The sequence below is a fragment of the Bombyx mandarina genome, chromosome 08 (genome assembly GCF_030267445.1).
Source record: "Bombyx mandarina strain Sakado chromosome 08, ASM3026744v2".
NCBI lineage: Eukaryota > Metazoa > Arthropoda > Insecta > Lepidoptera > Bombycidae > Bombyx > Bombyx mandarina.
In genome coordinates this window covers 9,416,518-9,910,602 of record NC_143215.1, presented here as the reverse complement: position 1 = coordinate 9,910,602, position 494,085 = coordinate 9,416,518, and the positions used below count along the sequence as shown (strand labels likewise).

Sequence of the window (494,085 nt, the reverse complement as noted above, 5' to 3'; positions counted from 1 at the left end):
TTTCAAAGACCAGTGTGAATATCGCAACCCGTGTGTTTCTTCAAAGGTATTCTCGAAGACCAGTCTTGACCCGTGACCCCTGAAATCAGCTTGCAAACTATTCATGGACATTTTTTAGAGTTGATCAGTGAAGCTATGAGTCAAGATATTCAATCACAAACACAAATCAATTTTCATTACTGTAAATCAACGACGATCCAATGATTATGCTTTACTGGATCAATTCGATTCTAAATAAAGGGTTATTAAATTAAATTGCACTAAGACATACGATTTCCAGGCAAAGTGAAAAAATCTCTACCTAATTTATATAAATATAATATATAGAGACGAATGAGAAAATATCTATGTATATATAATATAAAATATGTTGTTATTGATAAATAATACCTATTTTACAGCTCAATTATTGTTTACCAATAGGATTATTCAATTCCAAAAAAGTTTTGTAACTATGTACTATCACAGCTTTGGTTAATAAATAAAAATACATGTAATTTACAAGTCATCGAACTTCGACTAAATAATGACAGTTTTACGGAACGATTCATTTATACTTCCCCATTGCTACTAGGCCGTAATGAGGAAATATGTATCGATTTGACGCTTGCATGATGCTACATCGTTCATCAGTGTGTTTACATAAATATGTACCCAGACAGAAATAAAGCATCTAAATAAGTCGTCCGTGAACACGAAAACGGTGAATTATTCGGAACGTTGGAACTAACTACTACTGATAAATAACTAATTATGTCTACCACTGGAAAAGTTCGAAGAAGAACTACTACTATATTTAAATCTAAGGTTTAAATAAATAGAAAAAAATACTTTAATCTGGAACCAAGCTGTGATCAATTGGCTTGTAGTGTTTTGAAAAATCGTCGTGAAATTTTTTATTACCTTATATTATGGATTATAAGTTACAGTAGGCAGTAGCTTGGCTCTGCTCCTGGCATTGCTGAATTCTATGGTCGACAGTAACCAAACACCATCAGATGAGACGTACGCTAATTTCCGTTTTAGAGGTAAGTTTTCGTTTGGGCATTGCCCAGGTGCTGAACCAGAACTTAACCAATAAATATTGACCGATTACGATTATCAAAAATAAACAATTTTTCTCTAGAGCTCGCATTTCATAATTACCTACTACTAATATAGACAATATCCATAATCTGGATAAAGAAATACCTTTGTAGTGAAAACAAAACACTAATCAATAAACAGATGACTGAAATTAAAAATAGAAATTAATATTTTTTAAATAAAATTTATTTGAATTTAGAATTTATTACGAGCCATACATAGCACTGTCAAACGGTAACATCATAGGTAAAAACGACCTATTAATAAGTAGTATACATCACAACTTGGTTTCATAAACTATGCTGTGAAAGAAGCAATTTGGTGTATTCCATGGTCTGTTGCACGTTATATTGTTTATCTAATTCATGAACTAATTCTAAAAAAAAAAACATGTCCATCTGTTGCTGTATCATAGAAGGACGAACTGTCAAACATGCATATCAAACAAAAAGTTCCAAGCATTCAGCATATTGTGCAAAAATATTATTTTTATAACAAAATATCGCCACTGTTTTTCAATAAGTTCTCCGAATTAAAATTTTCCAAACCTTTCTAAAATTTCAGAAATACTTCGCACGTACAAAAAAATTTCAATAATATTATAACTTATGTTTCTCTTTAAATTTTTAACTACCAAATAAAACACAAAGTGCTCATTAGTTTTGGATAAGTATCTGATTTCCATATTATAAGATGGAAACTATATTAAAATACTTTTATTAAGAGATAAGTGGAAGAACTCGTGGTAGTAGTCGTTGTAGTGGTAGTGTTGGTGTTTGTTCCTTGCAGGATGTCTTGTTGTTCTCTTCAATGAAACGATTTGGCTCGTATTTACAGGTTTATTAAAAGACTAGCGACCCGCCCTCGCTTCGCTTCGGAAACATTAAAACACACATGAAACAAAAAAAAAAAAATTTTTTTTTAAAAAAAAGTAGCCTATGTTCATCAGGGACAATGTCGGCTTCTAATGGAAAAAGAATTTTTCAAATCGGTCCAGTAGTTTCGGAGCCTATTCGAAACAAACAAACAAACAAATCTTTCCTCTTTATAATATTAGTATAGATATAGATAAAAACTGAAGAACAAATAATAATGAAGTGCAATATTGTAGTGGATAATGTAATCGTTAAAGATGTATATGTGTTCGCGATCGCTCGATGAAGTGAAGCTCGGTGGTGGGCGAGAATAAAAACTTGTTTGGAGGGGGACTTAGAGATCCTTAACAGTGTTGGTAGTAGTACTAGTGTTAGGGGAAACCGCAGGTCATTATTACATGAATGCCGCCACCCACCATTAAAAGTGATTATGATGGGTACTACGGCAGTTCCAAGCCTACGAACCGGAACGCATAGTTTAGCTGCTTCGGGACAGGAATGGGCAGGCTGGTGATCCCTACCCGTACGGGTTCACAAGTAACTTGAGACCTTAGAACTTATATCTCAAGGTGGGTGGCGCATTTACGTTGTGGATGTTTATGGGCTCCAGTAAACACTTAAAACCAGGTGGGCTGTGAGCTCGTCCACCCATCTAAGCAATAAAAAAAAAAGATGCTTGGCTATCAGAACACAGAACACAGAATGTTTCTGTGTGATTTTGTAAAAAAGGAATAAAAGGGAAATCAAAATTTATAATCTATTACTATGGACGGCCATCACCGATCAATAATTGTCGTAATTTGCAAAGCAACTAAAAGTATCAACATTAACACACATTGTGTACTTTTTACTGGTGGAACCCGGTCACGCTTTCTTTTGGCTATCACTAATTGAAAGACACCGATTTCTTAACAGACTAGCACATAGCTATCACCCATAGGTTAATGACCAATGGTCAGAAACTTGACAGCAAATTTTACTGGTGTGCCAAAAACGGTTGTTCCAAACGTTTCCAATTCGTTTAATTGGAACGCATGGAGGAGAAACATTAATTTTCATTTAAATAGATTTTTTTTTAGCTAAGTACACGACGGCAGTAGTCTCCGTTGTAGACGGTAGTAGTAGTCAACGGTAGGCAGCGGTTTTTCTCTGCCCCTGGCATTGCTCAAGTCCATGGGCGACGGTAACCACTCACCATCAGGTGGGCCGTATGCTCGTCTGCATACAAGGGCAATAAAAAAAAAAGTCTTTCGAAACCCTTAAACAAATCTCACTGCCAATGGCAGTATCGAGCTGGCGACATATTATTATATTTTAAAGTCCCGATTGGATTGTGGCTGTCTTGCTTGTCAAGCCGGAAATTTGACTGCTCCGCGCCTGAAGTCCCCAGGATTGTGGTACATAGCAGCCTCAAAATACACCCTACCGATCAATAAATATGAAACAGAAAGAAAAGTCAAAGGTCAAATTATTTATGGGTGATATTTTGCTCATAATTCAGAGAACAAATGAAGTTATATAAGTTAAGAAACAGACCGTGCACATCATTGTCGAGGCACGGATCGTTGGCTCACCGTTAAAACAATTATAATGAATTAATTGAGACTGGTTGCGTTGCAGACAACACATATTATACAATACTAAATATTCATTGAAATGGAAAATTTAATTCGGAAATTTATAGTTTTTTTTTGCATAAATCTATTATCGGCTCGGAATAGCGTCCCGCTGAAAAGATCCGATGAGAAACTCAGGAGGCTAAATGTGCTAGTATATTGCACCACAATAAACTGAGATTTTAATTCAATTATGACATTTAGTCGGTAATGTTATGGAAATGTTATTTAATGCGAGAAACGAGATGATCTCGTTTTTACCATCGCACCGCCCGCCACCGGAGTAGAGTTCGTCCGTACTATATATAAGCCACTGCAGTTGTCCACAGTGCGTTTTCAGAGATCTTTTTTGCCATGTACCATCCGGCTATGGATCCTCTGTTTAGCCAATTTACCCAATGAGCTCCTCTTCACATTGCTTCCTGAGCGCTATGACATGTCCTTTTTCAAACGAGGTTTGTGGAGAGTATTAAGCGGTAGGCCCTGGCTTGGCTCTGCCCCTGCCATTGCTGTCCATGGGCGACGGTAACCACTCATGATCAGGTGGACGGTATGCTCGTCTGCCTACAAGGGCAATAAAAAAGAATGCAGTGGACGTGCTGGTGCCGGTCCCATTGAGATAAGAGGTCAAAATCACACACGAATTATAATGATTATAATTCAGATTAAAATCCTTGTATTTTATTCGTGACAGAAAATGAAACGAAATGGTCATGTACGTGCCGGTTTAAAATTCACACTAGGAGAAATCATTTTAATTTAAAATTGATTATGTCAAATTTTAATAAATGATACGAGCCTCTATTCAGAGTGATTTTTTGTAACATGAAAATCGAAGAGTCAACAGTAATGTACCCGGTATCTCTTAGAAAAAAATGGTTCTGTCCCAGATTTTTAGACACAGCAGCGTCGCATAACTCGATATAAGTATACCAGGGCTTTGTTTGGGCAAGATATTTCTGCTTCGTTTTTTAAAAAGCCCTTACCATTTTGTACTTATTTCATTTTGCAATAAGAAATACATTAGTATAATTATTATCATAATAAAGTTGCGTAGCGTCAAATTAATTTACAACATCGCGCAACAATAAAATTTGAGTTAGACTTAAGTATGTTAACATCAATGATGGACAGATTCAATTTATTATCAATAATATAACTGCTTGTCTTGTAGTACAGGGGAACAGTAATATGCTATCAAAGGTCAAAGGTCGATCTATCTATTGTTATTATTAAAAGCCTTATGTTTGATTAGTTTTTGTTACAATCTGTTTTGTTACAAATGCCCGGAGGCTGTGAAAGTTACCTTATTGTCAGCACTTAGAGCAATTAGGTACTCACACGCGGTGTAAAGTAAGTTTTTGTGTTAAGTACTGTTAGAATTAATGGAAATTTGCTGGTATGACAAATTCGGTCTCTTTTATTTTCAAAATAAATGTTAGTAGTGAATTGCAGGTCTCTGTTGTGCGGTTCGAATTTTTTGAAAATTTATAAATTTAAATAATCTATTTTTATGTTTAAAATGATAGGGTTTTTTTAAATCTCTTTCTACAGTTTCTTCTTCTCAGTCGTGTCACTCTTGACAGAGTGGTCGTGATCGTCATGTAGTGTTGGAAGGGGCAGACTTGATGCGTCTCACGATGTCGCGCCATCTCTCCCTGCTCGAGGCCATTCTACTGCACTCATTTAGGGGACCTCCCACTGCAGTTTTAATTTGGTCGGTCCACCGCATTGGTGGACAAAATATTTATGTCTAAAAGATAATAAATGAGAAACAGTACGATTTCAAAGTAAGTTTTGGGATAAATTAAATTTTACGTAAATTACCAATAGTTTGAATATTTGAATTGATGTACAAATACTAATATTACATAAACCAACCGTGCATTCAATGGCATCAATTGGAGAAATTATCACGGTGGTCACGCAACCGTTTTAAGAGCATAATAAACAACATTATGAAGTATTTACTTTGTAACAGCAGAACTAAAATTTTAAATAAATGTAGAAACAATTTGTGCGTACGACTGTGTTGCGAGAGAAATATAGGTACATCTAATTATAATATATATCTAATATACGAGGAACATTACTTTAATTAATTTCAAAGTTCATTTTTAATTCAGTCTGCTTAGCTTGAGTTGATTACCATCAATCTTTTTACGCCAAACTGGTTTCTGTCAAAAACATTCACATTTTTATGGATGGTAATGGTCTTTTTTCTGTTTTTTCCTTTTTTCCCCTCCTACCTATGCTAATAGCCTTGAGAAGTTATTTCAACTTCTCCTTGACGTATAAGTGATCTCAAACCGAGATTGTTGCTATCACTGGCCCTAGCACGAGCAGTGCTTCGCAGCATCTACCACCGGATCGGAAACGCAACCCACTGAGAAGATCCGGCGAGAAACTCAGTGGGCAAACTCGATTTCCATAATTTATTTTGTGCCATGTCTTTTTTTTATTGTCCTTGTCGGCAGATGAGCTTATGACCCACCTAATGGTGAGTGGTTATCGTCGCTTATGGATGTCAGCAATGCAAGGGGCAGAGCCAAGTCGCTGCCTACCGTTAAGCTATGCTATAATGCAGTCATGTGTATTTATCATCCTATCAACATTGTGTCGTGACGTGACCTCACGAAATACTCTCTTTAAATCCTGTTTGAAGAATGTCATGTTGTGGTACTTGAGCTGGGCCTTTGAAGTACGATAAGTGAAGTTCTAATGTTATTTTTAATAATTTATAATATATGGATTTATTCATCGCGAGATGTAACCAAAACAGAAAGAGCTCAAACCAACAATCGCTTTCATAAATCAATCATAAAATAGATTAACATTTTAAGTGCTGAGTGAACGTATGTCACGAGTGTACACAAGGCTATTGTGCTACCTTTTACTTAGAACTACGAGGAGCCTCAAAATTATGAACTACCTATAAATAGTATCCAAGTGTACAAGTTTGGGAGCGGGATATAATCACTGCAGATTTATGAGTCATCCGGTGTACTAGATTTGATATTATAAGGTACAATCACTTTCAAATTAATCAGCAGTTTTAATGTCACATATATTAACATAAAGACAAACAAAATTAAAATTTAATCTATTCTCAATTTGACCACAGACGTCAAGAACAAAAGTTTGACAATAAATAGTATGCATGCGTGTGTGCGTCAAATACATGGTATGTAGTGTGTGTAATGTTTTCTTTATTGATTTAATGTATCTTTTATGCATTATTTAAAAAAAATATTAGCATTGTGCACTTCTTCTTTATATTCTGTATAAGTGTGGAAAATTTCATACTCCTCCGTCCGCGCAATTTTCGTAAAAAGGGATACAAAGTTTTTGCTTCACGTATTAATATATAGATTATAGGGTTAATGGATCATAAGCGTTGATACTTATTGAAATCAAACTCACAAAAGCATTAAAGTGATACTTGTTTGCCATATAGCGTTTAGAATGGGTTACTATGAAATGTGACGGATGACCTCAACAGTATTTATTAATCCAGCTGAGAGAGCAGTCAATCTCTCACGCCATTGTTCAAATACGATTCATCAAGATTGGTTTGTCCGCATTCATATGAAACAGAATGTAAATCTCATACCTTGGGTGTTGTGAAGTCTATCAAGCTCATGATAGACTATGTTATTATATTTAGAATACAAATGTTTAGGCATTGACTATGTTACAGAAAACATTTTCTAAATGTGCAGCATATTGAATGTATAATAATATCAACATTTTCTTAGCAATCTGAGGATGGGTATGCCAAGCTCCCGCCGAAACCTAAAAACAATACTCAATATTATTAGTTCCCACATGAAAATAACTTATCTCATAGCAAAAATGGTGCAAGGAAATATTGCAGTTTCCCGTAGAAAAACTATTAAATATTTTGAAATTGGTTAGTCGGCATTGCCGGATTGACACAGAACTGTTTCCCTTTAAAAGCTCTAAAAAAAAGTCCGCGACAGCATAATTATGTCTATATTTTAAGGTTGGCTCACTTTAACCTTTTTTATGCTAACAAAATTTGTTCTAAAATAAAACATTATTTGTGATGATCTATACTAATATTATAAAGAGGAAAGATTTGTTTGTTTGTTTGTTTGTTTCGAATAGGCTCCGAAACTACTGGACCGATTTGAAAAATAATTTTTCCATTAGAAGCCAACATTGTCCCTGATGAACATAGGCTACTTTTTTTTTATTTTTTTATTATTATTTTTTGGTTTCATGTGTGTTTTAATGTTTCCGAAGCGAAGCGAGGGCGGGTCGCTATCTATACTAATATTATAAAGAGGAAAGATTTGTTTGTTTGTTTGTTTCGAATAGGCTCCGAAACTACTGGACCGATTTGAAAAATTCTTTTTCCATTAGAAGTCAACATTGTCCCTGATGAACATAGGCTACTTTTTTTTTATTTATTTTTAGTTTATTTTTTTGGTTTAATGTGTGTTTTAAAGTTTCCGAAGCGAAGCGAGGGCGGGTCGCTATCTGTACTAATATTATAAAGAGGAAAGATTTGTTTGTTTGTTTCGAATAGGCTCCGAAACTACTGGACCGATTTGAAAAATTCTTTTTCCATTAGAAGCCAACATTGTCCCTGATGAACATAGGCTACTTTTTTTTATTTTTTTTATTTTATTTTTTTGGTTTCATGTGTGTTTTAATGTTTCCGAAGCGAAGCGAGGGCGGGTCGCTATCTATACTTCTATACTAATCTATACTAATATTATAAAGAGGAAAGATTTGTTTGTTTGTTTGTTTCGAATAGGCTCCGAAACTACTGGACCGATTTGAAAAATTCTTTTTCCATTAGAAGCCGACATTGTCCCTGATGAACATAGGCTACTTTTTTTTATTTTTATTTTTTGGTTTCATGTGTGTTTTAATGTTTCCGAAGCGAAGCGAGGGCGGGTCGCTATCTATATCTATACTAATATTATAAAGAGGAAAGATTTGTTTGTTTGTTTCGAATAGGCTCCGAAACTACTGGACCGATTTGAAAAATTCTTTTTCCATTAGAAGCCGACATTGTCCCTGATGAACATAGGCTACTTTTTTTTTATTTTTTTTTTATTTTATTTTTTTGGTTTCATGTGTGTTTTAATAATGTTTCCGAAGCGAAGCGAGGGCGGGTCGCTAGTGTTTTATAAAGATGATATTAATCCTTATCCAAATGAATACGTTATTCATTACAAGTAATTAATTTAAAAGAAATTTGCCCTTTTCATAATTTGATTTCAATGCGTACCTTAGAAGATTTCGCAGTTTTAAAATAACATCACAGCAAAATAATTATCCACCGCGTAATTATGACGTACAAGGGGCCGGCCGGTGCGCGGTGGCACAGAATATGAAGAATGACAAGAAACACCCAAAACACTTTAAGATAGGCTTTGAAAATTGTAGATTTTTCTCGATTTCTCCAGGATCCCAACATCAGATCCTGATTACAGGACCATTCGGGAAGTTGACCCTTTCGAACAAAAAAAAAAGAAAAATCATAATCGGTTTAAGCATTCTCGAGAAATCGGTGAACATACATAGATAAAATAATGGTGGTCGAATTGATAACCTCATCTTTTGAAGTCGGTTAAAAAGCGAGATTTTTGTACTTTAAATAGCTCCTTAACGTTAAATTTAACGTTATCCTTAAGTAACTATTCCAAGCGGACGAAGTCGCGGGCTAAGGCTAGTATTGAATACAATAGATATGCTGTAAATTTTTAGCAAGGTAGTGGTGTAGCGATAATAAATATCTGCCTAAAAAAAAATAATTTCAGAAAATCCAACTCTGATAAACTTGCAACATAATCTTGTTCCGATATTATGTAGGTACAGTGCGTACTTTTTTACGTTTTCGCGTTCATACGAGACCGTGGAGAATGTGCACCATTGTGATTTTTATTGTCTCATAATGCCATGTATTCGTTGCAAGAATCATCTTTGGCAATGTTACATCGCAAGTTTTACAAATTTGCATAGGTACTATTACCTATATATAGTGACGATAAGGCGTATTGTAAGTCGCACGGATAGGTACCATATCGACCTACTTACATAATATATGTATAACTGCGCTATTTCGCTTTAAAGAGTAGGGTTGTATCCCTAACAGTTACAATACAATGGACACATCAGACTATCTCAAGGTAAGACGTGTCGGTATTCACGTTGTGATGTCTATGGGGTAACACCAGATGGTGGTAGTTCATGCACATATCAATGGTATAAAAGTTCTTTAATTTTCCACGTATTATTATTGAAAAGTACAATAAATCATTCGATTACAAACATTCAAGCTCAATTAAATAAAGCCGTGAAGGGATAATTACAAAAAAAAAACACAATGAATAAAAATCTTTAATTGGGTATAAATAATTTTATTTACATAACTATTTATTACAAAGCTTACATCTATTAGCCAATTCAATTTAAATTTGTACACTATATACATTGCGATTTAATACTAATGGATGATTGAAACGAGTACAATAGTTTTATTTTACATAAATATTTGTACAATGAGATGCGTATTTGTACTGGTTCATTTCTTGGTTATGTGTTTGGAAGAATACATACAAAAACAAAAGAGAAAGCGTAGGTTTAGTTTCACAGAGAAGCAAGGACGTTAACATAATAAAATAATAAATTACAAAAAAAAAAAATATAATTCTTTATAAAGTCCATAATCTTTAAATTTGACTTGTAGTAAATGAAAAAAACTATGTCTGTCCGTAGTGACGTGAATGGATTAGATAAATCAAATTATAATTAATTAAATTTTCATGTCAGCATAATACTCGAACATTTTTGTTTTAGACAAGACTTACAATGTGCTTGTGATTCGAATATTTCATCTCAAATAAAAATCTAAGCGTTATAAATTAAGTACATAATATCTATAAAGTAGCAAGGTAAAAGTTGTTTGACACTTTTTGTACTATAAGCTCAATAATAACTCAATCAGTGACTTCCTGAGTAAGCCTAAAAAAAGTCTTGTTTTGCAGATCATACTATTCACTTCAAAACCTGTAAAATAGTTGATGAGACGAAATATTTTTAATATCTATAAGTTTTATGCTCATCTCATCCTTTGCTGCAAATCGCCGTCTGTGTAATATTTTATCCAAAGTTTTCAAAGTGATGTATGAAGTAAGGCAGACGCCTGGTCCTGTTTACTTCTTCGCAAGCTGACATCACCGACTTGGTGAGTGGTCGGGGTCCACACGAAAACACACCGATCTTTGACACCTGATTATTGAAAAGCTTTTATTATTATTATTGTAAATAATATACAGCACCCGCCAATAAATACTGAACATCGACCTTTGGAAGAATCAATCGGCTGATTTCGGTTTCGTAGAGCGTTATCTCTGTGCTGTCTATTAGATAATCGATCTTTTATTTTTTTTATTGTTTAGATTGGTGGACGAGCTCACAGCCCACCTGGTGTCAAGTGGTTACTGGAGCCCATAGACATCTATAACGTAAATGCGCTACCCACCTTGAGATTATAAGTTCTAAGGTCTCAAGTATAGTTACAACGGCTGCCCCACCCTTCAAACCGAAACGCATTACTGCTTCACGGCAGAAATAGGCAGGGTGATGGTACTTACCCGTGCGGACTCACAAGAGGTCCTACCACCAGTAAAAATCTATCTATGGATCTATGGCATCATAACTAATAGTATTCGTCTCAAATTCGTTTTCGCTTAGTTTTAACAAATAATATATTCGTAGTTTATATTGCTTTACTCACGTAACTATGTTTCTTCTGTACGAACTTGAGGAAGGAGGACATGTCTGGTCGGCCGAAGTGGTTGACCGCCTTCAGTCCCGTGAACATCGACGTCCGAGACAGACGTTGGAAATGATTCTCGCATATGTACTGAAATATTTCAGAATGTTATAAAGGAAACGGAGTTGTGACATTAGAAAAATAAGCATTTTTTTACGTTTTTTTTAAATGGGAGTTTGTGATAATGGATCCTTTGAGATAATATTTGTCTATGATATATGTATGTAAGTCATCAGTCCGTAGTATTTACATTGAAATATATTAGAGCAAGCTCACGACACACCCGGAGATGCCTATTTCAGCCGGGAAACAGTAATAAATTTCGGTTTGAAGGGTGGGGCAGCTGTTATACTGTAAAAATGAGACTTAGGACTCATGTCTCAAGGTGGATTGCCGTATTTACGTCGTTGTTATTGATAGTCGATTTGTTAGTTGATTTATAGATTCACTTGTCAAGTACCGTGATTAAAACGTATCCTATTTTTGAAACAAAGGCTACAAACTATCTTCTTACAAAGTTTCATTAAAATCCATTCTGCTATTTTTGTGTGATGAGGTAACAAATTTGAATTTGTGGCAACATAGGCATAGCATGGTACCACCACTCCGGTTTTAAGTATTATTATACTAGCACAACTGACACTTCGACAAAGTGATGTCACTAATTAGATGTCACTAATAGTGATGTCACTAACGCGGAAAACGTTGTAATATAATCTAAACAGCTTAGAAAAAATATGTTATTTTAACACTCGATGTTTACTGATAGATTTTCATAAAGAAGGTTGAAGCAACGTTCTCACCAGCATGGTCGTCCTCAGATCGAACTTGTGGAAGAATTGCGTTATGAAGATATGGATCTCCAGTACATTAGTCACGTCTTTCCGCTCGACGTCGCGGAGAACGTCTATGAACCATTCGAAGTGTTTGTGCGATGGACATATCCATAGGAAATATACCTGGTATACACATACCGGATAATGTAGTAAGCATAAGATCGGATAGAATTATTGTGTACATAGCTTTTTAACTGACTGCCGGATGAGCAGGGTACAAGCAATACAGGAATACAGGAACAATACAACAATGTAATATTGTTTAGGATATTTCTTATTATATTTATTAGTGTTTTTATTCAAGTTTTTTTTCCCCAAAAAACTAAAATGAAAAGCAATTAAGTAGTTTTCCTGGAAAAATATAAATTCATGGTACTCCTATTCCTTACGAAATTTAATTATCAACTTACAGACGTTTTCTGCTGGACATAGACTTCCTCAAGGTAGTCATAGTATATAATTACGATATCAGCTGCAAGACAGATTTTGAATGCATTTTTATAGATATACTCAAAACGTAATCTTTTTTACTAATTAGTACACTACAGTCCATCAAGTACAATGCAAAAAAAATACATTTTCTAATTTACATTAAGTGGAAGTTTAACTTTTTACTCAGAATTCTTATTATTCTTTCGCAGGTTAAAAACCCTACAGATGTATGTTTCTTTTTTTGTACCATTGAGTTTCAGTTCACAACGTGACTAAAGGAGTTTTCGATTCAAAAATACATATATGTATGTATGTACCTTTTTACAAGCAACCCCAGAATATCTGTTCGTGGATGTTCCGAATACGAGGTCGTTAAGTATGGAGGCGTAGGGAGTGACGCCGATGCCACCTCCCACCATCACTGCCACCTCGAACTTGTACCAGTCCTGATTCCCGCCACCGAACGGACCTTGTATTCTGAAATTGTACGAAAATTTAAAAGCTACAACTTTTATTTTATTGCTTAGATGTGTGGACGAGCTCGTAGCCCGGTGTTAAGTGTTTACTGAAGCTCATAGACATCTACAACGTAAATGCCGCCACTCACCTTGGGATATGAGTTCTAAGATCTCAGTATAGTTATATAGTTACAACGGCTGCCCCATCCTTCAAACCGAAACGCATTGCTGCTTTACGGCAGAAATAGGCCGGGTGATGGTACCTGTCCGTGCGGACTCACAAGAGGTCCTACCACCAGTAAAATATAGTAATATATAGATATTCTCAACAAAAAAAACAACTAAGAAATTGCCAATTGTACTTTTTTTGTTTTTCATGTATCGCACTGTTTATTTGTTTTTTGGTGTACAATAAAGAATACTCTCTCTCTCTCTCTCTCTCTCTAAGAAATGCCTTTTATGTGTTGTCTTACCTGATTTTAGGATGATCGTCTGTATTATAATTGCAAGGATCGAAGTAGTTTCTTAGTTTCCAAGTCCAGGGTCCTTGTGCTTTGATGTGACATGAGAGGAAGTTCTCGTGCGGTGCTGATGTGAGTGTAAACGAATGGAACTCCTCCTTCTTAAACGCTGTACACGACAAACGAACCCATTGACCTGTAGATTAACTTAAAATGATTAAAAACACTAACCGATAAAGAATAATTGATATAATCATTCCTATTTGTGATTAAATAAAGTGTTGTTGAAGGTCGTTAATCTTCCGTTTAATTTTACAATGCAATAAATAAATATCCTTATATTTACTAAACGATTGATATTTAAAGAATAGTGTAACTGAATATACGAATATTGGTGTGTATTGTTTAAATCCGCTGTTAAAGTTCAAATAATTAACTTAAGCCCAAGTTCTTATATTAAATACTAGCGACCCGCCCTCGCTTCGCTTCGGAAACATTAAAACACACATGAAACCAAAAAAAAAAAATAAAAAAATAAAAAAAAGTAGCATATGTTCATCAGGGACAATGTCGGCTTCTAATGGAAAATAATTTTTCAAATCGGTCCAGTACTTTCGGAGCCTATTCGAAACAAACAAACAAACAAATCTTTCCTCTTTATAATATTAGTATAGAAAAAATAGACGTAATGTATTGTGTTAATATGTCTGTCTCTTTCTTGCTTTGTTCCGAAAACGGATTATGTCATTATTCGTTATAGCCTTTCAGAGAAAAGCTATAGCGAAAGTATCTTCTTTATTTCTTTTATTTGTAAACAGATTGTCTCCGTTGCTCACGGTCACTTATGTTTGTAGTTCGTTTTTTTTATGAGCTGATTACATAATGAATTTAATTAATTAATTTTTAATTAAATAATTAAATTCATTATGTTAAATAGTTAATTAATTATATAATTTAAATTAATTAATTTAATAATTTAGTATGAAAATTCCATGAATTATATCAGTTTTATCAGTCAGAATTTTTTTATTTTGTGGTGAAAATGAAAACTAGACCATTCGAAATATCGCACGTGTTAAGAGTTATATTAACGTTATAACTACGAGGTGATATTGCCAACAGCGTTTTGTTATTAATAATAGGGTTGAAGCTTTTTTGTCGTCGAGCTTATGGCCCCGCTGGTTCTAAGTGATTACTGTAGCCCATAGAAATAATAAAGTGAATGCCGCCAATCATCTTGAAATGGCTAAAGTATCGATTGCATAATATAAGTGCTGTCCTACCCTTCAACAGGGAATGCATTACTGTTTTAAGGCAAAAATAGGCAAAATGTCTACTCGAAGGTGCTTACAATACGTCCCAGTACCAGTCAAAAATCGGTTTTCTGTAAAGTCAGTTTACTGACGATAGTTGAACCTGACAACGTCATAAGAAAATACTGATGGAATGGTTTCTTTTTTCATAAGAAAATTTGAATTTTATTTGTTTGATAGATATTTTGTATGGACAACTGACACCACATTCACTTTTCACTTAACTTCATACTTGACGAAAACATGTGAATGTATATATATAGCAGCTGTAAACGCGGATGCATCGCTCACTCAAGTAGGAGAGAGACAGATGTGGAACGCTGCCGAACGCGGAGACCGATTGTGCCTGTTTGTCGCTCGTTGCGCGCTCTCGCTTGCACTTCAAGCCTTAAATGGAACGCTTCAGAGCGAGGTAACGCCGCATGAGTCATGTTTTTTCGAGCGTGTAGCCAGCTCCATCGAAGTATAAGACGTTGTCACGTCAAAAAATCATACTCATTATTTTGGTAACTTATCTAGTTATTCCTGATGAGTAAACGTTAAAAAGCAAGTTTAATAAGGCACATCTTGTTACCTGATAGATATTTTAGGTTAGGGGGTCGGTAGAACTTAATCTTTATAACGTCTGATGGTAGCATCTCCGTTTCTAAAACGTCTAAAGCAAGGTACTCCGTTCTCAAGGACACCACCTGCGAACAGAGTTAAATCACATTCTATTTAGAATTATAAGTAAAAAGTAATGTATGATATAACTGAAACAAAAAAAAAAACAACCATGTCACAGACAAGTCAAAAATTTTTAAACAAAAATACATAAGGGAAACGTTAGGTACACTTCTTGCGGGACTTCGGGTTATACATTCGAAAAGTTTTCGGAACTAAGTCCACAGTTTTTTATCTCTCCTGTAAGTCAGTCTGGGTGTTTATACGGAGTGTGGCTATCTTCCCAACACCGGCTATCTCTAGAATTCTTGTATTGTAAAATTGTTCTAACTTCTATCTCATATTTGAAAATTGGTGATTGATTTCACTTTGATGTCTATTGATTCTGGTAACCACTTAACACAAGTTAAAGTGCTCTAAAATTGTATTAAGACATATGACGCTCTTTACGTGCTTTACTGAGCGACTTCTCACATTGGTTTTATCCCGGTTGTCTTGCGTAAATAACAGCGAAATCTACGCCACGGCTGTTGAAATTTCCGTAGACTCTATTAACCGTTTCTCATTGGGTGGGCGGTGAGTTATAAAAAACCTGTTACTAGAATGTAATGTAATCTGAACTGATCTGTAATCTATAACTGAACAGCGCCATTTAGTTTTTGTGGTGTGTGACCTCTGGTTTCTTAATCGTTCACGTCACTGCGATACCAGCAAAGAACTTACCTTATCCAGAGTGTATATGATAGCCGGTCCAAGGAAGAATATCCAGAACCTAGGAGCTCCGGTAAGGCGAGCGAGTCCGTGGACTAAGCACAGCGCGTAGAGCGCGACGTGCAGCGAGTGAGCGCGCCAGAACCATGGGTACGCGCGTTTACGGATCACGGGGTGTGCAAATACGAATATTATACACATAATCACGAATAACAGCACCCCACTTACACCTGCAAATGCACAAGACTTATAATTAACATAGACGATACGTAGTGACGTAACTATTTATCAAATGTTGAAAATTTTCAAACTTTTTTATTTATTGCAATAGGAGAACGATCTCACAACATTGCCCACTGAGTTTCTCGCCGGATCTTCTTAGTGGGTCGTGTTTCCGAACCGGCGGTAGATTCTGCGAAGCACTGCTCTTGCTAGGGCCAGTGTTAGCAACACTCCGGTTTGAGCCCCGTGAGTTCACCTACACGTCTAGGAGAAGTTGAAATATCCTCTCAAGGCTAGGTAGGAAAAAAAACTCACAACATCCTCCAGCGTTAAAACCTAAAACATCGCAAATGGAATGCCGCCATTTACTTTGAGACTATATGAGATCATTCTCTATTGTTTTAAACAAAAAAGTTAACTGAAAAACCAAAGCGTAAAAAAAAGAATAAGAAACCAATAGAATTTACCAGTAACAGTCTGGAATACCCAGTAGGTGATGCCAGGCCTGAAGTCGGATGTAAAATGTACTTCTTTGGTCAAACACCGAAGGTTCTCGACGGGCTGTGTGGACACGTGGTAGAAGTTGACCATATGACCGGCGGTGTGCAGCAAGGAAAAGAATAGAGCCGTACAGGCCACGATCTTGTGAAACTGGATGCTCGAGTCCAGAGGTATGTATTGTTGGATACTGAATTCCTGGTACAGAAGAATACAGGTATTTTTTATTGCTATTTCGATCTTATTAATGGCTGCGTTTAAGGCATAATGCTTACGCGCACTGGTGACGATTTAACACTTAACCTATCGTGTGTGTTTGTGTGTGTGCTCATCTGGAGAACGATGCTATTTAAGACGCGTACACTCTTTTATCAGAGTGCATGATTTCTCCACATAGCCAGTTATAGAGGTTTTAACTAGCCTACGACTTCTCTTAGCGCTTGCCTTGATTGATTGACTTCCACGGTGAAGGAATAATATCGTGTGATAAAAATCAAACCCGCAAAAATTATAATTTGCGGAATTACTGGTGGTAGAACATTTAGGTATAACATACGGGTAAGTACCACCACCTTGACTATTTCTGCTGTGAAGCAGTAATGCGTATCGGTTTGAAGAGAGGGGCTGCCGTTGTACTCGTACTGTAAAAACTGAGGCCTTAGAACTCATGTCTCAATGTTGGTGGCGGCATTTAAATTGTGGATGTCTACGGCCCCCGATAACCATTAAGCATCAGGTGGGCTGACAGCTCGTTCATCCAACTAGGCAATAAAAATCTATAAAACTTATCATCAGAATTGTTTACTTTTTGACCAAGTAATGAGAAGTTTGTGTTTCAGTCAAGTTTAGTTTATTCGAAATTTAAATTTAGATTGTAAACTGTTTTTTTTATAATTTACCCACCTTCAATTTCGTTAAAAGATTCCTGGACATCGTCAATAACAGTAGACTATAGCAAAAAGACAAAGAGGCGGCCGATCCTCTGGTGATGGCGATACCGACTCCCATAATATGACGCAAGTCTAGATGTTCCGACATAAACGAATAGTGGGCGAACCTTTCTACAAACAGGCCTATGGTCACAACGTAGAAAATGAAAAGATAAAATATATTTTGCCTGTTTTCTTCCAAGAATGTTGTTAAGTAATCCCATTTTAATAGGAGCCAATGCCTGAAATCACACCACAAATTGTAGGTCTCGGGAAAACTGTGTTTACATTAGCTAAGAATGATTAAATATGGCATTTAAAAAAATATGGTCTTGAGATATTTTCGTATGTAGAAGGTGTCTTTTTGTGATATATTTTAGTACTTTTTGTTGATCAGAAAGTCGATCAACATCTACTGTCAATGAAATTCATTTATTGCTTAGGTGGGTGGACGAGCTCACAGCCAACCTGGCGTGAAGTAGTTACTGGAACCCATAGACATCTACGACGTAAATGCGCCACCCACCTTGAGATATAAGTTCTAAGGTCTTCAGTATAGTTACAACGGCTGCCCCACCCTTCAAACCGAAACGCATTATTGCTTCACGGCAGAAATAGGCAGGGTGGTGGTACATACCCGTGCGGACTCACAAGAGGTCCTACCACCGGACATTGGAGATGGATTTGGAGATGATACCTGGTCTGTTCCATGGAAGGCTCAATATGGAAGCTGGTCATTCTTGCAACGTTCGTTGATGTGTCGAGGAAATTTTGCTTAGCACCTTTACAATCTAGACCTATGGCCACGAACTCTCCTTTATATTCTTTCATCATCAGCTTGAAATCGGAGTAGGTCAAATGGTCTTTGTGTTGAAGTCCGGCATCCTGAAAGCCAGAATGATTCAAATCTACTTACCATGCCAGAGTACGCAAAGAAATTGTTCTTTGTTTCGTACATTTTTAGTATTTCAGCAAAGAAGGCATTTTCAGCTTAAGCCAACAAGAATTAGAATTTTCTTGATACCTATACATCTTACTAATAACTATATTTTTTATAAACTATTTATTATCTAACTAAATCCAAATCACATGATAATCTGAATTCATAGTCATTCATGTAAAGTTTTATCTTTGTTTTACTATGCCAATAGAAGAGAACCTTTTTATTTCCTTAAATAGATAACAAAATAATCAAAACCTTTAATTTCTAATTTGGCACTTACAGAAAACATTCCGTCAATCAGTTCAGTGACATGTTCATCTCTCAGTGAGGTAGTTCTTGCTATTTCCACGAGCGACCTCAGCATCTCGCTCAGTTCGCCTTTATCGATAACACCGTTTCTATCGTTGTCGCACATATCAAATATTATTCGAAGCTTATCGTCTGTAGCTCCTCGAGAGAATAGGACTACAGTATCAAGGAACTCCTGGAAATTGCAAAGCGGTAACATGTTATAACTATGAAGGGGCCTTTGGCAATTTGTTCTTACATAGCATTGGGCAAATCTAGATCATCGCTGCATTAATGACTTTAGAGTATATTATCAGACGTTTTGTTGTCATGATCGGCGTTTAGCCGAAGTAATTGATGGAATGGAACTTGGTGGTGCTTAAATAGAAGGTAATCAAAATCCTGCCTTTTCAAAATCAGTTAAAAACGTACCTGAAAAGAAATCCTGCCGTCGCCATCTTTGTCGACGATATTGAACATTTTTTTGACGAAGACTGCGTCTCCTTTCATACCAAGGGCACTAGCAAATTCGCTTTTTGATAGTGACGTTCTCATAACTATCGACTGGAACAATCAGGTAAAGTATTTTGAGGACGTTAGCGTTTATATTTCTGTTTTTTTAGTATTCTGTCAGCACATTTCTAAACGAAATATTTACCTCAGGGTCGGCATCTTCAGACCTCCTCCGCTTTTCTCCAGGCGCAAGGCCAAATGTTATAGCGTAGGCTTCTCTGAAGAAATGTTCTAATTTGCGTTGTCGACGCTCCCTTGTTTCAGCTGTAGCCAAAATTTGTTCACGCAGTCCCTATTTTTAATACGCTTTTATTAGCTTCAGACGTATTGATTTTGACCCCCTTCCTAACGTTGGATTAACTCGAAATTTGGTATACTTATTAAGGACCGATGACAATTCAATATTAAAAAAATAATTGAAAAAATTTAAATTCAACTAAAAAATGAAAAATAAATAGTAGTTTAAAAAACTAACAAAATACGCTATTATAGAAAATCCAACTAAAAATAGAATTTTTTTTTTAATAAAATTGAATTAATTAGTTGGATTTTCTATAAAAGCGTATTTTGTTAGTATTTTTAAACTATTATTTACAAATAAGTCAAAGATCGTAGTAGGTACTATTAGTAAGTGTAGTATTTTAGTAATTAAAATGACGTGTATTTAATTAAAATGAGTCTTACGGTTTAATTTTGCGTTTTTATTATTAACATTATTTTATTACGGACGACTCCAATACTTTATAGCTTTGGTCACGAAAGATTTAGGTTTTATACCGCGACAATTGATTATTTTACTAACTAATGTCTGCTTTTCTGTAAAAAATATTTCTAGATCTTTCGTTTCATAAGCAACGAACAAAAAGTACTGGTCTTTAGTTGAGGTCTGTCAGTTTGTTGGACTCAGGTTTTCATCTTCATGACAAGAGGATCCCGGTGTTACATAAGCTTCTCTTTACGTATCCGAAGTGTCGAAAATAATATTTTGAAAATAAACAAAACCACGAAATTAAACATTTAAAGTATCTTTAATTAAATTTCTTCTGCCACCCTTGTCCACCCAGTGTAGGTCTCTTCATATGAACTCTATTCTTTTCGGTCTCTTGCCTTTCATAGGCAGTTATTATCAGCTATTTTGATTAGGTTGTCGTTCCACTTCATTGGTTGTCTATTATGGCTACGATTCGCGAAATTCGAAGAGCATATTTATACTGCATGTACTGTTTTTACCTGAGTAAGATTCAACGCTTTCTTGTGCTGCGCCAGGAAAGTGTCTAGTTTGACTAAAAACTTGCGCCGAGATGCGATGGAGTCCATTTCAAGCACTAAGTCATGTTCCCGAGGGACTCGTACGAGGACGAGGGGACGTTTGTTGTTCCGACCTTCCTGAAATTCGAAGTAAAACAGTGAGAAATTGGAGTTTAGAAATTAAAGTATGCAGTTTATAAATGATAATAAAGGACCTCTTGTGAGTCCGCACGGGTAGGTACCACCACCCTGCCTACTTCTGCCGTGAAGCAGTAAGCCGTTTCGGTTTCAAGGGTGGGGCAGCCGTTGTAACTATACCTTAGAACTCATATCTCAAGGTGGGTGGCGGCATTTACGCTGTAGATGTCTATGGGCTCCAGTAACCACATAATATCAGGTGGGCTGTGAGCTCGTCAACCCATTTAAGCAATAAAAAAAAAAAATGTGTACAGTACCGTGCGATAAATATTGCCTATCGACCTTTGGAAAGAGACAATCGTGGACCGTTATCTCTGTCGCACACTACCTATGTAACGATTGTTAGTTGTTGGAGTGCAGTAGTGTTCGATCGGACTGTTAGGATTTCGTGTACTATTTTTACTGTCGGGCATTGTATCACATCTTTTTGAGTTACCGTGGCAAAGTACTTAATTTGAAGGATAGAACAGGTGTTTTATTATAGCATCGAGTCTTAGAAATCGTTTCTAGAGCTGCGTAGTGGCATTTCATATTCGGTAATAACTTGACACCTCGCCGGTCGTACACTGGTTCTTCCATCAGTACATTCGCTGTCTATCTTGAAATGGTAAAAATGTAGTACACACCTGACTTTCAACTACGGTAAGCTGATCAGTGTGATCCAACGGCAGCGTCCGTAGCTTTTCTCCCTTGCGATCTGTCACGTGCAAGGCTGACTCTGGACCAAGCCGTAGCTTTACAAGTCTCTTGTGTGACGCGTGGACCCATTCTCGACAGACCATTTTATCGACTGAACCTACGAACAGTTGACGACTTATACTCCTCTGAATTATAATGAACATATATAACGAACATATATTTATATATAATGACCGTTGCAGTTCGGTCGGTTTGCCTTAAAGCTGCTATCGTTTTTTTTTGGGATTGAGAAATTGGGTGAGAATTTAGTGACAGCGGTAAGTTTAAAGTTGGGCGAGGTTACTTTCCCTCCTATGAACAGAAAATGGAGAAGTACAAATCTTTCGAGTTGACCTATGTGGCATACTCATAATGGTACTGTAAAAACTGAGATCTAAGTACTCATGTCTCGAGGTGGGTGGCGGAATTTACGTCGTAAGTATCTATGAGCTCCTGTAACCACTTAACACCAGATGGATCATGAGCTCGAATAACCAACTAAGCAAAAAAAAATTGAAATTATCTCAACAGATTAAAAAGCTTAATTAAAATCACATATTTCATTGATCATAGGATTCTTCACTAATCTGCTTGGCTTCTTAATAGTCTATTGGATATACAATAGCTATATCCAGCTACGTCTCCACTGCTAGAGGTTTATCGTGGCTAAAGCAAACTTGTTCTTATCAGTTGCCTACAGAAACAGCTGTTCAAGGTCCTACCAAACCAACAAATCATTGGAGTTAATTACTATTTTTTTGGGAACAGCAACAAAGCGAAGATCTTCCACCAAGTGGGTGATATTGCTTGGTTATCCCACAGCTCGAATGTTGTAGTTGTAAACATGTATACATGTAAGTTTATTAAGAAAATATCGTTAGCGAGATTCAGGCATCTTTTGGTCCATGATAGCTACCGCCACATGCTTACCTTCCCTTGCTTATAGTGCACTAATAATGTAGACTTCATTTATGTAATACATTCTCCTTTATGAAAAATTCTTGCTATTTTTAGTACCACTAATTGTAGGTACTGAAGGGCACATAAAAATATAGGGGTAATAAAACCATTCTACTTTTTTATTGATGGCATCTATTTCTGCTGTGTAGCAGTCATGCGTTCGTATATCTATCAGTTGTTGTTAACACTTGTCATTCAGTTAATTGTAAGTTCATTTCTCCACTACACAATGAAAACTATAACTTTGCTTGGTACTCCTTCCTACCTTTACATTGAGCATTTTTAAGATGTTCTTGCTGAATCTTCAAACGCCGTCTGCGACTGTTCTGTAGCTTCACAACCCCGTAACCAGCTCCGGCGCATAATATGGGAACGAAAACTAATATCAAACAGATGTAGATGTAGGCGAATTCGTTTCCCTGAAAAATAAAGTCGAAGGTCTAATTTAATTTACAAAAAAAAAGATTCTACCCGACGAGAAAACATTTTTAAAATGGCGTTCCTTTATATTTTACTGGTGGTATAGGACCTCTTGTGAGTCCGCACGGGTAGGTACCGCCACCCTATTTCTGCCGTGAAGCAGTAATGCGTTTCGGTTTGAAGGGCGGGGCAGTCGTTGTAACTATACTGAGAACTTAGAACTTATATCTCAAGGTGGGTGGCGCATGTTCGTTGTAGATATCTATGGGCTCCAGTAACCACTTAGCACCAGGTGGGCTGTGAGCTCGTTCACCCATCTAAGAAATATTTTTTTTATTTTTATTATAATTAAGCTGATGTTAGATCGTCTCACAGCATAATAATAATTGGTCTTTGTAGCGATTATCGCGTACAAGCTCTACAGAAATTTAACCATAATATAACCAATTTTGTTTTATTAAATATTTAAAATACATTTTAATTTAAGTCAATAGAAACATGTTGTAATATAGTACCATATATCATGATTGTCAAACCAATATGAGAGGATATTTTTCAACATTATGATTAGTCTGCGAACCGAAGCTACGTTATTACTTCTACGTATTCAGTATCTGAAAATATAGCTTTTATAAACAGCAAATATTGGTATGATAACAACGATACGTTTTAATTTTAAAATTGTTAATGTAAAATTTTGTGTTTAAACGATTTGCTTGTCTGTCAGTCATTAAAAGACCTACCTCAAAATAATCGTAGCCCTTCAAATATTTGCAGGGTGGAAGTTTGGAAGCGTTCAGTTGGTATGGTTGTGGACACGGGTCACCCGCTCGCCAATGGAACACGTCCCTTTGTATGTCTTTGGCACCTATTGCTGTACTGTTCACTATTATATCCCATAGAGTTATACGACGAAGCTCTTCTATATCTCGAGGAGTGAATATACTGGAATGACGATGTTGTATACAATGGTTTGTCAAAATGTGGATACCAGAGCCCATAGAAGTCACATCTTGACCAAGCTTGAGGTGTGAGGTCGAAATTTCAATTCTATTGTATATTTGGCGAAGCGTCCTTCGAACTAAGACTAATTGTACATCCTGCTATATTATTTTGTTTACTTCTTTGCTAGTTTTGCATACTGCGCCTGTCTTCACACATTGCTAATAAGTGTGAAGTTTGATTATGAAAATTATGTTTAATTGAAATAATGAGTTCAAACTACACTATAGTCCATTTCACCTTTTTAAAATTTAGCGACCAGTTCAATATTTTAAGTATTCATTGTATCAAATTATTAATTTCTTGAAGGCGATAATAGAGAAATATGTAAATTGTTCAAGTACTAGTTTTCGTGTAACGTTAGATAAAATCATTGAAACCGCAAGATTTCAATTTCATATTTGAAATATGAAATTTTTTCGTTGGCTTAAAAAAATCGTCAAAGTTACAAAATGAATAAATAGATAATTATATCCGTTGATAAACAGAGGAGAATGTGGAACTTTACTGTTTTGTCTTTATCTATTTTCTATATATAATACATATCGACGCTTGAAAGGCAAACGTGACTAAGCGACAATAACTGCTTTGTACATAAATGATAGGCAATAACCATATTCGATGCGCAAAAAAAATATATTTCTAGGCCTATTAAAATCATTTCAATCCTACAGCTAGATTCGTTAAAATATTTATTTTTTTCAGGTATTTCAACTTTAAATTAGTCTACTGTAAAGTTCACGCATTGTCGTTTAGTCACGTTTGCCTTTCAAGCGTCGATATATAAATTAACTTTCATTAAAACTGGCTTTAATTCTAGAACTTACCCGTTCTTGTCATTTTCGAACCAAAATCGATCAGAATCTCGTATTCTTGTAAATTGATCTATTATAATGGCTCTAAACAATTCACCCGGATGTCCATTAGACTCCAGCATCCCGCCTGTCATATTAATAAAATTTTAACCAAAACATAAATATTCATTAATCTATTCATCATATTTTATACACAGTAATATATTTTATGTAAAATATATGTATGTATTAAATAACGTAAGTGATTTTAGTATAGTTTAGAAAATTTAAAAAAAATAATTAATAATTTAATTTCTTGTTACCGATATAAACATCTATGTTATCGACGTCTCCGTTGTAAATTTGGACTAATTTTTGTAATAGATCAGGATTTTTCTCGAACAGTTCAGGATTTATTTCGTTGAATGTCTTTATTTTTCGTAGGCCGAAGTATTCCCTGGAAAGATAATTTAGCGAGACCTAGTTCAGATTCCGTTACGACTTTGTTAAGGGAGTTTTTTTCATGCAATTGACTTTCTAAACTAATCACAAAAGAAACGGTAATCGTAAAGCGCTTATTTTAAATAATACAACAAATTATTATTCTTATATTCGTTCTCTATTCTATAAACAATTAATCCAATTGAGTTTCAAAATTCTATAGTTATGATCGGCACGTCAGGTAAGGTTTTATATTTGATTTTTTTTTTTTTTAAATTGATTAGATGGATAGAAAAGATCAAGGTCCACCCGGTACTAAGTGGTTATCGGAGCCCATAGACATCATCAACGTAAATGTCGCCACCCATCTCGAGACAACGTTCTGAATCTCAGTTTTATAGTACAACAGCTGTCTCATATTTCGAACCGAAACGCATGATTAACATAAATAAGACGACACACAGACGGCAAACGCACATCAGAAATAAGCAGAGTGACAGTAATTATCCGTGACGGATCAATGTGTTCAACAACCAGTAAAACGTGAGTCAGTTTACCAACCACACAATTGCAATCTTACCTAACTGTATTATAATCTGGAACACCATTGTCTCTTCCTCTCATTATATTTAAAGCGCCAAGGTCTCGTCTAGAAAATTCCATGGGACCGAACAAATTATCTCGTACATCGGAACAGAGTAGAGCGTCCTCTCTCTCGGATAGTTGTGAGGCCATCCCCATCAAAACTTCTTCTAGTGGAACTTGTGACATAACGTCCTGAGAAATAAAAACGAACCATTAAAAACTCATACTTTAACCCTTCTGCAATTAAAACTAGCAAACTCTAATAAAGTAACATTTGAATAATTAAACTACACTTACATTTCCGTCCCACCATGTCTGACACAATCTAATAGCGTCATGTCCTCCCGGCGCTCTGCCGTAACCGCATTTCCTATTTCTAAGTAGAATAGCTGGTGGCACTAATGTATGGCCGAATCTAAATGCTGCTACGGCGAACTCGTGGGTCACTCCCGGAGCTACTTCCGGCTTGTAACCTTCGTAAGGCGGAAGCGCTGCTCCGAGGAACGCTGGCACGTATTCATACAAAATGATGTTCTAAAATCAAAGCATTATTGTTTTTCTGCTGCCTATTGTTAGGTATTTTTTTTAACCTCCTTTAAAGAAGAACAGTAAATGCCGTTTAGTCGCCTATTATTTTTTTAAATGCCTTTTTTTTAAATAAATGTTTTTTATATTCTATTTTTATTCGTTTTGTGGCTTATAGAACAACTAAGCTTCTAATTGTAAACTTATTGTCATTATGTTATTTCTGACGTAACTTTACATTTTTCGTAGTTACAGACGACTAAAGTATGAGTATTATTCGTTGACATAATTTGAATATTGTGTGATGTCTGTAATATTATCAGTTGAGACGTGAGTTAATTGGAAACCATCAATAAAAATGTAAGTTGGTGAAACTTTGCTCATACTTGCAAACTGGCTATGACAATCCTCCGCGCTCTCTGGAACAGTTGTTCGTCGCTCCAGTCCGGATGCTGTTTGTGTACTCGAGCTGCGACGACGTTGTGCCAGCGGAACAGCAGTATGCCGAAGCTCACCATTGCTGGATTTTGATTGGTACGTGGATCTCCTAGTACTTGAAAATGGAGTAAGTTTTGGTTTTAGATTCTCGATTGTTCCATAAATCTTTGGCGTCCACAATATCGTATAAAAACGTAACTATTCATTTAGCACTAACAATTACCCGGGCAGAGAGAGACTTCTCGTGGCTCGTTTTATGCCCCTATAGGACGACACGACGAGGTTGGACCTAACATCATTGTTACATTTCGAAGCTCCCAAAATGCATAGTTACTAAATTGGAATGACTATTATTGACAGAGATACTGGTAAGTAATTTTTCTAATCGCTTTGAAGGATACAAGAGCCAATTTACATATTCAACGAGATCTCAAACTCTTTCCTCAGAACTTACGTCGATTATAACTATATGTAATTTTGGTAATAAAAATCGTCCGTGATTACGAAAATTGTAAGGTATTCGAAACTTCGGAGATTATTTAATGAAAATAGTAAACACGATATTTTAAGTACGTAACGTAAAGTAGTTTTAATTATGTTTGCTACTTGCGAAAACCGAAGAAAATACTAAAATATGATTAAAAAAAATCAAATTTTTTTTTATAGCTTAGATGGATGGACGAGCTCACAGCCCACCTGATGTTAAGTGGTTACTGGAGCCCATACACATCTACAACGTAAATGCGCCACCCACCTCGAGATATAAGTTCTAAGGTCTCAGTATAGTTACAACGGCTACCCCACCCTTCGAACCGAAACGCATTACTGCTTCACGGCGGAAATAGGCGGGGTGGTGGTACCTACCCGCGCGGACTCCCAAGAGGTCCTACCACCAGTGATGATTTCAAAAATAGTAGTAAATTTCTAACCTTAACTGGTGAACGAGTTGCTAGTCCGTCTAGTGATGACTAAATACACTACACTACCTATACTGTGAATACACTACCTACATACATACTACATTTAATCACTTTTTTAAGCCAACCTTTGTTCTCGTACAAGTGCAAAAATGGAATTAGAGATTATAGTGAGTGATGTGACAGATTGCGTTTTATCACAATAAAATATTTTAATTAAAAAAAAGGGAGCAACCTTATCCACAAATCTACGTTGCGAGAAAATATAACAATTACGTTAGATTTTTAAAGATCTTATCGTATGTTCTTAAAGTACTTACAAGTATAATTTAAACAGAATTAAGTACAAGTTGCGTATCTGATACTTATAATGCATTGCTTTTTTTGCAACGGTTTGTTGATTAGTTAGGTCAATGTTCTTAAACGCATGTTTATTCAATTTTGTGGTATTGTACTTATGAATTATACAAACGAAATGCATAACTCATGCCCATGTATGATTGATTAAGTAGAAATGACACGAATTAATGAGATGGTTGTTAAAGGTTATTTAGGTTTTGAGATACGGCTCGGCAATGCTCAAGATTCAAATAAAGTTTCATTCAATCTTATTTAAAACCTATTTTATATTAATCCAGAGTAAGAGTTACTGTGTATATTTTTAATATTTTATTCTTATCGAATTTAATTTACGGGAACCTATTTTGGTTTGTGCCTACTGACAACACAGGTATCTAGCGCTCTTCAGTTATCGCCCAAAAACAATTATTATGGTAAACAAACACTAGTATTCATTTTTATTTCTTCTGCGATGCTTAGCGTGGTATGGACATGTGATGCGTAGAGAGAAGATGCATGTGACTAGGATATGTATGGAAATGGTAATGCAAGGTAGAGGGGGAAGAGGTCGACCGAAGGAGACATGGATGGAGTGTGTGAATGACGAAATGTGAGAGAGAGAGGAGTGAGTGTTGAGATGACGGCTGATAGAACAGAATGGAAGAAAAAAATTAGTTGTAGAAAGCTGTAGAAAAAGTAGTCGATCATACCTAGTGGGATAAGGTGGAGAAAAAGAAGATGGTTTAGCGTTGTGGTTTAATAAATGAGATAGCCGTATGCAATTATATCTTTAAATGATGGTGAAATTTACGCTGTCTAACGTGGTAATGACGTTGTTGTGAAGACTTCACTGTCTGTCTATAAAATAAAATATATTTAAACTTACAAAATAACCTTTCTGGGCTAAGCATCCTCATGTAATGCGGCACGGGGTTGTTGAAAAGCGGTACCCTCTTTGTGTTCCGTAGTGGCATCCCTCCGTCACTGGCGAAGCTTCCGTTCTATTTAAAGTATTATAATACCATTTATTAATCATGTCTCAAATTGTCTATATTGTCAAAAAATGTTTTAACTTCGAAAGCGTAATTAGATCGCAAGTAACATATTATTTTTTTTTCAAGATAATTTATGTAGTAAATTTTAAATTTTATTTTGTTAACATAACAAAATTAAGTCATATTAATCATTAAAATTAACGAATATGATCTTATCAAAAGTAATTAAGATAAAAAATGAGCTGATTTAAATTAATTATTGAATATTTAATTTGTGAATGTAAATCACAAAAATGTACTTCGTATCAGATTGATAGAATAACATTGTATCAATTGAAAATAAACATATTCGCATAGTAGATGTAGAAGAAAGTACGTAAAGAGGCAGGCGTGGCTGCGGGGTGGCACCTGAAATGACCTCATTGCATTCACCCATGCCTCACTCGTGCTGTACACGAAGCTCCCGTCAATCCACGAAGTCATCTGATTTATCTACAACAAAAACGTAAAAAACTTCAGTAAATCAGTAGTTTACAGATTTAATGAGTGCTCACTTTATAGAAATCTGAAACAAGTGATTAATTTATGGTTTTCGTCATCACGATAGACTATAAACTATTTGAAACTTCGTGAAAGCCTAACTAACCAACGAGTCGTAAAAATAATGTGATATATAAAATTGATTATTAATAAACTTTTACACGAACAATCGGTAGTATAAGTATCTGCTTTGTTCTCACATTCAAAAGCCGTCTATTATTCAAGGCTTATATTTCGTAATCACTTATTGACCGTTCAAATTATGAACAAATAATAATTGGTAAGTGGCGATGCGGTTCTATTGTACGCGGATCTGTTTGCCGTCATATCTAATTGATTGAGAAGGGTATTATATTAAAGTTCAGACACGCACTGCGTTTTTTGTACGGTATTGATTCAGAGGCTCTGCAATTAAACGGTGATTAGCATTCTTAAAAGCTGTCGCTGTGAGTTTAAGGTAAGGCTTGAACGTAGGGACATATTTGTAGAATAGCGATTACTACATTCGTGTGTTGGGTGTATCTAGGTTACGTTCGACTATTCAGTTTTATTGCTAGGTATTCAGCCTTCACCGAACACGGTTTGTAAGTAAGTGGTTAGATCATGTTTTATATTACGATCCATTGGTATACATACATACATACCTATATGTGTACATACTGCGTAACTAGATGCCCAAATACAGTGAATATTACTTAGAAGAATATTTTACACTTGTAGCGAGAAATCGATCGTTACAATTATTGGAATGCGTGGAAATGCGAGCTTATTGGCCATTAACTACATGTGTAATGATTCCAGACAAATCTTTTAAAAACTTAGAATTTTTTTAAAGAGTTAAAAAAATATACATTTTTACGTAAACTTTATTATAAAATTTTGGGATTCCTTCATTTTGTGTTACTTAGTATTTTTGTAGTTTTTGTCTGTCTTATACCTAATTAAAACTAAATTTACGGTTTATTTTACAGTTTTCATCGTCGGTGACCACGAAAACTGTAAAGAATATGAAACGTCGGAAATAATAATATGTACATTAAAAACACGAGATTAAACCGTAAAAGAAGTTTTAATTATGTTTGTTTCCTGTATGTTGGTCGTATCATGCACACTTTACAGTTTTCATCGTCGGTGACCACGAAAACTGTAAAGAATATGAAACGTCGGAAATAATAATATGTACATTAAAAACACGAGATTAAACCGTAAAAGAAGTTTTAATTATGTTTATGTTTCCTGTATGTTGGTCGTATCATGCACTGAATATTGTAGTAAGTATTTAGTTACATTCGAACTAAAGTGGCAAATGATAGCCGTATAATATTTTAATTGGCAGTATTAAACCATGGTTATAAGAATTTTAATGTTCTTAAGGTGTTTAATGATTGTATTTAAAATTGTTCGAATAGATTTCGCTAAGATATTTCTAGATTAGCAGGACAGCGGTAGATACGTAGCAGTAGCTGCGGCACGGAAATGGTATATTGGGATCCGAAGAAAATTGATGATTATATGATTTTTGGCTACTTACGTTCTTTTATTTTTATCGATAAGGTACCAGTTTTATATATTATGAGTTTTATTTTATGTTTGAAAGTGAAAGTCCTCATTACATAGTTCGTTGGGAGAGATTGATAACGAAACAAATGTTCATCAATCAGAAGTGATTAATCAACTTTTCATAAAAGGAAGTAGTTTAAATTTATCACCAATGAATAATGCCTCGGTTAGGTTTCTCTGTTCACCGCATTTATGACAAGATAACTCGTAAAAGCCTGAAGCGTTAGAAGTAGTAGCTATTAAATATTTATAGTTATGTCTAGGTCAAAAATAATTTTCCAAATTTCACAATAAAGAGGAAATATTTTTTTATATTAAAATGTAGTTTTTTATAGACATTTTTGTAGTTATCATTGACATTATTTTGTAACGCATTAAGTTTTCAGTTTTTTTTTTTTTTCAGCCTACACATAAAGTTTACAGTTTTCAGTATGGATCTATTTCGTATCATATGTATCTCGTATGTCTACAATCGCATTTTTATGGAAATATTTAATTGCATTAAATCACTTTTTAAACAAACATTATACACAATAATGTATAATAAAAAGCTTGATCCAAATCATTAGAGCGGAAAAATGTTTAGGTGATTTTCTCTAAAGCTTATCTTTAGGCTGGAGAGATAGAAATACATATTATTACAATAAAAACTATTTGAAATTCATGTCTGACATTAACATTGTAATGTATTTGTAGTTCGGTAATCTTTTACAAACAGGTGTACCGGAATAAGTCCACCTAACAAGAGCAACAAAACATCAAGTACTCTGCGCAATATTAAAACAATATAATCGTAGTAAACACACAATTTGCACAACTTAAGCAGATGTGCAGCGTAGCGTAACAGAGAACAGACTCTGCGTATCCTAAATTAAACTAAACTAAGCACTTGGATTTGTGTGATAAACGTGTGGAATTGGAGAAGTCTATGTCCATCAATGGACTGCTATAAACTGGTGATTGCATGATGAAACACTTGCTTTCATATTATGATGCATTTATGTTCCATTTAGAAACTTTAGGAACGGTACGGTATAATATAGTTGTATGGTATGGTATAATATCGTTAGATATAGTAAAAGACTCACTTGTTCCCGGGGGCTGTTGGGACTCTGTCCAGTATTGCGGTCGTAAGCAGCTCGCAAAAAGGGCATATACTTGGCACCTTGACATTCCGAGTCGTACATGTGATCGCATTTATCGACCGGTATACGATGATGCTCGATAGGACATCCGGACTCTGAGGCCATTACAATCTCGCCAGTCACCACTTGCCCTGAGAATAAGATCCGTCTCATATTTGCTATATCCTTGAAGTGTGTGTGGGTGTGTGAATCACTGTGTTTATTTTGTCCTACTTTAATTATTGTAGCTTTGATATATAATACACAAAAATAGATGAAGATTAGAAGTAGACTATTTTAACTTAAGACTTAAATGTTTATTTACGCCGATAAATGTAAAAGAAGAACCGTGAGCTCACCTGGGTTGGTTATTTCGACCGGATGAGTCTAGGATATTCGCCATGCCATTGTAATTGGAACTTCGATCTTATATCTCTCAATGGGTGTTTGTACTGAGAAAGCGGCCAAGCCTAGCTGGTTTAATTTGTGTCGGTCCAGAAAGACTCAGTTCTCTCTTTGACTAAGGGATTTTTCACCGAAGGATGGACAATAAATAGCCTGAGCTCGTTAGCTAATCTATCACATTTAAAAAAGGTCGGCAAAGACATAGGTATGCTGATTTCTCGAATCGTGTCTAATCTAACTAAAACAACAAAATGATCTTGCTGTTTTTCTTACTCACCGAAGAATGCAAGTAGCGCTGTTCTATTCGTTAGTGAGGGCAGTCCATCCTGACCCCTCATGAAGATCTTCGAAAGGGTCCTGGCACCAGGTCTCTCAGGACCGGCCATCATATAAACGCCGTCAGCGTATGACGCTGGAGTTTTACGATTCAATCGACTGCCTGTTGACAATGTTAAAAGATAAATAAAATATTAAGTAATTACGTTCACAGTAAGCGTGTGTAATTAAAAAATGTAACAAACAGATTGCGTAAACTCTAGTGAAATTATTATTGCAGCTGTATTCCTTCATATCAAAATAATAAAAGTGGAATTAATAAAAACATATTTCTTTCCGCTTTTTGGGTGCCGTTGACACAATTAAAACCACTTCTGCGGCTTAATCTCGATTCATTGTTGTTAAATTTTCTCGTCTGTGACTGCAAAAACTCGAACCGTTGGAAAAAATATAATGACAGTGATATATGCGAGATTAAGCACTGCAGTATCTATGAGATTAAGCCGTAAAAGTAGCTTTAATTCGCGTGGTTAGTCAGTGTCACTCGATATGTGGTTTACAATCGATCATAGTTTTACGGTGAACTGTCAAAACTGATGCAATCTTTATATTAATTGGCTTGGTGTGTACTTGTGGGTCAGCCAATTCGTGTATGTTGAGATACAGTTATAATGTCTTATCCATACATTCGTTTTTTTTGTTTGGTCGCTCTTTAGGATTATATGGGTGTTCGTTACGTCAAAAAAAGGAACAAAAATAATAATTAAAGTTAGAAAAAACAGAAAAGCACGCATCGCTAGACAAACTACAAATAAATTGGAAATGTCAAAAATTCGTTCTAAAGCGATAAAAGTTAAGTGATTTTTTTTTCATCTAATTCTACTATTTGCTTTGTTACTATTAATAAGGTTATGAACAAACAAAATCTTATAGGTTTCAAAATCTTATAGGTTTCAAATATTATGTCATGCATGCCTTAGTATGCAACTCAAGCGTGTACTTTGCACAGGACATCACTGTCTCTTGTAAAAAACGCTAATCTTAAAGATGCTGGTCAGTATAGTGGAACCCACTGCTTAAATTATGATATTTTAATGAGTCCTTGATCAGTGTGCTAAATTTTGATTTATTCGGACATTATGAAGTGGGTGAAAATGATGTTGAAAAATGCCGTTACGTATAAGTGTATGTCGTCTCCTCAGAATTTCGTGGACCGCGCAACGTACCAACATGAAAGAGCTCAACATCAAGGAGAGACTATCGTCAACAGTCCAAATACGAATCCTCAAGTTCTTCGGGCACATTCCTCGTAATGAGGACTCTATTGAGCGGTTGGTGGTGCAAGGGAAAGTCGAGGGCAAAAGATCTCGCGGACAATCTCCAACACGATGGACCGACTTCATAAAATCTGTGAGTCGCTGCAACATAAATGATTGCTCTCATTCTGCGAAACACCGTGTCACATAGCGTCGCATCGCGAAAACATCGGTATCGCAGGATCCGACCGATGCATGACCCTGACCACTCTGTCAAGAGTGTACGAATAGGAAGAAGAAGAATAAGTGCTGGTACACGGTGTTGCTAACTTTCTTGAACGACAGACACTACTACTTAACAAAGGCTTCCTTAAAAAGGTGATGCTACCTTATATTACCTTATTTAGTCTTTAAAAAGAAATATATAGTTTATTTATAGTTAAGCGAATCGTTTAACTAATTGAATTAAAGTTGTGTACGACTATATGTTGTCTTGACATACATGTGCATTAGCATACCGCGTGAGTTGTTTCAAGAAACGACATTTTTATCAATATACTAACTGACCCGGCAGACTTCGTAGTGCCTCAATCGATAAATAAAATACCTAAACTTTTGTAGAAAATAAACTTAAAACAAACAAAAGGAATCCGTCCGACGGGGGACACATCAAAGGAAAAACAAAATTGTTATTTTTATTTAATTCTGAGCATTTTCATATTTATTCACCTTTTAAACCTTCTCTGGACAACAACAAATAATTCAAGACCAAAATTAGCCAAATCGGTCCAGCCGTTCTCGAATTTAGCGAGACTAACGAACAGCAATTCATCTTTATATAATATATAAATTATTGTATTTAACGATAGACACAATGAAACATGGCCGAGATTATTTAGTTACACTTTAAAAAGATAATTCTTGCTAGTAACATTAAATTTATTAGATTGATTCAAAATCATGTATGTGGCCATGAATCTTTAAAGCTTGTTCATCTGTAATAAAAGCTACATGAAAAAATATTCTAAATGCAATTGGAATTCAAATTGGATTACGCAAAACCCGGATGTAAATACAGTGGAAAAAAATACTTTCACGTGTATATTCAAAGTAAACTGAGATTAGATCTAGTTGGCCATGACAACAGACAAAAGACAAACTCGAATATTAATTGATTTAATTGACATCAAATCAAACGGTGAAATGGACCGAGAGATATGCTTATACACTTCATTAAAATTCATTTTATCATGATACCAACTATATGCGATATCCAATGAGAAATCAAAACTCACTCATACGTAAGTTTCACAAATAGACATGTAGATACAGAATAATATTAGTATGGCGCTGTGAATGTTTGTAATAACTTTATGACAGGATATTTAACATTTAGGTATGAGCTATGATGTTAGGATTGATGAATAATATTTTTGATAATCTGTAAATATCAATAAAAATGAAAACTATATGCACATAATTTTTTTAAATTTTCACATTGTATTTGTTATTTTAGCTGTTCTACACACACTCATCACTTTTAATTATTCTTCTTATGATCCTCTCGCAGGTCTGCTGGAAGAGATTTCTTAAAGAAATAAGCAGTGCCTTTGTACATAATTTTCCTATTACTCTGTACTATGTCTTCCTTTTTGTGTGTACATAAATAAATAAATAAATAAATAATGTAATTTAATAAATCACAAACGCCTATTAGAGTGCTTAATGAAAGTTGTTTCAATAAAAATATTTATGTAAGAAATTTCTTCGATTTCCTCGGGTTTTGGACATAATTTTGAAGCTACCGCTTCGATTGCGATCGATTTGCGATTCCAATCCGGTGGAGGATTCAGCGAAGCACTGCTTGATATGACTACTGTTGGCAAGTACTCTCAGGCTGAGCCCGTGAGCTTACCTATCCGTCCGCGCGTAGTTGGAATAACCTTTTAGGTTACGAGAGATTAGGTCGAAAAAGAACCACAATATCCTTCCTAAAACGTTGAGGATACTTCGAAAATAATAAACGAAATATTAAATGCTAAAAACAGTAGGTTTTCATTATGTTTTTAAATTCAATAAGGTTACATAAATAGTATGTAGTAATTTTTCATTACGTTTTTAGTGTAATAATTTTAAGTGTAATATAGCATTTGTTATTAATTTTATTCAACTTTATTAACTTTCCACTTTAATAGCCTAGTTATGATAAACGTGTCCATTAAAAATATAAAAGTGAACTGTCCGTTCTGAAATAACAATCGGTAATTCCATTAAAAAATAACATTACGGTAAAGCGATTGACTTATTGGGCACACACCCGGGTGTCGGTTTCTATGTGTGTTCATTCTATAAACGTTAACATAAAAAAATAAGCATTGAATTTACGTAATTATATAATTTCATACTATATAATTTGTTTTGATTGCATAGATGTGTGGACGAGCTCAGAGCCCACCTGGTGTTAAATGGTTATCGGAGCCCATTGACATCTACAACGTAAATGCCGCCACCCACCTTGAGATTTGAGTTCTAAGGTCTCCGTATCGTTACAACGGCTGCCTCACCCTTCAAACCGAAACGCATTACTGCTTCACCGCAGAAACAGGCAGGGCGCTGGTACCTACCCGTGCGGACTCACAAGAAGTCCTACCACCAGTAATTACGCAAATTGTAATTTTGCGGATTTGATTTTTATTACACGATGTTATTCCTTCACCATGGAAGTCAATCGTGAACGTTGTTGAGTACGTATTTCATTAGAAAAATTGGTACCCGCCTGCGGGATTCGATCACCGGTGCATCGCTCAATACGAATGCACCGGATGTCTTATCCTTTAGGCCACGACGACTTTGACTATATTTCGAAACCTGAAACGGTGGTGCCTACATAATTGAATTTAAGCGATCTTATTGGTCGAATTATCGTATTCTGGGCATGAAGAATTAAAATATATCTTCTGGTATTGATTAAAAAAAAAATGATTATAGGAATACGTATTATTATGCTTATACAGAAAATCCATCGTTAATATGGTAGATACGTTCCTACAAAGTGCCGTGCTGTGCGAAACCATCTGAGACTAGAAGCCAGTGCTAAAAGCAGAGCAATTTATTTGAGTGAAACATCTCAACTGAATGTATCTATTTTTTACCTATTGCACATAATAAATAAGCAACAAAATTTCTTATATATTGTGTGTTCGTAATGTAGTTTTATAAATAATTTTGAACAAAAATCTCGTGTTGTAGAAGTACCGCGTTATAAAATCGTTTCGGGGAATTTTTTTCGAGTTAAGTGTGGAACTGAGTTGTAAAATACCGTGCTATAGGAGGGCTACCAGTATACTCATTTATACGTAAGCTTGCTTGTACGACATAATTGATACTTATTACGTTAAATACGATTGACGAGTACTGTAGAATAAAACCTTGTATATTCAGACCGCGAATCAATTTAACCATATAAGGTATATGATTAAATGAATAACTCTTTGATTTATATTCAATTAACTTTCAATATTCACGAATGTTGGATAATCGTGAGCAAGAGAACGATGTAGTGCTTAACGTGCTTTTATTAGTTTTACCTGTACAGTCATTAGTAAAAAGTAAAAAGCTAGGAATTTAGGAGGCTATTAGTAAAAAGCTAGGAAAAAGGACGGGTTCCTCGGAGTATATCACATATAGATATGAGCATGAGTATAAATAGTGAACAAAAGTAAATAACTGATATTGGTGTTTTTTGTGAGCGAAGACACATGATTGCAGTTGTCTTGTTCGGATTAACAGTCGAATAGGATTGTTTTCTGTGCTTCACACGTCGTAAACGCAATTAAAACTACTTTTGCTGTTTAGTTTCGCATTTTATTATTGTCATTTTATTATCTTAGACGATTCGAATTCTTTACAGCTCAAGCGGTCTACGTTCGCAATGTATAGTTTTAATTCAGTCTAATATATTTATGAAAGTTTTGAGACAGAGAATATTAAGAATAAAGTAAGATTAAAATAAAGAATTCAAGATGATAGCGGTAACATTATGTTATGAGATGAAAAGACGGTCATGTGACCAAAAATACCGTATGGTACGACCGTAAGGAACGATTAAATTTTCTTTAAATTAAAACCAAATGTACATTATTATGTATATCTTCTTTTTCAGCGAATCGTGTTCAGAAACCAATTAGAGAGAGAGAGAGAGAGAGAGAGAGAGAGAGAGAGAGAGAGAGAGAGAGAGAGAGAGAGAGAGAGAGAGAGAGAGAGAGAGAGAGAGAGAGTATTCTTTATTGTACACCAAAAAACAAATAAACAGTGCGATACATTAAACAATTAGATTAACTTTTGCTTTATGATTTTTTACTGTTGAATTTTACAAACAAAATTATTAAAGTCGTCCATGCTTGTTATTATGGTTATACTATCAAAGCCAGTTTCCACTACCAATTTGTGGCTATTTCTAAGTTCAAGAGTCTACTAGCATGACATCCTTAAAAATTGGTATAAATGGCAATTTTAATCCTTCAAACTTAGATCTTAATTTGAAATGTGAGACAAACGGTATGCAATATCATTGTGCTTTCAAACAGAGTCGAAATATATAAAAGTTCATTTATCTAATAATTTTCTTTTGGCTTGAAAGTTAGAAATACTACTTCGAAGCAATGTCTCAAGGTGGAGGCTGGCAAACACGTTGTGATGTGTAGGGGATCTGGTACATCAAAACTAAGAAAAATATACCAAAATAGGTGAAAGCTTGCTTTAAAAAGAACAGTTTTTTAAATGTTTCTGTAGATTCTATCTTTATTGGCTCCGGTCAGTGCTTATAAATAACTTAATTGACAGCAATCACTGAACAAACAGCATTTTAAACAAAACACAAACCTTACGTCGCAAGCGAGGGGAAATAGCTGTTATTTTTAATTAGCGTGTTGAGCAGCTATTGTGTCATCTGTACATTTTCCTACTCTTCGAACCGGTATGCACGAATATTATTAGTGGCCTACCCAGCTGACAGTAGCTTCAAGGGGCTATTCTGGTTTCAACTTGGTTAGTGGTCGAGCTCATGGGACTCAGTTTTCAAGAATTTGCTAACATCAGCCCCAACAAGAGCAGTGCTTCGCCAAATCTTCCACCCATACATAACATATGTACATGCATGTTCATTACTAATATTCAATTTATCAATGTCATAGCGATCTGATATTGAAACACATTAATGAAAGGCAAATATGTCAATGAATATACGTTAGATATCTGATGCCGATATGCAAAATGTTGATCGATAGACAGCATGTCTGTTGATATATAACCGATGTAATAGATTTCGAAATTGAATGACAAATATATTAAATAGTATTCGCTTGTTACCAGAGGGCCACGGTCAAAATCTCAAATGTTTTAAATACACTATTGACGTTTATGATTTAGAACTCATATAGCGAAGTTGACTATTCTACTCTCCAAATGGGATCACATGGCTGCTTCGTGACAAACATAGGCAGGATGGTAGTACTTCCTATGCTGGCTTATAACGCTACCCATTAATGTTGTTTTTTTTTTATTGCTTAGATGGGTGGACGAGCTCACAGCCCACCGGGTGTTAAGTGGTTACTGGAGCCCATGGACATCTACAACGTAAATGCGCCACCCACCTTGAGATATAAGTTCTAAGATCTCAGTATAGTTACAACGGCTGCCCCACCCTTCAAACCGAAACGCATTACTGCTTCACGGCAGAAATAGGCACGGTGGTGGTACCTACCCGCGCGGACTCCTACGTATAGGTCCTACCACCAGTAAATGTATTGGTGTTGTAAATGGTTGTCATGCAGATTGGTATTTACTGGTTGTAAGACGAGAGAGGTATTCCTAGAAGCCTTTTTTAAAAGTGATGAAACTGCCGCTTAATGAGTCATCATTAAAAATAATATTCAAGTAAGTTTATATCTTCCACTAGGTACTTTCAAGAGGCTTTGAAGTCGAATAATGGTCATATAAATTTTAGTGGTTTCAAAAATATGTTTTGTCTTGCTTTTAAAGCTTACGATAAATTTTGGCTGAATCGTTTTACGATGTAATAATCTTTGTATAAACTGCAACTGTTTATTTAATCGGTTATTGTAAAAGTTGCTGTGTTACACTGTGTATGTACCGTATTTTTCACAGACCGTTTTACTAAAATATCTTCAAATGTATTGTTCGGTGAACTGTTCGGAAAACTATAATATAATTTTTACATTTCCTATATATTATGTAGTACTTTACTTTTTTTTTTTATATTGCTTAGATGGGTGGACGAGCTCACAGCCCACCGGGTGTTAAGTGGTTACTGGAGCCCATAGACATCTACAACGTAAATGCGCCACCCACCTTGAAAATTCTCCTTCTCTGGACGCATATTATGATATAATAAAAACTAATTACTTAATTTGCACCAACAACGACGGTAAAATTTACCGGCTATGGTAATCAAAGGTTTCGTTGATTTTTAACTAATTACTCAATCACTTTGTTTCTGAGCCTAATTTTGTACTGCTGCTTTCTTCTCTATACGTGTATTTTCTAACTTGCATTACAAAATAGCATTAGTAATAATAATAAAGCTCGTTTATTTCCAATCCATAATAATATCGTTATTACGTGCGATTTAATATATACTAGGGTAGAATTTCTTTCATTTTCTTTTACTCGCTAACGCTACTTTCTTCTGTATCATTGATCGGAATTCCTTCTCGGATATAGGCCTCCTCCAGCTTCTTCCTAACCACTTTGTCCATGGCTTTCTTTTTCCAATCGCTTCCTGCTGTCGCTTTTATATCTTCTATCCACCTTTTTCTAGGGCGCCCTCTTTTTCTTGTTCCTCTTGGTCATTTCCACATAGTTGTCTGTAATGTCCATCTTTTGTCTGTGCGTCTGCTATATACAATGCAAAATAGCATTGGATGAATAGGTATATGATAAGGTATATTCTTCGATTTTCACGAGTAGTAAAGATTATTAAAATGTTTAACGGTTTATGTTTTATTATGTTTACGGTTCAATCTCGCATTAAATTTACTATCAAGGCAATCGAAAAATAAAATAGAAATAAACACGAGTTTAATCGGTACAAGTAGGTTTAATAAAATGTTTATTTTTAATTACAGATTGGCACTTGTCATTTGGTACCGGCTGCACAGTTCTTGTGCTGATTGACACATAATTCTACCAATTTGCAAATATTAAAAAAAACCACGATTATAACCTTCGTTACTTTATTTATTCCTACCGTCTAGCTCTTTGATTTATTGGTGACTGATTTTGCCGTTCATGAGTCACACAAATTATTATTAAATTGCTCTAAACGAGACCCGCCCGATTTTATTGCATTCGTATTTAAATTTCACGCACATAATTCCGTTGAGGCGCTTAGAATCAGTATAAAATGTTTATATTAGAAACAAAAAAATACGTGTTATATGTATATAATCAAGCTATCTTTATGACCAATTCAATGTCTTTTCGAATATGTCAGTCAAATCAAATTGTGTTTGATTAACGTGTTTTAAACAATGTTTAGCTTAAAGGTCTCGTTGCCAGACCGTAAAGTCTTCAAAGAAAATATTAAAACAATGACAGCTAAGAGAATACTTGACATTTAAGTGTATTATTTAAGCATGACATACCGTATGTTTTTTTTTTTTTTGTTTTAAGTTTCATGTGAATCGAGTGAAGCGAGAATCGAATACAAAGATTTACTGAAAAAAATTTTTAAGCTAGATCTGCGGAGGCACAGGATAAATTTTTTTGTTAATGTTGTTTAAGACTTTATTGGTATTAATAGGATCTGTACGTTCATGAGAGTATAAAATACCGCTTTCAAAATTGTATTATATTAAAGTCTCAATACGTTTATTTGTAAATAGATATCCAGCTTTCATCATTACCTTTCCCGAGTAGCATCCGCATCCTGATGTGCACTTGCTAATGCTAATGTTAGCAATTCTCTCAGATTGAGCCTGTGAGCCCATCTACCGATCCGTGTGAAGTTGGAATAGCCCCTTAGGCTACCATTGATTAAGTAAGGGAAAAAGGAACACTCCTCATCCTTTATTAGAGACTAATCCCTCCTTCCCAGTCAGTCTTATTCCTGTTTGCGCGTAGTTCATTTGCCATCATTTTATCGTTACACTTCTATTGTATCGATAAAATCCTTTTTTTAAAAGAGCTTCTCTCAAATTCGTATAATAGCTCGTATTATTTGAAACAAAGTTAAATAAAAAATACTGCTTTCGTATAAAACCAATAAAACTATGGGTTCCCTCGACTCGATATCGAAAAGAGCGGTTCGACAAGAATTCCTGTATGATGAGCACGAAACTATCCAGCACGCCCATGTTGAATAGTTTGAAAATCAAACCCTTGTGCCAGACTTTGTCGAACGCTTTTGCGAGGTCGAAGAAGAGGGCTCCCGTGTAGATTGGTTTAGGTCGGTGAAGCCCTACGAGAATGTGCTCCGTGAGGCGGTGCACCTGTTGTACGCATGAGTGATTTACACGGAATCCGAATTGTTCATCGAATTGCATGCCCTTGGATGAAAATAAGTCTCTAAGGCGTTTGTAGAGCAGACGCTCATACAGTTTGCCTAGAGACATGAGGAGGCTAATCGGGCCGTAACTCGTCGGATTATTTTTTGGTTTACCGGGTTTGTGTATGCCGATAACGTCCACTTCTTTCCACACCGTGGGAAAGATACAGGTGAGCGGGTGAGCGCAGTGATTCCATGCAGTGTGAATGAATTTAGCTTTAGTGGCGATTAGCGCGATGGTAAAATGGATATGACCGGATTATTACAAAAAGTTTTTTCGATTAATAATTCGAATTTCTAATAAGGATAGTTGAAATTGTAATTTCATTAACGTGGCCGCAAAACGTTCTTGATATGTATATAATATAAAATGTTACCGATAGAAATACGTGTTGCTCTTATGTATAATAATAATTGTTTCTTAAGTTGCAATACACGCAATAGTTTTGGTCTCCTGTCACTGTCGGTTACTTTTTTATCAACATATTGTGACAGCTATCTTGTTGGATCATGGTTCAGTGCGTTGAGCTACTTGTGAGCTAATGCAAGAAATCAACATATATTCATGTCGCATGTCCTCAATTATAACCGAGGAGAAAATGTTTCTTGATATAGGTTTGTTATCAAGAATAGCATCAATAACAAGTTTGTATGTTTGTTTGGAGGTGACTTAATCTTTCAGCGTGATTCTCCCTATAAAACATCCGTATAAATGAAAATTTGCACAAGCATCAAGGACCGATGACAATACAATAATATCATAACTTCGGTCTAATATCCTAACCAGTACAAGAGTTTAAAAAATGTGAAAGTAATTGTTGGTACGGTTAGCTATTTAATCGGTGTTTTTTTTTAGGTTTTTAACTTATTATTTCTTTAAATATTATTATTTGCCTATTTACTTATATTTATTGAACCCACATATGTGCCTGATGTGAGGACGAAGCTCACGATAGTCGTGGTGTTAAACAGAGATTGGACGTAAAAAACAGAGTCATGATGTGGAATATCCAATTTTATTGTATTACAGCTTCGAGTGGGATACTCGGAGGCCCATCCTACGCCCTTACAGGCAAAAGACAACCAGAACGCGACCCATAACTGCTATGTTCACATCTTATCACTAATTACTAATTTAATAAAAATTAACAGCTTCTTATCGATTTAGAGGCGAAGAATTCAAAGGATGCTGCCGATGGAGACTGTTATTTTTACACGCCGCTTCGCATCACATCACCTTTGATGTTAAATATTATATTTTCGAAGTCGTCGTGGCCTAAAGGATAAAACGTCCGGTGCATTCGTATGTAGCGATGCACCGATGTTCGAATCCCGCAGGCGGGTACCAATTTTTCTAATGAAATACGTACTCAACAAATGTTCACGATTGACTTCCACGGTGAAGGAATAACATCGTGTAATAAAATACAAACCCGCAATATTATAATTTGCGTAATTACTGGTGGTAGGACCTCTTGAGAGTCCGCACGGGTAGGTACCACCACCCCGCCTATTTCCGCCGTGAAGCAGTAATGCGTTTCGGTTCCAAGGGTGGGGTAGCCGTTGTAACTATACTGAGACCTTAGAACTCATGTCTCAATGTGGGTGGCGGCATTTACGTTGTAGATGTCTATGGGCTCCAGTAACCACTTAACATCAGGTGAGCTGTGAGTTCGTGCATCCAGCTAAGCAACAAAAAAAAAAAAACATAATTTCTGTCATGTGACGATCCGACTCACGCATACGATTTCACTCCTGCCATTAATGGTTGGAAGCGTTGCGGCCCGTTCCTTGCTCTCGACAACCCATTTCTTCTTTCTTCTTCTAGCTTACTTGTTACAACACGATTTTATTCTTTTACCGTAAAAGTCAGTTATTTCATACGTACATAAGTACGTACGTTGCTTAAAGCTTTTAAGATAAGGATTTAAGATGATTTTTTAAACACGACAATCGATTTTGCCTTTTGGAAAGTAAATTCGTGGTCGTGCTTTTATGTCTGTAGTACAGAGTCTGACAGCTTTCTATAATTCGAGACCGTGGGAGTCAATCAAGAGAGGAAGTTTCATTGTAAATTTTTTTTTTATTGCTTTAGATTGGTGGACGAGCTCACAGACCACCTGGTGTTAAGTGGTTACTGGAGCCCATAGACATCTACAATGTAAATGCGCCACCCACCTTGAGATAAGTTCTAAGATCTCAGTATATGTAGTTACAACGGCTGCCCCACCCTTCAAACCGAAACGCATTACTGCTTCACGGCAGAAATAAGCAGGGCGGTGGTACTTACCCGCGCGGACTCACAAGAGGTCCTACCACCAGTAAAAACAGTAATGATAAAACAATTACATAAAGTTATTCACAAATATTTTTTATAGTTTGTATTATTTTAACATCGAGAATCAATGGCACCATGAAGGTAAATCTCATAAAATCTTTCCAGCTATTAACATTACGTAACATATGGGTCTATATAGTTGTAACGACTTCCACAGTATAAGAATTAAATCTTGTAATCAAATTAACATCCGCCATTATTTTAGAGCACACAGTTAAAATTAAACAATCAATGCAATCTCAAGCATTATCTCAAGCAATAGAATAATATTAATATTTTGATAATTGTTTTTATGTTTTTTTTTTATTGCCCTTGTAGGCAGACGAGCATACGGCCCACCTGATGGTGAGTGGTTACCGTCGCCCATGGACTTCAGCAATGCCAGGGGCAGAACCAAGCCGCTGCCTACTGCTTAATACTCTCCACAAGCCTCGTTTGAAGAAGGACATGTCATAGCGCTCGGGAAACACCGTGGAGGGGAGCTCATTCCATAGCCGGATGTTTTGTACAACTGTCAGATTACAACCCCTACATAGGAGCCACAGCTTCGAAACTTAAACTTTATAAAGTACATAGGTGTTTCCTCACAGGGGCATTCTTTGAACAGTTTTAAAACGAGTATTTAGTAGTGGGATGCTATAAAACTGTTCATGTTTTTATTTTTTATTGCTTAGATAGGTGAACGAGCTCACTGTCAACCTGGTGTTAAGCGATTACCAGAGCCCATAGACATCAACAACGTAAATGCCGCCCCCCCACATCAACGGCTGCCCCACCTTTGGAATTGAAAAGCATTATTGCTTCACGGCAGAAATAGGCAGGGTAGTGGTACCTACCAATGCGGACTCACAAGACCACTAGTGGTAAGACCACTAGTAAATATAAACAAAGCTTTTTCAGTTTAAGCATAAAATAATTACAGTGTTGTTCATAATGAGTTATCACAACTTTTTAGCCCTGCTGTAAAATGAATATCAAAAAGTTATTAATTAAGGTTTTATTAGTTTTTTTTAGTAACAAGACTCATAATACGTAGCTTGTTTGCTATAAGGTCGTTAGTCGTTTTAGGGACCTTACGTTGCTATGCATTACGTGTAGCCATTGACTATTCCACTAGAATTGCTAAGGCAATAGAAATAAACTATTTTATTTAAGGGTAGTTTTAAAATTGTTACTCACCAACCGAACCCCAATCTGGATACGCTCTGTTATTAAACCATCCATCGTACCGTTGTTTCTCGTAGTAAACCTCTGTAACAAATTAATATAATTTTATTATAACATTACATTACAATACATTAACTGAGGCCATCAGCGCAAAAGTGGCCTAACCCACATTTTTTTATATTCAAGCTTATATGACGTTTTTTTTTATTTATTGGCCGTGTAGGCAGACGAAGCACACGGCCCACCTGATGGTGAGTGGTTACCGTCGCCTATGGACTTCAGCAATGCCAGGGGCAGAGCAAAGCCACTGCCTACAAATTATTATTCAAATATTATTATTACAAGTATATTATTGGAATTTGTTTAAAACATAATCAATATTGATGCAAAACCGGCCTATAGTTTCGCTCATAGATAACAGATAGCTTTTTAAGCATTATTTTTGCGCGTATTGTTTTTTTGCCTACTCAAATTCAAATTCATGAAAATTCAAACCTAATATGGTAAGCTTAGTCCACTTTTGCGCTGACGGCCTCAACTATGGGACGCGACATCGCTAAGTTAAGTTGCTAATTTAAAAAACACGCTTTTATTAGTTTTCACATGTAACGGAATCTTTGAACGTTTTTACCGAGTTTAGGACGACAGATTAACTTGGGAATTTGCAAACGCATCAAGGACTGATGATGACAATACAATAATTTCGTCAAACTTTGTTCTGATATCCTGATCAGCACGAACAGGATATAATTAAAGATCAAACTAATTGCTAGTTCTGTTTACTTCTTAAGCGTAATTTTTTAGTTTTAAGTTACCCCTATGCTATTATTTTTATTAAATTAATTGATTAAGGAGGTATTAGAAACAAAACAAAATAAAAAGGATTTCATATCTTAAAGTACATTCACAGTACCCTGATATTTTATGTTTAATTAATGTCGGAAACAAATATTTAAATTATTGGAAAATGGATAGTTTTTACAATCGGTCTTTTACCAACCAACCCAATGCTAGTCTTTTTTTGAATATAAGACGTTTGAAGTGTAATTACGTAGATCAATTTCCTAAACATTTATTAGTATATGTATTTATTTTTAATTAACATGTAGGAAAGCATTTTTTTGATATTGTTAATTTAAACATATTATTATTTATACGCAACTACATACGTTGATATTTTTAAACAAAACTCTAAGTTTATGTCGTCGTACAAAGGCATTTTTGAATCCGTTTATTAAATATATACTTACATTACATTTTTTAAACAGTTTTTAAGTAGCCGTCCAGTATGCGAGAATTGTGGCATTCATCGTAAGTTTCTTAATTAATGATCAAAAGAATACACAATGGAAAACTTATGTAGAATACAAAGTATTTCACCATTGCTTTGTAGTCCACGATTTCAGATAAGGACGTTTACCGTTCAGCACTGCGCTATGTTTGGTTTATACTGCAATCCAAAACTTGTATAAATATATAATCCAAACTTGTATAAATTGTCAAGGTATGTAGCAGCGTTTAAATTGTAGAATTCATGAGCTGCTGTAATCCTATATTATGTATTATAGTAGTCGTTTCGTTTTTTAAATTTGATTTTAGAATTATTCTTTATATCAGAAACGGTTGACTGAAAGGGATCGCTTTCTTTTTATTTATTCTCACTTACTTTATCTTACTTTATACCTATGCAATGTGTTTGTGCACCAGTGTCTAGCACTGGCTTGGATATAAAAATAATTTTTAATGAAAATATCCTGTAATATGAGAAAAAAAAATTAGCTTGACAGGATTAGTTTTCATGAGAAAAATGCAATAAAAAATTATAATTTTTATTTTATTAATAATTGTTTTGTTATTTTGTGAAAAATATATTGTATAAAATCTACCATAAGTTGATTGTCTACATTGTTAGCTTTCAAATGACACCTCTTTCGTGTTCCTAAGGCGTCTACATCGATAGCAATGATTAAATCAATGCAGACGCTGCGAAGTCAAAAAAAAACAAAATGGCTGCCATTCTAGTATGGAGGGGCGAAGAGAAAATTTGGATAGTGATTCGTCGATATGAATCCCCATATTTTAACCCCCTTAGCCTCCGACACTGGTGCCGTGCACATAGTATATTGTTTTTATTTTGGTGTACCTAGGTGCAATAAAGTGTTTTGTATTGAATTGTATAACTAGCGTCATATAAAAATGAGTAAATATTGAGTCTACGTCACATCTCTCGAATTTTTATTTATCCTTAAAACAACGATAGTTTATGACAAAATTAAACTAATCCACGATACGAATTACATGAAGTGTTTAATTACGACAAACTACTTAAACCCTTCATAAATTATCAAATCATTTATTATTGTTCCACTTTCAATCGACCGACTGGGTAACCTTTAGCTTTTCATAATGCAATTCAACGATTCAATAAATATTAGATAAAGAAACAAGCGTGACACCTGTGTGTACGCATTCTGCTTGAGGCATTTATGTTTCATGACCAATTACATTAGTTAATCGCTTAAGAAATTGTTTTTAAAATACCATTTGTGACTACGTGATTTAGATCGTTTTTAATTTAGCTTTAATTTATTTTTATTGCATTATGTACGATTGACAAATGATAAGCATTCGTTTTTAAGCCGATGTTTTTAAATGATCCTGGCAAGTGGCAAGGATCGGTTTGGAAAATTGTGTCAGAATGAAATTTGTATTGATGTATTACAAAGTTTTTTTTTTCCTACCTAAGCTGATGATAGCCTGGAGAGGCTATTTCAGCGTAACCTTAACTAGTAGGTGAGCTCACGGGGTTCAAACCTGACGACGTTCCTAACACGAACCTTAGCAAGAGCCGTGTCTCGCAGAATCTACCACCGGATCGGAAACGCAACCCACTGAGAAGATCCGGCGAGAAACTAAGTGGGCTTCGTTAACACATTATAAAGTGTTATTCTTTGTTCACTTCGTTTTCTTTGATGGCACATAATGATTATATTTTATTGTGGGCATGAACTAATAATATTATAATATTTTATTCGGTTTACACGATTAAAACTATTTTATGGCATAATAATTTCTTACTTGTTATACATAGAATGTTTTCGCTCCCAGGAATGTCTTTTTTGCGGAGATTTTAACCCTTAGAGCGCGAACCGTTGATAGATGCACTATGGATTAAGGCGTTTAAAGTACGCAGCATCGGAATACCGACAATAATCGCTTAATGCTTAATAACGCAGTTTTGTTTATTTATTTATTAGATAAATACAGTTGTAATAAAAAAATATGGTTCGTTTGAGTAGTTTCACATGTTCCTTGCACTTAACACTAAACTTTTTTTTTTTTTTCGGGCCGGGTGCCGAACCTCCTACGAGGTCCCCGCGCCTAGGGGGCGCGCGGGGTATGTGAGACTTAACGATCTGCAGGTGTTGAGAGCAGATCGCGGGCCCAAGGATTTTAGGGCCCACCCACTAAACGACTCCCCTGCACTCTTACACCCGATTTCCGATCTCCGTCCAGGGTCAGAACCCAGTCAGAGTAAGGGGGTTCCCGCGGTCAACACTACAACCAGACACGCGGCGCCACCCCGAGGACGCCCGACCGACGGGTCGTCGAGGCGATAGTCGACGACCAACGACGTCGGTCTCCGCGGTACGGCGGCCCTACCAGGCCGCCCGCGCGGTGTCGCTGGTGTTCCGGGATACCCCGCTGGGCCAGAACTAGCCTGCCGGGTCGGAACGCGATACACCGCCGACCGGGTTGTTCTTCAACAGTATGTTCGGCGACGACAGCGACGACGAAAATGCGGACCGCTCTGAGCTCTCCCTCTCCCGTTCTGCCGCCTCCTTCTGCGAGATGGTGGACTCGCAGAAGTCGAGTATCGCCTGCCAGGACTCGTCGCTGCCGAGCATCGTAGCCACGACGGTCGGAAGCGACAAGTCCGGTCCTATTTTTGCAACGAGGACGCGGCGCTGCTCCGCGAAAGCGGGGCAGTACGCGAGCGTGTGCTCCGCCGTGTCCTCGCTGCAGCTACTGCAGTGGTGGCACTTCGGCGTCGGCTCCCTCCGGGTGACGAGGTGCAGATAGCGACCGAAACAGCCGTGTCCCGTGAGCACCTGCGTCGCTTGGAAGGTGAGACGTCCTCGGTCGCGATTCACCCAGTCCGAGAGGACCGGGCGGATCGCCTCGACGGTCCGTCGCCGGTAGGCGGGGTCCGCCAGGCGGCGAGACCACGCCTCGAGCACGGCACGCCGAGATTGAAGCTTCCGCGCTCGAACTTCCCCTGCGCCAGGACGCGGCTCCCCCCTGGAGCGGTATCGCATCGCCACGCGTAATCCGTAGCGAGCGCCTCCGCTTCTAGGTCCCAGGGAGGCGTCCCAGCTAGCACGCACGCCGCCTCGAACGAGACGGTGCGGTATCCACGAACCGCCCTGACCGCAATCGCGCGCTGCGGACGTTGCAACGCCGCAACGTTGTCGCGGGTCAGGGCGTGGCACCACACGGGAGCCCCGTACAGTGCCATCGACCGCACCACCCCCGTGTAGAGGCGGCGCACCACCACGTCAGGCCCCCCAACGTTCGTCAACAGCCGACTCAGCGAGCCGGGGGCCGCCATCAATCGGGGACCTAATCTCTCAAAGTGAGCGCGGAAGCTCCAATAACACTAAACATACCGTAACGGGTCAAATGACCTATTTTGAAATTTTGCATTGAAAATGCACGTATCATCTTGTTGCTTTTGCACATTTGAATTCATGAGTTTTGCTTACCAATTAATCTACAGTTTAATAACTGTTTTTTTGTTTTGTTTTGTTAATTTTGAGTAATAATTGACAATACCGTTATCTACCCGCTATGGTACAAATAGGTACCAGTAAGTGTTGGTATGATTCGTGTTAACAGAGAGAGTTGTAACGAACTTAATTACAAAATGTTTTTAATATTTCTAGTTTTTCTTTAGTATTTCTGTAGAATATGTGAAAATAAGCTCAGCACTAAAAGTATTAACGTACTTTGTGATAATGTCACTATCTCCGAATTTTTTAAAAAGTTAACAAGACATTCTAATCGCCTGACATTGTTTGCCATTTACTATCCGTACGCGGCAATATTGAATTTTCACTGGTTTTTGCGAGCTGTAGACAATTTAAAACTATAGCCGTCCGTGACCACGATAAGTGTAATGTATTCGAAGCGTCTGAAATCATATAATGACAATAGAAAAACGCGAGACTGTGTGAGAGTATGTATTCAGTCAGGACTGATATAATAACATATCAATGTCCGATTCTTTAGGCTTAAATTAGTAGTTAGTAATAGTACACTAATAGTAATTTGCATTACTACTTCATATGTACTAATGTTGCGATCTTTAACACATTTTTTTTTATTGCTTAGGTGGATGGACGAGCTCACAGCCCACCTGGTGTTAAGTGGTTACTGGAGCCCATAGACATCTACAACGTAAATGCGCCACCCACCTCGAGATATAAGTTCTAAGATCTCAGTATAGTTACAACGGCTACCCCACCCTTCGAATCGAAACGCATTACTGCTTCACGGCGGAAATAGGCGACACATGTTTGTTCCGAGGTAGAAAGTGTTAAGATAGTAACCGTGCAGGCTCATATGTAATCTTAGATGACTATTGTTTTTCTAAGGACATAAAAGCTGTCACAGCTGTCAGTAGCCCAACTCTTGACATGTGTAGGCGTGACAGAAACATGACTCTATCAGATTCTGTCGCTAGCCGCATGACATATGCATTGTTGAAATACAAAGAGTTAACTAAACAGTATTGCTTCACTGTTCGATCTCATGATGTGCTTTTTTCTTGTAAAATTTTGGAGAGTGTAAGTTTTAACCTAAGTTGCTACTGAAGCCCAGTCACATCGTTACTATTAAGGGCATTTCTTTTATAATTTATTGCCCAAAACATTACGGATGTCAAACTTCATGCCATGAAACATTGTGTTAGTAATTATCGTATACGATCAAACGGCTACTGTCATGGTTAATGACACGGTAGGACGTCTTGTGAATCTGCACGGGTAGGTACCATCACCTTGCGTATTTCTGCCATGAAGCAGTAATGCATCTCGGTTTGGAGGGTGGGGTAACCTTTGTACGGTAAAAACCTTAGAACTCATGTCTCGAGGTGAGTGGCGGCATTTACGTTATATATGTCTGTGGGCTCCGGTAACCACTCATCTAAGCAATAAAAAATAATAAAGATTTAAATGAAACTTAAAAGTGAAAAGTAGAGAAAATAGATTTTCTTATTTGAAAACATAATTTTGGCAAGTAATTTTAAACAATTAAGAAGGAAAATTACTCATTTAGAAAATTTATATCAGGTTTGAAATCACTTGAAGTGATGTAAGTTAATAATGTTATTTTGTATGCATATATTTAGTATATTGTTAGAAAAAACTTGCTCAATAGGCCCATAGTTGTCAGATGAATCTTATCTGAAGTTAAACAATCAATTTCGTAGTACTTAAATGCCATGCAATAATTCTAAAGGTTCATGTCAAAGAATTAATGTTTCGAACAATAAATAAATAATATTATAGTTAGCATTAAATCCTTCGAAATATCGACAAGTAATGTAAGTAGGTTACCTACAGCTTTATGCACGATATTGTAAATTTATGATCACACAGATAGCATAGAGCTTATTAGATCTAGAATATATTATACTACGCGCGAAGTCGATTAAAAATCTATTTACACAAACGGTTTTAAATTTGTGGGCGGAAAAATCGATATTTCATTTAATTAGTATTCTATTGATGGATCAAATTATACTGGCATCATAAATAAAGTTGAACCACTCTCGACTACAATTCTTCTTAGTTTCGAGCTAAGTGTGACTGTCGTTGTGACATTATGACTAGTTTTCTTACCAAATTTTCGTATAAAAAACTAGATAAACTTTTTCAGCCTAGCAGGTTTGAAAACGAAGAACATATGTGGTACTGGGTAGTATAGTGAACTGTGAAATAGTAATAACTGCCGGTTAGTACCTACGGTAGATAAAACAAGATAAAAGCACAACTCTTTTGTTGGCATTGTTGGTGGCATTCAAGTTGTGTTATCTGTGAACTTCGGTAACCACAAGTGTATTATATATGGTAACCACTTGGCATTGCACAGAGTTATAGTGTATATGACACCATAAAATACGATATAAAAACACGGCAAGTCTATTAGAATTCTAAATGTATTAATTAATGTAAGTAGGACGTTCATACGGAGTAGCCGTATACTTCATCCAGAGATAATACGTGAAAGATGTGGCAGTTTAAAAGTACCTACCTTCAAAATGTTTTTTTTTTATTACTCTTAATGATTTGACAAGCCACGGAACGCACATACATCAAAAAGTAAATGTGTGTATCACCACTTCACATGTATTTTGATTACCGAAGACAGTTTTAAATATCGCAAATAACAATACCACGTTTTCGAATGTTGTAACACAAACTTTGGCTCAAAATATCTTCTACCTAGTCAGGTCATAAATTCTGTCACATGTTTAATGTAAAATAATTGAAACAAGTTTATTCATTATGTAACCATTCATATACCAAAATGAACTTAACAAAACATAGATTCTTATGACACTAAAGTTTATTCAAAATGACCTCCGTGATTTTGAATACAGGCCTTCAATCTGCGCGGCCAGTCGTCTATCGCAGCACGAACGAGGTCCATGTCAATATCGGCGGCTGCCTTAATCAAGGATGTCTTGAGTGACTCCAAATTGGGATGAGGCTTTGAGCACGCCTTTTCCTCCAAGTGTTGCCATATCTTGTAATCTAACGGATTCAAATCTGGACTGGAGGAGGGCCAGTCTTCGTGCCGGATGAAGTCGATTTCACACGCCGCCAGCCAGTCTTGTGTGCTCTTCGCTCTATGAGCTGGCGCCGAATCTTATTGGAATACCCAGTGCCTGTTATTGAACATGGTATAAGAAACAGGTTCCACAAGGTTCATCAGGACTGTATTTTGATACACAACTGCATTCGTTTTTACACCTTTCTCACAAAAATGTACCTCTGTTAAGCCCCAATAAGAAAATCCCAACCATACCATGAGCGAGGATGGAAAATGACCTCGTTGGACACGCGGAATACGGTTGCTCGCTTCTTCACTACTGTGTGCGTACACCTTATCATTTTGTTTATTGTAGCTCTCTTCTACGATAAAAATTTTTTCATCCGAAAAAAGAAATCCCGATATTTTTTTCCCACGTACCGCTTCAACAAAGCGCGGCATCTCTTCAGTCTCAGGTCCATTAGACGAGCATTCAAACGATGTCCTTTTTTCTTCGATATGCCCGGAGCTCTAAGTCTTCATTTAACACCCTTTTCACCGTGGTTCTGCTTAACCCCATCTGAAGGGCCAACAGTTTCTGCTTACGTTTGGGATTTCTTTGAATTCGCGCCTTCACAGCTTTTATCACTGCTGGAGTCCTAACAGACCGAGGGCGACCACTTCTTGACCTGTCATCTACACTAGAGTCTTCATTGTATCGTTTGATGGTACGATAAACGAATCTTTTGGTTATATTCAAATTTTTCAGTATGTTAAAAATTTGAATTGGCGCGTAACCGCAACGATGTAGCGCAATAACTGCAACACGGTCTTCTTTAAGCGTCCACTCCATATTTAAAAATGAGTAAAATTCTAAAAGTATACATTTTTATTTTCATGAACAATTCGAAATTCGAATTCAATAAACTTTTTTGTGGCCAGCATTCTAAAAGAAAAGTTTTAACTGTGTGACAATACTTATGACCTGACTAGTTATATATACCTATATAAATGAATTGCTGTTCGTTAGTCTTGCTAAAACTCGAGAACGGCTGGACCGATTTGGCTAATTTTGGTCTTGAACTATTTGTGGAAGTCCATAGAAGGTTTAAAAGGTAGATAAATATGAAAATGTTCGGAATTAAATAAAAATTAATAATCTTGTTTTTCCTTTGATGTGTCCCCTATCGGACGGATTAATTTTGTTTGTTTTAAGTTTATTTTATACAAAAGCTTAGGTCTTTTATTTATCGATTCAGGCAATACGAAGTCTGCCGGGTCATCTAGTAAGCAATAAATTAAAACACACACGGATACACAATAATCTTTAATTGCATTATACGAAAAAATCTATTTGAATAGATTACTAACATCCTCGCTTACAAGGAAATATTTATATAGACAGATCAACGGTATTTAATTATTACGTATTATGGGGCTCAAAATACTGATTTAGTGTTACGTGTTCCGTTTGCCAACAAAAACTAGATCCGGTATAGTTACCGAAGCACTGCAATTACTTCAAGATCACACAATACCGACTGGTTTTTGTATTAATAAAGATTTTTTGCTCACGTGAGTTCATCGTCTAATAGTATTTTTTACGTATCTTACTAATAGTAGTGTTGATATACTTGATTTGCTAAATTGATCTAATCAAGGAAGTTTTTGTTTTATACTTAAATAAAAAATACCTTTAATATCACTTTTTTCTGATTGTAACACATAAGACAAAGGGAATATAAATGATGTAATGAGGTCATCAGATGCTTATTAAAGCGTGCTATACTGTTTTAATAGCACGAATCATTAGGTAGTTTGTATGAACTAACATAAAAAATTTAATTGTTAATATATCTATTTTGGAGTATTGAGAAAATAAAAATAAAACATTTCATTGTTTTGATTATAGTAAATAATTAAAATATTAAAAACAGTTGTTGATAGGTTTTTTGTAGTCAGATTTAAATTTTCCCGCTAAATCGATCAAAGCAGTCGGAAGAGACGTCAGAATCATAGTTTTTCAATATACTGTTCATCGACCAGTACCATATTAGGCAACGGTGTTGCAGACTATGTTATATTTCGTTTTTCGAAAAAAAAAAATGTATCATCTTTTGAATATATTTTTGACCAGAGATTTTTACAAATCGTTCAGGTATATAAATCGTGAGTGACCTTATTGTGTGTTCTAGTTCGCCTACGCGATTCGTAAGCTTCGCGACATTAAGCATATAATAAATACTATACCATAATTTATAGCTCGAACGCATACAATATGTATCTTTTTTTATTTTATTTTTATTGCTTAGATGTGTGGACGAGCTCACAGCCCACTTGGTGTTAAGTGGTTACTGGAGCCCATAGACATGTACAACGTAAATGCGCCACCCACCTTGAAAATCACATACATACCTTACCACATATCTTTAATGTATGTATCTGTAATCTTTCTTTAATAATAAAATCAAAGCTATAGTTATCCTTATTTTATTTTGTGTATAACGTAAACTTGAATAATTAAAACGCACGAACGCAGGGTGCATATATTTTCTATAACTGTATATATTTTCATTTTAAGAATAAAGTTTAAAATATTACATCAGCGTATCAGCATATTATTTCAGCGATAAGGCCGCCAATTTATATCACCGACTTTTATTGGTTTTATTAGTTTACTCTGTACATAGGTGTTAAATAAAGAGTTATATTATTATTATTACATTATTAGAATAACTAGAGGTCCCGCAGTAGTCGAAATTCGACTATAATTAATTGGAATTTTAATTTTTTACACTATTATGATTGTATTTTATACTTCTATAATCTCAAATTTCGCCAAGACTACACTATAAAAAAATATTAATAAAGAGAAACAAAATTTAATCTATTCTCAATTTGACCACAGACGTCAAGAACAAAAGTTTGACAATAAATAGTATGCATGCGTGTGTGCGTCAAATACATGGTATGTAGTGTGTGTAATGTTTTCTTTATTGATTTAATGTATGTTTTACGCATTATTTAAAAAAAAAATTAGTATTATGCACTTCTTCTCTATATTCTCTATAAGGGTAGAAAATATCGTACTCCTCCGTAGGCGCAATTTTCGTAAAAAGGGATACAAAGTTTTTGCTTCACGTATTAATATAGATAAAATAATACTAAGTTGATAAAATAAAATAATACTAAGTTGATAAATAGTTATCAGAACGAATACAAATTAAATGAGGTCGATAAAAAAATGTGTGACTAATAAAATTGGGCGAAAGTAGAATTTGCTGCACTGATGCGCGTGACAACACAGGGAACCAATCAGAGCTGACGGCATGTGACGCGACACGGGAAGATCCAATCATGTAATCAATATGGCCGGGGCCACCTCCCCTCTTGCTTCGTTCCCCCAAACAGACACAAAAATGGTCTTCTGCGCATGTTAAGATCAGAGTTCAAGACTCTTGCCAATTAATAAATCAGTGAGTGGGATTGTTGACCCACAAGTTTTGTACTCATTGCTGGTTCGCAATAAATTACCAATTCAAAATAATAATTAAGGCTTAGGTTATCAAATGGAAACTATTTCTGTATATCTTTACACCTTACACAGGAGTGGTTTACACGTAGTTTTAAAAATAGAAACAGTCATTGGTGCAATAAGTTATTCCCAAGTTAGAAAGCTCAATGTTTCGAGTCAAGATACAATTAAAGTATCCAAATCAGAACATAAATTCAGCCGACAATTAAAAACAAATGAAAAACCGTTCCCACAGTGGATTGATAAAATGCAAAACATTAATAATTAAACAGCTTGTTTGTTTATTAAATGAAATTGTTGGAATACTTTAGTGTCGTCGGGTCACGCCGCGATGCTTGTCACATGTCGCAGACGCGGTAGTGAAAGTTGAAGGCCGCTTTTGGAATGATGCTTACGAGAATCCAAATTAAGGTAATGAATTTGGAAGTGTGCCTCCGACTCGCTATCTTTATAGCTTATGTAAATTGAGATAGTTACGGCATAATGTAAGCGATTAAGATTTATTTAAGTTGTAATCGTTTTTATGTAGGTACATATGTGTGTGCTTTTGTCGATTATGTATTAATTTTAAAAAGAGTCATGTTGTAAATTGAAAAGTCAACGGCATTTAACTACATTATGATAGTTCTCTTATCGTGAACACAAAACTCTAAGTCAAATTGCCATAAAAACCGGCAAAACCTCAATATATTGATATTTGTTTCTGGTTTAAAATTTTTGGACTGTACTTGACGGGATGATTAAATTTCTAAAATTAACACCTTTTGCATCAATTCTTAATAAATCTAAGACAAAACAAAGATTAAGGAAGATAAAGAGAAGAAAAGAATAACGTCTTGTTTAAATCCTAATCAAGCGACATTTGTTTTTTTCTCTATGCTCATTCTTATGATGTTATGGTGCAATAATTGTTACTAACAATTAATAGTAGATACCGCTTGGTTTGTTTTACGATTGACCATGACATTAATTGTAATTTCAACCTTGACGACAACGCCCAAATTCCAGTTCATTAATTGGCACAGATTGTTGTTAACGAGAAATCGTTAATCTTTTTTTTAGATATTTGTCAACGTCAAGATAGTACCAGGAAAAGGTCAAATAATAGGTATAGGTACACAAAATGCTTGTTATTCAAACAAATTTATTTTATCACTGTCAACGTCAAGATAGTACCAGGAAAAGGTCAATTAATAGGTATAGGTACACAAAATGCTTGTTATTCAAACAAATTTATTTTATCACTTTAAAAGTTCATGCTCCTTTGGAAACGAAACACTTACGCCAACGAGTAATTTAATCATAAAAAAAATATTAAAAGGTTTTTCGGACTTGAGTTCAGTTCTCACTGTGAATTCTCCTTTATGTCTCCAATCGAACTAAGACCAATGTCAGAAGTGGTAACATGAGTTCAATTGGCTGGAGCTATATCGGGTGAATAAGGTGGTCGTTTGAGTTTTTGGTCAATAATTCGTATACATCATCGTGGTGCAAAATCCCAGAATTTTCTTTTCATAAATTTGTCTTTTCTCGTTGAATTTACTCTTTTGAACGCCCCATAACGCTCAATCAATATTCTACATTTACCGTTGGAGCTACCGGCAAGAATTCCGAGTGCACAACACTGTGATAGTCAAAAAAACTGTCAACATTATTTTTGTTATTTTTCGGTGCAGTTGGAAGGCCCTACTCCGAAGCTTGTTAACTAGTTTGCATGTCAAACTCGTAAACCCATTCCTCGCTCCAGTGAATGTTTTTTGAATATTGGGTCGGGATTGACTCGTTCTAGCATGTCTTCAGCAACTTTTATCTGTAAAATTTTCAGTGATCCCAAGCACGAAATTCCATTGGCGATTCAAGATTTAAGTCAAACCCTTTTTGTTCGGTATTTATGTCAATTATGATATTTGCAACACACATTAGATATGATTTAACTAAAAACAGGACTGGACTTAATCTAAATAACAGATGTAACTCAAACTCCGCGCCAAAATTGGAAATGAAAAAAGAATTGTTTGGACCATTAACAATTCATCAATTCCCGATACTTTTTTGACTGAATGTACTGTATAAGACTGCCCTTATTAATCATTTATTAAGTTCGCTTATGATTACATTATAGCAGGTTACGTAATAATTTAAAAAAGATTACAAGTCATGAATAAGCAATTCACATCCATCGAGAAGTTAATTTAAATTTATGCATACTAGGTATATCTTTTTTTCCTGGATTTCTTAGAAGTTTTTTGTTAGTATCATAATCACTAATTTATTTATCAACATTATACTTTTACAAATTCATATCCTGATACTATAATTTAGGCTCTCCCTCCTCTAACCCGGCTGGAATTATGAAAGCGACTAGATATAAAACGTAATTAACCTTGCTCATAAATAAGGATATGGACAAAAGGAAAAAGCATAGAGTTTTATCAGAATATTTAATAACTTTTGTACGTTCCCGGAATAGTATAACTAATATAATAAGCAAACAAAAATATGGATTAGAATGCTAAATCTTATTATAAAAATAATCATCACTCACTGAAGGTTGAAAATCAGTTACTGCGTAACAGTTACTGATGTTCAATTATTTTATACTGAGTTCAGTTGAGGTCAAGGACCTTGTGTGCAATTATCGAATTAAAGTTAACCTCTCAGGTGGTGGCCTCACTTTAGCAGTGTTCAATATTTTGGTGTATAGTAAAGAAATTTGTTAGCCACAATCTGAATGTCATCGTCCACTAGAGACAAGAGGTCGCAGTCTCAGTTGCCTTAAAAAACTTCAAATATCAGGGATTCTGCCCTTCGAATCAAAAATAGACAGTAAGGTGAATATGTTCCGAGTTTGGATGAATAAATTGGAAATGGCCTAACAATTAGATGTTTTTTAAGCTATTGCATAGCTTCTATCGCGGGCCTTGAGCGCGGCAACCGAATCATGAAATTCCGTAACGAAAAAAACCTAACACCACTCACTCCGCCTACTATGTAGCTCGCGTTCAAGACATTCACACGTTGCGCTTGTGTAGTGTTTGTGAATAAGCGCGTGGCGTGACGTCACACTGCATGCGCATCATGAAAAGTCTGCCCATCTCTCTCTCGCGCTTATGAGTGTGAAGGGGACAGTGAATGTTTAGCTTTTATTAATGTTTAATATAGCGTGGTCTTGTTTTATTATTGTTTTAATATTAAATTATCATTGTCTAATTATAATTGCATAAGTTGATAAAAAATGCTATGCAATAGCTTTACCGCGGCAGTTCCCGAGTGCCACACGTATTTTTTTTATAACAGTTGCGCATATTGATTGGAAAAATCACAATATTTATTAAAATTTATTTTTCCCTGTGAAATATACCTCAGTTTTGGAAATTAATAGTACAAGCTTGGTATAGCAACAAGCATTAAAAGGTTTGACCTTGAACTGTCGGAAGGGGAAGTGCAAACAAGACCACGGGGAAATGAACTTCAAGTGTCGTGATTACGAGCACGCCTCTAAATGTCACAAATGCTACGTCACGACAACCAACACGTTGCGAATGACAAGATTGAAAAAGTTGTCATTTAATCCTAATAGGATTTCTTTGATGTGTCCTAAAATTTTGATTCCGCGAGGCGATCAGATGAATTAATACAACCTTTACGAGTGGGTTTCGTTTTATGATCATCGGAATATTTTCTAGTTTTATACCATCTTTCCATGAACCAATAATAATGTAGTATATAATAAAGAAATTAAAATAACACTTCTGACTATATATAAGTAGGTAGGTACACATCGATTTTCTGCGAATTCGTGGTTATTTTAATACATTTCAAATTTAATTATAACATGTATTTTTTGTGAGAGTAATTAATTCTTCTAATTGGAAATTTATTAGTTGTTAGGATTGTGTGGCCAGTAATCATTTCGGTATAATATTTAGTTTTTTTTTTATTTATTTTTATTGCTTAGATGAGTGGACGAGTTCACAGCCCACCTGGTGTTAAGTGGTTACTGGAGCCCATAGACATCTACAACGTAAATGCGCAACCCACCTTGAGATATAAGTTCTAAAGTCTCAATTATAGTTACAACGGCTGCCCCACCCTTCAAACCGAAACGCATTACTGCTTCACGGCAGAAATAGGCAGGGTGGTGGTACCTACCCGTGCGGACTCAGAAAAGGTCCTACCACCAGTAATTACGCAAATTATAATTTTGCGGGTTTCATTTTTATTACACGATGTTATTCCTTCACCGTGGAAATCAATCGTGAACATTTGTTGAGTACGTATTTCATTAGAAAAATTGGTACCCGCCTGTGGGATTCGAACACCGGTGCATCGCTCAACACGAATGCACCCGCGACGTCTTATCCGTTAGGCCACGACGACTTAAAGTTTTATATTAATGAAATAATATTTCTAACTTTTAATCTCGCGTTGACATTTATGCAATCGGTACAAATTCCGTCACGACTGTCGGGGGCTGTAACGATAATGGTGAACGTATAAAAAGTTTCAATAAATGTGAAACCTTCAATTATAACCTGGCACCGCGGATTGGTGTGCGGTGTACTTAGCAATTAATTTATTTTAAAAAAATATGTCAAACACAACTTGATTAGAATTTTATTAATACCTGAACTTTAAAAATTGAAGGCCTTTTTTGCTTAAAAATCATTACTAAAGATTTTATGAAATTAGCGGCTTTCTCGATTCTATACATGTATGAAGATATGTTTGTATATTATTATAACAGTAAAGCGATTCAAAAGATAATTATTACTTTCGGTACCAAGAAATTTAATTATAAAGACAAAATAAATACAAATAGATTTTATCGTAACCAATCGGTTTTAGCGTACTTCGGTTTATCATTATACACTTCAACAATGTGCAAACACAACATCCGCGTGGTACATCCGTATTGAATACAAGGATCGTTTACGTTTATAGCACCATTGAAATCTTGTCTCAACAGAAACAGGATGCAGAGAATCACGACAAACCTTTATAGTTTTTTTTGTATATAGGACGACATGAAGTCAACATTTTTAAGTATGCCGTGAAGCAGTAATGCGTTTCGGTTTGAAGGGTGGGGCAGCCGTTGTAACTATACTTGAGACCTTAGAACTTATATCTCAAGGTGGGTGGCGCATTTACGTCGTGGATGTCTATGGGCTTCAGTAACCACTTAATACTAGGTGGGCTGTGAGCTCTTCAACTCATCTAAGCAATAAAAAAAATTATTGAAAATAATACTATAATTATGTATCTTACAGCCTTACTTATATTTTTAAGATACATATGGATAGTTCTACAAGTTGATATTGATCTGGTAACAGTCAATAAAAGAGAATAAAATGTTACAAAATGAGACATATTTTTTTCTCTTTCGTTTATTTATTAGTGTTTTGTAAATTTTTTTATTGCCTTTGTAGGCAGACGAGCATACAGCTCACCTGTTGGTGATTGGTTACCGTCGCCCATGGACTTCAGCAATGCCAGGGACAGAGCTAAGCCGCTGCCTACATAACTTCGGTAGTAGTTTGAAAAACGGGCACAAGAAGGTGAAATTTCGACGAAGCACGCACAGTTAGAGATGCGTACTATGTTTCTTTATCGAATAACAGTTAAAGACTTGAGAAACACTTCAGTGATTTTTAAATTTTCTAATGATTTAGCATTTAATCTCTTAAAGAGAAAACGTTGACGAAACTTATTAAGACTTTAATACCGACGATACCACAGGCACAATCCACCGAGTTTCTCGCCGGATTTTCTCATTGGATTGTGATTCAAATCTAGTTGTAGATCCAGCGAAGCACTGCTTTTACAAAGGTAGATTGTAGCTAATCTCCCAGTCTAAGCCCCCTTGGCTCATCTACCAGTCTGCTGAAGCCGTAATAGCCCTCCGAAGCTATCGGCGTTTAGGTACAATAATAAAAAACCCAACCATCATGGTTATTAGAGAGGTCCTACTTTTAATAGTACAAATACTTCATTACATAACAACAATTTGTATTAGTGACAGTGTTTACATTTTGAATTTACCTGGGTCGCAGTAGCACGAAGAGAGAACGGCCACGATGATTGTTATTGATAACAGTCGATGTAATGGCGTTAAGCATTTGAACGCCATCATTTTAAATTATGTCCCTGAAAATAAAAAGAGAACTTAGTTAAGTATTTTGAGTCAAATTCTAATTCACTATTAACTTAACATACAGACACGTCCTTAGGGATCCATCAGATCCAATAGCCTTTGCATTAGACACCTTTAGCTCTAACACTAGGAGTAGTGACTCCGATAATCGTACTCGTCGAGCTCAGCAAAGAGTTCGACGTGCAACCTAACCTAAGCATCAGCCCGCTGAGTTTCTCGCCGGATCTTCTCAGCGGGTCGCGATTCCGATCCGGTTGTAGCCTCATTCGCAAAACAGCTACTCGTGAGTTATTATGTCTCCTTTGGAGGCGCTCGGGTAGCTGTTCGCAAATCCCACCCCTCCTGGCTGAGTCTTTGCACGAACGTTTTGAAGTTGGTGAAAATTATTTTTAAAGATTTAAATTACATATAAACAAATCATTAAAAAAAAACTATATTAAAATTTTCAAAAGTTAAAAATTTTCATAAAAAATCTCGCAAAACTCTCTAAAACATAAGTTAATTAAACCAAAAATTCATTTTATATTTAATTTTGTCGTCATAACACGTGTAAAACATAAATAAAACATTAGTATTATCCACACAGCAATAGCTTCCGCGTAGCCCATCTCAGTGTAGTGAAGCGGCAATTAGCATATTTGGAATCATAGAATTGGCATTAAGAGCGATGATAACGGTCTGTTATAAGCTGGCGGGCTTTTGTATACAGATTTAACTTAGCAACAACATTGCGTAGGCTTAAGAGCGATGTATTCGAGATATACAAGTATTTACATTTATTAGCGTTGCTGAGCGAACAAGCTCACAGTAGACCTAGTATTACTGGTGGTAGGACCTCTTGTGTATCTGCGCGGGTAGGTACCACCACCCTGCCTATTTCTGCCGTGAAGCAGTAATGCGTTTCGGTTTGAAAGGGCCAGCCGTTGTAACTATACTTGAGATCTTAGAACTTATATCTCAAGGTGGGTGGCGCATTTACGTTGTAGATGTCTATGGGCTCCAGTAACCACTTAAAACCAGCTGGGCTGTGAGATCGTCCACCCATCTAAGCAATAAAAAAATATAGAAATAATCTTGGTACTTGCTCGTTTAATTAAATCTATATTATTTATTGCAAACCCTTAATCGTTTCGTATTAGACAGTAGCTATTTAAGTACAAGTCTGAGCGTTTTGGTTATACTGCCTGCTCGTAGTAATAATCAAATATAACGCAGTATTGAATAAAAGCAATTGTTCTTATTGTTCATGTACTAAGGAAATTCAAATATTTACAAATCACTTCATACGAGTATAGCAATCTTGACAACTTAATTGTTAAGTGACAGTCTATCAAAGTAATGTGGAAAAAAAAACAATAAAAAAAACGTGTGATAAACCTATAATATTTTGATACTTTCTGTATTATTCAACAAAATAAATGATTCAATTAACAACAATAGATTTTATGACTGTAATTATTGTATAGAGTATACATTTCTGTAAATCAAACAAGAAAAGAAAAAACGAACAAATGTCAAGTTTTATTTTAACAATGCCATTTTACAAATATAGCCTTAAAAAGTTAATTATGTACGTGAATTGTTTTCTTTAAAAAGAGCTTAGAAAATTATTTATTCTTGAACTGTTCAATTCTCTTATGCATCATAAGCGGCAATTACGATAAATATAATATCAGTTTATTAGATTTTCGATATTAAGAATTAACATTGTAAATGGTTACCAATGGAATAAAATCACTGATTACAACTCCTTAAATATATCTATCTATTCTCTGTCTATTTATTAAAGACTAGTGAAACTGATTAGGCTATGTTCCGATTTGCCGGTCGTTAAATGTCTGAATCATTGTGCGTTGATGATGCTATCACGAAAACTTTCCTTTAAGTACCAGTAGTACACAGTATCTAGTCAATCAATTAAATCAAGTGCAAACGAATAAATTACATGCAAACACACAAACGTTCTCTTTTAGCTATTAAATATAATAAATATCTCAATCTTCGGGTCACGATGTACCGTTAAGTTGTCTAGCCTACATTGTTACAACGCCTTGTGCAATACGAAATTCAGTCGCTCGCCTGACATCAATATGTCATAAGTAAATAATTATATTCAATAAAAAACCGAAGCGCATGTAGCTATTAGTGTATTCACATGACAATAATGAATGGTCCATTATTATAATATAAATTTATGTTTTCTGAAATCGATCCAAAATTAATTTTCCGATGAGCTAGAGGTTGTAAAATTTATAGAAACCTCAGGACCAAAATAAAACAGAATTTCTTTCATACGCAATATTTAAAGGAACATACTTAGATTAATTACTTATATGGGAACACAATTAATTTTAATTATTCTTTATTGTGAGTTTTTGCTAGATGCGGGCAGCACATGACTGGTCATTATGGAAGGCCTATGCCCCCAGCCTGTGTCCAGCAGTAAGATATTAAATATACCAGACAAGGTACCAAGTACTTTCCAATTAAACGGCATTATGCATCTCCCATATAATTACACACCCTTACCAACAGTCCTTAATTTGTCCATTAACAATTTATTACATTGATAATAGTACACGGAAAAGTTTGGCTCAAACCGTTTTTGAAATTAGTTGATGATTGGCTAGTTTAAGTATTTTTATTTTGCCGCCTATCAATAATAATACGAACGAATGAGCCATGAATATTTTCGAATCATGTGATGAACAAGTTATTCAAGTAAAACAAATAACCGTAGCAACCAAACTTATTATGTTTTATTTGTCCGTTGAACTGATGATCGAGATGCGGCTCGGTTGGATTATAAAGTAAAGTGATGGTCACGAGCAAAGGCGGTTAGGCAACCGCTCGTGGATTCAACCTATTTGTGGACAAGGACGTTTTAGCGAGTCTGTATTGTGTACAGTATCTTCTGCCACATCTATGGTGTAAAGATTTATAGATCATGGGACGTTCGGGTCGGGTGATGCAATTATTATATTGTTTGATTCACGATATCATGAGTCTACTTCACAGCTCATTCAATTTGAGGCTCGAGAATGATGTTTCAATTGTTTTTCTAATAATGGCCGTCACTAAACGCTTTAAGGTAGAAAACAGTAGTAGAAGTAGTACCAATGACAATAAATCTAACATATCATAAGTCGAGCACAGTATTCTATATCTGGTAGAATAAATATATTAGTATTTTTGTTGTTGTACGGTTTTGAATAGCTGTGATGCAGGATTCTTTACAATGACACCGTTGACTGATACATTATTACTAAAATCTTCCGCGTCGACAAAATATGCTTTATGTTGTTGTACAATTAGATTATAATTTGAAACACCAAAAAAGGTGGATATGTTGACTGATGAATAAATAGAGTCGGATTTTTTTTTTTTTTTTGTTGCTTAATTGGCTGGACGAGCTCACAGCCCACCTGGTGTTAAGTGGTTACTGGAGCCCATAGACATCTACAACGTAAATGCGCCACCCACCTCGAGATATAAGTTCTAAGGTCTCAGTATAGTTACAACGGCTACCCCACCCTTCGAACCGAAACGCATTACTGCTTCACGGCGGAAATAGGCAGGGTGGTGGTACCTACCCGTGCGGACTCCCAAGAGGTCCTACCACCAGTGATTACGCTAATTATAATTTTGCGGGTTTGATTTTTATTACACGATGTTATTCCTTCACCGTGGAAGTCAATCGTGAACATTTGTTGAGTACGTTCATTAGAAAAATTGGTACCCGCCTGCGGGATTCGAACACCGGTGCATCGCTACACACGAATGCACCGAACGTCTTATCCTTTAGGCCACGACGACTACAAATTAGATTATAATTGGAACACCAAAAAAATAGCATCCTGTCTTACCCCTCTAACCAGAATTAAGTGTTGATTGGGAGCTAATTAAGTTGTGCGAGTGGGGTCCCAAACCTCTAATTCCCCGGCTAATATATTATGCAATTGGTATATGCGGGCTTAAGTAAAATAAAAAATAATAGCCCACTAATGCTTATACATATATCGTTCAATAAGCAGTCACTTACATCTAGTTCTACTACTATCTACTAACACTCAAACAATCTGATTCAATTGCTTTAAGTCAGTTTGTTTGAATCTAAATGAGCTTTAGAGCTTTAAATTAATTACAAACTTTAATGTCATTTAATGAAAGTTATGTATTAAAATATGTTATATAGAATTTTTAAATTCATGATATTCGTTTAGAGATTATATTTTTATCTAAAGCTGGAAAATAAAAGCAATTTCTTTAATAAAAGAGCAACAGAATTACAGTATTCATTCGCTTCATAGTTCAATAGTATTCCCCAGCCCTCCGAATTTGTCGCCTGATCATCTCAATGGGTCGCGATTCCAAGTCTTAGTTTATTTTCTCAAGCTGAGCTCGTGAGTTCACCTATCCACGCGTAGAATAAATGCATAAGATCAATAAATTAAATATTTCAATTAATTCAATTCACGTCAATCAAAAAAAACTATATGTATTATAATGTGGTAGAAGAGAATATTATCTTACAAAATAAATAAAAAAACAGTTTCTTTCCGCAGAAGGTAACTTTTTGATAAAAAAAAGCGAAGCACTTTACAAATCACACTCATGGCTATCGCAACAACTTTGCTGATATTGTTAAATTCTTATTAATCAATGTAAATTTCTAATAGTAAATATATTATGTTAATATTTTTTGTTTCATAATGAATATACATTAATTGTTAATTGTTACAGTAGTATGGTTTTATATACGGTTATATTTACGAAGTGGAGCCAGTATAACAATTGATGAATGCAGTATATGTGCAGGTTGTAAAATGCGTAAACGTAATCAACTCTTAAATTACGACAGTAAATAAAGTGTATAGAAATTATTAGAAATATAAATGAGTTGAGGAATCGTCTCATATACCAGTGACAATGTGTTTAATTGTTGTGAGAGTGGTGGAAGCTTCGACACTAGGATCATCAAATATGGTGTTTTCTATTTTTGGGGAATTTTCGTGTATATAGAAACGTACCGTTTGGAATGCAAGTTTAGTATGAACATTGTTAACAGCAGCGTCATTAATCAAACAATTGGCAATTTGTGCGTCATGACTCGCCTGATACAAACCAAGCGACGGTTTTCCACGGGAGAAAATCACCGAATCCCCACCTGGACGGCGGGTGGGGTATGTGGGAGTTGAACCTCACTAAAAACTCATGTCGCTCACAGCCAGTACCCTAGTCAGTCCGGGGGGACCGGGCCGGAGCCCAGTCGGGGCTATTGAGACGGCGGGATACGCTTTATGCAGAGCATATTACATCCATCCCGTAGACCCCACGTGGAGTTGGTCAATCGATCGACTCGATCTTTTTTTTATTTTTATTGCTTAGATGGGTGGACGAGCTCACAGCCCACCTGGTGTTAAGTGGTTACTGAAGCCCATAGACATCTACAACGTAAATGCGCCACCCACCTTGAGATATAAGTTCTAAGATCTCAGGATAGTTACAACGGCTGCCCTACCCTTCAGACCAAAACGCATTACTGCTTCACGGCAGAAATAGGCAGGGCGGTAATACCAACCCACGCGGACTCACAAGAGGTCCTACCACCAGTAAAAATCTCAAGCTTTTTTAAAAATAATGCCTAATGTTTATTTACTTACTGTTAAAAATAAACAGTAAATAGCATAAGCTAGTTTAACTTTTTTTGCATTACACGTTAAACTTATCATCGTCAATCGCTAAAGCTTAAAATAAGTATTTGAAATTAATTAAGATTAAGGTAGATTGTTTTTAGGACCACAATGCTGGTATATTTATTTATTACCATAACACTATAATAATTGAGAATTTTCATTTTGTCTATCAATTATTTGCGTATGCGATATGATTTAGAACTAAAACTTTTTAGTTACTGTTTCATTAAACCTACCTTTTTTATACACAAACATTTTTGAAATGATTTCGGGACAATGATGTTAAATACAACAGTTGAGCTTGAGTTACAAAAAAAATCTGCGTAAAATTTTTGAGGAAAGTATTCCGGAGTGATTTGAGGATTTTTAGGAATTTTGCTATTATCAACGAATCTCTTAACTGCCATATAAAAATATCTGTTTAAATTTCCAAATACGTTGCTCTAAATTATTGAATGCCGAATTTTATTTTTCGTTAATGTAAATATGTTGAACAGTAATTAAAGTAGCTTGTTTTTAGGAAATTTGCATTATAATCATTTATGACCTATCATTGTAAGTTAAACGTATGTTGTCTTCACAGTAATAGAGAGAACAAACAAAATACTATCATTACGAATAAGTAAAAACAATTATAAATAAATAATAATATCAAATATTGTGATCTCACTATGTATCTCGCCCGCATTTCTCGATAATTGTAAATCATTTTAAAGTTTTAAGACTTTTTACTACGGGTATTTCAACCAGCTTTGGATAGATTTGCTTAGCTTTGGATGGATTACTAGAATGCCGTTGAGACACCATTTATACTATAAAATTGAGTCTCATCATCATCATCATCATCATCAGCCTGCGGCAGTCCACTGCTGGACATAGGCCTCCCCCAAAACTCACCACTGAACCCGATCTTCGGTTCTACGCATCCAGTTACTGCCTTGCGCAAGTCGTCGTTCCATCTAGCAGGAGGGCGTCCTACACTACGTTTGCCGGTTCGCGGTCTCCACTCCAGAATACGTCTACCCCAACGGTTATCGGTTCTGCGACATATGTGACCAGCGCACTGCCACTTCAGCTTACTAACTCTACGAGCTATATCGATCACTTTGGTTTTTGCCCGAATGACCTCATTGTATATTCGGTCTCGCAATGACAAACCAAGTATAGCTCGCTCCATAGCTCGCTGAGTAACTTTTAGTTGGTAGACTAGTCACACAGTCAGTGGCCACGTTTCGGCTCCGTAGGTAAGCACGGGTAAGCAAGCAAATTGAGACTCAGATTCATGTAATAAGGTCACTGGGGTCAATAGCATTGCGTTGCGTCTCTGGTAACGACTTAACACCAGGCGGGGTGTAAGCTGGTTTACTCCTTTATGCAAAAAGTAAATAAATCGTATCTTTGTAAAACGTCATTCCTCTTTTCGTTTCATATCCTCTCTGCGGGTCAAAGCTATGACTCACGGATTTTCCATAATGATTTGTAACGACTTATCTATGGAGGTATTGTATTTTCTTAGTATTAGGGTCCACCGAACTCATGTATAAACTACAGATTTCATTCCAACCAAAGTTATATATATGTATTCGTTGTTCAAGCATTTTTCTACTACACTACTCATCTACTATTCGTACATATTTTTAATGATATTATTTTTTGAAAAACTTACTTTCTATAAGATTAAATACTAAACTAAAGGTAAACTTATACTTTCTATAAGCTTAATTTACTTTGGCATAACAATTTCTTAAGCTTATAAATATTTAATTAAAACTTTCTATCTCGAATCATTGATAATCGATAATAGCATTGTTATTCAATGTTATTCGATTTGACATCTATAATAAATTGTTATTTATAAACTATCCATGAACGAAAGATTTGTTGCTCTAATGATAAGAGAAAAAATATTAGAACGAGATTATATTAATATTGTGTTACTGATGAATCACAACAGCTGATTACTTCTAGCCGGTCAAACAAAGTCAGGCGTCATAAACTACCTTTAACTTTAGTTAACGGATGTAACTGTTAGCCACAATGCAGAGAGTAGGTAGGTTGACAGTTCGAAATTGAAACAAAGCAGTACCTACCTACTTTAGACGTTTGAATTCGAACGGTAGTACGAAAATTAAACAGTCAGACAAAATTAGGCCGATAGCCTAGCGATGCTCAGTAACCCGTGCAGCCGCAGCTCACGTCCTTGCGTTCACCACGAGGTGTTTCGCCCATCTTATCACAGAATGTCATCATCTAACATTAAGCTGCGGCCGGTAGAAAGGTGATCCGACTCACCTTAATTGCGATAAGACATCACTCTGGCGTCCCAAAAACGCCACTCTCCCGTCTCAAGCTCGACAGCCATCCACTGAGTTCGATTGATCTGATTTGAAACCACGGAACGTTTGCACGGAAACTGTTCGTTAAGCGAAAGCGGTCGCGGCTCTAACACGGAAATGCGGTTAGTGTGCGTCGCCGTACTTCAAAGGCGGTCACCTCGCGCGCTGCTGCGTGTGCGACTCAGGACGAGTAAGGTTTCACCGTCGCGGCATCGGAGGTGTCGCGAGGAGAAAGTCTCGGCCGTGGCACGCCGGCATCGGTTGGACGAAGCCGATTAGACTTTATGGAGGGGACGTGACGTAGCCCGCCAAACTAACAGATACCTGAGCATCCACAAATCGATTCAAAGCAGCCGGACAGAGATCATCCTAAATCGGTGGATGCCACGCAAAATTTGTATATTTACACTGTTAAATTAATAACTTATTGTTGAAACTTAAAGCTTTTATGTTATATTTTTCTCTGCTGACGTCGTTCATTGTTTTCCATGTGAACTTTATTGTTACAAAGGATTACGAATGAGAATACCGCGGTCGACAATTCATGTAATTAAACCAATTAGCTCGCACTCGCAAGTTCCCACGGAACTAAGCGTGTACATCCCTTGGGACCACACTATGAACATACTGAAAGAATTTTACTGGCTCCTTTGAAATCGTTCAGCTCTAATATTTCTGGTTAACAAATCATCGGAATCGTTAAAGATATTTATTGCAACAGTTAGCTTGAACTAACAGATACAAAGCACGGGGGCGCAAGCCGCGTTTTACATTCTCGATGACAAGTATGCCGTTCGCCACTCCAGCGATGAACTAAGGAAAAATTAGGCACTAATATGTATTTCGAAATGTTCGACTTTTAAAAAATAAATGAACGTAATTTTAATTTTATTTTAGTGTACAATACAACTGCATTATGTTTGATATGAAATGTGTTTATTTATATTTTGGTTTATTTATGTTTGCTTATTGCTAACCTTTTTTAAATTCCTATTATGAGTATTGTGTCTCAACATCGGGCAAGGATTAATAAGACATGTGTTCATTTAAGTGATTAAAGTATATTCGGATTACTACCTAATATGCTATCGACAGTCCGACTATCCCGAGCTGCAATATAATTATCGCTAACACATACACATTTATAGATGATATGCGAACATGTTGTCCCTACACGACTATGGTAATTCTTGGAAAAAATATTTGACAAAGATAATGATTCTGAAACTAAAATTTTTGAAACGGCTGCATCTATTAATGCGTGCACGTTTCGAAGTTGAATTTTGAAGTACGACTTTAAGATACATCCCTGTGACATTCGGAGCCATCTGTTTATACAATTATCGGCTAAGAACCGAGTCTGTAGCGTGCGCTGTTCATCCTAAATGACTCTTTCATGAACGATAGCCCTCGGGGTACTTATTAGTGAGTCGCCATTCCCCGAGTTTAGTAGACAGCACGCATTCGACCTAGTCATATATGTACGTGTCGTTCAAATTAAATGTAATGGATAGTTTCATGAATTACCAGTGCACAGATGAGGCATGGGATCAAAGGAATCTGTTCGCGAAGCCTTTTCAGAACGGCGTGGATGCGGTGCCGGCGGTTAAGCAAAGATGCCAGGCAAACGCTCGCGAGAGGGACAGAACACAAAAGTTAGTAATTTTTGTTATATTATGAAAAATGATGTGTGGTGTCGTGGGACACCGGATAGGAACGAAGTTCTTTATTATAAAACTATTAATCTTAAGTTCTATTCGAGGTATAAAGAAAATAATTATTCGGGTATACATATTTTATCATGATTTTTTTATTGATAAAAATAAAATAAAACTACTATACAAAGTTATCAACTTTATTTTATTCACAATTATTTATAAAAAATATATAATAAAAAAATATGTTATTTTTTGTACGTCATTACAAAGTTAAGTCGTACACTGTGTGCATTACTAATAAAAATCTTACGTTACGGACGTTTTTCCCGGTTAGCGTACGCCTCCGCGTCGTCCCTTAAGGAACTTCGTTCCAACACAAAAATTGAAACATATCAGATGTTAAAAAAATACTAGTTTGGTTGAACGTATTGTACGAGAAAAAATATACTTAGGTTTTTATTCGATTTCGGTCCTATTTGGTTTGGGATTTGTTTTTAAAGCTAGATATCTACTTTCGCTGACGAGAACCTACGGCTAATATGATGATAAAAATGTATGTAGTTTATACACATGAACTACAGAAAAGTTTGGTGATAGGGTGCCTTGTGAGCCTGCACGGGTAGCTACCACTGACCATCTATTTCTGTTGTGTAAGTAGTAATGCGATTCTGATTGAAGGTTGGGACAGCCGTTATACTGTAAAGACCGAGACTTAGAACTCCTGTCCGAAGGCGGCTCTGGCGAAGGATCCGGTAACTATATAGCATTAGGTTGGCCTTGAGCTAGCCAATCAGATGGAAGCAAAAAAATAAAAGAAAACATCAAAAGTTTCAGAGCATCCACTACTAAGTACTCTTTCAAAATCTCTTCAAAGAATATCATTGGGACGAGTCACTTATTTTACAAACCTTAAAGTCCAAAGCTGTGACTTCTATGTAGGTGTTGTAATTTTATAATTATACAAAATATATCGTTATGTGGTTCCAGCCTTCTCGAGATACTGACACCACATTCCCATCAGGTCTTTATATCCTATCCATGTCAGTTTAACTATAGAAACTGAAAGAAAAGCTGTACATCCAATACTTTTTGAGTGTAGAGGTTTCAAACGAAATAATGAACATCCTAGTGCGTACTTGACCCTTGCTAAAAAACACATAAAAGCGGTTTTTGGGTATGAAAACTAGATATCGAAGTGACGGGCATTTATTTACCCCGTCCCTTAGTTGTTAGACTTAAGATCAAGTAAAAATACCATCATCTTTTTATCAATATTTTTACCGCGAAGCTGCGTTCGTTCAATAATGCAATCAGACTAAAGTGCGGGCTAGTCGATACTCGACAGAAATTTCTGGATCTGGTGTATCATGTTGGGCTGTGAGTTTCCTAACTATTCATTTCGTAAACAAACTTTGCAATACTTTTTAATTGTTTCATGTTTAACAATTTCTCATTTGAAATTAAACAGTTGTGAGCTGACGCTGTGTTATTGTTAACTCTTAAGCGATTTCTGGTCCTTGCCAAGCCTTTGCAGTAAGAAAAATATGTGACCCAGTTTCTACTTCAGTCAAGATATTTTTTGTATAGCTGCTCTGCATTGCTAAATTGAGACACGAGTCACTGAATCGTCTACTTGATATAAACTGCTCATTACACAAATGTTGGCCGATGTGGAAATCGAACCCACGACCCTTGGCTAGGGACGCTAGCTTCTGCACCACTGGTTCAGCCAATCAAGTATATCAGTCAAGTCAGATATGATTTTAATGTGTTTTAATTTTAAATATTAATTATATATGGCTAAATATGAATATTATCAGTTAACTATTGCGTTCAACATATCTTTTGTATCTCCAAGCAGTGTCAACATGGCGTTTAATACGCTACGTCTGCTGATACCGACGGAGCCTCCTGACAGGAAACTCAGCAAGATCGAAATCCTTAGACTAGCAGGAAGTTATATAACACACCTTGACAATCAACTTTATACCGGTAAGAATAGAGCTTTTTTTTATCTAAGCACACGATAGCTCATGGAAACTACGCCAGTTTCTCGAAGTTTTCCAGAAGCCAGTTTTCCAGTGAAGTCGTCGTGGCCTAAAGGATAAGACGTCCGGTGCATTCGTATGTAGCGATGAAACGGTGTTAGAATCCCGCAGGCGGGTACCAATTTTTCTAATGAAATAGGTACTTGACAAATGTTCACGATTGGCTTCCACGGTGAAGGAATAACATTATGTAATAAAAATCAAACCCGCAAAATTATAATCTGCGTAATTAGGTACTGGTGGTAGGACCTCTTGTGAGTTCGCAAGGGTAGGTACCACCACCACTCCGCTTATTTTTGCCGTGAAGCAGTAATGCGTTTCGGTTTGAAGGGTGGGGTAGCAGTTGTAACTATACTGAGACCTTAGAACTTATATCTTAAGGTGGGTGGCGCATTTACGTTGTAGATGTCTATGTGCTCCAGTAACCACTTAACACCAGGTGGGCTGTGATCTCGCCAAACCATCTAAGTAATAAAAAAAACTCTGTCTAAAGAATAACCGAAAATCTTTTATATAGTTTTTTTTTAAATATTTTTATTGAAATACAATATTTGTTGTCTAATGGGTAAAACGACCGGTGTACACGGAATTATACGTTCATAACATAAGGCCATTTTATAGAGCGTCATAAATCTGTGATTAAAACACTATTTTGCTTGAAATATCCATACGCGTTTTGGTTTGAAGGATAGGCAGGATATGGGTATATGTAGAATATACCTAACTTCTTAGCTTCAGGTTGGCCATGAGCTCATCTGCCAATATGCTCTTCGGTCGTTTTGACAAAGACTTATGAAAACTCCTAAAATATAACCATTTGTAAAATTTTGATTTTTAATGCCGAGTATTATTCGAGTTCCTGTAGTATTTATATTCAAACATAATTGCTATTTAAGTACATTTATGCGCTTATGAATTTGAATCGGTATGTTAATGCTTGCATAACTGTACTTTGATTAATATTTCTTATATGTATTCCATTCTATTTAGCCGTAATATAGCCATTCATAGCTTTAAATTATAATTGTGATACTCCTTTCGCTGGTTCGCTCAAGAGATTTCTTAAATAAATGAGCATTACCTTGGCACTTAATTATTCCCTTATCATTATTTCTAAAACAGATTTAAGTGCGTACTTAATACGTAAATAATACTTAGTTTAGCTGGTTTCATCCGCAACTCTTCAGCATTTATTATTCTTTGCCATTTTGTCATACAAGTTCCCGTAGTCTTTGTTCTTAAGTGTTTAAATAAATAAATGGCAAAAATCACGCAACCGGCCCCAATTTAGGATTCTCTGTGTTATTGGTATCGGAGACTGACCAACATACTTTTTTTTTTTCTTACCAACTGGCTGGTATTCCAAGAGGCTAAACCAGCTAGCATACATATTATCTACATATTTAAGTACACGTATAGATAATAAACACACCTACAAAGAGCAAACAAACCTGTTTATCACACAATGTTTGCCCGTTGTGGGAATTGAACCCACGACCCTGGGCGCAACAGTCAGGGGCGCTAACTACTGCACTGTCAAAAGACTTATTTTCTTGATATTTTTTCCCGTCTTTCTGTTAGGGGAATTTTTAGAAGACACTTTTATAGATTGTTGCATCACCGATTTTCAAGAGATGAGTTTATCTTGTTATTAAATCGAATATCGTTAAATGTTTGCGGTAGGCAGCGGCTTCATTCTGCCCCTGGCATTGCTGAAGTACATGGGCAACGGTAACCAACTATCAGGTGGGCCCTAAATTCGTATGCTTGCAAAGGCAATAAAACAAAATTCACTCTTGTAACCTGGACAAAAGTAAATTTTGTAACTCGAATATTTACTATCACTTGTATCGATAAATGTATATGCGAGGGAAAAGGGTGACAATCTCGAAAGATTTCTCATCACCGGCAAAGTGGAAGGAAAGAGGCCTAGGGGGCGTAGTCCCATGCGCTGGTCCGATCAGATTAAGATGACTTTGGACTCCAGCATCAATGTCGCTATCTTATCTTATCTTTTACTGGTGGTAGGACCTCTTGTGAGTCCGCGCGGGTAGGTACCACCGCCCTGCTTATTTCTGCTGTGAAGTAGTAATGCGTTTCGGTTTGAAGGGTGGGGCAGTCTCAAGGTGGGTGGCGCATTTACGTTGTAGATGCTTATGGGCTCCAGTAACCACTTAACACCAAGTGGGCTGTGGTGAGCTCGTCCACACATATAAGCAATAAAAAAAAACATATCCACTGCGCGGAGGACAAGAAAGAATGGAGGAACATAGTCCTAACAAAAGTGCTCCGTAAAGGTCACGACCCTCTGCACTGAGGAATACGACGCTCGGAGGAGGTATCGATAATATATTAAAATATAATATGAAACACCTGAATGAAAAAAAGCCTCTCAGTGCAAATTAGAGAGAGAGGATCATTTATTAGTTTTTATTGTTGTCATTATAGGAAATATGGAACGACCATGCTTACAGAAAACCGATGCGGATGATAAAAACACAACAATGTGCACTTTTTGTTGGACTTCAGTTAAGAAAGAGGTGAGATAAATTGTACTACATATTTTTCTAATTGAAAGCAGAATATTCATATTTATTAATCTCAGCTTTTGAACCCGAGTCCATTTTTATCGCCCTTTACGTACTGTAGGATGGATTTTATGGAGGATCATCGATGTCGTTGATTAATTTATCTGTTGCTGTATTTCAATTTCGCTTTAGTCACTATTTTTAAATTACGTAACTTAATTGTTTAATAACAGCTTATAATAAAGAACTAACGATTTTACCTAAATTATCCAAACAGTAATAGTAGTTAATAATGACATTTAAATATTCGGGTAGTAAAATGAGATAAATGAAGTAAGGATTGCTTCTGGCAACAAAGTGAATTGTGAACGAGAATGATAAATTAACGGGAAAAATGTACATTAAATTGCAAGAAGAATGTCATAGTATTACTACTGCGGAGACAAGGTGAAATCCTCTAGATCTTGCTACAGCTCTCTAAAGCAGTGACACTTTAACCCCTCCTGGCTGAGCCCGTACTAGCCAACCTGTCCGAAAGGCCTCAGTAATACTTCAATCATAAAAGCAAAAAAAATAACACTTTAAAATTTAGTCGAACTCTTTAATATCTATGCTAACATTATGATTGTTAAAGTTTATATGTTTGTTACTAAATCAAGCAAAAATGCCTGAACAGATCTTTTTCCAAATATATTATGTATACATGGGATACTTTTTATTTTGGGAACTGACATGTCACTTGCCATGCGGAGTATGTTTGCTATGAGTGCAATGTGTTCACTGGTTCGTGCGTTTAAAGTTTACTTTGCTTGCTGATACCTTTTAGTGTTAGCCTCCTATTATATTATAATAATATAAGAGCTGTTGCTGTACGTTTTTCAAAATATAATATATCTATGTGCACAGACTTTATCAAAATATCAATAATATTGTTTTCTTTTCAGAAAATCAGTGCATCGAAATTGGATACCTTTTATAAGAGTTCATATTAAAATGTATAGTATAAACATTTTTCAATCATAATTACGGTTGCTTAAAGAAATAATAAACGTTGTTGAAAAAAAATGGTGACGTTTGATACATATGCTACGGTTTCTAGATGTAAGAAAAGTAAAAGACACATTTTGTTTGAAATTGTTGTTTTTCAAAAAGATTAAATATATTTAATTGATTTATGCTATATATATTTAGCAATAATTAGGACTAGACTTTGTAAATAATTCAGTAAGCTAACCCACTAATAATTGTAACATTAACCTGCAATTTCTCTTATTATTATTCTTTGCGATACCTAATCAATATTACTTTATAAATGAATCCGATAATTTAAATGAATTAAATTTATTGATTATTTTTTACGTTAAGTCAATTAAAAAATTAAGTAATGCTTGCTTTTATGTTGAATGTTATAATTTAATGCTTACATTCTATTGTGGTCTGCAGTAATTTGGTTTGAATATAAGTTTAGTATTTGACGAAATTTGTAATATTTTTATGATAAGAAATCGGGAACAGTTCGTGAACTTGACTGGTTTTCATATAAATTTCGATACATTTCATAATTTTTACTTTTGTTATAAATTTCGTAGTGTTAATATTCAACAAAGAAAGGTCAGTAGCACTATCTGAGTGTTCTAGTACCATAATGCGATTCCCAACCCTAACCCGTGCGTGTAGGTACTATGGTAAGCCCCACTTTTCTATCAATTTCGGAACAAAAGAAGCTGGTAACCGACGCAATTCCAATTGCGGTTCGAAATTAATGACTGAAGTTAGCTATCGTTTTTTTTTTACTTATGATGATAGCCTTAGAGGCTGTTTCAGCTTCCCCTAGCGTCTTATCGTGTAGGTGAGCTCTCGAGGCTCAAACCGGAAGTGTTGCAGAATCTACCACCGGATCGGAAATGCGACCCGCTGAGAAGATCCGGCGAGAAACTCAGTGGGCTGTGTCTATGGGTTAATTTACTCGTCGAGCCCTTCGTCGCAAGCAATGGGTTCGGCAAGGACGGTAACCCGTGCTTGAGGTGCCTAAAAGCACCGTTAATGGATCGGGAGGATCCGTATTGAAGTATTTAGGGCGACGTCGACTGTTTGCCATTTGGTCCACAGGATCGGAGATGTAATTTCCGGCGTCACGTCAAGAGGGTTTTCGTGTCGTGCCGCCTTGGAATTCACTACTGCCACTACTTAATATCAGACTGATTGTGATTTAACTTAGTTTAACCATCTTATATAGAATAAAATGAGGTATATATGGAAAATATTTCGAATTGTTTAAGAATTCGTGGCTAACTGCATTAAAAACTAACCAGCCATCATCAAGATATTTATAAGAACGCTGAAATGTTGAAAACTCATTGTAACTAAAAAACGTGGGAAGAACCTAACAACAAATGTTTATAAGGTAAACATTTCGCATTGTTGGGAAAGCTTAAATATATTTTTCACTATAACCTACAAGTTTTCTTTCGACATTCCAATTTGAAATTCAAATGAACTCTATAAACTGGTTTTTCAAATAAAACAAATTTTATCAAAATGGCACAATTTATTCAAATTCTACTGAACTATTTAAGTAGACATTAAACTGTTGAAAATTGTAAAGTAATCACAACCAGTGTTTTCATTTAAATACGTGATCATTTTTATTATTATTATTATCATGTACAAATATGTAGTAAGTCTTCTTGGCAGTGCGCTTAGTATAAATTTTGAATACCTCAAACGAAAGAAAATTTATTCTTAAGTACATGTATATTTACAATAATTTACATTTAAATAATAGTAGGCACCTACGAAGTTAACAAGCAAAGTCGTGTATAAAATTATACTACTTATAACATAGTTTGGTAATGTCAATATAGTGCTTCAATTCTTTAAGTACTTACATAAATAGAAAAACAAATGTGAAATCAACAATTTACGAGTCTCCGCTACGTACAGCCGGTAAATATTATTAAGGTTCTTGACTAGCAAAATAATCTAGTCATAATAATACGCTTAAACTATTCATAAATAATATGGCAATAATTATTTACCTTGAACTAAGAAACCACGGGACTCGACATGTTTTTACCTAAGACGTATAATATTACTAATATGTATTTAGTTTAATCGGCTACATTTTGATTATTTGATTGAGTTCGAAAAAAAATCTAACATTTGCACGCAAAGCAATAAAACTAATTTTCGCATGTATAATAAAATTGGCACTTTAGATTTTGTTGAATTTTTCAATGTCTATAATATATTTTAGATTCGGTTCATTACAGTAAAACGTAGATATAAAGAACCAACACAACTCAGTCTGTTACTCTCACATGAAGTTATTAAAATATATTTATTTATATCGGTTGTGGGGCGGTTCGTGTCTATTTCGGCTGCGACACACCCTGTGTTTTGGCTTGAAGACAGTTGTATGATAATTGTAGCTTCGACCTCATATCTCAAAATCGGTTTGGTTCAAGTTGTGAAGGGCGCCGGTAATCACTTTACACATCGGCCGTGAATTCCTTCATGAAACTAAGCAATAAATAAACTAACCTTTATTTAAATGACATTCACAACTGAGAAAAGTCGAAATAAGTAATCGTTCAAAAAACGTTTCACTAAGAAATATATTTCATTCTAAATTTGTTTATAGACATAACTGAAAGACACAATACATTAGAAATTATTCATTGACAATAACTGATTTGAAATGTGTGAATTTCTTTCATAGAACGGTAAATTCGCTCGGTTGTAATTCCAGAAATATGAACTATCCCGTGGCTTATTAGTTCTACCAAATTTATATACACATACATAAATTGCAAATATATATAATAATAGATAAACATAAAAATGCGTAAAACTAAAAATGCATTTAAAAATAAAACATGTACTTTTGTCAACATACGTAAAATAATTTTAGAACAATCACATTCACACAATTCTCCTCAAAGAAGATATAACATAGTCGCAGAGATAACATCACAGTCGGGGATATAAATATTCCTAGTCCAAGATTTAACTATTTACACGTTCACTGTTTGTCACAGAAAATTGTGTTCAACACACACGGTATTAGCTATCGAATGCTATTTCTATCTCTTCCTATGAACGGACTGGATTCGTGGTGGTTTTTCTCCAAGTTTCCTGAGAGAGTAGGGTCAGGACGACTTCTCTTGAAGAAGCCCAGTTTCCAAAGGGCCAAGATGAGGAGTATCAGAACGATTAGTCCAATAATTACTGATATAATGATGACCCAAAGAGGAACTTCTGTGGGTTCGCTGATCTTCAAATCCGGATATGCGACTGTTTCCACCTATTAAATAAACAAAACATAATCACTTTGAACGAAATGTTTGCTTAAATTTAATATACCTAATACTAATTACACGTATTATTAACACTAATAAAAGATGGAAAATTAAAATGTTTTTTATTTTAATTCTTTTTGTATTGTGATTTAAAAAGATACTTCCAAAAGCCCGAAAAGGCGACCTTTTCCTATGATCAAAATTTGTAACTGAATTTTATTGTACTTTATCTTGATACGTAATTCACCAAGTCATATAGTAAGTATATTAGCACGTATTTCATTCTAAGAGCGATTCGATGTCAAAATATTACCTACACTACAAACAGATCTTTGGCAACGCTATCAATCAAAATGTATTATTATACTATAATACTGTGACGGATATGAGTAAAGTAAAAAAAAAATTGTTTGCCTTTGTAGGCAGACGAGCATACGGCCCACCTGATGGTGAGTGGTTAGCGTCGCCCATGGACTTTAGCAATGCCAGGGGCAGAGCCAAGCCGCTGCCTAAAATGCCCAAGTAGCTTACCGTGGCGGTATCATCGTGTTGTTTGCTTTGATGGATGTTGTAGTGATCTGGTATATGTATGAACGCAGTAGAAGCGATGTTGACATGGCTGATTCGGGGATAATCTTCTACTAGTGTAGCGTTCCAAAGTCGAGCCTTCACAGTAATGGTTGTGGCCTGAGCCCGAGATAGTCGATAGATCACGCATTGAAATTGTATGCACTTCGCTGTCTTCTTTTGGCAGCTCTGTAAGATGTAAGAAAATTATTTTAGGTTGTTGAAAACCAAGAAACTTTATACATTCCCTTACAATTGCATATTTTGTCGAGTATTTTTTGTTTATAATTTAGTTTATAGTTCTAATCTGATTTTTAAATTCAATATTTTAATATCTTTATAATAGTTTCGAGAAGAATGAAAACTATAATATCGTCGCTGTCAAACCAAATTCTGCTAGATGCAATTATTTTGAATTAACAAGTAAAAACATTTTCGTATAAAATTTTATATGGAAGTGAATTTTTAAGAACTATATCAAATGAAAGTTAGAGATAAATATTAAAGCTATAGACAAATAACAGTTTTATTTATACGGTACATAGGGCTGTGAACTATACGAAAAAGCCAAAAAATCTCAAAAACTCTCAAAAACCAAAAAATCTCAAAAAGTGCACATAGCAGATTTTGGTTTGACAACGACGATATATAGTTTTATTTTACCCGTACTTCCCGTAACACAGGAAAAGGGTGACAATGTGAAATAAAAAGTTGTTGTTTAATTTAAGAGAAATAGTCAAATTAGTCAATGTTAGACGGTACCACACTGCTGACTCAACAGTACCACGAATGACTGTAATTTACGAAATATAATCAGGCGTTGCTGTTACTATTGACACGGGTAAAATAAAATGAATATACACGCAATTTTTTCCAACTAAATTGATTTAGATCACACGTGTTTCTAGTTTACACGTGTCTTTCCCGCACCTAACAAAACGATACTGTATAATAAAAGGAACACTGAAAGAATCTCGGGTTGTGATTGAATGACGATGTAGCTTTGCGTTGGCGTTGATGCTAGCGATTAAAATATTTCTGTTGCTTATCATTTAAAAATAAATCATCGTGTCAACTTAGAATAATGTTTGTAACTTGCACTAAATTTGTTGTGGGATCGACTGCGTTCTCTGGGCGGTCGGATAATAATTACTTACCATATTAACCACATGTTTTCTCTGCCCATCTTTGTCCGTATATGCTTCGGCTTTAACTACGTCACTATCTCTTTTTCTTCTCACTTTATTTTCCTTGGCAGTAGATAATTCTACAACTTTACTTTGATTTTGTTGTTTTTCATAAGAGTTCACGCTGATCTTTCCAGTACTCATGAATGGATTTATCTCCAAGTTTTCTAAATAAGGCTCAAATGTTCCAGGTCTGGACGTCAGGTTTAAGGGGTTAATCTCTTTTTCTGTGATAAAGCACTCACCATTACTCTGGTCTAAAAGAAATAAATTTCATAATCGCTTGTTTTTTTCAATTAAACAAGGGCGTCGGCGTGATTATTTCAGCAGCGAAGCAATAATGCGCTCTAGTCTGCGGTCCAGTTTTCAATACAATTGGGCCTTCGACCTCTTTCAAATTTTGTGATATGTATAAACTCCTTTACACTAATAAATAAACGAAAATAATTTACTGATGGTAGAACCTCTTGTGAGTCCGCACGGGTAAGTATCACTACCCTGCTTATTTCTGCCGCGAAGCAGTAATGCGTTTCGGTTTGAAGGGTGGGGCAGCCGTTGTAACTATATTTGAGACCTTAGAACTTATTAACTTATATCTCAAGGTGGGAGGCGCATTTACGTTGTAGTCTATGGGCTCCAGTAACCACTTAACACCAGGTGGGCTGTGAGCTCGTTCACCCATCTAAGCAACAACAAAAAAAAGAGCAAAAACATGTCTCATTTTGTAACATTTTGTCCTCTTTTATTTACTGTTACCAAATAAATATCAACCTGTAGAACTAACTATCCGTATTATGTATCTTATAAATATAGGTAAGTCTGTAAGATACTATAGTATTATTTTCAGTGTACGTATAAGTATAAAATAAAACAATACCAGCTTCGCCGTCGACGGTAGGAACATCTTCGGGATACAGTAGCCATTTGCCCTGTGCGTTTTCAGAAGCTACCTGATGTGGCCACAATATAACAACTTGCACGGAAGACACGCGCCAAGGGCCTTCATTGAATACCTGAAATTGATAAAATTGCTTGAATTTATTGTTTTCCTATGGCCTTTGAAGCCAGACGTGCATACAACCTAACTGTCATGAATCTTATCTTTGCTCATTGGTATATTCGATCAAATAAACAGTCTTTTTTTTTTATTGCTTAGATTGGTTGACGAGCTCACAGCCCACAGCACATTGGTTACTGGAGCCCATAGACATACACAACGTAAATGCGCCACCCACCTTGAGATATAAGTTCTAAGGTCTCAAGTATAGTTACAACGGCTGCCCTACCCTTCAAACCGAAATGCATTACTGCTTCACGGCAGAAATAGGCAGGACGGTGGTACCCACCCGCGCGGACTCGCAACAGGTCCTACCACCAGTAAAAATATTCATTTAAACAAGGGAAAAATATAATGGGTGCATTGCCATGATATTTTGTTAATATTCTGTTATTCCCCATATGGCTGAATAAGCTCACGGTTCACTGAGTTTAGGTATTCGTAGAGATTACCATGTGAAGACTATTACGTAAGTAATAATACCTTTCGATTTGAAGGGTGGGGTAGAGCAGATACTGTAAAACTAAGACTCAGAAATCATTTATGGAGATGGGTGGCGGCATTTACATTGCTGATATCCATGGACACCAATAGCCACTTAACACAAAATTTCCGGTAAGCGCATCGATCCATCTAATAGTAAAAAGAACCAAGTCGCTGATAATTTCATACATATATAATATTATTGTCAATGGGCAGATGAATCACGATCCACCAATTAACGTGTCATTATTTCGGGCGAGCAAAAGGCAAGACTGCAGTGCGTAATCTCAAAATACACCAGCAGTAACGACAATCAATATTTCAAACTTTCAGTCTAGGTTTAATTTTGAATCTTTGATTTGTAAGTAATTCATTATTAAGTTTTGTACCTGGTAAGTATGCACCACTCTTGTACCGACGTCATCGAAGTAAGTCATGGCAGATTCTCCTTTTATATCTCCTCCGTAGAAAACTTGTTCTGGTCGGGCAGCTCTGAAAATGTGGAATTTTGATTGTGATTTTTTGAATCGTGTTTTTTCTATTGATGAACAGTGGATTTTATGGCACATCAATGTTGGGATTTAAAAAAAATCCGACGCCGTCTATTAACTACAAAATCTTTAATAAAGAAACTAACTCCACCCAGAACTTAATTTGGGACACAGAGTGTAGAAGTCAAGGTGACTTCAAAACTAACGAAGTAATAAAATATCAAAATAATAACCTTAACGTAATAAAAATAATGTATGTATGAGATGTGTAAAAGTTTTAGGCACGAGGTCAAGCATCTAGTTACACGATATTTAAAAACTAATCAAAACTTAGGTACTGACCCTTTAATTAGTAATTCAGCATTCTTAATTACAAGGGCTTCGACTTGAACCGGCTTCTTCCCAGAGTGCAATTCTTTGGAGGTAGAATTAGCCCAAACTGTGAACACTACTGAAGGCTCATTGTCTTCAAGTGCTCTTGCGTCGAACCTCATTGTGATGGGAGCCGCACTTTCCGGCTGCTTCTTGAAAGGATTCTCCAGCATACAAGATACTATCGTTTTATTGACACTCGTACATATCACGTTCTTGTCCTGGAATTTTCGCATTACCAATGAAATCTAATTGTATGTCTCTGTTAAATGAATATTAAAGTTCTTTTCAGTGAATCTCATTTTAACAGTACTATTAAAAACCAAATCTTGCATTACCAGTATTTAATTTATAAACAACCTAAATTGTTTCATTTAGTTGTTAAATAAGATATGTTCGGTTTCGATTTTGTAATAATAACTTTAAATTTGTCTATCTACATTTAAAAACAAATGTACAATACTGTATTGTATTTAAAATAACACTTACACTTATATTTGCAGCGATGTAATGTAAACTTGAATGGTGTTGTACGAAAAGTTGGCTCTCGTATGCTGACTCCCCATAATTGTCTACAGTTATTGACAGCTTAATTTCTTCCTCTTGGCCTAATGTGAGCGCGTACGACTTGCCATCTGACGCTGAAAGATTACGCGTGTGACTGATAAATTAATGCTTAAAGACAGTAAGTTTAAAAAAAACATTTTTACTGTATCGTGCATAACAATTAAAACTTTATAGAAAAAATATTTTAGACCTAGATTGAAAATGTTAACAATTTTTAAACGTTACTCTAAGATTTCAGTATACCTCATCAAGACAGAAGGGAATAAAGAAAACTTACTTTTTGGTAATTGTAAAACAGGATTGACGATTAGATTACTAACACAAATCGCATCAGTCCCGCAGTCGTTCAAGAAGTGAGCGCTGAAGGTTGTCATCGCCGTCGCATTGAGAACAGGGTAATCATCGATGTTGGGCAAAGTGCCAGAGGGAGAATATTGCGGCTCGACATTCTCCAATTTATATGTCACTTGGAACTAAAAAACGAAATTATCAAACCTGAGTATAGTAGTAAAAATCTGAATATTAATTGGATGACGGCACTGGAATACACCTGCATCCTGCCGATTTCTTCCGTGAAGCAATCATGCGTTTGAATGTGAACGGTGGGACAGATATTATATAATACAATTAAAATTTAGATTACAATTTACGTAGGGTCTATGTAAAACAAGGGCCGTTAGTTAGCTCGTCACCCAATTTTTTTAGCAAAAGATATGTCTTATAATAGCCATTAGAAATACTTCAACCACAGCCTTACACAACGATATTTATTACCTTTATTGGGGTTTGAATATCTCTTGTATTGTTTTTTATGTAAACAATGTGTTCTCTGCAATCTTCGATTTCTTTGTCCAGAACAATTGACTTTTTAACTATGTTCGTCTTTTCTGTATCCAAGAACACCCTAGAATATCTTTTCCCGCCAAGGAACGTTTCTGCTTCAATTACATAATTCAACTTTAGAGCATTCGTTTTTGTGGATTTCACCAAAGATTCGATTGTACAGCAGGCTTGAAAGTGGAAACATGTATACTTTGAGGATGGATCTCTTTCACAGCCCTGCTTCGTCGGGTCGATATTAATTATAGTATTCGATGGTCGTATTGACGTCTTTATGTCAATGATCGGTCTCGTTCGTATTAAAGCGACGCTGCTCTGTAATTAAATTTGATGTTGTATCATTAAACAGATCATTAGCAGCGAATGCTCGTAAATGATAACTTACACGTGCTAGCTATGACGATATTTTTTATACGTTTAGGTGAACACAAATTCTATTAGTGCGAGTACAGTTAATTAAAAAAAAACATAACCAAACTTACATTCTCATACGCGCCAACTAACAAATCAGGATATCCATTAGCATCTAAATCAATACCCCCTGAAAGCGAGTAGCCAAATGTCTTCAATACGATTGGTAAGCTTTCAGCTGAAATAACCTGATCTGGTATTGAATTCAAACCAGTTCTACGGTTACCCATATAAATATACACAACTCCATTCCCTTCGTAAGGACTACCGATTGCTATATCTTGACAACCATCTTTGTTTAAGTCTGATGCATTAGCAATGGAAATACCAAACTGTGATTCTTGTTTTCCAGTCAACTTTAAATCGAACTTTTTTGTTAAGTTTTGATTTTTATTAAGATATAAGTACACTGCACCACCGGCATCTCGTGAAAAATAAAATGGTGCACCGACTAGAAGATCCGGCAATCTGAAAATGTGGTGCGATTAAGTCTAATTTTGTAAATTTGATTCAAAGCAAGTGGTTATTATTAACCAATCAAACGCACCCATCTCCATTAACATCAGCCACGGCCACTTCATATCCAAAGCTGGACCCAAACTGTTCTCCTTTCAGAATGAGTGTAAAATGAAGAATATCTAAGTCCGTTCTGCCCCAATCAGCGGTGTCTTTTTTGTTGAAAATTACAACTTGACCAGTCCCTTGGGCCCGGGGTGCACCGGCTACGTAAGAGGACTTGTTTCCAAAAAACATTCCACCTGCTACTGACATTCCTGGCATGGAAAAATATTATATTTAAAATAGTTCCTAGTAAACATTTACTTTCATCTTCTAAATACGTAGAACTATCATTGAAAAAAAAAAACATTTTAAAGGAAGCAGGATTAGTTGAAAGTAAATTTTCACCGGACTTACCCAGGTAGCTGTATTTCTCGACAGGACTAGCACCATCAGTGACAGGTGCACTATAGACCACATTATCTCGGACAAACATTTCGTCGGTCATATCTTGTGCGAATATTGTTCCTCGCCAGGCATACGGTCCCGGACTGCCGAGGATTAATGTTTCATCATCCAATAGAGTACTGCTTGTTCCTACTTGACAGAAACCATATTCTTCGTGTTCTCTGTAAATGTTTTTATTGAATATATGTATACTGTGCAAATATTCACGTATTACGAATAAGAAGGTTTCCACCCTAAGCGTTTACCTAGTAATAGGTCTTCCTCTACAAGGTTCAGTGATTTCGTGTAGTTGTAGAGTGTTTTTGAAAGTGTAACACAGTCCTTGGCCGAATTGCAGTTGTCCAATCTTTCGAATGTACCTGCGGATTTGTCATTCCAATATAAAAATACATCATTATGTAATAATTATTATCAAAAAGACGCATTCTAAGTTTTTAGTGTAAATTTTTTTCTATGCAATAGTTTACCTGTGAGCACAAACTACAGCCTTTTTGCCAGGACCCTGACTTCGAACAGTCACGCCGAGCCATTGGCCTTCCTTGATCTCGTCTGAATAAGGACCCGATAGATGATCAGAATCCAGTGCTAAATAAATTATAACAAAACATTATAAACTTATCAGTTGCCATTATCATGCAAGATATAAGAAAAAGTTACATTTTAAAATGTTATGTATGTAAAATTAAACAAAATATCTTAATTGATAAAGCAAAATTTTGCTAAGCTTCATATATTAGACACATAAATATGTAAGAGACATTTAGCTTCTTCGGATAAAACCATGTTATTTTGGTATTAAAAACTCAACCCAAAAACATTAATATAAAAACCATTTTCATTCGTCAAATGACAATTTGTCCTGTATGCGAAAGCTAGAAATGGATAAAGATTCAACTTGATCATTGCATTCTGATCTAAATCACTTGTAGAAATCCCAAAATATGTGATGTTCTTGGCAGATGCAAAGCTTTGCAACCAGGCGAGTGTCGCAGTGTTATTGATGATCCGGTGATAAAGATAAGATAAGATCCATAAAATTCATGGCTTCAACAATCGTGCATATACATAGCTAATTTTTTTTAGCAAATCATGCACTTCATTTCAACAAATCAAAACCTATAGTGACCAAATCTAAACTAAAGTGATAAAAATAAAGGTGACAGCTAAAACCTGAAAACAAATCGAAGACAATACAGAAGATACGGCTTTAAATTGTGGTCTCGTGTTAATGAACGTTATCGAAATCTAAGTTACTGATATTAATAATTTGGATATTAATAATTGGCCGATTCGTTAATACACCAAAAGAGCACCAGAATGTTTTAATTTGAAATACTGCATAATGTTACATTTTAAAGAGACATCTGTTAATCGGCCCAGCTTTTATTTGTTAGACGGTATTTTTAATATCTGTTACGCGTGTTTATGCCAGACATAAATTGGTTTTCAGTACGAAATTTACTGTTGTTATAATTTTACTTTTACGTGATTAATAAATTTATTAATGTTGTTAAATTTTATATTTTTAGTTTTACTGTGCAATACTGTTTTCTATTTTAATTTACATTTGAACCAGTCACCTTTTTCTGTTACTTTTTTGTAAATTCATTGAAATTACCGTTCGAACTACTAATTTGTCTACACTATTCACATTTCTATGATTATTATTTTTAGTACGTATTTCATTTTAACGAAAGCTCTAAATCAAAACGAATTCGAAGCACTAAATAATTTGTCAATACATACTGAGCTTTCAAATTGACATTGCTATTATCAGCGATTCACTAAAAGTTTAATAAATGTGCGCGGCATAAGCATGTAATTCCGTGCTGTTGCGTACTGTTAGTGCTAACTTATAATTATGTGAGGATATATTTTCTTGAGACCAATTTCAATATTTTTCCGATTAATTATCGATTGAGAGCATAAACAAGAAAATATATCCCAATTTTTTTAGTTATATTAAATTGTAACAAGTGCAAAAAAAATTTTGGAGCTACGTGAATGATGCACATGCGTTTATGTTCATGATTGTTCCAGCTGAAGTTCGCGCGTAAAGTTTTGGGCTATTAGTAAAATCAAAATTAAATCATAGCAATTAGTTCACATTAGTCATAGAGCAGTATTAAAATATAATAAGGAGATCGAGACCACAGCTCACTTACTCGTATTTATCGTGCCGTACTCCGCTGTTTGGAACACCATCGACAAAAGACAACATTTTAGTTAATATCTATAAATTTGCTTAAACATATATGACAGTTCCTAACGTAAATCCAGGTAGTAAATTATCAAAGTGCACATTTCTACATTCTCTAATGACTCTAAATTTCTAAAACGTAAATAGTTCTAAGTATGTATAATACAATTCGTGTTAGATAATCTGTTGAATTAAAAATGTGTCGCTAAATACTAAAACTACGTTCGCATTATTTAAACACGTGGAGAACTAACTACCTATTACCCTATTAGACTAGAAACTAAACACACAGATTAAAACAAACCTTTTTCTCGTTTAATAATATAAATACCGAAACATCTACTAGGAGTAAATTATGGTTAAAATAATTTATTACAGAATTGCGAATCTTAATACAAAGGACCAGATCATCACTGTTTAAGATCGAGGATGAAGATGATTTAAAAAACCCATTTTTTAGATATAGTGTTCAAAGTTATGACATCAGCGATAATTTTAATGAACAGATATAGATGGAATAATGACATTATTCAGTAAAGATAATAAAATGTCAAGATGCATTTGAATTTAATTTGGATTCCAGTTGAGAAATAAAACTTGAAAAGTATTATGAACAAAAAAGAAATAATGGCGGTACCATTTTTTTTTTTTCAATATAAATTAAATGTAGCACCGTTATTCCTCGACAAAGTCTGAAATAATTTAAATATGTAGTTTTTTTATCGCCATTACGAATTCCGATCAATGCCATGAAATACTTTTAAATTTCTAGCATTTTACAAAATGTATAACGGCTGTTTGTGAAATGAATTCACGAATATGAACCCTAATCGTATGGGCGTAAAACAACTCACTTCGTTTCCCGTCTGTAATAATCTGCTCGCAGTCGTTCGTGTCTGGGCTGAGACTGCATTTCCATAAAGCGCCAGACTTTGTTGTGTTCGGTTGTAGATTTTGATCTAACGGAGCTCCGACAAGCAACCTGAAAATATACAACAATGCACATTTTTACTGGCGGTAGGACCTCTTGTGAGTTCGCGCGGGTAGGTAGCACCACCCTGCTTATTTCTGCCGTGTAGCAGTAATGCGTTTCGGTTTGAAGGGTTGAGCAGCCGTTGTAACTTGAGATCTGAGAACTTATATCTCAAGGTGGGTGGCGGATTTACGTTGTAGATGTCTATGGGCTCCAGTAACCATTTAACACCAGGTGGGCTGTGAGCTCGTCCAGCCATCAAAGTAATAAAAAGATAAATATGTAAATAAAAAACATAAATTTTTGTTGTGATGTTTAATCTGCACTGTTAAAAAAAGTTTAATTATAAAAGATAGTTCGATTCCCTTTTTAAAAAAAAAATTGATTCTTTTTCTCTTTTCGATTTCTTAGTTCCTATTTTAAACATAGCAAAAAAACTTGAAGTCTGTTCCGCTGCTGGCTTATTTCCTTTCCTTTACATTTTTTTATACCTGAACTACTGACGTCATGTTAATATTTACAATGAAAAAGTTGAAGCTATGAATTTTGAAACGAGTCTCCATCATTATCCCCGCATTCATTGGCAAATCAATGTATGGTTGTAAAACATGATCCATTCAAGCAGCGCTAACGAGGCGGATGTGATTATACGGTATTTGTGGGCTGTTCATTCCATCATTATAGGATAGTAATGGTCGTGAAGATTATGCGCTGTTCGTATAGACCTCAAGGAATTACCGAAATCACCTTTTTAATTTTCAACTGTGAGCATTTGAATTGTACTTGTTACTATTGTTTCAGACATATAGATAAGTGATGGCAAATTCAACTAAAATATACTAATTTAATACATATTAAGCTACTATTCAAGAGACCGTGACTAAAACAGGAAAAATAGTTTTAGGTAGATTTTAATATTTAACGTTCTGTGAATTCATTTAAATTGTTATGATTCCTGTATCTATGTTGCATTGAAGGAAAAACTAATTAAAATCATAAATGTATTTAGTATGTATTATAAAATAAAAATTAGTACATACTTATTCACTAGATTAAGCACGTCGTATTGATAATTTTATTGATGATCTAATGGATAAATAAATAACTTAGGGATTACTTCAAAATGTGATCATTAAGTACGATCAAAAGCTCTACTTGGCCGCCAATTATTCTTTTTTTTATCTTATTACTATTTGTATTTAAAAATATAACGTTCTTAATTTAATAATTCAGGCCACCGATAAGATTTATTCAGATATTCTTAACAGGATTTGGAGAATTCAAATTAATGGAATTGAATTTTTTTTTTTTTAAATAATAACATTTGGTTACATGATAAAACTGATATGGAATAAAACACGTTTTTATGTCGCTACGGATAAATATTCCAATAAGTGAATCTCGCAAATAACAATCGATCATCTTGTTACAAATCGATTACGGTCTATAATTCGATGTCAAATCGTAATCTATTCCATTTGGATTCAATTACAGCATTGGTCATGGCCTCATGGAATGATGAACTTATCCATTCCAATAATGAATATCCTGTTATCGTCTTTCTGAAATTAAATATGAGTTATTCGTGAATATGAGTCAAGTACGTATTACGTTAAAAAAATTTTTACCTGACTGAAGATTTCGATTGCACCGCCACGAATACACCAGCCTTATCTTAATTATCCTTTAGGCGACAACGACTTCTATCAACCTCGTCGATTAATTATATTAAATAAAAAAAATTATTTATATTATATTTATATCAGAAACCAGACAATATTTGTATATACTTTTTTTTTCCTACCTATGCTGATAGCCTTGAGAGGCTATTTCAGCTTCACCCTAACGATTGTAGGTGAGCTCACGGGGCTCAACCGGAGAGTTGCTAACACTGACCCTAGTAAGAGCAGTGCTTCGCAGAATCTACCACCGGATCGGAAACGCGACCCACTGAGACGATCCGGCGAGAAACTCAGTGGGCTGTGTCTATGGGTCAGTTCGCTCGTCGAGCCCTTCGTCGCAAGCGACGGGTTCGACGAGCACGGTGACCGGTTTATATACTATTATTGAAGTAGTGTATGAACATAACGCTTAACGCGGAGTATACATTTCATCAAAGTATAGCATAATAAGAAACAGCATTAAACGAGTTTATCTATACTAATATTATAAAGAGGAAAGATTTGTATGTTTGTATTGAATAGGCTCCGAAACTACTGAACCGATTTGAAAAATTCTCTCACAGTTTGGAAGCTACACTATTCCCGAGTGACATAGGTTATAATCTTTTTTGAAAAAACAATAGGGATCCTTAATAAATCTCCAATAATGTAACCAAAGGTGTAAAAAATTACCTAAAATATTTTTTACATCGCGTGCCCTGCGAAAACTATTGATGATAGAATAAAATAATGTACTACGACTTTGTAGAACACATTATTATTTACAAAAAAGTGTCGCAACAGCATATGTCTAACTATTATAGTTATGCCATAATAAGTGTTATTTTATTTAAAAAAATAAAACGTCAAATATCGTTGAAATTTTTGTTAAAGACCCGAGCGGAGCCGGAGTGGGCCGCTAGTCTCATCTTATAAATAATGGGGTTAGGGGACGATGGGTAGAAATTTCGTCTGATATTTTACAATAAAATTTATTAATTATGTTTTTTTAAACAATAAAACAAAAATTAAATTCTTACAAATTTAGAAACATATAAAAAAAATTGCAGTTTTTTTTTCTACTTGCTCAATTAGCTAGCGCCTCTTTCCTCTTATTTACGTAAAACTTCATGGTCTATGGGATTTAGCACTTCAGATAAGATTTTTTACATAGTGCAATTAACGGATAGCAGGTACATGAGTAGTTTTGACATATTGGTGGTATTCTATGTATATCAAATTTCACGGTAATCAACGTAGCGTGTCTGCGCTTAACTAGTATCCTCATAAAACATCTTGCAGATACATCTTGTTTCCATTGTTTATCATTTGGTTATCGTTATTACAAGCATTGTTCTTGATCTCTGATTTTCCACTCTGTACCATACAATATCAACACCCACACGTCCTTAGGGTCGTTAAACTTTTAAAAGGGCATTAGAAAAGCACAGACTTACAATTAAGACTTCATTGTTTCACTCGATGTTGCGACATATGTACCTTATCTAAACATTTTCTTAGACAAACCCGAGAAAGCTCACTAACTCCACTTTAAATAAATTTCCGTTGAAACCGTTATGTTATTTATTCGTGTGTTGTGATAGTTTTAAGCTTTTATGTGTATTAATATTTTTTTTTACCCGCTTAATGACAGCTGGCTTGCGCTGAAAGCTGCGAAAGGCAATCGGTCAAACCCCTATAGCCAATTGAAAACACAAAGGGCTCATTTACGATTGGCGTAGTTCCGCGCCCACATCCATGTCATCGATCGTGCCCTCATTGGTATGATCCGACGTATGCGCCTACGCTTCACATTTATTGCTTCATAGACATCAATATAAATGTATTCACAACAGTGTAAGGCGATATATTTGAGCACAATTTTACTCCTTCCATTAAGCGACGAAATGCAAACATCATCTACTGTCTATCAAAGGCCGCTCCTAGGCTCTGTCTCGTGTATCGTATCCTTGGGCCGCACCTATCAAAAGGGCGATAAATTTCCATCAATACAACTATCAATCCTTGACAACGACCGATAGCGATACCATATTGCACAACTATTTAGATAGCAGTGACAATAAAATGGTTTTTGTCGTGGGTCATCAATTTAGCATCCTAAATTCAGTTTTAGGGTTCCCAGTGTATATTTTTCTATATCGTAATTGAAACACGTTGATTCTTTTATTGAAATCTATTAACATATTTATTTTATGACAATTAAGATTTTCAAACGTCCAATAACTTCAATTCAATCAACTAATCGATCTTAAAGATCAGATGATTTTCATTATCAGTAGGCCTAAATTTAATTAACGGCTATCTTCATCTGTGATCATAGCAATCAACTGGTTACGAATACAATTGATGTTAAACTCTAAACGACGTCTCCTCAATCAGAACGACTTCATTAAGGCAATGAGAACGGTGGTAAGACGCTGATCTATTGTTGAAAGATTTGATTAAATCAATTGGGGAGATCAAAGAGCTACCGAAGTCTGTGCGCTATTGACGCGGAATAGCATATCGGCACATGTTCGACGTGACTCCATTACACTACCGACATGATACGTGCTTATGTGAACGTATGAATCGAATGGATTGAAAACTGATTATTATCATTCAATTCTCTTAGGTTTAATAATAAAAACCGGATATTCATAAGATGTGAATATAATTTAACTAACTAAATTTCGGAATGATATCTTAATGATTTTGAAAAGTGTGTCTAGAAAACGAATTGTGTTAACTTTAAGATAATAAATTATCAATATTTGATTTGTGTACTAAATTAATAGCATATACGGAAATGTTCTGGATATTTCTGAAAACTTTGCTAAAATAATCGTGTGTACCGACTTCAAATAACCATTTTTAACAACGATTGTGGTCTGACGTCGCAGAAAAAGAAGAAAATTTGAAACTTTTAAAATTTGCTGTATTTTTACGAAATCAAAATTACGACGCTATCACGGAACTTGTCAATTAGTGAAATTGAACTTTCGACTTTCAAGATCACGAGGAAAAGGCTTCAAATTAAATTTTGAATCCGTTGAACGTAAACAGAATATTGTGAGCACTATTACGATAAATGGTCCCGCATATATACCTCAGGTCGTAAAATACACAAGCAGTGACAGATCTCAGGATGGTTTCGAAGACTCGATGGACGCGGCTTCGCCGGTGGTCCACCGCAAACCCTTCCCACCCATTGTACAGACTTTATTGTCATAAGTGTGCTACATGCGTCCATAATCGTGAATATTTTGATTAAGGTAAGACGTAACACAGCTTTTGTTTCCAAACGCTTTGGTTGAAAAATTAAAGCCGGTTTAATTGTAACCAACAAAAATATGTCATATTCTATAGACTTATAAATCTTAAATAATGGTTTAGCCTTCAATACTAGACATATATACAGGCACTGCAGTAGTTAGAGCTATGACACGAGTCATTACATCGTTAGCTATCCAAAAAAGAAATATATGTAGTATTTAGGTTTGCCCTACTATAAAAATCAGATTTCGTAATATTATTAGTATTTATCTATTCGTGCCGTGGTTTGATTGGCTATCTTATTTATTAAATATAATATTCGAAATTACGTTTCCAAGTGACGGCCTAAGGTTTCGTTGTAGTAATAGATTAACGCCAGGTGCAACTTGAGCTCTTTGCACATACGACAATGCAAAAGCTACAATGCAAAAGCTTTCCAAAAAAAGGTGAGATATTTCGTTGATCGCACCATTCTTATTTTATGGTCGAAATATTCAATTTCAATACAGAAACATTTCTGTATTAAAAGTTATATTACAGGTATTGGACTTTACCTGACCAAACTTTGTGAAGAGCTTGGTTTAAAATTGAAGAATTTACCGTTCAAACAATCGCTATAAGTTTGAAAACAGCTTAGATTGAGGTAGATCAAATTCATAATTATTAAAAAAGGAATAATAGTCTTTTGAAAGTCTTAAGGTATTTTGCGTTCTAAGTGTTTCGGGTCTCCTCTAAGTGTTTCGGGTCTCCCTCACATGTCGGCCTGGGGACCGGCGAAGGGGGCCTAAGAAGACGACGTGCAAGCTGCTCTGCACGCGTTTTATGCATGAGCATCCGGGTGATGGAAGGCCGGCTATCCTCAACCCACGCTGGTTCTGACCCAGCGGGGTATTCCGTAGGATAGACCATTCTAACCGGTGCCATCTAGGCGGGCTTCGGATAGCCTGCCGACCGAGAGGGCTGGTGGTCGTGGCGCCGACGACCGCCAGTCCGGCGTCCCGAGGGGGAGGGTGATGCGAGAGATGTGCTCCGCACTAAACGCTTCACTTTCCCCCCCTTGCCTTTTCATGAGTTTTGTCTCATGCGAGGTTTGGACGTTGGTTGTTGAGAGACAGGAGGTTTTAGTCGGTTCGACTCCGACATGCCCCGCCCTCCATCCCCAGTGAAGGGCGGAAGTCCGGCGATTTCCTCCTGACAAAAAAAAAAAAAAGGTATTTTGCGTAAAATAACCAAGCAAATAGTATAATGCGGTGCGGACTAAACATATTCTGTATCTATATAAAACTTAATTATTCAACAAAAGGTTAGGTTAAAAACAGAGTGAGCAATAAACTGGTCGTGAATAATATAATGAGACACAAAATACTAAGTCGAGTGCGTTTGAATGAAATGTTTAAACATTTAAGCGCTTTGTGTGAGGGCTTGCAGACATAATGCTTGTCGGCAGGGACACGTGCTCCAACGTGCGCAACGCTAATTGTATGGAAATAAGCAATTTCATGTTCGCAATTTTGCTACCTGTCCAGTAACAGTGCTCAATGCGAATTGAATTTAAAAATAATTTTGAACGATAGTTCTTTATCTATGTAAAAATATCAAATATAAAACCAAAATACCAATGACTTTCCTTAAAAAAAAATCTTAAATTATTTTATGTCCCGCCTAGTGATGAGTGGACTACAAAAATACCAAGGTCATGAAAGGAGAACCGTGGAGAGAAGTTTATTACTAATTTGAATGACACATAGCAAAAACTAATAAATATTGACGCTAATAAACTATAAAAGAAATATTGTCGATGGACGAAGACAATGTTTTGTACATAAGTGCGGATATTTAAAAAAAAAAAAAACAAAAAAACATGGTCGAAACGATTCGAAAACGACCTACACTATTTTATTGTATAGCTAAAAGTGCTTATAGTGCACGACGTGATAAAATCATTAAGAAAGCAAAAATCTCCCCCTTACTAGTAAACGGAACATGACGCTTTGTTTTGAGCAATACATCGCAATGCCCCTATTCGAGTCTTTGGTGTTTGTGAGTTACGAAGTTTTCTGCTTCTTTTTAGCCGACGCCGACTTCAAGAGAGGGCTTTTAATACAGACCGCCTTTGTTTTATACCCCCAATTTGTTTGGATCTAATATTGTGTATAATAACGAAAAAATCCTCAGCGAAATTGAACGAATTTCAAATCAATGAACAAGAGTACATATTGCTTAACGTGCTCTGATCTGGCGGCATAATTCAACACGCTCATTCAAAATGCAACATCCATCTTAAAGTCTTTGGAACAGGGAACAACAGTTTCCCCTTACTTTGTCGCTCAATCTTTTGAGAAATAAGCGTAGAGCCTCTCAATTAACTCTGTACATAATCACGTATGAGTCGTGAGCGGAACGAAAGTACTCACATGAAGCTGCTTTGTCGCTTCGAAACATTAATTACTTGTTCCGAAGTATAATACTGACTAAAAATGACGACAACTAAAAATAACGCGACGTGATACTAGATGTGTGGACGAGCTCACGGCCCACCTGGTGTTAAGTGGTTACCGGAGCCCATAGACATCTACGGTGTAAATGCGCCACCCACCTTGAGATATAAGTTCTAAGGTCTCAGTATAGTTACAACGGCTGTCTTCAAACCGAAACGCATTACTGCTTCACGGCAGAAATAGGCGGGGCGGTGGTACCTACCCGTGCGGACTCACAAGAGGTTCTACCATCAGTAATTACGCAAATTATAATTTTGCGGTTTTGATTTCTATTACACGATGTTATTCCTACACGGTGGAAGTCAATCGTGAACAATTATTAAGTACGTATTTCATTAGAAAAATTAGTACCCGCCTGCGGGATTCGAACACCGTTGCATCGCTATATACGAATGCACCGGACGTCTTATCCTTTAGGCCACGACGACTCCAAAACGGCCAAGTAATGAAGTTTTTATCTTGGCTATGTAAAAATAAGTCGTTCGATGATTAAAAGCTAGTTTTGAATTTATGTTTCACACATAAACAACCAAATACAAAAAAATAAAAAACAACAAAATAAACAATTCTTTTTAAATTATCATTTCTCGATTCTTCCTAAAATCGATAATCGATTCAATCTTTTTTATCCTCTTTCTCCTTTAAGCGCGTAAAATCTAACATTGATTTGTTAGGTGTAAGACGTTCTCGGTCTCCTTTGCGTCTTGTGGTTGTAAATCGATTATATGCCATCATGTGTGACATTCACGATTTATTGTTTAAGTCTGACTGATTTTATAGTTTATGACTTTGGTGTGGTAACTTGTGCGAGTTCTCAAGGAGATTAAATTTTATTAACATTTTTAGTTAGAGATTTTATTATAAACGAAAGTTATTTACTAATATACTAATAAACAAAAAAATACGCTTTGAAGCTTTCTTCTTTTAATATGAGATCGGTGTGATAAAACAAAATTAGATTTGATTAAAACAAAATTAGATTAGATTTGATTGAAGTCGTCGTGGCCTAAAGGATAAGACGTCCGGTGCATTCGTATGTAGTGATGCACCGGTGTTCGAATCCCGCAGGCGAGTTCCAATTTTTCTAATGAAATACGTACTTAACAAATGTTCACGATTAACTTCCACGGTGAAGGAATAACATCGTGTAATAAAAATCAAACTCGCAAAATTATAATTTGCGTAATCACTGGTGGTAGGACCTCTTGTGAGTCCGCACGGGTAGGTACCACCGTCCCGCCTATTTCTGCCGTGAAGCAGTGATGCGTTTCGGTTTGAAGGGTGGGGTAGCCGTTGTAACTATACTGAGACCTTAGAACTTATATCTCAAGGTGGGTGGCGCATTTACATTGTAGATGTCTATGGGCTCCAGTAACCACTAAACACCAGGTGGGCTGTGAGCTCGTCCACCCATCTATGCAATAAAAAAATAATAAAAAATAATAATTGTCTCAGTCTTTATATCGTCCCCGTTTTATCTACATCCTAATCCGATGTGTTAATTAATTATAAAGCAATTTCCGATCCGCATTATTAATAGTAAGCTGTATTGTAATCGTCTCTTAGCTACGGATAAATAAGAAATAGATATTAACGCCAAAAATAAAATACCATTGGTGCACTTTGTTAGTACTTGTTATTTGTTTAATAAAAAATATTTAATAACTACAAACAAACTCGATACTTTTATTCTGATCTGATCAAGTTGATCCTGATGATTGATTCACTACTAGACTACTAGTAGTGACCACTGCATCACGGACTCTAGGTTCGATTCTTTGGCGAAAACGGTTTGTTTGTTTGAAAAGATTGGCATATATCAGTCAGAGCTAATTTTCATATTTCATTAATATTCATATTCAAGAAAAATTTCGGCAGTTTATTATGATACTTTTTACTAGGATATTAAATTTTGTTTGATTAAAAAAAACGTGAGTTTCTCCAAAACGTGTATATATATACTAAACTTATTCGCGACGTCACTATCTTTAATGCAGAAAAAAATCCCTCGGGTATAGCATATTATATTTCTGAATAAAAGGTACCCTTATTTAATAAAAGGTACCCGATGTGCATCCAAAATTTCACGATACCCGATTTAATAGTTAAGATGCAAAACCGTAACAAACAAACAAACTTACTTTCGCATTGATAGCGTTGATAATGGAAATGGAAATGTGCTGCAAAGGTAGAATCGTGTATAAATGAAATAAATAAAACACTAACTGCTGAACACAGTTGCCCGACGGTCGCCTATCTCTCTCACGATCTTTCATTAGCGCTCGTCAACTCACACAGCGTTCGTGACTTCTGCATATCCCTCGATGCAACTCGTTCTTGACCCGTTTTTATCATCACAATCACATACGATCGTGATGCTTCATGTCTCGTATAATACACGTTATTTTAATGATATTCATTATGTTTCGAATAATATTTGGTAACTAAATTACCGGCGGCACTGGCGATTTAGAAAAATTAAATAAAATTTTATATAAACGTGCTTGAAATTATCCACGATGTGATTTCTAGTATTTTCATTTTCCGATCAATCGCGTTGTTGTAACAAAAAAAAAAGGTGTGGTAATTTTTCAGCTTTTCAAAGGGCTTTTAACACTGAAAGTGTCATATTTTTATTTTTTTTACGAGTCGTAGACAAGATTGCATGAGTACGGTAGTTGGAGTTCGAGATTATAATATTTAATTCGACATTAATTAAAAATTAGGAATCAATCAGACTTTTCGATTATCTAATTAACGTATCGTACTATCGTGATCTCACGGGATCATGGTATACGGTACATAAAATTAAGATAATAATGCTTTTCAAATTGATTCAGAGCGTTTCGTTAAAAGCAGTTGTCATTTTTGCGAATTAAAACAAACAGGCAAAGAAACTTTTTATTCAACTATCTTTCACCTCAAACCGAAACGAGTGATTGCTAGCGGTAATAACAGTAATATCATTCATGTGGGCGTCCCGTGGGCTGAGCCCTAGGTCTGCGTAAGATAACCCTTCACTAGACACAAAACCATTTATTGAAAGATGTCAGATTATCAGAAAAAAAAACGTACAAGTGAAAGTAATATTTCATCGGAAACCCCGAAACATATGTCGAAAGTTTAATTTTAACTACAACTAAGTTTTATTAACGAAGCCTCGCATTGTTTTCTTTTACTCTGCATATTTTACAAACAAAAATCATATGTTCTTCATTTACTGTGTTAAAAGTATATAATATTTATTATATTAGTATGTTATATAATTTACAATGATTATTTTTGTATACATATTATTGAATTACAAGAGGAAAAATCTTCATTTTCTAAATTATTACTTTTGTTGACCGCATTCGTTGTCAATCGAGTATGGTTCGAGATAATTTCACTTCAAGTCTTCATTCACGTAGTATCCGTAACAACGTAACCGCAAGACTACACGAATTGTAATTTTATTACGCAACTTCATCACTTTACCGCTATCTAACTTTAACTGTACTTTCTCGTCATTTTTGAGCTTCTTCCTGAAATGAAAGATCTCAATGAGAGAAATGACATTGAAACTTCTATGAAAATAATATTGCACGATATGGGTAGACAAGATCTCCGCATACCTGGTGTTAAGTGGTTATCACCGCCACAGAACTTGAACACCGTTGACTTTTAAACATAATCAAAATTTTATCGTACATTGGCTGTTTCATTTTGCATATCGGAATTCACGACTATTTGGCGCCAAAAATAGGCACGACCTACCTCAGGTGAGCGGGCTTCCAATACTTCTACCACCAATAAAACGTTATTGCGAAGAGATTAAGCGCAATGTTATTGTTTAGGCCAGTGAATGAGCTCACGGCCCATTTAATTTTAAGTTACCCATAGACACCATAACGCGAATGCCGTCATCCATCTTGCGATTTGAGGTCTATACCTCAATTCTCTAGTAAAGGCGAATACCACATTTTTTTGCGGATTTAATTTTTATTACACCATGTTAGTCATTCACCGTGGGAGTAATTTCTGAAAATTAGTAGACTATGTATTGCATTACAAATTCGGTACCCGCCTGCGGTATTGGTCGCATTATGGTGCTTTTAGGCAATACAAGCACCGGTCACCGTCCTCGTCGAACCCGTCGCTTGCGACGAAGGGCTCGACGAGCGAATTAACCCACAGACACAGCCCACTGAGTTTCTCGCCGGATCTTCTCAGTGGGTCGCGCTTCCGATCCGGTGGTAGATTCTGCGAAGCACTGCTCTTGCTAGGGCGGTGTTAGCAATTCTCCGGTTTGAGCCCCGCGAGCTCACCTACACAAGCTAGGGTACGCTGAAATAGCCTCTCAAGGCTATCAGCATAGGTAGGAAAAAAAAAAAAAAAAAAAAAGGTCGCATTGAACACCGGTATTGGTCGCATCGCTCGATACGAGTACATCTGGTGACATACCCTTTAAGCCACGACGACATGATTCATGTTTTAAATTAACTATTTAAGTTAATTATCTATTTAATCAACCCCGCCTATTTCTGCCGTGAAGCAGTAATGCGTTTCGGTTTCAAAGGTGGGGCAGCCGTTGTAACTATACTGAGACTTTAGAACTTATATCACAAGGTGGGTGGCGGCATTTACGTTGTAGATGTCTATGGGTTTCGGTAACCACTCAACGCCAGGTGGGCTGTAAGCTCGTCCACTCATCTATGCAATTAATAAAAAATAAAAATAAAATTTAAAATTAATGCCCAAAACTTCTACTGCTACACTGCCGCAAACAAAACTAACTTTTATAAATACTATATACGAATTAAATAATTCATTCAGGCGCATATAGACGCAGATGTCTTTGGCCTGCAGTAAAATGAACAAGAAAATAGCGTTTAAAAATATAAATAAATTTAAATAACAATTCCACAGCGTGTTTTAGTTATAAATCAAAACCTCTCTGTGAACATTGAACCGGACCAGCATCAACGAAACGAGGCTTCGTGCAGATTATCAAAAACCTGTTCTGTGGAGTGGATGTAAATAATCGTTGGCGATATGCATTACTCAGATCGGCGTGTGGGTGGCTGCATCTAATATACTATATAACTGCAATAATCGAACCGGATTCGCAGAAATGTTATGAACTAAGATCAACTAAAGCTCTATACGTACAGTGCACGGTCAACTGCAGAATAGCACGGATACCTTAAGTTCTATAATCCTGTGAACACTCGAATAAAAGTTACTGTATTATCCGTTTGTTTTGTAGCCCACTGTACGTACTATAGTCGAGGATATCGTTCGACCTGGTAGACACGAGTAATTTAATGTCCGCGGATGGATAGTGTGATATTCAAAACAAAACTAGCTTACTAAATATCTGTAAAAATAACTGTTTGCTAAGCATAAATACTAATCGTTTTAAAGAGTTAATCCTATATTCAATGAAACCGCAATCTGAAGCGAGCATATCGCCCTGCCTCACACGAGGTCGTTGACCGCGCACGCCAGCTTTTGCTATACAATGCGTATAGTCGCAAAATGCATAATTACAACTTTTTTTTATTTTTCTCAAGCCAGTTATTATTTTAGTTACACTAGTGGTCGTCCGGTTGTCGAAATTCGCCTATTTTCAGTACATACAGGAAAATTAAATCGAATTTCGTCGAAATTCGACTATAATTAATTATTATAATTCTAAGTTTGTGCACTATTATGATTGTATTTTACACTTCTATAATCACAAATTTCGCCAAGACTAAACTATAAAAAATATTAACAAAGACAAACAATATTTAATCTATTCTCAATTTGACCACAGACGTCAAGAACAAAAGTTTGACAATAAATTGTATGAATACGTGTGTGCGTCAAATACATGGTAGTGTGTGTAATGTTTTCTTTATTGATTTAATGTATCTTTTATACATTATCTTAAAAAAAATATTAGCATTGTGCACTTCTCTATATTCTCTATAAATGTGGGAAACTTCATACTCCACCGTCCGCGCAATTTTCGTAAAAAGAGGTACAAAGTTTATGTTTCACGTATTAATATATAGAAAATAAGATCTTTTATAAGGCTTACTGATAAAAAAAATTGACTAAATAGCTTTCATTATTCGATAGAACAAATAGATAGGAGAAGAACTACTCGAAGGTTCCCTGGAGTGGTCCGCACCTTTAGAGCTTTAAACGATTATGAACGTCTGATTAAATTATTAAATACATACAACACAAAAGGACCCTTGTGCAACATTTCACATAAAATTTACAGTTAACTGTGCCAGGCCCATGATATTAGCGATTAATACGAAATTAAGTTAAACCGAAAAGTTCTGTATCGCCTTTATTTATGACGATCGTTAAAGCTAATTAATGAGCATAAAGTACCTAACAACGCGTTGTGGGCGAGGTGGACGCATACGAAATTATGTTACGTCTCCAAATTTCTATTTAAAAAAAATTCAAAACATATAACTGCAATGGCACATTTGGTACTTCAAAAAAATTGATTTTCTTTATTACCTTATGGATATACAGTCACTATTTCTATAGAGAAAAAAATAATACAAGAACAAACATTTATTTTCTCTGGAATATCGCCGTCAAATTATATAGTGGATAATTTCAAGTCAATACGAAATCGACACCGGTGTTCGCCGTCTTTTCTTTAGAATACGAAAAATCGGATGACCGTTTTAATTAGCATATAAAAATCTTAATGAAATGTACCGTAGCGTCGGACGGTATGTGCCGACGACGGCAATGTTTACCTAGGCCGGGAATTTCTCACGCGGCGACCAAACCCAGCCATCAGCGTAAGTCAATAACATGATGTTTATTGGAATTATTTATTTCGAGCACTGACAATATTAGGATAGCAATCGTTTTATGGGTCCTTGAAAATTTCTTAAACATTATTATTAACTTTATTTAGATCAGGAAGTTAAAGAGCTATCATATTATTTCATAGTTTTTTTACAATCAGCTTGCTAAAGTAATGCAACTATTTACAAGAAAAATAACCAAATAATTACCACAAATAAAAGTGAACAAAAATATAACAGCTGTCGCAATTTAAAATACATCAAAGACGTCATCGATGCAATTCTTGTAATGAACAAATAAATTAATTTTGTCTCGAGAGTTTGTATACAACGATAAAAATAAAGCGACGGTTAAACTTATAACGTCATCCCTTTGCGTCAGGGTTAAATTTAGAACGTCGGCTGTTGTGTGAAGTGGCGATTCAGGTCGGAGCTTGGGACTTGCACATAGCTAGCAGCCCGGGATAAAACCGAAATAAACTGGGCATAGCTCTTACTCTTATTAGAAATAATAAATAAATAAATATTTACTGACAATCACGCCACGTTAACTGGTCCCGTGCTAAGTTCGTAAAGAACTTGTATTACAGGTACCAGATAACGGAAATGAATGTAAGATTTTTATTATACACATACATAATATATTTAATAAAGATCCATAACCCTGGAAAAGACATTTTATGTTTATCATACAAATATCTTCCCTTGGCGGCATTCGAACCCGTGTCCCCCCTTGTGTAGTGACCATGTCATTTACCGTTAATATCACCGAAATACATCACCTTGTGTGTACTATGCAGTATATTTATCTTAGTAGATATTCTAATATTTACGTCTGATCCACATTTGTGATAACAAACGCAATGACGACAAGCTTCCGTAACCTAAAGAAAAGTACTATTTGTCTCAATAAACTTGTATTTCTAAGAATATTGTTCACCTAAAATCCTTTATCATTATTGACACGGTCTGCAGAACAAATTGAAACTTTACCGAATTAGCCAGACACGACAACGTGAATCCTAATGTCTGCGTATTTCTAACTGCAGTACAATTTTAGATTAGTTATTATAAGAAATTATAGCCCTCAGCACAGAGGATTATCGACCCAAGGAAGACGATTATAAGAAACTTTATCTGAAAATTGAAATCCTAAAAATACGTCTCCAATATCTATATAATTTTAAGAACTAAACTATACTTAATTTGGCAAGAACAACTGTATTAAGAGCAACTGTCCTTGAGTTGACGACATTGTCACAAGCAGGAAATAGCAATTGGACGAATGAGTTAGCGAGCGGCGTTCTAAATCACTAGAGATCACGTGTGAACTAGGCCACTGGGTTGGTCAACTATCCCTATAAGGACGACAGACATATGTTTGAATCATAACTTAGTCTAATAATTTTAATGCATAGGTACACGGGGTAACAATCTTAAGGACTCATCGAGTGGATACTGAAACCCATAGATATGGCGTAATTATCGCTACCCATATTGAGACATAAGGTCGAAGATTTAAATGTATTGTATACAATTTTCTACCAACCCCTCTCCCTATCCCCCTTAATCAGAACGCATGACTGTTTCGCGGCAGAAATCGCGGCCCCGCCATGATAACTATAACCGTTTATTTATTCAATACTATATTTTCATTAAAAATTTAACACATACAAATAAAATTAAAAGTAATTTTATGATTTAATCTCGCTTTTTTTATTGCCTTTACATTATTTCAGACTTTCCTGACATTACGTCTGACGTCACCGAGGACAGAAATACATGAAGTCGTTAAATTAATTTTGATTATGGATTGTCTACGACCTGCGCGAATTGTAGGAAATAATAGATAATAATAATATCGTAAAACGAAATAATAAACAAATTTAAAAGTCATAAAATCCCAAACGTGATACATATTATAATACACCATATATGCCAACAAAAGATGCGGTCGGTCATAAGTTTCTCCACCACGGCCATTAATCATTTACGAGAAGATATGACATGGTGGCCAATTAGTAAATGTTTTGTGCGGGACGTCGCGTCGGGCTCAATAATATAAGCCGGAGCTTTATAAGGACTTGTGCCATATCGGGGTAAATTTAAACTGATTGGCTGATGTGACTCAACAATGCCTCTTCTCTCTAAATTAACCGCTGTATATTTTCCGCTAATTGGCTTTAGAGTTCCATGTTTTTGGATTCCTGCAAGTGCCCTTTTAAAATGTACGATTCGATCGTCTTTCAGTGTAAAATAGTAGTAAATGGCGATGTTGCCTGTTTAATGTTAAAGGTCAGTATACGTGTATATGTAAAAAGCCGTTAAAACTTGCCAATTTTATCTTCAAATTTATTTAGAATATCACTTGTGTGACGAGAGCATGATGCCGCTTGTCGTGTGCAGGGAAACAGCAAGCGTGTTACTGAAGCAGCCCTTTTTTTAATGCTGGGGAATCTTCTCACTTTACGGATACCCGGCCGACAGTGGTCGGTGCCGGGTTATACCGGATTCCACGCCTCCGGTGAAAGAGAGGGAGAGGTCTTGGACCGAACTCCTCGACCAAAGCAGCCCTGCCTATATAGCAGAATGGTCTGCCGATTGTAGATTGTAATTAATACGTGCCACATATTTCGTATCCATGGCGTATCGGGTGACAGATCCCAGAGTATATTCTGCAAGCTTCTTATATAAAGTAAGTACTTAGTAACGACGAATTAAATTTACTAGAGGTCCCGCAGTAGTCGAAATTCGACTATAATTAATTGGAATTGTAAGTTTGTACACTATTATGATTGTATTTTATACTTCTATAATCACAAATTTCGCCAAGACTACACTATAAAAAATATTAACAAAGACAAACAATATTTAATCTATTCTCAATTTGACAATAGACGTCATGAACAAAAGTTTGACAATAAATAGTATGCATGCGTGTGTGCGTCAAATACATGGTATGTAGTGTGTGTAATGTTTTCTTTATTGATTTAATGTATCTTTTATGCATTATTTAAAAAAAAAATTAGCATTGTGCACTTCTTCACTATATTATTTATAAGTGTGAAAAATTTTATACACCTCCGTCCGCGCAATTTTCGTAAAAAGGGACACAAAGTTTTTGCTTCACGTATTAATAAATAGATAACACAATTTACGTGACGAAACACTGCATATCCTGGATTAACATAGTTTTGTATTCAATAATTTTTTTTATGTCTTCTCACGCCATTTCACCACAATAGTGTAATGCGAATGCCACTTATAACGTTCTTCGCTTTATAGCGACGGGTACTGAATCGCCCCTGGGACTTGCAGCTCACGTCTCCTGTTTACCATAACAATAGCAGGTACAGCCTTTTACCAAAACTACAAGACACCAACATTGACGGTCTTGCCATGTAATTTATGGAAATAGCCGACGACAAAAACTCATGACAAAGGTGTCTACTCGAAATTAAGTGGATGGGCTGTGTATCGTGTTCCCCATTGTTTAGCTATTGTTCGGTTTCATAATCGTAAATATCATCCCTTGACCCCAATACCCCTGGGGGCAATAACGTTTTATGACTTTACGCTATTAAAAGTTTAACGATTGAAAACTTGTGACCGGAAACAAGTGAAATGTTTTACTGTAACAAACGTGGTGGTTTTTTTTTGTTTATATACGATGGGCTGCCTGCCCTATATTCTTGCCTCTGGGTTCAATTATTTCCTTACGCATTCCGCCAAAATCGCTTCAGTCAACTGGGCGTGAAATCATAACAACAGGCAGAGTTGCTTTCATATTAAAAAAGTACAAAAGTAAATTTTAAACATACCCTTTGGATGAAACCAATACCAATATAATCTCAGTGCACTTACATGAAAACTACATGAAAATAAGTGTAGTTTATCTGGAAATTGCGTGAACAAACAAACATACAGACAGACAGAAAATAATTCTGAAAGTAGTTGATTTTTGTTCCATTACTCTTCTTTAGGTACTTACTCCCTTTCTATTTTATTACTTTTCCTAAATGTACAGACACCGGATTCTACTGCTTTTTATGTGTCTTGAAAACATTTTTATGGGATGTAGTGGTTTCTTGTGGCTCATAAGCCTTTTCTATATAGGAAGATAATGCTGTCTATGTGCTACGATAACCATTTAATATCAGATGAGTTGTAAGATCGTTTACATATCTCTATATTTAAAAATTAATTGCTGTTCGTTAGTCTCGCTAAAACTCGAGAATGGCTCAACCGATTTGGCTAATTTTGGTCTTGAATTATTTGTGGAAGTCCAGAGAAGGTTTAAAAGGTAGATAAATATGAAAATGTTCGGAATTATATAAAAACAAACAATTTTGTTTTTCCTTTGATGTGTCCCCCGTCGTCGGACGGATTCCTTTTGTTTGTTTTAAGTTTATTTTATACAAAAGTTTAGGTCTTTTATTTATCGATTGAGGCACTACGAAGTCTGCCGGGTCAGCTAGTCTACAATAAAATAAAAAAATGTCTACATAAAAGTAACTATTTGTTTTATGATATAGAAAAATAAACATAAATACAGGCTATTTAAAAATAGCTCAAAGAGAAGAACTATCCTGAAATTCACCAGCTAATTCGCGCCCTATTCTGTAGTATTCAAGGCGACGTTTCTTTGTATTTAGAATCGCTTAGATAACAAGAGGTACGCCTTGCTAATTGGACACGATTTATGGTCCCGGCCGGTACATCTTGAACCGAATCGGTAGCTGCTTTAATTTCCACAGTAAACCTCTTTGCTCGAGCTGCTTAACTATTGTTATCGGCATTCCACCAGCAACAATGCCCGGCTAGTTAGCCATTGTTAGCCGCGTAAACTTTTCTCTTAGAGGAATTTTAATTGACAGAAAATATTGAGACCGTAAACGCGTGCGAGAACGCTCATCTTTTCTTTATTGCTTAGATGGGTAGATGATCTCACAGCCCACCTGGTGTTCAGTGGTCTCCAGTAACCACATAGACATCTACAACGTAAGCGCGCCACCCAACTTGAGATACAAGTTCTAAGGTCTCAAGTATAAGTTACAACGGCTGCCCCACCCTTCAAACCGAAACGCATTACTGCTTCACGGCAGTAATAGGCAGGGTGGTGGTACGTACCCACGCGGACTCACAAGTGGTCCTACCACCAGTAAATATCTATTCAGATGGCGATACTTCGAAGCGTATTCCCTTTATTCGTCAGTACGAGCAGATGTCTTTATCGCCCAGTTCGCTGTTGATTTCGAAAGGCGTTCGCCCACGTCCAAATTTCGAACCTACTAATACATCGCAATCGAAAAATAGAAAGTAATAAATTATCGAAGGGCCGCTTTCCCGTTTTTTCTATTTAGGTCAACGTAAACAAGTACGTTTGAATTGTTTCGATAGCGCTAAAATTTAAAAAGCCAATTTAAGCAGGTACTCAAATTACGTAATGCTTTATTTTTTACTAGCTGACCCGGTAGACTTCGTAGTGCCTCAATCGATAAATAAAAGACCTAAGCTTTTGTATAAAATAAACTTAAACAAACAAAAGGAATCTGTCCGACGGGGGACACATGAAAGGAAAAACAAAATTGTTTTTTTTTTTTAATTCCGAGCATTTTTATATTTAACTACCTTTTAAACCTTCTCTGGACTTCCACAAATAATTCAAGACCAAAATTAGCCAAATCAGTCCAGCCGTTCTCGAGTTTTAGCGAGACTAACGAACAGCAATTCATTTTTATATATAGAGATAATGTGAAGATTTCGATCTTATCAATGTATACTCACGCTTATGATCAGCAACACGTAGCCTTAAGTAGCGTTAATGGTGGCAGCTAACGAAGGAACGCGATCTGATCATGTAAACAAAGCAGATACCTCGTGACCCACATGAAAATGCGTTTGATGAACACATAGTGTTGCAACATTTGAACGGATTTGTACTAGCCGCTACTTACTAATCAAATGAAGCACAGATTATCCAAAACAGAATAAAAGTCTGAACGTTATTATACCAAATTTAAATTAATATCATTCACTGATATTAATTCATTATTAGTCTATATCTATACTAATCTATACTAATATTATAAAGAGGAAAGATTTGTTTGTTTGTTTGTTTCGAATAGGCTCCGAAACTACTGGACCGATTTGAAAAATTCTTTTTCCATTAGAAGCCGACATTGTCCCTGATGAACATAGGCTACTTTTTTTTATTTTTTTTTATTTTTTTTTTGGTTTCATGTGCGTTTTAATGTTTCCGAAGCGAAGCGAGAGAGGGTCGCTATAATAGTATATAACTAAACTTACATTTTTTTTTTCAATACTCATTTCAATGAAATTATACCTGTTGAAACGTAAACATATCATTGTTATCAACGTTATCGTATAATTAAAGATATGCGCTTTACAATTGTATGCAAAACTGTATTCGCAATTTAGTACTTGGTGATGCAACCTTCATACGAATTTGATACATTAAAAGACAAGCGTCTCATCTTTATACATAATACTAGCGACCCGCCCTCGCTTCGCTTCGGAAACATTAAAACACACATGAAACCAAAAAAATTAAATAATTTTTTTTAAAAAAAAAGTAGCCTATGTTCATCAGGGACAATGTCGGCTTCTAATGGAAAAAGAATTTTTCAAATCGGTCCAGTAGTTTCGGAGCCTATTCGAAACAAACAAACAAACAAATCTTTCCTCTTTATAATATTAGTATAGATATAGATTAGTAAAAAGATTGAAAACGAAGGAAAAAAAATATTTTATAAGGTTAGTTTGGAAAAGTATAAGTCACAGCAGATAATGAACGAATTTGTACTTTATCCACAGAGAAAAATGTCTAGATTAGGAAAAAATATTTATATAAGGAAGTGTGTTCGTATATCAACATTCTTAAGTCACAAATCTATATATTAATACGTAAAGCAAAAACTTTGTATCCCTTTGCGCGGACGAAGGAGTATGAAAATTCCCACACTTATAGAGAATATAGAGAAGAAGTGCACAATGCTAATATGTTTTTTTAAATAATGCATAAAAGATACATTAAATCAATAAAGAAAACATTACACACACTACATACCATGTATTTGACGCACACACGCATGCATACAATTTATTGTCAAACTTTGGTTCTTGACGTCTGTGGTCAAATTGAGAATAGATTAAATATTGTTTGTCTTTGTTAATATTTTTTATAGTTTAGTCTTGGCGAAATTTGTGATTATAGTAAGTAAGTAAGTGTAAAATACAATCATAATAGTGCACAAACTTAGAATTCCAATAATTAATTATAGTTGAATTTCGACGAAATTCGATTTAATTTTCCTGTATGTACTGAAAATTGTTAATTTTAATTGGCGTTCGCGCAGAAATGTCTTCATATTTAATTTTAAACTATATTGTTTTTGAATATGGCTAACGCAAAATATAACAGTAATTACTTCCTATTAAGTATCGTGAATCATGAGTACGAATAAGTAACTAATATTATATTAAAAACAAGACGATTCAGTGTCAGTAGCATGAGTCAAGAAATGACTGTACATTTTCATGGCTTCCGGGCACTGATTACCCATTTGCTTCACGGATTTACCTCTTTACCCAATTAATTGGCCGTCAAATGAGATATCGATATATATGTTATGTTTGGTGTTCATTGGTGACAATTTAGACATTTAGAACGGCCGTCTGGTGTAGTGGTAAGTGACATGGTCACTACACAAGGTGGTCGCGGGTTCGAATCCCGCCAAGGGAAGATATTTGTATGATAAATATCTTCTTTCCAAGGTTAAATATATGTACGTGTATAATAAAATAATAAAAATCTTACATTTATTTCCGTTATCTGGTACCTGTAACACAAGTTCTTTACGAACTTAGCACGAGACCAGTTAACGTGGCGTGATTGTTATTAGTGTTTTTTAATTAAATAGTGCCAATAACGTTGTATTACTATATATTTTTAACGTTATAATTACGAAATATAATTTGTTTGTTTTCGCTTTCGAGTTCTAACTACGGAACCAATCATTTTGAAACTTTGCATACACGTACTCTTCTTGAGACACAGCACACGTCATTTGGGATCCTCCCGATCCACTAACGGTGCTTATAGGTACCCCGATCACCGATCATCGTTCTCATCGAACATGTCACTTGCAACGAAGAGCTCGGCGAGTAAATTAATCCACAGACACAGCCCACTGAGTTTCTCACCGGATTTTCTCAGTAGGTCGCGTCTCCGATCCGGTGGTAGATTCTGCGAAGCACGGTTCTTATTAGTGTTCGTGTTAGCAACAACGTCAGGTTTGAGTCCCGTGAGCTCACCTACTCGCCCGGTAACGCTGATATGGTCTCTCAAGACCATCAGCTTAGGTAGGAAAAAAAAAACACAAAATTTATTTTACTACATTAACGCGAACGAAACCGCGTGCAGAAGCTAGCATGCATAATGTATGTTCTAGCACAACATATCACATTTACATCTGCAAAGGTCGATGGTATAATCGATTCATTTGGAATGTAAAATTGTCAAGACTCGACGGACACCGGTAGTGAATGAGGACCCGTAGCGACCTCTGACCTGCGTCGCTTGTACCGCTTTGTGGAACCAGCAGCCCGCTCGATTACGATGTACGTGGACTGCTGTATACAGATGTTAATCGGAGCTCTACTTCTATTTATGGCCATTTAATGCCGACCGACAGAGGTTTGTTTCGATGTCATATAAACAGCTCGTTATGGCTTGCCATTAGTCATATTTATAAGGCAGTTTTGTTTTTTAAGGGAATCCGTGCCAGTTCCGCATTAAAATTTTAACTACCCCATTCCGTTCCAATTTCGTATCGTTATCTCATCTCGTGTCGAACAGCGCGACTTTTATATTTCACAGTTCACATTAAGGCACATTTAAATGCTGTTTGTTGATTTAAGAAATGTTTCGGGTGTGCCGTAATTAATGAATCAAAAGTTCGGGTGTTGTTGACTCCCGGTTCAATTATGTGGAGCGCAACACGAAAATAAAGTTAAGTGGGGAGGCCAGCCCCGTCTCCTCCAATAATAATGAATCAAGATGTGAGAAAAGAGGCAATTACTCTCATTACTAGCCCACACATGACTCAGATGGCGGCAAGGAAACATCATTCAGAGCGTGAAGTCGATCCTGCTTTCGTTACAAAAGTAATAGATTTCTATCGGTCGACTTTGAGAGATTTATTTCGATTGATTCGGATTTTGTTTAATTTTTGTTGGATTTTTTTGTTGGATTTTTTTGTAACGCAATATAAACATATTTGGTTACGAAAAAAAGGTTCTGTATTCGAGTTTAATTGCTGTCAGTTTTTGAAAGGTAAAATTTAAACTTAGACCTCATTTGACGAGATATCGACATAGACTCGTAATGCCCATAGACTCTGATAAATATTTAGTATAATAACACTGAGACCTCGAGAGAGAGTTGGACTCCTCATTTACGATTGTCAGTTGTCCTATATTTCTATAGTTTATACAACGCCGCCTACATCCTAAAAGAATGCATGTTTATAAGTAGTTCTCGAGTGAACTGCTACAAACCACAACGCTAAGAACGGATATGGGTGGACGATCAAACAAAGTTTTCTAACTACAACGGCATACAACCCATTTGTTTATTTCATCGAAGCATCACGGAAACTAGATCTGAAGTCGAAGTGGGTGGTCGATGCCAAAACTGCACGCCAAGTGAAGGCATTAAAATGTGGTATATCTTCGTAAATTACTATTGCGACGCCAAGAATGGCAGAAATATTTTAGGGAGTCCTACATTTTTAATACCGAATATTTTTCAAATGCCAAGAAGTAAAAGGATAGAATTTGATATTTTTTTTATAATTAGTATACCTACCCTGAATGGGAAACTAGAAAAATAATGTAGTTTTCAGTTATTTACAGTTCGATGATTGATTACACCAAAAATTGGTCCTCGACCTCTTAATAATTACTGTATTGAAGAACACTAAATAAGTTAAAATTAAAAGACGAAAGTAAAACTAAGAGTTCACACTGCGAGATTTATGGTAACGAACGAATCCAACAAGATTCAAATTAGGAAGACGTGAATCAAACGTGAGTCAGCTTATGAAAACTATATTTATATTTTGCGGCTCTGATTGCAATATATAAGTATAAGAGCACCATGAGAAATGTATTAAAAAAAAAATCACATTTTTATTTTCATTCAATTCAAAGCGGCATTTACATTGGCATTAAATTCCTTAAGGGTACACTAGTATAAAAATATTACCAAATCAACTCATTCAACTCCGTAGCGTTTTTATAAGATCAAAAGCATTATATATGTAATACACTTGAACCCTAGTAGGTGAACCCACAAAATTACCCACTCCAGATTGTATCCACACCTTAAATAGACTCAGTGCTTCCAACTTATTTGAAGTAACCACTCGAAGGATGTTTTATCGCTAATGTAGCGTTTAGATAAAAGGCGAGGCTGAAGATAAGAGCATAATTAAAATAAACGTATTGCAACTTAGAGACACTGAATACATTTATCTCATTACTTAAAATATTTTTCAAATAATCTATTGAAGCCCCACAAATATACAAATTAAATCTATAAAAAATTGTAGAGTAATGAAATTCACCCAGTATAATAATTACATAATTAGCATACTCTGTAATTTATGTCAAGCGCTTCGTTTGTTGTCAACGTCACATTTACCTACAATATTATGGCAAAGGGATTATTCCAATAATTTCAAAATTCATAAATTTTATGATCAATATTAATTTCATTTTCGTAAAAATACACATCTACGCATAATAAAAGTTGTAATGGATACACCTAAAATTAGTTCGTATTTAAAATAAATGCTTGGATTATTTCACGTTCGTTGCTTAATAATAATTTTATGCAAATAATGAACCAGCGCTGTCACGAGACACCGCGACTTAAAATAACAAGAAGTCATAAAGTGCCCAGACGTTTATGAGTTTGTTCTCACACCGATCTCGTGCACGAACGCACCTACCTACTCGTATTCAAGTACCTACGTAATATCGCTCAATATAATTATAACCTCAGACGCGTGTCTTTCTTTTTAATTCATACATTTCTCTTGTACGACTAAATCCATAAAAACAACAGATTATACAGGGCGAATTAAAATTGTCTGAGAATACGAAGTCTTGCAGTTCCTAACATCATAAGCACTGAAAAAGTAATTTTCTAAAAGTTTTATTTCACTAATGATTCGAATATAAAAGAAAAAAATTGCTAACGCGTAATATTATGATCTATAGCAGTGCTTCTCAACCTTTTTTCATTCCCATACTCCCTAATAAATCTTTTCACCACACCACTGATAGCTCTATACCAACTTCTAAAAAGTCTTGTTTTTCTTAACGTCTATCGGTTGTTTGTTTTATACTGAGTAAGATATTCGTTATAAGGTTCATTTTTATATCGTAGACATAAAACATTATAATAATCTTAATAAACATTAATTGGTTTAACTCTTTAATACATATAGCATAATTTTCACGTACTGCCAGTGAGAGTACGCGCTCTGCAGTTTGGGAGTCGCTGGTTCAAAGGTAACGCGGAGTACGCCTATCAACTACTCCACGCTACAATGCTCCTAGACGAAATAAATGTTTACCAAGCTCACACTTTGGGAAACATTTATTTTGTGCTTAGCTTAATACTCTCTGCTTACAGCCGGCAGAAGTTAAAATCGAGTCTTATTAATTCACTTGTAAGGTAATTGGACTATACTATTTCCATTTCTTTATTTTCTCGATGATAGCTCCTGTGGAAACTTGAACGAGCATCTTTTTTACATTATACAAGAACAACAAGGTCATAGCAGAGTCGGAGAAACTGATAAGGATGAAGCTCGAGAAAATAAAGAAATGGAAATAGTATAGTGTTAATAAAACGCGGTCATGCAATAATCGAAGGCACGGAAAATCAATATCTTCTATCTATATCTATATATATAAAAATGGATTGCTGTTCGTTAGTATTGTTAAAACTCTAGAGCGGCTGGACCGATTTGGCTAATTTTGGTCTTGAATTATTTGTGTTAGTCCAGAGAAGGTTTAAAAGGTAGATAAATATGAAAATGTTCGGAAATAAATAAAAATATCAATTTTGATTTTCCTTTGATGTGTCTCCCGTCGGACGGATTCCATTTTTTTGTTTTAAGTTTATTTTATACAAAAGTTTAGATCTTTTATTTATCGATTGAGGCACTCCGAAATTTGCAGGGTCAGCTAATTACTTATAAAATAATTTTCACAGCAGTCTGAGGTTCCAATTTTTCGTAGTATATATCGTTTTAGTTTTTGAAGGTAATAAATACTAATAGATTGAGCAGGAAACGCCTGCGTTATGGGTTATTTCAAGCAATGTTATTGTATGTTCGGTCGGCGGATGCATCAGATATGGACAGACGTTATATTAGTACGACATTGTTCGCAGCGGGCGTCTCATCTGCATATTCCATTACTTTGTGCGTGCAGGCCGGCTCTCAACTAACGGCGCCATAGTCTAATGGAGAACCAACATTGTGTGTGCTCTACTGCAATGTAATGAGATACTCGAAATTTTCGTTTTCAATAACATTGTACGTTCGACGTCAAGTAAAGAATAATTAATTGATTTTCAGTAAATATGAATATTCAACACAGCTATTAATTGATTTTTAAATATAATTTTTGTTTATTTCGTTTCTAACTTAATTGACATATAAAAAAACTTGAGTTCTTTTAACTTAGGTATTGTTGTTTGTTTACCATTTAAAAGCATGAAAACGGCTGGTTTATTATTGGGCTCTGTCTATTGCCCATCCCATTAACATGTGTTCAAGTTTAAAGTACCTATAGACTTGAATTGATGTGTGAGAAGCTGGCTCTGCTCGACGAACCAGTATGCGGGGAAGAACAACCTCGCCCACGCACATTCCTGGTTACATTATATTCTATCTGTCAGTACATACTTGCCTTGACTATCGATGCATTTTCAATTGCTTATCACGTGTCAAAACTATCCTTGCTTCATCAACTTACCTGAAAGAGATGCAACGTTTTTAATAAATTTGTGTTATTGAAAAAAAACATTTCAGTATTGCAATTTAAACTGAATTTATCTATTGCAAATAAGCAATAGGGTACAGTTTGTTTACAGTAAAAAAAATAAGTCTCATCTGATCATCTGGTTTTTTTTTTAATGCTAGTTGTTTTTAATTTAAGTTGATTTGAATTAAATGATATACATATGTACATAGAAATATAAGTTTATGTGTATATTCTCTATAGACTCCCAATTAGTGAGATCTAATATATTTTATGACCTATCGGAGAATGCTGTGTAGATCGTATCAAAGTCAAATTAGGCACGCTTTGCTGACCGATCTTTGTATTGGCCGGGTTTGACTAGTCAAAAATAAATAAATAAAACAGCTTCCAGTATTACCGTCCGCAGTAAAATTAGTTAAAACAATAATAATACAAGGCAATATTAACAAGTCCAATGCGCAAATCAAACCACCTAATGATTGTTAATAAATGGCCTAATGAAAGTTTACAGTTGTCTAATTAATGTAGCCTCGATATAGTGAAGTTAGAAAATGTTGTTTTGATCGAAAAAATTACCACGGCGGTTTCTGAAAAACTTCAAAATGTTCAAAGTCATAACGGCAAAGCAATTTTGATTTATGTTTTAAATAAGAAATTGTAAAAGAACAATAACTTTAAAAATAATAATAAAATGAGAAATTTAAAATTAGAACAAAAAAATAGTATTTAAAGACGTGGGTGAAATTGATTTGATTACATAGTTTTGATTGACTGTGCCTTTATTTAGAGAGCAACGTCTCTGAATATTATAGACCCTTCTATTTTAATCTAAAGTGTTTTACCGCTTATCATGGGCCCATTAATTACAATTGCTGACGCCTACATGCGTACGTACTTGCGCACGAGTTCTATACAAATATAATTATAGTAATTGATTTAAATATAGTAATGGTAGGGCTCACACATGATTCTATCTCAAGATTTAGTCATGTGTAAACAGCTTTTGTGTTAACAAAACAACATGACAACGTTTTTTATAGAGTCGACTAGTTATTGATTATATTTTTAATTTAACAGGATTATTATGTTCCATGTTAAAGCAAAATCGTTTTGTTTAGGCCAATAAGTTAATTTTTTTTTATTTTGATAGGCAGAAGAAACTCATGTGGATCTTCACACACATGGGTAGTGGTTACTGATGCGTTTTTTTTTTAATGCTTAGGTTGTGGACGAGCTCAGGGCCCACCTGGTGTTAAGTGGTTACCGGAGCCCATAGACATCTACAACGTAAATGCGCCACCCACCTTTAGATATAAGTTCTAAGGTCTCAGTATAATTACAATGGCTGCCCCCCCTTCAAACCGAAACGCATTACTGCTTCACGGCAAAAATAGGCAGGGCGGTGGTACCTACGCGTGCGGACTCAAGAGGTCCTACCACCAGTAAATGCGTAGTCATATAAGTAAGTGTTATCAAGAGACAGGGTCGAAATCTTATTTTTTGCATTTCCAAACCATGAAAATCGAAAATTAAGATAGTTTCAGCACAGATTTAATTTGGTGATACTATTACATATTCATGATGAATCCAATAGTCCTCTTACGATACCAATACTGAAAGAGATAGGCTGATGCCACTCTGTACCAACGTCACGCACTATTTAAAAAAGTTCTTTTTTATAAGACTCAAACAGACAATCTCAAATAAAGCAGTCCTACGTAGGTACACATTTTGAAATGAAATTCGTTTAAACCTTCCCACGTCTGTCTTCAATCACTGTAACAAATTGAGACTATCATATTTCGGTAGCATATTTAAGATCAGCGGTTAAAATCTTCCGCATCGTATCTTGCGATCGGTCTTTTAATGCCCCACCCGATAGAATATGATATTCGTTACGGGCGGCATACTACACACGCGTTAATGAGACTCCCGTGATGAAAGATCCTTTTATGACAGACACCGTATTGGATTACGGACACCCAAACACGAGGGGAACGACGTAAATTTGTTTAATAAAGCTAATTTAAATATTTACTTATTAGTTGTGAGTTAATGTACAATAATGTGTAATAAGCTTTGGAACTACCGTGAGAATACTCCATACAGCCCTTATTTAAGTGAGTGAGTAAGAGTTTAAGCTATTTGTCAATTCCAAATGCATTTGTCTTACGCTTTCACAAATTTTCATTGCGTAAATATTTCGATTTTATGATATGAGAAAACTCATGAATGAGTTAAGCTCGCCTTTGTACATAGTATTTAGACATTCTTTAAATATGTTTTTATTGTATTTTCTTTTTGTGTACAATAAGTATAAATAAATAAGATTTTCGATTAAAATTAAACTATTTTATTTATTTTATTTTATTTCGAAGACAAACAGTGAACTTAAACTATATAAAATCTAAGCTTACAACTAAACACCATTTAAATGTCTCCGCATGAGAGAGCATATACATGAGCTTCTCTCATAATACGATGAACAATCTAGTTCACCAGTTACGTAAAGTTAGATTTACTCCTAAAAATTTTGGTGTAGTAAACAAATACAAACGTATCCTATTTAAAAATTGAACGTACTGAACCTGAAAGAATACGCATCTTGGAACTTTTACAGTATGACGTCAGCAGGCCAATGACCCCGTCGAACAGTTGTAAAACTTACGATCGAGGAAATTCGCAGCCAAAACAAACTACAACTCCTATTCACGCTGTGCTACAAGAATATGAAGATTATTCCAAGGTGTTACGTTATATATTTGTGTAACTGTATATACGATCATTATTCTGAATAGTTCCGAGTTGAAAACACTCCAACTTTTCCCTTACAATGTTTTATCTCTTGAAATTTACGATGATCCATTCAAAATGATCATAAAACATTCTTTTGAAATAAAAATTGAATTCTTTTGGAAACTTTTAATTTATATGTGACGTATCTGATGTTGAAAAAGGTAGGTTTACTATATGTATAAGATGTAATATTTTTAGATAACGAAATAAATTGTACGAAAATATATACGATAGTCGATTACAATCAGCATACCGTGTTTTAGTTTTCTTTTATGAACTGATTACACATTATACACCCCTCTTTTCGCATGTAACCATCCACACAATTGAGCGTGTTTTTGAAAGATCCTCCTTCTAGATTTCTCCTTATTAATAAGCCATGTACTACCATTTTTCTTATTTGTGTGCATTTTCGTGTAAGAAAATATAAGAAAACTAAATTTTAATAACGTTTTAAAATTAAACTATTAATCTATCTTAGTTTATGATATGTAACGTTAAACTCTTGTATCCCAGTCCCTCATTTATATTTTGTGACAATAACATTTTGCGGTTCACGAACTGTAAAAAATCTATAACAATTTCATTTGCATATACGGGCAGAACGTTCGAAGATCATTTTTAGTACAATGCATCGAACTATTTCAAAAACACTCTCATTTGAAGTTTTCGCATTTCCTGTCACAGACGAACACACCCTTAATGATAAATTCGGTGTTTTATAGCCGAATAACACTCTTCGTTTAAACACCCGCATACTATAAACACGATCAATGAAATGAACATTCCTATAATAAATTATTATCTTAATATCCTTTTTAACTATTTAGTAAATTTCAAATCAATGTTTAATCGTGAGATCAACATTATAAAGGCGAGGTAATAAAACTTAAAATATTTCTGTTGCTGTCAAGTAAAACCAATGAGCATCCATAAGCTAAAGCCTTCGTAATGGTCAAAGTATATTTATAGCTTCAGGTACATTGTCTCGCGTCGATAATTGCAAGTGACCACACAAGTGGCCATAATTTTATTTGGGCGGTCTGGAATCGCCTCGAGTCATCTCACTAACAACGCCCAAAGAAAATGTATTTGTGTTTTAATATACACATAATGAACGTGCATACTTGATTGAAATTCCAAACAATGCTATGTAATTTGATTTAATCGTAACATTAGTGCTATCGTTCGCTTTTATTTTCATTACCAAAAGACACGGCAAACACTTTTATTCGTCAAATCGAATTTCACGGGTTTTAGTAAAGGGGTCTTGATTCAAACATGTAGATAATTTATAAATATTATTTTAAACATTATATACAGCGACGGCAGCTTGAGATGATACCGTTCAACCCATTTCTCGGATCACTGCGCACGATAATTGCAAAAGGAATTTATACTGGTTTATTGTCCTTTTTTCTCATTTCAACTTCCCATATTATTTGTTATACCATCCTTTTCTTGTTCACCCGTTTTATCTTGAAAAATCGCTTTTTAATAAAGCTACCGCAATTTCCGTTCATCTTTATTTGTCGGGTCTATTGTTTTACTAAGTTTGGAATATTTTGTAAAATAAAATCAAATGATAATCCAATCAAAATACGGTAATGATCGCAAAAATATACGTGGAAATTTTCCATAAAATAGGTCTGTATAATCGATCAAAGTTAACGAGAACTTATCGCACACTTAATACCAGGAAGCTCTCTAAACGGCTGGTTGATTTGTATTGTCAGCGGTGTGTCAAAATTTGGACAGCGTTTTATAATTCCATTGAACTTTTTAGCCTTGAACACCAATTGAATGGCACCGAGCCAAATGAAGCTATAGATGAATGAGTAATGGCGATTAAGCATACTTTGTTATGCGTTATACCGTGGCAATGTGTTTTTGATCATGCATAATCGATAGGTATGGCCATGTGGACATTGTCAAACGGATTCACATTTTCATTATCTTTAAAAGCGGCATTACAATGGGTATCGGGGAATTCAATTGTGCCGTATCATCTATATACGTGAAGCAAAAACTTTGTACTTCTTTTTACGAAAATTGCGCGGACGGAGGTGTATGAAATTCCCCACACTGATAGAAAATATAGAGAAGTAAAGCAGAGTGTTAATATTTTTTTTATTGTGCGTAAAAAAAATTTAAATCAATTTAAAAAAGCATTACACATATTACCATCTATTTGACACACACACGTATTTGTTTATTGTCAAACTTTTCTTATTGCTTAGAGTCAAATTGAGAATAAATTAAATATTATTTGTCTTTGTTAAGATATGTCTAAAGTGTAGTCTTGGTGAAATCTGTGATTAAAGAAGTATGAATAGTCTTTGACAATAGAATCATAATAGTGGACAAACTTATAATTTCAATTAAATAAAGTCTAATTTCGACTACCGGAGGACCACTAGTTATAATAGATATTTTGTTTAAGATCTCGGAATAAAATAAGTAAAAACAACCAATAACACCGTTATTTTTGCTAAATCTATTTAATGAAACTTTCTTACTGCGCTCATATTCACATGATCCATGAAAGTTAACACTTTTAGCTGTGAAAACGATGCATTGCATCGCATTTTAGTACATGACGCAGTCTAACTTGTTATAATCTCAAATAACACGACCATGTTTGTGCAGCTGACAATCTTCGCATGCACACACTTTTATTTACCAATATTATCGATAGCTAATGCGATTGTCACGTTCATATTTTCACAATTTTATTTCTCTGAATGAGGAGGCCATCTCGCTGCCTATTTGCTATTATAGGGAAGCACATAAAAATCAATGTGCATGCCACCATCCGCCTAGAAATATGAGGTAAATTCTCAAGGCTATGGCACTAGAGAAACCATGATTACTTCGCGGCCGAAATAGGCGGGATAAATAAATACATACCCAGTCGTGAGGACTCAAAATAGTACTATGTTTGTTAATATATATGTGTTATGACAACGCTTAGATGGGTGGACGAGTTCGCAGCCCACCTGGTGTTAAGTGGTTACTGGAGCCCATAGACATCTACACCTATGAGCTCTAAGGTCTCAGTATAGTTACGACGGCTGTCCCATCCTTCAAACCGAAACGCATTAGTGCTTCACGGCAGAAATAGGCCTGGTGGTGGTACCTACCCGTTACACGCGACACACAAGAGGTCCTACCACCACCAGTTTTTTGTTCGGCACTACGTAACTACTACATATGTGCTAGGGAAAAGATGCCTTCACGATTTTTATTTTATATACAGAATATACCAAGCGATTTACCCAAAACACACACAAAAATAATATAATATAAAACACAAAATAAAATCGAATGAAAATGAAGTTTCGTGACCAAATAACTATACTAATATTATAAAGCTGAAGAGTTTGTTTGTTTGAACGCGCTAATCTCAGGAACTACTGGTCTGATTTGAAAAATTCTTTCAGTGTTAGATAGCCCATTTATTGAGGAAGGCTATAGGCAATATAACATCAGTTGAATCAGTTGCAGGCTATAGCCAATATAACATCAGAACCTTAAACAGTTCCTAAAGATTCTATTATTCAAAAAAAATTTTCCCTTTCTACGTAAATGAAGTAGCGGGTAAAATTTAGCGTTATGCCAAAGTAACTATTCCACGAGGACGAAGTCGCGGGCAAAAGCTAGTATTTAAAATTTTGGCTTTTTATTTACATATCCATTTAACGATACATATGTAATCTAATATTAATATGTTTCACGTGTTGATGACGTAAATGGATAGCTACATCGCTGAGAGGTTCATTGAACGTCCGATTCTCAACACATGTTCATTGACGCTAATCTAGTCGTAGTTTTGCTAGTTATATTTTGATAGCTCGGAACTAGTCTTCGTGTGGGAATAAATTATGAACTGGATACTCTATTGTTACTACTCTATTCGTATTTGTTAAATTACCAGTTTTACATAATAAATAATAGTATATTTGTGGACCGATATCAACAACCCATTTAGTTACAATTCAATACTACACAGAAATATGTAAATTAGAAATCTGGAGATTCTTAAAAACAACCATCCTTTAAACAAGCCATAATATCAAAAATTCATGAACTATTCGATTCGAACGATTAATTCATTTCCCATCATTCTTAAATGAATTCTTTTAAAATTGTAATTCTTATACCAAAGATGGCACAAAGTCTTAAATGTTTATTTATTACGATCAGATCTTTCAAAGCTCTGACGGCCATATCCTGTATAACAATTTCGTTTATTTGCGATGAATGACAGTTAAAGTAATGACAATCACAGAAGTTCTATGTTAAAGCCATTGCTAATTATCACTGCTGAAAATTTAAAATGGTAGCATACAAGGATCTCGCAGTTTCGAACAAATATTTTAATATAACCGATGAAATTATGCATATCGACGCTTGAAAGGCAAACGTGACTAAGCGCCAATAACTGCTCTATACATAAATGATAGGCAATAACCATATTCGATGCGCAAAAAAATGTATTTCTAGGTCTATTAAAATCATTTCAATCCTACAGCTAGATTCGTTAAAATAGATGTTTTTTCAGGTATTTCAACTTTAAATTAGTCTACTGTAAAGTTCACGCATTGTCGCTTAGTCACATTTGCCTTGCAAGCGTCGATATATTATTATCTTTTTGAATTAAACAAAACAGTTATGCTTACTCCGACCACCATGAAAATGAAAACTATAAAGTAAGTACTTATTGTAAATTTTAGAACTAGACTGTAGCATTTTTATTACTCTACTGTGTGGAAGACCGTCCTCCGTTTAATTAATAATAAAAAAATTGATAATTATTCTAAATACTGGAATCTTCTAAATGTGTACATACCTTATATTGGTTTGACAACGACTGTATTATTTAGCAAGGTATACACTGTATAGGGAGAAGTGAGATATGTAAAACTGCGATTACACTGTTTTAATTACATGTCTTCGTGTAGATTTAGTTTATAAATCACGAAAGCCATTATTTCGTGTTGTCCGACTGAGATCGCGTGCAGGAGTCCAGCCAAGCCTTCCAGACGCACCCACTTGCAACATTGGAAAGGACAAAAATATCATGTAACGAATTGTAAACACGGGGGTTCGAATGCAGAAAAAGGTTTTCAAGCAGTACTTAAAATAATTATTTCGTAGGTTTGACACTGAAAATAATTATTCTTATTATTTAAAAGAATTGTTCTTTTGTGAATGAAATACTTTTAATTTGTTTTACTATAACTCATAAAAAAAAAATTATTAAATTAAATACTGTATTGTCATCGGTACCTGAGATAAGTGTTACATTACAATTTAATCTGACGTTTTGAAGTGAGTGAAAGCGAAGTTATTGAAACAACTTAACGACTTACCCAACAAATTTTAGTAATAAGATTTTTTTAATGATACATTTTTATAATTTACAGTTCATTTTCACTGACTTTTTTTCTCTAGATCGGCCTAGATGACAACGAGGTTTATTTACATTGAATTTAGGTTAAAGTTTGTAAAGAACATAAAACATATAAAAGCAAGGCTTAATTACTCCTTTTAACTATGCTACAAAAACGTATAGATTTTTTTAATTGGAAAAAACGCCTAACACTCCCCCATTTCGACGACTTCGGAATTAATTGAAACGTAATTACGAACAATTTACAACTCGTCAGGTAATAAAATAGCAGCAAAAGTATTTTTTTTTTTATTTCATTTTGTTATTATCCGTTTAAACGTGTCAAAATTTTAACACACGACATATGACTTTAACGTAGAAAAATCGAAATGATTACTCGTTATCGGTTGGCTTAATATGAATTTTCTTATTTATAATTTATTTTTAATACAGCGAGAAAGTTTGAAGAAAATATTTGTACATTTTTTTTATTTTTTTTTATTGCCTTTGTAGGCAGACGGGCATACGGCCCACCTGATGGTGAGTGGTTACCGTCGCCCATGGACTTCAGCAATGCCAGGGGCAGAGCCAAGCCGCTGCCTACTAATCCTAATCCTACTAATCGGATTTTATAATCCGGTTTGGCGAGTATTTAATTAGTACAATTATATTAATTATATTTGTATTAAGTATAATTACTTATATTAATTATAGTTAATACAAAGATCTTTTAATATAGATATAGTATATTCTATTACATAAAGTAGGTATGTTTCATAAAAGAACCTGAACCAAAAAAATTTTTTTTTTTTTTGTAATTTAATTTTAATCAGTTGCTAAATTTACAAGCAAACTTAGTCTGATGATAATCATAAAACATCATAAAATTTATTGCAAAATTCCCGAAATATTGATTTTTATGAAATATAGCTTCAATTTTCTAATGACCAAACGTTACCGAGCGATGTTAATTATATTAGCAAGGACAATTACCGCGTGACCTAGTTACTGAGTACTAATTATCCGACCCTTTAAATGTTGACACGGGCAGTTTCCTTATTTCTTAATAACGCATATCCTGTAACATTACCAATTACCCAAAACTTTTGGGGGAATGTCGACGTATCATGCACATCTTGATGTTTATATAAATAACGCAATTATAATGCAAGCTGCATTTAATATGAAATAACAATGTATTGTACATAATTTTCAATTAGATAATTACGAGTGTAATTTTACATGTTTTAGTTTTGGCGCGTTTTCTTTTTCCCCCACACAGATTAAATTAATGTGTTTAAAGAACGCTGTCAATGGGTGTATGTTCATATTTTTTTAAGGGATTTTATGACCTGGTAACTATGACCTTTAGGTCAAGTCTTATTTTAATTTTAATGATAACTTTTTTATATGAAATTATGAAATGAAATGAATTTGATTATTATGAAACATGGCATGAAATGAAATGAAAACGAAACAAAACGAAATGAAATGAGATGATATGGGATGAAGTATAATTTCAGTAAAATGGTGGTCATTTACTGAGACTTTTTCAATGGACTTTTTGGAAGATCCCGAGAAGTTACGTTCAGCAACTTTGTTTTATTTTCCCACATTTGTACACTTTCACAGATATTAAACGGTTAATAAACCACCGTTATTACACATTTAAACCTGAAGAAACACTAATTAGACAAAATAAAACAAAATCACACAACTTCACTCCTCGCGTTCCCGCCAAAAAGTCGTATGTTCATACATTTACAATCCAGCACAGATTCATTACATAAACATTCTGCAACGATGAAAGTAATATTGGCATTATAAAATATTTATTGTATTATTTAATTAGATGTTATTATTGTTGTAAATATTCAAAATAGTCGAAGGGCGATCTCGCATTAAGGAATTATTAAAACTTCTAGATACTACTTCTAAATACAGTTATCGAAATTTAATCTTATGAATTGCATTTTTTTACTGCTGTAGATTATAGTCTATAGACATTACGACATCACTTACACCCCTCAAATTGAGATATGACGTGGGGTCCTGTTGCTGTCCTTGAAATCGAAATGCATGATAAAAACACACCATAATCGGGCTTATGTTAATAAGTACTATTAAAGGCATACAGCCAAAGCTCTAGAATAGTAGTTGTTTTTTTTTAATTTAATCTAATTTAATCATCATTCAAGGTTTACGAGCAATTATACTAAGGGGCTATAAACGTAATAGATTATACTTACGACGCCAAAATCCACTGCTTAATATCCCGTCTAATCTAGTGTTAGTATAACTACCTACTAAACTAAGCCTCGGATTACTTTTAGTTAAAATATTTTTCAAAATGTCATCTATTATATTCAGTTTTTTCGTAATTCCGATTCAAACCGTTTCATGTGCCGTCTAATAGTTACTGGCCCGTATCTTAAAAACGCTATTAATGTTGACACTACCTTGCAGCCCAATACCGTTTTCTCCATAAGGGCACACGGGGCCCGTGCCCAGGGCCCCCATTCTCAGGGGGCCCCGAAGGACCGAAAATTTCTCTCACACATTTATTCTTAAAACATTTTTGTCGGGCACATTACACTTTTTTCACAAATCAGTAATCTTATCAGAAGGTATTTACAATGCATATACCTACTACGACATTATATCGATGACTGCGCCTATTCCTACTGTACTAACATGGAGGGTAGAGGTAAGGAGGATCGTCTCTGTGTGTAAAAAGTGTCCGTTAAAATCGCTAAATAAGGGTGGCGCTACAGTAGCAACCGGGTAAATTTAAAAAAAGGCACTGAAAGTTATTACAATAAGATAGAGAAATAAAAAAGGACGAAAGAACTGTAAGCACTACAAAATTGGAAAAGTATCTTATTTAAAGCTGATAAGAAAATGCAATCGATGTCTCCACGTTTTACCACAGTAGGTAATAATTTTAGGTTATATTGATGAAATTAGTTTGGAAGCCGTTATCGTAATCGTAACCAAAAAACCAGCAGCATTCTAATATCATTAATGACATATTATATCATACTGTATTTGATTACCTTTATTAAATAGTAAAATAATGTTATTAAAATTCGCTCTTTTGACTTTCCAAAAGGGCCTCAAACTCTTGTGTGCCCAAGGGCCCCAGCCTAGTTTAAGACATCCCTGCTAGCAGGCTAAGGCATATATCTGAATTTTGTAATTATATCTGTCCTCCCGATCGAACTGGAAATCATGAATGCCTTGCACCAGAAATAGAAGACACATAACCTTCTAATAATCAGGGACAACTTCAACTCAAACTAAGAATCCCTGTGTTTTGGGAAGTAAATACATATACGTACTTATACAAGCTCAGATACAGACATACCAAAATATTAAATATCCAGACAAAGAGCAAACAAACCTGTTCATAACAAGAAAGGTTGCCCGATGTAGGAAGCGAAACTCATGATACGCGGTCCAGCAGTCAAAGATGCTAACTACTAATAACTCAAACGCGATTCATGCTGCGTTGACTCCACTGCGCCGTAGTGTGTCCTATCCAACGCCATTTCCGATGGGCAATGTCTTGCGCGATGGAGTTTTGGTCTCATTTAGTCCAAAGCACTATCTCTAATAAAGACCTTTGGACTTATCATAAATACGTGGAGAAATTGGTTTCTTGACCACATTTGCTAAATACGTATTAACCTACATAAAATGGACTTGGCTTCAGAATTTGACCCTAATATAATCGCTTTACACGATACAAATACACGCCTCTCACACCAGTGTAATTATATGCATTAAGTAGATTAGTTAATTAACGTATGTATTTTATGACTTCGTAACATAAAAATTTTTTTCTTATCACAATCCATTCAAAAATTTTGAATAAATTGTATATTTTACAATGTATACCTTTTATGTAGTCTGGTTTTTTTTTTCAATATCAGTGCAGGATTTTAACGTTAGATATAAAAAAAACATTAATTTCATGACGGCTGCTTCAATTGTAAATAAGAAGTCAAGACATCAAACCTATTATTATGGACATATCTCACATCCATCGCCTTTTACTTTCATTTACTTAAGTAATTATCATTCGCAATGTATACAAACAACATTTCCATTTTAGCACTTTTCACAACGGATGATGCATGCAAAATATTTAGAAAGTTTTAGGTTTTATTTGCATAATTGGCGACCAATTCATATACATACTAGGTAAGTAATACGTCTTTTTCCTTTCTAACGCGCGAAAATCAGTTATTCGTGATGGTGATTTAAAAAAAAAGGATAAACGAAATGAGTTTTTATTTTTTATCGTTTTTTGTAATCTTTTTCGGCAGAAGAGTATATGATGCTCATGGATATTAGCAATTCACGTTGCCATGTCTAAATAATCCAGTGACCACAAAACTCTGTACTGTTTGTACCTCTGTAGACGATTTTGATAAACACTCCGTGAACAGAATTAAGTTGAGGAAATACCTATTAATAACAAGTAATACTTAACTTGTTGGCATGTGAATGTCCTTTTATGGTTAAGCGAACACCGTTCGAGGTAAAATAGGGAAGTGCTTTGTCGTGAGCGATCGGTCACGTTTCGTGAAATATTAGCAGCTCTTACAACAAGCAATCAATCACCAATACCGTTTGGCTGTTCTGTGTTTATTTTCTACACCTCTATACTGAGACCTTAGAACTTATATCTCAAGGTGTGTGGCGCATTTACGTTGTAGATGTCTATGGGTTCCAGTAACCACTTGACACCAGGTGGGCTGTGAGCTCGTCCACACATCTAGGCAATAAAAAAAAACCTCAGAAACGAATATTTTCTTCAGATATCATTATTTAAGAGCGTTATAAGTTTGTTTGGTTGAATTATAGATTAGAATAGAAATTCTAAACATTCTGACACAAAATTATATGCATTTTAATTTTTTAAACCAATAATAGTTCCCCAAGAAATACAAGGGTGTTCTTCTCGACACATTAAAGAAATAAAACAAACGGAATTTCAAAGCTCTAAACTAAATAATAATGCACAGAAAAACAATAAAATGTAAAACAAAAGAGTGAACAATAGATGGAACACGCGATCAAATTCAAAATCAAGTCGAGTTGTGCTATTAGAATATTATTCACAACCCAACGCTTTTATTCAAAATTTCGAATAAATCCCCATTATTTTTAAACGGTTGTGACTTTCTCACCTCTTTGTTCTTTCTACCAAATTGTTTGTTATGCATTACATTATTCTTTTTCTTTTATTTATCTTTGCAGTCGATAATCTAAACCCATAATACGAAGGTATTGAAATAAAGTCCAAAAACATATACTGAATTATAGCAACAATTAACAACTGAATACTTCAATTGATATGAAATACTTTTTGACATCAATCTGTCTTGTAAACTATCACTTACGTTCTATAATACAATACGTGGAATCTACTTATATGGTGAGTATCGCAACGCCACACATCAAGCCTGTCACAGATAACCCACCAAGGGTTCCAACGTGTATAGTAAGTACTCTGTCACCTAACAGTATATAAAATATACCGCAGCTGCTTCTGTGAAATTTATATAGAAAACGACAAATAGCTGACAGGTACAATACATTGTATAGCTGTTCGAATTTTACGGACGTTTTAATTTTCATATTACGAATATTATAATATAATTTAAATTGACGCACAGATTATCTTAGTAAAGAATGTATGTTGCAAACTAGGACGTAGTTTTAAATATTTTCCTTTAAAATTTGTTATTGGTATTACACTTTTAAAATTAATATTAGAACACCAGTATTAAGACCAATATAAAATACACACAAGATTTTGATACTCTAATTTTGAATTTTACTTGAAATGCAGTAGTATACATTTTCAGTTATTATAATAAAGAAATATACTCTATGATACCAATATAGTTTAAATTTCGAATAAAATAATGCAAGAAGCTACCTATTTTAGAGCGGCAAATATTAATCGGTAACTTATACATATTTGTGGCGTCAATGTTTCATAGATAATGGACAGAGTCGCTTTCCAACGGTTCAAGTAGGGCGCAATAACAAGAGGCGATCGCTAAGTGAAATTAAACACGGGTGGCAGTAGACACCGCTGATATGCACAAACGACAGGGATGTATTGTAGGATTAAAATAAGATTTCTCTAATAAAGAACAAATATAATAGAATAAAAATAAGAAGACCCAACAAAGTTTTGCTCTGACAAATACGAAGCAAAATACCAGGAACGTTCTTGAAGGGCTTACAGAGGTACAAAATTTTTATTCAATTAGATAAATGTGCAAATGCAAAAAATATGAGTAGATAAGCAAAGCCGTAAATGCTCTTTTTACAGTTTATTACAGATCAAATAAATTATGCAGCATAATTATCTTATCAAAGATATTTCATGATAATGCACGAGAACTACAGTATCACGAATGCTAATATGTATTTAGTCGTCTTGGGTTGTAATATAAATGTCTTTGCAAACACAAATGGACACAAAGAAAGTTTTTATTTAAGACAAACACAAAATATAGAAAGAAGGAGAAAGTAAACAAGAAATAGATAGTCCTAGCAACACAAGCAGGTACACGAAACAAAAAGCAATAATTAAAAAGGCGTAGTACAGAAAAGATAATACGGGATGCGCGCTCGCAAGTCAGATTTTCACTGGTGGCGGTGGATCGGTAAAAATGCGACGACCGGTTCGTCTATGCACCGATGTACTAGCGAAATATTATCGCCGCCGCTATACTGCAGTTATCGCCCGACTTTGCTTGTGGATTAATTTTGTTTAGTGTAAATAATGTTTTGTATGATTGTGTGATAAATGAATGTGTTGAAATAAAATAAAGTATGTATGTGTTGTTGTGTAGTGTAATTATAATAAAATATTATAAAATAAATAAATACATGTGAGTCACCCACAATGTAACACAAAATCACGGTTAAATATCAATAAAAATCATAACGAATGAATATTAACATATCGAAATCCATCTCTGACAGTAACATGACACTGGATTCATTTGATCCTACAAAATTTCCCCACGATACCGCTTGAACGATTGTTGTATTTGCTCATTATGGAGGTATCTCACACAAAACAGCTTTTATCCATTCTCTCATAACCATTATGAAAATAAATTCTATCTTTTCTAATATTGCTCATTAAGTCAATTAATTTTTTTTAAACTTACTAGCTGACCCGGCAGACTTCATAGTGCCTCAATCGATAAATAAAAGTCCTAAGCTTTTGTATAAAATAATCTTAAAACAAACAATAGGAATCCGTCCGACGGGGATAAAAGGAAAACCAAAATTGTTAATTTTATTTAATTCCGGACATTTTCATGTTTATCTACCTTTTAAACCTTCTCTGGACTTCCACAAATAATTCAAGATCAAAATTAGTCAATTCGGTCCAGCCGTTCTCGAGTTTTAGTGAGACTAACGAACAGCAATTCATTTTTATATATGTACTAGCGACCCGCCCTCGCTTCGCTTCGGAAACATTAAAACACACATGAAACCAAAAAAAAAAAAAAATAAAAAAAAAAAAAAAGTAGCCTATGTTCATCAGGGACAATGTCGGCTTCTAATGGAAAAAGAATTTTTCAAATCGGTCCAGTAGTTTCGGAGCCTATTCGAAACAAACAAACAAACAAATCTTTCCGCTTTATAATATTAAGTATAGATATAGATTAAACTTATAATCAAATATACATTGCCAGCAGCTACTATGCAAACATGGTTTGTAAATAAAGAAATCAGTATATGGCAGAGTCTAAGTGCATATGTTACTAAATAATAGAAAAGGTAAATAAATACCAATTCGACCAAACAGACAAGTTTGCATAATACGCGTGGACATGTTTATTTACTGAGAGTAAATAAACTTTTTTACTTCGACCTATAAACCGACCACTCAATTTCTAGTTCAGTCTGTAAGCTTTCCGAAAGGAAACATTATGCAGATGCCGTTGCGAAACTTTTGTACATCCACTGCCGGGATTTTGAAATGGAAATTCCCATTGATTTGAGGTCAGAAGGCTTTTGAGGGAAACGATAAGCTCTTCCACAAAGCTAGTCGCATTGATCGGTACAAAAATTGATGCACGCAAGCTTGTAAATGTCGTTAGCGCGATTTTACATTATTGTCAAACATCTTCTGTTCTATGAAATCTTAAGCTAGGACATGAAATTTGAAAAAAGACTATAAACAAAATGACATGTTGGAAGAGCCATGAGAAAGTAGAACGCATTAACTGATTCTATAAACTTATCTCAAGCGACGATTGGAACCAGTAAAAACAATAGTGATATAGGAACTATTTCCTACAATTAACTCCTCAGTTCTAGTCAAGTAATTCTCAACAAATTACACAATAATACCGTTACTGAACTAATCTACCAAACAATAAATAAATTTACGCTACCTGAATACGGAAATTACTGACTAATTTACCGTAGTTCTATTATATCTAATCAGCGGGTAATAAAATCCACTCTATTACTTTAAAAAAGTGCTCTAAATGCATTAAGTGTAGCGAGCGGATCATGACCGGAATCTGTAGTTTTGTTTTCGTTCAAAACGATTTTGTATTTAGGTTGAAAGCTTGTCGAATACTTAATTTTAAATGCTAACTACATATTACGAATGTCATATTGTGGAGCCAAGCGATAATCCTTATTTCATAATTATGCGCAAAATACTGCGAGTCTGGAAATCGTTTGTATAGAGTAAATTTCTTCTACATATCGTCTTTTCGCATTAAAAGTGTACAATTCCTAACATTATTCGAAATTGAGTTAATATGCGGAATCATTTGGTATCACCAGTAATTTTCTCATAAATACTGTCAAAAGATCGTAGTTTTTTTTATTTTTTATTTTACCTATATTTTGACTATTATTAAAAAAATGAATACATACTTTTATTTTACTTTAAAAGACAGATAATGTAACTGGTAAAAAATAAAAAAATAAATGTTGCAAAGATGATTAATATTAAAAATATCACATGTTAAACCTTTAATACACTCTCCTGTAAAATTTGTAAATTTTGAGATTATACAGTTTTAATGCGATGAGAAGACGATATTACTGTTTATTATATTACTATGTTACGAACATACCCGCCGACTTTTCATAAGTTCCCTATAACGGTATAAGATAAAAATAGTTGTTTGGAAGAGATCGCTTTTAACGATACCTGATGACGTGCTTTCAATGTCAATTTAGTTTTGATGTGTAATAAAGTATACACTCTTTCTATAATTGTGTATAAAATATATTCAATTGTAGTAATTTTTATTGAATTATAAGATTTGGACGAGACAAATTTGAAATCAGGTTTGTTTTCATAATTGGGTGCAAATTTCAACCAAATTATTACTTTTTGCCCTTGAGTAAGTACTGTTTTCGCATTCATATTTATGTTTAAAACAGATTTTATAAAATAAAAGTATTTAAGTCTCAAAATACAGTCTACACATTTCGCTATGAAACTGAACCTTTAAAATTTGTGATCATTATTCCGATGATTTTATTGTACAGATCAATTTCGATGATATTTTGAGTTTATGAGCCCCGTTGGAGCATTAGCGTAGTCATTACGAAGATTGTTAATGAAATCCTACTGAAACCTAAATTTAATAGTTCTTCGATTTTATTTTTATTGCGCATCGGGTTGACGGATTCACAACCCACCTGGTGTTGAGTGGTTGCTGAAACCCGTCTTTAGGTATGAGGTCTAGTCTCAATAACGTCTGTCCTACTCTTCGAACTACAACGTATGACTGCTTCGTGGCAGAAATACGTAAGATGGTGTTAGAACTTGTCGGTATAATATAAGTATTATAAAGGGCTTTTGGCGATAGCAGCATGCTAATAAAATACTAAGATAACTCTCATTCTCTGTTGAATCACTAAGTCGCCTTTACCGACAGCCATAGGAAGAGATTGAATGAATATATTCACTGTCAGTAGTTTCTTTGCAAAATAATTACATTAAACAAACACTTAAGACAAAACCGTTCGGAACTAAAGCAGTTTGACATTAATACGAGTATAAACCAATTGATGTTAATTTAATTAACGCATGCTACGTAAATTTACTCGAAAGTATGATTTAAAAAGTAATGATATTGTTATCTATTTCAATTAAACATAATATTGACCGTAGCATTAGTAGCAGCTCTTGTATTGAATCGGAGAAAACAATTGATGTTAAGCATAATGCAACTATTAATGGTTTCCCAGCCCTTGATTCGCAGTCATTCTGAGTACGTACTCCTCGAAATAACTAATGACATTGTACATGATAAAAGTAATTTAATTATAACTGTTGCATTTGCCGGGCACGCGTTTGAATTTGTATTACCCTCGATTCTCATTTGTTTATTGATGTACAAACTAGGGCAACTACAGTCGACACGCTGCCACCAATCGCCCGTATTCGTAATGTCCCATACGTAATGCACGGGAAGCCATGCGGAAGTATACCTCGTAAAGTTTGAAAATCGAATAGACAAAATTGAAAACTAACGGATTCGATATTGTTATGATAGAATATGTATATTTATCGATGTCACAAATAAAAAAAAAAAATTTCTTGATTAATGTGGCAAAGGAAAACCGGTTCCCTATTCATTTAAAACTATGTCAAAAAAAGATATAGTCTTATTCGTATTACGAAGAATGTTATGCAGAGATATGCCTCATTTGGACAGGAAGTAAACTTTTACGTATATTTTTACGCAATAGGGTCGGAGAAAGTGTCAGGTACTTATGTACAGATGAAAGTGATAAGGCACTAATGACAATCGATGACAATTACTTTTTTTAACGAATATTGACTGCAACGAGAAATATTACAAAACAAATCTAATAACCGGCTAGTACCGAATAAGTGCTCTTAGTTGCTAAATGAACCAAATCGAGTCAATAAAATCACAACAAAAGGTCTCTTTGAAACTCTCGTCAACAAATTATTTCCGTTTGCATTGGCGAAACTTTTGTTGAAAATCCTTGATTTTTTTACCTTTATTTCTCAAGTAAACTCAATTCAATTCTCCTGAATCCATTTTTTTATGGTAGCTTGATACGTTTTCTTTTGGATTTCTATACCTTTAAACACGGAATTATAGGTAACATAAATAAGTTGGATAGATAAAGTCTGTCAGTGTGTTTACACAAGCAATACTTCTTCCTCTCGCCGTGAAATATGTGTTAATGTACGTCCCATTACCCATTAAATAGTTTCAGTCTTGTTTACGCAATGAAATAGTATTGGGATTAAATGAAACGAATGAAGATGTTGTTTCATATGGTTTAACTGTATTTTCTTTACTTCGATTATCACACCTCCCATTTTTTTTATAGCTTAGATGGGTGGACTAGCTCACAGCCCACCTGGTGTTAAGTGGTTACTGGAGCCCATAAACATTTACAACGTAAATGCGCCACCCACCTTGAGATATAAGTTCTAAGGTCTCAAGTATATTTACAACGGCTGCCCTACCCTTCAAACCGAAATGCATTACTGCTTTACGGTAGAAATAGGCAGGGTGTTGGTACCCACCCGCGCGGACTGACAAGAGGTCCTACCACAAGTAAAAATTATTCTCTCTATTTAAATTCATCTAAAATGACCTGCAGAAGCTAAAATTAGTTTTTTTCTAGAAGGAACCTTGATTGGTGCAAACACAAGAAGACCTACCTATTTACTCGCTAAACCACAACAGCAGACTCTGTGTTTCACAATTTAAACAAAACATGTTAACTTTGTATCATTTGTAATATTACGCGTTTTACACACAGAGAGATAGATGTAACGCCTATAGAGGCAGTTGCACGATGAACAAAATAAATTACAAACCATTAATATTAATGCACCGACCACGTGGGTTGAAACTCAAGGATCAATAACTTACAGGTTACTCAGCATTGAACCTCTCGAGACACTTACCTAAAACAAAAACAAATATATTTTTATATATACTAGAATTTTTCGTAAATGCGAGCAAGTTCAATTTATATACACTAGTTAGTGGTCCCCGGTATTCGAAATTCGACTATAATTGATTGAAATTATAATTTTGTACACTGTTATGATTCTATTGTCAAAGACTATTTATTATACTTCTATAATCACAGATTTCGCCAAGACTACACTTTAGACAAATATGAATAAAGACAAAAAAAAATTAATCTATTCACAATTTGACCACATACTATAACTGACAGACTGCAACAAGAAAAGTTTGACAATACATAAATAGTATGCATGCGTGTGTGTGTGTCAAATACATGGCGGTGTGTGTAATGTTTTTTTAATTGAGTTAATGTGTTTTTATGCATAATTAAAAAAAATATTAACATTCTGCACTCCTCTATATTCTCTATAGAGAGAAGAAGGGTCGTCATACCCCCTCACGGGGGCATGGAACGGGCCTCGGGGCAAACCCCACTACCCGGGCTGAGACTCCCTACCACATAGGGCAGGGGTGACGTAGATGCAGGGAGGACTTTGGGGAAGGTACGCTGTTCGCAGCGTGCACGCACGGCTGCATAGCATCGACAATATGATATATAAATAAACATAATACGATGGGCTGGTCTGATGACGGCTCGATGCCCGTGGCGAAGTCACCCCGGCGCCGGCCGCTGTCCCCTGCTTCCTAATTGTAATTAATTTTTTTTTCCTTACAACTAACTACACAACTAACTAAACTAACTAAAAACTAACTACTCTACTATATACATAAGCCAGGACAACAGTCAGCAACCGTGGGGCCCGCCACCGGCCCCACCTCTACAAACTAGAGGAGGGGCGGCGACACTAGTTTGGCGCTCACCCGCTAAGGGCTCCCCAGAAGGGGAAGACCGTCGCGGGGAGGGACCGATATAATCACTCCCCATAAGGGGGAGTGGTCCACCCAACGGGGGTGGGAAATGGGTCCCCATAAGGGGGCACCCCAACGATGTGGGGGGGGGAAATGACGAGTGTGGACAGCTCAGTTCCATGGGGGCACTCATTATGAGCACTCCCATATCACTCCGATTAAGCCGACTATCTTACCATAGCCGGGGGTTCCAGTAGCTCCCTTGGTAGCGCCAGACCATCAGGTGGTCTAGCGTGCAAGGGAGCTAAATTGTGGAGATGCTCGTGGGGTCCACCGTCAGCCCGCTCGTAAAGATTACGAGCTAGCCTCCGGATGAACTCCTCGAGCGACTCCACATCCAGATCCCGGGCGATTACGGCATTACTGACGTAACGCCCTGCTCCGACTATCGTGCAAAGAGCCAGATTCTGCTGGGCCTGTAACTTCACCCGCGTGACCTGCGGGATGAGGTGATACCAGGCCGCAGCTGCGTACGTGATACGGGAACGGACATACGTCTTATAAATGCCGAGCTTAGTCCTGACCGGCAACCTGGAGGCCAACACCGGCCGGAGGAGGAATCGCGCGTAGCGAGCCGCCGCCAACGCCGACATGGCGTGGGCGGTCATCCTCAAACTCCGGTCGATATCGACCCCCAAGTACCGGACGCTGGATCTAAACTCGACATTAGCGCCACGGAGACTGAGCTGTCCCGGGACGACTCTTGTGCGGACCGGACCGAAGAGGATAGCCGCGGTCTTCCCCACGTTGACCGCGACCCTCCATCGGTCCAGCCACTGGGGCAGTAAGTCCAATAACCTCTGCATCCTCGAAATGGCCGCAGTATTCTCTATAAAAATGGGAAATTTCACATTCCTCCGTCCGCGCAATTTTCTTAAAAAGGGGTACAAAGTTTGTGTTTCATCTATACTAATGTTATATAATTATAAAGAGGAAAGATTTGTTTGTTTGTATTGAATAGGCTCCGAAACGTACTGAACCGATTTGAAAAATTCTTACACTATTCCTGAGTGACATAGGCTATAATCCATTTTTTAAAAAATTTGGGATCCTTACCAAAACTCCAATAACGTAACCCAAGGTGTAAAAAAATTACCTAAAATATTTTTTACAACACGTGCCCTGCGAAAACTATTGATAATAGAATAAAATAACGTACTACGACTTTGTAGAACACATTATTATTTAAAAAATGTGTCGCGACAGCATATGTCTAACTAATATAGTTATGCCGCAATAAGTGTTATTTTATTTAAAAAAAATAAAACAACATCAAATATCGTTGAAATTTTTGTTAAAGACCCGAGCGGAGCCGGAGCGGGCCGCTAGTGTATTAATATATAGATATTTCTTCATCAACGGAGCTGTCACTTTGATGGCTTGACCCCTTGCGAATGAAAAGCAAAGTAATTAAAATGTTCGTTTGCTACACTGAGACTTGGACGGCAATTTATGTGATGGCCACCCCGACATCCTTTGTATTGCACTTTATGCCAGTCACCCAAACGGACGTGACTGGGGGAATCCAATCTATGAATAAAATAATTTTTTCATTTCGATTTGGATTTTCTTTTGTTGTGTGATTTTAGTAAAACGGTATCGTTTTTACGCAGTATTTCAATTTTCATATTGATTAAATTGATACATTACATACAAAAACTAATCGCAACATATATGATATTATTTAGACTAAACTCAACGAGCCAAACGTAGATAAATAAAATACTATTAATGACTTTATATTTTGAGTTTAGAGTTTGGAGACGGGAATTTTTTATGGATTATTTTATTTCATGATACTTCAAAATAGTAATTATTATTACTTTCCAAACGATAGTGATTGGGTTATCGTTTTAAATTATTATAATTAATATACACCATATTGTTTTGTTATTGAGACACCTATGCCTATTTAATTTTTATATTGATTACCACACGTTTCGATTTGAAGGTTGGTGCAGCTGTTATATTGTCAAAGCGAAGATTTAGAACTCATTTCTCAAGGTCGGTGGAGGCATTTACGGTGTTGATATCTATGGGCTTCAGTAACTACTTAATACAAAGTGGCCGGCTAAGTGGTCCACTCAACTATTACTATTCTTCTCAGTCCGACACTCTAGTCAGAGTGGTCGTGGTTGCGTTGACGCTGTATGTGCAGTAGGACCTGTTAGGTCGCCCATGCTCCCGACAACCGCCCTCCAGGCAATGGGCTTCCAGGTCTGGCGGTTCGAAGCGTTACGAGTACATTCGACCATAGTGGCCTCAGTTGCCTTCTTTATTAGGTCAGTCCAGCGGGTCGGTGAGCGGCCGCGTGATCTTCTGCCTTCCACCCGGCCCTGAACTACCAGTCTCTCCATCGAGTGCTCTTTTCTGGAGATGTGACCAAAGAATTTTAAAACCCTCAGTTGCACTGTTGACGAAAGTCGGTCTTTGATACCGAGTTCTTTGAGGATGGATGCATTGGTGCGGAATGCCATTCATGGGATCTTCAGGAGGCGTCTCCAGCACCACATCTCCAGTGCATCGATTTTACGGCGATCCTGCAATTTTAGAGACCAGGTTTCGGCTCCATAGAGAAAGATTGATATTACTATTACTCAACGCAATAATTTAAAAAAAATCTGTCTGAAAATCTCTCACGATATTTAATTACCAGAAGTAGAAATTCATGAAACTTCTTTCACGAAACTCGCTCACGTGCACACAAACAGTGGCGCACATAATAAGTATGTAATAAACCCATTAATTGATACTCGAGACTTACTTCGGCCGCCGCACTAAATAGCTTTATCTAAATGAATGCCATTAAGTGTTACCGGTAGATAATTCTAAGTCTCTCTAAATTAAGAGACTTTCCGATCAATTATAACGTTGATATAATATGAAACTCGTAAATTTTAGGTCGACGTTCGATCATGTTGTAGCACAGAAATAGGCTAGTCTCTGATTGTATTCTATTTTGTTTAAAGCAAAGTGAATGTAAATGAGAGAGCACCACAGAACAGTCGTGACGAAATTTCAAGGACAAGAGACATAATGAATTAAGTAGCACTACCTCAAATCTATTAGTTTGTGGGAATATAATTATGATAAATTCCATATGACTGTTGTCTTCAAAGTTTTGATTTGTAATTGTTTATCATATACATTGGCGAATACATTTCTTATGCTAATAATATCGTGGCATCAATATAATCACATACATCTTGAACGCGCATAACAAATTCCTTGTTTGGTTACTAGGAAACCCATAGAGTTTCGGCTCTTAACATTTAACGAGTAAGTGCTATTCAGAAAACCAGTTCATTTTGTTTTTTAAACAATAAAACTTTGTGAAAGTCTTACAATTTTTATGATGGGCTTTCGCTTGGCCACTGTCTACCAGCATCATTCATATTTTCACCTTAAACTAATCATGGGTTTCAGTTCGTAGGGACCACGGCTATTCAATAACAATCGAGACTTCGAGCTAATCTCAAGCGGTCTCATTTATTTATGCATTCGTGTTTTTGGATTTCGTTACCCACTCAGTACCACGTAAGCTGTCAAATGATCTACGCCAACAATTTAGCAGAGATGCATAAGTCATTGCATTTTAGCTAATGCTTCTTATTACTTTATACTTTTTTCTTATATTTGGCACTTTAATATTGTACTATTTAGATGCTTCTCTTTTATATTGATTTTCACTTCGACAAAGTATTATATTTTTTATATAAGTCACAGAATTTTCTTCTTATCGTTTATTTGTCTATAATACAATGCGACCGAGCATAATAATTAAATACCAAATTCGCGTTTCTGTTCTTTCACATCTTTGTCACTTCATTTGTGACTTAGTCGAATAAAACTCATTAATCTCAATAAGCCATGGGCTATTTAAAATGTATTGGATAATAAATTAATAACTTATATATTTCTGTGTAGAAAGTTTTAAAATTACGAAACCTAATCCCTGTCTTGTTTGGAACAAAAACTTAGAAATCAAAATTAAAAGTAACTATTCAACAGGCGATAGAACATAATTAACAATCACAAAAACGGATCTTTGTAACGAGCAGCGTTTACCTTTAAGGATTAGATTTCTGTGAACGAATTATTTTGGACTTTAAAGTTTTACGATCTTTTAATGTGCTCTGTACACAATCGATTTCCTTTAGACACTACTGGAACTTGATGTTCAGGGATTGACTATTTTTATTGAACTAATTTGTTGGATGAGCTAATGCGCTATCTGATCTTAGATGGTTTCCGGAGCTCATAGACATCACAATTCTAATGCTGCCAGGGTGGGGTAAAGGATGAAGTAACATTTGTTGACTTTTTATTTATTGCCCTTATAGGCAGACGAGCATACGGCCCAGCAATGCCAAGGACAGAGCCAAGCCGCTGCCTAAAAAGGTTATCTCAACTTTCAATCAGGAACACATGACTGCATCGTGGTAGATATGGGCATAATTTTATCACCAACTTGCGTCAGATTTTTTCTTGGATTTTTCCATCGACCAGCACTTGGCATAGAGGATTAGGATACAGAAGATAATTTTAATGTTGGGTTTGATTTTAAATTATACTGGCATATGACATGTGTATTTGTTTTGTCTGATATTTGAAAAGTTGATGATGTGTGGTTGTTTTGTGCTATGTTACGCGCCCACAAAACATCAAATAACGCTTAACATGGCTTCTGTGTATTTAATTTAAGTCAAGTCCTTTTAACATTCAAGTAAAGTTAAAATAAGATAAGGCACCGAACTGTTATTTAAATCAAAACATCAACTTTAATTAACTTCTATATTTAAACCGCCGCTGTCAGGCTCAAGTTACGAGTGCATTAATGAAAAAAACAATGATGTAACGAAAATAACACCGCGTCTGCACAATATTGTAGTAATTATTTTTCTTTTAAACAATATCGGAAATTTCAATAAATACCTCCCATAATAAAACCGCTATGCTATGACCACAATTAAACGAAACTGAAATAATAGTAGGTAGTTTTCCTATTATAGAGCATAATGCGACTCAGTGACGCACAATGCCGAATTATGCTGAAGCTTCTTAATTGGAACGTGAATTAGTTTTCAAATGCATCAGCAGAGTGCGCTAAGTTAGCACAGTTTTAATTAACATTGATTATTTCTAAGACACTACGACGAAACGAAAGCCTTACAATTTTTTTCAACATTAAATAATATTACTAACGATAATATAAACAAAATTTCGATCAATGCCAACTTAAAAAAAAAAATTGGCAATTTTCTGTCACTGAGTCGGTATCGATCGCGAGTATCACGCGAGAGCATTACTTTTGAGAGTGCTCGATTGTGCGAAGCGTTGCTGTAGTTGAAACATTCAACGTTGAGCATTATGCCGCATAATGCGCTCTTGTGTTGTAATTGGAAAACTACCATATATTACTGATATAATCCGCACCATCACAAACTAGTGGCGCTAAAGTCCCAGTGTGAAATCACTTGGACTTTCAATCCAACGATTTTATGTACATACACATTATAAGGCTGTATCGATAGCCATATCTTTGGCAACCATTTAATATTGTAGAAAATAAGATGCTTTACATTTATCAATAGACAGATCATAAGATCGTATCATAAAATCGATATTAACTTAAATAATTTTATTTCAATGGTTTCAAAGATGAAGATTATTTCATTTAGACCAGTCACGGGGACAGTTTTAATAGCAAATTGTTTTCGTGCTTTAAACATTTTTCGCGTAAAAGGCTGTCAAAAATATATATTCTCCATATTTATTTCCCACGTTGCTTGCTGCCTTATAAGTCAGTGGTTAATTAAACGATATTTCACGAATCTCGCGACGCGACAATCGATTTAAAAATCGATTTTCAAGTACGAATCTCCATTACTGAGAAAGTCATGGCGTTTTCGATTTTTAAAGTCGTGAAATAAACTACCAGAATCTTCAAGGTGATTTGATGAGATTTTTCAAAAAAACATCGATTGATGTTGGAAATGATTAGGATTTGAAAGCGCCAATTTGATTGTAATGCCACTAAAACTAAACACGTCCATTAAGAAAAGTCACTGTTTACGATTAACTATTACGTTTAGAAGTATCAACGCAGACCGCAGAATTATGTACATTTTACGACACAATGAAACGTGCAAAGGCGGTAAATATCTATAAGCAACCAATACAAATTCACACTAAAACTGAGACCATAATATCTTTATTAGTCATAATTATAGTAATGTTCGAGTGCTTGATGAAGTGACGATCTTGGGATATTACTGCGCAGCAAATAGCATTAACATTAACAGTATTCTGGTCTGGTAAAGTGAATAGTCGTATTACAATATTATTGGATCTTCTATACAATATTTCAAAGTGAACATTAAGGTTTTAATATACATATGTGAGTTTCGGTGACTATTTATCCCAAATTCAACCGTAAGCTGATGTCTCTAGTGCAAGTAAAAAGCAGATGAAAGTTAAAGTTTGTAAAGAATTGCATCACCGAAAAACCCAGCTTTCCTGTTCCACGTCGACAAGAACATAAATAAAAAAAAGATTCATCGGAAACGAGTTTGATAATCTCCCACGCGAATTCCTCGAAGGGCCAGCGTCAAATTGCGAGCTTATGGTGCGTTATAAGCTCTAATTCATATACATAAATCAATGCTGCCTCAAAATTGATTTCAGTAAGATTTCCAGATCAATAAACGAATCTAATTCGCTTTTAACAAATACAAAACTTTTAACAGATCTCACGGAATAGCGGAGCGAATCCTTCCTAAGGGTCTAATCGTGAGGTCGATATTCAAATGACGTTTGCGCCAACTTGACAAGCAACTTAATTGAAATGTATTATGCAAATACATTTTATGCACATAAATAAGACACCCCGATGTTCGTGTCAGTAAACAGGTATGCGGGGGTCGTTGACCTTTGTGAATCAGCCACAAATACGAGATTAGGGCAACATCCGAGTTCGAACGCTAAATAGAGCGGATGAAACCGTTGTAATATTTTGGAGGAACTCATTACGATGTATGTAAGCATGCTTTGATGTATTAGGGATGGAGCGCACATAAAGAGATCTCTGATAAATTAAAGTGATTTTTTTATTAATACGTTTTTAATTGAAATTATTATGAACTTTAAAAATAAGATATGTATCTCGGAGTGGCAACCATATTATTAGGCTGGTCGCCACTCATTGTAGGCTCAAGAAATTAATGTTCTTGATATTTAGAGTTTTACAAATGATTATGGCACACAACGCAGTTCCTAGGTTAACAATTATCAACTCAATAATGAATGAATTTGTATGCGATAACAGCTTGTCTCGTTTAACAATCTCATCATTGACCCGGTTGCGACATATAAATATTAATATTTAAGGCCATCAACCCAAAAGTGGCCTAACCCACAGTTTTTTTATATTCAAGCTTATATGACGTATATTGGAATTTATTAAAAATACAATAAATTTTGATGCAAAACCGGCCTATCCACAGTTTCACCATAGATAATAGATAGCTTTGTATACATCATTTTTGCGCGTATTGTTTTTTTGCCTACTCAAATTCAAAATCATGAAAATTCAAACCTAATTGCCTCCATACTAACTATGGTAAGCTTAGGCCACTTTTATGCTGACGGCCTCATTTACACTCGTATTTTCTTCGGTTTTCGTGTGTCGTAGATATAAGCAATCGTAAAGCAAGCCTCGAGGAAATGTATTCCTCTATGCTATACGGTAAAAGTCAGCTTAACTGAACAGGCGATGAGTTTAAAAATCGACTCCAAATCAAAATATAAAATATCCATCTATGGGCGTTATAAGATTTGGATTTGAATATAATATTTTTCTATAGGTCACTGGTCTATAGGTTTCTGTTGTTGCCAAGCCTACGCAGAAACAAAATTTAAATTATTCGCAAAAGATTACTGGAAGCCGGAATACGATTACCTTAAAAATTATATTGTTTATAATTTAATTGTCACTTCATTCTATATATGTATGTCATGGAGTTTTAATAAAATATAATTATTTCCTAAACAGAATTATTGGCAAAGAAAATTCAGTTTAGAAAACAATAAATTCTCCTTAAAATCTCTTAAATAACCACGCGTAAGTATCACCACCCTGCGTCAAGGGTGGGGTAGCCATTGTACTTTAAATACTGAGACACTAGAACTCATACCCCAGGGTGTGTGGCAGCATTGTAGATGTCTATGGGATCCGGTAACCACTTAACATCAGGTGGGCCGTGAACTCGTTCACCCACCTAAGCAATAAAAAAACAAAATTATTTTCTTATTGCTCTAAAAGTTTTTAATTCTGAAAATATACATTATGAGTATAATAGCCGGCAAACTTCTTGAGCATTTGTTCACGTAGTGGGGGTAAGTTTGCGCATGGTACACTCACGTGCAAAAACATTATTTACTCTGCGTCATAATGCAATTAAGTTATTAAAATCAAGATATGTATTTATTTATATATTCATGAGAACATCAACAAAAAATATAGGTTAATAATTGTAATAATTTAATCTTGGGGTAAAATAGATATTCCTTCTATTAAGTCAAAACTAGAGCTGTTGCCAGGTCTTGGTTCAGTTGAAGCGAAGCTGGTATTTGTAATTTTTTTTTCGTTATCATAATCTTGACCATCATCATCACTGTTTTCATCACCCGAGTTGCTATCATCGTGATGAGTCGACATAGGGATCATCGGTGTAGTTTACAACTCGGTCGGTTCGGTCTACTTTTTTGTCTATAATTAATTATTTTTTGAAAATATTCGATTCGTAATAATCGAATGTAACTTTTTTCAATTATTTTCGATTATTTTCTGTTTTTTTTTCCATCTGAAGCCTAGCTCTTTCATAATTCGTCGTAAACTTCATACCGAGCCATTAAAATTTATATCTTCTTTAAATTTTTCGAAGCCTTTCTACGGTACGCAGTTTCGCTGCTTGTTATGTAGTTATTATGATTACATCGTTTTATTACAGATTGAACGAAACTATCCATTCCGGTAACTTTCTTCTTCCCTGATCTTTTCTTACCCGGAGTCCGAAACACGGCGAGCAGGCCAGAGCCTTTAGCTTCGTTAATAATGCACCTAACAGTACTGACTGATGTTTTTGTTGCTTCCGAAGTCTGTTTTACTTTTTCCATATCATTCTTCCCCTGTTTTATAATGAAGCAATATACGTCGTACACAAATTGTCTACCCTTTCTCTTGAATACTACACCAGTTTGTCGCGGCATAGTGTATTTTTTATAAAAAATCAACAAACACTCAACAAATAGCAATGGCAACAAAGTCAACAAGCAATTATAACAAATAACTTAACGATTAATAACGATAGACTTTCCACTGTACGCAAGCGTACTTTTGGGAGCAAGCGGAATGAGGGCGCGGTGCGGGACGCAAGGTTCGACTGATCTACCAATAACGCGCTCGATACGATTTCCCCTGCCGTCGCGCCTCACCCTCACCACCAAAGTGATCTAAAATTCGGTTCTGCGCAGTCAAGGTCATTTGCTCAAGAAGTTTGCCGGTTACTATAATATGGGTATTGATTTTAATACATTTGTATTTATTCATCTGAATAATTTACTTTATGGATAATTTTAGATTGTTCCTAATTAGACAGACCTTGAAAATTAATTAATCTGTTACCGTATTTATTGTAATGGATTTATTGCCATATTTAAAAAGCGGACTATTCTTAATAACGGAAATAGGTCGTAATTATCTATTGTCGAGAAAATTCAAAATTCACACTTCATAAACGAAATAAAAATTATTATAATTTCATAAATAATTCATTAACTTATTGGAACCGTGTTCGTCACATGTTCGGTGTAACTGTACAAGAACATAAAAGTTGAAAGAGGAAGAGCTATGTCGATATCAAAGACAGCGACCTAAGAAATCAATATAACAGAATTACTAGCGTGATTTCTATTTAAATTTGCCGATAACGAGTTCCAATAAGTTCGTTAAGCTGATATTAGCAGTTTCTACGGGAAATAACTGAGTTTGTACAATCTGTTTAAAGAAATAAGCACTTATTTAAATTGTAAAATCATATTGCAAAATATTTTATTCTCGTATTTTCTTAGGTTTTCGCGAGTCGTAAACATATTTCGTTATTTTTATTTGACTCTGAACTAACTCTTAGTACTTTTTTATTATAAACATAAACGAAGCTTACCTGGGGTTAAGTGGTTACCGTAGACTTTAACTTTAAAAATCAAACCCGCAAAATTATAATTTGCGTAATTACTGGTGGTAGGACCTCTTGTGAGTTCGCACGGGTAGGTACCACCACCCTGCCTATTTCTGCCGTGAAGCAGTAACGCGTTTCGGTTTGAAGGTGGGGCAGCAGTTGTAACTATACTGTGACCTTAGAACTTATATCTCAAGGTGGGTGGCGCATTTACATCGTAGATGTCTATGGGCTCCAGTAAGCACTTAACACCTGGTGGGCTGTCAGATCGTCCACCCATCAAAGCAATAAAAAATAATTAAAACGTGAATGCCACCTTGAGATGTGAGGTGTAAATCTCATTTGTATAGAATTAAGGCTTCTCCGCCCTTGAAAGTAGAACATATTATGACGACTTCGCGGCAGAAATGGGCAGAGCGGTGGTACGTAGCCATAGGGACTACTATATGAACCATAAAAATATGAATGTCGATTTAAAAACGTTTTCAAAAAATTCGAACCCCCTGTAGATGGAAGTAAATCCAATCCCAGGAAGTTGGTAACATAACCAAAATATAAAACCGTAATTTTATCATTTCGCCGCAATTTCCTTAGTAATTTTATTTGTTCCATTAAGTCTTCGCTCGTGAAATGACATCATATGCGCATCATTATGAATAATGAGGCAACGTAATGCATAATAATATAACTGCTATACCCTAAGCCTTGAAGCGCCGAATGATTTATTTACATGCTCGCCATAACTAAAGTTGAAGGTATACTGGTTTTAATATAAGTAAAAAATAAGTTCAATCAGTTGGGTTCCTGTGAAATTACTAACAGAGAATTTCATTTTATTTGTCAAACATTTAGTCTGCAAGTATACATACTTTTGACAAAGATCTTGCATATTTTTTAATCAACGCAATTAAGTATAAATTCATCAAAATATTTAATTAAGACTGAAACATTGTGGAATGAAACATAACTTTATAAAAACTATAACCAATTTCGCTTCACTAACCTTACAATATTTGAAGCATTTGAATACGTGAAGCAAAAACTTTGTATCCCTTTTTACGAAAATCGCGCGGACGGAGGAGCATGAAATTTCTCACACTTATAGAGAATATAGAGAAGGAGTGCACAATGCTAATATTTTTTTAAATAATGCATAAAAGATACATTAAATCAATAAAGAAAACATTACACACACTACATATCAAGTATTTGACGCACACACGCATGCATACTATTTATTGTCAAACTTTTGTTCTTGACGTCTGTGGTCAAATTGAGAATAGATTAAATATTGTTTGTCTTTATTAATATTTTTTTGTTGTGTAGCCTTGGCGAAATTTGTGATTATAGAAGTATAAAATACAATCATAATGGTGTACAAACTGACAATTCCAATTAATTATTATAGTCGAAATTCGACTACTGCGGGACCTCTAGTTTGAATTAAACCGATAAGTAGGCCATGTTAAATGGTCAGAAGAAAAGTATCTCAACATTTACGGTACAACCTGTCGCGCGAACTTCATTTCTCGAAGCAATAGTTACGTGATCAATTATAGATGAGCGACTCCGGTGCGCAGGAAAAACTTAGAGCTATTAGAAGCACAGTTACGTAAAACACATAACATAGTGCAAATGTGGTAAAAAGTGAACAACTAGTTTCTGTTGCAGGCCGAATAACGGGCTCGGTCTACGGAGGCAATCAATAGGCCTGAAAAACAAGCTGAGCACAGATATTTTATAACTGCTTCTGATTATATTAGAGATGTGCTCGAACGATTGATGGCTTGAAGCATTAATTTGTATAATGAAAGACATTGGCCCGTTAGTAGCACTTTACAATGTTGTTTTTTTTTATTTATTAATTTCTCGTTCTGCATTCAGACTTAAGTACCTACGCTTTGAGTTTGACTTCGACTCTTTTTTTTTAGGTATAATTTGTTAATTTAGTTTCACGGTTAACCGTGATAATGTATCGTTCATCCCATTTACGAGTTTTCGCAATAGACCTACATAATAAATTTAAAATTAAAACACTAAAGGTTTTACGTAAGTTTTTAACTAGTCAATTTACATATTTTGTCATATATTTTGTTCAATGCAATATGTACATACATAAACAAGAATTTATAATATATTTTGTTCGGATTTCCGAATGTCTTTAGCAATAGTGGATGCAATTTATCGTACACATAAACAAGAATTTATAATATATTTTGTTCGGATTTCCGAATGTCTTTAGCAATAGTGGATGCAATTTATCGTACACATACTACCCCAAATGTTATGTTTATGTACTACCCCAAAATAACTACAAAACTATAGTTGAGATATTCAGTTTACGTGTATTATACATTGAGAGCATTGATATATAAAAATTGAGAACATTTGCGTCAAGCGTGATTAAAAGAACAACAGTGAGATACAGTTGTCGTTTTCTAAGTTAATAATATCTATTTAAGCGGCAATTTACTTTGAATTCGAAGTAAATATTTTTTATTACATATTCATTTAGTCTTTAAAACACTCATATGGATTCTCTATTTTAATAAATTGCACTGGTTCGCTATCTTATAGATAGCTGAGTTGAATTGAGATATTTTTATACTCGTAAATATCAGCATTAAAATTTCAAATCCTTTTTTCAATCTCTGGTACAATCAGAGCTTTTCGATTTGTAAAAAGTCAAATCCGAAATATAATTTTCGTTAAAGATATTTGATTAATAAATTTATATCAAATAGATCGCTTCGGTCTAGTGAACTACACACATATAGTTTTCGAACCACTTTAGAAATCAGTGTTTTTGTTAAAGACATTTTGCAATTTTATTTCGTCACCCATAACTTAATCTTCTATACATTAGTAAAGTAAAGCAAAGCGCCAATGTAAATAGCAAATAGCAACTCTTAAAATATATTTATGTAAGCTCATCAACCTGCTTACAAGCTTCTAAATCCATCTAAAGCTAGACTAATTGTGATTTAATGTTGTAACTAGTTCTACCGTATCAGCGTTTTAGACTTGGCAAATGGCGTCTAGATAAGGCGCCAGTTAGATCGGTAACTTTCTTTTACGATTGGGATTCAAACGTAGGTTTATTTAACTCAGTTAAGTCAAGTAAGTTATTTAAGTCTTCGTTCAATTTATATTTCACTGATTAAAGTTGAAGCCTCGATATATAATATATATATATATATATATTTTATATATAGATATAATATATATTTTAAGTTTGTCATTTTGATGCACTTTTAATAGATCTAACACCAACCTCGGAATACAATAAAACATTGAGCACTGAGAGAACTGCTCTTTAATAAGAGTTTACCGTGAAATAAATTGCTTAGTAAATCTAATCTACACATCGAAAAAAAATATACGGCTCGCGTCTGAATCACATAGGCGTGAAGTAGATAAGAACGATATTTTACTATAATATTTGATACAAGTGTTTGCCCATCTAGACGGTGACGCCACCGCACCACACGGATAAGTACCGTCTGTTTATACAGGAAATGAGGATTCAAACGATATTTACTCATCTGCCACGTTCGTGATACGGGGTCCTTCACGATGCGACTGACACAGAAAAATAATAAAAGGTTGAGAAATCTAAATTTAACTAAACACATATATTTAGATGTATAATAAGCATAGTGATTCATTAGTGTGTCATTTATGTGTTTAAACTTCCTTTAAGTAATGATCCATGAGAACACGATGACGTGTTGTTAAATTTAAGCTTATACAAAGTAAATAATTTAGTTTCGTTATAAATGAACACAAACCAACTTTGAACTTGGGGGAAGATAAGGATATAAAGTTTTTAGTACGGGCTACATATTTTTGCTTATTTTCAAGTACAGTTTTTCAAAGTAAAATATTTAGCGAATTTTGAACGTATGTCTGTGTTTTTTTTCGATTTCCAAATATCTCGAAAATTCTTTATAGTTGTAGTGATCACGATTAACGAAGTTTGTATTCGTCTTTCGCTATAAGCGGATATAGAATCAATTTGTAGAAAACGTAAGCCGTAAAATCAGTTAGCGACAGCTTAAAGAGAATGCTATTAAAGCGATGTTTTTTTTTTGCTTAGATGGGTGGACGAGCTCACAGCCCACCCGGTGTTAAGTGGTTACTGGAGCCCGTGGACATCTACAACGTAAATACGCCACCCATCTTGAGATACAAGTTCTAAGGTCTCAGTATAGTTACAACGGCTGCCCCGCCCTTCAAACCGAAACGCATTACTGCTTCACGACAGAATAGGCAGGGTGGTGGTACCCACCTGCGCGGACTCACAAGAGGTCCTACCACCAGTAATTAGGCAAATTATAATTTTGCGGGTTTGATTTTTATTACACGAATACATTCATATATCATAGAATCGATTTGTAGAATCAGTTTGCGACAGCTTAAAGAGAATGCTTTATTAAAGAGATGTCTTATTTTACCTCTACAACTTTTGATGCATATACGTAGAAGACAATATTAAACATTCGTAGGATATTTTGACAGGTGGCTCTCTCTCAGCCATCGCGTTAAACGACAATCGTTATGCTTAATTGAACTGGTACTTCATCTATCTATCGACTGACCTTTTAAGGTCCAACTTATCATAGTTACCGAGACAGCGGATAAACTGATCTGACCTTTACCGCGACGGTCTAACCACGAGTTTTCCTTGTTTTATTATTGTTCGTAAAAGGCGTTTCATTTATTTTAATGGGCTGTTAACAACTTGAACGTAATACGTTGAGTTTCGTTTTATTGTTAAGAACGACATTACTAAAAAGGGTAATAATGTTGAAAATGATATTATTAATTATAAATTTAAATTAAATTCTGAATCCTCTGCGGTCTGTTAGGTATGACGATATGTGTATTTTTATCGAGTGACTCAACAATTACAGAACTTAAATCATCCACCTATTTTTCTAAGAAAATCTTCCACTATCGGGTTTGGTTTAATAGTTAAACAATACAATTGAGATTTGAATTTCATATCTTTTTATTATACTAGGTGGGCGGACGAACTCACGGTCCACTTGGTGTTCAGTGGTTACCGGAGACTATAGACAACAAATCTTGCGATTCATTAGGGACGGTAATCGCCTTTTTAGCCAGTCTGTCTACTAGTAATTTAATACTTATTCATATTATGAATAGTATCTTCAGTAGTGGTAAATTGAATTTATGGAAATAAAGAAGTTAACAATGCAATCACATAATAAAAACAGCAATTTTTCTGTTTTGTTTTTATTGCTTTGATGGTTGGACAAGCTCACAGCCCACCTGGTGTTAAGTGGTTACCGGAGCCCATAGACATCTACAATGTAAATGCGCCACCCACATTGAGATATAAGTTCTAAGGTCTCAGTAAAGTTACGACTGCCCCACCCTTCAAACCGAAACGCGTTACTGTTTCACGGAAGAAATAAGCGGGGTGGTTAGTACCTACCCGTGCGGATTCACAAGAGGTCCTACCACCAGTAAAAGTTTTAAAGTAATGTTTAAAAGTAATCGGGTAATTGAAATCTCAAGAAATACGATCCTTACAACAATGTAGCGACTGTTGGTCACATCAACAATCGACTTACGTCCCGTCCGAAATTGTTTTCTATATTTAAACTTTTCTTACATTTTTACACGATACATTCTACATTCATCGGTCTCAGGCTAGAATTACCTTGTCTTTTAGATGCCGGAAACATACACATTCAACACAAGAAAAAGCACACCCAAACCCAAGCCCAATGATTTTAATATAGAACTCCGGTTAAAAATCCAACTTGTGACATGTCGTCCGTCTTTACGTCACCATGGATGGACCCAAGACCGCATCAGTAGTGCCAACGTCATGAAATGCTATGATGTGAAACTGAAGTCACAATATCGTTTAATTAAAAAAACATAATCCGGAACATGTGATTGTTTTGCGGTTAAGATTGATATGCCTGAATCAATTCACGGAGTCTCGCCATCTATGAACTCTGATTAAGCTCTTTTGTTCCGTAGCTAGGAAAGTCTATGGAAGTGATTTCTTAGATCTTTTCTCTGCAAATTAATAGTGTAATAGTAAAAGAGGATCATCTCAAATAATTGCTTAGAGCATTACGCGACAACTTAAATAGCTAGAACCCAAAGTGTCTGATAACAAAACCGAGAAGAATCAAGGTAAATATTGACATTCGTACTTTTCAAATGCAGACCAACATTAAATAAAAGTAATTTTAGATGAACACGTACACTGTTATAAGTAATGACTTAAGATTGGAAATTATTTATATTTAACTAATAATTACAGGTTGGGGTTATAGAGCAGTGTTTGAAACAAGCCCGCAATTTAATCAGGAACGATAATAATCCTATACAAAGCTACGAATCCGGAGCCGCAATTGAACACATGTGAATTGTGAGGCAGTCAGTGGCTCGAGGGCAAGTATTTACCATAACAAGGGAGCAATACAAAGGACATAGCCAGAGTCTAGTTTAAATGAAGCAGAAATCAAATTCTGAAAAATTAAATACGAAATTTTTTTTCTTTAAAGATTTTTTTTTTTATTGTCCTTGTAGGCAGACGAGCATACGGCCCACCTGATGGTGAGTGGTTACCGTCGCCCATGGGCTTCAGCAATGCCAAGGGCAGAGTCAAGCCGCTGCCTACCGCTAATGCCTACCGCTACCGATATGTAGTTCTGAAAGTTTTGTGGTTCTGGGATGCGAAAATTAAAACATTGCTGCGTTGCACCATTGAACGTAATTTTGTTCAATTTATGCTCAGCTTAATAACAAACTTGAGCTTAGATATCGATCGGAACAATAAACTTTGACGCGAATTATTTAAGCGGTTTCTTTCATTTAAAATCTCAACTAATCAAACTAATTCATATTTCAATTTCAATAACAATTTTTTGTTAGCTGACTGCACACTTTTTTGCACTGTACGAAGGCTCTGGAGAGAAGCGCGCCTAACTAGGTGTAAAATGAGTCGACTCTATGTGTGGAGCCCTTGTACGATTTAAGGTATGACCCTGTAAATAGCTTTTAGGACTATATTATGCTAACCAAACATGAAAAACCTAACATTTCAAGTACAACACCCAAGTTCATGATTTTGAAATTTTCATTGAAAAACTTCCGATAATATCGTTTCCTGAGCTTCTTCCTGACTTTGCTGCTGGTGTATTATATTTTTTTTTGGTTAGATTATCAAAAATATATTATGTATAGATTTTTATGTACGTATATAATAATATGAAATATAATATGATTTACATAAACTACGCAAAAGTGAAGATATTCAGTTTACTAATCTTTCATTTATAACACGGCTGAAACAAAGTACTGTTGTGTTGGAACTTATTGGTGGTTAATAAAAAAACATTGTTAACACATGTACAACGACTACAAAACAGTATAACTCGCACAAGTCATTGACTTCTCCTTATCAACCTTGAACTACTATTTGTGTACTCAGAGAACAGTATTTTCTTATTATCTAAACAGATTCCTCTTTCAAAATAATTATGTTACTAAATATCTATAATTAAATTAGAACGAAAACATTTATTTTTTCATCTTATTGTTACAAATATAAAAGATAAGTTGATCAATAATGTGAAGTGGATCAGTTGTTGTGTTTTCCGTTCTAAAATATTTCTCCAAATTCTTTTCTTGTATATTACCTATATATACACTAAGCATACCATAACGGGCCAATTGACCCATTTTGAACTTTTGCATTGAAAATGTACGTATCATCTTGTTGCTTTTCCACATTTGACTTCATGACTTTTTCTTACCAATTAATCTACAGTTTATTATACTCTTTTTTTTGTTTTGTTTTGTTTATTTTGAGTAATACTTTTCGTATACCGTTATCTACCCGCTATGACAGAAATAGGTACCAGTAAGTGTTGGTATGATTAGTGTCAATGTACAATTTTGCGTCAAAATACACTTAATCTTAAAAAAATCGAATGTCAAATAGTTCGTTTAATTATTGGCAGATATCATAGAATACCACACAGTGGCTAACGTTTTTCCAAGTAAAGAAGCTCACAATCTTCAATCAATGTCGCTACATGGTTAAGTATTTATAGAATAAATAAATAAAAAACTCTATAAGCGGTGGGTATTTCCAAGAACAGTATCTGTAAGTATCTCGTGAATTTTTAAGGTAAAACTAAAAGTATGAGACCAATTATAATTTTAAAATAACAGTTAAAAATATTAAGCTTCAATTTTATTACTGTTAATCAAGATTGCTTTTTCGGGAATGAATATGTTAAGTAGCAGCTTAACATAAATATGTTATTGAGAACACTATCGAATTACACAAAGAGTATTTGGTCCAATTTTATCTTATTAAAAAAAAACGATCATGTATGTTAATTCAGGCCCAGAAGTTGATATAAGATTAAAAAAATATGTGTGGTGTCGTGGGACACCGGATAGGAACGAACAGCTATTTAAAGAAACAGCTATTTATATGAATAATAATAATAACCGTCATCACGTAGACTATATATTAGACACTGTATAGCCATCATACTAAGACTATACATAAATAATAAAAATCTTACGTTACGGACGTTTTTCCCGGTTAGGGTACCCCTCCGCATCGTCCCATAAGGAACTTCGTTCCAAAAAAATATATAAATAAATCAAAACTTCTATATTATTCAAAGTCGGGATGTTTCGGTTTCATATATGGTAAAACAGATCATTAAAATGTTATTTCGCAAGGAAACCCGCTGTGTGTAACTAGCGAAAGTGGACAGTGTCGGTCTCTGGTCCAACGCCATAAAGGGCGAAGCTGCACAGACGTCCAATTAGAGGGAATGTGCGCCCCTTAGGAATCGCCTCAACAACACGGGGTGATACAATTCTACCATTCAAATTATATTTAAATATGGATTATCTTTAAATTTTTACAAAAAAAATATATTATATAATACAAGAAGAGCGCGTGGTTCGCTTGCTTTATTGATTTTATTATAATTAAATTAAAACACATCTATATATAATATCTCTATATATAAAAATGAATTGCTGTTCGTTAGTCTCGCTAAAACTTGAGAGCGGCTGAGCCGATTTTGCTAATTTTGATCTTGAATTATTTGTGGAAGTACAGAGAAGGTTTAAAAGGTAGATAAATATAAAAATGCTCGGAATTAAATATAAACAACAATTTTGTTGTTCCTTTGGTATGCCCCCCGTCGGACGGATTCCTTTTGTTTGTTTTATGTTTATTTTATATAAAAGTTTAGGTCTTTTATTTATTGATTCAGGCACTACGAAGTCTGCCGGGTCAGCTAGTAATTAATAAAATACTCGTACTGTAAGCAGAAATATGTATTATAAACATCGCGATTTTAGATATATTACGCAGCTAATTAAATTCTTATATCGGAATATGATTTCATAAAAATAGAACTTACATTTTCTCTTTAACAATTACGTCATGTGAGAGATTAATCTAAACCAGCTTTTCTCGCAATTGAGAATCTTTTGTCGAAAAATGCAAAGATTACGAGTAAGCTTCAATATTCCGGTTTTTGATCGTCCTGTATGTTTTCTCCTTAAAAGGCGGACTGTCGACAATGGCCTGGGAACTGAGCTCATTTGAGGAGAAAATATTATATACTTTTGATCACTGTTCGCTCAAGCACTTTTTGAATGGAATTCTGCAGATGTGTCTGGAACGAATATGAAATAAAACTGAGAAATTAACTGTCGAATTACGGGCAAAGAAGGGTTCTGTAATCTTGAGGAACATTAAACAATCTTCTAATTTGGAATAAATCATGTTTTTTTAAATTCAAAATGATTTTTAACTTTAACTAAAAATTCATTAAGAATTGTTCACATCAACAATTCTTAATGAATTTTTAGTTAAATACCACACGCAATGTGCAACTGTTTTTTTTGCTGTTCAGTTAATCAATAATTTTAGCCTCTTGAAGTGTTCGTTCTGATTTTTTTGTTAATTTCAATACCCAATTATATAGTGGCTCGAAGAACACGTTTCATCTAAATGATGACCATAGTCCCTGAATAAAATATACGCACAAGTATGTAAGGTTTTTTTTGTGCACATTGTAATATCCAGTTTGGTCAACTATGTATGTACCAGTTGTACTGTTACTCTTATTTAAAATAATTAATTTAGTATTTATTTATTGCTTAGATGGGTGGATGAGCTCACAGCCCACCTGATGTTAAGTGGTTACTGGAGCCCATAGACATTTACAACGTAAATGCGCCACCCACCTTGAGATGTAAGTTCTAAGGTCTCAGTATAGTTACAACGGCTGCCTCACACTTCAAGCCGAAACGCATTACTACTTCACGGCAGAAATAGGCAGGGTGGTGGTACCTACCCGTGTGGACTCACAAGACGTCCTACCACCAGTAATTAAGCAAATTATAATTTTGCGAATTTGATTTTTATTACACAATGTTATTCCTTCACCGTGGAAGTCAATCGTGAACATTTGTTAAGTACGTATTTCATTACAAAAATTGGTACCCGCCTGCGGGATTTAAACACCGTTGCATCGCTAGATACAAATACACCGGACGTCTTATCCTTTAGGCCACGACGACTTCAAAAAGTAAAAAAAATAATGAAATACATTAAAATCATAAAAATGGTTTTATATTTCGCCATTTACCTGCAGAACTCTAAACGATGATGAGTTCCCATTTATCAGACTTTAATAACTTTTAGCGATTGTTGAGACCAATTTACGCATAGCTTATACCATTCTACATATTTCGTTGAATCTCACTGTAATTACGGAGACTTAAACGTACTTGGCTCGGAAATAATTAAGAGGAATGCCAATACAGAGCTCGTGACCACTTGATTTTTATCCTCCAATGTAATGTTTTCTCCGAGATAAAAATAAGACTTTTTTAATATTTCAGATTTTTCTTCCAATTTTTTTAGAGAAATATAGTACTAACATTTTTAGAATAAACAGCTATGTATATATGTATCGTAGGCCTTAATTATTTTATTTGATAAAACGCTACCGTTCAATTTAGACTCTCACTAGTGGCATTATCTAAAATATAGGAAAGAATCTCTAAGATAAGTTAATCGCTATAAAATACCCCACCAAAGAGTAAAGGTCAACAAATTTACGTTAATGAAGCAACTTGTTCACGCAGCGTGCTTCACCTTGAGTTGAGAACATAACGCAAAACGTGCTCGATGCTATTTTGTACGGATTACCGCTGTTTATCACACGATAAAAACTAAATTAACTTGGCGCCTTGTCTGTATATGCCTTTTGAATGCGAATATGGTCGCATCAGATGGAATCTTGTCATTGATTTATCAGTCAACCCATAAAAAATATGATATACATTTAATATAACAGTTTATTTGAAAGCTGATTTAAAACGGAAAAAAAAACCATCTAAATACCAAAAACCTTTCCCTAAGCCGTGAAAACATTCTGTCTTATCCGACAACAACGGATCTTATTTCGTGTTTTAATTTTTTTTCTGTGGTCGTGCGTGCCCGATCTCTTATTCTACAAAAACTTTGAAGTCCAATAAAGAGCGAAGCACGATGACCTTGCACGCGCTAACGAAGGCTGCATCCCGTACAAGGCTGGCCACAACAAAAAGAAATACGGACGCGTAAACCTGACACAAAAAATATGTATAAAAGAATGATGCCAGGCTCGGAACGCGAGATCGACGGTTTAGAATTTCATGCTCTCAAATTGAACAGTATGAAGAGCAAGCCTTTGTGAAGCGGTATTGACTTATCTTTTGTTTAAATAAGCTTATATATAAGCCAAGGTTGGTTTCGAAGTACATATTAGTATGAAACGCAATGGATGTTTGATAACAAAGTTCCTTTAATTACAACAATCACTTTGATCAAAATCAAGCTAATTCGAATGGTGGTCCAAATCAAGGGTAGGGCAAAATTGTATTAAAATCAATAATATAATATAAATAACATTTAAAATACTATTATACATATCTCATAAAATAAGATATCGCATTACGAACATTATTACCATAGCAGTTATCTATCGGAATAGGGCCAGATGTATTGAGAATTAGGTCACAATGATAACATTATCGACAGACCGTTGCATGCTATTTAGCAAGCATCCAATCTATGCTGCGGAGTGATTTTTCACGAGATTAAACGTGGGAAACGTTCATGCCCAAATACCAAAAGGTATTAAAAGATAAAAAAGAAATCGTCGTTCAGTGGATATTACTGAAATATGAGATTGTTTGTTACATAAACATGTTTTTTTTTTTTATATTTCTGTATTCGTACACTTTCTTTCGAATACGTTATGAAGTAATTCGGGCAAAAACCAAAGTGATTGATATAGCTCGCAGAGTCAGTAAACTGATGTGGCAGTGGTCTAGTCACATATGTCGCAGAACCGATAACCGTAGGGGTAGACGTATTCTGGAGTGGAGACCGCGAACCGGCAAACGTAGTGCTTTTTTTTTATTGCCTTTATAGGCAGACGGGCATACGGCCCACCTGATAGTGAGTGGTTACCGTCGCCCATGGACTTCAGCAATGCCAGGGGCAGAGCCAAGCCGCTGCCTACCGCTTAATACTCTCCACAAGTGTAGGACGCCCTCCTGCTAGATGGAGTGACGACCTGCGCAGGGCAGCTGGCAGTGACTGGATGCGTAGAACCGAAGATTGGGTTCAGTGGCGAGCTTTGAGGGAGGCTTAAGTCCAGCAGAGGACCACCGCAGGCTGGTGATTGTGAACAGTTTCTTTTTCTATTTGATTGCTAAAAAGGAAAGTGATTGTGTAAAAACTTTTAGTTATTCAGGATAATATGCTTCTTCGCTATCATGCTTCTTCGTATTCGTTAAGGGAATATAGTGGCAATGGCTATACGTGTATCGGTATATATATGTATACAAGGATTGATCTTAAGCGCGTGCGTATAGGTGCCTGCTGAACTTAGTAACCCTAGGAGTGGGCAGCTAGGAAGTTTTAAGAGTGCTTTAAGTCTCACATTTTGGGGTTGTAAGGGCACTCACGAACAAATAAACATTGCTGACAACGTGGTTAGAATATTCTGTTATGTACAGTAAATTTTCAGACTTTATATTTTTATATCTTAGTAAAAATCAATGTTCGTTCTTCGTTCGTTTCTACATAAATAAATTTCATACAGATCTTTTTTTTTATTGCTTAGATGGGTGGACGAGCTCACAGCCCACCTGGAGCCAAGTGGTTGCTGGAGCTCATAGACATCTACAACGTAAATGCACCACTGACCTTAAGATATAAGTTCTAAGGTCTCAAGTATAGTTACAGCGGCTGCCCCACCCTTCAAACCGAAACGCATTACTGCTTCACGGCAGAAACAGGCAGGATGGTGGTACCTACCCGCGCGGACTCACAAGAGGTCCTACCACCAGTGAAAATATAATTCGTCATCATCACATCATTCATACAATTCGAGAGGAACTTGAAACATTTATGGCACTCTAGGGTTCGTTTCTGTTCTAATAATATCAAGGTACAGTTAGGTAGCACACATCTACTTTCAACAAATCAGAATTTTTCATGCCAATAGTGATAGTCAGACCAGAGCATTATCTGGTTTCAATAGTATATAAAATAAGCTTAAACGCCTATAAGGCCACCATGTTTGACGCCGAAAGCTTAATGCATATCATATGTTCTTGAACTGAGTATAGAGTGTAGAGAAGTCCAAGAATAACGAGAATTTTTACGCCTCATTTAACATAGCCATTATTTAATTTCATTATGATATGTAGGTACTATGAAAGCTACATAATATATTCAAGCACAGCGATATTATCGATTGATTGATAGACCCGATGCAATTGCACTCTGAATAACAAGTAGGTTTCATACGTCTCAATCGCAGACGCTGTGATGCGAAATCACGTGTCCACTGTCTGGTGTGTCATTAACATAATTTTCACATACGACATTTAATTTTAGTATATGCGGCTCGCCTTCTTGTTTATATATTTTTTTCTTCAGCTGCAAGGATATATCGCTCGCAAATGAAGATACTACCGGACTAATCGGAATTGCGACCCGCTGAGAAGATCCGGCGAGAAACTCAGCGAACTAATAGATGGGTTAGATTGCACGTCGAACTGTTTGTCGAGTTTGACGAGCACAGTTACCGGGGTCACTAAGCCTGCTCCTAGTGTTAGAGCTGAAGGCGTCTAATGCAAGAGTTATTGGATCTGATGGATCCGTAAGAACTTGTCCAGGGCGCCTACTTGTATACCAAGACAGCTTAAATTATACTAAGGTTAATGAGAAAAAGGCGTTAAAAACTTTTGCTTCACAAAGCACAAGTATGGCCCCGCATGGTGTAGTGATCCCATCTGTGGATTTGTCTCAAATACTAGCTTCTTCCATTGCCTCCATACAGAAGAGGGTCCTTCGGATTGCCGATAAACCCATTCTCACTGATCGTTTGGATCCTTTGACTACTACCTAATACCACACACTCATTATCAGATGGGTCGTATACTCAACTGCTTACAAGGGAAATAACAAAAAATATGTTACAGGTCAACCGATGTCAAGCGATTGCTAGAGGCTATCTATAATTTGAATACAGCCACTAAACTGTGAGACTATGGCAACAATATTAAAATAACGGCTTTCCTACACTCAAATTGGGCCACATGGTCAAAATAGGCTGAAAGAGCGGCTGTTGTTGTCAACTACAATAAAGTTTAGAAATAGGCCATATACCTGACCGTGAAAGTGGAAATTTTTGCAAGAAACATATGATTACAACTAGGTTGCCTATCGCGGAGCAGTAAGAAGGCGTTTTGGTTTAAAGAATAAACTGCTCACCATCATATTGTGGCTACATGTTTGTTTGTCTTCGAAGCAAATAACAAATGAAATAGATACATATTTTCATTTACATTTTAATGAACTAATACTGGCCCAGTTAACGGGATTGCACTATAAGATTCATTATATTATATTTTATTTTATTATTATCATTTGAGGAAAACAAATATTGGTTTTCACAACTATTTTCATTGATAAAAAAACACTAAATCTCAGCAATGGTCATTAAATAAAAGAAAATGAAAACCGGTAGACAAACAGTAGAGAAAATGGTACTTAACTGTTTTTTGTCTTTGCCTATTTATTTATAGATATTGCACTCATAAATCTGTTACTAAGTTATGTATTATTTTTATTTGTCAGCCCTGTTGAGCGGCAGTGCAGACGCCCACTCCCTGACACAGTGGGCGGACCTGTGCTCCGCTTTTCAACTTATGGCTTCACCATTCTTGTATTGTGTATCTTGGGAAGATACCTCCAATAGAATAAGGTGTTTATTACTTTGTAAATTACTGTGTCTTTTCATTAATAACTAAAAAATTCGAAGTAAATGGGCATCGCACTGGCTGATTCTTATGATGCGGAAATGGCAGAAGTGTTTTATTTTTGGTGCAACAAAATTGTCTTTCAATAGTTTCAGAATTCAAATAAATAATTTTGCAAGCTGAATAAAGATTCTAATTCGTTTATCATTTCTACATATTCGTGTCGGTAAATTTGCGAATCAAGTACTTGTACAACAAATACAGTTGTATCAGTGACGGATTGTATTCAAGTCTCCACTTAAAATACGTTCACCCACACGACTCTAAATACAAAGCACACATCACAAAATATGTTTAGAATACGATTGACTTTCTACGAAACGAATCCAAAAGGTCTTCTCTCTGGAACTACGCTATATTTAGAGCATAAAATGTAATCTGCTAACAACCTAAAAGGATTCGAAATCATTAAGTAGGTAAAATAACGAAGACATTGATTATTATTTTAACTTAAAAAACACAACCTATCTAAAAATTACATTTAGAAGATTTTTGTGTTATTCTTCGAAGATAGGCTGAAAGGACCACGTCTTGGTAAGTTTTTACTTAAATCCATAGATTCCATACGTGAATGATACCTAGTGAGGTGTTTGGTATAGTTGAGTGGAAATTGAGTAGAAAGGTGAATGGTAGACATTGTGAATACCACCAACCCGTGAAGCATTATTTGTTCCTGCCTTGAAAGGTAGTACTGCAGTAGTAATACATTAGTTATCACGATCGCTCAAGCTCAATGCCCACCGCGGCCCATAGACATCAAAAACATATTCGCCGCCACCCATCTTGAAATATAAGTTTTACATTACAACGCCTGCTCAACTCTTCAAATCGAAATGCCTTACTGCTTTATGGCAAAAATAGGCAGGGTGCTAATGTGTCCTCGTGTGAGATGGAAACGCGGCCTACCCCTATGGGTAGGCACATAGGTGCCTCGGTTACGACTTTAGACGAGGTGGATAATGAGCTCGTACTCTGTCTAACAGCTTTGTGAATACATAATTCTCATACAAATAAATCCACCCAGTAAATTTCAGACACATTAAAATATTGGTCCAACATAACATAGCTCTCGTATAACATGATTAAATTCAATTAAGGCTTGGCTAACTTAATCATACTTACTCTAAGCAGAACAATACTTAAGGTATATACACAATATACACGCGTGCACCATGTATGACCGCTGATATTCTGAATATCCGATCATAAACATTATCTGTACTGCTAATCTTATTGCCTTGTTGGTAAATAACCCCTATCACTATATATATGGGTAGACCAGGTAAGCTTTTTTTTTGGGGGTTCGAGTTCGATTCCAAATCAAAGTCAGTTTGATATTCATTATTTGCTTTTGTGTGTGTTTATTTATTTGTTTATGTCAAATTCGATGAAAATTCGATTCTAAATTCGATCTAAATCGATTCTAAATTCGATCGAAATCGATTGGAAATTGTTTATGTCAACATAACCTTTTTATTGCCTTCAAAAATGGAGTAACTAGCTGCCTGATCTTAGGTTATTAACATCGCTCATTAACATCAACTATGAGAGGGGCAGAGACAAATATTTTGCTTGTCGCTGCGAAATATTCAAGCCGGTTTCGAAAAGTACTTTTAATAGCATTAAACAATCAACGAGGAAGAAAATATCTTCCAACTAAAAAAGTAAAGGGAAATAGGATTATTCCACTAGGTAGTAGTCGAAAAACTGTCTACTAGGACTAGACCATACCGCCAGTTGATGACGATCAAACTACATCAGTGCATTCTCCAATACTATACTATTTTTAGGACTTAATAGCCCCATATACATAGGTCATTGATATCTGATACGAAACTCATGAATACAAATATGTGTACAGCGTGCTCTTGATCTGAAATGAAATCACAATGCAATCTGTTGTATCGCTTGAACAATGGATTTGCAGAGGCAACTTGATATCGGTACATTCGATTTTATGATTGTAATGAACTAGTAAGCAAACGTATCTGCATCTCTATCGTATCATCATCTACATGGATGTAAATGGACTGTTTTTTCGATGACCGCGCGGCCTATCTGATATTGAATGGTTACTGAATGCCGAAACTGGATAATGTTGAAACAGTCAAGGTTGTGGCTCTTATCGTGCAGGCAAGTAATACGTCTAAATCGAACCCCCAAAATTTATAATTTTGTGTGATAACTGAGGGCTCTAAAGTTATTCATAAATACTAAAAAATTTTATTGCCCTTTTCAGAGACGAGCATACGGCCCACTTGATGGTAAGTGGTTACCGTCACCCATGGACTTCAACAATGCCAGGAGCAGAGCCAAGCCGCTGCCTACCGTTCCAAGCCAATACAAATATAAAGAAACAAAAAAGTTGAAAAATTGTGAATGATATTAAAATGTTGCGACAATAATATACTCGTAGATGATATTTGTCATTTCATTACCAACTCATCGGAGAGTGAAAGCAAAACCTAAAAAAAATACATGAATACTGGAATCTAATGGACTAAACATGGTTTGACGATATCAACGTGTTAATTATTAATATAAACGACTGCCATCACTATTCTATCAAAAATCCACGATTTTTATGGTTTTAAATCAATGAATAAAATAAAATCCATTAATTCTAATATTATTTCACGTCTAGCTGTCAATCCAGTCACAACACTTGACGTTATGATAGTAGCTAATTGTTATGATCGTTTTTTTTGCCCCGAAATAACTTCACATCTAAGTTTTTATATAAAGTCTCTTTCTTTACAAAGTCCGCGCGACGATTTAAATGCTATTGTATCGTAATAAATTGTTTTTTTTTATTTTCTGCTTACTTTAGATGGTTCAAGTCGGCAGTTGGCGGCTGTTTGCATGAGTGGACCAGGCTCACCACAAACCGGGAGGAGTGGCGATTGCTCGTGAGGCGCATAACATCTGCCCACAACAATGATGCTGGATGACGACCACGACCGCTCTGACAAGAGTGATACGACATACGATACGATTAGATGGTACGCAATTGTATGTTTATTATAGGTACTATTCGATTGATCTAGCTTCGATTAAATAAAATATGAGTCGTGCATAGCTTACGGCCAACTAATACTTCTGTCACAGTTGATTTGATTTCCACAGCTGATAATCTATGAGTTCTTATCCTATAATCATAATCAAAACGTTCGCTACAACTATAATTTTCGTATAGGTATATTTAATAGATCTGTTCTATTGGGTAATGACTAGTTGCGTACAACGTGGTGCTTGCTAGCTGAATTATCTTGGCATGAGTACTGAACGGAAATATTTAACATTGTTTTGAATTAGAACTGAATTCTATTCGATTGTATGTTGTCAATTCTTAATTACAGTTGTTAAGAAATCATAGTATTTAGTTCGAGTGTTTGGAATTTAATTTCTATAAGGGAGTATTTATCGCTTATTTATAACACTTCATCTAAATATCAAAGTAAAGTAAAAACTTTGTACCCCTTTTTACGAAAATTGCGCGTACGGAGCAGTATGAAATTTCCCACACTATAGAGAAGATAGAGAAGGAGTGCAAAACCTAATATATTTTTTTAATTATGCAGTAATAATACAATAAATCAATAAAAAAAACATAACACACACTACCATGTATTTGACACACACACATTTTTGTTTATTGTCCAACTTTTGTTATTATTTAAAGTCTGTGGTCAAATTGAATCGGTTAATATTGTTTATCTATCTATCTATCTATATATATATATAAATGAATTGCTGTTCGTTAGTCTCGCTAAAAGTCGAGAACGGCTGGACCGATTTGGCTAATTTTGGTCTTGAATTATTTGTGGAAGTCCAGAAGGTTTAAAAGGTTTGATAAATATGAGAATGCTCGGAATTAAATAAAAATAACAATTTGGTTTTTTCTTTGATGCGTCCCCCGTCGGACGGATCCCTTTTGTTTGTTTTAAGTTTATTTTATACAAAAGCTTAGATCTTTTATTTATCGATTGAGGCACTACGAAGTCTGCCGGGTCAGCTAGTCTTTAAAATTATTTATCTATAGTGTAGTCTTATATAGATTATAGATGTTTGACAATAGAACCATAATAATGTTCAAACTTATAATTTCAATTAATTATACTCGAATTTCGACCACTGCGGAACGACTAGTTTTAATAAAGTCTAAATAATTTATTTTTAAATGATGCAATTTTAGAAAACACCCACTTTAAAATGAAAATGAATTAAACGAACCTAAATATTTGAATCTTATTTATAACAATAGAATCAAATAGAATGTGCCGGCGTCTTACAGAGCATTCTCTCACGCAATCAATCTTACGATCGTTGTTTATTTTGGATGTATGCAGCCGTCCGTTTACTACGCTTTATAAATAACATATAGAAATAAACGAGTAATCATTAAATTTGTACGTCGTGTTGTAATTGGGTCACTGTTTTATTTGTCACAGCGTATTTTCATAGCAAATGTTTTTACGCTCACGCGGTCTCTGTTGTTTTTTCACGGGAATGTGCTATTTGAAGAATTTCGCTGCGAAATCATTTTATAGCTCTTATGACGCAATAATCGAAGTATGTTTACGAAACAAAATTCCAATATCGAGAGCTAGTTCAGTGTGTAAGATTAAAAAGGTTAAGTACAAAATTACCCGATTTGATATACGATTTAAAAAAAAAATAGTTTAAAAAACTAACAAAATACGTTTTTATAGAAAAACCAACTAACGAATAGAAAATAAATTTTAATAAATTTGAATTAAAAATAGTGTAAGAAAAAATTATTTTATTGTAAAAAAAGCGTATTTTGTTAGTTTTTTTAAACTATTATTTATTTTTATTTTTAAGTAGAATTTAAATTTTTTAAATTTTTATTTATTTTTATTATTATTTTTTTAATATTGAATTGTCATCGGTCCTTAATAAGTATACCAAATTTCGAGTTAATCCGACGTTTTGAAGGTGGTCAAAATCATGTTCAAAGATTCCGTTACAAACATACATACTGAAGCTAATAAAGGCGTATTAAAAAAGGCAGATTTTCAGGGTGAACTTATCACTACAAGCAATGTCGATAACCGCAAACGGCAAATTTGAAACAAATCATTTATCAATTGAAAACCATTGAAATCGTTCCCACAAGTTGACGCTTCACAGAATTGTCACTCGCTTCCCGCTGTGTCTGACGTGTGAACGATTTAATTGGACAAAATACAGTGCGGAGGGGAAAACATTATTATTCGACATTTCAGATGTGAAACTAATTGCAATAAAAATCTTCAATTAAATACAAAAATAAAGAAAGCCACAACTTTAAAAAAAAGTACAATTACAAAAATCAAAATTTTTTAATTACACCTCAATAATGAGGACATAGTAGCAGGTACAAGATTATGATTCAAATGAATGCCAAAAATAATATGAAAGGTTTTATGAACCTTATATACACAAAATGAATTATACTGAGATGCAACTCTATTTCGACAAGCACATATTAAAATTATAAATGAAGTGACATGTTCGTGCCTTGTAACTTTTATAGCCACCATATATTAAAAATTCGTTTTCTATTTTTCCCAAGCAAACACTACACTATAAGTTTAACATAAGAACGTGGTACAATTTTGAGAGAATTTTGAGAGAGTCGTTATATATCCATAGCACTGGAGCTTTAAGACTGAATATGAATGCCCGTGCCTACCTTAGATAGGAGGTTGAGGATATTATGTTGGATAAACGCTCTCCCACTCATCAACCGCAACTGCACCGCATAATTTGATTCACAGCCGAAACAGAGAGGATGGTAATACTTTTTTTTCCTACATATGATGGCCTTGGCTGGCTGGTAGCCTTTAGAGGCTATTTCAGCTTCTCCCTAACATGTAGGTGAGGTCACGGGGCTCAAACTGGAGTGTTGCTAACACTGGCCCTAGCAAGAGCAGTGCTTCGCAGAATCTACTACCGGATCGGAAACGCGTCCCACTGAGAAGATCCGGCGAGAAACTCAGTGGGCTGTGTCTGTGGGTTAATTCGCTCGTCAAGCCCTTCGTCGCAAGAGACGGGTTCGACGAGAACGGTGACCAGTGCTTGTGGTACCTAAAAGCACCGTTAATGGATCGGGAGGATCCGTAATGACGTGTTTTCGGCGACGTCGACTATTTACCATTCGGTCTACAGGATAGGGTATGAAGGTAATACGAGTCCGTGCCGTCGAACGATAAATTTTCTCTTTCTCTCTCTCTCTCTCTCTCTCTCTCTCTCTCTCTCTCTTTTAGTTCACAGACGTCCACTGCTGAACATAGGCCTCCTCCAAAACGCTCTAATATCGGTAAATACGTTCGCAATGTGCTGCTGAACTCTGCTAAACATAGAGCAAGATTAAAAACTTAAATTAGTTATAAGAAAGAAAAAAAAAACAGGAATTGTCAAGCGAAGCGCGTTAAGACGATTTTAAATACGAAGCCGGTCATAAAAGGATCCACGTCAAAAAGGATAGAGCCAAGTGGAAATTTCTAAAGGCTTTTATTGAAAGACAAGCTCTTTCGCCAAAAGATCAATCTGTTGCTCATATACATGCGTACTTAAGTATATTAGTATTGTAAGTGTAGACTTGGAATTAAAAATTCAGAAAAAAAATCAACACTGAGCCTATTTCTATTGTGTTTACTTAATAATAGTTAATAGTTATTAAAAAATCTTTATTACATAACCTACCAGGAAATATTCATGCTTAGCCAAGTATATTATATAATACTATCCTTGAGATTCAGTTATAAGTTTAAAAAAATTCTCCGAATTTTCCTTAACATGCAATGAATGATTTACCGTACACATACTTGCGCGTTCATTCGATAGTTATCGTGTTGTACGCTAAATATAAAGTTAATGTCTCGCTTCCAGTTAATTTATTCTCAATCGTCAGGGTAAACATATTGATTAAGATAAAATTACTCGCACATAATCTTACGACCAGTATTTCTATCTGTGGATAAAATTACGTCTGACTATGCAGTGGAAATTACGTTGTAGCTTGAAGCGACTGAATACTTCTATGATTTGGTTACTGAGAGTGAATATTAAAATTATTTTATAGTTTTTAAGTTTTTTCGATCCAATATTTGCTTTACTGAGGCATAACTTACTGCAAGCAATTGGTTAATCATGTAAGTAGAAATAATATATAAAAATATGTTGAAAATGAAATTAAATGAAGATTTAAAATGTTAATTTGTTTTTTGGTACTGAGTCATTGCGGGTCTACTTAGCCATCAAAACTTGAATACGAATATCTTGACACAAAAGGTCAGAGTTTTTATTTTAACAGATATAGTCAAAATTATGCTACCAACAAATACGATACGTCCTAAAATAAGTAGGTAATTACAGTAACCCACAATAAATATTTTTCATCGAGCTTTGGGAAGAGACAAGCGGCTAATTTCGGTTTCGTAGAGCATTATCTCTGTCGCACCCTAGAGCTATGTGACATTTAAGAGATAGCTGTCGTTTATTAAGTTTTTTATTTATAATTTTTTGCTATTCCCCCATCGCTTTTTACATGATGAGGTACGTGGTATTTAGAGAAATTTGGTACCTACCAAATGATACCAATTCGATCAAATTCGCATCACTATATATATATATTTTACAAGTACGCCAAATGCATTTATTTACCCATGGGCGCTGATATGCCCAAGCCATTTAGTTTTTAGACTACTAAATCTTTAGAATACTAAATAAAACCTTGAATAATTTATTTCAATCATGTAAAAAAACGTTCAATATAATGATTACCTGGTATTAATAGTTACATGATAAAGTAATAAATTCTGATTTAGATGTACATACGTGCATGCTGAGATTATATTATGTATAGGTTAACTGAAGCACTAATAAATGTCTTGGCTTAAATCACGGTTTTGAATCTAGACTGCAGTGCTAACGGCAAGTCCGAAACTTGGCATGCACTTAGATCTAAATATCTTAAACAAGTATTTCAAGTATTGTTCAACAGTATTTTTATTCATCGTTGAACTAAATGAAATAACTAAAAATAAGACAAGATTCGGTGATATCACATCGCGTCATAATGAGTAGGGAAAAATGCAGTTAGCAAGGTAATCTGAGGAGCCTGTCTAAGCTTATAAATAAATGACTACGGTGTCACTTAGCCCAATGAGTTTCTCGCCAGATCTTCTCAGTGGGTCGCGTTTTCGATCCGATGGTAGATTCTGCGAAGCACTGCTCTTGCTAGGGCCAGTGTTAGCAACAATCCCGGTTTGAGCCCTGAGAGCTCACCTACACGTCAACGAGAAGCTGAAATAGCCTCTCAAAGCTATCAACATAGGCAAGGAAAAAAAACGGTGTCACACCTTCATCATATGGGGCGTAAATTGTAAAATATATCAAAATTTCCAGAATATTAAATTTAATAACCATTGGTAGAAAACTTCATCGTAAGTATACTATCGTAAAATATAACGGTTCTGATTTTCTACTTTACGTAATTAACCTACAAATAGTTGTTTACGTTCGTATATAAATAATTGCGATTGTAAGTACATGATAGAAATAAACCAAACTTTCTCTTACAAAAGTGCTGGTTAAAATTACGGTCAAAAGTTAATTAGTAATTACGAAACGTTTTACAGATTTAAACGTTAAATTTTAAAGGAGTGATCGTTAATCCAGCTAGGCTATCTTAGTCTAGATATAAATAAAGATTGGGTCGAGGATATGTCGCCCACCCACTTGGGGATATTGGAGTGGGGCCAGCAAAACAAACACTATTAAACTTTTTTCTACAAATGTCGTAACGTCTTTTATATGCTGCAAAGTATAGATAGAATAAAATGTCCTAATTTTTTTTTTTTTCATTATGAAGGAAATTTAAAAATTGTATTTTTTTTTATTGCTTAGATAGGTGGACGATCTCACAACCCACCTGGTGTTAAGTGATTACTGGAGCCCATAGACATCTACAACGTAAATGCGCCACCCACATTGAGGTATTAGTTCTAAGGTCTCAAGTATAGTTACAACGGCTGCCCCACCCTTCAAACCGAAACGCATTACTGCTTCACGGCAGAAATAGGCAGGGTGGTGGTACCTACCCGTGCGGACTCTCAAGAGGTCTTACCACCAGTAAATACCAGAATTCTACATGGCAATGCTGAAAATAATAATTATATGGAAAACAAAATAGAGCCTTCCTAAATCTACTCATATAACGAAACATCGCTTGTTATACTTTAGTTTTAGCATAAATTTAATTCCGTTTCAAGTCGAATTGAATCATCCGCTTTTTAGCAGAAAAGCTGATTAATAAATTATAAATAAAACAAAAACTATGACTCATCAAATTCGGTTAACAGAAAACAAGGAGCTGGAGAGAATAGTTCAAGTAGATACGAGAATTGAATACTGTTCAAGTAGTCTTCACTCTAGAATAAATTTTTGTTTGTTATGCAGCAACGAATCGATATGATTTTTCAAAGAGAAATTTGTTGAAACTAGCTTTTTTGACAATTGTTATATTTTTTATTGATGTTTATCGAGTTTACAGCAGAATTCATACTGGTCATTGACATTTAACTTTTGAAATTTCCCTATCTTGACTCTACAAAGTTTAATGAGATTTACAACTCCCAGTAAGGCAGAGTCGATAGAGTGCGTTGCTCTAGTGACTTTTAGGTCACTTGCTGGCGCTAGCTCGGGATAATGTTCGGGTTATTATTATGCAATAGGTAATCAATCTCAATATAGAGTTGAATAGTTTCAGAAATTACGTATCTCTATGTTTATAGATTCTAAGATAACTAATTAGATTTCAATGCCGTTTTCACCATTAATTAGAAAACGGTTTCTGTGTTTAATAAATATACATTTAGTAAGCGGTTACAGTTATAAAAAAATCGATAATTCATAATTGTAATCAAACTCTTACTTAATCATATAAAGTAATGTACAAGTAATTTAAAAATCCTAAGACTCTTTAAGCAATTTGAAATTGTTCTGTTTTACTTAACCCGTGTAATACTTGATACATTCGCGTTCAGAACGCTTCGAGGATAATAATAAAACTACTGCCTTACGGACCGAATGCCGCAGGAGGTAAGCCGCAGGTAGAGCCCGCCTTAACACCTTCAAGTATCGTTTGAAAAGTCAATAACAACTACAATACCGTACCCAGTATGTAGTGTTTAAAACATTCCTTGTGAATGGCAACCATTGTCGTGTGGTTATTTGATGAGTCCATTGTAAACAAAAGATAAGGCAGATTTGATTACTAAGAAAAACACTCAACAACTACTTTGCACGTCGCTTCAAAATCTATAATGCTATATATAGGTTATCCGATCACGTATACCCAGATATTACAGATAAACAGTACCTATGGAATTGATAAAAAACGGATAAATCGTTATCACGATTAAAGCACTTTCATAATTTTCGTAGAACTGCAATGAGCGGTTTGGTTTTAATATGCGTAAGACGACCTTCACATATGACATCATAGCATCTCATTATTAAAGACTTGATTCATTAACAACTTAATGTTACACTTACCAACTAGTTTGACTTCCGTCTTGGTTGAAAGTTATGTGTTCAGCTACTGAAAATCCGAAGTATGAGCCGGCCTCTCCGTACTTTATCACGGGGATCCTCGGTTCCAAGTTGAAACAGGAGACACTGTACAATATACACAAAAATAAAACACTACTGGACGCATATCTCGCTGCCATCGTGTACGTTGTTCGTTGTTTTCGTATAACTAAATAACACATTCACTGTTATGTTACTATTGAGAACATCGCGTGCTTCGAAATTATCACCGCGAAGACACAGACCCCCAGCACGGTTGCCGTACGCCGGCCGAGTATTCAGTAAAATTTAGTTCCCGCCGCACTTTGCTATCTGCTCGTATGGACAGAACTTGTATTACATGCGCGCCGCACTCCTATAGAGGCAACTGAACTCATAAAAATGACATAGACGGATCAAAAAGTTGAATTTAGTGACATCTGTTGGAAGATTGATCAACTAGTTTTAGGTAGAGTTAAAAAGTAGAGCATGGCATGAATGTAGAGTTGGACAATTTAATGTCAAATGCGTAGAGAATTCTGAGAAAAAAAACTAAAGCGATAAATAATATATCTCATTGCAGTTAATCTTTTAGTTAGAAGATAATTAATACAGTAATTGAAGAACATAATAGAAAGTTGAAACAAAAATACAAACAGCGCCATCTAACGTAAAAAGTAAAACGTTCGTAATTTCTTTCGTATCTGTGTATAACTGAAGATGGCCGCACTGTTAACGTCCAAATATTCAATTCTAAGCTCACATCCCAAATAATTCGTTTTTTCTCTACTTAATCGGGAAGGGGCTATTCAAGCTACTCATCAATAGGTAGGTAAGTACACGTGCTCAATCTGAGAGAATTGATACAGCTGACCAGAGGAAGAGCAAGCGAGCAAACTTCGGTTAATCTATCATCGGATCGGAATTACGACTCACTGAGAAGATCCGGCGAGAAACTCAGTGGGTGAAATAATAACCTACATATTTATTCCAAGCACTTGCAACCGTTCTATGCTTTTTTTACTTAACTTTTATTTACTAGGGTTCCGTATTACGAAAAAAAAATCCCTGCAGTTCATCCAGTCCAAATATCACAGCTATTTTGGTCACTATTGGCACTCTCTACATTATAACAGTATACTTGGTATATATACTACAAATGTCTATAATAGCGTAATCAATAGGAAACGATATTTTTTTTACAAAGCGGTTTTTGACGTCTTTCGGTAGGTCCGAAGAATCCAAAGGTCCGAATTATGACCGAAATGTTATTTGTGGAACTTGTATATCAGCAAGTTTGTCTTGTAAATATCGTGCTAGATAATGACCGAGCTTTACTCGGCCATTTTTTTTTTTTTGATAAATTTTGTTCTTTGGAAGTTATATTTAAATATGAATAATATTTTTCGATCTTACTGACAGAATAATAAAAAAATATGTACTGGTTATTTAAAAAAAAAATCAAAATTATCGATAAAGTTGATTATTGAAAACACGAATAAAACAACATTTTCTGAAAATAAATCGTAGATAGATCGATTTATCACACCCAAAACACCCTGTATACTAAATTTTATGGAAATCGTTGGAGCCGTTTCCGAGATTCAGATTATATATAATATATATAATCTGAATAATATGTTTAGAAGTCGTCGTGGCGTCGGATAAGACGTCCGATGCATTCGTGTTGAGCGATGCACCGATATTCGAATCTCAGGTGGGTACCAATTTTTCTAATGAAATACGTACTCAACAAATGTTCACGATTGACTTCCACGGTGAAGGAATAACATCGTGTAATTAAAAATGAAACCCGCAAAATTATAATTTGCGTAATTACTGGTGGCAGGACCTCTTGTGAGTCCGCGCGGGTGGATACCACCGCCCTGCCTATTTCTGCCGTGAAGCAGTAATGCGTTTCGGTTCGAAGGGTGGGGCAGCCGTTGTAACTATACTGAGACCTTAGAACTTATATCTCAAGGTGGGTGGCGCATTTACGTTGTGGATGTCTATGGGCTCCAGTAACCACTTAACACCAGGTGGGCTGTGAGCTCGTCCACCCATCTAAGCAATAAAATAAATAAATAAAATGTATTTATATACAATAATTGCTCGTTTAAATATATAAGATTAGAGCGTTCAAAATCAAGGATTTCTTCTATGAAATATATCGCTACATAGGTATCTATAACATAGTAAGTGATAGTAGCACTCGAAGCACATTGCTGAAATGAAAAAAAAACTATCTACATACATATCATGACTGCTCAGACATAAAAAATTTAAACCAATAGGTACCTAACTCGGACCATTAATAAAGTAATATACAGATTTATTTTTTCCTTAGATGAGTGAACGAGCTCACAGCCCACCTGGTGTAAATACGCCACCCACCTTGAGATAAGTTCTAAGGTCTCAGTATAGTTACAACGGCTGCCCCACCCTTCAAACCGAAACGCATTACTGCTTCACGGCAGGAATAGGCAGGGTGGTGGTACCTACCCGTGCGGGCTCACAAGAGATCCTACCACCAGTAATTACGCAAATTATAATTTAGCGGGTTTGATTTTTATAACACGATGTAATTCCTTCACCGTGGAAGTCAATCGTGCACATTTGTTAAGTACGTATTTCATTAGAAAAAATGGTACCCGCCTCCGGGATTCGAACACCGTTTGCTCGATATGAATGCACCGGACGTCTTATCCTTTAGGCCGCGACGACTTCAATGGACTTAAATGGATCTAGATTTGAAAGGAATCCCTGAGCATATAGACGGACTGGTTCACTTTCTCTTAAGTTGCGTATATTTTCCGGATTAGTGCTGTATGCGAAAAAGTTTAAGATGGTCATGTAATTTTCCTTTCACTTTCACCCCATCCGTGAACCAAATCAAAATTCACCCTATCCATCCTTAATGCATAAATGTAATTTATAAGACATTTTGTGGCTCTTGACTCTAGCATGTTCTCTCCTCTACAGTGTGCCTCGCGTAACGACATCTAACATGGATTGAACAGTATGCTTTGTGTGAGTTTTTTAACGTTCTCGATAACGTAAAAGTTAGCTCTTTGATGAAATAAATAATAAATAATAAATGAAAATATTATTTTAACTATCTCAAGACCCGGCAAAGGCCTCTGAGGATACAATTAATCAGTCTTCCTTGCTAAGCGTCGTGGAGAAGAGAGCGCTCTTCATTCTCCGCATTAAGTAAGACGGATCACCTTACTCCCAGCCTGCTTCGGGTGGCGTTCTGGCTCATCAGAATTGTCAAGCTAATTTGCTTTCAACTACTGAATTGATTTAGCAATGGCGATGTCTGGGTCGTAAGGTCACGTCAGCCACAGAAAGAAAAAAATATCTCGATTACACAATTATTTTTAATATATCTTCTCTGTGCTTTTAGCCTTCACAATTTTCTAAATAAATGAAATGGAGCACTTAATTTAAACTACAATTTAAAATTGTGTAAATTCGGCCTAGCGCCGAAATTAGTAGCAACAATAAATAAAGAGATATTAAAATAAAAGAAAAATATGTTTGAGAAGTAATTTATTAAAAAAAGAATAAAATACATTAAGTATTCGAGACTGCAGAGGAACTATTCAGGAACAGCGAGGGTTTAAAATAAAACAAAACGAATTTTAGTCTTTTTTACTACTCTCTCCAAATAGATTCAAAACTATACTGTCTTTTAGTTATTATCAACTTAATTAAAAAATAAAATCAAATTATATAAGAAAAAAATTTAAACAGTAGTCATTTAATCTTGATGGTACAAACAGAGCTCAGATGCCAAAAGCTCGTCATCTCACGTTTACGGTTACGTTTATGAAGAGTTGTGCAACCGATCAGCCCACAGCATCAGTCTGATTGATAATGACCGTAACTCGGTTGCAAACTCATGACCGATCGATTGGCATTTGACGGAGCCTTTGTCGCGCCGGGTGGGTTTTTAAGTGACACAGTAACTATTGCGAAGCGAGCGCTATCACAGGTACTGCTTCACCATTCGAGTACTGAAGGCGATTTAAGGTTCTGGGTGGAAAGTGAGCTCAGTCTGAGAGTGGGCGAACAACAAGTTCAATTGCGAGTCCAATCCCACGTTGAAAACTTTCATTAGCCTGGCAGCGGCCTGACCTGGGTCCTTGCGTACAAGTGCTACGCCAGATACTTTCATCAGATGAACTTCGGAGTCCACAGATCCGCCGCCAGTTGTAGCCAATTTCACGTGGCAAGTAACGTCCACGTGAATGTATTTTTCTACCGCCTTCCCACGGGTCCCTGGAACGTCTACATACTCAGTCTTTTCCTCGACTTGAGGTAGGTCAGCTCGGAAAACACTGGCTTCACCCAAAAGACCCTGAAATTAACAGAACAAATTTTAATTGGTTTATTTGAAATTGCAACACTGTTACCTCTCAAGGTAAGCCGACAAACTATTATTGGCAGACGGCCAGAGAAATAAATCGTACGCATATGATCTATGCTTCTGCCAAAAGCTACTGTGCTGTTTGCCATAGACATAAATAAATTGCGGAGTAAACAATCCAAACAAAAATCATACGAGTTAGAATTATTCTTGCATTTAAATTGGACGGGGGCCAAAAAGCGGCGTCAGTCTGTAAATAAATATGAATAAGTAATCAGGTATTCCACCCACCCCATTTCCTGTAATACTGAATTTCATTCCTGGATGAATGGCGCGTGGTTCCATGCCTACACCTTCAGGATGCGAGTCGGACCAGAAATAGTTTTCAGGCGTGTTAAGCGAGTCAGGCTTAAAAGTGATGCGCTTGCCGTATCCCATTCCAATGGACTGCAACAGTAAGCTACGTCCTTCGAAAAGATGTCTTCGGCTACCCGCTGGCCTTACGCGATAGTGGAAGCCAGGAATGATACGAGGATCGACATATGTGCCTGTAAAGAAGAATAAAATAATGAATTGACTATGCGATGGTATACCACCAACCTGTCTCTTCCTACGGCTGTTATAAGAGATTTACTGGAGAACGAACATCAGCTTTATATTGTTGTTAGCGCATAATATCAATAGCTGTAATTTCAAACCATTCACTGATGACGGTTTGAAGGATGGAACAGCCGTCAAAGAATACAAACGAAACTTCAATTTAATGTATCAGGGTGTTTAGTGGTATTCACGTTATGTGGCTAGGTTTGATAACCACATAATACCAAAACAAAATAAGGTGATTTATGGGAAGAAATGAAAAGAAAAAACGCGGAATTACGTACCGATAACTGGAAGTTCGTATTTTTCGAGCCCTACGACGCAATACTGACAAGGAATGTCTTTAATATCAGCGCCATTTACGGTAACTCGTCTTGAAGACGACTGGATGCCGGGCTTTAGTTCGTAACCCTTTCGGAGTTGTTTGATCCCAATAGCTACATTCACAACACGGACGACAGCTGCATCACCACGACCCTTCTTCAGAATCCCAACACCAGTGACGGGCATCAATTTAATAGCGCCGTCGTTTTCATACCACTCGACTTTACATAGTGTATTAATTTTAACTTTCTTTTCAATCGAACCGTCTTCGTAGATCTTCTGGTCAAACTCGACTTGATTTTTCTAAGGAAAATGAAAAACGTTAAAACACAAAAACGACGAGTCAATTAATAAAATAGTGTTTTAAAATAAAAGGTAAATGGTAAATGATAAATGGTAAATGATAAAAGGTAAATGATAAATGGTAAATGGTAAAAGGTAGATGATTTAAGGTTAGATTTAGTAGTCGTCGTGGCCTAACGGATAAGACGTCCGGTGCATTCGTGTTGAGCGATGCACCGGTGTTCGAATCCCGCAGGCGGGTACCAATTTTTCAAATGAAATACGTACTCAACAAATGTTCACGATTGACTTCCACGGTGAAGGAATAACATCGTGTAATAAAAAGGAAACCCGCAAAATTATAATTTGCGTAATTACTGGTGGTAGGACCTCTTGTGAGTCCGCGCGGGTGGGTACCACCACCCTGCCTATTTCTGCCGTGAAGCAGTAATGCGTTTCGGTTTGAAGGGTGGGGCAGCCGTCGTTACTATACTTGAGACCTTAGAACTTGTATCTCAAGGTGGGTGGCGCATTTACGTTGTGGATGTCTATGGGCTCCAGTAACCACTTAACATCAGGTGGGCTGTGAGCTCGTCCACCCATTTTAATTAAAAAAAAAAAAAAAAAAAAAAAAGGTAAATGATTTAAGTTTAATTATTTACCTGTTGCTCCACTACTTCCAAAATGCCTTGCGGCTCATGATTGGCATCGTAAATCGTGAATTTATCACCAACCGAAACCGCCTCTATCTCAAATACGAATCCTTCTGGTCTTGAGTCGGTCCAGAAGTAATTGGTGTTTTCATTGAGCGTCGAGTTGTGGGGTTCAAATGTAAGTCTGCGAGCAAATCCACGTCCTATCGACTGCAGAGTCAAGGCTTTACCTCCGAACAAGTATCTTGGCTTCACTGACAGTGGGGGCGCATCCAAAGCCTGAAATATTGGTTCTAATAAAATGAACAGTTCCTACTGAACTCTAATTTTCTTGATATATTTATTTAACTATTCAAATGAAGAACATAATATTTTGGAAGATGGACGTTTCAATGTCAATTTTTCTAACAATTAAGATAATATTTTGAAATTTTAATAACAACCATAATATATCTATTTTATATGACATTTTCGTTTAAATATTATACAATTGGTATTTAATTTTTAACAGAATAACGTATCACTATGATTATTTTTTTGAGATTTAATTCTGAATATCCCTTTTTAATAGGTTTTGAGCGTGCGCTGTTGATAAGAAATTAGTATGTGAACAGGTTGTGACTGAATCGAAAGATCGTATTTCCCTGATTTCATGCTCAACAAGCACAATGATAGTAAAAATAATCATAGCCCCAATGAGTTTCAAGAAAAATCAAACATGATAAATGGCATAAATGGCCTTATGAATGATACTATGGTTTACCTATTATGGACACAATATGCTGGCATCCACTGTGTCACTTTCGACCTGTCGGGTCACCGCGTGGTTTCTTGATTTTGTATGAACGCCGCTCTGGGCGAAGGTCTGAAAAACTGGACGATCCACATACCATCGCCTACAACGGCTAGCACAGAACCAGGCGACTAAACAGCAAGTCAACAGTGTTGAACGTTGATGATATTTTCATTCTGGAAATGTCAGCAACGGACACCGCTACCTACTGAGCTAACACCGGACTAACTAATGCAACCGAATCGTTCTGGACCACTGAAATCGACCAGCTGACGATGAAATACCGAATTTAAATTGAAACTGCGGTAAACTATCTCATAGTTTTAAGATTCAACAGTAGCTTTTAACAGCATCGCGTGAGGATGTCATTACATTTTATGTTTTGTTAAATCTCTCTTTAAATACTTTACTATGTTTTAAATCCAATGATTTTGAACAATTAGATGTTAAATACGATATTATAGAATAACAATTCTGACAATTGGTTTTTTATCATTAAAGTAGGAAAACAATATTGCTGGACATAAATTAAAAATACCTATAATATACCTAACAAAATTATGACAGCCTCATCAAAACAACGCGTGCATTACCAATTTATTTCGAAAACAACTACATCCGTTTCATTAAAAATAATTTTTAAAATTCATTAATATCGGTTGTGATTACAAAATGGAACGTCACGATAATTCTTTTTTTTTTTTATCACAACAAAAACTTGTAAATGGCAATGATTGACAATAAAATGTGTAGTTCATGTAATTACCAGAATTATTCGTTACGTCCACCAACATTTTTGTAAGACAAGAAATCACTCACCATCCTCTTGATTCTGAAAAGGATTTTAACCTTGCAAAAACGTTCTGAACTAACCACAACCGATCTTTTTTCCGATCCGTTTTAAATTATTCAATGACATATATAATAAAAAAAAACACTCTGTACATGGTAATGCGAGGTGATTTTGATGACCACGATTTTGTTAAAAGCTATCGTCTTAAAATCCCAATACAACCAATATAGTAAGCACATCGTCCATTTAAGCGCGGTCGTTTCTTTTGCAGTCCAGGTTTTAATCATTTTGCCAGTTTTTTTAAAATGCGTATTGGATCTTCGAGGTTTTCCCGTTTTTACCGTGAAGCCTTAGAAATGATGCGCAAGCATTTTACATCATACACTTATCGGTGATTAAGCTCACATTACACTTAATTGATGAGGAATTGTCAGGAACTATAATTAAAAAAATATGTACCTATATATGTAAAAAAAACAATTGAAATGTGGAAGATTGCGTGTACAGTACAGTGCAATCATCAACACTTCTTCGAACCTTTTAAACAAAACCAGACATTTCCTCATAAGTGAAAAGTTATGATACATAATTGCGACCGTTGAAAGAATAAAATTCAATTACTCGTCTCACCTGCATTGGTCTAACTTTGTATCTGAAGCCGGTTCGGACACGGGGGTCGATGTACACCCCAATAACCGGCATCTGATGGAGCGCTGGCTGAGGCACTTTGTAAACGGCGGGCACATCTCCCAGAGCACCTGCGTCCAGTAATACTTCTTTTTTCCGATCACTAACGGTCCAGAAGTTTTTGCTAACCTCAATTGGCTCCTACAATGAATATTCCCGGATTTTATTAATAGGTACATCTGTTTCAGGGAGCTCATTAATTACACGCACCGAATCATCCTCGAAAATTCCTAAGATATTTTCGAGTTTTTGCTGATCAATTTGGTCGTAAGTCGGTTTCACTTCCAACATTTTTCTTTTATGGTCAATTTGAATGAGTAAAATGAGACTGCATCAAAAGCAGGAACGCGAAAGAATAATGGAAGTATCAATCGAAATCTTTGTGTGATGTAAAATTGGCAGATGTTCATTGATCCATGTGATGTTGTATGTTTTGCCAAAAAAAAAACTGTGATGCAGTATTACGCTAGTTTAATAACAACATTCTCATTATTATTATTAATATATTAACTTCGTATGTGAACGATAAACGAAGTATCAATGAATGTAAATCTTAAGTTTTGCGAGAATTATATTCTGTTACTTTACAGTTTGATAAAAAATAACGAAATTTCTTTTCATTATTGAACACATGGTGCTCGAGAATATATTTTTGTCGATCAACAAAACCGGCTGCGCAAAACGCTGTCAGAGCGCGTTGATTTGTTAGTTGCGCGTCTGTGGAGTACAAAGTCCGTCAACAAGATTTACAACAAGCTATTTATAAAAAAAATTTATTCGATCTATTTTCGTCGTTCGCGGCTCACAAAGTCGCGTGAACAGAATTCGGGATCTGTTCCCGATTTTAAAGGCGCGTTAAATCCTCGCGAGAGGCTAGCTAGAGTTCTACTGAAAACGTTTATGTCGCGGCAATACAATTACCCGAATCCATAAAACGTACCACGTTATTGACCTCAAATCTATCAATTACTGAAGCGTATGAAATGCGTAATCATTTGAAGACAACAAAATGTAATAGTATACACGTACATACATTTCGTACTTCAAAGACTTATCAGTTATCATATCGGTTATGACTACGTATTATTTGTTGTCTAGACTCTGGGGGACAGTCTTATGACGTGTATCGTCGTTATCATAATTAGCAACGTCGAGGGTGTGACACATTTATTTTCAGTATAAGCAGGCTTAGAAATTCATTTCAAACAAACATATTTTAAAGGTTTGCCAAAAGTACTACATAAATAATTACTTTTTAAAGACTGACGTATATTTATTGGGCTGCATTTCTGCTATGTTTACCCACTAATTGGGTATTAAGTAATTTATTTATTTATTTTTTATTGCTTACATGTGTGGATGAGCTCACAGCCCACCTGGTGTTAAGTAGTTACTGGAGCCCATCGACATCTATAACGTAAATGCGCCACCCACCTTGAGATATATGTTCTAAGATCTCAGTATAGTTACAACGGCTGCCCCACCCTTCAAACCGAAATGCTTCACGGCAGAAATAGGCATTAAACCATTCGCTTACATCGGGCTTTCAAAAGTCATATATTATTATATTAGTATATATTATTATATTAGTATACTTACAGGGACCTCCAGTTCAGGGAAGGCCTCTTCTCCGTCGCTTTCATAGTCACTCGTTGCTGACACAAGCGCTTTAGGAGCAACTTCGAATTCCTGTGTACAAAGAATTATAATATATTTATGAATTCAAAAACAAAAGAGTATAAAGATATAAAATGGGAGTCTAGGATACGTCATTATTCTTATGAGCAGAAACGCACACACAAAAGTGTTTACCGTTTTATCGCATCATTAAATGATTTAATCAAGCATTTCCTAACACTCTACTCGTATCTCCTTAAGAAGCTCAGATTTTAAAGATAAAAAAGGATCTCATCGACATGAACTGAAAATGCAATCTCAATATTACCTTGACTCAGTTCAGAAGAAAATTTATTGCAATGATAAGAGATGTGTGTCACAGTGAATAATCCTTGACACGCTGTAACATTCACAGATAGCTCTCTATTCACTTATTATTTATTAATTTTAGAAGATCTTACGCTAAGCTAAACTGTTCGAGTTTATTTAGTGTATACAAGTAAACGCCCCGACCAGTGCTACTAGCTAGTGCTAGCTACATTATTTCATTAAATTGTCTGTCGTGGCCACATCGTATCTTCAATTATATTATATTATCCTTTCCAAATTGTTCTGATATACGAAGTATTGTCTCGAATGAATGACATCCTTGTTATTGGTATATAGAATCGTAGTTATTTATACCGCAAAGCACTTGTCAGTTTCTGTCTGAAGTTTACAAAATAATCTCATGTTTAATCTACTTGTATTGTACACGGCCCATTGTTTTTTTTTAGGAAAGAAGTATGTGTGTGTAAGTGCCCCGGAGGGCTTTCCAGTTTCAAAAGGACAGGTGGGCGACCATGAGCTCAGCTAGAAACACTGCCCATTTTACTTTCGTATTAAATTTTTTGTAAATGTTTCCATTTTATATCGGTACACAATAAAGCATATTCTACTCTACTCTACTTTGTGATGTCTATGGGCTCCTGTAACCATTTAACACCAGATGAAATGGAAACTCATCGATGCATGTAATGCAAATAAATCTAACTTTTCCAGTACATTGAATGATCAACGACTCAAGGATACTTTTTGCCTGAGCAGTTTTTACGTTGCTATTTATATTTGGAGGCCATACAACGGAATACACAAGTAAAAAGGTCAGTCGTTAAAGGTAAACATCATGGTGTAGAACCTTGGATTTACTTTATACTTTAATATTGATTACAAAGTTTAAAACCAGTCTGAACAATACCGTAATCCTTTATATAATACAAGTACCAATTATGTCATATTGTAAATAAAATGTAAATTTGATTTCGCTGTTCAACAACAAAATTAATATGGTATGTTTGTTTATTTATAATTCTATTATATTTATTTGCATTTAAATGTAACAAATTCATAAATTAAGCGGATTAATCATGTACAGTGACCTGCAAAAAAGCATGGATACCACAGTAAATAGTTGTACCTTCAATCAACGCCATCTAACGGCTATAGTAGCTACATGGTATCTACCTTACTATCCTACTAGATGGCATCTGCTGCTTTAGAATTGCAATTAAAATCGTATTGAGAATCTATTCAATTAATCAACATCAATTTTGATAAAGATCAATGGTAGATGTTATATATTATGTATTATGTTATTATAGACTATTACAAATATCAATATTTGTAACTTCCATTATGCCAATGGTATTTTTTAAATATTATAATTGTTCAGATGAAAAATATCTTCTGTGGAGAATTATAAATAGCTGTTTAGAATGAAACTGGGCTTCCAAAAAATATGCTATTCGATATATGCCGGATTACCAATGATATCTAGTTTATTATTATTAGCTACGTTTCAAGTTCATAAGATAATCGACCTTAAGGTATTTATATATGCTGTTCTACAGCTGACGTTACATTGAACCCAAATCCAATTTATTAAAGCACATTATTTCAAAATAAAAATATATATTTTAATATGATTAAGTAACGATACATTTAAAAAAAAAAACCTACAAAATTTAAAATTTTTTAACAAATGTCAATAACCACATCAGGAAACCAAGATAAGGTCACTCGTAAAGCCATTTCGAATAAGAAACAGTTCCTATAATTTTATGACTAAAATTAAAATTGAGATACAGAAACGCAAAATTAACATCCGGTATTGTATAACAGACAGGCGCATGTATTTTTTTATGTTTTTTATTGCATAGATTTCTCAACGAGCTTACGACCCACTTGCTCTTAAGTGGTTAATCCCAATATAATTAATTATAATTTTTAATCGATTTTATTCCTTGAACGTGAAAATCATTCGTAATAATGTAGGTACGTTTTCCTCAGAAAGATTAATTAATAGCCGTCTGCGGAATTTGAATACTGGCACAGTAACATGGCTTGATAAGAGTACACCAGTTTTAACCTTCAAGCCTTAACGAGAAGCTTACAGAATCGTTACATTACTTTTGCACAGCCCCACAACCTGCAATATCTTATTTTCTTCTAAATCAAACGTGCGAAAGCGGCAAGGAAACATTTCATGAACATTAAAGCTTTCTACATAAATCGACGCGAAATCCTATCTCTCCAAACGTCATTTATATTGAAGCCCGGGGGTGTGTAGCATATTTGCGACGTATTAATACGCCAAAGCAACGTGGGCGAGGATTACAAAAATAGAAGACCGGGTGAGGTATAATACAATGTAGTTATGAATTGAATATACCTACATAAATGTACGTTTTTCTTTGCTTTTTTAGGTTTTTTTTTTTTTTTTGCTTAGCGTTATTACGTTATTAATAGGTTCAATTTAACGTTCACATGGAATAATATGGATCTATCATTTCTTCGTAACGTGATTCTGTAGATAAAAGTTCTTTAAAAACACACTGGTATGTCTGTACGGTATATGGTCTGAGATTTTCGTAAATCTTACCTGTGCTGGAGGAAAGTTTTCAACGAATGCTGGTTCCACATCGATGGCAGTGGATGTCCCCGCGAGTCGGGCACGGGTAAGGTTCCAAAGGCGTTGGAGGGCCAAAGGAGTCTCTTCGCGTTGCATTTCCATGGCTGAGTTAGCGAGCATCTTCCCTTAGAAAGCTAAGGACAATTACAGAAGAACTAATTAATAATTATACAAGTGAACATAATGATATGATATTTATTAATTAAAATGATTTCATTAAAACAAGCTTCTATGGTCCAATTTACTCACAATGTTAGTCATAGAGGTTTTTTGAAACGTTAGCATGTCTAAAATTCATTATTTTTTTATGAAAATCAAAGCTGGATTGAACTACGAAAATCTTCTATTTAAAATTGCTAAGAATCCTGAAATATAATGAAAACAGCGGAGTTTGTTCCTCAATATTTAGAATACCAGTTTAAAAAGTAATTCAATAAGGAATAATTTAAATTAAATTAAAAACGAGACTGAAATAACCGATAACACATACTGTTTGGCAATAAAATTTATCTAGAATTTAAAATGTAAATTCTAAAACTCAATTAGAATTTACAATACTAAACTTGCAACCGATGTTAAAGTTGTTTAATTTAAGCTTCTGGGAACTCATTTTTGATAGTATTTATTTTGTGAATGTGAAAGTTTGGATGTTTGTTCTCAATCACCCAAAAATGACTTAACCGATTTGAATGGTATTTCACACACAAATAAATAAATTTTAACCTCGATTAACAAATAGAATATTTTTATCATGGTTGATTCCATAAAGCGGGCAATGTCGGGTTTATTTGTTAAAATAAATACGACAAATCGATTCGTAAATTATTAACAAAAGAGCAATACAAGAAATTATCTATCTCGTTAATTCTGAATATGAAGCTTCTTCGATTCAAAGCCAATGTTTGATTACACATAAAATCGTTGAATCATAAATGTATATGAATATATTTCTGGTTAAGATTGATATCTCTGTGTAAAAATATTTGATATCCGGGTGATGATGATGACAAAACTTAAGGTCTATCTATAATCGACCATATTGGAGCATATTCACTGATATCTTTAGATTTCCTTCATTTGATGTATTATTTCGTCTTATTTTGCTGTAATTTTTTCTGATAAGGTTGGAGAAAAACTTTAATATATTTAAACACTATGTCCCGTCAGTACCTACTAATAAAGAAAAATTGATTGAAAGATAGAAGAGAAAAAGTGAGAGAAAAAGTAAGAAGAGAAAACTATTTTCTTCATAAAAAAAAGCGTAATCTATCTAAGGGGAGTTCCCATTGCAAGTTTCTTGTTATTATTTAACAATAATTAATAAAATCTACTATACCTATGCACTTTAAGGAGATAGAACTGAATTATTACAAAGATCAGAAACTAGGCACTTTAGAAGACTTATTGCGTTAAATAACGAATAACTAAAGAGCTATGGAAACTAACATAGGGCCTATTAATAAGTTCATTGAATTTTAAAATTACTGAATATCATCACACGATATGTCATAACCAATTCTTTTGTAACGTTCGTGTTCGAGTCGACATCGGAACATGCACTTGCAGCAACTTGGCTGTGTCGACACAATTGACTTTATGCGTATGAAACATCATTATTATTCGTTTTTAATGCGATGAATACATTATTACAGAAAAATTAAACTCTTGTAGCGTTCATTGTTTTCTACATGACGCTCTTAACAACAACATCGAGGGCCGACATACATAAATATAAAATCGGCAAAAAGAACATCTTTGAATATTTCGTGTTAATTCAGCCAAAAATCCTTGAAGATAAATTAGAATAATAATAGCATTTACTAGGTACTCGTTTAAATGAAATAGAAAAACACGTTTTTGGCGTAAGTAATTAAAAATCGGAAACATGCCTACTTAAAAAAATACTAGGTAGATGATGACCGAGCTTTGCTCGTTTTTTTTTTCCTGAAAAAAACGCCATCTTGTTGTGTCATTAAAGCGGTTAGTTGCCCTCAATTAAGAAAAATAGTATTATTATTCGCCAATAGATGTCGGGAAGAGTTGATTATTGAAAACACGAATAAAACAACATTTTCTGAAAATAAATCGTAGCTAGATCGATTTATCGCCCCCGAAATCCCCTGTGTACTAAATTTGATGAAAATAGTTGGAGCCGTTTCCGAGATTCAGATTATATATATATTAATATACAAGAATTTCTCGTTTAAAGGTATAAGATTTGTATGTAAGACATAAATACTTGCGTACAAAATAAACGTCTCTCAAATTCGTGACGTCACATATGAGATACGACTATTTGCACAACTGAAAAGTTTATGAGTTTGGAGGACAATCAGTGACGAATTAAATACAGAGTAGACTGTGGAAAATTCCATTCAATGAAAGGAGTTTCCTTGTATATACTACAATATAATGAAAGCTATAGAATAGATCATTACAAAAGGTAATGATTTCCGAGAATAAATAGCATTGTCCACAATTCCAATGTAACGTTATACAGGTAAAGGGACATCGAAGGTAAATTATAGCAGGTAGGTAGACGAGGATAAATTAAAAAAAAAAACTCGTTATGAGACTGTTCTTTTCTTCCGCGTGTTATATTTAACAGAAGTTCTATAAAATTATAAAGTCATATACCTAATACGCAAGCAAATTTAAATCTTGTTCAAATTTTACTGGTTTTTACTGTAGCAGTCGGATAAAAACCTTGATTAAAACAGCTGCTATAAAATGTTGCGAAAGTTTCGATTTACTCTGTCAATAAGACGGCTCTTTACTTTGTTGATGTTTTCGTGCGCTTGCAAACAAAAAATCAGACCAGAATAGAAAGTAATTTGTTTAGGTTGATTTAGATAAGCCGAAACGCCACGAGTCGAGAGAGAAAGCGCTCGGAAATGCAGGTAGGAGTCGGCCATTTGCTGCTGCGTGCCCCCACTGTCCCCACTATACCGTTACTTCACATAGAAATAGAATATTCTAGAACTTACTTCCACAGTTACCAAAGAAATTATAATCTAATGCAAGAGTCGATGTATGTTTATTATACCGCTAACTCACCTTGGTATGATAAAATTTTAAAACGGCTCCGGTTTGTACGGATCTTCCGAACAGTGGACTCCACGAATCTACAATACAATAAAATCACAGAGTAAGTGAACTCGTCGCAAGTCGCAAGGCTAGTGAACCGTACAGAAGCGCAGCTTGAATACCACTGAGGGTGGACTCGCTCGATGAAGGTATTTAAAACTTCAGTCAGACGCTCCCCAGTCGCAATCGTTCTCTGAGGAAGAGGATGACGATATGAGGTCGAAGCGAGATAGGTAGACTAGCACGCGGTCGCCGCGTGGTCCGCTAGACGGTTACTCACACATCGACAGACGGTTACGCATGCGCTATCGATACACGGACGGAATACGTCGAGGTCGACGTCACTGGCCCCATTTCAGAATCAAAGTGCACATATGGCTGTGATGAGGGCGTGCACCAGATACACCTCCATGACTAGGATGAACCTAAAAAAAGAATCCCCTTCAACCTCTTACAATTTTTAAGCACGATCGTGAAAAGCCAGAAATGAAAATGAAATTTACTACAACACTAAAGCACTTTTATTATTTCACTGTTGCAGAACTTGCTTAAAGGTTATAGAGTAAGGAAACTAGTAGCTTAAGTTTAGTCCTACCATTAATTTGAAGATACTGGCGGACTTGTGACTGCGGTATCAGCTGCAGATATTACTTTCCCATTATCCTTCCAAAGTTCCTTATTTCATAATTAAATATCCCCATAATTATTTTCTTGATTACTAATTGTAGCACATTTTGAGGGACAGCTCTCGTTGGCACCATCTTCTTGCCTATTTCGATCTTTACTATTGCCTTAATAGACAAACTAGTGTATCTATCTGATGGTGAATGGTCACCGATGCTCATGACATTAACAAAACCAGGGCAATAGCAGGCCGCTATCTACTGCTTGAATACCGTCATCCACCATTCGATATTATGCGGTAGCCTTTTAATATCGAACCGGAAATTCGATTGCTTATCTGAATTCCGACAAACCAAAAAAAGTACTGTTTTCATGCAATTTCACCGTAAATTTCGCATTACAACAACGCAGTAAAACAGTTTTGACTTAGTTTGTAAACAACTATTTGAAAGTCGATCACGCTATTTATAAAAAGGCCACGTCTGTACATTATTAATAAGCGTTTCTATTACAAATCAATAAATGTCGTTGACAAGAACCATATCGGAAATAGCTCTCAAGGGCGCGAAAACACAGATCGCAAATGACCCGTATTTTCATTTCAACTCAAATGATAGCCGGTTTATGGCTTTATGGGTTATGGCTTTAACTTATCCAACACAACCTTTTATTTAATTTGAAATAGCTCAAACCGCGATATGGATCGGTTAACAAAAAAGCTTTCTCATGAATATGAAATAAATAAATAAAACGGGAAACTATCAGACTTTAATCAGATACCAAATCATGGCAACCCAGAAACACTACTCACAATCTCTTCACTATGATCGTTATCGCTAAAACAAAGAGAAGATAGTACATTCGTGATTAAAACCGTTTATTCGGTAGCAAACTTTCCATTCAAAAAGAATTTTAAGATCCGAGTAAATATTTTAAAAGCCTAAAATGATGTTGCAGAATCACCACAGATCACCTATTGACGTCAGATCTATAATTTTTAGCACAGAATCAGCGAAAGGTGATTTTAATTCGAGGCTGAGGACCTTTTTTTTTTTAACGCTGGGGAATCCATTTACGGATACCCGGTCGAGGCTGAGGACCTAAATGTTAAAACCATGGAAATTAAGTACCTTTAGTATAGAAATATTCTAATTTTAACTTTTTATTAGTTTTTTATTAGTCATCGTGGCCTAATGGTGTAATTGAAACAAGGGATGTGGCTATGCCAGAGTTCAAGTCTCGCAGGCATGTACCAATTTTCCTAAAAACATGAGTCCTACGTGTTCACGACTAATTTCTACAATGAAGGACTGGCATTCTGGAATAATAATAAAAATCGCTCTAATTATAGTTAACGTAATTACTGGTGATGAGGCTTAATGTGAGCCCGCACTGGTAGCTATCACCACCCTACCCATAGATAATACACATAGGTAAATGACCCTACCTATTTATATTGCGAGTAGTCAGGCGTTCCGAATTGAAGAGTGAGACAGTCGGATGGCCGTTAAAATATAGGTATAACTGAGAATTCGCTCCATCTGGTGGAAAATGGAAGCGAGCTTGCTTGAGCTGTTTGACCACCTCTAAGGGCGCTTGGGCAGTTGCTAACAAACCTTCTCCCCCTGGTTGAGACCCTAAGTTAAGTTCGCTTATTCGTGCGATTTAAGCGGACTCAGTGCGATCCTTCCATCACAACAAAAACTTCGAACTCATCTCTCAAAGTGGGAGACAGCTCTTACATTGTGATGCCTAAGGCTACGGTAATCTCTTACCATCAGGTCTGTCGTAAACTTCAGACATCCGAACAATATTTTTATAAGGATGAATAATCGATTTCTTATTTTAAACAATAGGAATGTTTATCTGTAGTGATGTATTCTTTCACGTTTTTTAACTTTAAGTGATCGCAGATTACTTATGTTAAGGTAATATTCATTAATTGAAGCCTAAATACTATTGTTTCATAAACTTTTCTCAATATTCGGATTGTATTACCTGTTACATTACGAGTCATAAGCTGACACCGTTTTACTGTTCGAAGAAGCCAAGTGTTATGTCAACATGTCTCATAAACAAAGAGGTCTCGTTTCAATTCTTAAATGTAATCATTCGCAGTATCGAATAGATATATTGCATGTATTATATATAGCATTTAGGAAAACAATAAAATAATTCAGTCTGAATCAAATAGTTTATTTAAAAAAATGTTCATTTTTCATTAAACAGAGTTAAAGTGAAATGTTAAAAAGAATTCAATTGTAATATTGTCTGGGTTCGACATAATATTATATTACTACACATTCACTTATACATCATAGTATTAAAATGATTTATCTTTATTTGTTCAGAATACAATCTCTTACGTTAAAATCGTACACAAAAATTAGTAATATATGTAATAATATAAAAATATTGTAAATCTCTTAAAGCTATTTTACTAAGTTTTTTTCATAGTTAGATGAACGACCTGATGGCTCGGCTGATGTTAAGGGATTACTGGAGATCACAGAGTGAATTACATTACCCTCTGAGACATAATGCAGAAGTCTGTTCAACATTTTGTGAAGGCTGCCTCGTTCCCTTGAAAATCGGAAGGCAAAATGCTTCGTGGTAGAAATGGACAAGATGGTTGTACCTGCCGGCTCGCAATACGCTCAGCAACCAAGGAAAAAGAAAATTTGTGAATTTTGACGTTTCAATTTATTACACCATTTTATTCATTTATTTTGAAAGGCGTTTGTGGTCACGTGTTATATGTGTCTTTATTTTTCAATTAAACCCATATCTCCAACCGCTCTATACCTACTAGAACACGAAATCTCTTAGCTATTAGGCTACGGAATTTCGTCACCCACCACAGAATTTACAAATAATAGCAAGTTAAGCAAAAAGACTTGGTGTTTGTAAAAAAAATTGAGAGCATCTGCACCTACAAATATATTGTCTTTGATTACTCTTAACGGTAAAATTCAAGCCAACCAATTTATGCCATTAATGCTGATGTTAAGTGAGAATTAGGCTTACACAAATATAGCAACTTCTTGTCAATTACGCATTTCTGAACAAAACGAACGCCTGCGACGGAATAACTATGCGTATTGTAGATAACAAAAATGTATCATTGAATGTCACGTTTTGAGTCTTTTGAGAACATTCACGTGCCATCAAAGAGTAGGTACATATTTACAACAAGCGCTTGCTCTTGTTTCTAGAATGATTTTTTTATTATTATTGAAAAGTATTAAGCCAAATAGACATACATATATTTCTAAATAATTAAATCATTTCAATATAGAGCAGTCATATACCTAAAAAATATTAAGTGGTAGGTACCTGTTGAAAAAATCACGTGTTTTTATTAACATTAGCGTTTACTGTTATGCACGCCCAAAACAATAAAACTACACGTGGATCCGTGTAAAAATAAAATTTCCAACCTTTTGCTTCGGGTATAGAGATAAAAAGGTTTTGGTTTTTATCCCTTTTATCTCCAGCAATACCAGGGGCAAAGCCAAGCCGCGAACTACCGCTTAGGAACCTTGTGAATCCTCAGTTGAAAGGCATCACAACGGATTACGCTAAACCGTAAAATTCTGTTTTAAAGAAATCACGCACACATTGATTGATATTTACGAATCACATCACGATATCGTGAATCACATTAACACAAAATGTCCTTGATTTTCCATTTTACTTGAAAAAAGTCTGTGAATTTCGTACTGGTTTTATAATTTGTCAGTTATTACCAGTTCACGAGTGTCCTCACGAAGCAGTTTTCAGCGCGAATGTGTTAACTGACTTTTAAATGGGAAACGTTCTATATGAACTTTTCCACGAGTACCATATTTATTTATCGTGACATGATAATTTGAAGTTGATTGTCAATGTTGGTTAGAAAATGTTTCATTAATAGTAAACTGAGGAGTTGGCCTTGCGTTCAGATGTCTATGGGTTGTAGTAACCACTTAATATCACGTGGGCCATTAGTTCGTAAACCAATTCAATGTATCACATGTAAAGTACGGAGATCTCACAACCTGATCAATTATGACGTGATCAGATTTGAGCCAGAGCGGATTTTGAAGGCAATTACACAGGAAGAAGTGTAGGCTTATCAGCCGCTTATATCGATAACGACTTTACCTAAAGTAATCATATCCTCTCTCTTAAATTAAATAATTTTATGTATGTATATTTATATTTACAGTGCAGAAGGTCACTAAACTATTCTAATGTCAAAACGCCAATCAAGATGACACGGTGGAACATTTAAGCAAATTCGCAAGTAGATTACAAAAGTGTTTTTCCAGAACTAAACAAATGTTTATACACTTCTTATTTAATTTAAAAAAAAAAATTGCGATAACCCCGCGCTCTTTGAAAAAGTTCCAAAGATTAAACATAACAGTTCATACTATATTTCCTTCAACGAATTTCTTGAACCCCTTCCAGTTTTCAAAGTTTTTATTGATTTTTAAATACGGTAATATTTTAGAGATATATATAAAATCGCATCGATATTATTTAAGGCTGGGAAAATATTGGCTGACACTTACGTAATATATGTAATTCTAAGTGAATCACACGTCACAACTAGAAGTAGTTGTCATTTGTTTATCCAGTTTATCCAGCTTATATTGAAATATCTATATATTAATACGTGAAGCAAAAACTTTGTATCCCTTTTTACGAAAATTGCGCGGACGGAGGAGTATGAAATTTTCCACACTTATAGAGAATATAGAGAAGAAGTGCACAATGCTATTTTTTTTTAAATAATGCATAAAAGATACATTAAATCAATAAAGAAAACATTACACACTCTACATACCATGTATTTGACGCACACACGCATGCATACTATTTACTGTCAAACTTTTGTTCTTGACGTCTGTGGTCAAATTGAGAATAGATTAAATATTGTTTGTCTTTATTAATATTTTTTTATAGTGTAGCCTTGACGAAATTTGTAGAAGTATAAAATACAATCATAATAGTGTACAAACTTACAATTTCAATTAATTATAGTCGAATTTCGACTACCGCGGGACCTCTAGTATTCTGTAAAAGTTAAATGTTTAATTTTATACGTCACATGCTTAACTAAACTATTTAATAATCATACTTTTTTGGATTTCTGTATAACTAAAGCATTATCAAGATACCAAAACGGCCACAAGATTACGTTTGTATTTTTTTTACGAGAGGTTCGTCTCGCTGTTGATCAAAAACTCACTCTTGACTTAATGTAGTCCATAAGTCATTTAAATAATCAGTTACATCAATTCATGTTTGCTCCATTTCAACATACTTGTATGTAGATATCGATTGGTCAAAATTTGGAATGAAGATGCAAGAATAGAATAGGTATTCATATGAAATTGGAGAAATTGTGTCAAAGCTGTTGGAGGCAAATTTAAGTATGGGGCTATTTTTTTGACGAAATCTCCAGATTCTCGCCTACACTACGCGCAACAGGTGAGGTATATTGGTGCTAAAACGACTAAAGCTGCTTTCAGACTGAGATATTCTCAGCGGGTCGCGATTCCGATCCGGTAGTAGATTCATTCGCGGAGCAGCTGCTCTTGAGTTGTTAGGTCTCCTTCGGAGGCACTCGGGCAGTTCTTAGCAAATCCCATCCCTCCTGGCTGAGCCTTTGCTCGCCCACCTGTCCTGGTGAAACGGGAAAGGTCTCCGGGCCACCAGTCATCGTTCAATCATAAAAAAAAACTATGATATACTATAGTGCCATATACCTAGTAAAGCAGCCTATAGGTACTTAGCCAATAATATATAGTACAGTACAGTGTGAACGTGTCCATAACAATGTATGGTGTGCGATATTGTCATGCTATGAGCTTTATACTATATGCTATTATATTATAGCGTAGTCTGAAAGCGGCTTAAAGGTTTTTTGTCGCTCAACAACCCGCGTATCAGCGCCTCAGAGCGCAACCGAGGAATACGTCGAGCAAGTGGACGCATTTGACTCTTGTTATGTTACTCAATATTGTATCGTGCAGCCTTAGTGTCAGTATCGTCATAAATTTTCTTACCTGGCTTCAAGGACTGTTGGACATGTGGCAAGCCTACACTATTAAGCACTGTCCCATCATCCAAATAAAACCGCAACCATGCATTTTGTAGAATATAGCAACGGTAGTACAAATGTAATTGAAACATCTAGTGTCAATGGGTTTCAAATGTTGTCTATGGACTACGGTACCTGTCTAATATCAGATATGTGAAATGAGGATATGCGAGAGAAGGGAATCGGGGAAGAGATGACGTATGATAGGCCCCAATGGAAAAAAGGGACCTTATCATGTGCCAACTTCACATAGCGGGATAAGAGCAAGAAGCTCTCTAACATCAGATGAGACACAAAAACTGTTTCAATGAAACCATGTTATGGATTACTTATTAATAAAATTTTACAAGTATCCGGGATTCCTCCTGATATTATCAACGTTATAATAATATTTATTGCAAAGCCCGAATGAAGGTTTATTATTCGAGACATTGGAGTTTTATCTTATCGTGCAATGGAAATATTTGTTTGTCTGAAACAGTCTCCACGACTACTACTATTGATCTAAAAATAAGTTTGTATTAATTAAGAATACGCGATTAATTAAAAATGTCATATCAGTAAGGTGAACATAGTGCGCTCGTTGTGCGTCAATGCCCTCTCAACTCTCGCTAATTGGGTAAAATTTATTTATTAATAGATAGTTTTCGGTCACGCGAAAGTTTATTTTGAATTTAAAACTGGACCTTTTTACACATTACTAATTTTATATGAACGTTGTGCTTTGGGGAATTAGGGATTAAAAAAACTGTAGGTTCAAACACTATCAAGAAGGTTCACATCTTAAGCTTTTTGATTCCAACAACTTATTTTTGTTCACTGAATGATCTACATAAATGGCAGAATTTTTTTATGACAAGAAATGAGATTTGTGAAACGTTTATACTTAAATAAATACAAGACGGAAAGTAATCAGAGAAAGTAACTCCACAATGATTTAAACATATGCTTAACGGTTTGGTTTATTTCTAATGTTTTCACATATACTTAGTCTGGCCATAAATACTGTTACAATTAAAAATATAAAAAAATCTATTGCAAATAACATTTATTACTTTTACAGTGTGTTAGTTTAATACATAAATATAAGACAATTTAAAGTATAAAAAGCTTATTCGAAGTGGTCTCCATTGGCTGCAATACAGTCTTAAACGTTGAGGCCAGTTATCAATAGAAGCACGCACTCTTTCCATGGGAAAAATTTTCACTGCCAATCGTACGGATTGTTTTAGGGACTCCAAATTATCATGGCGTTTAGAGCACGCCGTACTCTCTAAAACTGACCATAAATCATAATCCAGCGGATTAAGATCGGGAATAGACGACGGCCAGTCTACAGCTCTGATGAAGTCCGAAACGTTCGTTTCCAACCAAGACTGCGTAGACCGAGCTTTATGACCTGACGCCGAGTCTTGCTGGAGGGACCATTCTTGATTATTGAACATGGTGTTGTTAAGGGGCTTCACTACCTTCTCAAGAATGATATCTTATACACTTGTGCCGATTTTTTGACACCTTTTTTACAAAAGTATGGCTCAGTCACTCCTTCATAGCTAATACCCCACGAAACCATCGCTGAAGTCGGATAGTGCCCACATTACACTCTGTCGACTAATTGGGAAGCTTCCTTAGAGCTTTGAGCATAAATACGGTCATTTTGTTTGTTAAAATGTTGATCAATTGTAAAAAAATTCTCATCCGTAAACATTTTTTTTCTATGACCTCCCTTTGCGTACCGCTTCAGTAGTTGTTTCGATTTTACCACGCTATTCTCTTTTAAATTATCAGTTAAGAAATGACCAGTACGTCTCTTATAGGCTGCAAGTCCTAAGTCATCTCTTAAAATACGCGACATGGTTCTAGGTGCTATCTTCATCTCCCGAGATAAAATCTTTTGCTTTCGGACTGGATTTCTTCGAATTCTTTCCTTTACTGCTTTGACCACCTTTTTCGTACGAACACTACGTGGACGGCCAGATCGTTTTCTGTCACAAACAGAGGAGGTCTCATTGCACCTATTAATAGCCCGGTACACAAATATTTTACTAATCCCAAGCGTGTGGAGAGTTTTAATGGCTCCATACCTACTTTGTGTAATGAAATCACAGCGATTCGGTTCTCTTTATCACCCCACTCCATTTTAATATCGCACAATATTGTACAATGTATTGGCGCCAAAATGAGAAAACTCAATGAGCAATCATATAAAAATGACAGATCCCAAATTCAAATGTAATATTTTGTTTATTTTTAATTGTAACAGTATTTATGGCCAGACTAAGTATTTTGTGATTCCGTTCCGGTGGTAGATTCAGCGAAGCACTGCTCTTGCTAAAGCTAGTGTTAGGTTAGGTTGATTTGTCTCCAGGCTATGCTCGACTTCTGCGATTCCACAATTTCGCAGAAGGAGGCGGCGGAACGGGAGAGGGAGAGCTCTTCTTCCCTCTCGGTGCCGTGCAGCCGCCACCAAGCCGGGTGGTCGAAGGAGCCTCTGTGAGGAGGCAGTCCTCCAAGTAATGGTCACAGGGCGACCTGAGGGGTCGAAGTTGGACCGCATGCTACCGTCACTCTAGCATACCGTCACCGGGAGGATGGGACGGCGCATCGTCGGCTGCAGTCCGCATTGCTGTCGTCGCTTTCCTTGCCAAACATAATGTTAAAGAGCAACACGGTCGGCGATGTATCACGTTCCGACTCGGCAGGCTGGTTCTGACCCAGCGGGGTATCCCGGAACACGTAGGAGATTCGGCCCCCGGCCCGAAATAAAAAAAAGAATCGTATATGGGTGATTATACAAAAGTTGGGTAACTATTGAGGATATTTTGTTTACTATAGTTATTAAATCAAATTATTACAAATTCGGGTGTATATGATGGCTAATCTAATGATTATCTTCTTCCAAATCGGGCCAGTCACTTTTTTAAATAGATTGTGAGATATTTAAAATTTTCTGAATTTGACTGCCAGGGGACTGACGAGGCTAACATAGTACTGATAAAATACACAATTTTGTAAGAATTATAATGCAATTTAATAAAAATTAATACAATTATTTGATCCACGGGAACATCTGATACATCTTTTTCATCCATTTTGAACAGAGTGCCATTGTGATTACAAATTTTGAGAAAAGTTACTCTTACTTCACCGTCTCCATCATCAGCCGAAGAGCAGACCGCTGTATAATGATTTTTTATTTTATTTATGAGATATTTGTCTCTCATGTCTTCAATTCCGGTCTTTGGCGTTTTTTTAACAAATTTTATTACTTTTTTAGTAATAGTAATTTAGCTGTTTTTTGACTCGTACATTTTTGACGCTGAATATTTAGTTTAGCTTTAAGCTTTGAAACTATAGCCTCCATCTTTTTTATTTCCCTGTTTCAAGATTTTCTCTGTCTTTCACTTCTTCTTTTGGCTTCTTTTGCTCTGTGGTCTTCGTTAATAACAGGTCTGATTGCTTGATTAACTATGGGTCGTATTTTGTCGTCAGTTGGTGGAGGAGTATTCTGGCATATAAAATTATTAGTGGTTGGTTTCAATAGCTGTTTTCTTTGCCTGTAATTATATGAATATTTTTCCATTTTTTTTCTAGTTATTCGTTGCTCTTGTGGTGTCATGTCTTTAACATTTTTTCTTTGTCCTTTCTCTTTTTTCCTTAAGTACTGAATATTTTTTTTTTTGTATTCCGTTAATTTAATAGGATCACTTAATTCTGGCCAAGCGAGCCGTTCCGGCTTCTCTCTTTTTTTTAAATATTTCTTCCCTAGTATTTTAGCGTGCCGCATGATGTTTTAAACTGAAATATAAAATAGAAATGCTTATACATGGTAGCAATTAAGATAAATGCGCTCTAAAACAACATAAAAAAACAGTACTATGGAGACACGTCAGTCCTCTAACGCGATACCTAACAAAGGACTGACGCCAACGGACTGACGAAAAGGGCATAATTGGAGGTTATAATCAGAACTAATGTTTTTTTTGGTAATTTCGAATATCAACAAACTAAATTTTAACAAATCATAGTTAACTATGTATAAATGAAAATAAACCTCACATTAACAAGAAAATAACGGCTCACCACAGGACTGAAGTTTTGACTGGCTTCGCACGTGTGTAGACGACAAACACAACCCAAGCACTGATACAGTTATGGCGACCGTCAAATTGTGCGGTCCGACACTAACTTCAGTATCAACATTAAAGCTTAAACAGGGATTTGACCTTGACTCGGTGATATTTGGCGAGATTTTCAAATTTTAAAGAACACACAACGGACTGACGAATGAAACGAACACAAAGTTTCTTATTTTTTTTAAAATAAAATGGAGAACATTGCATTATGAAAGTTGTAGTATATAATACTATATACATCACAGATTGTAGTAAATTAGTAAGTTTTCTTAAATCAATGATAATGTTTAATGGATAGTCACTTGATTGTTAGTTTTCGGGATTGTGACATGCCAAAGGACTGACGTTTTAAGTATTAATTTGGTTTTTTTACTAACTTGTATTTAAAATAAAGAAGTGAAATTGGGTGACCAAGTAAAGGACGTTTCGTTGTTTTAAAATAAATTGGTATTTCAATAAAATATAATAAGACTTTGTATATATTGGCTGATGACATTGAGTTACCCAATTTTTGTATAATCACCCATATATTAAATAATAAGTGTATTGTTATCTATCAGCCATAGTATATAGAGTTTCTCTATGTGGCCTATAAAACTTATGTGATCCTTTTATAAAAACTCTTATCTATATGATTGTTATGTATATATTTAAATTAGAAAAGTTAGGCTTCATTTTATCTCTCCTCATGATAGTCATGTTTTATTATTCATCACATATCTATTTTTCAGATAAGTAAAATCGATAGTATACGTGTAAGTCACGCGCTGATGAGACATTTCTTCGAAATGTGTCTGATTAATATAAGGAACTCTAATTTTAAGATATTACGTTTGTGTCATTTAGTTTACCACAAAATGTCAAATTTCTTCTATTTTTGCCTTTCATAACTTCACATATCTGTCTTCTCTCAAATACCAGTTACTTGTGTAAGTACTCTTTGGGGTAATTCGTTATCTCTAGATCTATGTTACAAGTAGATAATAGGTACAACGATACATAGATAGCTAGACAGAAATCTACTGCAGTGTTTTTTTTTATTACTGTCGAAGCAGACCTTTGTGGTATGTTGTGTACATACCGGACCATAACCAATGATACAGCCCGACGCGTAGGTACATCAAAACGCTTGACTTTTATTGCATAGGTCCGAAAGTCATAGTATCAGGGAACTTCCAAAAGTTCTTTGAATATAAAAGTCACATCCTGCGTTTTAGGTCACAGTATTTTTTTTTTTTATTATTACAATGGTTTTTAAAGCATCTATCATCTGCAGGAGATATTAAGACGTTATACGTTAATCAAAAATAATCTCAAGAAACAACTTTTACTGGTGGTAGGACCTCTTGTGAGTCCGCACGGGTAGGTACAACCACCCTGCCCATTTCTGCCGTGAAGCAGTAATGCGTTTCGGTTTGAAGGGTGGGGCAGCCGTTGTAACTATACTTGAGACCTTAGAACTTATATCTCAAGGTGGGTGGCGCATTTACGTTGTAGATATCTATGGGCTCCAGTAACCACTTAACACCAGGTGGGCTGTGAGCTCGTCCACCCATCTAAGCAATAAAAAAAAAAACCAGTCTTTGTGCGAACTTTCTATCTATGTTTATAAGGCAAGGTTTTGGTTTAAATAATTATGACAGCTGGAGCGATATTGTAAGATCCGTGTCTGATGGATGAAATGAGGAACTCTCGAATTCTAAAGATTTTGAATTTTACTAAAACACTTTTACTAATAAAACTCATATTTAATTTACACTAAAACATAAAAGCTTTAACCCTAATCTAGACCCCACGCAAATGATAATACGTTAGCCCTTATCAGTTACATGTTTACCAAATTATCAATGGGAAAAGAAGCTTTAGATAAGCCAATCGATTTTTTGATGTACATAATTTATACGGAGTACGATGCATCGGATCGGGGCCTTTGTATTATTATTTTTTTATTGCTTAGATGGGTGGACGAGCTCACAGCCCACCTGGTGTTAAGTGATTACTGGAGCCCATAGACATCTACAACGTAAATGCGCCACCCACCTTGAGATATAAGTTCTAAGGTCTCAAGTATAGTTATAACGGTTGCCCCACCCTTCAAACCGAAACGCATTACTGCTTCACGGCAGAAATGGGCAGGGTGGTGGTACCTACCCGTGTGTAACAATTATCGTAACGTTATTTTTGTAATATGTATGTAACCTATGAATGATTTATGACATAAATCTTAAAGAGGTTATAATATGATGTACAGGTGACATAAATGGTATTTTGAATATTGAAACATTAGAAATATTAAAACGTTTTTGAATATTGAAATATAAAAAGACATAAAAACTGGTGAAGCAATACCTTTAAATGATGTTTCTCTTTATACAGCAACTCAATTTGGGCTTAACTTTATTTGGATGTGAATAAAATAATACATTATATGTATATTAATGCATGTGATTTTTTTTCTTCTAAAAAGTAATAATAATAACTAAATAGAGTTTTCAGCTTCACAAATTTCAACCTCTGTATTATTTATTGGGCCTCGATGTAAGGCCAATGGTGTGTTCTTGGGTTAAAAATTAATATGGTGTTTTTTTTTAGTTGTTTCTCATAAGTAAAAACGAACATGACTTCACGCATTCCATTTATCTTTAAAAAACAAACTGAAATAAATAAATTCGTTTATTGATGAGGAAGAAAACACGAGAACAGTAGGTATAAAACGTTTATTTCATATAAATATTATATATATAACAGAATTTCTCTAATTACACTTTATTACATAAGCAATTTTATATGATATAGTAAACAATTTTACGTGCTTTAGATAAGTCGCGCCACAAACATGAGTCTATTTTTATCTTAATCAAAAATAATTTTTACTTACTGATCATTACATTTCTTACTATATTTTTACTACAACAATAAAGTAGAAAGTCAACCGTAGTCTCATTGTTTCCCGACATCACAATTTGAAGCCGTACGGGTAGGTTTTTGAACCCGCACTGGTAGGTACCACTACCCCGCCTACTTCTGCCGTGAAGTGGGAATGTGTTTCGGTTTGAATGGTTTGGGATAGCCGTTGTACTGAGACTTATAACTCATGTCTCAAGGTCAGTTGGCGGCATTTACATTGTTTTTATCTTCTTTTTTTATTGCCTAGATGGGTGGACGAGCTCACAGCCCACCTGGTGTTAAGTGGTTACTGGAGCCCGTAGACATCTACAACGTAAATGCGCCACCCACCTTGAGATATGAGTTCTAAGGTCTCAGTATAGTTACAACGGCTGCCACACCGTTGAAACCGAAACGAATTAATGCTTCACGGCGGAAATAGGTGGGGTGGTGGTACCTACTCATGCGGACTCACAAGAGGTCCTACTACCAGTTAAAAATGGAAGTAAATGGGTTCCCTCTGGTAACTACATAACACTAGGCGGGCTGCGATCTCGTCCACTTATAATAAAAGCAACAAAAAAAACATTAACTATATAATATCGTATTGCTTGAAATCGATTTTATGCACTTTTCTTGTTTCACTACAATTTTTAAATCAATTATTTATCGAAATCGATCATATTCATTATTAGCCGCTCAGTACATTTGTACGGAGAGCGTTAGTAGTAGAGTGAAACATGCAATATTAAACGAAGAACTAAATGTTACTAAATTAAAATTGTTTAGTTTTGAAGGTTGAACATTACACCTATAAACAAGTACGGGTCAAATTGACCGTTTTCAAATTTATGTACTTTTTTAAATTACATAAGCACATTAAAATACCGTTGTCAAACTATAAAACAATTCGTAGAATATGCTTAAAATATTTGCGGCACTATTTACTTTTGGTTATTTTTTCATCTTTTCCGAGAAAAAAGACATACATGATCTGTATTTAATAATAAAATCGACAGCTTTATGAATTACGGGTCGAAGTTACTGAACGCAGTATGAATACTACAAGAACTATCGGTAGGTATAGTGATAAAAAACTTAAAGTTGCAATCAAATTAAATACAAAAAAATAATTTTAATTAGATGAGGGAGTTTTTTTTATTGCCTTGTGGGTGGAGGAGCTCACGGCCCACCTGGTGTTAAGTGATTACCGGAGCCCATAGACATTTACAACGTAAATGTTGCCAGCCATCTTCAGATATGAGTTCTAGGTCTCCGTTTTAACAGTGCAACGGCTGTCCCACCCTTCAAACCGAAACGCATTACTGCTTTACGGCAGAAATAGGCAGGGCCGTGGTCGCCACCGGGGCGGACTCACAAGACGTCCTACTACCAGTATTTTATAACAATACTAGCTGTACACGCCCGCTTCACTGCGCATTTAAAATTAACATTATTATTTATTGTCATTATTACTAGGGAGTCCAACACTGATATAAATATTAGCCTATCCATTAATTACATGTATTTTCTACATGGATACCAAGTTTCAAGTCAATCGGAGGCCTGGTTCAGTAGTTATAACGGAACATCCGTAAAAACCACTGTAGATTTATATATTAGTATAGATTAAACGCAGTTATTACTGTAGATTATTGTTCGATCTGTTTCCCTAAGAGCGAGGCGCGTCATCCAATCTATCAATCTTCCCTTACAGTGTAAGAAATAAATAAACTTTCGATTAAATCAAAAATCGAATATAAATATATCTTGTAGTAAACTCAACGACTGCGATTGCGCGTCATTCGAAGCGACCAGATCAACGGTGACATATTTAGCGGCTTGTAGTATGCGGAGGCACGAGGCGTTCTCCGGCGGCAGACGCTGAAAGACCTGCGTGAAGACTGCTTTAGCACAGTCGTAGTGAAACACCAGGTGATCTAAGATATCGGTTAGGTCCGATGGCGTGAGCTGGCAACATAAGTGAGCTAGTGTCACGCAGAGCTGAAAATTAAACCAATCATACCAGTAGGTATTATATTAGGTATTATATTAGGTATTACATTAGGTGTTATATTAGGTATTATATTAGGTATGATATAGGTATTATAGACATATTTTTTCCTGCGGGAAATCGAGGAGCGAAGTTTAATTTTCTTAAAGTTGCTTCATTTAGAGAGAAGGATAGAGAGAGAATACACTTTATGGCACGCCAAAACACAATTTACATTCAAAAACAGTCAAAAAGCAGATAGATTTGTACAATAGGCGGTCTTATCGCTAAAAGTGATCTATCTCTTTCAGACAACCGTTTAATTTAAAGAAATTCTGGAAAATATAAAAATATAGCAGGTATGTTGCGGTGTACTATTGACAATACATTATTATAGAAAATATATACATACAATAAATAGATAAATACCGTTTACATAAAATATGAAATAACTATTTGATTTATATACCAATATTTGTACATACTTACATACTATTATACTTACATGCATGTGGAATGGTATGAAATCTAGTGGATATTTAATTAAACAACCAAAACCTCTTATTTTTTTCTAAAAATACTATTCGTGACATCGTTATCTCAATCTTATATCTGTCATTTATATTTTCTTATTTTAAAATAAAATTAGTGTGCCAGTGTGAATTGACCAAAAATTACCGATCTTCCCACTTACATAATTATAATAAATCAACAGTATGGAAAGGTTTACTGGTGGTAGGACCTCTTGTGAGTCCGCGCGGGTAGGTACCACCACCCTGCCTATTTCTGCCGTGAAGCAGTAATGCGTTTCGGTTTGAAGGGTGGTGCAGCCGTTGTAACTATACTTGAGACCTTAGAACTTGTATCTCAAGCTGGGTGGCGCGTTTACATTGTAGATGTCTATGGGCTCCAGTAACCACTTAACACCAGGTGGGCTGTGAGCTCGTCCACCCATCTAAGCAATAAAAAAAGGGAATTTAATGAGCGATAAAAAATTACTTGTCTCACCTGTTCAACGAGGTTATCTTTGTGTTTGTATTCAGTGAAATCGTCGACGTTAACAGCGTTCTCCATGGCGGCCATGACGCCTCGCCAAATCATCGCGAAGTTCGCCGCGTACGATGTTCGCGAGCGCGGCGCCCGTAACGCGACCGCCCCGTTTATACGAACCTTGAGATTCTTGCACTCTTTCATTAGTTTACATAAATTCGAGAACACCTCATTCTGAAAATATTTTTTTTGCTGTATTTAATGCTCTAAAAATCTAATAAAATCTCTAATGCTGACATCTTTTGCTTGTCACTTGTAGCATATAGAAAAGCTATTTTGGAATATTTATATGGTGATTTAGTCCGATGAGTATTATAGTTTTATAGTGAGTAAGTTGATGTACTTAATAATATGTGCGTATTGTATTGCTTTCGGTTTTTTGGAACTTAAACTTTTAAATTTCTCTTCTCTGTTCACTTTCTACTTACATGTGGTTTTGATTGTGGAAACATGTTTGGTTAGTTTCCCAAATAAATAAATAAATTTAGCTTCCAAACATTTTAGATGAGATAACGTCTTATAAATCGATTAACACCGGCTCCACGCACGAATAAGTGTCACGTTCCGCCTGAGCGTGCAAACTAGACCGCAGAACAAGCGATAGAGAGGCTCTGCACCTGGCATTGCTGAAGTCCATGGGCGACGGTAACCACTCAAAATCAGGTGTATCGTATGCTCATCTGCCTACAACGGGCAATAAAATAAAATAAAACTATCGGCCTAAGCGTTGGCTTGTGACACATTTATTTCAATTCTCGCGTGACGTCAGAGCTAGGAGTTCGAATAGTTCTATTACTGACGCTACCACGTAAAACTACCGTCCGTAAACCGACTTTACAGACATTTTTTATTTTATTTTTTTATTATGTAAATGGACGATCTCACAGTAGGGAGTATTGTGAGCCCGCAATGTAAATCTAAATTGCGGAATAAATCTCTGGACATTAAATATGTTCCTAAGTGCCATTATAAATACCTGCCATCCACTGAAACAGGTGAAGAGATTCTCGTTCTTCATTGCATTCCCCAGCGCGTAACAAGCATTCCAGCGGACCTTCATGTTCGCGACCTTGCAAGCGCAGTCCAATAGCTTCCCTATTGCTACTTCGCATAAGGTCTTTAGTTGCGGATTCCGATGTAAATTATCGCTCTTTATCAAACGTAAGAGGTTTCCAAGGGCACGTGTCGCACTCTGCTTGACCTGGGTTGCATTATAAGGGTTCATGGTTTACGTATTTTTCTTACTTTTCTCTGAAGTCGTCGTGGCCTAAAGGATAAGACGCCCGGTGGATTCGTATCGAGCGATGCGGCTGTAACGGTGTTCAAATCACACACATATCATTTTTTCTAATTAACACACAAACTGAACACATGTTCACGATTGACTTCTACGGTGAAGGAATAACATCGTGTAATAAAAATCAAACCGACAAAAAATTATAATTTGCGTAATTACTGGTGGTAGAACATCTTGTGAGTCCGCACGGGTAGATACCACCTTGCCTCTTTTTGCCGTGAGCAGTAATGCATTTGGGCTTGAAAGGCGAGGCAACTGTTGTAATAAAAAACTGACATTAAAACCATGACTTACTGTGGGCTCCGGCAATCACTTAACGTCAGTGAGGTCCTGAACTGGTCTAGCCGGCTAGTCCTATGAATGTCTTGGTTTAATACTAATAATACTCTTTGATAGTAAATATGTCAATGTTAAATTTTCATGTTTTTTTATCTTTTTTTTTTTTTTTTGTAGTATAATACAATGAACCGCTTATATTTACCAATGCATACAGTCGGTACCTGTAATTGTGTTAGAATTTAGTGTGAGATGAACGTATATGTTACTTGTAATGTTCTGTGCTGATGTATAACATGTTGGTAACCAATAAATAAAATAAAAATAAAACAAAATGTGTGCAATTCACACGTGGTAGAAGTGAAACCTTCCAAAATTAAAATACAATTATCCTAAACGTCTTAAGTATATGTAAAATTTTGTCATTAGTAAATAATTGTAAGGTAGCGCCCTCTGTGAATTGATATTTTAATTTCACGTATAATCCTAAATTAAAATTCACTACAAGAGCTTTCATGCACACGTTAGTATTAAAAAATCTCACAGATGGCGCTGTATTAAATAGTATATATATTTCTGTCTCATTCTTTGCTGGCTTCATCCTACACATTTTTGTATTTGTGTCTCTTACCTGTCGTTTTTTCCGTTGCATCCGGTTTGAAATCACAACGATTCTAAAGAAGTTTTCACTTCAAAAAATTAAATAAAATGACAGAAACATCCCAAATTATCAAGAACAGTCATTATTAAAGTTTCAGACTCGATCGAACAAAAGACGCCGGATCGCATGCATTCTAAACAAACACACATACAGCCTCTCCTCTAAATTTTACTCTCTATCTTTCGTACCATTTATACTGTTAATATTAATTACTTCGATGACCTACCAACAACAGTACAAAGTTACAACACAAACAAATGTATTTATTTTAGGGATTCGAAATCAAATCAAATCAAATAAAAAAAAATTTATTCAACATAAATGAAAGTACATACTTATTGAACGTCAAAAGAACTACCGCCAATTCACAAGAACTAGCCTCCGTCCTGAGAAGAATTGGCAAGAAACTCAGCGGGCATGTCTTTTTTTTTTAAATATTAGATTAGTTGTTAGGCTAGTTCCACAGTTAAACCACTGGGATAAAGAAAGGCAATATATTTGCTCCTTTAAATTCCATTACACTTACACCTTATTTGAACGTCCATCTAAATATATAAATCTTCAATATATTCACCGTGACCTAATATACTGGATCAATAACATTATGCCACGCGCCAAAACATCAGAGAACGCGTGCAAATGATAAAATGACAAATACTATTATATAGATAAACTATGACCCTACGGATTCTGTCTTTGACGCTCTGTCAAAATAATAACGTATTAGACGTCTGCGCTATGTTTAATTTTTTTAGCGAATAAAGATTATAGAAATAACAGATCAGATAGATAGATGTCTATGGACTCCGGTAACCCCTTAACACCAGGTGGGCCGTGAGCTCGTTCACCCACCGAAGCAATAAAAAAAAGAACTACCCGTAGAGCAGAAGTCGATTGAAATTCTAGAAATTTCGAATAATCGATATGTTTCTCCGAACCGAGAAAGGATATCTCGATTACCTGAGTGCATAGACCACACAGCATTGAGACACGTGGTCAAAGTCTCAATTATAATATGGAGCGCAATGGAATTATAATATGGATCGTGATACCCATTTTTTCTATCTCACAATCATCACTACCTACGGATACGGCACAGATAACCCTAAAGCTTCTTCACAATCTACTTACTATTGTCCGCACTAGATCGGATTTGCAAAAATAATTGTTTACTTTTACCTTATCATTATCTACGGCGCAATGTATGCTGACCTCGAGCAGCCGGACCAGCAGGTCATCGTCGACTTCGTCAGCATCCGGTTCGTGCCTGTTAAAACAGATTAGTGTACAAAACACATTCCACCGTATCAATGCAACTGGTCAGAGGCGGTTAAAACAAGTGTCTGTTTGTGTATACTTTAAAATCGCATTTTCACTTTAATTGCTTTACAGATACTGAACAATTTCGGACGACTTAATAATAATTAGTATCAGTGGTCTATTAGAGATGTCCTATTACAAGGACTATAATAATATATTGATTTTAATAATGCTATTCACAAAATCCCGAAACGATAAGATTTTTTTTTATTTCTTGGATGGGTGGACGTGCCACAGCCCGTCTGGCGTTAAGTGCTTACCGGAGCTCATAGACATCTACAACGTAAATGCGCCAACCACTTCGAGACATGAGTTGTAACATCTCAGTATTTACAGTACAACGGCTGCCCCACCCTTCAAACCAAAACGCATGACTGCGTCACGGTAGAACTAGGCAGAGCTACCTACCACCAGGAAAAGTACTATCGTTCTGTCTGTTCCTACGAAGCTAACATGCGTTTCAGGCACAATAGCCGTTATTCCAATGCAATAGAGATCAAAACTCCACTTCTCGATTCGAGCAAATGTATGCTGCAGTTGTCTATGTACTAAGATAAATATTCAACACTATCCGAACCTTATTATGATAACAAAGAACCCACTGATGGTAGGACCTTACTGGTTGTAGGACCTTACTGGTGGTAGGACCTTACTGGTGGTAGGACCTCTTGTGAGTCCGCACGGGTAGGTACCACCGCCCCGCCTATTTCTGCCGTGAAGCAGTAATGCGTTTCGGTTTGAAGGATACTTGAAACCTTAGAATTTATATCTCGAGGTGGATGGCGCATTTACGTTGTAGATGTCTATGAGCTCCGGTAAACACTTAACGCCAGTTGGGCTGTGAGCTCGTCCGCCCATCTAAGCAATAAAAAATAAATAAAAAACCCAACTTACAAGTTTAGCACGAGAGCGTCACTTAGATTACCCAAAGCCCAAGCTGCCTTCGCTCTGACGACTAGAGTCGGCTCCGCCAACGCCCTGAGGATGTTCTCGCCGCAGTCGCTTACGAAGTGTATGTCCTAAAACCAATCGAGTTATTTATAGCGGAGAAAACATATCTGTGTCGTTCGTTCAATTGTTTTAACAGTGAAATGTTCGCAACGATTTTGGTAATTCAATTACTGGCTGTTAACATTCTCTTTCCGGTAATTATAGATACAGACGAATAAGGGATTATCTGGAGAACGGATGGAAGTATTATCTCTGTAGTGCTGAAGGACAAGAGGGAATGCAATGTTATTGATGAGGATGTCGAAGGCAGAGCTAAGTGGAGGAGTAATATAAGGAAAGCTGACCCCACCACCATGAGAGATAAATAGAGAGAAGATGGTAGTATTCTCTGATTATATCAGCATCATTAGACCGCAATCGCCAACTAGCATTTACTGGTGGTAGCACGTATTGTGAGCCCGTGTAGGTACCACCACTGGCCTAATGCTGCCGCGAACCAGTCACGTAAACTGTTATATTATAATAATTGGAACTTCCACTTTAAGTCACAAGACAGATGGCGGCATTCATTATATGATGCCTATGAACACCATTAAACAACTTAAACCAAACGGACGGTTTACTCGTATCTGACGCAAAATACTATTTTAAAATCCTACCATTGCGTTCTAAAAAAACAAAACAGTTGATCATAGCTTTTTTTTTAAATTAACATTCACAAATTTACCGAATTTCAAGGTTTAAGTGAAGGACGGGGTCACTGACCTCTCTTAATGTCTTGAACATAACCGCCATGGCCAGGGCGCGTACTGCCGCCGCACGGACCGACGCCTCTTCGTCGCTGCACGATCCCACCAGTAACGCGCAGCACAGCAGTTGAAAACGTCTCTGCATAAAACATATTGGTAATCTATATATGTTTCTATAAACCGGCAAACGTAGTGTAGGACGCCCTCCTGCTAGATGGCGTGACGACTTGGCAGGGCAGCTGGCGATGACTGGAAGCTCATTCGCGAAGCTGTTGCTCTTGAGTTATTAGGTTTCCTTCGGAGGCGCTCGGGCAGCTGTTAGCAAATCCCACCCCTTCTGGCTGAGCCTTTGCTCACCCACCTGTCCTGGTGAAACTTGAAAGACCTCCGGGCCACTAGTAATACTTCAATCATAAAAAAAAGACTGGATCGGTAGAACCGAAGATCGGGTTCAGTGGCGATCTTTGGGGGAGGGCTATTTCCAGCAGTGGACTACCGCAGGCTGATGATGATGATATATGTTTCTCAATCGTGTCACTCTTGACAGAGTGGTCATATCTCCCAGCTTGACGTCACCTTACTAGACTTATTTGAGGGAATTCCAAGGTCAGTTTTAGTTTGGTCCGTTCACCGCTTTGACAAGTCAATGTGAGTACTTTGTTATAGACTCTGAAGCGGCTGAATCAAACTTGATCAAATTTTCAGATTGGCTTGACGGATGATCTTGCGAAGTCAAGTCGAAGATCGGCCAGAAAAGCAGAAACCTATTTGGCTAATGTTAAGTAAATTGTAATCATACGTCATGAATATTTGCAAAGTAAAATTAGTTATTACAAGTTTAGCGGTAGACAGCGGCTTGGCTCTGACCTTGACATTGCCGGCATTCATGAGCGATAGTAATCACTCAGTATCAGGTAGGTCGTATTAACGTCTACATAAAAAGTAAAATAAATAAATAGTGTGTGTGTGTGCAAGTCACAAACGGTAGAAGTGAAACTTATATAAATAAGATATAGATATACTGACTATCCCACTACACAGGAGCATACATATGGACAATGTTTAGTAGACGATAGTGGGGATGCTACGAAAAGTCGCACAAAGAGGAGACCGAGAACGTCTAATGTGTTCTATCTCATTCTCTCGCCGGCTGAATCCTATACATTTATGTGTTTGTGTCTCTATGGACTTATTTTTTCGTTTCATCGAGTTTGAAATCACAATGATTCTAAAGAAGTTTCACTTCGATAAAAAAAATTTTTCGACTACCGACATACAAAGACATACGATTCATAAACGAGCAATGTTCAATCGTACCGGCAACTCCTTGAAGGATTTCTCCCCGATGTTCGCTATACAATCGCAAGCGACCGCCTTCGCCGGGGAATTCTCGTTCGATTGCAGCACGTTCGATAATGGAGTTATCAGTTTCTCCCACATTTGCACGCAGTGGGTCAAGGGTGGAGCTTGATCCGTTTGCTCTGCGAGTCATAATTTAAAATGCAATTACTGATTTTTCTCCGGATTTAATACACCTAACGGGCGTTCAATCTGATGTAAAGCGATTAGCAAAAAACGTAGACATCGCAACGTGAATGCCGCCACCCACTTTGAGACATGAGGTCGAAATTTCGGTTGTATTGTATAAAGGCTATCCCACATAACTTCTTTGCGACAAGAATATGCTGGATGTCGTATCTTTTTTTTTAAATGTTGGTATCGACCCATGTGAGATTAGAATACCTACGAACTATACCACTTTATTAAATACCACCATAATAATAATGACATCAGAAAGTGTATAAGATATGCGAGCTCATTTTTTTATCACTTAATGGTATTCCTTAATCGTGAATACAACATGTGTGTAGACAAATATCTCAAAATGTTTATTTAAAAAAATACCATTTCATTTTGTAATCGCGTGACTTTATCGAGTGCGTTACCCGCGTTAGACTTTTCAGTACAAAGAAATATTTAAATTATTTAAATACGTGTGCCTTTCGCACGTTACCTAATTTCTGGACGGCATCACCAATTACGCTGATCGTCTTGGCTGCGTGCACAACCACGTCTTGGTGCTCGTGCTGCAACATCTCACAGAGGACGTCTCCAAGTAACAGCATATGAGGGTGAAGTAACTCCTGTAGATGGTGGAATGCTATGGCCGAGAGTACTTGAAGAGATTCTAGTATTACTGGTATATTTGCAGGTTTACATCTCTGGAAGAGTTTACAAGAGGCATATCATTTTATGAATTCTGAAAAACGTTTTCTATTATTTGAAATGGTTTATTTAGCAGCCGAGGTGATGTTAAATGCTTGTGACATAAGGTCAAACTCATACATATTGTCCAACGGCTATCAAATTTATCAACGAGAAACGCATTACTGCTTCACGGTAGAAATAGGCAGTTATACTTTTAGGATCACCCCCATACCGAAAGAGGCTACACGCAAAAGAAGGGTGTGAGTGCAGAAATGAATGGAAATTAATGGAAAATGAGGACATGCTGCGGTAACCCCACATAATGGGATAAGAGCAAGAAGGTTGATACCTACTCATGCAGAATTATACGAAACCTCCCACTAAAATAGTACATTAAGCATATTTATTTGTTTGTGTGAATTTTTGGAATAATATTAAACAATTATTTAAAGAAAGAAAAAACAATATAAAATACCTTTACTTCTGGTCCCCTGAACAACCATCCAATTTTATGGAAGCAGATATCTAAGATCCAGCTTCTGAAATACGTAGACTTTTCCTTCGTCACACTAAAATCTTCGAAAGGTTCATCATCAGAATATCCCTCTTCAAAATCACCGCATTCTTCTAAATCATCAGTTATAGTTATCTGATTTTGAGGACTGTTTTGAAAAGTCGTATCTTTTTCTATGGATTTTAATACCTCCTCTACTTTTGGCTCGACTGAGAGAACGCATCCCATTGTTATCAGCGCACCCACCTGCAGGGTTATATCTGACAAACGAACATTTTCTGTTATTAATTGACGTTGTTCTATTATTCAATACTAAGGCACTGTCACTTATAAGCCCAGTAGCGACTCGCACACAATTATATAATATGAAACAAATACAAATAGCATATTTTTTTCAGTCATACGAAATCGCCACGAGAAGAATCCATAGATTCTTGTCTGTGGCGTTAAGATGCCCATATAAAAATGCTAATGAGATCCTCTCAGACCGACTCGCGACGTTCGATGACCTAGAGAAAGCAGGGTTGCTGGCCGATACATTACAAACCCAGTGCACGCCCAATACTCAATCCACGGACCCTGTTCATCTAGAATTAGTAGATAGGGAAGTCGAACGCAGAGCCTTATTGCCACCATCGGACGCATTACAACCCGTCACTCCGATATAAGTTAAAGACCTAATCAAAAACCTACGTCCTCGCAAGGCTCTCGATTCCGACGGTATATCTAACCGCATTATTAAACTTCTACCCGCCTAGCTCATCGTGATGTTGGCATCTATTTTCAATGCCGCTATGACGCTATGAAATTTAAATCTAGTGGTCTAAAACGAGGCAAATTTCGGTTATGACGTCATCGCCGTTGAAATGCGGACGTGCATGATACGCGACGTTCCAACTTTAAAATCGCTACGTCATTTCACTTCTCGATGTTACGGCTTAAAAAAACAATGATACCCTATCATTCATTTTGCCTGACTGGGTGGTGCAGTAGTTAGGGGCCCTGACTGTTGACTTGACTGGTTCGTGGGTTCGATTCCCACGTCAGGAAAACATTATGTGATAAACGTCCATAAGTATCTATGTAAATATCTGGTACACATAACATAAGGAATCCTAATTTGGGGCCGGATGACCGTGCGTGATTTGTTCCCACTTATTTATTTATTTATTAAATATTCATTTTATGATATCGATGGGCTCCGGTAACCATTTTAGACCTTATGGACTTGAGCTTGTTCACCTATTTACGCAATAAATAACAACTGCTGTGACATACAAAATTGTATTAACATTAAACATTCGAAACACGAAACACGCTATTACGTAGCTAGTTAATTTTAAGGACAATTAAGCAACTCACCTCGATGAACTAAAAACTTCCTTGTTGATTTAACTAAATCCCCTATGAGACCATTCTTCATCTTATGATAGGGCGTGGCCTGAACCAAAGCGGCACAGCACTTCAGAGCTACAATAATCACGGCGTGACTCCTTTCGGTGTCCAGGATCGAGGTAAGAACTTTGTGCATGCAAACAATTACGTAACCGAGCGACACCGAGAACGGTATGAATGATGTTGTCTCTCTCTTGCTGAAACATAAATCAAACTTACAGCCGCCAACAACTGTATACATCAGCATTGTTGACAGAGCGTTCTGAGTTCGCCTTTTTTTGGTCAGGAGGAAATCGCCGGACTTCCGCACTCCACTAGGAATGGAGGGCGGAGCATGTCGGAGTCGAATTGACTAAAACCTCCTATCGCTCAACAAGCCACGTCCGAACCTCGCATGAGACAGAACTCATTGAAAGGCAAAGGGGGGAAAGCGAAGCTTTTAGTGCGGAGCACATCTCTCCCATCACTCTCCCCCTCTGAGCTCGCTTAGGTGGAGTTTCCGCAAATCATATAAATAAACGTTATTCCAATGTTCACATGGTCTTCAATCCTGGTGTCTTAAGATCTGTGTTTGTGTCTTTGGTAATCAATTGTTAAATTCAAAATTAGCAAAGACAGTATATTTAATCACATCATTCTTTTTCGATGTTATCATTTGATATCAATCGTCTTCGTTTTCGGAAACAGTTCAATTAAGGGGTTCATATTTATGAGTATGTTTATAATGAGTATAAGATAGACACATAAGAGTAAGAAGAATACCTTGTTTCGGCTTGAGACAAGTAAATCCTAGATCCAGATAGCAACGCTAGTATTACACTCAGAACACTAGAACGGCTACTGGCTATAGGATCAGTTACGGCGCAAAAAGCAAGGGTCTTCTTTGCAGAATCTCCAGAAAACCAGTTCAGAGGATCTGGAGAATCGGGTAATAAGGCCCACCAATATCCAAAGATTTCTTTCTTTTCTTTTACCTGTGATTAATCCAACTTTAACATTATTATAAATGGCAACATGTATAGTCCCCGGCACGTAACTTGGCAAGAGTCGTTAGATGCGCAGAAGTCGTTTTTTAGGTCTCTTTGGTTGTCAAGCGGGACGCGGGGAAAGACGTAGCACCGTTCCGAGCGCGGGATTGGTGAGTCAGTCGACCCTCCCCTCCTGCACCGCGTTCACGTTCCGTTCGCTCCTGATTACACATGCGCCTACTAAATTTTAGGAACCCTTTGTTTATATTGAGTTTTTGTTACGATTATTGTTTTAAATTTAGTTTTTGTTACGAGTGTTATTCTTTTAAATTTGTTTGCAATGCCAGGACCAAATACCAATGACCATATAGTCGATTCAGTCACTGAGTGTTTTATTATTTACGCCAGTGACGACAGCGACTCTTCGTTATGTCAACGATGAGGAGCCAACTCCTTCCACCAGCTCAGGTGCTACCATAAATTTAATGCAAGGGGTAGCACTATTAGAAAATGATAGTGACGACGGCGACTAACTTTTAATTGTATTTTATTTATAACACCTAATACACTTCACGAATTCCTCTCTTTTCTTTAACTTTCTTCTAAACACACAGGCTTAAAAACAAATTATGGCAAATAAAAAATTAAATGAAATAAAATTAAATTATATGAGGGCAATAACAGTGACCATTTTTTGTTGCAATGTGCACTATGCGCGACATTACCCCCACTACACCAAAACCTTGCCAACTTACGTACCGCTTACTATATGGCCCTATATGGACAAATCTTGTAGATAAAATAGTTAATAGTAATAGAAACTAAGTTTTTAAATTCAAGTGGACAGCGGCCTAGATGTGCTTCTAGCATTGCTGGTGCCCTTGCGCGGCAGTAAAAACTTGGCAACCACAGGCTGCTCATCAAACAATCATCAAAAAAGGAAGCCTTTGTGAATCTCCTGACCTATAACTAACTATTAAAAAATTATGTTAATCTTTTGCTTCATTGCGACGTGAAAGAAGTACAACAAACAAACAAACACTTTCACATCTATAATATTTAAGCTAGAATATGCTGTAGTATTCTGTTGCTGTGGTAGAAATAGATAGGATGAATTCACAAAATATCCACATTTGAGCATTGGAAGATTAAGTTGTCCAAAATCAGGCTGACATACAAGGAGATAGAAATGCAATTAGAAAATTACCTTTATTAGGACTAAAAGTAAATTTGAAGCACTCTGTCTCACTCTAGCTTTTAAAGCAATTAATTTTGCCTCCCTGCTGTTCTCAACATCTGATATGTCTGAATCACTGGTCAATACCCAGGCATGTTTAGTTTTCTGTGGCTCTAAGTAATTCTGACTTGCTGGCTTGTAGGCAGAATTGTTTTCGAAATTGTCAACGTCTTTTAATAAACTTCTATCAGAGGTAGGTATCTCTTTCTTAAGGCTTTCTATTGCATTGTTTCGCTGTTTCCTTATTTTTTGTTTCTGAAAATTTTAATTTTATTGTAATTAGGTGATATTTTAAAACATAATTGATGGTGGCAGTGGCGTACCTAGAACTTTTGCCGCCCGGGGCGATTTCCAGTCTGCCGCCCTTTCTTTTATAAGTCAATCAAATAGTGGTTTTTATAAATTAATACACATAAATAAATTATTAAGTTATTTAATCAATATTAATTAATACACAGAGTAAATTTGTTTAGACTTATTTGTATGCACTCGTAAACATATTTATATAATATCTACTCTTCTAGCTTTCATACTAGAAAAATCGTGTATAATGCTCTCAAAATTTATATTATTTGTAATTTCTTGTTCTATTGACAATATTGCAAGATTTTGTAGTCTTGATTGACTCATTGTAGAACGAAGATAATTTTTTATCAACTTAAATTTTGAGAAGCTTCTTTCGCAACTAGCGACACTGATTGAAATTGTTAAAAAAAATCTTAACAAAATTACAATGTTGGGAACAGAATTTTCCAACCTATACTGCTGAATAAATTTTAGCAGGTCAAGAGGGCCCTTCTCCCCGTTTTTCTAATGTTTTAACTCTTCTTTTAGTGTAGATACAGCCATAAAAACCTGGATCCTTTTTCTTTCAATATGGAACTGTTCTTTATCAATGTCGATCAAATTATTTATTTGACATTCAAATTCTTCATTTAGTAGGTTACACGGTATTATACACGAATATTTTCCCCTTTATTTGCAGGTATTTTTGAGCGTCATTAATTTCCAAAAGAACGGATTCCCATAAATGAAGGAAACATAGAAAAGAAAAAGATTGCATAGAATTGAGTAATACTCCAGCATCTGATCGCGTTTTATTATTTTCTTCTTCTTCAGATGTCAATTTGTCCAAAGCGCTTAAAATGTAAAAAAAATGTTTTTTTACTATAGTTACCGCGGCAGCTCTAGCGCTCCAGCGAGTTTCTACACTACGTTTAACACCTTGACCAGTGACCGAAAGTAAAACATTCCATTTATGAGTGGAAGAAGAAAACAACGTTCGATAGTTCCAAAAAATGTGATGGAATTGATAGCTGTAGAAGCTGCGTGCAAACATGCCAGGTTTAAGGAATGATTTGTACATGCTACAAATTCTGCATTTGGATTTATTTCTTTAATGCGGGTTTGAACTACATCTATACTTCTATACTAATATTATAAAGAGGAAAGATTTGTTTGTTTGTTTCGAATAGGCTCCGAAACTACTGGACCGATTTGAAAAATTCTTTTTCCATTAGAAGCCGACATTGTCCGTGATGAACATAGGCTACTTTTTTAAATTTTTTTTTTTTTTTTTTGGTTTCATGTGTGTTTTAATGTTTCCGGAGCGAAGCGAGGCGGGCGGGTCGCTAGTGTCTAATAATTTGACTGGTTTGATCTTTGTGTGAAATGTCAGGAGTGCTATCAAATATAATACAAAAGTATTTAGCCTGCTTTATTTGATCCATAATTGTTTTTCTGACTGCGCCTCCCAATAGCTTTATGAATTCGTTCTGAATCTTCGACGACAAATAAGAGAGACTATATTTATTACCCATCTTAATTTTTATTACATGTTCTCGTAATACTGGGTCGTACTTAGCCAATAAGTCAACAACCTCGAGAAAATTTCCTCTATTTTCCAGTAAGTCGGTGTTTTCCTGATGAACACTTTCACGATGTCCTCGAGATGCCAAATTTTGTTTTGCTAAGAATCTAATTATATCAAGTATTCTTGTTAGAATTTCCTTCCATTTTTTTATTTCTTTATCAATATTCTGTTGTTGTAGTTTGTCAATAGTTGCTCTACTTCCAAGTCTTATTTCTAATTCCTTCCATTTGTAATATGATCGCATGTGCAGCGGACTAACCTCATGTTGACTAATTTTAGGATTAAGTTTCCACCATTTGTAAAAACCATTTTCCGTATTAAAACCTGCTTGACAAAGATTATCAAACAGTTTGCAGCAGAAACAATAAATACTTTTCTTCGATGGTGAATATACCATCCACGATCTTAAGAGCTTTTCGCCATTAGGCAAAATTTGAAAAAACCAGTCCCGACTCAGTATTCTTGTTTCACCTTTGGCTTTGCTTGTATTATTAGAACGTTTTATTCCTTCGCTGAAGTCAGCCTCTAAATTTTGAATTAAAAAGGGACCTTGACGTACCAGAAATACTCTTGTATTGTCGTCAATTTTGTTAGGCCATAATCCAATATCTTTCATAGAAACAGACAGAATAATTTGTGCAGCAGATTCTTCATCAAGACTTGATAAACTTTCTACTTCTTCGCCAGTGTGTGAAGCAGGTCTTTCCTCTTGAAGAACATTGGTAAATGTTTTTTCGCCTTCGAGCGCTGCATCTTCACCCGTATTTGAGGCAACAATACTAAAAGAACTAGAATTTGGCTTATGAGAGATGTATTTGAGTAGTGCTCCAGTGTTTTTAATCGGTATTTCCTCCCTTTTCTTTCTAAATGACGCACCGCTTTCTTTTACTCGTTTCATCCTAGGGATATATAATAAAAATATAACTTGTCGAAATAAATAGTATAATATGTATAGAAAACGGCAGAGTCATTTTACTTCGCTGAATAACATCTATATCTACAATACGTAATACAATATGCTTAACATTATAAATTCTCAAAATGCACTTGCACCCTAATAATTTGTTTCACTCTCCACTGTTAAAAGATTGAATCGCTAATGAACAAAATGGTTTATAAGCAATTTATCAATCCAAATACAATTCTTCAAAACGGACTGAGAATATTTATGTATTTGCGAGTTCTGAAATTGTAACTTCATCAGTATTTTTGTTTTGTCTCGTTTAGATTTTGTTGTTTGAAAAAGATAGTTCTTATGCCGGCGCCCTAATGCTTTGCAGACCTAGCAGACCGCCTTCTGCCGGCCCTGTTTTTCAAAAGATAAATCGATGAATAAAAAAATATTGATATATTACTTCAAAGTAATCATATAAACTTTTCAAAAGAAATGACATTTATAAACTGATATTAAAAAAAATTCCGAACAAAATCGAAAAGATACTTTTACGAATTCAAAGAATTTTAATGAATACAATAAAATCAAATTATTACCTTGTTCTTGAATTAGAATTCAAAATTTACACTAATATGCATTTATATACACCGATGAATAATATTCGAAATCATATAGTTAATCATAATTTATAGAAATCAAATATTAAACTTATAATAATCATAATAATCATTTATTATTCAAGAAAGAAAATAAATATGAAATGAATAAATTGCTTTATACAACTAAAATTAAATGCTACAATGCCGCCCCAGGGTAAGTGCCGCCCGGTGCGGACCGCACCCACCGCCCCCCCTTAGGTACGCCACTGGATGGTGGTGACCTTAGGAAAATGTCAAAGGTATGAAGCTACTTTATATTAATAGAATATCTTATTACTCACTTATTACTTGGTAGTGTTAGAATTAATATCAAAAGAAGACACTAAAATAACTAGCCTCATCTCTCACAGTATCTATATACATATATTTTAGGATATAAAAGGTTAGTTTATGGAAAGTCATTACAAGTGTTTCATTAATATTTTCCTTTAAAAATAATGAAGTTACCTTCCCACCCTTACTTGGTGGTTTGTGTGGTACAGGTGCCATGGCTACAGTTTGCTGAGAAGGCATAATCTTCTCAGGTTTATTACCTTGATCTACAAGTCCAAAAAGAACGAAATAATGACAGATCCCTATTATTTCTGGCAATGGAATTATCACATTCTGATCACTGAAGTATAACTGCGCCAGTATCCTTAATGCTGATACAACAGCCTGTAAGTTATAATAAGTTTTAAATAAATATGCTGTTTGGGATATCTTCTTAACATTCTAAAAATATAGTCACCACGATTCATAGGATAGTTAAGCCTTAACAACTGTATGAATGGGTCAGGGCTTAATTTTAGTCAGTGTTGGTATCTTTGTCAAAGATATTTGGTATTTGAGCTCTAGATGTCCTTGTTTCTGTTTTGAATGTCTAATATATTCACATATTATATTTTTTTTAGTTTCATAAATTGTACAATTTAGATTTGTTGTTAGGTAATAAAAACAAATGTTAGAAAACAAAAGCAAATGGCTATTTGACAGTTGTTTCAATTTTAAACGGAAAATGTTATGCTTTAGTTCATTAACTTTTAATCATTACAGTGACATACAAACATCAGGTATTGCATTGTGCTGAACTTAAGTAATAGAATGAACATACCTTACAGTACAAAAATTCATCAGTTTTCTTATTGTGACCTTTCATTAAAAACTTCATTGCTATTTGTGACATTTTATCTTTGGCTTCCAATGAAAGACCATGGCTACTCTCTAACGTTTTGTCATCATAAGCCGATATTAAGCACATCATACATTTAAAAGCAACCAAACATATTTGGAGTGAGTTTGGAGTGCTGAGATATTTGTCATCGTGTACTAAGTGTATTAAAACACCTCTACTGCCAATTAAGGCATCTGTAAACTAATAATATTATTTATGTCATCATTAGATATCATCATGCTATAAATTAGATCATAATAATTTGTAAATTGTAAAGTTGTTTTTTTTTAACAAGTTGAAGACAAAAACAGGGAATCAGTAATTTGTACCAACTTGAGATCTTCATTCTAAAATATATAATATGGGAGAATTTGCATGGGAGATCAAAATTAGCGACTTTTACTGTCCAGTTTAAATGTCTAGTCTAGTTTGAGATATTTTAAAAGGCTATAATCTTGATAAAATTGGATTTGAAAACCAAGGCATTCGGTTCAGCTCAAGGGCCACAGCGCTCACGTCCTTATGCCTTTTGTTCGATAGCTGCAATCTGTGGCTTATAGGAAGCGTTCATGTACGTAATAAAAATATACTACATAATAATTTTCTGTACTGTATATGTATAAAATAATTATAAATAAAATAAATTTACAGTTTATATCACATTCGTTACTTTTTCATTCGAATTTATGACATGACATATCCACATGCCACACCTCAAAGTTTTAATATTGTGATAGTGTCATAGTATTACTATTTTCTTGATATTATTACTTTGAACACAGAATCAACTTACAGTATGGTACAGGTTTCATTTTGAGCTTTCATGATCATAGTCAGATGACCCAAGCTAAAATAATTTCTAATTATGAATAAATTAAGGTATAACATTTAAAAGCAATATTTTCAAACCTTCTGACCCACTTGCGGATTGTATTGCAGAATACACTGTAAATTATGCAAAATATCTGGTACTACTATCTCAGAAATATGCTTCAAGCACTCAATGTGCCAGGCAACTACATTTGATAAATTATCAGCACTAAATTGAAGGTTTTGTTTCACGATCATGCTTTTCATAAGATGAGATGCTTTTGTTGCTAAAAAGTCTTTCGTTGGCTTTATATTTACACAAAGGGCTGTCACTAATGTTGTGGCGTCCTGGAAACATTAATAAAGAATTTGGTAAGCACAGCTGCTCTCGGTTCTGTTTATAATAACAGGTCAAATTGTATATGACATACTTACATGTTTTCTGACAAATATCTCAGCTTTAAACGGTTTAGAATTGAGTTCATCAATAAGTTGATTAATTTTCTCTTTGTTGTAATTTTTTAAATAAAGTAAATTACACAGTTCTCCACACAGCCGTGAGTAATTTTCAGATAAATTATTTTCCATTTTATATAATTTATTTTACCTTTGGATCATAAGGCAACATTGAGTCACTTAATTTTATTCCCTAATTATTATTTTTCTCATAATTTATCATATATCATGTCTTATTTTTATCCATTGGTCTTTATTTGTTTTCTAATTTCTAATTTTCAAATATTTGGATTTTTTGACAATTATAATGTCAATTGTCATTGTCAGTAAAAATCATTCGAAAATAAACTAGGCCACAATATTAAAACCATACATGTTTCCTTTTAGTTATATAAAGTTTTGTTTGCTATAAGAACTTGAAGTAATACTAAATTATTAAAAAAATATATATAAATTCGTTTTCCCGCTTTCTAACTTTCCCGCTTTCCAGCCAATATTTATATAACCATGTTCAACATTATGAATGAAAAAGTATTGAAATATGGTAGACAGAATGTCATCAAAAAATTCATACAGAAACGTTCTTAAAAATTCACGAACCTTGAACAACGTAGACATAGGTAACCTTAATTCAAATTGACCAGTACGTTAAAACGACAATTTCATATCACAACTCCTTATTAATATTAGTGCAAAAACAACAACATCCCTATCCAACCAGAGCGCAGATCTAGGCTCAAAAAACCGGATTGTACGTGTTTTAGAAAGGCTTGCCAGTTTGCTGCCCATCTGATAGTAAGTGGTTACTGTTAATAATGGACATCAACAATGACAGAGCACAAACAAGTCGCTGTCTAGCATTTACGACTCTTTACTCTCCGATTGTAAGTAATTATTTCTCTATTAAAACTTTTTCAAAGACTACACGTAAATTCTATTGTTTTATTTTATTTTTTTAAAAAGGTTAGTGAGTATTAAAAACACTTTCAGAACTGTCAATAGCTTCAAAATTCATTATCAATAAAATGTCTTTGTTTTCTACATATTTACCGCAGTCGAAAAAAGAAATTACTCAACATCCATGGGCTAAATCGATAAAAGAACATCATGCGCATATCTATAAGATTGCACATAATTCAATTAACAACCCTAAATATCCGTTTAAAGAAAATAAAATGACAAAGCCCAAAGATAAATTTACCGTTATAGGTAACTTTGTAACCAAAGAATTTATTTACTGCGTCCGTTTAGTTCAAGGGCTACATAAATATAGAAAACACATATTTGATACCCCAATAATCAGAGGTGAGTGTTTTAAGAGACATATAAAAAATACAACTTCCACATGCAACGGGTTCAAGATTAGAACAGGCAATCATGTAATAAAAAAATCAAACCCGCAAAATTAAAATTTGCGTAATTATAGGTGGTAGGACCTCTTGTGGGTCCGCACGGGTAGGTACCACCACCCTGCCGCGCGTTTCGTTTTGAAGGGTAGGGCAGCCGTTGTAACTATACTGAGTACTTAAAACTTATATATCTAGGTGGGTGGCGCATTTACGTTAAAGATGTCTATTAACACCACCTAAGCACCTAAGCAATAAAAATAAAATGCATATTCAGACCAAAGTTTAATAAACATACTGACCAGAGCGGGATTTTAACCTGGACTCCGAAGTTCAGTGGTTATGGTAACTAAGCGCCGATAGATAAGGTATATTAAATATGCACTTTCCACGTCTACTTCTGAATCTGAATATAAATAAGACTATTTGGCCTAGAAGTATCAAAATTTTGAAGCTGGTAAATATATCGCTCCTCGCGATATCTATCAAATTCTAGGTGTTACGGGTGTTGAATGGCCTGCCGTTTGGAATGATATAAAGATTAAATTTGGAGTAAAAGCATACTGTCTTCAATCACAAGTTGCAGTTGTTTTGAACGGCGAATTTATAGGTGGAGAACTTGAGTTGAAGAGCTTAATCGAATCAACCTATAAATACCATTTGAAATTAGATTATTGCAAAGAAAGTATAAAAGAATTTTATAAATTCGTAAAAAGTTCTGGTGTAAGTCGTATCTTTTATTTTATCATTTTATTCGCAGAAGATTGATAAGCTTTCTATTTATTTTAATATGGGCATATTGTTTGTTACAGAGGCCATGTACTTACATGCATATTTATATAGACGATGACCACATTGGCACTTTAATATTTATGGTAATATTTTATTAATAAAAATCGATCTCAAATGCATTTCATTGGTCTTTGCTCATTTTGTAGTATTCGTTTTAGCTGTACGCGGATATTGCACCGAACACGTGCGAGAATTTCCTTCGTCTTTGTAGAGCGAAAAGTGGCGGTTATAGCGGTACCCCTATACATCGGATTGTAAAACATGGTTGGATACAGTGCGGAGGTTTTGGTTTGAAAACCACCAATTTGGATTGCGAAAATTTCATTGTACCACATGATAGGCGAGGTGTTTTATGTATGGCTAACGATGGCAGGTAAATTGGATTGTCATTAATTAAGATTAAATAACTAAGCAATTGTTTGCTGAAATGTGTTGAAAGTATTCGTTTGTTAAAATAAGCAAAGTCGCAATCTAATCCTTACGGTATTTTAGACACGTTGATTGTTCAACTCAATTTTTCGTTTTGCTTCAACCGGCTCCATGGATGGCACACAAATATGTTGCCTTTGGTCAATTAATCGAAGGTGAAGGTACTCTGAAAAAAATCGAAAGTGTACCTACCTGGTATGAATCTCCCTTATCGAACATTAAAATATTAAAGTCAGGAATCCTAAACATGGAATGTCAAGATATTAAAGTTACTAAAGGTACTAAAGAATACCTGAAAGGGCATGTTGAAGATCTTGTTGCTTTGGGTAATCTACTATACGAGGTGAGAAATAAGAGAATAGAAATTTAGCGTTAATTCGAACCAAAAATCAGGCTCTTAATTATAAATTATAGAGGTATATATACCTAGTATTTTTCTATTATTATTATTTAAAAAAAATCACATTTTCTAGTTTTATTTTAGAGCCTAATCGATAAAGTATTCATAGTAATTGAGTTCAAACGCATTGCCCTCTTGGATGTTGAACCAGAAAGTCCGGAACTAAATGAAGAAGAGATAGGAAGTTTGAGAGCTACAAAAAGGTAATTCCACTAATAAAAAGCGTAATAATAAGACTATCATAGGTTGATTTAACAACCAATGTAATGATAAATGATATAACCATTAGATTTATAAAAAACAAACAAGACATTGAGAAACAATTACAAAGTAATCAAGCAGAAAACCGACAAAGCGTTGATAGTGACAACCAGGAGTTCGATGTAGATGTATACGAATATGAATCGGAGGAGTCTTCATATCAACATGTATCGTTAACGGAACCAAGCGTAGTTACGAATGAAGAAAAGCCGTATTACTTACCTCTGACAGACGTACCGTATCCTGACGAAGTTGACTCTGTCTACGATTTAAAAAAGTAAGAATACGATGGTTTTATTTTATATATTACTAGCTGACTCGGCAAACGTGGTTTTGCCATTTATAAGATTTCTAAGGAATTTCTAGTGTAAAAAAAGACTAACTTATTGTAAGTGTGTAAGGATGTGGTAAATGAGCGAAAGAGGCATGTAGCACGTGTAGCGTAGTGAACGATAAGGGAATATAAAAATAACAAAACCTCATTCAATCACACAATGCCTCTTAATAAAAAAAAAATGTCCAAAAAATAAAAAATAAATGTTAGAGGTGGACAACCCTTATCACTTATGGGTATGAAAAATAGATAGTAGCCTATTCTCAGACATACTGAACATGCATATAAAATTTTATAAAAATCGGTCAAACCGTTTCAGAGGAGTATGGTAACTAACATTGCGCTACGAGAATTTTATATATAAGATTACTGTTGAATATATCGGATAATATTATCTCATTTTAGATTTTTAAAAGGCAATTACTGCCTAGAGAGTGATTTAAAAAAGGATCAAATCTTCTTACATGAAACAAAACAGTTTTCTTCTGAATTATTTGATCTTGATGACGATGAATCGGTTTCAAGTTCAGGTAAAGTTCATTTGATGTTCAGATTTATGTCCCTTTCGTATTTTAAGACAAATGAATAGCCAGGCCACTTGGATGCAAATTGCTGCCGCCCATGAGCAATGGACCGCTCCCTACCGTAAAATACATTCGTAAGCCTCGTTTGAAGTGAAAATTCTCATTCCTTTGAAAGAGCGCCGTTATAAGTCATTTCAGGTGGATCATACATACATATCATACATCGATCATACAATATAATATACACACAATACAACGCTAAATTACATATTAACCTTTAGATTTTTACAGTGGAATCATTGGCTTCCGACGATGAAAAGGAAATCAGGAAATATATAAAGTAAGTTAATGAATTAAATCGATGGCTACATTCTATTGCGTGTTGTGCGTGTTTTTTTTAATTTTTTGGTTGTTCTAGAATGAACGTCGATCGCGTTAGTTTTGCCGGTGACGTGATCAGAAATATTGCGGGGGGAACTGGAAAATTCAATTTATTTCAAGACTTTCGAAAGTGAGACGTTATAATTTTTATTGAAAATATGTGCTTATTTTAACATTATCACGCTCTATATTTTTTCAGGTCAGAATTGATCACGGACGATGAGCTTAGAAGGTTCAGGTAGGTTGCATATCATAATATAAATACTTTACAACTATTTAATAATTCATCAACATTATTTAACTGTATAATTTTCAGATTAGCATCGATAGATCACCGCGCTCGCGAGGAAAGGTATTTTATTTTTTTATTTTTTTTTATCGAAAGAGTGTTTAGCGCATGTGTTTCATTTTTATTAATTCACTTTTTTTTTAGGAAAGTCTCCATCAGTCTACCTGACGAAGCCAAGCAGGTACATACAAAGATTAAAAGACGCCAGACAGGTTTCGTTAGGCCCGAAGATTTGGAAAGGATACATATTATACAGAAGCCTAGCTTTGATGAATCTTCAGATATTGATGAATCTACTACCAACATCGGCAGGTAGGAGGAACTCAAAAATAATTACAGATTATCAACTGAAATATTTATTTTTTGAAGTGAGACTTCTTTAGGCGCTTTGAGAGTAAAATTTAACTTGCGACAGATTCGTTACGACTAGACAGAAATGATACAATTTAGGAAGAATGAGAGTGAGAATATAGATAATAAATAAGACCGTCTCGCGAACCACTCGACCGTGGAGAGGAGGAAAGGATTATGCGAGCTAGGTCGTTTCTCTTATACACAGCATTACAAGAGAAATTTGTTTTTTTATTTAAGGAAGAAAAATGAAGTAAACCACAATACTACACACCGCAAAAGAAGTTTCACTTCTTTCACATGTAATATTTGTTACTCACTTTGTTAATCACTATCTATTAAAAAAAACCGCATCAAAATCCTTTGCGTAGTTTTAAAGATTTAAGCATACATAAAGAGAGACTGATATAGGGATAGAGAACGCGACTTTGTTTTATACTATGTAGATGCACTCAAATATAAAGTTTTAACGTTTCTCTTGTAACTCAATTTCAATTATGCTCAACTGATTACCTGGTTCAAAACTGATTGATCTTGACGATTTTTTGATAAATTTTATTGATTTACAGGAAAGTACGTATATCACCAACAGCGATGTCTCCACCGACAGCCCGAGAAAGTGGTCGACGACCAACCGCTTTTGTTCGGCCTTCAGACAATAATTCAGACACTGAGATGCGACGTTCTGTATTAACTCGGTTATATGAAGAGGTGACTGCCACAGATGAAATACCAGGCCCCACTCTGAAGGACTATAAGTACGCTACTATCCTTGTTAAGTAAAATTCATCGAGATCCTATAGTGTTGTGAGGTTTTTAGGGAGATGAAGGAAGAGGCGTGTGCGTTTGTTGTTTGTTGCGTGTTGTCCTCCATAAACCTCATCGGAGCGGTCAATAAAACACTACGTATAATTACATGTTTATTCGCGTCAGCGACCGCGGTGAATGGCTGCACGTAAATCACTGACTAACGTCTATTGCTCATTACTGTAACTGCATAGTAAGCTAAGCGGGGAGGGATATCATTCCCCTACAGTGTGGTTCATTATTGGCGTACCCTGAGCTAACTGTCCTGGTGAAACTGGAAAGGCTTTTGGGCACACCAATAATCCTTCCATTCCAAAAAGTTAGCCGAAAAATCCCGACTGATTCCGCGAATTTGTTAAAATCGCGTCTAACTCGTCTTGTTGGACTAGGACAACGCAATTAAATTTTTTTCCTCGACAAAATCCGCTCTTCAACATCGATAAATGTTGTAATGTATTCCTAATAGTGGTCTTCGTCAAGGACTAAAAATAGTTATTTTTGCAATCCCTAAGCCCGAAATACCGTAGAGCGGTAGAGGCGTAAACATCCTATTTCACACGTATAGGTGGATTTTCTTTTCAATCTAGTTGAAAAGTCAGTGATACTATTAGGCCATTTCATCACAATAATCACCATCGAAAGAATAGTTCTTGTAAAATCTCGCACACATGCTCTTTAACAAGCTATAGATGTGAACTCATTTTTCTCATCGTCAACTTATAAGGTCTAAAATTGCTGATTGTTCTTTCTCAAAGCCCTCCTACAGGACTTATGTGAGTGACATTTGCCAGTCGATGTTCAAATGCGGATAGTAGCGAAAGTGCAGGCCTTATAGATATAGGACTGTTATCATTTTGTGCGATAGAGATAACGCTCTACACAGAGCCAAAATTAGCCGTTTGACTCTCTCGAAAGTTCAATTTGCAATATTTATCGCCAGGTACTTCTAAGTTCAATTTGATTAATTTACAGACCAATAGCAGAGACCCATCGTAAAAATTTAATGTTTCTTACGTATTCGCCGAGGTCTCACGTGATAAGCGAGGAGAATGCCCGTGAAAAATACATTAGGCGATCGTTGACAACTGAAAAGGACTTATACGAACCGGTTTTGAACTTGCAACACGGAAGGAGGGTAGCTCATAAAATATCTTCCGATTACGTGAAGACCATAGACCAAATAGAGCATAGACTAGATAATTCTTTGAGGAGCATAGAGTTTGCCAAAGTTCGGCCCACTCTGTCTGTTGCGGAATACCAAATGAAGAATAATAAATTTAAAGAATTAAAAAAATCGACAAACGGAGAACTTAAAACAGAAACGGTAATGATGCCGCCTCATGATTTTGGTGAGTTGTTATTTAAATATTAAAGAGAAATTGTAAGCTATATGGATGTAGTAAAGTACTAGCCGTACGCGCCCGCTTCGCTGCGCATTTAAAATTAACATTATTTATTGTCATTATTATTAGGGAGTCCAACACTCATATAAATATTAGCCTATTCATCAAGTACATGTGTTTTCTACATGGTTACCAAATTTCAAGTCAATCGGATGTATGGTTCAGTAGTTATAACGGAAAACCCGTAAAAACCACTGTAGATTTATATATTATATACTAGCAAACCCGGCGAACTCTGTTCCGCCACACGGTTTGTTTCAAACACATCAACCAGTCAACTTCAAAATTCTTCTATAATTAACACAATTAACCATAGAATATATTACGTTTAGCTGTCAGTTGCGTTTTGTTATAGTTACCACGTTTTATGTCAAGTCCCACGGGAATGTGATAAAAAGTATCCTATGTCCTTCTCCTGTTTCTAAGCTACCTCCTCACCAATTTTCAGCCAAATCAGTTCAGTCGTTCTTGAGTTATAAAATAGTGTAACTAACACGACTTTCTTTTATATATATATAGATTATATTAGTATAGATATATTAAATGTACTATTTACAATTTGACAGACCAAAAGCGATCAGTCGGGGGTCTGAGATCACCAGATGACACACCACCGTCGATATCAGACGTGAGTTTTTTCTATATTTAAAAGATATTTATTTAATTTCATAACTCGTTATTTATGCACTGTTTTTTTTCTAGGAGGAAAATGCCTTTGAAAAGTAAACGTATATATTTCTTCGAACTCTTCGTTCTTTGTTTTGCAAAAAAGGCCTCGCATATGTCTAAAAAGAAATAAATAAATTAGAAAAAAAAAACAGTTTTATTAGATAGCACTGAAACAGAACAAAAAATTATCGTCAACGTGATTAATACTAGAAGGTACATTTCACATTTACACCAGCACAATGTCTATTAATGTACAACATCACCTACTCCACTGTATAAACTACACAAAAAATATAATATTGCGCCATCCTTAATAAAAATATCAGTCAAATGCTTTCATCTTGAAAGCGATTTGTCAAGTCCGTGTACAAGCAATAAGTAGATTGACTGATGGTTATTACTCAGAAATTGTTTTTTTTTTAATTTCACGCTTGAAAGAGAGCGCACTAAAATTACATAGCGTCAAAGCTCACGTGCGTCACAATACTCATTTTTCTCCCTTCAAAACTTATTATGAAATTGTAGGGTATTCAATAAAAAAACGACAACAGTCAACTAACTACCCTACTAAATACGATATTAAACGACTTGTCCCACGAACCATTTCCTAGTACCCTGATTGATTTTCTAAAACCGTTTTAATGACCATGCCCATGACCATGGCCGTGACCGAACACGGGCGCGACGATTTGGCTCCTCTGGTTGTTGTTCCCTTCGCCGCCGCTGACGTCATCATCATTGTTACCGTTGCTGTTTCGATTCTCGAGTTGCTGTTGCCACATGGACGCATAGAACCCGGCCTGCGCTAGGAGGGCTTCATGGCTGTTTAGATTAAAGAATCGAAATTATTGGACAAATATTTACATATTACATTTAAAATAGAGCCCGCGATTTCATATTATGTATTTATGATGCGCTTGAAAGAAGAACTGGTGGTAGGATCTATTTCTGCCGTGAAGCAGTAATGCGTTTCGGTTTGAAGAGTAGGGCAGCCGCTGTAACTATACTGAGGCCTTAGAACTTATATCTCAAGGCGGATGGCGCATTTACGTTGTATATGTCTATGGGCCCTAGTAACCACTTAACTTAACTTAGCAGGTGGGCTGTGAGGATCCACCCATCTGTGCAATAACTTACTGGTAGCAGGGCGTCTTGTGAGCCCGCACGGGTAGGTACCGCCCTACCTATTCCTGCTGTGAAGCAGTAATGCGTTTCGGTTTGAAGGGAGTGGGTAGTGCAGATACTGCAAAACTGAGACTTAGAACTCATGCCCCATGTGGCGGCATTAACGTTGATGCTGCCTATGGGCTTCGGCGACTATTAAATTCCAGGTGGGCCGTGAGTTCATTTATCTATCTAAACATTAATTTTTTTTGTAAAATACCATATTCTTGTCTATTTTTACCGTCCAGCAATCGACTTCAATCTTATAGCGACATACGTATTATGTACACGGAAGACTGTCAATTGAGGGAAATATAATGTGTACGCAACAAAAAAAAACCACAAAATGAATCAATTTGTGGAATTACTAATTGAAGGGTGCGAGCCCGGATAAGTACCGCTGTCTTGCGTAATTCTGCCGCAATGTAGTCTCCATAACATTCTTTTTTTTCTTCTAAAATTAAGTAACGAAAAAACACTCACTTTCCACGTTCGATAATCTCACCGTCCTTAAGAACCAGTATTTCGTCGGCATGAATGATCGTTGAGAGTCTGTGTGCAATTATAAGGGTAGTTCTGTTTGCGCACACTCGTGCCAACGCGGCCTGAAAAAGGTTTGCGTTAATTTACTTTTCATTTCCAATCTCATCGTATGGTGGCGATGCGTGTAAATCTTATAGGCGAATTGGTTTCTCGTCTTGTACATTTCTGTTGCGAAAATCGTTTGTGTTTGCTCTGTGAGATAGTTCATCATATGTTTATCTTGTCTCGTGTGTGTATTTCTGGCACAGATAACATATAATAATATCCTGCATCGGATTATTGAATCTGAAGCGTAGGTAATTTTTTCTCAATAAAATTAAACATTTTAAACTCGACACTAAAAGAGACAGTCATTATCTATAGCATTTTTTTTTTATTTTTTTTATTGCTTAGCTGTGTGGACGAGCTCACAGCCCACCTGATGTTAAGTGGTTACTGGAGCCCATAGACATCTACAACGTAAATGCGCCACACACCTTGAGATATAGTTCTAAGGTCTCAGTCTAGTCACAACGGCTGCCCCACCCTTCAAACCGAAACGCATTACTGCTTCACGGCAGAAATAGGCGGGGCGGTGGTACCTACCCGTGCGGACTCACAAGAGGTCCTACCACCAGTAATTACGCAAATTATAATTTTGCGGGTTTCATTTTTATTACACGATGTTATTCCTTCACCGTGGAAGTCAATCGTGAACATTTGTTGAGTACGTATTTCATTAGAAAAATTGGTACCCGCCTGCGGGATTCGAACACCGGTGCATCGCTTCAACACGAATGCACCGGACGTCTTATCCGTTAGGCCACGACGACCACAGTCTATGAGAGAAGATAGAATACTTTTGACGGTTTTGCTTCTACCGCGTTCGACATTGCATACACGTTTTCCGTTACTAGTGTAACTCGGTCACATTGCGCAATTTACTGTCGCTAATTGGATGAAGATTTTCTCATGAATTTTGCAACAAATATATTTCATACAAACTTTATCCAGACGATTACGAACTCAACGAAATATTAATCGATAGAATCGATCAGAAAAGTGTTCCCAATGTTGCTCCGTCGTACATGTAGCGATTATGATTAAAGTAAATTTAGAAGATATATGCTTACTTGAATATTTCTTTCTGTGTTCGTGTCTAGCGCAGAAGTAGCTTCGTCGAGCAGGACAATGGCGGGATCTTTTAAGATCGTTCGTGCAATAGCTATTCTTTGCTTCTCGCCACCGCTCAGCCGAAGGCCCCTTTCTCCAACCTAAATTAAAATTGGTTAAAACGATGTTTAATGGCGTCAGACAATGTTGGAGCAACTTCTAACACAAGTTATGTACTGTATGCGCGCGATTTCATGTCCATCGGGGCCAGAGGCGACGCGCGGGGGACAGCTCGCCGCACCTTCGCCCACCCCCCCCATTTGTCTGACGTCGAATGTTGTCCGTGACGGTTGTGACGCACGCTTATCGATATCGAAAATTTACGCTAACGCTATTGTGTTAGTTAACCATGACTACTCCGCTTCCAACAAGTTCAGGTAGAAAAAAACCTACTGAAAAAAGATAAATACTGATTCCGAGTCTGATCTGTCGGTTGCTTTTTCATTTGATAGTGATTGAATTGGAATTTAAAAAATATTTTTCTCTATTAGAAATAAACAAGTAATTACTTATATCATTTATTTTATTTCATAAATTGCAAAATCACCTTAAGTTACATTAAACCAAATTGACAGCTGTTGACTAAATCGGTAATTATTATCGACATTACCATAATTAACTAGGTCACAGCACTAATGAATTCTTCAGGATGGACATGAACTCGCGCGCCTACTGTATGTGTGTATTAGTAGAGATACTTTAGCTTAGTAAAAAAAACAATTACATATTTCTTCAAACGCTACGTAAGGACCGTCTGAGGATTTTATTTTTGGCACTCACCCATTCTTCAACAAATTGATGACACATACGTATCGTTTGATAAACGCGTCTAAGTTATCCTACACCAAACCAAGCATTCGGAATAAATTAAAGTTCGAAATACCTGCGTGTCGTAAGCGTCGGGAAACGTCAGTATTCGGTCGTGAATGTCCGCGTTCTTGGCGGCAGATATTATATCAGCGGCGGGCGCGTTCAATCTTCCGTATTGAATGTTGTATCTACAGCGAAAAAGTGGTTAATGATCTGACTATTGTATTTCGGAATCTGTTTTTTTTTCTTATTACCAGTAGTAGGGGTTATTCTAATTTCAATAATGGTTGCTGAATCTCTCAGTAAATCGGAATTAAGGCCCACTGAGAAGATCTGTCGAGAAACTCAGTGCGTTGTCTATAGGTCGGGGTTAGATACACAGTGAACACATTTGCTAACTTTATTAATTATCGTGCTTCCAAGTATCTGAGATCGCAAGATGTAAGCATTCACTGATAAATACCACCATTTGGTTATCAGTGTTTTTTATTGCTTAAATTATTGGACGAACTTTCAGCCCGCCTGGTGTTACATTGTTACTAGACCCATTGAAATCAACAACGTAAATGCAGCCAATTACCCTGAGGGACACGAGTTTTAAGAATCAGTTTTTACAATACTTTTAATAGTATGATTGCCCCAAAGCAGTCCTATGTGTGTTGACCTATAGGGGGCTTGTAGCAAAAATAAAAGTAAACATGTGATACGACCTATATCAGGGGTTCCCAAACTTATTTTGTCTACTGCCCACTTTGAGAATAAATTATTATTTAGCGCCCCCATTTTTTTCATCTACTTAAAACCCACTATATTGAAAGCTCAGTCCGTGCTTAAGAGTCCTCCTAGATGAAATTACAAATCACCTCCCAAGCCTCTACACAACGCCCCCATTTTCTTTCTGGGTTTCATACCGCCCACCTTTAAGCCTGCATCGCCCACTTTGGGAAAGGCTGACCTGTATGAGCTGTCGTTTCGATAGAAGCCTTTTTTACTGATGGTAGAACCTCTTGAGTCCACGCGGTTGGGTACCACCACCCTTCCTATTTCTCCCGTGAAGCAGTAATGCGTTTCGGTTTGAATGGTGGGGCAGCCGTTGTAACTATACTTGAGGCCTTAGAACTTATATCTCAAGGCGGGTGGCGCATTTACGTTGTGGATGTCTATGGGCTCCGGTAACCACTTAACACCAGGTGGGCTGTGAGCTCGTCCACCCAAAGAGCAATAAGGTTGATTGATACCTGACGGTGTTGTTGAAGAGCACCGTGTCCTGCGGCACGACGCCGATGTTGGCGCGCAGCGAGGCCTGCGTGACGGTGCGCACGTCCTGCTCGTCCACCAGCACGGCGCCCTCGTTCACGTCGTAAAAACGGAATAACAGACGCATTATCGTCGATTTTCCCGCGCCGCTGGGCCCGACCTGAAGAATACGATATATTAAAGACCAATTTATTTATTTTCAAAATATAATTAACTATATTATTCCTTATATTGTGAACGCAGGGCGTGCGGCGATTATATAGGCAGGATAGGGCGGCGGTGGATTGGCGACGTGCCTTAGGAGGTTTCATTATCCAACACTGAACTGTAATAAACTAAATTTGAAATGAAATCAAATATTTTTTCTTTAAACGGTTTAATACAATTTATTAATTGTAACATTTGTTTATGGATGTCACACGTTGTGTATTATCGGCGTTTAGCTCGTAAATTTTAGCCTCAAATGACGTCACAAATAATATAATAATAATAACTCTTTATTTGACACCACATGTACAGAGTAAGCATATAAAACAAATAATAATAGATGGTGATATAAATTGGCGGCCTTATCGCTGAAAGCGATCTCTTCTAGGCAACCTTGCAGGGAGAGGAATAAGCAAACTAGCATGGACGGTGCTATATATTAATAAACTTACATAAAAATATATACTTATATACACATGTGAAAAATAAATACAATATGCAAGTAAATACAAAATAAAATGAGTAGCAACTTATACAGTTATATAGTTACATTCAATTGCGGTTTGCGAAATTCAATTGTATACATATAAATACTGACCAATGCAACGGTGCTTCCGGGAGCGATTTTAAAACTGATGTTGTTAAGGACGAGCCTCTCGGAGCCGTATCCGAAGGACACGTGCTTGAACTCCACTCCGCCGCGCCGCACCACCAGCTCGGGCGCCCCGGCCGCGTCGCGCACGTCCGAATCCACTCTCAGCAGGTCGAACATGTTCTCCATGTCCACGAAATTCTTCTGTATAGCCCTATGGAAATTATCAGTACATTTTTATTATTATTATTTTTTTATAGCTTAGATGGGTGGACGAGCTCACAGCCCGCCTGGTGTGAAGTGGTTACTGGAGCCCATAGACATTTACAACGTAAATGCCGCCATATACCTTGAGATATAAGATCTAAGGTCTCACTATAGTTACAACGGCTGCCCCACCCTTCTAACCGAAACGCACTACTGCTTCACGGCAGAAATAGACAGGGTGGTGGTACCTACCCGTGCGGACTAACGAGAGATCCTACCACCAGTAAAATTATTCACATTGATGAGTTCCGATATCCACTATTTACAATTATTTTTTTTAACTCTTTTTAGTAAAGCCACCAAATGGGCCGCGAAATTATACAACCATTAACGCGAAAAAAGAGAGTAGCTCTATAAATTTTCAATATAAGTAGAAACGCTATTGTAAAACTGAGATTCCTCTGGTATAGCCTCAAGACGAGCTACCTCATAATGAACGTATCGCAAGCTAGGCACTTTTATAGGGTAGGAGGAAGATAAGGCATCTTAGTCACACACTGCACTCTTCTGCTACGAGCTCGTTAGACCATTTACCGTTTCAAATCCGCGATTGAAAGCAGAAAGTGATTAGAATTTTATTTGTTATACGGGTAACGTCACAGAGGGGTTTTAGCACAAACCACCTCAAAAACAGATCTCTTCAAATTTAATTATTGTACATTAGGGTTACCAGAGCAAAAAAGTTTTTTTTAGTCGTCCTTGTAGCCCATAGATATAGAGACCATTTTTTCGACATGCCACAGATTAGTATCAAAATCGTGGAACTCTAAAGGAGTCTAACCTGTAATATGTTCCGAACCAATTCAAGGGAACGTAAAGCTGCACTATGTACGACGCGAACAATGCGTAGTCACCGACAGTAAATTCAGCCGTCTTCACCACCAACGACACGCAGAGCAACGAACCGGCGAGTAAGCCTGCAAACAAAATATAATTTTATTAATTCAAAAACATACTATTGTTTCAACCGACTTCACTGTGTACATTCTTACTGTGACCGTGGAGTGGCACAACGGCATATGTGTTTGTTAATATATACGAAATAATAAGATTATAACTTGTGGTGTAATAAGATATAGGAGAGTAATAAATAAGTATTTGAATAGTAGACGTGTTTCATATTCGCTACGGCGATCAATCCTTTATATGGCGACCCTGCCAGGAGTAGAATTAGACCCTACAAGCAGAAAATACACTGCATTTACTACCAATAAACAATACCAAATGAAACACGTCTTTACTATTCAAATACTTATTTATTACTCTCCTATATCTTATTACACCACAAACTAATATTAAAACTCTTTACTTTTCTATTCAGCCGTTACCCGAGCGCATAGATATCACCAATTGGATTCTGCCACCAACTTTGATGGTTGAGGTGGTCTATATTGAATTGTAGGAAGAAGAGATCTAAATTGCATGGTAATTAGGCAAATCACAATTTTTGCGCGTTTAATTTTTATCACACGATCTGCCTTCGGGATTCGAACACCGCTCTAGTCGCATTACTCGACACGAGTGCGACTCTACAATATCGATACGAGATAAGTCGACCTGAATCGCACTAATAAAATGTAAAACCACATGTTTCTACTTTCCGTTTACTTAAAGCCTTGTGTCGTCGACGCAACCACGTGCTAGTACAATTCTAGAAGAACTTAAACAATATTAAATCCCAAATAATAATCCAAAATGGTGTATGCAAAGCCCTTTGTAGTTAGCGATTATTATCAATCATGATTGACGTTTTTTTATCTGTATTAAAATTGATACAGTAAAACCAATTAAGGGAATAAAGCAAATTGCTGTGAAACAAATGATAAGTATACAAAAAAATCCATAAATAAGTTCAATAAGGAGACGAGAATTTTCAAAACCAAAGTTATTTTTTTACAATTGGGGTATTTTTGAATAAATATTATATTTTGTTATTATTATTATGGGTTAACTTACCGCTGCAGATGATGATATTTTGAATGGTGTTCAAAATGTTTAATGTGAACAATGATTTAAACTCTTCTTTCTGAAAAACAAAATAAAGACCCCTCAGTTTTGGAATTAAATTATGTGTTAAATAACAAATAACATTAATACGAACTATAGCGTATATATCGAGTAACTTGGATAGCTTGTTGCGTTAACACCTAAACCACTGAACAGATTTTGACCAAAATTCAGCCCACTGCCCACGGCCCGCTTAATATTAAGTCTATACGAGATAAAACTATGACTAGCACTATACAGGCCAGACAAGGGAAGCCGCGTGTGGAAGCCTGATAACATAATATTATTGTGAATTCATGTACCACACCACATGCAGTCAATACTTTTTTGGACGGCTCAATATACCTTTGTACTCTTGTTTATCTTTATATTATATAGTTCTATTGTATATATTCTATTACTCTATATGAGGTGGTAGGACCTCTTGTGAGTCCGTGCGGGTAAGTATCACCACCCTGCCTATTCCTGCCGTGAAGCAGTAATGCGTTTCGGTTTGAAGGGTGGGGCAGCCGTTGTAAATATATTTGAGACCTTAGAACTTATATCTCAAGGTGGGTGGCACATTTACGTCGTAGATGTCTATGGGCTCCAGTAACCACTTAACACCAGGTGGGCTGTGAAGCTCGTCCACCCATCTAGGCAATATAAAAAGAGTTAATGAGCTCACCCACCTTGAGACATGAGATCATCATAGTCTCCTAACTTTAGAAGTATGTTTTTTTTCTGACCTGATAATTAAGGATGGCTTCTCTATAAGACATCACTTCATAAGATTCCGCTCCGTAATATTTAACAGTCTCGTAGTTCAACAGAGAGTCGACCGAGCGAGCCTTCTGCTCGTTGTCGGCGAGATTCATGCGACGTTGGAACTTCGTGCGCCATTCCGTCACTGCTATAGTTGCGACTGAAATATTAGATTGTTTTTTTTTGTTAATCGACATCTAAGTTGTTAATACTATTAAATTGTATACAAATCAAATTAGCTTGCTGTGCTCAGAGCTAATGTTCTTGTGTTAAAGGTATTGAAAGCATACAATGCAAGAACACAAACATCATTAAAAACATATACATTATTATAACGACCCTAATCGAGAAACGAACAGGGGCAAACAAAGCGATTAAAAAGTATAAATTACAACTACTTTCCTAAAGACAATTTAAGACTATTTTTCCTATAAACATTTAAAAAACAATTCACTCTTAGCACAATTTAATATCTATTGACGCGCGGAGCATAGTCTCCCACAAGCAGGACCGTTCCCCGCCTGCGATGTATGTTTGTTCGCTTTACATTGAGCGTTTACGAATTACTATTGATGGGTGGCGGTACGACCTCTTGCCAGTCCGCACGGGTAGGTACCGCCACCCTGCCTATTTCTGCCGTGAAGCAGTAATGCGTTTCGGTTTGAAGGGTGGGGCAACCGTTGTAACTATACTGAGATCTTAGATCTTATATCTCAAGGTATGTGGTGGCGTTTAGGTTGTAGATGTCTATGAGCGCCGGTAACCACATAACACCAGGTGGGTTGTGAGCTCGCACGCATCTATGTAATAAATAGAAAAAGATATGTCCTTGGATTGAGAAAGCTCGTATTTGTCCATAATTAAGTCGTTATGGACTAACGGATAAGAAGGTCGGTGTACTCTTTTCGAGCGATGCGGCTGGACTGATGTTCAAATACCGCAGGCAGGTAACATTTTTTTTCTAACAAACTACCCACGTAACTTACAGTGACTTATATTCAAGTACTGTTAAAATGATTGTTCTCAAAATAAACCATTTATGATGCTATTGAACTAAATTTGTGCTAATCATATTTTATTTCATGAAAACGATAATTTAAACTTACTAATATACAGGATCATTGTAGTAAAAACGATCAGTCCGAACCAAATATTGAACGCCGTGACAAAATAGATGACTGCCACCAAGATATCGACCAGCGTTGGAGTGATAGAGAACAGAATGTACGAGAGGAGATTGTTTATGGAATCCGTTCCTCGGTCCATCACCCTGAGGACTTCTCCGGTTTTGCGAGACAAATGCCAGCGTAAAGGCAAGTCATGGAGATGCTTGAACAGTTCCAGCTGCAATGTAAAGCAAAATATTAAAGTCAAAGAATGTGGTCTCTTAATCATATCATCCCAATTTTGATACAAAATGCTCGTGGTGCATTACTTTTTTTAGACAGTCACGCCGCTTTAACTGTTCCCGTGCTAAGTTCGTAAAGAACTTGTGTTACAGGTACCAGATAACGGAAATAAATGTAATATTTTTATTATGAACATACACATATTTAATATACATCCACAGCCCTGAAAAAGACATTTTTGTTATATTTATCATACAAATATCTTCCCTTGGCGGGATTCGAACCCGCGACCCCCTTGTGTAGTGACCATGTCACTTACCACTACACCAGACGGCCGTTTATATTTTATACACGTTTTTTGAATTTCCATAAAGCTATTGACTGGGGAAATTATGAGATGTGTTTTGAGGTCCAAATTTCATGCTCATATGAAACAGACAATGCAAAACCAAAATGATGGCCCGATATTATGTTATTATATCAAATTAATTCTGCAAACGTTGTAAAAGTAACTGTCTGCAAACGTATTGACCACACAGTGAAGTTTGTTACAATTCGATTATATTGACATTTATTTAAATATGAAAAGTAGGTGTGTAGATGTCGATTAATCTCCAAATATCTCAATGTTTCTCTTGATGACGGAAAAGCATGTTATTTTTTTAAATCGCCAACCTCCACTACCGTAGAGGCGTTTTGAGAAGAAGAAGATATGTGTTATGTTTTACATATCCCGACATTTAAATATCTTCTTACCTCCAACTCTCTTGTGGTGTATTGTTGGACCTTGATCCACAAAAACGAACGCATATTATTCAATAAACCCATTCCGCCGGTACCCCCTCCTTGGAGGAACTTGAAAAACACATATATCAATACCAGATCCCAGCGGAAGGAGAGAGGCGGTTCCGATATGCTGTTAACTGTAAAATGATAAAATACATTTCAAACATCAAAACGATTTATATTAATATAGCATTTTTACATTAAAAAAAAGTTGGTCAAATGATCAGGGGTTCAAATCGTCCGACGAGATCATTAACCTCGCGCGTCAGCTGATCTTCAACACGTTACGTGCATAGTAAACCAAATGTGAATATTATAGGTAGTGTTATCACCATCATTTACTTTCATTTTCGAGAACCAATACAATACGCCCCTGTTATTATATTGTATTTATTTGTGATATTGGTTTTAAAGAAACAATTTAAATAGGCTTATCAAAAGCTGAACCGGCATAATGTTTCATGTAGGGATTGACAGAGCTCGCTCTGTCCCTTTCCCGCAATGTAAGCTTGATATACAATTATAGAACAATTAATTAGAAACAACATTTCTCAGTATAACTAGCATCTATGATGAAACTAAAATGATTATGATTTCTTCTCTCCGAATAGATTTAGAGTAAGTTTTCAAAATAGCGCGTATTAGGACTCCATATTTCAAGGACTTCAGCTGCATGTAATTCAAACATCCTTTGTTAAATTTGTTTTGTAATATTCAATTTCAGAGAATTACTTACATATCAGCCTGTTGTATATAGGGACGTATAGATTGATAGCTCTTCCAGCGATGAGAGCCAGTATACATATGAGCACATAGAGTTGGAGGATGAAATTCTTCTTCGGCCACAGAAATGGAAGGAGTGTGCGCAATTTTGTAAAAACATTTCTGAACGTCGATCTGTTGTCATCCTGACGACAAAGAATGTTCGATATGAATTTGATGTTGAACGTTTGCGGTTCGGACAGCAATGCATTACGTACAAATTAACTGGCGGGTTGACCGCTCGTCTGGCCTGTACCACAAAATTTATCTATTCTTCTTCAACGAGTGTGTAAGATGAATGGTACGTAAGTTTTCGTTAGGGTTGTGTTTTAGTACAAAATGTATACGCCCTACCTTCCAAAACGCACTGGGCAGATAGATACGAACAATATTCGCATAAGTAATAATTAAACCAGAGTTACAGGGAGACAATGCAGAAATATCGCTTGTGACTTATATGATGATTTATTTTAATAAAATTAACGGTCAAATCTCACTGGAGTGTACAAATAAAAGTAGTGCTCCATTGACGGAACAACTAATAAAAATAGTCGTGACTTATTGTGATTTGTTAATCGATTATTTATTTTTTCATAAATATATACATTTCAGGAACTTAACAAGACTTTTAATAGCTATGTCAAACTGTATATTTCTCGCAAACGTTATGAAATGTAATATGGTAAGAAGGCAGATAATTTTTCACGTTAAAACAACCTTTAATTTAAATTTGATATCTTGATCTTCTGTTTTCACACTTAAATGATTTTGAAATGGACATGACATTTTAAATTACTCAAAACTGTTCATGATGATAGATGACGTGAAAGAGAGATTTTTTTTCATCAAAAAAGTTTTCTATATCAAATTAAATTTAAAAAATTCTAATACCCTTTTCTTTAGAGTTGTAAGTGCTTCGCCGTTCAAGGGAACGATGCTGTATTCAATAAAGCCTGTTATCAACAACACAATGTGAATACCCCAGCCTACTTCGAGATCGTAATCTCGTATCTACTGTAGGTATGTCGTGGTCTCATCAAAACGAATGAAATGTGCTTCACGGTAAATAGCAGAATACGTAGAGCGATTAATCATTACAAAAACCACGCAGTCAAAGGGCGAAGCGTGTTTTTATTCGATAGGGGTTCATCCACCCAAAAAATCTAATTTACACTGCGAACTTGACCCTCCCTTGCATTTTTATTTTATTGCTTAGGTGGGTGGACGAGCTCACAGCCTACCTGGTGTTAAGTGGTTACTGGAGCCCATAGATATCCACAACGTAAATGCGCCACCCACCTTGAGATATAAGTTCTAAGGTCTCAAGTATAGTTACAACGGCTGCCCCACCCTTCAAACCGAAACGCATTACTGCTTCACGGCAGAAATAGGCGGGGTGGCGGTACCCACCGGCGCGGAGTCACAAGAGGTCCTACCACCAGTAACTCGTTCATTTCTCGTAAAAACTTTGGCTATGTTATCTGCAAATAGATATCGCATAGAAACTCTTTCGTTTGTTTCCGCTTATGCAACTCTTGAATACTCACGCGTGGCTGTATATTCCTTCGGCCTTCTTGTTCGTCCTCTAAGTAGTCGAAGTGGTGCATGATGCCCGGCGCCTTCATACCGAGCACGAACATTATCATACACGACACGTAACGACCGACGAACAATGACATTTCGAGGCGATCTTGAAGACTGAGAATGTTAAAAACATATTAAGTTAATACAATTTAAATTTAGATTAATAAAAATTTTGCGGTAGACAGCGGCTTGGCTCTGCCCCTGGCATTGGTGAAGTCCATGGGCGACGGTAACCACTCACCATCAGGTGGGCCGTATGCTCGTCTGCCTACAAGGGCAAAAAAAAAAAAAAAAAAAAAAAAAAAAAAAAAAAAAAAAAAAAAAAAAAAAAAAAAAAAAAAAAAAAAAAAATTCAATCGTTCTCTGTTTAAAGTAACACGTTTTTTTTTCCTACCTAAGCTACCTAAGGCTATATCAGCGTAATCCTGACGTTTATATGAGCTCTCGGGGCTCAAACCAAGATGCGTTGCTAATACTGGCCCCAGCAAGAGCAGTGCTTCGCAGAATCTACCACCGAGTCGGAAACGCGACCCACTGAGAAGATCCGCCGAGAAACTCAATGGCCGGTGTCTATAGGTTAGTTTACTCGCCGAACCCTTCGTCGCAAGAGACGTTTTAGACGAGAAACGTAACAAGGTTTCAAATTTACGGTTTGATAATTAGTTTATTAAATTACTCAGCTCAAAGTTCTTGCAAAAGCTTTTCGCTGCTGAGCCTCGCAGTTAGCTTAGGGACGATACGCGGCTCTAATCTCGAACATGAGCTAAAATCATGGATTTTTAATAAATGTGTAGTCACTATTATTATGGAAGACGGATATACAATCTTGATACTTTGCATCGAGGTGTTAGTTACATTAAAATAACAACTGTATAGTCAAATGTATTTTCTGCGGTTTTAGGAATCATAAGACATAATTAAATCTAATTTTAAGGCCAAAAACTGTTCAAAAAAAAATGGAGATTAAAACGTAATAGTAGGTAGTGTTAATAACGACTGTAACTTGTGTCTTCAAACTTAATCCAATCCAATCCAATAGGTGTCGAACTATTTTAAGCATCTAATCGGCTTAGTTTCGGGTTACATTAAAGTACATACATATATCCTATGAAACATTGATAGCAATGTAGTTCTGTACGCTATGAGGACAATGCGCTTAACTAAAATTCAATATTATAATATATTTGCTGTGCTAAAACCAACTTCATTCATTTAATTAAGGTTCCCGATTAGAAACATTTCCAATACTTCGTATGTTGTTTACCTTTTATTTTAACCATACTTGTTGTAGTAATTTTATTTTGTACGTTTCACAAATACATATATAATCTTCTTACACATCACTCAATTAATTAAGTGGTAATTCCCCTAATTTTCCTTGTGGTGGGACGAATTGTTTTTGTAGCCAAACATTCATTTCGACTAGAAGGTGATGCTCATGGTATGCAGCGACGTTTTAGTTGTAATATCTATGGACTCCAGTTACCACTTAAGGTCAATAAACCTGGCTTTTAAATCAATAATTTACTAAGCTCTTGATATAGCCGAAGTTAGATTGCACCCTTGTCGCGATCGTGCCATAGACAACCTAGGTACACTAATTGAATCTTATCGAACGTCAACAAGGTGATCAATTATTTTATGTACTTACTTTTTCAAGTGCCACCACCATCCTTCTTTGTTGATATTCAAAAATGATAAATTCTCCGATACGAATATCATAGCCCAAAAAACCAAGAGTACAAAACCGTGACCTCTAGGAGGCACAGACGGTAATAAGAACCTCCTCTCGAGGATCGCTAAGTAGGCCGACAATGGAAATACTACCAGAGTAACTGTTAATGCAACTACCTGAAAAAAAAAAAGAAGAATTAAGTTGTTGTTACACCGGACAGCAATAATAATTGTCGTTTTCAATAAATATACGCTTTTTAAGTATTGCTATTATCTGGTGAAAATTTGGAATTGTTACTGTATGTGTATTGTTTAGTTTCAATAAATTTTTGGTGGTAGGACCTCTTGTGAGTCCGCACAGGTAGATACCACCGCCCCGCCTATTTCTGCCGTGAAGCAGTAATGCGTTTCGGTTTGAAGGGTGGGACAGCCGTTGTAACTATACTGAGACCTTTGAACTTATATCTCAAGGTGTGTGGCGCATTTACGTTGTAGATGTCTATGGGTTCCAGCAACCACTTAACACCAGGTGGGCTGTGAGCTCGTCCACACATCAAGGCAATAAAAAAAAAAACTGATATAAGATATCTAATACAAACGAATTCTTATTTTGGGGGTAAGTATAGTTCTTGAATTGTGTTTATATTTAATAAAACCAACTCTATATTTAGTGTTTACTTCAAAGCTTCTTTTATTCTGTTACAGTGCTCCTTAGATCTACAGTTAATTTGAATGAAATATTTAAACAATAGTAATTATATAGGTAGTTCAATATTATTTATATAATTTTTCTTACCATATAACCATACACACAACCACTTTTGAACAATAATGCTTGTAACAGAAACCTTATTACAGCCAATACTGGTACTAAAAGAGTAAAAAACATCTGAACTCCAAAAAGCTTCGATGATCGGACATCCATCACCTCAGTGGCATGTCTGGAAAAAAGAATGATGAAATTGATGATTTGCATTATAGATTGATATAATTATTACTTACTAGCTGACCCGGCAGACTTCGTAGTGCCTTAATCGATAAATAAAAGACCTAAGCTTTTGTATAAAATAAACTTAAAACAAACAAAAGGAATCCGTCCGACGGGGGATACGTCAAAGGAAAAACAAAATTGTTATTTTTATTTAATTCGGAGCATTTTCATATTTATCTACCTTTTAAACCTTCTCTGGACTTCCACAAATAATTTAGGACTAAAATTAACCATATCGGTCTAGCCGTTCTCGAGTTTTAGCGAGACTAACGAACAGCAATTCATTTTTATATATAGAAGAAGAAGAAGATAAAAAGATAAAATTTAGAGTTTGTTTAGAAGATTATTCGTGATTTTTTAATCAAACAACAAGTATGGATTAAATTGGCCACTCAGCATAAAATTTACCAAAATCTATAAAGCATTTGCTATATAAATGTGCCACCAACACTATGATTATATTTTGTGGCCTGCATACAGACTATATTGGCAGGATGATTATTGTTTGAATGCTCTTGAAACTTATCTGATTCTTAAAATAACTTCAAATTCTAAAAAGATTTACAATCAAAAGTAAAATAAAAAGTTCAGACAAAGCATGGATCTTCACATATTTTTTTTATTTTTTTTATTTTTTTATTTAAGGTCGCTTTTTAACAGCAATGGTCGTTACAAATTGCAAACCATGACATCATATTGATATGCTATTGTTGTACATATCAGGAGATAAAATTTATGCTATTAACATATTGATTATTGTTCTTATCATATTAACATTGTCAACAGCACATTATTCATTCACATCCTTGAACAATAAAACTCCTACAGAACAATTTCTAAACTAACACCGATTACTGAGAATAAACAAGAATTCCACTTATCCACAACTGTTCTGCCAAGAGTAACTGACAATGATGACACTTAAAGTTGTTATAGCACAATTAGACTGAGGCTAGCACATTTCGGATGCTCCCAGTTCAATATCGGGGCTTTTAGGCATTCCAAGCAACTGACACTGTTCCCTGCAAATGCGACTAAGGGACACAGCACACTGGGTTTCTAGCCAGATCTATGTGTCTCGATTCTGTGGTAGATTCAGAGAAGCACTGCTCTTGATTAGGCAGGTATTAGCAGTTTCCAAGGCTGAACCCTGTGAGGAAGCTAACATAGCCTCATACAATACATGACATAACGCAAATATATAGAGAAACGATCTCACAGCCTTTTTTTTTTTTTTTCCGGGCCGAGGACCGAACCTCCTGCGAGGTCCCCGCGCCTAGGGGGCGCGCGGGGTATGTGAGACTCAACGATCTGCAGGTGTTGAGAGCAGACCGCGGGCCCAAGGAATTTAGGGCCCACCCACTAAACGACTCCCCTGCACTCTTACACCCGGCGTCCGATCTCCGTCCGGGGTCAAAACCCGGTCAGAGTAGGGGGGTTCCCGCGGTCAACACTACAACCAGACACGCGGCGCCACCCCGAGGACGCCCGACCGACGGGTCGTCGAGGCGATAGTCAACGACCAACGACGTCAGTCTCCGCGGTACGGCGGCCCTTCAGGCCGCCCGGGCGATGCCGCTGGTGTTCCGGGATACCCCGCTGGGCCAGAACCAGCCTGCCGGGTCGGAACGCGATACACCGCCGACCGGGTTGCTCTTCCACAGTATGTTCGGCGACGACAGCGACGACGAAAATGCGGACCGCATCGCAGTCCGCAGCCGCCGACGCGTCGTCCCGTCCTCCTGGTGCCAGCGCGCTAGAGTGACGGTAGCGTGCGGCGCAGTCTCAGCCCCCTTAGGTCGCCCCGTGACCATCACCGAGAGGAGACTGCCTCCTCATAGGGGCCGGAGCTGGACAAACGCCCTCCTCCGACCCCCGGCTCGACGGCGGCGGCACGGCGCCGAGAGGGAGGAAGAGTTCTCCCTCTCCCGTTCCGCCGCCTCCTTCTGCGAGATGGTGGACTCGCAGAAGTCGAGCATCGTAGCCACGACGGTCGGAAGCGACAAGTCCGGTCCTATTTTTGCAACGAGGACGCGGCGCTGCTCCGTGAAAGCGGGGCAGCACGCAAGCGTGTGCTCCGCCGTGTCCTCGTTGCAGCCACTGCAGTGGTGGCACTTCGGCGTCGGCTCCCTCCGGGCGACGAGGTGCAGGTAGCGACCGAAACAGCCGTGTCCCGTGAGCACCTGTGATCTCACAGCCTACCTCATATTAAATGGTTACCAGAGCCCATAGATAGACACATCAACGAGAATGTTGAAGCTTACTTACATCTTACAGTAAATCTCTAGTTTTATTAATAACTAGCCGTACTTGCCCGCTTCGCTGGGCATTTAAAATTAACATTATTATTTAATTTTATTGTCATTATTATTAGGGAGTCCAACACTTTGCTTAGATTGGTGGACGAGCTCACAGCCCACCTGCTGATGAGTGGTTACTGGAGCCCATAGACATCTAGAACGTAAACGCACCACCCACCTTGAGATATAAGTTCTAAGGTCTCAAGTATAGTTACAATGGCTGCCCCACCCTTCAAACCGAAACGCATTACTGCTTCACGGCAGAACTAGGCAGGGTGGTGGTACCCACCCGCGCGGACTCACAAGAGGTCCTACCACCAGTAATTACGCAAATTATAATTTATGCGGGTTTGATTTTTATTACACGATGTTATTCCTTCACCGTGGAAGTCAATCGTGAACATTTTTTTGAGTACGTATTTCATCAGAAAAATTGGTACCCGCCTGCGGGATTTGAACACCGGTGCATCGCTTCAACATGAATGCACCGGACGTCTTATCCTTTAGGCCACGACAACTTCAAAATCATCAATCATATAAATATTAGCCTTTCCATTAAGTACATGTATTTTCTACATGGATACCTAGTTTCAAGTCAATTGGATTCATGGTACAGTAGTTATATTGCACAGGAGAAATAAACAGAACAGCAGTACCTATCTGTGTAAACTGATTTCACAAACCATCTATAAATATTACTGCTTCAATTTCAAAAGATGCCATTACTTCTATGATGAATTAATCCTGAGCCGGTGTTAGGTTAAAGTGACTTATAAAAATTGGTACTTTCTACAAGTTTGAAATGAATGCAGGTATACGCAGATAGCCCATCTGATGTTAAGTGGCTACAGAAATACAAACATGACAAAGACAAGTATCATTTCAGTCAAGGTTTCATTGTGTAAATTACTATTTCAATCTATTGAAATTTTTGTAGCAGAAATTGGGATGATGGTCATTCTGCACCTAACTTTCAAAGACATAAATCTCACAATTTTACTGTAGTAGTTTTACTGTACCGCCCATGTAGGTACCACCACCCTGCCTATTTCTGCTGCAAAGCAGTAATGCGTTTTGACTTGAAGGGTGGTGCAGCCATTGTAATTATACTGAGACCTTAGAACTCACATCTCTATGTAGCATATACGTTGTAGATGTCTATGGGCTTCAGTAACCCTTAACACCAGGTGGGCCATCAGCTTGTCCACTCATCTCTGCATTAAAAAAATACCAGTACCATAATTTACCAGTAGTTTAATGAGTTTAAAATATTGAATGGAAGAAAAAGAAAAATGAATAAATACCTTTTGTAAATAACAATTTGTGTGGTTCCCAAGACCAATAGGAATCCACCTATGAACACAGCAGATACGGTCTCCATGAAACATTGTGATATGCCGTGATCCACCCATATCTCTCCAAGTGTCACATTTGGAGGGCAATACTTCATCATGATTACTGAAAAAATAATATCACAAAGTCATTTGCAGCTGACAGCTTATGATGTAGGTACACCTATTAGACACTTGTGACGGGGTATATGGTAAGCCTACAAGGATAGGTATGATCACGCTGCATATTTCTGCTGTGAAGCTGTTATGCATACCAGTTTCAAAGGTGGAGCAGCAGCTATACTATACAATTGAAACTTAGAGCTTTTGCTCAAGGTAAGAAGTGCCTATGTTACAAAATATTCTAAGCTTTCTATTTTTATAACTATATTCTATGATCTATCTTCAAATAAAAATTTAAAGGTACATATATTAATATTAAACTTTAGATATTATTGTAATTTCGGCATGTTAATACATTAAGATCTCATTTTTTTTAATTCTTTATAAATTAAACATTAGTTATGGGAGTACATATTATGAGAAAGTACAAAACAACTTATAATGATTAGCATTTTCTGTTATTAGGTATTCATTTTAACCTTGATTAAATATAAAATATTATTATCTAAGTCACTAAGTTGTATTTAATGTTGTATGTATATACTTCGTATGTATTTTGTTACGCGACTTTTATCTATTTTAATTTATCTAATATTGGTTACCTATTTTTATTATTATAATCACCTCTTGGCTTAACACTGCTATTCACTTTGCATCAGCAATTTCACACATGCCGGCTAATTCAAAACGTCGCGAATGTAATAAAAAATATTGTGGAATAAATCGCAGTAGTAATGACAGTTGACAATGTTAAAATGCGAAATAACATGAACTTAGCCACATTTCACTTCCATTTTTACAACTGGAATGGCGAAGGTAACAAACCATACAAGCAAATTTGCATATATATTCTGTTTTATGAAAAATGTAATATGAACCAAAATGAAATGAAGTTGATCAATTTGAAAAATTAATTATTTGGGATAAAATTAAACGATACGATATGAAATGCGATAAAATATAGTGTCAGTAAAATGGTGGTTATTTTCTTTTCTTATAGACTTTTTCAGTGCACTTTTTGGAAGACCTCTGGGTCTGCGGAGGGACTTCGGTTCCCTCTGTATTTTGTACCGTTTGTTCCATGGGGAGTGCTCTGAGGAATTGTTCGAGATGATACCGGCATCTCGTTTTTACCATCGCACCGCCCGCCACCGGAGTAGAGTTCACCCATACTACCTGGAGCCACTGCGGTCATCCACAGTGCGTTTCCAGAGGTCTTTTTTACCACGTACCATCCGGCTATGGAATGAGCTCCCCTCCACGGTGTTTCCCGAGCGCTATGACATGTCCTTCTTCAAACGAGGCTTGTGGAGAGTATTAAACGGTAGGCAGCGGCTTGGCTCTGCCCCTGGCATTGCTGAAGTCCATGGGCGACGGTAACCACTCACCATCAGGTGGGCCGTATGCTCGTCTGCCTACAAGGGCAATAAAAAAAAAAAAAAAAGATCTCGAGAAGCTACGTCCACTGGCTTTGTTTCATTTTCTCACATTTAATACCGGTTAATAAGTCACCATTATAACTCACATCTAAGCACTTACATCTAATATCACATTTATGCCTGAACACTAAATTAACAAAATAACAAGCCACAAAACTTCGCTCCTTGCGTTTCCACCAATAAGTCTCAGTTCATATAATATTTTTTGAACACTGGTGCTAATTTCAAAATTCAAGGCAATTGGAATCAGTTTGGGTTTAATTTGTAAAATTGAAACAGGGAACAAAGCTCATATACGCAGTTATATTGTTTTTCAAAATAAAATGAAAATTTTAAATACTTTCTCATCACGGTATGTATTTATCGAGACATCAATAATTTTTTGGGATAACTGTTTTTTTATGATATTTTCCGAATTTTATGAGGATTATGGCTTTGACGAAAACGCCGCAGAAAACATTTTTATCTGGATTTTCGGCTTGTTAGAGAACATAAGGCAGTCGTGAAGGCTGAAGTCGTCGTGGCCTCTGGGATAAGACGTCCGGTGCATTCGTGTTGAGCGATGCACCGGGTTCGAATCCCAGGCGGGTGCCAATTTTTCTAATGAATTATGTACTCAACAAATGTTCACGATTGACTTCCACGGTGAAGGAATTACATCAATCTATCTTTTATCTATCTTTATATATAAAAATGAATTGCTGTTCGTTAGTCTCGCTAGGGACTCGAGAACGGCTTGAGTCTTGACCGATTTGGTTAACTTTGGTCTTGAATGATTTGTGGAAGTCCAGAGAAGGTTTAAAAGGTCAGTTTTATATGAAAATGCTCGGAATTAAATAAAAATAACAATTTTGTTTATTCCTTTGATGTGTCCCCCGTCGGACGGATTCGTTTTGTTTGTTTTAAGTTTATTTTATACAAAAGTCTGTTATTTATCGGTTGAGGCACTACGAAGTCTGCCGGGTCAGCTAGTCGTGTAATAAAAATGAAACCCGCAAAATTATAATTTGCGAAATTACTGGAGGTAGGACCTCTTATGAGGAAGTACCACCACCCTGCCTATTTCTGCCATGAAGCAGTAATGCGTTTCGGTTTGAAGGGTGGGGCAGCCTTTAGTAACTATACTGAGATCTTAGAACTTATATCTCAAGGTGGGTGTCGCATTTACGTTGTAGATGTCCATGGGCCTCAGTAACTACTTAACACCAGGTGGGTTGTGAGCTCGTCCACCCATCTAAGCAATAAAAAAAAGCATTAGCAAATTAAGTTATTGAAAAATTAAGCAAATTTCTTTGCGGATTTCATTTTTATTACATGTTGTCAGTCCATCATAGAAGTCGAGCATAGCGACATGCTCACATCTCACATCTCGTTCTCATTCATCATTATAAGTTTTGATTAAATATTAAAATGTTATGGTTAAGCATTATTTGTGAAAAAATTTGGGGTCAAATGTTTTTTATACGTTTCGGTGGCGTTTCTTTTTTCTTGTTATTTGTTATCTACACCTGTTATGTTAGCATGTGGTGACTGGCATCTGGTCCTTGAAATATCATTAATTGTTTGTACATGATTGTGGTTTGCGACAAATGTACATAAGTACAGGCATTCTGTGTGTTACGGTGACATGACAATTAAATAATTCATTGTGACATCAGACAGATGACTGTTGTTGACTCTCTAGTCTTTGTCAGTCTGTTTGTAGTCTGTGTCATTCTGTGTGATCCGAGACGTGTGTGAGTCTAGATCCAAATGACGGGTTGAAATGAATTTCATTTTCTGGAATTATAAACTTGTTTTCAACGTCGAATTACTATTTTAAGTGCTTAACATCACAAAAAATTAATTTTAATTCGACTAACAAGTTGAAATATCTGTTTTTATTTACTTATATGTTATTAAAAATAGTTTTTACGATTGAAAATGTTCAGCATGTGTCACCATTCATCAACATATTCTGTGAAACGGTGAACAGTCGTCATGTGAAGAAGGTTATGACTATCTGGTGGAAGTTGAAATAATTTATTCTGTGAACGTGTTGTGAAACAGTGCTGTTCCTCTTTTCTGGTGGAGGAGGTAAATAAATCCTGTCTCAAAATGGCGGACCTCGAGGCTGTGCTGGCAGACGTGAGCTACTTGATGGCTATGGAGAAATCGAAATGCACTCCTGCAGCACGAGCTAGCAAAAAAATCGTTCTTCCAGATCCAAGGTAAAGTAATGTCTTACATCATGTAGTGTCAGTTAGAGAAACATAAAATAACTTGTTTACAAAATTAATTCTAAATAATTCTTGTTGATGAAATTATAGTTCACTTTGAAACAATATCATCATTAATTCTTCACAGATGAAAAATAATTTTCTCCTTATTTTGATTTTGTTTTATGAGATTTATTTTCAGTTTAATGATAAGAATATACCAATAAAAATTCGTGGGTCAATATCATTTAGATAAAAAATCATTAAGGTAATTTAAGGGAGTTATGGTATCAAAAGTAGAGTTTACTTTGTTAACTAGTCATACATGTTACCAATACAACCAGAGTACAAAAATACACTACCTAGATCAAGGGCATAAAATTCAAAGCAAAATATATACAGATAAAGGTTAAGGTTGTTTTATTACTCTTTTGTTGTTTTTTCATTCTAAATATGAGCTGTTTTCAGATCATGAATTGGTTGCCAAATTAATCCATAATGAGGTTTCGCATTTAACAAACTGTATGTAAATTGTAAATACTAGATCAAATTGCTATAAGTTCTTTCTCATAGTTCAGTCATCTAAAAAGGCAGTCAATACGTTTTCCTACTTTTATTCCTTTTCATTTTGAGAAGTAAATAATTTGAAAGATAGAAAAATATAAATATGAAACTGAAAAATATTTTATTATTTAAATTGTCTTTACTCATTAAAGGAGTTTTATTTATGTGTGGTCAAGGGTTTTGAATTATTTCACATTGATGATATTAACTTTCCAAATATTTGCATAATGGTAAAAAATGTTTCTTTTCAATACTTGTGGAGTGGAGGTTTTTAACAATTGGCTTTACCTTAAATTCCATGTTTATAATACAAGTAATTCTAGAATATTTTTTATAACTATTTTGAACTACGTACCAGACCATTTCTACCTCAGAATTAATGAATTTCAGTCTTCAATGATGGTGATCATAAAATAACTGCAACAATAGTAATAGAGATCGGCAGACAAGTTTGGCTTGATTTATTTTACCATTCTGTTTATTTTTTTATTTGCATTGAAAGCAGATGAACCCATAATCACAGTAAGTGGTTATCATTGCTCCTGTTTAGCTACCCCGATACCCATGTATCCTCTAGTGATGTAGTATTACTCTTTCAGACTGATGGTAATGTAGTTGACCTTGATAGTTAATGCTGTGTGAATTAGTTATTAATTTAAAAGCTGTAACAATATACTCAGAACATACCTTTTAATTGTAACAAGGCATCAAGCCTTTGCACATCCTTTTTATTTAAAACATACTGTATGTCGGTTTTTTTTTTCTTATTAAACAATCACTGATTCTATACTGTAATCAGCGTGTCATAAATAGATAAGGCAGAAATCAAAACAACGTGTTCTTTATCTTTAGTGCATTCTATTAAGCTTAATTTAATGCAATGGCAATATTTAAATATTTTATTCTTATAAAGAAAAACTTGAACTTTGAAGCAAACTTTCTAGGTAAAATTTTTAATGGAGTATGAATCAACTTTCCCCAAAGTGAACTACTACAACTATTTTCTCACCATCCATCTGTAGTGTTGACTTCTACCCTTTGATTCTTTTCCTGTGTAAAGGGTATATGGCATGTATCGAGTTTTGAATGCTTAAATACAATTCTGCTCAAAATAAAACATACATTCTCATCTGAAGGATAAAATATATTGTAAAACGTGGATTTTATCTAATGTCCTTGAGACAATGTGTACATGCTATTCACGGTTTGGAGTCAATCTGTTCTGATATCCATTGTTTCCATCTTTAGTAATACACAAAAACAATACATTTCAGTGTATAATGTGTAGTGAACTTGCTTACCAAATAGATAGGGACAGTTAAAAACAAACAAAATAGGTATCTGCCCAAAGTTACTATAATTGCCATTTACTGTAAGTTCAATAATAAGCCTCAGTTTGCAAACTATGGAAAACATCTGTCAAGGCTTTAATAAACAAGAATTTTCACATGACAACGACTGCTCAGCCCAGAGCAACCGACTATGATGTGATGAAGATGTATATTTAGTGTACATATTAATAATCTAATTATTATGAAGTTTCTATTATAGTAAATAGCAATCCTCATTAAGTTTGGATAATTTAGATATTTAGAAGTAATTAGTATGGCTGAATCTGGCTGATGACAGCACCTGCCAATTCTGTATGGAGGATATGCTGCACCATATTTTTTGTGAATGTAACGGTAAGGACAAGATTGAACATTATGGGCAACAGTCGCGCTGACCAAGATGTCTATAGGCTCTTATCTTCAAACATAGGTTTCATGGAAGTGATGATGGAGGTGAGATGTATCTGATAGTAGACAAAAGATCTCAAGCTGAGGAAATTATTTGGCCAGCCCCTAAAGCGCAAGATAAGATAAGATTAACAGGTATTAAGTGATTAAATGAAACATGAGTTCGATGTCTCAATTGCATCCATTATAATAGCGGCATTCTGTCTGTCTTCAAATCAAAATAATGACGTGTTGACGACAGAATTACCCTCTTTCCACTAATAATTACGTAAACTAACAAATATGGTGCATTTCATTTTCATAACCCAACTAAATTCCAATTGCGTATCGTTGATGTCTTTTGTGAATATTTTGCGTGAGGATCCGTATTTAATTAGAAAAATTGGAATTAACTCTGGGAGTTAAACCCCCTTCCGAAACGCTTTATGAAAGAAAGAAATTTCCCAAAAAAAATCGTTCAATCACGCGATAGTTGATAAGACTCATGAAACCGTGGGACGTCACATTTAACCGTATCCAATACCGCTTATACCCTATTTGTGATGTAACATATCAAAATCATCATTATCTAATATAGGAATTGTAACAAAAATATTCTACACCTAAGATGTATCGATCTAAACAGCTCCTTTAGCAGTTGAAATTTATAGATCTAAACACGAAGGGATCTAATATTATTCCGTAAACTCTGAGAGTCACAAATTCACAATGATCCGACACACGAGAATTAACCTTCAACAGAAAACACATACGTTCGTGTTTACAATTTTAAGATATTAAAATTAACGTAAAAGCGATTGTACTCTATTTATAGCAGACAGGCATTTTTTTACTGGCGAGGATGTCCAGACTATTTCATAGCACACATTATGTTAAATGTTTACTAAAGCTCAGATACCGAAATGTGAATGCCGTTGTTTACCTCCAGAAATGAAATGATCTGAATTTAATTGGTACTTTTCTATTGCGACCCTATAAACAGAAAGACGTGATTATTTCAGGTCAAAAATTGGCAAGACGGGTTCCGTGAAAACATGCTACTGGTAATCAATATAAGATTATCTATTTATTAGTAAAGCTATTGCTTTTGAGCCAGAGGCCTTTAACGATTCAGTAGGATGAGTGGGCGATTTCTAAAGGGCCGAGCGCTTCTAAAGACGGCAAAGAGCTCGCTCCCGAATGAATATATCACCGAATCGCTGTCACAACTCTTGGACTGATGCTATGAGAGGATACTGTAGTTTAATAAACTTGAGTGAACGCGCAGACTATTTATTACCTTCTACGGTTTTCGCGATTCACACCTAGATACACCCTCAGATACAGCCCACTGAGTTTTTCGCCGGATCTTCTCAGTGTTTCCGATCCGGTGGAAGATTCTGCGAAGCACCACTCTTGCTAGGGCTAATATTAGCAAATTCATCAGGTTGAGCTCCTTGAGCTCACCTACTCGTTCGCTGAATCTAATATGACCTCGAGAGGTCACTAGAATAGGTAGGAAAAAGAGATTAAGGTTCTGTTATTATTACTAGTCTATACTAGTCAATATTATTTAATTAATTATTTAATAATTATTAATATTTCAATATTGCGCCAATGCACGAATCAGTCGTTACCGCGGTTGTAGTCGATGGAGGGCTGGTGGTGGTAGTTGCGCTTAAAGGTGCGTAACCTCGAAATTTTTCTTTGAAAAAATCTACTATACAACGTTCTTAGAACGCATGTAGGTAGCTTTTTGCGAATGAAATGGCACGCTACGTAAAGGAAATGAAAGTCACAGAGCTTGCTGTGTTAATGAAAGGAACACTTGGCAGTCCAGGCAGCGGTAGAACTGAAGTCGGTCTGAACACAATTGTTTGGGTGCAATTAAGTGGCCACTGGACAATGGTAATCACAGTACGGGTGGGTTTTTCACTCACAAAGAGGCAAACTTTCTTAGAACAGGTGGCTCTTGGAACAGGTGATGTTGGAAGTCAACAGGGAAAACTTGAATTAACGATTATTGTGATTGCTAACATCATGTTTACTCTTTGTCATACTAAAAATAACATATACTTATAATTAAAAAACAGCTGTTCGAACCGACTACGGAGACGTGCAGCGAGCGATAAAAAGTTATCGATTTAAGTACATAATAATCATAGATATTTATTTTATTTAAAATTATATTAAATAATACAGAACAGTGTATGTTGCATGCTTGATGTTTCCCGTCACTACTACAGCGGTATTCTAAGAACGAAGTATTCGTCATTCGTTCCATCACCTTTGACGGAACAATAAAAACGAGGGTTTTCACAACGACCAGCTCAACGAAGTTGTGATTAAGGTCCTTTATTTTCTTGTTCCTTTTGTAGCGAAACCCGTTTATAAGAATGAGTTTTGTCTTGAAGTAAAATGCTTCATTTCTTTTTATTAGCTCCTGAAGGAAAACGAACTCATTTAATGGTAAATCGTTACTGTTCCATGTACACACCGATAACACCTATGTGTCCTTCATTATTTTGATTTTCGTGTTATTGTAACATTAGTTGTATTGTGTCATTAATGTAGGATAGATCATAACAGTCATTACGAACCGCAAATAAAAAGTATGTCGTGTTTTTATAGCTGCAATAAATGATTAATCTGAAGTTGGAGGTGGTTAGCGTAGTTCAAACCATCATAACCATATAATATGTATCATCCTTTTTTGGACTATCATCCTTTTTAGGTTTTACACAGCCATAGTGTAAGACTTACACTCTTTCAGAATCTCGAAATCTTTTTAACAAATTGAATTGATTAAAGGTGGAGCTTCGGATGTTTTCGGTTGTAATTAATCTACACTAATCTTATAAATGTGAAAGTGTGTATGTTTGCTTATTTTTTCACGTCGAAATTAAGCAGCAGATTGATTCTCCCATTCCAAAAAGTCATCTCATTCCCACGGGAAACTACACTTAAGTTCTCCTTGATCGCGCGGGCGAAGCCGCGGGTATCAGCTTGTATGACTAAATGTCTGCTATCTATTTCAATTCGTATTACTATAATGATGAAATATCGAAAAAATTAAAATACCCTCAAAAGCTTCCTATATGGCCGGCAACAAGTTTGCCGTTCAAGGTCACCCTGATGAGTATGGACGCTGATTGCGTTATCTCTCAAATTAATCTATATTCTCCAAACAAGCCAGAAAGCATGATGACTTAGCCTGCCTTTCAAATACGGATTTGGCGGAATCCAACACATATCGCGCCACAACTAATCTGTTTCCCCGAATGCGCCCGTTGTTCTTTTCGCAAGTTCGCTATTTGATATATGCGCCGGTATCGAACTAATGGGCGTGTACATGTATCACTCACCCATTTTCAACAGGGTGCAACAATTATGTCTTATTTATATGTATTATTTAAGACTTTTCTTCTCTCATAAAACGATAGAATAAATTATTTCCCAGTAATATACTTTAAAAATAATATAGGCAACATATTGTAAGAGAAACAACAGAAACGGGACTCGCCGAAATGTTCCGAGATGTTCAAAAATTTATTTGGTGATCATACAGTAATGCTGATCTCTGTTGATGTGATATCATATGCGTCCAATAGTCTCTATGTGATCATTTGTAGTAGATTTAATCGTGAGGTGGTGCTATTCTAGACAAAATAATATTTACCCCATTTAATTGGGGTTAATGTTAATTTGTACGTGGGTGTTCCCTTGGGAATGTGATTATCAATTCACCGAATTATGGGAAATAACGTTAGATACAGCATGCTGCCCTCGCCAACCGTAGTTAACTGGTGGTAAGGTGTATTGTGAGCAACGCATGCCTAGGCACGACCGTCCTCCCTATATCTGTCACGAAGCATTTTTGTATTCTGATTTAACCACTCCCGAGTGTCATCTCAAATGTAATTTAAAAGATTTCGACTTCACTGTTCAGCAATGCCAGGGGTAGAGTCAAGACGGTGCCTGCCGTAATTAAACCGTAACTGAAACTAAATTGGTAATCACTTCAGGTCATTAAACCAAATAAGTAATCGATCACAACAATGTAGTAAAAATACGTATTATATTTTGTACCCTTGTGAATGACAACAAATCTATTGCTTCATGTAACTTCATAAGCAATTAGGATACTAATGTTGCATTCTGAAAAGATTCCACTGCTTATTTAGAAAAACATGCACTCGGTACAGTAAACATAAATTTATGGGAAAAACCCGCAAGTTTGAAAACCAAACACTATTTACAGTACGTTCAACCGCTGCCGCAAACTCACACCCGTCTACTAAGGGCGAAATTCAACGTTATAGCACTAGTGCATGGTTGGGAGCAGCAAGATCAGCTTAGTAGGGAGTGCGGTTCTCAGCTGTGTATTTTGCTTATTAATAACTAGCTACAACAAATTATCATGCACAACAACGAAACCGAAGTGTTTCTTTTTTAAATATGTCTACCATAGTATATCAAAAGACACCTTTTAGTATTTTAACTTGAAATTGTTTTTTAAGTTTAGTCATTTTGTCTCTATGTCTTGAATTTTTCTTGAACTCTGAAAATATGTACCTTATTTCCATTCAAATGCAAAGGTGTCGAGAATCTTTTCGGTCCAAATGGATAAGCATAAAATCGTGATAGGAAGATTATAACATTACTTAATAAAAATAAAAAAAAATCTTTTTTCCAGTATTTTATAGAACAAGTTACAGTAGATTATATAAACAATTATATAAAACAAATTGACTGTAAGCACGTTTTTGTTTCAGTGTTCGGAGTGTAATGCACAAATACATGGAAAAGAAAAACGAAGTGAACTTTGACAAAATATTCAATCAAGTATTAGGTAAGTAGTAATATCTGTTCAATTATAATTCATTGCTTAAATAGCAAAACGATTTTATTAATCATTATAAGGCCATCTCATGATAATTAGTTAATGTCTATATTATATTTATTGGAGTTATACCGAAGTATTTCCTTAGGCTTATCGATAACAAACTTGATTGAAATCATCGATATTTCCAACGGCACTTTATTGTATGGTGTCAAATAGAAGTAGTTGATAATTTGGGTTTCTAGATCAGAGGTAGTAGCAATCCATAAAATTATATCCAGGCTTCACTTTACAAAGAAGTGTGGTGTACAAGGTCGTGAGCTTCAGATTTTGAGAGCCTAGCTTTAAGTATTACTTCATGATAGCGTTGATATTAGATATCTCTCGAGATATCGAGCCCAATGTTCTCTGGTGCATATGGGTATACGAGCTCATGGCCCATTAGGTAATAAGTATTTACCGGAGCCTATATACGCTGACAAAGCGAATGCCGCCTACAATATTGTGGCGTAAGGTCGAAGTTTCAACAGCAGCGTAATATGTCTGCTCTGCCTTTCGGATCGAAACGCACGACTGCTTTGCGGCAAAAATAGGTGGGACGGTGATACTCAATCAATATATGAATTAGATAAGTTAATTTTCTTGTATAGGGAACACCACAGATCGGTGGTTATTACTCGGTAGACTGACGGCCCGTAATGTTATCGTTCGAAACTAGTATTACATGCAAGGTTATCTTGAGAAGCACAATTCAGGTTTTTGACGTATCTCTTAGATACCATGGTAGGTGTCGTTATACCAGCTCGTAACCAGTAAATTAAAAAAAAGGACGAAAGAATATAGCATCGGATAAATTGCTAAGCTCCCACGTTTTGTTTTATCACTGAAAAAAAGAACGTTCGGAATTCGCAACGATAATATCTACAAAATAACGCTTTCATGAGTTTGTTCTCAGGTAAACACGGTCTTGTGTAAACACGAAGGTCTTTGAATCGTTTCATCTTGAACGATTTACGCCAAAGCTTTCACAATTTCTCCACTGACTGAATAAGCACTTACTTCGTTCACCCTTACATTGGCAATTATGTTTTACTTTCGCTATTTTTATTTGTAAAAGAAAAATCCTGACTAATCTAGACCAAAAAGTTCACTGACATTTGTAGTTAGGCGATAACTAAGCGAAGTAAACGCAAAACGGCTCTATATCTTTAGCCTCCTAAACGTATATCTTGAAGGCAAGATTATGAAATTAAAATTGTACAAATACAATTCAAATTCAAAAGATAGAACCATTATTGAGGCCTATATTATTTAAACAAATCGCACCTCCCTTTTTTTTCAATTGCATACAGCTTTGTTATTGTTTTATATTTAGAAAAAATAGTAAATCTATAGTATAATATTCTGTTATTTCTTAGTTCGTGGAGCACTATGTGGACATTGTATTATGATTTTTTACTGATAGCTTTATCTGGCAATTTTATAAGTTATGATGTCGCTTAAGGACTTAACATTCACGTAAACTATTAATAGTACCCACGTAAGAAAAATCGGTGTGTGAAAAAACATGCTCTTGAAAATGCATCTAAAAGCAGATGTTCTATTAAAAACCAAATTTCTTTAATAAAGACTATAGAAAATTCGCCTACGAAACTAAGAACTCGTTTTACCATTATTATTATTCGTAAATTTGCATCAGGTTCGAGATCGAAACATCGCATCGACATCTATACAACACAATACGATGCAGATAAATAAATAAAAGGATAAGCGTCGCGTCATTGTCGTGAGGCCGGGCTTTGTGCCTTGAGGATGCAGTAAAAGTCTGTATGCATCACGCTCGAGAGCAAAAGATCACACTGATATTTGTAGAATATAATACAAAACCGACAAACCGCGGCGCCGCCGCCGTGATGACTATGTTAAGCTCTTAGGGCCTTCTCACTTGAAATCAGCTCTAGGCGATTTACGGCGTCTTTTTCGAGATTCGCTCGTCCCGCCGTGGTCCGAAGATATGTAAAATACTACTAAGATGATATGAATATGAACAGTGTAAGGACAAAAATAGGTTAATAATACGGTAGTGCGTTACTTCGTACATTTCCGTAATTAGACTTTTGAGTTACTGCTACAAAAGCTACAGACAGCGCATACGTCAATGCATAAATTATGCTTGCATTAATTAAATCTAAAATAATCCTACAGGAAATGTTAGTTTAGTTGTCTCTAGCTATACGTCTAGCGTTACGACACTGCCGATATCGCATATTTTTCTAGTACATTGAAGTTAAAAAGAAAATTTGGTTTCGGTTTAAAATATTGATTTCATGTTAATTTTTGACTAAAATAGTTGTTTTGATTTGGAATAGTTCCAAGTCAAAACATTTGCGATTATATATTAAAATTTGAGCAAGACAGGCACCGGAGTCAGTAAGAGTGAGCATGGCTAATACTATCTATGACGACTATTTCTGATTGAAAAAATAAAATTTTTTTTTTTATTATTATTATTTTCGCTACTCATAGACATACTTAAAACTAAAAATCAAAGTTTCGCGGTTAAGTCTCGCATTTATTAATTTTATTTATTTATTTCGATCGTTTCAAATACTCCATAGTTTTCGTGGCTGCCTAATCAGTAACATCTGAATTATTCTGAATATTGTACTAAAAACCTAAATAAATAATGCAAAAAGCCTTAAAAGCAGTTTTTTTTTTTTTCAAACTAAGTACTTGAGTACCTACGCACATATTTACAACTAGCGGCCCGCTCTGGCTTCGCTCGGGCCGTAGCAAAAATTTTAGGTAATTTTTTTACACCTCTGGTAATATTATTGGAATTTTTTTTAAGGCTCCCTAATTGTTGTTAAAAAAAATAATGTAGCCTATGTCACTCGGGGATAGTGTAGCTTCCAAACAGTGTAAGAATTTTTCAAATCGGTTCAGTAATTTCGGAGCCTATTCAATACAAACAAACAAATTTTTCCTCTTTATAATATTAGTATAGGTTATAATATTAGTATAGAGATATGTGAGCCAAATTTTTTTTTTTTTTCTTGCTAGAGGAAATAAGAAGAAACTGTCCCTTTTTAAAGATAGACTTCCTTCCTAATGATCTTATAATATAGTCGAGCTTGAAATTTGCTAACGGCGAACTTTACATACGGAATACCAGTGACCGTGTGACGGAGGGTTGAAGGTCTAAAAAATTAATTGAAGCTGATTTCACAGACGCACAAAATCTTATACATTTTTATATGTAAGTTTATTATTATTATTGTTTTTTCTTAGATGGGTGGACGAGCTCACAGTCCACCTGGTGCTATGTGGTTACTGGAGCCCATAGACATTACAACGTAAATGCCGCCACTCACCTTGAGATATGCGTTCTAAGGTGTCAGTATAGTTACGACGGCTGCCCCACCATTCAACCCGAAACGCATTACTACTTCACGGCAGAAATAGGCAGGGTGGTGGTACCTACCCGTGCGGACTCACAAGAAGTCGTTCCACCAGTAATAATCCTACCATCAGTGCTTCCGAGCAGGGGGTCGGGACCGGGGTCGTATCCGTGACCTGGCCCCCTAAGAGCTAGGGGTCCCACACGTTTTGTGCAGGGAGAGACCCAGACGTGGGGTGGCGTGCTTTGCACGCACGCTTGTGGTACGGTGGGATGGATGAAATGTGCTCTGCGTCAACCCTGTCCCGCCGTCTCAATAGCCCCGACTGGGCTCCGGCCCGGTCCGAGGTAGGGCGCCGGTTGAGAGCGGCAGGAGTTTTTAGTGAGGTTCAACTCCCACATACCCCACCTGCCGCGCGGGTGGGGATCCGGCGATTTTCTGTGGAAAAGAAAAAAAAAACCATCAGTACTTTGGGAACTACTTTTGACCTTGCTGGAACAAATACGCACTATATATTTTTTTATTGTTTTGTTGGCTGATGCCATGAAAGCCAATTCGTCTCATAATAAAATGTTTCATTCGTTGCTATAGCAAATACGGCAAAATGTTTCAAATGCCAACGGCCTGAAACGTCCTGTATACAAATATGCCGTTAACAATGTCAATTAATAATAAACTAGCAGACATATTTTAGGATAACATTCGCGCGGTCAATTACTTACGACTAACATTTTTTTAAATATTTGTTACATGCACATGTACTTATTTTTTGTAGTCTTGATTTCGATTATAAACTGTGTCAACTATAATTATCCGCAAAAGTTAGCTATATCAGAGTTAGTTACAATTTAAGCTTATCAATAAGTAAAGTAAAAACTGCTGACTTCCAACCTTACGGATCTATTGAGAATTACGGAGAGGAAAATCATTGAATTGGACTTTGTGGTAATCACGCGATAACTAGGCCAGTGTGATAGTGTGGTGTTGTTAAACCAATGCCAGATTCTCGGATTAATATACAAAAATAATGCATGCATTACTGGTGGTAGGACCTCTTGTGAGTCCGCGCGGGTGGGTACCACCACCCTGCCTATTTCTGCCGTGAAGCAGTAATGCGTTTCGGTTTGAAGGGTGGGGCAGCCGTTGTAACTATACTTGAGACCTTAGAACTAATATCTCAAGGTGGGTGGCGCATTTACGTTGTGGATGTCTATGGGCTCCAGTAACCACTTAACACCAGGTGGGCTGTGAGCTCGTCCAACCATCTAAGCAATAAAAAAAAGAAGCAATAAATGTTCAATGATTCATCTAATGGAATTCCAGAAACGTTAAAGGTGTTTATTTCAGCAACAATGTAGATATTAATTACCATTGTATATCGTATAATGCGAACTAATTATATTTGCTACGGAGTCGCTAACTCGACCGTAGAGATACGTCATGGTGTGATCATAGTGTCCGAATTTAAGTATTCAGTCCCATAATGAACACAACTCTGTGATGAATGCTCACGTTTATTGAGATAAAGCACGGGGAAATGCTCTTATCTTAGCTATATACCATTATACCTTCCGTACAAAGGAACAATACGTTTCAGTATTCCTTTTCACAAACGTGCAAGCACGTTTCGCGTTTATTTATCTTCTGGTAACGAATGAATAAACTAACACTTTGAAATACAGCTTTGCAGAATACTGTGCGGCCATGCATTTCTCTGAATAACTTGCAAACGGAGTAAAGCTCCATCTTTTGGTTTGGTATTTTCTGAGATAGTGTTGTGCATCGCATTCGTAGCAAAATCGATAACTGTATTGTACACATACATACTCGGATAAATAATAGGTTTTTTGGTTGCTTTAGCTATGAAGCTATATTACCAGTCATTTGAAACGTAATTTATGCTTAGCTGGCACTTAATTCTAAATTCTATACGGATTTTAGATTAATAATATGAAATTCTGTTTTCTGTCATTTTTTTTATTGACTAGGGTATTGTTATCACTACATTTGTATCTTTTTCATCAAGATGGACACGTTAAAAACACGAGTACTTATGGAATACGAGCACCATCGCAGTAGCAATGCCTCACAAATTGCTCACAACATTAATGACGTGTACGAAGTGAACACTACAAACGAATGCACGAATTGGTTTGAACGCTTCGGACATGGAAATTTTGAACTTAAAAATGAATCCCGCGGTCGCCCGAAAAATAAAGTCAACAACGACGAGCGAAAGGCGGTAGTGAAAACTGACGATACTCAATCTACCGCTGAGCCATCTACGGCAGTAACAGATTTTATCGTTAGCATCAAAAACCAAATTGGTCGATTTGCGTCTGATTGGCAAGGTATAAAAACTTGATAAGTGGGTGCCGCATGATCTGAATGATCGCCAGCGCGACGAACGCCTTAAGGTAAGCCTTGCGTTGCTTAACAGACACAGAAACGAAGGGATTTTTAACCGTACTTTACTTGCGATGAAAAATGAATTCTTTTTTATAATCTCAATCGTCATCGTGTTTGTTAAACTCTGGTTCAGCACCTAGGCAATGCTCCAAACGACAACTTAACCTTAAAAAGTGATGGTCATTGTACACATTGGGGGTCTATGACCCGGTATAATTCATCACAGCTATTTACTAAATAATACTAGCATCACTGCGGATGTGTATTGTGAGGAACTGGACACATTGATGGAGAAGCTCGAGAATCTCCGGCCAGCCTTAGTTAATCGCTCGTCCCAGCTGCTTCTATACGACATCACTCAACCTCATACGGTATATATAACAGGCGGCCTCTACACTACAAGAGCTAGGGCTGGAAGTTTTTCGTCATCCACCGTACTCACCAGACCTTGAGCCGACATACTTCTACGTTTAGCAAAGTTTGGACGAATTCTTGGAAAAGAAAAATTAAATACCTGAGCAACAGTAAACAATGATTAAAAGAATTTGTTAACTCCTAAACATCTGATTTTTCATGAAGGACGTTGAAAAATTACCACTGTGCTGGCAGAACAGCAGGGCTGCATATTTTGACAGACTGATGACTAACTTTCTGTATACTAAACGGCAATTTCATAGGTAAAGACTTGATTGCAAGGTGACTCCTGTGCGCCGCCCACGGTGTTTTTCCCGAGACGACGTCCTTCGGGGTTATCCCGGGGAGAAATCCCGTCCTATCACCAGGACGAGTACCGGGGATAGCGGACTTTCGGTGCGCTTTATGCGGTACCGTAGGCTTCGTTTAGCTGGTGTGGTGGAGCTGGATGGGGTTTATTCGGTAGTCTGTTCAGCGGGACAGCTGCCTCGCGCGCCTTTTTCAAGGCGTAGTCTCCTGAGGGGAATTGGAGAAAAACGAAGAGGACCTCGGTCTTTCTCTTCTCTCTCTTCTTCTCTGGAGGCACCGGAATCCGATATAACCCGGTCTGTTAGCCCCCTCGACCGGGTATCCGTAAACGGATTCCCCAGCATTAAAAAATAGGTTAAAACCTGATATTAATGATGCCCGGCTTATTGTTTGTAAATATTGTTAGTTATAAATTCATTCAAAATACAAATGCGACGCAAAAAAAATGTTTGCCAAATAGTTTAGTACAAAATGTTGCGTTTACACAACCTTGAGAGTACCGAACGTAAAATATTGCTATTCAATTTACGCTAAATAATTAGCACGAATCGAATGGAATATTTTGAAATAAGTCACCAATATTTATTCGATATATATATTGGTAGGCAGCGGCTTGGATCTGCCCCTGGCATTGCTGAAGTCCATGGGCGACGGTAACCACTCACCATCAGGTGGGCCGTATGCTCGTATGCCTACAAGGGCAATAAAAAAAAAAGTCTGTAAAAGTGTATGGATAGTACAATAAACATAAAACCAAAATTGTTATCGGTATGGTATAATGGTATACATTTTATATTTCTTGGATACAATATTACCGATTAGAATATACTTAGGTAAATAAACAAACTAGATTAATGCCTCGTCCTTATCGAGTATGTACTCATAAATTGAATAAAACCACCCATCAGCCAGCAGCCTCGATGGGCCATTCTCTCACCTTTTTTGGGGGGCGAGCTCACTCTGCGTGCGGTCGCCACTTGAGATCTTTTTTCTTTACTTCAACAGTCATCTGTTCTCCGTGCAATGTTCACTGCTACGTCACAATCGTAAAATCTCCTTATTTCTGATTTTATCGCGAGTAATATAGAGGAGGAGGATCAGAAAACTATAATGTATACTTCTATACTACCAGATAATGACCCAGCTTTGCTCGTTTTTTTTTTTTGATAACGCCATCGTGGTTATTTTCCCTCAATTAAGAAAAATAGTATTATTATTCGCCAATAGATGTCGGGAAGAGTTGATTATTGAAAACACGAATAAAACAACATTTTCTGAAAATAAATCGTAGGTAGATCGATTTATCGCCCCCGAAATCCCCTTTATACTAAATTTTATGAAAATCGTTGGAGCCGTTTCCGAGATTCAGATTATATACATATTATTATATATTAATATACAAGAATTGCTCGTTTAAAGGTATAAGAACGTATAAATCTACAGTGGTTTTTACGAATGTTCGTTATGACTACTGAACCATGCATCCGATTGATTTGAACTTGATATCCATGTAGAAAATACATGTGCTTAATGGATAGGCTAATATTTATGAGTGTTGGACTCCCTACACCAGTTGCGGGGGCATAAATGATGAGAATCTTTGTGGGGGTGAGAAATAATAATGTTAACTTTAAATGCCCAGCGAAGCGGGCGGTTACAGCTAGTATAATATAGAGATATTACTTTTTGAGTGACAGCTTTCTTAGAATACCCATTGTGAGCGACATCTGAGTGCAGTATGTCATAACTACCGATACCAATGAGGTAACAGTTTCACGTTGTAAAAGGAAATGTTCCAAAATTCAGTATTGTAATCGAACAAAAAGTGACGATTTTATATAAACACTTCGATATTACCGGTAATCTGTTTGGCTTCGTTGCATTCAATAAACATTTTCGAGTTCAAACTAATTAAATGGTTCAGAAGTGAAATGTAAAAGGAAATATAATTGATCGAATGAATATTAGTGCCTCCACACTTTTAGTTCATACTTGTGATACTTTCCTATTGGTGATGACGGAATTACGTAACTTCTGAAGGGCCTTAAAGATTTACCATCCGTTTTAGAAACTCAGCAGTAATTCTATCATCACCCGGGGCCCTGTTCTATTTAAGATGTTAAAGAGTCATCGTGATCTTGTTGTATCTGAACCTTTATAAAAATCTTGTACTGACATCGGCATCACGATACCGATGTAAAGTCGTCAGGTTTAAGTCCCGTGAGCTCACCTACTAGCACGGCGAATCTAGAATAACCCCTCGAGGCTACTAGAATAGGTAGGAAAAAAAAGATACCGATGTATCAGTTTCACTGTCCTCCTGCTCATTCCTGTCGTGTATAGCATGCATGCTCAATAAATTAGGGCAAGTTAAAACAAAACTATATCAAGAAAGGCATATCATAATAACTCTTTAAGGTTTGCCAATTGTCCTTCATAAATTCAAGCACATCAAAACGAATTAAACTACCGGAATTTAGGAAGGATCTGTAAGTGTGATTAGTGTAACCGATCGTGCCTTTTAGATGTTTTGGTTAGTTCATATCCTCGTAAAACCGTACTGATTTATGATGTCCGCTGTATCATGACCGATATAAAATATTATGACGGCATTGGATCCGTTTATGTTCATCGCAACACATTTAATATGGGAATTGTGTAAGTAATGTATTAGGGGGACAAAAAAACGTCAATTTCTATAAATGACAATTTCATTCGACTATGACTAAATATATAATAAACTAGCGGACCCGGCGAGCTTTGTTCCGCTACACGGTGTTTTCAAACACATCAACCGGTCAACTTCAAAATTTAACCATAGAACGGTTAGCTGTCAGTTGCGTTTTGTTATTCCATATCAGTTGCGTTTTGTTATACCACGTTTTATGTCACGTCCTACGGGAATGTGATAAAAAGTATCCCATGTCCTTCTCCTGGCTCTAAGCTACCTCCTCACCAATTTTCAGCCAAATCAGTTCAGCCGTTCTTGAGTTATAAATGGTGTAACTAACACGACTTTCTTTTATATATATAGATAAGTGGGGGAGGAAAGTCCTCGAATGGAGGCCACGGATAGGTACCAGGAGCATGGGGCGTCTTCCGACCAGGTGGACTGACGACTTAGTGCGCACGGCGGGAAGTCGTTGGATGCGGAAGGCGGAGGACCGCATTATGTGGAAGGCATTGGGGAAGGCCTATGTCCAGCAGTGGGCAGATATAGGCTGATGATGATGATGATGACTAATATGAGAAAATTCTACACCATATACGTTTTAAAATGAAACGCTTTTTTCATAGAGTACTTTTGATTTTATCATTACGTAATTCGGAAGTGACGTGCAAATGAGAAAAAAAAATGTTCGCATAATAAACGTTGAATTATTCAACGGCCTCAACCTTGGACTTACTTTTTTTATATGTAACCGAAAGACATACGAGACAAAAACAAGTACACCCAGACTCGGAACGTGGAGTATCTCTATGAAAAATACGAACTCCAATATAAAATGTCTCAAGACGAATACAAGATTGTAAAGAGGGGTCTCTTTCGATCGAAGTTTGCATCACGCGTACTTCTCAGCAGTGAGAAGTTTCAGTTTCAAGACTGGGATACCGTTTTGTTTTCTTGCTTACTGTAAGCGTGTACGTAACGTTTCGAGTGCTCACATTACCCTTGCCAAACTAGTAATGTATATTAGTTGAGTACATTGTTAATGGCGCATGTGACGTTTTTATTTAATGGGTTTAAGCCAACTCGTGCACGAGTGCTCGTTTTCAACTCGAGAACTGATCATCTCGTTATCTGCACTACATTTACAACAATAAAGCATACTTTAAAATAACTACACAATAGCTTCATGTAGCATTAGGAAAATGCATTGAGCCCAATTGAGATTGTTTACAAAAAACTCCATTACCAGCTTTCCAGGTAGTTCAACAGACCAAATTGACATCGTGCTATTGTTGTGTCATCAGAATTATTTGTCAAGGTTCCTGATACATCAATTAGTGGTTTTAAATTTAATTGAAAGATCATTTCATAATAGTGCAACGTACAAGTCGCGTTGAAGTATTATTAAATCCAATACGATTGTTATAACGAGTCTGGTTTGCGGTCGGTAGAGTTATGAAGCAATATTGCAGTAAAGCTCTGGGGAATAAGTTACAAAAACAAATTATTGTGGGTCTATCGGACATGCGGCATATAGCTTTGTACGACTGAAACCGACATTGGATGAAATGCGATTCACGTGTATGGACTTTTAGACTTTTTGGGGGATAAAAATTTATCGTCACAAATAAAAATATATTATTTAATATCGATATAATCGTTGTATAACATTATTTAAATCTTGTTACATAAAAGTCATTGATTGCAAACATTAATGAAAAGGATTTTTATAAAATATTAGGCTCGAAGCGGTCATAAATCTTCATTTATCTGTTAGGTATGCTATTTTGTATTATGATAAGAGTTTATTTAAGCGAATGTTTATTCCGCAGTAAAGCAACGGCAAGTAAATAACCCTCGGAAAACTCATAATCCGGGCTTATCTAAAACTAGGACGACGGTCGTCATCGGTTCCTACTTATCTGTAGTTACTGTGTCAAAACAAAACGAAACGAATAGACCTTCATTAAAACTCGTGCCATGCTTTCTATTTCTCCTTAGAGCAGCGATCGGGGAACTTTTTTAATTATTACCTCAAAATATTTTTGTGTAAGTTGATATTACCCCATGGCGAAGAACAAAAAATAACGAAATCGCTTCTTTTTAGCATCTTTCATATTATAGACCCTATCAAAATTCAGAAAAAAAAAATTCGTTTCGTCTTATCGAGTTTGAAATCACAACGATTCTAAAGAAGTTTCAGTTCAATATAATATACTTTTTACTCACAAAAGTTTCATTTTTACCCCCCAAAATTTCATTTTACCCCATTTGGGGTAATTTACCCCGGTTCCCCGACCGCTGGCTTAGGATTATTTAGTGTGTTGGTAAACTTTACCGAAATTTTGATTTTGTTATCCACGTTTCGAATTACCGTTTGTTATCGAACGATTTTGACAGATTCTTAAATACTTTTGTTTAATAAATTTGGCGGGCAGAGGATCCGTCCACCAGATGTTAACCGGTTACCGGAGCCGGGGCGTTAACATGTTGAATGCAGCCAATTTTGAAGCATCATTTTGAGTCTATTGCAATAAAATAACGGTTTCCTCGCTGTTTATGATGGGACGCGGAATAGCGTCGCTGTGGAAATCCACAGAATAGCGGTACCAACTTTTGCGGTTACACAATACCACCAGCATCTATTTATTCCAAATAGCAAAATTATGTGAATTGTAATATATCACGGACGGATGATACAACTAGACCCCATCAATTGACAAAGACGACCAGAACATGCGTATCATTGTTCGTTTTACATTAATTGGCGGATCGACTGTTGTCATGTAGATAATTCCCTCTGGCTTATGCAGATGTACCTACGTCGCTTCTTATGAATAATGTTGGACATGTAACGACCAGAACTTTTATTTATTGAGAGGCTTTAATACGAGTACACAACTCAACAACTTCTATCCTCCGCTACTATTTAGTAAAGTCATGAGTAGGGCAGTTTCTTCTCAATAATTTTCTAACATTCAATGTTTTCTGCTGGTACAGCGTGTTGTCCTAACTCTACGTTAGGCTTGAGGCATTCGTGCGTTAGTAGTATATTACCCAATTCTATAAAAGCAGTCAGGGGCCTTTTATTAATCACATAAGGACGTTTTTTTTGCCGTTTTTTCCCACTACCTTCACAAAGAAAGAATTTTTCTCGGTCTCCCCCTCCACCTTGTTACTTTTGATTCGATTCAATTTTTCTATAGTCAAATGACAAACTAACGCATGACAACAGGAATACTGATATTTTATTGTACCTAAATCGAAGATATTTCACCTTTAAAGATTATTATTTGGATTATACTACCTAGTCTTGCCATAAATACTGAGACAAAGGAAAAAAAATCTATTGCAGATAACATTTATTACCTTTACAGTATGTTAGTTTAATACATAAATATAAAATAATTTAAAGTATAAAAAGCTTATTTGAAGTGGTCTCCATTGGCTGCAATACAGTCCTTTAAACGTTGAGGCCAGTTATCAATAGAAGCACGCACTCTTTCCATGGGAAAATTTTTCACTGCCAATCGTACGGATTGTTTTAGGGACTCCAAATTATCATGGCGTTTAGAGCAAGCCGTACTCTCTAAAACTGACCATAAATCATAATTCAGCGGATTAAGTTCGGGACTAGACGACGGCCAGTCTTCAGCTCTGATGAAGTCCGAAACGTTCGTTTCCAACCAAGACTGCGTAGACCGAGCTTTATGACCTGGCGCCGAGTCTTGCTGGAAGGAACATTCTTGATTATTGAACATGGTGCTATTAAGGGGCTTCACTACTTTCTCAAAAATGGTATCTTGATACACTTGTGCCGATGTTTTGATACCTTTTTCACAAAAGTATGGCTCAGTCACTCCTTCATAGCTAATACCCCACCAAACCATCACTGAAGTCGGATAGTGCCCACGTTGCACTCTGTCGACTAATTGTGAAGCTACTTTGTGTAATGCAATCACAGCGATTCGGTTCTCTTTATCACCCCACTCCATTTTAATATCGCAAAATATTGTACAATGTATTGGCGCCAAAATGAGAAAACTCAATGAGCAATCATATAAAAAATGACAGATTCCAGATTCAAATGTAATATTTTGTTTATTTTTAATTGTAACAGTATTTATGGCCAGACTAAGTATGTTTAAGAATATGTACGATAATGTTTGGTATTTAATTGTTTTATATTAATTAATTATCTCTGTATACCTATCTAGTAAGCACTAAAATAGTTATATTAAAAGATAAATTAATCGAATTCAAAGCCTTCGTTCAGCCCGAAGTATCTTACTGCTGATGCAATGACTAGAACACGAATGCTCATTAAAGTTATCATCAAAGCAATAAACATGATACAACGGTTACTGGCACACGAACCTATCGCAATGCGTCATTGTATTACCAGATGTCTGTTTATTTAATCTGAAAAAAAAAAGCTACATACGGTATTTATCATTGTTTTTTGACGCAATACGAATGGTCATGCCACATACGCATTGATAAATATGTTTGTTGTCAGGCATAGGAATTACGACTGTTTAATACGAACTGTGTATTATATACTATAATATTATGATAATAGAATTTTTATGTTTATCACATCCGTCGAGGCGCCTCTAGTTGAACGTCTAATTTGACTAGCACGACCGCTGATTATGTGTAAAAGATGTTGCGAAATTGCCAAAGTTCAAACTTGTGATTAAATACTGTAAGTAAATACTTGTCTAACACGGGTTAACGAACGTCTTCGATTACGAAGCAATGACCGCAGCGTTTTTCAAGTTCGTACAGATAGGTTCCATAATTCTGTCGCGAAGTCTAATGCGGTCCAGTTTGATAGGGCGGGTCTTGCGTAGTGGAGTTATTCAAACCATGCTTAGTTGAAATATCCCCTTATATTATCAACGGTGAGATGGGAAAAAAATAACAAAAACTTAAACGGGTTATGATGTCTAGTGTCTATAGGTTCTGTCTGTCTATAACCTAACAAAAGGTTTTCCGAGAGAAAAAGAAACAACTTAGCGTACATTGCCCAAATGTAAAGCTAAAAAAACAAACCATGCTTTTAATTCCTACGCTAGTTAAAATAAGGTCATTCACATTCCAACGCTTTCATGCTTCATCTCTTATTAATAAAGTGCGTTGTTTCAGGTTATTTATTATTTAAGGAATTCTGTGAACAGACGTCAGACGAACCAGTGCCACAATTAAAATTTTACGAAGAGGTAAGCGGAACGCTTCCCGACGATAATTATGATAAAATATCTACATTTAAGTATTACTCGAGTAAAATGTTTTAAATTTACAGATAAAACTGTTCGAGAAACAAGAATGCGTGGAAGAAAGGCAACGAATCGCGAGGGATATTTACGATAATTTTATAATGAAGGAATTACTATCACATGCGCATGTAAGTTTTAATTTTTTTTTATTGCCTAGATGTGTGGACGAGCTCACAGACCACCCGGTGCTAAGTGGTTACTGGAACCCATAGACATCTACAACGTAAATGCGCCACACACCTTGAGATATAAGTTCTAAGGTCTCAGTATAGTTACAACGGCTGCCCCACCCTTCAAACCGAAACTCATTACTGCTTCACGGCAGAAATAGGCGGGGCGGTGGTACCTACCCGCGCGGAATCACAAGAAGTCCTACCACCAGTTAATTGAAACGAACATAAATAAATAATGTAAGGACAATGTTTTAAGACATTCTCGTATTAATATAAAATTTCATTTACGATAGCTGAAACTGGAAGTTAAATAGAAAACCAGCCGAACGAATATCGGGAATACACGAGCTTAATTTAATTTACCGACCCGTAAACGCCATAAAACGAGCATAGGTAGTTGTGGGATACGCCCAGTTTCAGTTCAGAAAATATATTTCATCATCTGAAAGCTTTTACATTAATGAATTAGTTTTCAAATTATCTCTATCATGTACGAGTGTATTTAGGCGTTCGAATTCATAAGCGTATGTTTTAGATATCGTAAAGTAGTCGAGGTAATGCTTTTTTACTGGTGACTCTCGTTAAGGATTCTGGATTGAATTGAACAGCGCATGACAATAAATACTCAAGTAAAGGAGCGTTCTTGTCCATTTATAGTCGGAGTCCGATTCGAACCCTTGTTTACCGCCTTCAGTTTTTGCCACCGAACGTTCGTAATTGTGTTCTGTATTTATGACCGTATTGGCATCGTAAGAAATTTGTTGCTCGTAATTTGTGGGAATATACGAGCTTGAGAAAGGAACAAAATTGGATTTTTTAGAACGAATAAGCGTCATTTAATTTCGAATGTCAAAAGTGATGATGGCATATGTTCTCATAACGTGTAATAAAAAAGTTAAAGTTGAGTCGATAACTATAGAATTTTTTTATTTGTTATTTATATATTTTATAAAACTGAATATTAATGAAATTATTTTGACATTTAAATATTTGTGTTTGTGATAAATAAAACATGAAAACGTATGAAAACTAGCACTATTTATCCATATGTAGAACGATGTTTTTATCAAGGATAAATTAAGAATGTTTCCATTTTTATTAGTACGTATTATAATTAAAATAAAATAATTAAATAGTAAAAGTTTTACTAACGGAGGTGGTGTGAAATACTGACAAGGAAAACAGACTACCCTAAGTAATCTGAGATATAAATAGTGAGATTATACTGACAGGATCATGTAAAGAAGACATGTTTTACGGAAAGTCTAAATGATTTTCGTTCAGAAACACCTTAGGTTTGTTCACAACTAAAGCGTCGTGGTGCATCTGCGGACATACCACTTTTCCTGGAGATACGCCTACCCGATTTGAGAGAATCCACACATTCTATGTTTATTATCTTGCTGGAATCTTGCTGGAATAATAGCTGTAGAACAAGGAAAAGTTTTATTAAATTCACCCATCGCTATAAAGACTAGTCTAGTAGACATGTCTTAAAATTTACATGTAACTTGTTTGATTTCTCGTTTATTTTAATTTGTAACCAACCAAATTGTTTTTGGTATATATAGGTATAATTAAATTATCACTGTTGTATTTTCTTAAAATTTTCTATTCAAATACATTTTTTGAAGAAGCCATATATTACAAAAACAATTGAGGCTGTCTCACAATTTATGCATAAATCGGTAATTATGTAAAATAGCAAGTTGTTACGATGTAAATTATCTTTGCCTCGGATTGCGAAAAAGTGGACATGTTTATCGTTTCCATTGTTTCAGGATTATTCTAAAGAATGCGTAGCTCATGTACAGAAGTATTTATTGAAGCATGAAGTACCACCAAATCTATTTGAGGTATCTATCTATATTTTCGTAAATCATATTGAAAAAAAAAACAATTCAATATTTTATTGATTCCCATCAACATTCTATTTTAGCCATATATAGAGGAAATATTCCAACATCTTCGTGGAGAGCCATTCAAAAATTTCTTAGAAAGGTATGATTATTCCTTATTGATGACACGATTTGGTTTTGAGGTTTTAAATTCGGGTCAGTTCTCTAATATAGTATAATATTTGTTACAGTGATAAGTACACGAGGTTTTGTCAATGGAAGAATCTAGAACTAAACATCCAGCTAACTATGAACGATTTAGCGTACATCGTATTATCGGCAGGGGAGGCTTCGGAGAGGTAAACACGTTTTATTTCAAAGCCTATCGCATTTAAATATTGTGCCAAGGAATCAAGAAGATTTATAAAAAAAACTTTTATTTTGGATAATCGAGAGGAAAATAACTGACAGTCACGAAACAAACTCGATAACATGCCAGTGTTAAGATGCAAAATAAATAGTCATTAGTATTCAGAATATAACACCGAGCTTGTAACTATATTCATATTCCTCTCAGCTAACGGAAAGCCGGCTCGTAAGTGTAATAAAGCCCTCCTATGCCCTTGGTTGAATAGCAATGGAATTTTTAAATTAACTTCATTGGGTTCTATTCCCCAACAACATCAGGAAATATCGTAGCCCGCACTCCAGTACTAATTGTACTATTATTTACATATCATTAATTGCAAAAGGAAAACATTGGCTAATTATGTTCGTCATTCATGAAACAGCAATGTAAAGCGAAAGCAGACGGTGAACGACCCTGAGCACGACGCGGAACTGCGGATCCCGCCCGACCTCTGAATTTTAATTGTATTCCATTACGTGCCGTTTAAATAAACAATAATATTTATCATGTCAGAAATTAATAGTATTCCAATTATGTTAGGTTTAATATTCCCTCATTCATTACAGGACCTTAAAATTTAAACAAAACTTAATGACACATCTCAATTTCGAGGTATTTAAATTTGAGGTTTAAAAGTGAATCTAATCTCATTCATAATAAAAAAATTAAATACATATCCATAAAAAACCTTACGTCAAATTATACTTTAAATAAATACTCGTACGAGACAAATGAATTTCAGTATCAGCTTCAAAGTAACTGACCGCGAATAAACGTGCCGCACATTGTTCGACGACTATTTGCAATTTAAACTCTAGTGAACGAAACGTGAAGCTGATTGTTTTAATTTGCATCTCTTTGATTTAGAAGCCAGCCCTTAACTTTGAGGATTAACCGATTCACGTACAGAATGACCGCGCATTGAGAACCGAAATAGCTTTTGTTTTGGTTATATGGCAGTTGTGACGTATCTCTTGGTTAGATTCAATTTAAATTCTGCTGATAATTCAATTTAGTACGAGTTGTTTTTTTAAATTATTCATTTTTGATGAGGTACAATTGTTTAAAAACTAATGGTCATTGTGTTCAATTAACCCTTATTGTTTTGAACAACTGACTTATTCGATTAATGTCGTTGATGACATGAAAATATTATTTTATTATTATTAGGCATTCTATTTACGTTGAACGTAACGAACATCTATTGATTGCCTTTTAACCTCAATTAAAACCTATTTGTACAACAACGACGCAGTGTATGATGAGTGAGAACAACGCTGGCTTATGGATCTGTAGTTTGCATATCACGTTAGCGTTGTGATGTTTAAACAATAGGTCTGATGTCAAATATGGAAATTAAATAATTCGTAATAAACATGGATTTTAATTTGATTTTTTGTTTTTAAATATTCATAGCATATGCTTCCTCAGGTATACGGATGTCGGAAGGCGGACACAGGAAAAATGTACGCAATGAAATGTCTCGATAAGAAACGAATAAAGATGAAGCAAGGAGAGACGCTTGCCTTGAACGAGAGGATTATGCTCTCGCTAGTCAGTACCGGGGTGAGTGCATTGTGGGTTATGATGATTTTAGATATTTTGCAATTTTGTTTTTATTGCTTATTAGGGTGGACGGGCTCACAGCCCACCTGGCGTTAAGTGGTTACTGGAAACCATGGACATCTACAACGTAAATGCGCCACCCACCTTGAGATATAAGTTCTAAGGTCTCAATATAGTTACAACAGCTGGCCCACTCTTCAAACCGAAACGCATTACCGCTTCAAGGCAGAAATAGGCAAGGTGGTGGTACCTACCCGCGCGGACTCACAAGAGTTCCTACCACCAGTAAAAGCATTATGATATTTGCGTTTATTTGAGTACGTATTCGCCGCAAGAAGAAACAATGAAGTGTATACAAATTGTATTTGTTTTGTATTTACAATGCATTCCAGTTTAATGATTGGGTCAGTCTTAATGGCGCCCCGTGTCTGGTTGTAATGTTGACCGCGGGAACCCCCCTACTCTGACCGGGTTCTGACCCCGGACGGAGATCGGACGTCGGGTGTAAGAGTGCAGGGGAGTCGTTTAGTGGGTGGGCCCTAAAATCCTTGGGCCCGCGATCTGCTCTCAACACCTGCAGATCGTTGAGTCTCACATACCCCGCGCGCTCCCTAGGTGCGGGGACCTCGTAGGAGGTTCGGCCCCCGGACTGAAAAAAAAAATCTTAATAAAATACAATTGAAACTTCGACCTCATGTGTCAAGATGAGTCACAGCGTTCGCGTTATATTTCCATTGTGTATGGGCTCTAGTAACGAACTGCTAACACTAGGTGGGCCGTGAGATCATCCTCTCATCTACAGCAATAAAAAAAAGTTATGTCGTGACGTTTCTAAGCCTGTCTCGCAATTGATCAAAGTTAACTGAATTAAACTACAGTCGTGCTGGTCGGTGAACGAGTTTTTGAACTGACGTTATAAGCGTGTATATGTTACGGTAAAAGTAGATATTGCGGCAAATGTACACATTTTCCGGTAAGTGTGCACATTTGCCTCCTCGTTTTGGTAATGTGCATTGAACTAACATTTTCAATTTCAAAGAAGGGAAATGTACATTGAATTTGTTAAGTCGTCGTGGCCTAAAGGATAAGACGTCCGGTGCATTCGTACGTAGCGATGCACCGGTGTTCGAATCCCGCAGGCGGGTACCAATTTTCTAATGAAATACGTACTTAACAAAAGTTCACGATTGACTTCCACGCGAAGGAATAACATCGTGTAATAAAAATCAAACCCGCAAAATTATAATTTGCATAATCACTGGTGTAGGACCTCTTGTGAGTCCGCACGGGTAGGTACCACCACCCCGCCTATTTCTGCCGTGAAGCAGTAATGCGTTTCGGTTTGAAGGGTGGGGCAGCCGTTGTGACTATACTGAGACCTTAGAACTTAAATCTCAAGGTGGGTGGCGCATTTACTTTGTAGATGTCTATGGGCTCCAGTAACCACTTAACACCAGGTGGGTTGTGAGCTCGTCCACCCATATAAGCAATAAAAAATAAAAAAAAATTCACAATGACCATGTCGTTTTGGTAAATGTGAGCATGGCATACAAATACGAAATCGCAAGTGCTAGTAATGTGGTGCGTAAAAAATAATTTTCGTTATTAAAGCCCTTTGCATTATGTTTATTTAAATAAATATTTTTTTACTGCAACAACTTATTAATTTGTTTGTATTCAACTTTTCTTAAAACGTGAAGGCAAGAGTTTTACTAGTGGTAGGACCTCTTGTGAGTCCGCGTGGGTAGTACCACCGCCCTGCCTATTTCTGCCGTGAAGCAGTAATGCGTTTCGGTCGTAATGAAGGGTAGGACAGCCGTTGTAACTATACTGAGATCTTAGAACTTATATCTCAAGTGGGTGGCGCATTTACGTTGTAGATGTCTATGGGCTCCAGTAACCACTTAATACCAGGTGGCTGTGGGCTCGTCCATCCAAGCAATAAAAAAAAAAGTGACATTTGCCGGGAAATGTACATAATATAGATTATATTCAGTTCACCTTATACCTAACTTTTTTGCAAATGTGCACACATTTACCGGTAAAAGTGTACATTTCCCAAGAGTGTACATTTACCGTAACATATGTAAAAATTCGTAAAAATTATCGTCTATGATTAATTTAGACTGGCTCGTCTAAATGTTTACCCTACTGCGGATGTTGGCCGCTCAAACTCGTTCGCCTTAATGCGCTTCATTCATGAATCTCTCGTAGGGACCGAAACTTTGTTTGTGACTGTTGGACTTAGTGGAAATTAATGAAACTTGAGACATTCTCGACACGAACGTCTTTTCATTTGGACGGTGGTAGAGCGAAAAGCGGAGTAACAAAGACGGATCGCACAAAGAAGTCTCCGTAGATTAATCAAGGTATTGTACATATATCGTCTTTTCGCATTAAAAGTGTACAATTTCCAAAAATATTCGAAACTGAGTTAATATGCGGAATCATTTGGTATCACCAGTATTTTTCAAAGTCAAAAGAACGTTGTTTAGTTTTAGTTTTTTTTTTTTAGTTTACCTATATTTTGACTACTATTAACAAAATTAAGACATAATTTTATCTTACTTTAAAAGACACATAATGTAACTGGTAAAAAATAAAAAAAATGTAAAAAAAAGATGATTAATATTAAAAATATCACATGTTAAACCTTTAAAACACTCTCCAGTAAAATTAGTATGTTTTTGAGATTATATAGTTTGAAAGCGAGAAGACGATATATATATATATTATATTATTATATATATATAATAGTTGGGGAAAAGTTTCTCGCATTTTTTTTAAGAAAATTCACAACGTTTTTAATATAGTTTATTTACATTTAACTAAAGTATGTAGGTACCATTTTGTTCTGTAACTTTTGCCATCTTGTAGGTAGGGACATGATCCCATTGCTATAGAAAATTTGGGCTTCTGATGAAAATACAAAATACGAAAATAAATAAAATCACACATTTTCCTAATTTGAATTGGAATTATCTTCTTTAAAATTTAAACTTTAAATGATACCAAACCAGCCAGATACAAATAGTATAGCCAAAGAGATTTTATTACAAGTTCATACATACTATCATGATGCGAAAAGACTTTTTCCCCAACCTATTATTTTAGGCGAGTCGAGTGTGTTCTGTAGTCACTCTAAAATAACTCTTTATTAATGAACATGAAAGCAGGATCAAGATTTGTGAATGTTAGATTTTGCCAAAAACCCACAAAAAAATTTTTTTTCTTTTAACATTGATGATGTTATTTTTTCCAAATATTGTACGTACCTAATGGACTCTTAAGTACACAATAGGTCTAGATCGTAATTTTCGTGTCGGGATGTACCTAACGATGTTTGCGACAAACCTCGAAGTAAGTAGGTACACGAAAAACATGATAATCTTTCTGGTTTACTGGCGCGATGTTCATGTGACTATTTTTTTATTTATTCACGTTCCTATTATTAGCAAACAAAGTCGTAAGTAATGTAGACAAAAACAAAATTTACTGTACATCGCATCCTTGTAAATGAACGAAAGTTTTTTGCTCAAAGGAACAAGACGAAAAAATTCATGGTATAAAATAACTTTCACTGAATATCAAGGACCGATGACAATACAATAATTTTCTTGTTTTGTCCTAATACTTTGACTAGAACGAAACAGAATAGAAAATTATAATATTTTGATTTTCAGATCCGTTGCTATTAAAGCGTGTTTTAAAGTTCTGAACCACATTATATGTTTATTATTATTATTCGCTCGCAACCCATCCACAACAAGGGGTTCCAAAAGTTTTAAAGTCATTTATTAACAGAAAAAAAATAATTTTAGATTTTGAACTACACAAACTATAACAAACATATATTCCATTTAATTCTAAAGAAATAATTATATATGTAATACAATTATACAAATTGGAACTTGTATTATCGACTTTTCTGTAAGGTTTTCTGTAAGTTTATCAATGTTGCCAGCTCGTAACATGGTTGGAGTAAATACAATTTACAATAACAATTTTTACTGTGGTAGGACCTCTTGTGAGTCCGCGCGGATAGGTACCACCACCCTGCCTATTTCTGCCGTGAAGCAGTAATGCGTTTCGGTTTGAAGCGTGGGCAGCCGTTGTAACTATACTGAGATCTTAGAACTGAAATCTCAAGGTGGTGGCGCATTTACGTTGTAGATGTCTATGGGCTCCAGTAACCACTTAACACCAGGTGGGCTGTGAGCTCGTCCACCCATCTAAGCAATTAAAAAAATAAAAATATATCCTACAAAAAATGAATCCCCAATCTCCGTATAGTAAAAATGTAGGTAGATAGAGAAAATCATATCAACACAATCTTAATGGAACATTTACAGAACCGCAAAACAAATTTGATTGTAATAATCTCAATATATGATCTTTTGTAGATAAAGTGTCGCTTTGATTCTTATCGATACCAACAATTGTAGGTAGCATTTATTTATACGCTATATGTACTGGGAATATAAACGATACTCGGCCAATTGGACTGAAACGAATTGGATCGCCCTCAATTGTCGGCGTATTGCAGTTCGCTTCCTCTGCATTTTGTTTTATACCTGTTTTCAGTCGCTTCGTTGATTGATGTTTTCTATAGAACAGCGGTACGTTTGTGTTTTAACACAACGAAATTATGAGATCGTTTTAGTAATATTATCGAATACTATCCGTCATTAATGTGTACATGAAAATAATTTATTATATCCAATGGGCTATGATTGTGTTTTCACGACCTAAAAAGCTTTCGTAAACTTAACAAGGTCATTTGTTTCCGCCCCGAAGTTTGCGTAAAACGTTGAATTGTCGGTCGTTTCGTAACGACAATTCTACATACATATGTACATATAAAGACTTACGTAATAATACTTATATTATGTACGTAGGGTTAACTTTTAGTATAAAAAATCTTTTTGTCTTGTATGATGACCTTGTTTTCATTTTTATGTCCTGTGGTACAATAAAACGTTTTATTTTATGTTCACGAGTTAGAAAACTCTCGTATCATCGGAATGTTTCGTTATTGGAACCAGGTTTTATTGATAAACGATCGTATTATGTACGATGTTAGTATTAATCGGATTTATTGATGACTTCGGCAATAAATAAATAATATATTTTTCGGTACGAACGGACAGTGTACATGTTGATGAAGCTATTAAAATATAACCCATAGTAAAACAAAATAGCCAAGACGTGTTTCTTCCACTGCCAAGTATTTTTAGAGTTTTGACATTTCCTTGTAGTAAACGTCTCCAATTTATAATGGTTATGAAATCCTCGAACTCTTAAGCATATCTGCTTTTCGGCGGGAATTTGCAGGATTGTAGTATATCTATCCTTGCGAGATTACAATACCACCACCAACTTCGTTATGTACGTTTTTTTTTAAATCTGTCTGCGGCATTGAGCAACGGCTTAGTCGCATCGCTTGATGCGTGTATGCCACGACTTATCTTCTAGGCCATGGCGACTTCGACAGTACCACTACACATCCTATCTTTTTCTTTCTACGCTCGACTTCTGCAAGTGCACCATCTCGCAGAAGGAGGCAGCGGGGCGCGTGAGATACACAAGCCCGCCGCCGTCGAGCGGGGACCAGGGAGGCGGATCTCGCCCAAGCCTGACCCTATAAGTGTTTCGTACCGTAAGAGGCCCGTACGAGGGGGGGCCTAAGAAAACGACGTAAAAGCTGCTCTGCACGCGTTTTACGCAAGAGCATCAGGGTGATGGAAGGCCGGCTATCCTCGACCCACGGTGTTCTGACTCAGCGGGGTATTACGTAGGATAACTCACTCTAACCGGCGTCATCTAGGCGGGCTTCGGATAGCCTGCCGACCTAGAGGGCTGTTGGTCGTGGCTCCGCACTAAACGTTTCACTTTCCCCCCTTTTTCATGCGAGGATTGGACGTTGGTTGTTCAGCCACAGAAGGTTTTAGTCGGCTTGACTCCGACATGCACCCCCGCCATCCCCAGTGGAGGGCAAAAGAGCGGCGATTTCCTCCTGACCAAAAAAAAAAACGCTTAATCACAGTTTTATTTCTGATATTATTTTATTCAGCGTTCAATGATAAATAACGAGTCATCGCTTTTAGACATAGTTTTATTAAAAGTCACAGAAAGATGATTCACTAATTTATTCTTCAAAACACATTCACAGGGAAACTTGCGCAAATTCAAATTCACGTTAGAACGCACCGTAGCCTGATTGTACACTGATTACTTAGTTTACTGTAACGTTAATGAAACCCGCAAAATTTAATTTGCGTAATTACTGGTGGTACGACCTCTTGTGAGTACGCGCGGGTGGGTACCACCGCTCTGCCTATTTCTGCCGTGAAGCAGTAATGCGTTTCGGTTTGAGGGGTGGGGTAGCTATTGTAACTATACTTGAGACCTTAGAACTTAGGCGCATTTACGTTGTGGATATCTATGGGCTCCAGTAACCACTTAACACCAGGTGGGCTGTGAGCTCGTCCAACCATCTAAGCTATAAAAAAAAACGTCGAACCAACGCGTCCGATGTACTATTTTTTTTTTTATTGCCCTTGGAGGCAGACGAGCATACGGCCCACCTGATGGTGAGTGGTTACCGTTGCCCATGGACTTCAGCAATGCCAGGGCAGAGCCAAGCCGCTGCCTACCGCTTAATACTCTCCACAAGCCTCGTTTGAAGAAGGACATGTCATAGCGCTCGGGAAACACCGTGGAGGGGAGCTCATTCCATAGCCGGATGGTACGTGGCAAAAAAGATCTCTGGAAACGCACTGTGGATGACCGCAGTGGCTCCAGGTAGAACGGATGAACTCTACTCCGGTGGCGGGCGGTGCGATGGTAAAAACGAGATGCCGGTATCATCTCGAACAATTCCTCAGAGCACTCCCCATGGAACATACGGTACAAAATACAGAGGGAACCGAAGTCCCTCCGCAGACCCAGAGGCTCTGACTAACTTTAGTTTTCTTAGTTAAAATACGACTTATCTTTATGTGCGTTCGTCTCGGGTTGAGCGGCGCCGCAACGTCTGTCTAGTCTCGTGTAAACGTCGAGGATTGTTATCTGGACACGCCTCGGACAGGATTCTACAGCTGACTCGAATTGAGTCTTGAGAACAGAGTTCGACTTTCGTTTCGGTGCAATGCAAGCAAGATTTTTTTATTGCTTTTCGCTTTAAAGTCTTTAAGAAAACTTTGAGATGTGCGAGATTAGATTATCTGGAATATTTACAGCCATAGTTAAATCTTATAGCTTTAAACGAGCAATTCTTGTATATTAATATACTATATGTATATAATCTGAATCTCGGAAACGGCTCCAACGATTTTCATAAAATTTTGTATACAGGAGATTTCGGTGGCGATAAATCGATCTACCTACGATTTATTTTCAGAAAATGTTGTTTTATGCGCGTTTTCAATAATCAACTCTTCCCGACATATATTGGCGAATAATAATACTATTTTTCTTAATTGAGGGCAACTAACCGCTTAAAGACACAACAAGATGGCGTTATCAACAAAAACCGAGCAAAGCTCGGTCATCATCTAGTAAATTTTTAAAATTAAATACACGATGAAAAAAGATTGGTTGTGTGTTTGTTAAGGATATAAAACTTTATATTCTTATATATTTATATACATATATATTTATATAAGATATAAAAGAGGAACGAATGAGAAGAATTTGTATCTGAGGGTATCATTTGAAATCCTTAAAGACAAAATATGAAATTACATTTGTTTAACTTATATTTCATTATCTATTTATCATATAATTGCGATTTTGCTGCAGCTATGACGTATTGACGTGATTGTCGTCAATGTGAATTATCGATGAAAAATAGCCTAACGATGATATCAAATTTTTAGTATGTCGTCATCTTTGCAATGAACATACACAATCGTCAAAGCGGCAACGTGTAAACAAAAGGAATGCGCTCATAACAACAAACCGTAGTTGAATATTTCCGTTTGCCATAACACATTGGGTATTTAGAGTTGTTTTACTGCTATTTTGCATTCCGTATAATCGATTCTTTAATCTATATTAGTTTTAGTTTTTGGGTCACGTTTCGGTACAGAAGTATCGTGTGCTCGTTATGATTTCGAATAAAATTGTTGGCGGCTCCGCCATCATGTGTTAACTTTTATCGTCACATGAATGTTGTTACCAATCGCCTTGACCTAGTTTTTCTAAGAGTTGCATTTCCCATTGTTTAGAGGTTATATAGGTGAGCAGACTATTATATTATTCTGGTTCATAATAAACATTGCAAGTTGTTTAATTATACCTTTTTTATATACAATGGAAAATGGATTTGTTTATTGAGCTATGTCTTGCTATTCGTCATGCTTGTAACAGTATATAGACAAAAAATCAAATGCATACTTTTCTAATTGAATACTTCAATCGACGAGACTTAAGAAAAATATACATTTATTTTACTTGTTATTCGAAAAATTTTAGTTAGTTTATATGTATTGTAAATACTATTTGTAAAATGATAATTTTAATATCAAAAATTATGACTTTTATTTACTAAGAATTAATGATTACATTTTATATATCAGGTCGACTGTCCGTTTATCGTATGTATGACGTACGCGTTTCACACTCCCGATAAGCTGTGCTTCATCCTGGACCTGATGAATGGAGGCGACCTCCACTATCATCTCTCCCAGCATGGAGTATTTAATGAAGCCGAAATGAAGTTCTACCGCTGCTGAAGTATATTAGGTAAGATAGAAAATAATACGTATACAAAAAAAAAAAATTTTTTTTTTTCGGTTTTATTATTTTTATTTTATAATTCGCTACGTAGGATGACGTATTTATGTGATAGTTTCGATTCGGAAATTTGTTTGACTTGGGGCTTCATCTTCGCGATAAAAGCATTCCAGGGTTTGATTGCGCCGCGGCGGCCGGTCCCGGCGTCTGGGACGGCGGGATGGATGTAATGTGCTCTGCGTCAAACCTGTCCCGCCGTCTCAATAGCCCTGACTGGCTCCGGCCCAGTCCGAAGTAGGGCGCCGGTTGTGAGCGGCAGTTTTTAGTGAGGTTCAACTCCCACATACCCCACCTGCCGCGCGGGTGGGGATCCGGCGATTTTCTCCTGTGGAAAAAAAAGGTGTTTGATTGTCCTTATCTACCTAAGCTAGCGCAAATCTATCAGTCCTCAAGATAGTGATAACTCATTCCTTGCGCAAAGAAGTCAATAAATGATTTATTTGAATTACTAGACTTCATGTACTAACCATTGGGTAGACCGAGTGTTCGTCTGTTGGTTTCAAAATTAAATGCAATAAACCGCAAAAATATTTTAAAAGTACGTACGTATCGTTCTGAATTTTAATTAATTTCGTTATACTTATTTCTGAAAATGAAGTATTTGCTAATATAAACACTTGGTGTGATTACTATATCAGAGGAAACTGCCTTTAAGTGGTCGTCCTTAAGTTTTTTTCGCATCATCATGTCTCTTGAGTCGCTTAAGCTCAAGCCTATCTGGTATTAAATGACCACCGATTACTTTACTAATAGATGACGTCGCGTAACATCTGTACTGATAGCGGTTTGAGGCGATCGAGGCGTTAATGTGTATAAGATTACATACACCAGGGCACTATGTTTATTTTATCACATTTTTTTCTACTGGTGCCTATTTGTGCTGTGAAGCTGTCATGTTCATTTTCGCGTTGAATCGTGGGGCAGTCGTTAAAAAATAAAATTCAGATTCCGACCTCATGCCTAAAGATGATTCAACGAAAACGTAATAAATAAAACAAAAAAAATGGGTGTACAAATCTACAACCATCTAGTACCTGACACATAGGGTGGTTATTGTTCACCCCAGTAACCGTACTCGTCGAACTCGACAACGTGCAACCTAACCCATGCATCAGCCCGCCGAGTTTCTCGCCGATCTTTTCAGCGGGTCGCGATTCCGAACCGGTAGTAGATTCATTCGCGAAGCAAGCTCCTCTTGGGTTGTTAAGTCTCCTTGAGAGGCGCTCGGGCAGCTGTTAGCAAATCCCACCCCTCCTGGCTGAGCCTTTGCTCGCCCACCTGTCCTAGTGAAACGGAAAGGCCTTCGGGCCACCAGTAATCCTTCAGTCATAAAAAAAGGTTGTTATTGTGCAGACGTGTAATGTATGCACACATCCACAATGTTCTCGTATAATAAAAAGGACGTGTTACCGGTGTCAAGTGGTAATAAAGTTTCACTGAACAGGTTTGGAGCACATGCACAAACGTCACATAGTTTATAGAGATTTGAAGCCTGCGAACATACTCCTCGACGAGCACGGACACGTTAGAATATCAGACCTAGGCCTCGCCTGTGACTTCTCCAAAAAGAACCTCACGCTAGTGTGTAAGTATTACTCTATATCTAATACAATTAAATTTTCTTCCGTATGCTTTTAAATATTATGTAATTATTATTATTTTAAGTGTTTTCTATAAATAACGATCTGTGAACACGTCTTGGTTCGTATTAATGTAGAAAAATAAACGTATCAAGTTTGTTTTGTTTTATGTGTCTCTCACAACGTGTATGCAAAATTTCATGATCATGGGTTGATGAGTTATGATGTGAAAGGTTAACAAACAAACAGATTCTCACATTTAAATATTAGTATCGATGGTGTCATTTAAGGGTTAACGAATAAATAAACTGTCATTTTTGTTCACTGTCTGATATTTTTTGACACAAAAAGGCCGAATCAACTTTTTCTTAAAATTGTTTTGATTACGAATAAGTCGGTAGGTACATTTTATTTAGCCCCATGGATAACTGCCGTTAAACATGTAAGATCATATTTTATTATCAGTGTAAATAGGAAAATCATCACGAACAGGCTTGAACAACCGTACCAACCAATTTATATCGTGCAACATACAGATGGATTTTCTATAACTCAAATTTATGATATCGTAAGAATCCATCCAGCAAGAACACACTTACTTTTTAATCCAACACCCTTAACAAATCTAAAGTTCGATCGATAGGTTGCATCGTTATGATTTTGATTTGAACTCATGTGACTGTAGATTCGATAAAGTCAAAATAAAATAATATGCGTCAGGATAGTCTAACGAATTTTTTTAGGTGTGAGGCGTTTTCAGTTTAAACATTGGGATCCGTCACATTTTATTTTATTTAACCCAAAAATCATGCGAATGACGCCGACTACCACATCAGATTTAAAAATAACAACACTAAGCTCACCAACGTAAAGTTCAAAATTGCAATGTGATTGACGAAAAATCTGACAATCTTATTGAATCTTGCTTGTTGAATTTCAGCAGTACGCCGACTGCCACATCAAATTTAAAGAAAAAAATACACTAAAATCATCAATATAAAGTTCAAAATTGCAATCTGATTGACGAAAATTGACAATCTTATTCATAGTGTGCTTGTTGCATTCCAGCGGTACTCACGGCTACATGGCCCCCGAGGTTCTCTCGAAGGGACAGGCTACGATTCGTCCGCGGATTGGTTCAGTTTCGGCTGCATGCTCTACAAGCTGCTCAAGGACATTCCCCGTTCCGCCAGCACAAAACCAAAGACAAGCACGAGATCGACAAGATGACCCTGACAATGGTAAATATTATATTAGTGCTCGATTTTCATCACGACTCACATCATCACCGTACAATCGAAACTGCCTTAGAATGTAAACGGTATCGATACGAATTATCGATACAAATTATCGATCACGTCTTTGTGCTCTTCATAAAATGGGAGAAATACTGAAGAAGTATTCGAATCAAATCGCACAAAGAAACATTTATCTATCTCATCAATTTTTGAGTATGAATATAAAACTGAAAGTGACACTTGTAATTGCAACAACTGAATGTAACTACATTGGACAATAAACTATATTGTACAAATGTGAAGTAAACCTTCGCATTTCAATTGTTTTCCGAACATAATGTGTCTTGGTTTTGTAATGGTGTTTGTGTGTGAATTAATTGGTAATAATGCACTCACACAAAAGGAAATGTATAATTTACTAATATATATATACCTATATATAAATTGCAATTAATGTTTCTATTTACATATCGAACAGTTGCGTAATATTATTTTCATCTCATTTCTTTGGATTATCATCGCTTCGACGACGTTGGGTGAACACGGTAGGTATATTCAGCTTCCACCGACATTTTCCAAATACATACTTCACACGTAACGCGTGAGTCATATGCGAGGTGTCTCACAGTATGGGCCCAAACTCTCTCCGAATGTGACTAAAGCTTCGTAGTAATTGACAAGTTGCACGCGAACATGAGTAAAGATTTAACAGGAAATAATGTTTGCAGTTTCAGTAAAAATAATTTTAGTTTTATACTAATTAACAAATTCACTGCTATAATTATTTTGAATTGAGTATTTGATCCATATGTATATACATATATTACTTTAATGGACTAATAAAATTACTAGATATATCTTACTGGTGGTAGGACCTCTTGTGAGTCCGCACGGGTAGCTACCACAACCCCACCTATTTCTGCCGTGAAGCAGTAGTGCGTTTCGGTTTGAAGAATGGGGCAGCCGTTGTAACATACTATACTGAGACCTTAGAACTCATATCTCAAGGTGGATAGCGGCATTTGCGTTGTAGATGTCTATGGGCTCCGCTAACCACTTAACACCAGGTGGGCCGTGAGCTCGTCCACCCATCTATGCGATGGATAGGATAGGTGAATAGGATCTTGACGATGAATGAACACTGAAACACATAATACACGCACTAGGCAATAGAAACAATTTGTTTGTTGATAAGTTCCCATAATCTGCAATAGAAATATAACGTTTACCAGAACGTGGAGCTACCGGAGTCGTTCAGTCCTAGTCTGAAGAGTCTTCTCGAAGGTCTGCTCCAAAGGGATATCAACAAACGTCTCGGCTGCAAAGGAAGAGGGTGAGATTGGATTATATTTTTAATTATACTATAGTGAAATTCAATGTTAAGAATGCTTATGTAAAAAGGATTTAAATCTGAAAAACAAATTTAAATTTAAATATGATTTACCATAAAATATAAAAAAAAAGTTATGGTCATCAGTCACTATTTGTCTAGTCATCTGAGAAATGCGAGCGGCACCTACCTATACCAGCTTTCAATGTGCTCTCCTACGTTTAATAGCAATCACATAGCTAGGTAGGAGAAACGTACTATCCGGCTTTGGAATGAACTCCCCTCCATGGTGTTTCAAACGAGGCTTGCGGAAAGTACTTAATGGTAGGTAGCGGCTTGGCTCTGCCCCTGGCATTGCTGACGTCCATGAGCGACGGTAACCACTCACTATCAGTGGGCCGTAGGCTCGTCTGCCTGCAAAAGCAATAAAAAAAGGGTTAAGAATACCAGGCACCAATACCAATAAAATAATCTATGAAACAGGTGGGGCTTCATATCTGCATTGATTAATAATTAGATGAACTATTCAATTTTACTGGTGGTAGGACCTCTTGTCAGTCCGCGCGGTTGGGTACCACCACCCTGCCTATGTCTGCCGTGAAGCAGTAATGCGTTTCGGTTTGAAGGATGGGGCAGCCGTTGTAACTATACTGAGATCTTAGAACTTATATCTCAAGGTGGGTGGCGCATTTACGTTGTAGATGTCTATGGGCTCCAGTAACCACTTAAGACCAGGTGGGCTGTGAGCTCGTCCACCGACCTAAGCAATAAAAAAAAAATTAAGGTTTGTTAACACTGATCGATAAATTGCTTCAAACCAACAGCGCCGACGAAGTGAAGGAGCACGTTTTCTTCGCTGGCATCGATTGGCAGCAGGTTTACCACCAGAAGTACACTCCGCCGCTGATACCGCCGCGCGGGGAGGTCAACGCCGCCGATGCCTTCGACATTGGAAGCTTCGACGAAGAAGACACCAAAGGAATTAAGGTATTCATTCATTAGGACTCATTCAAATTCTATGTAATGCTACGACATTTAGTATAAACCGCGCCAATAAAGAAACGAATCGAAAATGGCGTCTGTGTACCTGTACTGACAGATGGTAGGGTCAACAAATAAAAAGAAAGACAGAAAAAGTTGTTTATTGTAAAAAAAATATAAAGAAACAAATGAGAATGTACTTAATAACGTTAATTAATAAGCTTATACACGATTACTTAAAAACGTTATACACGATTTCGCGTGCATCACTGTAAAGGACTTTACCACGTTTGTGAGAGGCCATATCATTTACCACACGTGGCACAAAAAAACGATAGCAACAACAAAGGACAATGCCCATTTTCTATGGGCGTTTGGGCCCCTAAAAAAAGTTGTCGCGCAATGATGGTTTTAACTTATTTGATAGACAAAGAAATATCGTTTCATATTCAGAAAACGATTTTTATATTCTCACCCAGGTTTAAGAAAAATCTGTTTTTTTCTGCAGCTAAAATTAAGTTGTTAATTGTTTTCTTCGAAATCAATAATCGCTCTCATCATTATTTACAGTATGAAATAAGTTAATTGTGGTTAACGTTACTAGAAATAAGCCCTTACGTACATTTTATTATTATTATATCATAATAATAATAAAATTTAATGAAAATCCGGAAGCCGGCAACGATATTGTTGTTTTTAAATTCGCCAATAATTAGGCAAAGAGCGTAGCCTATACAGCCTAGTCTGTCGTAGTTATATTTTTTTAATGTCAATAAAAAGCCGGTGTATCTCTTTTTATTGCTTTTTGGGAGTTTTGACGTCAACTCGATGAATAGCACATTGAGTGAGCGAGAATTTCCGCAGATCTTTTATCTTGAAAAAAAAAAAACAGTCACTGCTATGTTAGCCACAGTTTTATTCCAATGCCTCAATAATCGTGAACAACGATTATTGACGTTTAATACACAAAACAACACCCAATTTATATATTATACATCACAATAAACTATTAAAAAAACATTAAAATAAAACTTTAAGTGACGCTTCACTCGGGTTGCTGCCAAAACTCTGATCTTATATAATAAGAATAGAGTAATGGTAGGCCATTGAGATTTTTACTAATGGAATCATTAATATCTAAAAATAATTGTATAAAGTAATAATTATTATTACAATATATAAATATTGAATTGAACAAAAATAAACTAAAAGTCTGTTAGCTATTTTTTTTTTATTTGTTGTTCAAGTTACATACAACTCTTTCGTTTGGCAGCATATAGGTTTATAGTAACCTGTATGGGCTAAGCGCTTTGCCTATTGGCGAATTTAAAACTATGGTTTTGGGGTGTTATCAAATAAGTAATTTATTTTTTTGTAAAACAATGCCAGGGTAAAAGAAATGTTGATACATAAACTAAACAACGTGAAAAAATAAGGCATAATTTTTCAAGTACAAAAAGTTTAGAGATAAAGTTGGCCCAATTTCGGGCATTGTCCTTTAAAAAAAATAACAACGAAATAACGAACAAATGCAACAAATAACAAGAGAATTTGAAAGAAAACGGAGCGCGTCGAGACAGTGTGAGAACAAAGTCAGAACTGATATTTTTTTTGCATGCAGTACGCGCCGTGTGCGACTAAAGACAGCAATAGTTTAGAGTGAGAGCTCATGATCGCCGCCGCCATTTTAGATTCGTTTCTTTATTGGCGCGGCTTATATGGTTCTTGATTGTCGATTGAAATTATAGTTTCTACGGAGATTTTTTTGGTGAATATGTGAGTCGACTATTATCAAAGCCGGCAATGTGACTTTGGATAACTATTGGTAAATCAGAAAAACGAATTATTGACTTTGTATTCCACTGACAGTCACAAAACTCTTCTGAACAACATCTTAGATAAATAACAGGTTAAGTATTAATCTTTATTTAATGCAGGTTTTGAACCGTATTCTTTGAAGGAGACGATTATATTCAAATCAATCTGTATTGAAATAAACTCTTCTGACCAACATCTTAGATAAATAACAGGTTAAGTATTAATCTTTATTAATGCAGGTTTTGAACCGTATTCTTTGAAGGAGACGATTATATTCAAATCAATCTGTATTGAAATAAACTCTTCTGACCAACATCTTAGATAAATAACAGGTTAAGTATTAACCTTTATTTAATGCAGGTTTTGAACCGTATTCTTTGAAGGAGACGATTATATTCAAATCAATCTGTATTGAAATATCAATAATTTTTTTTTGTCAAATGCACAGATTGCCTCCTTTGATAATAGACGACACATGTATAAAATTTTCACATTTAGGAAAACAATCTGAAGACTATTCTATATTTGGTTTTTATAAGGCAATATAAGGCAAATGTTTCAGCAGGCTTGGGTAGCGTAATATTCATGGAGTTCTTTAATTTAATCGAAAACCTTCCTTCAAGCGTCAACGACAAGTAAAACAAAGTTTCATCTCAGTTGGTATCTATAGAATGTGGATGAATTCAACAATTTTTACAATTTTTACTTTTCTCTGATTTGTTGTCATTAACATTACGAACATGACATTTTTCATGTTTCTAACTAGCTATGCCCACGGCTTCGTGTGCAACAAAAAACTATTTTGTATTAAAACATAAAAGCCATAAGACGATTCAGAAAGTTAGCTGCGTACGATCATTTTAGTTGAACATAGATACACACACATAAATTCTCTGTTATATACACATACATGTCGCTTAAAATTATTTAATTAAGGTGGTACTATTGTTCCGCATGGTGTAGATGGAAACGTCGTTGGTGAAACTTTATAGCAGACGCACAGGAAGCTATAGTAAAGTAATCATCCATTCTGACCCGAATGTTTTTAATTACTTATGACAATTGTAGATATTTTGATAGTATACTAAGTAACTGGTAATTTAAAAATCGAATTTTAAATATTTATTGCATTGTAATTTAAAATTGACTTCACAGGTATACGAACAAGCGGTTATCTTGATATGAAACATTCAGCCATACACATCGATAAAATTCGAAAAATTTCATCCCCAATTTTTTCACTCAGTAGATTTAATCACCAGATCAGTGCTGAACACAAAAAAACAACCGTTCTATCGCATCATACTAAGACGCGAACTAGGATCGTTACTCTCCTCAAGACATGAGGTCGAATCTTCAAGTTAAGGGTTTCAATTTCAAATCAAGGGATTTGCCTCAGGTTGTAGTACCTAAATATGAGAGCCGACAATGTACTTACCGTCAATTCATAAACCTGAAATAGCTTGTATAAAGGCATCTCATGCTGATTACAATGCCAGTGTTTTAAATCACAGTAAATCATGTTTCAGTTAACAGAAACGGATCAGATGCAATACAAGGACTTCCCTTTGGTGATATCGGAACGTTGGCAGGCCGAAGTCGCCGAGACCGTATTCGATACGGTCAACTTGGAAGCCGACAAACTCGAACAGAAGAGGAAGGCTAAACAGAAGCAGAAGTTCGACGCTGACGAGAAGGGTACCTACGCATATTGTATTAATTACCTACCATCCGTTTTGGGGAAAGCTTGCTACAGCCAGTCTGAAGACAGCAAAGAGAATTTTCAAATTAAAAGTCCTCCAATGTAAATTTTACATGAGTGTAATAAATAAATAAATATTAATGACAATTTTTTTTATCGATACGGTATTTTATCGATATTAAAGATGGCCATCTTCGAATACTTTCAGAATCGGATTGCATACTCCACGGTTACATTAAGAAGTTGGGTGGCCCCTTCGCTAGTGCGTGGCAAACACGTTACGCCAAACTGTACCCGAACCGGCTCGAGCTGCACCTCGAGAACAGCGCCAAGCCCGAAATGATTCTGCTCGACACTGTCGAGGAGGTTTCCTCCGACTTCGTTTCCATCAAGGGAGAGCAGTGCATTGTACTGCGAACCCGAAACGACACCAAGGTCGTGCTCACGAATACGGTATGTTATTTGTATTGTAATTTTGTTAAGAGATTTTCGTACCAAATTATATCTAACAGTTTGAGAGTATAATACTTCACTTTTATTTTGACTATCTATTTCCAAGACGATGCTGGCACTTAAGTTGCGGAGTCTGAACAACTGTGATGACTTAATAGTAGGGGGTAGGATCTCTTGGGAGTCCGCACAGGTAGGTACTACCGCTCTGCCTGTTTCTGCCGTGAAGCAGTAATGCGTTTCGATTTGAAGGGTGAGGCAACTGTTATAACTATACTAAGACCTTAGAACTCATATCTCAAGGTGGGTGGCGGCGTTGTAGATGTCTATGGGATCCGGTAACCACTTAACACCAGGTGGGCTATGATCTCATCCACCCATCTATGCAATAAATAAAGGTGATACTTGAGTAAGGAAACTGTTAAAAAAATGAAATGAATAATATCTACAATCTAATTTATGCACAGGACGAGATCGGCCTGAAGGAGTGGGCCCTGTCGCTGCGTTCGGCTCACAAATGTTCGCAAGAACTCCTTGCCTCGATGGCGAAGAAAGCCGGCAAGATCTACGGGACCGACGGCGCCAAAGAAGGAGCGCCCCCGCGCGGCCCCTCCCGCCGCCCCCGCCCCTCCGCGGCCCTCTAATGGCACCAACTAGCACGAGCTCCCCGCGTCCAACAAGGGCGCGAAGATGTTCCGCCGCTCCAAGAGCGCCGCGCAACTCATCAAGTGAACCGCTGCCGGTGTCTGACTGTCCCATGATCTGCACAGTGGGCGTCCGCCACAGTGAATGTGTTATAATTAAAGTGATGGGAATGAAAAAAAAATAGCAAAATGTATAGATTTGTACATTGTGGTGTTCGCGTGACGGTCGCGTGCCCTTTCGGATGTTGAACGTGGCTCCATAGTGAGCATTGTTATGATTCTATTACGTGAGCACAGTGAACACTCAAGCGAGTCAATGTAATAAATCGGAAAATGCTGAAACAAAACAAGGAATATAAGTAAGTATTTAACAAATCGATCATGACTAAATTAATACATGTATTAACGATTTTGAGACGTTTCAATTCTTTATTGTACATTTAATAATAGATGCTTCAATTTATTCGAGTTTAGAGGTTAGAGACTAGCACCTCGGTTACACTTCTGACTAATTATGCACACACGAGCAAACTTAAGTACCGCATTCCGTGTTGGCTCCGGTAGCTCTCTTAATGTAGACAATATTAATTTATAGAATTAATAATAATTATTATGTTACTGTTCTCTCATACTGTAGAAATATGAATGGGACACCTTTTAATAATTTGTAAAAAGGTACTTAATAATATTTTTTTTTCTCTAATGTGTTCCCGAACAGTCTATTCGAGTTTAGTTACTATGAAATGTTATTTATACATAGAATTCAATGTAAGTAGATATTAAAAATGTCTTTTCTTATAATATGATAAATATTTAGAGGCAGTACTTTTTTAACGATGTTTAGGTGTGGTGATCAATAACATTAGTATAAATGCAATGTATGTATAGGAAATTTTAAAGCATTTTCTATAGTGTATAACAATGGATATGTGCGGGCGACTCGGCATGAGCAGGACGACATTTGTATGTTACTGTATGTTTTGTAATTGTACAGCGATGCATGTTCCGTTAATGTTCCGTGTCTGATGCAGGTTTGAGTTTCGAAGGAGCCGTTCGGTTCGTTGCCATATTTGTCGCGTGAACAGTACATTCTCTCACTAGTAGTATATTCTAGTAAGTTTATTAATTTATTAATTTTAGTGAATACACAATAAGTGTAAAGGATAAGCAATACTTGTGGGTGACAGGGTGAGGCGAGTTTTCGACTCAGCACTTTCCGCATTCACGTGAACTCCGTTAAGATCTTTTTTATTCACGTGTACTCAATATTACTAAAAATTATTCAAAAATCAACACGATCGGATCGTTTTTTTTCATTTCATCGATAAGACCTACCGATTAGACAAAATCGTTAATGATATGATAATTTCACTATCCATGAATTCAATACATAGTTTCAAATAGGATTTAGACTAATAGTAGGAATGATTTAATGTAATCAAATATCGCGTAATCTATAGGATCGAGTAGTTGCAGTTTTATTTCTAACAAAAAAAATTAATATTAATGTACAATTTGATTAGAAATCAATTTAATAGGATATTTAATGTAAAAATTAACTCATAAATATGCCTAAGTTACGGTAAATCCTATCACAACTAGGCTGACGTATGGCGTAACGTATGCGAGTAGCGATATCGCTATATTTTGCCAAATAATGAGTGTTTGTTCTAACGTCAAAATCGGGCCGTCTCGTACATGAACTGTCCTATAAAAAGGGGCCCTGTAAATCCGAAGTGTGTCTCCACTCATATTTGTTACGAACACACTAAAAACTAATAAATGATGAAGTTCATATAACCAGAAAGAAATCTAAACTATCTTGGATCCCCCAACAAAGTTATTAGGAATGTGAAATGCAATAATAATTGTAAATAATAAAATAGTAATTATCTTTCCATACCAATAAAATTAAAACAAATATTAATTGTAATTAAAAGAAATCTTCATACCAACGTACCAGTGCCACCACTGTATTGTAGGATAGGACAGCTAATATAAACAAATAGGTATATTACACATAACAATATGTATTTGGAAAAATAAGGCATAGCACATTAATACTGCAATAATAAATGAAAAGTAGATTTTTTTGTTGGTAGAACAAGAGTGCTACCGTACTGTGAATTATTTTTTAGACTAACACACTAAATACTCATCTGTGAACAGGCTATATTGTAAAGTATATATTCTACTAAACTATGGTAAATGATTAGGAACTAGTCAAAACAATTAATAAATTGACAATTTTTTTTTATTAAAATTAAGTAATTTAAATAATGTACAATATTAACTATTCGAACAGTATTATAGGTTACTTTTGTTTCGTACTTGTTCACTTCAATCTATTGTGATATGTTTTCTTAGTATAGTAATTTCTGAAGAAAATACTTAATCTTTAAATTAACATATAATCTTGTACTTAGCTCCTATGTTAATAATATATTTTGTTAAATAGTATCGTACATATTATAATCATAGGATATGTGTATTGTGACAGAAAATGTAGACGCCACAAGTATAATACCCTAGCTATTTGCACATTAATAAAATAGCTGCATTTGTAAATCTGATTGTAATGGCCAAATTAGTCGATGACAACACATTCCGGTTTGCCAAATTAGGTAATACTTTTAAACATAATGCATTTAACAATATTTATATCATCACAAAACTATTAAAAGTAATATTTAAATAATAATAAAAACTCATTTAAAATATAAGCTTGTAAAAATAGTCGTAGCGTCGCCACGTTTCTTGATCTGCATCAGACATTTTGTTACATACCTCTGTTAGATAATACTTTTATTGTAAACCTACATTATGTGTAGTAAAATGTTTATTTAATCAACAAGTTGTTTTATTCCGTACTGATACGTACACTTTTATCCATTTTTAGTTTCTTCTTTTTCAACCCATGTCTACCCCATGGTGAGTGTAGGTGATATGCACTCAGTTCTTTTCGGTATTTTGCCTTTCGCATCCAGTCCTTACCGACTATTTTGACCTGATCTTCGATCCACCTCATTGGTTGTCTGCCCACGTTACGACGTCCAGTATGAGGTCTCCACTTCAGTACTTTTGTGACCCACAAATAGTCAAGTGCGATTTTTAGTTTATGTCCATTAATTGCTTCACAGGTTCCAGTCATCCAAGGGCAAAAATCAATTTTTTTTATTGTTTGGATGGGTAAATGAGATCACAGCCCACTTGGTGTTAAGTGGTTACTGGAGCCCATAGACATCTACAACATAAATGCGCCACCTACCTTGAGATATAAGTTCTCAGTATACTTACGGTTGTCCCACCCGTCAAACCGAAACGCATTATTGCTTCACGGCAGAAATAGGCGGAGTGGTGGTATCTTTCCGTGCGGACTCATAGGAGGTCCTACCACCAGTACCTAGAGACTACCACCTTTTTTTTCGGGAATGGACAGATATTTTAAGTTGAAATAACTAGCATATACTAACTTGTACAGAGAGAGGAAGTAATAAAAAAGAACTGGGGACAGGAAATTTTTGAAAAAGGGAAGCCGATCGAAGAATGGAAAACATATTATTATGAGCAAATGTAGTAAAAACGCCAAGAGGTGTTGTAAGTTTTTATAATTAGTTTAACAAATAGAGATTTCACGTATTTCGGTATTTTCACATCGACACTTGGGCATCGATAGGGTCTGATTACAAGAACGTTTAGGTATTCTACTGAAATATTAGTTACCGTGATTTTATTACCTACTCTTCACCATCTGACATATAAAACAAAAGCTAAGTTGGAAAATTACCAAAGAGAATAGAAATACCTAGTTCCCAATATTTTTTCATCGTTTTAAAAAAAGCATGCTTGTCATAATCGATTTCAGTCAACGATTTTAGATAAATTTACGAAAACAAAACATTTATATTGAAATTATAATGTGGTATGATATAGTGTATTACTCATCACTTCTCGTTTGCATATCGCTTGGGAGAAATTACAGAAAAATTTCAGATATCGAAATGAAGAGGAATTATGGGGCGGGCTTGGGATTTTTGGTTTGTTGCTTGCTGTGTGGACGATACCTATATCACGCTATTATCATGGTATGGGGGAATATTGTGATTATAAAATGCTGTGAGAGAAGGTGAGAATATCATAAAGTTAGTCTAAATAAGCAAGAAATTAAATGAAACCTTCAAGAGACGCTTCAGTTTTAGCGTATCGGTTAAGGCACGGCGAGTTTCGTTTAACCATTGTAGAATGAGAGAGAGACAGTATAGTTTATTGTACACTAAAACGTAAATAACTTTAAATATAAGTCATCATGCGTTTTTATCGCTAAAAGCGTTATAACCTAGGCAACCGATGATGAATCTAGGAAAATTCTAACGAAGCCCGTTATCTAAGTGCTAAGGCACCAGATAGACTCGTATCGTATGATGCGGTTAAGTCCGGTTTAAATGTACCATCAGTAACCAGTTAAAACCAGCTTACACGGGAGGTAGTTCAGCCGTCTAAACTAAAAAGGTTCATTTTAAATGTCTACATTTGCCTCGAATGCTAAAATTTGTAGTATAACTTAATTTTATGTTAATAATGTTTTTTATCCCTAGATACGTTCATCAAATGAGTCTGGGCTTCACTTGGTTGGATCTTCTATACATACATTGTAACGTAGATGATGCTATCTATGCTATATGGGTACATCAAACTATAGCTTTACGTTTAGTCGGCCTAGCTTTCGAACTGAACTCCGCCGACATGACTAAATTAGAGCAAAAACCTGGGCCGTCTTCAGTCAAAATAAACATCGCAGACGTTGATAGCATTCATGTGGAACCGTATGCTGTTGATATTATAGCGTATGCCTTCTTCTTCGTTGGCCTCCATAAAGGTGACTCAAAATTTAAGTGGAGTAATGTCTACATTTTGTTTACTTATACCTAGGTATAGGCAGCAAGCGTTCGACCTACTCGGTGTAAAATAGTCACAAAAGCCTATAGTCACAAAAGTCACAATAGTCACAAAAGCCTATAAATAAAGTTGGGCCTTCTATCTTAATATAGGAAGTGGAAATCCCATTTAAACTTATGTAGCCGCTGACATTTTTGACATGTAAGTGGAACCAATCAGTGCGAGTTTCCTCGCTGTAACACTGTTAAAAACGCGCAAGTTCGTGTCTGTATGCAACATTAGCTTCATGCTGTGCTGTTTATGATCTTCGGGCGCTTAATAGGTTAAGGGTCAGGGGAAATTAATGAAAAAAAGTTGTGTTTGCAAAATAGGTTGCTGGTTGATCGTATTGTGAGCACATACAGCTAGGCGTACTACCTATTTCTGCCAGGAAACAGTGATGCACTCCTGTTTGAAGGTTGGAAAGCCGTTAAACTATGCGATTGAGATTTACACCTCGGTTTAGAATAAATCAATAATGAGTAATTTAATTTTGGAAATCTATACTATATTTATCTATACTATAATATATACTATATTTTGAAGTCGTCGTGGCCTAAGGGATAAGACGTCCGGTGCATTCGTGTCGAGCGATGCACCGGTGTTCGAATCTTAGGCGGGTACCTATTTTTCTAATGAAATACGTACTCAACAAGTGTTCACGATTGACTTCCACAGTGAAGGAATAACATCGTGTAATAAAAATCATACCCGCAAAATTATAATTTGTGTAATTACTAGTGGTAGGACCTCTTGTGAGTCCGCGCGGTTAGGTACCACCGCCTTACCTACTTCTGCCGTGAAGCAGTAATACGTTTCGGTTTGAAGGGTGGGGCAGCCGTTGTAACTATACTTGAGATCTTAGAACTTATATCACAAGGTGGATGGCGCATTTACGTCTTAGATGTCTATGGGCTCCAGTAACCACTTAACACCAGGGTTGAGCTTGTCCACCAATTTAGCAATAAAAAATATATATAGGTACAAACACTTATGGTGATTATAAATCAATTCGTTTTCATTCCGTAGATAGTTATTATCGTTGGGCGGTATTCAATGATCATTTTAGGAACTCGCTCAGTTCTATCGGTGACTGCAGGACCCTAACCGAACAAAAGCTGAAGAAGGCATTTTTGAGTTGCATTGCCTATTTTTTGCTGCGAATGAAATATTCTCCTACGGTTTGTATATTTTACATTAAAACGAAATGTAAATCAAATTATGATTCAAATCTTGGCCAGAGGGTCACAGATGATGTTAGTCGACGGATGTGATCCCGATATCCGGCAGCCGAGTATACGATACACGTATTGGATCAGCGTCTTGATAATATTTGTAATGAAGCAGTCTTACAATGCGGTCTGAGCTGCATAGCCGATGTAGCAATGGAACTAAGACGTACTTAGTTTCAAGGTGAGCAAGGTCTTAAAGACAAATTACAATAGTTTTTCGGTCATTAACCTTATGCTTCTCTCCAAAAAAATGTACGATGCGGTTGTACCGAAATCTCTGAGTAACTCTAACTAAGTACTTACTATTATAATATGTGTGAGACCAGAGTTTAAAAAAGTTCATCGCAAATACTAATACAAATGTAACTTGATACTTGTGTGTTGAATACGAGACATAATGTTAATTTTAGAGTGATGTTAACATTAAAATTAATTATTTATAGGTTTATAACAACGAAAAGTTTTACGAAGATTACGCTGTTGACATCCGTTACTTGTACAATATACCGCAGCTGTTGATGTACTATTTACAATGTCAGATAATCAACTTGCTTTGCACGAGCGTAGCCGTAGAGTCGGGCTTCGGTTTATATCCGGCTAAATGTCAACCGATACCAGGATACGGACCTTCTACAAATTTGAATTTGATGAAGTCGGCATACGGGAACGAAGTTTTGTAAAAGCTGTTTACTATTTTCCTTTACGCGAGTCGCGTAGACGTTTCTAAAATTACATTGACGGTTTAATCTTGATTTTTTTTATTGTCACTGTATTATTTACGATGTTTCGAATACTTTAGGTACATAAGGGACTATTAAGGGGACATTAAGAAGACATCGACATTAGAATATTTTGCTAACTACCCTTTATTTCATATCAAAATATGCAAGAAGAGGTTACATAATCTGCTCAGATACAAGATGATATGAATAAGAGAATATGACACTGCGACGTTGGTCTAGCTAGAGCTACTAAAACTACTCTTCTCCGCATTTGTAGTGGTTTTTTTTTGTTATAAGGAATATAAATTGTACCGTTACGCTATGTACAATTAATATACAGCCATTATATGTATTATATACTACATACTTCTCTCAATTGAACTCGTGTCTCAAGATGGGTGGCGGCATTCACTTTTTGGTGTCTATGTATAGGTTTTGGTAACCACTAACTAAAGGTTTGCCGTGGGCTCGTATATTATTTAGAAATTAGACAATAATAAAAGGAGAAAATGTATACTCATGGGCCTTGGTATTGACGATGTCTATGAAGAACGAGAACGAATCGTAATTCCTCAAATTTAGTTAAAGGAAGCAAATATGCAGTTCAATGTATTGTTTTTTAAATAGGCACAATTCGAATTTTAAATGTTCTTATTACCACTTTTTAATACGACTGGATTCGCATAGCAAACACGACAATTTCACGGTACATTAACAAAGTAATAACAATAATAAGCTGCTATTATCTTGCCAAGATATACTTACATTGTATATCTGACTAGCTGACCCGGCAGACTTCGTAGGGCCTCAATCAATAAATAAAAGACCTAAACTTTTGGGGGACACATTAAGGGAAAAACGAAATTGTTATTTTTATTTAATTCCGAGCATTTTCATATTTATCTACCTTTTAAACCTTCTCTGGACCTTCTCTTCTTCCACAAATAATTCAAGACCAAAATTAGCCAAATCGGTTAAACCGTTTTCGAGTTTTAGCGAGACTAACGAACAGTAATTCATTTTTATATATATACCTAGTCAGGTCATAAATTCTGTCACATGTTTAATGTAAAATAATTGAAACAAGTTTATTCATTATTTAACCATTCATATACCAAAATGAACTTAACAAAACATAGATTCTTATGACACAAAGTTTATTCAAAATGACCTCCGTGATTTTGAATACAGGCCTTCAATCTGCACGGCCAGTCGTCTATCGCAGCACGAACGAGGTCCACGTCAATATCGGCGGCTGCCTTAATCAAGGATGTCTTGAGTGACTCCAAATTGGGATGAGGCTTTGAGCACGCCTTTTCCTCCAAGTGTTGCCATATCTTGTAATCTAACGGATTCAAATATGGACTGGAGGAGGGCCAGTCTTCGTGCCGGATGAAGTCGATTTCACGCGCCGCCAGCCAGTCTTGTGTGCCCTTCGCTCTATGAGCTGGCGCCGAATCTTGTTGGAATACCCAGTGCCTGTTATTGAACATGGTATGAGAAACAGGTTCCACAAGGTTCGTCAGGACTGTATTTTGATACACAACTGCATTCGTTTTTACACCTTTCTCACAAAAATGTACCTCTGTTAAGCCCCAATAAGAAACTCCCAACCATACCATGAGCGAGGATGGAAAATGACCTCGTTGGACACGCGGAATACGGTTGCTCGCTTCTTCACTACTGTGTGCGTACACCTTATCATTTTGTTTGTTGTAGCTCTCTTCTACGGTAAAAATTTTTTCATCCGAAAAAAGAATTTCCCGATATTTTTTTCCCGCGTACCGCTTCAACAAAGCGCGGCATCTCTTCAGTCTCAGGTCCATTAGACGAGCATTCAAACGATGTCCTGTTTTTCTTCGATATGCCCGAAGCCCTAAGTCTTCATTTAACACCCTTTTCACCATGGTTCTGCTTAACCCCATCTGAAGGGCCAACAGTTTCTGCTTAAGTTTGGGATTTCTTTGAATTCGCGCCTTCACAGCTTTTATCACTGCTGGAGTCCTAACAGACCGAGGGCGACCACTTCTTGACCTGTCATCTACACTAGAGTCTTCATTGTATCGTTTGATGGTACAATGAACGAATTTTTTGGTTATATTCAAATTTTTCAATATGTTAAAAATTTGAATTGGCGCGTAACCGCAACGATGCAACGCAATAACTGCAACACGGTCTTCTTTAAGCGTCCACTCCATATTTAAAAATGAGTAAAATTCTAAAAGTATACATTTTTATTTTCATGAACAATTCGAAATTCGAATTCAATAAACTTTTTTGTGCCTAGCATTCTAAAAGAAAAGTTTTTACTGTGTGACAATACTTATGACCTAACTAGTTAGATATCGATAGATATAGATAGATATATATAGATATTTATAGTGTTCGACATATGATCCACTTCCCTAAGGTAACTGAGTTTTGTTTGTGAATTGTCTAGTAGTTAACAGGAGATTAGAGATTCCTTTCAATAATCTTGGTTCTATGCAAATGTTTCAGCTCTGATTCGCCGGACGCTTTAATCCACTACGAGTTTAGTTTTGGAATGTTAAAATGTTACGATAACGAGAAGTTGATATTTGGACCGAAAATGAAAAATACAATTAGTAGTTGGGACATGCCAACACGCTATTGGTTTTTCACGAATATTTACAAAAGATTCAGTAAATCTAATGCTGAAGTCAGGCAAGTGTTTTATCGCAAATAAAAAAAAAACTTTATTAACACTTAAAGGATGTAAGAGAACTATTTCCTTAGCCAAAATGGTAAATTACGAGATTTTTTAATTTGAAAGGGAAATAAAATATAAATACAAATATTTACTAACAATCACGCCACGTTAACTGGTCCCGTGCTAAGTTCGTAAAGAACTTGTGTTACAAGTACCAGATACCGGAAATAAATATAATATTTTTATTATACACATACATGTATTTAATATACACCCATAACCCTGGAAAGACATTTATATTTATCATACAAATATCTTCCCTTGGCGGGATTCGAACCCGCGACCCCCTTGTGTAGTGACCATGTCACTTACCACTACACCAGACGGCCGTTAAATCAATTTGCCAAGTTAAATTTATATATGTATACAGTGGTAAAATATTATAAACATTATAAATTTACTGGTAGGACATCTTGTGAATCCGCACGGGTAGGTACCACCGTCCTGTCTATTTCTTCCTTGAAGCAGTAATGCGTTTCGGTTTGAAGGGTGGGGTAGCCGTTGTAACTATACTGAGACCTTATATCTAGAATTACCTAGAATTTATATCTAAAGGTGGGTGGCGCATTTACGTTGTAGATGTCTATGGGCTCCAGTAACACCAGGTGGGCTGTGAGCTTGTCCACCTGTCTAGGCAAAAAAAATATTAGTGTATCCCATAAAAACGCGAAACGACCTAGTGAAATTTACAAAAATAATCTTGCTATATACCTACCTAGAAGTTCCGAACACCAACATTCGGATTGCTGCCGAGCTTTTGTACACATTATTAACATCAGCTTAGCGTAAAATCTTTCTTTTGTCGTTTCTCTGCAGTCAATATTTTATGAAACGCCGATTTAAAGTAAATATAACTTGCACGCCGTGTTACACTACATCATTGACGGCATTAAGTATCCTCCCGATCCACTAACGGTGCTTTTAGGTACCTCAAGCACCGGGCATCGTTCTCGTCGAACCCGTCGCTTGCGACGAAGAGCTCGACGAGTAAATTAACCCTCAGACACAGCCCACTGAGTTTCTTGTCGGATCTTCTCAGTGGGTCGCGTTTCCGATCCGGTGGTAGATTCTGCGAAGCACGGCTCTTGCTAGGGTTCGTGTTAGCAACGTCATCAGGTTTGAGCCCCGTGAGCTCACCTACTAGTTAAGGCGACGCTGATATCAGCCTCTCAAGGCTATCAGATTAGGTAGGAAAAAAAAAGACGGCACGCTTACATTCCGTGCGTAGTGTAGAAATTACAGATGTAAAACCAAATGAAAAGAAACCATCGTGATTTATAGTATATCAGGAACCAACAGCCTGCAATTAGGGGAACGGTTCTTATACAACTTTTAAGTAAATGCAGTGAAGCATGAGTAAAATACTTTCAATTAATATATAAAACTAATATATGAGAAAAAAAAGTAGGAACATACATAGCTGTGCCGCTGGCGTTGCTCACGATCACGAGCGACGGAAGCTACTCACCATTTAGTGGACCGTATGGTCATCTGCTTACAGATGCTACTTTATAATTTTTCTATTGGTATTGGGTACGTACATATCTAGTTGTTTGTCACAGGAAAGTCTTTACTGTTGGCAGGGCTTCTTGTACTTCTACCACACGGGTAGGTACTACCATCCTGCCAATATCTGACGTTAACCCGTAAAGCGTTTCAGTTTGTAAGATAGGGCAACCGTTGGAGTATACAACTGAGACTTAGAACTCATTTAAGTTGCATGACGTCTATGAGCTCTGGTAACCACTTAGCACTAGGTAGTTAATGAGCTCGGATACCGATCTTAATATTTTTTTAAAATCCGTTTCAGGAGTGCTTCTTCATTTTTGGTGTGGACGATCTGGAATGGACCTTTCCTTTCGCAAATCATAATTTCAACCACACTCTGGGTTTATATGCAGCTCGAATCAGAATACAGCGAACTTTATAATACTAGTGGCGCCGTTAGTACAGTCAACCTAGTGTATTGCGTTTATACAATTAAGATTTCATGCTAAAATTACTTGAACGATTATCGGGAGTTTATTGATCGCCGTCGTTTACTCTGAGACGTAGCGTTGAAGTCTCTTTGGCATCAGACGTCATTTCGGATCCTCCCGATCCACTGACGGTGCTTTTAGATACCTCGAGCACCGGTCACTGTTCTCGTTGAGCCCGAACGAAGGGTTCGGCGAGTAGACTAAGTCATAGACACAGCCCACTGAGTTTCTCTCTTCTCGCGTTTCCGTTCCGGTAGTAGATTCTGCAAAGCACTGCTCTTGCTAGGGTTAGTGTTAGCAAAGTCTCTTGGTTTGAGCCCCGAGAGCTCACCTACATGTTAGGATTACGCTGACATAACCTCTCAAGGCTATCGGATTAGGTAGGAAAAAAAAACAAAAAGACATCAGCATAGTATCAGTTATCCCTTCGAACCTATATCAATATCGGTGATAAACTTATGAAGTCTCTGTTAAGTAGCTCAACGCAAATGCTCATTTGTCAAATGTTCGTTTTATGACATGTTAATTTTATTATGCAGTTCATTTTATCGTGGAAGTCGGTAGAGGATATTTAAATTGGGTATAGAATCATCTGCTTGGAAAAATGATGCTTGCCGATGAGCATTTAATAAATAGCCTATTTTTGTCGACTACGCAAAAATATAAGTCTCACCACATCATCCTCGTCACCATATTCCTTAACCTTTCCTTTAAAATCAGAAGTACGTTATGTCTTACTATTAAAATTTATCAATTTTTTGGCGTTGTCTACTTTTTTTTTTTATTGCCGACGAGCATACGGCCCACCTGATGGTGAGTGGTTACCGTCGCCCATGGACTTCAGCAATGCCAGGGGCAGAGCCAAGCCGCTGCCTACCGGTCGCTTCTTTTGTGGTATGTTGAAAGTAGGCACTTATATTTTCCCTTGTTTTTTATGTTTATTTGTTTCATATTTTTATCCTACGTAATTAACTGTTTGTTTTCGTTCGGTCTCGTCGAGCTATTCTGATTATATAAGAAGTACAGTAAACAGAATTACGATTAGTTCATTAAATAAAATAAACATTGAAACGAGATATGATAATGGTAGTGGTACTTTTCGAACATCATCTAGTTGCTGACCTTCCTTTAAAGATATCTTTTTTTTTATTCACAGATGAAACTTCCCTGGGACATTGGATTTTCAATAATGCGCGTATTCTGCCTAATTTATCTTACTCCTTGTTTTATACTTAACGATTCGGCTACGTTATTAAAGTACTACGGGTCCATATTTTGGGTGTACCACGTTATTTTGGTGGTTTTGACAGTAGGTGCTGTTGTAATGCATAAAACTAGAACTAATAAAATAGTTCATACATCAACGTTATAAGAGACACATTTGTTAAATGTAATTATAAAGTAATTTCTGGATGTATATTTTTTTTAATTACTATTGTAATAGGAGCTGAGAAGCTATCTAAAGATCTGAATCGGTCAAGGTTTCTTTATTTAATGATTATAAATTTCGTAAAAATAAAATATTGTTTACACTAGTTTTTAATCGCTACAAGAATCGGATACGTCATTAATACTTCGTTTCCAAATAAACCAGAGATATGTTTTAAAATCGTCACCACTTGATAATTTATGATCTTCTATCGAGGTATCACATTAAGCGATGACCTAGAATGACCTTTGCAATACTACATCATAACGGGGCGATTGATGATTAGCTCTCGACTATCACATCATTTAGAGGGGTGCTCATTTATTTTATGATTGAGGGCTTACTGGTGGCCCGGAGGCCTTTCCAGTTTCACAGGGACAAGTGGGTGGGCGAGCAAAGGCTCAGCCAGAAGGGGCGGGATTTGCTAACAGCTACCCGAGCGCCTCCAAGGAAGACTTAACAGCTCAAGAGTTGTTACCTGCTTCGCGAATGAGTTATTTTATACTGAAATGAAACAGGCGCTCTTTTAACATTTTCTTGTTCCACGATTTTGAACTTATTTCGACCAAAAGTTGTCTATGGACACCTCTACCTTTGAATACAAAGAAGGTATATTTAGATTTAAAAGCTTATGAAAAATTCTAGCGTCTAATAAAGTCACAATTATTATTAGAGAAGGAGGAAAAGTTAAAACATATACAACATAACAAACATATAGTGACAAAATTAAAATAGCAAATTGTAGAAATACTGTTAGTCCTAACTCCAAATTTTCCATGTTTATGTAAAAATCAGTGATCTTAGATCACTAACGTACTTTACTAGTGCTACAGCTACATAGTTAATGTCATTGACAATGTATGCAGTCGCCAGTAAGGAACAATGAATAAAAGAGCCCCAAAATAAATGCTCAACATTTATTAGCACAATAGTACAATAAGCACTATATATTCTACGATTTGAATATAAATCGATCGTTCATATCAATACCTCTTTCCAATATAAAGCCGTGTCCAATACAAGAAACTATTTTATTAAATACCTACTAATAGTTTAAAAGAAAAAACTGTAATTTAATTACTACCCACAGATTTTTCTCTGTTCCGTAATTTAGCAATTAAAGGATACGTTAAAAAATAGTAAATTTTTTTCAGGAAAAAGAAAATATCTATATATCTATATATTCTATTTCCATGCATAGACCATTGGTAAATAATTAATATAACTATTAACCTTACATGTAAAATAGTTTAACTAAATTAACTTCCTTATTTTCATATAAGACTGGAACTGAGGTATTGATTTGAATTATTCGTCGCTATAAAAACAACAAAACTTATAAGTCCCTCGAGAAACAGATCCGTTTAAGTGTATTAAAACAATATTTAAAAATATTATTGCAATTAATGTATTTCATTTTTAATTACATAACAATAAAATATGATTCTCACAATCTTTTACAAATAGAATAACAAGAAAACACAGTGTAACAAATAACAAAAATAGCTATCACAGACATTGAAACATTTGTAATAAATATGGAAGACTTTCGTTTGGTCGTGTGAATCTATCTAGATTTATTATACTACATAGTATCCATTTTAAGCCAATTGTATAGAAAAAAAAAACTGTCATTTAAGACAGGTTATGCATTGTACTGAAATCATAAAAAAACAATATGTTTTTATTATTTCGTACAAAACTTGAATATGAAACCAGTCAATGAATTTAAATTCGTATATTTGAAAAAAAAAAAGGAGTGACCGTTTGAATTTAATCTTATACAGAAAGCAAACTTTTGTATAATGACGTCAGCGTTCAAAAGCAAAATATAAATTTCATTCAAGCGCTCACAGCCCGGAAAAGGCAACTTTGAAAAATTAAAAGGATTCCATCACAAAAGATGAGATTTTTTTATTATGTTCACGTGAAATTGTTTCTCGCAAAGCCTTTTAATTTTTGGAATGACGATATGAATGAAATATCCATTTTTTTAGTGTCCTGGTATGCAGACGATCATACGACCCCCTGATGGTGAGTGGTTACCGTCGCTAATGGATGTCGGTAACACTAGGGACACAATCAAGCTGCTACCTACCGCATAATTGTTCTCAAATAAATTCTCCAAATCTGGACGGAGTGGGAATGATTTGTGAAAGAATTTTTAATATATCCAAAACATGGTATTTCAATTCGATTTCCGCTTAAAAGGACACTTTGTTCTAGAAAAGATCCGTCCTTATTTATTGTACAATGCGTTTGTTTTGTAAACGTCATTCGAGATTTGATCTAAAATATACTTAATACATTTGTGTTGTGTTCATTGATATCTATGATCTAACAATATACATGTGTTTTTTTTTAATTTAATCTAATTTCATTCTGGAGATTTAAAAAGAGGCAGACTTAGGCCTCTCGGTCAAAATCAATTTGATATAATATTAATATATAAGTACTAAAGTACATAAAATTATTGTCTTTTGATAGTTGAATATTATTCTATAATGAGAAGCACATTGTACTCCTAGATAAAATCTAGTTGATTTTCACAGCCTTTAATTTAATTTTTGGGTCTTCAATGACGGTTTTGTTTTGCACGAGACGGAGTTCAGTGAACCGTGGTGGGATTTTTCCGGTCAGATGAGACGCTACAAACAAAATTACACTTATGCAAAGCACGAAAATTTTATCTGTTTACACTTTTGGTGTTACTCAGTTTGAGACATAGGTTCTAAGTCTGGCTTTTGTAGTACAACGGCCGTCCCACTCTTTAAGCCGGTACGTTTTTTTTCTTCCTATCTAAGCTGGGTCTAGAGCAGCGATCGGGGAACTTTTTTAAATATTACCCCAAAATATTTTTGTGTAAGTTGATATTAATTACCCCATGGCGATGAACAAAACAAAACGAAATCGCTTTTTTTTAGTATCTTTCATATTATAGCCCCCGTGATAAATTTGAAAAGAAAACAATAACTAAAAGTTTAACGATTCTAAAGAAGTTTCACTTCAATACATAATTTTTATTCGCAAAAGTTTCATTTTTACCCCCAAAATTTCATTTTACCCCATTTGGGGTAATTTATCCCGGTTCCCCGACCGCTGGTCTAGAGATACCATATCAGCGTAACCTTAATTAGTAGGTGAGCTCACGGGGCTCAAACCTGACGATGTTGCTAACACGAACCCTAGCAAGAGCCGTGCTTCACAGAATCTACCACCGGATCGAAAACGCGACCCACTAAGAAGATCCGGCGAGAAACTCAGTGGGCTGTGTCTGTGGGTTAATTTACTCGTCGAGCCCTTCGTCGCAAGCGACGGGTTCGACGAGAACGATGACCGGTACTTGGGGTACCTAAAAGCACCGTTAGTGGGTCGGGAGGATCCGAAATGACGTGTTTTGGGCGATGTCGACTATTTACCATTTGGTCCGCAGGATCGGCTATGTGTGAAAAGTTCGCAAAGATAATTCTCCGCGTAAAACACAAACGCTCCGTATACACTACCTCTAGCCGTTTGATATGTATCCACCACAATACTCTGCAGAGTCGCTATCGTCTTTTCGAGGGCCAGTTTGACGTCGTTGCCAGTCAAGTGTGACCACGCGAGGAATAACGCCGCGAACAAGTCTCCGGTGCCCGTGAACGTTGCCTCCACTTTGGGTATTGGGATCTTGTAACATGATCCTAAAAATAACATTGATTTATATCAATACAAAAGATGAATCGGAAAGATTCGAAGAAATAATCCGAAATTGTTTCATTAAGATATTGTTATCGAAAATTCATGCACAGAAACATGTATTAAATTTTAATAAGTTGTTAATTTATGTGTACGTAGAGTGCAAGATATGCTATTCAAGTCAAACGGAATAAATTGCTATACGAACCCAAAATATATTATGTTCAAACCAAGCACGAATACGATTATAAATTATCGCTCTAGTAACTTCATGACAGCTGCATGATTTTTTAACTATTTGAGCGCGGACCGTCGATAAAACGACTCTCTATTAATGCCTTTAAAGCGCGGAGCGTCAGATTACCGACTATTTGCGCAGTTTGATTATGGGTATTAGGTAGGTATCGACCTGCACGGACGTGTATACATGCGCACATGTATAAGGTTTTTAATAAGTTAAAACATAACATTATGTAAATAAGTATATAAAATTATTTTGCTGTGAATTTAGTAATGATTTTTGTATTCTTTGTTATTATATTAGTTATTCCTTGTAACGTAGTTTAAAAAAATATCTATTGCAATTTCAGCGAAATATCGTCGTTGTCAAACCAAAATCGGCTATGTGCACTTTTTGAGATTTTTACTTTTTGACCTTTTCGTATAGTTCACAGCCCTATCTACCGTATAAAAAAACTGTTATGTGTCTATATAAGCTTTAATATTTATCTATAACTTTCATTTGATAGAGTTAGTAAAAATTCACCTTCTTATAAAATTTTATACGAAAATGTTTTTAGTCGTTAATTCAAAATAGAGTTTTTGCACATAGCAGATTTTAGTTTGACAGCGACGATATGTGAAATAAGCTCAGCACTAAAATGGTTAACCAACGACAGGCTACCCATCCCTGCTCACACGAGGCACTCGATTCTTATGTCATTCTATTTCGTGTGGCATGTTTATTATTTTTACAATTTAAACAAATCTTCGGCTAAAAAAGTCAAAATAAATACCTCCAGTACTAGCCAGGCCGATCATATTCTCCTCGTCACCCAGATCGGTACTAGACAGCACCACCGTCTTCACTCCCATATCGTGGAGCCTCTGTATGACTCTCAGAGCACCATCGAGATCCTTCATTGGAATGCCGGTGATCAATTCTGCTTCGAATTGGTTTGGGGTCAAAATGTCTGCTAGCGGTACGAGAACGTCGCGGTATACCGGCAGAATCTCTTCGGGTACGTACATTTTTCCATTATCACCCATCACCGGGTCACAGACTGGAGTAAGCACAGAATTGATTATTGCCTTATCTATACTAATCTATACTAATATTATAAAGAGGAAAGATTTGTTTGTTTGTTTGTATTGAATAGGCTCCGAAACTACTGAACCGATTTGAAAAATTATTTCACTGTTTGGAAGCTACACTATTCCCGAGTGACATACATTATTCAAATGAGGCTTGTGGAGAGTATTAACTGGTAGGCAGGCAGCGGCTTGGCTCTGCCCCTGCCATTGCTAAAGTCCATGGGCGACGGTAACCACTCACCATCAGGTGGGCCGTATACTCGTCTGCCTTAAGGGCAATAAAAAAAAAAAAAAACTGTAACCTTTTTTTTGAAAAAAAATTAGGGATCCTTACTAAAACTCCAATAATGTAACCCAAGGTGTAAAAAAATTACCTAAAATATTCTTTACATCGCGTGCCCTGCGAAAACTATTGATGATAGATTAAAATAATGCACTACGACATTGTAGAACACATTATTTACAAAAAGTGTCGCGACAGCATAATTATGTTTAACTATTATAATGCTGCAATAAGTGTTCAAATATCGTTGAAATTTTTGTTAAAGGCCCGAGCGGAGCCGGAGCGGGCCGCTAGTTAAATATAAATTGATCAAAATATAAATATACTATACTGTTATGGTAGAAGATACTATACATTTTCAAAAACAGAAACGCATCGGTTAAAAATGCACCGTTTGCATAATAAGTACATAATTTTTTTTTTTTTTTTATATATAATATTTTAGCGACGGTCCATCCTGTGTTATTATTGATATTGTAATTTGCTCATCTATCTATGAATATAATTATTTTTGTTTAAATTAATTGGCGTGTATTTGTACTTTAGGAAGATAAGATAAATCGGTTTAATTACGTTATTCAACTCCTAAAGATGTTATATAGTTTTCCATATCTAAAATTTGTTTACACGTCTTAATCAATGTAACTATTTTAATGCTCCACATATGGGCAGACGAACTCAATGCTCTCATTCTTTTTTTTTTTTTCCTACCTATGCTGATAGCCTTGAGAGGCTATTTCAGCGTACCCTAGCTTGTGTAGGTGAGCTCGCGGGGCTCAAACCGGAGAATTGCTAACACCGCCCTAGCAAGAGCAGTGCTTCGCAGAATCTACCACCGGATCGGAAGCGCGACCCACTGAGAAGATCCGGCGAGAAACTCAGTGGGCTGTGTCTGTGGGTTAATTCGCTCGTCGAGCCCTTCGTCGCAAGCGACGGGTTCGGCGAGGACGGTGACCGGTGCTGTCATTGCCTAAAAGCACCGTTAATGGATCAGGAGGATCCGTGATGACGTGCTTTGGGCGACGTCGACGGTTTACCAAACGGTCTACAGGATCGGGTATGTAGTTTCCGGCGGCCACGACAAGAGGGTTCTCATGTCGTGCCGCCTTCTCAAAGTGGCGCAGCGATGCCGACTGTAGATACTTACTGACGGGGTCGAGCTCCAGGTCATCGTGGAGGTCCACGTTCCTCTGGAACCATGGTGCTCCGACGGCTATCCTGCAGAATCGGGATTGTATAACCTGAAGGGGTTTCAAGTTGGTGCGGGCCGCGTGAGCGAACACTACGCTTGCATACGTCATGACGGGGCGTATGCAAGTTTTGTAGAGGGTTACCTTATTACGGAGGGACAGTTTGCTTCGTCTACAAAGCATTGGGTAGAGACGTCCTAGTATAAACGCGGCGCGATCGCGTACCGTTTTTACGTGGGGACGGAATGTCATCCCTCTGTCGAGGGTGACGCCTAGGTATTTGACCTTCGGGGCCCACGGTATGGGCTGGTCAAAGAGAGTGATGGGGCTAACGGCGGAGGTGTTTACGCGCCTATTGGGGAGTGGGGTGCTCGAAGTGGTATTCGGAGGGCGACCCCTTTTGAATAGCACCGCTGTGCTTTTCGTGGGGTTAATGTCTATTCGCCACTTCCGGAACCACTGTCCCATGGTGGTTACTGCGGTCTGGAGTCGCCGATGAAGCAACGACATCTTCCTACACGAGTAGTAGATAGCCGTGTCATCGGCGAAGAGCGCTAGATGGGTCTCCGGAGACCGGGGTATATCGTTGATATACAAACTAAATAGTAACGGGGAGAGTGCGGAGCCTTGCGGGACTCCGGCAGTCAGATGACGGGGACGAGAACGAGTTCCCTCTACTTGATATCGAAACGAACGGTTCGACAAGAAGTCTCGTATGATGAGCACGAGTCTGTCTGGCACTCCCATGTTGTACAGTTTGTAGATCAAACCGTTGTGCCAGACTTTGTCGAACGCCTTCGCTACATCGAAGAAGAGGGCGCCGGTCGGGATTTGTTTACGCCTATTTAGCCCTATTAAGATGTGCTCCGTGAGGCGGTGCACTTGTTGTACGCACGAGTGTTTGGCGCGGAATCCAAACTGCTCGTCTATTAGAATTTTATTCGCGGTAACGAAGTCCCAGAGGCGTTTCCGAAGGAGTCGTTCGTAAATTTTGCCTATCGCTGGGAGGAGACTAATCGGACGGTAACTAGCGGTTTCATTATTCGGTTTGCCCGGCTTGTGTATACCGATAACGTCCGCTTCTTTCCACACCGCCGGAAAGATGCAGTGCGTCATAGCGGCATTTAAGATGGTAGCCAACATTGTTATCAGTTGGACTGGTAAGAGTTTTAACGCGCGGTTGCGGATGCCGTCGGAGCCGGGTGCCTTCTTAGGTTGAAGGTTTTCTATTTCTTCTCTAACTTCGTCAGAGGTAATGGGGGGTAACGCGTCCGAGGGTGGCAGGGAAGCTCTGCGCTCGACCTCCCTGTCGACTGCCTCGGAGTGTTCGGGGTCCGCGTATTGAGTGCTGGTGGTGCACTGCTCTTGCAGTGCATCGGCCAGCAACTCTGCCTTGTCATCGTCATCGAAAGCCGGTGGTTGGCCTGAAGGGCGTACGAGAGGAGGCATAGTAGCGGTAGTTTCGGATTTGAGCGTCCTTGCTAGTCGCCAGTATGCTTGATGAGAGGGCGCGAGTCCTTCTAAGTAACTATCCCAATTCTCATTTCGGGCGTCGCTTAGGCGAGATTTTACATCCCGCTGTAGACGACGCATCCGAATCCGGTTTGAGTGCGTGGGAAGTTGATCGTAGGCCCGGATTGCCGCGTTTCTAACTCTTAGGAGGTTCCTAAGTTCGGGGGACAGTCTGATGCGGTGAAAGCTATCCTCCACATCGACTTCTTTTGAGGATCTTATGATCGCGGAAGAGATGTGATCCGTGATGATGTTTATGGATTCGACTGTGTCCTCGGGGGATGGAGTTGAATCCGGGCCGCAGGGGAGGATTGGTGGAGCGGCATCGGCTAAGCATTTGCCCAGCTTCTTCCAGTCCACCATGGTCCTCGTAGCTGTGACTGGGTTGTGGGGGCGACCGAGCTGCATAACGACAGGTCGGTGGTCTGAGTCGAGCTCTGACATTGCTTCGATGGAACGTAAGCGCAGAGTTACGTTCCTCAGCAGTGCCAGGTCTATAGTGCTCGGACGGAGCGCGATGTTATACGGATAACATGTTGGAGTTGGGGGACCGACTACTTCGAAGGTAAGGTCGTCTATAAACGCGTCGAGACGCCTACCGTTTGTGTTTGAACTGTGGCAGTTCCACCTAGTGTGGTGGCAATTTAAATCGCCTGCCAGGATGACGGAGTCTCCCATGCCGAACAGAATTGTATTGTAAAGGTTTGTCTTATGCTTAAAAGCACATCGTTAAGTACTTCTCTACACAAATACGTAGGATGCCCTTCCACTAGTTAATATAGTAATTTCCGTCTTCCATTGCGGAGCCGTTTGATAAGTGTTAGGTTGACATATATTTAAGATGGGTGGCGCATTTACGTTGTAGATGTCTATGGGCTCCAGTAACCACTTAACGTCAGGTGGGCTGTGAGCTTGTCCACCCATCTAAGCTATAAAAAAAATCTGAAGGAATACAGCGGGCGTCTTACGCGTAAAGCCAGACAGTGACCTTGCAGGCTAGAAACAAAGAAGAATCGGGCAATATAATATTATTTTACATAGTCGTTTAAACCCTTGCGCGATTCAGAACAAAATAACATTACAAAAAAGTAAACTGTTCATAGTTATTAGGTGTTTGGAAGTAATTACAAACAGAAGATTTTCCACCAAACGGGTGTAATTGCTCGGTAGGCCAACGGTCCAAATTGTTCAGAGCTTGTACATATGCTGAAATTTCGTTGACGAGATTCAGGCGTTCTGTCAAATATCTTGTGTTCTATATAGCTACCGCCACAGGTGTGAAGAAAGATATGTAATAGCCCCCCAACTGGGGTTGCTCTTGTTTTAGAAGAAGGAGGCGCAAAACACTAACGTATATTTTTTAAGATAATCAAATAACCTGCGTAGTTTATCTGCTTTTTGCAAGAGCAACTGAAGACTGTACCGCTTCTTTATGGCTATTTGTGAAGATGAGCGTTCAAGAAGTTCGCTCTCCGTTTGCCCTTAGCCGTGGCAATGGTACACCAGCGAGCGAGCTTAGGGTTTTTTTTTTTTTTTTTTCTGCGAAATGCTAAACTCCTGAAGTAAAGCAGCAGACACCAAGAGTCGTTGCTCTCATAGGCGCAGTGGTTGAGAACGACCTGTCTTTCATTACGTGGGTGAGTAAAGGAATATGCGCCGCTCTCTCTTCGACGCCAGGAGCGTATACCAGACAATGTGGGTTGTTAGGACATTTATTCTAGAAGGGTACCCATCTCATTAAGCTAAGCGATACTTGACGGATGAGACCGTAAGACAGCCCTTACTTCGTAAAATGACTAGCCGCAATGGAAGTTAACATAGGTTTTTCTTTTTTTTATCCTACCTATGATGATAGCCTTGAGAGGCTATTTTAGCTTCGCCCTAACATATAGGTGAGCTCACGGGGCTCAAACCGCAGTGTTGCTAACACTGGCCCTAGCAAGAGCAGTGCTTCGCAGAATCTACCACCGAATCGGAAACGCGACCCACTGAGAAGATCCGGCGAGAAACTCAGAGGGCTAAAACATGGACTTGTGAAACTAATCTAGTAAGTTTCAAGGATACATCCCTATGGGCGTGCAAGGGAAGCCCGGCTGAGAGGTCTAATAAGACTTTAATAGTGATTTTTGTACTAGTTTCCATTTGTTATTAATATTCACGTTTTCAAATAATTCTTTACCTAATAATATAATATCTTATAAATGACATTTCTATTGTTCTTTTGATAGTGTTGTTTGTTAATCACACTACATATCAGTACAGTACAATTGCCCTTGTTATTACCACCTGAAATATCTTATCTTGTGTTGCTAACCACAGAATTAACTGCATTTATGGGATAATAATAATTTCTATTGCTGGGATATGAATAATTATTTAAGCTGATGTTGAAAATTTTCGACCGATTTTTATTTGTATTAGGTGTTTTTTTGCAAGCAAATCTTTTGAAACTATTTTATCTTGTTTTAATTATTGAACTGTTTTTTGTGCTTAGACAGGTAAACAATCTATGACCCATCTTGTGTTAAATGATTACCCAGGCCCATTCGACACCAACAATGTAAAGGCCTCTACCCACCTTGAGGAATGAGTTCCAATTCTCAGTTCTATCTGTGGTGGTACAATTACAGATTACCTACCCTTTGAACTGGAAAGCATTACTGTTTCGCAGCAGAAATAGGCAGGATGGAGGAATCCACCTGTGTGTCCCACAAGACATCATACAACAAGTTCGCTATTCTTTCTCTTTTAAAAAAAAACATGTTTTAATACCTCATTCATATAATAATTGTTTCGAGTAAATAAACCAACAAATATAGTAGGTATTTATGAATCTTGTGAAGGAAAAAATAAGTTTTTCATGAACAAGGACATTTCTAAATTAAAATCTCTTTTACCAAGTAAATGTTCTTGGAACCATACAAAGAATTTAAAGGTAATACACAACACTTCAAATAAAATAGCAATAGTCAAGTATAATACATACCATATATTAAGTTAGGGTTTTTCTCTCTCAGTTGTTTTATTATTTTAGCTATTTCTCTGAGAGAATCTGGCGATCTTGAGTAACCAGTTAGGAAATGTGTATAATAGTCAACCTCATTCAGTGTCAGGCCTTCAACTAATTCCTTCATTTGGTCATTATTCAATACATAACCCTTGATATGCTTGTATGCTGTGTGTGTTGAAAACTGTACAGTATTTATGGAATCTACTTCAAAACCTAAAACCTGAAAACAAATTGCTAGTAAAGATCTAACTGCTATTAATTGCAATAACAGTTAATAATATAATCTTTACTGTTAGAGTTTTAGTCAATATTTTGGGAGTTTGAGAACCATTTCTGTAGTGAAGTTGGTTAGTAGTTCTTCTAATGATTTCCATTAAGTTAAGTTAAGCTTAAAAAAGCATAAGTTTTTTTTACTTGTGTACTTTCATATTGAAGGCAATGTTAAAATCAGAGGACACAATCTCAGAGTTGTTTCAGCTTAGATTAATTTGTAATATTTACTTTTCATATTAGTGTAGTGGTTCATTAAAATATGCTATGTATATATTTATTACAACATCTACAATATTTTGCTAAACAATTTTTTATATTGGTCAGTCTTCATATATTTTTTCATTATTTTAGCACATTAAGTAATTAACTAATTTGTTTCAGTATTGTTAGAAAAAATAACGAATTGAAACTTGAGATAAATAAAGGTCAATCTGCAAGGTTACTTCAATACAGTTAGTTATTCTCAACGGACTTTCAGAATTAAATTAGTTTCTTGTTAGAATAAATAAATGATTTTACAACTAACATTTACTTTCAATAGATTACTTTTGAGGATATGCAGAAAATTTATAAAAAGATACAAAGGTATTTAAAAATGAAGTTCTACAAATAAAATTATTGAAAGCCCGTTTACTATAAAATTTTGTATTTTTTTTACTTACTTGCAATGGAAAAACTGCACTTTTATTACCAACATAACCATGTACCACATGACTCTGTATGGAAAGAACTCTTGGAGTATCATCTTGAGACATTTTTACTTATAGTTCTAAAGCTAATTCTATTGATTAGTTAGATTAGTGCCTTTCTAATTGAACACTATATTTTATTTTACCGTAATATTATTATTATTTGGTTAAGTACTAAATAAATTTATATTACTTCTCCGATTCCTACGGGTTTAAAGGAGTAAAGTCAATTATGTTTTAAGCAGACAATGTATTGGCCGTAGGTTGCTACAGTTGATTGTTGATTTGGCAGATGACTTCTGAGTCTGACACGCCTGACAATACTAACACGTCTATGAAAATAAGTAGTAGTAGTTTTATTTTTCCAACTAGAAAAGCAAAGGGTCATTCCATACAGTCTAATCATTTATATATTATGTAAAAAAAAATTATATGAAATATGATAGTATGAAGTGAAATAAAATGAAGTTGATTATATAAAACATGGCATGAAATGAAATAAAATGAGAAAAGATGATGAGATGAAATAACAAAGTAAAATGATAATAAAATGGTAAAGTAATAATTTACTATGACTTTATTTGTGATGACGCAGAGGTCGGAGTAGGTAGATTGATTTAAGGTCGTTGACGTCAAACGTAGAGGATAATATGGATATGCCTCCAAAATACCGGAACTTCATATTTATTGTGATATTTGTTCCGGAATTTTGAAATGAACATGAATCTGTGTTTAAGGTGAAAAATGTATTAACAATATCAACCTACGCTGCCAGTGCTAGCAAATGGTGAAATAAATCAATATTTTATTTTATACAAAAACACCTTGGAATTTGGTTACAGTTACACCGTATTTGGTCCCTTTCTGTTGAATTAGAAATGACGCTTGTCAGTGTGAGACAAAACTTAGACAGGGCTTTTGTTACTCTATCTCATGTTCATCTATGTTCATAACGCATCGACCGCACTTTGGTTCAGGTAAGCTTTAATAATTTTCTTATGTAAGTATGTTTTAGGCCTTTTTATAAAGCATAATGTTTTTTATAGCATTTTTAAAAGAAATTGTATCCGATGAGGATTAAAAATAATTTGTTTATGTTTTTGTTTAATTAAAAATAATTGTTCATTGTATTCATAATAAAGGATTTTGATGTTTTTTATTTTATTCCATAGTTCAAATCCCGGAACTTTTTCCGTTACTTCCCGTACATTATGGATAAAATGGCATGTCCATATTATGATATCTTGACGCAAGTATATAAAATCAATCTACCTGTGTAGTCCGACCTCTAGTCATGAGTGATGACGTTTATTTGCTACATACTTTTTGGCGGGAACGCACGCAGTGAAGTTGTGTGATTTGTTTTATTTGGTATATTTAGTGTTTCTTCAGGTTTAAATGTGTAATGACGCTGGTTTATTAACTGTTTAATATTTGTGAAAGTGCACAAATGTGGGAAAATAAAACAAACCCCAAAGACGTAACTTCTCAGGATCCTTCAAAAAGTCCACTGAAAAAGTCTCAGTAAATGACCACCATTTTATTGAGATTATATTTCATCCCATATCATCTCATATCATTTCATTTCATCCCATTTCGTTTTCATTTCATTTCATTTCATGCCATGCTTCGTATTAATCAACTTCATTTCATTTCATAATATAATTTTTCGTAATATATAAAAGATTAGGCTGTATGGTATGATACCTTTCCTTTTCCAGTTGGAAAAATAAAACTACTACTACTACGATAATAAAAACAAATAGATTAATCGTGTGATATGTAATTGTCCTTTTTAAATTCGTTTATGTTTTATTGTTAAATCATAATGCTGTCTTCTCTAATCAAAGAACATCAAGCAAAACAAGCAGCTAAACGTGTTGTACAAGGTATAGTTAAATCTGATGAAAACATTATTTATAAGTACATTTGGATAAAAAAATACAAACTGAATTTTATGATTAATTTGACATAAAAATGTTCCTTGATCCTACAGAACAGAAACGTAAGGAGTGCATTACAGCTGCTAATGATTTAACACAAGCATTGGTAGATCATTTAAATGTCGGGTAATATTTTAATTTTCTTAAATTAACTTTGCATTCTAGTACTAATCAATTATTGTAGTCCTTATTGGCTTTGCACAACAAAATATATATATTTTTTTTATATTTCAGTGTTGCTCAAGCCTATTTAAATCAGAAAAAGTTAGATGCAGAAGCAAAACTTTTACACCAAGGTGCAATAAATTTTTCCAAACAAACACAGCAATGGTTGACTCTTGTGGAAAATTTCAGCAGTGCTCTCAAAGAAATTGGGGATGTCGAAAACTGGGCACGAAGTATAGAAAATGATATGAAAATTATTACAGACACTTTAGAAAGAGCATATGAAAAAGCACAAGAGAAACCAAGCAGTAGTCAATAAAGTAATTGTTCTGGATACATTTTTAATAAAATAATATATAACAGTAAAAGATCTAAGATTTTTTATTGACTGACAGCTATAATTGGGCCCTTAATGGGTTAATTGGAAGTACTTTCCTGGTTTGCAGATTATCAGAATTCACACAGTATTACTTTTGCAGATTTTTGAAGAAGAATTGTTTTATTTTTAATTTGGTTTCTCAAGTTAGGTATCTTTAAAATTGGCAGAAATCTGAAGCTGACTACTTTTTATTAATGTTTGTATAAGAATTACTATTTTGTCATGATAAGAATTTGGGAGATTTATATCAACCAGTATCAATAGTAGTCCTTCTATCCTAAACAAATACTCATGCATATATTGATTCTCTAATTGACTTGAAATCTGGTGCAATTATTGGAATTTCAGGGAACATTTTTATATTAATACTATTAACATCATTAGAAAAAAGATGATCTGGAAAGGCTACAATTAAGATAATCATAATTAAATATATGTCATGACGTAACAGCTCTGATTATAAACAAAAAATATATACCTCCTGCGGTCTATGGCTCATTGTGGGTGCCACTATATGTGTTCGATAGTGGAAGAGTTCTCACTGTGGTTCATGACTGACTCACATTAGTTATGTATTTTTTTGCCTAGTTAATGGCATGCTTATTTAAACAAATCAAAAACACGATTTCAAACTTTTATTTACAATTTGTTTTTTCCACCATATTCTAGCCAATCAAGTTTTTAAAATAAAATAAATTATTTTACAGTTTTAGATTCTAACCACATTTTCTTTCTGCGTAACTGACTCGCGAATATTTCTCTTTGAGTTTTTCATTGAATTCTGGATCATCCCAGCCCCATAGTTGATGTGTCCCGTCGCCAGTTCTATGTGTGCGTTGTTTTATTATATCATGAGGCACGGTTTTCAAGTCGTATGCTTGTCCGATCTGGAGTTAAGTATAAAAGTTTAGTATTGGAATTTAAGTTTGAACTAAATTTACTTTCATGGATATTTTATAATCTTGAGTAATTAGGTTGAAGTCTTAATTGTATTACTGGTGGTAGGACCCCTTGTGAATCCGCACTCGTAGGTACTACCACCCTGCCTATTTCTGCCGTGAAGCAGTAATGCGTTTTGGTTTGAAGGGCGGGGCAGCCGTTGTAACTATACTGAGACCTTAGAACTTATAACTCAAGGTGGGTGGAACATTAACGTTGTAGATGTCTATGGGCTCCAGTAACCACTTAACACCAGGTGGGCAGTGAGCTCGTCCACCCATATAAGCAATAAAAAAAAATTTCAACTTTACACAATTCCGTTTTTATATCGATCCAGGCTACAGAAGCCGACACCTGAAACATTTCGAATCCCACTCGATGCTTTAAGGCTCTTCAAGCACCGGTTGTAAATTCTGCTGCTGCTAGGCTAGTGCTAGAAAATTTTCTCAAGTTGAGAAATACAATCAAACACTCGTCCACACGTAGCTTGAATAGCTTTGGCTACCAGCAGATAGGTAGGAAAAATAATTTACACAATTCAATGAACAGAAGAGACAATGAATGTAGATAATATAATATATCAAAATTCTGTGGTTTTTGTGAAATTACGTTATTGAAACATTATTGAAACTCGCAATCTTACTTTACGAATACTTTACGAAGTATCATTAGAATATGTTTCTTCCTACTAATAAAGTAATTGTTTTATAAAAAAAATACCATGGCCATCGCGTCTATAAACACGATTGTAGGCGTCAACATGTTGTACAAAGGGTGTTCAGTCGCGCGGTAGTCCCACGGGAACGTGTGATGGTAGTTGTGAAAACCTTCTACGCAAATCATCCATACGCCGATATTCTCTCGCGGGTTCAACGACCTGAGAAGTGATTGCATTTTAAAACTTTTTTATTCTTACACGACTGGCAAAAAACGGATTGCTACTTTTAAACGTCTAAATACACTTGGATGTATGGGATCACTTTTAGAATCCGTACATAAATCCCATAAAATGGTCTATATTAAGCAGTAGGCAGCGGCTTGGCTCTCCCCCTGGGATTGCTGAAGTCCATGGGCGACGGTAACCACTCACCATCAGGAGGGTCGTATGCTCGTCTGCCTACAAGGGCAATAATTTTTTTTTATTAATTTTCGACAGGTCAAACTATTTTAATTTAAAATGTATTAAAATGTAATACTAAATGTATTTTTTTTTAATTGTTACTTCAAAGCGTTTCGGAAAATTATCAGTATATTATACAGGGACATGGGTAAGATAATCCCTTGAACCATAATTACACTTCGCAATCCTAGTGTCCATGTTTCAATCGGATTAATTACACGATAACAATGAAATCTATTAGTGATAGAAATCAATAGAGACAGGCCCGGGCGTCGTAATGACTGCTAACAGCTATTATTCAAAGTAGGTAGGTATTCTTCGAACAATGGCCACAAGTCTTTGCCCTACATACAGTAATCTGTTTTGTACGACCTGACCTGAACCTGAGAACAATAGATGATTTAAAGACATGAAATATTTACATATGTAGATAGGCATTCGAAGTGTAGTTAGGGACGATGACATGTTTCTCGACGACACGTACGACGAGTACTTTGGTACTGCGAGGCATTGCCTTTAAACTAAGCCTTTAAGCTTTTAGATTTCATTTGTTTTTCTTACTAAACACTTTAGAGGAAGTAATGATTGTTTGGTTGTCTAATGAAATACTCTCAATTGTTTTTTACCAGATTGTGTTCTCAAAAAACTTACTTGTCATAAGGCCTATAACCGAATGTATGAGCGAAACTGTTCACGCTCCACACAACGTTAATTCCGCACGTGTATCGTAATATTGTCGGAATGAAGAACGCATTCAACCATGTCTCGTCCCAGAAGTACACAGGAATGACTGTAGGTAGCACGAAGCATAGAATCGGCATCATTTTCATATAATGCCTAGAAATCAAAGTTTAATCATAAAACAGCGGATAGGGTTCGGTAATGTCGCACGATTCGTAATGAATTGTTTTTTTTTTCTTTACCAACGCACTTGTCCCGATTATTATATATACCGACGCTTGAAAGGCAAACGTGACTAAGCGACAATGCGTGAACTTTACAGTAGACTAATTTAAAGTGGAAATACCTGAAAAAATTTCTATTTTAACGAATCTAGCTGTAGGATTGAAATGATTTTAATAGACCTAGAAATATTATTTTTTTGCGCATCGAATATGGTTATTGCCTATCATTTATGTACAAAGCAGTTAGTTATTCTCGCTTAGTCACGTTTTCCTTTCAAGCGTCGATACCTTAAATGCCATAACATACAATCTTATTGAGACAATAATCATGAACATGTTAATGATTAATATTTTTGATTAATGCTTAGCCAGCTGTATAAAATGTGTCCGAAAATTGGTCTGTCTTTTATTTTCAAATAAATTCATATTCTAAAGTAAAATATATCCTTTTGTAAAAGAAGCACTCTTGTCATATGCTTCAAAAACAAAATTTTAATTATAATTACGAACAAAGTAAGAAGGGTGATGTTTCTTAATAAAGCATAATTTCGTACTGACTTCGCTTCGAAACAATGTTCAACTTTTTGTTTCGGTTTTTATTTCAAAAGGAATTTTTATTTAATAAATATAAAGAGAACCAGAATAAAGTTTTTAGATTGTTTTTATTATTATTAGTAGTAGTAGTAGGTACAATTCGTATCCTACATGACGTTTAGACTATTGGTACTGAATGTAGATTTGAGATACTATGATTGTGAATGGCATTATTTGGTAAAGCGATATTCCAAATTCAAAATTTTATTAAAACAAGTTTTTAAAGAAGACAATTGCCTATTAAAATTAACTACCTACTTCTTCTGAAACATAACAACGGGATCAGCGTAAAGATCACTCAAGTCTATTCTTCGGCCACCTTCTATAACCTCAGGACTCTTCTTGCAGCAGAGCCATCCCATATGTGAAAAGAACAGGCCTCTCTCAGCATTGTGGGGGTCAGCATCAGTGTCTGCGTATTTGTGGTGCGTCCTGTGGTCCCGAGCCCATTCGAAGATGCAGTCCTTTCAGTAGAGACAACACGTTAATTAGTAATTAGTTAACTTAAATTACGTAATCACAAGGAACATTATGTTTGTTGTTTTATTTTGGGTATTGACAGCAATGCAGACTGTGATCCTATACGAGTAACATCATCGTCGTGCCCGCTCTTACGATCAAGCAAATAAGATTCCGATTCGAACCATACGATGGTTGTTGTTCTAATGGAATAGAGACTATCATATCTATTTCCTCTCTATCGTATGGGGAAGGCTCTATCATGATAGGCCAATATTTTAGTTTATTCTGCCGTTTTCGTGAGTTGTAGATATAATTAAAACTACTTTTGCGGTCTACTGAATAGACAGTAGTTAACGAATACTTTGCTCGTATATGAGTTCACAAAAACTTTAAGGAATTTAAAACGTTGAAAAGTATCAAGTATAAAGAATACGCGCCAGATTAAATCGTAACAGAAGTTTTAATTCTATATTTTTTCTTATTTTTTTTTTTATTGTTTTGTATAGTAAGTATAATTTAGGCTTTTAAAAGTAATTGAATGTCAATTTAATCAATTTTTCAAAATTTGATTTGGTTTCTACATTTTATTTATATATCTGCTAAAAACAAGCCTAAATTAGTTTTTTTTATGTTTTTACATAAAAATATTAATAAACTATTTAAAAACATCGTTCTTACCTGGAAGCCCATTGTTTGCCAAATCATCAAAACGATTCTCAGCGGTGTTCTAGCTTTGAAACTTCTATGTGTCCATAGCCTGTGAGATCCAGCCCCGATTCCTATCGCACACATCAAGTGCACGCCAAATGCTACAAAACAACAAACACTGACCTATTAAATAATATACATACTATGTACATTCAGTCACCGTTGATGCCCTAGACATGTCCTAACCGATCCACACGATTCACTATTAAATACCTGTAGCTCTAACACTAGGAGCAGGCTTAGGGACCCTGGGAATGAGTACCATTCTCGTCGGAGAGTTTGAAGTGAAACCGCTTTTTGTTTTATGACATTTTGCGTAGGGGCCGGACCACACACGAGGTCATCATGCCTAGGGGACACACTGGGTATGTGGGACTGGATGGTCTGCAAATGTTGGGATTGGGTCCAAGGATTGTTCTTAGGGCCCTACCTAACGCCTACTAAGAACTAGTTGTCGCTCTGTGGAGCAGCAGCTAGGCGTCTTGGGCAAGTCGTGGGAGTATTTAGAGCAGACTGCCCAAGACCGATGTAAATGGAAGGATTTGATTCGAGCCCTACATCCCAGCAGAGGGAAATAGGAAAGAAAGAAGAAGAGGCCTACCGCCGTCTACAGGGGCCGGGATGTACGCTTTGTCTCCTTCTCTACGTATTGTTTCCTCCGTTCCCCAGTTCTACGGCAACGGATCGATGCGGAGATGCGGAGAAGAGCTCTCCCTTTCTCGTTCCTTTCACTGTTAGACGGACGAGCTTCAAACCGAAATATACCACTGCTTCACGGCAGAACAATTTTCTCGTCGGATCTTCTCAGTGGGTCGCTATTCTAATTCCAGTAGGTTTCCGAAGCTGCCCTTGTGCTGTTAGATCTCCTTCGGAGGTATTTGGAGGGCTGTTAGCAAATTCTACCCCTTCTAGCTGAGCCTGTTTTCTCGCCCACTTGTCATGGTGAAAGGGCCTCCGGGTCATCAAAAACATCTACATGTATGTTTTCAAGATTTCAGGTTTTTTTTTACGAAAAAAAATTCACAAAAGGGTTACACAAATGTTTATAACAGATTGATTCTGTATATTTAATTTTAGTTCATATAATTTTAGTTTTGAACTATTAACACAGTAAAATTTAATTGTTACGGGCATTGCAAATATGTTTGGTATTTTAGCTTATGTTGCGGCATATCTAGTACAATTTAGTAATTGTCTCTACGTCCCCATGTCTGACCTGGTTCGTAATGAGATCCCGTAATTCGATTAATATCACTATTCAAACTTGTTATTAGGTATTAGGTTATTATTAGGTATGTTTTATAGGTTATTACGTATCAGCATACATATTTCTGCCGAGAAGCACTACTGTGCTTCGAATAGAACTGTGGAACAGCCATTGTAATGTATCACTGAGACATCGATCTCACGTTTTAAAGCGTATAATGATATTCGTCTTGAGACGTCTATTGTCTCACGCGTGGAGTATCGCTGCCTATTGAAAAGGACTATTTCATTTAAAGAAGGACGTGTCGATGCGTTCAGGATCCACCGCAGAAGTCAGAGCTCAATGGAACGCGGCAAGAATTATTTTTGGAACAATCCAGATAATAGGACTGAACTTTAATCTGATAGCGGGCGATATGATGACATAAAGGAACAGAGAATACTTCAAAATGGAAAAGCGAGCTCTTTACATACAAAGTTAATTCCTTTGACATAATAAAGTGCAATCAAAACCAGAGTGCTACGATTTAGATCTAAAATTTTAAAATAGGCAAAAGTGCAACGGCAAAATGGATTCTGATCAGATTAAGCAATTTATTTATTCATAGGCACTCCACATTGAAGTACTTAAGCAGGCACGTGTATCAATGATTAGGATTATGGTAATGTCATACGGTTGGGGTAGCACAGATTAGATTCATCAGACAGCCGATATGTATAAGTAAAAAGATTTGCTTCAACTTTTTCGTGGGGAACGCGAGGATCGAAGTTGTGAGAATTATTTTATTTTGTTAATTCAGTGTTTCTTCAGATTCAAATGTGTAATAACGGTTGTGGTGGTTTACTAATTGTTTACCAGCTGAGAAAGTGCATAAATGTGGAAGACTGTAACAAAGCCGCTGGATGTGGTTTCTTAGGTTTTTCCAAAAATTCCACTGAAGCTTCACAAATAACCTCCATTTTACTCAGCCTTTATTTCATCCCATCTCATCTCGTTTCACTCAATCTCATCTTTATTGGTTACAGTCTACAATAAATCAATATCATCTCATTCGCTCCAAATCTTTTTTCATTTCAATAAATGTGTGTATGATAATTGAAGATTTTTATAAACTCGACACTGACAACAACAGAATTGCAAGAAGTCAATTACCATAAATAAAAAAAGAAGAAGAAAAGTTGCTAAAATTTTATACTCTGTGATGGAATATTCGATTTTTATGATCAAAAATTAAAGAGGAAAACTAACAAAATCTTTCTGTAAAACGCTATTGCTTAAGTCCAATAATGCCGCCATGTTTGAAAAATAATTTAGAGTTTCAATGTACCTATTTAGAGAAAATTTGGTTTGACAAAAGGAACGTAAATTGATACAAAGTAAATAGGTGTGGGTGGTTCGCGTATTTTGTTGAATGGAGCTTCTTACCAAAAACATTAGTTTGCCATTTAGCGGACGTAAACACAAGATACAGTCCGTAAAGAGAGCTGATGTGTAAGAACAGGAACCAGATGATATTAAACCAGACTAGTTCATGTTTCTTGGGCGTTGCTTTCTTCAGTACCGATACATCCTTGTCAAGTCCAAGATCATCTGTTTGCGTGTCCGATTCGAAAACAACTCCGCTAGGAATTGGGTCTACTTGCGGAGGCATATTCTGAAAATGATAGCCCATTAAAGTCGCTTTTTTTTTCCAACAAATACCTGAATAAAAGAACGAATTTAATTTAGAATTTCAACATTTTTGTTTTTTTGTTCAGTAGATAATAAGATAGCACAGACAGACAGTTAAAGTAAACGAGTCCTGACAAAAACTGAAATCTACTTTCAGAATTAATAAAACAAGTTACTATTCCCATTCGTTTACATTTTAGACGTGCACATAGTTATTAACAACGTTCAAGAAATAATAATTACACGAAAATCAGTCATAACTTCTGTTTTTTTTAAATATTAAATTCCAATTTCGAATTCATTTTCAGTATACAGCATAAAATAAACAGTGAATTATTTGTATGAAGACAATATCCGAAAATTGAGTTAATTAGTTTTATAAGTTACGCTGTTCGTTCTCTAAATTATTGTCTAAACTAAATCTGCTTAAAACTAAACTAGTCTCAACCATGTTAGCCTTAATGCTATTCTGCGTTCGGTGTTCGTTGAAGAGTAGATATATGTAATGCAATTGAAACTTCGAACTCATGTCTCTAGGCGGATGGTAACATTCACACTATGTCTTGGCGGCATGATAAATGTTTTTGCCATTTTACCAACGCCAATAAATAAGCTAATAATTTCAAATTAATTTTATATGTATAAGCGTGGATGTATGTTTGTTTGTGCCCTACCGCCCTGTATCTAATTAGATTCAAAACTTTGCGCAGTTTTTATTCAGTGCACTTCAGAGGTTCCAGTTGTCCACCAATATACAATTTCTATTTCATAAAGTTAAGCGCATAGTCTTGCCATCGGCATTTACTAGACGTATTGCGTATTGTAATCTGGCATGTGTAGATTATACTATCTGCTCATTTATGCCTCGAAACACTCACAAATTCTGATTAGAGCTTGACACAGCTGTTATACAACAAAACTTAAATTTCAACTTCATATCTCAAGATGGGCGATGTAATGTAGACTCCGATAACCACTTACATCACGTGGGCTTAAAAAAACCGGTTGTGATTGATTAAATTATACTTTACCAACACTTTAACAATAATTTACAGTACGATTCTTTCCTACCTTTAGTAATACAGTTTCTCACTGATTTAATTTGGTGTCCATTAAAGCCAGAAATAACGAACCAACTAAATAATATATTTCCTTCTTCTCCTATTTATAGAAACTGAAACAAATGGTATTTGTAATTCAAATAACTAATAACATGTTTCTGGTTAACTAGTTCAACATTAATGAATTACCCATATACTTATCACTGCATTGTAATGCGCTTCATTCAATTCAAAATCTTTACATTGTTAGAAAGCCTTTAGGGCATTGACACGAAATTATGCTTTTATGGTACACTTTGTTTTCAGTTGAATCAATTTGATTTTTTTTGTGTTACTTTTGGGTTGACGCTCGTTCTTCTGCGATTCTCCACATTGTAAATGGCATGATTCGTAGAACAACCAAAGTAACTGACACAGCCTGACGTTTAATGATTGAATTGGCAGTGGGCAGGGGACATTGCTTGTAGTACAGATGACTGGTGGGGCTGAAAAGTTCTCGAGTGACGATCGCGCACCAGAAAGCGCAGTATGGGTAGGCCTTCCATGAGGTGGACCTACGATTTGCTAAAGGTGTGGAAATTCAGGCTGCACTCGACCAGTAATTTCTATCTCATTGTTTGAGATGATCCCCTCATCTCCTTTTTATCATCACACCTCCCGCCATCGGAGCAGAGTTTACTCATACTATCTGGAACCGCTGCGTTCATCGACAGTGCGTTTCCAGAGGTCTTTTTTGCCACGTACCATTCGGCTATGGAATGAGCTCCCCTCCACGGTGTTTCCCGAGCGCTATGACATGTCCTACTTTAAAAGAGGCTTGTGGAGAGTATTAAGCGGTAGGTTAGAATTAATATAGTTTGAGAAAATCAGGGTCATAAACCCGTTTCATGTCATTAGTTGCTGGAATGGTTATAGATACATAGAATATAAAAGTTAATTTCCTCCTAAATGTTTGCTAGATTGTTAGTTGTATTCGTTTTAAACTAGGAATATTCGTTAATATTTTTATTTTTTTATTTTTGATGTTTTAGAATTCGTCCAATTATAAGCCTAACACTTCTTAACACCTTAATCATATTTGCAAATTTTCTCAATTAAGTTCGTATCAGTGACGGACAATATTGTATAATGTTCAGTTATAGACATTTTTTTTTCTTTTATTGCTTAGATGGGTGGACGAGTTCACAGCCCACCTGGTGTTAAGTGGTTACTGGAGCCCATAGACATTTACAACGCAAATGCGCCACCCACCTTGAGATATAAGTTCTAAGATCTAAGGTCAATTTCTAAGTTCTAAGGTCAATTTAGAATTTACCAGACTTTCGAGTAAAATTTAATAAACAAGTAAGCTGCTTTGAATATCCATGTGGTCTGTAGCGTGGAGCGACCGCAGATTGAGTGCGGCCGGCCCGAACGGAATCCATCTCTGCAAGCAATTTCCGCTTCGGGCACCTTTTCGAGCCCCATCTCTCACCTCAGTTTAGGGGTTTATAAACGGTTAATGTGGTCGCAGCGACTATGTTATTTTTACATCGTAAAAGATTCGCCACCTTTTTTTTTTTAATTGCCTAGATGGGTGGACGTGCTCACAGCCCACCCGGTGTTAAGTAGTTATTGGAGCCCATAGACATCTACGACGTAAATGCGAGATATCAGTTCTAAGGTCTAAGTATAGTTACAGCGGCTGCCCCGCCCTTCAAACGAGGATCACACGAGGACCTACCACTAGTTAGTTAGTTAGTTGAAAATGTTTATTCTAAGACACTTCCGTAGGTAGTCCGTAGGTATATAACAAGTTCCGTAAGAATATAACCAAAAAAAAACGCCGCCATATTTATTCAGGTGTTCTTCACAAAGTGATCCTGATTGACAATCGCCTTTTCCTCATACAGTGATTGCAAAGTCAAAACAAAATATACGTGCATTTCGTAAATATCTGCGACAACGGCCGCTGGGGAGTAATACTGTTTTTTTTTTTCAACGCGCAATGTTTTAGAATTACAAAGTTTTATTACACGTCTTTTAAGTTTAATATTTCGAGCGTAAGCATGTTATGAGATGGGAATAAATCTAATTTTTTTCCGATTCGAGTACTGGAGCGTGAAACAGAGATTTTTATTTTGACGATCCTCGGTTGATCACTGTGAGTTTTCCGGTTCAATGATCATTCTCTGCAGCGCTGTGGTTCCTGTCGTGTATCGCATTTGATTGTAAAAGGGTCTCACACTTGCAGTCTTCTTTCTGTTTTCTATCATGGTTCCGTATATAATATAGAAATGTCGAATACATTGTTATGTCTGGGACTCCGGTACCTACTGCCTGTAAAGGGTAATGTAGTTAAAAAAAACGAATCCCCTCTCTCTTTCCAACATTACTTTTAAAAATACTAATATCATAAAGAGGGAAGATTTGTTTGTCTTGAATAGGCTCCGAAACTACTGAACCGATTTGAAAAATTCTTTCACTGTTTGGAAGCTACACTATCCCCGGGTGACATAGGCTATATTCTTTTTTATAAAAATAATAAAAAATAGATAAAAAAGGTATCATTTAAATGAAAATAAAAGTTCATTAAAATAATAATATTCAAACTATCTTTATAATTTTCTTTTTTTAGTAACCTGACGCAAATACAAGAGTTGATGTGTGTGTATTATAATTTTTTATTTTGAAATTTTTGTTAAGACCCGAGCGAAGCCGGAGCGGGCCTGTAGTTAGTAATAAATATGAAATAATATAATTTTATGATTAATAACATCACTTTAATTGAATTTGTTTAACTAGAAGGCAGATAATTAAACGGCTACCAGTTTTGCATTTAGATGAACTTTTACTACATACGATTTTTATATATATGTTTTTCCGTACCGATAAATCAATATCACGAGTGCTCTCTAGGCGGAGTGGCTGGGCAAGCGGTCGGAACGTAATTTTGACCGGAATGGCTGGCACCCGATTACCGGTATTGTGGTTTAAATGGGTTCCGTTCTTGAAAAACGATTCAGCCGTGCGGTTCGCTATCGAAATCTGTTTTCGGACATTTCACGTGCCTGATTGAATTTGAGGGCATGTCCTCAAAAAACTATTTGTACGTTTGAATTTGTAAGTCCCTTTTCCTATCAATGAATACTTACTTACAAAGTAGGTCAAACATAAAAGCGACAAAAAAATATTTTTCATTGCCAGAAAGATAAAAAGTGTGGAGAAATAGTTATCCCAAATAGTGTTGCTTTAGTGTGATAATTCACAGTTAATTGATACTAGACGATGACCGAGCTTTGCTCGTTTTTTTTATTATAAAGCCATTTTGTTGTGTCTTTAAAGCGGTTAGTTGCCCTCAATTAAGAAAAATAGTATAATAAAATGTTATAAGCCTATAGATGTCGGGAAGAGTTGATTATTGAAAACACGAATAAAACATTTTCTGAAAATAAATCGTAGCTAGATCGATTGATCGGCCGATTGATTCGATTTTATGAAAATTGTTGGAGCCGTTTCCGAGATTCAGATTATATATATATATATATACAAGAATTGCTCGTTTAAAGGTATAAGATTAACTGATTTTTTGTTTAAAAGAAAATCGAAATATATGTGCTTTGTAAATGATAATATATTTATTCCAACTTTATGTGTGAAATGATAATGTCCTAAGTTTACTCTTCAAATCAAAATGCTACTGCAGAGATATGCAAGGTGGTAGTATTTACAAGTACCGCTTTACGATAGATCGTTGAACTTCTATTAAAATAAATTTTCAATCCCTAGAACCGTGTAGCGCGCATAAAGAAACTAACATAATTTAAAGTTGTTTTTCAACATCAAACCGTGAGCTGCTAGCTATCTTTGATAAAAATAACTTTGTGAACGATGCACTCTAAGCAATATTCTCTTTAAATGATATTTATCTGATGATGATAATTCTTGAAATTTCAATTCAATGAAATGATAATTCTCTTTAATCTATACGCTCTATGTATAAGTCTATGTCTTAGAAGATACGCGTCATTTAGGATACCTATTTTGGTTTCGGGTGTTTGCCGCATCAATAAAACAGAAGAAAACCGTAGCCTACGATAAACAATAATTATAGAAGCATAATTTCTAAATCTAGATGAACAACGGACTCCAGATCGATAATACACAGTGTAAGCACATTGTAAATTAAATTACGGTCAGAATATTCATTGTGAACGTTGTGTAAGCGTCCTCTATTACGTTTCTCGGCACAAAGGACGAGCCAACAAGATTGAAATCAATTTCGAACAGCGTCGCGCAGCCATTGCATGCACATAGTTTCTCAACTATTAACATACCTACTCCTGAGGCGAAGGAACTTCACTCCTATCAGTCTCTTCTTTAATTACAACTCTATCTCAAAATCGAAGTAATTTTTCGAAAGTAAAAATGATCGGTTTGCCGATTCGGACTTAATAATAATATTATATTTAATTAGTGGTAGTCGAAATTCGACTATAATTAATTGAAATTATAAGTTTGAACATTAATATGATTCTATTGTCAAAGACTATTATTTATACTTCTATAATCACAGATTTCGCCAAGACTACACTTTAGACAAATATTAATAAAGACAAACAATCTATTTTCAATTCGACATAAGAAAAGCTTGACAATAAATAAATAGTATGCATGCTGTGTGTGTCAAATACATAGTCGTGTGTGTAATGTTTTCTTTTATCGATTTTATGTATTCTTAAAGAATAATTTAAAAAAATATTATGATTCTGCACTCCTTCTCTATATTTCCTATAAGTGTGGACAGCTTCATACTCCTCCGTCCGCGCAATTTTCGTAAAAAGGGATACAAAGTTTTTGCTTCACGTATTAATATATAAGTATAGATGACGTTGTACGTCAGATGTTTATTTAGGTGTGCCTTAAAATAAAGGTCTATGCTTATTATACAACCTTAGGGAGTAATTCCTTAAGCTAAACGTGAATATGTATCGGGATGTCGTTACAGTCGATAAGGGACTAATTCCACTATCCTTAGCTAACGAGAATTGGAAGAGGCCGAAGGTAGAGAGTATTTCGAATCGCATAGCCGTGTGGAAGATCAAGGGGTTACACGGTAGATTCTATTGGGCTTTCATAGAGCCTGATGTAGACCAATTAGCTTCCGTGGCCTGATTACGATACAGTAACCTCTTTGGGAAAACTGAACGTTTCATTTTTGCAATTATGGATGAAGTTATCATGACGAACAACTACCAGAAATATATACTAAAGGATGGGAAGTTGACATTTGTCAAGCATGCCACCGTCCGGGAGAGTTTATAAGGCATATTGTTTCTGGCTGTTCTCGTTTTGCTAATGGCGAGTATTTGCATAGACAAGACCAAATGGCTAGGATTATCCATCAACAACTTGCTCTGAAATATGGTTTTGTTGATTCTGATGCACCTTATTAACAATAGCGACCTCGAACAGTTCTTGAAAATGGTCATGTTACGCTCTACTGGGACCGATATATTGTCATGGATATTGTTGCCAATAAGCCTGTATTATGATAATAGACCGGTCTGCCCGTCGAGCAGTGTTGGTTGATATCACCATTCGTAATGACGAGAATCTCGTGAAGGCAGAAAAAGACAAATTTATAAAATATGTATTTAGACCTGGCAGTTATCGGTATTTATACGGCGCATATTGTGAAGAGTTTTCTCTCTCTGGATTCCTAACCACTGGTGGCTTGTGTCGTAGACACCGCCATCAGCGGCAATCTATTCTTTTGTACATTTAAACAAATATATTATATATTTTAATATTGTATAATTAATAAAATTTTAAATAAATATAGTAGTATAATATTAACATCTGTATTCCTGTCTTACTTTTTTTAATGCGTAGACGTAGCTACCGGTGCCACAGGAAGGAATGACAATTTTGCGGCAGAAATGGACAGAATGTCAGTACATAGTCGTGCCGCTTACAATACTCCCTACTACACATAAAGTGTTCTATTGAATTACAAAGATTGCTGTTATTTCGGTAATAAAAATGATCGGGGATTTCAAAGTGAGAGACCGCATTCGTTCTTCTTATGGTCCCCGAGAGGCATTTCACAAGCCGTTACTTTAGGTGTTCAGGAATTTAGTTTTAATGTTTTTTTTTTTATTTTCTTTATTGCTTAGATGGGTGGACGAGCTCATAGCCGACCTGGTGTTAAGTGGTTACTGGAGCCCATAGACATCCACAACGCAAATGCGCCAACCACCTTGAGATATAAGTTCCAAGGTCTCAAGTATAGTTACAACGGCTGCCCCACCCTTCAAACCGAACGCATTACTGCTTCACGGCTGAAATAGGCAGGGCGGTGGTACCCTCCCGCGCGGACCCACAAGAGGTCCTGCCACCAGTAATTACGCAAATTATAATTTTTCATTTCATACGAAGCCACGGCTCCAATCTTCTTCTTTTGCGTGTATTAATTCTTCAGCTTTCGTCCGTAGAGAGTAATAGAATTGGTTGTTATTTTATATGGGTAGAGGAGCTTATAGCACACCAGGTACTCGGTCGCCGCTAGAAATGTAAAAGCTTTCCCATAAAACCTATGATTTGCGGTGTAAATTACCAGAGAGATGTTATTATCTATATATGCCAATTTACGGAGTTTAAAAAATACGAATCTATTATTTAATAAGAAAAAAATGGCATCTGTCGTAAGATTGGATCCGTAGCATGCACGCATCATTTAATACGATTTGGTATGTAGGCAGCTTATCCGCGGGCGCTTTCTCAAGTTAATTTCTAACTTAGAGTTTCCATTAAATCTAAGGACAGGTATTTCTCAAGACGGTTAAGGTGAAACAAAAAGTCAGTCGTAAAACTGAAAGCTAAATCAAATAGTGATATGTCCCGTTCACATATACAAACATGTTATATTCACCGTATCTAGAAGAGGATTGGAAGTAAAATTATTAAATTTTCTTGAGTTCTGTATTTTTCTTTGAAACCTGTCCGAAGTTTAGAAGATATGAAGAGCTACAGTAACTATGATGAACATAGTTTATGATTATAACTTATAAAGGAAGCCTACAAACCAAGTATTGTAAGTCAAAAAACCATAGCACATTTTTATTGAATTTGTTTCCTGCCATTGCCAATCATGCTTAAAAATTCTAAGTAGTAAAATAATAATTTTAAATAAATTGATAGTCTTTAACTAAGATTCAGGCGAAAAGGTTCTTTTTTTTTCGAAATAAGCAATTTACGATAGACTCTTCGAACCTTGTTAAGTTTTCAATCTTCTTAGTGCTTTCGGCGCAGTCAGACACCGGATTTAGTAAAGCCTTAAGCATCTTGATAATGTAGGGTTGTGCAGTTTTTGATAAATAAGCGCGCCAAGATTGCAGCCGCATTAAATATTAAATTTGTAATTTATAAATAATGAAACATGTTGTATTCTTTCGTGATAAATAGTTGCTCTCTGGTCCTCAAGCAACCAGTCTACTTGCAAATTCGTCGGTACTTAAAAGTAAATGTCTTTAAATCTCCTGTAGTATACTCTAGAAGGGTTAAAAATGAATAGGAAAATTGAAACGATCGGTGAAGTAATGGTAGATCGTCATGGCTGAGTTAACTCGTCTTATGATTATTAGCAGGATACCATTCCTTCTTTGGTTTCAATGTTATCTATACTAAATTGTAAATGTGATTTTGATTGAATTTCGATAAAACTTCGCATAAAATATTACTTTCTAACCAGAATTATGTCGATGTGAAAGTATATTCTGTTTAATGTAAAGTGTGACCCCTGTTTGTATCCCTAATTTGCAGTTGAGCACAACTTCAAAGGAATAGGATTATAGCTTTGTATTCACAAACTAATTTAGTTTTGTAGCAGAATTGCGATGCTAAACCGGTATTGTTCGAAGATAAGACAAGTCTGGAATGCTTAAATTGTAAATTTTAAAACGACCTAAGTCATTCTCAATAGTACTTCAGTTAAGTTACTTTTAAAATAAATTGTTTCTTACCTAAGAAACACTAAACAATTGGTCTTAGTTACCTATAAACAGAATAGCGCGAGACTACGAGTATTAGCATAAGTCATTTACCTTACCCGCCGCGAATACCAAATGATATGAGTGGCTTATTGTACGCGCCCAGCATTGGAAAAAGGCCCTAACCTCTAAGGACTAAAGCACTAAATTTAAATAAACGCGGTTAAAGAACCACGTGCTAGAGATATTTGCAATTGCGAGTAAAAGTTATTTAGTTACGTTGGCGGACAAGCAAACAATTTGAATCCGTCCAAGCTGGTAACAAAGCAGCTAAATACTTTGCTAATAGACTGTCTTTTGTTAGCATTTCGTGTGATTTGGTTCGTGCCTAGTCTTTAATATCTTACCAAGAAACAAGACCACTTTCTTTACAGAAGTTTAGTGATATTAACAAGAATAAAGTAAAAGAAAACGTAAGGCAGAAATTACCAGCAAAAGTAAATAATTAACGTTTTTCTTTAATAGAAAATAAGTCAGTTTCTTTGACAAGATGAAGATTAATGAGTGCTTGAATGATTGCGTATCCTCCGTGGAATGGTTTTATTACAAAAGCCTTTAAATCCCTTTAAAGGCGGCCATTGTATAATCCGCCCACCGAAGGATTTCGTAGATTGGCTCGGTAACTTTTTCAAAACAAATTTACATATTTTCCGGAGTGTTATGTTGTGATTGATCATGTCGACGAGGTGCCAACTTGGGTTTTCATCGTCTATATACTCGTGATGAGAATTTATGTAACGCTGGTTGCCGTTACATTTTCGTCATGTATCCGTTTCGTGTGCCTTTGAATTAAGTTGTTTGATATAAATTCATTTCAGAATACCGATTTTCTCATCATCACTACATAGTACAAACCAAAGTCGCTTTCTCTGTTCCTATATCCTTATGTATGCTTAAATCTTTAAAACTATGCAACGGATTTTGATGCGTTTTTTTTAAATAAATAGAGTGATTGAAGAGGAAGGTTTATATGTTAACATCCATTAAGTAGTGGAGAAATCAATAATAAATTACAGTTTCCGTAGCGAAGTGAGGGCGGGTCGCTAGTAATATTATATTTAAATTTACATTTTGTTTAAACTATATTATTATTAATAGTGAAATCGTTCACACTTAGTCTGGTCTGTTCATATGGCTTAAATAATAATGTGCTCTACAAAATACTCTGCTTCATCGATATGCAAATCTAATTTAGACTTTTTTTTTTTTATTGCTATATACGACCGTACTGCGATTGCCAACATTTAAATTTTTTTTATTTTTTTTATTGCTTAGATGTGTGGACGAGCTCACAGCCCACCTGGTGTTAAGTGGTTACTGGAGCCCATAGACATCTACAACGTAAATGCGCCACCCACCTTGAGATATAAGTTCTAAGGTCTCAGCGTAGTTACAACGGCTGCCCCACCCTTCAAACCGAAACGCATTACTGTTTCACGGCAGAAATAGGCAGGGTGGTGGTGCCTACCCGTGCGGACTCACAAGAGGTCCTACCACCAGTAAAACGTACCACCAGTAAAAATGACGTTGACAAACTTTAATTCTATTATTTTAGTAATTTTAAAAGTCTAATAAACACTTGTTGGTTGACATTAGAGTCGAGTTAGCATTTCAACTTTTTCCTATAGTTGTCGAACAATTGGTTTTATTGTATGAAAGGCAGCTGTTTCTCCCTATTTAATCGTTAGTAGCCTAAGAAGCTATTCTAACTACGGACAGTTTGGTAGGTATTAACCAAATTCTTTTTAAAGTGAACTTAAAGTCAATTTTCCATAGTGACAGAAAAAAAAAATTATTTTCTTCACTGTCTTATTCCTTCTTCATGGGAAGTCATCTATGAACCCGTGTTAGGTAAGTATTTCCTGGGAAACATTGGTACTGCATGCGGGATTTGTAGGCAGCGGCTTGGCTCTGCCCCTGGCATTGCTGACGTCCATGGGCGACGGTAGCCACTCACCATCAGGTGCGCCGTATGCTCGTGTGACTATAAGGGCAATAAAAAAAAGACTTGGTAGCATCGGTTAATAGGTGTAAATTTCCAGTATTCCATATCCTTTAGGTCACGACGAATACCTACACCTAATACGTACTTCACTAAATGCACCTAATTATTCATTAGAACCAACTGTCGTGATTCGATCATGCAATATTTGCCTATTTCTACCCCGTAATAGTTGTGCTTTCCAATGTTGAAGCTAATTGCAATTCGAAAAAGAAAAAAAAAAGAAAAGAATGAAGAAGAAAAAAGTTTGTCTGTAGATGACTTAATGAATTTCACTTTGGATATGGTAATCACGTGAGGTAAGAGCGATTGACGCATTTAAAATTCTTCAAAACACTAACAATCCATTTGCTTCTCTGGTCAACATAATTATGTACATACTTATATTTAAATTATAATAAAATTTCCTTACTCATGAAGTCGTCGTGGCCTAAAGGATAAAACGTCCGGTGCATTCGTATGTAGCGATGCACCGGTGTTCGGATCCCGCAGGCGGGTATCAATTTTTCTAATGAAATACGTACTCAACAAATGTTCACGATTTTCTTCCACGGTGAAGGAACAATATCGTGCAATAAAAATCAAACCCGCAAAATTATAATTTGCGTAAACACTGGTGGTAGGACCTCTTGGGAGTCCGCACGGGTAGGTACCACCACCCCGCCTTTTTCCGCCGTGAAGCAGTAATGCGTTTCGGTTCGAAAGGTGGGGTAGCCGTTGTAACTATACTGAGACTATAGAACTAATATCTCAAGATGGGTGGCGCATTTACATTGTAGATGTCTATGGACTCCAGTAACCACTTAACATCAGGTGGGCTGTGAGCTCGTCCATCCATCTAAGCAATAAATAAAAAAAACTCATAAATATGCTTTTGCCGCGGCTCTTCCTACATTACCTACTGTTTTACAAAAAATAAGTGTAAAACCATTTTCTGTACCATTTAAACTATAGCATCGCAAAGTTTAATGAAAAACCTTCACTTACAAATTTTAATTTGACCCAGAATAAATTAATTAACTTTATAGTATCATAAAAAATAACTAAAGGGAACTTGCGGCTTTTAAAATGAAACAAGAGTTTTGCATTACCGTTTTGTTATAATTAAATTGTTCCACCCACAGAAGAACAAGCTAAGCCGACTGTTTAATTGTTATAGTTTGAGCTAGCAAAAATCTGAAACCTCGAAATTTAATAAAAAAACTAGAGCAATTTTGAATAATTGTCAAAGATTTAATTTTTTCTAACCACGTCTTCGACTTTGTGTCCATTTTATTTAATCTCATAATAATTGATCAATGTCCTCATTTTAAAATTCCATTGCGTATTAAAAGAAAATCTTATAATTGTATTGGGTACTTATTGTCATCCGTCTTCCGATCTTGTCATTTGTCTTTGTCCATAAATAAATATGAGGAGTTTCTATTATTATTTTAAATAAATTAATAACTTGTCAAATTAGGCGCTTCTAAAGTTCTCATATCTTTTTATAAGTGGGATATATTATGTTGTTACCTTTGAATGACATAAATTCGATTTATTAAGAGTTTTATTAAGAGCTTATTATATAGACAATATTTTTTTCACAAATTTCTGCAATATGTTTTTTATGTATCTAATTAGCTCTGTATATATTCAACTAAGTATCTCTAATATATTGCAAAAATAGAATTAAATAAATGTATGCGTTTCATCACTCTGTATGTATGGTAAATAATTCATATTTTCTCAAGATGTGTTTATAATGACAATAACTTCTTGTTTGCCTCGAGTTGTTTTTAATTTGAAATTCAAATTGTTTTTCTTGTCCGGAACAAATGTCGCGCCAGAACTTTCCGTGTATAATTGGCTGTGCTTGTTATGTCCCGAACTCCTTCATTTCAATCGAATTATAAACACCTATTTCTTCAAAATGCTAATGTTATGAGTATTAAAAACAAACGACGTTCAGATCTCCTCCTATTTAATTGACGACTAGCACTGTCGTGATACGTCAGATAAAGAATTAATCCGAATGAATGTATCTTAAATTGTGTTACATAATAAAATTAAGGCAATTACTGGAGCCCCTAGATAATCTACCACCACATTGGGTATGTTGGAACACGATAAACCTAAAATAAATATTCATTGGATCCCAGCGTCATTTTACCACATCCGAGAATCACAATTTTTTTTTTAGTCAAAGTTGAATTGTGTTCGCATGAGTACTGCAGTTATATGTAGCAATTGGTTGGTAGTTCGAACGCTATGTTAGCCTAGTATTTGATGACCTTGTATATCAAAATCAATCATCGACAGTAACTTTATTAGGTAGCTTTGGTTTTCGGAGCTAAAACTAGCCTGAACGGTCACCAAAAACGCTATCTATATTTTAGTATAAAATTACTTATAATAGCTAGATACAGAGCAACTCAACGCTGACAAAGCGTAAAGAACGATTGCAAGAGTGGAAGATGGTGTCTTGTAAAATATTCAATGCGAAAACCATAAGGTAAAATACTGCCTTCAATTCGAGAACACGATAAAGATTTATTCGCTGGTCATCTAATCTGATGTAGGGGAGATGCGAACATTCGAGGGAAAATTATATTGTGAAAATTGTCTGGTACATAGGTACGTTGAGGTCACAGGGAAGGAATTAAATTAGCCGGGACAGGAGGGCCGGAAACAATATTCACAATACGGACGTGCGCAATGTTTCTTTTACGTACATTTCGTGTGAGTTGGGGGACAGAATTCATATTCTTTTGTTTTATGCATTGTTCTGTATTCGGTGCGTTTTCAATTTCGTTTATTTTGATTATACTATCTATGTTTAATAAAATTTGTGTGATTTCAAATCGTTCCTCTGCTGGAAGTACTTAATTTTGTTTTTCGTTCAATTTTATTTTTAGTTTTATGGCCAGCCTTGTATTTGATTTGTTACTATTGTTCATGAATAGTGAATGTCCCTACTTGCCTACTTTAAGACGTAAGATAGTAGTCTCAAGTGCATTATGAAATTACTGTCTATAAACATTCTTCCAATGATACTATTAGGATAAATTTCGTATCTCTTGTTGGCAATTCAAGGTTCTATGTAAACGGTTTCATCTATGTAAATGAATTTATTAATGTTGGGATGGTTGCGATGGATGGATTGGTCTCACTAGAAACAGGACGAACGTATTAATTTAGAGAAATTTTGATCGTATAGAATAAATAACATAAGCTTCGGTGGCGGGACCGGATTCCAATGACAGCGCAGGATTTTATCGGTTTTTGCGAGTCATAAATACAATTAAAACTAATTTTACGGTTTTATCCCGCTTTTGTTATTGTCGTTATATTATTTCCTTTTATTTAATGAAAAAGAAAATGAAATGTGTAAGTTGAGAAAAATTTTTTAGAACAAAAAAGAACTCTAATTCGGGAACAAACAATGTTAAAGCGCAAGGTATCCAAAAAAAATTGAACACTTCTAGTTACGTTAATTTCTTGTTACATGTCTAAACTATGTCAACCAACTACTCTTAATGCTATAGATCACGGCGAATACTTTTATATTTCCCTAAATATATTCATTCCTCATCGTATCTGTTCGTCTATTCGCTTAACTCCACACATCCATCTTAACACTCGTATTTCCGCAGAGTGTATAATATGTTTATCGTCACGCACCTTAGCAGTTTAACGTTCTATCTAGTACCGCATCCCTGATCTGATAATAGGTTTAAATGCTATAAATAAAATATAGGAATACATAACTAGTTACTAGTAAAAGTAATAATTATTGTCATCACAGCCAAGTAAAGTTTTTCTATATTATGTTCATGCAAAATCTGAAATGCAGACTGCATTGACCAAATTTTTATTTTAAATTAAGGACCAAACTGTTTAATTTATTAATTTTCTCTAAAAGAATAGTATGCGTTAAAGAGGTCGAGTTCGTTATTTATTTGCTTATAGCACTCACTTCTAACTTTGATCTGAATTTTATGAATGACTGAGCAAAAATAAAGCATAAGTTGCAGTGGGGAGTGACAAAAGACCATGCGACCTCGTTTTGATGGTATCGTGTGTCGGAAGCTCCCAACGTGATTTATGTTGCTTTTAATGATCGTTCTGAGCTAAAATTGATGGGGTGCACGGCTTGAGATACCGAACAAATATTAATAAAGATGTTTTAACGGATATTTTTTTATAAATTAAATAAACTTTTTTTTATTGCTCTTGTAAGCAGACGAGCATACGGCCCACCTGATGGTGAGTGGTTACCGTCGCCCATGGACTTCAGCAATGCCAAGGGCAGAGCCAAGGCGCTGCCTACTGCTTAATACTCTCCAGAAACTGCTCAGAAGCTACATCTTTAATATTATGGGACCTTTCCTTCTGAATTATAATTCTAGAAAGTAGTAGAATAGATTTTGGGCTGTGTATCACAATTAAAAATTTGAATTGCCATCTGGTTGATTTTAAATCTTCTGTTATAGTTAACGGGGATGTTCTAAAATTTAAGTCAGAATTAATCAGATATGTCTCGTGGTATCTCTTTAGATTTCAAATTGTAATGGTACACATTTACAAGGACTCGTAGGATTACCTAATTCAGTTGCTCACGCAATTAGTAAATTAATACAAAGGATGAATGTTGAAACCTCTCGACGTGTCTCTTTCTGTTATTTCTATAGTATTATGTCTTACGGGATTTTGCTGCGGTGCAAACGTGTGGCAAAGCGCATTATTTTTCATTTTGTAGAAGCTAAGGATCGCAGCAGATGGAGGGAAATCGTACGGGAGAAACTGATGCAGCGGGGGAGTCACGACCCTCAGTAATGAGGAAAACAACCCGAGGAGGACAGTAGTCAAGTATAAAATATGATTATCAAAATTTAAAGCTGTTCTGTAAAAGAAATATGATATATACACATCCTATGAAATAAACTAGAGATAAAGTTAGTTTGGTTAGATTATTTAAGCTATGTTATATAAAGCTTATTTATCGACTACAGAACTTTTGATAAGTAGTTCCTTGGTCAAGGCTTAATTTATTACAAAAAAATACCAAGGAGTATTTGGGATTTTAGCTTCAACAGATTATAATAAAAATATGCACTACCTTAAGAGCGAAGGAAAGCAATACAGTCAGAGACTACGTAAATGACAAAGCCTCGTCGGTTTGAAATTATGGGCCACACAGCAACGGCACTGAACAAATATTTAACCAGTGCTCGCTAATATAGGCCCGTTCTAGTTCTAAGCATGCTTCTTTTGGGTAATTCTATAAATCTATCTCTATATATAAAAATGAATTGCTGTTCGTTAGTCTCGCTAAAACTCGAGAACGGTTGGACCGATTTGGCTAATTTTGGTCTTGAATTATTTGTGGAAGTCCAGAGAAGGTTTAAAAGGTAGATAAATATGAAAATGCTCGGAATTAGATAAAAATAACAATTTGGTTTTCCTTTGATATTCCCCCCGTCGGACGGATCCCTTTTGTTTGTTTTAAGTTTATTTTATACAAAAGATTAGGTCTTTTATTTATCGATTGAGGCACTACGAAGTCTGCCGGGTCAGCTAGTTTTTTTGTTGAGTAGCGATATATAACACTTTGTTTTTTTTAATGCTTAGACGGGTAGACAAGGTTACGGCGCACATAGTATTAATTGGTTACTGGAGCCCATATACATCTATTTGAGACACGAGTTGTAAATCTCAGTTCTTAGAGAACGGTTGCCTCATATTTGAATCCTAAATGAATTACAGCTCCATAGCAAAAAAAAAGCAGGGTGGTTGGATCTACCCGTGTGGTCTCACAAGATGTCCTACCACCAGCAAATACATACTTTTATTGGAAAAGAGTGCCTGACTTGAGTTTGAAATTCTTCTTAGTGTTAAAATGGCACAATGAATTAGCGATGAAGTTGACGATTTGAAATGGCCCGTAAAGGCTTATTCCAGTAAAAAAGCATTTGTAATCTAATCATAATGAAATTATATCTACCGAAATTTTCCATCTGCGTCCGTGCGAATATCGTATCTTTTTTCAATCAATATGAGTTCCCAAGTTAATACTGTAACATCAGTTAACCAGGGGTCGGGTATTAAGTCCATAAATCACGTAGCCGAAGCAAATTGTTATCGAATGAGACAATCCCGCCACCCTGATGGATCCTTCGCATTGACAAATAGAATTGATGTATTAGAATATATAGGAGTAAGATACACTTTGATGGATGATGAGTCATCGATAAGAGTGCTTGTGGTACCGTAGTAATAAAATATACTAAATTTTCTAGTTGTATCGAATTAATGTGCTTATTGAATTATACCAATTTCGTGTTGTTGATAGAGATAGAAATGGTAAGAGTAGGTAGCTAATTAAGAAATCATCCCCTTCCTCGCCGAACCCTCAATTTCACCTACATGTTCTAGTTAAGTGGCAAGGCCTCGGAGCCAATTGCAATCCATGCATTCCGAAAAAATCTCACTCGAATCCCGAGGTATAGAAGTCGATACCTCTACCGATCGATTTCTAAATTCAGTCGAGATAACCGCTGTATGCCGATAAACAGAAAAACAAATTTAAATGTTAACCCAAACTATACCAACGTATAACCTCTTCTGGCATTACCGAAATTTATGAGTGACGATACCCTCTTAATATTATGATCTACGACTGTATTCAATAGAAATCTTAAAAGTCGATAAAAAGATCAAGGAATGTGTAATAATACAACAATTATTTAAAGGGATTTTATGACCTGGTAGCTTAGGTACCTTTAGGTCAAGTCTTATTTCATTTTATATTCTTATTTTTATGAAAAATAATAATATGAAGTGAAATGAAATGCGATGAGATGATATGGTATGAAATATAATCTCAGTAAAATGGTGGTCATTTACTGAGACTTTTTCAGTGGACTTTTTGGAGGATCGTGAGAAGTTACGTTCAGTGGCTTTTTTTGATTTTCCCACATTTGTGCAGTTTCACAGATACTAAACAATTAATAAACCACCGTTATTACATATTTAAATCTGAAGAAACACTAAATAGAAAAAATAAAACAAATTACACAACTTCATTCCTAGCGTTCCTGCCAAAAAGTCCTAATACAACAATTACAAAAAAATACCATAGATTTTTTGATGGGATCTGTGCATTCCTGTCTGTCAGTCAGTGTAGACAGTAATTTGCGCGGCCGACAAGAGATCACCGATAAATCTTCATTACGAGGAGCGAATAGAATACTGTCATGTTCCGTTGTTTGGGTTCCAAAGAAAACCGTCAGTTAGTATTTATTTACTTTGGCAAAGAACGTGGAAACTAAGTTGGAAATCTTTCCTAATTATTTTCTGCTTTGATGTTTGTCGCAATTTAATTAATTAAACAGAAGACGCTAATGTTCGCCCGAAGACGCCAATGGAAATGCTTAGAACGCTTTTAAGGTGGCATTAATAATTACAGCTCATTTTCACTGGTAAATTAGTATAGTAACGTTTGTGTAGATCGAATTGAAAGAAAAACACAGAAATTATAATTGCATATATGCAAATAATTAGTTTAATATATTAACATAATTAAGTAGGCGATGATCATTGCAACAATTTTAATCTTTGCGAAGATTTCATCCATTTGAAAAGTTTTTGTCGATTTTAATCTAAGAAATTGCATAAAAGTTATAAAATTTTTTTTTTACAAAAAACCTTATTTTGAAAATGGTACCAAACATACCTATAGATCGTTAAGTATCACAAAGTTATGACAATTAGTAACACTAATATTACTGAGATCTTCAAAAATTTACTTCTATAATTACTACTTTGATATAAGATCAAATTTCTTTCAAGGTTTTATGGCCTGGTCACGAGACTTCTAAGCCAAATATTATATTTTCTGCTTATATTCTGTTATATTAAAAAAACGAGATGAGACAGGATGAAATAAAGACTCAGTGAACTCGGTGGTTATTTACTGAGACTTTTTCAGCGGACTTTTTTTGGAAAAAACCTTAGAATTTTCCACGCTTATTCACTTCCATAAATGTATAAACGTAGGAAATTCAGTTCAGTTCAAACAGTTATTATACATTAAAATCTGAAGAAACACTAAAATTAACAAAATAAAACAATTCACAACAACAACAACAATTCCAACAATTACAACAATTCCACGCGTTCGCGCCAAGAAGTCCACATAAGATCAAAATCTCAACAGCTTTAATACGATTGTCTCCCCCCCACTAAAACACACACACTGCTATAATGAACGGAATTTAGAGACTACTTCAGTCAAATACTAAATATCTATGAAATACATATCATACTTACGGTGATGACATTTAAATTGTCAATTTCATAGACGACATGTCTGTCTTGTTTAAACTGCTCCCATAAATGCATTACAAAGGTTAAATGAGTAAAATCAAAATTTAAGCACATTGTCTATACAAAAGCTACAATATGTTCGGTGACGAAGCACCTTTGTTAAGTCTTGGAGGGACAGAAGGATATCACGCGATCACTGTCGCATTTCTGTTAATAGCCCCCTGATATTATTTCTTTGCGTCAAAGTGTAGGAGATAGCGTTTTATTTATTATTCACTAGACCTGCCCTACAGTTTCGCCCGTGTTAAATTTTTTATTCAAAGAGAAAGGGGAGCGTTAAGTTTGTAATGTCTGTGAACCGTAAGCTAGTGTAATAAAAATATGTTATCATATTTCATACCATAATATCACTATACTACCCACGTCATATTTGTGATTCAGGAAGATGGAAACGCGTCTCTGTTGAATACATTGTGCGTCATTAGATGAACTATGAACTCTTATAATCACTATGTAATATTTTATGACCCCATACGGTATTGCACTTCTTTGTGTTTCTGTCAACATGAAAATTCCGAAAATACTACATGGTTTTACACAGGAAATTCCATATTTCAGTACAAATAAAGCTTCAGTCTTATTTCTCGAGTTCAGTAGTGGCAAAGTCATCATGTCCTAAAAGATGAGACGTCCGGTGCATTCGTGTTGAGCGATGCACAGGTCTTCGAATCCCGCAGGCGGGTACCAATTTTTCTAATGAAACACGTACTTAACAAATGTTCACAACTGACTTCCACGGTGAAGGAACAACATCGTGTAATAAAAATCAAACCCTGGTAACAAAAATAAGTAAATACTGGTGTTAGGACCTCTTGTGAGTCCGCACGGGTAGGTATCACCAGCCTGCCTATTTTTGCCGTGAATCAATAATGCGTTTCGGTTTGAAGGGTGGGGCAGCCGTTGTAACTATACTGAGACCTTAGCATTCATATCTCAAGGTGGGTGGTGGCATTTACGTTGTAGATGTCTAGGGGTCCGGTAACCACTTAACACCATGTAGGCTGTGAGCTCGTTCACACATCTATGCAATAACAAAGGTTCCTTTACTCATAAAATTCCGTCATCATCTGTCATAAACTCTGTAGTAGTGTTTATAAACGCTTAAAACGCCATCGACTATAACTAGCACCGACCCCTCTCAGTGCAGGGGGTCAGTATAACAGTGGGGGCCGATGACAACCCCAAAATAAAGGGCTCTCTGAGAAAACATCCCCGTTCCTTTTATGTGAGCTTCATAGAATTCCGCTTTGTGCGTCCACACGTTGCGTCTCACTGTTTACCTTTAGTATGCCTTTCGCTTAGCTTAGGTTTGTGCCTTTTATTATTACATTCTTGTTCAATGAGCTGGTTTTGATTTAATTCAGAATTTGAGTGTATGTTTTTCGTGATTTAGATTGCCGTTAAATTGACGTTATTTGCAGAAATGTACTATCGTGTTTGCGGCAAAGTAAAATATTATTAATTTGCTTGTTTTTTGTTTATAGTAAATAGCTTATGTTCCATATTAACCATTCTGAGACTAATGTTCAAGTTTGTCAACATCATCCAATAAAAAACAAAAGCGATTTTTTTTATCGATGGACGTATAGTAATCCGGGTAGTTTTGGTATTCTGTCTCTGGGTCAAGAATTCTAGTTTTCATCGAAAAGCCCATCCACTACTAGCTTACCCTGATTGTGCTTGTTCATAATTCGTTTAGGAATCGATATACAGGCCAAGTTACAACTTACAACACCTTTGTAAACATCATATCGCAGTAAACGCCGACGGTCTTGAGTGTACGAGATATATCCTAAACGTTACGCAGATGTGTGTGACAGAAAAATTAACACACCTTGGTATATGTCGAAAACAGTGAGTCGACTGTCGTGTCCTAAAAATGAATTTAATATTACAGTAAAATAGCTTAGTTACTTGACCTAAATTTAAGATCATTCATATGTCTATCTCAATCTAAAAGTGTTCTAATTCGCGTGAAGGTGATTCTCGTGGTCTGTCAGTCAGTGATCTGTGACGAGCAGTAGCGGAGACCGACAGGGAACGTGGCGTGTGGGCGGCGTGGCGTTGAGCGCGGGGCGAGACGCGCTGACGTCACACCGCGCAGGCGCAATTTGCACACTCCTTTATGCACAGACTCAACTAAAATTGCAGAGAGTTGTTGAATTTATTGCACATTTTTTTTAAAGTTTATATTCAGTATTAAGGATACGATGGCAAACCGCACGAGTAAGTTGGATCATTGGACGTCTTGAATTTGGATACATACATATATACTGCACACAAAATCTACGATTTTTCAATAACGACCATGGATCGTGAAAAGTGGATATTCGAAGACGCATCAGCATAAACATTAATGCCAATGCTATACAAGATCTGGACTGATAAAAGCACTAACATAGAGATCAATGCGGAAAACAACATTTTTCCATCTACTTCCTGAACCAGATTGAAATGTGATGCTAGTGGAAAACGGTTTGTATATCATAGGCAGCATGTCATACTATCGTCCATATTTAAGGGGCTGTTTAAGGAGCAAGAACATGATATGGACCATTTACCTCCAAAGTATTCTTGACTATTTCTGGCACATTTCATAGTAGAAGGAAAAGACACCGAAGACCTAGTTCGATGTTCTTAAGCGATCAAACCCGATCCAAATATACTTATAGCGTTGTTGACACTGTCCGATGCTTGGAAATCCAAACGTGGAAAAAGAATTTTAAATTAAAACTTTAATTTATTTGGAACTAATTATAAGATATGGAGCATAAAATGTGTGCCTTCTACATAAAAAAATATTATAAATGTTCAGAAACTGACAAACAATTTTATTATACATATTCTGTTAATATTTCCGATTCTCTTTTAATCGAAACTACTCTATGCACAGCAGTCCGTGTCCGCGTCGTGAGCGCCGCGTACAGTCGACTCGGTCGTCTTCACTGCTACGTTCGTGCGCTACGGATCGCTACACCGTGTAGCCATCACTACGCCGCTACGAACCCGCACTACGCTAAGAAAACTACGCCAGTGACTGAAAACGCCAGTGACTCAGATTATTACAAACATACAAACGGGTTATTGAGTGTTTCGCGAAAATTTTGTGCCACTTCGGAACTTGGTTTAAAGTGAGGAGCCACAGGAAGCGCTGAGGTGGGTGTTTATTAAATAACGAGATATGAATAGGTATTGAGAGTACGGATGTGATTAAATGTCAAGGACATACATATTGATCACAAAAGAAGCTATTTTCGGTGTTGTGTTGTTAAAAATTTCATGTTGTTGTTGTTGTTGTATTTTATTGGTAACGTTCGATAACACCCATGACATATTTATGTTTAGTGTCGTAAAGTTTTATGTGAAATCGTTTTGTGTTTCCGTATAACATACCTTATGCATGACATCGTCTTTGAAGAGGTCGTTAAAAGTAACGCGTACAACAAAGGGCTTGTATCTGAAGTGAAATTGCGAATAATTTATTAGCAAAGGTGCTACATACATACGTGCCACGTTACAACTTACATACAATAAATATTTAACGATGACTTTAGCATAGGTAGCTTTACGAGTACGTAATACTAGGAATATTTACTAAATTAGCGTTTAATAATAATTAAAAGGCCGTTAGCAATTACGGCATTACGAGAACTTCTCCGTCGGAACATAGCTTTCTTCGTCAATACCTATAGTGAACAGCATTTTTAAAGCAAAATAAACTCAATTGTAATGGTTTGATACAAACGATTTAGTGAAAACTTTTAGGGATTTTCTTTATTTTAATTTATAAAAAAGGCAAAAAAGAAATGCAATGGTGTTCCAATTAACTGTATTCATTTAAGAAATCTGTGTATATTGAATTCAACAATACATAAAATTTTCGAACCACTTTAGAATTTATCATAGTTACTAAAATCACTTACTACAGCTTTCATTAATATAGTTGTTGTATTGGAAATGTGTCATATTAATTAAATGAAACACGTTATTTCTCAAGAAAGAATATTCATATTTAAAAGTACATTAAAAATATAATTTAATAAGGATTTGAAAGATATGTACGCGATCTGCAAATAAATTGAAATAATATGAATGGTGTGTAAAAAATGAAACGCGTCCGTAAAGGTACGCTACGTATTATTAATAATATGGTCGCTTTCAAGACAGCTTGTTCACTTGACAACGAGTGACGTATCCTAACAAAAAAAAAGTTAAAAAAATAAGAACAATATTTTTGTTTTAAGAATAAATGATATTCATTGCTCAGAGTACATTTTATACAAAGAAAATATATTTTCGTAGTCGAGTGATTATTCTCAAGTTTGGTTCGGTGCGGGGCGCTCGATTGGATCACATAATTCACGATTCGGATATATTCCTCCGGAGTTCCTGTACCCTTAACATAATACTATCATTGTTATTAAATACAATTGATTTTTATATTAGAATTATAAGGAAATGAAAATTGTAATTTCGGAACTATAAACTTTTAAATCCTGAATTCGACTTTGTAATTTTAACTGGTGGTAGGACTTCTTGTGAGTCCGCACGGGTAGGTACCACCTCCCTGCCTATTTCAGCCGTGAAGCAGTAATGCGTTTCGGTTTGAAGGGTGGGGCAGCCGTTGTAACTATACTGAGACCTTAGAACTTATATCTCAAGGCGCATTTACGTTGTAGATGTCTATGGGCTCCAGTAACCACTTAACACCAGGTGGGTTGTGAGCTCGTCCACTCATCTAAGCAATAAAAAAAATATGTAAAGGAACATAGTAGAATAACTAAATTTTAAGTGCCCTCGTTCGTGTTCAATGCTTTCGATTGTCACTTTTTTTGTCGATCGTGTTAGTCAGTTTTTTGTATAGTCGTTGTTGACACTAATTAGAAAGATTCCGATGTAGTAACATCAAGGCAGGACGCCTGACGCTCGGATTGTTACAACAAAAGAGTCCATTCGTTTATTCAGCGAAAATCACAGCGAAGCATGACTGAGTTTTGTTTATATAAAGTATTAGCAGGAATGTGTCGAAAGACGTTCTTGCGTTCTTCGGAAATAGACATCCCAAGGATATACACAGCCAACCACACCTACCTTTCTAGTGTTGTAGAATTAATGAAGATATAGAACAAATTATTTTGAAAGCCACACTTATTGAATTTCAAACGATGTAAGATTTCAATAAATTCACTGAATTAGACTACTTACTTTAATAGAATTGAGTATCTTTGTTACCGATCTGAAAATGTAGGTCAAAATCAAGAAATAGTTCTATTGATGGTTAATACGTTAAAATAGGACTGAAATATTAAAAGTGATTACTGTGCATTACTTCAATTCATAGCTAAGACAGTTTTGCGGGTCTCGAAACGGCTACAAAGGAATTGTTCACAAAACGTGTGGCCTAGTTCTGATTGCAATAGTTTGGATTAAAAACGTCTACTTCTGAAAACACATATCAGTTGCCGATAGTAAGCTTTACCGATTCGCCATACTTATATCGACTATTTTAACATTTTTGCTTTGTGGCAGAAATAATGAGGACTGGTCGTAAGTCGGACTTTTTTATTATTCTTACCAAAGTGTAGTAGATGTGGTTTATACTTTACGATCAGTAGTCATCATAATTAAGTAAATTGAGTAAGCATTGTTTATAGTTTTATTAGTAAGAGTCTTATGATGTTTTCATATTTCGGATACCAAATTTAAAATTTGTAACCTTTCTAGTTTGATATCAATTGAATTTGAATAGACAAAGGGTGGTTTATGGTTACAATTTGCAATAAATTGTAAATTGTGACATTGTAAATCTACCAAAGGTATGAAAGTATAATACTTATTCTATAAAGAGTTGATGGCGGATCTGCGGATATTTTTTCGGGAGTATTATTTGAAATGCGTAATTAATAATACTGTGCACCTGGTTTAAGTTGGTTCTCGGAGCTCATAAACATCCCAATGTGAATGACGCCGACCACTCCATAACATAATATTCGACTTTAATTGCATTTTGTTATGGCTATCCCTTCTTTAAATAGGAAAGCATGACTACTACGCGGCACAAATAGGGATGGTGTTACGGTACCAGCTTACAAGAATATTGGTTCGTTACCATGTACATATTTACAGTTGTTGTTGTTACTTAAGTGGAAGTTTTTACCGTAATAGAGAGTATAGTTATCACATATAGGTGTTTAATGCATTTAGTAATAGTCGCATTGGAAAATGATTCGGTTTTAGTAATGTAAAGATATCTTCAGCTATCAGTATCTCAGAATTTATTACCGTTGTCTGTTTTCTGATTTTGTGTTCGATTTATTGATTCTAATGTTGATACGTTATTTAGTCGAGAAATGAAAGATAATCTACAGTAACAATGACTATTGAGTTTATTACAAAAATTGTAATTTTAGTGATATTGAATGGACGTACAGAGGTTGACTTTCGTATTTCTGCCAACGAAATTCTCACAATGAAACTCGGGACGAACATGGGTTTTTGATCCGTTTTAATGGTCGTGGATCGAGATTCATTTAATATTCTGTACGTATTTGTTCAGGTTTTTTTAATTTTACTGAGTAATGCTCGCTGTCTCGTTTGATTCTGAGGGATTTTGGGTTTGGATTTGTCATTTATGTTTGAGTTCTTGAGATATATATTCATTCTATAACAGCAACATAGAATGAGTACGTCCTATATTTGGGACAAATAATTTGAATGTACTTGAAATATATGCGTACACTATATTTGTAATTGGTCGTTAAAATGGATTTTACTCTTAAGAACAATAGTAGCCAGGAAAAAATATTCTAGTTTGTATATTTAAAGAATGCTAGAATAAATTCATTTAAAATACTGTAAATTAATCAAATCGTGAAGCATTTTCTTAAGAACAAATTAAATATCGAGATGATCCGTTTTTAACTGGTGTAATCGCTAATTATATAATATTTAGAGTCATCCGTTTTTAACAAATTCGGCTACTCTAAGAGCATTGAAGACGGTGAAATCGAGGGTCGTGTGAACCTGGTCAGACCAACGCATTAGACTTATGGTTCATATGATGTTAGGCCTTTAGTTGCTTTAGCTAGGTCTCTATTACATTAACACCTCGCGACAGGTAAGACAAGATTTCGCCGCGAAATAAGGATGAGCATTGAATATTTTTATAATTAGCTTCTTTTTTTTATTGCTTAGATGGGTGGACGAGCTCACAGCCCACCTGGTGTTAAGTGGTTACTGGAGCCCATAGACATCAACAACGTAAATGCGCCACCCACCTCGAGATATAAGTTCTAAGGTCTCAGTATAGTTACCCCACCATTCGAACCGAAACGCATTACTGCTTCACGGCGGAAATAGGCGGGGTGGTGGTACCTACCCGTGCGGACTCACAAGAGGTCCTACCACCAATAAATAACTAAGATAATAGTGTGTTAATCAAGAATCAAGTCGAGACTACATAGATTACTAATAAAGTACTGGAGCATCATGTAATTCAACAGAAATTTTACCTACGAAATATTACTTTGAATGGATATTTCATGACAAGAATACATAAGCAATTTTAGAAGAACGCATTGTTTGATATTTAAAAAATATGTTGTAGTTACCTACGGATTCAGATTAGCCTATAAATTATTTTTATTACTCTTACACTAATTTAGGCTCAGGTTAACTCTCGAATCACAAGTGTCACCTGCAAATGTCTAAAGAGGCTGTCTACAATAATTACGATGTGAAATAAGATTTAAACCAATTTCGGCTTTAACGTAAAGTTCCATTTTATAATTTTTCCCCTTAATTTTTTAATCATTCTATTTTTTTATTCCCTTTAATTCTTTCCATTCATTTTTGCAACTTAAAACTGGTAGATTTTTCGTTGAACTTTTATTAATATAACTTTTGTACTGGTGGTAGGACCTCTTGTGAGTCCGTGTGGGTAGGTACCACCACCCTGCCTATTTCTGCCGTGAAGCAGTAATGCGTTTCGGTTTGAAGGGTGGGGCAGCCGTTGTAACTATACTTGAGACCTTAGAACTTATATCTCAAGGTGGGTGCGCATTTACGCCGTAGATGTCTATGGGCTCCAGTAACCACTTAACACCAGGTGGGCTGTGAGCTCGTCCATCCATCAAAGCAATAAATAAAAAAATTATTAACATTTTTGATTCGATTGAAATTATATTCCGTTTATAATCAAATGAAATTTATTCTCTATCCACGCGTTGTTTAGCTAGCTTTATAGGTGTTCAAAATGTGTACGTTTTATTTGCTTTGTGATAACAGCCATCTTCTATTTCAAAACAGAGTGAATGACTGCTTTGCGGTAAAAAGTGATAGATTTCTCTTAGAGGAAGGAACATTACGTCCTAACGAAAGTACTCCCCACTCTCTTCTAGAAATTGTTCAGGATTGTTTCCTATTACACGCAGATATTACTTCGTCGCGGAAATTATTCGTAAGCATGTGATAAGTACGTAAATGAACAGTAAATACGTAATTTACTAAAAAAGTAGTAACAGTATTTGAATGCCGTTAAGCCTTGTTCGACTAGGTGAGTATTTTAGTCGAGTACCGAGTAATTTAGTGGCTAAACTACTCGCTACTCACCCGAAAAAATAGAACAAAATGGATTGACTTGACTAAATTATTTACTAACCTACTCGACTAAATTTTTGGTGCTCAGACACATTTAGCCACTAAATTACTCGGTACTCGACTAAAATACTCGCCTAGTCCGAACAAGGCTTTACATTCGTATCACTCGATAAGAGCACACTGGGCAATGGATCTATTATTTAGGCAAAAGACGTTTCTTCGTTCCGGAAATCCTATATCCTGTTTCCTTATGTATATTGAGTTCGATCGTATTTCAAGACAATTTAATAATGCGAAACTGGTGAAATACTGGTGGTAGGATTTCTTGTGAGTCCGCGCGGTTAGGTACCACCACCCCGCCTATTTCCGCCGTGAAGCAGTAATGCGTTTCGGTTCGAAGGGTGGGGTAGCCGTTGTAACTATACTGAGAACTTAGAACTGATTTCTCAAGGTGGGTGGCGCATTTATGTCGTAGATGTCTATGGGCTCCAGTAACCACTTAACACCAGGTGGGCTGTGAGCTCGTCCACCTATCTAAGCAACAATAAAAAAGAACTACATATAAATGATGACCTATACCTATACTTCGTTGATTAAAGTGGCTACGCGAAGGCTCCATGTATTTGAATAATGAAGGCAGTGTCTCAGCGTTAGATAGTGAAATGCAGATGATTGCACATCGTTAACCCGATTGCATACTGTTTCATCATCCCCCCCTGTCTATGTGACGTGTAGTTTTAAATGAAAATTCGAAAAATTCGAAATTCGAAAAAATGATACGCATTAGTAAGGCGATATTTAAAAAAAAAACCTATTATATTATTATTAATTTTACAGAATCACTAATGTAATCTGATAAAGTGTCATGTAGAACTTTAATTAAACATATGTTTAAATATATAGGAGCTCATAAACGATCACGTAACTTAACGAAGCGTAATTTAATTAAGCACATCAAAGCAATAAATTTCTGGCATGAGATTCTATATCGGGTGAAAGTTTAGTGAAGTGTTACCAGAGAGCGTATAAATTATTTCGACGGGCCCATATCGAAGGAAACGGCAATGCATTACCATATCCAATAGCTTGAATTTATAGTGCCCTGTAGCTGGCTGGGTGCGTCGCAGCATGACGAAGCGTTTGTGCAAATAAAGGGCCTGCCCTACCCAATACGAAATCGGTATTAGCCTTTGAGTACGTTGCCGATTGAATTTCTTTGAATTGTCACAGCTGAATGACAACGGATTTTGTTTGGGTATAATGTAGGGATATATGGTGATTTTTGTGGTAATCCAAATATTATTATTGCTATGATCGTTTTTAAGTTAGCATACTCCCATCATAAAAGCTTATCGCTTCTGTTTAATGATCATGATGAAAATGTCTTACTTGAAAATAATATAACTAAACAGAACAAAATCTTGCAATAAAAAAAATCCAAAATTACCGCCTTTTTCTTATATGCTATGCTTATATCCGCCCATATGTCAAAATTCAACCAAATTTTTTCGAGGCTGGGGTGGGAAGTATGTTCCAAAATAATCACACTCGCAATACGTATAAAAAAAAAGAAAATCGATTTACCAACCGAGGTGAAAAACGCATTGAACTGTTTTATTTTATCTATTCGTTTATGATTACAATATTAGACAGTAGTTAGTGTAATATTCAAACTTCAACTTAAACGAGTAATAACATGTAGGTCGTCGTTGGCTGAGAAAAATATAAATATTTTACAAAGCGTCAAAAATTATAAAATTAAAGTAACTAGAGGTCCCGCAGTAGTCGAAATTCGACCATAATTAATTGGAATTGTAAGCTTGTACACTATTATGATTGTATTTTATACTTCTATAATGACAAATTTCGCCAAGGCTACTCTATAAAAAAATATTAATAAAGATAAACAATATTTAATCTATTCTCAATTTGACCACAGACGTCAAGAACAAAAGTTTGACAATAAATAGTATGCATGCGTGTGTGCGTCAAATACATGGTATGTAGTGTGTGTAATGTTTTCTTTATTGATTTAATGTATCTTTTATGCATCATTTTTAAAAAATATTAGCATTGTGCACTTCTTCTCTATATTGCGTATAAGTGTGGAAAATTTCATACTCCTCCGTCCGCGCAATTTTCGTAAAAAGGGATACAAAGTTTTTGCTTCACGTATTAATATATAGATAAACACGAGACTAATTAGTTTCACTTTGGCTAACGAAAATCGAATAAAATAGCACATTCTCGTTATTTATGATAAAACCTTAATCCAAATCTATTAACGCTATCTGTAACACAAACTTCTCGTCTAGACATTATAATGAAAAGTTATTAAAATTCAATTTCAACTAATATTTGCAGTCAGGATTTCACGGCAATCTCGTTTTTCTCATAAAATTCCGTGAGATTACCTTGAATTTACGACGCTTAACGAGTTTGGCTTTAAATAAGGAGGCTTTCAAGGTAACCCCGCAGTTTAAAAAAGGGCCTCGTGTGATTTATTCGCAGTTCTCTTCTCTCGTTTCCACGTACGTTAATAGAAGGCGACAAACTCAGTTTTACGAGTCAACAAGGAGTTTGGAATCGAGAGACACTTTACTGTTCAGTGCACTTAAGGGACTCGAATCTATTGGGACTTGAATACATTTTCGTGTAATTCTCAATGAGAATTCTTTGGTTAAATAATAATAATTCAAAAGCAACTACTTTCTAATCTTAATATTGATTTTTTAAATAGCAGCTATTCGCTTGAATTGTATAATGTAGGCGACTTATTTCTTCTAACCATTTATTATTCGAAAGTCTTGAGTTTTATCTTTGATAATCATAATTTGATAATAAATCGTTTAGTAATAACTTAATATTATTTAAATCGTGACATTGACTACAGAAGTCATATGTCTTTAAGGTTGAATAAATGAGACGATATTACATTTACAAAAGTGCCAAAAAAAATCCAAAACATTTAGAAAGAATTATAATTAACTGATACAGACATCCGACATAAAGTTGATGTTCTACAAAAGGATTAACCGAAACTTTACATGAAAGCAACTTTAAAGGCTCTTAGAGAATATAATTCAAAAAGACTTTAGACATTGTTTGGTGTTAAGTGCTTTCGAGTCGCGTTTGGAAATTGAAAAAGTTTTATCTCGCGGTAGACACAGGAAACGTTTTAAAGAAATTCGGGTAAAGTACAGCTTCATTCAAAAGTATAATGTTAAATACTCTATAAATTTCTTCTGTTCAAACAAAATTGAAATCGATTATAATAATCATAGTCATCATCTGCCCACAAACCTCTACTGCTGGACATGAGTCTCCCTCAAGATACGCCACAACGACCATTCCTGCACAATCTGACTTTTAGCAATAACAATCTGACTTTTCGGTCTTTCTCATGGGAGATCTACCGCCGCTGCGTTTTCCAATGCGCAGTCGCCATTTGAAATTACAATAATCACTTAATTAAAACTACTATCAGTCTTCAAGGCAGTGACGAAACTCCAAGCTAAACATTACCAGAACTCGTCTTGCTGTAAATTCTATCTCTGTACAAAGAAACGTAAATGCCAATCAGTATTTTTTTAATTACTGGTGGTAGGAGATCTTGCGAGTCCGCACGGGTAGGTACTACTACCCTGCCTATTTCTGCCGTGAAGCATTAATGCGTTTCGGATTGAAGGGTGGGGCAGCTGTTGTAACTATACTGAGACCTTAGAACTTATCTCTCAAGGTGGGTGGCGCATTTACGTTGTAAATGTCTATGGGCCCCGGTAACCACTTAACACCAGGTGGGCTGTGAGCTCGACCGCGAATCTAAGCAATAAAAAAAAAAAATTGACGGCAGTTAGTGCTGAATTCAGATGTAGACGAATTAACAACAACAACAAAAATACTATCGTAACGATTTCTATCTACATATCATTTTTAATATTTTCTAAGTATAAAAAATCGCATTGCTTAAAGTCAATGCTTAACATCCTTACGTATGTATTGCTCTGAAACTATAAACTTGACAGTGTTTGTGACAATGCCTGTTTTGTGGTATGTTTTTAAATTATATCACAGTTTCGAGTCTTCTCAACGTCTACTTTGTATCGTTGTACTAGACAGGTCTATATTATTTGGTATATTGAAATGATTCGTAAGAGAAGATTCCAGTTGAGATACTTTGATAGCGTTAATTGGTCGCCATGATTATTACCAAGATTCTTGTTTTGTTGTAAACATTAAGGCACGGTTTGTCTCTGGTATCATCCTGAAATTAAAGACTTATAAATTTGTTAGAAATGTTTCTTGGGTTAAAGATATTTTAAAACTTGTAATTTCGGATAAACTGCTTAGTTTGAAGAGTGTTTTTTTAAATCTCATTTACAATTACATTTACGAGCATACGGCTGACCTAATGGTAACGAGTCATCAGTTATGGTCATAGTGAAACCGATGCCTACTGTCCATGTCATAAAATTTATTCACGTTTTAATCATACTTTACAATTTGATCTCAGCGAAAAAGGTCGATTTGTAATTAAGTAGTAATTTCCAATTTTCATTATTGCAACCGTAGCAGGGGTTAGCTCACTCTCGATTTGAGCGCACAACAGGTACAATCAATATTTCCGGATGACACCCGAGGGCTCTTTGACTACCTACAGAACATAATATATTTAGATCTGTCGTGAAAATTTCACATATTAATAGTATTTCGCTGAAGCATATATTAAAACAATACAAACGTATATCTGGTAAACGCATACGCTTAGTGGTGGTAGGACCTCTTGTGAGTCCGCATGGGTAGGTACAACCACTCTGTCTATTTCTGCCGTGAAGCAGTAATGCGTTTTGGTTCGAAGGGCGGGGCAGCCGTTGTAACTATACTGAGACCTTAGAACTTATATCTCAAGGTGGGTGGCACATTTACGTTGTAGATGTCTATGGGCTCCAGTAACCACTTAACACCAGGTGGGCTGTGAGCTCGTCCACCCATCTAAGCAATAAAAAAAAACCTGATTTTCTGTTTAAACCTTAAATTGTTCAGAAGCACATCATAAGTTAGCTTACGCAGGCTTGAATTACCGTTTTTTTTATTTCCTTAAGATCACAATTACGCTACGTATATAAACAATACGATAGCTTGTTTTTTAGTTTCGTAGATACACAGATGAGGTAGTCGCCTCATCAAGGAAAATAACATCATTAAATTATTGTGCTCTATGCTCATTTCAAAACGGAGAAAATGTTCATAATGAAGATGGAATATCTCAGTTTTAACTAATGCTCTGCTGTACTTATAATAAATCTTCATTTAGAATGTGTTTTATTACAATGAATGTACAATAATAAAATACCAAAAGCAACATAGAAGATGTTCTCGAAGCTGAAAGAGAAAAATTACTCTACGCCAAGCGGTAACAATATTAGTTTGTTAAGTCGTCTTAGTCAGTGCATACTTCGTTGACCCGATAAATAAAACGATCATACTCGTATATGACAAACCGTCTCTTCACCCGGACCTCTGCAAAAATTGCTATAAATAACTGTGCTAAATTGGGCGCTGTGCAAAATGCATTAAAATATGTTTTTATAACATTGGACAGTTTTGGCATTTGGTGTTATTGAAGCCTGTAGACACCATAAGACACGAGGCTCAAGATATATATGCTTCAATAGCTATCCCACTCTTGAAATTGGAATCCTTCTTTGCCGCAGAAATAGACAGAATGTCGGTACTTACCTGTACAACTACAGCACTATTACGCAAATTTATAAATGTCAGCTATTTTTATTTCATGATATAATTAACATAATAAAAAATAGGCTCACGAATACTCAGTTCGAACTCATTATCATCAATTTCATGGCACGATATTGTTATGTTGAGCATATTAACATGCACAGTATAAGACGTACACATTTTAGCCGTAGGCTAAATCGACTTGCAAGAATTGCTTATGCAGAGGTTTTGAAGCAACGTTATTATTAACAGGATCTATAAAAATTCGTGAACCCGATTTAAATACTGAAAATTGTAACAAAATATTATAGTATTTGGAAGCAGTATATTTAAGTCCGGTCTATTATATCTTATTTGTTTTATTATATTTTAAAGTTTTTCCAATTATAAAAAAACATTTTAAATAACTAGCTCTGTGGTAGTTCATTCGCGTAGGTAATCCGTCCAAAAACTCGCATCGTGCCCGGGGAAAAACACGCTGTGCACCCCTCCGGTTGAGGGTTCATAACTCGTAGGGACAAGGGTAACATTTACTTATCGACGTGGAAAAGGTCCCATAATACATTTCGTCGCGTTCCACGTCTCGTAGTGCACAGTGGACTTTTTTATACTGAAGCATATGTGCCTCGCGAATTTACGTGTCACACGTAGGTACATTATTTACTTAGAGCTCTTAAATCAACGAAATGTATGCGCGTTCGCGTGCTGGCTCCGTAATAGAAAATTATTTTGGAAACTGTATAGTTCGCCTTAAAATGTTTTTGCCTAAATAAAAAATACTCATGTTTTATAATAATTATTATTTACGATATACATTTGTTAATACGCTTATTAATTCTAAAATACCTATATAAAAGAAATAACTATACAACGTTTTTGAAAATTGATATTAAAAAAATACCGCTGGTGCCCGTGTCTGCCACGGAAGTTATTAGTGGTTAGGACCAATTCCAGAGTGAGAAACCTCTTCACAATACGCGTCGTGTCAAGAAGAATCTCTCTCTGTACCAGACTCTGAACCTAGCTAGACAATCTTCGTAAAGTTTGTCGAAGCTTTTCTCTCGCTCACGAAAGAATTGCTTCGACAAATGGTTTTAAATATTTTTTCAATTTACTCTTTCCTGCCTTCACAAAGCCACCTTCATGATGACAACCAAAATTTGTCGCACGTATACTGAACTATTATCATTATGTCATGTTTATTGGCCACAACAGTCTTGTCCATGATAATAGATCAGCCTGGACATGATATCCATTTGTACCAACCAACATATGGGTGTCACATTTTTTTTTATTTTTTTTTATTGCTTAGATGGGTGGACGAGCTCACAGCCCACCTGGTGTTAAGTGGTTACTGGAGCCCATAGACATTTACAACGTAAATGCGCCACCCACCTTGAGATATAAGTTCTAAAATCTCAGTATAGTTACAACGGCTGCCCTACCCTTCAAACCGAAACGCATTACTACTTCACGGCAGAAATAGGCAGGGCGGACTCACAAAAGGTCCTACCACCAGTAAAGGTCCTACCACCAGTACATATATAAATAAATATATATGTAAATTTAAAGGGCTAAAAAAGTTACAGTCCACATCAGTACTTGAATCTTCATATATGCATCTTAACATTAATATCGAAATGGTTGTTACATGTTTTTTTTTTTAAACTAATTCAGTCAGAAATGTGTTTATTAAATTACTGGACATTTTTAAATGTAGGAAATAGGTAAACATTCAAAGAAATAAGAACCATTTTCACAGACGATCGAGTCAAGCTACGACATTAACTTCATTATATTAATTAGGTTCGTTGCTTATTAATTGTCTTTGTTGTGACATTTCGAAGTTAGCATATCTCAGAACAAGAGAAAATCCGTAATAAATGTTGTTGGTCTTTATTTGTTTTGTTTCTTTAGTCAAATATAAAATCTATATTATTTAAATATTTATAAAATTCAATGTCTGCATGCTATCTATAGACTTCGAAACAGCTGGACCAGACAGGCAAGCCTGATTATTTCGCCTAATGGATTATCCTAGGAAGCTTGGTAGCGGTCGGATCAAAGTTCAATCAAAGAACGGCTAGCAAAGCGGGCCCGATTTGACGAGTAATTTAAAAACTATTTTTTATTTTTTTTGAAGTTGTCAACATTAAAAACATATTTTCAATGTTAATGTAACATTAAAAAAAACTGTAAAGTAACATATAAACGCTAAAAGTGTTCAAAACCAACCTTTAGTTAGAGAGTTAAGAGAATTGAAAGACAGAAAGGCTAAAAGTCGTGTCTGAAATGTTATCAGGACCACACCACATGTGTCGGAGAACCACAATCCGACTGGGGCCTGCCATGTTCACCGAAGCACACGGTCGATGGCATTTTGTTAAATCACATTTGTTAGAATAAGGACGTTTTACAGTAGAATTTGAATTGAAACTGAATTAAATCATAAAGTAAAACCCCAAAAAAATATTCACTTAAACGGTAAATTTTTTTTTTTATAAATCTTTAAGAATGAAAGCATTAAAATAGTAGTGATTTGATATAAATTCATTAGCCTGATGTCATGATCAGTAGATCAATCCAATTGAGTCCGATGACAGTCTACATCACGGACAATATAATTAATATACTCGTATTGGACATCGTCAGACAGGTTTTATTGAGTGGATATTTCGATCGATGTAAAATGAATCTACCAGAAGGCAAAAATAACTTTAATAGTAAGGAAGGATGTGTTGTGAATTAAAAAAAAATAATTAAAAACATGTCACGTATTGAAGGAGTAGATAGAGATTTTTGACTCCGGGGAATTCATTATTTTATTATTCGATTAATTGTAGTTCAAAAAGATGACTGAAATTTTCTAAAGCCAACAAACAGATTTGTTGAAGTTTAGAATTAAAAGCAACATTTGATAGAAATATAATTTGCTTAGGTTAATGTGGTTCAGAGTTAGGTTTAAGATTTACAGTTTTCGGGATTGAGAGTAAATGCTCTGTTTAAATACCACAAAACAAACACGTGAAAGACACAAAACCTGAACTACAGTTTGTATCAATGACGTGAACATTGATGTCATTATTCATGATACAAAGTTTGCTATGAAATTAAAACGCTGAAACCTTGTATCTTTTCTAAACAAAACTTACTCTAGAAGAGAAATCTTTAGGGTTCCTTAATCAGCTGTTTTTATTACTAGTTATTTATACCAAAAAAAAAATTCATCAGCACGCGTTATTACTTAACCTCATTTGGAGATCGTTTACGACGTGGGTCATAAATATACGTTTTTATTAGTAAGTAAATTTAATATAATACACTATTTAACCTAAATAGGGCATGGATACTATCATCCTGACTATTACTGCAAATCGCTCTTGTGCTATCGTTTAACGAATGTAATAGGCGTTTTATTATAAAATTTAAAATTAGCCATATATCTCAAGGTTGGAGATTCATGTTATCTTATCTATAAGCTCCGGTAGCCACTTAACAACAGAACAGGCGTGAGCTGATTCGCTCGTGTAAAATAAAAACAAATACAAACAATTTATTTTAATAGCAAAAGTAAAAAATAAATCTTATTAATTTTTTTTTGTCGACTCGCCAGTGGGAAGTCTCTTCGTCGCGTGGAATATTGTTGTCGTTTGATTCATTACGGTACAGGGTATGGTCGGCCCATTGTCAGCTGATGTCTGGCTGCCCGTTGATTTAGTACAGAGCGCAGCTTTTCACACTGATTAACGTGCGTGATTTAACTGTTTGTGTCGCCTGTTTATCTTCCGGTGGTAATGTTGATGTTCGTAACACGCAGCTATTTGTATTGTGTCAAGACGACGAGCTACTAAATTAACATTTGCACGAGTTACTTTCGTATGTTTAAATTCATTTCAAACTAAGGAACGCGTGGTTTGTTTTATCAATACGACGTGTGAGTTTTTAGTATTACTCATAGGTCATTTTATAAATACTAGTGGTCCCGCAGTAGTCGAAATTCGACTATAATTAATTGAAATTGTAAGTTTGTACACTATTATTATTGTATTTTATACTTCTATAATCACAAATTTCGCCAAGACTACACTATAAAAAATATTAACAAAGACAAACAATATTTAATCTCAATTTGACAACAGATGTCAAGAACAAAAGTTTGACAATAAATAGTATGCATGCGTGTGTGCGTCAAATACATGGTATGTAGTGTGTGTAATGTTTTCTTTATTGATTTAATGTATCTTTTATGCATTATTTAAAAAAATATTAGCATTGTGCACTTCTTCTCTATATTCTCTATAAGTGTGAAAAATTTCATACTCCTCCGTCCGCGCAATTTTCGTAAAAAGGGATACAAAGTTTTTGCTTCACGTATTAATATATAGATAACATTTAGCACATTAGCAATAATTACTTTTGAAGAAATATCACCATAAATCAATAACCACGTTGTGATTATAATAAAACATATTAGTACAAATGTCAATAACCTAATCAAGTCAGTCCTGTGATGATGAATAGATGACAACAAAAGGAATATAACTTGTAAACAATCAACGCACAGCTTGGACCGATGTGTGGGAACCGATTTTGATACTGAAGACTGGTTGGTATTGCCTTCGAAAAAGATAAGACTGATTGCGTGCTTAAAAATATATTTAAATGTTTTTTGTCTTAATTTGTCTTATTTTGGTGTACGGTCAGCTACAAAAGTACCTCGATACCATTAATAAAAATACATATTTTGAGCAATTTCAGCAATAGTATTTATTCATATTGAAACTACATGCATGGTTAGTAACAACCTGACATAGAGATAAATCTAGTTATGTTTTTTGTCCTACTAACGCTTCTAAATAGTGATATTGTTTGTAAATAGTTGAAGTATGTACAAAAAATATTCCTCATCTATGTATGTACTATAACGAATAGCATACCATTTACAGATATAAATTATTACTACCACTAATTATTAATAATATAGATACCTTGTTAACATATTGCTTTTATCCGCTTAATAATTATCATACGATTTTTTTGCTGTATAATGATAATTCTATTATCTTGTATGTTTTTTTACTTGTATACGTCCGTAGTCTTTTTAAAAATGCCAAAAAAAAAGCAGTTTGCTTTCCAAATATCATACTAAATCAATTGTGCTACTGTTTATTGTTTGGCACGCAATGTAATACAATAAAATCGGTTAATGGTAAGATCGAAGGTATCGCGTGAGGTTCATGGCCTCTCTTTCCGCTTCGCTTTAGCTTGCGGGTTTACATAACATGAATTTGTTAAAACTAACAGTAACTTATGTGGAGCCAAACAATAAATAAATTAATGCGGTGAGCTAACGCAGATTTTCTATTTATAAGTAGCTTTACTTAAATAATTATTATTTTTAACCATATTGTTGCCTTCTTTACTAAGGTAAAATAAAAATTAATATTGTTTTCAACCTTGTACATTTATCACAAATTTTACTTTCTTCGATAAATGCGTATTGAATATTCTGAATATCCAATATAAGATAACTCGTCATGAAAAAGTAATTAAGTCACTTTAGTAATTTAATTTATGACTACAGCTATCATATTTCATTCGTTTTGCTATATTTACTATTGTTGGTCGAAATGTTTAGTGAAACAAAACAATTTTACTCAGCGAATGTTGACTTTCCAAAGTTAAACATTTTAAAACAATATATACGTGGGCACGGACAAGTTTGTTTCGCAAATGTAATGAAAGGGTGGGTGCCGAAGTACAGAGAATATTGTATAGTCAGGGGCAGGGTGAGGGGTTGCCAATCGATACACACCCCTGTTCTGTACTGGCCTAATGCACCCCTAACGTAGTACACAGACATGTGTACGTAAAAGTGCAACATTACGCCAAGTATATTTATCTAAATCGATCTAGGTCAGTAGCAAAACTAAAACGATTAGTTATTTTAATATTTGCCGATTATTTTGTAACTATTCATGCAGGCATGTAGGAGCAATTGATGCTTTTGTAAGTTTTAATTATTTTTTTTATTGCTAATGGTTACTGGAGTCCATAGATATCTACAACGTAAATGCGCCGCCCACCTTGAGATATAAGTTCTAAGGGTCTCAGTATAGTTACAACGGCTGCTCCACCCTTCAAACCGAAACGCATTACTGCTTCAAATGAAATAATTCAAGACCAACATTAGCTAAATCGGTACAGCCGTTCTCGAGTTTTAGCGAGACTAACGAACAGCAATTTATTTTTATATATAGAGATAATTCACTCTCTGAAAGATTCGCCTGAATTGCTATCACACATTTCATTGAACACTAAATTTAATACTCGCAGGGTCAACCAGAACCAATATCTTTGCATTATTAAGTTACAAAAATAGCATATCTTATTATAATCCAATTACCCGAATGTCTCGCACATATAACAAACTGGCACAGTCGTCAACTGAATTGGATATTTTTACATATTACTTAGGTATATATTAGCGATGTTTATATGAATGATCAAGGGCCTCCTCCGTGTTAAAAGTAGATTAGGTAGTGTAATTGTTTCATGTTTAATGTGATTACATTTGCGATTTTGATTTATTGTTACTTCCTTAGATTAAAAGTTAGACTGGTTTTCGTTATTATGGTGTCTTGTCCTATAGTTGTAAGGAACGTTATGTACTTAGCACATTGGTCCTGATTAGTTTTGCGCGCATGGCTTAAGTTACAAGCCAAATTTTTTACATGCTGTTATTGATAATAAATCTATATATATATAAATGAATTGCTGTTCATTAGTCTCGCTAAAACTCGAGAACGGCTGGACCGATTTGGCTAATTTTGGTCTTGACTTATTTGTCAAAGTCCAGAGAAGGTTTAAAAGGTTGATAAATATGAAAATTCCCGGAATTAAATAAAGTTTATGTCTTTTATTTATCGATTGAGGCACTACGAAGTCTGCCGGATCAGCTAGTAATAAATAAATAAATAATCAAAAATAGATCCTGATTTGGGATCAAGTGACGGAGTGTTATTTGTTCTCAACCGATTATTACTCTATACTATATGATATTACTAATAGTAAAAGAGAGTTACGAAGCTACAATATACCGCCACAGTCTAGTCTACGGAAAACTGATTTCCTGTACGTCTAGACTTGTTTCCCTACGAACTTTATTCCACGAAACGTACGTAAAATATTAATTTTACTCTTTAGTTTTAGGATTTAATAGAATCGTTAATTTCAATGACCCTGTCACTATCAACAACATACTTTTTCGTATTAGATAGAAGTTAAGCTTAAAACTATAAAAACAATAAAAGCGAAATTAATACTTAAAAACAGATACATATTATATAATATTATTTTTTTATGTGTCTGAGAAGAGAGAACTGTCATTCAATATAACGCATGACTAGGCGGAAATCTTGCGGCATCTACTTAAAGACGATAATAACTGGACGACATAATTTGGCCTAAATGCAAAATAAGCTCAAATATACTGATTTTTTTTTAATTGAAAACGAGACACCCTTAGTAGTGAATGAGATCTTCATGTATACTGTGACACGAGGAAGTGAATTGGATTTTAGTGACACTTCAAAATCATTGTCAATTCAATCAGGATGTTAAAGCCGTAAAAGTGCGTTGGGAACGTTGCATACCCAAGACACAATAGTCGCCAGGAGCCTGACAAAAGCGAACAAAGCATTATTGAATGCATAAAACCAGTTGCGCGACGTTCACATACGTCTACAGGACGCTGGGATACTATTGAGTGACATGACAAAAGGTATTGTCCGGTCGGACTAGTTATCTCATACCACTACGCGCAGACATTGCTTGTTCCGCACTGATAATGCTATGAGTTTACGTGAGCTTGCGTAACCGTTTTCAGGCTTATAGAATTTAGTTTTCTGCTAGGCACATATTTGATTTGTAAAATTATATCTCAACATCTGAGACTAAAGGTCCGATTTGCTTGTTTTGCAGTTGTTTTACCTTTTCTTTGAGTCTTTAGATCTAGACTATTTTGTTAAATAAATCTCATGTATTTGAACAAAAATGATTATTTATTGTAGGATGATCCATTTCTAAGCCCTTCCATCCGATTATCATGAAACTTCTTCCAGTTGTTATTGGTATTCCAAGGATTCTTCTGTAATATGTAGTACCATTAGCGTGTAACAGTTTTTATCGTAGCCAAAAATCACATAAACACACACTAGGTATTTCTAAAATTTATCCTAAAATGGTCGCATAGATACTTAAAATACATAAAAACCAATGACAATCTGAAAAGTTTCAAATCATGAAGATTCGATATAGACGTAAAGTTTAATTGTAGTAGTAAATTTAAACAGTAAATATGTTAGAATAACAGTTTTTGTTGGACTTTGTTAGACAAGACCCACTTCCTGATATTAAATAAATACCGGAGAGATAGACACCGTAATGCGAATCTCACTAGGTACCTTGAGAGTTGAAATCGAAATCTGAATTGTTTTGTGTAGCGGTTGCCACTCTTATCAAGACATTTACGATGAATGGTGCGCGCCACAAAAGATAAAGTCAATCATCACAGCAATCGTAGCGTATAGAGATTTGAAAGAGATATAATATTTTATTAGTTTTCGTTCACACGAAGTAGTGTTTAGACACGAAATATGCCAACACGAAAAAAATCAAAGTTACATCAAGACTTCATCGAAGTGATTTATAAATTAGCAGATATATTAAACTTGAAAGAGATTGATTATGTCGTAAATTACGGATCGGATGAAATAGACAGTTTTTCTAGTGGTACAAACAAAGTGGAGTTAAGTGGCTACGTCGATGGACAAAAAGTTAAACAAAAACTGATAGTAAAATGGCGTCCAATTAACGATTATCGTGATCACTTCAGAGAATCATATAAACGTGAATATATATTTTATCAATATATCGGACCTAAATATTTGGAGATTCAACGAAATTTTAATGTCATAGAAGGATTGAAACTTAAAATACTGAATTGTATTTACGCCAGCGCTGAATATGATAAAGAATCTATAGTTGTTCGAGATTTAGATGGGCAACGTTATAAATTTCATAATAGATTTTCTGAAATAGATTTAGATCACGTCTCCTTGGTTGTGAAAAACTTAGCGAAAATGCACGCATTATCTTTCGTCTGGGCCAGAACAGATCCAACAGAATTTCTGAAGATAAGGAACTTGTGTAGCAAAGACGTACAGTATTCTGACGTAAGCCGTGTCCCTAATCACATGAAATTCTACTATGATACTTCGGTTAATGTTGTATCTGATATAGTTGCAAAGGAAAAGTTGAAAGCATTAAGTTCAGATATTTTTTCTATTTTACACGAATGTACGTTACCTGTTGAAAATTATGGCGCATTTTGCCACGGAGACTGTTGGACAAACAATTCAATTTTCAAATATACAGTAAGTACGTATTTCATTAACAAAACTGTGCTAAATTTGTATCCTATTAAACTTAAAATTGTGTCCTATTTTAGGGACGGAGACCGATAGAAGTGATTTTAGTAGATTATCAATTGGGCAGATATGCGTCGCCAGCTACTGATTTATCGTACTTCCTTTATATGTCAACTAGCGGAGAAATACTCTTCAAACATTATGATCGAGTTTTAGATATATATTACGGCACTTTAACAGCTGTACTTCGCCAATGCAATCTGGACATTAATGATGTTTATCCTAAATCTATTTTCACGGAACATTTACAAAGGTATTCTGTTTTTGGGTTGATAGAAGCATTAATATCAATGTTGATAATAACATCTCCGACGGAAAAAGCCTTACAACTGACCGAATCTACTGATCATCCACCAAGAGAACTGAACTGTGGTAAAGATTGTCCGTATATGACGGGATACGTGAAAAGAGTAAATGATGTAGTCAAGCACTTTTTCGAGAGAAAATATTCTCTCCGTAGTGTATTAAGTGAATAAAAATTATTCCGTACATAAATATATTTGTGTTTTACTTCAAATAAACCTTTTCTATAGAGATGGATTTTATTAAATTGGTTTACTATTGCTTATATGCTATATACTAATACGCGAGGCAAAAGCTTTGTACCCCTTTTTACGAAAATTGCGTGGACGGAGGAGTATGAAATTTCCCCCACTTATAGAGAATATAGAGGAAGAGTGCAGAATACAACTTTTTTTAATTATGCATAAAAAATACATAAATCAATAAGTATAAAATTACGCACACTACCATGCATTTGACACACACACGCATAGGTATATACTCTTTTGTTTATTGTTAAAGTCTGTGGTAAAATTGAAATTGACGATAGAACTATAATAATGTTCAAACTTATAATTTAAATTAATAATTATGGTCGAATTTCGACCACCGGGGGACCGCTAGTAAAACTAAATACACAGATTATACAATATCCAAGTAATATATTGAGACCTACTTTGATTTGTTTTTCCGGAAAACATTTGCCACACTAAATAGTTCATTGACCTTGAAAACAAAATATTGCTTGCTTACTGTTAATACTAATAACCACGACCTTAAAAGAATTCAAAACAAATCATATAACTTATTTTTCATAATGTAATTCAAACAATTTTATAACTGTAGTTAATTGTCCGTGAGAGAGATTTTTCTCTGAAACCAGGATAAAACGAATGAAATCTTTGCTTGAATGAAAATAACGACTTTGTGGCAGATATCTGTATGAAAGGCAATTTCTTCAGATTTTAAATGATCGTTGATTTTTTCTATGCATAAATTTCCCTTCTAGACAACCATTTCTGGTTTGTATCTATTCAATAAAATCTTTTGAGTTTTTCTTATAAAACATTATGAATTATTCATATTTGTTTAACGCTGAACTTATCATAAATGGCGGTCAAAATATATGAATTTCATACACATATTCACACACACTAGGTTCATTATATTCACCTCGTCTTAAGTAATATGAAATTTTAGGACAGGAAATAACTACCCCAAAATTATGGTATCCAAAGGAATTTAATTATAGGAAACGAAACAATTATAATTAATCAGTAAAAACGCAAAAAATATTCCACGAGATTTTCACGAACACTATCCTTGAATCTAGAAATTTAATAGTAAACGGTTACTTGCAATACCGTCTTTACCATAAGGGCACACGGGGCCCGTGCCCAGGGCCCCCATCCTCAGGAGGCCCCGAAAGACCGACAATTTCTCTCACACGTTTATTCTCAAAACATTTTTGTCGGGCACAGTACACTTTTTTCACAAGTCAGTAATCAGAAGGTATTTACAAGGCATATAATATGACTATAACAGAAGATTTTGCTCAACAGAAATCCCGAAAGAAACCGTTATCGAAATCGTAACCAAAAAACCAGCCGCATTCTAATATCATTAATGACATTTTATAATACTGTATTTGATTACCTATAATAAATGGTCTCAAACTCAGTAAAAAAATGTTATTATAATTCGCTTTTTTTACTTTCCAAAAGGGCCTCAAATTCTTGTGTGCCCAAGGGCCCCATCCTAGTTTAAGACGTCCCTGGTTACTTGGTTGACATGAAATATATTCTGAAAGGCGAAACCTGGAGTTATTGAATATACCATAGGCTAATTCCAGGTTTCGGCTTCTCGTAAAAAGGAGGAATTTCGTATAAAGGTTCTGATTTCAAATTTACGTAATGACAACAAGAGGTAAAATGTAATATATGTACACTACAGCCCCTATTATTGATATTATTTTTTATTATTAATTTCAGTAACCTTTTTTTTTGTTTGACGTGCTAATTTCTTGTAAATAAAATTGAACACGGATAAGCTGGTAAACATGAAACATACATTGCTTACTAAACATAAAAAGAACTATAAGATTGCACATAGATACTTCTTTGAGTGAAGTTTAACAAAAAAGGCTGCAATTGTGAACTTATAGTTTTAGGAATCCATGACACGCATTTTTAAAATTCTTTATTAATATTTATTTCCAACTAGCTGACCTGGCAAACTTCGTAGTGCCTCAATCGATAAATGAAAGACCTAAAGACCTTTTGTATAAAATAAACTTAAAACAAACAAAAGGAATCCGTCCGACGGGGGACACATCAAAGGAAAAACAAAATTGTTCTTTTTATTTAATTCCGAGCATTTTCATATTTATCAACCTTTTAAGCCTTCTCTGGACATCCACAAATAATTCAAGACCAAAATTAGCCAAATCGGTCCAGCCGTTCTCGAGTTTTAGCGAGACTAACGAACAGCAATTCATTTTTATACTTATATATATATTTTTAGGATTCGTTTCTATAAAAATATTATACTTTAGGGAACAGTAATGCTGAAATCATAATCTTCGGATTGACGACGTGTGATTTACATGCATAAGCCCGTTGGGCATTTATAGTATATAAGCATTTTAATTTTTTTAGTATATAAGCAATTTATCGTATGAAATATTTTTTTCAACAAAAATTGACTTGAGTCGTAAATGCTTTAGTTTCTACTCTGCCAAGCATTTTCCACGCGAACCCGTTTCAACAGTGGATTACGCTCATTCCGTGATGTCCAAACAATTAAAACGCTATGAGTAAAAACTTAATAAAATAATTTTATATAGAAGCGAAATTTAGTACGGCAAATTGTAGCCAGAATGGCTTTTTGGGCAACCGTTGTATTTATTCAGCTCAGACGTATTCAATATTGAGATCTTTAAAAGTTTTTTGAGAAAAATATATTTTAATAACCATATTGCTGACAAATGTGTGACTGTAGGATGCTTGGGTTTCTTGAATAAAACTTCCACAATCGATTTTGAGCTTGTATCTTTTTTTAATTGCTTATATGGGTGTACGAGTTCACAGCCCACCTGGTGTTAACTGGTTACTGGAGCCCATAGACATCCACAACGTAAATGCGCCACCCACCTTGAGATACAAGTTCTAAGGTCTCAAGTATAGTTACGACGGCTGCCCCATCCTTCAAACCGAAACGCATTACTGCTTCACGGCAGAAATAGGCAGGGTGGTGGTACCCACCCGCGCGGACTCACAAGAGGTCCTACCACCAGTAATTACGCAAATTATAATTCTGCGGGTTTCATTTTTATTACACGATGTTATTCCTTCACCGTGGAAGTCAATCGTGAACATCTGTTGAGTACGTATTTCATTTGAAAAATTGATACCCGCCTGCGGGATTCGAACACCGGTGCATCGCTTCAACACGAATGCACCGGACGTCTTAACCGTTAGGCCACGACGACTACAAAATTTCCTATTTCCTTTATACAGTGTTTTTCTGACTTTTACGTAGCGAATGAGTTAGCTTGGCACGGCCATTAATTGAAGTGTTTAAAAATTGTGTCGGTGAAGATAAATAAAATTTTGTACATTGCTCCTTAAAAATTCGTAGGCGTTAATAGTGACAAATATGTAAAATTGCGTTTGTTTTCTTGAGATTATATTTATTTATTATGTACGTACGTACAATTATATCATATATGATATTGATATCCCGGCTTTTCATGCACCATGTCTCATTAAAGAAACTCATAATTACGGGTCGCATAGAAGGCAAGCGCGCCGTGGGCAGAACACCAGCCAGATGGTCAGATCTAGTAAGAGAAGCACTTGGTGGTAGTCTGTACCATGCGGTCCATGCCACCCATGATCGAACACAGTGGAAGAACGTCACATGTGGTCGCGATCTTCAGTAGTGAGGGAACGATATAGAAGAGTTTACAGTTAATTTAATGTAATTAAATCTAAAATTTTTTAAGTTATAAATTGCCTAGGTGGGTTGACGAGCTCACAGCCCCCCTGGTGTTAAGTGGTTACTGAAACCCATCGATATCTACAACGTAAATGCGCCACCCACCTTGAGATATAAGTTCTAAGGTCTCAGTATTGTTACAACGGCTGCCCCACCCTTCAAACCGAAACGCATTACTGCTTCACGGCAGAAATAGACAGGGTGGCGGTACTTACCCGTGCGGACTCATAAGAGGTCCTAGCACCAGTACCAATTTGCAGGATCTGAACGCGTGACTCAATGAGAACTTGCTAAGTACTTGTCAGTTTTGTTCCTGGATTATTACTGGTGGTAGGACCTCTTGTGAGTCCGCACGGGTAGGTACCACCGCCCCGCCTATTTCTGCCGTGAAGCAGTAATGCGTTTCGGTTTGAAGGGTGGGGCAGCCGTTGTGACTATACTGAGACCTTAGAACTATATCTCAAGGTGTGTGGCGCATTTACGTTGTAGATGTCTATGGGCTCCAGTAACCACTTAACATCAGGTGGGCTGTGAGATCGTCCACACAGCAAAGCAATAAAAAAAAAAAAAAAAATTGTGTGCATTGACCCGTCAAACGAAGTAAGCGTCTAAATGGGCGCGACATAGTACTCCTACGAGGCGATAGACTCTGTTAATAGTAATAGTTAATAATCCTTTACCTTATTTTGCATTAATTTGAATTTTTTAAACAACCTAAATCTTCGGCTTATTTAACATAATTTTAGCAGCGTGAATTTGGTTAAGTTATATTTAGCTATTGAATACATTAATTAACACGTTGTCTCTTGAGGGTAGTTCGTGTTGTTTGAAAGGGTTATTAATAACATAATATAATAAATTGTAGAATATAAAATAATGAATTATAAAGATAGTAAGCCTGTCAAGCACAATATAAACATGTTAGCTGTATATTAGGTATACGGAAAAAAGCGAATTTATTTGATACTAGCGGTCGCCCGGTAGTCGAAATTTGACTGTAATTAGTAATTTAAATTATAAATTTGAATATTATTATGGTTCTATGGTCAAAAATTTTACTTCTACAATCACAGATTTCGTTAAGGCTACACTATAGCAGAATAATATTAAAGAAAAACTATATTAATCTATTCTCAACTTGACCACAGACTTTAACAATAAACAAAATAGTAAGTATGCGTATGTGTGTCAAATACATGTTAATATGTGTAATTTTTCTTTATTGGTTTAATGTATTTTTTAAACATTATTTATTAAAAAATTGCTTTGTGCACTCCTTCTCTATATTCTCTATAAGTGTGGGAAATTTCATACTCCTCCGTCCGCGCAATTTTCGTAAAAAGAGATACAAAGTTTTTGCTTCACGTATTAATATAAAGATACGGCTTATAATTTCATATAAAAACGTAATATGTTTGACGTTTTTAATAAAATCTAAAATGTCAGACAATGAAGAGTTTTTTTTGAAATTTGAAATAAAAAAATAAACATTGCCATTTAATATTCAGAATCAGGTTGACACGTAAAGGTGCTGGTAATCCGGGGTTAAGTGTTGCGATGCTTTATTTAGTCGAGAACAAAGGTTTGCAGTAAACCTAGGGTGCAGGTCGCTCTCCGGCCGGGTGTTTACCCGGAAATGTTAATTTCGCGTCGGAAATATTTGGTTTTCACGGAATCATTTCATTTTTCAACGTCGAGAAAAGTTGTTTCTATGTAAAAAATATACATAACTTAGAACTTCAATCTAAAATATTAAAAAAAAATTGCCTTATCAAAGTACTGCAAAGATTCTTTTTTTTTTATTGCTTAGATGGGTGGACGAGCTCACAGCCCACCTGATATTAAGTGGTTACTGGAGCCCATAGACATCTACAGCGTAAATGCGCCACCCACCTTGAGATATAAGTTCTAAGGTCTCAGTATAGTTACAACGGCTGCCCTACCCTTCAAACCGAAATGCATTACTGCTTCACGGCAGAAATAGGCGGGGCGGTGGTACCTACCCGTGCGGACTCACAAACAAGAGGTCCTACCACCAGTATATTCAGTGTGATATTAATATAATATGTATACATTTACACACCAATATTATAGGATAAAAAGTTTTTTAACTATAGTTTGTAGATATCTGTTAATTAAGTAAGGAGCCCTAAGATTTACAGCATAAAACATAAAATTTTATTAATCTATCCGCACCATTATGAAATAATACGCGAGGTTCAGCTTAAAGTCAAATTACATTATAAGTTTGCTCAGACGGGTATAGCTCAAAATATATCATATTCATCATATATCATATCAGTGTATATACATATAGGTCAGTATACAGTGTTGACATATAATGGTGTATCATATCTACATAGTTGTGTTTAAATTCAAAATCACAAATGAATATACAGACAGTATTCCCGGTATTCTTTTAATTTTAGATAAGACTTTGTTGTTTATGAATTTACTAAGTCAGAAAAAAAAAACTTGAGCCTTAGTTTGAGTAATTAAAAAAGGTATAGTCTAGAAAATCTCAACCAAATTAAGGATGGCCGCAAGAATTTATAAGTGAGCTCGGTGCTTTGGGAAAAGGTTGAAAATAAATTAACATTTTAATTAAAAATAAATTTTGACTCAGTTTAATAATATGTTTATACCAACTAAACGTGTAACGCGTAAGGTCAGTAAAGATTTGTTTTTAAATATTTGTGGTAAATCTTTCGGTTCTTCCGCAGGTTTATTTTTTTTAAATAGTTTTTTCTTTCATATTCAATATTTATACACCTACGACTCGCGAGGACCAAATAACTAAAAACTGTCGTTTAGAATAATATACCGCGAATATCGTATCTTAAAATTTCCAAGACTTGATCAGCTTAAATTATAGGTTTACCGGTATATTATATTCTTTGTTTTTATGACGTAATTTATATACACAGCCGTATTCAATCTAAATTAAACCAAATTTCAAGGTTGTTATTTCAAATATTATCTATATATAACTAGTCAGGTCATAAGTATTGTCTCACATTAAAAACTTTTCTTTTAGAATGCTGGCCACAAAAAAGTTTATTGAATTCGAATTTCGAATTGTTCATGAAAATAAAAATGTATACTTTTAGAATTTTACTCATTTTTAAATATGGAGTGGACGCTTAAAGAAGACCGTGTTGCAGTTATTGCGTTGCATCTTTGCGGTTACGCGCCAATTCAAATTTTTAACATACTGAAAAATTTGAATATAACCAAAAGATTCATTTATCGTACCATGAAACGATACAATGAAGACTCTAGTGTAGATGACAGGTCAAGAAGTGGTCGCCCTCGGTCTGTTAGGACTCCAGCAGTGATAAAAGCTGTGAAGGCGCGAATTCAAAGAAATCCCAAACGTAAGCAGAAACTGTTGGCCCTTCAGATGGGGTTAAGCAGAACCACGGTGAAAAGGGTGTTAAATGAAGACTTAGGGCTTCGGGCATATCGAAGAAAAACAGGACATCGTTTGAATGCTCGTCTAATGGACCTGAGACTGAAGAGATGCCACGCTTTGTTGAAGCGGTACGCGGGAAAAAAATATCGGGAAATTCTTTTTTCGTATGAAAAAATTTTTACCGTAGAAGAGAGCTTCAACAACAAACAAAATGATAAGGTGTACGCACACAGTAGTGAAGAAGCGAGCAACCGTATTCCGCGTGTCCAACGAGGTCATTTTCCATCCTCGCTCATGATATGGTTGGGAGTTTCTTATTGGGGCTTAACAGAGGTACATTTTTGTGAGAAAGGTGTAAAAACGAATGCAGTTGTGTATCAAAATACAGCCCTGACGAACCTTGTGGAACCTGTTTCTCATACCATGTTCAACAACAGGCACTGGGTATTCCAACAAGATTCGGCGCCAGCTCATAGAGCGAACAGCACACAAGACTGGCTGGCGGCGCGTGAAATCGACTTCATCCGGCACGAAGACTGGCCCTCCTCCAGTCCAGATTTGAATCCGTTAGATTACAAGATATGGCAACACTTGGAGGAAAAGGCGTGCTCAAAGCCTCATCCCAATTGGGAGTCACTCAAGACATCCTTGATTAAGGCAGCCGCCGATATTGACATGGATCTCGTTCGTGCTGCGATAGACGACTGGCCGCGCAGATTGAAGGCCTGTATTCAAAATCACGGAGGTAATTTTGAATAAACTTTAGTGTCATAAGAATCTATGTTTTGTTAAGTTCATTTTGGTATATGAATGGTTACATAATGAATAAACTTGTTTCAATTATTTTACATTAAACATGTGACAGAATTTATGACCTGACTAGGTATATAAAAATGAATTGCTGTTCGTTAGTCTCGCTAAAATTCGAGAACGGCTGAACCGATTTGGCTAATTTCGATGTTGAATTATTCGTAGAAATCCAGATAAGGTTTAAAAGGTAGATAAATATGAAAATGCTTGGAATTAAATAAAAATAACAATTCTGTTCTGTTTTTCCTTTGATGTGTCCCCCGTCGGACGGATTCCTTTTGTTAGTTTTAAGTTTATTTTATACAAAAGTTTAGATCTTTTATTTATCGATTGAGGCACTACGAAGACTGCCGGATCATCTAGTTTTTTTATAAATCAATAGAACATATATACCTAAAACACAATGCAAGAAAGATTAAAGATTGGAAAATTACATAAAAAACCTGAACGCCCATAGAAATGTGCAGAATGTGTGTGTGAGCAACGAACATCGAGCACTGTAGAGTAACAATTTCCGTGATATCTCATGCATGAACGCGTGGCGGGCTTCAAGCTTTAGTTGAGGAAAAATTTGATTTAAGCCCGACCCTTAACCCTAAATTAAGAGACCTAGACGATTTTCATTTTAAGAAAAAACCTAAAAGATAATCTTATTAGTGAAAATTATTATCACATATATGATTTTCTAAGGGACGACATTGAAAATAAATGGTTTTTTTTTATTATTAGTTGAATTATGGATGAATGAATGGTAAATTATATAATATTATAATAATATCTTGTACTGCACTAAAATTCGCATGTCAAATAATGACAAAGCATACACGCTGCTTTTAACTTATGTACTCATTTTCACTATGCTTAGCGAATAAATGATTTCTTTCTTTCTTTCTTTCCTGCAAAAGGCTTACTTTACTTTCAGATTCGATATTTTTTAATTTTCCTCATACTAATGTAATATGGTCGTATGATTATCATTTTGCATTCGAAATGTAGTATTTGTTAGAAAAAACACATTTCCTTATTATAGTTTTAATTTAATAACCATTAAAGTTTTTTTTAATGTCTAGGAATTTGAGAAAAGTCACGATTTCCAACAGGAAAATACGCTAAAAGTTAATGCAAAATACCGCGAAACGTTGTTTCCACATTTTTCTTTTCAATTAACTCCCGATTCAGGTTTGTCTGTACATTTTCCTTGCCAAAAAAACGAAGACTGTATTTCTCAATTTGGTACAAGGATAAATTGTTATAAGCTTTGTAGTATAACCTGAATGTGACAGTGGTTATAACTTATTTACCTTTTAGATTTTATTACTGTAACAGACTTACAATATAACAAAGAAATGTGACAAAGAAGACGTGAGCTAGCTTCCGGCGCATTATTAAGGGCTGATGGCTACTAGGCACATAGACATCACAACATTGTGACACGAGGTCTAAGTCTTGTATTGTATAACAGCTGCCTCAGCGTTTAATACGAATAGGTACCACTATCCAGCCTATTTCTGTCGCGGAGCTGTCATTTGTGCTGGTTTAGCCCACTGAGTTTCTCGCCGATTCTTCTCAGTGGGTCTCGTTTCCGATTTGGTGGTCTTTTTTTTTCCCACAGGGGAAAATCTCCCATATAACCCACCCACGCGGCAGGTGGGTTATGTGAGAGTTGAACCTCACTAAAACTCCTGCCGCTCACAGACGGCGCCCTACCCCAGACCGGGCCGGAGTCCAGACGAGGCTATTGAGACGGCGGGACAGGGTTGACGCAGAGCATATTACATCCATCCTGCCGTCCCACAGACGTTAGACCGGTGGCCGCCGGCAACATGACCACCGGTTCCCTCGGTCGGCGGGCCGAGAGCCCGTCTTGATGGCGCTCCGATTCGGTGGTAGATTCTACGAAGCACTGCTCTTGCTGGGGCCAGTGTTAGCAACACTCCCGGTTTGATCCCCGTGAGCTAACCTACTAATTCGGTGAATCTAGAATAACCCCTCAAGGTCAGTAGAATAGGTAGGAAAAAAAGTGCTGGTCCGAAAGGTAAGGCAGCCATTATAGGACGTTATTCAGAGCTCGACATGAGTCTCAATGTGAATGGCGGCATTAACGTCACGATGTCTCCACCAGTTGACACCTGTGTGCTTAGTGAGAGTTTTTGAACATCTCCATGGCGTAAAAGTTAACTCAAATTTGTATGGAGTTAGAACAGGGCCCCTAGCGGCAAACGAAGGGAAGCTTCTAGAAGAAAAACTCGCACTAAGCACACCGATGGGCCGTGAGCTCATCCACTCATTTAGCGCAAGAAATAAACAAAATATTGTTAATCGAATGCGCAGACGCATAAAACTACGAAATAGAAAATCAGAAATAAAAATTTTACATATAAGAAGTTTTATTAACAGAGGTGCCGTTACATATCTTCGTAGTCTAGTCATCTTGCAGGGTAATCAAAAAAGACAAAACTCGTAATCGTAGCTATTAGTTTGACATTTACCAATCAGCCTAAGCTGGCTGGCAGGATGTTAAGCACAGCATTTGAGGCAGCTTCATCAAATCTTTACATTCGGCGACATCAATCGATGCGATGGCATTTTGGAACTTCATTCATATTGTGGGGGAAACTGAAACAGATTAAGAATACGTTACTTAGAATCGTTGAAGCGTTTCGATTGGAGAAACATAAAATTTTAGCAAAACGCGGAATTAAGTTCGTTCCTTTTATGATTCGGATTCGAAAATAGGAATTTCACCGGCGCTAATGGGGGAACCACGTTACTTTAATGATATTTTTTTCCTCGAGTTCGAAAAGTTGATAATGTTCAAGCGAAAGCCGTAAATGTGAGTTGAAATACGATTCAGAGCCGTGAGCAACGTTTTCATATTTGACACTAAAGTTGTGTAATGGGCCTCGGTAATGAAGAATTATTATTATATCACTTTTGATTTGTTTTAATGTGAGTTCGGATTCTGTTAATTGATGTAGCCTTAGTTTTAGAATTAGTAGCAGTTCTGAGGATATTTCAAACTAGTCTAGTCCTAGATAGATTTTTAAAACGCTTCGAAATATGTTCCAATAATATTGTGGTAGTAAAAAATTAAGATTTTCCTATTTCCCCAAAATGGTGTAAGATGAGAATTCCTTTTCTTAAATAAAATATGAGATAACGCACTAATGTCCGCACGCATTGATTGTATCTCTGAAGGGGGCCCCAAGTAATTACGGTCAGACCCTAAGTAAAATATTCCAAGTGTTCTCGCGAAGGCCGTACAATGGTGTTATCTCCCGAAAATATGTCGATAGAAAAATAAAATACTTGGCAACTATCCGTCCGGAATTACCTCCTTAGTTTTATTTTGTTGTTTGTTGTGTAACGACGTCTCTTTGTGTCATTACATTAGTTTTACTATAATTAATGATAATATTACAATTTATAGCTGTGAGAGTCCTTTTATCGCGATAAAACGTCTCTTGGGTATTATTAAGTATTTGTGCGGAATTAAGTCTAAATCAGTTGAGACAGCTTCGTTTGTTTGCGCAAACAAAAATACAAACTTTCACATTTAGATTATCCGTTAGTCTAGATGTTAGTTCAACATCGAAAACCAAAAGTACGTGTTTTTTTATCGCTTAGATGGGTGGACGAGCTCACAGCCCACCTGGTGTTTTTTTGGAACGAAGTTCCTTATCGCGCGTTGTGAAAGGGGGCTAGACCAAAAAAATTCTTACGAAAAGTTGTCACGACCCTTTTTAGATCCGTCATTCTGACCAATCAACGTGTAGGAGCTTATCGCGTGACATTGCTCGTATCCGATTGGTCCGCGTAATGAGTACAGTTTCTCGAGATAGCGTTTCAACAATAGTAATTTAGTTCATAGTATTGTTTTTTTCTTCTTCATAATGCCGTAATTTATTATTATAACTTAAAAAAAAAAAATACAATTCCTTCACTAATTAATCGAAAGGAACTTCGTTCCATCCGGGTGTCCCTTGACACCTCTGAAGTTTTTTATTGCTTAGATGGGTGGACGAGCTCACAGCCCACCTGGTGTTAAGTGGTTACTGGAGCCCATAGACATCCACAACGTAAATGCGCCACCCACCTTGAGATATAAGTTGTAAGGTCTCAATATAGTTACAACGGCTGCCCCACCATTCAAACCGAAACGCATTTCTGCTTCACGGCAGAAATAGGCGGGGTGGTGGTACCTAACCGTGCGGACTCACAAGACGTCCTACCACCTGTGTAAGTATAAGTTTGTTGTACACCATGTGTAAGTTTGTGTCGTAACAATGATCTGTGAAGCAATTTAAAAAGTCCATTCATGGTCTCGATACGTCGTTAGGAGTATCAATGCGATAGCCGGGATTGCGTACACAGTCCGAATTCGCTGATTATTTCGCATCACGTCCGCACTGTGGTGACCGCGTATTCGATATTGATTTCGGGGCAACTGGTCAATTAACCGCTTTGTCTTTGTGCACGCTCTGGAATTTACGCAAACAGTGTATTGAACCGCGAAAGGATGATTTCATTAATCGTATTTACGTGATGTTAAGGTCTTAATTTGTCATTAATATTTTCTTCTTTATATATCCATAAATTTTTATTCTTTAGATTTTCTTGTCACTGAACTCTTTGACCGATTTTGGTTTATTTATATGTTTCTGACAACGTTTGTGGATTCTTTAAAGTTATTGTATAGTTATCTAATACTAGTGATCCCGCAGTCGAATTTATCTTTCAATCATAAAAAAAAAAGTCGATATTGGCTATAATTCATTGAAATTATAAGTTTGAACATTATTATGGTTCAATTCAAAAACTATTATACTTCTATAATTACAGATCTCACCAAGACTACACTGTAGATAAATAATATTAAAGATAAACAATATTAACCTACCTATATTTTCAATTCGACCACAGACTTTAAGCATTAACTAAAGTTTGACAATAAACAAAGAGTATACATACATATGTGTGTGTGTTAAATACATGGCAGTGTGTGTAATGTTTTCTTTATTGATTTAATGTATCTTTTATGCATTATTTACAAAAAATATTAGCATTGTGCACTCCTTCTCTATATTCTTTATAAGTGCGGGAAATTTCATACTCCTCCGTCCGCGCAATTTTCGTAAAAAGGGATACAAAGTTTTTGCTTCACGTATTAATATATAGATTATTATCATGTTTTAATAAAGTGCTTCAAAAGAAATAAAGATTTTTTTAACACCTAAAAATATTTTGTTTTATCGTACTAAAGTAAATGCATATTACTACATACTATGTTTACATTCTTTTAGGTCGCTTTCGAATAATTTTTTTTTAAGGAATTCAGCAAATTCTCATATTGTGAGTCCCTAATAAAATACAACATCATACTTAATAAAGTTTATCCAAAGTTTTCCAAGTCCGTATTGAATGAGTTCTTTTACGCACGCAATTTTATTTGACACGTGTTGAGTTACGATATGTTACGACAGAATAGCTGAAGAAATGAGCAACAGAAATATTCGCTGTATCTATACATCGGAGAAAAGTAATAAATATATAAAGATTGTATATATAGGTTCTATAATAAGAAGAATACGTACAAGCAACGTTGTTACAATTATTTTCTATCAGTATGTTATTTGTTTGTTTGCGCATGTTTCTGGAATCACTGAACGAAAGTTCATGTTTATAGTTTTCAAGGTAGAGTTATTAATTCTTTCTTTCTTTTTCTTGAAATTGGAATTGAAAAACAATAATATATCTATATTGAAAAAAGCTTTACAGTATTACATTTTCGAAATAATATATTGACAATATTAATAGGGTGGGTCTCTTAGGTTTCAATGACCACACCACTAAGCTGATTTTGATGGCTTTCGGTATGCAAAATAGTTTAAACCCTAGGAAAGAGTTCAGGCTAACTTTTATCCCACTGCTCAGAATGGGTCAGTATAAAATAGAATGTGAGAAGCTGCAGATAGAAAGATATTGCATATATTAATGAATAGTGCTCATCAGCTATGTTATGTTTTCATACAGATTCTGCTTCGAGTTTGGTTATCTTACATATAGCATGCGATCATCATTGTTATTGTTGATATATGAGATGATCACACGATCTAAAAGTCAACCGAGTTTGAGGTTTTAGACTGTGGGATTGAACTTTAGAATCCTGTGATTGTTCTACCCACTCTTGTGGACTTACAACACCAAGCCCACTGAGTTTCTCGCCGGATCTTCTCAGTGGGTCGCATTTCCGATCCGGTGGTAGATTCTGCGAAGCACTGCTCTTACTAGGGTCAGTATTACCAACACTCCGGTTTGAGACCAATGAACTCAGCTACACACGTTAGGGCGAAGCTGAAATAGCCTCTCAAGGCTATCCGCATAGGTAGAAAAAAAAATAACACCAAAGTACTGTTTCTCAGGTTAATTTTTTTATCAGACACCAAATTATATATATATATATATATATATATATATTATTAATTATATATATATAATACCAAATTATATATATATATATATATATATATATATAATTTGGTATATATAAGGGACTATATATATCCCTATATATATAAGGGGAATATATATAAGGGACTCACAATATGAGAATTTCTTGACTTTCTTAAAAAAAATTTATTCGAAAGCGACCTAAAAGAATGTAAACATAGTATGTAGTAATATGCATTTACTTTAGTACGATAAAAGAAAATATTTTTAGGTGTTAAAAAAATCTTTATTTCTTTTGAAGCACTTTATTAAAACATGATAATAATCTATAAATTTATTTTAAGTTTGTTAACCCGGCAGACTTTGTAGTGCCTCAATCGATAATTATAAGACCTAAACTTTTGTATAAAATAAACTTAAAACAAACAAAATGAATCCGTCCATATCAAAGGAAAAATAAAATTGTTATTTTTATTTAATTCCGGGCATTTTCATATTTAAACCTTTTAATCTATATAAATGAATTGCTGTATTGCTGTATTGCTGTATTGCTGTATATATATATATATATATATATAAATGAATTGCTGTTCGTTAGTCTCGCTAAAACTCGAGAACGGCTGGACCGATTTGGCTAATTTTGGTCTTGAATTATTTGTGGAAGTCCAGAGAAGGCTTAAAAGGTAGATTTTTTAATCTATTTAAAATGCCCGGAAATTAAAATGCCCGGAATTAAATAAAAATAACAATTTTATTTTTCCTTTGATATGGACGGATTAATTTTGTTTGTTTTAAGTTTATTTTATACAAAAGTTTAGGTCTTATAATTATCGATTGAGGCACTACAAAGTCTGCCAGGTTAACAAACTTAAAATAAATTTATAGAGCCTTATCAGAAAACGCTAATAAAAATGTCGATTGGTTAGTGAAGTCAGAAACACGTTTTCCTGCAGTAAACGTTCGTGCAGGAAGTGAATAAAACGCTTTCATTATGGCGTCCATCGATCATTCCCGTGCACCCGCCTACGATCCGATAGCGTGCTAAAAATGTATGAAGTATCTATCGGGTTGCTTTATTTTTCTATTTTGAAATCGACAGTGCTTTGTATTGAAATTGTGACGTAATAAACATTACTGTTATAGAGATTATAGTTAATAAACAAAAGGTTTTTTTTGGTAGCATTGATGTTTGAATATGTTCTCGACAAATCTGGTGTTAAAAGGATAAGGAGCCCATAAATATCACAAAAGTGACTAGCACCTCTTTAGACATGAGGGCGAAGTCGTAGTTCTATTGTTTCTGTCTTTAGAATACTAGGTCTGTCTACTAGTGTCTAAGAAAATATTATTATGGTGATCTAAGTTCAACAATAGACAACATGTCGTTGAAGTTTTTTTTGTTTGTTTTTATTGCTCTTGTACGAGCTTGTGTCTTGGACGAGCATACCGCCCACCTGATGGTGAGTGGTTACCATCGCCCACGTACTTCAGCAACACCAGGGGAAGAGCCAAGCCGCTGCCTACCGTGGTGATGATCATCAAAGAAAAAGACTTAGTTGCGATTTTTTTTTTTTTTTATTTTTTTTTATTGCTTAGATGAGTGGACGAGCTCACAGCCCACCTGGTGTTAAGTGGTAACTGGAGCCCATAGACATCCACAACGTAAATGCGCCACGCACCTTGAGATATAAGTTCTAAGATCTCAGTATAGTTACAACGGCTGCCCCACCCTTCAAACCGAAACGCATTACTGCTTCACGGCTGAAATAGGCAGGGAGGTGGTACCTACCCGTGCGGACTCACAAGAGGTCCTACCACCAGTAAAAATTTAATGCGGCAGAAGCAAAACCTTCGTATTCTTTCTCTCGCTTATCTCATTCTATCGCAGGCTAAAATCCTACAGATGTATAATATGTTTGTCTATTTTTAATGTCGCGTTTTCGTTACACCGTGCTTTAAATTAAGGTGAGAGAGAGGGAGAGACAGACAGTATTCTTTATTGTACAACAAAAAATAAATAAACAATGCGATACATTAAATACAAGAAAAGTGCAATTGGCGGTCTTATCGCTAAGCTTCCAGACAAGCATTAGGTGGACAAGAATCACTTGGAAACGAATTACACGCGGTGTATCAATCTACTGAAATATGTATAAATATATAGGTATACACACACATACACAATATAATATAATAATAGTTATTAAAAAAATTGCTTCTTTACACATAAATAAGAATAAGCAATTTACATTAAGAATAAGCTATTTACAAGGTGCTAAAGATTTTATATAAAAACAAACCGGCCTATGTATCTATCTTACTTATCTCTTAGAAAATATAATTAGCCCGATAGTTTTTGTCAAGCCTAGCCCAATTATTCGTAAAGAGCGCCGAGCTAGAATTTGTCCTTCACTAACAAGTTGTCTATTTTCTGTGTCCAAGAACACAATACACCAAATATGTTTTGATGACGGAAAATCGAATCCAGACATCGTGCTAATGAAGCCGTAAATCGCTTGATTAACGTGACGAATTTCGGTAAGAAATATATAATAATAATAATAATATTGTTGCGATAATTTTCTCGGTAATCAACTAATTTGAATTTCATGGTTGAACGAGAGACATCCCTGAATGGGGCCATGACATTAGATCGAAAACTCGACGGGATTCTATAGCGGCTGGACTATTCGCACGCTTGACTGTTTTACGGCACAAATAGACGGGATGGCGGTACCGAACTCGTAGAGACTCACAATTCGTCCTACAATCAGGGATTACGTACATAAATGTTGTGTGTAAACGATAATTTATGATCGATTTTTCTTGTTCTTATTTTCGTTTCATGTACGCTTCGCTTATGTTTTAGTACCCATTAATGTATTACATAAATTACCGTTTCCTGACCATGTCAATAGACCAAAACATAGCTACAGAAAGTTTTGATCGTTTTTAGGTTAATTACTGTTTTGATGAATAGGGGCGTCGAGAATGTTATTTGTTTTATGTTATTCGAGTTTTAGATTTATTGAAACATCTTATTTAATATATACAATTGTGTATTAGCAATCCGTGGTCAAATTTTCAGTGTACAAAACCCTACTGGAATATGCTGTGAGTTCCTTATTTAAAGGGCGGGAGTCAAGTTGGGCTGGCAACATTCAAGTTGTGATGCTCATGGTCTTAAGAAATTAATTACTATCGGGTGGACGTAATAATCGGTTACGAAAATACCAGTAAGCACACAGATACTTAAACATTTTCCAAAAACAAAAACCAAAAATTCTGAATTACATCTAAGAAATAGATTGTAATCTTATTGATATAGCCCATTCTACCCCGAAACAAAAATAATATTGTGATGCTATCTTTAAATTAAGACCGGTTTTAAGAGCCATAAATTTTGATTAAAATTATTGATAAATATCAGGGGACTCCGGGAAAATCAGGTTGCTTCCTTACGAGATAAAAATCATTCTACAATTTATTTTGCAAAGTGCCCGTGGCTTGGCGATGTCGGTAAATTGAAATCGATCATGGAGTTAAACGTAGTTAATTTGCCTCAGGGTAGACTCAAGTTGGATATTGACTGAAAATCGGTTATCTACTTATTATAAGTTCGCTTTTTTAATTGGTTCGCAGAGGTCATATACAGCAACATGTGAAAGCTGACACAAACCATGGGATGAGAGGTTGAGGTCTCGTTGCCCTAAACTCGTCATTACGGATCCTCCCGATCCATTAACGGCCCTTTTAGGTACCTCAAGCACCGGTCACCGTCCTTGCCGAACCTGTCGCTTGCGACGAAGGGCTCGACGAGTAAATTAACCCATAGACACAGCCCACTGAGTTTCTCGCCGGCTCTTCTCAGTGGGTCGCGTTTCCGATCCGATGGTAGATTCTGTGAAGCACTGCTCTTGCTAGGGCCAGTGGAGTGGTACACGTCAAGGAGAAGCTGAAATAGCCTCTCAAGGCTACCAGCATAGGTAGGGAAAAAATGGGATAAATGAACATCACGATTTTATCGTTCATATAGGCTTGTAATATAATTGGTATGGCGGTAGGATATATCAGACCACCATACCCAGTACCAATTTGAGGATAGCGACTATATCTAGAAAAAAAGATGAATTTCGAAATATATATCTAAAATAAAATACCATTAACTCTCTTTGAAAATATTGTCTACATAATTTATTCACTGCCAATATTCGCAAGCAAAATAAACTGAGACTATGTTTATGCAGAAAATATAAACAGAATGCATGAAGATTTGCCTCGAGGGGTGACTCTAATTAAATTTCTGTAAATATTCTTGTATGAAGGAATTCCATTTGCTTTTGGGCCTTGTTTGCCGTCATTTTAAAACGAGAGCTGCCCGCCGTCTTTGAAAGAGCTTCAAACAAAATTCACGTTTATTTTTGGAGTGAGTTTTTCAGTTTCTCCTAGCTTAGTTTGTGATGGTGCTAATTTATTTTCTGATATTGAGATGTTTCGAGAATTTTTAATTAAGTCTCTTTTAACAAGTTTCCGAACGTCTAAAATATCATGTTTCAATAAATAAATAAAATCGTTTAAGCACCAAAGTTTTTTATACGATTGAGATAAATTCTGGTATAAAATGAAATAATAATTTAAAGCCAAAGATTTCAATTGTCTTCGATAATCAGTATCAATTATTACCCACTAACTAATTTGAAATTTTGATCTCCAAGACATATGTTAAATCATAGATTGATAATAATTTTGAGAAAATAAACTATACCGTGTTAATTTTGTTTATGATCGTCGTGAATTTTCTTCTCACAAAGAAAAAGCCACCGTCTGACCTTATTAGTCCCTCGGCTGTTCTTGTTTGGGGTACGAAGCTGTGAGTCCCATAATCTAATTATCGTAGAGTGCTTCCTTAAACAAATAAACTCTTTTGTTATGCGAAATAAGGCGTCCCGCAGTTATGAGTTGATTTATTATTACAACACTTCGGCTAGCGTAGCTTAAACGTAAAAGCTACCGATTTCGTTCTTTCTTTATGTCTGTATAACTTCAGTTTTTAGACAGTGGCTTGGCTCTGCCCCTATTATTGCTGAAGTCCATGGGCGAGGGTAACCACTCACCAGCAGGTGGGCCCTATGCTCGTCTGCCTATAAGGGCAATAAAAAAAATAAAAAAAGTTATTTGTAAGATTTGTATATTAATATTCGTTCTTGAGACGTTTCAAGAGATTTTTTACGTTATTAATAGTATCAAGCGGGTTGATCCCAAACTCTTGGATGTTTTCTGTCGCAAATCAATCATACTTTCTGATCTGAACGACAGTTATTCTAATGAGACGTGGGCAGGACAATCATGTATCAATTCTGGTGGTGGTGCTCGAGTACTATAAACACGATTTTTCACATACCCGCAAAAATAAAAATACAGCGTTATATAGAGCTAGCAAGAAATTAAATTTCAATCTCGTAAATGATTTTGCTCGCGGTTATAATTTAATAGGCGGACAAGGGGGGAATTCATAAAATGTAATTGGAATATTCCCGGTGCGATGAAGCCCTCCAGGATTTATATTAGTGATCGAAACAATCGAGGTTCTATAAGCTTTTTACGATTTGTAGGAGGCTATTAGTCAGCAGTCCTCAATATCATATTCAGAAGACTTATACTAGATTAGTTACTTACTTAGATTACTCGTTATACTCGAATGTGTGACACAAACATCAGTATTCTCTCCTACTGATGTCCGAGATATATTGGGAGCCTTCAAGACTTATTAAATCTACCGTCTATCGTCTACTACGATTTTTAGCTTACTGCGCGTTGCCTTTTGATGGGGCCATAAAATTTAACGTGGCTTTAGATAGTCGTCTTGCCGCGTCTGATATGCCCAAATCAAACATTATGAAAACACTTTAATCTATAAGCCGGACTGGGGGACGACGATACGATATTTTAACCTAGAGTTTATTGCACGTTAATTAACTTTATATGACTTAGCAATTCGTTGCCCTTTGTACCAACTTTCGAATTATAGCCATCTTCAAATCAAACTGTACAATGAGACATATGGATATTTTACAGATTTTTAATCTTGTGATAACAAGATTTGTATCCAAAGATAAACATAAATGTCCGTTAAACTTTATTTTTTTAAATTTAACGTATCTCATATTTACACGGGTGTGTGTGAAACGATTATTATCTTCGGTAACTGTTAAAATTGTAAAGTATTTCGGAAAGTTTTAAATTAATAAATTCATTCTACTAACATGTTTATGACTAGCATAAACATTAGATCGTATTTTTTTACTAGTATTTATTTATTAAATTTACTTATTATTACTACTTATTACGTGGACATTGACCGTAGTTCTGGTCCGTAACTTGAAAGTCAGCATTTACTACTGTTTAATTGCTGCAAAAAGAGCATTATCTATTGTTGAATTTTTTAAATAAACGAAAAAAAAGAAATAACGTCCAAATTGTTCGTCTTATAGTTTATAGGAATTCAGATTACGTCAAACGTCTGAAAGTTTTTTTTTATCAATTGAACAACATTTCTAATTTCCAACATCAACTTTCGATTCCAAATATTTCTAATTCCAAATGCTTAACCTCAACTCAATAAATGCATCAATTGTTAAACTTGATTTCTTTGAATATGGATCTCCTAGGATATTACCATTCAGTCTTTACCCGTGGGCGTCGTAAAAGACGACTTAGGCATTCATGGGAAAATGGGCATATCACGATTGAAGAACGGTGGAGTCCATGTTCTCTTTTACTTGCAAAATTATTGTATATACGACCGTACTGCGATTGCCAGCATTTAATTATTAATGGCATATCGCCCGCATGTAACAAGCACAGTCACCCTCCTTTATTCTTGTCACAAATCAATCATGCGTTTCGATTTGTGTAGTAATAAAGCCATTTGTCATTACAGTTCAGATTTTGGCCTCATTTCTCAAGATGGGTGACGATACTTACGTTGCAAACTCTATAGAGTAATGTAACAGCTTAACAGCTGGTGAGCCGTAAGACCGTCTACTCAACTAATGCAAAAAATAAAATCATAATATAGGTAGTCAAAGCGTGTGCATGGATCAAGTTTTACAGACTATACATACTATCAACCTATGCAGTAATATTTATTAGATTGCATTTTGGCAGATTCAGAAGAATCACATTCAACTTCAGAGCTCTTTTAATTAGTATCGACAATTACATAATTAAAATATTTAACGCAACAATATTCAACTGTTTTGGAGAAAACAAAATTGTCGAAAAATAATTCTGTATGTGAAACGGGGTTTTCATAGCTTACGTTATAATAATCATAATACGTATTTCTTCGTAAATCTACTTTTTAATAAAATAGGCAGAGGTAGATAGATATAGGAGCGTGAGGTCCGGCTTAACATTATTTAACTTTTACCTTCTAAAAAATCACCTTTCTGGCAGCCCAATAGAGAAAAAGCCATCAAATTATTGCAAATGTAGGAGACAAATTTTGAAACCATCATAATTTTTTCAATTGCTGAGTTAGTTTTCAAGACAATCCGTGAACTGATCACCTTATTTCATTACAGTTAATTATTTTTGAAACGGCTTTGTAACTGTTTTTTAGTCTGTACATATAGTAGTAGACCACAGCTATACTACGCACAGGGTAAGCCCTAGCAATTGCATTATTTATTCAACTCACCACGTGCACTGCGGGGCCTCGAAATCGATAGACAGAGTCAATGTTTATTTGACGCATTTCATTCTAAGTCTCTCGATGGGACGACTTGTACCTTTTTTCCCTACCTATGTTGATGGTCTTGAGAGACCATTTCAGCGTAATTTTAACTAGTAGATGAGCTCACGGGGCTCAAACCTGACGACGTTGCTAACACTAACCCTAGCCAGTGCTTCGCAGAATCTACCAACGGATCGGAAACGCTTGAAACATAACAAGCTTGGTAAAGTCCACTATGTCTGTGTTATAATTTAAACTCTATTACGCACTAAATTACCATATTATTGAATGATAATCGTTGAACAACTAATCGTTGAATCTTAATACATGTAAAATGACTTGCTTCTAGAAAGTTCAATTTGGGTTGCAAATTTTATAAAACTCGTAGGTATCACTGGTGTTGTTAGCGACTCGACGATTAGAAGTATTCAGGTTGATGATGTCACGGGCCACCTCATGTTAAGTTGCTATCAGAACCTGCAGGTATCATAAGGTGAATATTGCCACCAACAATGGAATATGGGGTCAAATTCGAGTCAAATTCAAATTCGAAAAAAATGGGGGCGGTTTGAAGGGTGGGGCAGCCGTTGTAACTATACTGAGACCTTAGAACTTATATCCCAAGGATGGTGGCGCATTTACGTTGTAGATGTCTATGGGCTCCAGTAACCACTTAATACCAGGTGGGCTGAGCGCTCGTCCACCCATCTAAGCAATAAAAAAAAAAGTCAAGCATAACGGATATTCCAGCCTTCAAATTGAGTCTTTTTTTTTTTTTTTTTATGATTGAAACTTTACTGGTGGCCCGAAGGCCTTTCCAGTTTCACCAGGACAGGTGGGCGAGCAAAGGCTCAGCCAAGAGGGGTGGGATTTGCTAACAACTGCCCGAGCGCCTCCGAAGGAGACCTAACAACTCAAGAGCAATTGTTTCGCGAATGAATCTACTACCGGATCGGAATCGCGACCCGCTGAGAAGATCCGGCGAGAAACTCAGCGGGCTGATGCATGGGTTAGGTTGCACGTCGACCTCTTTGTCGAGTTCGACGAGTACGGTTACCGGGGTCCCTAAGCCTGCCCCTAGTATTAGAGCTGAAGGCATCTAATGCAAAGGTTATTGGATCTGATGGATCCGTAAGGACGTGTCTAGGGCGTCGACGGTGACTGGCTCCTGCATGATCAGGATTCGGGGAGTAGTCAGCGGCGGCAACGATAAGGCGATTATCATGACGCATAGCCTTATCGAAGTATCGTTCCGACGCTGACTTCATGTATTTCCGAATTGATTCGAGGCCCAGGTCGTCGTCTAGGTCAACGTTCCTCACGAACCACGGAGCCCCGACAGCTAACCTGCAAAAGCGGGATTGTAGGGATTGGAGGGTGTCTACGTGTGTGCGGGCCGCGTGAGCGAACACCACACTCGCGTAAGTCATGACGGGCCTTATGCAAGTTTTGTAAAGTGTCACCTTGTTCCGAAGGGACATTTTACTCCGCTTACAGATCATGGGGTAGAGTCTACCGAGAATAAACGCGGCACGGTCACGGACTGATTTTATATGCGGGCGGAATGTCATCGATGCATCCAGGGTAACGCCCAGGTACTTGACCTTCCTGGCCCAGGGTATGGGTTGTCTAAAGAGAGTAATCGGGGGTGTGAGATTCCTCCTCCTAATCCGGGAGGAAATCCGTGTGGAGCTTCCCCTCTGAAATAGCACCGCAGTACTTTTCGCTGGGTTGATGTCTATGCGCCATTTTCGGAACCACTGTCCTAGGGCTAGGGCTGCGCTCTGAAGCTTCTTCGCGATTAGGGACTTATTTCTACTAGAATAGTAAACAGTCGTGTCGTCGGCGAATAAAGCTAAATGGGTCGGCGGCGACCGGGGGATATCGTTGACGAATAAGCTAAATAGGAGGGGTGAGAGGACAGAGCCTTGCGGGACTCCAGCTGTGAGAGGTCGTGGGGAGGAGCGGGTTCCCTCGACTCGATATCGAAAAGAGCGGTTCGACAAGAAGTCCCGTATGATGAGCACGAGACTATCCGGCACGCCCATGTTAAATAGTTTGAAAATCAAACCATTGTGCCAGACTTTGTCGAACGCTTTTGCGACGTCGAAGAAGAGAGCTCCCGTGTATAACGGTTTTGGTCGATTAAGCCCCACAAGAATGTGCTCCGTGAGGCGGTGCACCTGTTGAACGCATGAGTGATTTGTACGGAATCCGAATTGTTCATCGATGAGAATGCCCTTGGATGAGACGAAGTCTCTGAGGCGTTCGTAGAGCAGACGCTCATACAGTTTGCCTAGAGACATGAGGAGGCTAATCGGGCGGTAGCTCGTCGGATGATTTTTTGGTTTACCGGGTTTATGTATGCCGATAACGTCCGCTTCTTTCCACACCGCGGGAAAGATACAGTTCGCCATAGCGGCATTGAAAATAGATGCCAACATCACGATGAGTTGGACGGGTAGAAGTTTAATAACGCGGTTAGATATACCGTCGGAACCGGGAGCCTTGCGAGGACGTAGGTCTTTGATCAAGTCTTTAACTTCTATCGGGGTGACGGGTGGTAACGCATCCGATGGTGGCAAGGAGGCTCTGCGTTCTACCTCACTGTCTACTAATTCTACATGAACAGGGTCCACGGATTGAGTGCTGGGCGTGCACTGGGTTTGCAATGTATCGGCCAGCAGCTCTGCTTTTTCGTCATCATCGAACGCCGCGAGTCGGCCTGGGGGGCCTACGAGGGGGGGCATAGTTACTACCGTATCCGATTTGAGAGTACGAGCTAAGCGGTAGTAAGACCTTTGGGAGGGCGCGAGTCCTTCTAAGAAATCAGACCATCTGGCATCTCGGACTTCGGCGATGCGAGACTTTACGTCGCGTTGTAGGGCACGCATTCGAATACGATTTTCCGCGGTAGGATACCTGTCGTAGGCGCGTATCGAGGCGTTCTTAGCTCTAAGGAGTTCCCTAATATCGTCGGACAATTTGAAGCGGTGAAGGAAGTCCTCCGCTACAACTTGTTTCGATGACCTATCTAATGTCGAGGTGATGTGTGACGTTAAGATGTCTATGGCTTCAGCGGTATCCTGAGGAGACGGGATAGAGTCCGGGTTAAACGGGAGCGATGGTGGATCAGATTCAGCCAGGCTGATGCCCAGCGTGTGCCAATCCACCACAGTCCTCGTGACGGGAACGGAATCGGGAGCGCGACCGAGCTTCATAACGACGGGACGGTGGTCTGAATCTAACTCTGAAACTACTTCGATCGAGTGTAAGCGCAGAGTTACGTTTTTTAATAACGCTATGTCGAGTATATCCGGGCGATGCGCGATGTTTAGCGGGTAGTGAGTCGGGGTTAGCGGAGCGACGATATCGAAGGCGAGATCATCGACTAACGCGTCAAGCCGCCTGCCATTCGGGGTTGTGGTGTGTGAGTTCCACCTGATGTGTTTACAATTTAGGTCGCCCGCCAGAATGACAGAGCTTCCCATACCGAGCAGCGCCTCGATATCACTGCTTAGAACGATCTTATCCGGCGGAAGATAAACGGACGCGATAACGATCGGCGCGTGTCCCGTCAGTGAGATTCGGCACACTGATGCTTCGATATTAGCGAGCGCGGGAGGATCGAGCGGGACGCAATGCAGGGCTCTTCTATAGTAAATGACGGTACCACCACCACGGGCAGAGAGCCTGTCGTTCCTGACCATGTTATAGTTCGCGATTTTAGGGTCACGGCGCGCGGGCTTAAGTAGGGTCTCCTGCACTAAAAAGATATCAATTTGATGGTCACGCAAAAAGTCAGAAACCTGATCACGTTGATTTGCGAGACCGTAAGCGTTAAAAAATCCTATCGTTACGGATAGGGGCTTTATTCTACTTATATACGCCATTGATTACCGGCGGAGTGAGGGGAGGACGTACGTATTTAATGACGCGTATACGTCGGCGTATTCTTGCACAACGGCGATAAAGTGTTGTGCAGTGGAGGCAGCGCGAATGGCGTCGCCCAAAGCGTTAACGCGCTCAAAGTTGATCGACTGAAAGAAGTCGATCGCTAAAGCGAGATTTTCGGACGCGGTCGGAGGGCAAGTCGCGGGAGAGGGACGAGTCGCGGGGGCGGGACGAATCGCGGAGGAGGGAGTTGTAGCCGTGTTCGTGTACGGCAGCGGTTTTGCCCAGGCCGAGACACTGGGCACCGCCGCCGGAACGAACGCTGGCTTAGCCTGCGACACAGAGGGTGCCGAGGCTTTGATGTCTGGGCCGGAAGCTCGGAGGCGGTTTTGGCGGGCGACGCGGCGATTTATTTTAGGGGCTCGGGGGCAACCACGGTAATTCGCGGGGTGACCCTGTGTTCGACACAGGACGCAGCTAGGCGGTTCCGTCGCGGTTTTTTGGTCGCGAGCGCAGAGGGCCGTGGCGTGATCGCCCAAACACTTAACACATCGGGGGCGCGCGTGACAGTTACGGGAAGAGTGCCCGTACAATTGACAGTTATGGCACTGGCTAGGAGTGCCTTTTTTATGGGGGGCTTCGATGGCGATACCGGAGAGCCTACAGACGGTCTGTGTGTTGAAGATTTTCTTACCCTCGGGGGTAGGCTGGAGGGTGACTAGAACCATATTATATGGCTCCCTACCGCGACCGGTGTGCATACGGTGCACAGAATTCACTGGAAAGCCCTGTTTTAACAGATCGGCCTTGACGAGCTCTACATCTAACTCTTTAGGGATTCCGCGTATTACAACGCGGAGTTCGCGCTCCTCCTGGAGCGTATAAGTATGGAAACTTATACGTTCCTTACGGAGGTAAGAAGAGAGGGCCCTATGGTCGTCAGGTGTTTGAACCTTAATTTGAATGCCGTTCGCGAGGTTACGGGCATTTGTGAAATTTATATTTTTGGCCTTAAGGGCCAGGCAAACTCGATCCCAAGCTGCCTTCTCCTGAAGGATAACCGGGGGAGGGGTCTGGGTTTTATTTTGTGCCACCGGACGCGGCGACGGAGTGGCACGGGCTGGGGGCGCAACGGGAGTCTGAGGGCGGGGTCAAATTAAGTCATACTGTGGAAGGGGTATGGTTGTGGTAAGCAGTATGGACTCACATTATCTTCTGTGCTCAATATCACTACATATTATTATGATTTGAATTAATTTTTTTTATCAATTTCCACCATGAACACATAATTGGTACGTATTTTCTTAGACAAAAGTAATTTGCCCATGCGATTTGTAACACTATGTAAGTGGCATCGCTTTTTCCAACTACATCGTGGTAAGCAGAGACAGTAAATTTGTTTCTGTATTCTTACCGTAAATTTGAAATTATAATTATGAATTGAACAAACTCACTCCAGTCCACTCACTCAGTCACTCCATATGCCACTCCATAAGGGACGTAATTTCTAAAAATCCTTCCTTATTGGATGCTTACCACATAAAAGACTTCAACTGCCATAATTATATGTTCGTAGCTCCAGCGACTTCGATTTTGTATCCGTGAGTCAATCAATCAGTCGGGCCGAGATTTTATATGTTTCTATAGTAATAAAAGAAGATTCATTTCCTAGAATTTTCGTCTTTCAACAGTTTCAGCCAGTTAGTTTACTCTAACAATGTTTTATATTAAACATTTCTTCTATTAATATCTAATAATTTCTATCAATATCATTATCATCAATAGATTATTCAAGCCCGAACATAGCTCGGTATTGTGTTGATTAACAAACAATTAACAATCTCTCAGGGTAAAATTAGTTGTGTTATTGAAGTCAACAAACTTAACATGGGTTTCTGTACCTTATCGGAAGCGAGACAATTGCTTAGTGACTCTGATAGCAGACTTAGCTAGTTGGTTAAATTATCAATTGAAAATTAATGTAATTAAATATTACCGTTATGTTGATATCCAATCAATGTATAAAGTCTGTACATTTTTGCGATCAGCTTTATCTAATTACAACGTGCCTATAAATTAAATGTTATGTACCTAATATTTGAAAATTCATAGATCTATTCATTATCTAAAAGCTAAGATTTCTAAGTTAAGAATAAATACCTATTTATATTTTTTATTATATGAAAATCGGTGGAGCGACCTACGCGTTGGTGGTAGTGGGCGGAGCGTGTTGAAATTGAACCGACTACAACTCGCGTTCAAGACTCACATACATATGGGGAAATGTTCACTTGAAATAGGCTGTGAGCAAGGGCGATGCGTTTTGCGTGGACCGCGTGTTTCTCTACCACCTGGGTCCCATAGGATGAAGAACCGATGGTCATCGCCACGACAGCCCGGGGTCAGATGTCAGTTGGTTGCTCTTTCGTAAGACGCGTAGCGGCGTACACGCCATCTCCTTGTCGGGATATTGCGAGGGATGACATACCGTTTGAATATAAAATCAGTCCGCGACCGAGCTGATTTCTTACTCGGTCGACTCAACGACCTCGACTTAAGACGAAGAGTACGACGTGCGAACCACCCATATACACAACCCACTGAGTTTTGCCAGATCATCACAGTTCCTATCGCAGTTCCGATCTAGTGGTAGATTTAGCAAAGCACTGCTCTTGCTAGAGCTGGTATTAGCAAATTCTCTCAGCTTGAGCTCATCTACCCGTCTGCGCGTAGTGGGAATAACCCCGTAAAAAACCGTATCGATGTAGCAGTGATGGCTATGTAGAGTTTTTTTACTGCCCTTGTTCGTCTTACGAACATATGGCTCATTTGAAGGCGAGTGGTTACGATCGCCCATGGACGTCAACAATACCCGGGCACAACCAAACGGTTGCAGAAAAACTCTCTTCGAGACAAGTTCTAAGTCTTAGTTTTTTGGTAGGTACAATGACTTCCCTATTCTGGAAAGGGAAACTTATTACTGATTCACTCCCGAAATAGGTGAGATGGCGGCACTTACATGTAACGGCTCACAAGACCTACTATCAAATTCACATGTTTCGATAATCGGGACGTACTCACTGTTTTAATGATAGTTGAAACAAACCTTATTTCGTTTTACGTTCAGTTCCATTTCAATAAAATCGTGTATAGTATATAGCAACCTTGGTGGCAGAGACACATTCCAAACTTTTTCATAACGATACACATATATATATTTACGTAACATACAAATCTCGTACCGGTAAACTTTATTTCATACGATTGTTAGCACGTACGACTAGCCTACAACAGAACGGGACTCAATGAACATTTTCAGCAAACTTTCAAAGTGTTTGTTGAATACTGAAAAGGGTGAGGGCGATTTGAATGTTGGGTTATTGTTCGGAATTCAGAGTAAAGGGCTTGTTTCCGAGCGTCATTGTAAAACATGTTTTTATCGACAATGCGAATATTATGTGCATTGCACGATTATTACGAACTCAGCGTAAGGTGGCTTCTGTTATACCTCAAAATTGTGTGAAGTCGTGAGGATGGCATATCTAATCTAATCTGTGGTATAATCGTGGGCAGGCTTTCCGCAAGATGGACCGACGACCTATTGAGGTTCGCGGTGTTCCGCTGGATGCAAGCAACGGAGGGAAGGGGGGGGATAGGCTTGGGGGAAGCCCATGTCCAACAGTGGACGTCTGTGGGCTGATAGAATAGAATGGAATCTTAGATACGATATATATCTTTGATATTAGATAGATGCATATAGAATGCATAAGGGGGGGGGGGTAGGCTTGGGGGAAGCCTATGTCCAACAGTGGACGTCTGTGGGCTGATAGAATAGAATGGAATCTTAGATACGATATATATCTTTGATATTAGATAGATGCACATAGAATGCATTCTAATTTGATGCTGTTTCAGCAATGACCATAACTTCACCTTCGCAGGCAGATAAAAAGTTAACTAGCTGAACATAACTATTCATATTTCGCCTAAAAAAATCATTTTTTTTGCATTTCATGCTAATGTTGTCCGAAATAAAATCTTGTGTAACATCCGTTTAAAATGACTGTAGTTATAATTAAAAAAATATATATTTGAATAATTCTTATAAAACAAAAGGGTCATTCGGTTGGAACTCTGTTGTATTATATTGCGTGAAAATTAGCTGGCGTCTTTCATATTTAAAACACAAAGGAAAGTCGTTTCATTGAAAAGTTTTGTTGGAGGTTAACATCAAAAAGCGAAAACTTTACAAGCTTTGGATTCAAAACGATTACAGACGAGAGCTTCGTGTACCTACGCATTGTAAATAGAATTATTTCGAATTTGAAATTAAAATGTTCTGATTTGCTGAACTTAGTTATTAATATTTTAAATAAGCCAAAACAAAGAATGTGAGATAGTGATTAATTTGTTTATAACAAAGGCCAACTCCTTGGCTCAAGCAGTTGGCTGAATCGATCTATAGCGCTTGTAACTTCTTATTTTACGGCCGTCTGGTGTAGTGGTTAGTGACATGGTCACTACGCAAGGGGGTCGCGGGTTCGAATCCCGCCAAGGGAGGATATTTGTATGATAAATATAAAAAATGTCTTTTCCTGGGTTATGGATGTATATTTAATATATGTATGTGTATAATAAAAATATTACATTTATTTCCGTTATCTGGTACCTGTAACACAAGTTCTTTACGAACTTACCACGGGACCAGTTAACGTGGCGTGATTGTTAGTAAATATTTGTTTATTTATTATTATTATTTTAGAATAAGCAAACTTCCCTAAAATGTTGGCTTAAATCTTTGATATACTGGTTCAATAAACATTTGGTAATTCTATGTACAATTTTATCGTTTTAACTTATATTATATTAGAATTTCTTGAAAGTATTATGTGCTCTCGTTTCCATGGGGCTCCATTAAACAGACGTTGTTCCATTCTGTAGTTCATTAAAATTTTATTTGAGTTAGGATATTCAGCTCGTAGCAGAAGGGAGTACAAGCTTCATATAAATACTTCCGAATTATTACAATCCATTAGCGTATTAAATTGTACGAATTAGAGAAATTGTCAATCATTTTATCGTGAAACGAATTTGATACGAAATCGGCTTACGATGTCAATTCCGTTTGAATTTAAATCTCTTTCTCATTCCAGTAGACGAGACCGGTACAAAATTTAAACTTGTTTTTGTTGATTGAGCTTGTAGTTTGCTTGATTAAGTGACATCGGAAAATCAGTCTAAATTGGAAAATAGGATGGGGTATAAATAATTCAATAAATATATGGATTTGATTTTGGTAGATCGTAGACGAACGATGGTAGGATTGATAGTACCACAAAAAGATTGTCCAGTGATACATAGAACATTTCATGCAATATTAGATCGTTAGGCCTAGTTTTAAATACCTGAATCGTGTGTAGATAACATAACAGGATTGCCTAAAAATCCTAAGAGAGACACCTTGTTCAACAAGTATATAAATGCGCTTCACATTGAAATGTGTCAAAGAAGTTATGGTGAGATTTCGACATAATATTTTTAATATGGTTGGCAATATTTACTTAATATGCGAGTCTATAAATATATATATAACGCGTTAAAAATTCATAAAATAAATATTTCCATGCTAAAGTAAAAGTTTCAAAATACCTAACTTTAATTTTGTAACTAAACTCATTTAAACAAAAGAAGAAAAATACCGCTCCCGTCACGACGCGATGTAGCTGGTGAAAAGCGTGCTCTTTCTGTAAAGGAAATTCGATTTGATTTCAATCGAATGTTTGAAATGAAATTTTCATTTGATTGCTTCAGCGTATAATAAAAGCCGATTAATACTGCAAACCTATAAAAGTATTCGAAGAGGTATTTTTAGTTTGTGTGCTTGCGGCAGATGTTTGTACCAAATATAATAATATAAATTAAAAACTTTCATGTTTTATAATATTTTTTTTTATCGAATGATTACTATGATAAGCCATTTAAATCAGGGCCTCTCTTATATTTATTTGTCGACAAGCGGCCCGCTCCGGCTCCGCTCGGGTCTTTAACAAAAATTTCAACGATATTTGACGTTGTGCTATTTCTCTTTAAATAAAAGAACAATTATTGCGGCATAACTTTAATAGTTAGACATATGCTGTTGCGACATTTTTTGTAATTAATAATGTGTTCTACAAAGTCGTAGTACATTATTTTATTCTATCATCAATAGTTATCGCAGGGCACGCGATGTAAAGAATATTTTAGGTATTTTTTTTACACCTTGGGTTACATTATTGGAGTTTTAGTGAAGATCCCTAATTTTTAAAAAAAGATTATAGCCTATGTCACCCAGGAATAGTGTAGCTTCCAAACAGTGAAAGATTTTTTCAAATCGGTGTATTAGTTTCGGAGCCTATTCAATACAAACAAACAAACAAACAAATCTTTCCTCTTTATAATATTAGTATAGATATCCAAATCTGGTTTTGTAAAAATGATATTAGTGTCATACACCAATCGTCCGTCGCCCAAGTGCCGGATTGGACAGTATCGATTGATTCGTTATTGATTGGCTTTGTTGAACCGCAAACTTTTCCGAGTTTCGATATGTTTCTTTTTCCTTAAAGCAACGACAAGTTAACTAACTCATCTTATATTTTAAAGTAAACTATTTGAATGAAACTTCATAATATAGTAATAGGTTGGGGAAAAAGTCTTTTCGCATTATAGTATGTATGAACTTGTAATGAAATCTCTTTGACTATACTGTTATATTCAAAATGAAAATAAAAATTGATGATTTGACGAGTAAAATACAACATTCGATAATAATTGCAACAGACAATTACAAAATTAAACTTAAACACTTATTGCTTTCGATCGATTTACCCGGCATTAATAGCAAATATCCGTAAAATAATATTTTTGCGAAATCATGCCATCTTAGATATAATTAGACGATCCGTACGTATTTCATGCCGTTTAATAACAAACCCGCTTGCCATTACTTAATTGGATCATCTTAGTAGCAAGGTCTCGTATTAATTGGCTTCCGAGGTTTATACTCAAGACATACAATATTAGCCATTAAATCTGAGCTACGCCTCACTCTCTGATTAGCTTTGCGTGCCCTCAAGACTTTAATGTTGAGTATAGAATAAATTTCGCGTCCATTTTTAATCACACTCAAAATTCAGTTTGATAATTTCGTTTTCTACAATTATTGTGTCGAGCTGTAAAACCAATCGCATTGATTAATTAAAATGAAAACACACTTAAAATTCATATCAACTATTTTTTTTCATTCCATAGTTAAACGAAAAATAAGTAAACAGTTTCAATCTAAGGTGTTTATTGTATAAGTCACTTGTGTATAAAATTTTAATCGAGATATAGGTGTGAAGTACGGGAGTACGAGATAAAAGCAATTCTGAGATTAATGTGTGCTTAGAGTGATTGTGTGAACCCCTTTTCTACTTCGTCACTATACTTTTAACTGAGGTCGCGGTTATCATTCGGTGCCACCTTTTTCTTACTCTTACCTGATTGCAATTAATACTATGGAATACGAAATGATAAAAAAATACTATTATTTATAAATTATTTTTGTTATGCTCAATCTAGACGTAATTTATTAGTACACCATAAGGAAAACAATTGGAACAATATAGAAAGTTTATTTGTACTTTTCAACTTTGTATACGTTTCATTAAATTTTCCGATGTTTGGTCTCTGCGGGAAAGTTATATTGTCACCTACATTCTTGCGAACTACGCCGTTCTCAATAACTTTGAATTCACTGGGAGCCACACATAAATTCAAAGAGTAACATAACAGAAATTGACTGGAAATTGAAAAATTATGTGATATTCAAACCAAGCGATTTGTTTGAAGTGACGACTCGTTTTTATTAGAGCATCACCGACTACCGACGTAGTGTTTATTCTTTCTATCTGGAACCATACTACCTATCTACTTTTCGAATGTACACGTTGATCTTCAAACTAGGTTTGAAGAGAGCTCGCAGTGGTAAGCAGCCGTTATATTATTACTATAAAGAGATGATAGCAACGCACATCCGATGGACCGTATGTTCTTCTGTCTTCGAAAATAATAAGAAATATATAAATGAAGTATTGTTCATTATCTCCACGTGTTCAGGGCTCAACTTTTTATAGCTATGCTACTAATGTACCTATATGTTCTTTGCGGGTTATCTTATCTTATACCTTTAAACGAGCAATCCTTGTATATTAATATATATATAGGTATATATAATCTGAATCTCGGAAACGGCTCCAACGATTTTTATAAAATTTAGCATATAGGGGATTTCGGGGGCGATAACTCAATCTAGCTACGATTTCTTTTCCGAAAATATTGTTTTCTTCGTGTTTTCAATAATCAACTCTTCCCGACATCTATTGGCGAATAATAATACTATTTTTCTTAATTGAGGGCAACTGACCGTTTTAAAGACACAACAAGATGGGGTTATCAAAAAAAAACCGAGCGAAGCTCGGTCGTCATCTGGTGATTCAATTAATCTTAAAAGATAAAAAATACCTAAGATTAGCTTCCATCAAAATGTTAAAGAAATTAGATGGATAAATATAACAGTGCAGTTGTGTGTTTTATACAAAGTTTTCACCCGGTTCTACCTAAAGTTTATCTGTTAGTTAACTTTGGCAGTTCTCCCGATTCGCTCCAGATGGTGATGGAATCCCCACTAAACTTTTCAAGTACTCGTGAACCTACTTTTTCCTTGTCCGCGGCTGGATAATGCCCGGGATAAGAGCCGATGTAAATTTTTGTTTTCCATATTTTAAATTGTAATGATGAAAAGTGAAAATTTTTGTAGTGAAAATGTTCATTACCTACAGGAATGGTTTTAATTTATAAAACGGAAGTTGAATATTCTAGAATAAATTGGAGAGGATTGTTTTTTGTTCCGCAGCGAATATTTTTAGTATTTTACCTCAACGTGAAGTCATAGCAGCTTTTTAAAATTTGAATCGAGCAGTCTATTGGAGCGAGCGGTTCCGCTCAATTAAGGTCCGCAAATTCTCTAATCTGTTTTGATAAGTGGTCAAATAGATATTCGAAGTAAATCCCAATCGAAGTGGAAACTTAATCTTCCGAAGTGGGCAAGGGAACCGATCTAGTTTAATGTAACCGACGTTTATCTTGGCGGTCGACAGGTTTAGGCCGTTTCGGATTATTGCGATTAATGAATTTGTGAAGGGTTGCGTAATAATCTCCCTCTCCTCCGTGTAGTTAACAATTAATCATAGGGCATTCATTATTTTTCGAACAAAGACGGTCAACGTTGTGTAATTTGGGCTGTTAAATTAGGTTAGGTCACCACTTGCGAAAATGCTAAAGATAATATTAATTTGTTCCACTTGATAACTACGCGAGGCTCTAGAAAACAAACAAAACAATCGGGAAATTATTACGCGTAAGTTCATCGTGTGAAGTTTTTATTTTTAGGTATAGGTATTTACGCCGACATCTTGTAGGCGCCGGTCAGCGCTCTCGTCGAACCCGTCGCTTGCGACGAAGGGTTCGGCGAGTACACTAACCCATAGACACAGCCCACTTAGTTTCTCGCCGGATCTTCTCAGTGGGTCGCGTTTCCGATCCGGTGGTAGATTCTGCGAAGCACTGCTCTTGCTAGGGCTAGTGTCAACAACGCTGCCATGTTTGAGCCCACCTAGAGAGAGCACCTTTGAGAGCTCACCTACACGTTAGGGTTACGCTATTTACAACTTGTTTCAATGGAATTACAATGTAAATCAGCAATATCACTGACAATAATATAAATGTATGAGATGTCAGTTCACGTTCCCCGATATTCGTGTAAGTTTTAAATTTAAATGTACTTAAAAAATATTCTCGTATAGAGTATATATTTATGATTTTTAAAGGTCACAAATGTATTTAGTGGTTTTGATATCTCTATCTATACATACTTTTGTATAATAAAAGTGATTAACTTATCCAGAGCAATCTCCCTCTTGACAAAAACTTGTTAAATTAATTCGGCCAGCTCAATCATATGCTTTAGTTTTGAAAATACATAAACACACAGGAAAACGCTTTTTTTTTTGGTCAGGAGGAAATCGCCGGACTTCCGCCCTCCACTGGGGATGGAGGGCGGAGCATGTCAGAGTCGAACTGACTAAAACCTCCAGTCGCTCAACAACCAACGTCCAAACCTCGCATGAGACAGAATTCATGAAGAGGCAAAGGGAGGAAAGTGAAGCGTTTAGTGCGGAGCACATCTCTCCCATTACCCTCCCCCTCGGGACGCCGGACTGGCGGTCGTCGGCGCCACGACCACCAGTTCTCTCGGTCGGCAGGCTATCCGAAGCCCGCCTAGATGGCGCCGGTTAGAGTGAGCTATCCTACGGAATACCCCGCTGACAGGAAAACGCTATGGCCACTTTGTGAAATAATTGAAGATTCACAATTGAAAAAAAAAAAAACTTTCGCTATCTGATGATTACATTAACGAGATTTAATAATTTAAATCCATATTTTACATAAATTCCAATCCATCCACTTCTATTCCTCCATAAATTATTTGTCCAAAAAATCCAATAGCTAAGATCAAATGATTATATCTTATTTTTTCATTTGATGTTTCTGTTTTATTATTGAACATAAAAACTAAGAAAGACTGCTGTATCTTGATGTTTCATAAAGTATTCTGTAATTTAATCTCAATATCCGTGTACTTCGATTTAAGTAAAATATTTCACAGATAAGTATCACAAATGTGTTCCTTTTGAATTGATCTCTTTGAACTCGACTACGAGCCGTGGAGTTGCGAATTATTTCAAAATCTGTTACACTGTTATATAACGTTCCTTTTACTATTAGGGGATCGAACTATTCCAGTTGTTATAAGATGTTATAAGAAACTATATTGACTCCGGGTGAATTATGTTTATTATTTTCGCTTCCAATTAATTACATTGCTGAATATTTATAACTGTTAGTTATATCGACGGCATATGTAAAGCTTACTGAGGCAGTGACTTAAAATATATACAGATTACTAAATTTTGGTTGATGATTAAATGAATGGAAGAAGCAATATTAATATAATATTGAACTCATAATAATAGCATTTTATTATTAAGTCATTAGAAACTAAAGCATTTTTTATTATCATAGGTCCTGAACCAATAAAACTTAGTGCCAACAAGTTTTCACAGTAAATGTTACCAATGTGATTGTAATGTTTTGAGGGCGTATATGAAAAATCAATCAAATATGCGCAGTAGTTTGGACACGAGATGGTATTTTTTATTTCATGACTTTATGAACGACGAAATTACGAGTTTTTTTTTATGGCCCTTGTAGGCAGACGAGCATACGGCCCACCTGATGGTGAGTGGTTACCGTCGCCCATGGACTTCAGCAATGTCAGGGGCAGAGCCAAACCGCTGCTTACCGAGCCAAGCCGCTGCCTACCGAGCCAAGCCGCTGCCTACCGAGCCAAGCCGCTGCCTACCGAGCCAAGCCGCTGCCTACCGAGCCAAGCCGCTGCCTACCGAGCCAAGCTGCTGCCTACCGTTCATTTACCGTTCTCTAAAAAATACTGTTGTTGTAATTTCTGACTGACTTTCTAACTGAATGTTGTAATTTCGAACATTTCGTTTTCAAATAAGTTATTTAGATAATAAAATAAGATTTTACTCTTAGGAACGTTTAAATACATAGGTACTTTTTCCTAGTTGACATATTTTATTTGAAAAATGATTTTTTAATCATTAAAAAAGTCGTAAGGGATTATTTATTTACGTATTGTAATATGTATGTACGTATATACATGATTTATTACAAATATAAGGAAAAAATCCAAGTTCTAATTTCAGGTGATAGAATTATCCTTAATTTGTGTACTAATGACCAATCATATGTAAAGTAAAGAATCAGTTTATCTTGTACTAGCGACCCGCCCTCGCTTCGCTTCGGAAACTGTAATTTATTATTGATTTCTCCACTATTTAATAGATGTTATTATACATATAAACCTTCCTCTTCAATCACTCTATCTATTAAAAAAAACCGCATCAAAATCCGTTGCGTAGTTTTAAAGATTTAAGCATACATAGGGACAGACAGATATAGGGACAGAGAAAGCGACTTTGTTTTATACTATGCAGTGATTATGGAAACACAAATAAATTAAGTGTCAGTGCTCCCTAAACCAAACACTGTCGATATCGGAATCACAGATTTCTGATACGGCACAAACGACTAACTATGTTAAGCGTTCCCTTTCGAACTCAATGGGTAAGAGCATTCCCCTTAATTGATACAAACAGATTTGTAATTATCTCCGGGCACAATTATTACCAATGTAAAATGTTTAGAGGCTTTAATTAAATCCTGGGAGTCGAAAGGGGTCGTTGATTAAAAGGAAATTTTGCTATAGCGTTTGTCGCAATATTAAAGAAATTACTCTGCGTTCTGGGCGTTACAATTTTCGTGCTGCTAATAATTATAGTATATCGTTTTGTGACTTTCGTAATTTATTGAGCTCTTTTAAAATACGTCAATTAAGTTTATTGGGATGTAAGTGATATTATGAACGTAGGCGAATCCTACAAATACAGTACCTTTTATTTTATTTCACTAAGGTATAGTTATATGTATGTATGTATGTTGTATATTTTCTTTAGTTCTTCTGTAGCGAGTCGTAGACATGATTAAAATTACTTTTACGGTTTAATCTCGCGTTTTTTTTTTGTCATTATATTATTTCCGGCATTTCGAAAACTATACAAATTCCTTGAATCTATCCTGTATGAAGGATAATTTTTATTTTTATTACTTAGATGGGTGGACGAGATCGCAGCTAACCTGGTGTTAAGTGGTTACTGGAGCCCATAGATATCTACAACGTAAATGCGCCACACACCTTGAGATATAAGTTCTAAGGTCTCAGTATAGTTCAACGGCTGCCCCACCCTTCAATCCGAAACGTGTTACTGCTTCACGGCAGAAATAGGCAGGGTGGTGGTACCTAGTCGTGCAGACTCACAAAGTCCTACCACCAGTAAAATTTACTAATCATTATTACCAACCTGTTATTAATTTCTCTTCATTACCTTTAGTTGAGTTGTATAGTCAGTCAATGTCTTAAGTGTAATAAATAAACTAAACCAGACCTGGTTTTGTTGTTAATAAATATATATATAGGTATACTACCAGTAGTTTCGCATACGTTTTGTGATTTTCAAGATTTTGTTGCATGCTACTTTTATTTCAGGGCTTTTTATTTATATTATTTTATTTTTTATAGGCCCAGAGGCCTTTCCAGTTTTACCAGAATAAGTGTGTGAGCGTGGACACAGCCCGAAGATGTGAGATTAGCTAACAGCTACCCGAAAATCTCCGAAGTATACCTGAAAACTCAAGAGCAGCTGCTTCGCTAAAGTATCTACTACCATATTGGTATCATGACGCGCTGGGAATATACGGCAAGAAACTCAGTAGTCTGATGGTACGATGTTGGCTATACAATTAGTTTGAAACTTATGTAGTTGGGCATTACCTAACCATTATAAATACGAATTATCAGGTCACGGACTATTGGAACGTGAAGAATGTTACAAATGAACTTTTTTTTAAATTTTTTTTATTGTTTAGATGGGTTGACGAGCTCACAGCCCACCTAGTTTTAAGTGGTTACTGGAGCCCATGGACATCTACAACGTAAATGCGCCACCCACCTTTAGATATAAGTTCTAAGATCTCAGTATAGTTACAACGGCTGCCCTACCCTTCAAACCGAAACGCATTACTGCTTCCCGGCAGAAATAGGCAGGGCGGTGGTACCTACCCGTGCAAACTACCGGTCCTACCACCACTAAAATGTATTTAAAATGCCATTATAAAATATTCGAGTAAAAGCCTTTTATTTTTTACGAACCTTCCAAGGGTTGAAGGAGATGGTTATGATAACGGAGGAATTCATACGTTCGCTTTTATGACCACAAAGAATTCGAACCCAAAGTCGATGTACGCGAAGGTGCTAAAAGGCTCTTTGTGTGAAAGGTACCCATCACTACGCTTCTATTGAATCGAGAAAGTATCGGAAAAATTTATGAGACGAAAAGTTACAGATCGGGTACCATTCCATAATAGTGAAGTTTGACAAATTGCCGACTGCGAATTTTGAGAACGAAATGACTTTTATATTCGGAATCACGTAATCGATACCACAAATTGTAAGTAATGCTTGGGCGTAGAATGTTTTTACTCGTTGTTCAATGCGAACTAACATTTTTACTTCCGGTTACTTAATCTTTGCTCAAGTATTTCGTAATTGAATTATTAGGTTGACCATAAAATTTTCATTATTAATATTCAATCAAGTGTTATAATCACTTATCAAATTTATATCTTTTTTATCTATTTCTTAGATGGGCGGACGAGCTCACAGCTCACCTGGTGTTAAGTGGTTACTGGAGCCCATAGACATCTACAACGTAAATGCGCCACCCACCTTGAGATTTAAGTTCTAAGGTCTCAGTACAGTTACAACGGCTGCCCCACCCTTCAGGCCGAAACGCATTACTGCTCACGGCAGAAATATGCGGGTTGATGGTACCTACCCGTGCGGACACACACGGGTAGGTACTACATCTTGACAACGGCTAATGAATTCACGTGGCCATCTAAGTCACTTTCAATAAGAAAAAATTACATAAATAATTTCGGGTTTCACCTTAATCGTTTTATCATCGTAATTGTTCTATGGTTCCTTCACTATGTTCCATCTTTCTCTTAACGAAACAAAAGTCCCGTTGGCAAAGCTTTAAGCGCAGGAGCTCTTGTGTCGAGGACTTACACGCACGGAGGGTGCACTGTTGTGGTACCCTATTACTGAGCACTTTTGACGTTGGGCTTTTTAATTAAACTGTACGGTAAACGAGGGAAGGCCTCGTCATAATTTGCAATTTCATCGTATTATACCGATGTAAAGGTAATTTGCATGATAAAGAATGTTAAGTTAACGATAGAGCTCCCTGGCGCGACTCATTTTGAATGACGGATGATTTGTATCAATGAAAATGTTGTTACATCAAAAACTAAGAATGAATTTATTGAAAATCGAAAGTAATTTGTTGTGTGAACGTTTTGTTTCATCTAAATTATTTACTTGTAACTATAATATAATGCAACTATAAAAAAAATGATATTACCCATTTAAAAAAAGGATCCCTCCTTTTGAATTACGAAGGTCGACAGCGGCTTGGCTCTGCCCCTGGCATTGTTGTAGTCCATGGACGACGGTAACCACTCACCATCAGGTGGGCCGTATGCTCGTCTGCCTATAAGGGCAATAAAAAAAAACTCTATTGATGTTATGCGAGTTTTACATTTTAGCTTGCAGTTCGTATACAGTCTTTTTGTGTTCGAATTATTACAGACAGCTTACATTTTTATGCGAGGAAGTTGTGTAGATTTTCGAACATCAAAGATATCGGTGAACAATATTTTACAGACCTCTTTCTGCATAGATGGGTGATCAATCTAACAGGAAACCTGATAATAAATGATTAGCGGAGCCCATAGTCATCACAAAACCAATTCCGTCTCCAAACATGAGTCCTTTGATCGAAGACTGACCCCCATAAACCGATAGGCTTGTCTAATTCGCGACATTTCAAACGAGATAGTGGTACCTACTTGTACGTATTGGCTTACCATACGCCTAATGACTAATGTGAATATACTACAGAACATTAAATATCGTGAAAGCATTTTTACAGATTCGTTAATTTTATATATATCAGCAAAATTATTCAATTGAATATTACAATGCATATATATGCTATATAATAAATTAATGAATAATTTTGTTTATCGTAAATATAAAGAAAAATATAAATGAAAAAGAGAGATTGCGATTTTAGATTTTTCAGGTATTCATCAAAAATTAACATTCATGAACCGGATTTTAATGTATTTTGGACAAAGTATGACAGGGTATTTTTAAATTACAGGCATTTTTCCTCCGACATCATCCCAGAGGAAATTAATGTTTTGCAAGACAATAAAAGTTTTTACGACAATGTGACAACGAATTAAGGAATTTTTGTCCAACACGCCTTTCCAGGTTTCGTCGAAATGAATTTTCACTCTTGCAATTTGTGACGTAATTTGTTTTTAGATTCTATTATTACTTGTTTTTCTTTTAACTTTGGCCATACAATCTGGAAGCGTATAGTATTTAAATCAGACATAAAACTAAGGTGAAATCTTTTCTTGTTATTAGCTAACAAAAACAAATCACCTTCTAAATAAAGTTTTTCTTCTCATGAGTATCAAAAAGTCTTAATCATTTCATTGCGAAACGTAATCTACAAAATCTTTTTTCACTTCTAAATTGCTCTATAAAACTCCTTGAAATGTCCTCATTTATTTCTTTCCTTCCACAATTTCAACTTGTGTGTGTGAAAACACAGGTCTTTGATAAAGCCAAAGACGTTCTGTAGGTAAGAACTCAATTACTGAGGGATTACAGTCTTGCGTTTCTTTACTTTCTATTTTCACCAATTTACTCTGTAAGCCCTTCGGCAATCTGTGCTAAAGTTGTGTAGGATTTAATTAAACATTTCGTGGAAAATAAAGTCTTGTTACGTTCGAAGGGTTATATTACCGCAAGTCAAAGGTGAAGGAAATATTGCTGATTATTTTCTTAGATAATTCAATGCTATCTAATATTGTAATAAATTTAATTATACGTGTTAATTTCAAATGAAAATACACAGTTGTTTTTACAAGCATAATCGAAAATATCTGAGTTTTATTATAAACAAGAAACAACTGGTTTATGAGTTCACTTAAAAACCAACACAGACCGCTAAGGCCATAATATTAGTCTGTGTAATCTGTCTATAAGTGACCCTGGCTACTTCAAACAGTTCTGTTTGCTCATCATCCGCTGGTAGTTTTGGTATCCCTGTAATCTCCCCAACTAATTTCCTGGTGGTCGTGGTTATTATGAGGCAACTGTATTGTCAGCCGGATAAGTACAAACCTTCATTAAGTATAATTATTCATTTAGTAAAATAAAAATAAAATTCACTATACTCTATTCCAATTACGAAGCCCCTTTTGACACTTCTTAGAACGTAACTCTTCACATTTCGCATAATTTGAAATAATAATCATTTATGGTTCATGGTCGTAAATCATCATTTAAAAATACACAATCAATCTATATATTAATATGTGAAGCAAAAACTTTGTATCCCTTTTTAAGAAAATTGCGCGGACGGAGGAGTATGAAATTTTCCACGCTTATAGAGAATATAGAGAAGAAGTGCACAATGCTAATATTTTTTTTAAATAATGCATAAAAGATACATTAAATCAAAAAGAAAACAATACACACACTACATACCATGTATTTGACGCACACACGCAAGCATACTATTTATTGTCAAACTTTTGTTCTTGGCGTCTGTTATCCAATTGAGAATAGATTAAATTAAATATTCTTTGTCTTTATTAATATTTTTTATAGTGTAGTCTTGGCGAAATTTGTGATTATAGAAGTATAAAATACAATCATAATAGTGTACAAACTTACAATTCCAATTAATTATAGTCGAATTTCGACTACTGCGGGACCTCTGGTCTAAATAATTATACAATTAATTCACACACACACAATAACATAATAATAACGTCTGTCAAATGGGACTTCGTAATTGGAATAAAGTTTAGTTCAATACCGAATTGCCCTATACCTATATCTATGATGTTTTAACGGCCGTCGTCGCCAGTTTCTGCAAAGCCATCGAAACTTTCATTTAACTAAAAGCTTTCATCCCAACACTGATTAAGATGGTGTTTAATTTGATAGCTTTGTTTTGTCATATTACTTAAATGAAATCTATTTGGCTCTACTTCTTTGTACGAACTATCTCTGTCTTTATAAATTTTAGCTTTATTTTCGTTTATTTGTTCGAAACCAATTATTGGAAGTGATGCACTCCGTCCTGCGTTATACTTTACGACTGAAACCTCATGTCTCAATGTGGCAAACGGTTTTGACGTTTTCTTATGTCCATGTACCACTTATAACCAAGTTTTCATTTTAATTAATAAATCTGTTACTATTTAAACTTAGATAAATAAGCTTGGCTTTGCAGTATTTCACAAGGAACCTGAAAATTCGCAAACTATCCTTAAGTGTATACTATTAAAAAATATTTATTTATTATTTTTAGTTCACGTTAAGTTCTTTCAATTTCGTTGTACGGCGCACTTTATTAGCACCCTGTTATCCTATAGAGAATCAGTTTTCGTTTTTAGAGTTATATTTAGCGATGCGATATCATTTGGAAACTAAATTTACTTAGCTCCGGATATTAAAGTTTTCTAATCTCCTTCTCCCCCCTTTGTAGCATTAAATTACGAGAGCACCACGCTTGCTTTTAGTTTGCCATGAGCGCAAAATTAAGCGGTGCAATTTATGAAATAGTTAGATGCCTGCTGCATGCTGGGAAAATTTACTAGTCTTGCTCTTCCATTTTAATTCTGTTTTTGATGCCGAAGTTGCTATTGTAGGTGTCAAAGCTTGAGAATCAGAACCGTCGCCATTTATTCCTCTACTAGCGACCCGCCCTCGCTTCGCTTCGGAAACTGTAATTTATTATTGATTTCTCCACTATTTAATAGATGTTATTACACATACAAACCTTCCTCTTCAATCACTATCTATTAAAAAAACCGCATCAAAATCCGGTGTGTAGTTTTAAAGATTTAAGCATACATGGGAATATAGGGACAGAGAAAGCGACTTCGTTTTATACTATGTAGTGATTTAGTGCATGTAGTTAAGCTGTATCACGCGTGATATATACGGCCTAATTACATAATTAATGTACACATGACCTAGGTGTAAATACCAATGTTTTGGCGGGAATGCGAGAAGCGAAGCTATGTATGTGAATGGTGTGATTTTTTTAAATTAAACTTTATTCAAGTATAAGCGTATAATACTAATATATGTATAAGTGTGAGGAAATCAAACAAAATCATTGTTCGTCGTTATTTCTATTTTTCTAAAAAGTCCATTATGTTTTCAGTAAAGTTTTACAATTCAACAGGGAGGGGTATTTTTTCATTATTTCTCAACCTGATTTATTCGATTGTTATGTCAAATTTATGTTAATTTCAGATCAAATTGATATCATTCCGCTCCATTTCACAACCAATAAAGTATGTGAAGTATCTTCTTTTTCTCCACCTTATCCCACTAGGTGGGGTCGGCACAGGTAATTTTTCTCTTCCATTCTCTTCTATCAGCCGTCATCTCAACACTCACTCATCTCTCTCTCATATCGTCATTCACACACTCCATCCATGTCTTCTTCGGTCGACCTCTTCCCCCTCTACCTTGCACTACCATTTCCATACATCTCCTAAAAGTATGTAAAGTATGTAAAGCGCAAATATCAAAGTATGCAATAATAAATGAAGATTTGGTTAATAAGGTCGACGTTGGTAATAATAGAATCGCAAGAAGCAGATTGCCATTTAAAAAAATTAAGGAGGATCTTGCAAACTTATGTAACTGCCCAGCTTGGCAAGAAGCTTCTGCAGTGTGGCTGCCAAAGTATTTCGCTTCACGGCCGAGTTTCAATTACAGTTGTAATTCGACCAAAGTATTTTTAAATTATTTATTTATTGTTAAGATAGGTGGACGAGCTCACAGCCCACCTGGTGTTAGGTATCCCATAGACATCTACAACGTAAATGCTGCCACCCACCTTGAGATATGAGTTCTAAGGTCTCAGTATAGTTACAACGGCTGCCCCACCCTTCAAACCGAAATGCATTACTGCTTCAAAGCAGAAATAGACAGGGTGGTGGAGTGGTACCTACCCGTGCGGACTACAGAAGTGGTCCTACCACCAGTAATTACGCAAATTATAATTTTGCGAGTTTGATTTTTATTACACGATGTTATTCTTTGATCGTGGAAGTCAATCTTGAACATCTGTTAAGTACGTATTTCGTTAGAAAAAATTTGGTACCTGCCTGCGAGATTCGAACACCGGTGCATCGGTAGATACGAATGCACCGGACGTCTTATCCTTTAGGCCACGACGACTTCAATTATAATGTGAATATTATATTTGAATGGTGATTGGATGTATTGTTACTCAAGTCAAACCATAATAATTATGCTATTACGATTTGATAACTATCTATTTAATAATAAAACATTCCATCATCATTCAAGTATTCACTTTATAATTAACAGGACGGGACTCCGAGAAATCCCTATCTAGTTAGCGAGTTGGTATAGAGTCGAATTTGTGACAGTACATATTATTATGTATGTGTGTTGAGGACGCTCCTTTGGGAACTCCGTACAACTTTTAGCACCGACGGTGACATATTTATCCACTAGCATATCTCAACTTCAAAGCAGAAAGACGCGCGTTCCATATTTTTTGCTTTTTTCATAACATGCTTCAAATTGAATTTAGATATGATCTGTAACAAATAATATAGGTTTTAGTCTATTATATTGCAAATATTTTTATAAGCTTTTCACAAAGCTGTCATTACTGACAAAATATAAAGTTAAAAATTTTAAGTTCAAAAATAAAAAAACGCTTTAATAAAATTAAAATCAAAGTCAGGTCAAAAAAAAAATTAAGGTCATTTTTGTATCTTGTTGGTCATAAATTAAGCTAAAGTAATAATCAATTTCCAGGATAAAGGTGAAAGATTTTAAAATTCGTAAACGGACTTCGGGAAATTGGGAAAAGTTGCGTTGAAAGATTGTGTTATTTAAAATAGACCTGTATCTAAGGTCACGGTAGCGGAAGTTTGTTAAAAAAACATTTTGTCAATTAGAAAGAAAAAAAATTGTCAACAGATATTCAGTTTTTTGGCTCTAATCTTACAAATACTTAATATTAACGACAAACTGTTAACCTGTTAAGTTAATTTTCTTTAAAGCTAGGCAGAAACGAGAAAGTATTTTTAATTGCAGAATACTGAGCAAGAAAGTGCAACAGGCGTTGCAGAGAGACAATATGACAAAGAACTAAAAAAAAAAAACTTTGTTAAATTTACAAACATATTGTTTTCGTAAGGGTTTTTTAAATTACGCACGTATATACATATATAGTTCAATATATATAATTGTAAAATTGGCATAAATCAGCTCCCCATCTGCTGCTATTTAAGTGACTGAAACTACTTTTCGTTCATTTAAAATTCAATCAAACATTACTTGCGTGCCTCAATGAAACAAACCGAAACCTCAACCATATACTGTATTGATAAAAGAAAAAAGTATTAATGGACTATTACTGCCATGTAACGCTTTAATTTGCTTTGTTCTCTTTGTTCGCATCCAAACAAAGAACACACAAAAAAATGACTACAGTAATGGATTTGCGAATTAGATTTCGTTTAAAATTTGGTCGACTAAAGGTTTTATTGTCGTAAATTGACGATTCAGTTTAGGGTTTACCTGGCTGTAGGTGTGACCAAAGTCTGTAGACTCTATCAGGAAAGCTATTACCCAATTTGTGTGTTGAGGTCGAATTACCTATTTAAACGCTATATGAATCCAGCTTTTTGTTGAAATGGGCACGATACCCGTACCTGGAATTAAAAATCTAATCATTAATAAACGGTTGCGGATTATCTTAATTTTTTAATTCATTCCAATCTTTTGAATTCGATTTTACTGATGATATTCTTGACGCGAAGTACAAGTGTAGTCAGATTTTCTCTTTGAAAGGTTGGACAGATATTCTGCAACCAAATTTTTCGACCCAATAACTTCACGGCTTGTGGCGATATTTTCCTTGGGATATACATGTATGGACTACGGTAACTCAACATCTAGATCGTTAATCCATTTGTAATCCATGTAATGAAAGAAGCCGTAATATATATATATATTTTATTGTTTAGATGGTTGGACGAGCTCACAGCCCACCTGGTGTTAAGTGGTTACTGGAGCCCATAGACATCTACAACGTAAATGCGCCACCCACCTTGAGATATAAGTTCTCAGTATAGTTAACACAGCTACCCCACCCTTCAGTGGCCCGGCGGGGTGCCAAAAAGGCCTCACTGGCAGCTCCCCAAATGGGTAGAGCGCCAGTGGCCATGGCGGTTCAGGCTGCACCCCAACAGGGTCGAGCACCTGTAGCCGCCAAGAAAAACAAAAAAACAAAAAAAGGGAAGAAGTCGTCGCGGGCGCCGCGATCAGCGGCAGTGGTTCTAACTTTACTGCCTGCCGCTGAGGCCAAGGGCATCACATATAATGATGTGATGGCCCGGGCGCGTGAAGCAGTCAACCTGGACGAGATTGGGGCGGAGGAGGGCCTCCGCAGCAGGCAGACGGCCAATGGGGCCAAGCTGTTAGAGTGTCCCGGTGCCGATAGTCCCGGCATCGCGGAGCGTCTGGCGGCGAAGCTTCGTATGGTCTTGCCTGAGGAGGAGGTGCGGGTGCACAGGCCGGTAAAAATGGCGGAATTAAGAGTGACCGGCCTGGACGACTGCACCACCAGGGATGAGGTGAGAGCGGCCGTCGCTACCCAGGGCAACTGTGCACCGGAGAATGTAACCGTGGGTGAGCTGCGCCGTGGTTATAACGGGGCCAGCTCAGTGTGGGTGCGTTGCCCGTTGGAGACGGCTGCCTCCCTGGCTGCTCCTCCGCCCGGGGGACCGTCGGGGAATCCAGGCAGGCTGCGCGTGGGCTGGATAGCGGCCCACGTGCGCCTGCTTGAACCACGCGCCTGGCGATGCCTCCGGTGCTTTAGCACCGGACACGGTCTCGCCAGGTGCACTAGCTCGGTTGACCGCAGCGGTCTGTGTTTCCGCTGCGGCCAGCCGGGCCATAAAGCGGCGTCCTGCGCGGCCGCCCCGCACTGCGCTCTGTGCGCTGCGGCCGGGCGCGGGGCTAACCACCGGGCGGGAGGAAAGGCGTGCCTCCCGTCCGGTGATAACACCGAATGCAACCGGCACCGGAAGTCAAAGCGCCGGCAGAGGAGAAAGTTGGCCAGAGGAGCACTGGCCAACGCTGTAATCCCCGCTGCGGCACCGGTGCCGGAGGGTGGGGGCAGCGGTGAAGGGGAGGGAGCGATGGATGTGGTCCAACAGTAATGGACCGCACCTATCGCTTCCTCCAAGGAAACCTGAACCACTCCGCCAGAGCTCAGGACATGCTGTCTCAGAGTATGGCGGAGTGGTCTATAGATGTGGCTGTGGTCGCCGAGCCATATTTCGTTCCCCCGGCAAATGATTGCTGGTTCGGGGACGATGGCGGCCTGGCGGCCATAGCCATAAGAAGAGACGCGGCGATCCCCCCCTGGCGATGGTGACCAGGGGCCAAGGGTTCGTCGCGGTGCAGTTGGAAGGGACCGTCGTGATCGGGGCGTACTTCTCTCCGAACAGGCCTACTGTCGAGTTCGGGCATTTCCTGGGCGGGATCGGGGCGATTGCTCGCCGCCTCGCTCCCCGTCCAGTGATTCTCGCGGGGGATCTCAATGCGAAGTCTGTCGCATGGGGCTCCCCCCGCTCGGACGCTCGTGGTAGGCTACTGGAGAGGTGGGCGAACGCGGCCGGCCTCTGTTTGTTGAATAGAGGTTCGGTTGCGACGTGCGTGCGGTGGCAGGGCGAGTCTATTGTGGACGTTACGTTCGCAAGCCCGGCCATCGCACGCCGTATCCGCGACTGGAGAGTTTTGGAGGGGGCGGAGACACTGTCAGATCACCGATATATTCGGTTTGATCTCTCCGCCCGCTCCACAGTCGCGGACGTCCACGGGGACCACCCCCGTGGTGCGTCCCGGTCATTCCCCAAGTGGGCACTGAAGCGCCTGAATAAGGAGCTCCTGATGGAAGCCTCTACGGTGGCGGCGTGGGCGCCCATGCGTCCACACCCGGTCGAGGTCGAGGGAGAGGCAGGGTGGTTCCGGGACACGATGCGTCGCATCTGTGATGCGTCGATGCCCCGGATCGGCCCTCGACTTCCTAATCGCCAGGCGTACTGGTGGTCGCCCGAAATTGCGCAACTCCGCGTGGAGTGCGTTCGGGCGAGGCGCGAGTGCGCCAGGCATCGCCGCCGCCGCCTGCCGCGGCGCAACGATCCGATTGCGTTCGCGGCAGCAGAGGCCCGGCTGCACGGCGCATTCCGCGTCGCGCAGAGGGCATTGCAGCTGGCCATCAGAAGAGCCAAGAACCAACACATGGAGGGTCTCTTGGAGACGCTGGATGAGGATCCGTGGGGGCGGCCCTATCATATGGTGCGCAATAAAATGCGCCCATGGGCCCCCCCGATCACGGAGCGTCTCCAGCCTCAGCAGCTGCGGGACATCGTCTCGGTGCTTTTCCCGCAGGAGCGGGAGGGATTTGTCGCTCCCGCTATGGACGCGCCGCCGGACTACGACGGCGAAGTCCCTGCTGAGGTGCCCCATATAACGGGGGCGGAGCTCCGTGTGGCCGTTCGCAAAATGTGCGCGAAGGACACTGCACCCGGCCCGGATGGCGTCCATGGCCGGGTTTGGGCCTTGGCTCTTGGTGCCCTAGGGGACCGACTCTTGAGACTTTACAACTCCTGCCTCGAGTCGGGACGGTTTCCTTCATCGTGGAGGACGGGCAGACTCGTGCTGTTGAGAAAGGAGGGGCGCCCGGCGGATACTGCCGCCGGGTACCGTCCCATCGTGTTGCTGGATGAGGTGGGCAAGCTGCTGGAACGCATTCTGGCAGCCCGCATCATCCAGCATCTGGTCGGGGTGGGACCCGATCTGTCGGCGGAGCAGTATGGCTTCCGAGAGGGCCGCTCAACGGTAGACGCGATCCTTCGCGTGCGGGCCCTCTCGGAGGAGGCCGTCTCCAGGGGTGGGGTGGCTTTGGCGGTGTCGCTCGATATCGCCAATGCATTTAACACCCTGCCCTGGTCCGTGATAGGGGGGGCGCTGGAACGACATAGAGTGCCCCCCTACCTTCGCCGGCTGGTGGGTTCCTACTTAGAGGACAGATCGGTCACGTGTACCGGACATGGTGGGATCCTGCACCGGTTCCCGGTCGTGCGCGGTGTTCCACAGGGGTCGGTGCTCGGCCCCCTTTTGTGGAATATCGGGTATGACTGGGTGCTGAGAGGTGCCCTCCTCCCGGGCCTGAGCGTAATATGTTACGCGGACGACACGTTGGTCGTGGCCCGGGGGGGGAGTTTTGCTGAGTCTGCCCGTCTTGCTACGGCTGGGGTGGCGCATGTCGTCGGCAAAATTAGGAGATTGGGCCTCGACGTGGCGCTCAGTAAATCCGAGGCCATGTGGTTCCACAGGCCCCGGAGAGTGCCACCTGTCGATGCCCATATCGTGGTTGGAGGCGTCCGTATCGGGGTCGGGGTGCAGTTGAAGTACCTCGGCCTCATTCTGGACAGTCGTTGGACCTTCCGTGCTCACTTTCAGAACCTGGTCCCTCGTTTGTTGGGGGTGGCCGGCGCGCTAAGCCGGCTTCTGCCCAACGTCGGGGGGCCTGACCAGGTGACGCGCCGTCTCTATACGGGGGTGGTGCGATCAATGGCCCTATACGGGGCGCCCGTGTGGGGCCAGTCCCTGGCCGTGGGGGTGGCGAAGCTGCTGCAACGGCCGCAACGCACCATCGCGGTCAGGGTCATCCGTGGTTATCGCACCATCTCCTTTGAGGCGGCGTGTGTACTGGCTGGGACGCCGCCTTGGGTTCTGGAAGCGGAGGCGCTCGCCGCTGACTATAGGTGGCGGGCTGAACTTCGTGCCCGGGGCGTGGCGCGTCCCAGCCCCAGTGTGGTCAGAGCACGGAGGGCCCAATCTCGGCGGTCCGTGCTGGAGTCGTGGTCCAGACGGCTGGCTGATCCTTCGGCTGGTCGTAGGACCGTCGAGGCGATTCGCCCGGTCCTTGTGGATTGGGTGAATCGTGACAGAGGACGCCTCACTTTCCGGCTTACGCAGGTGCTCACTGGGCATGGTTGTTTCGGTGAGTTCCTGCACCGGATCACAGCCGAGCCGACGGCAGAGTGCCACCATTGTGGTTGCGACTTGGACACGGCAGAGCATACGCTCGTCGCCTGCCCCGCATGGGAGGGGTGGCGCCGTGTCCTCGTCGCAAAAATAGGAACCGACTTGTCGTTGCCGAGTGTTGTGGCATCGATGCTCGGCGACGACGAGTCGTGGAAGGCGATGCTCGACTTCTGCGAGTGCACCATCTCGCAGAAGGAGGCGGCGGGGCGCGTGAGAGACGCACAATCCCGCCGCCGTCGAGCGGGGGCCAGGGAGGCGGATTTCGCCCAAGCCCTGGCCCTCTAAGTGTTTCGGGTCCCCCTCACATGTCGGTCTGGGGACCGGCGAGGGGGGCCTAAGAAGACGACGTGCAAGCTGCTCTGCACGCGTTTTACGCAAGAGCATCCGGGTGATGGAAGGCCGGCTATCCTCGACCCACGCTGGTTCTGGCCCAGCGGGGTATTCCGTAGGGTAACCCACTCTAACCGGCGCCATCTAGGCGGGCTTCGGACAGTCTGCCGACCGAGAGGGCTGGTGGTCGTGGCGCCGACGACCGCCAGTCCGGCGTCCCGAGGGGGAGGGTGATGGGAGAGATGTGCTCCGCACTAAACGCTTCACTTTCCCCCCTTTGCCTTGTCATGAGTTCTGTCTCATGCGAGGTTTGGACGTTGGTTGTTGAGCGACAGGAGGTTTTAGTCAGTTCGACTCTGACATACCCCGCCCAGTATCCCCAGAAAAGGGCGGAAGTCCGGCGATTTCCTCCTGACCTCCTGACCTCCTGAAAAAAAAAAAAAAAAAAAAAAAAAAAAAAATAAAATAAAAAAAAAAAAAACCCCACCCTTCAAACCGAAACGCATTACTGCTTCACGGTAAAAATAGGCAGGGTGGTGGTACCTACCCGTGCGGATTCATAAGAGGTCCTACCACCAATAAATTATATAATATTAAAAATTCACAAACATACAAAATTATACGGTACTGAAATCATGCATTTCCTCTCAGAATTATGTTTTAACTAACATTACGTTAATGTAAATGTTGTCTTTCAACTTGTGTCGTAAAGCTTTGACTTCGTTTTAATTAAAGTATGAATATATGAAGTATCCAAACGTGGTACGAAGTACTGCGCAGAACTTGCTCTAGCTATATTATGCCTCGCTGGAGCCCGGACGATTCACGCTTGTTTGTGTCATGTGATATTTGGTAATTCACATTATTATATTACACTTTGAAAGGGTACTTTTGTGTATAATTTTAAACTGTCGTAGGCGTAGGTGGTATGGGGACCATTTCGCCGACAACTTACCTTTTATAATAGTAAATAAATGAGATCACGGGCCACGTTTTTTTTAAATTGTCATATAGACAGAGGAGCATACGGCTCACCTGATGGTGAGTGGTTACCGTCGCTCATGGACGTCACCAATGCCAGGGACAGAGCTAAGCTGCTGCCTACCGTTAAAAAAATGACAGTGACAGTGACAGTGACAAAACGTGACAGACACTTCAGATACACAGTACTTTGAGATATGAGTTCGAGATCTCAATTATATTCTACAAAGGCTGTCCCATCTTTAAAATCGGAACGCATGACTGATTCGCGGCAGAAATCGGCAGAACGGTCGAACCTACTCGTGTCGTCTGATTATACGTCCTACAACTCGTAAACTGTTACTAGGACACATGGTCACTATTAAGAACACGTCGCTCACCTTAATGCATGAGATCAAATTTACGATTGTTTTAACCAAAACGTTATGCAAGAATACAATACGTTCAAACACTAACATTTAAGACAATCTACATTTTGTGAATTAAGTCCATTAACACAATCTAGTAGTAGATAAAAAATGGTATGTTTCCATTGGTTCGATCCACGATAGCTTCTTAACTTTTAGGCCACCAATATATAAATAGTAAATTTAAATGAGCTTAAAAACCTAAAATAGTCCGTCGATTTATTTGCGAATTATATTGCTTTAGCATCAATTAATGACAAGACTGAGTAGCAATTTGGGTCTTTGTTTTTTCTTTCAAACCACCAAATAACAATCACGAAATTAATCAGTAAATATTTGTATGAAACAAATGTAAATTAATTGGAATCATCTATACAATTTGATATATTACTTTTAGCCCCAATGTAATACAAAAGTAGCGTCAAACACGATGCTCTGTATTAAGTTCCGTTCTTCAAACGTGACATTTTCCGAACTTAGTGACATTTAAATATAGGTTTAATGTATACGAACCCTCGGGCCTCGCTCTCAAAGCCTCGAGACCTTTTTATGCAAATCTTGAAGGATGTGCTAGGATTTTTAATGAAACTCCGCAATTACTTTGATGAACACTGCATCCGTGACGTGACGACTCTTTACGCTAACGGAGAGGAGGTAAATCTAAATGAAATGCCAGGTAGGTATATTGATTTAAATTAGAGCACCGTTAAATTGTCCCAGTTTCCGCTGCGTTAAAAGAGAAATGTGTCTTCGGAGTGAGAAATGTCTGTCGTTTAAATGTTGGAATTAGACGTGGAAAGCGCAACATTTTCATTCAATTGAAGTAAGCTATGTTTTAAGTACAAACGCGTATTCAATTACGTATATCAGAACTGGTACTGGAACTGTTTACTGGTGGTAGGACCTCTTATGAGTCCGCACGGGTAGGTACCACCGCCCCACCTATTTCTACCGTGAAGCAGTAACGCGTTTCGGCTTGAAGGGAGGAATAGCCGTTGTAACTATACGAGACCTTAGAACTATATCTGAAGGTGGGTGGCGCATTTACGTTGTAGATGTCTATGGGCTCCAGTAACCACTTAACACCAGGTGGGCTCTCGTCCACCTATCTAAGCAATAAAAAATAAAAAACTATTTCCTAAAAAAAAAAGATTTTTTTAAGTTCGATCTTGTCTTTGTTTGAATAAATCTGAACGAAAAACGAGCGGTCGGCAGTCACCGTGAGTACGTTCCGGGCTGAACGGACCCGCATCAAAATTGCTTATTGACTTTTTGCCGGTCACGCACGATAAGTTGTTCGGAAGAGTCCGGATCACGTACTTACTACAATGTTTCTTGACGAAGTCTGTTCAAAATAAGACAAATATTTGTTCGAGAGCTCGTCCCCTTCAATTGAATGAATACTGAACTTGTTACACTGTCGAACCGCACAGAATAGGGAAGAAATAAAAAACAGAAACTCGCCACGACGGCCTACATTGAACGCAATCTAATAAAAAAAAGTAGATGAGTCTCCCTTACGCGGCTGGAATTTTAATCAATTTTGCGGCCAATAACTGGAGCGGATGGGCTTAACAAGCCTCACTTCACAAATTACCGCCTTAAAACCTTTGCTCTGACTGTTCGTCAGAGGAAAGCTCTGAAATTAAAAAAAAAAAGACTTTTCTTCACGACTCCGTATGCCAGTTCAATAATGTAGAAGATTACGTGTTATGTAACGCGATTTCGTTCTTGCCTTGTTAATAATTATCTGCACCGGCTGCGAATAATCTGAGAAAAGATTTTTCAACGTTCAATAAATGACTGGTTTTATTGTACACTAGCGGCCCGCTCCGGCTCCGCTCGGGCCTTTAACAAAAATTTCAACGATATTTAATTTTGACGTTGTTTTAATTTTTTAAATAAAAGAGCACTTATTGCGGCATAACTACAAAGACATATGCTGTCGCGACACTTTTTGTAAATAATAAGGTGTTCTACAAAGTCGTAGTACATTATTTTATTCTATCATCAATAGTTTTTGCAGGGCATGCGATGTAAAGAATATTTTAGATAATTATTTTACACCTTGGGTTACATTATTGAAGTTTTAGTAAAGATCCCTAATTTTTTTCAAAAAAGATTTATAGGCTATGTCACTCGGGAATAGTGTAGCTTCCAAACAGTGAAAGAATTTTTCCAATCGGTTCAGTAGTTTCGGAGCCTATTCAATACAAACAAACAAATCTTTCCTCTTTATAATATTAAGTATAGAAGACGGATTTTCTTGTTACGGACAATATCAACGAACCCTTTTCTTTTTTCTGCTCCATTGTGAGGTGGCGGTGCGAAAGGAAGCTATCAGACTAGTCAAAGACAAGTCTTTTGTGTCGCTGAAGACGCTGACGGTTATTTATATAATGATTTTTTCAATGTATTTTTGACTATACAAATATTAATTAAACTAATAAAGACGTTATTAAGATTTCGTAATGTATAAAAGTTATTTGTGTACTGAAATATTTATTTATTCATTGTTCAAAGCATTCTTTCGCGGCATTTCGAGACTTTAATTTTCAAATAATTCAATTTTTTTTTAAAGTATTACCGTAGTTCAATTCCAAATAACAAACGCGCTCCATTGCAATTTTTTTCTATTTATTTGTAACACTAAAATAGGCACTACAGTAAAAACATTAATAATTAATAGACTTATTCCAAAAAAAAAACAATCTTCTTTGACTACGGAATCTATAAAGTATTCCAAACGTCAGAAATAAATGCGATACTGAGTCGTAAAAATAATTGTAACTGTAGAAAAACTGGTCAAAGTATCAGTATATTTTTTTGTATTTAAAATACATTTTAAATACCCAAATAATTTAAGTTAGGTATAGTTGTTAAACAACAAACTTTTGATTTACTACAACACAAGATTAGACAAAATGGTTATAAAGTAATTTCTGAAATTTTTTTTTGCCTTAAAGGTATAAGATAAGATAAAAATCTTATCTTATACGAGCAATTCTTGTATATTAATACATATGTATATAATCTGAATTTCGGAAACGGCTCCAACGATTTTCATAAAATTTAGTATACAGGGGATTTCGAAGGCGATAAATCGATCTACCTACGATTTATTTTCAGAAAATGTTGTTTTATTCGTGTTTTCAATAATCAACTCTTCCCGACATCTATTAGCGAATAATAATACTATTTTTACACATACACACCAAGATGGCGTTATAAAAAAAAAACCGGTCAACATCTAGTTCCCTATAAACAAAGGTTTCCTAATTTAAATCGAAGATTCCGAAAAAAAAACAATATTTTTATAATTTTGATCTTGTAACACTAACTTGAATTACGTTTTAATTAATTAAATAGAGACATACGTAAGACTGTACTCATGAACATGAAATTTCATTCAACGTTTAATTTTGTTACAGGTAAATCTCAAGAGCGTACATCAACTCAGCAGCCCGCAGCCCGCGAACAAAGGGAGCCAAACGACAAAGTGGAATAGTTTCAATTTGTATTGAAAGTTTAGAGGTGAATAGAAACAGTAACGAGCGTGTGGCAGGTGTCACGGAGCGAGGAAACATGAGGCGGAGGGGAGGTGGGGGATAGCATGCCAGCGCCTGCTACGGCGGCCTGATGGCGCTAGTGCGCCGCATTCTAGGCGACGCCCAGGTGAGTACAGAGCGGTTACCAGGCCGAGTGTGCAACATTAACACGCACCACACTTCAACGCTCATCACTGTTGGCTAAGTGGAAAACACAATCTATCTTCGATCGACTAAATCGCGACTTTCACTTAACTGCAATATTAATGAGACCAACCGATGTAACACAGCCTCTTTATCTAATGCTTGTCATTAAACAAATAGGCACATTTAACGCTAATTACAAAGTAGCCGTTAAATCCCTTAACGCTATCAAACGAGCAGACTTAAACAACTATTATGTCTAACGATGATGGGTAAAGTAATTCAATGGGAAAAGATGGCTTAATCCCCAGATTAATGACTAAAGATAATATTTCATGCCAAATTTTCTATATTTATTGACAACTAGCTGACCCGACAGAATTCGTAGTGCCTCAATAGATAAACAAAAGACCTAAGCTTTTGTATAATATAAACTTAAAACAAAGAAAAGGAATCCGTTCGACTGGAGACACATCAAAGGAAAAACAAAATTGTTATTTTTATTTAATTCCGAGCATTTTCATATTTATCTACCTTTTAAACCTTCTCTGGACTTCCATAAATAATTCAAGACCAAAATTAGCCAAATCGATTTAGCCGTTCTCGAGTTTTAGTGAGACTAACGAACAGCAATTCATTTTTATATATACACTTATAGATAGATATAATATTTCCTTCCCAAAATTTAGATGATACCAAACATAGAAATATAGTTTTTTTAGTATTTATTATCAGGCAATTTTTTAATCACAAATTCTACCAGTATTTACCTAATTATTTATGAAACAGGCGAAACTACGAAAAATGGTCGATGAGCAAGTCTCGGTGGGTACAAGGGTGGACGCTGACCCTGAACCAGAGCCCGCTGATCCTCTCATCACACCCGCTAGTTCTGTCCTGGACAGATCTGACTTGGACCACAGACCGATACCTCCTGAGCGCCGATTGCTGATAGGAACACTCGACAAACCTCGTAACGGATCTCTTAACGCTGACAAAGATGCCGGCACACTTAATAGAACCACACGATTAGCGATCAGAAATGGCAAAGATAATCCTTTTATAGGTAATTATTTTTTCCGATATTTAAGAAAGTACACAATATAGCTAGTAATATTTATTATAATTCTCTACCATTCCGGGTTATATAAGTGATCAGTAAGGTTGAGTTACGATGGAATTTCTTCATCACTTTGTTCCTTGTTCATGTTTCGATTCTTCGCCTTGAATTGCTGTCTAATTTGCGATATACCTCATAATCTTTACATAAATGGCCAAAAACAAAGCAGTTAAGTACCATTTTTGTCTGTCAATCGATTTTCTTTTAATAATAAATATATAAATTATTTAAATATAAATTAATATCTATTTTTTGCGGAATTTAAAAAAACTAGCAAAAGAGTGTTTTAAATTAGTAAATGAATCTTGAAGTATTAGGGATTGGGCAAATACTATTAGATCATTTAGGATAATGTTTTTATTGTCAAACCATTGAGATGACTAACGAAATAAACAATTTAGACGATGACAACAAAGAAAACCAAGCCAATGGGAAACTTGATTCTCCAGTGAAATGGTCCACTCAAAACGGCAGCGACAGTGGAACATACGCTGAGATAGGTAATGGAAGTAACAGTAATGAAAGAAATATCCTGGACCCGGCCGATAGCTCTGAGGAAGAAGTTCCTCTGCCTGATGCTACCTCTCCTGGGAGAAGCAGCGATGGGCCAGAGCCGCGAGCTGATATTACAGCCACCCTTGAAGGTAAAAGTATTTTATTTGTAATGGATAAGTTTAATACTGTGCTTAGTTTTTATTTCATTGGGTATAGAGTATGCGTTGGTGAAAGAACATAAACAAATCAACCTCGAATATTCAATTCTAGATGCCTCAAAAAAAAACTTGGTTATATGAAAATCGAAATCTGCAAATTGGCTTAACTTATTTATTTAAATTCGGAAACCTAGAAAAGCAAAATGGGTAGATATTCCTTTTTCATAATTTAAAAGATATTTTATGTTAAAAAAAACAAATTATGGAGACAGGCCGGATTTGTAAAATAAACATTAATTTTAATGCATAGCAATAAACACATTAAACAAAATTACTCCTACCATTATATTAATCCGTTTTTTCCATTTATTTATAAATATATTACGTATATTTATATGTATTATGTTATACTTTTACAAACGGGAGATATTATGTTTTATTCTTCTTAATAAACGAGGTTTGAGGGAGGTCTATGCCCAACATTAGACATCTGGAATATCAGAACCCATAAATAGACATTACCAATATTCATTGCCTACGCCCTAAACCTTTTTACAGCTAACTGTTCGTATTTCGAATCATCGCGTCTCACAAAAACAAACAGGGATAAAAAATTCTACATATTTTAAATGACAAAATAAGTTACTTATTTATTACTAATGTAAGACAAAAATCTTCTTTGTTATAAATTATGTAGCGAAAGATCTTGTACAGCAACGAATACTTGTGAAATCCAAGCTGTATTAACTGAACCTGTTCAGTTTATCTTGAGAGTCTGTAATCCCTGAGATAATAGTTCGTAACTAGTCGAGACGGCATGTTTGTATTGCTGATGAAGCGAGTTCCGGACTTAGTTAGAAATTCTTCGTGGCAGCTGTTACAGGCTAAGGCGCCATGACATTCGCCAAGGTGGCCTTAATAGTTTCGACATTCTTGTTAGTTTATGGAAGTTTAATGCAGCCGGGCTTAAATTCATGAGCCAACTTAACAATAATATATTATATAAATTAGGGTTTCATAAATCCAAAGTTTGCTTGTAACCTTTTTTTTAAATGTTTGCATTGAATTTCCAACTAGGTTCCTATTACTATAATAAATTATTACACATCCGTGATGGTGTATTTAAAATACATTAAGTTTATGATTTAATACATTCCCTTTGAGGCGGCGTGTGTACTGCCTGGGACGCCGCCTTGGGTTCTGGAAGCGGAGGCGCTCGCCGCTGACTATAAGTGGCGGGATGACCTTCGTGCCCGGGGCGTGGCGCGTCCCAGCCCCAGTGTGGTCAGAGCGCGGAGGGGCCAATCTCGGCGGTCCGTGCTGGAGTCATGGTCCAGACGGCTGGCTGATCCTTCGGCTGGTCGTAGGACCGTCGAGGCGATTCGCCCGGTCCTTGTGGATTGGGTGAATCGTGACAGAGGACGCCTCACTTTCCGGCTCACGCAGGTGCTCACTGGGCATGGTTGTTTCGGTGAGTTCCTGCACCGGATCACAGCCGAGCCGACGGCAGAGTGCCACCATTGTGGTTGCGACGTGGACACGGCAGAGCATACGCTCGTCGCCTGCCCCGCATGGGAGGGGTGGCGCCGTGTCCTCGTCGCAAAAATAGGAACCGACTTGTCGTTGCCGAGTGTTGTGGCATCGATGCTCGGCGACGACGAGTCGTAGAAGGCGATGCTCGACTTCTGCGAGTGCACCATCTCGCAGAAGGAGGCGGCGGGGCGCGTGAGAGACGCACAATCCCGCCGCCGTCGAGCGGGGGCCAGGGAGGCGGATCTCGCCCAAGCCCTGGCCCTCTAAGTGTTTCGGGTCCCCTCAAATGTCGGTCTGGGGACCGGCGAGGGGGCCTAAGAAGACGACGTGCAAGCTGCTCTGCACTCGTTTTACGCAAGAGCATCCGGGTGATGGAAGGCCGGCTATCCTCGACCCACGCTGGTTCTGGCCCAGCGGGGTATTCCGTAGGGTAACCCACTCTAACCGGCGCCATCTAGGCGGGCTTCGGACAGTCTGCCAACCGAGAGGGCTGGTGGTCGTGGCGCCGACGACCGCCAGTCCGGCGTCCCGAGGGGGAGGGTGATGGGAGAGATGTGCTCCGCACTAAACGCTTCACTTTCCCCCCTTTGCCTTGTCATGAGTTCTGTCTCATGCGAGGTTTGGACGTTGGTTGTTGAGCGACAGGAGGTTTTAGTCAGTTCGACTCTGACATACCCCGCCCAGTATCCCCAGAAAAGGGCGGAAGTCCGGCGATTTCCTCCTGACCAAAAAAAAAAAAACAAAAAAAGGCCATATCGTGCTTTATTTCTTTTGATTGTGTTTGAAGCCAAATTAAAAAAATAGATCCTTTAAAGAGTTCCTATCCAACTCTTCCTGATGTTCAATGAAGTAATAAAACACCTACAAATTGCAGAATGTACAAACAAAACAAGCCTTTTTTTTATTTCCAACGACATGAATGATATGGGTTGTAAGTAGTGGGTGCACCCATACATTGCAGCGTGATCGCCTGAATAATATCTTTGTTACTAATGAGTCGGCTGCCTTAGGGAATAAGCTCATTTTCCGACCCTGCAAGCACAGTCGACTCTGCAAGAAAGAAACTTCCACTACGATGCTGCAATTTGTCATTTAATTCTTCTAGCGACTTTTCATTAACAATACTTATTAAAAACTTTCAGTAGTACCATGATTGCTTTGCTCGTTTGTGGATCTTTCGCTTTGTATATTTTTAAAAGATGATTCAAGATGTTGATATAACAAATTATATGAAACAATAGGAGTTTCGCATTCACGTTAGCATATTTTGCGAGAGAAACATATTTTGTTTTAACGATTGTATTACTTTCTTGTTGTATTGAATTTTGTTTCTTTTGATGGAGTCTCTCATTCAAATATTTCGAGCGACGACAGAGTTTCTCATCAGGGAAACGATCGGGACGTGCCCGCTTCGTCATTATGTATAGGAAAATTAATAGATCTCACTCGGAACGAATATTACGACGAGGTAGACGCGATGCGCACCTGCGGCCGGGTACGTGACATGTGTAACATTCAATCGATTTGTCTGGACAGACCAACCCTTTCGTGGATCGAAAACTTTGTCATAGTAACATTGATGGCGCCATAACCAATCCGTTTTATGTAACTTTAGTGCGCGGTATGCTGAACTTTTCATATTACTCTCTAGTACGACAGCTAATAATGAGGGTTAGGACTTGGGCCCTTGAACGTTTAACAAGGAAAACTTTGTGCAAGTAAAGCTATTAACAAGACAGTGTCGGCGAGTAAACAAATTCTAAATTAGCAAGCTAAGCCGAAACGAATTTAAATAGCTCAGTTGATTTCAATTTTATACGGGTTTTATTGGTTATTTTCATTGAAAAAAATTCACCAAAAGCCTGAATAAGGCAATTATCAAATGTAATCATTATTAATAACGCACGTTGTACAGAAAAATAGAAAAATGCTTCAGTTTTTTTTACTGAAATTTATAAATTTATTAGCTGACTCGGCAGACTTCGTTGTGCCTCAATCGATAAATAAAAGACCTAAGCTTTTGTATAAAATAAACTTAAAACAAACAAAAGGAATCCATCGGACGGGGGACGCATTAAAGGAAAAACAAAATTGTTATTTTATTGAATTCCGAGCATTTTCAACCTTTTAAACCTTCTCTGAACTTCCACAAATAATTAAGGACCAAAATTAGCCAAATCGGTCCAGCCGTTCTCGAATTTTAGCGAGACTAACGAACAGCAATTCATTTTTATATATAGAGAAGATTTATACTTAAATAGACTATCTATTCAATAGTGAGCATGTAGTACCTCTTCCAAATTACTAATGTATATATATAACACAAACCACATATTTTAACCAGAGGCTGCATCACCAGGCGCTCGTTCGGACAGATCTCGTCAAGAGGAAATACCGGCATCCCCTGGGATGCTAACAGGGGCGCAATTAGCTCGCCGGCTTAGAATGGAAAACGAACGATTACAGGTATAAACTAGAACCTTAATTAAACACCAAGACAGAACGTATTATATTACATACAACAAGAAGAAATACCTACATCTAGCTCCACAAGTCCGTCTAATTGGAGGTATGTTTCCTAAGGTTACGTTGTTAATTTTAGCAATGTAGGTAGAATCCATTGTTGTTAACGAAATTCATTAAATTTATGTCAAGTATATTGTAGTATTTAAGTGATATATTAAGTCTATTATAGTTTTTACCTTAGAGAAAGATTGAATGTTACGATCAGAAATGGTTTGTGAGCTTGGAAAGGTATTATTTAAAAATACCCTGCTAATTTCTATCGCGTAGCAGTTATCCGTTTGGTTTTGAGACGTGTGGCAATCGTTATATTATACAATTGAGACTTAGACTTCATGCCTCAAGGTGGCGGTATTCAAATTGCGATATCTATGGGCTCCGATAACCAATTAATACTAGATGGACTTGACAAACGTTTCCAAGTCAAATTAAAAATACAGCAAATAGGCAGCGGCTTGGCTCTGCCCCTGGCATTGCTGAAGTCCATGGGCAACGGTAACCACTCACCATCAGGTGGGCCGTATGCTCGTCTGCCTACAAGGGTAATAAAAAATAAAAAACTGTTCGTAAATAGAAGTTAAGCAGGAATATTCCGTAAACAAAAGACGGATTTGAATATCGGCATAGTTTTACAGCATGGTACATACCGAAAGACTTCAAAGTTTCCCATTCGTAACATTTCACCCATTTCTATCACGAAATGGCCTAATATATCGATAACGCTTTCCACTCGGCCGGTCTTGAGTGTTTTCGGTAAGTGAGTCAAATACCCAGAGTTTGTTACTTTCATAACGGCTCTCGGTAACCTTTTGGTCTTGCAGATTAATAATGTATTTTGGATCAACTAAACTTTATGAATTTCTCGAGTAAACAAAACTACGCATTGTTTCATATAATGTAGTCAGCGGAGGCATATTTTTATTTTTCAGTAACTCAAAATTGTTTTTATTACAATAACTTAGCCTGTGTTTCTAATTCATACAATAATACTATATAGTTTGTTCTTTTTTTTTTTTTGGAAAGAATATTTTGTGATCTATCAAAAACGAATATGTAAATAAATATGTTTGATTTCATCTAACAAACATCAATCGTTTTTTTAACCGGCTTCAAAAAGGAGGAGGTTCTCAAATCAAATCTATGCTTTTTTTATGTCTGTTACCTCATAGCTTTTGACTGGGTGAATCGATTTTGCAGATTCTTTTTTTTATTAGAAAGCTGACGCTTCCCGTGTGGTCCCGTTACAATTTAGCCCAGTTCTGATAATGGTATCCATGAGAAAACCATATCAGTCTTAAATTTTCATTAAGTACGTGCGCGACAAATAGATGAATAACTCAATAACTCAATATCACGCCAACCGATTTCGATGATTATTGTTTTTAGTGTATATATGAATTTGTTTTGGTATCTTTTTTTCTATTTGAAGTCGGCTTTTGTTAAGGCACGTCTATTTATTTTCTATCAGAAATACAGTATAGAAATACAGTATAGCAGTACAGTTTTATAAATAATTAGAATTTTTGTTTTTATTTCGAAGGCGGAATTGACAAGAGTACGCCGACTACTGGTGGCAGCTGCTGAAAGGGGAGAAGCTGGCAACGCTCTTCTCGAGAGAACAAAAGATGATGAATCACAAGAAACAATCGCTTTGGACCCTCAGCAGCTTGAAAAGGAACTACTCTTAGCTAGAGAAGCTGTCAACTGTGAGTAAACACAAATCACCCGTTTAAATAATAAATTGGCAACCATAAGGTAAAATATCACTTCTATAAGGCTGAGGCTAAAGGCTGAGGCTGAAGAAACGGCTTTATATTCATGGTTCGTTTCACTTTAGTCTAATATGCTAGCGTTATGTACTTCCCAAGTCTTTCCAAGTCAATAAGGACTTCATGATTTTATGACTACTATTACATCATACATCACGGTGATCGTCTCATCGTCAAAAACACGAAAAACAAAAATCGTTTTTAGACTTTCAGGAATCATTCGGAACATTCACGAAATTAGATTACATCGTAAAATCAACGATGCGATAAAATCGACAGTTTCAACTCGAAACTTGTAACGCGAACCGATAAAAGAAGCTAAATCTGGTCCCACCTGACTCCACAGTAACTTCTTCACACAATAATCCGATCCGATCCCATAAAAGTGGCCAATTTGTTGAGTGCCGTTCACGATAGCTACCCGTGTAGTAAGCCGACGTTTTGATAAACTATACTCATAATACAGGGGGTACCTGCTGAAGTGAGGGCACTATCAGTAAAGGCCTCACGTATTTCCGAGTGTGGCGTCTGCCGTAACTACTGCTGACGTTTTCTCTAATGTCATTAACGTGACGAAGTATGACTTTGATACGCTACACGCGTTTTTGATCTGAATAATGTGTCTGATATTTAATACATTAATATGTCTGTTTTGTGATTAAATATTAATTCATGACGGCATTACATGATTTTATCATTTTTAAATTGAATAATTTTGTGAATAATTACTTTAGTTAATACTATTGAGACATAAAGAAAAAATTAAAAACAATTACAAACAAATTTATATCGAGGGGTGAAAAGCTATTTGGTTTAAGCGACATTTTGCTTCATTTATATTTTTAATTATAGGTGCGTTTTATTTAGTATTAGCATTAACATTTCGATGTTTTAATTGAACTTCAGTTAAGTTTACTCCATTGAAATAGCTGAAAAAGTTTTTTGTCATGATATTTATTCCAAAATTTAAACTTTAAATGGCTTTTCTATAAAGTTGCAAAAATGTTGCTTAAGCTAAATAGCCTTACACCTCTCGAATTATAAATGCGTACTCGTTAAGATTAATTTAATGAATTCCAAAAGTGTACTGGCCCCTGGTCTTTTAAAACTATCACTAGTACCAATTTTGTAAGTTCATCAGTAGACCAGATCGATAATGTCACATTATTGTAATTTTATTAGGGCAAACAGTTGACAACTTTCATGAGGACACAGTACGATAAGTGTCTGAAAAATGAATTGAATTGTTCCAGTAGATACATAAGGTGATCCTATAAATCATATTATTAACACATACAAAATCATGAAAAAAAATGTGTGGTCACTAATATTCTCAATAAAAAAATATGCTAAAAATAATAAATACACTTCTATCATGACAAAACGCAATTAATGCGAATTCCTCACATATTAAAACCACAAAACAAATCAAAAGCATTCATCCCCATCCTCAATTTATCCCTTTGATTCCAACATTTTATATCAATACCTCTAAGCAATGTACATGTTACGTTGAGTTGCATTTCATCTTGACGCTGGTGCATTTTCGTAGATTTAAAGCCCTCGAGATTCGATTCAAATTTTGCAATCTGCACTCGCTTACTTTACCACTTTGATCCTTCTACAAGCGAGTTACCGTTTTGAACTAGTCAGATTTATTGGGCACTAGAGATCTCGGAATAGAAATGGCTTTATATTCAAGGTTCGTTTCACTTTAATCTAATATGTGAGCGTTATGTAATAAATAATATAATAAATATTTTACTAACAATCACGCCACGTTAACTGGTCCCGTGATAAGTTCGTAAAGAACTTGTCTTACAGGTACCAGATAACGGATATAAATGTAAGATTTTTATTATACACATACATATATTTAATATACATCCATAACCCTGGAAAAGACATTAATATTTATTATACAAATATCTTCCCTTGGCGGGATTCGAACCCGCGACGCCCTTGTGTAGTGACCATGTCACTTACCACTACACCAGACGGCCGCTAATGTACTTCCCAAGCCTTTCCAAGTCAATAAGGACATCGTGATTTTACGACTACTATTTGTAATGTTCAAATAGCAAAGTGATTGTTTTCGATCACATGGAATTTAGTATATACTTTAGACAACAAATTGAAAAGCCTTCCTTTTCAGCTCTAAAGGCGGATAAGAAAAGGTTAAAAGCAGAGAAATTCGATTTGTTGAATCAAATGAAACAACTCTACGCTACACTTGAAGACAAAGAGAAGGAATTGCGTGATTTCATAAGGAATTATGAACAGGTACATGTAGTTTTGGTGTAATGGTGGTCGTGAGCCTGCACTGGTGGATACCACCACACTGGCCATTTTGGCCGCGAAGCAGTTTGAAGAGTGGGGTACCCTTGAACTGTAAAAACTGAGACTCAAAACTCGTGTCTCAAGCTGAGCGGCGGCATTGGCGTGGTTGATGTCTATAGACTCGGGTGACAACTTATCATCGGGTAGACCGTGAACTTGTTCACCAAAATTAGTAATTAAAAAGTTTTAATAGATATATTTTTGTGTTGTCCTTGCATTTTGAATAATTCGGTTCTAACACTACATAAGACAGATAAACTAAGTACAAGTATACAACGTATTTTAAACATTCATAATAAGTATCTATATATTAATACGTGAAGCAAAAACTTTGTACCCCTTTTTACGACAATTGCGCGGACGGAGGAATATGAAATTTCCCACACTTATAGAGAATATAGAAAAGGAATGCTGAATGTTAATTTTTTTTTAGTTAGGCATAAATAATACATTAAATCAATAAAAAAACATTACACACACTACCATGTATTTGTCACACACACGCATACATACTATCGAGTCAAACTTTTCTTATTGCTTGTAGTCTATTGTAAAATTGAGAGTTGTTAGATTAAATATTTGTTTGTCTTTATTAATATTTGTCTACAGTGTAGTCTTGACGAAATCTGTGATTATAAAAGTATAATATTCTTTGACAATAGAATCATAATAGTGTACAAACTTATAATTTCAATTAATTATAGCCGAATTTCGACTACGGGAGGGCCACTAGCTATTTTAAAAATATTAACTAAACTAATTTGTTCTGCATCTAATCTCAAAATCAGGTTGAGAAACACGCGCCCAAACAAACCTACAGCTATTTCCTTTTATTCGTCTCTAGAGTATACCAGAAGCTTTAGTAGGAACTATTTATGTTAAATTTGTAAACCAGGGAAACAGCTCTGCCAAAACTTGACGTTAATTGCTTACCCGAATTCGCTGGATAAATCCTTGTTTTAGTAAAGTCGTTTTAGGATTAACAAGTTGTCCTGAAACCGTCGAAGCCCACGTCAAACATTTAACAATCTGTTTGACGTTGTTTTGTTTCCTTAGTTCAATATTGACGTAAACAAAGACCGCACAACACACTCAAGATACACATAGTGATGGAATTAGTATGAACTTCTAGCTACTAGATAATTAACGATGTTTTTAACGTGGTTTATAAGCTTTTATTCTTAATGGGTAATTGCTTAACCTAGTTCACGCCCTACAGGAGACATGAGATAGAATTCTCGATTGTATAACAACTACCCCTTCCTTCAGTTTGAAACTCATTACTGTTTCGCAATAGAAACCGGTAGGTTGGTGGTATCCATCCGGGCTCACAAGAGTACAATCCTGGCATAAGAACAATCGACCTTTATTCTACTAAGCAAGTACTTAGTTATGAGACTTTTTTTCCTACCTATGCTGATAGCCTTAAAAGGCTATTTCAGCTTCGTCCTAGCATGTAGGTGAGCTTACGGGGCTCAAACCGGAGTGATGCTAACACTGGCCCTAGCAAGAGCAGCGCTTCGCAGAATCTACCTCCGGATCGGAAACGCGACCCACTAAGATCCGGTGAGAAACTCAGTGGGCTGTGTCTGTAAGTTAATTCGCTCGTCGAGCCCTTCGTTGCAAGCGACGGGTTCGACGAAGACGGTAACCTGTGCTTGTGGTACATCATATTAGTATTCGATCTGTCTCTAATAATATTCAAACGTTCTTCGTTTAGATGCGTTCAAGAGGTGGCGCTTCTTCTGCTCTCGGAGCGGAGAGAGCAGAGAGGGAGCGTGAGCGGGCCGCGCTCTTACGGCACGCTAGGGATGAGGCCGAGCGAAGTTTGCAACTGGCTGCTGCACTCAGCGCTAGGGACACTCAACTCAGACATGCCAGGGAACAACTCTTTGAGGTGACTCAATCAATGATTAAATACTTTTGCTAAACGACGGAAGGATTTTAATACGCTTTTATTAGCTTCAGACGTATTGTGTTTGTGACGGAATCTTTGAACATGATTTTGATGTTGATCCCCCCCAAAATGTCGGATTAACTCGAAATTTGGTATACTTATTAAAGACCGATGACAATTCAAGATTTTAAAAAAATAGAAAAAACAAAATTGTGAAAATTTAAATTCAACTAAAAATGAAAAATAAATAATAGCTTAAAAAAACTAACAAAATACGCTGAAAAACAGAATATAAATTGTAATAAATTTGAGTTAAAAATAGTGTAAGAAAAAATGTTTTTATTGTAAAAAAGCGTGGGGTGCTTTTCAGGATATTATCAAATTAACCCTTCTACACATATCTGTTCATAACATATTTATTACTACTGATACCATGCACCCCACGCTTTTGTTCGTCTTAATAAATTATGTACTCTAAAATTAGGATTCCTCAAAAAAAAATAACTGTAAAGGTTTTGTTATTCTAACTATTTTGGTGAAGAGAAGGTAGGGTAGGATCCAAAACCTTCGAGTTTAATTAAAATGGAACATTAATTAGAACGTCCGTTTCCAAAAACATTACGACCATTCATTACAATTTGCAGGTACGAGAAAATAATGTACGAACGTTTAACCGACAAATGATAAGTGCAATCTCCGAAGTGCTCTGAATTTACGGTCGGCCGCTGTTAATACGAGTGTTTTGGCAACACCGAAATATTCAATGTTCGAATTTCGTCCTCTTGTCACTGGGCCTGTAAATCATTATTCTGAACGAAAATAAAAATGTCCGTATTTTTATTGATGAATACCTCAATGGCAGTAACATTGTCCATAGAATAATAATAAATAAAAAATAATATCGACAGGACAAGCGCTATGATGAATAGCTACAGTGATTGGCGGCGTTGGAATCCATCCATCACCAGCTGCGGTGCTAATTACAATTGCAAATAGCTTTTGTTATAAATTGCAAAGAAAGTTATATTTTTCCTGGTTTTATTGCTACAACTAGACCATTTTCAATAATGTTGATTTTGTAATGTTCTTTCAATTCGTAATCTTGATTAACAATGATTAACTATCGATATAAAAATGATAAATAAGATTTCTCATATTCGACGACTTTGGAAGGATTGACTGAAATTTGATGAATGGAAGGTCTCGTGCATTTCGAATTGCCTGAATTGATTTAATAAACGCTCGATTCTCCTTGGAATTTAAGCCCGATTTTCAGTTGCATTACCCACTAATCACTAAACTAACGAGGTCATCGTTATTAAGACTGTAGATAGATTTAATAAATGAAAAAAAATGTGTTTAGGTAATTATTCATAATACTGATTCAAGATAATTTCTGAATCAATTGTGAGGTCGAAATTACGAGAACAATTAAAGTTAATATACGTAAATCTTTACTGATTTTTTTATAGTAATTACCGTTTGAAATATCTGAAGATTCTTTTAATTTGCTTAGGCAAGACGACAGCTACAAGCAGCCGGGTGTCTGTCTGAAGGCGAAAGTGTGGCATCACTAGGCATCGGACCTCCGATGTTATTGGGAGGACCTACAGGTCTGATCGGGGACAGAGGCAGTTGTAGTGCAGATTCTGGAGTAAGAGGTAACGACTCTCTTAAAATATTATCCGGGAACACTTTAAGCCATATTTTTGTAGAATGATTGGGAATATCGTTTCCTTGTTGACTCCATTTTCTCATTACAAATGTCTCTTTTTAATTTTTGTGGTGTTAACTTTGATTTTGTAACCTTTAACCGTTATTTAAATGCTGTTTTTAAGCAATAATTAGAATTACTAACCTTTAATTTGTATAATAAATTTCTGTGATTTGTGATTTTTTATTTGCTGTAGTTATTAAAACTATTGAAGATTGATTGAAATTCACTGTAACGATTTTTAATATAAGTATATAAGTACGTAAAGTATAAATTAGTAACAGGTAGCAGCGATGGAGGTGCCACTTCAGTATGCGGAGGCAACCTATCAGATTCCACAGCGGAAGGATTACCTCCGACTATTGACTCATATGACACCGATGGTGCGTCTTTGGTATCATCCGCGCATCACATTTATCAATGTAAGCAACAATATAAAGTTTTCCATACATCATTTTAGTTTCACTCCAATTACGCAAGTTTTAGTACTTTCTGTGTATTTTGTTTAATACAAGTACAATACTAGACGATGACCGAGCTTGGCTCGGTATTTCTTTTTTTTTATAAATTGTTTAGTTTAGAAATTATAATTAAATACGAATTACATATTGATAAAATGATGAAATATTCCAAGATCGTTTAGGCATTTTATAATATAAATAAACAATTCATTTTAAACCTTAAACCAAACACTCCTTGGCTTCGGGTGGCTTAACAACGCCATCTGCTGAAATAGCTTTAGTGTTATTGTGTCTTGTCAATTTTGAAAAATAGTATTATTATTCGCCAATAGATGTCGGGAAAAGTCATAAAGTTGATTATCGATAAAGTTAATTATTGAAAACACGAATAAAACAACATTTTCTGAAAAGAAATCGTAGCTAGATCGATTTATCGCCCCCGAAATCCCCCGTATACTAAATTTTATAAAAATCGTCGGGCCGTTTCCGAGATTCAGATTATATATATACAAGAATTGCTCGTTTAAAGGTATAAGATTAAAATTATCACGTTGATTCGATTCAATTTCGTAATTCCGTTAATACTCAATTCGAAATCTAGAATCTTATCTTAGAAGTCGTCGTGGCCTAACGGATTAGACGTCCGGTGCATTCGTATCGAGCGATGCAACGGTGTTCGAATCCCGCAGGCGGGTACCAATTTTTCTAATGAAATATGTACTTAACAAATGTTCACGATTGGCTTCCACGGTGAAGGAATAACATCGTGTAATAAAAATGAAACCCGCAAAATTATGAATGCGTAATTACTGGTGGTAGGACCTCTTGTGAGTCCGCGCGGGTGGGTACCACCACCCTGCCTATTTCTGCCGTGAAGCAGTAATGCGTTTCGGTTTGAAGGGTGGGGCAGCCGTTGTAACTATACTTGAGACCTTAGAACTTATATCTCAAGGTGGGTGGCGCATTTACGTTGTGGATGTCTATGGGCTCCAGGACACCAGGTGGGCTGTGAGCTCGTCCACCCATCTAAGCAAAAAAAAAAAAAAAAAATCGAAGTCTAATTATCCAAAGATTACCAATGTTATATTTACTTCTCCATATCTTTTGTATTCGATATGATATAAACTAGGAACATTTAGATTTAAACACAAGATACTTAGCACCTTCTCTTACCGAAAGTTAAAAATCAAACGAAGAATTTGTTCTCCTAATCGTCGACTTGGTTTGATTTTTTAAATTCAATCATTGTAATTGATTTACAATAAAAACAAGTTAAACCCAATTAGTTGATTGGCACTCGACAGCCTTTATTTTATTCCTTTGTTACCAATTATACAGAACCATATAATTTTTACTTGCTAATTGTATTTATTTGGTTTTATCGTAATAGGGTTAAAATGACAAGTTTGTGTTTTAATGATAAGACAACTTTAAATTAAAATTAAAATTACGTTATCCCATAGTTTTCCAATTTGTTATTAGAACAAAATTTTAAGAATGAACTTAACTAGTTCTCTAGCATTTCTAAAGTCCAAGATAATCTTGCACAGGTGGATCACAACCATGAATACATGGCCCGGACAAAAAAAAGGCTTAAAAAACCAAAAAAAGAAATTATGTTTCCTGCTTCATTAATTTTACTCTTTATAACCTGTATTTAACGTTCACAGCATCTGTTACAATTTATTATTTTACGGCACAAGTTTACTAGAGTAATAATATTGTTTAATAACATTTTTACATCGAGCCACGTAATTTTATATATTATATTTAAAAGCAGACCAAACCAGAAAATAATTTAGTAGGTCCTTTCTCTAATAATTGGAGGCCGAAATTCGAAAATTTACTCATTCATTCAAAAGCAATTTTCTAAAACAATATTGTAGTAGTAGATTCGCCTCCGAATCCTGTGTAATTATCACTTAAAAAAAAGGCTTTTTTTATTGCGTTTACCTTTTATGTAAAATACTGAACTCGTGGATATTTAATCAAGAGAAAGTATCATTGGGATTCTTCAAGAATGACATATGATATGACCGATGAGACTGGGTAGTTTTCTCAAAATAGTCATATGAAACCACCAAATTTATACGTCATTTGTTTACAAAACGGCATCGGGGAATTGGAATATAACGTGTATAATACGTGCAATGGAAACATAAGATTGGATGTACTTTTATTAAAATCGATTCGGGTGTAATTTTTTTTGTTTTTCTTCCATTAATGTGATATGAAGAAATATGGTCCTAAAACGATCACTTCAATATCTACTCAAATATTAACACTTACTGTCTCATTAAAGCTTTCAATTCAAAAGTTCAATTGCAACGCGTCAGTAAGGCATTCTTTTAATGGCAGATAAATCTCTAAAAATGGATATTCAATTTTATATCGCTAATATTTATTGTTGACTTGGTTTGGCTTTTTTGCGTATATTTAGTCACTTACGTGAATATTATAATTATAAAATGAGTTTGATAGCATTTTGATTCTAATTGGTTACGTTTTCAATTATATATTTCTGTTATCTCCCTCTCTATTTTTATTTCTTTGCATTTTTACACGTAAACATAACGTACCTAATGTGTTGTCAGAAATATACTGTGTGCTATTTCGTTAAATTATTTATAGTTAATGTGAAATTGTTATATTTTTTTGGGATAGCAACATCGCAGATAATTAGGGCAGTGTCGTGATTATTAATTTAAAAAGGTACTTAGAGTAAATGCGCAGTAAAAACATCTTGCTATTTCACTCACAAACCCTCTAACTTTAATGGTGATTTGAATAGAAACAACATCTCTATTTATGTATTTATTTACAACTAGTATTGTGTGTATAGTATTTTTTATTTAATTTTATTCATAGTGGGCACTCCACGAGACTGCAGTCCTACAGTGTCACCGCACAACAGCGGATCGCCATTCACACGATCAATTGATGCAGGATCATTGTCAAGGTATTTATCTTTTACTTGTATGTAAATTGTTTACATTGCTTTTTTAAATGTACGCCATCAATTTAATTCGCATAAATAATATGAATCATTTTTTTTTTTCATTTGTCATCATTTATTTCATTTGTTCTTTGCGAGAACGCACTCAATAGTTCTTTTCGTATTCCTTTAATATACAATCCCAAATTCACAACATGTGATTATACGGAGAATCATCTCTCTCTCTCTCTCTCTCTCTCTCTCTCTCTGTTTACTCGGTCCCTTATTGCTGAGGATCGTGACTCTGTTTGATTCCGTCAACTAGCTGTCTCCATCGCTATTTCAATCAACTACCAGTCCAAAAATAGACTTGTTTCGTGTTAGAACGTTAATTAATAAAATTTGTTAGAAAGTACAGCGTTTTATGATATGGTGTAACATTAGGTCAGTGGAACAGCTATCGAGCCCTGGTGAATGCGAGGCAGCACTTGTGGGGGGTCTGCGAGGGCGCTCGGGGGGCAGCGCGGGTAGTAAAGGTGCCCGTGGTCGAGGCTCTGCGTGGGGATCTATATCCCGCGTATTTGCAAGGAGCCGACACCGTACCAAATCAGGCAGCGCAGCTGTGAGCGGCCATGAAAGTGGTGAGACTAGAGAAAAGTGCTATTCATCAATAATATTCATCATCGAAGATTCGGAATTTAAAATGAATTAATTACGCCCATTTCATTGCCAATTAATAATTCTGGATCTCTTCCTTTCAAACTTTCTGTTAACAAATTTGTGTATCGAAATCGAAGTCAAGCTATGTATTATTTTTATACCCAGAACCAGTATACGCGGGTACCGGTAGTACGACCCGTGCATGGTCGCCGCTAAGTAGCGAAGCAGCTCTCCGCGAGGCAGCTTCCCAGCCTTTAGCAAGGTGGCGCACACCGGCAATCATAGCGTGGCTAGAACTGGCTTTAGGAATGCCACAATATGCAGCTGCAATAGCGGATAACGTCAAAAGTGGCAAGGTTTGTTTACCAACGCAATGTGAACTTTTTTTGTTAATTATAAAGTACGGCCGTACTCGCCCGCTTCGCTGGGCATTTAAAATTAACATTATTATTTATTGTCATTATTATTAGACAGTCCAAAACTCATATAAATATTAGCCTATCCATTAAGTACATATATATTCTACCTGGATACCAAGTTTCAAGTCAATCGCGTGCATAATTCAGTAGTTATAACGGACATCCCTAAAAACCACTGTAGATTTATATATTAGTATAGATTACGCTACTAATAATTCAATAGAGTTTTTTTGTGTTTTTTTAATGCTATCAATTAGGTCCCGTGGAAGGTCATTCTAGATAAAAATGCCTTGTTGTACATAAAAAACATAATGGATAGTTGGTTATTTTATCTTTTACCATTATGTTTAACCCATATCCCCTAAAAGAAGCAATGTTTTTCAAGTAGATAATATATTATGTTTATGCATAAATATGACCACTGTGGCACTGACATGAATTAGTAAATGGTAAGTAAGGACGAATAAGTGCCAGTTTTAATGCAGTCTACAGTATATTGTATGCGTAGCACCATGAGCCTATTTTTTTGTTTTCGTCTCAGAGTAGTATTTTTTTCCAACAGTACAACAGTGACAATTAAATAACTGAAGCTTCGACCTTATGTGGTCATGGTTAGTGATGATAATCCGGATAATTGACTGTTCTTCCGATAATCGCAGCAGCTACGATTGTATATTACATATTACGAAAGTTTTTGAAAAAAATACTGGTATACAATTCAACAACGTAAAATCCGTATCACGTTTTTCTCAGTAAATAATGAACGAAATAAAGAATATTTAATATTACTCCCGTGCCCATTCATTATCCGAAATACGTTCATTTTATTAGATTTGTATGGAAATGAGGACCCGATACAAAATTTCGTGAAATTTATCGGGACCTTTGTTTGTGAGCGTTGATATCTGATTTATATTATACCTAAGTAAGGCCGGGAATGATATTTACATTGTAAACCAAAAATTTGAAAATCGCAAATAACAACCTGAACATATTAGTGATATAGAGAATGACGCGACATTAGCGTCAAATATTGTGTTCTGGTTGGTTCTAGATCCGTGCTTTGAATGGGCAGGTTCTGCTCGAGTTGACGGATGCAGATCTGGAAGTCGGACTGGGGATCTCACAGCCGATGCACCGCAAGAAGCTGCGTCTTGCTATCGAAGAACGAAGACGACCAGACTTGGTCAGGAATCCGACAATAGGTCAGCTCAGCCACGCTTGGGTCGCCGCGGAATGGTTACCAGATTTGGGCCTTTCTCAGGTGAGTTTTAAGAATTAGGACTTGCATTGAGTACGAGGGTATGTGAGCTCTAATAACCACGCACGAGATCTCGAATTTGAAGCACAAAATTTACATACTCTAAACTTTCAATTAATTTTTTTTTTTTTTTATTGCTTAGATGAGTGGACGAGCTCACAGTCCACCTGGTGTTAAGTGGTTATTGGAGCCCATAGACATCTACGACGTAAATGCGCCACGCACCTTGAGATATAAGTTCTGAGGTCTCAAGTATAGTTACATATTATGTAGTATACAATATGGTCTTATTGTTCTAGCTTTTAATTTACTAGCGGTACATTTCGATAGGGCGATGAAAGAAATTTCGGAAGTTTCATTAACTACGTTTTATTACTACTTGATCTCATTACGTCTTCTTTACAACTCTGTAACTACACAATTAGTGAAGTTTCGGCAAATCTCTAATTACGGTGCACTGGGGTCGAGTGAATCATCAAAATTATGTGGTCCCTTTTCTGTTCAATTGCAACTACATAAGACACGAACTGCGAGGATTAGATAATTGTACTATTCAACCGAAGGGGAGATCGCATGAAAGTAATTACCAAACTTGCTTGATCCTCGTCAATTCTCATCCATTCAATCTTAATCTTGACCAATAAATGTCGAAGTATTACGGACACATGCATTCCCCCTGTCTGTGAAATGGAAATTTGTTAAATGATCAGGAATAGATATACTTGATGTAAGTGCGCATAGATATTCCCCATCCTGTGTTTCAGCCACGAAATCAGACATGGAGATTAGGGCAACTGCTACTTCAATGCAACTTAGACCTCCATCCCTTATCTTGTGGTGGTTAGGAAAATTTACGTTATGGTGTTATTTGCGAAATTAGTTACCACATTAATTAGCCGCAAAGGAAAATTACTAAATTTGCATCGTAGATTATTTTATGTCTTCTTTTTTTTCTCCCCCTTATCCCACTAGGTGGGGTAGGCATAACTAATTTTTCTCTTCCATTCTCTTCTATCAGCCGTCATCTCAACACCCACTCCTTTCTCTCTCATATCGCCATTCACACACTCCATCCATGTCTTCTTCTATCGACCTCTTTCCCCTCTACCTTACACTACAATTTCCATGCATCTCCTAGTCACTTGCATGTATTACGCTAACTCCTGAAATAGCTACTTATATGTAACAATCAATACGCAGTATGCTGAGTCATTCCTGGCTAACCTGGTGGATGCCCGCATGCTCGACACTATAAGCAAGAAAGAGTTAGAGAAATACCTCGGAGTTACAAGGAAGTTCCATCAGGCCTCCATTGTTCACGGCATTCATCTGCTGAGGATAATGAAATACGATCGACAAGTATGTAAAACTTTCAATTACAGCGCACATTTATTTGTTATCGTATTGTAAATATTATTATTTGAGGGGTTTTTACCACAATTTTTAATTTTAATGTTTTCCCTATATTCATAAGATTAAATCAGAACTCCAGTAAAATAATACTATTTATAAAGTTTCAGTGTGTTCATTATATTTAAGCTTATATTTTAAATCTTTTATTTATACCCTGCCTTAAAATATAAATCATTTATTTAAAAAAAAAAAACTAAATTCGTGTAATTATTCCTATTGACATGTACAAAAGCTAATTACGATTCAACGGTAAAATAATTCAATTATCAACGTAATCAACATTGTATGAGGAACAGTCGACAATGATTGATCACGATAACTTTTCTAATTGATAATTTGATTGATTGAAGTGAATTGAAAATTAAATTCCTCGTCGGTTCATAACAAGAATATAATGCAAAATTTTCCACTTGAATTCTTAAGCAAAATATGGATGTTGTAATGAGAAATCCCTTTCGCGTCCCTTTTCGATAAGGAGAACGAGATAAGAGACGAGTGCAAATGAGCGATTATCCACTGAACTGGTGCGAAATGTTCTGTTTCCAACGCGACCCTCGTACAAACACTCATTAATCATTAGCGCTCTTCTCTTTGTACTTCATTTGACTAAAAATCAGTGATGTCTCTCGTTTTTTGAAGTGAAAACTTCTTTAGAATCGTTGTGATTTCAAACCGGATGCAACGGAAAAAACGACAGGTAAGAGACACAAATACAAAAATGTGTAGGATGAAGCCAGAAAAGAATGAGACAGAAATATACATACTATTTAATACAGCGCCATCTGTGAGATTTTTAATACTAACGTGTGTATGAAAGCTCTTGTAGTGAATTTTAATTTAGGATTATACGTGAAATTAAAATATCAATTCACAGAGGGCGCTACCTTACAATTATTTACTAATGACAAAATTTTACATATACTTAAGACGTTTAGGATAATTGTATTTTAATTTTGGAAGGTTTCACTTCTACCACGTGTGAATTGCACACATGTATTTTTTTTTTTAACAAAATGAATCACTTAGTGTCGTTTTTTCTTTGAATAATTGTAAGAGTTTTCTGCAGGCTCTGGCGGTGAGACGTCACCAGTGTGAGAACGTAGACGCGGACCCCCTGGTTTGGACCAATCACAGATTTATGCGGTGGGCCCATAATATTGATTTAGGTGAATTCGCTGACAATCTCAAAGGTATGATTTAATGAACATTTAATCAGGCAGGCAACATTTTTGGATTTCCATACATGGTCTATTTGAATGTTATGTTAGATAGTGGAGTCCATGGCGGCCTGGTAGTACTGGAGCCGTCCTTCACAGGAGAAACAATGGCCACCGCTCTGGGTATTCCACCGTCTAAGAGCATTATTAGGAGACATTTAGTGGCTGAGTTTGATGCCCTTGTAATTCCTGCGAGGTAAGTAAGGCATCAACTGCATCTTTTTATTTAAACAATATAACACTTGCTTTTCTTATCTAAATTATAAAGAGAGAAAAATCAAATTTACCTAAAAGTAAAACGTATGATTTAGTTTGAGAATGAAATTGTCAAACATTAAAACAAGCAAATGTTATGTTCTTCACACAAATAGTTTCACCTGAATGATTTCTTGAAAACAATTTGTGGCGAAAGCACTGTGTCCAATGCAATTATTACCGTCCAAGCATAAGGGAAATATATAAGGAGTGGTAAATGAAAAGTTAAAAATATTTAACTATAATGAGTAAGAATGAGCACTGCATGTTATCACGAAGCCACAGTCCCTGTAGGTGAGCAAACTGTAGTTGATTATAATGTGAGGTACAATCCTGCAGGTATACGATATTTTGCCAGGTGGAAGAACTGCAAGTGGAGGCTGCCCGAGTATCCATGCTATCCACAAAACAAAGATAAACCAACAAAAACTAAGAAAATCTCCTTCAAATTATAATTAAACTATCGCTTCGAAGCCCAAATAATAATCTTGTATCTATTTAAAGTTACTCGTATCGAATGTTTGTAAAGTAGCTACTATTTTTACACAGTGTTTTATTTTGCGTTAGAGTTTTGTAACTATTTCGTGTTTCTCGAGACACGCATTTCTTCTGAACGAAAACTAATTGAGCGGTGAAGACTGATGCGTTACTTTAAGACTTGTTCGTCTTTTCGAAAGACAATCAAGGAACGTGAAAGTGGTCGGAAAATTCACCAAGTTCTCTGTGCGTTCGCCTTTATCGAAATTAGATTCGATGTTTGAACATTCTACCCCCTAGGGCTCCCGTCAAAGCGTAGATTAGATTTGTCACGTTAACGTTTACTCGTCGATCGATTTCGTAAAATTAGTAAAATTTTATGTATACAAAAGCTAGTTTGGTAAATTAAAGCATTAAATGCTTCACTTTTACGATTAGGGGGTGAATAATAACCTAAACGGCATTCATTCGTAATGATTAAACTCCGTTTTAATTCTTAAACGAACGTTTTAAATTTCCTTCAATAATATATACCTCAAGGTATTACTCCGAACAATTCGTAATAATAGCTTTAGGACTATAACAATAATAGCGTTTACCGATACTCTAAGATAGTTAGTTATATGTCTATGTTTTTGAATTGTTTATATTCAAACTGTAAAGTTACGTTGTACGTTAGGTTCTCGTGTATTATCATTTGAACTATAAATGTGAATAAAATAATATGAAAACTACACAAAGTACAGGTCGTCCAGTCAGTATTATTTATTCATCATCCCTTAGTCGGCGATCCTTGCATCAAGACGGAACGGTAACGATCACTTTATCGATACATCATGAATGCCTCTGTCGTCATTAGACCGCACATTCAATCTCTGGCCACGTTTTCTTCTTCCATACGTTTCATTATCAAACAATTCATTTCAGACATCGTGATTTTTAATGCTTGCGTTTAGTTTCCTTTATTTTAGTCGATTAAAACTATCGATGTTGTCGTATTATTATAGTAAGGAACAGGACTGGAATGTAAAAAAAAAAAAAAAAATTACAGATCATCTATTTACAGTACTGTTCTTTATTACAGAATAATGTGTTTTCATATTATTTTGTTTGATCATATTTGTTCACGAGCATGACCCGTATCATTTCGAGCAATGTGCCTCATGCTTATTGTGTCCGCAAAAAAAAAAAAAAAACATAAATTGTCATCTCACTTTGTTACTATCTTTTTAGATACCAGTTGGACACAAAAATATATATATACAGATAGGAACAAAGACTGAATTTGTTGCCAAGTTCTAAATATATGGCAAATCCGTAAAAGACAATCTGCATGTGAGCTTTTTGTGTTAGCGGAAGTCGTGAAAGTTTGCTAGCCAAGAAAAAAAAACTTAAACAAATTCTATGATGTAAACAGCTCTGCCTGGCTTACGTATTCTCTGCGTGTTTATCATAATTTAGTTATGAAATGCTTTTTTTTATTATTCCAGAAACATGTTTGGCCACCAAATAAGAATTTTGGGGAGACCATTTTCAAGGTCTGTTGCCACTGGATTACCTGGGATTGACCTCAGCGGAGAGTCAAGGCGACATAGTCTACGGGTAAATTATTAGCTAAAACAACTAAATGTATATTTAACGAAAATTTATGAATCTCTTGTCGGTGACTCACAAAAGTCTGTGAAAGGAATAAATAAATATGTATAGCTGTGTATTTTGTTAGGGCCTCCAAAAGACACAAAAATAATACTTTATCAACATCACTATTCAGCTAATACTAACCACGAACACTAAATATAATAAAAAATACCGTAGTTTCTACTATATCTTAATTCATCTTTGAAATGTAGTATCTTATTAATATATGCAAATTTAATTGACGTTGTCTTTCAGGGCTCAATAACTCGTGCTCTAGGGGTACTTAAGCCTAAACACGAACGAACATCCCCTTCAAGTTCTAGCGAGAGCTCCAGCGTGCTCAGTCTCGGTACTCAATCATATTCGTACTCACCTCCTGTGGCGGTACGAACTCTCTCTCAGCTGAGCATGCAGTACGCGCCGCCGCCGACCCTCCAGGAATACGAACCAATATACACACCATTGAGCCTGTATTCTCAATCCAGCGTCTCAACAAGGGACAGCCTACAAAGATTAAATGAAATCAAAGAGAATTCAAACATCATGCATAGGTATGTTAGATGAACATTAAGCGATCACACTTACTCCTTCAAGGCACCAAGATATAATTTTCTATGTATTTGCTTCCGGCAACATAATTAAAGCAAGCCTGTGACTTTGAAAACTAAACGTGTTTGACACCCACTTAACAGGATTTTTACTGGTGGTAGGACCTCTTGTGAGTCCGCACGGGTAAGTACCACCACCCTGCCTATTTCTGCCGTGAAGCAGAAATGCGTTTCGGTTTGAAGGGTGGGGCGGCCGTTGTGACTATACTTGAGACCTTAAAACTTATATCTCAAAGTGGATGGCGCATTCAAGTTGTAGAGGTATATGGGCTCCAGTAATCACTTAACAACCAGGTGGGCTGAGAGCTCTTCCGTCCATGTAAGCAATAAAAAAAAAGGTCCCTACTACCACCCTACCGATTTCTGCCGTGAAGCAGTAATGCATTTCTGTTTGGAAGGTTGAAGCAAACGTTGTACTATAAAACTGGGACTTAGAGTTCGTGTCTCAAAGTGGGTGGCTGCATTTAGATTGTTGACATCTATGGGTTCCGATAGCCACTTAAACCCTATTGGTCCGCTAGCTCGTCAATCCGCCGAAGTAATAAAATGAAAAAACTCGACTCCGAATCTCATGGTATAGTGCTAAAGCTTAATAAGCACTTTACCAAAGAGACAATTTGTTACTATATATGTGATACCTTTTAGTATATTTTAATTCTCCATTCTAATGCCAATATATCATAACAATATCATGTTTTTGTCGTACTTCTGAAATATATCTATGTAGTGGATATTGAACTTTATTTTGAGTTTGGCCTTTGTTTATTTTTCACATGTTTTCTTTAAAGGTACGGACAGAGAGCTGATCAAGCCCACAGAGTGAGTTCCCCCCTACCCAGTAAGTCCGTAGACGACTCCCTCGTCAAACAGAAGAGACACAGACGAGTCAAAAGCATTGGCGATATTAACGCTTCCAGTAAAACTTCTGTTTAGAATCTTAGTCAATTAAATATAATCTTACAGAACGAAAAGCATGACATTTTCATTAAATTTTTAGCATTGTTAAGAAAATAATGATTTAGTTGTAATGATTATTCAGTTTGACTGTTAGTTGTATTTGTTGGTCATTATAGGGCACCAACAGACGACAATTAACAGGTAGTTGAAATGTCCATAATGATTATGAAATTCGGGAGCAAAAAGTAAACAATATTTCAGCTATGTAAATAAGCTTCAACACTCATTCATCTTCTATATATTATCTAACGCACACATAAGCGTCCACGCTAGTAATTTTAGCCAACTTATTCGACATCATTATATGACAGAAAAACTAATTATGTGCTATAAAAAAATTTAAGCATTCTTTAGGAAATTGATAATATAACGTCTCTTGCTAATAAAATGAGCATTCTTGTATTTATGAGCAGTTCCATGAAGCAATATCTCTCGCTCCGAAACTTTAAAACAAATAATGTACAAAATATTCGGATGCAAATATATGAATTGTAATATTTAGTTGCATCTATCAATTGTACTCATACAATGCAAGAAATCAACAGTGATCTTACAAAAAATCGATTCTAGGCAATAAATAAGAAGCGAACGCTTAAAATTTGTACAAACAAACATGATATACAAAGAAATGTTGATTGCAAACCATTAAAATATACTAGATGATATGGGACAATCTTACTTTTCAAGACGTTGGGTTGGGTTGGGAAAGACGTTGAGTACATGAAATTGGTCATTAGGCAACCGAACTCTATTAAAAAATTATCTAAAATAATCAAATTATCTATACGAGATTTTAATTGAATAAAAATGATCATCAATCTATTTAAGATTTTATTAAAATTACTAAATAAATTTATTAAAATAAATACTTTTTAACGTCAAATTAAAAACAACACCAATCATATTGAATGTTGTTAAATTGATATATTGTGGCAAATTCTTGTACAGTCGTGTATGATCCACAATTAACTTGTCCTATATTTTGCCCCCAAATGACGTCAAATGTAAGTTTTGTTCAGTAGAGCTCTGTAGTTTACGTAGCAATTTTGAAAACTGAGAGCTGTCCAATTCCTTGTGACTAAAGTTGATTCACGTGCTTGGACCTGATCAAAAGATTTTTATCCGACTTCAAAAAAAGAAGGTTTGTTACCACAGAAGGCCATCTCTTATAAACTAATTAGAAAATGAAACATTTTTCATTACTTAGGACAGTTAATTTTTTTTTACGTTACGTTACAGTTAGATTTTTCATTAATCAACAGTTTCAACTAGTCTCCATTGAACATTTTCCCATTTCGTCATAATCGGTACAGAAATTTAATTTTAAATCAAATAGGCAACTGAAAAACTGTGTCGTCCAAGTAATCAAAATTGTATATTTTGTTTCTACTGAATATATTTGATTTCTTTCACAATTGAAGTCTGAAATCAATTTTTTTTAACTATTTACCTACATATTGTAGCTTAAACTGTATTCTATATTAAATTTAATGGTATTAAAGGAAGTACAGTCAATCTACTTATATATAGGTATAGCTACATATCATCATAGTCTCTTATTAAATAATTTTCTAGAATATAAATATTGATTTACACTTTAAAAATTTCAACGATAGTAGTTATTCAAGCTTACGTGGCAAAGTGGTCAGAAAAATACCTTAATGATAAAGTTGTCATCACAGTCTTAAAATTATACATGTGTGCACTCACACTTAGATATGTGTGTACTCGTATGTGTATACTATACACTAGTCGGATACTTTAATTTTTTTAAGTGATCGTATTTAAAAATTATATAGTGTATAATATGGACGTATCTACCTATTTTCGTCTCATCGCGATATAAGTATGATTCATATATACTTACTCAAGTAATATAATATTTAAAACTCCATTATAATGTAAGTATCAATAATACATTGTCATCGAGCTTCGATTTTCGACTGATTGTTTTAGTTTCATCTTCTTAGTCATTGTTTTGTGATATGAATAATATTCGAAAAGTTTATTTTTTTGTGATAATGTTCAAGTCATTTACGTTTTATTTTATTGTATTCTTTTGTTTTATATTGGAAATAAAATATTTGAATTCTGATTTTTTTTTGTTTCATTGAGATTATTGAAACTATTTAAAGCCGTGGAAAGCTGGTAAACCGAGAGCTTCACAAATTTAGTGCAACATGCCGTCTTGTACAGAACCCGACAGTCTGTAGTGTCATAAATACAGCAGCGGCAAAACTTTTACCCAACCTTAATACTGGGATAAAAGTAAAAATAGTGAAACACGATACACTGTACACGGACAAAGAAGTGACAAAAGGCTCCATATTTTCAATTTACGACAGTATCAACTTCGTGATAAGAACGTGGTCCTTTTATAAAAGTATGAAGGCCCAAAGACTACCAGCTATTTATTCCAAAGGACGCTAGATAAAAGAAATCGTTTTGTATTTAAGCAATCCTAGGAAAAACATAGATTTTCTTTGATCTAAGTTTGGACATACACATTTTATCGATCTAAGAACATTGAGATACCTTCGTTTATATTATTTTAACCTCTAATCGCCTTTAATAGTGAAATATTCTGACATCTAAGATCTTCAACTGATATTATTTTTACGCACTAAAAATTTTCATCAATGAAAATAACCATTCCTTTTTTTGTTTGTCTCTCATCCATTCCTTATATACAGACATCATGAGATCGCCGCCATCTGCGTTGAGACATGAAGCGGAAATATCAGCTGTGCTATGAATCGCTAATTCCAAGAGCATGAGTGCTTCGCTGGCGAAAAAGGCAAGATGGTGGTACCTACCCGTTCGAAATTACAATACCCTCTACCCCGAGCAAACGTCGGTTAGAGATCGCAATATGAAGAGGACTTTTCTGTCGTTTCTCCGGTGAATCTCGTAATAACGTTTTACGACACCCACGGGTCGAAATAACGTAGAGCTATTCTAGACCAACAGATACAGCATTTTTAACAGATAAGTAACAGATATTAAGGATGTATATATAAATAACAGATATATCTACTAATATATATGTTTTACATATTTATGAGACCATTGATTGTACGAGTTAATTGAATGCGTTATAGTTATATTAATTTTTTTTAAAGCCATTTGTTTCGTTTTATTGCTTAGGTGGGTGGACGAGCTCGCAGTCCACGTGGTGTTAAGTGGTTACTGGAGCCCATAGACATCCACAACGTAAATACGCCCCCCACCTTGAGATATACGTTCTAAGGTCTCAAGCTTAGTTACAACGGCTTCCCCACCCTTCAAATCGAAACGCATTACTGCTTCACGACAGAAATAGGCAGGGTGGTGGTACCCACCCGCGCGGACTGACAAGAGGTTCTACCACCAGTAATTACGCAAATTATAATTTGCGGGTTTCATTTTTATTACACGATGTTATTCCTTCACCGTGGAAGTCAATCGTGAACATTTGTTTAGTACGTATTTCATTAAGAAAAATAGGTACCCGCCTGGGATTCGAACACCGGTGCATCGCTCAACACGAATGCACCGTCTTATCCGTTAGGCCACGATGACTTCAAATGTTTTTGGAAAATGACTTTATAGTATTAAAGTACTAGCTTTTGCCCGCGACTTCGTCCGCGTGGAATAGTTCACAAATAATGCTTTATTTTAGAACAAATTTGGTTAGCATAAAAAACGTTATAGTGAGCCAACCTTAACATATAGACATATTCTGTCGCGGACTTTTTTTTAGATCTTTTAAAGGGGAACAATTCTGTCCTACATTATTTTAGCGAAACTTTAACCGTTTCTGCAGCGTACGTAGCCGAAGTTCTTAAAAGGTAAAAATAACCCCGATTTTGAAACATTATTTATTGGTGCTCCGCTTGTATTAGTCTTAGCGTGATGTTATATAGCCTATTATAGCCTTTCTCGATAAATGGGCCATCTAACACTGAAAGAATTTTTCAAATCGAACCATTAGTTCCTGAGATTAGCGCATTCAAACAAACAAACTCTTCAGCTTCATAATATTAGTATAAATTACGAATCCATATTTTTACAATAAATTTACAACAGATTCGATTACTGCGATTCTAATCAGACAATATGCGTATTGAAATTTATACCGGACTAAAAGCTACCAATTATTTTTTGTCGCAACACTAAACCTAATTAGTATTATATTACAATCACAATGTATATAAAGTGCTATTTAATAAATACATATATGTATGAATATAGTACGTTATTTACTAAGAGACCGCTATAAACTGGCTAATATAATGAACAGAGGCTTATCGAATCGCATCACGTGCGGTGCCTACATTCTATCATTAAGAGACAATATTGCGAAGATATTAGATTGTAGTCTCGCTTTTATATTGTCCTGGGATCTGACGTCAACTCTTGTGATTCAGGAAGTCCCTTTAGATATTGAGTCTGGTACAATATTGTTTTTTTTTTTAATAATTGGCCGTTTTTATTAATTATTAAGGAAGTCCCTTTAGATATTGAGTCCGGTACAATATTGTTTTCTTTTTTAATAATTGACCGTTTTTTAATTAAATTAATTTCTATAATGAATCAAAGATTATTTTATTCCAGTTTTAAACTTAGGAACTTTGGTTCAGAATAAGATGGATAAAGTTGTGATTATTTTTAATTAGAATACAAATTTATTGTTACAGTTATAGTTATATTTACACTGGTGGTAGGACCTCTTGAGAGTCCGCGCGGGTAGGTACCACCGCCCTGCCTATTTCTGCCGTGAAGCAGTAATGCGTTTCGATTTGAAGGGTGGGGCAGCCGTTGTAACTATACTGAGACCTTAGAACTTATATCTCAAGATCGGTGGCGCATTTGTGTTGTAAATGTCTATGGGCTCCAGTAATCTCTTAACACCAGGTGGGCTGTGAGCTTGTCCACCCATCTAAGCAATAAAAATTAAAAAAAATTATAGATACGTGAATGTACAGTTAGTAGTGACATGAATAGCAAAACCATTCCCATTACCTTATAATCTAGAGCTGGAAGTTCAAGTTTCATCAGGTGCTAAGTGCTGAGCGTGTGTTTTCCAAACTTCTAATCAAGCTATTATTCAAAGACTTGTGAATTTCTGTGAGAGTTCACGCAAGAAACTCATTTATTTTTAGACGAATAAATAAATAAATAAAAGACAACATGTTAGAATATTCAAGTCATAAATAAACCTTAGAATAGTTTACGTTTGGAATTTTGCGATACACATACAACTCGGCTGATTCGTTGTTCGATTAGCCCACTTAGTTTCAGTGGACCGCGATTCCGATTCGGCTAATGTTAGCAGATTCTCTCAGGTTGAGCCCGTGAACTCACCAACCCGGCCGGGCATAGCCGGAATAGTCCCCTAGACTACTAGCGAATAGGTAGGTATAAAAGAAGTTATTCGACATTCACGTTCGACAATATGTGAATATTGCTGGAAAAAGACAAAAATAATAATATATTCTCGAGTCACGTTACTATCGAACGGATCATTAAGTTTCAACGCCGCTCATCGCCGTACTCGAGTTTGTACCGTCAGCGGAAATTCAATAGAGAAACTGAAGAAAACGGAAGCATCATGAAAATATGCAAAAATATTCGTCGAGCCCGGAAATCAAGTTATCGGCGTGGAACATTCAAAGCCCAATAAAAGAATAAACAGCGGGTGTCTAGAGTGATATTTGCCAGTACGCGATGATTATCTGATTGAAGCCGTTGCGAATAACAAAAAAGTATTTACTAGAAGAAAAATGGATGATAAAATTTGAGATATAAAAAACGAAGAAAAATGTGTTTGCGAAGTTTCACCTTCGTTGGGTATGAACATGAATAGACTGTTTTCTTAGAGTAACTCATCTACGGAAAAACCTTTAAATAAATTATTATTTTTTAGAAATACATGTAACCTTCCTTGAGCACGGTATTTTAAAACACGGTTCCACTCTAACACGAAAAGAAAAATTCCGCAAAACCCTCCTTATAACATAGAACTTCTACAACACGATAACAAAATTTTTGTTTTAAGTTATTTAGCCAATTAATTATACTAGTGGACACCGAATAGTCGAAATTCGACTATATTATTAATTTAAATTATAATTTTGAACATGATTATGGTTCTATAGTTAAAGAGTTAACTTACTTAATCACAGATTTCGCCAAGGCAAAGCCAAACAATATTAATCTATTTTCAATTTGACTACAGACTTTAACAATAAGCAAAAGAGTATATATGCGTGTGTGTATTAAATACATGGTAGAGTGTGTAATGTTTTTTTAATTGATTTAATGTATTTTCTATGCATGATAAAGAAAATATTAGCATTCTGCACTCCTTCTCTATATTCTCTATGAGGGTGGGAAATTTCATAATCCTCCGACCGCGCAATTTTCGTAAAAAGGGATACAAAGTTTTTGCTTCACATATTAATATGTACTTATGAACACACAATTTAAGGGAATAACCGGAATTTTACTGCTTATTTTTTATACAATGTGTAATAGGTAAAAAAGACATACAGGCATAGTTGATTATTCTAAAGTGAAATATGAACATTAGGTATTATATTGTAATTGCTCGCGAAATTGCGTAACCTCGTATTTACTAGTAGGGCGGATTGTTGGCTCGGGTGCCACCATCCTGGTTATTTTTGACGCGAAGCAGTCATGCGTTCCAGTTTAAAGGGTGGGGTAGCTGTTACATAATGCAGCTGCGGCATTGATGTTGCTATATCTGTTTCGAACTGCTCTGGGGTAGACCGGTGATATATAAAATAAAAGAGTGGACTGTATTATTTGGTAAGTTTATAAAAAGAGTAAAACAAGATAAAAACAAGTAAGTGTCGCGGGCGGCATTGCTGCACGAAGTGACGAAGCCGGTGTTAAATCCGCTACCCCGCGCGGCTGTCCTCCTCCCGGCGCCCGCGCCGCGCGATCGTCGATGTCCGTGCATCGACAATATCTATGGCTTCCTGTAACCACTTAGCACCAGTGAGACGTAGGCTTGTTCAATATATTGAATTTTTTTATTAATTAATTGCTTAGATGGGTGAACGAGCTCACAGGATATGTAAATAAAAATGTTGTTTTTTTTTTGAGGATCTTTTGTTTTTCTTACTTTTTTAGTCGTGACCTACGTCGTGTTTCATAAATTTAAAAATAAAATTTATTTCAAAATGGATCTAAATACATTATTTGAACATGATAAACAACGTACTTAAACAAGTTAAGTAAAAGTTGCTCACAACTTACACAACTTCCTAATCCCGCGAAAATGAGGGAGATTCAAAAGACCTACTTATTATTTTGTATACAAACAGCTGTCTCAAGCCCGGTGCAGAAGTTTTAGCTTTTAAATGTAACTTTGTTACACCTAAAATAATTTGTTCTGAAATGCTTCTGATGAGATGCTATTTTAATGTTGTTCTGAATATTTTTAGACTTGGTTTTTTAGACTTGGTAAGATTTTTAGACTAAGATTTTTATTTATTTTTTTTTTTATTTGGTCACTTTCAAACATGATTAAAATGTTAGGCTTCATACTCGAAAAAAAAATCCGAATAAAAGTTTTAGATTTTTTATTAAAACTGCAGCACCGCAGACTCCATTGCTGTACGTGATGTTCAAACGCTGTAGCCACTTACATACATATGTGTATATCTGTTTGTTTTGTACATTACAATTAATAAGTTTATTACATTATCTGATCTTCCCAGAATGCAATTCTGCTAAAAGTTTCATAGCTATAAGTAATCCTCTACACATTATCAATTTTAAAACGATAATATTTTAAAATTAAACTTTTAAATGTTCCAAATGCAATGCGAGTAGTATTATTGATCGAAGCGAATAATAGAGAATGCTGTATTTTGGTTGTGAGCTGAAACGTAAATATTTACGTGATCCACTAACATTTATTTGGTATGGTAATTAGAGCTCAGCTGAGATCGTATTACCATTTCAATTGCGGAAAACAAAACACTCGCAGTAGTAATTGCAACCGTTTAATATTTAAATTTAATTTATCTTGTCGTCGTCTATCTGTATTATGTATCTAAGTCGCCGTGGCCTAAAGGATAAGACGTCCGGTGCGTTCGTATAGAGCGATGCAACAGTGTTCGAATCCCGCAGGCGGGTACCAATTTTTCTAATGAAATACGTATTCAACAAATGTTCACGATTGACTTCCACGGTGAAGGAATAACATCGTGTAAAAAAAATCAAACCCGCAAAATTATAATTTGCGTAATTACTGGTGGTAGGACTTCTTGTGAGTCCGCACGGGTAGGTACCACCGCCCCGCCTATTTCTGCGGTGAAGCAGTAACGCGTTTCGGTTTGAAGGGTGGGGCAGCCGATTTAACTATACTGAGACCTTAGAACTTATATCTCAAGGTGTGTGGCGCATTTACGTTGTAGATGTCTATGGGTTCCAGTAACCACTTAACACCAGGTGGGCTGTGAGATCGTCCACATATCTAGGCAATAAAAAATAAAAAAAAATCTTATTAAATCTCAAGCACATCTACATTATTTTAAACTAGAAAATCGTCATACGAAAGTAATTCAAAATTTATTTTTGAGAAATTGTAAAAGGCAAGTGAATTTGGTGCAAACGTAAACATTCAGAGCAATTGAAGAAGATAAACAATGTTTTTCATTCGGATGAAGAAAAAAAGTGTGCGTGTACTTATGTACGCGCCTAAGAAGTTATACTATATTTTTATTAAATTTATTTCTTTTTTTTTTAAATATTAAATAATGAATAATAAACATTCAACGTTAATAATTTGATAATATTTAGTATGGATTATATTAAATAATAATTTTGTCATTTATATTACTGAAAAATGAATGCTAATAACACTTTTTTTACGAGTGTACATGCGCGAAAGTTCACCTGCGGCTATATTCAGACTCGCCGAGTTACGTCGGTCGTATTGTAATGAGCGATTTAGTGGGCAACTTCGTTTCTGTAAATTTTGTGTCACGGTGCGCGCGCATCGTAGAATTTCACTCTCATAAATTTTTCATAACGCGCCTAAAGAAGTATAACTTCAAAAACAATTTTTTTTCTGCAATCACGTACATTTTGAATTGTGAAATCGAAGCTACATGGAAAACGAAGTGAAACTAGTTACCGCAGATGTGCAAATATTTGCCTTCATCGGATCCCGTTGGAGCCGAAACGAAATCATTTTACATGCGCCGCCACTGCACAGAACTGCAAATACGTAACACGCTATAATCCTATTACATACCTGTTCCCAACTCCATTTACGTTTTGCATAAAGCTTTTGGATTCCCCTGAGAGCATTCCTCGCAAAAACACGCTGAACAACATTAGATGTTGAACTAGTCTCGCGAATTTAAATCGATAAATTTTTACTTTAATTTTATCTCAAATATTATCCGCCGCGATTCAGTCTCATTATACGTGTCAAAATAGCTTTCTATTAGGTCTTACTAATAAATGCCGCTTAGTAGACAGAACGATAAATTAATTTATATTAAAAAATAATTTATATTTCTATCAATCGGAATTTAGTAATTTAATGCCATTTTTGTCCAAAACTTGGGAAAAACTAGAAGTATATCGGCTGACGCCAAACTTCCTACCCTAGCCGCTGTAGCTTAGAGACCATCTGTTGTGCCATATAGGGTTGAGCGTTGTCGTGTAGGAGCAGCGGGGACGAGCGATTAACAAAAGCTGGCCAGAGATTCGCGAGCTTCTCATTCAGCGTGTCCAGCTCGTCACAGTACACATCTGCACTAAAACTGGTGCCGTTCGGTAAGAAGCTATTATGAATTATACCGGCACTAGACCACCAAACAGTAACCAGACTTTTTAGGGCTAAGGTGTCGTTTTGGGTATTGCCTAGGTGCTGAAACAGGGTTTAGTCAACATGATGAAGATCAAGATGATAAAAAAGTATCTAAATTTCATCGCAAACGACGGTTGAAGGCGGTTAAAAATCCCTACGTTTTTGTATCTGTTAAGCAACGCAAGGCATACTTTGTGGCGTTCGTCACGGTGACGATCGTTCAATTCATGCGTTTTTGTACCTTGCCTATTTGACGTAAATGCATTAATATTATTGTGACGCTAACGTCAAAAAGAATTTGAAGAAATACTGTCCGAAAGCAAAAGATTTTATCTCGGGAGATGAAGATAGCACCTAGAACCATGTCGCATATTTTAAAAGATAACTTAGGACTTGCAGCCTATCCAAAGGGGTGTGTGAATGCCGCCCAGCCAGCGCAACACCCCCAGCCCCGTCCATTGCCTCCCGCCCCGTCCAACATGGACGCAGCCTGGACGACGGTAGTGAAGCGGGGTCGAAGGAGGGCGCAAGACGTACCTAACCCCCGTCCCGTTCCGACAATCAAGGCTCCCCAGGTAGTGGGTCGAGCAGCAACTGAAGGGAAAAGAAAGGGAGGGCGCAAGGCAAGAAAACCGCGCGCCCCGCGGTCGGCGGCTGTCGTATTGGAGCTGCTGCCGGCTGCCAAGGAAAAGGGCCTCACCTATGGGGAGGTGATGGCCCGGGCGCGCGCTAGCGTCGACGTGGATGCCATGGGCGTGGAGGGTGGCCTCCGAGTCCGGCACACCGCCAACGGGGCCCGGTTGCTGGAGTGTCCTGGTGCCAACACCAGTGCGGCCGCGGACAAGCTAGCAACCCGGCTCCGTGAAATCCTGCCGGACCCAGAAGTGGTGCGTATAGACAGGCCCGTCAAAATGGCAGAAGTCAAAGTGACGGGCCTGGATGAATGTGCCACAAAGGAGGAAGTGGCCGCCGCCATTGCATCGCAGGGCAATTGCGCCCTCACGCAGGTCAGAGTGGGAGAGCTGCGAAGCTCTTACTCTGGAGCCTTCACTGCGTGGGCGCGTTGCCCTATGCAGGCGGCCACGCTCCTGGCTACGCCTCCACAAGGTCGGCCCGCCGACTCACCAGGGCGGCTGCGCGTGGGCTGGGTGATGGCCCACGTGCAGTTACAGAAGGCCCGCCCCTGGCGATGCCTCCGGTGCTTCGGCACCGGGCACGGCCTCGCCAGGTGCCCATCGGCCGTGGACTGCAGCGGGCTTTGTTTCCGCTGCGGCCAGCCCGGACACAAAGCGGTCTCCTGCACAGCCGCCGCGCCACACTGTGTGCTATGCGACGCGGCGAAGCGGCGGGCCGATCATCGGGCTGGGGGCCCGGCCTGTCTTTCCGCCCCCTCCTCCACAAAGAGGAGGCGTGGTGGGAAAAAGAAGAAAATAGCAGAGGAAGAGCCAGCTGCATGTAAAGCAGCCGGCCAGTCAGTTCCCGCCGCGGCCGTCGGGCCGCAAGGTGGGACGGAAGACGAGGGAGCGATGGACGTGACACCTCAATAATGGATCACGTCCATCGCTTCCTCCAAGCGAACGTGAACCACTCCGCCAGGGCGCAGGATCTCCTCGTCCACACCATGGCGGAGTGGTTCATCGACATCGCGATCGTTGCGGAGCCATACTTCGTTCCTCCCGACCGGGAGGATTCCTGGGCCGGAGATGTTGATGGCTCCGTGGCGATCGTGATGCGACAGTCAGCGGCGTTACCCCCCCTTGGAATGGTGGCCAGGGGATCCGGGTACGTCGTAGTTAGGGTCAACGAAACCGTCGTGATCGGGGTGTACTTCTCTCCGAACAGGAGTCTCGCTGAGTTCGAACGGTTCCTGGGTGGGCTCGAGGCGTTGGTTCATCGCTTCGAGTCTCGCCCGGTGATACTGGCGGGGGACCTCAACGCTAAATGTACAGCGTGGGGCTCCCCCCGCACGGACTCGCGCGGCGAGTTCCTGTCGGAGTGGGCTTTCGCGACCGGTCTCTGTCTTCTGAACAGAGGTTCGGTCGCGACCTGCGTGCGGTGGAACGGGGAATCACACGTGGACGTGTCGTTCGCGTCTCCGTCCGCCGCACGCCGTGTCCGTGGCTGGCGTGTTCTCGAAGGGGCGGAGACGCTCTCGGACCATCGGTTTGTCCGATTTGAGCTCTCCGTTTCCACTTCGTTGAATACGCCGGCCGAAGACGCCCGCGGCGAGGAGGAGCTCCCGCGTAGCGCTCCCCGATCATTCCCACGATGGGCACTGAAGCGCCTGAATAAGGTGCTCGCGGTGGAGGCGGCCACAGTGGCCGCGTGGGCGCCGATGCCCGCGCGTCTAGTGGACGTGGAGTCGGAGGCCGATTGGTTCCGGGGTACGATGCGTCGCGTCTGCGATGCTGCGATGCCCCGGGTCAGCGGCCGCGCTCCACGTGGCGGTGCGTATTGGTGGACGCCCGAGATCGCACTCCTCAGAGAGGAGTGCGTGCGGGCACGCCGCCGAAGCGCCCGCCACCGCCGTCGCCGTCTTCGCGGTATGGATTTCGCGGAGGTGGCGGCCCGCTTACATGCCGACTGCCGTGAGAAGCAGGAGGTTCTGCGGCGGGCCATCGGCGAGGCCAAGTCTCAGAGCATGAAGACGCTCCTGGAGACGCTCGATCAGGATCCCTGGGGGCGCCCGTACCAGACGGTACGCAAGAAATTGCGACCGTGGGCGCTCACGGTGACGGAGCGTCTCCAGCCTCAGCAGCTGCGGGATATTGTCTCCGGGCTATTCCCGCGGATGGAGAGGGACTTTGAGCCCCCCTTCATGGGCGTGCCGCCACGCCTTGACGTGAGCGGTGATGCCCCTGCTGAGGTGGTTCCTCCGAGCATATCGGAGCAGGAGATTCGTGCGGCCGTGTCGAGGATGCGGAGGAAAGACGCGGCCCCCGGCCCTGACGGTGTTCACGGTCGGGTTTGGGATTTGGCCTTCGGTGTCCTTGGGGACCGGCTCGTGCGGCTCTTTGAAGCCTGCCTCGAGTCGGGGCGGTTTCCAAAGCAGTGGAAGACGGGCAGACTTGTTCTGCTAAGGAAGGAGGGACGCCCTGCGGACTCACCTGCGGGGTATCGTCCCATCGTGTTGCTGGACGAAGCGGGAAAACTGCTCGAGCGGGTGGTGGCCGCCCGCATCATCCAGCACCTGACGGGAGTGGGTCCTGATCTGTCAGCGGAGCAGTTCGGATTCAGGGAGGGCCGCTCGACCATCGACGCGGTGATGCGCGTGCGCGCCCTCTCTGATGAGGCTGTCGGCCGGGGTGGGGTTGCACTGGCGGTGTCCCTGGACATCGTCAATGCGTTCAACACCCTGCCCTGGTCGGTAATCACGGGGGCGCTGCAGTATCATGGCGTCCCTGCGTATCTCCGTCGGCTGATCGGGTCCTACCTCGAGGATAGGTCGGTCGTGTGCACCGGGCACGGTGGGACGGTGCTCCGCTTCCCCGTTGAGCGCGGTGTTCCACAGGGGTCGGTCCTTGGCCCTCTCTTGTGGAACATCGGCTATGATTGGGTCCTGCGGAGCGCCCTTAGAGCTCCTCTCCCGGGTCTAAGCATAGTTTGCTACGCGGACGACACTTTGATCGTGGCCCGGGGGAAGGATTTGCGCGAGTCTGCTCGTCTTTCCTGCGCGGGGGTGGCCTTCGTCATCGGTAGGATCAGACGGTTGGGTCTGGAGGTGGCGCTTGATAAATCCCAGGCCCTGTTGTTTCACGGGGCCCGGAGAGCGCCGCCTCAGGGGGCCCACCTCGTGATCGGAGGCGTTCGCGTCGAGATCGAGGCAACCGGGTTGCGGTACCTCGGTCTCGTACTGGACGGTCGTTGGAGCTTCCGCGCTCACTTTGAAAGATTAGGTCCCCGACTGATGGCGGCTGCCGGCTCGCTGAGTCGGCTGTTGCCGAACATCGGGGGGCCTGACGTGGTAGTGCGCCGCCTCTAAACGGGGGTGGTGCGGTCGATGGCACTGTACGGGGCTCCCGTGTGGTGCCACGCCCTGACCCGTGACAACGTTGCGGCGTTGCGACGTCCACAGCGCGCGATTGCGGTCAGGGCGGTTCGTGGATACCGCACCGTCTCGTTTGAGGCGGCGTGCGTGCTAGCTGGGACGCCTCCCTGGGACCTAGAAGCGGAGGCGCTCGCTGCGGATTACGCGTGGCGATGCGATCTCCGCTCCAGGGGGGAGCCGCGTCCCGGCGCGGAAGTTCGAGCGCGGAAACTTCAATCTCGGCGTGCCGTGCTCGAGGCGTGGTCTCGCCGCCTGGCGGACCCCGCCTACGGGCGACGGACTGTCGAGGCGATCCGCCCGGTCCTCTCGGACTGGGTGAATCGCGACCGAGGACGTCTCACCTTCCGAGCGACGCAGGTGCTCACGGGACACGGCTGTTTCGGTCGCTACCTGCACCTCGTCGCCCGGAGGGAGCCGACGCCGAAGTGCCACCACTGCAGTGGCTGCAACGAGGACACGGCGGAGCACACGCTCGCGTACTGCACCGCTTTCGCGGAGCAGCGCCGCGTCCTCGTTGCAAAAATAGGACTGGACTTGTCGCTTCCGACCGTCGTGGCTACGATGCTCGGCAGCGACGAGTCCTGGCAGGCGATGCTCGACTTCTGCGAGTCCACCATCTCGCAGAAGGAGGCGGCGGAACGGGAGAGGGAGAGCTCTTCTTCCCTCTCGGCGCCGTGCCGCCGCCGTCGAGCCGGGGTTCGGAGGAGGGCGTTTGTCCAGCTCCAGCCCCTATGAGGAGGCAGTCTCCTCCTGGTGATGGTCACGGGGGGACCTAAGGGGGTTGAGGCTGCGCCGCACGCTACCGTCACTCTAGCGCGCTGGCACCAGGAGGACGGGACGGCGCGTCGGCGGCTGCGGACTGCGATGCGGTCCGCATTTTCGTCGTCGCTGTCGTCGCCGAACATACTGTTGAAGAGCAACCCGGTCGGCGGTGTATCGCGTTCCGACCCGGCAGGCTGGTTCTGGCCCAGCGGGGTATCCCGGAACACCAGCGGCACCGCCCGGGCGGCCTGGTAGGGCCGCCGTACCGCGGAGACCGACGTCGTTGGTCGTCGACTATCGCCTCGACGACCCGTCGGTCGGGCGTCCTCGGGGTGGCGCCGCGTGTCTGGTTGTAGTGTTGACCGCGGGAACCCCCCTACTCTGAACGGGTTCTGACCCCGGACGGAGATCGGACGTCGGGTGTAAGAGTGCAGGGGAGTCGTTTAGTGGGTGGGCCCCTGCAGATCGTTGAGTCTCACATACCCCGCGCGCCCCCTAGGCGCGGGGACCTCGAAGGAGGTTCGGCCCCCGACCCGAAAAAAAAAAAAAAAAAAAAAGGACTTGCAGCCTATAAGAGACATATGTACCAGTCATTTCTTAACTGATAATTTAAAAGAGAATAGGGTGGTAAAATCGAAACAATTACTGAAGCGGTACGCAAAGGAAGGTCATAGAAAAATTTTGTTTACGGATGAATTTTTTTTTTACAATTGAGCAACATTTTAACAAAAAAAATGACCGTATTTATGCTCAAAGCTCTAAGGAAGCTTCCCAATTTGTCGACAGAGTGCAACGTGGGCACTATCCGACTTCAGTGATGGTTTGGGGGGGGGATTAGCTATGAAGGAGTGACTGAGTCATACTTTTGTGAAAAAGGTATCAAAGCATCGGCACTAGTGTATCAAGATACCATTCTTGAGAAGGTAGTGAAGCCCCTTAACAACACCATGTTCAATAATCAAGAATGGTTCTTCCAGCAAGACTCGGCGCCAGGTCATAAAGCTCGGTCTACGCAGTCTTGGTTGAAAACGAACGTTTCGGACTTCATCAGAGCTGAAGACTGGCCGTCGTCTAGTGCCGATCTTAATCCGCTGGATTATGATTTATGGTCAGTTTTAGAGAGCACGGCTTGCTCTAAACGCCATGATAATTTGGAGTCCCTAAAACAATCCGTACGATTGGCAGTGAAAATTTTTCCCATGGTAAGAGTGCGTGCTTCTATTGATAACTGGCCTCAACGTTTAAAGGGCTGTATTGCAGCCAATGGAGACCACTTCGAATAAGCTTTTTATACTTTAAATTGTTTTATATTTATGTATTAAACTAACACACTGTAAAAGTAATAAATGTTATTTGCAGATTTTTTTTTGTTTTCCTTTGTAACAGTATTTATGGCCAGACTAAGTATTGTCAAATAGCGGAAACACACATCGAAAGTATTCGACTTGTGAGGAATGCTCTCAATGATTCTAGGGATGTCGTATCGACTATAAAAACGATGCAGCGATGCCACTTCTGGTTTGAGCCCTGTGAGCTCACCTACATGTTAGGAGGAAGCTGAAATAGCCTCGCAAGGCTATCAGCATAGGTAGGAGAAAAAAAAACCGCAGTCAGTCAGTAATCGGAATTACTCGAAGCGAAACAGCGAACGGATCACCTGAAGCGAAGCGGAAGAAGTGAGAATTTTAAAGTGTTCTGTGTGTGTTCTAAGTGATAAATACAGTTTTAAGTTGTACTCCGGTAGAAGGGAGGCAGCGGCTTGGCTCTGCCCCTGGCATTGCTGAAGTCCATGGGCGACGGTAACCACTCACCATCAAGTGGGCCGTATGCTCGTCTGCCTACAAGGGCAATAAAAAATAAAAAGAATTTTTGTTTATCCTGAACCCCAGTGCGTAACATTACTATGAAAAAAACTAACATGGTACAATTACGCAATTCAACTTCCATCTACATCAAAATATGACATTAACCAACTAAAATATCAGGTTTATCTTACACTACTCGTATAATATAGGGTAATGTAATGGATCCCGCAAAAATTGTGAAAATAATATATTCATAAGATCCTTTGTAAAAGCAAGATTTTGGTTTGGTCATCATGACTAACAAAGACTCTCAAGGATTCTCTCTATTTTATTATTCATAGCCGATGGCAAATAGTTATATTACTTTTCTTACAGTTTATATTACTGGCAATTAATAATATTTTAAAGATTAACTAGGAGCTTTTGCCGATATTATAATAAATAAGATTAATTTAGAGCTAAAATAAAGAGGTCGTAATTCCACTTGTAAAGTGTTTTTAATGCATAGACATACATACTCGTAGATGCGACCGTTTTCAGGGTAAGAATGATTTAATCTAGAATTAGAAAATCAACGCTTAAACACTACACATAAATTTATTTAAAAGCTAGTTTCAAAGAAAGTTGATCATGCCCACAAATAACCTATAGCGTTTTAAAATTAAATTTGATTCTTACTTGAACTTACTTGCTTGATCATCACAGAATTTTCTACGATTTAGTTATTTTCTTCATAAATTTTCAAACAGCGCCTTTTTTCTAAATCTCCGTTGCCTTATGACTTAGCCCCGACTAGACTAAAGCCATACGACTTTTTTTTAATTATTGCTTAGATGGGTTGACGAGCTCACAGCCCACCTGGTGCTAAGTGGTTACTGGAGCCCATAGACATCTACGACGTGAATGCGCCACCCACCTTGAGATATAAGTTCTAAGGTCTCAGTATAGTTACGACGGCTGCCCCACCCTTCAAACCGAAACACATTACTGCTTCACGGCAGAAATAGGCAGGGCGGTGGTACCTACCCGCGCGGACTCACAAGAGGTCTTACCACCAGTTAAAAACGACTATAACCTAGGTTGAGTTCGACGGTAGATATCAATTATTTTCGACAACTAGAACCCTCTTGTCGTGGCCGCCGGAAATTACTTACCCGATCCCGTGGACCGAATGGTAAACAGTCGACGTCGCCCTAAGCACGTAATTACGGATCCTCCCGATTCCCGATCCATTAACGGTGCTTTTAGGTACCTCAAGCACCGATCACCGTCCTCGGCGAACCCGTCACTTGCGACGAAGGGCTCGGCGATTAAATTAACCCACAGACACAGCTCATTGAGTTTCTTGCCGGATCTTTTCAATGAGTCGCGTTTCCGATCCGGTGGTAGATTCTGCGAAGCACTGCTAGGGCCAGTCTTAGCAACACCTTTAGTTTGAGCCTCAAGAGCTCACCTAGACGCTAGGATAACGCCGATATATTCTCTCAAGGCTATCAGCGCAGGTAGGAAAAAAAGACAACTAGTACTCATTTGCATTCGTGAACTGCCTCCACAAAAAAGAAACAGTCGTTATTCAAGTTCAAAAAAGTTCGTCTTTAAGATATTATGAGCCGGCATATCATCAGTCGGTATCATCGTCTTGCCTATTTGCGATATGAGACATTCAAACGTTCTCACTTAAAGAATAAGGTCAGCTTATAAGACAGTGCAGAGACTATGGACTAAGATGAACTGCGTCATTCACGCTGTTATGCATATAACCTTCCGAGACAACCGTCATAGATCATAATCTTATATATCTATATATATGGCAATAAAAGTCAATATCAAAGCGTACCACAACATATTTCTGCTATGAACCAGTAATACGCTTCGGTTTGAAATGTACGGCTGTCCTTCTACTACTGTAAAACTTAGATTGAGGATTCGTGCCTTAAATTCTACATGGATCAAGTAAAAAAATATGCCATGTAAATTTACATTGGCGAGAGAATTTGTATATCTTAGTTAATTAGTAAGGATATTTTTGTAATTCATTAATACACAATTTCTTGCATAACACACGCTTTTTATTCAGAGATTAAAAGCACACATGATGAAGGAAGCTTCTAAACCCAAAAACAATAATTGTCATAGGGCTGTCACTCTGTTGCCATCTACTATAGCTTACACTAATTTATGTATATACCAAGAATGAATTGCTTCGAAGTAATTTTCGTTTGAAACACACACAAGTCGTCGTGGCCTAAAGGATAAGACGTCCGGTGCATTCGTATGTAGCGATGCACCGGTGTTCGAATCCCGCAGGCGGGTACCAATTTTTCTAATGAAATACGTACTCAACAAATGTTCACAATTGACTTCCACGGCGAAGGAATAACATCGTGTAATAAAAACCAAACCCGCAAAATTATAATTTGCGTAATCACTGGTGGTAGGACCTCTTGGGAGTCCGCACGGGTAGGTACCACCACCCCGCCTATTTCCGCCGTGAAGCAGTAATGCGTTTCGGTTCGAAGGGTGGGGTAGCCGTTTAACTATACTGAGACCTTAGAACTTATATCTCGAGGTGGGTGGCGCATTTACGTTGTAGATGTCTATGGGCTCCAGTAACCACTTAACACCAGGTGGGCTGTGAGCTCGTCCATCCATCTAAGCAATAAAAAAAAAACGTTTCCTTTGAAACACCCACGTTTCTTATTCCGGTTCTTCACTAATTGCATTTACAGCATAATCCATTTGAGATGCTCCACTGAACTATATTCCTGCGCATAACGGACAAAACTTGTAGGAACCGTGCTCGTAACTAGCATTAGCGGAACGCGGGTCCCCACTAAACTTGAGCCACTCATAAACATTCCACGTCTTTGCTCTCACTTCGAATGACTCCCAAAAGCGTTATATTACTTTTGAGGTTCACAATTTCTTTGCTATGTATACACTCTGCAGTTATACGAGCTGAGAATCCACTTTACCTTATAGAAAAAATTCTCACGGACCCTCTCCCGGTCTCCCGTCACTGTCTAAACATCAATTTGTTTACGATAACATGATTGAAAAAGGAAAAAAAATATAAATACAAAATTGTTTCAGAAATGTTTTCGGGGATTAAGTAAATATTTTCCAAAGAGTTTTTGGTAGGGATACTCTTGTTGATATAGATCCGTTTTTCTATTAGTTTACAGCGAAGTAAAGATCCGCCGTTATCGTAATATTGGGCTGTAGGATTTCAAATTGTTATATTTGGTCATGTTCAATAATACGGTATTAAATTAGGTAGATTGTTTGACACATCATGTATCCCAGGACGGTACCAAGACTTTTTCACATAACGTGTGGAATCAAAAACACTGACATCATTTTTTACATTTAAGCTGTATGTATGAACGTAGTCACGAATATGTAGTTCAAACTCGAACGGAATGAAGTTCTAAATAATATGTTTACAATTTGGTTATTTTCCTTATGTACGGTCGATTTAATAGTTCGTAAACTGAAGAATGAATGTTGTGTAACACATTTTTTTTATAACACGTTAAGTGGTTGCGGTTATAGATCGATACATAAAGCCGAAGTCTCTGTTATCTGTATATTGTAAATTTTTTTATTTATTGCTTTACCGCGCTTTTATTTATTTAGTGGTTCCGCAGCCCATAGACGTTGATCTACATTTATGTGATATGAGTTCTAAGGTCTCAGTTTCTTACAGTACAACGGCTGCCTCGCCTTTCAAACCGAATTTTACTACTTCACGGCAAAAATAAGCAGGGTGCGGACTCACAAGATGTCCTACCGCCTGTAAAAAAATTGGCAAGTTGTACATTTACCCACTTAAAGGAATACTAATTTTCAATAATTTTAAGGTGTGTCTAATTTCTATACTGAACTAAACTTAAACAAACCTGTAAAGCAGAGTTAAAGTAAATATAAATCAGAGAACTTCGTTACGATAGATATAACTAGAGTTTAATCATTACTTTATATCAATTCGCTGATTATGAATTTCCTAGAATGAAACATACATTTCGATGCATAAGCAATTTTTGTAACTTTTTTATCAAAGCCGTAATTTTTAAAATTCTTCTTCCAATAAATGAAACGCGGAATTTGTTCAAAATTTTAAAGGCGGATCAGCATTGAGACACTGTTAAGGTATTGAGGCGGAATGTCCTCTAAGGACTTACCACTAGCCCACTGAGTTTCTCGCCGGATTTTCTCAGTGGGTCGTGTTTCCGATCCAGTGGTAGATTCGGCGAAGGCTTAGGGATTAGGGCTATGCTGACATAGCCTGTCCAGGCTATAAGCTAAGGTAGAAAAAAAAAAGAAGTCATCCACTCCTAAAATGTTTTAAGCATTGTGTTCTAAAAAAATTTTCACTATTGATATTCATAAATTCTAACGTATATCTATAAGATTCGATAACTGCTAGACAATAGGTCGGCGGTCATCTCATTTACCAGTTTTAAATAAACGAAGAAACTATTATTATTTGTTTGTGTTGGGTCGCTGGCTAGCTTCAACGAAACTTTATTTAGAAAGAAGGCATTGTATTTCTTTTGATACACAATACAATACACATGCTAAAAGTAATTACGACGCGAAATTTTGTACAAATTTTTTTAAGGGATTTTAAGACCTGGTAACTATGTGAGACCTTTAAGTCATATTTTTATTTTTTCATGTCTTATTTATATGAAAAATGATAACATGGAGTGAAATGAAATCAAATGAAGATGATTAATTTGAGATATTAATCAACTAGGATGAAATAAAATCAAATGAGATGAGATGATATGGAATGAAATATAACCTTAGTAAAATGGTGGTCATCTACTGAGATTTCATCAGTGAACTTTTTGGAGGATCCCGAGAAGTGACGTCCAGCGGCTTTGTTTCATTTTCCCACATTTGTGCTTTTTCACAGATATTAAACAGTTAATGAACCACCGTTAAAAATTTAACACCATTAAACATTTAGTGAGTTAGAGTGGACCGGTATTGCCTCCGTCGAACAGCTGTTCCGGCTGGCTGCTGACAGAAAGGAATACAGGAAGCTAACGGCCAACCTTCAGGATTGAAGAGGCACTGGAAGAAGAAGAAGAAACATTTAAACCTGAAGAAACACTAAATAGAAAAAATAAAACAAATCACATAACTTTACTCCTCACGTTCCCGCCAAAAAGTCCAAATTTTTCTTCTTCTTCTTAATTATGGCTCGGCACCATTCGTGCATTTGGCCAGTGTCAAGTATTTAGTCCAAATTTTGTACAACTACAACGACTAGTGTTGCCAAATGCAAATGTGTTGCCACACTAGAAATGATTACATAGAAAATGTTATGTTTATGACTGCTTTAAATAGCTCACACTTTAAAATACCCTGGTTACGTAATGCCAATCTTTAATAAATGCTTTTTTCGTTGTAAATCCAGTTTACATGATTTTCTAGTGTACTACTACTAATAACGAATACAGCAGCATATATGTACGTCGTTGTTAAATAGGGAAATCATAAAGTATTAGAAACGTCTGGAAGCAAAAGGAATATAATAAATTCGAATTGGATGTTATGTGAAAAAACTAAATCGGTAATTAATCAAGAAGGTGCAGTGCGTTTTGTGTAAGAAACTCCTAGACCCCACAGCTTCAAAAAATCGTGCGACTATATTTTATATAATTACATAATACTTACTCGTATATGTGTATATTACAATTATAAATTACTGTAATTTATCGATTATTCATATATTACAGTTTGAGTAATGCTATCTGGATTTTTAACAACAATGAAGTCGTTTCTATTGGAACGAAGTTCCTTACGGCAGGCTTGGAGGGGATAGGGATTTTGCTGCGCGACCGAACTGAAAAAAATGTGATCGTAAAACCGTAAGAAAAAATCCGTGGAAAAAAGTGCTTGGAATAAAACCGTTAAATGAGACGTGCGCAGGCGCGACAATCGTATACACAAGCGAGTAGTGTATAATACTTTTCTCTTTCTCCTTCTTTCTTTTCGTTCTCTCATCCCTCTCTCTCTATCTTGTAATTATTTCTATTTCTACAAAAATAAAGAGACATATTTTGTTATTTTAATTGATAATTTGAATTACGATTTTTTTTTAGTTTACGTAATTTATTATTTCCTAAAATACTGAATTTCCTAAATACTTTCCTGTACTTAAATAAAAACTAATCAGCAAAATTTAAGAGAAAAATCAAGAAAACACATAAAATTGAGCACGATTTTTTTTTGCAAATTGTGTCGATTGTACATTAGCCGAAGGAACTTCGTTCCTACCTGGTGTCCCACGACACCACATTTCTTTTTTCGTCTATATAGAAAAAAAAGTATATTTCATTTTAATGCACTAATAGTAAAGCTCCTGCAGTCACAAGACAACAAAGATACTTACCTACTTTACCAACATTTAATGACATAAAATTAGTTATAAAAAGTGTACATTATACGCTTAAATACATTTAAGTTTTATTAGCATATTAATAATATGTTTTTTTTACTGATTTTGTGGAAACGCCGTAGAAGAGAGTTCATTCCAAAGCCGGATGGTACGTGGCCAAAAAGGTCTTTGGAAACGCAGTGTAAATACTGATTTTGATTTCAAATTTAATTAAATAAAGCAATAAAGTATTTCGTGTAAATTATATTATTTTCTATATTACTGTCTGGTACTATTCTCTGAATTTCGTTTCCTGGACGTTTCATAAACATGACGGCAGAATCTATGAGTTTCCACTACGCAATAATTCAAACTGTGTACAAATTTACAAAAAATACATAAAAAATACATAATAAAAAATTTAGCTGAAATTTTATTTTCATCCTTACGTTAACCCCAGAACATACCCTATTGAGCCTCTCCTTCATTGCGTTCACAGCGGAACGCCCTCACCTAATCCCCGGCCTAATAGTCCGTGAAGCCCATAGGTTGTTAAGAAGCATTTAAGAAGCAACTTAATTTAGGAACAGCCGCCTCGTTCGCTGACCACAAACCTATAAAACTGGGAACGCTGTCCGCATCTTAAATTAAGTCTGTAGGTAGCAATGGTGTTTAAAAGTCGTATAACTTGGGTATTAACTCCGCCTTAAAAATTTTATTTACTTACGAATTCTACCGGCTCGTCGCTCGTCTAGCGGAATAATATATTTTATGGCAAACGCTTAAATTTCTAGTTACTACTAAAATATGTGTAAGTGTGTATACGAGAAACAAATTTCCGTTAGTTTTATATTTTATGACGGAAAACGTCTCCGTTCCCATAGTAACTAACTCTTTTTGAACGTTAAGTAAAAGCTGCGTATAATTTATTTGTTGCTTCGACGGATGTCGAACCAATGAATGTGATGGAAAACGATAAACGCCAAATTCTATTTCATGCGAAATGACAGAATCAGGGATGTACATAATATATCGTAAGTTAGTGAAAACAGAAAAAGGAATTTTATTTAAAAAAAAAATTGTTTTTGATGGCAGTTTAGCTGGTGTTAAAGGGAGTTAAATAGAATTTAGCGGAGAATGAGCAGCAGGTTTCTCTGAATATTACATCAGCACGCTGTTACGGCCAACCACCCACCCACCGACAGTCTACCACCAGTAGAGCGTATTTTTAACCCATAATTCTGCCTATTTGTCACGTGAAGTCCTTCGCTTTGAAAAGTGCGACAGCAGCTATACAAGACAATTGTAACTTCAACATCATGTCCTAGAATATGGCTGAATGCTGTTTTAGCTATATTTACCTCTTTTCACAATTCAAGAAATAATTCGTGACAATATACGCTTGAAACTCGTAAATATGCAAAATTATTTGGATGCCGGCACGATTCAGGTATCTATCTATAGTATTTATTCAATTATAGCTATCCCTACAATAAATATGTATTATATTATACCTTTAAACGAGCAATTCTTGTATATATATAATCTGAATCTCGGAAACGGCTCCAACGATTTTCATAAAATTTAGTATACAGGGGATTTCGGGAGCGATAAATCGATCTAGCTACGATTTATTTTCACAAAATATTGTTTTATTCGTGTTTTCAATAATCAACCCTTCCCAACGTCTATTGGCGAATAATAATACTATTTTTCTCGCTTTAAAGACACAACAAGATGGCGTTATCAAAAAAAAAAACCGAGCAAATCTAGTTATATTGATATGACACTAGCTAATGCTACTACATACATAAGTATTCCCTTAGTTTATTTATAGTAAGCGACTAAGTAGTAGAGCGATGTCATCTCTTCAATTATAATATTTTTTACACTTAATCGAATGGATTAAGTACAAAAAATTTTTTATGTGTGTATAAATTTTTTATTTTAGTACTGGAACCTATAGATATAAATACAAGCACCCAACTTGACACAAGGTATCGAATTCCTAATGGTTCATGTTAAACTTTCTATGGAGTGCCAACGATCGTACCATTTAATCGGAGCGGACTCGATGTTCAAACATGGTCACGGACAGACAAATATATATTTAGATGTTCATTTCTATAAATTAGATTTAGTAAACTAATTAGAGCCCTCAAACTCAACTAGTTGAATTATTAGTCACCTTTTTTTAAATCCTACATTAGTTTTTGAGTTTATAAACGTGACAACAATAGACTATGAGTTTATAAAAGTGACAACAATAAACTTTTAGTCAGTTCGACCCTGACATACCCCGCCCAGTATCCCACGAGAAGGTCGGAAGTCCTGAGATTTCCTCCTGGCCAAAAAAAAAAAAAAATTCCTATGTTGAATAATGTTGTCAAACCACTATCGAACCAGTGGAAAATTTCATGAATTTCGAGATCAAAAGCGTCGCATTGAAAGCCCTGTAGACCGACCACGAGTTCGATAAGCTTCGAAATCAATTCCGAGCTGTTTACCGTGAATCCACCCTCAAATATCTTATTTGAATACACACAGCATTAGCTTACGATCGTTCCAATACCTATTATAAAAAACACACACAAACACACACAATAATTATTTGTACTTTTTGACGAAGCATGTTGCGGATAATAACATTTCTGTAATCTGACGAAGCATGTTGCGGATAATAACATGTACTTTTAGGTTAGGAATATTATGTTCTTTTTTTTTTAATAAATTAAATATTAAGATGATAAATTGAAACTTGACACAGTTTTTGTTCGCATCAACGTACCGTCAAAGTATTTAGGTGCCGAGCGAATGTTACAAAAAATTAGTGTATTTTTAATACGCTTTTATTAGCATCAGACGTATGTATGTTAGTATGTAACGGAATCTTTGAACATGATTTTGATCCCCTTCAAAACGTCGGATTAACTCAACCGATGACAATTCAATATTAAAGAAAAAATGGAAAAAATTTAAATTCAACAAAATATGAAAAATATGATTGTTTTTTTATTCCTTTGATGGGTGGACGAGCTCACAGCCCACCTGGTGTTAAGTGGTTACTGGAGCCCATGGACATCTATAACGTAAATGCGCCACCCAGCTTGAGATATAAGTTCTAAGATCTCAGTATAGTTACAACGGCTGCCCCACCCTTCAAACCGAAACGCATTACTGCTTCACGGCAGAAATAGGCAGGGCGGTGGTACCTACCCGCGCGGACTCACAAGAGGTCCTACCATCAGTAATTACGCAAATTATAATTTTGCGGGTTTCACTTTTTTTACACGATGTTATTCCTTCACCGTGGAAGTCAATCGTGAACATTTGTTGAGTACGTAATTCATTAGAAAAATTGGTACCCGCCTCGGATTCGAACACAGGTGCATCGCTCAACACGAATGCACCGGGCGTCTTATCCCTTAGGCCACGACGACTTCAAAATAATATATATGGTATATATGGAATATATGGTATCAGTAGTTATAAATATTTTATGAACAGATATGAGTAGAAGGGTTATTTTGATAATATCCTGAAAAGCACCCCGCGCTTTTTTTTACAATAAAATCATTTTTTCTTACACTATTTTTAGTTCAAATTTATTAAAATTCATTTTCTATTTTTTTAGTTAGATTTTCTATAAAAGCGCATTTTGTTAGTTTTTCTAAACTATTATTTATATACAGTAAGCGACAGCATGACCGTGTTGCACTAATTTAGTACATTTTGTTTAAGTTACGAATTAATCGGAACGCGCAGTCTGTAGTACGCATACAAGACTTTCCGATTAACGACACGCATTAGGCGAAGCCGTGAAACAGCGTACGTGACACTCTCGCTGTGATCTCAGCTGCAATGAATTATCGATGGGGCCGTATGTGCGTTCGTGTGGTTCATCACAATCATGATTAGTTAACCTCAAATTGAATTGAATATACATTATTAAATAGCTGATTCGAATTAAATAAAAACCTGAGACTCCTTTGAGTTCTAATTTCGCAAGCAAAGACGCGATTTAAAACCAACATGCTAATTTTTATTACTGCACCCACGATGCTTGATTTATACATAGATATTAAGAAAAATGGAAAAGATCAAACAAAAATCGCACAATGGTTGGTCTTATCGCTAAGAGTGAAAGGTTCCAGATAACCGTCAGTCAGATGGTCAAGAATCGTCTAAGGAAAGATATTAAATGCGGGGTACTTACCGTTGTAGGGCCTTGTTTTAATAATAGGGGTTGAAGTATGAAATTGCCGTTTTATTGTAATAGGTACTTCGAATTGACATAGAACCTTCATGGCTTCAAATTTTTGAGTGAAACTTTTTTCAAATGGTATTTCGTATGAGGATCTTATTTTAAAAAATGTGCAACATTCGATTATCGACTTTCAGTTGTTTTTTTTTTTTATTCAGCTTAGACAAGATAGAGGGATGTAATGGGACAAATTAACACCACACTGTCTCAAATGCCAACCCTACCTGCACGTGGTGCATCCTGCTGATTGACGAACAGGGCTCTGGCGACCGATAGATGGCGGAATAACCATAAACAAAAACCGCTCGGTGCAGAAATCTCCTGGCCGGTAACGGGCAGCAGCATTACCGGTGCAAGGCACCGAGTACTGCGATCGCCAACCCGCCTGCCAAGCGTGGCGATTACGGCATAACCCCCCTCTTATGGCAGCTATAAATAAAAAACGGCCCCCAGTTCCCGGCAGCTTTACTATCCCTGGCTACGGTAGCAGCCATGGTAACGGTAAGGCAGGGGGTGCGAAGAATCCCCGGGCTACGGACAGCTACCACCAAATGACCCTGGCGACTCTCAATACCCGGACCCTGCGGCTTAACGAACATATTGAGGAACTGGAAGTGGAATTAGGAAGGATACGATGGCACGTCCTGGGGTTGTGCGAAGTCCGAAGACAGGGGGAGGACGTCATAACTCTAGACTCAGGCCACCTATTCTACTTCCGGGAAGGAGACCAACCTGGACAAGGTGGAGTTGGCTTTCTCGTCAATAGAATCCTCACGGACAACATTGTAGAGGTATCCAGTGTGTCGACACGGGTAGCGTACCTCATAATTAAGCTCACCGAAAGGTACTCCCTTAAGGTGGTACAAGTATACGCACCGACTTCGTCATACTCGGATGACGATGTGGAATTTGTGTACGACGATATCACCAGGGCTCTGCACAATACCACAAAAGCCCACTTCAATGTTGTCATGGGAGATTTTAACGCTAAAGTGGGAGTACAGACTTGCGACGAATCGGTGCTAGGATCCTTCGGTTATGGATGTAGGAACCACAGGGGGCAAATGCTAGTCAACTTCCTTCAGCGCGAGAGGCTCTTTCTAATGAACTCGTTCTTTAAAAAGAAGCCACAAAGGAAGTGGACTTGGCTAAGCCCCGACACTGTGACGAAAAACGAGATTGACTTTATTATGACGGACAAGAAGCATATATTCAGGGATGTCTCTGTGATCAGCAGGTTCAATACCGGTAGCGATCACCGACTTGTCAGAGGCACACTGAATATGGACTTCAAGTTAGAACGCAGCCGTCTAATAAAGTCTACGCTTCGACCCAGCCTACATCACATGGCTGTAGATCCGGAGCAATTCCAGCTAGATCTCCACAACCGATTCGCTGCCTTGGAAACCACCACAGACGTAGACGAGGCCTTAGATGGCGTGGTGAGGACACTGAGACAAGAGGGACAGAGATTGTGTCCAAAGGGTCGTACAGGCAGAAAATCAAAATTATCATCCGAGACTCTCCGGCTAATGGAAGAAAGGCGAGAAAACACACAGGCCACACAATCAGAGAAGGTGGCTCTTAGTAAGAAAATCAGGACGCTGATACGACGCGATCTCCGACGGTACAATA

At 36.6% G+C, this 494,085-nt stretch overlaps 14 protein-coding genes and 1 long non-coding RNA gene across 29 annotated transcripts; 7 read left to right on the top strand and 8 right to left on the bottom strand.

The window, feature by feature from the left end:
• Nucleotides 1–9,941: 9,941 nt before the first annotated feature.
• Nucleotides 9,942–72,174, bottom strand: Duox (dual oxidase). 3 transcript variants are annotated; one of them, XM_028183599.2, is made up of 29 exons: nt 71,928–72,174; nt 63,828–63,932; nt 46,445–46,516; nt 33,107–33,268; nt 32,389–32,576; nt 29,609–29,692; nt 29,092–29,206; nt 26,898–27,064; nt 26,284–26,520; nt 25,982–26,178; nt 25,284–25,417; nt 24,994–25,108; nt 23,908–24,109; nt 23,010–23,163; nt 21,733–21,902; nt 20,891–21,046; nt 19,806–19,952; nt 19,580–19,711; nt 19,140–19,343; nt 18,614–18,801; nt 17,891–18,158; nt 16,957–17,185; nt 16,280–16,497; nt 15,468–15,582; nt 13,593–13,776; nt 12,979–13,138; nt 12,197–12,352; nt 11,355–11,483; nt 9,942–10,846 (listed from the first exon to the last, which is right to left on the bottom strand). In XM_028183599.2, exons 2-29 carry the CDS (start codon nt 63,916–63,918, stop codon nt 10,718–10,720), a joined length of 4,503 nt encoding a protein of 1,500 aa, XP_028039400.2. In that variant the 5' UTR covers nt 63,919–63,932; nt 71,928–72,174; the 3' UTR covers nt 9,942–10,717. The 3 variants fall into 3 exon arrangements, with proteins under 3 accessions (XP_028039400.2, XP_089585596.1, XP_028039401.2); XM_089729470.1 differs by lacking the exons at nt 33,107–33,268; nt 46,445–46,516; nt 63,828–63,932; nt 71,928–72,174 and having other exon boundaries at nt 29,577–29,692; nt 32,389–32,529; XM_028183600.2 differs by lacking the exons at nt 33,107–33,268; nt 46,445–46,516; nt 63,828–63,932; nt 71,928–72,174 and having other exon boundaries at nt 29,619–29,692; nt 32,389–32,529.
• Nucleotides 72,175–72,971: 797 nt separating this feature from the next.
• Nucleotides 72,972–79,590, top strand: LOC114249933 (transcription factor 15). Of its 2 annotated transcripts, none has more exons than XM_089729471.1 (4): nt 72,972–73,626; nt 75,491–75,621; nt 78,126–78,217; nt 79,150–79,590. In XM_089729471.1, the coding sequence occupies exons 1-4, from the start codon at nt 73,451–73,453 to the stop codon at nt 79,195–79,197; spliced, it is 447 nt and encodes a 148-aa protein (XP_089585597.1). In that variant the 5' UTR covers nt 72,972–73,450; the 3' UTR covers nt 79,198–79,590. The 2 variants fall into 2 exon arrangements, with proteins under 2 accessions (XP_089585597.1, XP_028039451.1); XM_028183650.2 differs by having other exon boundaries at nt 75,488–75,621.
• A 1,143-nt stretch (nt 79,591–80,733) lies between these two features.
• mew (multiple edematous wings) lies at nt 80,734–177,690 on the bottom strand. 2 transcript variants are annotated; one of them, XM_028183580.2, is made up of 17 exons: nt 177,286–177,690; nt 92,502–92,629; nt 91,613–91,636; nt 89,915–90,032; nt 89,693–89,806; nt 89,397–89,608; nt 89,029–89,254; nt 88,553–88,949; nt 88,005–88,385; nt 87,508–87,703; nt 87,153–87,304; nt 86,634–86,884; nt 86,190–86,292; nt 85,138–85,273; nt 84,231–84,517; nt 83,038–83,262; nt 80,734–82,511 (listed from the first exon to the last, which is right to left on the bottom strand). In XM_028183580.2, the coding sequence occupies exons 1-17, from the start codon at nt 177,501–177,503 to the stop codon at nt 82,275–82,277; spliced, it is 3,405 nt and encodes a 1,134-aa protein (XP_028039381.2). In that variant the 5' UTR covers nt 177,504–177,690; the 3' UTR covers nt 80,734–82,274. The 2 variants fall into 2 exon arrangements, with proteins under 2 accessions (XP_028039381.2, XP_028039383.2); XM_028183582.2 differs by lacking the exon at nt 91,613–91,636.
• Nucleotides 177,691–180,840: 3,150 nt separating this feature from the next.
• On the bottom strand, nt 180,841–193,610 carry LOC114249883 (uncharacterized). Its single transcript, XM_028183574.2, has 8 exons — nt 193,432–193,610; nt 190,345–190,508; nt 187,407–187,496; nt 185,751–185,948; nt 183,544–183,813; nt 182,560–182,902; nt 181,967–182,223; nt 180,841–181,666 (listed from the first exon to the last, which is right to left on the bottom strand). The coding sequence occupies exons 2-8, from the start codon at nt 190,492–190,494 to the stop codon at nt 181,334–181,336; spliced, it is 1,641 nt and encodes a 546-aa protein (XP_028039375.2). The 5' UTR covers nt 190,495–190,508; nt 193,432–193,610; the 3' UTR covers nt 180,841–181,333.
• A 7,608-nt stretch (nt 193,611–201,218) lies between these two features.
• Nucleotides 201,219–204,349, bottom strand: LOC149502546 (uncharacterized). The gene is made up of 2 exons (XR_016323428.1): nt 204,263–204,349; nt 201,219–203,977 (listed from the first exon to the last, which is right to left on the bottom strand). It is a non-coding gene; the product is annotated as an uncharacterized LOC149502546 (long non-coding RNA).
• A 3,093-nt stretch (nt 204,350–207,442) lies between these two features.
• On the bottom strand, nt 207,443–227,978 carry LOC114249904 (HEAT repeat-containing protein 6). Its single transcript, XM_028183610.2, has 16 exons — nt 227,646–227,978; nt 227,310–227,558; nt 226,341–226,601; nt 225,695–225,904; nt 221,791–222,075; nt 220,378–220,589; nt 219,583–219,812; nt 218,182–218,480; nt 217,513–217,720; nt 216,816–216,979; nt 215,515–215,637; nt 214,693–214,817; nt 213,658–213,745; nt 211,221–211,445; nt 210,203–210,418; nt 207,443–209,205 (listed from the first exon to the last, which is right to left on the bottom strand). Exons 1-16 carry the CDS (start codon nt 227,796–227,798, stop codon nt 208,948–208,950), a joined length of 3,306 nt encoding a protein of 1,101 aa, XP_028039411.2. The 5' UTR covers nt 227,799–227,978; the 3' UTR covers nt 207,443–208,947.
• Nucleotides 227,979–228,660: 682 nt separating this feature from the next.
• On the top strand, nt 228,661–235,801 carry LOC114249928 (uncharacterized). Its single transcript, XM_028183645.2, has 17 exons — nt 228,661–228,971; nt 229,509–229,735; nt 229,825–229,887; nt 229,963–230,177; nt 230,297–230,576; nt 230,718–230,836; nt 230,923–231,171; nt 231,634–231,758; nt 232,044–232,092; nt 232,171–232,263; nt 232,333–232,371; nt 232,450–232,485; nt 232,567–232,734; nt 233,343–233,531; nt 234,553–234,929; nt 235,550–235,611; nt 235,686–235,801. The coding sequence occupies exons 1-17, from the start codon at nt 228,692–228,694 to the stop codon at nt 235,707–235,709; spliced, it is 2,595 nt and encodes an 864-aa protein (XP_028039446.2). The 5' UTR covers nt 228,661–228,691; the 3' UTR covers nt 235,710–235,801.
• Nucleotides 235,788–256,059, bottom strand: Hmt-1 (ABC transporter ATP-binding protein/permease Hmt-1). Of its 2 annotated transcripts, none has more exons than XM_028183619.2 (17): nt 255,898–256,059; nt 255,146–255,299; nt 251,347–251,491; nt 250,528–250,727; nt 248,840–248,990; nt 247,267–247,438; nt 246,501–246,667; nt 245,502–245,739; nt 244,380–244,555; nt 243,601–243,670; nt 242,426–242,561; nt 241,384–241,591; nt 240,560–240,738; nt 239,395–239,509; nt 238,472–238,612; nt 237,300–237,421; nt 235,788–236,474 (listed from the first exon to the last, which is right to left on the bottom strand). In XM_028183619.2, exons 2-17 carry the CDS (start codon nt 255,292–255,294, stop codon nt 236,291–236,293), a joined length of 2,553 nt encoding a protein of 850 aa, XP_028039420.2. In that variant the 5' UTR covers nt 255,295–255,299; nt 255,898–256,059; the 3' UTR covers nt 235,788–236,290. The 2 variants fall into 2 exon arrangements, with proteins under 2 accessions (XP_028039420.2, XP_028039419.2); XM_028183618.2 differs by having other exon boundaries at nt 255,920–256,058.
• Nucleotides 256,060–258,398: 2,339 nt separating this feature from the next.
• Gprk1 (G protein-coupled receptor kinase 1) lies at nt 258,399–303,253 on the top strand. Its single transcript, XM_028183572.2, is given in 20 exon segments — nt 258,399–258,944; nt 265,990–266,066; nt 280,413–280,486; nt 280,570–280,671; nt 282,498–282,572; nt 282,656–282,717; nt 282,806–282,867; nt 282,870–282,913; nt 284,395–284,529; nt 293,112–293,277; nt 294,773–294,895; nt 294,898–294,913; nt 295,977–296,011; nt 296,014–296,076; nt 296,079–296,149; nt 297,379–297,479; nt 298,301–298,463; nt 301,805–301,973; nt 302,186–302,430; nt 302,895–303,253. Coding segments are annotated over 20 exon segments (2,073 nt in total). The 5' UTR covers nt 258,399–258,831; the 3' UTR covers nt 303,072–303,253.
• A 3,465-nt stretch (nt 303,254–306,718) lies between these two features.
• On the top strand, nt 306,719–316,301 carry LOC114249932 (membrane-bound acylglycerophosphatidylinositol O-acyltransferase frj). The gene is made up of 7 exons (XM_028183648.2): nt 306,719–307,197; nt 307,667–307,947; nt 309,036–309,187; nt 309,682–309,914; nt 312,460–312,645; nt 314,502–314,634; nt 315,827–316,301. The coding sequence occupies exons 1-7, from the start codon at nt 306,989–306,991 to the stop codon at nt 316,040–316,042; spliced, it is 1,410 nt and encodes a 469-aa protein (XP_028039449.2). The 5' UTR covers nt 306,719–306,988; the 3' UTR covers nt 316,043–316,301.
• Nucleotides 316,302–317,002: 701 nt separating this feature from the next.
• Nucleotides 317,003–328,384, bottom strand: Pdxk (pyridoxal kinase). Its single transcript, XM_028183646.2, has 5 exons — nt 328,022–328,384; nt 327,063–327,306; nt 320,794–321,060; nt 319,603–319,782; nt 317,003–318,747 (listed from the first exon to the last, which is right to left on the bottom strand). The coding sequence occupies exons 1-5, from the start codon at nt 328,112–328,114 to the stop codon at nt 318,635–318,637; spliced, it is 897 nt and encodes a 298-aa protein (XP_028039447.2). The 5' UTR covers nt 328,115–328,384; the 3' UTR covers nt 317,003–318,634.
• A 1,397-nt stretch (nt 328,385–329,781) lies between these two features.
• Nucleotides 329,782–330,526, top strand: Blos1 (biogenesis of lysosome-related organelles complex 1 subunit 1). The gene is made up of 3 exons (XM_028183639.2): nt 329,782–329,937; nt 330,045–330,117; nt 330,226–330,526. The coding sequence occupies exons 1-3, from the start codon at nt 329,877–329,879 to the stop codon at nt 330,473–330,475; spliced, it is 384 nt and encodes a 127-aa protein (XP_028039440.1). The 5' UTR covers nt 329,782–329,876; the 3' UTR covers nt 330,476–330,526.
• A 629-nt stretch (nt 330,527–331,155) lies between these two features.
• Nucleotides 331,156–340,015, bottom strand: LOC114249900 (acyl-CoA Delta-9 desaturase). 2 transcript variants are annotated; one of them, XM_089729215.1, is made up of 7 exons: nt 339,213–340,015; nt 337,896–338,124; nt 335,234–335,364; nt 334,352–334,557; nt 333,246–333,431; nt 332,195–332,351; nt 331,156–331,422 (listed from the first exon to the last, which is right to left on the bottom strand). In XM_089729215.1, the coding sequence occupies exons 2-7, from the start codon at nt 338,119–338,121 to the stop codon at nt 331,252–331,254; spliced, it is 1,077 nt and encodes a 358-aa protein (XP_089585341.1). In that variant the 5' UTR covers nt 338,122–338,124; nt 339,213–340,015; the 3' UTR covers nt 331,156–331,251. The 2 variants fall into 2 exon arrangements, with proteins under 2 accessions (XP_089585341.1, XP_028039403.2); XM_028183602.2 differs by lacking the exon at nt 339,213–340,015 and having other exon boundaries at nt 337,896–338,850.
• Nucleotides 340,016–360,518: 20,503 nt separating this feature from the next.
• On the top strand, nt 360,519–467,437 carry Liprin-gamma (liprin protein kazrin). Of its 9 annotated transcripts, none has more exons than XM_089729210.1 (20): nt 360,519–360,760; nt 439,229–439,472; nt 440,279–440,555; nt 441,059–441,253; nt 445,140–445,261; nt 446,859–447,024; nt 449,243–449,370; nt 451,148–451,324; nt 452,841–452,985; nt 453,317–453,460; nt 456,368–456,458; nt 456,879–457,075; nt 457,260–457,450; nt 458,568–458,777; nt 459,975–460,133; nt 461,254–461,377; nt 461,456–461,600; nt 463,627–463,738; nt 464,030–464,325; nt 465,171–467,437. In XM_089729210.1, the coding sequence occupies exons 2-20, from the start codon at nt 439,437–439,439 to the stop codon at nt 465,313–465,315; spliced, it is 3,060 nt and encodes a 1,019-aa protein (XP_089585336.1). In that variant the 5' UTR covers nt 360,519–360,760; nt 439,229–439,436; the 3' UTR covers nt 465,316–467,437. The 9 variants fall into 9 exon arrangements, with proteins under 9 accessions (XP_089585336.1, XP_089585337.1, XP_089585335.1 ...); XM_089729211.1 differs by having other exon boundaries at nt 441,011–441,253; nt 452,841–452,937; nt 453,323–453,460; XM_089729209.1 differs by having other exon boundaries at nt 441,011–441,253; nt 452,841–452,937.
• On the top strand, nt 379,461–383,912 carry LOC114242627 (uncharacterized). The gene is made up of 2 exons (XM_028173868.2): nt 379,461–381,378; nt 381,453–383,912. Exons 1-2 carry the CDS (start codon nt 380,599–380,601, stop codon nt 381,906–381,908), a joined length of 1,236 nt encoding a protein of 411 aa, XP_028029669.2. The 5' UTR covers nt 379,461–380,598; the 3' UTR covers nt 381,909–383,912.
• Nucleotides 467,438–494,085: the final 26,648 nt, after the last annotated feature.

What these genes read in the sequence shown, in the direction of transcription:
- Duox (XM_028183599.2), bottom strand. Translation starts at nt 63,918, where the DNA reads ATGATGGCGTTCAAATGCTTAACGCCATTACATCGACTGTTATCAATA. An exon ending in TTCGTGCTACTGCGACCCAG is followed by an intron (nt 46,517 to 63,827) that starts GTAAATTCAAAA and finishes AATTTGTTACAG; the next exon opens with AGGTTTACTACGAGAAACAA. An exon ending in CCTTCCATGGAACAGACCAG is followed by an intron (nt 18,159 to 18,613) that starts GTATCATCTCCA and finishes GTGTGATTTCAG; the next exon opens with GCATTGGCTCCTATTAAAAT.
- LOC114249933 (XM_028183650.2), top strand. Translation starts at nt 73,451, where the DNA reads ATGTACGTGTCGTTCAAATTAAATGTAATGGATAGTTTCATGAATTAC. An exon ending in GAGAGGGACAGAACACAAAA is followed by an intron (nt 73,627 to 75,487) that starts GTTAGTAATTTT and finishes TGTATCTCCAAG; the next exon opens with CAGTGTCAACATGGCGTTTA. An exon ending in GGACTTCAGTTAAGAAAGAG is followed by an intron (nt 78,218 to 79,149) that starts GTGAGATAAATT and finishes TTTTCTTTTCAG; the next exon opens with AAAATCAGTGCATCGAAATT.
- mew (XM_028183580.2), bottom strand. Translation starts at nt 177,503, where the DNA reads ATGTGTTATTTAGTTATACGAAAACAACGAACAACGTACACGATGGCA. An exon ending in GACGGAAGTCAAACTAGTTG is followed by an intron (nt 92,630 to 177,285) that starts GTAAGTGTAACA and finishes GTATATTTTCAG; the next exon opens with GTTGCTTGTCGGAGCTCCGT. An exon ending in AACACGATGATACCGCCACG is followed by an intron (nt 82,512 to 83,037) that starts GTAAGCTACTTG and finishes TTTATTTAATAG; the next exon opens with GTGGAAACAGTCGCATATCC.
- LOC114249883 (XM_028183574.2), bottom strand. Translation starts at nt 190,494, where the DNA reads ATGCTCGCTAACTCAGCCATGGAAATGCAACGCGAAGAGACTCCTTTG. An exon ending in ACAAAGTTAGACCAATGCAG is followed by an intron (nt 183,814 to 185,750) that starts GTGAGACGAGTA and finishes CCAATATTTCAG; the next exon opens with GCTTTGGATGCGCCCCCACT. An exon ending in TCAGTATTACAGGAAATGGG is followed by an intron (nt 181,667 to 181,966) that starts GTGGGTGGAATA and finishes TGTTAATTTCAG; the next exon opens with GGTCTTTTGGGTGAAGCCAG.
- LOC114249904 (XM_028183610.2), bottom strand. Translation starts at nt 227,798, where the DNA reads ATGGAAAATAATTTATCTGAAAATTACTCACGGCTGTGTGGAGAACTG. An exon ending in TGATGCCGTCCAGAAATTAG is followed by an intron (nt 216,980 to 217,512) that starts GTAACGTGCGAA and finishes TATGACTCGCAG; the next exon opens with AGCAAACGGATCAAGCTCCA. An exon ending in GACGCTCTCGTGCTAAACTT is followed by an intron (nt 213,746 to 214,692) that starts GTAAGTTGGGTT and finishes CTGTTTTAACAG; the next exon opens with GCACGAACCGGATGCTGACG.
- LOC114249928 (XM_028183645.2), top strand. Translation starts at nt 228,692, where the DNA reads ATGTCTTTGTTTTCTACATATTTACCGCAGTCGAAAAAAGAAATTACT. An exon ending in TCTACTACCAACATCGGCAG is followed by an intron (nt 232,735 to 233,342) that starts GTAGGAGGAACT and finishes ATTGATTTACAG; the next exon opens with GAAAGTACGTATATCACCAA. An exon ending in CCCACTCTGAAGGACTATAA is followed by an intron (nt 233,532 to 234,552) that starts GTACGCTACTAT and finishes ATTAATTTACAG; the next exon opens with ACCAATAGCAGAGACCCATC.
- Hmt-1 (XM_028183619.2), bottom strand. Translation starts at nt 255,294, where the DNA reads ATGATGAAGTATTGCCCTCCAAATGTGACACTTGGAGAGATATGGGTG. An exon ending in CAAATTGTTATTTACAAAAG is followed by an intron (nt 251,492 to 255,145) that starts GTATTTATTCAT and finishes TCTTTTTTCCAG; the next exon opens with ACATGCCACTGAGGTGATGG. An exon ending in GAGATTATCGAACGTGGAAA is followed by an intron (nt 236,475 to 237,299) that starts GTGAGTGTTTTT and finishes TAATCTAAACAG; the next exon opens with CCATGAAGCCCTCCTAGCGC.
- LOC114249932 (XM_028183648.2), top strand. Translation starts at nt 306,989, where the DNA reads ATGTGGTATGATATAGTGTATTACTCATCACTTCTCGTTTGCATATCG. An exon ending in GAATGAAATATTCTCCTACG is followed by an intron (nt 309,188 to 309,681) that starts GTTTGTATATTT and finishes AATTATTTATAG; the next exon opens with GTTTATAACAACGAAAAGTT. An exon ending in GCATACGGGAACGAAGTTTT is followed by an intron (nt 309,915 to 312,459) that starts GTAAAAGCTGTT and finishes CAAATGTTTCAG; the next exon opens with CTCTGATTCGCCGGACGCTT.
- Pdxk (XM_028183646.2), bottom strand. Translation starts at nt 328,114, where the DNA reads ATGTCTCAAGATGATACTCCAAGAGTTCTTTCCATACAGAGTCATGTG. An exon ending in GTGCAGTTTTTCCATTGCAA is followed by an intron (nt 327,307 to 328,021) that starts GTAAGTAAAAAA and finishes ATTTGTTTTCAG; the next exon opens with GTTTTAGGTTTTGAAGTAGA. An exon ending in AAACCCTAACTTAATATATG is followed by an intron (nt 321,061 to 327,062) that starts GTATGTATTATA and finishes TGCTTACTCCAG; the next exon opens with TCTGTGACCCGGTGATGGGT.
- Blos1 (XM_028183639.2), top strand. Translation starts at nt 329,877, where the DNA reads ATGCTGTCTTCTCTAATCAAAGAACATCAAGCAAAACAAGCAGCTAAA. An exon ending in AGCTAAACGTGTTGTACAAG is followed by an intron (nt 329,938 to 330,044) that starts GTATAGTTAAAT and finishes TTGATCCTACAG; the next exon opens with AACAGAAACGTAAGGAGTGC. An exon ending in GTAGATCATTTAAATGTCGG is followed by an intron (nt 330,118 to 330,225) that starts GTAATATTTTAA and finishes TTTATATTTCAG; the next exon opens with TGTTGCTCAAGCCTATTTAA.
- LOC114249900 (XM_028183602.2), bottom strand. Translation starts at nt 338,142, where the DNA reads ATGGGCTATCATTTTCAGAATATGCCTCCGCAAGTAGACCCAATTCCT. An exon ending in ATGGCAAACTAATGTTTTTG is followed by an intron (nt 335,365 to 337,895) that starts GTAAGAAGCTCC and finishes GTTGTTTTGTAG; the next exon opens with CATTTGGCGTGCACTTGATG. An exon ending in GTTGTTATGTTTCAGAAGAA is followed by an intron (nt 333,432 to 334,351) that starts GTAGGTAGTTAA and finishes TTTGATTTCTAG; the next exon opens with GCATTATATGAAAATGATGC.
- LOC114242627 (XM_028173868.2), top strand. Translation starts at nt 380,599, where the DNA reads ATGCCAACACGAAAAAAATCAAAGTTACATCAAGACTTCATCGAAGTG. An exon ending in ATTCAATTTTCAAATATACA is followed by an intron (nt 381,379 to 381,452) that starts GTAAGTACGTAT and finishes GTCCTATTTTAG; the next exon opens with GGACGGAGACCGATAGAAGT.
- Liprin-gamma (XM_089729206.1), top strand. Translation starts at nt 439,437, where the DNA reads ATGGCGCTAGTGCGCCGCATTCTAGGCGACGCCCAG. An exon ending in GATGCAGGATCATTGTCAAG is followed by an intron (nt 456,459 to 456,878) that starts GTATTTATCTTT and finishes GTGTAACATTAG; the next exon opens with GTCAGTGGAACAGCTATCGA. An exon ending in CAGATTTGGGCCTTTCTCAG is followed by an intron (nt 458,778 to 459,974) that starts GTGAGTTTTAAG and finishes ATCAATACGCAG; the next exon opens with TATGCTGAGTCATTCCTGGC.